General features: G+C 38.0%; 4 protein-coding genes and 1 pseudogene across 12 annotated transcripts; all 5 read left to right on the top strand.

Moving 5' to 3' along the window:
- Positions 1 to 40,897: 40,897 nt before the first annotated feature.
- On the top strand, positions 40,898 to 320,284 carry ANKRD44 (ankyrin repeat domain 44). 7 transcript variants are annotated; one of them, XM_037523756.2, is made up of 29 exons: positions 40,898 to 41,099; positions 154,144 to 154,227; positions 189,154 to 189,232; positions 197,791 to 197,861; positions 208,358 to 208,558; positions 209,161 to 209,248; positions 210,724 to 210,866; positions 211,947 to 212,159; positions 220,140 to 220,218; positions 226,714 to 226,828; positions 234,924 to 235,006; positions 236,187 to 236,250; positions 238,138 to 238,206; positions 240,745 to 240,885; positions 242,508 to 242,588; positions 247,442 to 247,553; positions 285,380 to 285,451; positions 293,178 to 293,379; positions 297,346 to 297,433; positions 298,698 to 298,815; positions 300,110 to 300,326; positions 303,677 to 303,764; positions 305,411 to 305,494; positions 306,800 to 306,945; positions 307,422 to 307,504; positions 310,272 to 310,354; positions 311,346 to 311,437; positions 312,204 to 312,239; positions 313,723 to 314,855. In XM_037523756.2, exons 1-29 carry the CDS (start codon positions 41,073 to 41,075, stop codon positions 313,968 to 313,970), a joined length of 3,207 nt encoding a protein of 1,068 aa, XP_037379653.2. In that variant the 5' UTR covers positions 40,898 to 41,072; the 3' UTR covers positions 313,971 to 314,855. The 7 variants fall into 7 exon arrangements, with proteins under 7 accessions (XP_037379653.2, XP_054555939.1, XP_037379656.2 ...); XM_054699964.1 differs by lacking the exons at positions 312,204 to 312,239; positions 313,723 to 314,855 and adding an exon at positions 320,223 to 320,284 and having other exon boundaries at positions 236,133 to 236,250; XM_037523759.2 differs by lacking the exons at positions 312,204 to 312,239; positions 313,723 to 314,855 and adding an exon at positions 315,011 to 317,879.
- Positions 320,285 to 328,645: 8,361 nt separating this feature from the next.
- Positions 328,646 to 329,981, top strand: LOC119255175 (carboxypeptidase M-like; annotated as a pseudogene).
- A 9,608-nt stretch (positions 329,982 to 339,589) lies between these two features.
- On the top strand, positions 339,590 to 411,379 carry PGAP1 (post-GPI attachment to proteins inositol deacylase 1). 2 transcript variants are annotated; one of them, XM_037523752.2, is made up of 27 exons: positions 339,590 to 339,809; positions 346,937 to 347,090; positions 350,588 to 350,763; positions 354,229 to 354,400; positions 357,012 to 357,169; positions 358,863 to 358,915; positions 360,003 to 360,069; positions 363,251 to 363,356; positions 364,048 to 364,103; positions 365,518 to 365,601; positions 370,370 to 370,416; positions 370,765 to 370,816; positions 372,668 to 372,745; positions 376,361 to 376,436; positions 378,667 to 378,740; positions 378,836 to 378,887; positions 379,367 to 379,433; positions 379,876 to 379,984; positions 383,200 to 383,238; positions 386,879 to 386,972; positions 389,262 to 389,352; positions 390,528 to 390,725; positions 391,613 to 391,748; positions 393,134 to 393,184; positions 393,645 to 393,832; positions 395,330 to 395,434; positions 403,335 to 411,379. In XM_037523752.2, the coding sequence occupies exons 1-27, from the start codon at positions 339,663 to 339,665 to the stop codon at positions 403,471 to 403,473; spliced, it is 2,769 nt and encodes a 922-aa protein (XP_037379649.1). In that variant the 5' UTR covers positions 339,590 to 339,662; the 3' UTR covers positions 403,474 to 411,379. The 2 variants fall into 2 exon arrangements, with proteins under 2 accessions (XP_037379649.1, XP_037379651.1); XM_037523754.2 differs by lacking the exons at positions 339,590 to 339,809; positions 346,937 to 347,090 and adding an exon at positions 348,778 to 348,864.
- Positions 411,380 to 425,757: 14,378 nt separating this feature from the next.
- On the top strand, positions 425,758 to 427,874 carry CUNH2orf66 (chromosome unknown C2orf66 homolog). Its single transcript, XM_037521875.2, has 3 exons — positions 425,758 to 425,820; positions 426,246 to 426,386; positions 427,695 to 427,874. Exons 2-3 carry the CDS (start codon positions 426,258 to 426,260, stop codon positions 427,872 to 427,874), a joined length of 309 nt encoding a protein of 102 aa, XP_037377772.1. The 5' UTR covers positions 425,758 to 425,820; positions 426,246 to 426,257.
- Positions 427,875 to 432,029: 4,155 nt separating this feature from the next.
- Positions 432,030 to 468,501, top strand: GTF3C3 (general transcription factor IIIC subunit 3). 2 transcript variants are annotated; one of them, XM_037523750.2, is made up of 18 exons: positions 432,030 to 432,223; positions 433,135 to 433,246; positions 434,768 to 434,961; positions 437,047 to 437,170; positions 438,342 to 438,533; positions 439,344 to 439,506; positions 443,490 to 443,637; positions 444,164 to 444,233; positions 447,253 to 447,356; positions 448,234 to 448,405; positions 456,941 to 457,143; positions 457,464 to 457,565; positions 458,503 to 458,638; positions 460,549 to 460,786; positions 461,389 to 461,579; positions 464,072 to 464,196; positions 464,604 to 464,756; positions 466,040 to 468,501. In XM_037523750.2, the coding sequence occupies exons 1-18, from the start codon at positions 432,122 to 432,124 to the stop codon at positions 466,160 to 466,162; spliced, it is 2,652 nt and encodes an 883-aa protein (XP_037379647.1). In that variant the 5' UTR covers positions 432,030 to 432,121; the 3' UTR covers positions 466,163 to 468,501. The 2 variants fall into 2 exon arrangements, with proteins under 2 accessions (XP_037379647.1, XP_037379648.1); XM_037523751.2 differs by lacking the exons at positions 433,135 to 433,246; positions 434,768 to 434,961.
- Positions 468,502 to 479,898: the final 11,397 nt, after the last annotated feature.

The following is a 479,898-nucleotide window of genomic DNA, read 5'->3' as shown; positions in this document are numbered from 1 at the left end:
TCACCCTCTTTATCCGTTTCATCCACTCCTCCCCTCCTCCCCAGCCCTCTGGTAACCATCAATCTGTTCTAAGTTTTTGGTTTGATTTTGTGTTGATTGTTCCTTTGCTTTGTTTATAATCCTTGTACGAGTGAAATCATATGGTATTTGTTTTTCTCCATCTGACTTACTGCACTTAGCATAATACTCTCATGATTCATCCATTGTTGCAGCAAGCAGAAATATTTCTTTTTTTTTTTCTTCTAGCTGAGTAGCATTCCATTGCGTACATATACCATTTCTCATTCCATTCATACATCAGTGGACACTTAGGTTATTTCCCTACAGCGAACATAGGGGTGGGGCACTTATCTTTTTGAATTAGTGTTTAATATTCTTCAGATAAATATTCGGAAGTGGCATAGCTATATATTCTAGTATTTCTATCCTTAGGGGTTTTTTTTTGAGGACTCTTCATAATGTTTTCCATAGAGGCTTCCCCAATTAACATTGACAGGGTTTCCTTTTCTGCACATTCTTGGGTTGCCTTGTTTTTCGTTGCTATTGTGTGAATTCTTTATTTTGTATATTGACCCCTTGCTGATTGTCTGATTTGAAGTACCTTCTTCCATTCAATAGCTTGCCTTTTCAATTTATGCTGGTTTCTTTAGATGTGCAGAAGCTTTTTGATGTTGTCCCATATGTTTATTTTTGCTTTTGTTTCCCTTGCTGTTTGAGTGGAATCTGCAAAGACATTGTTAAGGCCAATACCAATGAACACAGCACTGTGTTTTCTTCTAGGTAGTTTGTGGTTTCAGGTCTTACAGTCAAGTCTTTAATCCATTTGGAATTAATTTTTTTAAAAAAATTATTTATTTATACAGATAAGAGCTGGGGTGCAGGCCAGAGGTGTGAGGAGAGGATTTACCAGAGACAGAGAGGGGAGCAGAACAGGCAGATCTACTGAAATACTCTGCTAAGGAGAGCAGTGGGTGAGACAGGAGAGCTCTGTCTGCTGTGCCATGTGGGTTAGCTCCGTGGCTGGGGATCAAACTCATGCTGCAGTGGCTGTGGATAGCTTCATAGTGCTGTGATTAACCCCTTGCACCACCAGGGAGGTCCCTGGAGTTAAATTTTATGTATCCTGTAAGTTAGTGGTCCAGGTCATTTTTTTTGCATGTTACTGTCCAGTTTTCCCAATACCATTTATTGAAGAGATTTTCTTCGTTGTATGCTCTTGAATCCTTTGTTGTAAATTAGTTGTCCTTGTAAATGTGGGTGCTATTCCATTGATCTGTGTGTCCATTTATGTTTCTGTGCTAAGCTGTTTTGATTAATATAACATTATAGTATAGTTTGAAGCTTGATACCTTCATTTTTGTTCATTTTTTAAAATCAGGATTAGTTTGGCTATTTGGGACCTTTTGTGGTTCCATACAAATATTAGGATTTTAAAATTTATGTTTGTGAAAAATGGCTTTTGGATTTTGATAAGGATTGCATTGAATATGTAGATTGCTTTTAGGTAAAATGGCCATTTTAACAATGTTAATGCTTCTGATACCGAAATTGTCAGGTCTAGTCTCCCAGCCAGGAACGGATTCCAGGCTGCAGGGCAGCGCTGAGCCCCAGCCACTAGACCCCCCACGGGTTGGTGTCTCACGAAGCCGCAGCTGGAACTTCGCAGACGCTCAGGCAAGCAAGCGAGCGAGCGCAGGTTTGTTTAGAAGAAAAAGTTTATTGAGGAGAAAAAGAGCAGAAATAAAGTGGGACTCCCTGGGAGGGGCAAGGAAGCCAAAGTGGAATTGTGTCTCAGGGAATATAGACCTTTTTTCCCTCATTATTCTAAAACTTCACCAGTCTCTTTGTGATTGGTTAGTTTTCGGCTGTCTTACTTAATTTGCTACTGAGTGGGAGATTTTTACATTTCTTATTTAACAGGTCTGTCTTTTCCCATTTATTACATCTTTATCTTTATGGTCTAGCCCTCCCGGTGAGCATCTTTACACTTTATTTTATCATCTGAAGAAAACCAGGACCATCCTTAACAAGAATATCTGTGGTGCTAGGATGTTTGTTTTTCCCAGTGGAAGCCTCCCTAAATTCTTCAGAGGTCCCCTCCTGCACTGTCCCTAAAAGTGCCTAATAACCCTAGCTTGCCCTGTCTCACTTCCAGTCCATGATCAGGGAATATCTTACCTTTTTTTGTGTGTCATATTCAATTTTTTTCAATAATGTCTTTCATCTCTCAGTGCACAAGTCTTTCATCCCTTTGGTTCGTTTTATTCTTAGGTGTTTTATTCTTTTTGATGTGGCTGTGAATAACATTGCTTACTTCTCTGTGCACGTGGTGTGTAGGGAGAGAAGAGAACTTCCACATCTCCAGGTGCCACTCCCAGCACCTCCCTGTGCTCAAGACTCTCCTTGGACTCTGTACCTTTGGAATTTTTATGGAGGCTTCGTTACATGCGTATGATAGTTCACTGTTTGTACATAGAAATCAACACTTTTTTGAATATTGACTTTATAGCCTGAAACTGTACTGTATTTGCTTATTATTTGTAATAGTTTTTAGTGGAGTCCTCAAGGTTTTCTATGTTATCCACAAGTAGGGGCAGTTTTACTTCATTTCCAATATTGGGATGAAGCAGGCACATTTTAAAGTTAATAATCTTAACTTAATAATAATAATAAAGATTATTAAAATAATCTTTTGGGCTTAATTCACAAGATACAAGTTATCCTTTTTCATTGTGTTCAGTGAAAAACTGTGTCCAAAAAATTCTTTTTCCTCTAACAGTCTTAAATTTCTGATAGGGGGCAGCAGAGTCCACAGAAATGAAAGTTAGCACTTTAGTGGGTGCCTTGCAAACGGATGGCGCCAGACCTCACAATTTTAGCAGAAACCAGATCTTGATATCTGACAGATCTCACTGTGGAATAAGGACTTTAGGATGAAGACTGGCTTATATTAACTTAATGTCCTTTGAAGGCACCACAAATGATTTATAGCTTTTTATTTTATAAGGACAGTTTATTATTTATTTAAATAGAAATCATCATCTCCTTCATTTTATTATGATGGGAAAAACTCACCCTTCTGTGTCTGTCCTTCACTATTCCTCACTTTTGACTCTTCTGGTCACCATATGTGAGGGTTTTCCCCCACCAAGCAATTCTCTGCAGCACCAGCTGGGTGTCCAATAATTCAACTCAATTCTGACACTGTCCATCTGGAGTCAGTGTCAGATTCCACAGGTTAAGGGCTCAGTCCCACAACACTGGCTCCCCACCCGTCCCCTTGTACTTCTAACTGACTGCTCATCAATCAGTGTTCCTGTAACTGCCTCCTTGGGTTCAATAATTTGCTAGACTGTCCTGTAGAACTCAGGGAAATACATTTTCTGGTTTATTACAGAAGGATGTGATAAAGGATAAAGCATTCAGATGAAAGAGATGAAAGAGATATGCAGGGTGGGGTGTGGGGTTTTGGGGTGTTTTCACCCAGCACCTCCCTAAACCCCGTACCTTTGGGATTTTTATGGAGGCATCATCTCATGGACATGGTTGATCATTAACTCCATTTCTAGTCTCTCTCTCCTTGGAGGATAGAGGCTGAAATGTGCAAGTTTCTAAGCATGACTTGATCTTTCAGATGACTAGCCTCCACCTAGGAGCCCACCAAATACTGCTCTTTAGAACAAACTATGCTCCTATCACCCTGGAGATTCCCAGGAATTTAGGATCTCTGTGCCAGGGACCAGAGGCTGAGGCCAAAATCTTTATTTGCTATTGTTTCACAGTTTCTTTAAAAAGATTGGTGCTGATTTTTCATCAGTGACTTGTGAAATGATGCTGGATCATGATATTTTTGCAGTTGGTATTAGGAAGAGGATCAAGATTTGCAAATTATTTTCAAGATACCCTCTCTTCACACACTTTCGGAAGAAAAAAGGGGAACAAACATAATTTAGATAATAACCAAATAGCCAGAATCTAAATTACCCCTCCCTGCATAACAAGGCATGAATCCTTGAGGCTAGTCTCAAGGCTTACACCCTGTAGGGCAAAGGAATTAATCAGGCTTTTTATGCCACTAGTCTCTATGGCTATCACCTGCAGACTTTATTGTGTTGATGCAGTAGGCATGGGGCACACGTGCCTGATTATGGACACCCACAGTATGGGTATGGGCATGCATAAGTGTGCACACCTGAGCGTAGGTGTCACTCAGACGGAAATGGCTACAGGAAGGCAGCTACAAGAGATTGATCGGCATAACTGTAGAAGAGGTGAGGCCCCGAGACAAAGCCAGAGAAAGCCCAGACAAAGAGTAAAGATTCTTCGGGTGCTGGGAGGCTCCATTGCTTGTCTGCCTTCCAGTATCGCCTGCCCGGCCTCTGTCTGCCTCCTTGCATGCCAGCCTCTCTGCCTGGTGTGCCTGTGTACCTGTTTCCCTGAGAGAGTGTTAAAGCCTGAAAAATCCACTAAAGGCTCTCCTTTAACCATTTTGCCAAATTGATAGTGAGCCTGCCCAGTTCACAATGGCACTTCACACAGTTTTCCATGTCTAGTCTCCAGTGCAGGGCCTTGCAAATGGCACCTTGCTGAAGTAGGTGTTCAGCAAACATGTGTGGAATTAAATGAACATCTGGCCTGATAACACGTAACATCTCAGGGGTGTTTCTGAATTGTATCACATTTTCCCCAAATTACACATGGGTGAGAAATCTGCATTGAGAAATGTGACCTAGGCATATTCCATCCCAGGTGTAAATTCAGGGACTCTGTTAATCTCATAGTATGTATGTTAATGTTGTTTAAAATGATGTAAAACAGTGGGGGAAAGAAAGGTGTATTCTATGTGATTACTGGTGGATATACACAGGTGAGACATCAAGTAGGGTGGGTCTGTTTGGCAGACTTAGAAAAAAATTTTTTAATTTTTTTTTATATTGTTAATTTTTGAACAATATTTCTCCCCTCAGGTGTTGTCACTGAGGGGAGAAGCACCAAAACACCCATAGTCCATATTGTATTCCCGAGTTCTCTCCCCTCCCACAGGGCCGGTTCTCTGTGATCCGAGCAGACAGGGTAAAGGAGGAGAGAATCCTGGAGCCCTCAGTGGCTTTTCAGGCTTTTATTGGGATTTACCAGGTACACGGCAGACAGGGTGCTGGGGGGCTGGGGGGCTGGCAGGCAAGTCTTCACTCTTTCTGGGCTCTCCAGCCTTCTCTTGTGTTCTCTCTGCTTCTCTCGTGGTTCTTTATGTTTCTCCTGGCGTCCCTGTGACGCCGCCCTTAAAAGCCCAGTCTCAGCCCAGGTGAATCCCATCTACCTATGTCCACACCCTACTCCAGGTGCCCGCCATCAGGCATGCAGTCAGGACCGCAAGGATCCATCATCTATCCTGATGGCAGGAGGGCAGAAAAGCCTGATACTTTACTTACCCTACACCTCCTCTTTCCACCCCTCCTCTATCCACTTACCCCCCTCCTGCTCCACTCCTGGGTGCTTCATAGTTTTGGTCAGCTTTCAAGGTTTGTCATTGTTATTTATTTAAAATAATGCAAAATAGAGTGGGGGAAAGAAAGGTAGATTCTGTGTGGTTGCCAATGGATATGCACAGGTGAGACAAGTAAGTGGGGTGAGTCTGTTAGGTTGAAATTTGGCCCTGAGCTCACTCACATGATCAGTTTGAAACCAGAAGTACAGAAGAATTTGTCGGGGCATACTATGATTGCTGATGGCCTCCTCCCTCTTAGTCCAGAGGTCCTCCAGCAGGTCAGCTCTAACTCCCTTGTGTGCCTCTTTGCTGTAGTAGGTTGTTAAATGGTCTTTCCAGGTTTTATTTTGTTGGTGATTAGACCCTTGTCCTCTGTTCCATCTGTGAGTGTTTTTTTTACATTGTAAAAGGGAAGGTTTATTAGGAAAAGGAGAAAGAAAAAGAGAGACACCTGCACAGGTAGGCTGGAGATCTGTCATTGTTGCTTTACAAAGGGAAAAGGTTTTTGAAAAGAAACACCTGCATAGTCACAGGCTGGCAGGAGAGCTATTTGTGAGATTTGTATTTTTTTTTCTTACATCATAGTACGTATGTTTATTTTTAATTTATTTTTTTTCTTGCATCTTTGTTAATTTGTGGATATTATTTGGTTTCTCCCCTCTGGTGTAGTCCCAATGGTTCTCCCACCCCCATATAGCATGTGTGAGCTTTCATCTCAGTCCCTTGTGATCCTCTCTCCCCTGTTTTGATCTCCTCCCTCCTCCCCTACTGGATGCCTCAGATCTTACAGTATGTATGTTTAAATCAATAAGAAAGTCCTAATATCCAACTAAAACAATTTTGTCAAAACAAGTTATTCCAAACAAGTTCACAAAAAACTTTGTCTGAAACAAACTTTGAAAACGTGGATGTCAAATCAAAATAGGGCAATATATAATAAGGGCTTTATGAATTTTCAGTGCTTTCAATTTTCTTTTGTATTTCTTGATTACATTGCCAGAAAAAAAAATTTTTTTAAAGCTTTATTTATTTATTTATACAAGCAGTGGGTACAGTCAGAAGCATGGGAGGGTGAGAGAATTCACCAGAGCCAGAGCAGGGAGCAGAACTGGCAGAAGACTGAGGTACACTGCTGAGGGGAGCAGCGGGCGGCAGGAGAGGTCTGTGCGCCATGTGGGACCCTCGCAGGCAGCCGGGGATCAAACTGGCGCTGCAGAGGCTGCGGGCAGCTTTGCAGCCCAGCGCTCAACCACTGCGCCACCAGGGAGGCCCTGCCAGAAATTTTTTAATTTAGGTCTTTTCCTAAATAATAGATTTAAATTTTATTATTGAAGTCTTTCCTAGTTTTTACAATGTTACTAATTTTATTTTATTCACAATAACATGAATTGCATTTAATGATATTTTGTTTATCTCTTACTGGGTTTAATAAGTTTTTAATGAATTTCTAAAGTGTACTTTTTAAAATGTATTGTAAATATTTTATTTTGAAGTAATTTTGGTCTAAAGAAAATAGTTACAGAAATGATAATGGGAAATCATATGCTTTTGAGAAAATAAACCATCTTTAGCCTTTTTCCTAATAGACTTGGAACCCTAGAAGCAAGGCATTTAGGCTGTTTTCTCTTTGAAGGCTCTAGGATCAGCATGAGTTTCTGAAATTATTTCAGCCAAATCTGCGTAATACCCTCAAGTTTCCAATAGTCATCTGCAGGTTATAGTCAGCTAAAAATAAAAAAAAGGAAGTTTGCTAAACCTTTAGCTGACTCTTGTCAGACATCCAGGATTTCTCTCTATGGCAGTAAGGAGTATCGGCCTGTAAATATTCTCCTGCTTGATTCTACAAATCGCCAGGGTGCAAAGAAAATCCTCTCATAACACTCTAGGCTAGCAAATAATCAAACAAGCATCGAACAGATTGATAAAAGAAAAAGTCAAAAAGAAGTTTAATAATAACAAGTACATCTTCTGTGTACATGGTAGACACCCAGCATAACTGAGTAACTCTGTGAGGTTCTTTTTGAATGCTTTTCAAAGGTAGGTTTTAAAACTGGTTCTTAACAACTAAGAAACACTTTTTTTAATAATAACTCAGAGCCTCTTACTTAGACTTCACCTTTTTTTTCTATTTGCATAGCAGTTTCACAGTTTCATGCTGTTTGTAGAGACAGCAATTTCTTTAAGGGACATGATAGATATTAAGAAACATATCCTAGCAGATAAGTTTGATGAGACTCAGAGAGATAACAACCTGGACCTGATGGCTCAGAACTGGAATGGGAATCCCTTTATCTAGGTTCCCCTACAGAAGCTCATGATGCTCACTCATCAGTGGGGTGGAGGAGATCCTAAAATATGGGGAATGAGGAAGGGTTTGTGTGTTCAGGTGTAGCAGAGTGTCTGGCTCAATGTAATCTTTGATATGTAGCAAACTGCCAAGTTGAGGATCATGGATGGGTGTCCTGGCCACAGAGTGGTAAAAGATGTGGAGACTATCAGGAAGAATTTTATTAGAGGCAATCATTTCTGCAGAAAGGGGTATGAATGGAGATATACCAAAAACGTAGGAATGAGGGGAATAGTCTTCAAAGGGCAAAGAGTATTTTGGAGTGTCTATTATTGGCTCAGTCTTTTTTTTAAAAGATTTATTTATTTATGCATACAAGGACTGGGATGCAGGCCAGAGGTTTGAGGGGTGAGAGGATCACCAGAGACAGTGAGGAACAGAACAGGCAGACTGACTGAAATACACTGCTGAGGGGAGCAGCGGGTGAGACAGGAGAGGTCTGCTGTGCCATGTGGGTTTGCTCCCTGGCTGGCCCCGGAGGTCAAACTCATGTTGCAGTGGCTGGGGATAATTTGATAGCACTGCATCTTTAACCCTGCACCACCGGGGAGGTCCCTGGTTCAGCCTTTATATACTCTTTGTATGCTTTTTTCAGTTGCCACTACACCCTTGGAGATAGGTATCATTATGTCCGTTTTTTCAAATGCAACTACTGATTTACAGAAAAGTCAACTAATTCTCAGGCAGCTGCACTAAAGAACTCTAGAGACACCATTTACACAGGGGAGTGATTCACATGAAGCCCCTGTGAACGAAGCCCGCTGGCATTATGCAATATCACACAGCTATTAGGAGGCGGAGCCCATATTTGTAGCTAGGTTGTCTGGCTCCCCAGGTTGGGTTCTTAGCATTACTTCATAGTGTATCTTCCAAGACAACCTTTTCTGTAACCCAACACCACCCAGTGAGACCCTTAGTCATGTATGTCTTCAATCTGATTAGTTAGAGTTGTGTGGAGGGGATAGCTGTGGCAGAGAAAAGTAAACTCTGGCCTTGGAGTCAAAGGTGGAGCTTGAATACTGGATCTGCCACTGACTTGTGTGGCCTTGGCCAGTCACTCCGCCTTTTCACACAGATTGTGAGGTGAGCAGAAGGGTTCCTTTCTTTCAGCTTTTGGGTAAGGACTATGTAAGATTAATGAATGTGAAAGTGCTTAGTAAGCTGTGAAAGTCTGAACAAATGTGAGATTGTGCAAATCAAGGCAATGAATGGGGCCAGCAGGCAGCCATTTATTACTTGCATTGATATGTATGCAGAGTATTGACTTCTTATGCCTCATTTGTTTCTGTGAAAAATGTACAAGTATCTTGAGCCTGCAAACAGTCTGGGGCCTTTGTGTGTGGGGAGGGTGCTGCAGAGGCTGAGGGAGAAAGCCAGGAAATGAAAACCAGGTGGCTCAGACTTGGGCCTTTAGCTTCCAATTTCCATACGAGGGAAGAAGAAAAAAAGTATATTAAATGTTCTTGGGTGATGATGATAAGAAATATGAACCAAGCCTGAGTTCCTAGGCTTCTTTTCTCTTGAGCAAATAGGAAGTTGAACAGCAAGATCACTTCCTGTTTGTTGAAATATGAAAACTGAGCCGAATCAGAGGGTCAAGATGCTGTAGTAAAAATTAGCTATTAAATTTAAGTAAGTCTTTTTTTAAAAAAGATTTATTTATGCATACAAGAACTGGGGTACAGGCCAGAGGTGGCGGGGTGGTGGTGAGAGGATTCACCAGAGACAGAGTGGGGAGCAGAACAGGCAGACTGACTGAAATACACTGCTGAGGGGAGCAGTGGGTGAGTCAGGAGAGGTCTGCTGCGCCATGTGGGTCACCTCCCTGGCTGGGGATAGAACTCGTACTGCAGTGGTTGCGGACAGCTTCATAGGTTGCGTCTCAACCCCTTTTGCCACCAAGGAGGCCCATAAATTTAAGTAAGTCTTAAGTAAATTGGCCTCAGGCATTTTCTGGAATTAAGGAGAAGAATTTTGTGAACTTGGATCTTGCCTTTTCACATCCTCTGCTCTGGCGTCCATGACTGTGTGATAAGTGCTCAAGTTTACTGCTCTAGTCTTTAATAAGAAAGAGCAAAAAAAGTTTCTTTAGCCCTTCAATTTTTTTTTTTTTTAAACCCACAGTTGTAGAAAGGATTTAGCTAGGATCTAGAGAGACAAACTCAAGAAGTTTCCTCCATAAGCATCTATAGTCTAAGGGTTTTGTGACGTAACAGTATTTAGCAGAGTGTGACTACAGAAGATAGGATGGACACTCGTGATCATAAGGCTTTGCTAGGCAGGAGGGAAGTAAAAAGATTCTTGACCTCCCTCGGTTGGAAAGCTGAATTAGCCAGAAATGTTGTAACAAATTGTGTGTGTGTGTATGTATGTATGCATATATAGTGGGGGGTGTGAAAGGGGAGAGAAAGAGAATTTAATGACACACAGGCTCTGTGGTCAGACATCAACAATAAACAGCTATCACATCAAGAGAAGAGCAGAGAAGTACTGACATGTCATGTGAAGCTCTCTAAGCAGATTAAAAACATCTATCTGAACTAAAAGAGAAGCTTCTCAAACATTTACTTTAACAAAGAACTTTCATCCCAAGTGACATTAGCAATGGTCTCTTCATAAAATTAAATTAATGAGATGAGCTCTGGTTATGAAGAAAAAGAACTGAAATAAAGGGATAAAGTGACTTTTTCCCATAAAAATAGTCAATAGTTTTTATTAAATATTCACATTTTTTCAAGTGACCTATGGACTCTTAGGAGCTGGAACAATTTCAAAGATTCTTTAATTCTCCCAACCCTCACCCCCACAAATGAACTGAGACCCAGAGAGATTCAGTTTTGCCCAAGGCTCTAATGGCCAAGGGGTGGAGCCAGCCCTCAGCCTGCACTTTGGATACAAGTTTAGTGAGGTTTCTTCTTGGGACTGGTACTTAGGATGTGGGAGAAGTTGTCTGGGAAAAATAGATATCACTTTTAATATTCCCGCACTTTGAATTTAACATCTGCTACAGAAAGAAGGAGGCAAATTTCAACCGACCTCCTTTTTTGTTTTGTTTTCACATTTAAGAGTGGGGGTGGAGAGGGGCTGGAAGTTGAAAGGCAGTAATATGAGCCATAAAAGCACCATATGATCCACAATTAGAAGGCAAAATGCTTTACAGATGCCCAGAAAGGAAGAAAAGAAGGGAAGAAAGGAAGAAGGGAGGAAGGAAAGAGGAAAAAGGCAGTTTTGAACCCAGGGTGCATTTCTTTACCATCTACATCAACTAGGTAAAAGAAATCAAATACTAATAAATAAATTGTCCTTTAGAATCCTTCTTACTCACTTGGCAAAACTGACAATAGAGTAGACTAACATGTTTTCAGGAAGATTTCTGCCCTTCTTCATCTTAGTTCTGAATTAATCAAAGTGGATCTTCTTGTCCTGGAGGTTCTTCACAAATCTAGAATCACATTCAGAATTTCAAATGTAGGGGGGTTGGTATGTAACTAGGTGCTGTTACTAGCACATGAAATTGTCAATTTAAGTCAAACAGACAAAAGTTCATTCTTGGGTTTGCTCTTCTCTTTCTACCAGGAAGTCACTCCTATTCAGCCTGGCAGTAAACGCTATAGTTAGCTTTCATTCCCAGTATGCATTTTCTTATTAAAAAAAATAAGGCAGAGAAGCCTAGAAGATCAGACAATCTACAAGAAGCCTAGAAGATCAGACAAGGTGCTTTTTGGTAGTATTTTGGTAATATTTAGTATGAGCAAGGTTTTCCAACTGTTACTGAACACTGACAGGTATATATTTTGTTCACTTTAGATTGTAAGTGAAATAATGGGTTTTTATTTCCCTAGAATATTAGTGGATTCAAACATTTCAATTAAAAATGTATTTGGTGGGCCCCCTGGTGGTGCAGGGGTTAAAGACACAGTGCTCTGAAGCTATCACCAGCCACTGCAACATGAGTTTGATCCATGGCCAAGGAGACAACTCACATGGCGCAGCAGATGTGTCCTGTCTCACCCACTGCTCCCCTCAGCAGTGTATTTCAGTAGATCTGTTCCCCATTCTGTCTCTGGTGAATCCTCTCACCCTTTACACCTTTGGCCTAGATCCCAGTTCTTTTTTTTTTTTTTTTTAAAGATTTATTTATTTATGCATACAAGACCTGGGGTACAGGCCAGACTTGTGGGGGGTGAAGGATTCACCAGAGACAGAGTGGGGAACAGAACAGGCAGACTGACTGAAATATACGGCTTAGGGGAGCAGCGGGCAAGACAGGAGAGGTCTGCTGTACCATGTGGGTTGCTCTCTGGCCAGCGGGGGATTGAACTCACGCTGCAGAGTCTGTGGATTACTTCATAGTGTGATGCTTAACCTTGCACCACTAGGAAGGCCTACATCCCAGTTCTTGTGTACATAAATGAATCTTTAAAAAAAATGTATTTGTCTACAAGTAACAGAAAATCCAGTGTATAGAGGTTTAAACACATGAAAATTTCAATTGTTATTTAATAAGAAATCTGGAAGTAGGAATCTGATGGTGTTGGTTTGGTGATTAAAGATGGTGGCCAACACGTGAGTAAATCTCTTGACCTTTCCCTCAACGTGGCAGTACATCTGTGTAGAGGCTGACATGCCCAAATACAAAGTGAAGAAGAGGGGAAAGGAGTACAGCCATATCTAAACCTTTTTATCAGGAAAGATAAACCTTTCTCAGATCATGCTCCAAAGCTGATTTTTGCTTAAGTCTCACTGGCTAAAAGTGGGTCATATGGTCACTTCTTCCTGTGCTAGAGGTGGAAAAAATAAGGAAGGAAAATTATGATTAGTTTAGACCAATTTTGATCTATCTGAGACTGGGTATATTGCTTCTCTGAAGCAAATCAGTGTTCTGTTAACAATGTAGGAAAAGGTGGAAATGTGGTGGTAGATTTTGAGCAATCATTGGCAGTGCACATTGGAGTTCCGATCTAATATATTTACAAGTGTAATTTTTGCTATTAGCAAACAGTACATGAAGAATTTTTAACATGCAGAGATATTTACTACATCACTTCTTTACCTGTCTTGATAGCCTTTTAGTTTCCACATAGTTTTCTTTCAAAATGGCCACTGGCATTCACTTTCTTAAAAGAAGCATTGTTAAGACTAACCCCAGCTGTTTGCCTCCAGGGTTCTGACATGTACAGAGCTACATTAGTTTCCTGCTACATATATCTTCATGAACAGCTGGAAGTAATTTTCAACCTAAGCCTTTCACATTTCATGGATGGGTGAACTTTACAGTAACTTTTGAAGCAACTATTCTAAAGTGCATACATCTTTTGGACACCTGACTAATCCATTTCATTGGTGCTAAAATATTTAAAAGCTCTAAAAAGGTCCTTAACTGAGTTGTGAAAGAAATACAAGAAATGCATGAAGAAGAAAAAAATCATGTTTTTTTTCTTGATCATTCTAGTGCATTTTTTACACAACCATCAAAGGGATCCTTCAAAAGAAAAAGTAGACAAAGGCATTGTCTTCTTCTGGGTTCATCTGTGGCTTCCAGTCATACTCTGGCAAAACTTGAAGTCCTTAGGATGACTTTAGGACTCTGCATGGCCTGGCCTGACCTGTCTCACATTTTCTCTTCTTTCTTACTCTGCTGTGGCCACAATGGTCTTTTTTGTCTCTCAAACCAGTCAACCACGTTTCCTTCTCAGGTCTCTGCTTTGACCTTTCTTTTTTTTTTTTTTTTTAAAGGTAATTTATTTATGCATAAAAGAGCTGAGGTACAGGCCAGAGGTGCGGGGGTGGGATGGGGTGAGAGGATTCACCAGAAACAGTGGGGAAAAGAACAGGTGGATTGACTGAAATACACTGCTGACGGGAGCAGCAGGGGAGACAGGAGAGGTCTGCTTTAGCTCCCTGGGCAGTAGGGGATAGAACTCGTGCAGTACTGCAATGGCTGCAGATAGCTTCATAGTGCTGTGACTTAACCCCTTGAGCCACCAGAGAGGCCCTGCTTTGACCTTTCTTTTGGCCTGGGAATCGCCATACTCAGGTATGTGTGGTTTGCAGCTTTCTTTATTCAAGTAGCTACTCAAATGTCACCTCAGAGAGTTTTTCCTGATCACCCCATCTAACATATCATCTACATCTTTAGCATTGTCTATCCCTCTCTCTGTTTTATTTTTCTACAAGACCCTTCCTTATTTAAAGCTGACATTATTTTTATATTAATATATGTATTAGTTTACTTGTTTATTATGTGTTTCCTCCTGGAATATGAGCTCAGCAAATAGAGGAACTCAGTTTGGTTTACTGCTTTATCCTTCGTGCTTTGAATGGTGTCTAGTACCAATAGGCATGCAATAAATATTAATATATATCTGTTGGATGAATGAATAAAAGTTTAAAAAAAACTGATTCCACCATTACATATTCAGAAACCTGTAAGTGGACCAGAATTAACTGAGCAATTTTTCCTCTAAGACTTTGTACTGTATTTAATTTATAAGAGTAAAACTCAATAAAACATTCAATCAAATCAAACAATGTTTACATTCAAATGTGGTTCTTTTTGAGTCATTCATTCAACAAATATTTATTAAGTGCCGATGTTTAAGAAAGTACCAGTGATTTTTCATGTTGAATGTGTTACCTCTGTATTTCCCTATTCAGTTAAATCTACATTAACTATTAATAAAAAGTATTATATCCTCTAAATGTTCCTGAGGACACAGTTTTGTCCCTGTTTCATAAACATGTTTTATTGATGATGTGAATGTAGCTATAGAAGGCTCTTTGACCAACTGAGTAAATGCTGGGAAACCAGTTACCACAGCAATTTTCTAGGTTCAGGATCCTAAGGTGTCTTGACCAGCCTGTAAGTAGTGTGACATCCCACCAAAGGAAAAAATTCATTTGATAAGAGGACATGCTCAAAGAGGGAATGGAGGTTTAATAGCAACATAATGGGAAAAGGTTTAGAATTACAATCACTGTGATTTAATAGTATACCATGGTTATTGCTAAAATGGATGTAAAAACAGATGAACGAATATGATAACATTATCATATTATTAATAGCTAATACTATGTCAAATACACAAATCTGGACTTAGTAAGGAGACACTTTACTTGAAAGGGTTATTGTAAGGAGAGGAAGCTACTGCTGTAGAAAGGAGGGAGACTAGTGCATTAGGGAAGATGCTTTGACTCTAAGAGTTGCAAGGGCCTCTAGAGTCAGGCAAAAAAAAATTTTAATTTGAGGAAGTGAAGGTGTGGGGAACTGGGGATGAAAGGGTGACAGGATTGGATAGTAGATCAGAGAATGGTTTACCCTGAGGCCAGTCTGTTCTCAGGAGGGACTGTCTGCTGACTCAGGCTGAGGTGGGCCAAAGTTCAGGGACCTGGAGGAAGGAGAGAGGCTTAACCAAGGTTGAGTGGGGAAGGGCAGTTCAGCTTACCATTTATGAGGCAAGAAAAGGGAATATTAAAAGTCTTGTTTGGTCTTGTAAACAAGGGAACATCTGTGAGTCCTATTGAAATTATACAGGAAAAGTTGTTCTTTTCAATAAACTGTTTCCAGAAGAAAAAGAGGGAAATTTCTTAGCCTTCATTGTTTTACAGGATCACAACCTTCAGGTTAAATTCAACATTTATGTAATATACACATAAAATACCACATAATGCATCAAGTATAATTATAATATCTAGCTGTTATTTAATCATAGATACATATATATATTACATGTTATATACATACAAACACATGTAACTGCTAATTTAATGTAATGTCAGCTGCTTCTTTAGCAGCTTCTGTCACCTCAGGGAGGTGACAGATTTATCTTGATTAGCTACCTGATAGCCCAGGAGGACAACTATGGTATATATGCCCCAATATTATTTGACCAGCACTTGGGTTTAAAGTTTTGAATGTGCAAACCTTAAATCAGAGCTGAAGTCCAGCTCCTACCACAACTTATGCCTTTGCCCTGGACCATGGCCACACGTTTACCTTTTGTTAAGGTCTGGCCCCTGGAGGTATCTGAATTTGCAACCCCTAATTAAGAGTATTTAGGTCTGCACCTTGAGGAATGCATGTGGGCAAACTCAATTATTTTGATGAAAAACCCACACAGCGGGGCCACCATAGGAGAGTTTGGAGACTTAGTCTTGAGAAGGTGGGGCCCGGAGGAATAGGAGAGGCTGTCCTAACTGACTCCAAATATTAGAAGTGCTTTCATGTGGAAAATTAGAATTGTTCTGTCTGATTCCAAAAGGGCAGGACCAGGACAAGTGGGAGGAAGTGCAAGGAGATAAATTTTCTGTCAGCATAAGGAAGCACTTTCTAACTGAGCAGCCTTCCAAAAGTGGGACTCTGCGTCACCCTATGTTTTGCTGCAAAGCTCCACGGCGGTGTTGCAGGAGGGGTCTGGTTGCTGAATGGATGTGTTGGATTAAGTAATTTTGAAGTTCCCTTCCTAGTGTTAACACTCTGATTCTGCAAAGTAAAGAAACACTATTGTTTAGGCCTCCATTGATTTAGAATAAATATAAATTCTGTTAGTGGGATGGTGTGAATTTTCCCTTTATATTTATTGCTACTTTATAATATTTGACAAATGTTTCCTTAAACACTTAGAAAAATGTTTTAATTACCTAAAATCATCAATGAGATAGTTTATTATTCATGCATACCACACTTTCAGGAGCTTTATGGAGCAATAACAGAATATGAAAGGAAAATACCTTCTCCCAGAAATGACATGGTTTATATGGGAAGATCTGACAAGCCCATGAAGCAATCAGTGAACCAGAAATTATATTTATTTATATCTTATTGGGCCTCCCTGATGGCACAAGGGGTTAAGCACCGCACTATGAAGCAATCCACGGCCTCTGTAGCATGAGTTCAATCCATGGCCAGCCAGGGAGAAACCCACATGGCGCAGCAGACTTCTCCTGACTCACCCGCTGCTCCCCTCAGCAGTGTACTTTGGTCAATCTTCCTGTTCTGTTCCCCACTGTCTCTAGTGAATCCTCTCACTGCCCCCCTCACCCTCACCCCCCCCGCATCTCTGGCCTGTATGCATAAATAAATAAATCTTAAAATATATGTATATCTGTATCTTTATTTTACATTTACAAATATAATTTGTAATATTTGTATATATTAAATTTATTTTATATTTACAAAATAAAGTGAACTTAGAAAAGAATAAAGTGCTACTTGTCAGGAAATCTCAATAAGAGGAAGAAGGGTCAGGTGAAAATAGTGAGCATGGTTTACAAACAAAACATCAGAACAAGAATCAAATATTTGGTGTAGCCAAGTATTTGAAATCAGGCGGTGTACAAAAAGGTCAGTGTAGTCACTGAACAAATTGAAGAGCGTTATCATGGACAAGCTCAAGTAGGAAAAGGCCTTGCATTTGACCCTGAGTATTGGCTAAGAGAACAACCCAGGCTGGAGAGCAGCCTGGAGGTGGGAATGAGGAAGGTGGGGATTAGGGAAAATGTGCACATTGTCCATCTCCGGGAGGGTGTGTGCCTGGCTGGAGTCAGGGGAGCAGATTATTGGATGGACCCATCGTGACTTGGAAAACCAGGCAGAGATGTTTGCACTTAGTGCAGTAGAGAGCCAAAGAATGAAATGAGGGGAGAAATGGAAAAGCAGTTTCCAGGTATTCACTAAACATTTATTGAACACTTTACTTTGAACCAGGCTTGTACAAGATGCTGAGGAGTCCTGTGTTCTCCAGGATTTGTAATTAAGTGAGTGAGAAGGAGAATGAAACAGGCCCTGAGGGTATTTGCCTCTTTGCTTTTGGGTTGCACCAGGGTTTTGGGGGGGACTTGGAAGGAGATGTTAGAGATACTTGAAAGGGTGGGTGAAAGACATGTGGGGAGGCTGACAACGGCAGCCATTAACTTGATGTGGTATTTCCGTTTGTCCCAGCTTTCTGGGACTTGCTTAAATTTTTCTTGCTGTTCTCCATCAGAAGGCACCTGAGGCTTATGACTGGTGTCTTTATGAGAAGAGGTTAGGATGCAAACAGAGACTCATACCCACCTATCCATCTACCGCAGACCCACCACGCCTGTGCAGAGACAGACTTGTCAACACACAGCAAAAAGGCAGCCACCACAAGCCAAGAGAGGCCTCAGGAGAAGAAGAGCATGCTGGCACCTGATCTCACACTTCCAGCCTCCAGGAGTGAGAGAATAAGCTTCTATTGTTTAAGTCACCTACTTTGTGGTATTTTCTTATGGTAGCTTTAGGAGAAAAGAGTAGGACAGCCTTTAAAACCTCAAGATTGACTTCTACATCAATTTGGTGAAAATCCTGTGTTACAATGTATCTAACTCATCTTTGTAACTTTACACAATTAAATTCATTAGCAGGTTAAAGGAGAAAAGCCATATTGTCTTGATAGTTCTTGACAAACATTTGATAAAATATAACATCCATTGCTATTTTTCAAAGTTTGTAGAAAACTAGAAATGAAAAAAAATCTTCCTTAGAATGGCCAAGAGTATATACTCAGCCATTGATAACTCAGGAAATTACAAGCTGTAAATAAAGAAATGTGCAGACTATACTTCAAAAATTTACTGAAGAGCATAAAAGAAAATTTGAACATATCTAGGGCCTTACAAATTCTCATTTTTATATGTAAAATTTAAACTTCTCTACAGTGGAGAAAGCCATAAAAAGGTTAAAAGACTTACAACAAACTTGGGGGGACACCTTTATAAGACTTGTGACAGGCAAAAGAGCATTCCTATTATAGATGACATCTCGTATTAGGCATGTACATGAAGGGAGGGAGAAAATATGTGCACAAATTTTTCCAAATTGATCTAATTTAATGCAGTTGAGTGCTGGTTGTTTTGTTTCAAAATAGCACATACACATATTTTTAAATGTGATGTTAGCCTAAGCAAACTGTGTACTGACGCAGTTTCCTGGCCAGTGGTGCTGCTATAGTTTGATCTCTTCCTTCATTTTCCAAACTTATCAGTGAGATACCAGCAAGGTCTGTCCTTTACATGTCATTTCCCTTCTCTCTTCCCAAGGTTGTTACATCAAGGGCAAGGCTGCATATTTACTCTTAGACTTGCTCAGAGAAGCAAAGATGAATAACTAATAGCTCATTGACTTACCTTGCTTCCTAAAGTAATAACAAAATATTGCAGTCAGGTCTTGTCCACTAGTACAAAAATTTCTTAGATTTACTCTAAATATTATATTTGAAACAAAAACATGGGGCTCCAACTCCTTTCCACCAGCATGATTATGATAACTAAAACCTTAAAATTCCTCTCTATATAATTATGAGTTCTTCATTTGTGATTATAGTTATATAAATACTTATATTTATTATGTATATTTAATAATAAGGATGCCATCAATCTATAGAAATATAGTCACAGGTCAAACAGAGAAGTAATTCATGGGGTTAATAGGCAAACAAAGGTGATTATCTAATGAATAACTGAAGAAATTCAAATTGAAACAGTAAAATAAAATTTTCATCTACCAGACTGGTAAAGATTTATTTATTTACTTTTTTAAGATTTATTTATGCATATAAGAAATGAGGTAAAGGCCAGGGCACTGGGGTATGAGTTCAATCCCCGGCCAAGGAGCTAACCCACATGGCACAACAGACCTCTCCTATCTTGCTTGCTGCTCCCCTCAGCAGTGTATTTCAGTCAGTCTGCCTGTTCTGCTCCCCACTCTGTCTCTGGTGAATCCTCTCACCCCCCACAAACCCCACACCTCAGGCCTACACCCAGTTCTTATATACATAAATAAATAAACCTTAAAAAAAAATGAAGATACTTACAATGCATAGTTCACCCATTGGCTGCCAAATTGTGACATTTTCCACAAAAATTTCGCTGAATGCTAGCTAGATAATTGGGTCCAGCAAGGTCAGTGAAAAAAAAAATCAACTGCTTTACCTTGTTGAGTTGACTGTACAATATGTGCTTAATGGAAAAGCAACTTGCCAGAATAGATAGCTTTCTCTTGTACTGTCCTGGGGCCTATTTGTTTTTTAGCAAAGAACATTTCAACACACTTAGAAATGGTAAATTTAGTAGAAAACTTTCAATTATTTTTGGGCGGGAGAAGGGGGAGGGAGAAGAAATCCTAAACTGATTCAAAGAACACAGGGACTAGAATTTCAATTGAAACCAGATGTGTCTCATTGTAGTTGTGTTTTAATGGCTATCAGCAGTCAGATCCTAAAACCCACATCTTTAGTGTGGCCTGGCTCAAGTGAGTCATCCACTAATGACTGGACAAATTACCTGGTTCCTCCATGCATAAGAAAACATAGCTGTGCTAGTAACTTTGGTTGATGGAGAACTTACTAAGTGGTGGGTCCCATACTTAAACATGTATCCACCTAATCTCATTTAATGCTGAGAAATTATAGGATCAAATAATTTTTACATAACACATATGGAAAAGTTGACACTATCAGAAGTTAAGACTTCTCTAAGATCATCCAGCAGGGATTCAGGCCTGTGCCAGCCTCACAGCCTGGCTCTTTATCATCCCATTTTGTATACAGACAGAGGGTTGTATAGGGAAGGAGTGGTGTCAAAGAAAGGGTCACACAAGGCTGACATTTCCCAGGCAAATACCGATATGGCTGTAAAGATTTTCTAAATATTAAAATATTTCCACATGAGGGCCTCCCAGTGGCGCAGCGGTTGAGCGCTGGGTTGCGAAGCTGCCCGCAGCCTCTGCAGTGCTGGTTCGATCCCCGGCTGCTCCCTGGCCACCGGAGGCGGGTCCCACATGGCGCGCAGACCTCTCCTGCCGCCCGCTGCTCCCCTCAGCAGTGTACTTCGGTCCTTCTGCCTGCTCTGCTCCCCGCTCTGGCTCTGGTGAATTCTCTCACCCTCCCGCGCTTCTGACTGTACCCAGTGCTTGTATGAATATATGTATAAATCAATCAATCAATAAATCTTTATAAAAATTTTCCACATAAATTGGTAAAATTACTATATCCCTAACCTCTCTCTGGCACCTGTGTTCTCTGGATGCCATTCTGCGGGACTCCTGGACTCCTCTCCCTGCCTAGGTGGCAGCTAGAAGGGCCACATCTGACTCAACAGGGACCCTCAGGAACCCCACCAGGGCCTTTTGTTTGGGTAGTGCGGGGAACACTAAATCTCTTCATAAGACCCCTGAGAACAGTAATTTCTAGGGCGTTTAGGACAGAGGCAAGAGAGCTATCTCTGGTGACTAGAACTTTGTTCTGCTCCAACTCTAGCTACTCTAGTTTATACTTCAAGGGTTTCTTGTTAGATCAGACATAAGTGGATGCCATGTTTTCTATTTGCCTCCACTCAGGACATGGCACATGAGGTCTGGCCTTTCTGTACCACCTTTTCTTCCTGGTGGCACTTTCCCTCACATCTTGCTGAGCGCTGTCAGTTCCAGGGCACAGCCAAGTGGGATTGAGGCATTTAGAATTTGGGGGGAATTTCATCAAATCTAAGACATTGATTGTGAGATTCACCATTATTTGTACCAGAAAAAAGGGAAAAAACCTGCCAACAAAACGTTGACACATAGTGTTGTGCTGTTATGAATCAGTCATAGCAGCCTCTTGTTTTGAAATTTCTTTCATCTGTTCTGAAATATCTGGCAAGTCCCCCTGCTTTCAGTTGTCATGATAGGCGATCCTTCTGCACAGTTCTCTGTAACAAAAGGCAGTGCAGATTCATCTACTTGTGGCTCTCTTCCTTGCTCAGGTTCTGTAAAGGCTGTGTTTGGTTTATTGCATTGCTAGAAATTATGTAAATGTGGTCATTCCTCCTAAGAGGACATTTGCATCTTTAATACCAAATTCATATTGTACTGTTGTTTCCATTTTCTGCTCTGCTGTTTCTACTGAAATGTTTTGTATCAATTTTGAATCATAGTGTTATCATTCCAGAGACATTTTAAATGGTGATTAAAACATGCAAACTATCAACACTGCGGATAACTCAATTAAGGTGACAATAATGTGAGCAGCTAGGACTCTGTCATGATTATTGCCTACGGTGATTGTAAGATGTATCCTCACTTCAAGGATTTTAAATCTGAAAATATGTGCATCTTAGAACTGATTAAAATCACTTTATTTGAAGAAAATCAACGGAACATTGCATATACAAAAATTGAGACACAGAGCATTTAATAAGCACTTTAAGGCCACAAACCTAGTAATCCTTGGAACTAGAATTCAAATCCAGCTCTTTCTGACTCCAAAACCTGTGCTTCTTTCCATCCAGTTTGATTATCTGGGAAGAAAAGTCAATCAGATGTGATGTCAAGGACACTCTTGTGTTTCACCTTCCTTGTCCCCTTGGCAACCTTTATCAGCTTGTTAGGGGGAAAAGGATGTCCTAAAGCTAATTCCATAGAGGCTTTGTGGACTCCACCCCCACCCCAGGCCAAAGCCAAAGACACTGGAAACTCCAAATCCCTTCACCACTAAAGGGAAGGTGGCTGGAACCTGAGGGTGGGGTTAAGCAGCCAGGTTGGTATAAAGCCAGACACGTGGGCTTTGGAGGGGGGTCCCCCATTTTGGCTCTCCGCCAGCTCGGAGTGTCAGGCCAGCTCTGAGAGTGCCTTTGGGTTTCCAGGTCGGCGGATCGGGTAGGACACAGTAAAGACTTTATTTCCCTATTTTCTCCCTGAGTTGTACATTTTCCTTATTTCCTTTTCCCTTGTAAATAAACCTTTTATTAACCTTTTGTGTGTGCCTGTAGTGGAGTATTCATAAGTCCCTTTTAAGCGCGCGGGTGAGGACCCACAGCCTGGCAACCGGTTCAATATCAGGGCTGCCCTATAACAAGCTCTGTGTTCCCATCCACATCTTAGCTTTTAAGAGTTTAAACAGGATGATGAAGCAGCTGAACCTGGACACTTCCCAGGGCTACTTGTAGTAGGGGAGTTTTCATTCCTTTAGGGCACCTAAAGACAATGACTTACTATCACAAGTATCTGTCCAACTATCCAATTTTGCCTTGAGGCAGGACAGATTCTGTGGTGTAACTGACCCTGAGCTTCTGTCAGGATTGGGCTGAGTCTGGGAGTTCATACCCCCCTCCTCCCCTTAAGTGGGATGTCATCAGCCTGGCTTGGTTTCTTACCTTCCCTAACCAGCTTCCCCACTCCCCTGCTGCTTTCTTCTGGGAGTCCTTCCTTAGTACATCACTTGCACAGAAATCTCAGGGCCAGCTTGTGGGAAACCTGAAACAAATAAACAAGACAGCATTAAGAATGACTCCAAAGTGCGAATTGAATATGCTAGTTGAGGTAGTATTCATCACTCTGGTGCAAGGTCTGTTTCCTAATGCTCTTTCTTACAGTTCTGACTGAATAACTCCACTTTCTAGGGGCTTTGGGTCTTAAGACCTGAACTCTCCAGGCCCAAGTGAGATGCCTTTGGATGCCTGGTCCTGAGGATGATCTTTGTCATATTTAACATCAACCAGGGGGCTAGGAGCTCTTTGAAACTGCTCCTAGGAATCTTGTTTTCATCCTTGTCTCTATTCAGGTTCAAATCCAGATTATTTTACAGGCTGTGTCCAAGAGGTTTCACATCTGGGATCAGTAAGGTCTAGATGTTCCTTCTCTTTTTTCTTATAAACATTGTGATTGGAGTCACACGCAGTGCTGAGACTCTAGCAGGGCTCTGGGGGAAGATTATGTGGTCAAAGAGAGGAAGTGACTTGCTCAAGGTGCAAAAAAAAGAGCTTGGTAACTGGGCCTAGAAACCACAGTTCTGTTTCTTGTACTGCCATGCCTGTGGTGGTACGGGAGGATATTTCTGAGTAAGACACAAAATAAATCTATTTTCAAGGAAGAAAATTGCCTTCCTTTTGTGTGATAATTTCAAATTCCTTTTACAGTGTAGAACACTAAATTGTTCTCCCTTACAACACTCCTCAAGACCTTCATTTACCTTTCAAAGCAGAAAACTAATCCCTTCAACTCTTATCTGGATACTAGTTTATTTTGTGGTGGTGCCCTGGCAATGTGCCTCCCTCCCTCATACCTGAGAAAATGGAAGAGCTGCCTCAGGATTCTGTCTTTGTTTTAGAATTTGATTCTTGCTTGCTGTGTTACCAACTCCAGGTTAGTACCATCATGTTGCCCCATTTGAAATCTCTTCTGGGAAGAGATTTCACCTAGAGCTAGGAAATTTAAAAGAGAACTAATTTTTGGACTTGTTCTTCACATATCATAAACCTGCACAGAGAAAGGCACTTTTCTAAGCTTTGCCAGCTGGGGTAGAATTATGAGGTAGTCAAGGGTCATTTTTGGAGGGCCTTATTTTATAGCCCCTCTGATAATGCCCTCAGGTCTCAGGGGCTCCTGTTGCCACTTTATCTTTCATAAGGGGAAGTGTGGAAGGAAGGGAGGGCACAGTTGAAAGAGCTGGGCCAAGTGAAGTCCGTTCACTATCTATGGGTATGTTCAAAAACTGCAGTGTCTTTTGGGAGCTGAGAGTCAAGTGTGGCTGCTGAATGACATTCACACATTCATTCTCCCAACCTCTCAGCTACTCTACTAAAAATACATATTTTTTATTCTTCCAAAAGAGTCAGTTTTGGCTCTGTTGGTTCTTTCTACTTTAGCTTCTTAATTATCTGTCTATACGCCACGTTTGTTGGCATGCATTATAACCTTTGCTTGTGAAAAGTCCCCTAATAACACATAGCTGTCACTCTTGGTGAATGAAAAGTCCCCTTATCTAGAAATACTTCAAAAAATTTTCCCAGTGGGCATATTTCCTTATTTTCTATCTGCTTCTTTAAGCTTGTTTTAATATTATTGCTTGAATTTTCTTCCTTTGGACAACACTTTCCCCAATTATGGGTTTTTTTTTCCCCCCCTCACTGTTTCTTGCTGTTCAAAACCTGAAACTTAGTGCCCTTCTGTTTCAGGGCACTAAGTGATTAGTTTGGTTTATTCTGGAAAGTTCAGACTCAAATTGAGCTCTAATAAATGGTCAGGATTTGGTGTGGGTGGGAAGTGGGGTAATCTGGGTTGGGCTTGAAGGTGTTATATATGGGCAATGGTGAGATGACCCCCTACCTGTCCCCCTGCTCCCCCCATATCTGGAGATTCAAGGTAATATCTCTTAACCAGGCACCTCTGGGCCTTATGTTCTCTGGGTCTCTGTGCTCTAGAACTCAGGCCATCTATGTTTCAACTGTTCTGTTTTCTCTTGATACAGGGCCTTTGAACATGCCCTTCCTGCTACCTGGGACCCTTTTCTCTGTCTTTGCCACTTTTTCCTACTTTATTTCTATACGCCTCTCAAACATGTTTCACTCTGCCTTATCTTCATAAATACTTGTGTATTCATGAAGGAATACTTTGGTTCCTGTCAAAGGAGGTCAGATTTCCATTACAACTTACCGTGAATGAAATTTTAGATTCACCATGTGATTCCATGATAGGTTTCCATCTCCCTGGCTCGATTGTAAACTTAAGGGCAGGAACTGTGTCTATTTTTTTTTTTTTTTAACTTTTGCCCAGTGACTTATAAAATACCAGTATTTAAGTAACAGCGCCTTTTCATTTGATAATTAACATATAACTGAACAGTATTAACATCTAAGAGTTTCACCTCTAGATGGACAAGAGCTATTTGACCAGATTGCTTAGAATTTGAGAGGCCTAAGTTATTGCCATTAAGACATATGAAGACAGGGCCTCCCTGATATGCAAGGGGTTAAGTGTCAACTATCAAGCTAACACCAGCAACTGTGACATACGTTCGATCCCCGACCAGAGAGCTAACCATGGCACAGCAGACCTCTCCTGTCTCACCCACTGCTCCCCTCAGTAGTGTATTTCAAAAGTCAGTCTGCCTGTTCTGTTCCCCACTCTGTCTCTGGTGAATCCTCTCCAGCCCCACCTCTGGCCTATACCCCAGCTCTTGTATGCATAAATTAATAATTTTTTTTTTAAAAAGAAAGAGATGAAGAGATGCAAAGTAGATTTAGAAAAAGGTGCTACTTTAAATGGACATTGAGGCAATTAACACTTCAACACATACATAATATAGCATGTACATAATTGTGTTACTCACAAGACAATTATAGGATTTAGTAACTCACTTTTTCATAGTGTGCTCAGGTAGTATGGACTGGGCTTCAAACATAAACACATACAATGCATACCTTTCTTCTATCCCATTTCGATAGGACTAGGCTTGACCAAGGATATCTCAACATATCCAAAGGAGGAGCCAGGTAGAAGGAGATTTATTTGGTAACATACATCTTATGGGGTGTGAAGCTATATTCCTAATCACATACAGTGTTGTAAACCAATGGTACTTCACTAAAAAATGATGCAACTAGGAAATAAAGAATAACAACAACAAAAAGATTTGTCATTAGCATTTGCAGTACTTTGCTCATTGAATGGTCTTTCTTTCCTTAGGGTTTGGATCTCCAGTCCCAATTTGGTTAGATTAAGACCGGCTAGGAAGTTGTTGGCCTGAGGTAGCTTAGTGTCTTAGCCTGAGTTCTCCCAAAGTTGATCTTGAGGGGGAGATTTGAATTCAGGTATGTTATTTAGGAATTGATCTCTAGGAAAGTGAAATAGGCAAGGAACAGCCGCTACATGGATGTGGCCTCTGGGACTGGCCCTGGTGTGGGTGACTGGTGTTTAGTTCTGTGGGGCTTTCTGAGGAAATTTATGAAAACTTTCTTAAAATTGTCGTTTAGGGAGCAAAAGGGAAATGCGTTTATTCATTGGTCCGGGGTGGTGTCATTGTGTGCTCATTGTTCTGGGTACTTGGCTTGTGCCTGCCTGAGAATTGAGCAGTGTTAAAAGTTAAACTAAAGCACAGGAATGCTTTTCAGTGTTTATTTGAGTAAAAAAAACAATTAGAATTGGGCAGACGAGGTTAGGAAGACAGTAGGGATAGGAGTTAGGAAAAGATCTATATAGAATATGGGAAGACAGAAAAGAATTTATTATTTTTTAAGAAAGGAATTTATTGGTTGGCTGAATCTTCAAGCTGAGTTGACTGTTTGTGATTGGTTGTCATTGGGTTTCAATTTCATAAAATTGAGGCATTTACAGGCTTAGATTTTGGTTTGCTTACATTGACTCCTCTGGCATTAGAGTCACCTCAGACTAATGGCCTTGATTAACTAATTTAATAATAGGTTCTTACAAACATCCTATTTTGCAAAGTTAGAGAAGCTGCAAGGCAGTCAGCAATAGGCCCCTGATGTGGAGGACAGACAGCGGGGGCTCGGGTTGGACTTGCTCAGAGCTGGCTGCAGTCTGCCCAGAACTGGTTGCTCAGCAATAGCAGGTAAAACAGAACATGCACAAGCATAGAGACTCCTGGGGAATGGCAGTGTGTCTACCAGGACCGCGTCAACAAGAGCAGAGGGAGAGGAGAGCATCGAAGGAGACTGTGCAGTCTATGGTTTGAGCCAAAGGCCATGAAAGGGCTGGGGAGCCCATGAATTGTTAATGCCTGAGTGACCCAATCAGACTTGTGTTTTAGGAAGAAAAGCTGATATCTCTGATCACATTGTGTAGGATGCATTGATGGGGATGTGTGTCACATGTGCGGGAGGGTGTGGTGGCTACGGAAATTGTGAGACCTGTTAAGATCCAGGGTAGACAGTGCAGGTGAGAGAATAGGATCTGAAATAAGACTGTGGAGGGCGGGGGTAGCTGCAAGAGAGGGAACAAGGGAAAACTGGTGATGAACGGGTCCAGTGATAGGCTTATGACCTGGACTGAGTAGGGCAGAGACTCATTTCTTTAAACTATAAGGATGTGACCCCAAAGTTAGTGGCTGTCTTGTTCTCCCTTCACAGTATAGAGACAGAGTTCGTCTGTGCATGTGTGTAAAGATGGGGAAGGGAGGAGGAGAAGCAAGGAAGGGGAAGGAGGGAGAGAGAGAGAGAATAACTTAATGGTGTGGCGATCCTGCACTCTGTCTACCCCAAGGCTTGTCGTAAACCTTAAATACCATGGTGTGTTTCTGTAAACATGTAATTTCCTTTTTTTGGTTTAAGCCACTTGAGTCTCATAATCAAGAGTCCTGTCCTGACGAAAATAACATCTTGGTGCCTGAAGCTTCCCCCCCCCCACTTTATTTTCTCACATATATTCTTTTAACAGAAAATAATAGCTTCACAGTTTTCACCAATTTATATCATCTCTGGAATTGTATAAGAATAATTTACTTCACCATGTTTTTATAAATAATAATATAATTTTTTTAAACCTTTGTCAATTTCTGAAGTTAAAAATCTCTTGTTTTAAATTATTTACGGAAGGGGGAACTAGGCCTGGCATTTCTGCCTGCACAGGACTCCGCTGTGAGTAATCTACGGGTCAGGGCACACTGTTGGATGAAGTGAAAAGTCTCAGAGCTGCCCTGCCTTCTGGACCCTTCCTCCCCACCTCTTTGCTTCCCCTTTCATTTCACACATGGCAGATCTAAGTGGCCACTGAAGGTGTGCCCCGCCCATTACTCCAACCTGCTCTCAACTTTTCACAGGCATGACCTTCAACAAATCTCTGGCACTTTTATGTTCAGGTTGACTTCTGCTTCTCCAGAAGACTTGGGTGACCTCTATTAATGGAAAATTTTGGGCAAACAAGAAAAAAAAGACCGAAGAATAATCATCTGTGTACCAACCACCCAGTTCAATAAAATTTTAGAGATAAAATTCAAGCCTCTGTATTGTTTTCATAACCCATCTCTCTCCCTTTCCCAAACTGCCCTCAGTTTGATATTTAATATTCCAGTGAATGCATTTATATGTTTTAATAGTTTGATATAAAATATTTCAAACTACCTACAAATATTACTGTATTTTTTTTAATAGCTTCATTAGAATAATGTTATGTTTTGGGGGATTTATCCACATTCATGCATGAAACTAGTTCATTCATTATCACTTTTGTACAGTGTTTAATTATTGTTTATCCATTCTCTTGTGATGAACATTTAGGTTGTATTCATTTTTTTCACTTTTATAAACAGTGTTGCAATGAACATTTCTCCTTGTTCACATCTGACAGTGAGGTTGGGTGGCTTTACTTGATGTTTCCAAATTAGAAGTGTTTATGACCTAGAAATAGGACAGTTTTTGTCACATTCCATTCTTACCAATATTCAGCCTTGTTAGACTTTTAAATAATTTACTTATCTGATGAATATGTGAAGAGTAACTCACTGGGATTTTAAATTGTAATTCTTTTTTTTAAAAAAAGATTTATTTATTTATGCATACAAAAGCTGGGGTACAGGCCAGAGGTGTGGGGGGTGAGAGGATTCACCAGAAACAGAGTGGGGAGCAGAACAGGCAGACTTACCAAAGTACACTGCTGAGGGGAGCAGCAGGTGAGTCAGGAGAGTTCTGCTGTGACAGGTGGGTTATTCCCTGGCCGGCCTGGGGATCGAACTCGTGTTGCAGAAGCTGTGGACAGCTTCATAGGTTGCGTCTTAACTGGTTGCGCCACCAAGGAGGCCCTAAATTGTAATACTTTGATGGCTACCAATGCCAACAATCTTTTTATGTATTTATTGGCCAGAGTTTCCTCTTTTGTGAATTACTTGTTTGTATATTTTTTTTTATTGTGGTAAAATGTACATAGTGAAATTTTACCATTTTAAACTGTTATCCACTGTTATCCACTGTATAAGGATACACTATAAGCTGTATCCTTATAGTTTAAACTTTATTTTATATTGTAATCCAGTATATGCACATGCATATGCACTGTAGATACATAGCTGAAACGAAAATGTCACAAATTAATGTTTATCTTTAATATATAGAATGTACTCAGATTTTTTTTATTTTAATCTATGTTATATTATTAAATGCTAGCCCACAACCTTAAAGATTGATTTCAGGACTCACTAATGGCTCAACTGCAGGCCACTGCTTAATTGTTTCTTACCCATATTTTGCATTTTGTTTTGGATATTAAGCCTTCAATAGTTACATGCTTTGCAAATATCTTTAGCATTATTTAACATATTTTAACATTAAGTGTCTTTTAACATTATTCATATTTTGATGTACTAGAATATTTCATTTATGTGGTTAAATATTTTAATTTGTTTCTTGATATTTTGGGCATTTTGTGTCTTGTTCTAAAAATCTTTTCTCATAGTCTTAAAGAGATTCTCCTATATTGTTCTCTAATTTGCTTTAAAACTTTGATTTTCTGAGTTATTTATTCAACCTGGAATTAATTTTTGAGTATGGTATGAGTTAATGATATAACTTCAGTTTTTAAAAATTATACAATCATTCCTGCACCATTTATTGAAGTCTTTTCTCCACTGAACTGAAAAATACAATATTTCTCAAGTATCCTGTTCCTGTTTATTCTATTGATTGCTTTCTCTCTTCACCAATGCTATCCTGCAAAACCATAAGACTGACAGAAGATTACAGAATCTCATCAGACTAAGTGGTTACCCAGCAAAACCCTAAGGGAGTAGCAGAACCAAGTATGGGATGATTTATGCCCGAACACTTGTGAGACACTCTTGTGACTTCTCCGAGTGTGTGGAGTGAAGGTAGGAAGCTAGGGGCCTAGGGCTTTATAACCCTGCCTGCAACATTCATAATGCTTGTTTACTTGGATAAATTTTTTTCCATGTTAAAAATAGCTGCCATAGAACTTCAAGTCTCCTAGAAACTTGCCAGCGAGTTATTTAGTGGATTTGACACTTTTGACCAGGGGCCATGACCTGGCAGTTATACAGCAAATCAACAGGAAATATAAAACATGCAAGCACACTTTTCTTTTGCTTTGTTCTTGATTTCCTTGTTAATGTTGTATCTAGCCACCATAGTGTCAGACACTAAATCTTAATTCTTACCCATTTCTACAAAAATTGGGGTATCTTCCTGTGAGTTCTATCATCACTAGATGACAGCTATACAATCTGCAGACATGATGGGAAAACCCAGCTGTATCTTTGTGTCTCTGAATGTCATTAACTTATTTTCATGTATCCAATGAAACCCCAGATAGACTGGGCCAAACACTTCTCCCCTGAGTTTTTAAAAATATGCATATTTAAAGAAATGTCTTGCACATGTTCCTTGTTCATTTATTACTAAATTTTCCAAATCTTGCATTGCAGGAGTTAGACATTGTCCAAAGAGTTTATTGAACCATTTTTGAAACTATGCTTTCCACCAAAACAGGAAGTCATAATAAACTAGTGTCAAATTAATTTGAACTTGAGAGGAGTTGGATTAAGTTAAAAACTTTTGAAATCATAATTTTGAGATAGTTCTAAATCAGGGCACTTTTGAATTCCATAGTGTCTAATTATTTTTCCCTTTTTGTAATTTTTTTGGTGTGTATGTACTTATGTGTTGTATATTTTGCGTAAATGTGAAAGTATTGATGAGAGTAAGAAATTTCTGTTTTTATTACACTGGATTTTAAAAAGGGAGGAAAACAAAGGTGAGGCGACAAACTTGAGAATTCACAACATGTGGTATTTAATCTTTTATGAGAAGTGTGACTTTGGTCTTATTTTTGTCACTTGTTAAAGTCACTGAAATGGGAGATAGTTATGCTGAGTTGATTCATTAAAAAGATATAATGCTTGGGCCTCCCTGGTGACACAACCTGTGAGGTTGTCTGCAGCCACTGCAGCACGAAAAATCGATCCCGGGTCAGGGAGCAATCCATATGGCGCAGCAGACTTCTCCTGACTCTCCCGCTGCTCCCCTCAGCTGTGTATTTCTGTCAATCTGCCTGTTCTGTTCCCCACTCTGTCTCTGGTGGATCCTCTCACCCTGCACACCTCTGGCCTTTACCCCAGTACTTGTACACATAAATGAATAAATCTTTAAAAAAAAGATATAATGCTTATTGAAAAGAGTGCTTTGCAAAGATAATTAAAAGTGTATAAATTGTGTGCAGTTTTTGTTATATACTGATCCCGTTTTTTTGTTGTCTTTATTGGGGGTCAGGAAGAAGACATGGAAATGTTCTAGAACCTGAAAACATAGCAAAATTATGATATAATTGCTATACTCTATTTCTTTAGTGGCTGATGAAACTATACAAGATGATTTACAGAAAGAATGTATGGGGTATGAAGTCATGTGCTTAAAAGAGATTATTTTAGTTCAGTTAGTAAAAATTTAATTGATGGCATATTATTTGATCAGGCACTGAGTGTGCTAGTGATACAAAGATGATTTTAAAATGGACCCTTCCCGGGCCTCCCCGGTGGTTCAGCGGTTGAGCTCTGGGTTGCAAAGCTGCCCGCAGCCTCTGCAGTGCCGGTTCGATCCCCGGCTGCTCCCCGGCCACCGGAAGAGGGTCCCACATGGCGCGCAGACCTCTCCTGCCGCTGGCTGCTCCCCTCAGCAGTGTGATTCGTCAGTCTGCCTGCTCTGCTCCCTGCTCTGGCTCTGGTGAATTCTCTCACTCTCCCATGCTTCTCACTGTACCTAGTGCTTGTATAAATAAATAAAAATAAATCTTAAAAAAAAAGTCTTTAAAAAAAAAATGGACCCTTCCCTTAAAGAGTGTATAGCAGTAGTGAAAGGCAAAAAAAAAAAAAATCATTGATATTTAAAGTGTTATATCTAGTATATAAATACAAGAAAGGAGGCGTGTATTAACTGTGGCAAGAATGGTGAGGAAACACCCAGCACCTGCCACATGTCTACATACAGTGAAGGTTGGTGAATGTTATTTAAATGTTAGTTCCTCAGTATGGAGGTTTCCTAAAATATTAAAATGAAAGTCTACCATATGACCCAGCAATTCCACTCCTAGGTATCTATCCAAAGAATGCACTGCTTGCAATAGCCAAGTCATAGGAACAACCTAAGAGGAAGATGAGTGGTTTAAAAAGATGTGGTATATACACAATGGAATGCTACTCAGCTATAAAAAAGATGAACTCTTGCCATTTGCAACAATATTGATGGGACTAGAAGGGATAATGCTGAGTGAAATAGGTTACAAAGAAAAGACAAGTACTGGCTAGCTCCACTTAAATGTGAAATACAAACATGTTTGGTCAGGCAAAACCAAACCAGTAACAAAATCTAGAAATCTGACTATAGGATTGAGGCTATAGGGGATGGGAAGGTAGAGAAAAGTGTGCAGGGTGCCCACTGGACTATGGTGGGTGCCTTGGCAGTAGGTGTGGTATGATAATGTACATCTGAAGAGGTGTATACTATACATAGGTGGTATATCCTATATATATATAGTATTGTAAATCAATGTCACCTCAAACAAACAAAAAAAATTCCCTCTTCCTTTTTTGTAGGTAGAATGATTGATTTTTATATGCAAAGATTAGAATGCCACTGGTTCAACTGCATTAAGGGACTCTAGATTTGGAGTTCTTTCCTTGTGGAGCAGTAAGTCAGAACAGATTCCTCTGCATTTTTTTTTTAAATTCCTCCAGAGATCAGTGACCGATATTTAGAAAATTGTTTGTCAGTATAATGGGCAAGCTAGGAGTAAAGAACAGACCTATAAGTCAATACTCATCTATAAACCTGGCCTCCGATGTAAGTGTGTGAGCCAATTTGCTGAAGCTTCTTTTGATTCATTTCAGTAGTATAGAAGCCTATTAAATGTCAAGAAGCAGTGCTTACTAAATATTTCCTAAGCATCCTAAGTTTTACATGTGTAAAAGCTTACTCCCAAGGTAAAGGAAGGTAAAGATTCGGTACAGGGAATGGGGGAGATAATGTGGAGTAGTTCATGGCAAACACAAAAGGCATGAAGTCTCAGGTTTATTTAAAATGTGTGCAAATGCTTATAGTCCAGGGTGTAATATATCCATTTGTTTATGTAAATATGAATACTGCTTCAAGTTACTTACCAATTAAGTGATTTAACTTTTCAAATCAAGCAAAGTTGATGCTCCAGGAAGAGGAGTTGTTATTCCGTGATTTCCTGAATCCCTAGTATACTGTTATAGAGCAGCCCCGATATTGAACGGGTTCTGGCTGTGGGTCCTCACCCCGCGCTTAAAAGGGACTTATGAATACTCCACTACAGGTACACACAAAAGGTTAATAAAAGGTTTATTTACAAGGGAAAAGGAAATAAGAAAAATGTACAACTCAGGGAAAAAATAGGGAAATAAAGTCTTTAATGCGTCCTACCCGATCTGCTGACCTGGAAACCCAAAGGCACTCTCAGAGCTGGCCTGATGGACGCTGCGAGCTGGTGGAGAGCCAAAATGGGGATCCCCCAAAGCCCACGTGTCTGCCTTTTATATCAACCTGGCTGCTTAACCCCACCCTCAGGTCCCAGCCACCTTCCCTTTGGTGGTGATGGGATTTGGAGTTCCCAGTGTCTTTGGCTTTGGCCTGGGGTGGGGGTGGAGTCCACGAAGCCTGTATGGAATTAGCTTTAGGACATCCTTTTCCCCCTAACAATACCATTACGATCAAATTGGTTGTAATGAAAGATATAGGAAGATATGTATGGAGAGTGTGTGTGTGTGTGTGTGTGTGTGTGTGTGTAGATATACAGGATGCCAGGTGTGTGACTGTTACAGGGCAGGGAGAGGGGCAGCCCAAACCCCGCAAACCTGCCTATTCTATATAGGGTTCTGCCATCCGCCGCATTAACACAAAACATGAGACTTTACTGGGAAGGAACTTTAATACAATTAGGAAACAATACAGGAAAGGCGAAGAATCTAGTTCCTAAATCAAGCACCCAAAGTCACCCATCCCCTCCATAGGTAAATGTCCACCCAAGCAGGATTGGCCCAGAGCAAGGCCCCAAAGCCTGCCACAAGTCTAAAGCCTCTTCCAGTGGGGACCCACAGAAAAGCATCAGAAACAACCAGACAAGTCTGGAGGGAAAAGAGCAAAACCAAAATCAAGACCAAAACCACCATTGTCACCTCCCCACGGGTCTCTCACCCACATCTGTGTCACCCAGTCCATGACCAAAAGGCGAGCGCAGTTTCTTCACGTGTCTCTTGGCTCCATGAGCCTCCTCCAGGTCTCCTTCTGGCTCCATCCTGCTTCCTTCCTTCCTCAGTCTCCTCTGCATCTTCTCTCCCTGCTCAGCTCCACCCTCCCTTGGATGGGGCAGGGAACCTGGAACCTCCCCCTTTCCTGGGCACCACCCTGTTATATGACCAGTTAATGAACTGATATTATACCTTCATTGCTACATTCCTTATTTTCTATTTGTCCTATCTTTTGGAGCATTTTGGCTACTCATTCAAGATGAGATAAAGAATCTGTGCTAGCTTCAGCAATGCAGACATAAAGGGGATAGAGCAGAAAGGTGTTACTCATCCCTTTCTTTTAGAATCATCCCATTCCTTGTCACATTATCTTTATAATGCCATAGTAATTTCTCTCTCTCTCTCTCTCACACACACACACACAAACACACATGCACACACATCTATTTATTTCTTTCCACTTTCCCAAGCATTTTTAATATACATTGGCCAAGTAAGTATGTGAGGTATTTAGGACAGACATCCCTAGTAGCCCTATTTGGCCAGTGATAAACTAAGGTTTAGTTAGGTCAAATGATATACTCAAAGTGGCATAAGTATTTATTTTGCATCTTCCTTGAGCCAGACAATAAACAATGAACCAGAGACACAAAGGTGAATAAAACACAGTCCCTGCCCTAAAAGAGGAGTCAGGAAAGTAAACAGGCAATTATAGGATCAAAGGATAAGTACAATAATAGGGGTTAAGCAGAGGGTACTACACCTAAACCTTAGGGAAATGCCTAATCCAAACTTGGGAGGTGGAGTGAGTAAGGGAGAGCTCAGGAGGTAAGTGATAACTAAACTGAGATCTGCAGGATGAGTAGGATTAACAGGATGAGGTGGGCATTGTGGGAAAAAAAAAAAAGGCACAGAGAAGAAATACGGTGCTTCAGGGAGCTGCTATACTGTATAGAATGATGAAGAGATGGGGTTGTCAGGTTTAGTCTCACAGGTTCTGCACTGCACTAATCTAGCAGTTGTCACTCAGGCTAGGACGTGAATGGCTACTTCCAAAGCTGAGCAAAGCAGCTCCCCTGTAAGATGAAGGTGGGGAGAGGGAGGACCTAGAAAACCGAGCATACAAAGGTGTTTGTAAATAGCCTGAAGGCAATGCAAAGGCATTGAAAGGAAGTTACTTGACCAGGCTTGCATTTTAGAAAGATCGGTCCATTTTAAAAAGAATGGTTCAGGGAAACCATCTAGGAGGCTGTTACAATAAGGGAGATAAATATTGAGACTGGTCTGAAGCGAGGTCCTGGAAACTACAATTAGATAAGTCACAGGTAAGTGATAGAAAAAAAAACAGAATTGATCAGAACCAATCTCAGCTATTGTTCTTAGACCAAATTGGATCCCCATATCATTTATTGATATGAGGGAAAAGGGGGAAGGAGTTAATTTATGGGAAGATTATTAATATTTTTTGGGCATTTTGAGTGTGAGGTCATATTGAAACCTCCAAGAGAGAAGTAAACAGTTGGATGGTCTCGAGATCAGTAGAAATTTGGGTGGCTTAAGACACAAAAGTATATTTTGGGCCAAAGACAAAGGGCTATCAGGATGTAGCTGAGAAGAACTTGTCAGAGAGGCTGTTAGCATTAATTCAGGGAAGTGGACTCAGGGGAGTTGGGGGAGGCTGAGGAGATGGAAGTGGAGATAAACAGACATCTTTCTGGAGACATTAACACCCAGTTCATAATGGGCAGGTTGGATCTTACTTGATGTCTCATGAACAATCATTCAAATTTAGTAGCAAACTTGGTACCTATTCTCAAGTGGAGACTAGTTATTTATAGAAGAGGGTATGACTGCTCTAAAACTAAGGAAATCTGCATTTTGCTTCTCTTAGCAGAGTTTCCAAGAGGCTCCATGTAACATCTTCCTTTGCCACTGACACTCCAAGTATCATTGAATATCTCTGGTTCATAGGACCCTGCTTCAGAGTATTTTTATCTTTTGCCTGATAGAAAATGCCAGCCTTCTGTATTATTGGGTAGATGGGTTAGAGCACCGTACCATACTCAGTGTAGTATATACATTGCTTCCCAAATCCAAAGGAGTCCAACTAGGATTGTGTTTTATTTTCAGTGGTAAATATTGGAAGGTGAATCTATACTCATTATATCTTTTACCTTGGATGGGGCATTCCGATGTCTTCTAGATCACTGGATCTTCAGAAATAGTTGGGATGAATTTTGTTGGGATTCACAGGACTTCTTAAGGCATCTCAAGTATTTGATATTTACTGTTTATTGGGTCCAATCAGCTTTTAATATAGTAATCAAAATCTCTGCAGACTAGATTGTGGCAGAGAGCAGGAAAGTTTACATTCTACAGACAAGAGTATAAAGTCTGCTTTGTCATACAAAGGAAAACAGGTTTTGGTGCAAAATGGAATAGATAAAAAAAGCATTTGCCATATTAATACGTGACTACCATGTGCCTAGGACTGTGCTGGTGTGCTGTAGTAAAAATAGTACATATAGAACTGCAGTTGCAACTGGCATTACCATGTGACTTAAATTTACAACAGTTCATAGTCAGAGAATAATTATGAAGATCCATCTACCTCTGCATAGGCCAAACAGGTGAGTTAAATAGAGATGGGATTCTATCATCACTCTTGTATCTTCTAGATCTTTTATGGTGTTACTAATTTTGACATCTCTCCAGGGATAGTGTATTGCTTTTGATTTTCTATCTTGACAGCAAGAGGAATTCCAGAGGCCTCCACTTGGCCCTATCACAATAACCTTCGTTCTGTGGGAAGAAGCAATGTGGGGGTTCCGCCAGTTATTGGGTATGTCTATTCTAATTATGTATTCGAGAGCTGAGGCAATAACCACAGCATGGCTCTGCAAACTTATGGGATCCAAGGCAATTTATACTTGGGTGAAAGCTCCATTTATTACCTGACTACCATAAGTCCCCACTTTGATTGGCAGACCCAGAAGTTAGCATTAATTCAGAGACAGTGTCTAGTAATCTCTGAAATATCTGGATATTCCCTTTTTTCCAGTGCAGGTCACCCTAATAAAACATATTAGGTTTAGTATGTATGACAATGCAGCAAGATCTTCAAGAGAACCATCAAATGGCTCTGCGTCTGAATTACTTGAGGTGTGGAAACTGGATGAGAAGGATGACATTTTATTTTGATGGCTCAAGTCAGGTTTCTGGCAGTAAACCTGGATCTTTGCCTGTTAAAAAAGATTAAGGAAGATTTCAGAAGTCTACCCATGTACTTTATTCCCAAAACCATCTAGGGCATTATCAAATACCCCCGTAGGTCAAGATCTTTGAGTACTATTTTGTCCCTGCTGTCCATTTCGTAAACAAGTCCAACTTGTTCCTGCCAGCTAAACAATACCACCTAGCCATTGCCATCTATCATCCCGATAACAGAAATCAGGGACCCACCTTAATGGAAGCATCTTCCACCACCAGATTCAACTACTTTAGAGTCTTTCCGGTACTCCCTTCATCAGTGTATTTTTCAATGCTTTGAAGTAAACACTGTCATCTGGACCTCTAAGGGCGTAGTTTGGGAGTGGGTGTCCAGATTGCACATGCTAAAATCACTCCTAACATGTCTATCTCCATAAACCTCTACATTTCTTTAGGGAAGAGGATTTATTTCTGTACAATATCCCAGGGACATTCTGTTATCTTGATTTCATTGAATATAGACCCCCAGTGTGTCTGAGTGTAATTTAACCAACTAAGGAAATGATTAGAGTCACTTTCCATGTATAAGCCCACACATTAAATCCAGGCTTTCTGTAAATGCACTGTATCAATAAATTTCACCAATCCTTTGTTCTTTATTTTGTTAAGAACTTGACCTATTAGTCATCACAAAATTGTGTCACCTATGATAACACCAATATTGATACTTGTGTTGCTAATACAACTCCTGTTGGTCTGCATTTGTAGTTCTCTTATTCACTGTAAGTCTACAGGAGCAAGCAGCTTACTATTTATTTTGTCTTCTGATAGAATCATGTGCTACAGCATTTATTTATTGAAATGCATGTTAATTATAAATTACTTTGTTTTATTTTCCTTTATTATACAATTAAGACTTTGTATTGATTGGGGAAATTTGCACAGGTAGGTAATATTATCTATGAATTTTATTTGAGAATAGTAAGGAGAGTGTTAAAAATACTAGTTTTAACTAGTAACTAGTTATAAAAGAAGATGATGGATCTTGTAGGGTGGAGAGCTGCTTCCTCCTACTTTTAAACTGGGCCTCCAGAATTTATGTGTAGGCATGCCCATGTATGAACCAAAATGAATCTCAAGCACATTTTATCAAATTAAGTCATTTGCTATCACTCTTCTGAGAGGCATCTATATTTAAGTAGAAAATTTAGTGTCATATTCAGTTTACATACAAACCCACGCTGGATGATAATAGACAAACCAACAACAGCAGCGAAGAACAGCCTCATAACTAAAGCAATCTATTTTGTGCTTGAGAGAGACCATGGGGAGGAAAAAAGAAATTGTCTCTGCATCATTGATGATAGAGGAGTGGAAACCAAGAGTATTTCCTGTTCCCCTTCTCAGCATGATCTGAATTCCATGGACAGATGATAGATGGGAGGATGCTAAACAAACACTACTACTGCCTTCTCCCCTTTTTTCACATGGACTCTTCTGGGAGGCTCTGAAAGGTAGGAGGGAAGTCCCCATTTGGTATGTGAACGAAGGGCAGATGTTTGATCTTGACTGTCCCTCCTCCCCCAGCCTTGGTTTACTATTCAGTGCTGTTCAGTGTTGCCTGCAAGTTTGCCCTATGGCCTGCCAGTGGCCCATGGGGTCCCCTGGGCGCCTTCCCCGACTTACTTGCTTACTTAACTTTTCCTTGTTTTAGAACCTCAACTCCTATCATTTTCTCAGGGAAGCCTGCCCTCACCCATTAGTCTGGTATGATTCCTTTGTCATGAATTCCTTCAGAAGCAATTTTCGCCCTTTGATGCCTTATCTCCCTTTATAATTATATTCATTAGGTGTAGTTTGCATCAGGCACCCCCTAAGACTAGGTACCTCGCCTGTGTATGCTCCCCATTTCATACTGCGCTTACTAAGTGGCGAGAACTCAGAACAGAGTTGTTGAATGAATAAGTATTTATTTGCTCCAAATTCGAGAAATACTAACACGATGCTTATGAACATTACCATTATATTTGCACCCCATGCTGTCTGAGTCTTCAATCTGCTGAAGGGTGTGATCAATGGATTTCGTAGAAATGAATGAATCAGAGCTGGTGGAAATACACAAAAGCCCGTTTCTTCTCCAGTAACTCCACCCCATCTCCCAAAAAACAAAGCCCACGGTGTTTCACTTAAACGATGGGGTCTTAGCAGGATAGCAGCTGCAGCCCTTACCCTCCACACCCCAATTTAACACAACACTAGCTAATCACAGCGTATCCAGGGTGCCCCCGCATTAAACAAAGAACATCAGAATTACGCTTCCCGACCGAGGTGGGAAATTCTGCTGTGTGGGGCAAGCCGACTCCGGATTAGGGCGCGAGACGTAGGGCCATGGTGATGCCCCGCTGTCCCAGGTCAAAGTTGGTGGCCTGCGAGTGGCAGCCTTCCCTTTTCTCCTCCGGGTGTGTGCACGCGGGCTAGCTCACCCACTGGGCTGTGTCCCTGGTTGCAAAAGTGGGTGAGGAGGGGCTGGGGGTGCGGGGGATCCCGAGGAAGCGCCCCAAACCGTGCGCCCCGGGGACGGGCGGGGCGGGGGCGCCCCGGGGCGGGGCGGGCGCGGGCTGGCGGGCGCGCAGTGTGCAGGAGCGGAAAGCAGGCGGCAGTCTGGCCCCACGGGTGCCGGCGGGCGCCCGCGGCCGCGCGCTGCGAGGAGCGGCTGCGGGCGGCAGGAGGCAGCGTCGGCCCGGGCGGGCGGGCGGGCGGGAGCCGCGCGCGGTGATGTCAGTGGCGGCCGGGCTGGCAGCAGCCGGCACTTCCTGTGCACAGGCGGGCGGGCTCGGCTGCACACCCCACTGGCCAGTGTCAGCCTCTCGGCGCGAGGCGGCGGCGGGAGGAGGAGCAGGGGCAGGGCTGTCAAATTCGGGAGCCAGATTTTTCCCCTTCCCCCGGCGATCCCTTCCGCCTCCCCGGCTCCCGGCGTGACACCTCGGGCCGGGGACCTGCATGTGTGCGTGCGCGCGGCGGCGGAAGAATGGCAGTGCTCAAACTCACCGACCAGGTGGGGCGGGGCGCGCGGGCGCGGGGTCGGGGAGACCCGGCGGGGCTGGGGGAGCGGCGCGGAGCGCGCCCGCGAGCTGTTTACTCGCGGCCGAGGGAGGAGTGTGAGCCGCCGCCGGGCGCCCCGGAGACGCGGCGGGGGCTCTCCGCCCCTGCGCCGTCCCCGCCCTGGGCTGCCTGAACTGCGCGCTGGGCTCCGCGCCCGCGGCGCGCCCCGGGCCGGGGAAGGGGCCGGCGGACGCGCGGCGCAGCCCGGGCGCTAATGCGCGGGGGTGCGCGGGGTGTCGTCCGCTGACCCGGGCTGGGCAGGGGGAGGGGAGACTGGAGGTGCTCCCCCCTGGCCCTCCGGTGCTGCGCAGCCGTTGCTGGCCGAGGGGAGGCTGGTCCTTGGCGGTGGGAGGACGGCTGTGGATGGAGAGCGAGAAGGGGGAGCAGCCAGGGACCCTTCCCCAGGCAGGCGCAGACCGCGGCGCTGGTGCGGCGGGGCTGGCTTTATCCGCTTGACATGACATCTTGACTTCCTCTTTAGTAGCCCCAAAGCAGTGTGTGAGTGGTGCGAGCCTTCGAGACGGCACTCTCGGCGCGCTCTGGCCACTGTCCTAGGAGGAGGTGAAATCCGGCTGGCCCGGCGGCTCCACTCGCGAGTGGTGGGCGAGCCTCTGCCCGTGTCCATCAGCGCTGTTGCTTTCCTGGGGAGGCACCACACAGGGCAGCCCTGGAGTCCCGGTCGGGAGAGGTGGGGTTATTTTCGGAACCGGTGACAGTTCTTGTAGCGCGGCTGTGGAATGGAAACTCCCTACCTTTGGGGACTCCACTGTTCTTTAGACTTTGACACTACAGGCACCCAACCAAGTTGCATGACAAGACTCTGTGCATCCTCTTCTACGAAAAAGGAAAAAGGAAGCAGCTTGTTTTTTTTTCCTCCTGTCGTTTATTCATAGATAGTGAAATGAAAGTTGTGTTGGGGTCCTGGTAGGCGGACGGACAGACTTGGCTTTGACACACTCAGTCAAACTTGCCAGTCATTGGTGTTAAACATCTCAGACTTCTCTTGTATCTGGGGCCTCGCTGTTGCCAGTTAGTATCCAGCCAGAACATCCTACTACTTAAATGCCATCAATCATCACAATGATTTAAAATTGATTTGCCTTTTTGCCTTTTTAGATTCAAAGTTTTGATGTGTTTTCCCTAAGTATTTGCAGGTGTTTTGGGGGGAGGGGCGCTGGGTGGGAGAGAGATCACAATTTAAAATCATGTTATCCTTAACTTGATCAAGAGCAGCTGGCAGTTGGGATGAATTTACTGTTCCCTTGGGATCTAGGACATTTAAAAGTGTAAGTTGATATTAAGATTCTCCCCTCCCCCCAACCTTTTGGTTACATACTTTACCAACTGTTAGACATTTGCCTGTTTTCAATCCAGTTTTAGTTTGTCTTGGTCTTGTCATTGTCAATACACTGCTACTGTACTTGGCTGTTACTTCCTACATCTTCAAAGTATAAAAAAAAATGTTCCTAATAGGTGTTATTGTTATCATATACATGAAAGATTTTCATATAGCATTTACGAAGGAAGCTTAGCCCACATCTTTCATTTTAACAATGAAAAAAGAGGTCTGGAGAGTGAACCATGTCTTCCTTGAGGATCATAGCTATTGGCTGTAGACCTGAGACCAGCTTCTGTCTCCTGCCTTCCACACTCTGGTGCTTCCAGCTAGAGGCTGTAAGACACCTCCACTTTCTCACTGGATGTGTTGAAAGGGGTGTGAAAGGGGTGTAAGAAGGCAACTTCTCCTAGATCAAGATCAACACCAGTGGAAAATGTATTACGTGATCTTAGAAAGAAAGGAAGTTATTCTTCAGGACTTATTGGATGAGGATTTGCCAGGATGTTTCTCTTTTAAAATGTTTGTGAATACCTTCCTTTCCTTCTCCCAGCAAACTGGCATTACTATGGAGGGGAAGAAAGTATCACATAAACTTTATTTTGGTTCCCCCTCCTGATGCGCAAAAGGAATCTAAGGCAATCTATGATTCAAATGGATGTAAGAATTGCCGGCCTGTCTTGGGGGACAGCCAAAGGGAGGCCGGTTAAGGAGGTGGTCTGAATGGGGTGGGGCAGATTGATGAGCAAAGATGGTTTCTGTGTGGCTTTAGGTCCAGGAAGTGTGTGGTGTTTCTTGCCTTATATAGTCTTACCTTTTCAGTTTGAAACTAAATTCTTAGAAGCTGATTCTTAACCTCACCAGAGGCTTAAAAACCTTCTGTGTAAACTCCCTACTAATGGAGTTTTGCTCCATCATTGCAGGTAGGGAGCCACCTGGCTGGAGTCCCTGCCTTAGTTTGTAGAACAGTGCCTTGTTCTCCATCCAGCTCTCTTAAAAACTTTTTAATTCTCCCCTCATCAGTTTAATGCCCAAGTTGGAGGGGAGTCTTGCTTTTTGCCATGGCTCTTGGGTTTATAGCTCAGAGACACATTCATGCATGGCCTTTTCCTAACTGTTTTGGGAGAGTAGAAAGAAAGGAGGAAGGGAGAGGCAAGTGTGGTTTTTAGCATCTTTTTTTTTTTTTTTTAACTATGAAAAGGAACTGGGAGCTATTGCTACAAACAAACACACTTGGCGTTTAGCACTTCTGCATTTGTAACTGTCTTTTCTGAGTTCTTTGCACTTTTTTTTTTGGGTAGCATCAGAGGGACCAACCATCCTGGTTTTCTTGGAGGTGAGACTTTCAGTGCTTAAACTGAGAAATTTGTAGGCCACCGTGGATGAGTTGGTTGTTCTCTGCAACCTAGACAATACTTGCCTTACGTAGTTAATCTAATAATGTAATTATTTCCTGACAGATGAACACATGGAGGTCTATATTTTTGGTAAAGTGAGGTAATTTTAAGTTTTTGGGAAAAATTCTATTGACATACAAATGTATTGCATTTTAGCTCCAGATAGCAGTGCAACTCTTTGCAACTTGATATTAAACTTTTGGGAGCTGCTCTTGATGACATAGAGTTAAGGCACTGTAGTGATTTTAGGTGTGTAGTTTTATTTTAGCCATCTCCCCCATAGTTTTTCTCAAAGTTATGAAACTAGAACGATAAGTTCTGTTAGCCTTTTGAAATGTTCACGAGTCTTATCTGAATTTGCTAGTGACAGCAGAATGCCACCTCCATCTTGAGGGCTGCCTGGAGACAAACTGTTTCAGCAGGTGGCCCTTTTTAGAGCTTCCTGCCTGGAGGCCTTCTGGTTTGGTGTCCCCATGCCAAGCCCTAGCTCACACTTGAGTCACCCATCTCCTTGCCAAAGTCAGTGACTGGCAGCTGTGACAATGGCAAGAAACTAGAAATACTGTAACTTTGAAAGCAGGATTTCTAGCGTATCACGTAGGACTTTGGAGGACATTGCATATTCTGTTGGGCTCCCCAGGGCACTGGGCTTACAGCAAACCCAATGTTTCAGTCTTGCCTTCAGCAGAGAAGAAGGGAAAAGAAAGGCTTTATTCTTTGGGGCCCTTCTCTGGTTGTTTTGAGATCCAGTCACATGGGTTGGAGGGGTGCGCTTGAGGGCTGGCGTTTCATGGCAGGAACCAAATAATGGCTTACATTTATTGTGATCTTGTTGTGTGCTGGGCCCTGGCCATGAATCATCTCTCTTAATTCTCATAGCCACACTAGGAGGTAGGTGGTGGTGTGACTTCTATTTTATAGATGAGAAAACAGGAATAGAGAGGCTAATTGACTTGTTCAAGGTCACACACCCAGTAAGCGAGCCTAGCCTGGCAATCTGATTGCTCAGGTGGGGCTCTCCCCACAAGGCTATACTTTTAATAGTTGAAAGAGCAGTGCAGACTTGGGCTCATGCCTGCCTGCCCCTATTTCCTGAGAAGGCATAGGGTGAGCAGTGCTCCCGCAACCTCCTGGCTTTGGGACCAGACCCAGTTCTGCCAGGGACACGACCTGCTTTGAGCCTCTGTTCCTGCCAGATGTGGCCTGGCTTATCCTATGTTCCTTTCCATCTCCCCGTCCTGGCGAATGACTTGTCGGTGGGCAGCATGGTGATTCTTATCTTGGTCACTTTTTCATGTAAGAAATAAGCTATGAACACGGTAGAACAATCCAAAGGCTGGATAAAAAGGAAAACGGTTAAAACCATCTGAAAGTGAAGAACTGCTCTTGGCATTTTGATACGTGCCCTTCTCATCTTCTATTTGGGCATCCAGGTAACTTTTTAAACTTTCTCCATCATAGTATCTGCATCTTCCTCTTGAGCTCATAGCTGATATCTGTGCTGTCTAGGCCAATGATTTTTTCAAATAAACTGAATTTATACTTCTCTTGAAAGAATTGGCTGTTTTAGCACCAGTCCTGTAGCAGCATGTCAAGGGCTAACTCTGGATGAATTGGAAGCCTAAAAAAAAAATTTAACTTTTACTTTCTCTTTTCCTCTAAAAGAGTAAATATAACCTTGAAAAAGTACAATTGTTTGTGCCAGAAACAAGACTGAAACATTCTTTAAAAAGACAACTATTTCAACAGTGTAGTCAGAATTGTTATAGGGTAAAGCATAACATGAAATAATTTAAAAATAGGCAGAGGCTAGAGAGTTTTGGTAATCTTGTGGTTTTAAACCTGCTTAAGGTATGGCTCTTCTTTTTGTTTTCCCCGAAGAAAATTTCATATTGAACCTCAGTACATTAAAAAAGATTAGAGGGAATAGTGGTGCTGGAGACCCTTTCAAAGATTATTTGAGTTTTGGGTTTCATTTTATTGGAAAGGCCCTTTATAGGAGAAAACTACCGGTGACTGGTGCAGTGGTTCTCCCCTCTGCCCCACATATCATGTATTAAATAAAAAACAGCACCCACTCCAAACATTTATAAATCTTTGTAGATGATTAGGAGTTACATAGAATTTGGATGGCCATACCATTTTTATCCTAACTTATTTGAGAAGAAGGGGTATTATGAAATTGGAAGCTAGGGAAACAGGAATGAACCAGGACTGTCCCAGGTAAACCTGGACATCTGGTCACATTTCATAGACTGTTTGCTCTTGTCAGGCTTGACAGAAGCAGTGAACTAGTTTGACTAGTAGACTAGTCATTCTCTCGTTCAAGTCAGCTTTCCACTGGAGCAGGTATTACAAACACTGTTTTATGACCTTATGCAAGTGCAGAGTTGGCTAATGGCTTCCACACACACATCAGTTGTGACCAGTTGTGGAAGGCTCACAGAATCGCTCTGGCTCTTGCAGCTGAGGTGGGGGAAATGGTGATGATTGTTGGCTAGAGGTGTGCAGGAGAGGAGGCACGTGTTGTCCATTAGCACACCCTTGGCAAGTCATGCTAACCTCTAGGGGCCTCAGGTTCCTCTTTGTAAAATGAAGAGTTTGGGCTGGATGCGTTCCTGTGCCTGAACTACCCCTCTCCCTTAGTGACTCAGCTTCTTTATTGGAGGGGTGTGCTCTTCACACGGTTTGTGCTATTATCTTCCTCGCAAAAGTGGCCGTGGAAGGTGTGTCTGCAGTTGAGCTTGCAGCTCTCTAGGTAACAAAATCACTTAACTTCAGGTTTCAGAAGAGGTTTCTTACCAATGTCCTTGACTTCAGAACTGATTTCTGTCTGCCTCCCTCTTCATTTTATAAATAATCCTAGATTATTCATTTTATAGATTATTGCTTTTGTTGATTATTCCTTTACTAGTCTTTTTTTTTTTTTTGGCCAATATCATATTTGCTTCTGCCTGTCATCAGAGGTTGGGAGAACAGCTGTGATCTATCAGTGTTTGTGTATGTAGAAAATTCAGTAGCCTGAGCTGGAAATGAATGATTCATGACTTAAGTTTTTTATTATGATATTCATAATTTTTAAGATTCTTTCACTTGTCTCCCCCTTTGAAATCTGAACATTTGTCTAGCACTTATTAACTGGACTAAGCAAATAAATGTAGCCCACCTTTGTTCTGCTTCCTACTTTACTAAGCCAATACTTGCTTGTATTTCTTGGCTTTCCATGTCTGTAATCCCCTCATTCCTACTCTTGTGAGTCATGAGCCTCCCAGTGTAACTTTCCAAGGTACCTTTAATACCAGGAGACCATTTTGCCCCAGGGGAGCGCCTGGTAAAATTACAGAGATTAGTAAAAACATCTGAGGCCTAGACATGCACACTTTTAAATCATGGCTCTAACCTGTCTCTAAAGGTTTTAATGCTGAGTTGCTTTTGTTTTGCCCTAGATTATTTGTAAAAATAAAACTAGATTGGGAAGTCAGAGGCTTAGATTCTACTCATGGTTCTTTTTCTAATAGCTGTGTGCCTTTGGGTGAGTCTTGGTCTTTGTTTCTTTATAAAATAGAGTGGGTGGTGGATCCTCTGACATCTTTTTAAAAAAAGATTTATTTATTTATATAAGCACCGGGGTACAAGCCAGAGGCGCGGGAGGGTGAGAAAATTCACCAGAGACAGAGCTTGGAGTAGAACAGGCAGAAGGACCGAAGTACACTGCTGAGGGGAGCAGCAGGCGAGACAGGAGAGGTCTGCTGCGTCTTGTGGGACTCTCCCTGGCCAGCCGGGAATTGAACTGGCACTGCGGAGTTTGCAGACAGCTTCACAGCACTGTGCTCAACCTGCTGCGCCACCGGGGAGGCCCCCTCTGACATCTTTTAAGCTCTAATATTCTAAGAGAGTACCTTAGTACCTTAGTACCAATGTTAACCTCTTCTCAAATCTGCTTTTAAAAAATATCTGCCTTCCATGACTTTCTGATTTTCTCTCAGTGTGGTGGTAGCTGCTTTAGGACTGACTGGGTCTGGGTCTTTACGCTGAATTCTGTGTAAGGGTCAGTCTTTCCCCAAGAATGTCATCTTCTTCATCTCCAGGAACACAGAGCCCTTGGAGCTGTTCTCAGTGTGGCCCTTTGAGACTCTACTAGAGCCTTTTGCAGGGCAAGGGGAGCAAACTGCTGACCCTGCGGATGTCTGTTGTAAGCTGTGGTGAGCTTAGCCTTCCTCACTGGTGCTGCTTTAGCAAATGCTCTGTCTTCTCGCAGGCAGAGTCCTGTGTTATTGAACTCCATGAAATGTCAAGGTTGAACAAATCTATTTCCCAACTATTGCCCACAGAGTGTGGATGCAGTTGGTACAGTGACCACAAACTTTCTCAAGGTGAGATTTAATTCCTACATGTATTCACCAGCCTCTGTATATGCAGCTATGCTTAGTTTGTGGAGGAAACATGTCCTGGTCTTTCATACTAGCAAGATGAAAGATAGGAAGTGATACAGGAGAAGTGTCAAGACAGAAAGCTGGGCAGAAATTCAGGTCAGCAGGACAAATTAACCAATCAATTATTGTAAAACATTGACCACCAAAAGTGGAACAGGGGGTGTGTCTCTACTCCAGTGGGGAGCAACGGACTTCTTAAGTTTGGGAAAGTAAATATTTCTTTTTACAAACTTAAAAAAAAAACTTTTAAAATAACATTTTTTTTTGTATAACTTAATAGGTAGTATATACTTGTGTATCTATCTATCTATCTATCTATCTATCTATCTATCTATCTATCTATCTATCTCTGTCATCTTTCTATCTAGTCCTCTTAGCTCCACTTTGCTACTTTTTTACCAACTAACCAGATCCCTTGGATTAGGGCAGCAGGCTTCTGATCTTCATGCAGCTGAGGCCCCAACACACCACTCTTAGCAGAGAAACCAGAGTGCTGGTGCTCAGCTCACAGGGCACCCTCTCCTCTCACACAGAGGAACAGCTACAGCTAAAGAGTAGCCCACCATGCGCGCTCACCTGTCTAACCAGGTGTCCCTCCATCTCTCCCTGCTCCTCTGCTCAGGGTGCGGCCCCCTCACCATAGCGCGAACACGCCAGGTGCCCACCCACCTCAGGTCCCTTGTTCCTGCTACTTGTGATGCTTTTCCTCAGATATTCACATGGTCCATCCTCAGATCTCACAATATATATTTTTTTTAACAATTTATTTTATTTATTTATGCATACAAGAACTGGGGTTTATTCCAGAGGTGTGGGGGGGGGGGTGAGAGGATTCACCAGAGACAGAGTGGGGAACAGAACAGGCAGACTGACTGAAACACACTGGTGAGGGGAGCAGTGGGTGAGACAGGAGAGGTCTGCTGTGCCATGTGGGTAGCTCCCTGGCTGGGGATCAACTCATGCTGCAGAGGCTGTGGATAGTTTCGTAGTGCGGTGCTTAACCCCTTGCGCCACCAGGGAGGCCTTTCTCACAGATCTTTACACAGATCTTTACAGATCACTGAGTCCTCTTCTGACTACTCTATTTTAAATGCCCTCTTCATATTTCCTGTGGTCTTTTTTTCACTCTATCTCCACAATATATATCCCTTATAACATATTTTATCTTAAAAAAAAAAAAACAAAACTTATGTGTAGAAGAGATGCAAAGATTTTTGTTGTTATTAACTTGGTTTCGTCAGCACTTAAACAGTATAAGTCACATAATATATACTCTATATAAGTATTTGCTAATTGAATAAAATCAATATGGATGCATCTTTGTGTATATGTACACATTCAAATGACTCTTGAGGCACCCAAACAAAAAATTGCAACTATTTCTGTAAACAGAATTTCCACCTATACATTGGGAATTGGATTTTCCTTCAAACAAAATCAGAGTTTTTGTGAATTGGGAATCAGGACACAAGACAATATTCATGCTTTATATGATTTAATCCAAACAATGTCCCTGTGAGAAAGTGACTCTCATCAATTCAGTGTACAGCCAAGGAAAGTGAGAACATGAGAGATTAGATGGTTTAGTCAGGGTCACTTGGCTCTGGGATTCACATCTGGGCACAGCTTGACAGAAAGGTATGCATTTGTAGCTATTGTGCTTCTGTCTCCCAAGATAGGTGTAGTATCACAAGAGGCCCTTTCCCCATGGAGCCTCTGGTTCTGTTAGAGATGATATTAAATGCCTTGTGCGTGGAAGGCCCTCCTTAAATGTTTATTGAATACACATGGCATAACAAACCAGTTATAGCACAGCTGGAGATTGTATTTTGGGGTACTGACTAGGAGCTAAAGAGTCCAGAGATGGGACAAGTTATTAAGAAAGGCTGCAGGGAGCTGGAGGGATTCCAACTGATCCTTGAGGAAGGGAATGATTTAGATAGCAGGGGTAACAAGGCATCCCAAATAGTGACCTGCCATGTACTTGTCAGGTAACCTGAGAATTGTGAATTTCCTAAAGCACATGGATCACATTAGGAAGTCAGGAGAGGACAAGAAATACTCAACATGCAAACTTGGTAAGAGAGATAATATTTAACAAGTCTTTCTCACTTGAGTACTCCTGACAGATACTGCTTATCCTCTTTGGGAGACATGCGTTAATGAGTTCGTGTCTCATTGTTTCCGTTTGTTGCAAATGATCTTTTACAAATTTATTGGTACCCCACCTTGTTTTAAAGATGTATGGAAGCATAACATAAGGTATTACCGTATGGGTTTTTCTGTTTCCCGATACCTTCTACCTGAATAGAACATTGTATAATTACTTGTCATGGCAACATTTTGTAGACAAACAAGTATCCTGTATATTTAGCATGGGATTCTTTGAAAGAGGCTAAGTGCCTTCATGGTGCAGGATATTGATGGAATAATGTAATAGGCTTGGAAATGACCTATTTTTAGACTTCTAACTGTTCTTAAAACAAAAAAATTTACTTAAAAATGCAGACTATGGAAGTTCTACAGAGAAACATGATCCAATTTCTTTCTTTTTAATTCATATTTTATTTATTTTTTTTAATTTTTGCATAGAGACTGGGGTGCAGGCCAGAGGTGTGGGGTGGGGGTGAGAGGATTCACCAGAGATAGAGTGGGGAGCAGAACAGGAGGATTTACTGAAATACACTGCTAAGGGGAATAGTGAGAGAGACAAGAGAGGTCTGCTGCGCCATATGTGGGTTTGTTCCTTGGCCAGGGATTGACCTCAGGCCGTAGTGGTGATAGCTCTGAGACTTAACTTCTAGGCCACCAAGATGGCCCCTGATCCAATTTCTTTAAATGAATCACTTGCAAGAAAAAAAAAAAAAAAAAAAACTTGGAGGGAAAAATATGTAGGTTGAAAATTAAAAGACATATAAGCTCAATGCAGTGATTGGATTTAGATTCTAATTCAAACACACTTTAAAAAAACCTTCCACACGATACTTCGGGAGAATTTGAATACTGACTGGATAGTTGACAGAAGTCTGAACACAGTTTGTGGTTATGTTTAATAAGGCAGCCCTTATCTGTAAAAGGCAAGAAAACAAAACCACAAAACTAGCATATACCCAGAGCATCTAAATATTTTAGTGACTCAGTCTTTTTGGAAACCATTTCTCTTTCTTTTTAGTTCTTCCTGTCTGCTTTGTGTCCCACCTAAGTCCTCGACTGTCACTTGATAGAATGTCTTCAGTAGAGTTAAAGTTCTTTGTGATTGTTTGGCACAAAAAGCACATGATTCTGCTAGTTTTGTTGCTTAAAGAAGCACACTCTTGAGTTAGTTGTGAGGTTCACCCATGTATTGATATAGTTTAAGTGGCCCTCATAAGTCAGTTATTAGAGCAACTGCCTTAAAATCACCCTTTGTGTGTCTTTAAGAAGATCTAGATTTGGCTTCTTCATTTAAAACATTTCAATGTAGGACCTCCCTGGTGGCACAAGGGAGGCTGATGAGTTCAATCCCCGGCCAGGGAGCAAACCCACATGGCACAGCAGACCTCTCCTGTCTCGCCCGCTGATCCCCTCAGCAGTGTATTTCAGTAAGTCTACCTGTTCTGCTCCCCACTCTTCTTGAGTGAATCCCCACACCCCTTACCTCTGGCCTACACCCCAGTTCTTATATGCATAAATAAATAAAGATAAATCTTTAAAAATAAAAAATAAATTATTTCTGTGTAACATATCTGCAGGGGAATTTCGGTATTAGAGTTACCCCAAATAATTTTCTTAATTTTACTTTTTAATCATGTTTCTATTTAAACAGTGCAGTTTTAAAGATAACCAGGAGTTCCAAGGACTCAGTTTTAATAATCCTTGCCACCAAGTCTTTCCTTACCTCAATAGGAAGTGGGTGTTGGTTGTTGCCTCAAGGATATCAGTGTTGATTTAGGCATGCTGAAATATCTTCTTTTTTTTTTTTTTTTTTTTTTTTTTTTTTTTTTTTTAATTGATTTTAAGTTTTATTTTTATTTTTTTTTATAAATTTTATTGTTATATTCCCCATACAATTGCAGCCCCCCCATTCTGACCCCAATCCCTCCCCTCCCGCCCCGCCCCCCTAAAAGTGTCTCTGGTTCATAGTTTTTTGTTGATTTTGATTTTCACTTTCTTATAGTTATTCATTTTCCTGGTCCCTTATTTAAGTTTTCTAGATTCCTGCTATGAGTGAGACCATCCGGTATTTTTCTTTTTCTTTTGGCTTATTTCGCTGAGCATGATCCCTTCCAGCGCCATCCATGTTGCTGCAAATTGCATGTGTTTATCTTTTTTGAATGCTGAGTAATATTCCATGGTATATATGTACCACATCTTCTTGATCCAGTCATCTATTTTTGGGCATTTGGGTTGTTTCCAAAGCTTAGCTATTGTAAACAGTGCTCCTATAAACATAGGGGTGCAGGTGTTCTTTGGAATTGATGTTTCTGTGTCCTTTGGGTAAATACCTAGGAGTGGAATTGCTGGATCATATGGAAGCTCTATGTTTAGTAGGTCCAGAAATCTCCACACAGCTCTCCATAGTGGTTGGACCAGTTTGCACTCCCACCAACAGTGCAGAAGAGTTCCTTTTTCTCCACACCCTCGCCAGCATTTGTTGTTGCTAGTTTTTTTAATATGTGCCATTCTCACTGGTGTAAGATGGTATCTCATGGTAGTTTTGATTTGCATTTCCCTGATGGCAAGTGATGTTGAACATTTTTTCATATGCCTGTTGGCCATTTGCATTTCCTCTTCAGAGAAGTTTCTTTTTAGCTCTTCTGCCCATTTTTTGACTGGATTATTTTCTTTGTTGTGCTGAGTCTCATCAGCTCTTTGCAGATTTTTGTGATCAGTCCTTTATCATTAGTGTTGGGTGCAAAAATGTTCTCCCAGTTGGTGGGGTTTCTCTTTGTTTTTGTTATTGTCTCTTTTGCTGTGCAGAAGCTCTTTAATTTGATGTAGTCCCAGCTGTTTATCTTTGTCTTCACTATCACTGCTTTGGGTGATGTGTCTGTAAAGATGTCTTTGATGTGCAGATCACGTAGTGTTTCGCCTATATTTCCTTCTATATATTTTATGGTTTCAGGTCTTATGTCTAGTTCTTTAATCCATTTTGAGTTGATTTTTGTGTATGGTGTGAGGTAGTGGTCAAGCTTCATTCTTTTGCATGTAGCGACCCAGTTTTCCCAGCACCATTTATTGAACAAACTTTCTTTGCTCCAATGCATAGTCTTTGCTCCTTTGTCAAAGATTAGTTGACCATAAATCTGTGGATTTATTTCTGGATTTTCTATTCGATTCCATTGGTCTGTATGTCTGTTCTTGTTCCAATACCATGCAGTTTTGATGATTATGGCTTTGTAGTATAGTTTGAAGTCTGGGAGTGTAATGCCTCCATTCCCTTCTTTTTTTTTCAGGAGAGATTTGGCTATTCGGGGTTTTTTGTGATTCCATATGAATTTCATCAATAATTGTTCTATTTCTTTGAAGAATGACATTGAAATTTTGATTGGAATAGCATTGAATCTGTATATTGCTTTTGGAAGGATGGCCATTTTAATAATGTTTATTCTTCCAATCCACGAGCAGGGGATGTCTCTCCATTTCTTTGTGTCTTCTTCTATTTCTTTTAACAGTGTTTTATAGTTTTCTTTGTATAGGTCCTTTATCTCTTTTGTTAGATTTATTCCCAAATATTTGATTTTTTTTGTTTCAATAACAAAAGGGATGGTTTTTTTGATTTCTTCTTCTTCAGATTTATTGTTTGTGTATAGGAAGGCTACTGACTTTTGCATGTTGATTTTGTATCCTGCCACTTTACTGAACTGATTGATGAGTTGAATTAGCCTTTCTGTGGAGTTTTTGGGGTTCTCTATGTATAATATCATATCGTCTGCAAATAGTGATAGTTTGACTTCTTCTTTTCCTATTTGGATTCCTTGGATGTCTTTCTCTTGTCTTATTGCCCTGGCTAGGACTTCCAGTATTATATTGAAAAGCAGTGGTGAGAGTGGACATCCTTGTCTTGTTCCAGATCTTAATGGAATTGCTTTCAGCTTTTCACCATTGAGAATGATGCTGGCTGTTGGCTTGTCATAGATGGCCTTTATGATGTTGAGGTATGTTCCTTGTATCCCAAGAATTTCAAGGGATTTTATCATGAATGGGTGTTGCACTTTGTCGAAAGCTTTCTCAGCATCTATTGATATTATCATATGGTTTTTATATTTCTTTTTGTTGATGTGTTGGATAACGTTGATTGATTTTCGGATGTTAAACCATCCTTGTGCCCCTGGAATGAATCCTACTTGGTCGTGGTGAATTATCTTATGGATACATTGTTGGATTCTGATGGCTAAAATTTTATTGAGGATTTTTGCATCAGTGTTCATTAGGGAGATTGGCCTGTAGTTTTCCTTTTTAGTGTTGTCCTTGTTCGGTTTTGGTATTAGTGTAATGTTGGCTTCATAGAACGTGTTTGGTATTGTCCCTTCCTTCTCAATTTTTTGGAAGAGTTTGTGAAGGATAGGCACTAATTCGTCTCTGAATGTTTGGTAGAATTCATTTGTAAATCCATCAGGTCCTGGGCTTTTGTTTTTGGGGAGGTTTTTGATTACCATTTCAATTTCGCTAATTGTAATTGGTCTGTTTAGGTGTTCTATTTCTTCTTTATCTAGCTTTGGGTGATTGTAGAGTTGTAGGAATTTGTCCATCTCCTCTAGATTATTAAACTTATTTCCATATAACTGTTCATAGTAGTTACTGATTATTCTTTTGATTTCTGCTGTGTCCGTTGTGATTTCTCCTCTTTCATTGATGATCCTGTTTATTTGTGCTTTCTCCCTTTTTTCCTTTGTGAGCCTGGCTAGGGGTTTGTCTATTTTATTGATTTTTTCAAAGAACCAGCTCTTGGTTTCATTGATCTTTTGGATTGTTTTTTTAGTTTCAATTTCATTTATTTCTGCTTTGGTTTTTATTATTTCTTTTCTTCTACTGGTTTTGGGGTTTTTTGTTGTTCTTTTTCTAGATCTTTGAGCTTCGAGATTAGGTTGTTTCTTTGAGTTCTTTCTTGTTTCTTGATGTGAGCTTCTATTGCTATATATTTTCCTCTTATTACTGCTTTTGCTGCATCCCATACATTTAGGATATTGGTGTCCTCCTTGTCGTTCAATTCAAAAAATTTTTAATTTCTTCTTTGATCTCCTCATTAGTCCAGTGGTCTTCCAGTAGTGTGGTTTTTAATCTCCATGAGGTAGGAAAGTTCCTTGCCTTCTTTTTATGGTTTAGTTCTAGTTTGATGCCTTCATGGTCAGAAAAGATGGTTGGTATGATTTCAATCTTGGTGTATCTGTTGATGTTTGTCTTGTGCCCCAGTATGTGATCGATCCTGGAGAATGATCCGTGTGCGCTTGAGAAAAATGTGTACTCAGATTTTTTGGGGTTTAGTGTTCTATAGATGTCTGTTAAGCCCAATTGCTCTAGGTCCTTATTTAGAGCTTTGGTTTCTTTACTTATTTTTTGTCTTGTTGATCTATCCATTGTTGATAGTGGTGTGTTGAAGTCTCCCACTACGTATGTGTTTTCTCTGATGTCTGTTTTCAGAGAAGACAACAGTTGTCTGATATATTTTGGTGCTCCTTCGTTTGGTGAGTATATGTTAATGAGTGTTATTTCTTCTTGAAGTATTGTCCCCTTGATCATAATGTAGTGACCATTGGGGTCTCTTTTTATCTTTTTGAGTTTGAAATCTGTTTTATCTGATATAAGTATAGCTGTTCCTGCTTTCTTTTTTGGCCCATTTGCTTGTAGGATTGTTTTCCATCCTTTGACTTTGAGCCTATTTTTATCTTTTGTAGCTAAATGTGTTTCCTGGAGACAGTAAAAGGTTGGGTTTTGTTTCTTAATCCAGGCTGCAACTCTGTGTCTTTTTATTGAAGAGTTTAGTCCATTTACATTTAGAGTTAATATTGATATGTTAACATCTGTATTTGCCATTGTGTTTGTCTTTCCTTTGATTTTATTTATTTATTCTTTTAATAACTTTTTTTTTTTTTGGCCTTCTTTCATTGTTATTCGTCCCTCTGAGGTTCTGGCTTTAGGACTCCTTGTAGTATTTTTTGGAGTGGGGGTTTAGTTGCAATGAAATTCCGGAGTTTCTGTTTGTCTGGGAAGGTCCATATTCTTTCTTCAAAGAGGAAGGAGAGCTTTGCGGGATAGAGTATTCTTGGTTGGCATCTGTTTTCTTGGAGTCTGTTGACTATGTCCCTCCACTCTCTCCTTGCCCGTAGTGTTTCTTCAGAGAAGTCTGATGTCAGCCTGATTGGCTTTCCTTTGAATGTTATCTGTTTCTTCCCTCTTGCCAGCTTCATTATTTTTTCCTTGTCCTGGATTCTTGGGAGCTTTACTATTATGTGTCTTGCTGTATTTTTCCTTTCGTCGTGGAAGTTTGGTGTTCTTCTTGCTTCTTGTATATCAATTTTCAGCTCCTTCTTCACATTTGGGAAGTTCTCTTCAATTATCTCTTTGAATATTTTCTCTGTTCCTACTTCTCTCTCCTCTCCTTCTGGTATTCCTATAACTCTTATATTTCCTTTCCTCATGGAGTCAGATAGTTCCCGAAGTCTTTCTTCATTCTTTTTCCTTCGTACTTCTCTTTCCTTTTCTGTTTTGGTTCTTTTTATTTCTGTGTCTTCAAGAGCACTTATTCGTTCTTCCATTTCATCAATTCTGCTTTCATTGCTTTTCCCAGAATTCTTTAGTTCTTCCACTAATTCTTTGATCTCCTGCATTTCTTTTACTTCCCTCTTTAGGGACTCAATTTCATTCTTCTGATCGTTGATTATTTTCCCTTATCATTGTTTTCCTTTATGACTTCTGTCAGTTTTTTAATCACGGCAATTTTAAATTCTCTTTCTGGAAGGCTCAGAAGTTCTTCCAAGTTACTGTCGTTGCAGTCTGGGGGCTGGTTTTCTTTTTGTGGTGTGCTTTTTCTCTGGAGAGTTGCTAGGTTGCGTGTGGTTCTTCTCCTCCCTACTGTCTGTTTTCTAATTTGCCGTATGCGTTGGGACACTGTGTTGTTGGGACTGGCCGGCATCTTGGGTGGGCTTCTCTTCTCCCCTCTGGTTCCTCCTGGAGTCATCTGTCAGTTTCAAGCAGTCTTTATTGGAGAAAGGTCCCTGTCCTAAAATGTCGATGTGGGGACACACTCCCCTGTGCACCTGGTCTGCCCCGGCGGTGGTTCCTGCTCCCCCTCTGGGCTTGGACTGCAGGCCAGAGGGGGTCTGGCGTGGGCGAACTTCCCCCGCTCACCTCTGGCTCCTGAGGAAGCCTTCTGCAGGTAGTCTTTAGTGAAGAAATGTCCCTGTTCTAAAATGGTGATGTGGGACACACTCCCTGCGCGTCCGGTGTCAGGCACACTCTTCTGCGTGCCTGGTCTGCCCTGGCTGTGGGTGCTCGCTCTCCCTGTGGGCTCAGACTACTTGTTCGGAAGGGGCCCGGTGTGGGCTAACTCCCCAGCTGGCCACTAGTTCCTTCAGGAGCCTGTGCTGTCTACAAGTCGCTAGGTGGCGCCAAAGATCTCTCCTAGAGCCCTTGGGGAGCTGATTTTCCACGCCGTGGGACAGGGAGCAAAGCGGGGATGGTAGGGTACACCTCAACGGCTTTGGGGTGCTGTGTCTGCCTTGTGCCCCACCGTCGTGGGGAACCCACGCCCCTAATTTCGTGCCCCGGGTCTCAGTTCCAGGACGCGGGCTGTAGCTCCAGGACGCGGGCTGTAGCCCAGTTCAGTGGCGCGGGAAGGGCGCCTTTTGCACTGCTCCCGTGCCTGGGCGCCTGGTTCCTGCTTACTCAGGGAGGGACCTTCACCTCAGTGAGGACCTCCGCGCCTCCCCGCAAGCCTAGGTCGTCTCCCAAGCCTAGGTCGCAGGCGCGGGGACCTGGGCAGCCGTGATCCCGGTCTGCACTTGCTTTTCAAGCGCGCCGAGCGCGCCGCTATCCGCGCCAGCTTACCGGCAGCCCGGGCTGTGTGCGCGTCTCCCGGGGTCTTTGTTCTTCTCTAATGGCGCCCGGAGCCGTTCGCTCACCGCCGCGGCGAATCCTGCAGGGTTCTCCACAGCTCCCGTTCATGGGGTGTGGTGGCTGCAATAGTTCCTTTCCACTCACAGTCCCGCTTGCTGCGTCCGTTTTTCTTGTTGACCGTTTTGGTTTGTTGTTTCCTCCTCTCTGCTGGTCGGAGAGTGCCGCCTCTGTGGGCGGGGGAGGGGAGCAGGGTTCTGCGCTTCCCTCCCTTCTGGTCCTCTTTTATGGCAACTTTCTTCTTTGGGCAGTTTGCTGGAGTCACCCGTTTATCTTCCGTGTCCCGGTTCTCACTGGGACCTGCCGCTTTTCCTCCCTATTCACTTTTTTTAATGGGAGATCTTACTCGCAGCGTCTCCTCGCCGCCATGTTGCTCCGCCCCCTTTTTGAAATATCTTCTTAATACCCACAAGTGTGAAAATCCCTCTATATTCTTCTGAATGCAGTCCAGATCTAAGAATAGAGTATAAACTTGAGAAATGGCCATCTGCAACTTGAGTAAATGATATTGTCACAAGCAATTTAGAAGCCAAGTGACCAGGGTTTTAGGTACTTTCAAACCTCAGTGTAATTATGTCTGGGACCCATGAGGAAAGTCAAACATTTAGTTGCTAATACTCCTTTTCTTAGCAGCCAAGAAGAAACAATCTTCTTTTGTGTAGCTCTGCTCTCTAGCAAAGAGTCTTATATCAAGGTTGCAAGGTACTGTAGTTACAATATTTTAAAATGTTGTGGCATCACACTGAACATTTTCCAAAAATATTACATGGAGGTGGCATAGTTAAGAGAATGTTGAAGTTGATGCCTGGAAATCTGGGCTGTAGGCACATCTGTGCTGATAGATAACTGTCAGTTTCCCTATGACACTTTTCCTGGATTATAAAATGGGTATGATGATACTTGGCTTATGGGAAACTTGTGGCAATTGAGTGGGACTGATCTTTGTACAGCAAGTGGCCCATAATATTCTATAAATAGTCCTTGAATCTCAAGTTGTTACTCATTTGTCAAATTAAAGAGACCATTTCTCTAGGGTCACTTTCAGTTCTATGAGTATATGCTCTTAATTATTTTTTGTTTAGAATTTATGACCATTTATCTGATCATCTCTTTCTAACTGGAAAACATTGGTAGAAAGTGTTTAATGTATTTATGTGTGACCTCTCCACACTGAGGTTTGAATTGTAGCATTTTTGGTTCCTACAACTTTAGGAGGTGCATTTTTCATTTTGGTTTCAACATATCAATTGATGTAGTTTATTTGACTGAAGAATCTTAATGTTTACATTGATGTAGAATGATAAGTGTATGTTGAAACATTTTAAGAAGCTCCTAGTCATTCTTGATTTAAGTTGTCAAAAAGAACTGAACAGTACTTAATAAGAATGCCACTTCCTCTCCACAGAAGTGTAAAATAAAACCATGTCTTTTTGAGGAAGTGTGTAAAAACAAAATAGTTGATAGAGCAATCTTCACAAAAAATCACCATGGAAGAATTTCTGAAAAACACTGGTATAAAGTTTCAATTGTTGAGTGAATATGTAACAGCATAGGAAACTGTACATTTTTGTGAAAAAATGAGATAACAAACTTAGATAAAACTATGTAAAAAATCATGTTAATTTGGAGGTTTTATTTTTAAAATACAGGATGCTGTTTTTTTTAAAGATTTATTTATTGTTTATACAAGAACTGGGGCACAGGCCAGAAGCACTGGAGGGTGAGAGAATTCACTAGAGACAGAGCAGAGAGCAGAACAGGCAGACTGACCAGAAACACTGCTGAGGGGAGCAGCAGGCAAGATAGGAGAGGTCTGCCGCGCCATGTGGGTATCTCCCTGGCTGGCCGGGAATAGAACCCATGCTATAGGGTTCACAGCACTGCGCTGCCCGCTGCACCACCAGGGAGGCCCAGGATACTATTTAAAGAGGAGATAAGTTATTCAACTTTGGATACATGTATATTTGGTTAAGAGGCAGGGCAAAAAAAAAGTGTCACAGGAAAACAAAAGTAAAAACTGGTACCAAAAAAGTAGAATAAAGTAAGAAAAGTAGGACAAAAACATTTTTTATTTGTATTATTTTTATTTTATATATTTTTTACATCATCTTTCATTTTTGCACAATGTATACATTTTCATCTTCATTATAATCCCCGTACAATTCCCACCACTCTTGTTTTGATCCTGCTTCCTTCTCCCCCCCGTAGTATGTCTCTGGTTTATAGTTGCTTGTTGCTTGTTGATTTTTACTTTATTATAATTAGTCTTTTTCCTGATCTCTTATTTAGGTTTTCTAAATTCCTGCTATGAGTGAGACCATACAGTATTTTTCTTTTTCTTTCTGGCTTATTTTACTGAGCATGATCTCTTCCAGCTCCATCCATGTTGTTGCAAATGGCATGAGTTTATCTTTTTTGATAGCTGAGTAGTATTCCATTGTGTATATACCACATCTTCTTGATCCAGTCATCTATTTTTGGGCATTTGCGTTGTTTCCATAGCTTACCTATTGTGAATAGTGCTGCTATAAACATAGGGATGCAGGTGCCTTTTTGAATTAATGTTTCTGTGTCCTTTGGGTAAATACCTAGGAGTGGAATTGCTGGATCATATGGAAGCTCCATCTTTAGCAGATCGAGCAATCTCCACACAGCTCTCCATTGTGGTTGGACCAGTTAGCACTCCCACCAGCAGTGCAGGAGAGTTCCTTTTTCTCCACATCCTCGCCAACAGTTGTTGTTGCTAGTTTTTTTTTTAATATGTGCCATTCTCACTGGTGTAAGATGGTATCTCATTGAAGTTTTGATTTGCATTTCCCTGATTACAAGTGATGTTGAACATTTTTTCATATGCCTGTTGGCCATTTACATTTCCTCTTTGGAGAGGTTTCTTTTTAGCTCTTCTGCCCATTTTTTGACTGGGTAATTGACTTTGTTTTTGTTGAGTCTTGTCAGCTCTTTGTAGATTTTTGTGATCAGTAGAACAAAAGCATTTAAAAAGGAGGGAAAGAACTAGAAATGGGAAAGAGACTGTCTCCCTTTTAAGGAGAATGTTGGAGAAGCCCTGAAACTTCTAGTTGAATGGGTCATCACTTGCTATTCTCTATTGTTTAAAATAAATTTTAGGTCCTCCTTGGTGGTGCAGGAGTTAAAGATAGCACTATCAAGCTATCGCCAGTCACTGTAGCATGAGTTCGATTCCCCAGACGGCCAGGGAGGTAACCCACGTCACACAGCAGACTTCTCTTGTCTCACTTGCTGCTCCCCTCAGCAGTGTATTTCAGTCGATCTCCCTGTTCTGCTTCCCACTGTGTTTCTGGTGAAACCTCTCATCCCCCGCACCTCTGGCCTACATCTCAGCTCTTGTATGCATACATCAATAAAACTTTAAAAAATAAATTGTAACAATGATTACGGTCTTGGAGTTCTAGGATTGAAGGATTGAAATAACCAAAGTGATGTTGTTCCTTAAACTGCAAAAAACCCACCAAAGCTCTGTTCCCAGAGGCTGGAAAGAATCAGGCTGATGGATTATCTGACCTACTCTGAGGGTGATCTAGAACCTTCAGGGTCAGTGTAATGATCAGGAGATAGTAAATGATTTTCCCAGTGGGAGGACAGGCTCCTATGATTAGTAAGTATGTTCTTGTCATATTTCTTGCTTTAAAGCACCTGTTGACTGTGTAAAATGTAATATTCCTGGCTCACAGAAATAAATATCAATAGTATCTTCTTATCTAATGTTTCTCATTATTCCAGAAAGTTCTCTCTGAAACTAAGATATAAACTCAAAAAGAGTATTTCTTCATCATTTTAGCCAGGAACTGGCTGTGAGACCTTGATGAGACACTGCCTTTCTGGGCCTCAGCTTCCTCTGAGAAATGAGGACTTTGGTTTAGCATATGTTGGTCAACCACTCATCATCCAGGGACCAAATCTCATGTGCCACCTGTTTTAAGAATAGTTTTTACATATTTAAATAGTTGAAAAGATCAAAAGAATAATATTTTGAGACAAATGAAAATTCAAATTTGTGTCATAAATAAAATTGTTTTGGAACACAATCTCCCTCATTTGTTTATGTATAGTCTGTGGCTGCTTTCAGCCCTGAGGGCACACCTGAGGTACTGCAACTGAGCCATATGGCCAGCAAAGCCAAAAATATTTACTGTCTGGCTCTTTCCAGAAAAAGTTGGCCAACCTTTACTCCAATCTGAACATAGACTTGGGGCCACACTCTTCAGAAATTGAGTGCTACACTCTCATAGCCTGAGTATTTGCAAAGATGCACTTTGATCTAGCTTTAATCAGATTAAGAGGGGATTTTTTTTTTTATTATTTTCTCAGGAGAAAGTAGAAGCTTAGTTAGCTTTCTTGGTATGCTTTTAATAAAAAAAAAAAACCTTTAAAACAATAGTTAGTTTGTACTCAATTTTTTTTTTTCTTCCACTAGGAATCATTGTAGAGAGGAAGCCATATGTTTATATTTTAAATAATTTGCCTTTTGAAGTGGATTTTAACTCCAGATGTGGACACAAACAGTTAAAATGTACTTTTTTTTTTAAAAAAGATTTATTTATTTATTTATACAGGCACTGGGTACAATCAGAAGCGTGGGAGGGTGAGAGGATTCACCAGAGCCAGAGTGGGGAGCAGAACAGGCAGAAGGACCAAAGTACACTGCTGAGGGGAGCAGCGGGCAGCAGGAGAGGTCCGCTGCGCCATGTGGGACCCTTGCTGGCTGCCTATCAAACCGGCGCTGCAGAGGTTGCGGGCAGCTTCACAGCCCAGTGCTCAACAGCTGCGCCACCAGGGAGGCCCTGTAGTTTTTAAACTTGCTAGAATTTTATAACTAAATTCATATTCTTGGAATTCTGGTTCATGAGGCCTAGAGTGGATCCCAGGGGTCTTTACCTGTTTTATTTTTTTAAGGTCCCTTACATGATTCTGATGCAGTTGGTCTGTGGGGAGGCCCTAAAATGTACTTTTAATGCTCTCAAAGAGCGAAGATGGGGGAGAGCTTTACCTTTTATATTTGAAAGTGAAATAGAAAATCTTAGTATTTTCTGTTTTCCATTGTGTGCTAAAATACTATTTTTAGTTCTTTCTTTAATTAGAGTTTCTAGATTAATATGGGCTTGGAAATGGCTTTAATTTTATGGAAAGCCAATTTAAACCATTAAACATATTTTAAAGGTATTCTTAATTATTACAAATGGAAGTTATAAAGTTAAAAATAAATATAAATTGTGTCTACTATCTAATGTTTCTCATTATTTCTAGAAAATTCTCTCAAACTAAATCTGGCAAGTTCTGTGTGAGTTATTAGTTTGGGTGAGTATGTGTGTGTGTGTTTTCCAGTGTTCATGTCATTATAATTAAAAAGAGAATCTACCACCCACCCTTGTACTTCCAAACTGATTGGAGTTATTTTAAAACTCCTTCTAGGCCCGGAGTTCCTTTTCATGTTGGAAGAAAGTAGGCACCTTGAACTGGTTAGTGAGGGGCAGAAGGGAGGTCAGTCAACACATGTCATCCTTCATCTAAAAGTGATCTTCCTTTTTTTTTTTCTTCTGATCTTCCAGAGGGAAAGAATTAAGACAAAATTCTTAAAGATAAAGAAATTTGTAAGGAAGTTCATGAAGTACATAACTTTAGAAGGCATTGACAGTGATTCAATATCTAAGCTTTCTGAAGACCTCCACATTTTCTGAAAAATATTATAAATTATCTGGGGGAGATAGGAGACCCACTCTAGAATCCCCATTTTTTGGATAGAAAAACTAGTTGCTGCCTCTTACGGGGGGTAGAGCTCTTGATTTTTCTCAGCTCAACTTGAGGTACATTTCATTCACCTGTTCTGTTCTTAAACAGAACTGATAAAATCACATGCCATTCCTATAGCTATATTTAGGATACAGACTGAAACACCATACAGACATCCTGGTTAGAATCCTGAAATGTGTGCCTGCGTAATTACTGTGGAGTTCTTGTATCATATCATCTGCTTGATCCATATTAGAATGTGTCACCCACTTCTAAGCTGGTTTAGAAGAGGGACCCCATTGTATACAGGCCCAAAAGGATATTACTCATCATTCCCCTTTGGGTAAAGAGCTGTGATGTACAGAAGCCGTGGAACTTGTTTTTATTCGAAAACAGTTGTAACTGGTGATAGTGCTGAGATACTGAGGCTTTCCCAAGACCTCACCCTACAGTAACTTCACACTGTTGTCTTTCTTTCTTTTTTTTTTTTTTTAAAGATGTATTTATTTATGCATATAAGAACTGGGTGCAGGCCAGAGAGGGGTGAGAGGATTCACCACAAACAGAACAGCAGACTGACTGAAATATAGTGCTGAGGGGGGCAGCGGGAGAGACAGGAGAGGTCTGCTGCGCCATGTGAGTAGCTCCCTGGCTGGGGATCAAACTCAGGTTGCAGTGGCTGGTGACAGCATTGTCTTTACCCCTTACACCACCTGGGAGGCCCCTACTTTGTTTTCTTTTTTAGAATTTCCTGGGAAGTATCTGGAATTGCCATCTGAAGAGAGTGTTTGTCACAGAACTGCTTAGTCTTCCGATGTTCTAAATGCAGATGTATTTAATGAGCACTTTCATTTTCCTTCTTATGTGGAAGGGAGTGAGCTTCTTTGTTGAGCCTCTCACTTCTGGGTTTAATCCATTTTTAGCCCCTTGATTAGTGTGTGGATTGGGAAGGTTGGAGCTGAACCACTTATTTGTTCTTCACTTCTGGGGAAAACGTTTGCATCCCCACATTAGCCTCAGCTCTGGTTAACCTGATAGTAGGTCAGCAGTAACTATTGAGTGAATGATCTAGTGCCAATTTCTGCTGCTGTGTTTTCTTCTTCCCCATCATCCTTCCCAATTCCTTACTGTTTACCTCTCTTCTTCCTCCTTGGAAGATTCCATTGTAATCTCTAAGATGAAGGGATTAATTTTCTGTTATATTAATAGCCCTGGTAAAAGGATCGATGGTAGACAATATTGCTAAGCTTTTTTTGTTTTTTGTTTGTTTTGGTTCCTTCTTAAATATGTATAATCAGGGTGTCATGAACAGTTCTGAAACAGCCCACCCTCCTTAGTCAAGGAAACAGTACAGAAGGAAATGTTTGTTTATCCTTTTTTTGGTTGTTGATAGTATTCTCAAGATTTCAGACAGGCTTTAACTGGGACAGTTCTTTTAAAGACTTACACAGGAACAGGAAGTCACTGTGAATGTGGCTTCTTGGTTTAGTCTCTAGCTCGATCAAGATTTTTGCAACTGGGCCTCCCGGTGGCGCAGCGGTAGAGCGCTGGGTTGCGAAGCTGCCCGCAGCCTCTGCGGCGCCGGTTCGATTCCCGGCTGCTCCCCGGCCACAGGAGGAGGGTCCCACATGGTGCGCAGACCTCTCCTGCCACCCGCTGCTCCCCTCAGCAGTGTACTTCGGTCCTTCTGCCTGTTCTGCTCCCCGCTCTGGCTCTGGTGAATTCTCTCACCCTCCCGCGCTTCTGACTGTGCCCAGTGCATGTATAAAACAAAACAAATGAACAAACAAATAAATAAATAAATAAAACATGCCTCTATTAAAAATAAATAAATAAAATAAATAAATAAATAAAGATTTTTGCAACTAATCTTGGGTGAATCTAAGGGAGGATCAAGCAGGACATCTAGTGATGCTCATGGGCAGCTCTGCGACATTTTCATCCCCAACTTCCACCTCTAAAAGATTTTCACAAAATGTCCCTTGCACATTTTTTAGATTACCACCTAGAGTTACCACCTAGAATTTCTTATCATAAAGTGAGCAAGGCACAAAGGATGTAATTCCGGGTATAATGTAAATGTTGACTTTAAAAATGGAAAAGTTCTATCACTGTTTAAAATATATTGAATGGAAGTTAAACATTATTGTGACTTGATGTGCCCCACATCATTTAAGAAATACATTGGTAAGCACTTCTTTCAATCTTGGAAAGTTTACATTGTCCCTTTTTCTCTTTGAACTCATACGTGAATTTTACTTCCTTAGGCAGAATCTTATCCAAGTGTAATACATTAAAAAAACTTGTTTTTATCCTATGATACTTTGCAATAAAAATATGATTCCAAGGTGCTGAGAGTTAAGATTTAATATGAGTTAATATAAGAGTTTCTGTCATTATAATACTTAACAATTTATTAAAACACATCAATATATTAAATGTTGATAAATTATTAATAAAATATGCAAAGTAAACATTTTCTCTTGAAATGAATTTCTTGTCCTTTTGATGAGGTGTTCTTTTTTTAGTCTTTTTTTCTTTATTTTTAATTTTTTTTAATTTTATATATTTTTTACATCTTTTTCATTTTTGCACAATGTACGCATTTTCATCTTGGTTATAGTCCCCATAAAATTCTCATCCCTACTTGTTTTGATCCTACTCCCTCCTCCCAGATGAGGTGTTCTTTTAATTAGTTCATGTATTTGTGGATAGAACTTATTCCTGGGATGCTACAAGGGGTGTGTTAATTAAAGGAAATTCTTCTGACCCAATCATATTTTGATGCCCTTTCTTGGCACCCAGATGTTTTCACACCTTGGGAGAAATTCTCTAGGTCAAAATGACCATTTTGTTGAATGGAAGAAGGACTCAGGGGCCTTGGTTTTATATATTGCTTTTAAATCAGACATCACTTCATAAGGTGTTGGCTCTTTATTGTTAAATGGCTTGATTAGAATGAGCTTTTCGTTGTTAATTCCATGACAGGTTCAATTTTTAATGACTTTAACAAATATTTAAGATTTATTTATTTATTTATTTATTTATTTATTTATTTATTTACTTACTTACTTATTTTGGTTTGCTCTCCAGTTATACACCTTCCATTTTTAAGCCCAGTCTCAGGCACATCATTCCCTTCATGTGAAATTCCAGGTGACTGTGTCCTGTACAGGAATCAAGCCCAACTCTTTTCTTTACCTCATCCCCACATCCAAATACTGTTGATTCTGCTTTCAAAGTGTAATATATTCTGCATAAATAAATAAATCTTAAAAAATATTTTAATTAACTAAAATAACATTGTTATCTCTGTTTCTGTTAGACAAGTCTAGTAAGTAAATACTTGATAAAAAGTTGGTTTTGTGCATGAAAATTTGGGCAATTTGCCTCTCTAACATTTGTAACTATATTTGATGTCCTTTATCTGATATACTCCCAAAAATGTTAAATCAGGTTTCTCTTCCCCCTTTTTGTTATACATGCCCACTCTGTGCAATTGATTGAAAAATAGTAGGGTGTAAATATAAAATTGAATGTTTCTCATTCAATTTTAGAACTTAACTAAAATTTGATGTATTTGAAAGCTAATTTCTTATATTTAAAGATGGAGATTCTGCCTTTATTACTGATTTTTGAAAATGACTTGCTTGTGGGAGTTCCTCTGACAGCTACTTTGGTTTGTCTATCAGTTCCTGAATTAACAAACAATTTTCCTGGTTCATAAATTGAAAATAGGTATTATATCTGGGCAGTTACTTTACATTAAATGAGGTAAAATATGTGGATATGAAATTAAAAATGATACATGGTCATATGTTATATTGAATGGAATAAAAATAAGCATCAAAGATGATTCTTCGTGGGCCTCCCCGGTGGCGCAGCGGTTGAGCGCTGGGTTGCGAAGCTGCCCGCAGCCTCTGCAGCGCCGGTTCGATCCCCGGCTGCTCCCTGGCCACCGGAGGAGGGTCCCACATGGCACGCAGACCTCTCCTGCCGCCCGCTGCTCCCCTCAGCAGTGTACTTCGGTCCTTCTGCATGCTCTGCTCCCCGCTCTGGCTCTGGTGAATTCTCTCACCCTCCCGCGCTTCTGACTGTACCAGTGCTTGTATAAATAAATAAATAAATAAATAAATAAATAAATAAATCTTTAAAAAAAAAAAAAAGATGATTCTTCAAGGGAATGCTGATAATTGGAGACTAGTGTTGTTGGTTCCTTTTTCACTCCTCTCCAGACCAAACAGAAACAAATGTCCTCTCTGCCAGAGATTTTGTGATGTCACCAGGCAAGCCTGAAGCACAGGGACTTTTTCTTATACTTTTCCTTTTCTGGTTACAGGAGATTTAACCTCTTTCTCAATTACTTTACCTGTTTTCTTTGTTGTTGTAGTTGGAGGATATACACTACTATATTACCCAGGGCATCTAATAGAATACATTTTATTAAAAAAAAAATAAACTGTTTGAAAAAGAGATTTCTTTATTTATGCATATAAGAGCTAGGGTGTAGGCCACAGGTGTGGGGGCTGAGAAGATTCACCAGAGACAGAGTGGGGAGCAAAATAGGTGAGTCTACTGAAATACACTGCTGGGGGAGCAGCGGGCAAGACAGGAGAGGTCTGCTGCCATGTGTATTAGCTCCCTGGCCTGAATCTAACTCAGGCCACAGCGGCTGGCAATAGCTTAATAGTGCTGAGACTTTAACCCCTGACTTTTATTTATTTATTTAAAAAAAGAGATTTATTTATTTATTTATTTATTTTTTGGTGGGACCCTCGCCGGTAGCTGGGGATTGAACTGGCACTGCAGAGGCTGTGGGCAGCCTCGCAACCCAGCGCTCAACTGCTGCGGCACCAGGGGAGGCCCTATTTATTTTTATACAAAAACTGTGGTACAGGCCAGTAGCACAGGAGGGTGAGAGGATTCACCAGAGGCAGAGTGGGGAGCAGAACCAGGCAGATGGACTGAAAGCATATCTGAGGGGAGCAGCGGGGTGAGACAGGAGAGGTCTGCTGCACCATGTGGGTATCTCCTTGGCTGGCCAGGAATCGAAACTGCGCTGCAGAGGCTGTGGACAGCTCCACAGCGAAGCGTTCAATCTGCTGCCCCACCGGGGAAGCCCCGTGACTTTTATTTTTCAAGAGTCATTTTAGATTCACAGCAAAGTTGAGTTTTTTCACATTCTCTACCTTCAGGGAGGTACAATCGCCATCCAGAACCACAGGTGCATTTGTTACAATCCATGACCCTGCACTGACATGTCATTATAATCCAAAGTCCATAGTTCACATTAGGGCTCACTGTTGGTGTGCTGTACTTTCTCTGGTTTTGACAAATATTTAATAATATGAATTCACCATTACAGTATCAAATAGCTGTTTTTCTGCCCTAAAAATTCTCTGTGACCTGCCTATTCATTCCTCCCTTCCCTAATTCCTGGAAACCACTGCTCTTTCCATTGTCTCCACAGTTTTATTTTCCAGAATGTCGTGTAGTTAGATTATTTTTAAAAAGGGGTGTAATAAGATAAAAGAATTTTGGAAGTATAAGGGATTTTAGAGATTTTCCATTCTGTGGCTTTTTCAAGCTCACCAAAGTTACATAGTTTTCAACAGTTTGAATAGAAACTAACTTGTTCAGCTTCACAAGCAAAAGAATACTATGTTTAAAATCAAGTTAAATATTTCTGGGGGGATATGTTTATAGCAGCACTATTTACAATAGCTAAGCTTTGGAAACAGCCCAAATGCCCAAAAATAGATGACTGGATTAAGAAGATGTGGTACATATATACCATGGAATATTACTCAGCATTCAAAAAAGATAAACACATGCAATTTGCAGCAACATGGATGGCGCTGGAAGGGATCATGCTCAGCGAAATAAGCCAGAAAGAAAAAGAAAAATACCGGATGGTCTCACTCATAGCAGGAATCTAGAAAACTTAAATAAGGGACCAGAAAAATGAATAACTATAAGAAAGCGAAAATCAAAATCAACAAAAAACTATGAACCAGAGACACTTTTTGGGGGGTGAGGGGCGGGAGGGGAGGGATTGGGGTCAGAATGGGGGGGTTGCAATTGTATGGGGAATATAAAAATAAAATTTATTATTTAAAAAAATATTTCTGGGGGGAAAAAAGAGCAGCATTTAAACAGGTGGCGGGGATAGAAAGAAATTATTTCTGCCCTTAGAACTCCTTAAAGAATTCTTTTTTTCTTTTCCTTTTTTTCTTAAGATTTATTTATTTATGCATACAAGAACTGGGGTACAGGCCAGTGGTGTGGGGGATGAGAAGATTCACCAGAGACAGAGTGGGGAACAGAACAGGCGGATTGAATGAAATATACTGCTGAGGGGAGCAGCGGGTGAGTCAGGAGAGGTTTGCTGTGCCATGTGGGTCACGTCCCTGGGATCAAACTCCTGCTGCAGTAGCTGCAGATTGCTTCATAGTGCTGACACTTAACTCCTTGAGCCACCAGGGAGGCCCTCCTTAAAGAATTCTTAAGCCAACTTTGGTTGCCATTTTGATAGAATTTAGGGAGATGTTTGGATTACATGAAAAAATTTTGCTTTGAAATTGAAAGAACTAATATTAAATAGAAATATGCTCATTTTTATTATAAGATGGAGCTGGAATCTACTGAAGTGAAAAGACATTTGGAAGGGATTACATATTGTAATGCTGTCATGCAGAGCTCTTATAGAGCCACAAATTACTGCATTGTCCAACCAGCTGCAACAGCCAAATGGAAGCGCTCTGTCTTCCTGGTGCCCAACTGGTCAGCTTGCCCCTTAGCTTAAAAAAATGAGATGGTAGTGTGATCAGACTCACCAGTGTTAGCTCAGAGGCTTAGGCATTTTGTATGGGAGACAGAATGGTTGAATTACATTCAATGGTGATCAGTGATGAAACTGGAAGGCTTGATTTTATGTGAGGGTTTCCCAAGGTAACCATATTAAAAATCATCCTTTTTTTCAGAATCTGACACTATGTATCATTTGATTGATTTCTTTAAATTCTGTACAGCTTCCATGTATGCCGTGATGGAGTTTTGTGTTTTCTTTCCTCTTGGTTTTCCTATAATCTGTTCAACCAGGGTTTATTTTGTAAGAATTTGTGATGGGGGGTCATGCCTGAGATGAATAAACAGGCCAAGTCTTTAGGGCTGTGACACGTGGCTGTTAATAGCTTAAGAGGACCTTGGTTATGGAAGTAAGTCATAAAACCACAGAGGATTTAGCTTTTTGAAAAAGTGAAAATCTATGTAGCATGTTTATGAGAAAGGAGTGAGAGTCATTACTCCATTAGAGCCAAGCATTAAGGCTCCAGCACTCAGCTGAAATATTTTCCATGCTCTGGCAAGTGACTTTAACCCACAGCTTCCCACACTTCAAACCTGTTTCTTCTGGTTGCTCCATCACAGGCAGGCTGCTGTGTAATGGATTGGAACTGGGAAGAGGAGTAGGTGAGAGCTTGATGCCACTGGTAGCATTTTGGGGAATCTGATATGCTCCATTGACTAAAGCTTGGCAGTCATGGTCCAGACTCATCCTTACAGCAGGAGGTTTGTGCAACTTGATGGATATTTTTCAAGGTGACTGACCAGGGGGCCACAGGCCTTGTGTAACTCACACTCTCTGAATTTTCATCACTTTCTACAGAACGTATTGTAGGTGGGTTGAGAGATGTGACTAGAGACTAGTGGCCGGTACTCAGACCTGCTCGGGAAGCAGAATTCCTGGTGGGCTTTGAGGTGCACACTGCCCAGAGTGCACACAACTGGAAAATCACTACTTCCATCATGTGAAAAGGTTCTGCTTAAGTAGCTGAAAATATATTTCTATTGTAAGTAGTGCAGGTCTTTAGAGCTTAAAATTATTTAGGGAATTATATTTCTAGAATTTTGCTTAAATACACACCCATGTTGGGTTTTTTTTTTTGTGTGTGTGGCCCTTGCCGGTGGCCGGGGATCGAGCTGGCGCTGCAGAGGCTACGGGCAGCCCCGCAACCCAGTGCTCAACCGCTGCACCACCAGGGAAGGCCCCCTGTTGTTTTTGATTACATGTTTGCTTACTTTCCTGTTGGAGCAAGTGGTGGCAGGTGCTAAGAGTTTAGAAAAAATAATGATAAAGGGCCTCCCGGATGGTGCAGCGGTTGAGCGCTGGGTTGTGAAGCTGCCCGCGGCCTCTGCGGCGCCGGTTCAATCCCCGGCTGCTCCCCGGCCACTGGAGGAGGGTCCCACATGGTGCGCAGACCTCTCCTGCCACCCGCTGCTCCCCTCAGCAGTGTACTTCAGTCCTTCTGCCTGCTCTGCTCCCCGCTCTGGCTCTGGTGAATTCTCTCACCCTCCCGCGCTTCTGACTGTACCCAGTGCATGTATAAATAAATAAATAAATCTTTAAAAAAAAAAAAAAATAATGATAAAGCTTACAAAAGAGTATGTATATCTTTTTAGGAAAAGTCTTTCATTATTTGATTTCCATGAAAAGGGTATACTTGGGCTTGGTCATAATATGTGGATATCCAAGGCCAGATAGTTAGAAACCTCTGGACCAAAATGAAGGGAAAACTTAGAGAAATACTGGTAGCCTACCAGAGGCCTGAATAACGCTTACTCATTCTCCTTGTGCATTTCTTCACTGCTTTTTGCAAATGGATTTCATAAAAGTGAGTTCCATCTCAAGTAATTAGCAGTACATACCAAGTGAGCATATTATATACTTCTTATGAGACCCGATGCTTTATTTTCTCCAGGAAAAAAAATAGATATTTCAATATTATACATTTTATTAAATCATTTTAGCTATAGTTTCTCCATACTCCACAATCCAGCCAAGAAACAATGTCCTGGATTTTTTTTTTTTTGGAGATAATTGTCTAACTTTCTATCATCTTCCTCTTGATGAAATAGTAGTTACTTTGCTAAACTAAAACTGGAAAACCTCTTTCAGCCCTTGTATAAGGCAGCACCCCCTAAGTAATTTACAGCTAATTTCTTCTGGGGCTGGTAATTCCTAAAGCCAGCAATAGGGAGTGAGGTACTTCTTTTGATGACTGTAGCAGCAGATGTGTTTCGAAAAGGAGGAAATGACGATGCTGACTTGCTAACCGTATTTTAAGGGGTAAGGTAATGGGGTGTAGTTTGACTGGTATTTCCTCTAGTAAAGGAACGCAGGCAAACTTTTTCCCTTGGAATTTAAAATGTATATATTACCCTAAAAGCCTCCTGGGAATTGGAAACTGTTTGCTTATAACTTTCCTTCATTTTCTTGCTAACAGTGGCAAGAAACTTTAAATTTTGCTTAAATCCACAGTAAACTATATTATGAGACTTGTTGGTAGGTGCTAATTCTAAATCAATATTTGGTATAAAACCATGTGATGGACTCTGGTACAAATACAGAAACTACTGTGTCTACTCTGTTTCAGTGAAGTTTTGTGCTTGAAGATTGGAGACAGGACCTAAAGAGGCTTGGGGAGAACGGTTGCTGTTGGGGCATGTGCACCTTGAAAGGCCAGCGTGGCGGCTTGGAGTGCTTGGCAGGGTGGGGTGCAGCACCCTGTGTTTAAGTCTTGGAGGATGAGTCTGGCATTGGGCAGAGGTAGTTTAGTGCAGAGAGTTCCAGCTATAGAGTGATTTTGTTGTGGCAGGAAGGGAGTGGATGGCAGATCTAGGGTCACCTTGGGATGCTGATAGGTAAATCAGAAAGGAAGTATGATGTTTGGAATTTTAGAAGGTTGGAAGGAAAGGGGCCAGGTATATAGCTTTTTACCTTTTTAACATTTAGGGAGGGTGAAGATGAAATATTTGAAAGGGAATAAACACTAACTGGTATAGGTGATGGTTAAAATATGGAAGTAGGTTCTCCAAGTGAAAGGTTCTCCAGGTGGGTGATTAATGAATTTTAAAAATTGTATTATTTTAAAATAATACAAATTTTAGAAAGTTTTTTTTAAATAAAAGAATTCTTTTTTGCATCAGGTTTATTGAGTGCCTTAAAAATTGTATTATTTAATACATTTTATTAAATAATTTTTTATTAATAATTTTTTATTAATAATTATTTATTAAATAATACAATTGTATTATTTAATACATTTAAAAAATGTATTATTTTCAAAAATTGTCTTGCTTTTTTTGTTAGAAAGTACTATTTATTGGAATGGCTGTAATTTTTTTTTCTGTTTCTAGTTTTTTATGATCATTATTTTTTAATTTTATATATTTTTTATATCATTTTTCATTTTTTGCACAATATATGCATCTTCATCCTGGTCATAGTCCCCACACAATTCCCACCCCCCTTTGTTTTGATCCTACTCCCTCCTCCCTCATCCTGTAGTGTGTCTCTGGCCCATAGTTGCTTGTTCATTTTGATTTTTACATTATTGAGGTACTTTAAAAATTGTATTTTTTTTGAGGTTACAGTTTATTTTTTATTTTTTTTTAATTGAGGTAATGGTTTGCAGTGCTGCATATGATTTAGAGGTATGGGTTCACACCTCTTCAGATTTATGTTACCACACCACATCCACCACCAAGGCACTACTCCCCAGTAGTGCATTAGGCACCCTGCTTTGCTTCTCACTCCCTCAACTTCTCCCTCAGGTAATATCAATTCTTTGGGTAGTTTTCAAGGGCTTGTTTTGGTTTAGTTTTGTCTGTTCTTTTGTTTCTTTATATTCCACATATGAGTAAAATCATCTGGGACTTGCCTTCCTTCTTCTGAATTATTTCTACTTAGCACAAACCCCTCTATTTCCACAAATGTTGAAGGACTACTTTTGTAGGTAGGGAATAACTATAAGACTGCTTTCATAAGTTAAAAACATAGCAGTTTTTCGATTATTGGCAAATTAGTTGTGTTCTCTAAGTGTTCAGAAACTTTTATTAATTCTTTTAGAACAGACACTTGTAAATTTATTTTTGGAGAAGGAAACATCATAAGGAAGCTTTTATAGCAGTGTGTTTTTGTGTAAACTTTCAAACATCACTTAGATCCTCTCCTTCCCACCAGAGATGTTAATTTCTCTTACCAGTCGGTACATGGAGGCTGGTGAGATAAACCGTTGACCTCTGAACTTGGTTGTCTTTCTCTGACACAGCCTGAGTGATACCAAACTGTACTAGTTAAATTTTCTTACAGTGAAGTCCTTTAAATTAAAATGCCATTGTGATGAATTCCTCTAGGAACACACAAAATGAATACTAATTCATTTTTTCACCAATAAATATTGAATCCTATAAAATTTCATGCCTGTCTCTGGTCAGGACCCCTGGATACATTTTTCAATGTCTGTTCTACTGAAATTTCAGAATTAATCTTCATGGTTCCATATGAAGCAATTCAAGTAAAAATTTATAGTGAAACAGTTGCTAGCTTGGTGTGTCTTTTTAATTATAGTAAATATTTAACACTTCCCTGCAAAATAATGGTATTCTTAATAGAAACCTACTTGTTGAAATTGCAACAGATTAAGTAACTGGATGACAATATTGATCTAATACACATATATTTTAATAATTGATGACAAAGGTTTCTCACCAAAGTTTAATGTGAGAACAAAGTCGCTGGAATCTCTCTTACTGAAGCAGATTCTTAAAATTATATTTCCCTCTTGTAGCCATGTTTACAGCAATAATGGAGCAGTAAAAGGGGAAAGGGAAAGCTTTGAGTGGGTAAGGGTAATGTCTGATAAGGAAGAGGTTCAGATTTTGGTATGGAGAGGTTCCCAATATTGCACTATTTTAAATAATAGCTCACAGTAGCAGTAATCTATTACTTAACTCAGCACCAGATGTGGATGGGTTTTAAAGAAGGAGGAACATTGTTAATTACTGTCTCCTTTTTTGCAGTTTCTATTTATGGACAGTATGTTGTATCCAAAACTCACTGAAAGGAAGGGAATATTATTCTGGGAAGTATTTTTATAAACCTAGACAGACAATGTTGTTAACAGAACCAGGGCCCAAGAGTTTAATGTAAGGAACATTCTAGTAATCAGAGACTTTTTTTTTTTTTTTAACTAAGAAAAGATCTTGGAGCAATTTAGGAAGATAGTAGCAAGATAGAGTAGTGATGAAAAAACCCTAAACATTTTGGGCCTTGATTGGTGAAATGTGAAACTATCCTGTTAATTAGTGATTGACTAACATGGGAGCTGTGTTTCTCAAATGATAATACCACTTAGCAGCTTTTTCTTTCTCAGCTATTGCGGCAATATTCCTAGCCCACCCAATGTTACCAGCAAGGCCTATCAAAACCATGAACTTGAGGGCCTCCCTGGTGGCACAAGGGGTTAAGCACAGCCCTGTGAAGCTATCCGCAAGCCTTTGCAGCATGAGTTTGATCCCCGCCAGGCAGGGAGGTGACCCACAAGGCACAGCAGACCTCTCCTGTCTTGCCTGCTGCTCCCCTCAGTCAGTCTGCCTGCTCTGCTCCCCACTCTGTCTCTGGTGAATCCTCTCACCTCCCACACCTCTGGCCTGTACCCCAGTTCTTGTGTGCATAAATAAATAAATCTTTAAAAAAAACCACCAGACCCATGAACTTGAAGAGCAGTTGCTCTCAGCTTCCACACACCGCAGTCCCTCTCCACATAATCTGCCCTGACAGACTTTAAACTGTGGAGTCAGCTTGAAATCCCTCCATCTCTCTGCTAAGTTTGTGGTTCAGGCACAGGTAACTGAAAACAGATGTGCCGCATGAAAACAGCTAGTTTTCTTGTTGAGCTTTTGGTGATTTGGGGGTGGGGAGCGAAAGCTCCTTTTTACAAACCCTTTGTGCTTTTGTTACAAGCAGTTTTCCGACCTCAGCACAATTTGCCCACGTTCTGTCCAGATGCTTTCTTTTTTGTTTCTCAGTGGCACTGCTGAGTGTGGTGAAGAGGAGCCCTCGTCCCCTTTCCTTTATGCTAATCTTTCTCCCCTTCCCCTTCCCTGTTTCCTGTCTGAGGACTGCACAGAGCCCCATGGGAGCCAGGGTGATTTTCCAACCTAGCAATCACCTCTTATGATTCTTCTGTTAAACACTCATTAAGCTGTTCGACAGCCCTAGGGACAGAGTGAATTGGCAGTCCTGTCACATGCTTGGGCTGAAAGACAGGGTGATGATTGGACAGCCAGAGAGAGAAATAAGATGGATTAGAGACAGAAGGGCCTCATAAACCATAAGTACTGGGGAGGACCAAATTCTTAGAGCTGTGATGGCCTGAGAATGATCGCAAAACCTTTCAGGGGTATCCACTGTTTGAGAGAAACGGAGACTGTGGGGAAGCCAGTCCGAGGTGCTGTGTGCAGGGTCTTCACGTCCAGCTGGGGCATGGTGGGGGCACATGAAAGCCATCAGGTGGGGCAGTCCAGGGTGCCACTCACCTGGCTATCCTGGGACAAGACAGCAGGGCAGGAAGTTTCCTGCAAAGCAGTTTTATGGAAGATAGGCCATTTGAGCTGGTTTTTAAATGCCTACTGGTGGAACGTCAACAAATGGGGAAGAAGAAGTAAGGGAGCGTTGGGGTGGAGATCAGCAAAGCCAGAGAGAAAAAGGAAGCTCTGTGGAGGGTTTCCAGGAGCAAAGACGCCAGCAGTCCACTGCGCTGACATTGGTGGGATCTGGATTTGGAGTGAATGGGGGTGACAGTGTGTGGTGGCCCCTGAAATACCACTCAGGTGTTGGGGAGCCATGGAGGATTTTTGGTCAGGGTAGTGATAAGTGAGAAAAAATGTTTTAGGACAAATAATCTAACCATGATGTAGAGGACCAATGACTTGTTTACTGCCTGGATTATGTGATACTGTTCCTTAAACCATCTTCCAGTTAGAAATGCATTTTATTATGTACCTACATGCCCTTGACTTGGCATTTTATTAGGAACTGAATCTCACAGTCTTGTTAGCTAGAAGAGGGAAAATTCTGTCTCCAGCTTCTCTTAAATCCACAGGGGCAATATTTTATCAGTCTTTGAAATGTGGGCTGAATGATGGATATGCAATCAACTCTTAAATACAGCACTGCTAAGCTTAGTCCTGCAATCATGCGGTTATGAAATATCACCCAGCCTAAAATCATTAGGAAAAAAACCCCTCTTAGTCTGACCTACTCACAATGCACAATATGAAAAACCTAACCTTTGAAGGGGCATGGAAAAACTGGAAATCTGCTGACTGCAGGAAATGCAAATGAGAATTCCATGTGGAGGGATTCTTCTCTTGGAGTTTTTGGTATTTTCTTCTCCAAATGTTTCCAAGGCTAAAGGTCTCTGCCTTGGAGATTTGAGGCACTTGTTTGCTGCTGACCTCCATGTTGTGCCCAAGGGAAGGGAAAAGAGGGGATGGGCAGAGTGCCTTTTATTATTTTTTTTTTTTCAGTTAATAAAATGTGAGACTAGAAGGCAGTACTTTAATTGGAAATCTTCCTCCAGAATCATCTGGTCTCCTGCCAGTGCACCCTGGAAGCTGGGGGAGCCATAGGAATGGGGTGTAATAGGGCCTTCCTGGTGGCCTAAGGGTTGAGTCTCAGCACTATCATCGCATCAGCTTGAGTTCCCTCCCCGGCCAGGACGATAACCCACATGGCACAGCAAGACCTCACCAGTCTCACCTGCTGCTCCCCTCAGCAATGCATCTCGTTACATCTGCCTGTTCTGCTCCCCACTCTGTCATTGGTGAATTCTCTCATCTCCTTCCCTGCCCCTGTACCCCTGGTCTACACCCCAGTTCTTCTATGCAAAATAAAAAAAAAGAAGTATGTATTTAAAAAAAAAAGAAATGGAGTGTAATGTATTGGTCCTCATCTTGCCCAGTTTAGTAGAAAAAAATTTTCATTACCCACCAGGCATGAAAAGGCCTTACCTGAATTACTTTTGTCAGGTCAGTGTGAGGCTGGTTCAAAGGAAACCAAAAGTCTGGTGTTGACTAGCTACTAATGGGCGCTGAATGTCAGCGATCAAATCATGATGTCATTCGTTGCAGAAGTCTGGTGCTGTGGCAAGCCTGTGGGCCTGGGTTACCAGGCATAATGAGAAGTGAGGAAACAAGCAATGTATAACCAGTGCGTTTTCCTTCAGGTCCTGTGGATAGAGAAGTGAGCCACTCAGACATTTCTGATCTGGGACCTTTTGTCCCTTGTGACATAGTCTGACTTCCCCTTTGTTTAGCCAGTGTCATTTCACACCCATGAAAAGTGCAGGCCTCTTCTGTTTTCCTTGTCATTTGTTCTCATTCTCCCTGGACATGTGGTAACCACGACACAATTGCTTATGGTTATCAACTTTTTCTTCTGAAATGATATAACAAATCACTGGTATAAGAAGAAATGAAGGCATTTCAGTGACTCTTGAGTCAGTCTGAACACTAGTTCTCAAAGTATGGTGCTCAAGTCAGCAGAATCAGCAAACTGTTAGAAATACAGCAGCAACATGTATGGAGATTCCTCAACCTACTAAAGATAGAGCTTCCATATGATCCAGCAATTCCACTCCTAGGTGGAATTGCCCAAAGGACACAGAAACATCAATTCCAAAGAGCACCTGCACCCCTATGTTTATAGCAGCACTATTTACAATAGCTAAGCTTTGGAAACAGCCCAAATGCCCAAAAATAGATGACTGGATCAAGAAGATGTGGAACATATACACCATGGAATATTACTCAGCATTCAAAAAAGATAAGCACATGCAATTTGCAGCAACATGGATGACGCTGGAAGGGATCATGCTCAGAGAAATAAGCCAAAAAGAAAAAGAAAAATACCGGATGGTCTCACTCATAACAGGAATCTAGAAAACCTAAATATGGACCAGGAAAAAGAATAACTGTAAGAAAGAAAAAAATCAAAATCAACAAACAACTATGAACCAGAGACACTCTTTGGGGGTGAGGGAAGAAGGGATTGGGGTCAAAATCAGGGTTGCAATTGTATGGGGAATATAAAAAAAAAAGAAAGAAATACAGCAGCAACAGAAATGTCAATTTTAGGTCCCCATCCCAGACCTAGAGAGTTGGTAACTCTGGGGGTCAACTCAACTGTCAGTATTTTAACCAGCCTCCCAGGTGATTCTTAGATGCTAAATTCTGAGTGCATTTCAGGAACACTTGTCACAGGATGGGTGAATTGTGGAGAACCTTGATTTTTCCTTGTTACAGTGGCAAGAATAAATTTTGTATTTACCTGGATGCATATACAGGGTGCAGAATAAAAACAGAATTTGATGTATTTCATCTTCATTTCTATTTGTTGTTGACAATTTCTGTATAAGGATGGAGAAACTTAGCACTTTGCAGTTTGATAGTTAAATACCACTTAACCCCTTAGCACTAGCCAATTGCTTTCCCTCCAAGCATGTTTATGTCTCCATCTTACCACCAATACCCTCTTGATTGCTGCAGTCACTTTCTATTAGGCTAATTTGCTGCTCTGGAAGACAGTGTTGGGAAGACTCTCTGCTTAGGTGGGAATTGATTAAGCAGAAGCTGGTTTATGCTATTGGTAGATCAGTGGAAGCAAGGGGAGACCCCCTAAATCTGAGCCTCCTTCCATTTTGTTGTTGCCTCAATTAAGTATATTTCTGTGATTATTTCACCAGTATTAGTGGGTCCAGAATGCCTGTTCTCATCCTTAGAGTCTTTCTAGTTGTTTGTGAATAATATATGCTCAAAATGCTTCATAAAGGTGGTTTCCTGTTGTTACACTGCTGTTGAAAGGTGAATTGCAAGATGGAAATGCAGATTTAGGGTAGAAATCGTACTTGTTGAAACTCCCTGGTCCCTGACCCAGATCCACTGAATCCGAGTGGCCAGGCCCTGAGTAGTTAATGGATAGTTAAATCCTGTCATCAGGGACTGCAAGGCCTAAGTTTGAAATCTTGAATTGTTACTTACTTCTCTGGGGCCTCAATATCTTCTTCTGAAAAACCTGGACGGGAATGATATTTCACCCTAGAGGGTTTGATGGAAATAATGTGTTTCATAAAGGGCTTCTCAAGTAATGGTCCTCCAGAGATGAGATTCCTACTCTGTTTTTCAGATCCCTACTTCAAAACACCTCCTGCAAGAAAAAGGAACCCGTGTAGACTGGTCCAGACGCTGTGGAAAACAGTTTGGATATGTCTCAAAATGTTAAAAAATTGATGTACCATATGATGCAGCAATTCCACTCCTAGGTATTAAATAAAAAAACACAAAAACACAAATTCAAAGGGATATATACACTCCTGTGTTCATCACAGCACTATTTACAAAAGCCAAGCTATGAGTTGCAAGAGCCTGTTCCACTCATACCATTTCTTGTGTGGCTGGTGGAGTAACTTAGAGGTAGATTAGCACCGTGCTGTAGAAATCTCGGAGTTGTTTTAAATTCCTAGTCTTTATCACTTGATCAGCTTAAGGAATTAATTGAAAGAATCCTTGACATGTCTGAGAGATGCTTGTTTTGTGATAAGATTTTCCTTATAGGTATTTCTGGCATACACAAGGACATTTGATTTAAGGGCCTCTTGAAAAAAGTGCCTTGGGCCTTCAAAATATCACTTCCCAGTGTCCAGCCAACTGGAGTTCTGGGAAAATGGGTGGTGGCAGGTGCATGGAGGATCTGACATGCACCCCAGGAAGCACATGCTTACTGGGCACTGGCCTGGCTCCCACCCTTGTGCCTTCTGCTTTTCTCTTCGCTGGGCAGCTTCAATTTGGGCTCTCAGTGGCTCGTTGAAAAGGTTTTCAGATCATTTCCAGGTTCCTCCAGGGGAACTACTGTCTTTAATCAAAGGCAAGACAGTTCTGCTACTTTGTGGTGAAATAGTTTGTCTTTTTTAGTAAATTGAATGGGAAATGACTATGAAACTGGCCATAGGTGAGTCCAGAGGAAATAAAAACAACATAAACACAGTACTTATATGATGGTCTAATACTTTTGAGGCTAGAATTCTTTAATTTAAAAAATTATGAAAGGCAGTCTCACCATAGCAATGAAATCAGTCCCTGCAATGCTGTCATACTCTGAAGGACATCAGTGTTAACTGTTGCTTGTTTCCTTCTCTTCCTAATTCTGTGCTTATTCAAACATGTATAAATGTATTCACCCACATAGTGTTTTTCCCTCCTTTTAAATGAAAATATGATTTTAAAATATTTTATAAATTGCTTCATTCATCAAACAATACCTTATGGACATTTCCCCCTCCCTCCAGGTCAGAATATTCTTCCATATATATATATATATATATATATATATTTATATTTATTTATATATATTTTTATATATTTATATATATTTAGATTTATTTATTTATGCATACAAGAACTGGGATGTAAACCAGAGGTGTGGGGGTGAGAGGATTCACCAGAGACAGAGTGGGGAGCAGAACAGGCGGATCTACTGAAATACACTGTTGAGGGGAGCAGCAGGGGAGGCAGGAGAGTCTGCTGCACCGTGTGAGTCAGCTCCCTGGCTGGCTGGGCATGGAACTTGTGCTGCAGTGGCTGGCGATAGAATGATAGTGCTGTGTCTTTAACCCCTGTGCCATTAGGGAGGCCCTCTTCCTAATATTTTATAATGTGGATGCATCATGATTTATTCACCCATTTTCCCTATTGATGGACATTCAGCCTGTTGCCAGTTTTTATTAAAATAATGCTGCAGTGAACATTGTTAGTCTTTTTAAAAAGATTTTTATTATTTTAATTTTTATTTATAACAAGAACTGGGGTATAGGCCAGAGGTGCGGGGGTGAGAGGATTCACCAGAGAGAGTGGGGAGCAGAACAGGTAGATCTACTGAGATACACTGTTGAAAGGAGCAGCGTGGCGATAAGAGAGGTCTGCTGGGCCAGGTGGGTCACCTTCCTGGCCAGGGAGTGAACTCATGGCACAGTGGCTGGTAATAGCTGATAGTGCTGAGATTTTGACCCCTGTGCCACCAGGGAGGCCCAACATTGTTAGTCTTAACAGTGGTTCAGCAGGCTCCAAGGAGCTAGGAAGAGCTTGGTGAACAAGACCCACACGCTCCCTGCTTTCTAGAAGTTTCATTGTAGTGGGGGAAGCTGTGTATAAACAGGTAAGGCAAGGGCCTCCCAGTGGCGCAGCGGTTGAGCGCTGGGTTGCGAAGCTGCCTGCGGCCTCTGCGGTGCCGGTTCGATCCCTGGCTGCCCCCCGGCTGCTCCCCGGCCACTGGAGGAGGGTCCCACATGGCGCACAGACCTCTCCTGCCGCCCGCTGCTCCCCTCAGCAGTGTACTTCGGTCCTTCTGCCTGCTCTGCTCCCCGCTCTGGCTCTGGTGAATTCTCTCACCCTCCCGCGCTTCTGACTGTACCCAGTGCATGTATAAACAAAAAACAAACAAACAAACAAACAAATAAATAAAACATGCCTCTATAAAAAAAAACAACAACAAAACAGGTAAGGCAATACAGAAAATAGGAAGTAGCAATTAGAGATAAGGGCTCTGAGTAAAATAAGGCAAGATGCTGTATTAGAAGAAAGGCTTCTTTCAGGAGGCAAATTTAACCTGAGACCACAGGGCCAGGGTGAGAGTGATTTGGTGAGGGAGGTTAGACACTTGTCCAGGGTCATTCATTAATGGAGTTTGCCAGATAACCTTCTGCAAAAGATTGAAAATCAGAAAAAAATAAGTTTTTATTGGTTTCTTGAATACTGAAAGAAAATTGCAAAATTGAAGGTAACATCTATTTAATCAAACACCTATAAAACGTAAGAAATATAATAAAAGTAATGTATATTCAGTGTGGAAGTTGGGCATGTTTTTAAATGTTTAATGTGGGGTAAGACTCCTAAATGAAAGAACAGTCGGTGGCCTGGGAAGATTCTTAAGCCACTCCCAGATATCTCAGAATTAAAAATAAAATTTTATTGAAGTAACATTGGTTGATAATATTATACAGATTTCAGGTGCCCAGGATTATAGTTGGACACCTATACATACTACATTAAGTCCACCACCAAAAGGCTAATTTCTGTGTTCCACCATACGCTTGATCCCTCCAGCTTGATTTACCCGGTATCTTTTCCCCCTCTGTCTGGTTACAACTATTTTGTTCTTTTTCTTCAATTTAAAAAAGGTATTTATTTTTAACATTGAGGTAACACTCATTTACGTTGTTGTTTATATTTTGGAAGTATAGGGTCCCCCCAATCCCCTTCCAGTGATGTTACCATAGTGTTCTCACCATCAAAGCGTGGTCCCCCACCATAGTCAATTTCGCTCCCTCCCCACTTTGTGCTTGTCTCTCCCCTCTTCCCTTCTTCCCCGAATGTCTCAGTTCTATCGTCTGCTTTCAAGAGCTAGTTTTTGAGTTTGGCTTTATCTGATGACCCTTTGTCTGGTTTCTCTATATTCCACTATCAGTATTTGTCTTCTTCCTTCTGACTTATTTCACTTAATACAATACCTTCTAGCTCCATTCATGTTGTCACATAATGGCATGAATTTATATGTTTTGATAGCTGAGTAGTAATCCATTGTGTATATAGATCACATTTTGATCTACTCTTCTGTTTGGGGGCACTTAGGTTGTTTCAATAGTTTGGCTATTGTAAATAATGCTGCAATGAACATAGGAGCGCGTATATTCCTTCAAATTTGTGTTCCTTGAGTAGATACCTGAGAGTGGAATCGCTGGTATGGTCGATCCATTTTTAATGTTTTGAGAGACCTCCGTAGTTCTTTCCATAGAGGCTGGACAGGTCTACATTCCCACCAACAGGTCTACATTCACACCAAGGTGTGAAAGTGTTCCTTTTTCTCCATGTTCTCGCCAGCACCTTTTTTTTTTTTTTAGGTCTTTTGATATGGGCCATTCTGACAGGAGTGAGTTGGTTTCTGTGGTTTTGATTTGCATAATTCCTGATGACAAGTGATGATAAGCATTGCTTCGGCCTATTGGCCATCTGTATGTTTTCTTTTGATAACTGCCTACTTAGCACTTCTGCTCTTTTTTTGATTGGGTACATTTCTTTTTGTCGAATTGTATGAATTCTTGGTAGATCTTTGATATCAGCCCCTGGTCAGATGTCTGGTGTGTGAATATTTTCTCCCATTCAGTTGGGAGAAATTTTTTGTCTTCATTACGGTGTCTTTCCCTGTGCAGAAGCTTCTTAGTTTGATGTAGTCCTAATTGCTTATATCCTTCTGTTTCCTTTGCTGTTGGAGATGTGTCTGTGCAGACCTCACTGAAGTGTGCAAGACAGAAGCCAACCCCGGGCAGGATACCCTTCCATCACAGGGCACACCCACACTCAGATGGGAGCAATTTAGACACACCAATGACCCTAAGTGTGACACCTTGGGGTGTCAGAAGAAGTCCAAGCAGACATTCTACTTGGATGTCCTTTAGGTGTTTCAGGTTCACTTTCCACCTCACCCTTCCATCCCCCCAGCCCCCGCCCCCCCCACCTGCTCTTACTCCTATTTACCACTTTGTTTCATGCCACTACTGTTTACTCAGTTGTCCAAGCTTAAAACTGTGGGGGTTATTCTTTATTTTTCCACTCTTCCTTCTTCTCCACCTCCTCATATTCCGTGCCAAGTCTTGTCAGACTGGCCTCCTACATAACTGCTTTGAGTCTGCAGTCTCTTCTCTGAGTCTAGAAGAGTGGCCGGCCCCTTGGCATGGTGTGCGAGATCCTTCACTCTGGTCCCATCTACGTTCTCTTACTCAACTCCACCCTGCCCCCCGCCCCTACTTCAGCTACACACACACACATGTTCCCCTAACTTCTTGGGCTTTCAACTTCAAGTAATAGCATTCTGACCCATCCCCCACACTTAGAAATGTAGGGGATATTACTCTAGTTGTTGTAATGATTGGGAGTTGCTGCCGGTGATTAGCAGGTGTGGTCAGAGGTGGCAACTATTGTGCAGTGTGTGGGACAGTGTCTCAAACACAGAATTGTCTCACCTACGGGCCTCCCCGGTGGCGCAGCGGTTGAGCGCTGGGTTACGAAGCTGCCCGCGGCCTCTGCAGCGCCGGTTCGATCCCCGGCTGCTCCCCGGCCACCGGAGGAGGGTCCCACATGGCGCGCAGACCTCTCCTGCCGCCCGCTGCTCCCCTCGGCAGTGTACTTCGGTCCTTCTGCCTGCTCTGCTCCCCGCTCTGGCTCTGGTGAATTCTCTCACCCTCCCACGCTTCTGACTGTACCCAGTGCATGTATAAACAAAACAAAACAAACAAATAAATAAATAAATAAAACATGCCTCTATTTAAAAAAAAAAAAAATTAAAAAAAAAAAAAAAAAAAAAAAAGAATTGTCTCACCTACAATTGCAGGTAGTCACACTGTTGAGAAACAGGTGCTATTTCATGCCTCTGTCCTTTGTACCTGCCAATCCCTTGACCTACAATGCCCCTCCTCACCTCTGCCTGGGTAACTCCTACATGTTCTTTGGGTACCAGTTTAAAATGCCACCATCTCTCTGCAGCCTCCTGCATCCCTTTCACATCAGGATTAATCAGTTCCCCCACTTTGTTCTGGGTGCTTACACCTCCGGTGGATTGCTTTGAGTGTGTCTATTCCTGCAAAAGGACCATCTTATTCAGCTTTGTACTCTGTGCACCTAGCATAGTGCTGGCAGCCAGTGGGTGCCCAATAAAGAGGGTACAATGGATAAATAAATAAAATTCCTAGTCTTTCAGCCATGCAGTTCTTAGATTGGACTTCTCTTGTTATGCTTGCGTTTTGTCTTTTTCTTTCTCCCTCTCACCGCTTCCCTCCAATCTCTTTTTATTTTCCTTCTCAGTAGCAGCCTTTCTAACTCTGGCATGTGCTTCTTCATTACTACAGATTGGCTATCTTCCATAGTTACAGTCATCTGCGGTTCCTCGAGGCATCTAAGAATTGAAATAGATCTTGGCCATCTTTGCTCCCGAGGTGTGATTGCAGTAGTTACAGCTCCTGTTTCCAAGGCAACAGCCTTCTGGTTCTCAGTAAAGTGCTTCTCTTAGTGATATCCATTAGGAGAGAGGAGTCTTAGAGCTTGTATCTCCATATTCAAACTTTTTTTGCTTTATTGCTTATAAAAGATCAGTTTACATTAGAATAGGGCAAGAATAAAATATTACTCTGCTTTGGCAATTTAACAGCTTTTTATTGAACCATATTATACACATAGAAGTGAATACATATAATAAGTATATATCTGCATTTGTATATCTACATAAGAAGTACCCAGATCAAGAAACAACACCCCAAAAGTTTAATGGTTTTTCATGGAAATGTTGGATTTTTTTCCTAATTTGAATTTTTTATTTTACCCAAGAATCACATTTCTTTCCCAAACTGACCTTTGTCTAAGAGCCCATGAAATGGGGCCTGATTTAAGAACCTTGAGCAAGCAGCACATAAGTTAGATACACAGGTTAGATAGGAGCCTTTAGAGCAGTTTTATGTAGAATATTATTTAAAAATGCTATTCCCCCAGGGCTAGGGAGGCTCCCTGTGGATCACCACTTCCAGTCTGATGTACTCACTGTTCTTTGAAAGCCACACACACCAGGAAGACCTCTCTGTTCAGGCTGATTCTTCAAGTCCCATGAAAAGATGCTTGCAGCTTTGTAGATCCCTTTTCTTTAACCAGCCCCCTTCTTTCATTTCTTTTTTAGTGATGGCTCCTTGTGTGTCAGTTGGTGCATGTAGGATTTTAGAATCAGATCACTCTGGAGTAAATTCCATCTGTCATCCACACTGTGTGACTATATATACAATTCTTTTCATCTCTTTGAAATAAATTTGCTCTCCTGTAAGACAGGAATGATATACTTACCTTTTGCAGGTTTAAAGTGAGGAATAAGAGTGAAATAACACATGTGAACAGTGCTAGCATTGTACTTGGTTCACAGAAAGTCATAATAAATGATAGTTTCTTCTCTGTTTGTTACCCAAGTTGAAAATTGTCAGAGTCTTCATCAAGCTATTCCTGGATATCTTTTGTCACCTATGTCAGCTCTTTGCCTCCTGTTTCTCTGCTCCAATTCAGCTACAATGCTTGTCCTTCCAGATAGATCTTCCTGACCTACTACTTTCATCTTCGCTATCCCCCCTCAATAAGACCCATAGATTTCATGGTCCGTCTGCTGAAGTCTGGCTGCATGCTGAAGAAGTTCTGCTTTAGCTGGCTCCAGAGCTGGCTTATCACTTATATCTGCCACTTTGGAACTGTTATTTCAGGGAATAATATAATGTGTTGACCAGTGTAATGTATGTAAAGAAGTGTTTGAGATGTATATATAAAATGAGTGAAACAAATATGTTTTTGAGAGACATATGTTGCCTCTTCTAGGCTAGCCAGTTGTCTCCTTGGGTTTCCTTAAGGGTTTCCTACCTTTGCACTCACCAACGGCAATGCTTCTTAGTAGTCAACTGTTTAGGCATTTTATCCCCTTTGGCTGTGGTGATGCTCTAGTGCCTTGGAGAAGGGGTACTTGTAAGCCAAGTGACCTCTTTGTCCTGTTGTTATTTGCTGAATACCTTAGCTTTGCCACTATTTAAGACATTTCACCCCTACCTGGAGGATCTATTCTGACCTGCTTTGAGAATTTAAGGCCCTTCAACTTGAACTCTGGGACTCTGTTGAGTCAAGTCTAACACTGCCATTGTTTTCCATGGTGGAAAGTTGGGTTTTTATTTTGTCTGTAAGTTGTCATTTCTACTGTACCTCTTATTTTGATGACTTTCTCAGTTCCTTCCTTGGCTCTAGCTTCTCTGCAATGGCTTCAGTCCTGGTAACCTGAATACTGAGAATGGCATTTCCACTTGCTGGCGACCGACCTCCCTGTACTTCTGGTGTTTTGTTTTGGACATCCCTATACCAGCTGCTTACTCAGCTAACCACCCATTAGTCAGATCAATGCAACAATTGTCTCTTAGCCCCTATAAGTGTCACACTGAAGTGTTTCCATGAATTGATTAAGTATATTTGGAACTTGGCTATCTTACCCATCCAGAACAAGGTGAAGAATCAGAAAGTAGTCTGAAAAACAGAATTTGTGATGAATCAGACTTAAGAAGTATAAAGATCACGTTCTTAACTTGGAGAAGACCTCATGTCTTCACTTAGAGCCTTGTCCTCATACTTACACACTGCTAATTTGTAGCTGATTGATTTTTAAGCATTCAATAATTTAGTAAAGCCTATTTTTACAATAGGGAGAAATGACAACCTAACAGAAAGGGTAGGGAATAATAGGAGCATAAAAGAGCTGAAACATTAGATGAAAAATTCTGGGGAGATTTACTAGTTTAAGACATGCTGAAGCATCGCTAAAATTCAGGATATACACAGTAGTCACCTTTCACCATTGGTAAATATATGATTATGGCCCTTATAATCTTCCTAAGAAGTTAAGGAAGGGTGCTACTACACTTTTAAAGAAAATTTACACCTGAGGTGGCCAAGATCAAAAAGCATTCCTATATTTGTAAAGACTAACCTCTTATTCACTTATTCATCTAATATTTAATGAACACTTACTGTATACCAGGTACTGTTGTAAGTGCTGAAGTTACATTGAAAAGCAAACACAAAATCCCTGCCCTCTTGGAGGTTAATTTAGACTAAACTGCCCAGAGCAGGTAACAGTCCATGAGCCGGTAGGGTCAAGCTTCTTTATTATTTTCAATATTATAGAGGAAGTCGTTCTATGTGGTAAATAGGTTATATAGAAGAAATTATTTCTAAGATGTTCAAAATCGACTCTATGATTATCATACACCATGTTAAAAGTCTCTTCAAATTTCACTTGCCATAGTTCTTTCACTTTTCTTCACAACAGGAAGTAGAAGTGTGATTTGCTTCTTACAGGTGGGGAAATGGCAGAAGGGAGAGATGTGATGGCTTCCCTGAGGTTATACAGGGCTTAGTGACGTTCTTCAATGTTCACACTGGGAGATTTCCCACTTCTACGTTCAAGCCCCTAGATTTCAGATCATCATTCAGTTTATGTAAAGAAAAAGGGAGGAGAAAAATGTCTAAATATGAAAGATAAAAATTGGGTGATTTAATGTTTAATTTGTTTTAATGACAGTCCTAAAACAAATTCCTCACCCATGACTTTGTGTGTCAGCAGACTGGAAGCCTGTTTGTGTGTAAGTGACTTAACTGGCTCTCTTAAAGATATAATTTCAATTGTAATTTTTCTTTTTTTCCTCTTTCCCTCTGGCATGCATATGGAAAACCCTTAGCTGTCATTTGAGGCTTTCTGAAAATTATCAGGATGAAATACTAACTGCAGTTTTTGTTTTGATCCTTAACCAAAAGGGACTGAAAATAGTGGTGTGTGTTCAGTGGAGAATTCTTTTGAAGGTCACCTCTGGTTGGTTCCTTGAAAGATAGTGGGTTCAGTCTGGCCAAGTGGCTACCACCCGTCATGTGGAATCCATTTGCTGAGCAGTCATTGTGTTACTAAAACACAAAGCCTTCAAGTATTGCTTTCGCTTGTCTGCTATCTGGTGTGTGACCTTTTGTTTGATTTATACTTTTTTTTTTAACGGAAGACCTTTTTTTATATAGGCATTTGTCATATGCTTGCATTCTAGACTGATTTTTAATTACCTCCAACTAAATATGCTTTATATTTTAGCCCTTGGACGATGTGATAAAATATTTTTACTACTGAAGTTCACTTTCTATAAGCACAGGTAGTTCAGATTAGAGCTCTTGTGTTGTACTGCTAATAACGCCAAAGGTTTGAAATGTTAACAAAAATCTTTCTTTTTGTCTTTCTTTTTAATATCATGGCATTATGTGCTCTTTCAAGTGTTAAAGGAAAGTGATACCCATTGGCTTGTGGTATTCTTGTGGCGACATTTAATATGCTCTCTTCATAAATGTTCTCAATTATAATGCATTCTGCATATGAGGAATCCTACACTTAGGAGTTAAAAAATCACAAAGGAAAACACTCAGTCATTTTTATTAGACAAGGCAGAGGCAGTAAAAAGGGGAAAAAAAGAGTCAGCTGAAGCTTTCATTTTTAAAAGACTTTTACTTAAGGAAGTGCATTAGCGTTTCCATGACTAAAATAAGAAAAAATGACCTGGCATGTGTGGAGTGGGTTAATGATGTGTTTACTCTTATTTGGATTTTTGTCTAGAATGAGATTAGGGGTTGCTTTTGTACAGAATTCTGTGAGGACTCAGTTCTTCAGGAGGCTTATTGGGCTTTCTCAGTGGTTTTGGCTGCTGACTCTGTTCCCATTCTTGTCATAGAACCAACTGTCATTTTCATTCTCTAAGTGGTAATGATTATTAGAAAGCTGAGAAAGTTCACTGTCTTTTAAAGTTGATCATGTAATTCTTTTTTAAAAAAGATTTTTTTCAAGGAGTTTTAAGTGCATGGCAAAATTGGGTGGAAGGTATAGAAATTTCCCATATCACCCTGCCCTCCACCATCCGTCTATGCTCATAGCCTCCCCCCATGAGGGGTACATTTTCACAACTGATGAATCAACATTGACACATTACAAAAAATCTGACCTGGTAACTTACAGCCTAAGTTTCTCCCCTAGTTTTCTGGAGTCATGGATTTTGATTTTCTGAACTATTAACTTGTGACTTTCTCTTTACTCTCAGGTTTCTGGAAGAGGTTAAGATAAGGTCCCTGTTTTATAAATGAGGTGAAGGATTCCAGTACCCAGGCATGTCCTACCTTTCTTGATGGAGGGATGACAAGGACAAGATGAGATCTTTGTTAAATGGATGAGATGAATACTGGAGAGATAATACAGACTTTCTCCTTCTGTAAGGATGCTGTGAGTGAAGAGCAGAACTTGTGTAGATTATTTATTGTAGACCTTGATTTCAGAGTTGTGAAGACTGATGTTAGCATCAAACTAATACCAAGCACTGACAAAGGAAGCTGACAACATGGTAGAAAATTCACTTTCAAAACCCAGGGTACTTTCTGTTTTAAGGGGAAAAAATCAAAATAAAAGCTAGTTGAGTTCTAAGCACTTTAAAAAAGATGTATTGATTAGGATATTGGTTTGGTCAAAATAACAACACAGAAGTTTATTTTATCCTCACCTATAAGGGTCTGAGCGTAAGTAGACCAACACTGAGAAGAGGGCTCAGTGATTTTGGGGGTAAATCTTCCTCTATTGTTACTATGCAGTCTGTATTATGCACCTTCCTTCTTCCAGCCAACATGGTTGCGCCAGTTTCTATTACTATGGCAAAAGGGAGGAGAGTTTCTTTTCCCTTTTATTAACATGACATAAAACTGCAGACATCATATAGCTCATATCCATTTCCCAGAACCCGGCACATGGCTTCTTATCTGTAAGGGAGGATAGGAAATGTGATCTTTGCGCTGGTAGCCATGTGCTCAGTTAACACTTCAATTTCTATAGAGGAAAGGGAGAATGAGTACTGGGGAGAGGATTACAATCCTTTGGCACCCCAGAATTACCTCATTTGCTATACTACTGTCACTTCTAGGCAAATTCAAATTTGACACTATTTTTAAGAAGAGGCATACTTATTCATAAACACCACCAGAACATATCATGCAACTTTTATATCTTAATAGCATTGCTCAGATGAACATGTTATGAAAGTACATTTTGGAAATATTGTCATTATTAAGTTCAAAATGGGATTGTACTTTCTTTCGTGGGAGGATTCTTTTGTAGGAGGATTGGACTTCTTTTGGCAAGTTAGCATTTTCACACAGAATTTCTATTAGCACAAATCTATATGCATCAAAATAAGAAAAGGCTTCAGAAGGGTCTCTTTCCAGGGAATAGGTCAAAATATTTCATTCTGGATGGAAATTTGATTCTGGAGTTGTCAGTGGTTGGTAATTAGGGTTGACTTTATGATGTTGATTCTAGGAAGGGAGCCAAAACATTATAAAGTCATTTATAACTCATCCTACCCGCTGTGTGTGAGTAGCCATATTAATAGGTAACTTTAGGGTCTGGCTTCTAAAATAATTTCATTAAAGTAGGACAATGTCTCTTGTTTCTCTATGAGGAGATTGTGCCAGAAGGCGCTGCCATTTATTCTTTCTGGCTACTTCCTGTCTGGATGTTGTTTACTGCTCTCTGCCTAGAGTACTCTGTCAGAGGGAACTACTGTAAGGCCAGGAAGATTTGTTTGTATTAAAGTATGCGAATATTTTGTTCTGGTTGGTAGGAAGTGAGCTGTCTCTGACTCTCAGATTCTTGTAAAATCCTGGCCATGCTGCACACTATAGATTTTTAGTTGAGATTTCTGGTTGTGTTTGCACTTGGTTTTTCTCTTATCCCCAAAAAAACAACAATGATGATTTTGACATCTGAGCCCTATTTTTGATCCTATTTTGCTGTTAAGGGAGAACTGGCTTGCAGGCTCTTTCTTCTGGCCATATCTGAAGAGTTAGCTGTCCTGCTCTTTTGTTTAATATGAGGCAAATATTCTTGCTGGCTCAGTAGTATGCATTGTGTTTCCAGCATTGCTTTGGTCTTTTGTTTAGCAGTAAAAAGTCTCAGATTCTCTAGGGTCTCTCCACCTTAAATGTTCTTCAGGGGACTTGGAAATAATGAGAGCTAATACCATAGGGACAGGGTGTCAACTGTCACCAAAACTTCATCTTTGACATAAAGACTTAGGGTGAAAGTCTTTAGAAAATATTGTCTATTTATTGGGTAGGAGGGTTAACGAGAAAGTTTTTGATGAATTTCCCTTTAAGAGATCAGGTCTCTGCTTCCAGGAAAGGTGTTATCACCATTTTTAGGTGGGTCCATGAGTTGACTGATTTCTCTCAAGGTCACATAAGGCTGTATGGCCTCTTCTATTTATTGCACTACATTGTTGTCAAGGAGTTATAACTAGTGACCCCCTGATTGTAGATGAGCAAAGGGTAGTTATCAGCCCCAGGGGATATGTCAGGATTTTAGATGAAGTCAGAACCGAGAAAGTGGATTCCATCCATGGTGACTTCTTCCTGCTGGCACTGTGGTCTCCAGTGCCACACTTAGGCCCTGGCACATGGGTCTACAGCTTATGCTTGTTGCCTATTGAATTGATGACTGTGAATTGAAGGACAGTTTAACAACAACAATGGAAGAGAAAAGATTTTCAGGAGTTTTCTCAGAAGCTCTCAGGAAGGTTGAATAGCTTAGACAGAAAAGGGAAACTATTTGCAGGAGTTTGGAAAATCATGGTGGGCTAGACAAGAGAAACTTAGAACTATCTCAAAACTGATTGTTGCCCAATTGAAGTGCTTATGTTTGTCTTTGCTTGTTTGTGTTTACGATGTTATTTTTATCGTGAGGAGACTGAATGTGTTTATGTGTTGTGTTCTCCATGCTTAACTCAGGGAGAGTACCGGGAAGGCAATTGTGTACGCATGAGCAGGAGCTGAGCAAATAAGACCTCAGGTAGGGACACTGATGTCTGACTCAATGGGCCAGTCTCATGTTCCTGGAGCCCTGGGGCCATCCTGCTTTCTACTCAGCTAGTTAATTTCCTTGGGCAACAAAAGCTCGTTATTGACTTTATAGGTGGACTGAGTTTGTGGCTACTTCACCTGGTCTTTAAAGACCTAGAGGTCTCCCGTCTCGCCTGCTGCTCCCCTCAGCAGTGTATTTCAGTAGATCTACCTGTTCTGCTCCTCACTCTGTCTCTGGTGAATCCTCTCACTCCCTGTACCTCTGGCCTGTACCACAGTTCTTGTATGCATAAATAAATAAAAATATATAAAGAGGCATGCTTTATTTATTTTATTTGTTTGTTTGTTTTGTTTATACATGCACTGGGTACAGTCAGAAGCGCGGGAGGGTGAGAGAATTCACCAGAGCCAGAGCAGGGAGCAGAGCAGGCAGAGGGACCGAAGTGCACTGCTGAGGAGAGGTCTGTGCGCCATGTGGGACCTTCCTCCGGTGGCCAGGGAGCAGCCGGGGATCGAACCGGCGCTGCAGAGGCCGCGGGCAGCTTCGCAACCCAGCGCTCAACCTCTGCGCCACCGGGGAGGCCCAAATAAATAAAAATAAATCTTAAAAAAAGGGAATTATTTTATGTGCTACAACCTGGATGAATCTTGATGAGATTATGAAATAATGTGGATGCTAAGAGAAGTAAACCAGACACAAAAGGACAAATATTATGTTTCCATGTAGATGAGGTAGGTACCTGGATTAGCCAAATTCATAGCAAACAGAAAGCAGAACAGTGGTTATCAGGGATGAGGTCTTATTTGCTCAGCTCCTGCTCACGTGTACACAAGGGGCAAGGAGTAGTTGTTATTTAATTTCCATCCAGGGTAATGAAAAAGTTCCAGACACAGTGGCATGCAGTGAACAATGTGAATGCTCTTAATGCCACTGAATTATGTATTTGAGAATGGTTAAAATGGTAAGTTTATTGGGCATATTTTACCACAATAAAAAAGATTGGTGCAAAAACTTTGTTCTAAGATACTAAAGAAACAAAAATATAGAGATGAAGAGTGTCATGACCAGTTAGTAAAATGCTGAGTAGTACTGCCCTGATTTTCAGCTTTATCAATTAAAAAGACACCTCGATATGCTTGTTTTTAATTTAATTAATTAATTTTCTTACATCTTTGTTAATTTTTGGATAGTATTTGATTTCTCCCCTCACGTGTAGTCCCCCATAGTTCTCCCATCACCAGAGCACCCGTGATCCTTCATCATAGTCCCTGGTGCTGTTCCCTTCCCACTTTTGACCCCTCTCACATGCCCTCCTTTGCTAGATGCCTCAGATCTCTGGTCAACTTGCAAGTTTTGTCTTCTTTTTTTTTCTTGACACTTTGTTTGGGTTCTCCATATTCCACATGTAAGTGAAACCATCTGATAATTTTTCTTTTTTTCTTCTGACTTGTTTTGCTTAGCATAAAAGAATACTTCTTAAAACCGTTGTCAAATCATATTGCTCTGGCAAATAACCAGCTTTGGGTGAGTGTACCTGGTACTACATTTGGCCAACTGACTTCCATTACAAAGTGAACTAGAAAAGAGCTTGACTATAAAGATACCCATACAATAATGGAGGCTGCCTCTAAGAGTGTGCTGGCAGTGGCTCAGGCATCTGCATTTCTAACCCCAATGGGTGCCTCCATTTTAGGGCCTGAATTCGTGTTTTCACCCATTCCTCTGATTTCATGAAGATGGGCTGCTTTTAGAGGTTTGGAGAGTGACTGACTTCTTTCTTTTCTGTACCTCCCAACATAATCCAGCCTCCCCCCCACCCCCTTGCTCCCTTTGTAAAGACTTTGTCTTTAATCTGTGATTTATGAAGCCCCTCACAGCATAGTTTACTATTTATTGGGAGTACATGGAAGATTTAGGCTGGGGACATGAGACTGACTCAGATTTCATAGGAAGTAATTGGCTTTGAATATGAGCTTCTTGACTTACATTTAAGCACAGAGTCTTCCTTCCCCCACCCACACTTTGTTTATCCTATACCATTCTCTGAAATACCTAGACCTTTGTTTCAAGTCTATGAGATGAATGTATTTACATATACATGATGTCTTTTACATTTCTTAAAGTGTATTTATAAAGAAACAAATGAAACAATGTGAATCTGAAAGTAGACACATAGATGTTTAACTTCAGGGTCATATATATATATATATATATGTAATTCCCCTTCATCCTCCTCAGATACAGTTATTTCCCAAGGTAATAACTATAATGCAGATATCATACTTGGTGGTATTACTTTAATCTAGATACTGATGGTCTAATTGTCTTATCTTTTGACTCTGCTGTGCCTACATATAGCTTTCGTAAAGTTGTCAATATATAGAGGGTATCTAAATTTTGGAGGTTTAAAATTAAAAGATCTTTCAAAGATACATAATGGAAAGGCAGGGATATTTTCTACTGATGCTCTTGGCAGGGATCTAGTCCAACTGTTTTCAAGGCCACACACCTAGTGATGTAGAAACCAGCCTGGCCTGGTCTGGACATTGTTCTTTTCCTCACCTTAACCTATCCCTATTCACCTTTGGCTCTCCTTTTAAAAATTCTTCCCCCATCCCCTGTCATCTAGAGCAGTTAGTAATGGTATGAATTCAATGGCACTCTATCTTTGCTTTGAAACTGGGTTCAAATAATAGATCATCCATCTATTGTCTTTCAAATCACATATACAGGGCCTCCCTGGTGGCGCAAGGGGTTAAAACACTGCACTATGAAGCAATCCGCAGCCTCTACAGTGGGAGTCCAATCCCTGGCCAGCCAGGGAGCCACCCACATGGTGCAGCAGACCTTTCCTGACTTGCCCGCTGTTCCCCTTCGCAGTGTACTTCGGTCAGTCTGACTGTTCTGTTCCCCACTCTGTCTCTGGTGAATCCTGTTCCCCACCCCGCATCTCTGGCCTGTACCCCAGCTCTTGTATGCATAAATAAATCTTTAAAAAAAATCACATATACAAAAGATAGCCCTGATTAAAATAAATAAGTTCAGAATATTTTAAGAATTATTTCCAATAATTTTTGTTGATTTAGAGCAGATAGATCAAGATTTATTATTTTTAAAGCTGACTTACCAATCACCCTTTGAAAAAATGCCCTGGAAGGTACAGCACAGATGCTTGATTAAACATTTCTTTATTTGCTGCCAAGTCATTATATTAAGCAGTGCCCTGCACTGGGCTTCACTGTCTGTTACTACTTTTTGTCAGCTACTTTAGCTACTTTTTCTGGCTTTCTTGTCCTGGTCAATATGAGGCCATTGGTGGAGCAGCTTCATTCCACATTGTCAGCAGTGACAAAAGCAAAGATGTAACAACCTGGGGAAAGGGAAGTTCACAGTCTATGAAAGACAGGCCTTCAGATGGACCTTGATGGAGCGTTAGCTAATCTATAGTATTTTATTAAAATACCATTTGTTTATAAAAAAGATGTTTGAAAAAATAAAATAAAGTATTGATAACTGTCAAAAAAAATTATCTCAGTTATTGGGGCAAGGTTGTAACCATAGTCTAAGTGATTGACCTTATGGTGAACAGGGCGCTGGGTTTCTGTATTGTGTCTTTTTTGTCTCTTAGCTCACATTCCTCAAAATGGAGTCCTTTCTGTTATGCTGGAGCTGAGCTTGCAAACTGATAGTACTTGTTTGTGGAGATGTTTTGCAGTTGGAAAGGGAGCATTTGAATAGAGTAGATGATCAATAACTGTACCTCCTGCTGGGTACATACAGCGCCATAATATACCTAGTACATCTTTGAGTATCCACTTTTTGTATAGTTTTAGAAGAAACTATTTTGATAACAAAACAAAGAGGGAATAATATATAGTTAACAACAACTAAGTTGAAACATATACACAAGAATTTTAAAGGAACATAACTTAATTTTGTGTGGGGACATATTCCCCTGCCATTAGAATACTTTGATAGGGTAGTTCAGGAAGTTATGAAGTTTCTGGCCAGTTACAGGCTGGATAGGCTTGGAAGGTTAACATGAAACCATGTAGTAAATAACAGGCTTTTGCCCATTTTAGTTTAATGAGACCAGAAGAATTGCTGCCTATGTGTTATAGAATTGTGTACAAAATACTCATAGGGAGGTGCTGAGCTATGAAACTTTAATGTACTCTTTCAAGGAACTCTGGACTGATTATATTAATGTTATTTTTAGAATGAGCCTGAATCATAAGACTCGATCAGTCCTGGAGGCCCTAGAATTCTTGTGGACAGTTACCTTTTCCACTTGCTGACTACAGGACCTAAGAGTGGCCCACATCGCCTCACAGTCTACTTCACATAGCACGACTTCCTTTTTCTGGATTATGGAAAGAAGTTAAAACTCTAACCACAAGGCTCTTGAGGTCATGGCTAAAGTGCTTTTCCATGATTTAAATACCTACATGAACACCTTGGAGACTTAGTAAAGAATTGACGTATGGAGGCTTCTAACTTAATATGCTTATGTAGAAAAAGGATAACTTTAAGAGATGAATGTAGATATCAACACAATTGAAAACTATTATTTAACTACCCACTCTATTTACTGACATATTGGATATGTGTTTGTGTGTGCAGATAATATGTGGCCATAGACTAATGTGTATACTGACATTATTGGATGCATTAACAAATTATCCACTGTGCTTATTGATCTCTTAGAATATAATTCTATTAATGCCTGATGGTGATGAGAATTCAAACATAATTGGACACACTGGGAATGCCAAAATTTTTTTTTTTTTTTTTATGAATCTCCTTTCAATTTTTCCTGAAGCATGGAAATTACTTTCCTTGAAACATTAAGAAAAAGTTTGGAAAAATAAAATTACTTGTGGTTGCACCACCCTCATACAAGAAATTTTGGCTATTTTTAAGCAAATAGCAGTGACAAAAAAACCCTTTGTAACAGGATGAAGGAATCCTGAGGATTTCCCTTTGGGGAGAACTATGATTACGTATCTGAACTATGATTACGTATTATTCCTAGATGCAGCGTGGTCTGTATTTTACTATTGGAAACAGCTAAAAGCCAAAATATCTTTACCTTTTTTAGGTAAAAGTTTAAGAGTGCAAATTGTCTTGAGAGTTCTTTTCAAAGTGCTTTGGAAGTAAATATAGGTCTTGGCAGAATTAAAAAAGTATCAGCCTTATGGTTCTTGTTAAGGTTTCACTTAAAATGAGAACTTTGCAGCTAAAATATTTGAAAATGGAATATTTTAAATGTGTAGATTATCAGACTGCAATCCCAAAGATTTCAATTTGTTAGACTTAGGGCTGGGGGCAGGAATCAATATTTTAAAAAGACTCTCAGAGATTTTAGTTTGGGAATATTTAGGTAATGCGGGAGATAAGATGCAGAGTGGTGGAGTCTAAAGAGTGCGTACATCAGTGTGCTTATGCTTTTTCATTTCTTTTTCCTTTTTAAAGATTTATTTACTTATGCATACAAGAGCTGGGGTACAGGCCAGAGGTGAGGGGTGGTGAGAGGATTCACCAAGACAGAGTGGGGAACAGAATAGGCAGACTGACTGAAATATACTACTGAGGGGTGCAGCAGGTGAGACAGGAGAGGTCTGCTGTGCCATGTGGGTAGCTTCCTGCCTGGGGATTGAACTCGTGCTGCAGTGGCTGGGGATAGCTTCATAGGTTGCGTCTTAACCCCTTGTGCCACCAGGGAGGCCCCTGCTTTTTCTTTTTTTCTGAAAGATTTGAAGAGTTTTATTGCTTATGTTTTATATATGTTGTTTTGAGGATTTTTTTTTCTGTAAGGAAGACAAAATCTGGAGATAATGTTTTCTGCTCTGATTTTACACCTACCTAGCAATTTCAGGATAAAAACACAAAAGCAATCTTATAATGGCTATTATTCCATAGTGAAAGAATAATCCTTTGTGGGCAAAGTATCACTGACTATGAAAACAAGGACTGATACATCTATGTAAGAGTATTTTTAGAATTATGCACATCATAATCTTAATATGTATTTTGGGGAAAGCACTAAGTAATAGAAGCATTCTTATTCATATTTCTATTGCTAAGTTTGGCATTTATGCCTCAGTTGTTGAAATCTACCAGGTTTGGGAAACGGGTTGGAATTTGGGTCCGCCCATGTGTAAGTCTAGACAACCCAGCATTAGACTGCATGCAGTTTGCAGAAATGAAATTAAGCCAACTTTGTTTTGAAAGATGTTGAATCACAACAGCACTAGGACCTAGAAAGATTAATGGGCAAAGAATAGGAGGACATTTTTCAAGGAGGAAAAATACTTGCAAACATGCCTGTGCTGCATGTTTGGAATGCTGCATTCCAAATAAAAGAAATGTCTGTAAAAAAAGAGAGAGAAACCCTTTCATGGCTACTTAATTAATACAAATATAAGTGATGTGACATTAGAATTTGTGTATATTCTTACATTTCTGGCAGTAAGGTTAATAGCTCAGTTCTTTTGGAAACCACTTTGGCAGCGGATGTAAAAGTCATTCAAATGGTCAAACTCTTTGACCCAGTTATCCCACTCCTTTGAATTTATTCTAAAGATACACTTCTAAAAAACAAAAATGCTGAGGGAAAAAAAGATACTTATTATATTGTTATTTCTGGTGGTAAAAATTTAGGAAGAATGTAGATAGCCATCAATGGATAAATAAAACTGTAATATTTTTTAGCTATCCAAATGATATACAGGAAGACTAAGGAGGAAACAAGAAATAAGTTTGGAAGAAAGAATAGTAGAATGTATATACATTTATTATAGGGTATTATACACATATTAAAAGGATCATCAAGAAAGAACAATTTTCTTATGGAGTAGCAATATAATATAACTTTTAAAGCATTTTTTAAAAATGTTTTTTCAATTAATAAAAGATGTTTTAAAAGGTGGATTATGACATTCGTTATACCTGAAATAATTGTCTTCCCTTTTTAACTTTATGTAGTGAAGATGTGTGAAATAAAATGTTTTTCATTTAAAATTTGAAGGACCTTACAACTTTTTTCCTTTTACTGGCTTACCTCCAAAATGAATTTTCTAGTTACTTCAGTTGTCTTTTCTGCTTTTAAATTTTGTAATCATCCAAGCCAATGCTTTGCTGTCTCTGGGGTCATTTCTATCACATGCCAGGTATTGACACTGGAGACTCTATAATCATTATCTGCCTCGGTTTCCTTATCTGAAAAGTAAGAGATAATAATGGTCTCTAACTGATAAGAATTAAATGATACAATGCTTACGAAGTGCATCATAAGGTACTTACTGCTAAAAATGTTCAACAGTATAAACTATTACTCCTTTCATACTTGGGGGGGAGTGCTTTTGATTTCCCACCCCATTTTTTGCTTACAGAATCCCAATTTTATTGAGGCTTTTTGCTATAACATACCTAGTCCAGGATTGAATAAAGATTTTTCAGCGAATCATGGCAATCCTATTGGCATTTGGCACAAATTGGGCAAAATTAGATGTGAGCATGTGACTTTTTTTCTGAGAGTTACTAAGATGTTAACTCTTGGTGGGTTATAAGAAAAACCATCCTCCCTTATTAAAAAAAAAAGAGAGAGGAATAGGAAGATATTCCTCACTTCTTTCTGCTCCTACCTTTACTGCTTTGGACAATCTTCTGTGGTGAAACGTTGTTCGGAGATGTGGCAGCCATTTTGTACCCACAAGGAGGTGGTCACTAGTAACCAAAGATGGCAGAGCAAAAGGAGGGAAAGAGCCTAGTTCTGTGATGACATCACGAATCACTGACTACTCAGCCTAGAACAACCTGCCTCAAGAGACTTTAAGGTAGATAAATATCCAGATTACTCAAGCAAATTTTAGTTGTCTATTCTGATATTGAGCTGAAAACATCCTCAGACATATTGTCTAGCAGTAATTTTAAAATTATGCTACCAAAAGAAATTGTTTTTTATGACTAAGTAAAAATTTCTGGAATAAGTTTGTACTCTGACTTAATGGTTGACCTTATTCTTTTACCTGACATGTAAGATTTTCCTTCTTGAATTAATACTTAAATTTGAACTTAATGTTTGTCTTGTACATTCTGGAGCTAGAAATTTTTGAAAACTATTTTGATAACATAAGTGAAGTGTAAATGGAATTGTATGCTTTTATTTATCAACATGAAAATATTCTCAAAATAAACACTAATGACAAAGACATTTGGTGAGAGTAAAAGTAAATCTGTAACTGTAACTAAAAGTAACTGTAACTACAGTTTTGATAGGATTATGGCTTAAGCATTTTATCTGTTTATAGTGCAGCTGATGAAGAGATCATATGTTTAAATGAATGTGTTTGCTGAAATTACATATCTAAAACAAATAGGAAGTTGTATTTTTCCTTCGTGTTCTCACAAAAAACATTTTGCTCCCCACACTATTTGAATAAAAGTACACTGGTGGGTGCCAGATTGCCCTACACAGAAAGCAAAACTGGGAAGTTCTTCCTCTTCCAGAATGTGAGTCTTACCTTATTTTAAGAAGGTTAAATTCATAAAGACTACCTGTCAAATGTGTATTCTATTGGAATTTTCATAACCAAAGTGAGTTTTAATTTTTACATTTAAAAATACAGGTTTATTAGGAAAATGAGAAAGTAGAGAGGCACCTGCATAGACACAGGTGGGCAGAGAGCAGCCCAAGTGAGTTTTATACCACATTTTTCTTGTATACTATATATTACAGAATTTTCAATTATAAACTTTTTCTCTTCATAGCTAAAAATGTTAGTTCTCCTTAAGCAAAATTTTTACTCGGCTCCAGTCATCCCATCATTATCCCCATCATCCACCATCATTCCCCAGAGTCCCTCCACATGGACACCACATGGTGTGGTCCTGTTCCCAAGGTATTCTTTTTTTTTTTTTGAAGATTTATTTTTATTTATTTATGCATATAAGAACTGGGATATAGGCCAGAGGTGCAGGGGGTGAGAGGATTCACCAGAGACATAGTAGGGAGCAGAACAGGCGGATCTACTGAAGTACACTGCTGAGGGGAGCAGTGGGTGAGACAGGAGAGGTCTGCTGTGCCACATGGGTTAGCGACCTGGCCGGGTTTCAAAGTCACGTTGCAGTGGCTGTCCATAGCTTGATTGCACTGGGACTTAACCCCTTGTGCCACCAGCGAGGCCCTCCCACCGGATTCTGATGCTGCATGTTGGTCCTGTGTTAGGGTTCTCCTGAGAAACAGAACCTCAGAATATATATATTATATTATTCTTTTATATAACATATATATTATAATTAAAGTATGTAGTCTCAGGTTTACATAGTTATGGAAACTGGGAAGTAAAGAATCTGCAGTGTAGGCCTCAGACAGGAGACCCAGGGGACTGATGCAGCTCTCACTTACTGGTGGGAGGCTGGCTGTTTTGCTTTATTCAGGCCTTCAAATGACTTGCCCATTCACATTATGGAGGACAATTTGTTTTACCAAAATTTCCCCCATTTAGGTGTTAATCTTATTGAAAACCACCTTCCAAATTGTCACATAAAATTAACCATCACAGCCCACTTCAGGTTTAAGGCATTAGGACTCTCCCTTCTGTCCCTGCAGCAGCCTGGGGCAGGAGGACAAGAAGGACAAGTGTGAATAGAGCTACTTTCTTCTTTGCTTCTGGGTTGTTCAGGTATTTTGGAAAGAGGCAGAGAGAGAAGGGGAATGATGAGGAGGGAGAGGCCCTGTCTAGAACCTTTACCTCAGCTTGGACTCTTGCTCTGAGTTGGACAGAACCATTTTCTACTATATAAGTGGTTGTATGTATGGGGAAAAGTGTGTGAAAAGGAACTGCTCTTCACAGTTGCAATCTTTGGACCTGGAGAGAGGAGACCCAGGATCTTGTCTTCACTCTGACTTGTGGTTTGGGTACATTACCTGCCATTTTGCATATCAATTTCTTCATTGACCAAATGAGGCTAATAATAAGGCCTCAGGATATTGCTGAGGGGATCGTATCAGAAGTTATGTGTGATTTGTAGCATGTGAAACACTATATGAATTAAGTTTGGGCTTTTACTTATCCTACTTATTGCTACCAGATAAAAGCTAATTGATGTAAAACAATTAATTTTACTCTAGGTACCCAGGACTTCTGCCAATATGATTGTCTTGTGATAGTCTTGCCAAATTTTCTTTCAAAGAATAAAAGTGGCTATATTGTGAGGAATTTGTTTACTGGATTGGGGAGCTGTATTTCAAAAATTTATGCCCATTTTGTACCCTTCCCTCCCCCCGGCTCCCAAACTGTGTGACTTGTGACTTGAGGCAGAGATGTTGGAGCTGCTTTGCTTGAAGCCCTTGCTGACAGTGAGGAGATGAATAATTAACCTAATAAGTTCTGGTGTGATTTCTTTGTTGCCTGGTGTCATGTTCAGAGATTAGACTTTCTGGGCAGAAAATGAAACAATTTCCCCCCCTATGGCACTGAAAATAAGGGCAATGCTTGAATGAAATAAAAACTGACTGTTCATTCATTAGCTTGGACACTCATTCAATCAGCACAAATTCATCTGCATTGTAAATGGTGTTGTGCCAGCTTAAGCAAGGAACGAGGGGAAAAGAATAGAAGACTCGAAAGATACAGACACTTGATTGGCAGGCTGTAAGGTTTGAATTTTATTCATTTGATGTTAAAATACGGAATTTCGAGCATTGGACATAGACCACTTGGCTTTCAGTTCTGGCTCTGTTACTTCCTAGCTGTGTAATCTTGGGTAAATTACTAAATTTCTCTGTGTCTCAGTTTCTTCAAATGTGAAATGGAAAGAATGACAATATTGTATGTACAGATCGCACAGCACTGTAGCGAAGATGGAATGAGAAGATGTATGGAAGTCACTTAGAATAGTGCCTGACCCTGGGAACTGCTACAGGTATTCGAACTTTAGTAAATGTGCTGATGCATAAATCCAGCAACAATGTGAGGGTAAATTAACTGCAAAGGACAAAGTCTGAGAAAGGTGATTATTTTTGGATAAACAGGGGCCTGGGAATTTGAGGCCCCTTTATAGGGATGCTTGGGCAGAGTGACTGAAGAATGTAAACATCACATGTGGCAGGACAAGGTTATTTATAGCTGGACTCTGACCTTTCCCTCCTCTCTTCCTTCTTTTTTCTCCACCAAAACCTTGCTGTCATCAATCAGTCAATCAATATGTGGCTTTTTTGCTGTGTTCCTGATGCCATTTTCTGGTTTGGGGATACAGCAGAACATAAAGAGTAGAGCATGGGGGGACAATGTAAAATACTCAGTCCTCCATTTTCCCATTTTTCTTCCTGTTTTCTACTTTCAATCAGATAAAGGAAATTTCATGGTATCTGAGCACTATATTAGGGAATATGTTTTATTTCTCTTGCCTTCTTAGTTTTTAAAATGTTTCTGGAAGAATTTAGGTACAACTTTGATTTGATTAGCTTCCATTCCCTTACCTGTCCTTTGAGTTGTCCCCGAATGTGAAGACTTTCCAGTGCTGTTAGGGTTCACAGTCAGTTGTGATGACTCCAGCTGCCTCCTGACAGGTAAGGAGTTGTAGTCCCCTCGTGATTCTCAGGTGATTGTCTGGCAGTTTCTACCACTGTTAGGAAAAATAACCTCACAGTTTTGCTCTCAAATCTCCCTGTTCCCCTTTGAGAAAACTATTGAAAATTGCCTTTTTGTTTTGTAAGGTAAATGAGCATCTTAGCGTTAATCTGCTTTGTAAATTGAAAGTTTCATCTATTTTCTTAAAACAAGCAGCGTATGTGTACTTTCGAGATTGCCTACCCACAGAGCCACCTACTTACCTATGTGTTTTTACTATAGAAAATGATAGATCATCTTGATAGAGCAAGGGGCTAACTAAAGTGAAAACAGGTAGAGTTGGTTTTCTTTCCTCTGTTTAAGATTTATTTATTTATGCTTACAAGAACTGGGGTACAGTCCGGATATGTAGGGGGTGAGAGGATTCATCAGAGACAGTGTGGGGAACAGAACAGGCAGATTGACTGAAATACACTGATAAGGGGAGCAGTGGGTGAGTCAGGAGAGGTTGCTCCATGTGGGTTGCTCCATGGCTGGGGGGGTGGCTGGGGGCGGGGATCAAACTCATGCTGCAGTGGCTGTGGAGAGCTTCATAGGTTGCGTCTTAACCCCTTGCGCCACCAGGGATGCCTGAGTTGGTTTTCTTTTTAAAAATTGCCATACCAAAGGTTGGTTTTAGTTAGCTCTGTTGATGGTAGAAAGTGAATTGCTTTTGTAAAAGTAGTTTTCTGTGTCTTTCATTTTGCTTTCACCCCAGACTTTTGACTGACATCTGAGACACACATGGTACTCTCTCCCAGCTCTGCCCAATACTTCCTTGGTGACAATGAACAGAAGTGGTTATTAGCAAGTAATATTAGAAGTAAGTGGATGGTCCTACAGAAAGACAGGGGAGTAAATAAAAATTACTGCCTGCATATATACTCAACAATCCAGAGGCTGTTACGTTTTTCTTGCCAACTATTAAGAGAGTGGTAAGTGGTTTTCCTCTAATGTCGTTGTATTCTGGGATGTAAAAATTTATCTCAATTTTTCCATTACACCATGAGTAGTTGCTTAAGAGAGTTTTGTCCACACGTTTAAAAATTTACTCAACTTTTTGCATTGCTGGTGACATGCAAAATTAAGGAACTTGAAATTCAACAACAGCTGTTCCCTCTGTCATTTGTGGCCACCTCAGTTGCTTTGAATTTCTTTGAGTTTTTGGGTATTCTCATGTTCAAGGAGTATTTGGTTATTTTGATATTTTTTTGAAACAAGATGGCAATGACAGTTTGTTAACTTTTATACATAGATCATCTCATGTCTGTGCACATGAGAACATAACAATAGTCCTCTATTTGTAATGCAATTTGATTTCTTAAATCCCTTATTTTGGGTCTACAAATTTTTCCTATGACCTTTTGTATCTTTTCTTGGCATTCACTTATGTTTTAATATGTTAATTTTAGGAAGGTCCAATTATTAGAACTTATTAACACTAATTCAATTGACACAAAATTTAGAGTTCAGGTCCAAGTTGCTCTTACTTATAAAACAATTTTTTTTTGTCTTCAAATAAAGCTTTACTTCTGTGGCACTGGGATCCATGTTTCTTAGGCTCTCAAGAGTTCTTTTGAGTTACTCTAAAGTCTTCCTTGCTGCTCTTGGCTGGAATACTGACATCTTGAGACAAATTCAGCAGTATGAACTAGAAACATATTGCATATTTGGTGAACATATGTCTATAGTAAATACTAAAACCAGTAGATTTAGTTTATTTTTGTTTTGGTTTTGTTTGATTTGTGGAAATTTATTCCTCTAAGTGTAGACCTTTTCTAATAGAGTTTTTTGGGTCCTCTTTTGGTTATTAGAACTTTTGCTCAGAGAGACTGAAGGAAATCTTGACATGTTCTAGAAGCTCAGTTCCAGCAAAGCCGTAATATGCAGGGCAAGATAGTTTCCCTAAGTAATTAAGTTTGCTACTTATTTGGCAAGTCACAACATTTAGGCCTCTTTACTCTGGCCTGGAAGTAAAGGAACTTGTACCTATTTGTGGCCTTGTATCTTGTTGTGGTTATATCTCTTAGCCTATTGGCTTGAGAGTCCAATTCTGGAACTTTCAACTGAAGCAATTACCCTGCTTTCCTCCCCTTTAAATTGTAAATTGTAGAGTGACTGCTCTGAGATTTTCTGTTCTGATCTGGGTATTTGGGTAATAGAAAAAAAAGATGTCTTCTACTTCTCTTGACAGGTGAATCAAGTTCTAAACTCTGCCTAAATTGGATTGTCTTGTTGACTACTCTTGTTTTTCCCCCAACATGAAAGGAAAGAGGCATTCCCAGAACTGTCTGAAAATATTCTGTGGGGAGCACAGTCTGTCAGGGGTAGAAGAAGAGTTCTTTTGTTTACGGTGAACCTGGAGTGGTGGCCTTGCTGGTTTGGTCTGGTTGCTGTAGTTGGGGGTAGAAATGCCTTAGCAAGAAAGTGGTTTGTGGACTTGTTAAAGATAGATTTTAGTATAACTGGACATGCAGGAAGCTTTAGAATCAGGTATATTGAAATTTTTTTTTCTTTTGGCCAGAATTAAAATTTGATTTTACTTTTCTGCATGGTCCAAGTTATTATGATTATCAAACTGAAATTAAGACAAAGCAGCACATACCATAAAATATTTGCTACAAAGATCTGTCATGACTTAAGTTTTTCTATGCTAATTATTTTATCATTTTATAAACAGTATTACATTTATTTAGATATATTAGCTACTAAAATAACCAGTCATGAAGAAAGATTTGTTTTATGGAATGCTCCAAGAATAGTCAGAACATTTGCTGGTATTAATCAGCATTAAACAAATTTATAAGAGGAGGAATGATAGTTTAAATAATGGTCTATTGATAAAGTTTTATTTGCAATATGCCCTAGCAAGTTTTTATATATAGGGTACTATTGAAAGATCAGTCAAGAAGTTAAATAAACCTTTAAATGCTTGGAGGAAAAAAAGCATAATAGTATAAATACATATTTTTGAGTTTAATGTTGTACTAGTATTTTTATTATGTTTGTAGGCTTTATTTATTAGTACTGGGGAAAATCTTTAACGAGTTTCTTTCACTCTTTCAGGTCACTGGAACTATGTAGTAAATCATCAGAATGAATTCTTTCTTTTTATTACTCATATTAATACCATAACTAGGCATACTGGAGACATATAATAAATTTTAAAGAACAATAAGCACCTCTATTTCTTGTGAGAAAAAATCTCATATTCAGTTACTTCTGATTTTTAAAAACATTAAAATAATATAGATTAAAATATAATTTTTCCTTTTATCATCTGTAACTTTCTTCAGATTATTAAAGCAATATACATTTATTATAAGGAATATGGAAATACACAGAATTAAAATTACTCATAAATTTCAGATTTCAGATGTAGCTCTGTTTTATTTTGATATATTTTCTTTTAGTTCAGCATTTTGTCATGTATATACTACAGAACATTTGCCATATAAGATCACTAGAGAACAAGAGTTCAAGTAGAAAATTTGTCCTTTGTGACTCTCTTATAGACCCATAATGCACATCGGTAATATTAAAGGTTCTGAGAAGGTCTATAAACAAGAAATCCTTTTCATTTTTAAATCAGCTCACTTGACTACTAAGCCTTGTATGTGTGTGTTATTAGCATCCTCATACTTTGACACATTTAATTTCTTTTTTCCTTTTCTCATTTTAAGATGTTAGACCTTATTTCTTAAGAGTCTGCTCTAATTTGGGGATATTCCCCTTTTATTTTTCAGACTTGATGGCTTGGTAGACCTCAGAAAAAGGGCCACTGTTAAGAAAGGAAATTTGCCCCAGAAAGGAGGAATAATCTCGAAATGCACCATCATTGTGGGCTAATAATAAGATTTTCTATACTTTCAGCCCCCAAATCAAATTCACCCATGGTCAAATAGGATGCTTCTGAGTTTTTGTCAGCTGTGGATTATATATCTGGGGAAAGCTGATGGAGAGGCTTTTGATCGTAGACTGGCTTGTGGGAGAATTCCTGGCTGTAGAGAGTGGACTTAAGAGATGATGGATGTGTGTTGGGGGTCTGTGGTGGAGAACAGGCCATAGGGTTGAGATTTGGTTATGAGGTAACATATCATGTTTTTGATATATCTTTTTGGGATGACTTATATCTACAGTAAAACATTACCACATGCTGCTATGGTTACATAAAAAAAAAGTGCTTCAAGACTGCTGAATCTATACTAGATCTAAAGTGGGCACACAGCATCGTTACCCTCAGGGGAAGACTTGCTAGAAACAAGTGAGGTAGCATTTCTGGCAATTTGCTGGAGATTTCCTTCAGCTTCTAGCAACTGTCACTAGTGTCATTGGATTGCTGTTTTTAGAACAGTTTTAGGGATTCCCATCTTGCTTCTTACCCAGTTCTTTCTTTTAATTTCTGAAATGCCAGTGAAGTCTGAACAACTCCTTTTCCTTCTATATCCAATAATTCAACTATTGGTATTTTAGGAAAGGTAGAGATTGTTTGACCCAAAATGCATATATTATGAGAGAGTGTGTTTCAGAGATTCACACAAAAAATGAAAAATCCTTCATCTGACTGAAGACCCACATAGAAGCTGTTTGAGAAGAATTAGATTGATTGCATTTGCTTTTTACGTATGTGTTTACCTGGTCACATTTTCTTCACCTCTTGTTCAGGGTCTGAAATCCACCAAGATATTGGAACTCAAAGACTGGTGACTAAAACAAGGAAAGAATGCAATAGAGCTGGCAGCTATATAAAATTTAAAATCAAATCTGCTTCTAGGACAATTAAATGGTACAAAATTTTTATGATGATAGAATAAAATCAAAGCAAAACAAAGGTGAAAACACAGTCCAGAACTCATGTTGTTTGCCCCCATCAAATTACTTGTTATTTTTGAGGCTCCTCCCCTTTGGTCCACCTTGCTGACTTTGATGATGCCCATTTGAGGAGAGACCTACTGTGACCAGGAACAGCAAACTAGATGCTCCCAAACAGTTTTGCAATTTGTGGCAGAAATAGCTAATTGTCTCCAATATCTAGATTTCCTTTCTTTAAAAGAAAGCATTTCAGGGCCTCCCTGGTGGTACAAGGGGTTAAACACCGCACTATGAAGCAATCTGCAGCCTCTGTAACATGAGTTCGATCCCTGGCCGTCCAGGGAGCAACCCACACGGAGCAAGACCTCTCCTGTCTTGCCCACTGCTCCCCTCGGCAGTGTATTTCAGTCATTCTGCCTGTTCTGTTCCCCACTCTGTCTCTGGTGAATCTGCTCACCCCCCACATCTCTGGCGTGTACACCAGCTCTTGTATGCATAAATAAATAAATTTTTTTTAAAAATAAAAGAAAACATTTCTTGGGATAAAGACTTTATTTTCTAGCTTTTCTTGCCATCAGAAATGGCTGTATGATCACATTCTGGCTAAGGGACTTGTGAAGTTTTCAGAAAGGGGAACATCACCCATTTTAACCCCCTCCTTTCTTCCCACCATTGCCTGGAATTGAGTAGGATGGCTGAAACCTAGCAGCCTTTGTGAATCATGACGTTGATGCTAGGAGTTTTGTAGCAAGATATATAGAAGCTGTATTCTTGTCACTGTGGACCACCATACCAGTCCTGGGTAATGTTTGATAGACCTTGCTTACTGGGGAGAAATATGCATCTATCGTGTATATGATTTCCATTTAGGGTTTTCTATACTTTGCTGATAAACATAATCTTTTTATCATATCATGCCATCATATAGGCTAAACCAGTAGTACTTTGTCAGGGTCATGAACATAGCACAGACTATAAATCAAATTCAATGAGAAAAATCTACTTACCCACTACATTGTGCCAGTTAACCAGGCAGATTTCAGAAGAGACTATCTTTTTCACTGTGTCCTTAACTGATCCAGCCATTTACTATGGCAGGCTATCAGGACATACAGAGTTTATTTGTGAATTCATTCACAAAATAATTGAATGCCTCCTATATGCCTGTCATTGTGTTAGTCTCTGGAAAACCAGTGAAAGCAAAATAGCCATTGTCTCTGTCCTGAAAGGGCTCACAGTTAATGTTGATGATGTATATTAATCAAAGAAGTACAATGTTAAATAATTAGTCTACAAACTGTGATAAATTCTCTGAGGGAAAAGCATGGGGAGTTTAAGAATCTACTTAACAGGATCTCATCTAAACTTGAGGGTGGGAAGACTGTTCTGGACAATAAACTTTTTTTTATTAAAGATTTGCTTTATTTATTCATGCATACAAGAGCTGGGGTTTAGGCCAGAGGTGCGGGGTCGGGGGGATGGGGAGAGAGGAGTCACCAGAGACAGTGGGGAGCAGAACAAGTGGACTGACTGAAATTCACTGCTGAAGGGAGCAGTGGGCGAGACAGGAGAGGTCTCCTGAGCCATGTGGGTCAGCTCCCTGGCCAGGGATCTAATTCATGCCACAGTGACTGGCGATAGCTTGATAGTGCTGAGACTTGACCCCTGTACCACCAGGGAGGCTCATGTCCTGGACAATAAACTTTTGAATTAAGGTCTGAAAGATACATTGCATTTATCTAGATGAAGAAGAAAATGTAGATGTTCTAGACAGGGAATTGGCAGCACCCAAGCTCTGAGGAGGGAGGGAGTTGGTTCATTTCAGGAATGGAAAGGCAGCCATTGTGTCTAGTACACAGTCGACAAGGGAAAATAGTGGGAAAGCGCTGAGTTTGTTTGCGAAGGATGGCCCTTTTGTAGGGAATTAAACATTGTCTTTTATTGTAATTTTTTTAAGTAATCTGATTTTTTGACTAAATCTATCACAAAATAGATAAATCAGACTTTTTGTACCTTTGGGAGTGATATTCTGGGGTGTGTGATTAAACTCCAGGTTTTTCTGTGTGCTTCTTTCAGAGTGATTTGCATATTGTGTATCAGGCAGACAGAGGGAACAAATGGAACCAGCATTAAAGACATCCCACAAATCGAAGCTTCTAGTGAGAACATAAATGCTACGAAATGTTTTTAATGAACACATTTTCCCTTAAGTAGAGGCCCACTGTTTCAAAAAGGAGGTTAGCAAGTAGCATTGAATGCACATTGAGTTAGTCTCATTTTTTGAGAGAAGTATTACTGAATTGGTACCTTTTAAATTAATGCTTCCAAAAGTAAAAACATTTGCTTTCCAAAAATGTTTTATTTATAGATTGGTAGTTCTTAGAAAAGATGATTTAAAAATTGATTTCTTCTTTGTTTTGAACAAATATAGTATTTGTGCCCTTTTTTCAAGTATAGTAACTCGTTCTGAAACATTCAAGGGTACACTACTATAGAACAAAGATCTATTATTGGGTAAAAAAATAAAACTGTCAGCTATTATACAAGACCCACAATTGATGGCAAATGACTTAAAGAAGTTGAGTTTGCGCTAAAAATGAGTCTCTGCAGAATCTCATCAGCTCCTTTCTACCCAGTTGCCATCCTTGCCATGGCCAGGGCATCAAAGAACACTTTGTTTCATCTATTTCTTGACTTCTGCTAAGAGACAGACGGCAGTGTCTTACTTCTTCCACTCGCCCCCAATACTTCTGAATGCAGACATGCCTTTGCTACATTTGCAGAGTCAGAAGACAGGATAGTGTGAGACATCCCCCCTCACTATGTGCTCTACCCAAACTTTAAACTTAACATGATACAGTGATTTTCTTTCTCAGTAGCTACTATAAAATTTCCTTCCATTCTTTTTTCTTTCCTATTTCCTCCCTGTCTTCTTCTTTTTTTTTTTTTTTAAGTACGTTGTTGGGGTTAACGGGCAGTTTGGGGCTTGGATTGAGATTATCCTAGGGATTAATAGAGAAAGAAAATGGAAATTTACTTAAAAGCTCTATGAAATGTATATATAGACAGTACTTTTAGTCACTGAGTTAAAAGAAACTTATTAGGTCCATAGGCCAAACCAAACTATAACATTATAGGAATAAGTTAAAATAAGAAATCTTTATAATACCCTTTTTTATATTGATTTGATCTTTTTTTCTTTTATATATTTTTTACATCATTTTTCATTTTTGCACAGTGTATGCATTTTCATCTTGGTTATAGTCCCCATACAATTCCCGCCCCCCTTGTTTTGATCCTACTCCCTCCTCTCTCCCCCACTCAGTGTGTCTCTGGTTCATAGTTGCTTGTTGATTTTGATTTTGACTTTATTATAATTAGTCTTTTTCTTGGTCCCTTATTTCAGTTTTCTAGATTCCTCCTATGAGTGAGACCATCCGGTATTTTTCTTTTTCTTTCTGGCTTATTTTGCTGAGCATGATCCCTTCCAGGTCCATCCTTGTTGCTGCAAATTGCATGGGTTTATCTTCTTTGATTGCTGTGTAATATTCCGTTGTGTATATGTGCCACATCTACTTGATCCAGTCATCTGTTTTTGGGCATATAATACCCTTTTCTTTTTTTTTTTTTATAGAGGCATGCTTTATTTATTTGTTTTGCTGGTTTGTTTTTGTTTTGTTTTTTGTTTATACATGCACTGGGTACAGTCAGAAGCGCGGGAGGGTGAGAGAATTCACCAGAGCCAGAGCGGGGAGCAGAGCAGGCAGAAGAACCGATGTACACTGCTGAGGGGAGCAGCGGGCGGCAGGAGAGGTCTGCGCGCCATGCGGGACCCTCCTCTGGTGGCCGGGGAGCAGCCGGGGATCGAACCGGTGCCGCAGAGGCCGCGGGCAGCTTCGCAACCCAGCGCTCAACCGCTGCGCCACCGGGGAGGCCCTAATACCCTTTTCTTTATTGACACACAGAACTGTACTTTCATATTCTTTCTGTTGCTCCTTTTTTTTTTTTTCCTTAATGGCTCCAGTATCTACCCATTGACTAGATTGGGATGTAAGTTCAGGATCCCCTTGCCTTGGAGTGGGAGTTCAGACATTTGTAAACATTTTTAAGGTAAGCTGATGTGCCTTCTTAACCTGGTCTTAGCCAACTGACACATAAAGAATGCTTAGTGATAGTTTGTAATGTATATAGATCCAGTCGGGAGAGCAAAAAGTACTTAAACTTAAATTCTGATTCTACCGAGAAAATTTTGCAGAGAAGTGCTTTGAAGCCTGCTTGGTTTGTAGAAGGTGTGGGAGTTGGGGGTATTCTGGATGTATTTTTGGTTCTATTAAGCTTCTGTGTGGTATCTATGAGGTTTTTATCACTTGGAGAATTGTTTCCTTTGGTCCTGTTCCCACCAAATGTGCATTTGAACTTAGATTGATTTGTCCAGGTGTGGCTTGCAATCAGAACTTACTCTTCTATGGCCATTTAACAAATAGCTCTCATTAATTGACTCCTTGTGTTAAGCCCTCACTGGAGTGCTGAGGATTGTATTCAGATTTACTTCTTGATAGACTTGTTGCTTCCCTTAATTTACTACCCTTGAGAACTCCTTCTAGACCACTTATTGCCTGTGCTGTTTATTTGCTTGCCTAATTATGTATTACTTTGCATTGTTAGTTAATTGTTATATTCATACAAACCTCATCTCTCCAACAATTTCAGAAATTCTGGGAGGCAGAAGTTCTATCTTATATTACTTTTTAAAAAAAGATTTATTTATTTATGCATACAAGAGCTGGGGTACAGGCCAGAGATGTGGGGGGTGAGAGGATTCACCAGAGACAGAGTGGGGAGCAGAACAGGCAGATTGACCTAAGTACACTGCTGAGGGGAGTAGCGGGCGAGTCAGGAGAGGTCTGCTGTGCCTATCTTATACCACTTATGAGACCCTCTCAGTACTAGTAGGAAATCAATAATTATTTAAAATTGGAAATTCCAAGTGAGCATAGTTTTTTTTTTAATAAATTTTATTTTTATACTCCCCATACAATTGCAACCCCCTTATTTTGACCCCAATCCCTCCCCCCACCCCCCATAGAGTGTCTCTGGTTCATAGTTTTTTGTTGATTTTGATTTTCACCAAGTGAACATAGTTTTACTCTTGCAGAAGCTTCTAGTAATATCATTTTATTTAGGTCTTTTACGAAATCCAACACCTAGCTTTACTGGATGGACAGTTCCTTGTGGCATACTAAGATTTTACATGTATCCCTCTTTCTTTGGACTTAGCCTTGTCTGAGTGTGTGTGTGTGTGAAAGAGAGGCTGAAGTTTGTAATGCTTAATAAGAAACCCCAGAAGTAGTGGCTCATTCTCTCTGCAGACATAATATAGAACGTGAACAAGTGCTATTAAGTGTGAATGGGAATGTAGTTGAAAGATTTAACACTGTGTCTAGACTAATCCACTCTTTAGCCTCTTCTTTAAAAAGCTATGCAGAATTTACACTGTTTTTAAAAAAGAGCCCTCTTATCACTGAGAGAAGGAGATATTAGAAAGAATTTGCAGGAAGTGGGTTTTAGGTGAAATTTGGAGAGAGATAATCAAATGGAGTCCATTAGCAATTTAATTTTAAAAGTTTAGCAAGGCTTTGTAATTTTCAAAATTGGGAACCAACATATTTCCATTCACAGGGCTAAGTCAAGTTCGTGGTATTTACCTAACAGCCAGATGTTATTAAAAAGAAAGAGGTGGATAGGTATGCATGACATGGGAAGATCTACAGAAAGTCAAGAAAGTCTGCAGAAAATAGCAAGCTGTGGAACAATTCAAAAAGTATGGTTCCAGCTATATAACAAAACCAGAAAGTTCTGTATGTATCCACATACAGTCAATTTACAGAAAGAAGTCTGGCAGGATACACACCAGACAGAGTGATGGTTTGTTACCTGTGGGAAGCAAGGTGGAGTTTTCTGCTTTACTCTATATATTTTTGTATTGTTTGAAACTTCTATTTTATTTATTTTTTAATTTTTTTTAAAGATTTATTTTATTTGTACAAGAACGGGGTACAAGCCAGATGTGAGGGAGGGTGAAATGATTCACCAGAGACAGAGCAGGGAACAGAACAGGCAGACTGACGAAATACACTGCTGAGGGAGCAGCAGGCGAGACAGGAGAGGTCTGCCCGGCCGAGTTGGTTGCTCCACGGCTGGCGGGGATTGAACCGGCACCGCAGAGGCTGTGGACAGCTTCACAGTGCTGCTGCGCTCAACCGCCTGTGCCACTAGGGAGGCCCTATTGTTTGAAACTTTTAAATTGTTTGTATATTATTTGATCATGGAAAAAAGAAAAAATACAGTCAGTGGTCTATAAACAGTTCCCTGTCATTCCAGCTTTGTGGTGTCTTGTGAGAGAAAACTGAAAGAACAATTGGATAGTGTGTATTGTTTGATTGCATTATTTTTCTTGGCCGAAGGTAATTGTGGTTAAACTTGACTTATTGCTAAAGAAAGAGAAACCACAGTATGAGATGGAACATAAGCAGTTTCTGCTTATTCCTTAACAGTTATTTTAATAGTCACCAGATATTGGTTGAAGAAAAAAAGGCAGTACTTAATTTATTTAATAAATATCATTTATATAATCAAATTTATATTTCTCAGCAGTTCCACCTTGGCTAGAGACATTTAGTGTCTGAGAGGCATATTGATCATTTCTAGGAGGATGGTTAGAGGATGGTTGGTGTAACAGTCAGCTTTTGTGATTAATATATTATCTCCTGCTCCCTCTCCTTTATTGGGTACTATATATCACATATCATAAAAATACTCCTTAATATTACCTCCCTTTGGTCACTGTGATGACCTGCTTATGGCATACCCTAGGATATACTCTTGTTTTAGCAGATAGAATTCTCATGATAGAATTAATTATGCACCTTTGAGCTCAAGTGATTTTCCTTTTCAAATCTTCCTTGAAGGAAAAAGTGTTTGGAGTTAGCTGTCCTTTGAGATTCCTAGGACCCAGTTACGGAATAAGGAGCTTTAGTTGCAATCCAAGCAGAAAATTCTTCCTGAATGCTGAGTTCATAGTAGCTTTACTCCCTATACAGTTAAAACGGTGACTTTCCTAAGGCAGAGGAAGAAAGAGGACAGTCAATCCTTTTATTTAATTTTGGCAAGACTGTGGGTTATGGTGCTGTGGGGAAATGCAGCCACAAATGTATCAACCTTTTAAAAAATTTTTGGCAGTCTAACCTTTAACTCATAAACCTAAACACAGCGCATCCTTGAAGAAAGCTTGTGTTGGCTGCAATTGACACCGCTATGCACCTTCCAAGATCATCCTTTTGTTTTTGCATGTGAAATGCAAATTCTGTTCAGTTTATTTTAATCAGTATTTGTTTCCTAGGTTACTTGGGTGTGTTGTGATTTTCAGCGTGTTAGACAGTTTTATGATTAGCAGCCAAGTTATGATAAGCACAAGGGAGTATCTCTTTTATTCTACAGTGATAATGTTAAACCTTTGTTTGAGGGACAGTCTAACAATTTGGTTGAAAATATAGAAATTCTGGACCTTACTACTGTTTGGGTTCTAGGCTACCCAGTATAGCATTTTACTACCATGTGGACTTGGGGCAAGTTACTTAAACTCTCTGTGTCTTGCTTTAAGCAATAATAATAAAACATAATAATAATATCCACTTCATAGAGCTGTTGTGAGAACCAAAGGGATTGTCTGTGGACTTCAGGTACATGCCTGGCACAATATAAGTACTTTATAAATAATATCTATCAGTATTGATACATGCCACATTCTATTTTTGTATTATTTTTAATTGATTTTTAATATTTATTTCCTTACATCATTGTTAATTTTTGAATATATTTTATTTAATTGCATGGTAATCAAAAGGAAATACTAGTTTTCATTATTTCATTCATTAGGTTTTTTAAACCTTCTCTGCACTCCTTAAGGACTTAATTAGCTAGAATTATTACGACTCATTTTGGGGAATTTTTCTATTTTTATATATACAAAGACAGAACAAATATGAAAGAATATATACCAAAATGTTAATAGCATCATTGCCGGGAGGTATGATTATGGAGATCTTAATTCATTTTAATTTTTCTTAATTTGCATTTTAAAGGTCTGTATGCGTGAGCCTATATTACTGGTAGAATTTTGTCTTAACAAAACAGGGAATTTAGCTAATGATTTTGACATTTCCTGAGAGAATTTTATTGGTATGGAATTTATATGTGATTTGTATGAAATTTTACATTAAGTGAATATTTTGTGCCTTAAGTTTTTGTGGGTTTCCCCCATGTCTTCTCCACTTGAAAGAAGGCAAGTTGTCATGTGTGGAGATTTCTAGAACATAGCTGCACATTTTGTGTAATTTATCTTCAAGTATCTTTTGTTCCTTTGTTTATTTGCTTTGCCCATTATGTCTAATAGTTCTGGTGATTGGCTGGATTCCTGCTAGCCACCCTGATTAGCTATAAAATCAAATAGCTATAGGGCATAAAGCTAATACCAAGGGGACTGCTTCCTGCTTTTACCTTGAAAAACACTTAATATCCAAGGTCCCTGGAGATGGATGATTCACCTGTGACTAAAGTGTCATGGTTAACTAGAATCCTCACAGTCTACCCGATACTACTCAAAGCCTACAAAGTATTAGACCAGGTCATAAGGAAATCTTTTGAAAATGTGGCCTTCAGCAGTATTTCTGGTTCTGTCAAGAGGAAGAGCTGGTGATTCAAGTAGAGTAATGAGTGCTGTCTATGAAATGTTTCCTCTGTGTCACCACTTTGTACATCCAATCCCTAATATTTACCACAACATTGTGAAGTAGAGGAGATAATGACAGGGATTACTTTTAAGATAGTGACCAACAAATAACATTTATTGAACACTTACCATATGCCATTATGGGGCTAAACTCTGTATATGGTTTTCACACGTCAGCCTCACCAAATCTCCAAGAGGTACTTTCTACCCAAATCCCCACTGTATACATGAGAACACTGACACTTAGAGAGGTACCAGACAGAACTAAGATTTGACCTTACTCCATGGTCAGTGTTGTTAATCATAATTAACTGAATATATAGTAATTATATTGCTGAATTGTTCTACAGTCAATTTTTAAAAGGAAGTTAGTATTTCTGAATGTTTTAAATTTTCATCTGGTGATATAAATTTCTTTTTGCCTCCTTTGTTTTTCCCAGTAACACCTACATTTATGTATGGTGTTATAAGGGTGCTTTTATACAATTTTTCCCTCTATTTAATTATCTCTCTATTGGATCTTCTTAATGAACCCATGGGGTGCTCAGGGCAAGGTTACCCCAGCTTTGCCTATAGGGAAAATGAAGTCCAAGAAATGCACTTGTCAAAGGGAAATGAACTTGCCTCAATATCTGTGGTCAGTAAGTAGAAGGAGTGGGGCTGGACCTGAGGCCTTTGGGCTGCTGATACTATTCTTAATCAACTCTGCTTTTGTTCTGATTCTTCTTCCTCACAAGTGAGCCATGTTTTTCTTTTACTCCCAAAGGATTACCTTTTATAAAACAAAAAACAGTATTTGGTTAGCAGGATTTTAGTTTAGCAGGTTTTTAGCAGGATTGGGACATAAACATGGCATCGATTAGGCAGGACAAGCAATGGATATAGCCTTCCAAGTGTTTCACTAAGCCTCCGATGGGTTAATTGTGCTTATCCCTTTACAGAATCTGGAAGGGGGCCAGCTGTGCAACGTGACACCCAGTACTCGAGGAGCCTGGCCCATTTCCAGCTCCCTACACTGTTTCTGCAGTCCCACGTTCAGCTCTCCCTGAAAGCAAAGCTTCAGACCACCCGTCAGTAAATTATTTCTTTTTCAAGATGTTGCCCTGAAGCTATTTCTTTCTATGAAAGCTTTTAGTTCATCCCTACGCTAGAAATTCAATTTACCACTGAATGAAGTTTTTTAGAAGAGGTGGTTATTATTTCTTTTAAAGAGAAGTATCAGAGAACAGGGGTTGGTGGAAGCAATAAAGAAAACCATTAATATAGATTGAGAATTAGGCTGCTGTTTTCTGGTAAGGATGGCAGGAGGAGGTGTTTTCCATCTCACAGGGTGATGTAGTTGTCATAACAGCAGCAAACTACTGGGCATAAAGGCAGCAGTTAGATGGACAATTGTATAGCCAGTCTCTGATACCTCTCAGGGAATTGGGTCCAAATTGGGGTCCCTGTTTGAAATCAGATCCTGATATCTAATTTCATAAGGATAACTAGAGTTAAGAAAGAATGTAATGGAATGGAGAAGAAAGAATCTGAAGGCAGGTTCTCACCCCAGTTATGTGATAAATTACCTGTGTGACTTTTGGAATGTCACTTAATAGCTCTGGGCCTCAGCTTCTTAGCTGCAGAATGAGGTGGTTAGACCAGATCTGTGGTTTCTGACCCTCAGTATGCACCAGAATCACCAGGGGACCTTCTAAAATATATAGGTGCCTGGACTCCAGCCATAGAGATTTGGATTTAATTGGTATATGCCCAGTATCAGTATTTTTAAAGGGCCTCTAGGGGATTCAATACACAGCCTTGTTAGATAGACTCAAATTCACTCTAGCTCTAACAGTCTGTTTTACGATACATACAGTGATCTCCTACCAAGGGATTTATAAACTACACAACAGTTTATAAATGGGTTTACTGTAATGAAGAACACTGATCATTTTTGTTTTGGAAAACAGAAAAGTTATTGAAGCTTTGTCATTGATATTTAAGACAATCTCCAGGGGAAGTTGTGCAAGTTTTCCTTTATGAGACATTGACGATGGGAGAAAGAGTTTTGAATATAGCTAGAAAGGAGAAATTGTTTTTAGGTAACAGAAAGTATTTATCCTCAAAAGTTTATGCTAAGAAAACTTGTTATAGGCCTAGAGGAGAATGCAGATTATTTTTAATGTAAGCACAGTAGTTTCTAACCCACACCACCTGTTAAGTCCAAAGGGAGAAATTATATTTTTTAAAATGCCAAATTACTAAGTCTGATTTTGGATAAAAATTCCAATCCTGGTTAAAGCAAATTACCATTTCTTGGCAATCAAATTCCCCAAACCATATTTATTTTTACGTGGAATGTACTGAAAAACATAGTACTAATTAAATATTCTTTTTTTATTATATATTTTCAAATTATTAACCATATAGGAATTGAGCTGAATTATTTTGTAGTCTGTACTTGGGTAACAAAAAAAAAATTAATGTGTGTGGCATAAAATTTGACCCCAAATGTTTCCTCACAAGTACTTTCTGTTCAAATCTTGGGTCCCTCAGATCCTCAAAGGCATTATCACCCACCATATAAACAGGTCATAGGAAATCCAAAGGCAAGGTCAACTCCTTCCCTCCCTCCCCTCCACACACAAAAAGCTTTGGCTCTATAATCCTCTTTTGTGTCAGAAGGATCTCATCAAGATTCTGAACTGTTTCTTCAAAACAGGAAGCCACCATCTCTTGTCATGAAAAACTTCACATTGGTTTTGAATTTAGAACCTATGATCTATTATAATTCTCTGTGAGGAAAGTGGGGAGTAAATGACGTCATTTCGATTCAGGTAGGAGCAGATAGAATTAGATAAGAGGGGTTTTTAAAACAGTCAATGTTTCTGCTCATTATTAGCCTTTGACTCTTTTTCCTGAAAAGGGAAAGAAAATTGAGCTTGTATTTAACAATTATGTGAGACTTTATAAAAGGTAATGGGTGTTTTTTATTTTTAAGTACAGAAAAGCATAATGGGGAGAACAGAAATGTTCCCAAAGTCATCACCCAGGTCATCCTGTAAGCATTAGAAACTCAAATGTCCCAAGAGAGCACAAAAGACTGCTCCTTAGATGTCTACCTTTATTATTAAAGTAAAATTTTATTGATTTGCAATTCAGAAATATAACTATGTAAACCTTTATACTTGAAATGTGCACACACTTCACTCCCCACCCCCCAAAGCTATCGAGCTCATACACTATGACCTTACATCTCGATCCCTTCCTTCTTCTTCACCTCCCCTCTGGTAATCACCATATTTTCATGTCCCAGAGCTTTTACTTCCTGAATTATTTCACTTAACATAGTCACCTCACCATCCATCCTTTTTGTTCTAAAAGTCACTATTTCATCTTTTTTAAACACCTGAGTAATGTCCATTGAGTATAAATACCATATGAACAGCAATAGCACTTCTAGTTATTTCATTAAATATTAAGAAACACTAACACAAAAAGATTTAAGTACCATGTTCATAGCAGCATTATTCACAACACCCAAGAGAAAGAATCAACTGAAATGTCCATCAATTGATATCAAGTTTGAATAGAAATATTTATTTAAAAAATGAGACCAGAATAAAATAACTAATACTTATGATTACCTATTATGTGTCAGTTGCTGTTCTAATTGTCTAAAAAATATTATAAGATAGCAGAAATTGATCTGAGCTTTTAACCCAGGGAGTCCAGCTTCTGAGGTTCATTATTAAGCCATTTCTCTATGCTTCCTATCACTTTCTAAGTAACTAGACTGCTTTAAAATAAGAAACTGTCGGGCCTCCCCAGTGGTGCAGAGAGTTGAGAGTGCTGTGAAGCTGTCCACAGCCTCTGCAGCATGGTTCCTGGCCTGCCAGGGAGATTCCCACATGGCGCAGCAGACTTCTGTGGCACCTGCTGCTCCCCTGAGCAGTGGTTTCGGTCAGTCTGCCTGTTCTGCTCCCCGCTCTGTCTCTGGTGAATCTTCTCACCCTCCCACACCTCTGGCCTGTACCCCAGCTATTGTATAAATAAAGACAAACAAACAAACAAAAAAACCTCTACAAATAAAATAAAATAAGAAACTGTCATCTTAGTTTATTGAAGAGCACGTTTTAAGACTGTCTCCTTCTACACCTTTAGAATCAGCTCCAAAAGGCAGAATTTGGTTTTACCAATGATACTGAAAGGTGACACAATTTTATAAGCTATATCAGCATACACTAAAATTATTATGTCTACAAATAGGAAAATGCAGTTGTGTATATAGTTTATAAACTGGTTTCCCTGTTTGCTCTCCTGTGTTTTTCATTTGTTAATTTTTTTTCTTTCTAACTATATTCAAAATGTGGTCAAGATTTAAGCCATGGAGAGTTATTTTCAACAGAGCAGTGATAATGGTAGTGGTATTTCTGTTACCTGATGAGCCTATGGCTTGGTTTGCTTTCTAGAGTGTAGAAAGTTCTTAGGGAACAGTTTAAAGGACTGTGGTTATTTCTTTAGTTGTAGTCAACACCTCAGAAATCAACATTTGTAAATACAGATAGGTAAATATTTCTCTAAAATATGCTCTATTACACATATGGATGTGCATCTAATACTTTTTGGGGGACTTGCTTAGACATTGTGATATCATGTGTTCATTCATAAATCATTTTTCTTTAGTTGTCATTAAATAATTTGTTGTATAAATAGTATGCAAAAGCAAATTTCCAAAGGATATATATATATACTATGATTCCAACTGCACATTTAAAATGCTACATTGTTTATGATTATGTATTATGGTATATAGTATTATGGCCAATATATATTGTAACTGAAATTGGTAACTATTACTATCAGGATAGTGGTTTACTATGGAGCGGAAGGATGGGTAGTGGGTCTGAGGTTTTACATATGTATGCAATATGTCATTTCTTAAATTGGGTAGTAGGAACATAGGTGTATATAATGTTACCAAAACTGCTTTGCATACAAAGCAGTGGTTTACATCTGGCAAAAGTGAGTTTCTGATATATAAGTGATTGGACCCAGAGGTGTTGGAGTGAGACTAGAACCCAGCACTTCCCCTTTCACACTGGGATTGCTTTTCTGCAATCCCAGACTGACTCTCAGGCCCATTTACTTTGTAATCCTTACCTTTGGCTAAACTAACATAACTTTTCCCCTTGTTCCACCTCTAACTCTAGGACCTTTTCGAGTTATCTCTGGTGAAAAGAGTCATATTATAACATACTATGTTATCCTGTTGCTCTTGACTTTCAAAATGAGTGAAAGGTGACACTGAGGTGGTGAAGCTCAGTCCATTTCCCGAGCCCCTAGTTGGCTGCTTCATGTCCTCAGGGAATTTTTCCCTGAAAGAGCTGATGTGTTGAAGCAATCTGAGTTATGCTTTCCCCATTAGGAAAGACTTTCCTCTGCTTTAGAGGCTAATGCAAGAGTTTGAGGTCAGGACTGCTAGTCAAAGAATAATGAGCCTATTATGTTAAGAAAGGTTTCCTTGTCTAGCAGTTATGATTTGCAATAATTCAAATTATGTAAATTCAGGAGAATGTGGTCTCCTCATTGTTACTGTAAAAATAACTTTCAATCGCATAATCTATCTCAAAAGCAATGATCACTTCTAAGCCTACCTGTGAGTCAAAATAAAGTGGACTCCTAATGTCCATTTCGCAAGGTTGTTAAATGTCTCAGAGGTTTTAATGCTGCTTGTGTTAAAAGACACATTTCTTTTTTTTTTTTTTTAAAGATTTTTATTTTTATTTATTTATACAAGCACTGGATACAGTCAGAAGCGCAGGAGGGTGAGAGAATTCACCAGGGCCAGAGCAGGGAGCAGAACAGGCAGACCAATGAAATACACTGCTAAGGGGAGCAGCGGGCATGGCAGGAGAGGTCTGTCACGCCATGTGGGACCCTCGCCCGGCGGCTGGGGATCGAACCGGCGCTGCAGAGACTGCAGGCAGCTTCGCAGCCCAGCACTCAACCGCTGCGCCACCAGGAGAGGCCCAAAAGACACGTTTCTAAGGCAAAATTCTTCTGAGACTGAATTCTGTGAGCAAAGTAAATGCTTTAACTGGGAGTTGTGCTTACAATCCTCCTTTTCCTCTCCCAAACATAAACGGCCCAACAGAACACCCTTCTGGCTATGGAGCCTTCCAGGTGAAAGTATTGGTGATTGACTCCCGCCGCTGGTGGACACCAGTGTCCACCTATGATAATTTTATATCAGTTTCATTCTTTCTTAGGATATATTCACAATACACAGACAATATTTTGTTAAGTGGGCAAAATGGCAGAAAAATAAGAAAATGCATTGTATAGGGAACCTATTTTGAGGTTAACAATAATGTAACCCTGGTTAATCAAATTCTTTGCTAAACCATAACACTGCAGGATTTATGATAAAATGTTAAGCTCTATTAATGGTAGAAACTTTTGCTCCTGGAGAAATGGTTATGTAGTGTTATTCAAGTTTATATAGTAAGGGAGAAGAAATAAGAGTTGGGAGGAAATTAAGGTCTACTGTGAAAATAGATTATGTTGTGACTCCTTTTTTGTACATTAACATTTTCTATATTGATTTCAAAGTAATTTGTATTACACAGATTTTTCTGCTGACACGAGAAAAAGTGAGCCTAGACTATTCCTGTTATACTTTTATACCTTATTTGTATTTGTAAGGATAATACAGAACAGTTTTCTAAAAACTGTTAAAATAAAGGACATTTTTTTCAGCTTTCACTGTTTCGTTACTTCCTTCCATATTCTCTAAGTCTTATTGCCTTGGGAGATTTGTCTGTTTGGCCTGATTCTAATTTCCTCTGTAGAATATCTCCTTCCCTTGGGAGATGAGATGTGAGCTTCCTTTGAGTCTTAGTGCGTTCTCCTATTACAAATAAAAAAATAAAGAATCCTTTTTCAGTCATTTCCACTACATGAACCATTTGGTTAATTATCTTGAGGTCTTCCTTGACTCTGATTATTCTCAAGAATCTTAAATCAGGGTTCCACTGGCTTTCACAGCACCAGAAAATTTTGTTTTAGTCACTGTTTTTAGGTGTCCTTTGAATGAATTTCTTATATGCATCAATCTATACATTTAAAAATTTATTATAAACACATTTATATTGTTAGTCAAGATTTCATTGGATGTGACCGAAACACCATTCAAAATCATTTGAGCCAAAGTGATGCTGCGTTTTGGAGATGGATGAGAATGATAGTTATACAACAGTGTGTGCACTTAATGCCACAAAACTGGACACTTCAAAATGGTTTTTAAACAGTGAGTGTATGCTCCTCCCCTGCCCCCAGAAGTCTAAAAGGGCTTTGGGAAACTGCTTTTTTTCTATCTCCTGGGACAGCTAGTGTTTAACTTCTCAGTGTTCATTTCTTAAGCTCCAGATGTGCAAGTTTCCTTCAGTATGTGACAGACTGTCAGCGGAGAGTGAACTGTGGGGTGGGACACAGGTGTCTGATTGGAGAAGCTGGTTTTTGAACTGTGGTCATTGGCTTGGGGGCAATAAAGCGATGGGCTTGAATGAAGATGTGAAGATGGGAAAATGTGTGAAAGTAGTTCAGATAGACTCTAGAATGCTTGTATCGAGTGAGCAAAGTGAAGGGAGTGATACAGTCAAGTTCAAGAAAGGTGGCTGGGGATAGTAGCAAGTCCCCCTGGAGAATGGAGGGGCGACCCTGAGGCTCAGGGGGCCGTCTGGCCATAGAAAGGCAGAGAGTCCTGCTCTGCAGAATGTGTAATGGGGGGAGGATGTTGAAGAAGGATCATCTCAGTAAACACTTTTCATTCCTGTTATTTGAATGTCTTTTTTCCTCTTTTCATTTGCATGTTTGTCTTACCAATGCTGCCATTTTTATAGGAACTCTCCTGAAGGGGCCCAAGCAAATTAGAAACCATCCTCTTCTCATGTCTAGTGTCAGGGATTATTCCTTCATTCTTTCTCATTCTATTTTTTTTTTAAAGATTTATTTATTTATGCGTACAAGAGCTGGGTACAGGAGAGGTGCAGGGAATGGGGGAGAAGGGTGAGAGGATTCACCAGAGACAGAGTGGGGAGCTGAACAGGCAGATCCACTGAAATACACTGCTGAGGGGAGCAGTGGGCAAGACAGAAGAGGTCTGCTGTGCCATGTGGGTTGTCCCAGGCCAGCTTGGGATCTAACTCATGCTGCAGAGGCTGTGGATTGCTTCATAGTGCCCTGCTTAACCCCTTGCGCCACCAGGGAGGCCCTCTTTCTCATTCTAATGTTTTGACTCTGCCTCTAAACTTTCTTACTTATAACCAGAACCTTCATGCTATTACCAATCTCGTTCTATCCACCAATAGGAAGCCAAGCAAAAGTTTCAATCCGAGAGTGAAAGGCTTGTTGCTAAATATCCTTTCCTCTGGGGCCAATTACGCAAATGTTTTTCTGGAAACTCTGTGGGAGTTGTGTATTGTGAGCTGAACTGTCAACTTTCAAGATCAGGAAAGGACCTAAAAAAAAACCCCAAACAAACCAAAAACATGACATCCAGCCCACTCATTTAACAGATGAGAAAACTGAATCTGCACTTATAACCTATCATACAGGATAGACTACAGATCTCAAGGGTGTACCTTAAACCTTTGGACTTTTGCTGAATTTCTCAACTCTTTTCATACAGCGATTTCAAGGGTCTTTCAGGTGCTGAGTAGAGTCTGCTGTTTTTGCTGCTCCCCCACTCTCCCCACCCCCCACAGGAGAGTATCATGTCATCCCAGCAAACATTAGTCTTTTTCTAGCTAAACCATTTCAGTGCTCGTGGCCTATGAGAGCACCAACATTTTCTCTATTAAAGAATGCCAATATGTTCCCCCATTGAAATCCATGTTGGGAGCCATCCAACCTAAGTGAGTGTAGGTGTTAGAGCCTTTGAATGAAGACCTGGTGATGTTTATATCATCTCTGACATCCTGGGTCTTTCTTTGCATCTTTCTGGGGGTATTGATTGACTGAAAATTAGTCAGAAAATGAGAGGTAATTGTGATTGTTTAGATAACCCAGTAATGGGGAAGATAATTGGGTCATAAAAAAAGTGGGAAATAAGTGAGATGATCTCTATTCATCAGTGAATCCAGGTTAACTTGACACAGTGATGAGAAAATAGTCAAAATCTTTCATCTTCACATTCCTTTTATGGAGATTTTAACACATCAGCCAGCTCTGCTTTTTTATTGGTAATGGTGATGGAGTCTTTTTTATTTTTTTTATTTTTTTTTGGTAAACTGATGTTATTGAGATAGAGTCACAGCTCCTAGATGAATGTTGCCACATCATAGTCCTTTACTCTAGACCATGAGGCCCCCTCCCCACTTTGTTTCTACCTCTACCCTCTCTCCCCATCTAGTAGCCTTAGGTCTGCAGTCTTATTTCTGGGGTTTGTTTGGTTCAGTTTTGTCAGTTAATATTCTTCCTTATAAGCCAACCACTGGCTGCCTTAGGTCCCATGCTATTTCAGGGAAGTGAGGTAGTGTTTCCTAGAAGTTGAGGCTTGTGAAGGTAGCAACATTTTTCTGTTTGGAAAGGTCACAAGAGGTAGCTATGTGTGGGATGATGCTATGGCAGAATGGAAAGTCTACTCTCTCCCTTCCTCAGTATCTTGGAGATACTGGTCACCCTTGTTTCCCTTCCAAGATCCAAGTCAAATCCTGAAAAGAACTCTGATGGGTCAGCTGGGGTCCTCTGTCTGCCTTAGTGGTGAAGATGCTGAAGGGAGTGTTTTAAGGAACAGTTTCATTCAAATCATAAGAGTTTAGGAGGGACATTTCCAAACATGAAGGAAGGTATGATGGACTAAAATGTCAAAATTTCCCTGCAGAACATTGATCCTATGCAGTGCATTGATTAATTTATGTGATTTCTCCAAAGATCACTGCTAGGATGAACCATGGAGGAAATACTGAGCTTCTCTTAAAGTAAGGGACTTTGAAGGTGAGATAGCTATCATTTCCTCTGCTGACTAGTGGTATCATTTTTGTATATTCCTTCCAGGTTAGAACAATAATTTTTGAAAATCATATCAGACACACTATCTTTTGAATGATGATTTTGTATTCTGTTCCTCCACATGAAAGGCTGTCTTGATCTTTCCAGCAAGTAGATGAGGGTTTTAAGGACCTTCAATATGTCATGGCTCTTAAGATATCTCTTGCCATATAACTAGGTCCAATGTTTTAATTGTAGGTTGATTTCTAAAAGTGCCTGTCTCTGTTGCCTCATAATTTACATTGAGACGTTTATTTTCATTAAATGACTTCTCAGTGACAGGGCTTAATATATACATTCTAAAATAACATATTTTAAATACTTGATCCACCAATAATGTATGTTTTCCTCATTTATCATACATGAAAATATTTATATCAGTCAACTGAATCATTGGAGGGCATAAACAATTGGGGAGACTTTCTCCAATCCATGGTTTTAGGAATGAGTTAAGTTGGAAACTATGGATTCCCTGACTCACACTAAATAGAGGTGATGGTACTACCATTATCCCCCTCCCCTCCCCCACCCTCCAAATCATGGGGCCCAAACCTTGGATTTCTGAAGTCCAGCTAATGCCACACAAAATAGCTTTTTCTCTACCCAAAGTAAGAAAAAGCTTCATTTGAAAAGGAAAGCTGACAATTTACTTCTTAATATTTTTCAGTAAACAAACTAAAAATAAATGAACACATTTTTGCTTAGATTTAATATATCATCCGAACAGAGAAAATCTTGATGCAAAACTAAAGATGTAGCATAAACTTGTGTTTTTAAATATAGCTGCTGGTTCTTCTAGTCCCTGAATTCCATTTTGGATATCCTGGAAGAAGCACCAGTGACCTTCTGGTCCAAGGCTTTGCTTCTATTGTAGCTATTAATATAATCGGGCTCCTGTTTTCTAGTTATTCTTTTAAAATTCCATTTAAAATGCAATTTCATTTGGGGTCTATTTTTGCATTTATATTTTATAATGTTTCTTTTCCTTCCAACTACATCAGTGACAGATTTTAGCTGTAAAATATGGATTGTGCACATGAGAAAAAGAAAAAAAAAAACCTCAACTGTCATGGCATCACTAAGAAATAAATACTATTGACTTAGGGATATTTTTCCCTCTTACTCCATTTGTATTTATTTTTATATATGTGTATGTACTTAAAATATAGACTTGCTATCTCCTTGTACATTTTACTTAACGCAGCAAAATTCTGTTTGAATGTCTGCTGTGTGCCATGCCTTTTATAGGGCTGTATTTACTTTTCCCCGCTCATTCAATATTATATAGCAAATATTTTTCCAAATCTTTAAAAATTCTTTAAAATGTCATTTTTTTTTTTTTTTTACTAGCCTGGTGGTCTACCATTTGGATGTGCCGTGTTGTACTTAATTATATCCCTAAGGTTGGATAATTAAGAAGTTTCCAATGGTTATTTTATAATAAACAATACCCAATAAACACCTTGAACATAAATCTTTGTGTTCATCTCCACTTGTTTCCTTATGATAATTTCCCACAAGAATCATGGGGATGAAGAAAGTAAAGATAGGTACAGTCAATTGGAGTGCATACTTATGCTGTAACTACCACCTTATTCTTTGCTTGTTTCCCCTCTAAAGTGACTTGATTTCTTTAAAGTGATCCTAAAACTCACATAGTATTATAGAAACCTAAAGTACATTATAGAGATGATTCTATATCTCCAAGATACAAACATATAAATCTTTGAAGTGGCTGTGGTTGAGATATGTATCTTTTTAATAAGGAACAAAAGAATTCTAAGATTAATTACTCTGAAAGTCTAATAAACCAGATCATTAAAAGTGTTAGAATTTTCTGTTTATGAAAGTGTGCAGTTGGTTTAAATTGGTCATTTAAAGGTTGCATGAACCAGTTGTCAAGACCTTAGCAGTATAGGTCCAGTTACATTATTTGCTCAGCAACAGTCTTTACTCTAAGGCTTAGCAGAAAGGCTGATAATTGTGTCATGATAAGGCTGCACAGTGCTCAACTGTATAAAAGGTCTTGCTTAACTGGAATAGAGAAATATTTACCAGCGCTCTGCTAATGAGCTGTTCTTTGTATCACTTAATTAGCTGGATTTATTTTAGCTAAGGTTAAATGTGTTTAATATACTTAATAGAGGTCTTAAAATAACATGTGCTGAAATCAATTAAAAGAAATGCAGAAAAATTCCAAGTGGGTTTTCTGTGGTATAATCATCCTACAGATATTATTTTGGTTCATTTTAGAAAAACCAGAAAGCTGATTGGAAGAAGATATACTGAATACTAATCTATGCCAAAAAATACTATAGTCTATGTTATAGACCACTAGGGTAAGCAGATGCACAATTCTTGTCTTTGAAAGGTACTCCTGTTCAACCTAATTTTATGTTTGGGGGTGATGTACCACACTGTGTTGGAGAGAGGAGTGCAGTTTGCTGAGTGACTAGATTTTTAAAGCTGTATATGAGGCGGAAGCCATCTAGAGTCACAATCACCCTGAAAAGACCCTTTGGAAAGCTCCACCTTGGAGACTTACACTCTGTCTCTCAGTGAGGCCCACACAGCCAGGTTTGCCTGCAGAGTTGGAACAGATTGCTCTTTCACTGAGCACTAGATAAGCAGTTGGTTTGTGTTTAGGGACCAACTTGTATGAAAAATATGTTTCTTTAAACACTGGAATCCCACTCAGCTCTGAGAGGTTCACACACTGTGAGACGCTTGCTAGAACGGGAATGACAGGGGAGGGTGGGCGGGCGGTGGGGAGGGGGAACTGTGGCATCGTGTTTCCCTTTCTTCTCACTCTCCCTCTGGGTTATGAGGTCATTGAGTGGGCTGGGTGGTGTGCTGTGCAAGCTTGTCCCTGCCTTCCTCCCTCGCTGTGGCTGTTACTGAATTCTTTTCAGTGAAAGCATGTGTGACATGACACCATGGCAATTGCTGTGATGCAGAATTTTTTACCCCTGTAGAAGTTCTTCTGTGAGACCCTACAGTGACTTAATTGGTTAATACACACCGTAAAAGCTGAGTGGAAGAGGCAAGCAAATGGATATATTACTTTGAAACTATCTAATAGTAATACTATAACTTTCCTTTCCCTACATTTGATGAACAGATTTACTGAGGACTGCTATGTGCTAGGAGTTAGGGACATAATAGTGACTGTAGTAGACCCAATCCCTGCTCTGTCCTTCTGGAACTTAGGGTCTTAGGGTCTCAATAGGTCCTTGAGAATTTGCCTTTCCCTATGCAACAGTGTACTGTTTAGATAGTCATTAAACCTTCAGGAATATATAAATCTATATATAAATCTATAGTTATTCAATCTATAGGAATCTATTAAATCTATAGATGTGCAAGAAGTATTTGGCCCAGGAAATACTTATTTTGGGTTCTTGATTTGGGTCTGTATGATACAGATGATTTCTTTGAGAACTATCCATTATCTCAGCTCATACATTCTCAGGCTTATAATAACCAGCCTTGGAGGTCAGTTGATCTTCCTACCTGATGATAGTGTGCTCTCACCAGGTCACAGTCTACCTGCTTTCATACTCTTGACTCTAGTATTGCCTGATCAGTGGCATCTCTGTGTCCACCAGCATGAGTATTTCTTTGCTCCAGTCTTCATTCTCAGCATATGTTTGCCTGTAGTATCTACTCCTGCAGTGGTGGTGTATGTGTGTGTAAGTGGGGGGCGAGGAGAGACTCAACAAAACAAAGTAAATCCCTGTGCATGAGACTCTACTTTTGATTACTAACCCTTCATCACTAGAGTGTTGGCCACACACCTGCAGAAGAGGGCCAAGTGCCTGTGTCTTCCGTTGTGTCTTCCTTTGGCTCTCTTGGTCTTGACCTATTGACCTATCATGAGGCTTCTTGTGCTGTCATCACCTACTTGCTATAACTCACTCCGCCTTTTATCTTAGCTATAGCTTATAACCTATTGCCTTTCTTTTCTTTTTTTTTTTTTTTAAAGATTTATTTATTTACACAAGAGCTGGGGTACAGGCCAGAGGTGCAGAAGTGTGAGAGGATTCACTGCAGATTGGGGAGCAGAACAGGTGGACGACCAAAAGCACTGCTGAGGGTAGCAGCGGGTGAGGCTGGAAAGGTCTGCCACACCATATGGGTCTCTCCCTGGCCAGCCGGGAATCAAACCCACACTGCAGAGGCTGCGGACAACTTCACAGTGCTGTGCACAACCAGCTGCACCACCTGGGAGGCCCAACCTGTTGCCTTTCTTAATGAACACATGGAACCTCCTGGTGTCCCAGCGCCGTGGAAAGGGCACAACTTTGGGACTAGATCTGATTTGGACCCAGCCTGGGTCCCTCACTAAATTCATAGCCTTGGTTGGGTTACTTAATAATGAGTCTCATTTTTCTCATCTGTAAAAGAATGATGTTAATAGTAACTCACTGTTAGTGGAAGCAAGTACTGGGCATGTCAGAGTAACTCAACAGATGCTGTTCACGACTGTCCCATATCCCCATGTCCAGGGCTGGATCCAAGGCTAAAAATCACATTTATTTTCTTTCCACTGAAAATACCTATCCTCTTGCTGCTCATCTTTATTTAGTAGTGAAAAAAAAAAAAAAAAAACCAAAACCTAAATAAATATTCTCTGTAAGGTCAGACTGACTGGTACCCTCACTCAGAGGTAATTTTAGTTAAAATGGAAACTAATTCAAAGGGATTTCTGTTACTAAGAACGGAGTCTTTTAGGTAGTAGGATTGGTTCCCATAGGGTCTGAGCAGTTTTGTGCTTTGCCTCTGTTCCCCCAAGTGACTGTCACCTTCTAGCTGTGGTCATGTTTTCATTCCCTGTTAGTCTAAACTCGCCGATTCTTTGTTCCCCTGATTTATAAGGAAACCTTGTGCTGTGTGCTGAGGTGACATGCTTATCTGTCCATTGTACAGAAATCAGAAGCAGCTGTTTAGTGCTTACCCCTTTCTAGCTTGTCATGGTGATTTCCATAAATGATTTCAGTTTTTAGAAGAAGAAAATAAAATAGTTATAGAAAATATTTTTTTTAAAGATTTATTTATTTATTTATACAAGCACTGGGTACAGTCAGAAGCACGGGAGGGTGAGAGAATTCGCCAGAGCCAGAACAGGGAGCAGAACAGGCAGACTGACGAAAATACATTGCTAAGGGAGCAGCGGGCGACAGGGGAGGTCTGCGCATCGTGTGGGACCCTCACCCGGTGGCTGGGGATCGAACCAGTGCTGCAGAGGCTGTGGGCAGCTTCGCAACCCAGCGCTCAACCACTGCACCACTGGAAAGGCCTGTTAAAGAAAAGATTTAACTCTGTATAGATAGATAAAATCTTCCATCTCTGATGGATCATCCAGGTTTCTCTTGACCTAGAATTGCAAATAGGCCATCTGTTATTGAGGGGTGACTATTGCCTGAAGTACTTGAGTGTTGAGAAAGCTTTTGAGGTTACATCTATGTGAAATGGGACAGAGCTCCATGCTTGATTAGTGATGTCTGCTAGAGACACAGGAAAGGAAGCGATGGCTTTGACTATGTATTTGTCATGCCTTTGTCCAACTCTCAGGCTGCTGGTGATTCCATCACTTCTCTCTTCATTTGCTCTCCCACTTGAGAGCAGTCATAATCAAAGAAAGTGTTTTTTTTTTTTAAAGATTTATTTATTTATGCACACAAGAGCTGGGGTACAGGCCAGAGGTATGGTGGGCAGGGGGTGGGGGCAGGTGAGACGATTCACCAGAGACAGAGCAGGGAGTGGAACAGGCAGACTGAGTGAAATACACTGCTGAGGGGAGCAGTGGGTGAGTCAGGAGAGGTCTGCTGCGCCATGTGGGTAGTTCCCTGGCTGGCTGGGGATTGAACTCGTGCTGCAGAGGCTTTGGATTGCTTCATAGTGTGATGCTTAACCCCTTGCACCACCAGGGAGGCCCTCAAAGAAAGTGTTTTAAACCCAGGTTTAATCTTGTAAATGATTTAGCAGGGCAGAAGTGTGATGCCAACTAAGACTTGTTTTCTTTGGTTATCTATAGATTTTATTTTTAACCCATTCTTAATGTCTATCCACATGAGTAATTAAGAGGTGATGAAGTCATGGTTTTTGTTCCCAGGGTCCATAAACAGCATCAGGATTTGGTCCATTTGAAGAAACTACTCAGAACATCTTGCCTTTTCATCTCTAAAGAACTGTGAGCAGGTGAACCTAGATGAGGAAACAAATCGCATTCATGAATCTGCACAAAGCAAAGAGCTGCTTCTAATAGTATTGGTTGTTGTGTGCACTTTGTCTTTATTTTAGATGCCTGTTTTTTGGAGAGCCTAAAGTATGAGTCACGCTATGTTCCGAGAGAGGAAGACATGCAGTTTAGAGAAAACAGGTCATTTACATGGAGTTTCAGGTTCTCCTTCTTGGGGGTTACCTCTGAACCCATGTGAAGGTATTAAAATGAAAGCTATTCTTGAAAAATAGACAACCTGTGTGTAGCATGAATTAGCTTTGCCCATTCACCTCATCCATGGGGAATTTGAACTAGCCTTTGGATCCTGAAAGTTGAAGGGCCAACAGCTCTTTCCTTAAGTTTTATTTATCCCATATTCTTCTTCTTTGGTGGAGGGAGAGGTAATTAATGATCATTTCTGAGCACTGAGGAGGAACCAACCAGCACTCTCTATGCCCTCTTGTTTGGTTCTAGCACATCAGGATATGTGTGGGGTATGGCACTTTCTTCACTAGGGTAGCATTGGGACAGGTTGAAACAAAACCTTGGTTCTGAGGGTCTTTTGTGGAATTACTTAGAGGGAAATATCTAAAATACTTCATACATCTTGAGCTTCTCTGAGTATCCAGAGTGAAATATGTATATTTAGAAAATCTCAGGAAAGCAATGTTTTCAAGTTTGTCAATGCTGTCCAGGACTACTATAAAACCAAAAGCCAACAGTTGCAGCAAAAGACTTCATCATACCTGGCATCTCCTCTTCTTTTCCTGATTTTCAATTTATAGAGGGGGGGGCACTTTGAAATTTTGCTTTTAGGATCTAATAAAAATTTTAAAGTTGATTATGTTTGGAGGCTTGTTCATAAGTACCAAGGGAATATATGCCTTATCCTCATTTTTGTTTTTCTCTGATCTGCCAAATGTAAAGGTTAGGATTATTCAACCATATAGGACATGATTTCTTTTTTCTATCACATTTTTGGAAAAGCAGATTTGGGCTTAGTACTTCTCCTCTTTTCTGGAGGACCAGAGAGAGGTATATAGCTCACTCTTGAAAGATCACTGTGGGGAAGGAAGAAACTAGAAGAGGGTCTTTCTCTGTGGCTTGAGATCAGTGGTGATTACCTGAGCTTCTGTTGTAAGAGTCGAGTTTCAGGTGAAAAACAGAAAGGGGAGGGATCATTTTTCAATGTCTCTTTTCCTGTTCTCCATTGAGGTCCTGGAATGATAGAAGACCAGAGGATCATCCGAGGGGGTTACAAAATAAAAATCACCTCTAAAAAAAAAGCAGCCCAATGTGTTATCCATAGGCACGGCTATTTAATCAAGGGTGATTCTTATGTTGGGATCAAGTAAAGGTATGAAAATGTTGGGGCCCTGAGTTAAACAACACTGGCTTCTGGCTTCTCAGGTGATCTGGGACAGAGATGTAAACATAGTTCTTTGGGAAACAGAGTAATGCAGACTTCTGGAGACAGAGTATCATCAGAGTGCAGGGAACCCAGATTTCCTGCAAGGCCCTGAGCAAGTGGTCCCTTCAGACACTTGCTTTCTGCCTTTGATGCCTGATTCTCTGCTTGCTTATTCTATAGTCAGTGTGAGAGAGAATCTAAACTTGGTCCCAGAGCACCTAGCAACTGATCTGAATTCTGCAGGAAGCATTTTCATTTAATTTAGTGAAAGGCCACATTTAGTAAGTTTCTTCTAACTTATTAATTTAATAACCTGTCCCCATTTTTTAAGTCAATCATTTTGTTAAGAGAATGATGAATTAAAATGTAGGTAAATTCTTATTTCTCATGAATGAAATACCTGGAGAGCACACAGTCTGATTTACCTTCTCATATATGAATATTAGGAATATAATTCTCATATGTGAATATGGAATATAATTCTGAAGAGCACTTGGCTTTATTAGGATATAGTTTTTCAGATTTTTCATGTGGGACTCTTATGTTTAATAACTTTTTCAGAATTGATGATGTAAGAGCCAGCCTCTCACATTCTTTAACTGCAACATCATTATTGATAACATAACCAACTATATATATTATTTAATATATTTTTAAAAGATTTATTTTATTTATGCATACAAGAATGGGGGTGGGGTAGGCCGGAAGTGCTGGGGTTGGGGAGAAGATTCACCAGAGACAGAGTAGGGAGCAGAGCAGGCAGATTTACTGAAATACACTGCTGAGGGGAGCAGTGGCTGAGACTGGAGAGGTCTGCTGTGCCATGTGAGTTAGCTTCCTGGCCAGAATAGAAATCAGGCCTCAGTGGCTGGTGATAGCTTGATAGCGCTGAGACTTTAACCCCGGTGCCACCAGGGAGGCCCCCTATTTAATATTTTTGAAAGAACTTTCATAAATATTTATTGTGTAGCAGAGGGCAGACTCCATGATAGCCAGAACTGTCTACATTCTGCTCATCCACTATGTCTGGCCCCAACAGGGTGGCTTGCACATGGCCAGGGCTCTGTGATATTTACTGAATCAAGGAATGAAGGCACATATATCATCTCTGTGCTTCACCGCCCCTTTTGTATGGATGACAATTGCCGCTTAGCTAAAATTGCTGTCATGGTCCTCCATGTGGTCTCCTTATCTCAGTCACTCCAACCCTGCCAGGCCATCTCCACACCACAGCCGGTCTGATCTTCTTAACATGTGATCCTGAATATATCATTCCCTTGTGTTAAGTCTCAACTGCTGCCTGTTTCTCTGAGGATAAACCACACATTCTTAGTGTGGCACTTTTCCTTCCTTGCCATGTTCCAGCCACCCTGGAATGCTTACATGTCCATACACAGACCAGGCTCCCTCTGGTCTCTGAGCCTCTGTAAACATTTCTCCCTCGACCTGGATCCCTTTTCTCTTGTCAGCTTAGGGCCCAGCATTGATGTTCTCACCTCCCATAAGCTTTTCTCCATTACACAGGGCTGGGTTGGGTACCCCTTCTTGAAACCCTAGTTTTCACTGTGATGTAAGTGCTTACTTTCTCCACTACGTCCATAGCTTCTAAGGCTGGGCACCATGTCGTCATCATGGCTGAATCACCTCCATCTCGAGCTTTGTTGGATTTGTCAGGGGCACTTGAGAAATGTTTTTAGACCAGGTGAGAAGAGGTCAACATGGTGTGATATAACTGATTTGGAGTCAGAAAAATCTACAGTGACTGACAGTAACCTTGGCCTATAACTCAAACTCCACAAACCTGTTTCTTGGAAATGGGGTAGAGGACGTGACTTCTGCCATTGTGAAAACTCATTGAGATGAGATGATACGGAAAGCATTTATCACAGAGTCTAATTCATAATGAGCTCCAGCAAATTGTCCTTCCTCTCCTTCATCTCTCCTCCCTTACTTACGGCCTAGGTAAAGCCATGCATTAGAATGATAGAATTTCTACATTCAGAGTGAAAGATTCAGTGCAGTGATTCTCAACTACCTGCCAGGCAACTGAGACACTTTTAAAAAGTGTCTCACTCCTGGGCCTTACTGTGTGGTTCTGGGATGGGGCTCAGGAATCTGTATGTTTTTTCCTCCCTAGTTTCTGATATTCAGCCATGATTGGGAGTCCTTGACTTCTTCTAACTTCTAACCCAAAGCAGGAACCCTGCCTATGTGAAACCCTGCCTTTGCTGAAACACACCTTGGGGATGGGCAGCTTGCTACATTTTGAAGTTCCTGTTTGTTGTTGGCCAGCTGCTCTCATAGATACAGTTCTATCTCTTGGGCCCGAATCTGCTTCCTGCCCACATCAAGCCTTTGGGTCACGCAACCTTCCAGGGACACATGGACTAAGTCCATGTCATCTTTCACATAGCCATTCTTCGGATACTTGAAGTTACTACTGTGTCCCTTCAAAAGCTTTTCTTTTCCAGGCCAGTCACCCCTGTTCCCATAATTGGAGTTTGCTAACTGGCGCCCTGTGGGGTACATCCAGTCCACAGATGTGTTTTGTTTGGCCTGTGGTCTTTGAAAATACTGAATAAATTGTCAACTTATCAGGGCATTTCATTGAGAAGTTTGGAGTTCTTGAAAACTCAAAAGGTCTGGAGCCACAATTCCAGCTTTGGATAGGACATAAATTCTCCTGATATCTTCTGTCTCCACCACCCCATAACATCATCAGGCTCCATCCATTTAAATCATCACATCTTGCTTAGAGGCCTTTCATTATTCATTTTATCTTTTCCTATCTGAGCTCCAAAGTGTCAAGTGGGCTTATTTTTAAAAAAATGTCATTTATTTTTATGACTATAAAATAATATTTTATGATAATTTAATAATATTTAGTAATAAAAACTATCTCATAGAACATTTGGAAAATCACAGAAAAATGTAAGACAGAAAATCTTATCGGCCAAATATTATCTGTCATAATTCTTCTTTAAATTTCCTTCCAGTTCTGTTTTCCTCTGCATAATTATATACTATATTTTATGAAACTGAGATCATGATAGTTACATAGACTGCTTTTTTACATTTTCTACATCGTGTAAACTCTCTCAAAAGATCAATTTTAATAACCAAATTATTGTTTTATATATTGTAAATTTTTATTGTAGTCAAATATGCATAATATTTTACCATTTTAACCATTTTAAAGTATACAGTTCAGTGGTATTTAGTACATTTACAATGTTGTACAGCCATCACCACAGTCTTAGTTCCAGAACATTTTCATCACCCCAAAGGAAATCCCATTTCCATTCAGCAGTCACTTCCTACTCCCCCCTCCTCCCAATCCCTGGCAATCATTCATCTACTTATTGTCTTTATAAAATTGCTTAATCTGGGTATTTCACATAAACTGAATCATACAATGTATAGTCTGTGACTTTTGTCACTTCTTTCACTTAGCATAATCTTTGCAACTCATATCCTTATGATAGCATTTAGTATTATACCTCATCCCTTTTTATGGATAAATACTATTCCATTGTATGGTTATATCACATTTTGTTTATCTGTTCATCAGTTGATGGTACTTGGGTTGTTCCCACTTTTTGGCTGTTGGTATAGTGCTGCTATGTACATTTATGTACAAGTTTTATTTTAACACCCATTTTCAACTCTTTTGATATATACCTGGGGATGAAACTTCTGGAGGAAGTTTGGAGGAACCACCAAACTCTTCTCCACAGAGGCTGTACTGTTTTATACACCCACCAGCAATGTCTCAGTTTCTCCATGTTCTCACCATCCCTTACTTTTTCATTTTGTTTTGCTGTAGTCATTCTAGTATGTCTGCCATGGTAGCTCATTGTTTTGATGATTTGTTCTTCTCTGATGGCTAATGATGTTGAACCCCTTTTTATGCACCTGTTGGTTATTATTTCTTTATTTTTAATAATTTCCCTTCCTTTTGCGTTGGTTTCTTTTCAAGAGTAAATATTGTTGCTATGAATATCTTTAAACAAAAATTGCCTGCTCATTTAGTTACTTCCCTAGGATAGGTTCTTTTAAGTGGGGTCATGGGGTCGAAGATATAATACTTCTTAGGCATTGCCGTGAGGGTTCAAATTCAGCACTGCATGTTTGAAGAACACATACAAGTTGCCTAGAAAGACTTTTTAAGTGGCTGTGCAAGGATTTCCTTCTCTGCTGCATCTGGCTTAGTAGGGCGGGGCTCAGTTTCCCTGGAGACTGTTATGCACCCACTGTGAACACTTCACCAAGCTGCTCCTGCGCCTGCGTAGGTGAGGCGCATTGGAACTGCACACCCTCGGTTGCCCCAGTGCTCTGACCAGTTCTGAGCAGGTTGGCTCTGCGCCTTCCCTGCTGTGGGCAACCTGCTGGGTAGCCTGTTGTTCTCACAGAGAGAGCTTCTATCTCCTAGGCCCCTTTTTGCCTTGTTTACTCATAAAATTGAGTCTTGCTTTCTTGTTCTTGGGGAGTTGATTACTTTTCTGGTCTTTTCTGGACAGGAAATAGAGGTTTCTGTTAGCTTTGTGACTTGCCCTATTTCTGTTACACCTACTTACCAAGGCTAGAGCAACCCAGGTCTCCTGCTCCTCAGATTGTTTCTTTCCATTTTGCTCAATGGCCTTGTCAACATTTTTGGTTAGTTATAATCCAAGAGGTAAAATATAGTTGCATATGCCGAATGTACTCAGAGAGCCTATTAGAGGGGACAGACTTGGACATGTCTGGGCAGGCCATTTCCATCATGTGATACTGGTTGGGAAGCCCAGTTCTTTCCCTGGGGTTGAGGACAGGCAGTCAAAAGCCCTTTTGGCCAGGACAATGGGACTATGATCTTAAAAGAACCATGATCATATTGTGCATTTTAAACCACAGGAATGTTGTGTGTTGTCTGGGTAACAATTGCTAGTGGTTCTGATGTTAGGTATGAGGTGTGGCTGCCCAAAGCTAGGTTTAACTTGTAAAGACCCAACAGGATATTGACACCATTTTGAGCCATTAGGAGGCCCGTAGGTGAGGAGACGGGAGTGTGGTGTCACCAAGAAAGAAGCCACCTCTGTTACGGTTAGTGGGATCACAGTGTGGGACTCTAGCTGACTCCCTGAGAAACCAGCCTCCGACTTCAGTCTCCTGCTGGCTGGTCTGGTGCAGTGGAGGTCAAAGGCTTTTTTTCCTGCTGCTAAACAGAAATTGCAGCAAATTAGATCTTATTTAAAGTCAATAGCTTGCTCCTTATTAAAAGCCCTTGTTTTCCACAACATGATTCTCCAGATTATGTCTTTGAACTTGGCATTCAAGTTAACATCCTGGGAGTAAATCTTGTTTTCCTAATGTTTAAATGATATGTTGAAAGCCAATTTTAGACTGGGAAGGGTTATAAAAAAAAAGAGAATCATGGATGTGCCTTTGGTGTCACCATGGTTAAAAATGACATACAACTTACAAATCTCAAGTTTTTGAGATAAAAGACATGTTAATTTGCTTATGCCTAATTTATTTTCAGAACTGTCTTATAGAGATAGTTATATTCAGTACCCAGGCATAATATATATTTGCTATCTACATCAAACTCTCAAATATTATATACCAATATGATAAAGTTTAAAACATATCATCAAAATATATTTTTTAAAAATGGACTTGGTAAATTACAAACACAGCTTTGTAAGGGAGAGAAAGACCAGCACTGTAGAGGCATGTTTATCAATACTACCATTTTAACAAAGATTTTAATTCTCAAAAGAACTTAGATGTTTAATCATTTAAATTTCATTTTGATTTTGTATCATCTTATTTCCCAGATGAACAGCAGCAGTTGGATGACTGCTATTGTTTAAAGGGCACAGAACAAGGTGTGTGTGTGTATGCGCGCGCATGTGTGTGTGCATGTGTGTGTGTGTGTTGGCAGGGGTGAGGTGGGACATGGGAAGTATAGGGAGGGAAGAGACTTGGGAGTATGTCCAGCTTATGCTGGTGAAAGCAGTGCATCTTAAATCATTGTTAGTGTAATGTTCTGTGGCAGCTAAGCTTGGGGTTCTTTTTATGTCTTTAGGCAGAATCTGGATTGCAGGGAAAAGTATGAGAGGGGCTGTTTGGAAATGCAGTGACTTGGAGAAGGAACTGCTTATTGTCACTTTCCTGAGCATATACATGTCCAAAGTCAGTTCTGTGCCCTGGCTCATTTGTCACTCCAGAATATAGTGTTTTCCTCTATTGATCTAAATCATTTCCAGATCTTGTTCAAGTTGTACCTCTTCCACAGACACCGCTTTGGCTTCTTAGCACTTCCTGTTTCCCTCTTTTCTGAATTAGAGAAGGCTCCTAGATCATTAGGGCTAAAGGAACCTCAAGCCACCTCTCTGGTCTGTCATTGTGCAGAAGGACAAGCTGGCATTCATTTGCATGAAGTCTGTAGAAGGCATTTCAGTGCTGTCTCTCACAATTTGTTTTGTGTGCATTAGGCTAATTTGCCCAACTGTACTTGGCACTGTATGAAGAAGGGATTGTACCACATCTTCCTTTTGTATATTTCAAAAAATAGCTTATAGTAGGTACTCAGAAAATGCCTTCAATTCTGGTAATACTGTTCTATAAAATGCTGACTAAGATAGATTCTGATAGAGGCTTGTTTGTTGAGGCACAAACTAGAAACAATGCGAATAACCATCGAAGGGAGAATACTTAAATATTTTGCAATCTATCAATATTATGAAATATCATATAGCTGTTAAAAGAAATGAATTAATCCTATAGCTAATGGCTTGGGGGATGTCCTCAATATGTTATTTTCTTGCAAATAGCAAGAAAGAAAAATAGTAAATTTCCACTTTAATGATCTGAGACAGTATCACCTTCTATATCTATTTTGCTATACCTCAGCAGGAATAGGGAAAGTATGTGGAAAGATACATATTAGATAGATCCTTAACATGAGTGGTGGGGGAAGTTGCTAAGTTTCTTCTTTACCTATCTTTGCATTGTTGCAACAAGAAAACTGCTAAGATTAAAACCTAGCAAATACAAGAGAAAGAGAAAATGCATAGAGATTTTCATGTACTAGAAAGTCCTTTTCTATAATAGTTCTGTTTTTCAAACTTTGTGATGTAAAACATGAATTTTAGCTTTTGACTAAATTGTGGAACTAGGAAACGAAGATAGCATGATACCTAGATTAGGGTATTTTTTTTTTTTTTAGCTCACGACATGAAGTCTTTTACTTTCTCATGATATGAAGATAAGTTTTCTTCTACCAACACCTAAGCTATGAACATAGTGCCAAAACTGAAAGCTCTGGTTTCTGTGGCAGAGACAGGACAGAAGGTCAGGTTGTACAGATACAGGATGCTAAGTGACTTCACAGCCTTAGGAACTTCCTGTCCCAGGGCCAAACAGAACAGAATAAGCAACTGGAGAAACTTGCATAAGTTGGAAAAGTAAAGAAAGCTAATGCTGCAGAACTTCCGGTGCTCCTTCACTGATGCTTGGGGTGACCCAGCTCCAGAGAGCCCTGCATACTGCAGAGGAAGTTGATGAGAATCTTTCTGAATGTAGGTAGCCATTCCAAAGTAGGCTAGCTCCTGCTTACTAATGGTGTGGACAGTTCATCTACATTTTAGATCGCATCGTGGCCATCAGAAGGACAGTCTCTCCCTAACAGCTTCAGGATGCTGCCTTCCCACAATCTCTCACCCAGACTATTGCAGTCTCCTGACTTGTACCATTTCTGTTCCTCAAACAGCCCATTTTCAGAGTGATTACACTAAAGCACAACTCATAGGTCACTTCCCTACACAAAAACAGTGTTTGGCTTCTTGTTCTATAAAAGCAAATCTAAATTTCTTAGTCTAGCACCCAAACCCTTCAATAATATTATCTTTGTTTATTTCTCAGCTTACCTCTTTTCTTATGTTTCAGCCAAGGGAAACAGTCCACTGTGCCTGTTCAGTCTTCTCAGCATCTGTTCACATTTGTCATCTTTACCTGTTTTAATTCTCTCCAGTCTTCAATATTCACTTCAAAGGCTGCATCTTCTAGGAAGCCAACTATGACTTTTCTTCCTGATTTGTGTACTTCGATAGTATTTACATTGCACTCAAGGTGTGTATACTTATGGGTTACATCTTGCTAACTCTGTCAAGGGAGCAAATGACTGACATCTCAGTTTCTGAATTCCTTCAGCTGAGTAAATTCCTGTTTAATCAGTCTTTGTTGGATTGAAATGAAATACGGTTGTTTTCTGTAATATACCAGATTAATTTAAAAAAAAATTCTCTCATCTCTTGTTGAGGAGGTGCTTTGCAGAGAAAAAGAAATATGACCCAAGCTGGTGTTTCCACAAGCACATACGACATGACTGTCCTTTGCAGATTTTCCCATTTCATGTTATCTACTGTTTTTCAGTCTCTTAAACTCCTCTTTTCCTGCCACTTTATCATTTCCTTTTGACATCTGTCACTGAATGCCCTTACTCTGACTTTGGGTGGGGAAATTGAGAAGTTGCTTCCTGGAAGACTAAACTGAAGGATCCCTAATAGATTTGCATTCCTTGTAACTTTCCTTGATTTGTGGACATCAGGGGACTTTCCAGTCATTTCAGGCAGAAACTAATTGAGGTGCTGGTGATCCACTGCCTTAGATTTGACAGTGTTTGAACAGCCAGAGCCAGTTTTGTATAGCTTTTAATCCCCCAACCTTGCTCAGTGGAGAATCAATGGGCACTTAATTGCTTTATCCCTTTCCAAGGAATGCATATGAAACTATAGAAAAGAAGAAGGGTAGGTGCAAAACTTCTTTGGGTTTTAGAAAGACTTGATTGGTCCAAAATTGGCTTGTTGATACTTCAAAAGAATCCAGTTCTAATAAATTTCAGACAAATGTAGTTTACATGAATGACTTCATGCAGTTGAATTAGTCATATATCTCATCTGTGGTCATGCCACCCCTTCAAATCTAGCAAGAAACTATACCTTCCTGATGAATAGCTTGTATTTCTACACATTGATTTTGTTGCTGTTGATTTTAAAGGACACTTGAATTGCTTTATTTAGTTTCTAATTTCTGAGATTCTAAAAAATTATAATACTCTAGATTATAATAAAATAGTACTACTACAGCTATAGAGCATTTTCAATCACATTTTTTCTTTAGAAATACTATTTTTTGCTGTCCTTATGATAAGGGATGCACATACCAGACATTAAAAAAAAAGACTGTGCCAGCACAATGCATCCTAAAACTGAGAACTACTTTTTGTATCTGAACAAGGAAATTACATTGAAGACACTATTATTCTGAACATCATCTTCTGATTGTATAACTTTCCCCCCACGAAGATCACTAAAGTGGTTAACTTTATTAAAATCTCCCCTTATACTTGAGGCCACATAAATTCCATGTACTGTAAGATATAGTTTTACAAGAATGTTACCAAAACTTAGTATATTGTTCTTTTTGTTTCACTAAACTTACACTGATTTAAATATTGTGTATGGACTAATCTCTTGCATCATCTACTATGATCTTGCTTAGATTAACTTTCTTTAAAAGTTAACCCCCAAACACTATTTTACATGACTAATGTTTGGATTTGATCTCAAATCATTTGAAACTAGATGGAGTGAAAAAAGGATGTGGGTAGTTGGCAGCAGATTCCAGTAAAAATATGGCATTTGGCAAAGTATGTCTGCTTTGTTTTGCTTTGCTCTTCTCTTAATGGACATGGCCTATTTTTGAAATGCTGTGATTTAAATTCAGTTATCAAGTGACAAGTCTGATAAAACAGAACTTATTTCCATGAAGGTTCTCTGTGTGTAGGGTGTGTGTGTGTGTGTGTGTGTAGGAGGGAGATGGATGTATTCCAGGAACTAAAGGAAGTAGCCTGGATTTCACCTGGAAACATTAGTGTCTCTGGGGCAGGAGATTTGGGCTATATATAAAGAGTGAAGGAAAGGAGCCAAGATGCTGAGCCAAACTTGCATCCAGGAATAGAGCTACATCAAAGAACTGAAAACACTCGCTGTTGTTTTCACTATATCCCTGTAAGCAGCACTTGGAGAGCCTGAGATAAAGGCAGTTGGGAAAGTTCTTTCCTGTGATGCCTTGGATTGCGGCTGATACTTCTAAATGAGTTCTTGAACTCTACTCTCTTCCCTCCTCTGCTCAGCACATACTGTGGCCAGATTAAATGCCTGCAAAACTCTCCGCTGTTCTCTTTCTCAAGACCCAGTTCCTGTTTGTCAGCAAAATTAGGTTAAAACTCCTTCTGCTGGCATGGTGCCCCCACCCTCTTATTTTCTCTTCTAGCCTCATTTTCTACTGTTCTCCAACATGAAAGATTCAGTCTACAGCCCCATTCTTCAAAATTCAGTTTGGCACCTACCTTCTCCTTTTCAACTTAAGCCCATACTAAGTGTCTCTTCTTGGAAAGATTGTAACTGTTTACTTTATATCTTTTACTAAGTTTGCTTTATTATTTATTTTGTTGAGAGTAACCTTGTCTAGAAATATCTATACATAGAGTGTAATATTTATACACATGTGGTATAAATATATACACATATGTATGTAGAGTGATTATACATGGTGATATATTTTTACTCAGTTATAAGGTATATAATAGTTCTCTATAGGAAGTGCATTGATATTGAGGCTGAATTTCTAATTATGAATATACATATGTATTTTGTTCTATTCAACTCTGTTCAATTCTATTTGATTCTGTCCTACCCTATCCTATCTTGTCTAAGCATGACATGTGAGAGAAAGTACTAAGCTTGGAAAATCAGGAAAACTAAGTTCGAATCTTCACTTTCCCACTGATAGGCAAATCATTTGATGCTTCACAGTTACAAACAGAATTATGGTCATTGGGAAATATACAGGAAAAGTATAAATGTACACATTTATGATTCCCTTAAATAGTAAAATTACGATCTCAAGGCTATCCAGTGGGCATGAATATGGCTTTGATTAGTCAGAGGTGAGGTATTATTTAGACGAGTGGCTATTATTCTGGTTTTATAGATTAGATCCCTGAGTAAAAGAAGTTGTGACATTTTTGAGGTTGCCCAGTATAACAGAGGCTTAGTCCTGCTCAGCTTGATTTTTGCTCCTCTGCTTGTATGTTGGGTCCCTCTGCTTTAGAGGTGGAGTTGATTGGGTTATAATCTTAACTTGATTTACTTGCTCTATAATTTTTAAGGGATTCTCTCCCAGGCCCTTAGTTTTCCTTTGGTAGGATAGACATAAATATACTTTTCTATGAAAGTTTTTGAGCTTGTTAACTCAAAGTCAATGCTCATCAATATTTTTATCTTGAATGCAACTAGGTGTTTGGACTAGTATGGGGTACTATATATATTGGGCCATTTCTTAAGCACATCATATAAAATGGCTATCAAAACTCATTTTATAGATGAGGAAATGTTGGCTGGAATTTAGCCCCAGGTTGGTGTGATATCCTGCATTAATCTCCCTACTATGAAAGAAAAAGAAAGATTGTACTCTATAGATGTCAATATTACCTCTGAATTTCAGTGTAAACAATGCAGTTGCTTCAGCATTTCCTTTCATCTATTTTTTTTTTTGTGTGTGTGTTTATGTATGAATGATGTAGCAAAGTGATGTGTTATGTTTCATTTTTCCCGGGGTTGTTGAAGATACTAGTGAGTAGTATTAAAGAGCAGAGAAATAGCCAAGGAGGATGCAAGGAAAAAACGGGATGTGACTGTTCCCCAAACTGGATAATTGGTCCTTAAATAAGTAACTCACAGTCAATGCTTTTGTATTATTTTCATTTTGGAAAAGGTGAGATAATAAATTAATTTTTCCATTTTCTGATTACATGTAGTTCTTTTTAAATAATGTTTAAGAATAGTGTTAATAAATAGTTACCTATTGAGGGTATTACTAACACCTGAATTCTGTGCTTTCTCTGTTTTTTATTAATAATTGGCAATATTATAAACATGGAATCTGCAACATATTATATAAGAAACATTTTAAGATTTGTGGTCTTTATGTTAAAAATGTTTATGAGGACTCAGTCAATTTTATACAGTTAAGGGAAGTAGATTTTGATTTTATTATTGCCGTTATCTTTCTGAAATGGAGTGAACTTCTCTCCAAGTAAAGAATGATCTCTATTCAGGAAACACTTAATGACATCTTTCAGCAGATCACACAGCAGGACCCACATGAGTAGAGCTAACAACTTTTGTCCATTAAATCTAGTGACTCGAATAAATTTTTATTATCCTTTTGTAAAAATGCAAGCACTGCCTCATAGAAAAAAACAATTGTTACCTAATGAAGTGTTTCAGCTTGTTCATATAAGTTGATGGTTTCTGATGGCCAGATTATTGCTGCATCAGCTATTAGCTACTAATAACATGCCCCCATCTTGCTTTAATGACATACTGTACTCAGAATATGCAAGTATGGACAGATGTTTAAGAATATCATCTTTTTCCCTCTTGACTTTTGATTGATTCCCAACACCCACTTCTGATTAGAATGCAAGATGTTTTCTTTTAAGTATGTAGTCTTTAATTACCCTGTCTGACCATAAAAAGACAAGCAACACACCAGGAATTTTAAATGAAATGGTGGAGCATCTTTTTGGACTTCTCACCACTGACTGCAGTCACAGATGCTCCATGACTGCCTCTCTGAGTCTGCATATCTTCCAAAGACAAATTATTAGCAAAGAATGTGAAGCTCTGACAAAGGAAAAGTGAAGAGTACTAGATACTAGTTTTAGCAAAAAATCAACTTGGTGAATTCATTAGGGGATTTTGGAGGTGGGAGGCAGCCTCATTATAGGATAGAAAGGATATTAAAAAACTAGCTGCACTCTCTGTAGAAGCCGTGGTAGCTTTATTCTTAAAATGAATGGCATCTCTGTTGCCACTAGTGCCATTTTTAAAAAATGGAATTGAGGGAATGCTTGGATTGGGTTTTTCAACTGATGAAAATGATACTTTAGCATCTAGGTTTTTTAGATAGTTTGATAGTTTCCACCAACTTGGACCCTCAGGGATCAGTTGGATTTTTTTCTGGTATGTACATAGTATGAGTGTGTTTTCTTATTACTAAGAATTCTCTCAGAAGCTTGAGTAGTTTTATGTCTTGAATAATGTGGATCCTCCAGCTACCTTGCTTCCCTTAATTACACAATCTGAACATTTACTCTTATCTCCCAGGTAACAAATTACCATCTTGCTCCCCCTAGTGGAATTGTAACTCTACTTCAAAGTTTGAGACTACCCTATCAGTACATACTGATTTATGTCTTAATTTTGGAAATTAGGTATTTTCCCAAGTCATTTACAAAGACAGAATAAAATTAAAATATATTGTACTGGATGGGATGATAGTGGTTTACATAGAGAAAGAGGCTTCTTGATGAAAATGTGTCAGTTTCCAGTATTAGCTAGTTTAGGCTACAAAATTGACAATGACTGCCAAATTCAAGGGGCCCCTGGGCTCTGTACTTCTGTCTTAGAAGGATTAAATGTCATTAATCTGGCAGACCAATATTTCTGGCAACAATGGTGAGGTTCTGGTAGTGGGTAATGTTGAAAGACAAGGACAGTTACTATCTAAATATTGAATCCTGCTTATGCCATTGGTAAAGCAGGTCCAGGAAGTATCCTTCTGTATCCACATGAGGAACTAAACCAATATCCAGAGCACATGACAATCATTTCCAGTTTATAGCTGTTATGCATGCTAAGAAAATTCTAGTACTTAAAGCTGACATTACTGTATTCTTCTCTTAAGAATTTACATTTCTTTAGGAAATAATAATCAGTGGCTTCATGGTATTGGAATCTCTTTTGTTTTAGCCACTATTTGTTTTCACAACTTTGACCCTTATTATGAATTTGTCAATTCAACTCTGTATCTTATTGCCCACAAATCACCCCTATTTTGCATATATTCATGTTGAAATATGTGAAACTTCCAAAAGAAATACCTATACATACCAGGAATACCTGTACATACTCAGGACTCTGCTCTTTTGCAGGTAAGCTTTTGCTTCTAAGCCTTAGTAAGGTCAAAGCAAAAGTTGCAAAAGTTATAGTGGTTGTCAAATCAATGGAAAACAGAGTATATGTACTTGAATCTTATGAGCAAGAATGTTATAGAGTATTTCCCCTTCCCTTAAAATCAAGTAATATAGACAGTTTTAAGATACATTTGTTTTCCAAATATTTGTCCTCAGGGTAAGTGCTTACCTATCGAAAAATAAAACAGCAGGACTGGATTAAAATTCCAACAAAAGGGAATGCCAGAGTGCTCTCTGGGCATGTTTTTTTTTGGAAGTGTGAAGCAAAAAAAAAAAAAAATACCCATGAAGTTTGTTTTATTCTTAATATGCTACATGTTCAAGAGTCACAATAATTTAGCTTAAGAATTATATCCATGCAAACACACAGCTTCCATTTCAAGCAGGGCATGTATCTGTGAAGTCAGGTGTGGGATCTTATGATGCTTGCATTCACAACTGTGAAGACAATGATGCTGCAGTGGCCACATGGCATAGCTGGGACTAAAGATATCCATTAAACAAGACTTTGGACTTGGGAGAACAGGCACTTTTCTATGCTGCTGGGAGTATAAGGGAATTGCATATGAATTGATCTGTCTCTCTTTGCATATACACAGGAGTGTAGATGCATAAGTGTATGTATATGTGTAAATGTAGGCATGTGCATGTGAATGTGCATGTGATACATACATATATGCAACTGCAGCACTGGAAGAGTTGAAATAGTTCACCTTGCTCTCAATGTATGCTGGGAATTCTGTGCAATGACAATATTTTCCAAAGCTGCTATTAGCAGAGCAAGATGCCAAGGTGACTGGGCAAGGGTTGACTCTTTGCTGGGAATTCTGTGCATTAGTGATGCCCTTCAAACCAGTCTCAGGGGGTTGGGTTCAGAGGTTTTGGGAAGCTTTACAAACCCCTCCCTGCTGAAAGATTGTGCTGGCCTCCTTGTCTGGCAGCTTTATTTGGGTGTCTCTCTTTGGGAACATTCCAGCCATAACTTGGAATGCTTGTCTTTCTTGAGAAGTGTGAGGACTGAATGTAACAGAATGTCTGTGTGCATTCCTGACACTCATGAGTGATGAGAGTCTTTGCTTACGTACCTGTGAACCCTTCAAATGACTAACTTGTGGTGCATGAAATACTGGGATGGGTTTGTTCCTCAGAATCTTAACTTTTCAACTGTTGATTGATCACTGTTGATATAACAATAAAATCTTGTCAGACTCTGCCTCTGCTCGTCATCCTATGGTTACTGGGTTTGTTAATTGTTTTTCTAAGTTTCAAAAAGGCAGAAAAACACACATAAGCCTTTGACCACGAGCACAGCAAGTAGAGAATTATGAAACACCAACAAGATTGAAGATTTTTGTTGAAATCCTGGGTTTGTGTCTCTGTGTTTTGTATGAAATATGATCCTTGCATCGGGGCTTATAACTTGAGGTTTGGTTAGTAGATAGTCAGCAAGCATGTGAAGAATCTCCTCTAACATATCAGTTTCTTGGAATGCCATGCCTTTGCACACCCTATTCCCTTTGCTTGAAATGTCTTTCCTTGTCTGCAAACTCATACTCATTAAAGTGCCTTCCATGAAGCTTCTCTGGATACACTTCCTCATACTTCCTACCATCCACACAGTTAGCTTCTCTCCCCATGTTGTTTCTACCACACTTCCTAAATCATTCTACTTTCTGTTGGGTTCTTGTTTAATGTAGATGGGTTCAATAGTAAGAGCTCAGTAATGCACCCCCTGCTTCTTGCTCCCCACTCTGCTATTATGCTACTTACTTTGATAAGCAATGGGATGTAATCTCATCTAAAAACAGCCAGTGTTTTTTGGCCAAAGCTTTGGGGAGCATTTGGAAATGATTTCAAGGGTTTTCTAAACATTGACAAAGAAATGTTCAGGAATCCAGAAACATGGCAACATCCTGTAGGAATAGAATTGTTTGAGGCATTCATGGACATTGTCTGATGAGAGGTGAGATAGCAGTAAGGCATGATATGAGCAAAACCACAGATCTGGTAGTTTCCTTTTTTTAAAAAAAGATTTTTAAAAAATTTATTTATTTATGCATACAAGAACTGGGGTACAGGCCAGAGATGTGTGGGGGGCGGGGTGAGAGGATTCACCAGAGACAGAGTGGGGAGCAGAACAGGCAGATTGACTGAAATACACTGCTGAGGGGAGCAGCGGGCAAGTCAGGAGAGGTCTGCTGAGCCATGTGGGTATCTCCCTGGCCGGGGATTGAACTCATGCTGCAGTGGCTTCAGATAGCTTCACCGGTTGCATCTTTAGCCCTTGCGCCACCAGGGAGACTCTTGGTAGTTTCCTTGATGGGAAATTTAAGAGCTTTTCAAGGACAATTTCAATTATGGATGGTTTTCATGTTAGCCTCTTAGCTTCAGGTTAGATATAACTGTCAAGGCTTTGAAATCATATTATAGTTATTTCTTTCTGCAAATATCTCCTATACTAGATTTCTTCTGAGTGTGGGCCTGAGCCATATTCATCTTTGTTGGCCAATGGATAATGGTTGAATCAACTTTGGGGAACAAATCTTCTTCCAGTCATCTGCATCTGAATGCAATCAAAGTACTTAATTCTAATTGAAATTCTCCTGTATTTACAGCCACCACTGGTCCAAGCAATCTTCAGTGGTGATCCAGAGGAGATACGGATGCTCATCCACAAAACTGAAGATGTGAATGCTCTGGTAAGAGATGCTGTTGTTTTGCCAGCTAAAGTCCCTAAACCTGGATTGTTAACCTTTTCTGTACCATGGACCTCTTTAGCATTTGGTGAAAGCTCTGGATTACTTCTCAAAACTATTTTTAAATCCATGAAATATAATAGTGTTATAAGGGAAATAAATTATACTGAAATATAGCTTCAAAATATAAAAAATCAAATTGTGTGATATAATAATATATGCTTATTTATCAACAAATTTAAATAGCCAGATTCAGAAGAAGAATTCATAGTGACCATATTTTTAAAACAGTGAACATAATCAATGTTTTTTATTACCTGTGGCCATTTTAACATGATATGAATGTATCTGTGATTTCTCTTGGTAACCAAGTTACTGCTGACGCTAGTGAGAATTGCACCCTACATTCATCATAGAAGGGAATGTGAAATTTCCAGTAAAAATTAGTGAAAATAGAGATGTAATATTTTGATTTTCCAAGGTGATGAACCCATAGAACCAATGCACTCAGCAGGGGTTAGCAAATTATGGCATTTCACCTGTTTTTTACATAGGCTACCAGCTAAAAGTAATTTTTATTTTTTAAGTAACTGGAAAAAAATGAAAAGAAGAATAATATTTTGTGCTATAGAAAATATATGAAAAACAGACTTTGATGTCTATAATAAAGTTTTGTTGGGACAGGGCTATGGATCTTTCACATTGTGACAACAGAGCTGGGTAGTTATGACAGAGATTGCACGTGGACTTGAAAACCAAAAATATTGACTATCTAGCTCCTTAGAAGAAAAGTTTGCTCTTCTGTAGAAGCTCCATGTACTTTGGATCAGTGAGTGAACTAGGCAACCTGCGTGTCTTCTGTTATCATATGTAATATATGCATGCACTTGTAGAAATATTTATTTTTGTGACAAGGTCAAGGCATTTCATCAAAATCTTAAAAAGGGTCTATGACCCCCAAAGATTAAGCACCACCTGATCTGGAAGATCTTCAAGCCAACAAACTTGTAATGAAGAAAGGTGAAAAGAGTTAGGCAATTATTTACTCTTTTAATAGTTTCCTAGCCCTAGATTGAATAAGTAATTATATGCAGTACATGCTACTAATTCTCTTAATGTAATTCAATTACCTAAATGCTCCAGTCCATCAAGGAGAGGCATTCTCTTTGAAGTCTCTAGTGTTAAGTAGAAACAACAGAAAGAGTCAAATACACGTGCAGTGTATGAGGAGCTTTGTCAGGGGAAATGGATTCTGTCTAAGTTTATGTCTCTGTAAGAGCAGCTGGACATTTTATTGGAAAGGCAGGACATTTGATGCTCTGTGGCAGTGCCTGTTGTTGTGGCTTCTTGAAAAAACTTTTGGTAGCATCTTTGTGATTGGCACTGGAAACAATAGTGTGATGTTTTGTGACATTTTTGCTGGTAAGCACACATGATACCAGGGATAGACTACTGAAGAAGGAAGTTGTGCATTTGTCTCGAGCCTGTGGGGGCAAAACAAGTAAGCTGATGGCCCAGTGTCCTAACACCTTCAGAATTTGCCCAGGCTCTTCTGTGGCTGTTGCTAAGCCCACACAAGCCCAAGGCAAGATTGCTGTCTTTTCATGATGATCATGAGCAAATAGAACTTTTATTCAGTCATATATACCAAAAAAAAAAAAAAGTCTCTGAATGCCTTTATTTCTTCTTAGGCAAGTGAAAAGAAGGTGCTGGCTGGTAAGGATTAGGATACTTTAACTTGAGTTGTAGCCTTAGTGTATTACTAGACTAATTAATTACCGTAACACACAGTCCTCCTAAATGTCTGATGGCTCAAATATAAGTTTAGTCTTCTTGCAAACAGATTAGAGGAATGGCTCTTTTTCATACAGGGAGTATTAATGTGTAGCCTTTGAAGTCACCCGAAGGGGGCATCTCCAGTCTAGCCAGAAGGAAAAAAGAGCATGGAAGGAAAAGCATAGGAGAATTTTTATGTGTCAGCTTAGAAGTGGTATAATCACTTCTACTCACATACCTCTGACCAGGTCTCATCAGATGCCCCACATAGCTGCAAGGGAGGCTGGGAAATTACAGTAGCTGTGCCCGAAGAATGACAGAACATGGGCTTTGGTGAATAGTTATCAATCTTGGCTTTGCCAATTTTTTTTTTTTTTTGGTACAGAATTCTAGGGAATTCAAGAAAAATCACTTGTTTATGAAATCTTATTCATTCAGCAGTTATTCACTGAGGTCAGAACTTGTACTAGGTACTAGGGAGTCATCTCTTCCCTGCCTGGAGTTCACAGCATGGCAGAGAAGACAATGAATGAGAAATCACATGGCTATGCATTTTGAAAGGAAAAACCCAAGAAGCTATGTGCAGACCTATGTCAACCATGTAGGACCAATCGAGTGATACATAAACTGAGGTGTAATGGTCTATCATGGAATTCCTTTATATTTGCAAGCTGTTGGCTATATGGAGGCAGAGAAAGGTGGGGTGAAGGGAAAGAGAGAAATAAGTGAATGAATGAATGAATGAATAAATGAACAAAGACTGGGAAGGTCTGAGAACCTTCAGTTGATAGAGTGGCTCTTCAGGGTCCAGAGTCTCTTTGTTCCACTCACACCTATTTAGATTGTCTCATCACCTCACTGTTTGCTTCCTTCGGGAGTATATCATGAAGAGCACTTGACCCCCCTCTCTATGGTCAGGTATACCTGAACAATGAATTGTCCTCTTAATGTCATGCTTTTCTTTTGCCAACACTCTTTGGGGATCAGTCATATTGACTATTTTGCTGGGGTAGATTAGATAGTTTAGGGGAAGTGGTGGTTAACAAAGGACAGAGGGAAATGAAGATAAATTATTAGAAATCTAAGCCTGGAGATTCATTTCAGGAGGGAAGAGAGTCTCCAAAGCAATACATTTAAATGCCAAGGAAAGGAAATAAAACTTGCAGAGTAATCACCTCTCACTTGGAAGACAATATTTGACTTTTTTCCTTCTCATCCTTTGCTTTTCTCTTTTCACACCTCCATTTATTCATTTAAATTTCCCTTTTTGAGCTAAGTGCTGATTTCTTGGCCTTTTTCTTCCCACTTTTCTGTGTCTTTTGATGGATTACCTGTTCTTTGGTGAAAATTTGCTTTGATTAGCTGGTCCTGATGGAAGATGCAATCTCATACAGATTTGCCTTTCTTTGTTTTCTCAAACCTTATTTCCCACTATTATGAGCCCTATTCTTCAGCCAAACCAGGTTGCTCAACCCATTGGTATTTATTATTTCCTCACATCCCCACTGTTTCAATCCCACCTGTCCTTCCAGACTGACTTCTTCCTCCATTTAGTCGTTCTAATCTGTATTTCCCGTCTCCTGACCAGACCAAAGAAATATACTCCTTCTCTCAACTTTCCACAGTTCTTTCTACCTTACCAGGCATATTTCTTGACATAGAAATAACTATGTTCTACTTTTGAGAGACTATGTGCTTGGTGATGTGGTCACTATATCCTTCATTCTCATTCACACAATTGCCCAGACCAGTTCTTGCAACATATATTGTATGGATGATTAAACCCTATTTTATTATTTATGTTGAGCCAATTTGTAGTGGCCTATTTTTCATTTCTTTCTAGATGAGGACAAGTTGTCAAACAATGTCTGGCTGAATTAGTGTCCCCAGGTCTCAGTTGTAAGATTGAAAGTACTCATTGTAAGATTGAAAAGCTCTGGATGGATATGAGGAGGTACTGAAAGATCAGGAAAGATACTCTGAGTGTCTTTGTGGTTTCTCTGACTAGTGGCATACCAGAGCTGGAAATGTGAAAAGACAGTTGTATGATCTGAGAAATACATTTAAATTGATCCAGATGTGACTGATATCTAAAAAGATTTTAGAAGGCTTCATCAGACTATTGAAATTGAGCTGAAGTTTCATACAAAATGAGTTCAAAATGAATGCAGAGATTCTGAAAACCAAAACTTGAACTCTAGAAAGGCACTTTGGGTATTATACTATGACAACATGGTATGAACAGTTAGTTTTGCGATACTACACTGGAACAGGGTCAGAGACAAATTGGTGCCTGGTGACAGCAATAGTGAAAACAGAGAGGAGGAAGTCAGCATGGGAGAAGTGGTTGGAGAAATGGTGATGTGTAGACTTTGGAAAGACAGAAGTCTCCCAAGTAGCTTGAATACTATCAAATTAAAATGGAACTAGGATTAACTTGGTGTCATGTGGGTTGTAAGCTACATAAAATAAGATTTCAGCTTAAAATATAAGAAATAACAGAGCTGTCTAAAGAAGTTATGAATTAACTTGACAAGTAATAAGCTTCCTGGAAGACCACTAGCCAGAAGGTTCTAAAGGGTGGCCAATAATAGCACATGTGACCCTTCCCCCAAACCCCATCTTGTGCCCTTAGCTGATACTGCTTATTATACTTGACACTTTTTTCTTTCCGTCTTGGAGATCAAAACTTCTTCTCAGGACAGCTCAGAAATTCTCTTGGCTGGAGTAGGTGCTGTTTAGTCTCTTACAACTATGACAGAAAACAATTGTAAGATTTATAAACACACCATGATAGCAAGCCCATGTATTTTATTTTCTTATTTTTAAATAATACTAACAGATATGAACACACACACAATCATCATTACACCAAATAAAATTAACATTAATTCTTCAGGGTCATTAACTCTGCATTTTCAATTTCATTTTGTTCCAGTAGTCTCAAAAATATCTTATACAGTTGGGTTGTTCCCAAATTGATGGCTTTCATTCATCTATTTTATTTTATTTTATTTTTTAATTTAAATTTTATTTTTATATTCCCCATACAATTACAACCCCCCTATTTTGACCCCAAGCCCTCCTTTCCCCACCCCCCACCCCCCATAGAGTGTCTCTGGTTCATAGTTGTTTGTTGATTTTGATATTTTCTTTCTTATAGTTATTCTTTTTCCTGGTCCCTTATTTAAGTTTTCTAGATTCCTGCTATGAGTTGAGACCATCCGGTATTTTTCTTTTTCTTTCCGGCTTATTTCGCTGAGCATGATTCCTTCCAGCACCATCCATGTTGCTGCAAATTGCATGTGTTTATCTTTTTTGAATGCTGAGTAATATTCCATGGTGTATATGTATCACATCTTCTTGATCCAGTCATCTATTTTTGGGCATTTGGGTTGTTTCCAAAGCTTAGCTATTGTAAATAGAGCTGCTATAAACATAGGGGTGCAGGTGCTCTTTGGAATTGATGTTTCTGTGTCCTTTGGGTAAATACCTAGGAGTGGAATTGCTGGATCATATGGAAGCTCTATGTTTAGTAGGTCCAGAAATCTCCACACAGCTCTCCATAGATTTATGGTCAACTAATCTTTGACAAAGGAGCAAAGAATATGCATTGGAGCAAAGAAAGTTTGTTCAATAAATGGTGCTGGGAAAACTGGGTCGCTACATGCAAAAGAATGAAGTTTGACTACTACCTAACACCATGCACAAAAACCAACTCAAAATGGATTAAAGAACTAGACATAAGACCTGAAACCATAAAATACATAGAAGGAAATACAGGCGAAACACTGCATGATATGCACATCAAAGACATCATTCATCTATTTTATACAACAAGATGATTTTGTCAAGCTGTTAATGTTTATTATTTGCCCTAGTAGGACTTGGCCCAAGTATCTTGGTGCATTTTATTTACTCTCTCCAATTCTAAATGAGAAGGGATATGTGAAGATAATAGAATAAGTCTTGAGATGAAAGTTCAGCTTTTGTTGGTGAAACATTCATAATGAAAGGAGGGAGAAAATCACTGAAGTTGTGGTTATGACTACTGACATAAAATCAGGTGATGGTGGCTGATGAGTCTCAAGATCCACGTGTGAAAAAAGAAGCAGTATTAACAGTGTACAAGGAAGTGTTTTTTAAAAAAAATACAAATTATCAAAGGTAAGCGTGTTATCTGCACTTATGTTTTTGAGTGTTGTATTATTCTTTTAAACATAGAATTTTAAAAATCCATCCAGAAATAAATTTAATATCTTCCTTAAATTTTTTTCAGCTTGATTCTATCATGTCAAATTTCCTAGGATATTAGAAATACAAAGTATATAGTGCAGACTTTTAAGCTTTTAGATACTGGGGTATTTTCCTTTACCTTCATATATTTTATTTGATTTTTTCTTTGTAAACAAGGAATTTGATATGGAAATAAAGACCTGAGATATTTTGTTAGTTTAGAGACATGGACACCCTTGACTTAGACGCCAGTTAGAAACTGCAGGCAGGGGAGGCAAAGTCAGGCTTCATAAATGATGGACACGCACAGTTTGTGGGTATGTTGACCCATTTAGCACCTCCTGAGTGTTGCCCCACAGGGATGCTGGAGTATTGTGACCCAAATTTTCTGAATTTTTTTTTTTTTTTTATAAATTTTATTGTTATATTCCCCATACAATTGCAGCCCCCCCATTCTGACCCCAGTCCCTCCCCTCCCGCCCCTGCCCCCTAAAAGTGTCTCTGGTTCATAGTTTTTTGTTGATTTTGATTTTCACTTTCTTATAGTTATTCAAATCTCTAAATTGTTAAATTTTGGCTCCCAAAAACTGGTCCAACATTGTTCAGTCCAAAGAAAACACATCTGTGGGCCAAATCCGGCTGCAGGCCACCGTTTTTGCTAATAACTGTGATGAGGTCAGCAAATCTTCAGCAGTTCTGTTTCTCTGGCTACTTGCACCTGAAAATCTAAAGCATGGTTCTGAAGCTGAAGACCCTATATTCTGGGAGAGCAGAGGTCTGTATTTCCTAAGACTTGACAGCACTTTGGCTCACCTGTCCTGGGGTGAGTGTGTGTGTGTGATGGTAGTGATGGTGGGACGCTAGTGGTCCCTTCACGTTCTGGAAGAAGTGCTTGCTGTCCTGAGGGTAGGTGCCTACATCTCAGCACGTGCCTGGTAATACTGTCATATCCCTTGCTCCCTGTTGGACCACTGCCCATGATGTGCGGCTGTGGTTTGGAAGCCATGACCTGTGTCCTGTAGAGAATGATTCATGAACTCCAGACAGCACTGAGCAGTCTGCTGTGATGTGGCTTCATGATCATTTAAAATGTGTGAAGGCAGGTCTGGTTAGCAGCATTCCTAATTATCCTCCAGGGGTGCTCAACACCTCGAGGCCCCGTTTCTCCAGCGTGGAAGGTTGAAGAGTCATTCTCGGTGAAGGAGATATCTTACAGTGTATACAGTATACAGTTTGCACCCTCTATATACTAAGGCATTTTTGGAGCAGTGGATACGTTGCAAATGCAGAGATATTACTATTATTTTGCAATTGATAGGTATTTTTATTGCACAAAGGAAAAAATCTGTTAATGAAAAGATGTACTTGTAAATAACTTGAGAATGTCAATGTCTCTAGGATAAAGGACAGTGACCTTTATTCATATAGATACTAAATGTTGGGGGGATGTAAATGTGAATAAATGAGCCACATTATTCTTAGATGGAAAAAAAATTCAGTTGTTTGAAATTAATATATGAGTACACAGCAATTGAATTGAATGGTAAGAGTTGGGGAGGGGAAATTTGACAAGATCATTCCAAATTTTGTTTAGAGGAATAAACATGTGAGGAAACTCTTGAAAAAGAAAATCAGAGAAAATCAGTGAAGGGAGTGTTTCACAAAATATATTATAACAAATTATAAAACTATAGGATTTAAAACAATGTGTTAGGGTCTCCCTGGTGGTGCAAGGGCTAAAGATGCAACCGGTGAAGCTATCTGCAGCCACTGCAGCATGAGTTCCATTCCCCGCCAGGGAGCTACCCACATGGCACAGCAGACCTCTCCTGAGGTGCCTGCTGCTCCCCTCAGCAGTGTATTTCAGTAGATCTGCCTTTTCTGTTCCTCACTCTGCTGCTCCCCTCAGCAGTGTATTTCAGTAGATCTGCCTTTTCTGTTCCTCACTCTGTCTCTGGTGAATCCTCTTGCCCCTCAAACCTCTGGCCTGTACCCCAGTTCTTGTATGCATAAATAAATAGTTCTTAAAAAAATAGAACAATGTGTTATTGGCACAGGAGTAGTCAAATTAGTAGAACAGTTTAAAGGTCCAGAATCAGACTCAGGTATATATATGGACATTTGGCATAAAATAAAGGAAGTGTTTGAAGCTACTTGGATTGTGATGGGTTATTTAATGAATGGTGTTCAGAAAACTGGTCAAAAAATGTATAAAACTTTACTTAATTTCTTGCACCAAGATAAATCTTACAGTTAGAAAGTAGAAAGATAAAAATAGGGGAATTTAGCAAGAAATTAGAAATTACCAGTTTAACATCCATGTGTGGTAATGTTATGCTACCTTTAAAAAAGGTCATTTATATTAGCTTCTTTCCTGTTACATTAATTGATCCTCAAGATATATTTTTGAGTGAAACAGCCAGATGTTAAATAAAGTAGCATATATCACGTGTACATGTAAGGAGAGAGACAAATGTTCTTCAAAAGGCTAATTACAGTTGAATCTGGAGAGTGGGATTTTTGCTTTATTCCTTTATGTATTACTACTGTTTTTATACTGATCATGTATCATGTTGATAAATGTTAAGTACATTTCTATAAAAAGCACACACATGTACTAACTCACAATCAAAAGCCAACTAATCAATTTCTAAAGTTGCTTGTTTTTAGCATTAGGATATCATTATTAAAATTCACTGGGTGTATTTGTCTGAGTTAGTGTGGTACACACTTCAGTGGCATGGTACTTAGGATCCACAGTGATGGGTAGAAAGGTTCTCCCATCTTTTACTGCATTATACGGGCCTTTCTTGTGGTCCTGGCTAGAGCCTGAAGTGGTGGAAGGAGCTGTTTCATCTCAGTAGACTTCTTTTCTTCTCAAATCATGTGTCTCTCTTTTGGAGCAATTTCAGGGGGGACCCCTTCTTTTGATATTGAAGATGGAAAATTTGTGTGAATGAAATTCTAGACTGTATTATAACAAAATTTTTCCTTGTCTTAGCTATATGAACCACATTTTGTATCATAAATACTCGGAAAATAATTTTTGATTGTTAATTTTAATTAGGATGAAAGTCAAGTGAAAATTTCCAGACATTTTTAGGGGTACTTTATTTTCTAATTTGTTTTACAATGAGAATATACTAAAAATCTGAAAATTTTTGAGGTTTTATGGAAAAGTGTTAACTCATTTTCAAAATGAATTGGGTGAAGATAACCATATTCTCAGATTATTCTTAAAAGACAAGTTGAAATTATAAGATTATAAGGTGAATTTTAGATCAATTAGTTGTTCCAGCCCTGATTTTTACCAGGATATATTTTTTTTTGGTTTCATATAAAAATAACTATATAATTATGATGACCAGAAGACATTCCAACTGTAGCTTTATAGGCACATTATTATTACAACCAATTTTAAAGAAAAGAAAGAAGTACAAAGAGCTTAAATGTAGGTTATTCAATTAGGGTAGAAGCCTGGGGTGTGGGTGGGATTTTTCCCCAGGAAGCTGCTGAGTTGGTTATAGGCAAACCACTTGCCAAGCACTTTTTGTTTTAATGGATATACCAGACAAACTGGGAGAGTTATGGGTTTCTGACTGTGTACTTTCTAGAATTATTCTGAATGTAACATAGACACCTTCTCCTTCTTAGTCTCACTTTCTAAACATCTTCCTGGCCTTCCATAACCCTGCACACACATATTCAGGGCTTGTGATATATTATTCCTTTACAACCAGATCTTACTTGTCCCTCCCTGCTTCATACATCCTTATCAGCCTCACCAAAATGCAAGTATGGTAGAGCTGGGAGGCGGGCTCAGCTGGAAGGTGGAAACCTGTGTCTGGGTTACCTTGAGGAACCAGTTAATTCTGGCCTTTGTTCCCTGTCTATAAAATGGGTAGGTTAATAAACTTTTAATGAGGTTGTGGTTAGGGAGATAAAACAATATACCTTTATCAGTTAAGATTGACTTTACCTGCATTAGACAGAAAAACAATCACAGTAAAATAGTAGCTTTTGGCAAAATAGAAGTTTGTTATTTCCCATGTGTGGCAAGTCCAGAGAGGCTGTGCAGGAGGAGCACGATGCTCTACGGAGGTAAGAGAGTCCTTGTTTCCCTTTTTACTGCTGTCCTTGACATGTGGCTTCTGTCTTCTTGTCCAAAATGACCACTTGGACATTACATATCATTCCCACTAGCAGGAAGGATGAAGGTGAAAAGTGGAAAAGGTCTTTCAGGACATTTCCATTGAGAACATGACCATTTGCATTTTGTCCAGCATCACATCAGATGGCTGTGTCCTCAGCTAACATTGAGTATCTATTATAAATAAAAGAGTGATTTTGGAATAAACCATCAGTCTCTGCCACATTGTGTGGAAGACTTGTGACCTAGGAAATGCTTAGTTAAAAAAGAAGTTTGTGCGCTATTTCTAGGAGGCATCCTCATGTGCCTTCACCCATAAATATTTGTTAAATACCTGCTAGAGGTGTAGCTCTGGAGTTGACACTTAATATACTCCACATATTTTCTTGATCATTTTATGTTATTAAAAAAAAAACTGAGGGATTCATGCAGCTATGAACCCCCCTCCTCCCTTGCAGAGCACATGGGAATAGGATTTCTCTAAGATATCATATTCCTTCTTTGGGGGCAGGGAGAAGTGTGACCTTGGAGCCTGTAACAAATGGCAGCTCTTTAGCTCACTAGTAAACACACTGTGTGTGTTTTCCCTCCAGCTCACAGAGGTCCTGTCTTTTGTCATCAGTGCACCCTGTGTCCTCACCTTTTCCCCTATTTAATACACATGTGCTAGATTGACTTTTCATCTTCTCCCCTTTCTTTTTAAATAGAGAACACTCTGTGTTTGAATAGGCATGTTGTCTCTGGCAAAGCAAAGATATGTAGATTGATGGATGGATGGATGAATGAATGGAAATAGGCAGATAAGCAAGCGTGTATAACCTAATGGTCATACAGCATTGTTCATGCTGGCTGTTTCTTAGGGGACCCCAAAATGTACATTCCCCCTCAGAAATAGGATCCGCAGTCACAGACTCCAGATATCCCATTTGGAATGGATCTGGAGATCCTGATGTCCTTTCTCCTAATCTTTCAAGAATTGATGGTAGTGGCTTTCTTTTGTTAAAGTAACATTTTATTATGAGAATTTTCAAACATTCACAAAACAAACATGAGTCTATCACTGAGATGGAGCAAAAGTTAACACTTTGTCATATTTATTTTATTCATGTCTTTGCATAAATACCTTATCTGGGCCTCAGTCCCTGATCTTCATTTATAAAATAACCCCATCCATTGTCTCTAGCCTCTTCTTGCTAGTAATTTTCATGCCTGACATATACAGTGTATTCATTTGCTTGTCTTCTCTCTCTTCCCCTACTAGCAGAACAGCCTGGATGTGGCTTTGTTCTCATTGAATTACCCTCACCTGGCACAAACTAGGAACAGATGAACAGAGAGCCTTTTTTAAACCTTCCCAACCCATCAACTTCTTCCTTGCCTCTAGCCTTTAATTTTATTTATATCTTAAAGCCTCTTTGTGTGAGCATGTGTATACATATTTGCCAAAACAATAGGTGGTGTGTTTTTTTTTTTAAAGATTCATTAGTTTATGCATACAAGAGCTGTGGTACATGCCAGAGACGTGGGGGGGTGAGAGAATCCACCAGAGACAGAGTGGGGAGCAGACCAGGTGGATCTACTGAAATTCACTGCTGAGGAGAGCAGCGGGCGAGCCAGGAGAGGTCCGCCTCGCCATGTGGGTTGTTCCCCAGACAGCCAGGGCTCGACCCACGCTGCAGAGGGTGCGGACTGCCCCACAGTGCGGTGCTCAATCCCCTGCGCCACCAGGGAGGCCTGGTGTTGTGTATCTTTAAAAACATATGCAAACGGTTTATATTCTCTATAACCTGATTTTTCTCATGCTCAAACATTATATGTCGAGATTTATGTAAGTGGATACATGGGCATTTACTCCGTATGTTTCATATTCCTACAATATTCTCATAGGATATCACAGTGGGACCATTCTTGACGAGAGCCTTTTAAGCTTCACTCTATATCATCTGTTAGGGACTATGCATCTGACTTGTGATAGCAATTGTACCAATCTTAGAAAATGGTTAGATAAAGGTCTAAATTGGTAAATTTTATATTATGCAAATTTTACCACAATTAAAAAATGTAAAAACAGTGTTAGGGCAGGAACTGGACCAGTGCAGGCTTTCTGATCCCATGCAGACCAGGTAAAGGAGGAATCAGAGTCCTTAGTGGGTTTTTGCAGGTCTTTTATTGGGGTTCACCAGGTATATGGCAGGCAGGGGTGCTGGGGGGCCAGGAGGCTGGCAGGTCTCCCAGCCCCCAGCAAGTCTTCACTCTATCTGGGCTCTCCAGTGTTCTCTGCTTTTCTCTCGGCTTCTCTTTCGGCTTCTACTGCTTCGGCTTCTTTCTCAGCTTTTTCTGGCATCCCCGTGACGCCGCCCTTAAAAGCCCAGTCTCAGCCCAGGTGAATCCCATCTACCTATGCCCACACCCTACTCCAGGTGCCCGCCATCAGGCATGCATTCAGGACTGCAAGGATCCGTCATCTATCCTGATGGCGAGAGGGCAGAAAAGCCTGACATTTTCTTTACCCTACACTTAGCCAAGTGTACAAATGGAAAAAATAAGTTAGAAGGAGGTGCAAGTAAGCATGGTTAATAAGTATTATATTCTTTGTGAAAATAAATTATTTTAGGTGGTATTTTTAAAGAGTGAATTTTACTCTGTACCATTTAGTATATTTAATTATAAAATTCTCCTTTTCAAGGAATTGTGATTTCTTAGTAATAGAATTCCCTCAAAGAGGACTTACAAATGGGCAACTGGTTTATGAAAAGTTGGTCAACATCACCAGTCATTATGGAAATGCAAATAAAAACCACAATGAGTTATAACCACATACCTGTGAGAAGGGATATTATCAAAAAGATAAGAGATATGCTGGAGAGGATGTGAAGAAAAGGCAATCTTTGTGTACTGTTGGCAAGAATATCAACTGGTATGGCCACTATGGAAAACAGTATATATAGGTTCTCAAAAAAAATTAAAAATAGAACTGCCATATGATCTAGCAGTCTCACTGCAGGGTATTTATCCAAAGGAAATCATTATCTCAGAGAGATAAATGCACTCCCATGTTTATAACAGCATTATTCACAGTAGCCAAGGTATGGAAACAAAGTGTTTTTGGATGGATGAATGGATACAGCATGTGTGGTATATAGACAGGCATGGGTTGGTTAACAACAGAGGTGCATTCTGAGAAAAGCATTGTTAGACAGTTTCATCCTGTCAATATTGGGAGTGTAATTACACAAACCTACATGGTTTGCGTGAGGTTTGTCACACACCTAGGCTATAAGGAATAACCTGTTGAGACCACGACTGTATATGTAGCCTCTTATTGACTGAAGTGTCATCGAATGACAAATGATTGTCTATGCAATGGACTATTATTGCAATATTATTTGGTCTTAAAGGAGAAGGAAATCTGTCATTTGCGACAGCATAGATGAAAGTTAACTGAAATCAGACAGAGATGGACAAATTCTGCATGGTATCACTTATATGTAGAAACTTAAAAAGAAGTAAATATGTGAGGTGACAGATATGTCAATGAATTTGTTGGGAAAATTTTTTCACTATGTGAAAATACACATACACAGACATGTAAAAATCATATTGGACATGTTATTTGTCATCTGTACCTCAGTAAAGCTGGAAAAGAAAATAAGATCTTTTAAGAGATAAATCATATTATCCTGTATGTATCAGAAATAAATTGTAAGTCACTATATAGTTCTCCATATCAGAAAACCTTTAGTGGATTTTCTCTCAAAGAGGAAGGACTAGAAAAGAAATATATTGAGTTGTCCTAAAGTAATATTCAAAATTCTTGGCTTTTGACATGGCTCTAAATATCAGGGAAGTATGTTTTTGCTATAACATGACAATTAGACTTCAGGCCTATACTTTGTAGATTTTGTAGATATAATTGTAGGTGTAATTGAAGAAGAAAAGAAGATTTTACCATTCATAATTCTGAATAATAACTCAGTAGTCCTTGGTTAAATGTGAAACTGTTTTAGAAGATCACATAATTGACCTCGTTTTGCATTTTGACCATAAAAGTCCTTCAGGGCTGTACTACGAATCTCTTTTTTCTAGAGATATAGTCAAGTTTTAATTAGGTATTTAGCAATTTTGAAGCAAACCTTGTTAACTGCATTTCCTAAATTTGATTAGTATATTTCCTCAACCCTATTAAATGTGAATATTTAAAACACATGTGGCCACTAAATTAACTAACTCAGGCTGTTTCACTTCTATTCAATTGATAGACATTTATTGAGCATTTACTATGTTCCTAGCACTGTGCCAGGGTCTGGGACTATAAAATGAATAGGACAGGGTTCCTGTCCTCCTATATCACATAATCAGGTGACTGACACAGTTGTTTTACCATGTTTTTCAAGGAAATGGCCAGTGCTGTCACAGATGTAAAAGTGTTTTGTCCCTGGCCACTCCCTGTGTAGCTAGGATTCATAGAGCAATGGATTACTAGCCTCGGTGACAGTGTCAGCAGTGCATGCGAAGGTATGAGGGTGGGCTGGTGGGAGAACTTTTAAGTCCATACAACATTTTTATCAACTTCCATCTCCAAGATGATGATGATGATCATAATAATAATAATAATAGAAATGATAATAATAGTAAGTTTTGATTTGGGCAAATGATGTTATCTCAATCTTATGTAAAGTATGACTAAAAACATTTTTAGAAAACACATGCTTTATTTTCAGAGTAATTTTAGGTTTACAGCAAAGTGGAGACAAGGTCCAGAGATTTCCATATGTCTTCTGCCCCCCCCCACCCCGCACACAATCTCCTCCACTATCAGAATCTTTCACCAGATGGGTCTGCTTGTTACAATCCTTGAACCTGCAATGACACATCATTTTCACCCAAAGTCTATAGTTTGAGTTCACTTTGGGTGTTGTACATGCCATGTATCCACCACTATAGTATCACACAGAATAGTTTCACTGCCTCAAAAATCCTTTATCCTCTACTTCTCTGCCTATTCATCCTTCCCTCCACCCATCGTATTGAATTTCACATATAAGCCTAAAATGCAAAAGTAACTTCATTGACCTGCCACACACAAGCTCTACCAAACACATTCTGGGATCACCACTGATATGTTTGTTTCCTTAGTCATCTGTGCCTCTATTTAAGAGTGCCTGTGTCTAGCACAAAGGCCCAAAATTTATGTCAAGCCCTACGGAATTAAATTCTGCACTTTCAGAACCAACACATATGGTGCAAATGCTCACAGTCAACTTGTTGGTCACCATTGTCCCTCTGCCATCATAATTTGACCACCTTCATATTTGTAGAAAGTTTGGAAGTTCCCAAACAGAACTGCCTCTGTACTCCTGAGCACTGGGGGTTTTGTGTTCTCCACAGATCTGATTACAATACAAACAGACCTATTTGCTTTTAAAAGAGCAAATGTTTTCTGTGTTCAACTGAGCTTGTAAAATATCATTAAGAAACTAATCATTAGCCCTGATTAAGTAAACAGTGGATGTTTGGCATGAATATTTTAACTTCCTATTTCCAAGCTGGCTCAGCTTTTTCAAGGTTACTGATTGTCAGCTGGGCCAATAATTTTTCTGTCACCTGTGCAGTTTTCAATTTCCTCATCAGAGAATTTCCTCCCTTGCTTATGGAAGAAAACCAAGGCTCTCCCAGAGCTCAGCCTCAAAACTGTTTCTCTAATGCTCATTAGAGGACTTTTATCTTTCAGTTTTAATAGTGAAACTTATGTTGCCTGCTCTAGCACAGGACAAGAGCCTAAACTGCTTCTGTTACCAATTCAACTTGACATTGTCACCATTTTTTCTTCTTCCATATTTGCCTTTATAAGCATTTCAGACTTTAAAAAAGATCACATTTCTTTTTACTGACATTAAAAAAGATATTCATATATATGAAGATGTTCTTAATATTAAGAATTTATTTTTAAATCTTGGAAATAGCAAAAGAGATAAAGACACACAAAGCTTAAGGCAGCTGTTCCCAGTGATTCAGCTATTATTAATATCCCTGTAGGCAAAATAAACTGGAGTGGTGTTAGAATGATTCTGTCTGGGGAAGAATACATTTCCTAAAGTATGTTTCTTAGCATCCAGGAAAAAACCTGACAAGGTTTTTTAGAAGGGGAAAAAGGTGGTTTTGTGGCTAAAATAAAGTTGGGAAGTACTTCTGTATATATCCTTGAGTTTTAGTGATTTACAATGCATATTGCCATATCAAAGTCTCTGAGGATTCCTGCTGTAAAGAAATATATTTAAGTTTTTTGAACACAATGTTTTTCAAACTCACTTGACTTTGAATGCCTTCCACCCTACTCCCCCACCCCTTAAAAATATATTTTGACCCATGGGCCTCCCTGGTGGTGCAAGGATTAAGATGCAACCTATGAAGCTGTCCTCAGCCACTGCAGCACGAGTTTGATTCCTGGCCTGCCCAGGAGCTGCCCATATGACGCAGCAGACCTCTCCTAACTCGCCCGCTGCTTCCCTCAGCAGTGTACTTTGGTCAGTCTGCCTATTCTGTTCCCCACTCTGTCTCTGGTTAGTCCATTCACCCCCACCCCCACCCCCTGTGCCTCTGGCCTGTACCCCAGCTCTTGTATATATAAATAAATAAATCTCTAAACAATATATATGTATATATATATTGACCCTATATCTGGAATCATCTCTCAGAACCAGTGGAATATATTTATGCCTTCATTTACTTTTGAACTTACTTTTGTAGAATGAGAGTCTCTGTAATAGTCTATGCCAATGTTTCTTGAACTTGTGTGTGCATTAGAATCCTGGTGGACTTTTTAAAATATATATTGCTGGGCTTCATCCCGAGTATCTGGTTTGGGAGGTCTGGGTGGGCCTCTGTCAAATCCATGAGAATCTGTATTTCTAATGAGTTCCTACAAAATGCTGATACTATTGGTCGGGGAACACACTTGAGAACCTTGGTTGAGCTAGAAAGAAAACAGAAGTTCTTGAGGATAGGTGTGGTACCACAGGCACACTGCTATGCAGTATACAAGCTAACATACTCATTTAACATATATTCATTGAACCTGCTCTATGCCAGGGTTTGGGGATGCCTTGGTGGTAGACGTAAGCCTAGTCCTTGTATTCAGGAGTTTACAGTGTAGCAGAAAGACAGGCAGCAAACAGGTAAGGGAAATGAGTCAATAGGTATATAAATTGAGAAGACTACTTTGAAGGAAGACAACAGTGTGCTGTGATATTGAATAAAAAATGACCAAGAAAGGTGGCTTTGAGGTGGCGTTGGCATTTAAGCCAAAACTGCTATGAGAAGTGGGCGTGGGGAGAGGGCATGAAAAGATGGGCTAATGCTTCAGTCTTGATACAGACATGAGCAAAGGCCCCGAGGAGTGAGGGGAGAGAGTGGACAGTTATGGGAATTGAAGAAGGGCAGTATGGCAGCAAGAAAGTGAAAAGCAAGGAAGTTGGGGAGGAGACAAGGGAGAGCCAAGTTAGCAGAGCTGAGTGAGGAATTTGGGTTTCATTCTAAATACAAAAGGTTTTGCTGAATATTTTTATTTTATTTTATTTTTTTTTTAAGATTTATTTTATTTCTACAAGAGCCGGGATACAGGCCAGATGTGCGGGAGAGTTAGAAGATTTACCAGAGACAGAGTGGGGAACAGAACAGGCAGACTGACGAAACACACTGCTGAGGGGAGCAGCGGGTGAGACAGAGAGGTCTGCCTCACCATGTGGGTTGCTCCAAGGCTGGCGGGGATCGAACTGCCACTGCAGAGGCTGTGGACAGCTTTACAGCATTGCACTTAACTGCCTGCACCACCGGGGAGGACCTGGTGAAGAGTAGAAGCTGTGAGACTTGTAGGCAGCCCACGACTGGGGTCAGGGCAGAAACCATGTGCCTGGGGTAGGGCAGAAGCTGTAGTGAGGCTGCTATACGCTTATCAGCTCTAGGGGCACCACTCACACTGTATCTGATGGAGGTGGAAGGCAATGGATTGCTTCCGGGTCATCATGGAGGTACTTCATGCAGGATTTGATGATGGATTAAGTGTGAGGGGTAAGGAAGATGGAGGTGCCAAGAGTGACTCCTGGGTTCCTGGCTTGAGCCAGGAGGAGAAGGGGGAAGATTGGAGGAAGAAGAGGAGTCAGTTCATTTCTCAGAGGAGACAGAACTAAGTAATTACTTTTCAGAAACAGTGACTTGACCATGGTCATCATTATTCTACAAAGATAGCAAGTGCCTGTTAGCTGATACACAAAGGAAATGGCCTAGTAAATATGGGTTTAATGAATATTCATGTTAGAGAGATGCCCTTTATATTGTATAGCGATGGCTGCCTGCTTTGAATTAGAAAACAAATAAGGTCATTCAACAGTAAATATAATGTTGTCTTTCTCTAATAATTCAGAGAGCACTACATAACCTCCCAGAGACTGTTACTTTTGCTGTGTAAGAAACCACCCCACAGTTTAGTGGTGTAAACAGTCATTTTATTATGCTGCTGGATTTTGTGGCTAGGAATTCAGATCAGGCATCAGGAATATCTTTTCTCTTTTCCATGCTGTCTGGGCTCAGCTGGAAAGACTCATTGGCTGGGGGAACTTGACAGATGGGGGCTGGGATCATCTGGAGATGTCTTCACTCTTGTGTCTGGCAGTTGATGCTGGCTGTCAGCCCTAACACCTCCAATGTGGCCTCTCCACGTGGCCCAGTCTTCCTCACAGCAAGGTGCCTGGGGTAGTTGAACTTATGACATGGAGGCTCAGACTCCAAAGGCAAGTCATCATTGCAAAGATCTAAATTATATGGGACAGATTGCTGAATTTGTGTTCTGTTTAATAGAATGCCAGATAAGAGATTGCTGTGTTCAGCAGGCTACCTTGGGGATAATATAACTATTACAGAAGAATAGCCTGATAAAAGGGAAGAGCTGCATGTTTTACATTAAACCAGATGACAAAGATGTTCTCACTTTGGCTGCTAGCCCGTCATATGGTAAACAAGTTCTTTTCTAGTCTCTTCCACTTCCTCAGCCCTGAGAGATGAAGCAACCAAGTATAGTTCATGCTTATCAGACAACAAGAGGATGTGCATAAACTTGGACATGTAAAGGACAAGTTTGAATTATTTAAAAACATCACCTGGGCACAGATTTCTCCAGACCCATATTTGATCCATTCTGGTGAGCTTTGTCCATGAAGTAGCAATGCTTTTAAATATAGAAATTATTTTTGATATGGTTTTTGGGCAGTCTATGGTGACTGAAAGCAACTAGTCTGAGTTGGATGGTCCAACTCTGAGATAAGATACCTGCTATAAGGCACTAGATTTCAAAAAGAGGGTATAGGCATCCCAGGAAGTATGCAAGATAATCCATTGGGGGCATTGGAATTAATACTTCTGTTAAAAAAACTTTCAGTGTAGATTTTTGTGTGCATCTTATAGACTATCAAAAAATGATAATATAGTGGTATGAAAATGAAATTTATGAGTGCTTAGTTAAATAAATAAATGATTTTGTACATGCCCAAAAAGCTGTTTGCTGGTGCAGCACTTCCTGAAGATATGTCTTACAACATACCTTAATACTTTTTAAACTTTAATGTGAATACAAATCACCTAGAGAAACTTGATCATTCTCAACTCAGTGCAAGAGTGATTGGAGTTTGGGGAATTGAGTCACATTTTCTAAACTCACAAAAGGCTGATTTATAAACCCAAATTCCAAATTTATTAATTTCCATTAACTTAAAAACTAGACTTATAATTTTATACATGTTAAACTTTTATTCTTGGACAAAGTAATATCATTCATGATACTAAATATCAGACAAGAATTGGTTCAATGAATCTTGAACAAGCATAAAAATTTGGGTTTGTAAAGGACATTTGGTTCTAAAAGAAACCAGTACAGCCTAGTGGTAGATTATTCTTGGGATGCAGCAGAGAATTGTAGCCAAGAATGTGAGCTCTGGTTCTAGATGAAACTCCACTGCCTGCAAGCTGTAGTAATGTAAAGTTACTTCCCCATCTGTAAAATGGGCATACTCATAGTTTCTATCCCTCAGTGTAATCCACAGAAAATACTTAGATCAGGGCCTGGCATGTTTAAAGAATGCAATCAGTGCTGTTGATCCTTCTCCATCTTAAGGCTGTTTCTTTCTAAAGAATTTGTTTTGTCTTCAATAAGCAAATCCTAATTCTCTGGAAATATTCCAATTATGTAACATCCTCTTTTCAATATTCCTCACTTTCATCTTGTGCCTTTGCCATTTCAATACCGTAAGCCTTTGCAGAACAAGCATCCTTAGCCCTGAAATCTATCATGATGCCTGACTCTCAAAAATCTACAGACCTACAAAAGTCTGAGGGATTATATATGCCTCAAAGTATGTCTTTTTTTTTTTGGAGTGCAATTAATTTGGTCCAAATTGTATTACTTTTGACCAAAGACATGAGCAAACTTAAGAATGTACAGATCCCAGTTACTAACTTAAAAGCTTTCAGAGTCCAGCAGGAAAGGTGTAAAGAAGGTGGTGGGGTGTTTGGTGTGTGTGGATGGGCTGTCAGCATATGTGTCTCAGAGTATTTGTGTCCCAATAAAAAATTTCCAATTCAGATTAAAAAGAAAAAACAAAAGAAAACCTTTGTCTGGCCAAACAGATTTCTGGGCAGATTTTGGGTACAATTTTTGAATCTCATATAAAATATAAAACAGATGTAGATTAAAACTTATGAACATGTTTAGTGCTTCTACTAAAGTATGAAGGACAAGAACACGGTCATCTTTGTTTCAAACTCTTCTCCCCAAACCTATTGTAAAAATTCTTAGAAAACCCTTCTGTTCATAAAACCAGTCAAAACATTGATTTCATCACTATGTCATTTAAAGTGTATTATCTAAAATAAGTCCTAGTTTAAAAATTGTCATATATAAATAGATACTCATACTTACTATTAAACATTTCTTTCATTAGTTAAGTTTTCTGGTGAATGGCTCCTAGTACTATATATTCTCAAGCACCATCTCTGTCCAGTAATGCTTACATGCATTGTATTTTATGTTGGGTACTACTGGGGAAACTCGAGAAGTTGGCTATTTGGTTCATTGTCTTTGAACTGCATTTTCTGAGATTCTCTAGCATTCTATATTTGATTTCCTGTTCAGAGTCTTTATTCCTAGTTGCTCACAGGTGCTTACCCACAGGAAATGAGATGCACTGCGTAACCTCTCACTGTGGTCTGTGCTCACTCCACCTATCTGTTACCCCAGTAATTACAAGTGACTGTAGCAGAGATTAGATTCTGTTCACCAAAGATGAAAGGCTTGTCTGGGCAGCTTCTCTGTCAGGTGACACCTCCCACAATGCTGAGCAAATTTCGGCTTCATTTATTTGATACTGTGCATTACCAGTCACGGGACGTACTAGAGGGAGGTTCATCTGGCCCTGGGACATACTTCCCCTCCCCATGTTGGATGGTGCCATCTTGATTACTCTGGAATTTAGGTGAAACTGGGTGGGACACCTCTTTATCCTTCCCCACCTCTGTTCCCACTCCATCTTCTCCCTTCCCTTTTCCTGTCAGCCAGCCAGAATAGGCATGCTGGGGAAAGAGTAAAAACATACACTAAATAATATTGGCAATATTTGCTGAGTGCTAACTGTATACTAGGTACTATGCCTAGGGCTTTATTACAAAGTATCATTATTCCATTGCACAAATCCCCAGAAGGTAGACACTATTATTACCCCTACTTTACAGAGAAATTTTATTTTACAAAGAAATGGGGACTCAGAGGAAGGTCCACTAACTTGCTCAAAGTCACATGGCTCTTGGAGGAGAGTCAGAATTTGAACCTGGTCCTTTAGTCTCCAAACCCCACTAGGTCGTACTACCATCCTTGGAAATGGCCAAAATCCAAGGCAGAATCAACTAAATGCAAAGGCCAGGAGCCACAGAGGAAGAGAAAAGATATTGTTGGGAAGGTGTTGCTGGGAAGGCCTGGAGGAAGTTGAGGTTTGGGACTTCTAATATATATTAATAAGTCAGATATCTTAGGGTTGAAGAAAATGAGGAAGAGGAAGGATATTCCGGTTAAGAGGTCTGGAGAGGTCCCTTGACAGGGGTTGGTGGTGAAATGTGTAGGAGTCAGGGGAGGGCTGCAGGTAATGAGCAGTGGCAGGTGTGAGAATGTAGTCACAGGTTGGGCATCACCCTCCCTCAGTAAATGGGTCGCACGCAGTCTCACAGCTGGAGGAGGTGGGGCTTCATCCCCACACATGCTCAGGGTGGCCTCAAAGCCTGCCCTTCTTTGTTGCATTTAAGAGCCTTGGGGAGGGAAGAGTTCTCCTGAGAGGTGCTCTGAGGCAGAGGTAAGTGCGTGACCCAGCACTGTGTCGTCACCCTCTCACCCCAACACACACCAAATGCTTCAGAGGGAAAGGACTTCCTGTATCAGGTCCCCTGGGAATTTCAGGATCACAACAGCTGCCTTTCCCACCAGTCCACTTCAGCAGCCTCTACCCACCCCCCCTCCGCCCCCGTGGCCTTCTGCTGTCCAGAGGGGCCCTGCTGTGCAGCAGGTAGGTCATTGGAGGTCTAGACCAAATCACAGTAACCTGAGGAATGTAGAAAGTTCCCACCCAGCAAGACTGGAAATGAAATAGTTTTCCACTCTTGAATAGAATTTACACAAGAACTTTGGTCCTAACTAGATGACCTGGGGTCGTGGCTCCCCCAGTATACCTGTTTCTCCTCCCACCCCGAAAAACCATTCTTCTGGGAAATCTTTAAGGATTGATACAAGTTGGATGCCGCTGTGACTCTGCTTTTTCTTACCCTTTATAAGACATTTTAATGGAACCACTCCCCTGCCATAATCTCTTCAACCTTTCCCTTTTAAAAAACAGCGTTTGGGTTCTCCCTCACCAGCTCCCCTCCCTGCGCTGGGCCTGCTCTGGCCTGTTACTGAAGATTACCAACTTGCACCTTTTACTTTATCTATGACGCTGTTCCAACATCTGGGTTTCCTATGTCTGGAAATATTCCACACCAGTAGTTTCATTTTAATGGGAGACTAATAATTTTGTATACAGGCTTGGGCTAGCCAGAGAAAACTAAATAAATGTTCCACATTAAAAAAATATTTAGTGTTCGTTTCCCAGTTCCGCAAGCCACTAGGCTCCAAGGAACTGGCATTTGTGAATTGACTAGAGACATTAATGTCCCTCTCTAGGTCTTACTGAGGTCAAGTTTCCCAGAAACTAGAACTCCACAGCAGGCAGTAGGCATTGGAAGGGGCACAGATGAACCTTACTGATAAGGAATGCTAGTTGAACCTCATAGTACCTCGTTAGAACCTTCTTAGAAAGCCCGTTTTTCTCCTCCACTAGATAAATCAGATGCAAAACCAACCCCCTAATTGAGATCAACAAATTCTATAGGAATTCTTAAGGGTTAGGGGTTCTGAGATGGTCAGACAGCTTTGAAACAAGGTCAAGCTCTACCTGTGACAGACTGAGGGGAATGCTACTTTCAGTCAAGCTTAGAGGTAGGTGAAAGTCATAAACAATTATAGCACCCACTCCAGTTAGACTCACTGGCATCCCTAACCCCGCATAGATACCCAGTTTTCTGTCTTACAACAGAAACCCCCAGGCAACTCTCATACAGAGTCTTTCTTACTGGAGTTTAGGTTTCGATAAAGAGTTTAAGATAAATCAAGACATTATTCCTCCAAGATACATACCTATATTAAACACCTACTGTATGCAGATGTGGTGCTAGGTTGATACAGACTACTTTTACTCTCAGCCCATAGCCTGGTTAGTGAAAGGCAGGAAAATCAATGGTAGGCAGTCATGTATGATGATGGTGTCACAATAGAAGACTGTAAAGTAGAGGGGACAAGGAGAACCACAAGAGGTTTCAGAGGAAAGTTAAGTGTGAAAAGACTCACCGAGGTGAGTAAAAAACCCCAAATAAGGGCCTCCCTTTGTGACATTAAAATGTCTTTATGTTTTGTAAAATGTCTCTATCTTTTCTCAAGAGGGAATTGTTTTGTGCTGAGTCATTAACACATCACACTTCTGCATTTCCAGACATCTGAAACTTGCCTTTTGAACATACCACCACCACCAGTGGTCTTTGCTTTGGTGAGGAAAAAAATAGAAGAAGCTGATCAGGTTGATTGCAGGAGGAAATACAGATTCTTAGGGAAAAAAATGGCACTTAAGAAGTAGGCCAAGGTCATAGAACTCTTGTTTTATCTAGTGTCACATTTAGGATGGGAAGAGAAATCATGTTAGGACATTTATATTTAAAACCTAAGCATATCATCTTTTTAGTGAAGCTGGGAAGTGATATAAGAATATCACTGACTTAGGGATTATAGGTAAGACAGTATCTCATACCAGAACGCACTGTGGGCTAATCCATCTTGTCAGGCAGATCACTAATAGTTATCACTAAGGGGTCTTCTGGGGGATTTCAAGACTGAGCAAGAAGTGCATCAATGACTATAGGGCGGGTGGGTAATGAAGGAGCAGCCCCTTCAAGCCATAAGATCATGCTAAATTTCCTCATGTGTAGGAAACAGAAGTTTTCTGTACTAGTGAGATAAGCCTGGATTTATGCCATCATAAAGTTAGATTGCCCGTGACATGAAAACCTGAAGTCTAGGCTAGCCAAGAGCTAGTCCTCAGACCATCCTCTGATTGAACCTCCTGTTTTTTTTTTTGTTATCTTGTTATTTCTGTAGTTCAGTGGAAAAAAAAATCAGTTTTACACTATTTTTAAAAAAAGATTTATTTATGCATACAAGAACTGGGGTCTAGGCCAGAGGCGTGAGGGGTGAGAGGATTCACCAGAGATAGAGTGGGGAGAAGAACAGGCAGACTGACAAAGTACACTGCTGAGGGGAGCAGCAGGCGCCAGGAAAGGTCTGTACGCCATGTGGGACCCACACCCGGTGGCCGTGGATCCAACTGCACTGCACAGGCTGTGGGCAGCTTTACAAACCAGCGCTCAACCGCTGCGCCACCAGGGAGGCCCTAAACAAAAAAATCTTTAAAAAAAATTACTGTTAAGAAAAGCTAGTTAACAAATGCATTAAATTAAATGCTTAGGTGGCTGCACAGAGCAACTGTGAAGTTAATTAGCTTTTAGGATGCAAGAAGAGGTGGGGCTATGAAGACCTGCTTTGGTTGTCATCAGAAATTCCTGATGATTGTTTTGCAGTGGGCGGGTAATAATTGCTATTTCAGTGGCAGCAAACACAGGCACCTTGACCAGTTTTCCATTCTGTAGCAGTGGAGGACTAGAACCCTTTTCATGTTCTGTTTCCACTGACTCTCAGGAATCGTTTCTGGCCAGATATCATCTCACAGATAGTTTTCCCAGGTAAAGACTACTCTATAGTGGCCTCTGTCATTTGGGTATCTGGGCATCGTAGTAGTGAGAGTCTAGTGGTATCTAGTGCTGACATGTTGTGGTGGTCCCACAGGTTAGACAGAAATATTCATCTTTCTATTTGTACTTAGTTGTCTAGGTTTATTTCTTATATCCTTACTCAGTATGCATTTGTTAAAGATATTGTTTAGGAAACAAAAATGTCCTAAGAGATTCTGAAGATAAATCCTGTTTAGGCTTATTTTTTAAAAGATTTTTCATCCAACACTCCATGTATTAAAAATTGCATCATTTTTATGGAGCTATATTGGTTTATAATACTGTATGTGAATAGGGATAAGATTCACATCTCTTCAGATACATGTTTCCATACCGTACCAAGCCCACCACCAGCGCACCGGGTATCCTCCACTATAGTCCATTGGACCCCCTCCTTCTTTGCTACCTAACACCAAACCTCCCCTTCTGGTAGCCTCAGTACTGCAGTTTTGTTTCTTCATATTCCACACATGAGTGAAATCATCCAATATTTGTCTTTCTTCTCCTTCTGACTTATTTTGCTTAGCATAATCCCCTGCTGTTTCCATTCATGTTGTTGCAAATGGTAAGAGTTTACCCCCCCCCTTTTTTTTTAATAGCTGAGTAGTATTTCATTGTATGTGTAGACCACATCATCTATATCCACTCATCTATCTGTCTTTGGGCAGTTAGGTTGTTTCCCTAAGTTGGTTATTGTAACTGGTGTTGCAATGAACACAGAAGTGCATCTGTTCCACCTAGGAATTGCTAGATCATAGGGCAAATCTATTTTTAATATTTTGAGAAACCTGTATACTGTTTTCCATGGAGGTTGCAGTAGTTTACATTCTCTTCAACAGTGTGCAAGGTTCCTTTTCCTCCACATCCTTGCCACCATTTGTTTTTGGTCTTTTTGATTTTGACCACTGTCATGGGTATTAGTTGGTATTTCATTGCAACATCTATTCTTTGGCAAAAACTTCGCTTTTGTGTCTTCACATGAGCAAGGCATGAATTCCCCCCAAAATGTACTAATTATTGTTTTATTAGATTTTGCCATTGCTTTTTTCCTGTCAGTTGAATTTATCTTGCTGCCAACAGTACTTTTTAACTCTTAAAAATGTCTGTTTATGCATTTTTAAAAAGTTGTTGAGTATAATCAACATACAAGAAACAAGACATATTTAAACTGTACAATTTGCAGTTTTGACATATGTCTGTACCCATGAATTATGGCTACAATTGGGATAATGAGCAAATACATTGTCCTCAAATACACTCGCTTCCTATTGTCTCTTTGTAATTCTTTCCTCCTATCTCTTCTGATCTCTCCCCCAGCCTGCTCAGGCAACCACAGTTCTGCTCTTTGTCACTGTACATTAGTTTAGATTTCCTAGAATTTTATGTAAATGCATTTATACAGTGTATACTTTTCTTTGCTTGACTTCTTTCACTCAACATATGTGGTGACAATAGCAATAATTTATTCCTCTTATTTGCTTACTAGTTTTCCATTATATGGAAATACTGTAGTTTACCAATTTATCTCTTGCTGGAATAATTGAATTGTTTCCAATTTTTGGTTATTACAAATAAAGTGGTAATGAGCACTCATGCAAGTATTCAATTGTTCTACACCGTTTGTTGACAAGTCGTGAATTGCCTTTGTAGCTTTTTGGAAAATCATATATGTTGTCCACATATGTGTGTTGTTGCACCTTTGCCAAAATGGCCTTGATTACTGTATCATGTATGGTGAATCTTTTAAAATAAGGTGGTGTTAGAGGCCTCTCCTGGCGGCGCAGTGGTTGAGCGCTGGGCTGCGAGGCTTCCTGCAGCCTCTGTAGCGCTGGTTCGTTCCCTGGCCGCCGCCGAGGGTCCCACAAAATAAATAAATAAATAAATAAATAAATAAGGTAGTGTTAGTTCTCCAACTTTATTCTTCTTGCCTACTTTATATTTACAAGAATTTTGTCCTTGCATCTTGAGTATTAGGTCATAAGTACTAAGTGTAACGAAGAATAGCTTTCATTTTGTTTACCAAGGATTGTAACTACTGAGAGAGCCAGCAAGTATATGGAAAATGGAATCTGAACTGTTTCTGAATCCTGATTCTATCAGTTACTAGCTGTGTGACTTCAGTCAAGTTACATCTCAAAATCTCAGGCGTTTCAACTAGGAAATGAGGATGATGATATTTACCTAATAGTATTATTTTAAGGATTAAATCAGAAAATATAAAAATCTCTGATATAATGTTTTCCATATATACCTTATTTTAAAAATTAACTCAATATCCAGTACTTAGTCATCTAATAACTAAAATAAAAACAGATAAAAACACCTTTGTTATTTTCATTTTTTTCTTTATCTTCATTTTAAAGACTTTGAAGGATCTTGCTTAATTTCAAGAATTAGAGTTTTGAGATTTGGACCTGTAAATTGAATACTTTGGGATATAGCACAACAAAGTGTACTAGTCTTTCTTATACATCCATGTTATATTTGGATGGACAGGTTAAATACTAACAGAATGATGGCTGAATACAGTTGTTTGATGGTAGGAGTTTATAAGGCCAAAGACCTAGAAAACTGAAGTAAAGAAAAATCCAGTTCTATAGGATAATTTATATGGGAAGGTTGCATAACAAGGGTAAACCTAAACTTACCTCCTATGGTGACTTGGGGTAGACATTGATTCATCTCTGCTGTTTTTAGGTGATGGTGTAACTTGACTTTTCCTTGAAAAGTTTAATTAAATAATATTTTAAAACTCAATTAAAAATGAAATTTATTTATTTTTTAATTGAGGTAATATTAACGGAATAACCCACATCTGGTATCACAATCATCATGTACCCACCACCAACTCACCCATATTCCACCACCATTGTGCTTCTTTCCCTCTTTGTTCATACTCCTCCCCACCTATCCACTCCTTGGTGCATCAGTTCTATGGTCAGCTATCAAGGCTTAGTTTTCCAGCTTCTCTTTATATATTATTTTAGTTACTTTATGTTCCACATATTAATGACACCATCTGGTATTTATCTTTCTCCTTCCAACTCCTTTTAATTAGCATTTTTCCTTCAAATTCCATCCATGTTGCTGCAAATGGCATGAGTTTCTTTTTTGATAGCTGTATAATATTCCATTGTTTATATACTACATCTTCTTGATTCCTTTAAATCATATATGATATTGTAAACTAATGCTACCCCATTAAAAAACAAAAAGAGAAGAAAAAGACTAAAAACTGATTTTAAAAATGAGTGAAGACATTTTTAAATTCACATATATGCAGACAGTTTTCAAATGAAGAAGCCAGACCTTTGATTTTATTTTTTTCATTGTTCATATTTATTTATTTTTTATTTTTTACATCATTGTTCATTTTTAAACAATATCTGCTTCCCCCAACCCCCTCAGGTGTAGTCCCTGTAGAATCTCCTTCACTAATGCACCGGTGCACCATCACCTCAGTCCCCTGTGCTCGTCCCTCCCACTCTCTGATCCCTCTCCCTCCTCCCCTGCAGGATGTCTCTGGTTTATAATTGTCTGTTTTTGCTTTGTTGTGTTTTGTACTGTTATTATTTTTTTTTTACACTGAGTTCTTATTTGGTTCCCCTATATTCCTGCCATAAGTAAAACCATCTGATATTTTTCTTTTTCCTTCTGGCTTATTTCACTGAGCATAATTCCTTCTAGCTCCATCCACGTTGCTGTGAATGAAGCCAGACCTTTTAAATAAACATATAGAAAGGATTTTAACCTCACTGGTTTTTAGTGAAATGAAATTCTAAGCAACAATGAAATACCCTATCAGGCACATCATGTTGGTCAAGAGTAATAAAATTGATAATGTCAAATATTGGCAATGATGCTGAGAGAAGGACCTAATTTGTGGTTAGTGGGAGTGTAAATTGGTAAAACTACTTTCAAAATCTATTTGAAAACACCTAATAAAGTTGTGGATATATGTACCCTAAGAACCAGTTCTTCTTTTTTCTTGGTATCTGTTATAGAGAGATTCTCACACATTTGCACAGAGGGACATGCACAAAGCTATACCTTGCAGTGACCTTGCACTGTTCTTCCCCCCACTCAAGACACACACACCTGAAGTTATTATAAGTCACAACACTCATGGCACAAGCTATAAAAAAAAGTTATGAAGTGACACAGAAAAATGTCAATTTGTTTGATTTTGCAGGTGGGACCATACAATCTGTTGTTTTCTGTGCTTCTCTGTATTTGGGAGATGTTAAAACTTGAAAGTAAACATGAACAATTTAAAAAGAAACACAGTATTTGTGTCTTTATCCTCCTTTTCCTCTTTACACACTTCTTTTAATCCCCCATTTAAACCAAACATCTTTCCCATTTTGTGCCTTGTTTGATTTAAATCTATTAACAGTCTCTTCCTCAGGTGATTAAAGTATTTTAAAAATTTACCTATTTTTTGTTCAGAGTTTCTTTGGACATCTTGCTTCTAGTGATCTCTGCTCAATATCACATTAAGCTTGCTGGGCCTAATTGTCAGCTTTCCCCCTGCTTCTTTGTTTCTGGGGTGGGGGGGTTGGATTGATGATTGGAACTGTCTATATTTCATGACAGGAAGGCTTTTCAGGGCTTGTTTTCTTAATATTGCTCCATCTGTCTGCGTCGGTATGTAAGATATTTATAAGTAGGGAGGGATGTTTGTTTTACTGTATGACAGATACTTATAATGAAGATTAGATCATGCACTTCTAGTTGAGAATTTCCAAAGCATGTAATAAATCTCAGTCTTCAGAGCAGAGCCTTGGGGTGCCCCCTGAGTCTATCCACCTACACAGTATTTTTAGCTGCCAGAACAGCCTCTCTGCCCATGTCAGACACACTTAATATGTGTACTTCAAGTTCCCTATTTGCTTTCATCTGCACTTTAGTAAACAGATGACAGAAACTTCCTCTGCCTGATCTCTCCATGACATAGTGCAAATTTAGTTCAGACAGCAGCTGACTGTGTGTGTCTTTGGCTATTCATGGAAAGAGAGGATTTACCTCTGCATCTTTTCACTGGTCCAAATTTGTTCACAAGGATTATTTGGAACTGGAACTATTGGGTAATGAAAAGAGATTTTTGTTTCTCCCTTTTGTGAAATTTAATTGTCTTTTAAAAACTACACTGATGAGCTGTTTCCAATGTGTGTTGCTCTTACTGTGCTTAATTTTGAATTCTTTTCTGCTCCTGGGCATTGTAAAGATTTACACTACCATTTATGAGCTGCTGGTTAATACAGAGAGTCCACCTGGGCAACAGGAAATGCAGAGGACATGTACTCTGAATGCTACTCTGGTCCTGAAATCTAATTTTGATCCAGAAACTACCCCTAATCCTGTAGGATATCAGGTGGGCTCTGCACTAACCTGGAGGTCTGGCTTAGGGCTTCCTAAGTTTTTCAGATAAGCTGGAGCCAATAGGGCCACTATGGAGTCCATGCCACAATGTATTTGTTTGGTTATTTATCTTTTTATGATTTTTCGTTAAGGTAACATTGGTGTAACATACTGTATATGATTCAGAAATTAGAAATATAGCCTGCCACCTCTTCAGGTTATTGTTACCATACCACACCCAAAACAAGGCCGTCATGTCCTCCATCACAGGCCATTCTTCCCCTCTCTTTCCTGTACCCTCCTCCTTCCCCTCTTGTGCTCGTGATCAGATTTCTGACTTTGATTTTGGTTTGATGTTGTCTGACCTTTGTTTTATTTCTCTATATTCCTGATATGCATGAAACCATCCAGCTCCACAAATTTATTGCAAATGGTAAGAGTACGTTTTTTTGTTTTGTAGCTAAGTAGTATTCCCTTGTGTATACACACACACACACACACACACACACACACACGGCAATCCATTCATCTGTTCTTGGACACTTAGGTTGCTTCCATAAATTGGTTATTGTAAATAGTGCTGTTTCCCAATTCTTGTTTCCATTCTTATAAAGTAAGAAGCTCTAGGTTGATAGCCAGCATAATTCCTTTATATCAGTTTGCTGAACTGGGCAGTTTTTATAACCTACCCAAGGGCTCACATTCCCTATCTTTCAAATGGTGATGATAAGACTAACAACACAGTTCTGGAAGGTTTGTTTCCTCTGAGATTCAAGTGGTAGAATAGATGAGAAGTCATTTGGAAAAAAAAAATTATAATATTCTATAATTATCAGATTTGTGTCTGTTTCTCAATATTCTATGAGTATCATTAACATAGAACCTATTTTTACTAGTTTTATTACTAATATTCTCTTTTACCCAGAGTCTTCCTTCTACCATTGCATCACTTACTCTGTTGTTTAGTTATGGCAAGTAGGGTGTCTTTCTTCTTAGGCATAGGATGAATTACAACCTTCTGTTGCATTTCATTTGATCAAGTATGGTGATTACTGTGGTTCTGTTGTTCACTTCTCAACTCATGTTCTTGTAAATCAGGTTTCTTGGTAGAGAGTAGGTGTTGACAAGTAATGCAAATACACTGTCATTTTGGTTGAGATCTTAATAGCACGAGTAATTGTGTGTTTCTGTTGCTTTGGAGTACCAAAGAACTGTTACTTGAATCTCCTCTACAGTTACTTATTTATAGCATGTCACTGAAGGAGAGGATTGATTGGCATAAATGTCCTGGAAGCTACTGGAAACATTTCAATGCATTTTAACAGGAACACTAATGTTCGTAAGGAAGAATTTTTACAATATGATTTCTCATAACACGTCTATTTTATACTATAGGAGTCAAAGTTTGAATAAACCATGTCATAAAAAGGGCTGTAGAATGAGCAAAATCAGTCATTTAATGATAGGCCAGCCAGATATGGATATTGGAGTTTTCTTAGCTTTTTATTTGATGCCAAGTTCTCAAACAGAGCACTGACTTTGCTTTAGATCAAATGAAGTCATGATTTGGGTTCGGCTAGTCCTTGTTTAAATCATTTTTTTAATTTGTTGACCCAAACTCTGGAACAAATTCAAATCACAGAATAACATAATTATATAACTTTTATCCCAAGACTTGAGAAATTCTTTAGTAGATATAATGGGGAGTTAAGGGAATATAAGGATAAAGTGAAAAGTAATGTAGAGCTATCAATTGAAGAAATAGAAAACATTTGTCAGTCTGGTCTTAGTTATTTGTATAGTTTATTGAACAAATTAATATGCTTTATTCTCACATAAACAAACATGTTTTCAAAAGCTGAATCTTTATTTCACAGAAAGGATGATGCAGTTATGGGAGCGTTAACTATGGTTGCATATTTTACTGAATTTTTCAAATTATACCATTATTTTATAAGGAATAATTTACATGACTGCCCTATTTCCACTCATCTGTAGTAATTGCCTGCAGCACACATAGACAACATAAATTCCCAGCGGGTTTGGACCTCTGTTTTTATCCACTTAAAGCTAGTTCATCCCTTCATAAAACCTTTTTACTAGACCTCCTCACAAATGGATGGATTTGAAGATCACTTCTTGTCTTGTCCCCTGCCTGCCATCTGTTTTAGATTTTAGTGAATCATGAAATGCCCAAAAGCAATGGGCTTAAAGAGACTGAGAAAGAGCAGGGAGACTGAACTATCAGAAAACAGAATACTATCCCTGGGCTAATCAAGGTAAATTATATAATCAAGTGATAACAGGGATGTTGATTAAAATCAGCAGTGAATCTATGAATCTAAAAACTAAAGCGTGCTAGTTTTAGGAGAAATGTCAAAGATTTAGCATACAAGCTTTGGTTGCCATGGTTATGGAGCAGTTGATGGAAGTTTGTGGGGAGGCATGCATGTTGATCAATTCAGTGTAGCCAATTTATGCTGAACACCTAGTATTCTGGTACTATGGGGATAAAAGTGAGTGTGACCTCTTCTTTACCCTATGGGAGTTCTTAGTCTTGGAGGGAAAATTAATATACAGCTATCCATGCTGCTGACAATAATGGCAGTGCAGAAACATTTGCTGTGCATGGGCCAAGTCTCATGCCTGCATAGAGCTTTATTTACTTACATTATCTTGAATTCACTTATCACTTCTCTGAGATAGATATTATTATCTCCAACTTACAAATGGGCAGGCGATTTCCCCCCCTATGTGCCATTGTGCCACCTCTTAGCACAACACATTAAATGCCTCACCAAGGACTTAGACTGGAATCTGACAGGTGAAAGCCCAATCTTGGCTTTGTTACAGATCTGTGGGGTTTTGAGAAAATTTCTTAATTTGAGTCATAGTTTTCTCATCAACAGAGACAGTACTGTCTACCTCAGTTCTCAGCTTCATTGTCATCACTCTCAGGAAGCCTTAGTCTCCCACTCTGAAGAATTTTATTCCCATCTGCCAGCCACTTGATCCAATTGTCCTGTTTAAATTTTATTGCAGTCTCTATCACCAACTGAAACAAACTCACGTGCTGTTGGTGTATACATTTCATGGAGGCAGGGACAGGCCTGCAGTGGTCCCGTCTGTCCCCATGTTCCTGGCACAAAGTAGGCATTAAATAAGTATGGTATGAGTAGCAGTGGTCTAGGCCACAGTTAGTGGGATAGAAAGGAGAAAATGGGGCCTCCCCGGTGGCGCAGCGGTTGAGCGCTGGGTTGCGAAGCTGCCCGCAGCCTCTGCGGCGCCAGTTCAATCCCCGGCTGCTCCCTGGCCACCAAAGGAGGGTCCCACATGGCGCGCAGACCTCTCCTGCCGCCCACTGCTCCCCTCAGCAGTGTACTTCGGTCCTTCTGCCTGCTCTGCTCCCTGCTCTGGTGAATTCTCTCACCTTCCCGCACTTCTGACTGTACCCAGTGCTTGTATGTATAAACAAACAAATAAATAAATAATAAATCTTTAAAAAAAAAAAAAAAAGAAAGGAGAAAATGACTGTATTTGCATTTACTGTCCTTATGAACAGTCCCTGTGTGTTCCCTTAGAAAGAAATGAAAGCTTTGAACTTTATTTAAGGTACATAGAAAAGTTTGATTTTTTTTTTCCCACATGGAAGATTGGAAAATAAATTTAATTTCATCATCCAGTGTATGATGGTCCATCTTTGACTTGAGCTGGGCATCAATAAAAGGAGCAGACACATGTACAATACACATGCCCAGAAGATGGCATGTGGTTTATCCTTGTGGTTATGGGGCATGCTGAGAGGAAATGTACAGCCAGGACTCAGTGAGAGGAGTTTGGGCTTCACTGTTTTCCATGATCATCAGACTGAGTGCCATGTCTTACAGTGTCCACAGTAGGCACGTCCAGTCAGCACTGACTTGTTTATCTTTGTCATTCTTCAGGATTCCGAGAAGAGAACCCCGCTTCATGTGGCTGCATTTCTGGGAGATGCAGAGATCATTGAACTGCTGATTTTGTCAGGTAAATAACACTCAAAAGTCAACTGAAGATAAAAATTGAAATGACCAATTTACTAGATGATCGATTGCCATGAATCCAAACAGAATTCTTTCATTGTGTTCATGGAATTTTATTTGATCAAATGAAAATATTTGGTATACAAATGACAATACAGGAAGTTATTTTATTGATAAATTATTTTTCCAATAAAACTTGTTTATATTGCTTTGAAAGTCTGATTCCTGACTGTCTATCAGATCCAGTATTTTAGATGGATTCAATACTTTTGGATTTTTTTTTATTGTAAAGAAGAGAAAGAATGAACAAGGAAACTGATTCCTTAAAATCTACATGCAAATGTAGATTTACATACATTTAAATTGTGCTGCAAAACTATACTATGTTTTATTTATGGATACATACAACTACATAATAAAATTATAAAAACATGGAAGGAAAGAAGACAGCATAGTGATTACGTTTGAGGAGGCAGGTTGAGTGAGAAGTGTCTTCAGTGAAGGATATAAAGGAGACTACAACTCTGTAAAATGTTTTATCTTAAAAAGTGAAAGGAAACATGGCCAGTGTGTGTTCCATCTGATTTGTATGTACACTGGTCTTTGTGATATTACTTTCCTGTGTATTTTAAACAGTTCATCAGCTTTAAAATTGCCAGTGCTTTCAGTTTTGGAAACCTGTATGCTTGCTGCATCTTTCCAAACAGGTTTCCAAAACTTAGCGTGTGCTTTCTCCCTTGAGTATTTGCTAGACAAGTTCCCAGAGCATATCTGAACATGTGCGTGTGTCTCAGTGTACATTGTATATAGACCAGCTGACTTTCTTCTTCCTCCTTTTTGTTTTGGGAGATTCAAATCTGGAGGAAATGCCTCTGACCACAGACTATGCAAAAGGTCTATAATAAGATTTGCCTTTGTTTGCAGTAGTTAAGGGAAATTGTAGAATTCCACAGTATACTGTGCAAAGGTAGGAGATGATATGTATTTATAAGCAGATGTGGAAAGCATTGTGGAAAAGAAACAAGAATTGTGTTGTGGTACACAAGGAAGATCAGATTGCCCTTGTTTTTATTGTGTCCATGTTCTTCAGGTGGGTTTTCCCAGGAAATCTGTGCCTTATTACATGTATGCCCTCCGCTCCTGACAATTGCATGGAGCTTAGGTTAGATTTCATGTATCATCTCTTGTGGTCTGGAGAACAGGGCTTCCTTTTGACAGTTCTAAAGATGTTCCAAGGTTATGTTCCAAACAAATGTGTATTGTTTGGTGTTGGCACAGACCATGGCTAAGAGCCAGAGCTCACCTGGCTGGTTGCCCCAGCAGTAAAAATTTGGCCCATGGAAAATTGTGGCAGAATCAACGAGAGTGTAAAAGAAAGGGTTCTGTGGTGTGACACCTAATGGTCCTAACCAGCTGCACCCATCACCCAAATGTTGTATTAAAAGACCTCTCAGAATCTCAGAGGAATGATTGGTTCATGAATGTGCAGATAAAATTCAAAACTTTATTTTTTTGTTTGTTTTTTCACACACAAAAGGGAAGGTTGTAATTCTGCAGGATGAAGTTGACACATTTATTTTCCTCAGGTTCCTGAGGTTCCTGAGGCCTGGTCATTGTTGGGGAAACTTGAATTCGTATCACCTTTACATGGTCACAGAGTCTACCACTCTTTCTTTAATATGCTTGTTCAGCAGAGTCAGGAGAAACTATTCTGTCTCTCTTGGTCTGTACACTGGCTTGATTCTAGAATTATTGAGCTGTTAACTACTGTAGTATAATTTGGTGCACATGCTATGGAATCCCCCCCCCCCCCCCCCGTCTAATTAGGAAGTCTTAGGATTTGGAAGTGCATTGAGAAAGTTCTTTAGAAATTTTTCCTAACTGTGGAAGCTTAGGTAAACTCTTGGAATTCTCATGGCTTTAATTTCCCTGAGAAGTCCTTTATTCAATTTGTATATTCTATTCCTAAGGAAATATTGCAAGACCATGATGATTTCATCTCTGAGCTTACATCTGGCAACTGACCCTATAGGGACTCCAACCAAACTCTTTTCCAGTTTAATAATAAATGAGGTGCTAATGGTTCCCATGTTGGACAAATAATTTGGCCTTGCCATAACAGCCCATTACAGCTGTGTTCTCTGCTGTATTAACTTACAGAGCATAGTGTAATCCAAGCCTGCTAAATTCCGACTGACATTATCTCTTATTAGTCAGGCGGATGGAAACCTGAATGTCTCTGAGCACAAAGGGAGGAACTAGGTCTAGCAATTTACCCTTCTTATAACTGCCAATCCAAATTCTGGCTTTATTTTATCCCCCCTCCTCCACTTTACCTCCCACCTCTCCTTTAGCTTCTGTTTGGGAACTGGCCAAAGTTAGCATTCAGGCAGAAGGTCATCAACAGCTTGTGAAATCATTTGTCCCTATACATATGAATGAAATCAATGTGAACCAATCAGTGGGAGTTCAGAGTTAGAGACTGGAGTTGAAATGGCCAGTGTAACAATACCCTGTAGAGAGTTTTGGGGATGCCCAAGAGTTAGAGTCCTGGGCTGAAGGGGCAAATTTGAAGTACTTACCCTATAACATGGGAGTGTTTGTGAGGTGTAATTACTAATTAAAAATAATAAATTTATTAGAGTTTATTAGAATATGGAACAAATGGTATTCCTGTAAAATTATTTCCTGTGATTTTTCAAAATATGATCAACTACTCTCAATGCAAATTGCTTCCAGAGTCAGTAACATGTCATTCTTTTGATTCTCTTATGCATAATGAAAATTTATCTTTTGAGGTTGGATTTGATGTTTTTTTGTCTGGTGAAAAAAAGGGTGGGCCTCCCCTGGTGGCACAGCAGTTGAGCGCTGGGCTGCAAAGCTGCCCACAGCCTCTGCAGCGACGGTTTGATCCGTGGCTTCTGGTGAGGGTCCCACATGGTGCGCAGACCTCTCCTGCCGCCCGCTGCGCCCCTCAGCAGTGTATTTCGGTCCATCTGCCTGTTCTGTTCCCCGCTCTGGCTCTGGTGAGTTCTCTCACCCTCCCGGGCTTCTGACTGTACCTGTGCTTGTATAAATAAATAAATCTTAAAAAAAAAAAAAAGAAAAAAGAAAAAAGAAAAAAGGTGTGACTAAACCAGGCAGTGCTGATTTTGACCCCCTAAATGTAGCATGATTATGAAGTAATGATCCATTTTCTGGTGGGTGTATAAACTGACTTTAAAAGCAACATCAAGGGGAGTTTTAAGAGTGTTCTTTGTGGGCCTCCCTGGTAGCGCAAGGGGTTAACCTCTGAAGCCTTCCGCAGCCACTGCAGTATGAGTTCGATCTCCAGGCAGGTAGGTGATCCACATGGCATAGCAGACCTCTCCTGTCTTGTCCGCTGCTCCCCTCAGCAGTATATTTAAGTAGATCTGCCTGTTCTGTTCCCCACTCTGTCTCTGGTGAATCCTCTCACCTCCCACATCTCTGGCTTCTATCCCAGTTCTTGTATGCATAGACGGATAAATCTTTAAAAAAAAAAAAAAAAAGAATGTTCTTTGCAGTTGCCAGATGTGGAGTCATCATGCACTCTGCCAAGGTCATTGCTTTGAAGGACAATGCTCCTGGGATATAATGAGAGTTGGTCTGTTTGTTAAGAATAAATCAATAGCAAGCTGGCCTCATTATATTATAATCCTATTTCATATGATTTTTATAATATACCTGTTTATTTCTACAATTAAAAGTCAAATTTTAAATATGCCTATCTTAAGAATCAGTAATTCTCTTTGGCCTGTAAAATTTTTAAGCCACTTTATCTTATTCTTTTGTTTTATTTCTTCCTAGATGACAGGGCTAAGGGAACAAATATATAGCCTCTGGAAAAGATGCTCAGAACTCCCTTTACTCCTGATATTTATAAAAATAAAATCAAGTGGCAACAAGGATAAGACAAAAAATACCTCATTTGTAATTACAGCTTATGCCTGACTTTTGTTGGGTCTTTGTCTCTAATGAAACAGTATTGCCTGGCACTATTTTTTTTTAGTGTTTAAGCTTCAAAGTGTCCCTGGGTAAAATGCATTTGCCTGTAAATCATTAGATATGCAGACTCTGTGTCCTTCAGTGCACAGTGGTGCCTGACAGGTAAATAACGTGAAGCTTCCTTTAGAAAAATGTTATAAATATTCAACTCGGAGCCAAAACCATCTGACATCTCCCTCTGACATGTAAACAAGACTCTTGGACGCGTTTGGAGGAAGAGGATGAGGAAGTCCATGGCAGGGGATGACACTGATGAAATATTGCTCAGTCCCTGTTCAGATAACTCTGCTTTTGTCATAATAATTTTCTCGTTTGGGGAGAGGATGTTTTCCTGCCAGTTGCCTGTTTACCTCTGGAAGAGAATGAATAGAGGGGTGAAGGACTTAAACCATGACTGAAGGAAGCCGCTTCCTAGATTTCTAATTATCTTCCAATTCCTTCAGTGATTCTGGAGCTGCATGACAACAGTCCTGGTGTTGTGTGCTACCCTGTGCTGCCCTGTGCTGCTGAGCAAGCTTGGAGTAATTTTTCTCCATGAAAGAATTTTAATATTAAAAGCAACATCTGCATCTGTATAAAACTGGAATTTCTGGAATATGTAAATGATAATAAAAACAATATAATATACATGTATAAATACAAATTATAAGAAAAAGCTATAGTAGAAAAATAGGGGAAATAGGTAAAGCATATGAACAAGCTATCCTCATAGAATGAATTAAAAATGATCAGTAAACAGACATATTAGAAAATGCCCAACCTCACTCTTGAACGGGAAAACACAGAAATGTAATATGATTTTCTTCCATTCAGATTTGCAATATTTAAAATAATCAAACCAGGTTTTGATGAGGATGTGGGAAAACTAAGCAATCTTATACACTCTTATTGTGTAAATTGGCACATTTCATAGGGCTCAGACCCAGAGTATTTATTAAAACCAAAAGTATGCATGATCTATAACAGAGAAAGTCCCTTTCTAATTCTAATTCTAGAATCTATCCTGGACAAATACTTGCACATTTGCTTAAGAATCATTTTATGGAGGTTCATAATAGCATTGTCTGAAATAGTGAAAAGTTAGAAACACTTGAAATATCCATCAATAAGAGGAAAAGTCTAAAAGATGTGGAATATTTATATGTTGGAATACATGTGGCAATTAGAAAGGCTAGACTCATTCTGTTTTTATCAACATGGATAGCTATGAAAAATTAGTGAAACAAGTTCAAAGTGTTATTACAGTATGATGCAATTTATGTAGAATATACTTATGAAAGTATGTTATAGATTTTTAAAACTTATTGTGTAATATTTCAAATATACGAACAGTATTGTACTGATCACTCAGCTTAATTTTCTATGGATATGCATATTTGCATATGAAGACAGGAAAGAAATTGGAATGAAATCAAGGGAGCGTATATACATATATGTGACCCACATTAATATATCCCTATATATTATACACATATTATATATACATACATCTATATAGTATCTACATACATGTGCATCCATATCTGTGTGCATCTGGTGGAGGTAGAGAAGTGACAATAAGGAACAGAGAGAATGACAGGGAAAGTGGAAGGGAAAGTCAGTGTTTAGTTGAATGCTGGACAAATGTTGGCTAGTTATGAAGTAAGGAATAGTATCCAAGTGCTTGTGCTTTGAAGTTAGACTGGGTTCAAATCTTCCATTTCTTGGATCTATCACATGATTGAGAAATTCCACTCGTAGGCATCTTCCCAAGGAATACAAAAACGCTAATTTGGAGGGATATATGCACTGGGATATATGCATTGTAGCACTATTTACCACACTTGATCTTAGCCAAAAGGCCGAGAAGCGATGCATTGTGGCACTACACTATTTACAGAAGCCAGGCTGTGGAAACAACCTCAGTGCCCAAAGAAAGAAAAATGGATTAGGAAGATGTGGTATATACACAATGGAGTAGCTCTTAGTTATTTTTTTTAATGTATAAATGTATGTATGTATGTATGTATGTATGTATTTATGCATGTATGCAAGAGCTGGGGTACAGGCCAAAGGTGTGGGGGGTGAGAGGATTCACCAGAGACAGAGTGGGGAACAGAACAAGCAGATTGACTGAAGTACACTGCTGAGGGGAGCAGCAGGTGAGTTAGGAGAGGTTTGCCACACCATGTGGGTATCTCCCTGGCCGGGGATTGAACTCATGCTGCAGAGGCTGTGGATAGCCTCATAGGTTGCGTCTTAATCTCTTGCGCTACTAGGGAGACCCAGTAGCTCTTATTTATTAAGAAAGATCATCTCTTGCCATTTGCAACAACATGAGTGGAACTGGAGGAGATTATGCTCAGTGAAATAAGTCACAAGGAAAAAGACAAATACTGGATGATGTCACTTATACATGGAATATAGAGAAACAAAACATCAGATAAAGCCAAACCAAAATCAAATCAGTGGACTTGGTGAAGGACTATTGGTGTCTTTGTGGGGGGTGTGGTGTGCTAACATTGAAGGGGTAGATCCTATACCTCTAAGTCATATACAGTGTTGTAAACCAGTGTTACTTCAATAAAAAAATAAATAAAATCTTCATTTCCTGGCTGGATATCTGGGGGATATTACTTTTCATGATCTTTGTTCCCTCCTCTATTAATATAAAATTGATGTAGTCAGAGTATCTCTCTATTAAATAGACTACACATACATTAATATACAGTCAGAATTCAGATTATGTTAACAATTTTTAATATGACTCTTAGCAATTGCACTGTCCAATATGTTATTCCAAACCAGTTGTGGTTATGAGGCACTTGAAGTGAAGCCAGTTTGAATGCAGATGTGCTGTAAGTATAAAATGCACAGTGGATTTTAAAGTTTTAGCATGGGAAAAGGAAAGTAAATTATCTTACTAATTTTGTGACTTTATTACATCATAACATTTTGTACATATTGAATTAAAATTATATACTAAAATTAACTTTGCATTCATCTTGTGTCCTGGAGAGCTTTTGCCAGGCCTCATCTCAAACCAGTGAAACCAGAATGGGGAGGAGGAGAGACATTCTATCTCTCTTTGTTTTAGGTTTATATTCTTGTTTCTATAATTAACATTGTTGGTGGTACTCATTCTTCTTCAGTTAAAGGTAAAAAACAGTGGTATTTCTATGTTTTGTTATTTCTTTGTAGCCAGTGCCTTAAATTAAATTTCTAGCTCACCTTTTACCCATGAAAGTTCCCTGCTGCCTTTTATTTTTTTAAAAAACAATATTTTTTTGGGTTTCTTTTCCCTTTAAAAAACTGTCAGCTGACCTGGGCCTCACAGCGATTAGTCAGTCTCTGCTTCCACTTGACTCACTTTCTCCACTCTTGTCCCGGATTCTCTCCTTCTCACTTCCCCCTCCTCTGTCTTACTTTCTAGTTTCTTTGATTCACCCCTCCTCTCTTCCTCACAAGTTCCTTCCTTGTCCCAAGGCTAAAATAGACTTCTCTTAATGGCTATCTTACACATTTGGATATCATACATATTTTCCCTCCCTCTTCTTTTATAACCATTTTGTGAAACCTTTCATCTCTGACCAAAAGACTGATCAAAGCTCCAAATCCTCACACAGGAAGGTCATACTGAATTTTAGCAGAGCAGTTGTAGCTTGGTGAGCTTCCTGGAGAATTGTGGAGGGTGTCATAAAGGAGGATGTGCTCTATTTTCTGTGAATCCATCACATTGAGCTTTTGTACGACAGTGGTGTGACTGCTAGAAAAATAAGCCTGAGGCCCATCTCTGAGTGTGAGCTGATTCTGGCTCATAAGTGAGCCTGTTTGCCCACCGCATGGTGTGAGGGAGCTGTAAGCAGTCTACAGAGGCTTCACGTTTTATCATCCAAAAGCTCTGCAGAAGCTGGTTTCTTTCTACCAGAACATTGCGTTGATTCTAGAGAAACAATTTGGATTTGTGGATAAAGCAGATTTCTGCTAATCCCCTCAGCTCAGATCACATCTGAACAGAACTCAACTCTACAAGATTTGTTTGAAATCTGACTACTGGAATATGTTTTTTGGGAGGCACACATCCCTGACAGTTTGCCAATAAGTATTGTATGTCCTGTGAGATAAATAAGCTTACTGATTAAAAATAGAATAAAATTATGTGTGTAATTGTATGTTTTGTATTTAGAAATATATATTGTATTCCAGAACACACCTGAAAAGTTACTCATTCTTCAGAACTTATATTTCCGTGTCCCAGAGCATCTCAGCCTTCTTAACCGCTTTATAACTATCTCCTACCCAGTGAGACACCGCATCTCTCATTTAGTCTCATCCCAATTCTTGTGACAATCTCAGTTTCTGATTTTACTTTCTATCTTACTGAATATCTCCTACTGTCTGGTGGCTAGAAAGCACGTGCTGATACAGAGAGAAAAAAAAAAAAAACAAACAAACTGGGTGACTGTATCAGGCAAATGAGAGCACACAATAAGCATTGGCAATAGCAGAACTACTCCTGACTGTGTTATGCCTCTAACCTGTGCTCTTTGGTTCCAGGAGCTCGTGTAAATGCCAAGGACAATATGTGGCTGACCCCACTGCACCGAGCTGTTGCTTCCAGAAGTGAAGTGAGTGATTATTTTACTTGATCTAGCACCTCTGGTCCCTAGAAAGAGGAAATGCCTTCCTCTGAATTAGGGATTCACACTAGTGGGCAGTGAGAATTTACTTCTAATACAAGAGGACTATCAAAATCAAACAGTTTTTGATTTGAGTACCTCCTGCATCCTGGTGCAGTGTTAGGGTCATCCAAGATGGACAGAGTGACCTTTAACTTCAGTGTGTTCTCAGTCTGGAAGGTGAGGTAAACAGGTAAGTAGATCAATATAGCATCAAAGCTGAATTGGAGGTGGAGCAAATAACTGCATGAGTAGAGGGAATGCCTTGGTGAGGCCTTGACTGAGAAGGCAGGTGGAGGAGCAAGGGTCAGGAAGCTAATCACTTCTCTAAGAACATGTTGAGTTGGGCAGCATGTCACTGGCATGTAAGCTCCATGAGAGCAGGGATCTGTGCTTTGTTCCCTGATGTAATCCAAGCCTCATACCTTATGGGAATTTAAGAGACAATTTATTTTGACTGTTGGAAATTCAGGTGAGGGTGACTAATAGATTACCTGTCTGAAACAGAATAGAAACTGTGGGAAATGGATCAGCTGGTTCAGGAAAGCATAAGGGCTGAGAAGGCAGGACCAGTGTGGGAGCAGGGTGGTCGGAGCCCTGGTGAATTTGAGCCTTGAAACCTGGTCAGAGGAGATGCCCTGGTCAGAGGGATACAAGAGGCTCTAACCTTGGAGGCACTTGGCATTGCAATGACTCATCTTTGAGCTGATTTTACCAAGTGAAGCTTTTTCCCTGCTTCTAGAGAGGGTGCTATGCGCCAGGATCACACAGGTGCAGGAGGCGTTGCTGGGCATGCATGCACGATGCCAAAGGTGTCCATGGCTGTCATCAGAGGCAACTTTTCCTCTTTGGCAACTGTGGAAATTTCAGTGCACTTGGTGGTTGGCAGCTTAGTGCTCATGATCTCTGCTATGCTGTGTGATTTGAGTAGTTTTTACATGGGGTTGTGTTCTCCCAAATAGCCCACATGGAATGAGGGAGGCAAATGATCCTAAGTTGCCTGGCCCAGACCCTGAGGAATGTAGAATCTTATGGTCTCACATTTCATTTATTTTACCTGGAAAGCAGCTGCAGTGGGCTGCTTGAGCTTATACAATCAGCATCAGGAGACCAGATCCTGCATAGACAAAGAGCAGGTCTTTTAAGACCATTTGATCTTTGGTAATTTTTTAAAAAGTGTCTTTTGAAGGATATGGATTTGCTTTACCTTTTAACAAGGATCATGTTTTTCTAGTTCAAGAAAACATTTACTGAGCACCTTTTAATGCCAGACCGTGCTTACTGATGGAGCTACAATGAGAAATAAGACACAGGTCTCCTGCCCTTAGGTAGTACGAGTGCAGGGGGACAGACATAAAACCAGATGATTTCAGGACTGCGTTACTTTTTCCAACTAACACTCTATCTTCATTTAACACTCAACAAACTGCAAAGGCTTCAGTTCTCAAAACATCTATTTTCCACCAACCATCAGCCCACTTTTTAACATATCTTTAGTGTGTTTGAATTCAGTCAACCCAGTGATGAATCAATCTTTATATGTGAGAAAGGCATTTCTTGCTTCTTTAAGGAATCAGCTCCCTCTGCAGGTTTGCTGGGAAAAAAGTGCCCTTACAAGGGTATCTTGTTTGGATGGAATTAAAAGGCAAATAACCCTGAGTTGTAAACAATCAGGGTTATATATAAGAGGATGCTATCATATTAATATGTCACAAGTTGAAAAGTTTCTTAGAAAATTGGAGTCTCTGTAACCATTGTTATAACTGACTGTCGGCATCTTAACTTCAATCACATCGCTGCACTGTGGAAGTCCTAAATCCATGTTTGCTCCTTCTTTAGAAACTGATCTTATTGCCATTACTTTGTACTTCCCCTAATAATATCTAGGGATGGGAAGTAGGCTTAAGGGAGAAAGAACAGAGAAGATTTGGACTGGTATTGTTGAATTTGCTAAAGGGGATATGTGGCTTCAGAATGAGAACTGGCACATTTATTGCTTACATTGACAAGCACTGACATTACTTACATGAATATATATTGAAAATCATTTCTTCATTGAAAGACAGACATTCTATACTGTTCTCTAAGTCCCTTTGCTTCTAAAACATAGGTAGTTGATCTCTCAGGGTTCAAGTTTCAACTAGGAATGCAGAACCCATGAGAGATGCAGAATAAGATATTTGGTACAAGGATTTGGTCATATATGATTGTGTGAGCTGCTGGAGGAGTTCATGTGAGGCTATCCCTGGTTTCTGTGTAGTCTGAAGTCCTGTAGCTAGCAGGCTCTGTGTTTGATAAGGCAAGGCAAGCTGGATGCGAAATGGGGAGAACAAGGACAGACTGGAACCCACCTGTCTCTCACTGCCTCAACATCATGGACATGGGTGACTTGCAGAAGGTACCTCTTCATCCCTGAGCTCTCATGCAACCTGGCCCAAGAATGGGAGAAAATGAAGAAGATATAGCAGGATCTGGAAAAGCATCAACCTGGGTACCACCCTGTGTCAACGTGAGGTTCTCACTGTTGGGTGATGTAGTGTACAAGCTGCGACAGTATCTGACACCCAACACATCTGTCAGGTCTGGTTTTATTTTGCCTTCCAAAATTCATACAGATTTCTCTTGTGGCCAACCCTTAATGGAACAATGCAGAGGAGAGTGTACTGGGAAATGTAGTTCAGCTTGACTAATTGACACAGTAAAACTACCATTGAGGTTGTTATTCTATTTTGATATAAAAAATCTTCTAGACAGTAAACTCCTTGGAATGAGTGCTTTACCTGTTGCTTATCTTTGTTTCTAGCATCTGGTCTGCTCCATAAATAGTTGTTTTTTGAGTGATTCATTGAAGACTTGTGTTTTTAACTTAAGCTACATGTAGGGTAAATGGAGTGCAGAACACTATGTTAATGTGATTCTCTGAAGAACTGTGCACATGTAACTCGTGTGCACCCCAGAGAATACTGGTGGTGATCATCTTCCATGCAGGGTAAACTGACTTGAAGTTTGTTTATGGGCGTGTGGCACTAGAAGCTAATTAAGCCCCTGGAGCCTGAAGAATCAGAATTAGTTTCAAAATTGCATGCAGGACAGATATCATTGTAAGTCAAATTTCTGAACCTTTCCATGCAGGCAAAATTTGTGCTCATATTTTTATGTCTACACAAATAATTTTTATTGCAAAGATTATTGCCTGAGCCTGTTATAGTAATAGGAATACCGGATCATAATACCAATTAAATATCTACCTCAGCCTGATATAATAAAAACTCCTCCACAGACAAGACTGGGTCATATCACCTGAAAACTGGCCAACATAGGTCAGGTTCTAGTGATAAATCATCAAACTTTTTGGTATTGATCAGGCTTTGTTGCTTACTCCCTTCTAGACTCAATCCTACAAGCTTCTCTCACCTTCCTCATGCCCCTCATCTGGATTTTCCAGGGACTCAATAGCCAGGCTAATAATTGATGATGAAAAGATGTTTATCATCACTTATTATTAGGGAAATCCAAACCACTGTGAGATATTACCTCACATGTGAAAATGGCTATTATCAAAAACACAAGGAACACAAGTGTTTACAAGTATGTGGGAAAAATTTCCTATATGTTGGTGGGAATGTAAATTGATACAACCTTTATGAAAAATCAGTTTGGAGATTCCTCAAAAAATTAAGAATAGAAATACCATATAAGTCAACTATTCTAATTTTGGGTATTTTTCTGAGGAATACAAAACACTAATTCAAAAAGATACAGGCTCCCCTATGTTCATAGCAGTATTATTAAGAATAATCAAGCCATGGAAACAACCTAAGTACACAACAGTAGATGACTGGATAAAGAAAATGTGGTGTATACGTCATGCAATACTGTTCAGCTATAAATATAAGGATGAAATCTTGTCATTTGTAACAACATGGATGGACTTAGAGGGGATTATGCTTAAGTGAAATAAGTCAAATGGAGAAAAGCAAATACCATAAGATTTCACTCACATGTGGAAGATAAAACAAATTAAAAAAACCAAAATCAAATTTAGATTCTGAGAACAGAATGGTTCTCTGAAGGAAAAGGGACTGATATGAGCAAAAGGAATAAGGGGGGTCACTGGTCCGGTTGTGAATGGGAACTAGACTTTTGGTAGGAATAGTTAGTATACACAGATGTCAAAATATAATGCTGTTTATCTGAAACATATAATGTTATAAACCAATGTTACTTCAATAGAAAGAAATAAAACTATATACATGGTACATGGTATAAAAAAAACTGGAGCCAAATGGCATCGACTCCTTTATGTACTCCCTCAGAGCTTCACTCATCCTCCAGTTTCTCCAACTGTTCCCACCACTGAAGAAATGAAGATGACCTCACACAAAAATGTTGGGGAATCATACTTTAGATGCTCAATGGCATAAATGAGCAAGATTTGGGACCGCCAAGGAGACTCTCCTGAAGTGGTGTTGTGGATCATTTCATGTTGTGTCCCCTATTTAACTTCTCCTTATTGCTTTTTTTTTCATTTTTCTTTCTTGGAACAGAGAAACAGTAGGGGAAAGAAATTAAATGTATACAAACCTGGAGAGTTTAACATATGTTTATTGAAGCTTAACACATGTTTATGGAAGCCCGCTAGGTAGAAGGCATTGTTAAATATGCTGGGGTGGGAGTATGTGGGTGATGGGCAGGAGGTTGGGAAGGGATTAACAAGTATGCCTTTTAGGACCAAGTGCCCTGGACAGACAGGGCACACAGCCACAACCTGTTGTGTCTGCATCCCAATGCAGGTGTCTTTTACACATGCCTCTCTTCTGTAATGAGCTGATAGTAACACCAAAGGGGAATTGTTGAAGTTTTCACTGCCCTGCTCTAGAGACTGTCTTTTAGTTAGGAAAGATAAAAATGGCTTTATGATGTCTTTGGGGTAAAGAATTGAAGATATTGTGTCCATACATGTTGTGTCATTAGGAACATTCGTTGAGCACCTACTGTGTGCTAGGCAGTATGATATACACTTTTTGTGTATTATTCCATTTTAATATCTGAGTCACCCTTTGAGATTGATATTATTATTTTTCTTTTTAACTTTATTTTTTGAATTTTATATATTTTTTACATTTTATGTATTTTTTACATCATTTTTCATTTTTGCACAATGTATGCATTTTCATCTTAATTATAGTCCCCATACAATTCCCCACCCCCTTATTTTGACCCTAATCCCTCCTCCCCTCTACCCTATAGTGTGTCTCTGGTTTATAGTTGATTTTGATTTTTATTTTATTGTAATTAGTCTTTTTCCTGGTCCCTTATTTAAGTCTTCTAAAGATTGATATTGTTATTAATCTAAATTCAGGAAACAATCTCAAAGAAGCGGAACAAGTCAAAGGCTCCACAACCAGTTGGTGAAGGAAAGAATGACTAGGAAACTCTTGCTTAACCACCCTGCTCCACAGCTTCCCTCAAATTACAAAAGCACCCTTTGGATACTCTTCCAACCAATAAAATAGGTCTATTTTTGGTGTCTGTGCAGACAGAAATCACCAGGTATTAAGATGTTTTCCAGAGCTTGTCTGGATAAGCATTTCAAAGCTTAAATTTTAAAATCTTGTATTTCTCCTTTCCTTTAGAAAATATCATCATCATTGTGAGCTAACTGCTTAGACAGGAACAATGGAAAAAGTATATGGAAAGAAAGTAATGCTATATTATGTATTATATTAAAGTATTATAGTATATACTTTTATATTAAAGTATTATATTAAGTAATGCTATATTAATATATAATTAAAAGAATGTTTACACTTGAAACATAGATCAGACCTGGATTGAGAAGAAAGCAAGAATTTCATAATTTCTGTTCATTAGAATGTAGATGTGTAGTAATGAGATCTGGTGTGCATTCAAATCATCTGGGTGTTGATTATGATGAAACCTATGGTTAGGTCCATAAATACACATTTTAAAAGAAGATTCTGAAGCATGTGGTCCACATAACATACTTTATGACCCAGGATTGAAGATTGGAAATACTTTAACAATCTTCCTAATGCTTAAAGGCAGTGCTTCTTGAATAAGTTTCCTTAGAATTCTTTCATATTCCTAAGTCTCCAGTGAACTATTAGTTCTTAGAATAATTGTAGTCCCATAATAATTAGTGAGTTTAGTTTAATGAGGGGTAGTTTAAAAGGAACCATCTGATAAATTGAACGAATTGATTGGACACCAATTTATAAGTTCTTACAGAATAAGGTAGGACAATAATCAACATAGGGCAAAAAACCCAAGTGATTACAGTAACAATGTAAATGCCTTAGGACTTGAATGCACCCTCAGGGACATCAATAAATATCTTACTAATAAATGCAGGGAATCCACAACAAATGTCTTAACACTTGGTATTATTATTTAGACAGTTTGCTAATGATTATATCAACCTCTCCTACTCAATGCTGTTGAATATATATAAAGTAAAAGGCACCTGCTACTCTTTGTGAAGAGCACAGAAAGTTGTATGAGACTCAGATCCTGGTCCCAAGCAACTCACAGTTTATAAAATTTGACATTGCTGGGCCTGCAAGAACTATATATTGTCATCAGTGATGACTTTTCTATGAGTAATTTATGACCATTTAATGCCACACACATTAGAATGTGAAAAAATCAAATACTAGGGGTGACAGTTTTTAAAATCCATGCTTCCTATTTCTCCTCATCTTTCCCATGTGCCACAGTGATGTTTCTACTCTTACTGCAGAGTTGGGATGGCCTTTTGTAAAAAGAGAAAGTCATAAAAAGTAGAAATAAAATGACTACAGATGTCATCTCCAATTCTCTCCCACATGACATACATCCGGTGACAGTTCTTCCCTCTATTATTTCTCTCTTGCGTAGGGCTGCCTCCTGTGGAGTGTAATCCAACAAGGCCTCCAGTCTTAAGATTGAATGTTAACTGTCCTAATACCTCCATTCAGGAGAAATGCCAGTATCCTCTTCTGTGTTTATTTATAAAAAGGGAACAGAGGCTCTGAAGGAGCACTGCTTACCACATGGCCTGTGTGCTGGCGTGGGCCTGTGAGCTGCTTTCTTGCTCTTGTCATAATAAGACTCAGCATTCAGTGTCTTTTAGAGCAATATGATAAAATAATTTCATGCCTGATAAATTCAATAAAATAATTTGTCTTTTGGATATTATTATTCTACAAATTTGTATTATCTTTACAAAAGTATTGGGTCATGATGGATTTGTATTACTTTTTTAAAAAACTGGCCCTCTATCACAGATAGTTTGAAAAACACTGTTCAGTTACCTTTGCTTGATTTAGAAAGGGTTCTGCTTTCCTTCTCTTACTTTAGTTTCTTTGCCTTGTAAATTCCTGTCAGAGAAAAATGCCTAGATGTTGGATTTAAGCCAGTGCATGATACAGGGAAAAAGAAACTTCTTTGATTTAAAAGATAATTAGTTCTCTTAATAGCCATACATTTACTTTCTCTGAAAACCAAATTAAATCCTTACAAGATTAAAATTTTAGAAAGAGAAAAAAGTTTTAGAAAGGAAATTGTATTTTTTAATCAAAGGTTTGTTTTTGCCAAAATATTGTACTAATTTCCTATTAAGTGTATTAAGGTGATTTGGCAGTTTAAAAGTATAAATACGTAAAGTAACTAAAACTAGAGTCAGATAAAGACAAGCTTAAAAACTAACTGAGCCTGATCCAGTCTAGACTTACTACACCTCTGCCCTGTGATGAGGCTCATGTCCTCTCTTCTTTCGGTGTCCTCACACCTTCCTCCTGCTGAGCTCCAAATGCACCTCACTCTTGCGAGGAACAGTTCAGCTCTGCACACCCCACTCCCAGTTTCACTGCAGAACCACCACTCCATCACAGAGGCCTTGCCCACACACAGGGGTCTGACTCTTAATAGGACCTAGCCTCTTCAGAAGGAATTTGGTTTTAAAACAGTGTTTTTTAATCCTAGTAAATAGTAAAATTTTATTTTAACCAGATTTGACACTTGAAATTTTGTGGTGATTCAAACAAGGAGCGGGACAGGGGCTCTGAAAACTTTTTCCATAAAGTATAAGATAGTAAATATTTTAAACTTTGATGGCTGCTAAATGTCCCTGTTACAAACACTCAACTTGAATATGTATTCAACACAAATATGTAACTTGAAAGCAACCATAGATGATGAATAAACAAACGAATGAGACTATGTTCTAATAAAACTTTATTTACGAAAAGAGCCCATTTACAGCTGTTATTAAAATATTTGAAAGATATTTCCTATTTAAAAGTACAGAACTCCACCATACTCTATGTGCACTTATTTATATAAAACAATGATTGGCATGTAAATGTATTTTTTTTCTTTGCTTAATATGTTGCTTTGTGTGGAATGCAAATCATTCCTACTTACTCATTTAAAAGTAAGGCCTCTTCTAGGTAAGATCTCAATCACCTAGTCTGAGTTACTCTAAAGGTTATTCACACTTTGTTACTTTAAAGAAACCAAATTTCTTATGAATTCATTTCATTGTTCTTATCTCCAAATAGTATAAATTTGTGAAATATTCCTGTATATTTTCTGTTTTGTTGGTCTAGCCTGAATTTACATAATATTCAATTCAAAGCAAAAATGAATACAGTAAGATAACACACAAGGTGAAGGTATTAAAATAATACTACGTATTGTTATTTTGCTGTAGATCTGTGAAGAGGCTACTATACTGCTTTTTATACTATTGTGTTGAAATGGTTATTGCTGACCTTTTGGTCATAGGTCTGAGAAATTTTTCAGCATGCATCTTCAAAATATGCATCTCATTTGTTTAAAATTTTATATATATATATGAATTACTATCTTTAGTTATTATTTCAAGACACAATATACTTAACGTGAAACTTTTCATTTATCATGGTCTTATATAACCATGTAGATAATAGCCTTCCTATGATTTCTCTCTGTTTTGGGCCAAGTTCTTGTAAAATCTGATTAAATTTGTCATTACTTTTACCTTGTAAAGTAGGTGATACCAAGCTTGTCCTAGGAATAGAAGTGTCAGCTTGGTGACTTGATATTATTTATACTTGCATTGGTATTATCATTTTTAATCAGTGTGCTCCTTGCATGAATCTTATTCATTTTAAGGTATTTTTAGTAAGGGAACATACTATCATCTATAAATTGACTTGGCAAGCCAAGAAGTACACATTTCAGTGTGCCCAAAGCAAACGAAGAGAAGGCAGTGCCCACCCCCTTAGTGTGGAAACCTATTCTTCCCTGAGGGCATCTTGAATATTATTAAGTGAGGCAGGATTCTCTGTAGAGCTGACTGAGGGCACAGTGCAATTCAGACATTAAATAGCAGCTAAAATGCTTTCCTTTTTAAAGAAAATAAATATAAATGTAGGTTCCAATTTTTTTCCTGCATCACAATAAATTGTGTATCTACATAAACCTCACAATCTATGAGATCAGAGCCCATAAAAGTGTGATTTTTAAAATTTTAATTTTAATGCTTATATTGTGATTTAAGTTTTCTTTGTGTTAACCCATCTAATTTTGGGGCTAGAGACACTAATGTCTCTCTCAATCTTCCATAGTGCCAGTGGTGTTTTGTACACAATAGGTGAGCATTAATAAAACATGTACAAATGTTTCACTACACAATAGACTCATGGACTACTTTACAGTAATTACTTTATTGCTGAGGATGGATGGGACTGTGTCTTTTTTTTTTTTTAAACAAAATTGTTTACCTGGGCCCTATCAGTTAATTATCCTTTATTTATATCATCTAAATGGAGTGTCCCTAGGTTGTTACTTGTTTATTTAAATTGCATTCTCTAATTTGAAAAGTGAATTTCTTTTTGCCATGCACCCTTAAACTTACTGTCCAAGTTGGCCATTCTTCACAATATATTGCTACTACTGATTCATGAGATATTCTTTTTATTTTGTTACTTGTGTCCCTGATAAAATTGCTAATTTTACTGAAGTTAAGTCACCCACTATCTGGGGTACTTTAATAGCTGCATGATAATGTGGACTGAACAGTTTAAGCCTGTAAGGGTTGAGATGGGTAAGAGTCCATGAAAGGTGGCCAGTGTGCAACTGACAGTACATGTCAATCTTAGATGGTCTTTCAGGAGACTTTTAGCCTATGAGTATCTCAGTAATTCACCTTGATGTCATGCTTACGCACAGCTACTCTTATTTGTGTGAAGGATACACCTTATTATAAGGTGTATAAGGTGTACCTTATAAGGAAACCTTAAACTTAGACCTTTGCTTGGTTTTTGGTCTGTGTCCACCTGTGAGGACATGAGCATTCCCTTTTTCTTTGTAGTTCCCAGGTCTGGTGAGCATCTTACACCCAATAATTATTGATTGAGCATTTGTCAGTGACCCTGCAAACTCTGTTTTTGTTGTAGGAAGCAGTGCAAGTATTGATTAAGCACTCCGCTGATGTCAATGCGAGGGACAAGAACTGGCAGACACCCCTGCACGTGGCAGCAGCCAATAAGGCTGTCAAGTGTGCTGAAGTGATCATTCCCCTGCTGAGCAGTGTCAACGTCTCTGACCGAGGGGGCCGCACAGCCTTGCACCATGCTGCTCTGAATGGTCACTTGGAGGTAGGTGTTGTCATCGCTAGGAACCAAAACATTCCTTTCCTGAACACCCTCTCAGCCCAAACAGAACCTAATGTTCTTGCTAAGACTTTCAGAGAATGTTACAGTAATACTTGCGCACCAGATCTTAGGCAGCTATATCTGTTTTTCAAATTTAAAGCCACAATGGATTGGAAAAGTGGCCATCACTTCAGTCTTTTCCTCTGGCACACATTCCACAGCATCAGCTGTGACATTAGATTTCTGACCCACCTTTTGGTGTGATGCTAATTTGGCTCAGATCACCTGCAGGTGGAGAAGAGCCCGCAGCTTTACACATACTCAATTTCATGTGTGTGTATGTGTGTATTTGTGTGTAGAAGAACTGGAAAGAGGTGTGTGGGTGGTGGTAAGAGGATTCAGCAGAGACAGAGTGGGGAGCAGAACAGGCAGATTGGCTGAAATACACTGCTGAGGGGAGCAACGGGTGAGACAGGAGAGGTCTGCTGTGCCATGTGGGTTAGTTCCCTGGCTGGGGATTGAACTCAGGCTGTAGTTGTGATAGTGCTGAGACTTAACCCCTAGGCCACCAGGGAAGCCCAATTTCATTGTTGGTTATATTTCAGATGGTCAATTTACTCTTGGCCAAAGGAGCAAACATCAATGCATTTGACAAGAAGGACCGGCGTGCTCTTCACTGGGCAGCATATATGGGTAAGGATTCTGTGAATGGACAATAAAGTGCAGATAATTTAACTAAATCAGCCATGGATCTCTCATCGACCATGCAGGTTTTCTCTTGGGCACACCAGATTTGTTTTCAAGTGTGTGTTTCCATTAAATTAAGATTCAACTTCTTTTACTGGCATACATCAAACATTCTACTTGGGCAGTTGCTTGGTCAGAGATTTATTTATCTTATAAAAAGGAGGGCTAAATCATGGCCCACACCTTGGTGAATGTGTTTCGATCTGGATTGGAAAGCTACACATATGGGGCTTATTTTAACTTGCTATGGAAGCCAAAACGGGTGTTTAAAATGAAAAAGAACTGGTTGGCAAAGTAAGGACGCAAATTCCATTTGTCTTTCTCTATAAATATTTATGAAAGAAATAAAATGGAAGGAAGCAGAGACAGCCCTCTGGCTGGCGTGGAGGTTGAGAGGGGCCAGAGTGGCTGTGGATCTCTGGTGATTCCACTGTCTACAGTGTGTTGGGGCACGAGACCGCCCTTCTGCCTGCCGGGATCGGAGACACGAAGAAAGGACATTTCTCTGTTTTTCCTTTTCACTTTGTTGGCACAAATAAATACCACTGACAAATGATAGATCTCACGAAGTTTATTCTCAGCGTAGACTTGTGGGAAAAGAAGAACTAAGATCCTTCCTTTGTGTTTCTAATTGGAGAACATCCTGCAGTTAGTTAGAAAAGCAGACAGGATTCTGTCAGCACTAAGTTATAAACAACTGAATACCCATTCACAGGCGGTTGTGTTGATGAATTATGGAAGATCTACAGAATGGGACACTATACAGTAACCGCCATGATGACATCAATGATATTTATTATTAACACAGTTTCTGTTATACATTAAGTGAAAACAGATCACAAAACAGTATGAATAATATGATTCTCATTTTTAAAAAAAATAAACTGTACAATAAAAACAATCTGGGAAATATACACTGAAATCTTAACTCATTATCTGTAGGGATTGACAGTTGTGGGTAATTTTGGTTTCCCTTTAACTCCTCTTGCCCTTTCTGAATATATTTAAACAAGCATGTAAGTCTTTTATCTTCATAAAAATGACATTAATTGTGGGGAAAAAAGAATGAGTGATTTAGATGGGTTCAGTGAATCCTTGGGCTTATCACATCAACAATGCTTGCTTAAATGATGATACTTGCAAACAAATCTAAGTGAACAGGCATCACTTCTGCTAGATCTCCTTAAAGAGAAGGCTCACATAGGACTTGTCTTATTTTCCCTTACAGCATTCTCATAGTGCCTGACATGTAGTCAGCATTCACTAAATATTTGTTGAATATTTGCCACAAACCAGCTTTTTATAAAGAGCTCAGCAAAATACTGGTGGCAATTAAAACTAATGGTGATCATTTATGTGGACTGAATCGGCAAATTGTTCTGGAAAGGTTAGTAATGTTTTCTGTGGCTTTGTTTGTAAAGGCCACCTGGACGTCGTGGCGCTGCTCATTAACCATGGCGCAGAAGTGACATGTAAGGATAAGAAGGGTTACACCCCCCTGCACGCCGCAGCCTCCAACGGACAGATCAATGTTGTTAAGCATCTCCTGAATCTGGGGGTGGAGGTGAGCTATGATGAATGCGGCACCCGTGGTGTGTTTGTGGGTTTTCGTTCTGAAATTAAATCCTGTTTGCATTTTAATCCAAGAGGAAACTCTCCACCCTCGTTTTCTGGTGTCCTATCTTCTTGTATTTACATGGGCAACTAATGAAGGTTGATGTGGGGCATGTACTAAGTTAGAACATCAGAAGCAAGACTAACTTTCTGTATAGACTTAGAGAAATATGTAAACATATATATGATACATAATAAACTCTCACTTTTAAAAGATTGGCTAGAGCTCTCCTCCCACCTTCAGAATCTTCTAAATCGTGGCTCCCAGGCAGAAACGAATGAATGAATAAATGGCAGGGACAAACAGCAGAATGGCCCAGTGCTGCGCTGGAGCATTCAGTCAACCCCATTCTCCTTCAGTTAGCAGCACAGGAGTGGTGGTGAGGCTCTAGAACACCCCTGTGCCCAGAGGAAAGGGAATCTAAGGCACAGTACTGAAACCAGGATGGTGAAACCCAGCAGCCAGGGCAGGTCTGGGAAAGCAGAAGGCAGCCGTGGCAAAACATGCAGGACAGTTCCCAGGCCTGGTGTAGAATGTGCCTTGTGAGGTGCAGACATCAGAGCCAAACACTAAGTGGCTTCTGAGCCCCATTTCTGAGTTAGGCTCCACAGCATGTCCCTACACACCTCCCACCCCTTTCTCTTCATGTTCATGGTTGAGTTTGGGACTCATTTCTGACTACCCTGATTCACTACTCCTCTGACATTTTGAGGCAGCTTTGCCTTTTACTTTTTACCCCTGTCCCAACTGAAAAATATCTTTCCACAAGTGGAAACCTCTAACTCTGCTTCCTGGTAGCTTACTGTCACCTTCGCCTTTTGCTGGTCTTTATCTCAAAGTGACAAGCTTTGCCAGGATCACTGTGCTAGGCCAAGGGTGAACTCTCAATAACACATTGATGGATGGAATTTCCTTTCTCTAGTGCAGCCATTGGGTTTTGGTGGATTTTTTGGTTTTCTTTTGTGTGTGTGGAAAATGGGGTAAATTTGCTCCACTGATCTTAATCGCCCCTGTTGGACTCTTCCACAGATCGATGAAATCAACATCTATGGGAACACAGCACTTCACCTCGCCTGCTACAATGGGCAGGATGCTGTAGTTAATGAGCTGACTGACTATGGTGCTAATGTGAACCAGCCCAACAACAGCGGGTTCACCCCTTTACATTTTGCTGCGGCCTCCACACATGGTGCTCTGTGTCTTGAATTGTTAGTCAACAATGGAGCAGATGTTAACATCCAGGTATGGCACTCTTGGTCTCTACGTTAAATGCCTTTGCTCTGAGCCTGTGTTTGAGCAAAATCAACTGCTGTACGTTCAGTTTTAATGACGCATAGCTCTTGAATACCTTGACTGCCACAGCCCTATCCTGCATTGTGCTGCTATGGAAACACAACTCAACTCTGTTGTTTTTTGCAGGAGTTCTGATACCAATAGAAGGCTCTGAGCTTATAGTCGCATGCTCTTCATAGCTCAGTGAGTGTTCTAGAGCAAATACTGCATTTCAGGGATATTGACACAGCCCAGACTCTAAGACTAAATAAATGTTGAGCTGATAAAGCAAAGGTGCTAAGAATCAAAAGGAAAACCTAATCTAGTGATTTCGGGTTAATTCCCAAACCTGGCATGGCCCTCCAAGGAATTTCTCAATATTCTCTCTATAGTAGCCCTACTTAGTGGCTTCATGATGGACACAGATCTCTTCCTAACGATGATTCCTTTATTCAGCAAACTAAGCAAGGTTTTCCTAGTGCCTTCTGTTTATTACTGGGGGAGTTCCAATATGAGATAAGATCTTTGCCCCCAAAGAAGTTACAGTATGGTCAGGGGATAATGTAATTAGATAATCATGAGGCAAAAGAAAATGTGATGAGTGGCATGAGAGAGTAATAAAGTGTTGCATACAATAAAAGGCAAGGATTGACTTGTTTCTTACTTGGGATCAAAAATGGCAGCAGCTTTTGAGCTGAGACTTGAAAGATGGATATCAGTTGAAATGAGGAGCAAGAGAATTTGAAAGAGAGTATTCCAGATAGAGAGAGGATATTCCAGAGAGGTGGTAGTGAAGTATTCTTTCTTACCCTAAGAGACAGTAAATTTATCCTCAGCTTCCTGGCTTCTCAGGACACAAGAATCTGGAAACAAAGTCCCAATATCCTGTGTCTGCTTTTGAAAAATTATTTCCAAGATTTAAATTCAAGAATTTTGATCAACTGTTTTGATGCCTTCTCTTTTTACATTTTTTCCTTATAATTTCTAATAGTGGGGAAATATGGGACAAGTTTTCTGAACAGCAATTTGTTGTGATTGGATGGGTATAATCATATGAAAGAAAGGAGCCAGGAACAAGCTGAAATGTGATTTGACCATGAAAGAGGCTTACCTACTGGTTCAGGAGTTTGTCATGTGATTAAAACTGACTACTAGAAACCATGATCTGCTCATAGAACACCAGATAAAAACACAAAGGAAAAATTTCTATATATAACTACATAAAAACCAGGCCCTCCCCAGTGGCGCAGCAGGTTGAATGCAGTGCTGTGAAGCTGCCCACAGCCTGTGCAGTGTGAGTTTAATTCCCGGCTGGCCAGGGAGATTCCCACATGGCATGGCAGACCTCTCCTGTCTTACCCGCTGTTCCCCTCAGCAGTGTATTTTGGTTGTCTGCCTGTTCTATTCCCCACTCTATCTGGTGAATCCTCTCACACTCCTGCACCTCTGGCCTGTACCCCAGCTCTTATATATAAAAAAATAAATCTTTAAAATAAAATATAACTACATAAAAACTTTAAACTTTTATTGACAAACAAAACAATAAAAGGGGGAAAAACAAAAATCCTATCATAAAGTCAAAAGAGGAACAATTCAAGGAAATTTTTGTGCAATATTCATGATAAACAGAGAGCAATATGCTCAATGTATAAAGAGCTCATAAAAATCAGTAAGTCTGATGATAACCTACTAGAAAATATGGGAAAAGGCAGATCAGGAGGGGTTACAGTATCCATTAAATCTCTGAAAAAAATCAGTACAAAGTAATTAGATAAATATAAGCTAATGCATAATGTTAATACATTGATATTTGCTTATAAGACACTGGGTATACTAGCAAAAAGGCTGCTCATCAGTGAGAAAATTAAAATTCAATTAGTAAATATGATACAGTTTTTTAATTAAAAATGTTATGTGTTTCTGTGTATGCACAGAAAGGGGAAAAAAGAACTATTTTCATTTTTATAAAAAGAAAATTCAGGAATAGTTGGACCTAGAAGGAGGTCTAGTAGGGAATGACTGGAAGTCAGTAAAATTAGTCTAGATAAGAGGTCATAAGGACAGAGGACAACCAAGAGAATGGAGAGGCTTTGCAGAAGGGAGAGACTTGGAATAGAAAATCAAGTGATATATGGTTGGACTAGAGATAGAGGAGCTGAAAGCAAGTATAAGAATGGAAGCCTGGCTGAGAGAGGGAGTACAGAACAGTGGTTACATGTTTGTTTCTGGCACTGACATGGCTAGAATTCCAATCCTAGCTTTGACTTACAGGAATTGTATAATCTTAATCAACTTCTCTTTGTGTCTTAGTTTGCTTACTTGTAAAATCAGGCAAACAGTTGTATCTTCTTTATGGAAATGTCATGAGGAGTAAACAAGTTATATCACATAAATTGCTTAAAACAGTGTCTGCCAGACGATAAGCACTTGATAAACGATTATTGTTAGTAAGAGAGATGTCAGGAGAAAGAAAAAGACTTAGGAGGTAAAATTGATGAGCTTAGTTTTTGAGAAGCAAATATTGTGCCTTTTGTATAACTAGTGTAGGAGAACCAGTCATGGAAAATGTGAAATTCTGGCATGGAGAATGATAGAGAATAGAAGAAAAAAATTAGGCTGCCTCATTCATATGATTGATAGTTGAATTTGGGAGGAAGAGATGAGATCACCCAGAAGAACAGTACATGAAAGCATGAATAGAGAATGCCAGCAACCCATTGCACTTAGGATCAGGAGGAAGAACCAGAGAAAGTGATAATATGGAAGAGTTAGGATAGGAGGAAACTGGGGAGAATAGTGTCTTCATGAAGATAGAAAACAGGCAGAGGTGAAAAAAAAAAACAGAATAGAGATTTTCAGAGTTCCAGATCTTGTAAGTCAAGCCTATCCAAGGTCTTGGCGGAGGTTAGATGAAGGTGTTTGGGAGCACTACAGAGGCCAGGAACTGTGTCCCAAGGTGGGGAAAGAGTCATCTGTTGGGGTTGACATCACAGAGATAGTGGTGAGAGGACAGGAGGCTAGTAGGTGGTGAAATCATCAATGCCCCAAGATGGCTGGGCCACTCTCTAATCTAGCCACCCTGGTGTCTGTGGGGCATCTTGTGAATATCCAAAGAACAGAAAAATTTTGAAGTTAAATAAAGTAGCTTTCTTCACCAACCTCCACTTAATTAATTCACAGGGTTGTTTAATACTCTCCACTATCCCTGTAAAATATTGAAGTGATGCTCTCAGTGTGTCTGATACCAAGACTAGATGTCTGCTTTCTGGTCCACCTACCTGCTTCTCCCACTTGCCTGACTAGTGGTCAGCTCAGATTGGAGAAGAGGCTTCCCCTATATATGACACACTGGTTTGTAGAAACCTTCTTTTCTCCTCCACAAAATGGACCTGAAAAGCATATTTACCAAATTTTTAGTTATTGATTTCCCCAATAGACTGCTAATCATAAATAGAATATGAAAAATACTTTACAGAAATATGAGACTGGGATTTATTTTTCATCTGTGTACATGAATTTGAATCAAATCTAGCCTTCTCCCTCAGTCTCCCTTTATCTGCTCTGTCTACACTCTCCTATTTGCCAATTCTTTTTTAAAAATCTTTTTTAGTTTATCATGTTTTATTTATTATTAAATTTGACAGTTGTTTTCATGTCTGTATAACTTTGGGGTTACATTATTGCTCTTCCATGTTTGCAGGTTCATTCACCCTCTACCAAACCTCCCTTGCTGATGCCCTATTCCCACGCTCCCCATCCACTCTGCCACCCCTCCCCCACTTTCTCTAATAACCAGTATGTTTTCAACTAAGTCTTAGATTTTTTTGGCTGTATATGTTTTTTTGTTGTTGTTATCTATATTCCAAAGATAAGTAAAACCATCCAATAGCTGTCTTTCACTTTCTGACTTATTTCACTTAGCTTAATTACCTCAACATCCACCCATTTTGTCCCAAAGGCACTATTTCTTTTTTCTTCTTCTTGAATCCCCCTTCGTTATTCCCAGGGCACTGTGGATACACGGATCATCTAACATTTCCGTAGTCATTCTGTCTGACCCTGGAGGTAGTTTTCTAATTGAAGTTGTTATCTCTCTGTACCACATTGCTCTGTGGATTTTGAAAGTGTTTGTAGATTGCAAGACAGTTTCTGTTTGTTTAGATTTTTCAAAGTTTGAGGGAAATAGCATATTGAAATGTAGCCAATACCTACCCACATATTCCCTTTTTTTTTTCCTCTATCCTTACAATAAGTGATATCTTCATGAGCAATTACAAAGAGATAAAGAAAGGAGAAAGGATATGTGTTGATACATTATACAATCCCTCATTTTTGCCTACATTGACCTAGGCCCTATCTTTAACTATTAATATTAGTTTAGTTGTGATAAAATAATGAAGGTTCACTTGTATTTTGCAAATAAGAAGAAAAGGATGTAAATACAAATTTTATTTTCCATTACAGATCACATTGTAATTATTGTAGTATCTCAAAAGTCTTTTTGGAAGCATTCGAAGTAAATGCTTAAGAGGGCCCTGAACATGTAGCCGTGCTGGATACAACTTCGAAAACGATTCAGAAATTGTCACTGCTAGGTTGCCTACTTCCTGGCCACTAACATTCAGCCTGCCCATGGTCTCAATTCTTTTTCATCTGTGCACTCTTAATTCCTTTAGCCCTAAGAGAGCAGAGCTGAAGCTCATGTCATGTCTACTGAAGTGGTCCAGCTCCCTTCTTTATACATACCGTGATCAAATTATAAAAAGGGCCGTATTGCAGAGGTTGAAGGCAAAACTGGAATAGCTCACAGTAAGCACTAAAAGGGATATAGCACTTGGAATTTGGGAGAGGAAGTGAGGAAAGGAGGGAATGAATGTTTGAGCCAACTATGGACCCACTCTGGCCTTAGAACTATTTTTTAAAAATGGACTATGTATAGTTTTTTCAAGCCAGGGTTTTAGACTATTCTTCCATTGAATTAGGAAACCCTTTTGGCTTTGACTGTATGTGACCCTCCCCATGTCTAGCCCCACATCTGGCCCTACGCTGACCTTAGTATTATCCTTTATGGCCTCCAGTGGGACCTCTGAGCTGTACGACTTCACAAGGTATTGTGCTATAGAGCACACAGGCTTCACATTTCTGAGGAGTAACAATATCTGTAAGTTTAGGGATATTGGAGGATAAGAAAAATTGAATGGAAGGGGAAAAAATGCATTTCTGAGGAGAATAGTGGTCAAAATATTGATATGCTCCATTAGCTCAAGGACTAATCTTCTTTAGATGTTATTAAATTCTGCTTTAAAAGAGTACTAATATGGAAACTTTCTAGGTAGAAAATGAATCACAGGATCTTTAGTCTCAACGTTAACATTCTTATTCTTGTAAAAGACTAAATAAAAAGTATTGTCCTTTTTATCTCCATTAATTTTCAGTGACTTTTTGAAATAATTCACTTTACACCCATACCATATAAACAAAGCTGATCCAAAGTGGCCTCATTGATACTCTTAATGCTTTTTGTCCCTCTGTCCCCCACCTCCTACTGCCCATATCCCTATGAGGAAAAAATAAAAAAATAAAAAAGCTAAGACCTGGACACAATAGTAGGTGAACCCAGGCAAAGATCCACAAGATAGATCTGAATGCAAGCATTACCCCCGATCACATAGCCATCTTTTGCATTTTACCATCTTTATTTGTCTCTTTACTAAAGGTACAACATTCAAAGGAAGGAAAAGGTGTGGTGCTTGCCATCCCTGAAATGGGACAAACTTTGTAAATTATACTCCACAGAAACCAGTTACTTATCCCTAACTCTGCCTGCAATTTAGGTAGCGACCACCAGGTTGGTGGTTACTCCTTGGTGAAGCCTTTAAGCTCTTCTCTAGACATAGGAAAATGAGTAAATATTTATAAAGATATTTCCTAAACACTGAAATAGTTGAAGCTTTATATCTATTGAACTGAATGCTAATTTGTTATACTTTCATATTAAATCTAAGAGAAAATATATTGGAGCAAAATTTAAAGAAATAGCACCACCTAGGGACAAGTAACAGTCAACTGCAATTTCTTTTTTTCTAAGAGTCCAGGACTTCCCATTATTTTTTTATTGGAGGGAGTAAGTTTTAAATCATGATTGCTATGTAGTTCTCAGGCCATTCAGTTCTGTGAACAGTCTATAGTTCTGAAAATCAAGACCCAGATTCTGGCACCAGCTTTTGGAAGCTCTCCTCCACCATTTGTCTGTGGTCAGCGATGGCATCTTAGCTACATTCTCTTGATTGCTGTTCCCTTTTCTTTAAAAAATATCATTTTAGTAAAACTTCAAGCTTAATTCTGTCTTCCTTTCTCAACATTTTCTGATTCAGATTATAACCATACAAAATGAAGAAAAGGATCCTCTCCCTGCCCCCAACCCCCATCTACCTAAAAACCTTTCACTATGAGAATTATATTTTCAATCAAGATACATCTACCACTCTGATGAACTCTTCCCTTGGCACAGACTAGACACAACTACCTTTTATAAAGAATGGACTTAAATGACATAAAAAATTTTCCTGTTAAAATCTTGTGGCTTTATAAGCTACTTGAGCTCACAGTCTGAAATTTACTGTGCCGTGCAAGTCTGAAATGAGGCTTCCTTTAGCATAATTCTGATTCTAGGTTGGGGCACAGAATTCATATTTATAATAAGAATCTCTGGGTGATTTTGATGCAGGTAGTCCTTGCTTCACTCTGAGAAATACTTATTTAAAAGAATATTTGTTGGGCCTCCCCTGGTGGCGCAGCGGTTGAGTGCTGGGCTGCAAGGCTGCCCGCAGCCTCTGCAGCACGGGTTCATTCCCCAGCCGCCAGCGAGGGTCCCACAAAAAAAAAAAAAAAAAAAAAAAAAAAAGAATATTTGTTTCCTGCTGCAGAGCTTCTAAAACAGAGTCATTTTAAAGCATAAGTATTTGGATTGCATCACAAAAATGAGCTTGCATTTTTGAAACTTCATGTTTTAACCTTAGACTTAAGATAATGTTTCTACTGAGACTTAGAAAAATAACAGTAATGTAAGTGGTTTGTTTTCTTACAACACTTAAATAATACGTTCTCTCTTTTGAGTATGCTTTTGCTCTAAAATAACAGTAGTATCTTTGGGTATTACTATTTTTAGATAAAATTCTGTAAATAACTGTGTCTTAATTAAATCTGTAGGACTTTAGTATTTTGTATATTGATCTCCCGCACACATATAAATATGTTGTATATATGTTTCATGTTTTGGCTTAATATGTGCCAGGAAGTTCAATTATTTGCATCTTAGATAATAAAGGGGGTACTAGAAATTCAATACACATTTCTAGGTGATCATTAAAATGTCAGCTTGCTGAGCAGTTTTATACTATAATCCTGTGATTTCTAATTAGTTAAATGAAGCAAACAGTTCTTTTTTGGAGCAATCGAAAGTGTTATTTTTCTGTGAATTAGAGTGTAGGGGATGGGAGAGTGTTCCTTGTCAGTTTTGAGAGTTGTGGTAATTTATGGCACTTTAGTCAAAAAGGACCAAACAATTTAACATATCATTTGTCCCTTTTCAATGTACTGTAGACAAAAATAAAAACAAATATCTCCTTCAGTAGATCACCAGAGAGGAAAAAATATTTTGAGTGATTTCTTCAGATTGAAACAGGATGGTTTAAAATTTGTCAGTGTAACTGGAAGTGTTGCGTGTCTTCTCTGAAATAATTTTCACTTCTCTAAGTTTTTAAAAATGTGATATTAGACAATAACTTAAGATTTCATGTATGCTTTATCTGTTGCTTTAAAAATTATCTTTTTGCTTTTCTAATGTTTTATTATACTTCTAGAAAAAATTTAAATTGATGTTTTCAAGGCTTTGCTAGAGGTATCATAGGGTGATTTCACTGATCCGTTGCATCTCTGTCCCCCTTTTAGAGTAAAGATGGCAAAAGTCCACTGCACATGACAGCCGTCCATGGGCGTTTCACACGGTCACAAACCCTCATTCAGAACGGTAAGAGGTTTTCCCACAGCATCATTATTTGAACAGTTTCCTGATCTGACTGAATGTGACTGTCAGTCATCTGAATGTGAAAGATGGTCTACTCTTTTGGAGTTTATAAAACTTGAACTTACATAGTCCTTTGATGTATTTGACTAAAAGCTCTTTATCAGACATATCATTACCCAGCCTAGGAGTGAGAACATAATGCCACTAAGTTTTTCAGTCAATTCCCAGTCAGTCAAAGACTATGTGAATTTTGAAACTGGAAATGATATACTTATCCAGGCTCAAGATCCTGCACTTTTCACTGTGAAATTAATAAAAAGAAGTTTTATCAGCAAATCTGTGTTTTTTTTTAAGTCTAGAATTCGCCATAGTTTCTTAAACTAAAACCATTAAGCTACTTGGGCAAAGGTAGGAAGAATGAGTTGACTCAGAGGGAAAGCAGGTAAGTAAATGATAAAAGGACTATAAAATCACAGGCTTGATAGAGAGCTTGGAAAATTACATCATCCAGTAATTTTCCAGTCTTACAACAGAGGTCTACGTGGACCATGGAGCAATTCTGTAGCCAGGGGCTATCATTCATGTCACGGTTCACCTTACTCTTTGCAGGTCATGACCAGGATGTGTGAGTGGATTGACCTTGACCACGTAACTTCTGTTATCTTAGCAAAGCTTAAAGACAATCCAAAACACAGGTTTAGTCCAAAGTTTGTTTCAGTTCAGCAGTTCTGAAACTATCTTTAGTTGACCCACATTTCTACTTTTCAAAATTCTATTAGTCAGTTTAGCCCTCTTTTCTCCCCTCATCTCAAGAATTTTGGACTACATACATTTCAATTGTTAGTGGTACTATTAATGTCTTAGGCACTTAAATCATAAAACCAAAAAGTTATTTGACATTTGAAGACCAGCCAGTACAGTTATACTTAGGAAGCAAAATATCTGAGGCAAAGCAAGGAAATTTAGAAGCATTTCAGTAAAGCTGTAGAGGAGAGAAATCCTCACAAGTTTCCAATAAGCCATGGGAGGCAAAATGGAAATTAACTCTATAGCACCCATTAATTCTAATTTAAAATATATGGTATGCCTTTGACATTCACTTTATTGAAAGGGCCATTTTGTTTTATTTTGGTTGAAGTAAAGAAGGTGGGGGTGGGTAGAGAGTGACACTAATGACTTTCTTTTGTCTACTTTCCTCATCTCATTATATTTCCTAACTGGCTTTCTGAAGCAAATCTGCCATCTTAAAAAATAAACAAAAATAGATATTTGGTATCTATTATTTTTAATTTAATGTGAAGTTAATCAATGGGCCTTAGCTCTGTGGCATAAAAATCTTCATTCCCGGTTAAAGCAATTTCAAGCACCAGTGATCAGATCAAAGAAAGAGCAATTTTTCACCTTGTAAGCACTGCCTTCCTACAGGTCCATCCCTCTGGGCCAGAACTTACTGGCCATTGCCTTTGAATCAGGTCACGACACATCTCCCCTGCATTATGCCAGTGTGGTTACATAAGTCCTGGGGGCTGCTGGCTGCTTTGAACTCTCCAAAAGTTATCCCTGAGGGCTCAAAGACTTCCATACCTCCTCCATATACTTTCGTTAGACTTTGATTTGAGACAAGACCTGAAAGAGACCCCATACCTTGTCCTTTGTGATCAAAGAACTTGTTTCAGAGTCAGTCTCCTTCTTGGCTGGACTGGCATTTTGCTTGTGGTATTTGATGGGGTTTAAGATACAAAGTTATGAGGATATTGTGGCTATAGTATATAGTCCATTATCTGTAATATCAAAGCTAGCATTGGTTGAATGTTCACACTGTGCCAGGCACCTGGCTAAGCACGCAACATAAATCCTTTCAGCCGCCTCATGAGAAAGAAGTACTGTGATTGCCTCCATTTTAAAGATGGGGAAACTGAGGCAGTGAGCTTGTCACTTCTATTAGGATACATGGCAAGCATGAGGAGGAACAGGGATTGAATTCCAAGCTATCTAACATCAAAGGCTGAACTCTCAACAAATACACTTAGAAACTTGTTTAACCTTTTTTGAAACTTGAGTTCTGTTTACTCCAAGAGTCACTAATATTTGGAATAGGGGTGTCCCTGTAAAAGGATGATTTAGCATTTTCTTCCTTTAGCTGACAGTTCTGTGCATTCACTGTACATATAAGAACTTCAAGTTTTTACCTTTGATATTAAAAAAAAAAAAAAAAACTGCCCTCGGAGTTTTCCTCTTGTTTTTCGGCTTCCTTCTGGGAAAAAATCCAGAGATATACTACCCCCAGGCCTGGTGTCTATCCTTCAGAGTGGGTCAGTGCCCAATAGGACCTGGATTGTTGGTTTCACATGGGGGTCATGGATTGGTTCCCTAAAACAACTGAATGTGCTACTGAAGAACATTCTCTTTATTTGTTTTGTTAAATAAGTATGGTGTCTGGCCTTCGTAGCATTTCTTTGCTTCTCTTACTGTTCTCACATGAGGGTTATTTGTTCTTCATAACTGCATTTTCTTAAGTTAGTCATCCTTGGTAAGATAATCATTTTAAAAAGCAACTCTTTATTTTAGTTATTAAGTATAGACTGCCTCTGCTGCTCAAATATTTTGTTTGTTGTCACAACCAGAAAGGGAAATAACTGGATGGACACAGGATAGTATAAGGTTCATTGATCCGGCCATTGGCAGGGGGCAACTGTCTCAGATGCAGTCCAGCAGGTTACAAAAGTTCAGAAATGATGTTTTCTTCACAGGAATTTTAAAAATAGAGTTTGAAAAAGAGTCAAGTGATAATTTAGGATGAGTTATGGTGAGATTTTTGAACTTTTAGCTCATAATTCTTCTACAAAACTTAATAAGCTGACCATTTTTGTTTGTGCAATGAAAACGTATCAGATGAATGCTTAGGTAATACTGTGTAAGTTAGCGCTTTTGACATGCTCTTCATACTTCTAAACTCAGAAATGTTTATTTTCCTCACTAATTATCAGTGATTGATTACCAACATTACCAACCCGAAGAATAGTAAAGATATTTAATTTGTTTTTCCAAGCAAATCTTAAAATTTTTTCAAGAGAAAGTGGAATAGTTTCAGTACTATAGAGATTCATTTATCTGAAGATCCTACTTCAATATAAAACTAATTTTTGAATAACAAATATAGTCTAGTAAGTTACATTTATCTGAAATTAAATTTAAATGACAAGGGCATACACAGAAGATATTTATAATTACACTTCTAAATTGACTTATAAAATGATGCTAACAACAACAAAAAATTTTGTAAGATCAGCCATTCTGCTTTACCCTTTCCAATATTTTTTATTCTTTTCTTTCCTTACCCAATTTTTGGTATGTTTGAAGCTGGTAAACACAAAGGCCCTTAACACTTTTTAAGAAATGTTTAGAGGCTTTTGACTGGGAAAGACATGGAGTGATGTAGTGTTTGTCCAAGGCAAAGGATTCTCTGAAGTCTGGGATTTTTGCCTCTCATATCTCTCCAATCAGCTCTATGAGTGAACATTTCAGAGCAACTACATAGGGACAGTTCTTAGACATAAATATGTACCCTGGACTGCTTTGAGGTATCCATACAGAACTGACCCAAGTATACTCCCCAGTCATAAAAATAATTGATCTAAGTTGATGCTTCTAAATTCAGACCAGAGTAAACTAATATCAAATCCCTAGATCTTAATAACTAATTTTATTACTCTTTATTATAAAGTTATTACCTGCTCATTGTAAAATAAAATTAAATCATTGAAGAGATTCTCCATTACCCACACCAGAGTGTCTTCCAACCCTATCCCAAGAATTTCTATTGACAATTTGATAAAACTTCAGATCTTTCTATGCATTTGGAAGATAGGTAGGTAGGCAGGCAGGTAGGTAGGTAGATGTGTAATTATTATTATGATGATGTCCACAGAAATAGTTATAGTATTTTTATTTTAGCACTGATTTTTAAAATAACTGCCATATCATAGAAATAAAGATTTGAGAAAAGATTGACATTTGTATTCAAGTTGCATTTTATATTTCTCTGTCACAAAGTGAAAAAGGGATTACCTTTACAAACATTTGCAAACTCCAAATGTGCAAACTTATTGGCAGATTGATTTTTCAAGTTAAATTCTACAAGTTAGAAGTCTTGGCTGTAGAGTAAAGCCTCTTAAATCCTGAGTAAATATATGTGTTAATCATAGTTTTTGAAGCATTTGTCCCTTTATACATATTTGGTAATTATCTCTTTATTCTGTGCAGAGATACTTATTTACTAATTCTATATTTTACCTTAAACTTAGCTAGAAAAATAATATTGTTTGTTGAAAATTAATCTTAAGGAGCCAGAAGTCATAATGACCAGTAGTAGAATTCACTAGAATGAAGGGTCATAAAGATATTATTATGAAGATGTTATATTGATACTATTAAAAGAAACTGTATTCTGGCCTGGAAGTTAATGCTCTTCAATGGCTTCTTTTTGGGTAGTGCTCAAATATACTGCTAATGGCAAGTAAATGGGCACACACTTTCTCAGAAGCAATTTGCTATGGCTTATCAAGGATCTTAAAAACATTCATTCTTTTGATCTAGTATATCTATTTCTAAAAATGTTGCTGAAGGAAATCATCTGAAATGTAGAAAGATATTTATAAATATTCTTGTTTTCCTTAGTGGTAAAATTTGGGCTTAGTTTAATGCCTAGTAATTGGAGCCTTGTTAGCAAACTCTCTATATTCCAAAAATATATAGCCATTTACAGTTACATTAATGACATTGCAAGTATTTGTAATGTAATCATATGAGGAAAGCAGGATATAAAACTCTTTCTACACTATGATCTCAACCATGGGAAATTTACACACACACACACACACACACACACACCCCTGGAAGAAAATATTCTAGAGTATTATATGACTTAGTGAATTTTTACGTGTCTTCTATTTTCTTCCTTATTTTTCACTGAATCTCTACATTTTCTACAGTGAGAAAATTATTTTCTGAATCTGAAATGTTGTTTAAAACAAATGTATAATATCTTTCTTGATTCATCTAAATTTCATATAATATTTACATTTCTCAAGATTTTACTTTTTTTTCTGGCATATATAGATGTCTGTATATAGTTTAGATATATAAACTAAGCAGGATAGTATTAGTATATCTTATAATGGCATATTTTAGTTTTTAAATATCAGTTTACTTTTAGTTTACTATGTTGATAATGAGAATAAATCTCAAGAGTTGGAGCAAATATACAGAATATTTGTGTAACAAAATTTTCTAATGTGACCTACTTTAAAAAAAACCTTAGGTCTAAGAGCATGAGCTGACAATTCAATACCTTACTGTTTCCCATAATGATGGAGAGATGTGTTTTTTAATAGTATAGCCTTGAACTAGAACCTCAAACTAACTTATATTCTGTGCCCCCAATATACTGGGTGATTTCTTTTATTTGAGTAGAAGTGGATATTAGCTTATACAAAGATATGAATGTTCTATGTATTTTTCTCCTTAGTGTGCTTCCCTTTCCTTTACTTCCTCACCCTTTTCTACAGCTGGCTTCAGACACTTCCTTTTTAATTGAGACATAATTCATACCACAAAAATCACCAGTTAAAGTGTACAATTCAGTGGATTTTAGAATTTTCACAAGGCTTGACAATCATCACTGTTCTCTAATTGCAGAACATTTTCATTACCCCCTAAAAAACCTTATACCTGTTCACAGTCACTTCCCCTTCCTTGATTCCTTCTTATTCCTTGATTTTCAAGGCTCTTAATATATTTGGGAGATTCTATTATAGTAATACATGTTGCAAATATTTTCAAAATGTGTCGATTACTTTTTTTTCAGGATGTGGGGAAAGCCTTTCTAACTATAGCTAAAAATCTAAATACTATAAAAGAATGATAAATGAAATAAATTTTTTTCCAAGGTACAAACACCAACAATAAGTGAAAATCTGGGGGAGGGGAGTGATAATTGCATTATGCATTACTGACAAATGGGTAATCTCCTAAATAATTAAGTATTTTAAGAGTCCTTGAAAATCAAGGAATAAAAGAACACATCCGCCTTAGAAAAATTGACAAAATCCATGAACAAATAGTTCATAAGAAAAAATAAACAATTGTTCCATCAATATATGAAAAGATGCTTAACTTCTTAATAAGATAAATGCAAATGAAAACTACACTAAGACATCAATTCTCGCCCGTCAGATGGCAGATATTCAAAAGCTTGACAAGGTTGTGAGGAAAAGGCACTCTCCTACATAGCTCATAATAGTGCAAAATTGTGCAGCACCTAGAGAGAGGAATCTGGCAAAGCTGCTTATTCATTTACCCTTTGGTCTAGAAATCCCCTTTCTAGGAATTTACCCTGAAAAAACCTATGTGTGAGACTGTTAACTATAGCATTCCTGATGATAGCAAAATGTTTATACCTTATCCTTATGTTATCCTGAATTAAAATATCTTTTTCAGGAGGTGAAATTGACTGTGTGGATAAAGATGGCAACACCCCTCTCCATGTGGCTGCAAGATACGGTCATGAGCTTTTGATTAACACCTTAATAACCAGTGGAGCTGACACAGCCAAGTAGGTTACTGCAAAAATATAGTGGAATAATTGCCACATATGGGAATACTGCCAAAAGAATTCTGCCCTGCAGTAGATAGTTCCCATTTATCCAGGTTAAGGTGGATTTGTACCATTATGCTAACCACAAATTAAACTTGAAATAAATTAAGTGACTTTTGGTGACAGATATAAGGAAGAGCCAATTTTATTTTTCAGCTACATCAGAAAGAGGGCTATTTTAGTGGTCTTGATGAAGAACACTTTAATTTTGCTGTTAACTCTGCTTTCTAAAATCTGTTTTTCCAATGTTCAATGTTAGTTAAGTAGGATAAAGAAAGATAATTGGGTAAATTCAGAATTTATTCAGGATGATTGCTTAGTTTTAAAGATGGGGTTATGGGGTACAATTGAGTCAATCTGCTACATAGTAAAGAGGGTCCTGACTTCACACTTCAACAAAAAGCAAGAAGGCATCTATACAAGTCTGTCACAATGCTGTGTGCTATGGAAATTTCACAAGTAAGTCATCTGGTTGGTACCTTCAAGGACCTCATGATTTTTTGGCAGCCTAGAGGCCACCGATGACAAAGAACCATACAGTATAGTATATAATAAAGTTCTAAATGATACAGGACTTTTGTGGCAAAATGTTTGGTGTAGACAATATATGCCATAGAGTACAGACAGGAAGAGTGAGCTCAGAGGTGACCAGAGGTTTTAGAACAGATTTCGAAGAAAAGATAGTTTTAGGTAGACTTTGAAGGATGAGATTTATTTGAGTAGAGGAGAGGGTGGCAGACGTTCCATGAAGGAAGGAAAGCAGGGACATGAGAAAAGAGGGCCCAACTCTGGCACGAGCTTGGTCTGACAGAGTAGAATGTTTGTGAAGAAGTTAGAGGCAGTTGGGAGCCCAGGCTTTCAGGGGCATCTACTTTGGATGTAACCCAAGTTACCACACTAGTGAACTGTACGACTTTGAACCTGTTGCTCAATCTCTCTGTGCTTTGATTTCCTTTGAAATATGGGAGTAATAATAGTAACTATCCATAAATTTGTTCTGAGGATTAAATGACTTAATTACTGGTAAAGCTCTCTGGAATATAAAGATTGGTATGAGTTGTGTAAATATATCAGCTAAGGCTATTAAGATAATCCATGTTAAAATCTCTTTGAACAGTGCCTGGCACCTGGTAAGTTATCAATAAAGGTTAACTATTATTTTATTATTTAATATGTGTAGAACTAAATTAAAGAGGACCTTAAGTGCATTAAACCTTGATCATAGAGACTGGGGTCAACAGTAACTGAAATTTCAGAAGGAAAGTGTGACGACACTGTTATATTAGGATTCTATTTTATTTGCCAGGTGTGCAACAGAATCGAAAACCTTGCTTGAGAGTAAGCCAATGTTTAAATGGTTGAGGGAATCAGTGGTGGAATCATGTTTTAAATCAAGTTCATAGTGATTGGAATTCTGGACTTGAAGTGCATTTTATGGAGCACTCTTGTGGATTTTGTAGTACATGGTGATTTCATTAGTTCAACATTAAGTTCCATTTGGGTACAGTAACCTTGTGAGCTGTGGTCTGGTCTTGGAAATAAGGTTAAGAGCAAATGACTGCATTATCATGAAGTTTGTTTATAATTGGGGTTTGGATCAGGCTTTGGGAACGGTAAGGGAAACACTGACTCTCTGGGTTCCCCAGAAGTGGTAACATTTCAGAAAAAGGAAGAATAGATAGGAGTTTACTAGATGGACAGATTGTATGAGGTGAAAAGATAGAGGGGAAAGTAAGGCAGTACATTCCAGGAAGAGAACAATAATTACAAAGGCACAAACATATGAACATGTTAAGCGCAGATTTTCTAAGACTGGATTTTCTGATGTGTGTGGGGGTTGGGGGGGGAAGGGAGCAGGAGCGATGAATGGTACTACAAAGAACTGAGGTGGAAAGGCAGGAAGCACCACATCTCAAGGTCCTTGCATGCCTGCTAAGGAGCTGGATTTCATTCCAAGACATTCAGAAACCATTAAAGAATTATAAGTGGGTGTAGGGTAGGTTGTGTCTAATGATCCCATTTGTGTGTAAGAAAGATTCCTCTGATAGCAATCCAGACATGTTGGAGGTGGTCCAGACTAGAAACACTTGGCAGCCTCTTGAAAATATCCAGGGAAGAAAAGATGAGGGCTTGGAATAAGGACAAGGAGGAGGGCAATGCTGACAAATAGTAGGAGCTGTGGGGTATCTCCTTTCAGAAGAATTCCTTTCACACCAGAGGACCTTTTAGGATGTTGCAAGTTAAAAGAATGGATACACTTTGTGAAACAAAAACTATGCTAAAATTCACTGCTAGATTCTAACATTTCCAACCAGATCATCGCCCTCCAAATAGAGAGGTCATTAATGCTCAATGTTAATTAAGCAGAAGTAAAATAGCTAGGCACAAATCTGCTTCATCTATGACATGTTAATATATTCAGAGGTATTTTTCTTTCAGTTCTGGGTTACTAGGGGAGCTTTAATCAATCAACCACAAATTTCTGATTTTCTTTCAGATTTTAATCCATTTGAAGGATAAAGATAAACCGAACCCAATACTTACTAAAAACTTCCAAACACATGTAACTCGATAAACACACTTTATTTCCTCAAAATTATTTTACTTTCACTTATGTAAACACAAATCATGGAGCAAAAGTGCCCTAGAAATGGCATTGTCTTTCAAGTAGTCTTTCCTTCCATTGACTGTGCTGTGTCCTGGGGATACTAAGAAGGGGACATTGTCCCAGCCTCAAAGAACCACATCTGCTTTCTTTTGTCACAAGATATCTGGGAATTGGACATATTCCCTTTAGAAACTGTGGGCTATTAGATTGTGTGTGTGTGTGTGTGTGTGTGTGTGTGTGTGTGTGTGTGTGAAGGGAAGTCACCTAAGGGGAAAATATCAAAATGAGAGGGAGGTGGGACCTCCCTGGTAGCCTAGGGGTTAAGTCTCACAGCTATCACTGCTGTGGCCTGAGTTCTATCCCCACCCAGGCAGCTGACCCACATGGTGCAGCAGACCTCTCCTGTCTCCCCTCAGCAGTATATTTCAGTGGATATGCTTGTTCTGCTCCCCTGATTGTTCTGCTTGTCCTGCTTCCTCTGGCGAATCCTCTTACTGCTTGCATCCCAGTTCGTCTATGCAAAATAAATTTAAAATACTAAAAAAAATGATTAAAGATTAAATTTGTTAACCCTTGCCCTCCTTCCCTCCCTCCCTCCATCACTGTTGTCTGTACTCATTATAGTTTTGTGCAGCGTTGCTTATTAAAGAGGAGAAAAACAGACTTTTCTTTCTATAAATAAATGAATAAGCAAAGAACATTTATTAAAATGATGTGTTTTTATTAATGAAGTCTATGGCCAAAAGTATTTTGCCAGCTCTTTGTGTGAAGAGTTTTCTGGCCATTGCTTTCTTATGAATTTTTTTGAATCTTATTCTCTCAGGCCTTTGATATTCTTTTTGCTCCTCTGACCTTTAAGTCAGAGCAGTTTCTGCATCTCCACTCATTGCTTATACAATTTCATGTGGCTTTAAAGTCCTTTGATTTTTTCTTCTTTAACTTGAGTTAAAGAATTTGCTTTTCGCCTTCCCAAGTTCTGTTCTCACTTCATTTTCTGCCTTCACTGCAGGAAGAATAGGGATATTATGGTTATTTAGGTGACTAGTTCAGGCATCCATTCATTCACTAAATGTGAAGGCCTGTTAAGTAACCCCCAAGTTCTGGGGTTACAGAGGTTCCTGCCATAAAGGAGTTTATCATCCATTGGGAGCAAGAGTTAAACAAAAGATTATCATGCATGCTAAGTGTGATGGTAGAACAATTGCTGGGTGCCTCTGGGATATAGGAGAATATATCTGGAGCAGGGGTCAAGCAAAGCCAGGTCCTGAAGGGACCTTGTAAGTCACTTTAGTGTTTGGACTTGTTTTAAAAGGAACTACTGAAATGTCTGTATATTGCAAAAAGTGAGGGCTAGGCCTCATTGTTGTCAGTTTTACCTAATCACTTGTAACTTCAAGTGCATGATAAGTACTTGGAGTGACATGAAATTGTTTTTGTGATTTGGGTTGATCAGTCAAATAAGAGTCATAAAACTTCGATCATCATATGTTTTTGTCTTGCCCACTTAGTGAGCAAAACTAAACCCAATTCCACCTTCCTCAGGAGAGTTGTGAGATTTATAGAGGATTTTGAAACATAGAAAGAAAACAGAAATGCTGCCTGATCCCAATTCACTTTTGACTTCTAAGGAGTTCAACAGCTGATTTTAAGGAAGCACAACCTTAAAATTACAACTTCAGAACTCACAGAGTGCTGATGATCCCATGAAATTAATAACAGCAAGGGCAATACTACTACCCACTTGTGTGGTGACATGGCCCAGCTGCTTTCTTTGGCACTTTGTGTACATTATCTCAATTAGTCCTTACAGTTGCTCTGTAAAATTGATACTCTTGTTATCTCTGTTTTCTGGATGAGGGAACCATTATCTACTTGATGAGGAAGAAAGAGCTAGGACAGGGCAAAACTGGACTCAAACCTAAAGTTTCTGACCCCATTACCTTAGCCTTAGCATTTTTTACCATACAGCCTGAGAAAAGCTCTAGAGAAGACTAGATGTGGGAAGGGACAGTCATGTCTCCCTGGTGCCAAAGGGAAAGCTTAAAAGAACTGATATTCTAATGTTACGAAAACCCTTTCCTCACCTCTCATAGCCTCTGCAATTTATTCTGGCCTCATTTATTCTGAAATAACTGGGTAGGAGATGCCAGCTAATAGCTAAATTAGAAATACCTAATACAAATGTATTCCATTAATTTTATGACTGGTCAAATAAATGTAGCAATTTAACTGGAATTGGTCTCTTCTTCCCTATAATTTATGCATTGTTAAGTTTAGTGTTATCTGACATCTTTATTTCTTGGTCTTTGATGTATACCTGATGAGTTAAGAGTGATGCTTTTTATTTGACCAGGACAGTCAAATCCTAATTTTCCTGCTAAAAGTTTTATGATCCTTCCTTTATGAACAGTCTTATTTTTATAACAATAAGGGAGTGATTTTATTTTGAAAATGCAACTCATTTCTGAAGTGATTCAGATTCTGAACTCTACTTTTATTTTCTTTCCAATCTTGGCCTATTTGAACCATAACTTCATATTCAAGTTCACATGCCAGTAATATTTGAGTTCAGATAACCTACACTGAGGTGACAAATTTTTATTAGCTATGGAATAAAAATGTGTATCAAAAGTTTTTGCTAGATATTTTAAATTAGAGTAGTGCCATCTGCTCACATTTGTAAACAGCAGTGGGCAAAAAAGGAAAGATTCAGCTAATGTAGAGTATGATAAATTATCTAAAGACAGTGGTATTAAGTTACAAGGCTAATTAGAAGTATTGATGATGAAGTTTATGGACTATATTACAATACTATTATTATTATACTATCACTTATCCTTCTTATGTTTTTTCCAATTGATTTCTTATAGAGTTTGGTTCTGTTTTCTCTAGTTAATATGCTTGTATTGATAAAAGATAAATATTTTGTGTATCTTTAGAAAATATATATTCATATGTATATATACATCACATACATGTAAATAAATGTGTACATATGTATCTATTTCTGTGTACCTATATGTATGTATTTACACATATATTTAAAGAATGAGGATGTGGTCAAGAAATTTTAAGAAATTCTGTACTTGATTTCAGGCATTCTTTCATGAACTGAAAAAACCCTAGAAAATATTTAATCCATTTTCCTCTTCTAAATGTCCAGAGATATTTAATCATATATTTTGCATTAGATCCCCCAAACAAATTAAATGGTCAGATGAAGTAACATTAACTTAAAATTCCATTTAGTAAGGAATGTTGAAAACATTAAACAAAAATTAGTAAAAATATAAATAGCAGCATAAATAGGAATGCTTCCTTCTCATCCCCCAACTTTCTCTTCCTTTCCATGAGCATTGAGGTTGTCACTGATACAATTGCTTTCCATGCTTTTTTTTTCTGTAAATGATGAGAGAGGCAATTAGAAGCAGTTCTCCTCCACATGACACTGCCCCGAAGATGGGCAAATTGCATCTCTTGATGGATGCCGGCTATTATATACACTGGGCTGGGAATCTCCATATAGGGAAAGGAAAGTGAACAGAGCAAAGATGGAACAAAAACACCAATAAATACAAGTTTTCATGGAAAAGATGTGGTTAATTGCTGGCAATTCGGATTTTGAAGAACACTGAATATCATGAAATATCTGTGAATAAGCGTATACTTTCACACACATCGTAATAATTTTTGAGACAGACAATAAAATTCTTGTGTCTAAAGCTTAACAAATTCAAATCATATATGTGTATTTTATGAGGCATAGAATCTGTAACCAAGTCACTTTATGCCAAAGAAACAAGTAATTAATGCTGGTATAAATAGATGTAGTTCTCTACATGCTGTATGCAGAGGATTTACAAAATTTGAAATACATTATTTGAATAAAGTGAGATGTTATGAGAAGTGATCACTAACATAAATGCTTATAAATACACAAGAACCAGTGATGATGCTGTTTGTTATGAACTACAATTCAGCACATGGCTTTGGGTCCTTGTTCCAGAAGAGGTGATAGGCAAGAGGAGGATTAGATTGCCTGGAGTCCTATAAGGGATTATTTAGGAGAGTGTTTTATGGTGGGGCATCTGCCTGGAAAGTCCTTTGCTAGATTTTTTCTGTAATATAGTTGAGGAAAATATGATAGATTTATGAAAATATACAAAATATTTATTACTCCTATGTTTTTGAGGCTCATATCTGCATGTGGGTTAATGTACAATGCAAAAATTTATTAGGGAGATGAATTTTCACCTGCAAAGGTAAACGTTAGTTTCTAGTCTCCAAAATTTTATTTTTGGTAATATAGCTATCATTACTTTCAGCAAAGTACTTGGCACATGATAGGTCAATAATAATTACCTGTCAAATTAAAATAATACAAATTGACTTTTCTAAGTTTGTTTTTTTATTATTATTTTTTTTTAATGAGGCATGTTTTTTATTTATTTGTTTGTTTGTTTTGTTTATACATGCACTGGGTACAGTCAGAAGCGCGGGAGGGTGAGAGAATTCATCAGAGCCAGAGCAGGGAGCAGAGCAGGCAGAAGGACCGAAGTACACTGCTGAGGGGAGCAGCGGGCACAGCAGGAGAGGTCTGCGTGCCATGTGGGACCCTCCTCTGGTGGCCGGGGAGCAGCCGGCGATCGAACCGGCGCCGCAGAGGCCGCGGGCAGCTTCGCAACCCAGCGCTCAACCGCTGTGCCACCGGGGAGGCTCTCTAAGTTTATGTTTTTATCTTCAACACATAGTATAGCATCTGATCTTTATACCATGTTGAATAGATGAATGAATGAATGAATGAATGAGGCATAAAATCAATAAGTTGTAAGAAAGATTAATTTTAAATGTCATGGGTCACTTTATGTGAAACATTCTTCTAATTAATGTACATTCCTATTGTTATGGATTTTTATTTTTTTATTTTTTTTACAAGATTTTTTTTTGAAGATTTATTTATTTATTTAAACAAGCACTTATTTATTTATTATTTAAACAGTCAGAAGCGCAGGAGGGTGAGAGAATTCACCAGAGCCAGAGCCAGAGCGGGGAGCAGAGCAGGCAGAAGGACCAAAGTACACTGCTGAGGGAAGCAGCGGGAGGCAGGAGAGGTCTGCGCGCCATGTGGGACCCTCCTCCAGTGGCCGGGGAGCAGCCGGGGATCGAACTGGCGCTGCAGAGGCTGCGGGCAGCTTTGCAACCCAGCGCTCAACCGCTGGGCCACCGGGGAGGCCCTGTTATGGATTTTTAATTCTGGTTGTGTTCAGGATTATATTATTTTAAGGTAGACAATGATTATGTAATTATTGAGTGGAAGGGTCACAAAATTATTTTAGCTAGTGTCATGAATTTAATTTCCATCAGGAACTTCAGAAAGATAATTATCCTTCTACATGTGTCTTGAAATCTGTTACCATGAGCTGCTCTGTTTTTTTTCCTCCTCAGGTGTGGAATCCACAGCATGTTCCCCTTACATTTAGCTGCCCTAAATGCTCACTCTGACTGCTGCAGAAAATTGTTATCATCGGGTAAGTAACTCCATTACCCAAGAAGAGGTTTAATGTGTCCTGTGAGTAAGTCACATGGCTTCAGGTGTCTGGCCAGAGTGAGTGGCTGCCAGTGCCTTGTGTCGTTCATTACCTGACTTGGCTGGAAGAGCTCTGTCCACAGCTAACTTTGTGTGACAGTTCCTAGCAGCCCTCGGTGTTAGAGCTGTTTCCATATCAGTAGTCCTGCCCCAGAATGAGTCTTATCTGTTTCTAAAGTTAAATGTTTAGTGACCCGGGGTTAAGAGACAGGTAGAGATGGCAATGGCTTACAGGAAATTCATCATAGAAGGAGAAATATCCTTGAGTCTCAAAATATCTTAAAATGGTGGCCTAATATTTAATATTTTTCTCCAAAGGAAAAAGGCCCTACCCCCCACAATTTGATAGTCATTACCTTCCCACTCTATGGATTTTGAAAAATTACTACAGTTAAACGGATCCATTCCAACTAGGCTTAATTTTTATTTTTTTTAAACATGGGTCCATTTGGAACCAAGAAATTCTTTCTGGTTTGGAGCTTTGCTAATCTTTCTTATCACTGTTTCTGCCAACCCCGGTGTATAAAAAAGCTCCTGAGCTTTCAAAGGTGATAGAGGTCTGCAAGGCAAAGATTGTTTATGAATTAATTCAAAAGATATCCCAGAGGCATTTTTCCCATATACGTACTTTACCTGTGGTTGATTCTTCTTCCACTACCTTTGGCATGTTTAAAAATAATTCTTGCATGAAAGCATGTTTCCCAAATCCTAAACCAACTGAAAGCTAATAATATACTTAAGAAAATACCTATTTCAGCATGTTAAGACTACTCCTTTGCCTTCCATGTTTTCTCCATGTGTTCTGTCTGCCTGTCTATTGCCCTACTTATCTCAAATTGGTTTCATAAATTTCTACCCTGGGATTGAAATATGGGACTGTGGTTCACCCAGGGCTGAATGTGAAAATAAATTCTTTTTGACTTCACGGTTCTTCCTATAAATTTGCCAAGCTTGAGCAGTTACCATTCGTTTCCATGACAACCTCTTTCTGACTACAATTGCTTGTGTTCTGGTTTTTCTACTAACTGATTTTTCTGTCTCTGCAATGTTTCTTGTGGTTTAACTAGGACAAAAGTATAGCATAGTATCCTTGTTTAGTAATGAGCACGTGCTGTCTGCAGGCTTTGAAATAGACACCCCAGATAAGTTTGGAAGAACGTGCCTTCATGCTGCTGCTGCAGGAGGGTGAGTAGCTAGCAATTTTAGTTGTTAATTCATGATTTAATTACTAATTCATCTTAATTTACTTAAGTTGTCTGTGAATCAGTTTCCTTAGTAAAATGGACAAGAATCATTTCTACTAATACCAAATATCAGTATGTTTGCATATCCATATTTCTTGATGTTTTATTCTTCCAAGGAAAAACTGTCAGCCTATCTTATATAGTAGAGGTTTTCTTTTCTCCCTGTCTTTTTTGTTTTCTTTTTAAATTGTAGTTATTTAACTTACAGAATGTGTATCTACTTGGTACCCCTGCCACCAAAAGAAAATAATTTGAAATTTGTTTCTAAGTTTTTTCTCTTTTGTTGCTGGTGGAGGGGGGGTGATGATCACAGGTGTTTAGGATTGAGTTAACTCAATTTCATTTATAGACATTTTGATCCTAATTCTAAAACTGATTTTTAAATCTATATAATTATTTAATGTGAATAAAAAAATTCCTTGCCTTTGTTTTTTAAGTTGTAAAGAGAACTTTTATCAGATACTCTTTTTCATATCAGTGGTTAGATTAAGACTTTGATCAATTTGTTGTTGATACACGATCACACATTGACCAAACTTGTCCTCTCTCAGATGACCTTATTTGGGTAAGGTGTTGGTTTGCAGTTGATTTCCTAGTCCTTAAGGAATAGCAACGCTTCCCTGTTTGTGTTCTGCACATCACCTAAGCATTACCGATTTGTCAGAGGTGAAGTGAGCATGGCACTTTGGAACCTCTTACTTGAAGTTTTACTTCTAGTTTTGTAGTCATAATTTTGTATTATTTTTTGAAAGAATCTCCTCCTCCCATCTTCTCTAATTTCATGAGCTTCACAAGGCACACAACTTGAATCTGTCTCTGCGTTTGATTCTTTGACTTTTTCCAGGGAGAGACAGGTGCTTTACATCAGCTGGCAGGCTACACCCACACATAATAGTCTCAGAAAATTCTTATATTTTATGGCAAACAGTTCTCTGAGAAAGGGGGATAAAAAGGGTGGATGTGAGGTGGGGAGAGCTCTGCTCAGGTTTATCATTAATGAGATCATTTTTCTTATTTAAATGATAATAAAATGGCAAATCCTAGGCCACTTCTTAGCATCCCAAGTTTAGAAGAATAATGGATAATTGTCTCTTTTTATGGCCACATTAAAAAAATATATCAGACCTGTGCAAAAGTGAAAACACACCATTCTGGATTCATGCCTGAAACTTATGTTGGAATTAATATTTAGCTATATGTCCTTCAATAGGAAAATTCACTTCAGTGGGTTCTTTTCTCCCTACTAAACATGATTTATTGCTTCTGAGAATGACAAAGAAGCATTGGAAGATCACTGTGCTCCATTATATCATTTTCAGCCTTGGTTCTGCACATTTATTTACCTAGATTATAAGGACAGGGAAATGCAGCTGTTTTATTTTCCATTTAGGACAGTCTTGGTCAGAAATGGTTATGGTGAATTCATTCTGCTGTGATAAAAGGTAATGCTTATCCACTCTGGTTCATTGTTTATAGGTGACATTAAATTATTTCATAAACTCTTTGTGGTTTTGAAAGAGAACATTAAGCTAAACAATGAAACCATCACTAAAAGGTTTAATCATATAATAATCATTAAGTTCTGTAGTCATAGAATGGAAAATGTTTCCGCAAGATCTTTAATGTATTGATATATTAAAAATTTCAGAAACTTTAGTCCCTTACTATATCACATTCCTCTAATATTTTCAGGTTATTCTTGTGTTAGCAGAATTTAAAACTAGAGCTATCATTTCCTCTTGGTCTGCACTCTAGAAAACAGTGCCTTGTGATGGTAGCCTAGCAATTGACCTCTTCCATCTGAATAATGTTTTCTCTGTCTTTCCAGTAACGTGGAATGTATAAAACTCTTGCAGAGCAGTGGAGCAGATTTCCATAAAAAGGACAAATGTGGCAGGTATGTAAAAGGGAACTCTGCTTCAAGTACCTAAATAAAAGGAGCAGGGAGGAGTCCATCTGGAAATCACATTATGTTCAAGCGATAAATAGGGAAACTAGCTGGAGGGATTCCATTCTCAGAAGGAAATCCCTCTTGTCACAAAATGCCAACAAATCACAAGCTACAAGAAAAACATCTCACAGCTTGTTTAGTGGTGCCAATTGTCTTTCTTTCTCTTCCAATTTTTAAAAATTTCCTACATGGATATAATTGAGAAAATTCTGTTTATAGCAAATAGTACACTTTAGCACCCCGAACCCAAAATTTGGTCATAAGAGCAAAATTACTTTGTTATATTTATCAGACATTTAATCTTAGGAAAAAATATTTAGACAATGTTTAAACATTAAGCACACATACCACCACCACCACCTTCACCACCACTGTCACCAACTGTGCCTTTGGCTGATGGAATGAGTCATAGACCGTTTCTCACCTTTATGAATCTTTGCTAAATCCTTCTGTAATACTGGCTGGTGTGTGGCTATGCATTACACTCACACACACCAGTGTCTCTCTGCTCCTCTCTCCATGCATCCTGGCTCTTGGAGTTGCCACAAATTTCTTCTCTTACCAACTTACCTAGGGCAGGCCCCCACTCATCTCCTCATTCTTCCAGATTTACATCAAGTGACACCACCCCTCCACTCTCACAGGGGTTCCCCTCCTCTACTCCCCTAACAAGCTCTGTACTCCACCACTGCAGGACCCTCACACTCTTCTTTTTTTTTAAAAAAGATTTATTTGTTTATTTATACAAGCACTGGGGTACAGGCAGAAGCGCGGGAGGGTAAGAGAATTCACCAGAGCCAGAGAGGGGAACAGAACAGGTAGACCAATGAAATACAATGCTGAGGGAAGCAGCGGGCGGCAGGAGAGGTCTGCACGCCATGTGGAACCCTCCCCTGGAGGCCTGGTAGCAGCCGGGGATCGAACCAGCGCTGCAGAGGATGCGGGCAGTTTCGCAACCCAGCGCTCAACTTCTGCGCCACCAGGGAGGCCCACCCTCACACTCTTCTAATGGACTCTGTTTCCTTGTCTCTCTCCTCACCTGACTATGGGTCTCCTAAGATCAAGGACTGGGTCTCTTTATCTCTGGGATCTGTCATTGATTGATACCTGATACTTTTCAGTCTAATTAGTTAAAACACAAGCAATCCACTATGCCAAATACTTAATTTCCTTGTTTTAACTAAAGAGGGAAAAATCAACTAATAAAAAGTCCATAATTATAAACATAAAATACTTAAGCATACATAAAATAAATAGTTCTTGAAATAAAGTTACTTTGTTTCTAGTATTTTTTACTATTGCAAATTGGCTAGATACACAGGTAAACTGAAATAATCAAGGACTAAAAATAAGTAATGAAAAACAATATACTTTTTTCTGTAATATCTTAACTCTCTACAAGGTGCTCGTTTTTTTCCAGTTATTACTCAGTTGGTTTTTCATAGAACTCTATGAAGTATATGGGAATGCTTATGACAATTTTTTTAAAAAAGATTATTTATGCATACAAGACCTGGGGTGTAGGCCAGAGGTACAGGAGGTGAGAGGATTCAACATAGAGAGTGGGGAGCAGAACAGACAGATCTACTGAAACACACTGCTGAGAGGAGCAGCAGGTGAGACAGGAGAGGTCTGCTGCGCCATGTAGGTTGCTCCCTGGCTGGCCAGGGATCAAACTCGTGCTGCAGTGGCTGGTGATAGCTTGATGGTGCTGTCTTTAACCCCTGTGCCACAAGGGAGACCCCTTATTACCCTTTTTGATTGAGGAAAAAGCTGAGGCCAGAAAAACTAAATGATTTAAACATTTACACAGAATTTTAGACCTAGAACAGACCTTAGGGGACAGCTGCTCAGAATACCTTACTCGAATATGGATGAGGAAGCCCAGGCTCAGAAATGATTTGGCTCAGCTTTCAAATCTGCTCAGACTAGAACTCAGGGATTCTGATTCCTCCTTCTTTGCATTGTTCTTTCCTTTGGTTAACCCACATCCCTACCCTCAAGGAGCTTTTAGTTTAGTGGAGAGGATGAGACAATACTAGTAGTTAACATCGGGGCGATCGTGATGTGATCTCAAGAGACCAGGACAGGGAATGCATAGGTTTTGAAGGCTTTAGAACAGGATAGTCATATGTTGGTATTGCGCCTTAGAAAACCCACTTCTTCATTCATATCAATTGGAAAGTTTGATTGATGGAAGTTTGATTAGCATAAAGGAGATCAATAAGGATGGTATTGATATAGTCCAGATGAACAGGAATGTAGACCCAAACCAGTACAGGCACTGGGAAGGGGAATAAAAGATAGATCCACAGTGGATAGCCTTGTCTGAGGCCTGGTCTTTGTGGTTTCAGTTCTAAGTTATAAAGTCAAAGGAAGATCCCTTGACCTCCAACCCCCAGGAATACTGCTGTCAGTGCTAGTACAGATGATGGGTCTGTTTTTCAGACCAGATGAAGTAATAAACTTCTGTTTGTTTTTCAGGACCCCTTTGCACTATGCAGCTGCAAATTGTCACTTCCACTGTATTGAGACATTAGTAACCACAGGGGCCAATGTTAACGAAACAGATGACTGGGGACGGACAGCCTTGCACTATGCTGCTGCATCAGACATGGATAGAAAGTAAAAACAGCCTTGCTCATGCTTCTCTGGGGTTAGGGCAGGGGTGGGGGTGGAAGAATTTACCATTTCCTTCATACTGCCTCACAGAAACCGTGAATGAAGAATTTTTTTTATTCAGACCCAAAGCATTTAGAATTACTTCATCCCTAACCCTGCTTTTCCCATTCCACTCTCTTTATGTTTGATTATTACATGTCACTGCACAATTACTTTTCTGTTCTTTGGGTGGAATGCCAAATGGAGCTGTCAAACCCAGGTTTTCAGTTTATTCAAAATATGTTGTAATTTATTTTGTCATATACTGTAGTTTTCATTATCACCACTTGGATGCTTCACTTGCTGTAAAACTTACATTTGCTAATAAATATGTCATATGTTGAAAATATCCATCTATGCATAATCCCAGTAGCCTCTAAAAGTAGCATCTATATGTATAAAATAGGCACTATTGTTCCAAATCTGGGCACAAATGCTTTTTTAGTAGGAAAACTAGAGAAAAAGAAGTTGTTGCTTTGGGCATGTTTGGATTTTAGGAGGCTAGAGATGGAAAGAAAAAATAAGTGAACTAGTTCTGGGGAAAAGGTAGAAACGCCCATGGCTTATGAGATTCTTTTCAAAGACTGAAGGACCAGGGCCTCCTTCATAGAAATACTTTTTGGTGATCCTGTTTGGAGAACTGTTCAATTATTTGCTGTTGTGTGCTATGGGATTGATTCTGGGTCAGTGCTAACTGTTTTTCTCATAGAGCACTTTCAGACATTTTAGATGATAACCCACAGTATGAAACACATTTTACATCATTACCCAGAACACACACTTACATAATATGTTCTGTATGTACATATATACTTACATACATGCATGTATATATATGTAAAACAAACAAAAATTTCATGAAACCATTTTATTTGGACTATGTATGATGCATTCAGATATAATCTTTTATATCATTAAAAATGTTACTGGATGCAACCCACTGAGTTCAGTTTGAAAATTTTACAGTTCAGTTTGGAAAACACTGTCTTCATATCATATAATGTTGGATTGTCAGATGTAGCACTCAGGATCCCATAGCCATGAAGGTTATTGATTCAGCAAACATTTGTTGAACATCTACTATGTGCCAGGCTCTATGATATTCATTTGGGATAGAGTGGGGAAAGCCAAACTTCATTAATTAAGTAGAAAAGTAATCCTAGACAATGAAGAACTTCTCTTGTAGATGAGGGATGACCAAGATCCATTCCTGAATAGGTGAGATACTAAACTGGCAAAAAGACATCAAGGAATGTGGTGATAAAAAAGGTGAAGCTAAATTGCTTCCTTTTACTTGGGGAGTTTAGGATATTTACTAAAGTGTGAACAACTTGATTGCTGTTTTATTCACTGATATTTGGGCAAAAGTCTTAAGAAAGACATTTTCTCAGTTGGATTCCTTGGGAGATGATAAGTTTACTGACTGGCCTTGGAGAGAACCATGTATATCCTTAGTGAAAAATGAGTAGTACTCCTTAACTTTGGGGTTGTGTTTTTAATCATTGAGATATAAATTACACCAAGTCATTAGCAACTTTGCCATTAAAAAATTAATTGTATTTAATTTTTTCCCTTATGCCGAGCAGTAAGACTATCTTAGGAAATGCCCATGAAAATTCAGAAGAACTTGAAAGAGTCAGAGAGATGAAGGAAAAGGAAGCTGCACTGTAAGTTTCTTCTCAGCTTATGTTCATGACACCATTACTGATGCTTTTTCTGCTTTTCTAAGTTGCCATATGGGCCAGCTCTACTATTTGGGAGTCTCACTTCTTATCTTGAGGTTATGTGGTGTTTCCTTTAATAAAGAAGAAATTATTTTAATACATCCTTCACTTATTTTCACACTGGGAGCTCTTTCTAAAATCCCAAGCTTTCCTGGGACCGTCATGGTAATTGATCAGCATTTTCTAGGCTTAAGTATCTTAAATATTACTTCTGATTTATCCAGGTGTCATGTGCCTCTTCTCTGAGCTGTAAGATCCCCCTTTCTGATATGGTGATAACAACTATTTAGCAGATTCTATAAATAAATGTTTTGGTGTGAAGTATACACTGGTTATACACTCTCCTCCCTCACCAACACACATACCAACTTACAGAGAGCCCGCTTCTCCCTGCAAACAGTTGCCCCTGTCCCTCTTCATCCCTCCTGTTTCTCTCTGACTTCTAAGAGACTTAGCTGTTACTGTGATAGGGGCCAGAGTGATCGCCATGTCCCAGGAGTGTGCTACATGGGAAGCTCAAATGCTTTGTCCTTTGAGAGTCCTTCCTGCATTGCAAGTCATGGTGATCAGGCTGTGTTCTGCCTAGTGCAGGGCCTGGCACATAGTTGGTGTTCAATAGCTGTGGAGTAGACCAACCAATTCATAAATTGTGCCCACATTTTCTGTCTGCTCCCATGGGACCTGGTGGATATAGTGCTCTAGTCCTTCACTTGTCTGTTCTCTTCTCCAGTTGTCAAATAAACAAGTTTCTCTGCAGCCTGAATGCCTGTGTCTACTCTAGGGTCTTCTTACTGCCCACTGGGCTCTCCCCCCCAGGTCCAGATGATTGTTAAAGAGTACAGTAGAGAGTATGGCCCTGGTGACAATTGTGGGACATAACTTTGTTACTGGGGTAGGAACAGGAAAGTAAAGCACAATGACCAAGGTTTTACCCTAATGCTACAAAATTAAAATAATGATATTAAAAGAATATAGAATTTTGACTGACCTCAGCAAATTCCCCCTTCTCCGTTGAAATGTAAGCTTATCCTGGCCCCTTTTAGAGCTGATGGAGAGAGAAGAAACAGAAGGCGAGGGAACAGGCAGCCTGAGAGCTCTCTTGTGCAGAGAGTCTTTTCTCCTTGCTTTAAGTGCACTTCTTACCTGATGTGAATCTTTTGATTTTGTAACTTAATTGTGAAAATTGGTAGTCAGGGTCTTAAGACACAACTTGGAGAATATTCAAATTCTATAGTACTGTTGCTATTTCTAACAATACTCTTGGTAGTATAGTTCAGTTGTATTCTGGGTTAAATAAGTTTTGGGGAGCAATTCTAAATTTTCCAAATTACATGTTAAGTGTGTCAACTGAGTGTTAGAATGTAGTCCTTTCAGAAGCTGGGAATTGTGTGTCCACTAGAATGCTATTCCTCGTGAGTGATTTTATTTAATGAGCCAAATCCAGTTTTAAATGAGTTACACCTAGGATCCAGTCCACAGGCATTTAAATTACCAAAATAAAAAAATAGATTCCTTATAAGGTGCAAATCACCAAAGACAGCATGATATCTGGAGTCTGAATAGTTTGATTTAAATAAGGAGTATTTTGTGGATAAATCATAGTATGAAGGTTTTTGGTTTAAAAATTTATGTCTTTCATTTTTTTTCCCCAGAGGCTAAAATATTTAATTGTCTGTGTGTTTGCTTTGTTTATTCTTTTTTGCTTCATGCCAAAAGTTAGGTAAATGTTTCTGAGCAGAAATTTTCTATTGGAAGGTCTTCGTTAAATGTGCGGGCTCATGTTTAAAATCTTAACATTTTTATTTGCATGTGAAATTGAATCAGCTTGGCCTTGTAAAGGACATATTTGTCCCACTGTCTCAGAAATAATACTGAAAAGGTGGAGCTGTGCTCCCTGCATGTTATTCTTGCTGCATCAGCAGAGATATGCCACTTGCACAAGCCCTGAGCAGAACGTGTGGCACCCTGAGCACTCATGTCCTAGAGTCTGTGTCTCTAGACCAAAGTGGAGCCAAGCTGTTTTCTCTAACCTATTGCAGATTGTAGCTTTTTCAGAAAAAGTACAACTCTGTTAGAAAAGACTTTTAAAATTTATTGTTTATTATTTTAGCTTAGCCTATATTTCTTTTTTTTTTTTAAATAATAAATTTTATTTTTATATTCCCCATACAATTGCAGCCCCCCCATTCTGACCCCAATCCCTCCCCTCCCGCCCCCACCCCCCTAAAAGTGTCTCTGGTTCATAGTTTTTTGTTGATTTTGATTTTCACTTTCTTATAGTTATTCATTTTCCTGGTCCCTTATTTAAGTTTTCTAGATTCCTGCTATGAGTGAGACCATCCGGTATTTTTCTTTTTCTTTTTGGCTTATTTCGCTGAGCATGATCCCTTCCAGCGCCATCCATGTTGCTGCAAATTGCATGTGTTTATCTTTTTTGAATGCTGAGTAATATTCCGTGGTATATATGTACCACATCTTCTTGATCCAGTCATCTATTTTTGGGCATTTGGGTTGTTTCCAAAGCTTAGCTATTGTAAACAGTGCTGCTATAAACATAGGGGTGCAGGTGTTCTTTGGAATTGATGTTTCTGTGTCCTTTGGGTAAATACCTAGGAGTGGAATTTCTGGATCATATGGAAGCTCTATGTTTAGTAGGTCCAGAAATCTCCACACAGCTCTCCACAGTGGTTGGACCAGTTTGCACTCCCACCAACAGTGCAGAAGAGTTCCTTTTTCTCCACACCCTCGCCAACATTTGTTGTTGCTAGTTTTTTTAATATGTGCCATTCTCACTGGTGTAAGATGGTATCTCATGGTAGTTTTGATTTGCATTTCCCTGATGACAAGTGATGTTGAACATTTTTTCATATGCCTGTTGGCCATTTGCATTTCCTCTTCAGAGAAGTTTCTTTTTAGCTCTTCTGCCCATTTTTTGACTGGATTATTTTCTTTGTTGTTGTTGAGTCTCATCAGCTCTTTGTAGATTTTTGTGATCAGTCCTTTATCATTAGTGTTGGGTGCAAAAATGTTCTCCCAGTTGGTGGGGTTTCTCTTTGTTTTTGTTATTGTCTCTTTTGCTGTGCAGAAGCTCTTTAATTTGATGTAGTCCCAGCTGTTTATCTTTGCCTTCACTATCACTGCTTTGGGTGATGTGTCTGTAAAGATGTCTTTGATGTGCAAATCACGTAGTGTTTTGCCTATATTTCCTTCTATATATTTTATGGTTTCAGGTCTTATGTCTAGTTCTTTAATCCATTTTGAGTTGATTTTTGTGTATGGTGTGAGGTAGTGGTCAAGCTTCATTCTTTTGCATGTAGCGACCCAGTTTTCCCAGCACCATTTATTGAACAAACTTTCTTTGCTCCAATGCATAGTCTTTGCTCCTTTGTCAAAGATTAGTTGACCATAAATCTGTGGGTTTATTTCTGGATTTTCTATTCGATTCCATTAGTCTGTATGTCTGTTCTTGTTCCAATACCATGCAGTTTTGATGATTATGGCTTTGTAGTAGAGTTTGAAGTCTGGGAGTGTGATGCCTCCATTCCCTTCTCTTTTTTTCAGGAGAGCTTGGCTCTTCGGGGTTTTTTGTGATTCCATATGAATTTCATCAATAATTGTTCTATTTCTTTGAAGAATGACATTGAAATTTTGATTGGAATAGCATTGAATCTGTATATTGCTTTTGGAAGGATGGCCATTTTAATAATGTTTATTCTTCCAATCCATGAGCAGGGGATGTCTTTCCATTTCTTTGTGTCTTCTTCTATTTCTTTTAACAGTGTTTTATAGTTTTCTTTGTATAGGTCCTTTACCTCTTTTGTTAGATTTATTCCCAAATATTTGATTTTTTTTGTTTCAATAAAAAAGGGATGGTTTTTTTGATTTCTTCTTCTTCAGATTTATTGTTTGTGTATAGGAAGGCTACTGACTTTTGCATGTTGATTTTGTATCCTGCCACTTTACTGAACTGATTGATGAGTTGAATTAGTTTTTCTGTGGAGTTTTTGGGGTTCTCTATGTATATAATCATATCATCTGCAAATAGTGATAGTTTGACTTCTTCTTTTCCTATTTGGATTCCTTGGATGTCTTTCTCTTGTCTTATTGCTCTGGCTAGGACTTCCAGTATTATATTGAAAAGCAGTGGTGAGAGTGGACATCCTTGTCTTGTTCCAGCTTAGCCTATATTTCTAATGGTACAACTGAAGTGTCTTTTTTCCATATGGGTCTACTGACTTAATCCCTTTTATTTTTAAAATGTTTACTCATGACTTTATTCTTTTTATTGTTTAGCCTATTCTTAGGTTTTTATTAATTTTTTTTATTTGGTTTCTTACTCTTTTTAACTTCCATTTTTCAACCTTTTGATCTTAGAGTCTCAAGATTTAAAATAAGCTGCTCTCCCTTAAGGTTGTTACATTGCTATGAACTGCTCACCTCTTTTCACATGTGAGACCTCATCTTTTGAACATTGAGCTCTAAAACTCATAGCCCACGTTAAGGCAGATGGGTTCTGTACCTTAATATGAGAAGGAAAAAAACTTTAATTACCCTCTTGTTTTTAAAGTCTTTCCTAAATTCTAGAATGGCTATTTTAGGCTGAAATAAAGATAGTAACAGAAAACACACATACATTTAGAGCTTCCAGGATAAAACCTCATTGTTTTAGGATTCTTAAAGGAACACTTAATTTCACAAAGTAGTTTGTGCTACATTCAAAGTAAGCAAATATTTGTATTATCTTTTTTGGTCCATAGATATTTTCCAAAATAACCCTTCATCTTTATACCTAACAGATGTCTAGAGTTTCTGCTTCAGAATGATGCAAATCCGTCTATCCGGGACAAGGAAGGTTACAATAGCATACATTATGCTGCTGCCTATGGCCACAGACAGTGTCTGGAATTGGTAAGTTGGTTTGTATTGTTCTGTTTCTGGAATACACATGTGTGCACACACATGTACCTAAGTCTGAAATTGTTGGTCTTCTCAGCAAATGCTCTAACTGCTCTCACTAGTAACCACCTTGAAGATTTTCTGTGGTGAATGATTAAATTATTTCACTTTATGGTCTGTAGATCTGTGTTCTATTTCTGTCCATCCTCATGTCAGAGCTGTCTGATAATTCTTTTTCATGGTAATTTGGGCTGGAAATGTTAGACCCATGTGTGGGCATATTTTATATTTTAAAGATCCTTTGGTTGTAGCAAATAAAAGTGTGTACTGCTGAAGACATATTTTAGCAACCCCCCAATTTTAAATAAATGTGTTGAAGGATACCTAACCATTAATCATATGCATTTAACAGTTGTAGTTTAGGGGAGAAATTTGGCAGTAGTCCAGCAATGAGATGTACCGAATTATCCAAACCAGTAGAAATTTCAAACCTGAAATGATCACGAAATTCTTGGAGGCTTGGAGTCTGAAATTCCTCTGTTCATGCAGGCCACAGGGCACAAACTCAAATATCCCCATGGAATAGAAATATAAAGTAAATGAGTGAAGTGAACCCAGGAGTAGATCCTAGGGAATGGTGAGGATTGTGGTCAATAGAGAGGACATGTTCTATCTAAAGGGAAAAACAGCTTGTCAGCTTCAGCTGATTGAGACCAAATGGGAATGCTACTATGGTTGCTACATCTCCAGTGTTTTAAGAGAAACTAGAAATTTAGACTTTTTATGTGAATTTCCTGTTTTCAAAACACTGGGTGGTCTATGAAGAAAATATGTGGATTTGTGGTAGAATCTTGCCTGTAGGCCATTATTTACCATCTCCTGATTACTGTCCTTGGTTGCTTCACTGAGGTATATGGAGTATCTCAAACTCACTATCTCTGGTCCAATGACAGACAGCAACTTTCCTGACTCTCCAACTCTCAAGTGTCATTTTACAAGCAGAAGTCCTACTTTCAGAGTTATTTGGAGGTGTGTTTGGGGAACACATGCTTTTTTTTTTTTTTTTTGGTTAACTGCATAATCTACTGAGAGAGGCAAAAAGCCAGCATCGATGGTGTCATCTCCTGCCCGAATGATGCCCCAGCTAGTTCCTTCACCTTAGGCTATTCTACTGGTTTTATATTTTATTTATTTATTTATTTATTTATTTATTTATACAAGCACTGGGTACAGTCAGAAGCGTGGGAAGGTGAGAGAATTCACCAGAGTCAGAGCAGGGAGCAGAGCAGGCAGAAGGACCAAAGTACACTGCTGAGGGGAGCAGCGGGCGGCAGGAGAGGTCTGCGCGCCATGCGGGACCCTCCTCTGGTGGCCGGGGAGCAGCCGGGGATCGAACCGGCGCCGCAGAGGCCGCGGGCAGCTTCGCAACCCAGCGCTCAACCGCTGCGCCACCGGGGAGGCCCCTGGTTTTATATTTCTTTTAACTAAATATGCGAGGAAATGTTCATAAAGTTCACCCTTGTAAGAAATAAAAAGATAGTTTATTTTAGTGTCTTTTTTTGTGGTTTTGTGGATGAATTTTACCTGCCTTCATCACTCTTGAAGACTTGTGAGTCTTCTTTCCCGCAGTTCTTATGGATATTATAGATTTCCTTGTTTGACCTTGGGAGTGGAATTTTTCCCTCTAGTTTTGATTCAGTGATAATCTTCTTCCAGTTCCTGTGACTACATAAGAAATAACCCAAAAGTTACTTATTTAGAATAATAATTTATTATTTCTCACTGTTTCTGTAGATCAAGAATTCAGGAGTCCCTTAGTTGAATAGTAATAGTTAAAGGTCTCCTGTGAATTACAGACTGTGATTGGGCTGGCATGATTTCAAAAGCTTCTTCATTCATATGTCAATCAACTGAGTTCGAAGATTCAAAGAGCTGACAGTCCTTGGGCTGCTCTGTGTCTCTGTGTGGTTTCTTTATGTGGTTTTCTCTAGTGCAGCAGTTCAGAGTAGTTGGAGATGTTACATGGTGATTCAGATATCCAAAGGTATCTGCCCTGGGAGAGAATGAGAGTAAGGTCAAGAGCAAGAGCACAAGCAAGAGCAAGTAAGAGAAAGGCATAACCCTTTTTTTTTTGGGGGGGGGAATTGTCTTTTTTTTATTTTATATAATTCTAACATTTTTGCACAATGTATGCATTTTCATTTTGGTTATATATCCCATACAATTCCCACCCCCCTCATTTTGACCCTAATCCCTTCTCTCCCTGTCCCCCTCCCCATAGTGTGTCTCTGGTTTATAGTTGCTTGTTGATTTTGATTTTTTTCTTTATTATAATTAGTCTTTTTCCTGGTCCCTTATTTAGGTTTTCTAAATTCCTGCTATGAGTGAGACCATCCGGTATTTTTCTTATTTCGCTGAGCATGTGATCCCTTCCAGCTCTATCCATGTTGCTGCAAATTGCATGAGTTTATCTTTTTTGATTGCTGAGCAATATTCCATTGTGTATATGTACCACATCTGCTTGATCCAGTTATCTATTTTTGGGCATTTGGGCTATTGTAAATAGTGCTGCTATAAACATAGGGGTGCAGGTGCCCTTTTGAATTAATGTTTCTGTGTCCTTTGAGTAAATACCTAGGAGTGGAATTGCTGGATCATATGGAAGCTCTATGTTTAGTAGGTTGAGGAATCTCCATACAGCTCTCCATAGTGGTTGGACCAGTTTGCACTCCCACCAGCAGCGCAGGAGAGTTCCTTTTTTCCCACATCCTCGCCTACATTTGTTGTTGCCAGTTTTTTTTCATATGTGCCATTCTCACTGGTGTAAGATGGTATCTCATTGTAGTTTTGATTTGCATTTTCCTGATTTATTCTTCTCCAGATTTATTGTTTTAATTTCTTCTTTGAGCTCATTAGCCCAGTGGTCTTCGAGTAGTGTGGGTTTCAATCTCCATGAGGTAGGAAAGTTCCTTGCCTTCTTTTTATGGTTTATTTCTATTTTGAGGCCTTCATGGTCAGAGAAGATGGTTGGTATGATTTCAATCTTGGTACATCTGTTGATGTTTGTCTTGTGTCCCAGTATGTGATCGGTCTTGGAGAATGATCCATGTACACTTAAGAAAAATGTGTACTCAGATTTTTAGGGGTTTAGTGTTCTAGATATGTCTGTTAAACCCATGAGCTCTATATCCTTATTTAGAGCTTTAGTGTCCTTACCTATTTTTTGTCTCGTTGATTTATCCATTGTTGATAGTTTTGTGATGAAGTCTCCTACTACATATATGTTTTCTCTGATGTCTGTTTTCAGAGATGATAATAGTTGTCTGATATATTTTGGTGCTCCTTCATTTGGTGAGTATATGTTAATGAGTGTTATTTCTTCCTGAAGCATTGTCCCCTTGATCATAATGTAGTGACTGTCGGGGTCTCTTTTTACCTTTTTGAGTTTAAAATCTGTTTTATCTGATATAAGTATAGCTGTTCCTGCTTTCTATTTTGGTCCATTAGCTTGTAGTATTGTTTTCCATCCTTTTACTGCCAGTCTATTTTTATCTTTTGTAGTTAAATGTGTTTCTTGGAGAAAGTAAAAGGTTGGGTTTAGTTTCTTTTTCTTTTTTTTTTTTTTTAAAGATTTATTTATTTATTTATTTATTTATTTATTTATTTATTTATTTATTTATTTATATAAGCACTGGGTACAGTCAGAAGCGCGGGAGGGTGAGAGAATTCACCAGAGCCAGAGCAGGGAGCAGAGCAGGCAGAAGGACCAAAGTACACTGCTGAGGGGAGCAGCGGGCGGCAGGAGAGTTCTGGCGCCATGTGGGACCCTCCTCTGGTGGCCGGGGAGCAGCCGGGGATCGAACTGGCACTGCAGAGGCTGCGGGCAGCTTCGCAACCCAGCGCTCAACCGCTGCGCCACCGGGGAGGCCCTGGGTTTAGTTTCTTAATCTAGCCTGCAACTCTGTCTTTTTATTGAAGAGTTTAGTCCATTTACATTTAGAGTTAATATTGATATGTTAGTGTCTGTAATTGCCATTTTGTTTGTCTTTTCTCTGGTTTTATTTATTTATTTAAAAAAATTTTTTTTGGTCTTGTTTCGTTCTTATTCATCCCGCTGTTGGTTCTGGCTTTATGACTCCTTATAATATTTTTGGGAGTGGGGGTTTAGTTGTAATGAAATTCCGGAGTTTCTGTTTGTCTGGGAAGGTCCTTATTCTTTCTTCATAGAGGAAGGAAATCTTTCTGGGATAGAGTATTCTTGGTTGGCATTTGTTGTCTTGGAGTTTGTTGACTATGTCACTCCACTCTCTCCTTGCCTATAGTGTTTCTTCAGAGAAGTCTGATGTCAGCCTGATTGGTTTCCCTTTGAATGTTATCTGTTTCTTTGCTCTTGTCAGCTTCAATATTTTTTCCTTGTCTTGGATTCTTGGGAGTTTTACTATTATGTGTCTTGCTGTATTTTTCCTTTCATCATGGAAGTTTGGTGTTCTTCTTACTTCTTGTATGTCTATTTTCAGCTCCTTCTTCATGTTTGGGAAGTTCTCTTTAATTATTTCCTTGAATATTTTCTCTGTACCTATGTCTCTCTCCTCTCCTTCTGGGATTCCTATAAATCTTATATTTCCTTTCCTCATGGAGTCAGATAGTTCCTGAAGTCTTTCTTCATTCTTTTTCCTTCATACTTCACTTTCCTTTACTGTTTTAGTTCTTTTTATTTCTGTGTCTTCGAGAGTAATTATTTGTTCTTCCATTTCATCTATTCTGCTTTCACTGCTTTTCCTGGAGTTCTTTAGCTCCTCTATAAATCCTTTGATCGCTTGCATTTCTTTCACTTCCCTCTTTAGGGACTCAATTTCATTCTTCTGATCATTGATTATCTTTCCCTTATCATTGTTTTCCTTTATGACTTCTTTCAGTTTTTTAATCATGGCAATCTTCAATTCTCTATCTGGAAGGCTCAGAAGTTCTTCCAAGTCACTATTGTTGCATTCTGGTGGGTGATTTTCTTTTTGTGGTCACCATAACACTTTTTAGTGATTAAGTCTTGAACCCATACAGATCACTTCTGCTGCACCTGTTCTTGGAGGCAGTCACAAAATCCAAAGGGGTGAAGCAGACACCACCTTTTCTTCTCCACTCTTCAGGGAGAAGAGTCAAAGAATTTGTGGACATGTTTTATAATCACCCAGTTTCACATAAGTTTATTTCATAGTCTCCTATAAGATGGGTTTTGATATAGAATTGCAAGTGACCAAGGAGTAGTTCTTGGCCTCTAGATGAGCAAACCAAGCCATAGAGGTATTAACTGCTTTGTCCAAAGTCAAAGAGCTGATCAGTGGAAGAAGTGAGAGCATAAATCAAGATTGCTTATTGAAAAAAAAATGCTGTCTTCCATTGCAAAGCACCACCCATGGTGTATTTAGAGCCCACATAAGGAAGGTTCCTCACAAAGAGTATGTGTGTGTGTGTGTGTGTGTGTGAGAGAGAGAGAGAGAGAGAGAGAGAGAGAGAGAGAGAGATATCGATCAGTGACAGTGAAGACTTACTACTATATACCTTTTTGTGGTCCTGCCCACCAAAAATGTACTTAAGGCAGGTAGCTGCCTTTAGTTGGTTTTCTCTAGGAAAGTCACATATCATAATTGGACATATGAACTTTCATTACAAAGTTTGTTGTTATAGTCTTAATAACATTCTGTTTCAGTACTTTAGCGAGTTATCTTTAATCCTGTAGTGTAGTAGCTCAAAATGATTAGCCTATAATACCTGTTTCCATGTAAATAATGTATTGCACATTATTTTCATTTTGCAGAAAAGTCACTCAGGGCCATTATTTCTGTAATCCACAAAGAGATTTTCTGTCTACAAGGAAATTTTACAAATCCTGCCTGATAAAAATAATTTCTTTGATTAGATTAACACTTGCCCTGTGTGGTTTACAAAGAGATGATTATTGTTGGCAATTATAAGACTTTCACACATAGGTAGGGGGAGGTATTAATTGATCTTAATTAACGCTGGCATCTGAAAAGGAGCTGATTATCCCTATAAATTGGTAAATGTGTCACCATTGTTTGCTTTTAGCAAAGTACCTCAGTGAGTCACTTATAACACAGTTGGAATGAAATTCTCCTGTCTTTTTTTTAATGATTATTGTTGGATGGAAAGTTCTTTGTATTTCCATTTTTGGAATGCATCCTAAGTTTCTCTTGGATGTAGTTCACACTAAGAAAATTTCCTAAGCAGGCTATCAACATTCTTGTGCCCTGCCCCCTCCTAGTCAAAAGAAGACACATTCCTGAGTTTTCCTTTAGGACTGACATCATGAACTAGAGGTGCAGGTGTCTTATCTCCACAGCTGGCTCACCCAACTGTGAATGGATTTGAGAATGGAGGAGAGAGGATGAAAGGGTTCTAGAAGGAAGGGAGAGGGAAAAACAGATTTTATTTAAGAAGTGGATTTTTTGAGGGACACCTTTTCTATTTTATATTCTTTATATAAGAACATAATACCCTCCTATTCCATAGAACTCCCATTTCTTTGGGTATTCGGTGTTAGGAAAACAAAGCAATTAACAGTGTGCACTGCAGGTTGTCTTTTAAGACTCAGCATTGCCATCCAATCTTGTTCCTCATCTCACAGTACAAACATCCCATTCCTCCTGGGGATTTTTTTTTTTTTTTTTAATTTTAAACAAATTGGTCCTGACTCTGTGCTGGGTGCAGAGTTATACCAATGAAACATGTTTTTGTAGTCTGCATAGCTTACTTGACCCTCTAAGCAGGAATTATTCAGGAGAGCTTTCTTTATGTTTCCTTCCCTAGCCTTTCTGTCCTGTAGAAGGAATGTAGGGAATAAATGGACCTTTCCTACCAGACCAGAAGCTCTGTGAATTGGAGTAGGGTTAAAGAGGATGAGCGGCCATTAGAGCCAGCTGTTTTGTGAAGTTTGTAAAATTTGTTTTTGCATCTCTTTCCAGCTAGTTGAGCAATTACTATGATTATGTGTATCATTAAATATGTATCATTAACTTTGATGCATATTTTATTTGACTCTCACATTTAACTCAGTGTATATTTGCTTGGCATTCATGACTTGTGGATCCTGTCTGTAATTATAAGCATAAAAATTATCAACCATACTTTGTGTTTAGTCTATTTCACTATAATCAAAAAGGAACAAGAATTATTTTAGTTGTTTTCATTTTACTTCCCTTATATAAATTTACTCCATGAACAGAAACCTTCTAGAAGGTAGTATGCATCACTTAGCCTTGATAGAAAAGCCAAGTTTCAAAATTCTTGGCAAAGTCTGCCCACTTATGCCAGTGTTCTCAGCTGATCTCGGTCAAAGATGTATGTAGTGTGTATGCAAGCAAAAGTCTGCCCACAAATGTATGCTAACTGTGATCACTCATATATTCATTTGGGTTCAGTGTATCAAAGCAGAATGGAGGAGCCTTGGCTAATAAAACATCTTGTGTCTGAATAAGACATGTTTGAGTGGAGGAAGGAGCTGGCAAAGAAGAGTTTTATGCCTTTCTTTTATCTGGAATGAATTCTTACTGAGGGAAAATCAGAGAATTATGCCCCTATTTGGAATTTTTGAGTTTATATTGGCTCACTGTTCTTTTACAATATTAAAGGTTTGTCTGTAAACATGAAGATTTTTGTGACTTTGTTATTGAAGTGAAAAAATCTGTGTGCCAATGTAATTACACAAATTGCCTGCAAAAATTTAGAGAGATTGTTTGAAAACTCTAGGCCTCCTATTAAATTCAGTCCAAGATTCTCCCATGCCAAAGCACTCAGAATTTGGCTGCATCCCTGGGAGCTTCTCCCCTTTTTGCTGTTGTAGGCGAACTTGAACTTCAACTGTGAAAGTAAGTGGGAGTGACAAATACCTCTGCACATATATTTTGGGAGTTTCTGATTCTCTGAGGAAGGACTGAGGACTACTGCATCAAGGGCAACTGAACAGTGAAATTATGTTGCTTTCAAATAAACTCCTTCATGTTTTGGGTGGTTTCTTGTGTTTATCATAGGATTTAGAGGAAACTATTGTCACCTAGCTTTCTATAAGATATGCTTACATTGGCAGTGTCCAATCAGGTTTCTCAAGACTAGTAAAGCAAGATATTGAAAAGGAGTTAAAAAGAGGGAAACTAGTCAAACTTGAATCCTAGCTTGAAATAGTATTCAATGAATTTTTTTCTGTCCCAGAAGTGCTACTAAGAGATGAACTTGGGGAAGTATGTGACTTTCCACGAGGCCAACTTCCAAGGGACACCCAGCACTGCTGATCTTATTTTTTCTTCTACTTAATTCATTTGAAAAGAAATGTAAAATCTCATGGCAACTCTCATTAAGGGAGGGAGTGGAGGGATGGCCCCAAATATTTTGACACCACTGGCCATGTACTCATTGCTAGGAATGTAAAATAAGTCCATGATTTTTTTAACCAGAATGTAGGTGAGTCTTTGTTCAGAACAATAGAATAGGTAACATGTTATGGCAAAATATTCCATTTCTTCCTTTGTAATAGAGCAGAGAAAATTTTGGCTTTACCATGAGTAAATTTCAATGCTGGATTGAAATAAACAAGTTCAATTTCACCTTTAGTTAAGGACCTAGGCCATTTCCCTCCCTCATTTCAAAATGAAATACTAGTGTTTCAATGCATGGTCCAGTACCATTTAAGAATTTGCAGATCAGAAGGCAGATTTCTTTGAACATAACTCTGGGGTGAATCCCACCACACTTCTCTTTCGCCATAGCAGGGGAGAAAGGATTCTTTCTCCTGATCCCAAGACCAATGAGAGAAACTTCAAGGAGATTGCTTGGATATGTGATATGTGTTCCACTCAATTTAGGGGGCCAAGTAGACTGGCATGTGATAGATCTAAAGACTAAATGACTCTAATCAGGGTTTGCTTGCCAGGAGGTTAAATAAAAAGGGGCTGTGTTTGAGATATACTCCACCCCACCAATTAGGGGTCAAATGTATGTTTCCCATTGCCTAGATATGAATGTAGGGCCAGAGCTGGCCTAGAGATTACCTTGGTCCTGCTTCAAAGGGCTGCCTATAAAAGTGGGGAGACCAAATGTCTAGGGGGAAGCAAGGAATGGGGAATATAAGCTACAAGCAGGAAAGTACATTCACTTTGATCAACAATGTAAGATCATTTCTCCCTCATCCCTTTAAAAAATCAACCCCTTACCTAAAACAAAACCCTAGTTCTCTTTCAGACTCTTTTCTCATGCCTATTTTTAATAAAGTCATAAGAATGAACATTTATTGTGCCATGTTGTACTAGATCCTATACCTACATCATTTCTCATGATTCTCATAACACTGTTAAATAGCTCCTGTTTTCAATCCATATTTCACATATTAGTATCCTAAAGAACAATGAAAGTGAATAACTTGCCTTGTATTGTACAATTGGTGTAATGTGGAGCCAGGCTTCAAACCCATGTAAGCTAACTCTAAAGTCCAGGCTTTTAACCATATACTCTACTGTCTGGGCTGGCGAATTCCAGACTTTGAAAGTTAAAGCAGTCTCAGGGCATCTGAATTCATATCCACCAAGACAGTGACATCCAAACAAGGTACCACTGAGATGAATGGTCATCTGGCTTTGTCAAAGAAAAGGAGGGTACCTTGACAATACCAGTATGTATGTTTGTGTCACCTGTGTCTTTACTAGAAGTTTTCTTTTTGGAGGGTGGGATGGGGTGGTCAGGAGAGTACCGTACAAGTCAGACTCACTGTATAGCATTGCCCAATAAGTGAGTAATAAAATAACCCCAGTTACAGCTTTCAAGTACCTCCCACCGCTTGAAATCTGCAGAGCTAATCCCTGGACTTCATTTATTTTTATAAAAGCACTCTTATTCGGACCTAGCCTTCCTTCTGGAATTTCTAGTCAGTATCTTTGTGACAGCTGTTGTAAGCTTGGTTCACTTTCCTTATGATAACAGCTGCCAGGGATGACCCCTTCCAGCTGGAGGTAGGAGGTAGTGGCTTCCCAGCAAGATTGTTTCTCCAAATATGCCTTATCCTTTGCAGCTGCCATGGACTCCTCACTTGTGGAACCTAGATCAGGTTGCTGTGATAATCATTTCCTTTCCTGACCCTTATTCAACAACAGAAAAAAGTAGAGGTCTGAGCATTATTATTATTTTTAATTTATTTTTGTTTACAATGAGAGTCCACGTACACAGCCATGCCTTCAGATTATGGGGTTATGATATTCACAAAGAACAAAGAGCTTTTTTAAGATTCCAAAGGAGGGTAGAGGCCTGGCCATCTGCAACAGCTGAGAGGGCTATTTGGAAAATCCAAATCACTCAGCAATAGCTGAGATTTATGTTCTTGTATGAACAGATCCCTACAACCTAAGTGGTAACATCCTTGCTTCCTTGCTTTAAATTCTGTGAGCCATTCAGCACTTGCAAAAGTAGTATTGTTCATGTTAAACAATAACATTCACTTTATTGCTAGGAAGGCAATTTAATATAGAGTCACAAGTTCTTAACATTTTTTTTCTAAGAAAAATGTAGTTTTTCAAATAATGACTTATTTCACATAAAAATTCTTTCAGAATTTCATAAAGATATTTTAGCTTATAGCAATCATCTTTGAATAAAAAATTTCTCAACACTGATATGCAACAAACTATTATGAGAAATAAACCCAAACTATCATTCAGACAAGCTGTTTTTCCATGTCATTCTCTCAATATATATTTCTGTTGTAAGTGCTTCATTAGTGCTTCCTGTGTTACCTTTGACGGCTCTACTAGTACCAGTAGTTGGTGATATTGGAGATCAGGGACAGCACATACACTTTCATAGATGCAGATACTTTTTTAGTCCTATCAGTCATAGGAGTCTGATTAGCAGAAATTCATGCTTTATGAACTGACAATGAAAAGTCCAACCGCTGAGAGGACCAAGGAAGTCATGTCATTTGCTGTAGTTATCTTCCCTTCCAAGTTGGAGACCCAACTTTATAAACTGAATGAAGATCAGAGTACTCTTGGCAACCTGTCCAGGAATTCTCTCCCCTGTACAGGCTAGAGAATCACTTATCACTAGTGCTGTTTTTCTTTGATGATTTGGAAAAAGACCTGATAGTTCATTGGGGCAGTTTCCAAATATGACTTTCTTGAATTAGCTGCTTTTTGGATATTTACTTTCTGGAGATAGAGTAAATTACAAGGCAAAGCGCTAGGAGCCATGGTTGACATAGAAATGTATTAGACATGGATATTACTTTTAAGGATATTACAGTCTTATATGAGAGGTGAAACATACTCTGTAGATAGTGGCTCAGTGTCATTCATGTTTCCTAGTTTTTCCGTAATAGGATTATAATATCCACAACCCCCATATTATTTCTTTGGCTCTTTCCCCTCCCATTCCACAAAAGTTGTAGCTTCAATTCCTTCTGAAGAGGTTTTGGTGTATTTCCCATATGCTTTATGCATTAGTCTTAAACACCACAGTAGGTATACCAGTTGTTTGCCTCCTCTTCTGTTCATGCTGCTGAGGTGGTATCTCCCATTAATGTAAGTATCCAAAAAGCCAGTTAGTCACAAATGTCCAGGAACCACTCCATCACTGCCCACCAGTGCCCAGTATGTGCAGTCTGCACTCAGCTACCTTCTCTGGTTTCCATAGAGCAACATAGACCTCCATGCCATGTGGTATGATGGAAGGTTCAAGGACTTCTAGCCTGGATTGGAATGCCAGTTCTGCCATTACAGTCTACCTGCAAGATCTTCTAGCACTTTGCATCTATCATTAGCTTGACGGTGTCAAGAGGGAATTAGGTTGTTCTGAGGATTAAATGGAATAATGAAAGTTAAGTATCTAGTACAGTATTTGCCATATGATAGGTACAAGTAGCCGCTATTATTATGTATGTGGGAGTCAGCATGTAAATAAATAGCCATGATAAAGGAATATAGTTGTTTTGTTTGAATTCTGTATATTGGTTATTCTCATCATTGTCCAAATAGAGCATGATGTCCTGGAGAGGTACAGTGACATGCTGTGACAATTCAGGGCAGGGTACCTCCTATTCTGGGTTCTGCTGTTAATGAGAGATTCGCTGACACATCATCAGCATAATGAGTTTGCTGTTTTGTCTCTTTAGATTTCTTGTTTCATCACCCCACCATTTGTGCGAAGGTGGTATAGTTGCAGCAAACCTGCAATTAATTGAATGATGGATTATGTGGTTGGATGCTTGCACTTGGTTTATTAAATTGGCCAATATTTCATTTTCAGAATATTAAAAAAACCTGTTTTTATGATGGTTTCTCTCCTTTTGTTGACATTTGCAGCAACTACCAAATAGAAAAGTTGTTACTCATATAGTACATTGGAGTAAAAGCAAGATGGGTGCTATGTCTCAAACTGAGCTCCTGAATCCCATCACCATCTGGGCTCAGCCATTCATAAAAGATTAAATGTGAGGCGGGCACATATTTTGAATACATGTGTGTCAGTTTCTCCCATCTGTTTTAATTTTGTTTAAAATAACAGCTTTCTCTACCAACTTATTTGAGTCTCTGCTTATTCTTTTAATATTCGTTAGCCAGAAGCAGTCTTTGTGGGTTTTAGTGTTACACAATCCCACCAAAATTAGCTGAATTGAATCAATAGAAATTTTCTTTAAAACTGTATATTTATTTATTGGGTTAGAATCACTAAAATGTTAATTGATTGTTAGAGGAGAAAATTTGTACTCTAATTGGACATTAGAAATGGTTGCCCAGAGGGACATTTATGTTGGTTTGCACAGCTTTTGTAGGAATTGAGATCAGATAAGTAAATGCCTCTCTGAAGAAGGGTGTTTTTTTCTGTTCCATAGTTACTTTGAATTATTAAAAATTAACAATTTTCATATTCAAATCTATGATCTCCTTTGTTCTCTTTTCCTACAATTTTTAATATTATCATGTCACTCAACTTCCCCCTCAAACCTGCCTATATCCCCCAATAAAACCTCACTTAACCCTAGGCAAATAAATTTCACCATCCAATGAGGTAGGAAATAAATAAACACAATGATAATATAATTCAGGGTGACCTAATGTATCATCTAGATGAACATTATAGTTTGACTTAAAGAGATATCTCTTAAACTTAATAATTGCTCTTAGAAGTCACGATGGAAACATGAGGCTAGTATAGTTTGGTCTGGTGATATACAAAGAACTGTATATACTCAGCAAGTGGGAGTGGATGTAACACCCATGGCCCTGAATATTTTACAGGGTTGACTACTTGTCACCATTTCAATATGTCTGTCTCTTAATGCAATCAAGTGTTTTACAGTGCAGAACTTCAGCTGAATTAGCTCTCAGTCCAGTACTTTGGTTGATATGTGGATAATAACAGGGGACTGAATAAGTTTTAAATAGCATGAAATCCAGGAGACCTGCTACCTTTTTTTGTCTTAGATGCCAACTTATAATGGTCATTAACCCCCAAATTTATACGAAGATTCTAACAATCAGAGCATTTGTTGATATCAATGAACATTTTATCAATGAACTAAAATGTCCTAGGAGATGAAAAATTAAACCAAGTGACATCAATTCTAGATTTCTGATACTCTGAATTAAATGAATTTTCTCTCATGTGTGGTATTTCTCCATTAATAAAAACTAATTTGCAGAACACAGGGCACTAAAACTGAAAAGATTCACAGTCTAACTGTAGAGATAGCACTCAGTTCAACTGTAGTATTTATCTCTGACAACTTGGAGGCACAAAAGTTTAAATGTGAAGCAGTTTCATTTAAATATCTGGTGACACTGGGGACCTGCAGTGTCAGAGGTGGGATGAATGAGTAGATAATTATTAGTATGTGCAGTAACTGCAATCTCAAGAGGTTTTTCCAGATACTACTTAGAGAGCATTCTTTACTATAAGAATGAAAAAGTAGACTACAACTTACAGTGGCACCATCTGTGAATTCATTTTAAATGTCACTGCATATTTTTTAAGAACATCCAATGTTCCAGGTATTGCTTACTATAAAGTGGTTCAGCTCCATTCTGATGGACTTACATATATTGTTAACTGGCAAAAAATCAGGAAATAAATGAATGGGCTGCTCTGTTGGGAATATGTGGTTCCTTGAAGATTCTTTATCTTACCCCAGCTTCCAAATGCATTTAATTTCATTTTATTTAGATAAATAACAAAAAATATTTTAATATATTTAAATTATTCAAAATTTCCAAGTGATTTATTTTTTTAATTGTGGTAACATTAGCTTATAATATTGTATGTGGTTCAGAGGTATAGGATCACACCTCTTCAGATTTTTGTTATCACATCGTATCTACCAGCAAGGCATCCATAGTACTCCACCATATTCCATTGGACCCCATTTACACTTTTCTCTCCTGCTTCTTCTACCTCCTCTGGTAGCCCCAATTCTATGGACATATTTGTAGGGTTTGTTAATTCATTGAATGAATACATTGCATGTAACTTTATTATTTTTTCTTTTTTATCCTAATTCTGTTTATATCTGTATCTATATCTATATTACATCATTGCTCACTTTTGTACAATATATGCTTGTATGCTTTCTCCTTTTCAGTGTATTCCCCATAAAATTCCCACCACCAATTCACCTGTGAACCATCACCATAGGCCCTTGTGCTCTTCTCTCCCCTGTTTTGATCCCTTCTTCTCCCCCTCCCTTGCAGAATGTCTCTGAGTGATGGTTGCCTGCCAATTTTGGTTTTTTATTATTATTATTATTGTTATATATTTTTCTTGATCCCTTATTGGTGGATTTTTAATTGTATTAACATGAGTTTATATTATTTTATTTTAATATAATATATTAATATATTAACTCTATAGGAATATAGGGCTTCCTTATATTCTTCCTGTAAGTGAAACCATCTGGTATTTTTCTTTCTCCTTCTGGCTTATTTCACTGAGCATAATCCCTTCTAGCTCCATTCATGTTGCCGCGAATGGCATGAGTTTATCTTTTTTGATTGCTGAATAGTATTCCATTGTGTATATAAACCACATTATGCTTGAGTTTAATGTTTAAAGTTATATTCAAGAAGAAGTTTAGACATTAAACTTAAGCATAATTATATTTTACATCCTTTTCAAGGTTTGAAATATAGTTTTAATATGTTCTGTAACTGTTCTAGTTATGACTGAATATCTGTTCTTCTCCTCTGTCCTTTCCTTCTAATTGCACATTGCTAAAATCTGTGTAGTGTGGAAGACAGAAATTAAAACGTTCTTTGATTAACTTGTTTTTAAGTAGTGAATATGTTCACATGTTACCCGGTAGCAATATGTTATACAGTAGCTATGTAAGTAAGTAACACTGGGTGAGATTTTGATTTGATTAGTACCTCTAGCTTTTTTTTTAATTGTGGTAACATTGTTTTACAACACTGTATATCATTCAGAGACATAGAATCACACCTCTTCAGTGGTATGTTACCACCTCACGCCCACCACCAAAGCACCCGTAATTCTCCAGTATAGTCTAGTGAGCCCCTCCCCATTTTGCCCTCCACATCCTCCCTCCCTCTGGTAGCCTCAGTTCTGCAGTCTGACTGGTTAATGGCTCTTTTTAGCATCAGTAGTCACATTACTATTTAAAGGACAGCAGTATAGGTAGATTTGGATTATAGTTAAGTCATGGAATAGAAATACCAGAGGGATATAATAATCCTAATTCAATTTTTTTCCTGATTATAAAAATATGTGCTTAATTATAGGAATTTTGGAAATAATACAGAAATATGAAAAAAAATCAAAATCCCTTATGATCCTGCCATCCAGAGATAACCACTATTTAAAGTTTGGCCTGTTTTCTTCCAGTCTTTTTTCCCATGTGTATGTAAATATGTGTGGGTATGTGTTTGTGTGTCAGAGTATGTTTTAACTATCTCAAGGTCTTCAAAACATGTAACAGGAAATCATTAAAAAAGAAGGAATTAATTTAGATTCTTACTCAGAAGTTGGACAGTCAGGTATCCATTTAATTTAAAACAGCACAAGGAATATTTTATTTGGAAATCGGGTAAAAGGAGCAAATTGAGGCCATCTGGTTTTAATCTCCCCTTTTAAGCTGAGCTGAGCAACTTACCTTTTCCTTACTCTCTACTTCCCATGCTGTTTGGCAAAGCTGTGCACACCCTGGCATGATCACCAAAACAAATTAATGCTTCTTAAGTCTGCTTGTAATTAATAACTCCCGACAGAACATGAGTCTTCTGTAGACTTGGAATCATGCCTAATTTTGTCTAAGATAAGTAATTAGATGCTGAGGACTGATAAAGCTCTTTCCTCTGAGCATCTGCCAAACAGCCTGCATCTGTAATGTGGGTAAGATGATTAAAATCTGAAAATGACTGGAGGTTCGTTCATGTGTCACAACAGTGAAGATATTTACTGTACCCCATCCCCAGAGCTCAACACTTTCTAAAACAAGAAAAAATTTAAAATCAATCAAAAAGGGCTATACCTAAAATCATATAAGTGGTTTGGTCAATACCTGTTTTCTATTTTATTCCTCATTCAGGTCATAAATTTTTTGTGTAGTCAAATTAAATGTAAAGGATGGTTTTCTCACTAACTGTGAACATAGTCAAGTTGGTGATTACACATATTTCTGGGATTTGGTCTATTTGCCAATGGATTCATGTTTACTAAACTTCTTCATCAGAATATACTGGGGCACTCCCATCATAGGGCTTATGTTTGGTAACTTGTCTTCCTATCATAAAGTTCTGAATCAGAACTCTATACTGCCTGGGTGGTAACCCTTCCTAAAAAGGGAATCATTTTCTTCGTATTTTTTTTTCCTTAAAATGGATTTTTCAACCTTGATACTATTGACATTTTGAACAGGAATATTTTGCTGTGGGCAGTTCTGTGCATTGTAGTATGCCTTGTAGCATTCTTAGCCTCTACCTGGTAGGCTCTAGTAGCACTCAACACCTCTAAATTTTAACAATCATAAATGTCACTAGACATTCACATATCTCCTGGAGGTTACAGTCACCTCGTGAGAACTTTAGGCCTACCGAATTAGTATTCACTTCTCAGTGGTGACAGTAATATAAAGTAGAGCTTTATTTATTGGTGAGATGTAGTTGAAATTCCAAGCTAATACTGTCCATTCATTTCCTCGACAACGTTACTACTAAATAATTCAGAAGGCACATGTTGAGAGCATTTGATTGAACACACATTTTGATTTGACCAAGTTGTTGTTTGAAGAGGTTGGATCCTACTGTTTGTGAATCTTCAGCACTTTAAAATTAGAAAGGAAAACATGTAAATAATTTCACACATAGAGATGTTCATTCCAGGGCCTCATCTCTGCTTCTGAGAGTGCTGTGTTCTCAGAGCCCAAGTATAGCTGGGAGTAACCAGAATTTATTTATACAACTTCTTGTAGGCAAGAATTAAAAAACAAAAAACTTTCTGACTTGCCAACAGAGGGAAGCTTAAATTAATTGACCCAAAGAACGATATTTGAGGAGAAAGGTTTTTATTGCAACGAAGGATATTGTGAATTTGGAATATGGGAGAAGGAGAATGAATTGTTGTTGTTGTTAAGTGGTGTTCTCGCCAAGATAAAGAGAGAAGCTACTGGATTAGTTTAGAGAGAAGAGTAGTATCTGTTAAAATAGAAAAAGAATTTGGGAATTTTCTTTCTCTCTTTGATGAAAATCATTACTAAGTTCAAATAGTAAAAGTAGAAATTCAGAAAAGCATTGGTTACCCTAGAGCATATACAAGGAGTACAATTTTGAGGTATATTTGATATGAAATTATGAAGGTTAAATAAACAATGAGAAAATTCCCCGACAGCACAGAAATTAAATACTAGCATCTGGTTTTGTGCACCTTAAGGGAGAATAAAACGAAGATTTCTTGCTCCCATGTCCTTATTTAGAAGTCCCCAGTAACCCTCCATAGTGGTGTCCCATGAACTTGTAAAGGCTATGGATAAATCCTTTGCACATCAGTTATTAAAAATAGATCTTTAATGATTGGATATGTGAAAATAGGTCTATTTAAAAAAAAGCACAGTGTAAAATAAATTATTTTACAATTGGCAGGAAATCCATATACAATATTTAGCCATATAGCTTAAAGTAGGGTTTAAGATATATTTTCCTTTAGTAAAAGCTATTTCAACAAAGAAATTAGGGTTTGGAGTGTGTTTTGGAGTGTGTTTGGAGTTTTTTTTTTCTCTTATAGCTGGATAATTTTACTTCCAGGGGGCATATTTTATTGGCATTCAAAAGTTCACTGAAGTCACTCTTAAATCCTTATCTCTTAGCCCACCCTCAGGAGCTTATTTTGAAAGGCTACAAGTCTTTCCCTACTGAGTTACTATAAACCATACTGAGTTTCTCTGTTATTACTTGAAGCATCATGGCCCTAGTCCTACAAGATGAACATTTCTTTCTTCATTAACATGTTGTGGTTGTTATAAATAAAATGAACAAGCCATTTAATTACTCGAGTGAGCGCTCTGAGCCCAATCTGCATATTTTCCAGAAGTAATTAAGGCTAAATTTTCAAATCCAAGTAGATAGATGTCATATTATCTTATGTCCACTAACATTTGTAAGCAATTGTTGCATCTTAAAGTAGTAACTTTAGTTACTTTATTTACCAAATAAAGACAAATATTTAGAGAAATTCTTAATAGTCTTCTAGAGACAGTTATTCATATATAGCTATCCTTTCCCAAAAAAGGGGCTAACTTTTTATTCCTTTTTTGCAACTAAAAGTCCATTTTTATTAAACCAGTGGGAAAGACCAGATTTTGTTTGTTTTAGTTTAAACATCAATCAATTTATATTTGATTTTACTGATTAGGAATGGTACAATAAAAATTTGAGAAGTTATAAGAGAACAAGATTCACTTTAGAAAACGTGCTTGCTAGCAGGAAAAGATTGGAAAGACATGTACTCTATTCCTGCTGGGCATGAAAGAACAGCTGGAAATACCCATGGAGCTATTTTTAATGAAGGAGAGAAAAGTTTTCTGCTCTCTTTAAGGGTTCAGTAACCTGCTCCTTGGAGAATGACTGCTTTGATGAGCCTTGAAATATAAAATCAGAGATGGGGTGAATATGTTTTAAATGATGAACAAAGGCCCAGCAAAGCGTATCTGCAGGCACCATGCTTCAAACTGCCCAAAAAGCTCATTTCAATTGAAAAAAAAAGTTGCCAATATCAAGTCAAAAGCTTTACTATGCTGTTTCTTGCAAATTATTGGTAAATCATCATGACTATTCATAAAAATTCAACCATACAACTGTTTATAGCTGTTAATATCAATAATAATAATACCAAGAAAAGAGGGGGAAAAGTCAAATTATTGACACATTATTGCATCTGTTGTTGGGTTGGAGTGTAGTCATTAAAATGATATTGCATAAGAACATTTAATATATGCAACAATATTCACTACATATTAAGCACAAAAGGAAAGTTATGAAATAATGCATACGTGACTTGTATGTATGTCTATATGATTAGTAGGGCATATACTAAAATGTTAAGTCACTGTCACCATTATGGATTATGTGCTACCTTATTTCCTTTTTTTTTGGCCTTTATTTTAAAGATTACCATTTAAGATTAATTTTTTTTAAGTTCATGCATTGAAACAAACGTATTGAGTACCCTCTCTGGGTCAGAAACTGTTCTAGACTCAGATGTCATGTTAAGTAATATATACCTTCCTGAATAATCATGTTCAGAAGTTATATTTCTAAAGTAAATGGGAAGAATTGTAAAGACATAGAAAACTGTTATTTTAACGGAAAATTAAGCATATTAGAGTGACCAATAGTATTTCGTAGAGTAAGCTTCCAAGCCTGTCTTAGACAGAGGAGGCAAAACAGGGATCTGAATTTCCAAATCTTTCTCCCTTCCACCTACTGACAGTGCTTTCAGGCAGCCTGCCAGAAAATGAACATGGGGTGACAATAAATATGACACAACAGGTGGGATTATCCCTGAGCTGTAAAGGAGAATTTTAAGTCTCTTTTCTTAATCATTGTGTTCTGTTAAAAATAATATGCCTTCAGAGCAGTTCAGTGGTGGCGATCTGACTTGGAGATTGTAAGGGGGAGAAAATACAACAGTTTAATTTCTTTACTGCTCTTGAGGAAGGAAAGAAAAAGGAAGACAGAATTACCTGCTCATGTAGGAAGAAGAGCTCCTGTCTATTAAGCAGAGTAGAGAGAAGATTATCAAAAAAGAGTTTGTAGAGCAAAACAAAGTTTGACAAAGTTGCCTCTGCCTTTTATTGCCAAAGTGGAAAAGCAGAAAAGAAAAAGGAAAGAGAAAAAAAAAAACCCACAAGTTATGGTTCACACTGTATGAAATTATGAGAACCTTTGATCATTTTCTTTTTGCATTTTAATAAAATCCACCATTAACATTAAATTTTAATAATTTTGAGTTAGTCTTTCCAATCCAACACTCCACCCCTGAGCAGAAACTTGCAAACTTTTTCTAAATCTGTTTCAGCATGTAAATGCTGGAATTAAGCTATATTTTAATTTAGTTTTTTTTTTTTTTACTTAGACATACTACTTTCCTTTAATACCTCTTTCATGGCATAGCCAGGGATTTGTATAAACTATTTTATGAACTGATGGCTTACTTCAGTATTTTAGGACCAGGTGAAATCTCACTCTGTGCTTTGGTTTGGCCACTTGTCAGAGTCATGTCACTTTTCAGGCATATATTTAAAAATTGATTATCATAAATGCAAAACAACCTCCTGAGAAAACATTTTTTTTTTATGAGCCAGACTTTAAAACTGGAATATGTAATTGGAGCCTGCAAGAGTTGGTGTGCAATTCAACACTTAATGCATTGATCAGCAATTCAGGCAATTTCAGAATAATTTAGATATTTAAGAGAAATTCTAAAAGCACATCTTTCTACTCTGATAACATATAGAGAAACCTCCCAACCTTTTTAAAATGTGATTATGTTTATTGCCAGTTTCACTAGTTATTAGGTAAAATTCCAAGGGATATCTTGAGTAAACAAATAGAGAATATCCTGTGAGTTATGATTATTTTCCTTTTAGGGTATGCTTTCTTGATTTTAACCTTTTGATTGATTTTAACCTTTTGATTGAAATTTTATATTTCTATTATAATTACTTTTATTTTTGACAGATCATTCTTATGTAACTGTCAGTGAACTAATGTATGAACATGGAAATCAGAAGTGAAATTAGTTCTTTTAGTCAAATGTATTCCTAACCAATCTATGCACTAAAAAAGCAGTGATACAGTGTATGTCCTCAAAGAGAAAAAAAAAGTCCAAATTTGACAATTGCACTATTATTCAGCAAATGAAAGCAATTCAGTTTCAACTTTCTCAAGTAACAACATTAATAACTTATTTTCTAAGTGCAAGTCTGAATTTTTCTCTAGCTGTACAATGACATTCAAGGTCTAAATTTTTAAAAAATGAGAGCATAACTGCATCCAACTTAGATTCTCCATAGTTTTTAGAGAGTACACATAAAGTATTTTTTTATGTGACCCTTTGAATAAAATCTTGTTAAAAATTGAGCACAGTCATTCTGGTAGGTAGCTGGAAATAACAAGGGAAAAACATACTTAACAAGAATATAGATTTTTGTTAACTACTCTTCGGAGGGACATAGAGCTACACAACATTTTTTAGCTTTTCTTCAGTAAGGGATGAGGTAGTAAGATCAACCCATGGGTATTACAAAAACATAATTTCACCTGCTTTCTTAAACCCTTTATTGAAGCTATCAGCAAGCAATGAGACCAGTCACTGCGAGGACTGTGGGAACCTTTGAGATATATTTTATTAAATTAAATACCCCCACCTCTTGCACCTTCTGTTCAAAGAGCTAATTAACAGCTAGAGAGAAAAGACAAACAACAGATGGGAAAGGAGGTACAGACACTCCCAAATTTGTGAAGAAGCCTTTGAATACCTTCAGTGAAATGGCTCCATTTGGAACCTGGTGGCCGAATTCATAAATTGTGTGTTTTAGATGTTGGACACTGTTTCCTGAGGATGCTGCATTCTTGCCATAGCGGAACATGACTCACTTTTAGAATTGCCATGTTTATAAAACTGAAAAGCAAATAAAATAGTTTTGGATCTGGTTTTTAAACTCATTAAAATTCACTTGTCCATGGACTCTCTGGGTTTGGGTTTGTGATGGCAAATATTTTGTGTGATGGTGGGGGACAGGAAGCAGTGGGGAGTGTTTCCCTAAGAGACAGGTATTTATTTATATATGTGCCCTGGAGGCTGGAAAAGGTTTTTTGTCCTTGTCTTGGTTTGGTAATGGAAAGGGAAGATGTGGAATGGGAGGATGACATTGGAAGGAGTAGGAATTGAGTAAGTCTTATGTAGATAGTCTTTCTTCTGTTTTAAGAATACAGGTTGTCCTGGAAGGAAGAGGTTGATGTTTCCTACTCAATAATGGCCAAAATACAAGAAAACATCAGTCAGTCTGGGGTAGGTAGATGGCCTAATGCCTCATAAAAATTGAATTCCAGAGGGCTAGATTTGTTGAGATGCTGGCCTGCACGCTGGCTCCCAGCAGCCTCTTTCATTAAGGAGAAGCATAATTATAGGAGGTAGAATGTACAAGAGGTGGGTCCACAATTGAAAGACACATAGAAGTCATTTTTTTTAAATTAACACACAGAATATCAGATTTTTGGAGCACCATAGTTTCACTACATTAAAGAGAATAGAACTATATTATAATTTTTGTGTATGTCTTAGTTTTTTAAACTTAACGTCATTTTCTTATATTGTCTTAATTTCTGTTCTAATAAAATAACTGGCATAACAATTACTGTACATAAATGGAAACATGATTTAATGAAAGGAGATTTCATGAGCTTTGAGGAAAAACAATCCTTTAACTTATTTAGCTTTAGTTAAATTCGTGTGCTCTTGTTTTCAATTATAGATGATCTGTGCTTGTGTGTTTTGTTTTCTTCTACAGTGAGATTTATTTTTGAAGAGCAGTGGGGTGGAGGATGGGAGAGGGGTTTCTGCTTCTTGGGCTGCAGGTGATCTGAGATTTTAGTTCCTTAGGCTTCTGGCTGGGGCCAGGTTCCCTTCCATTCTGCTAAGGATTTTAAGTAGGGAAGGAGGCTAGAGAGAAGGGATGATGAATTGTGAGTTCCCTCTTGAAGGTGCTGAATGACCTCCTCTCTTGAAAGAGGTGGGGGAAAGTGGGCAGTGTTAGTATAGGGCAACTCTTGTTGTTTCCTGTGAGAAAAGTGAGCAAGTATAGTCCAGGAGGGCTTCAGTCCATATCTTGGTCATTCTCCTGATCCTCTAGATAAAGTAGACCCTTGAAGAGAGTAAGGAGCTCATGAATCCTCTGTCTCAGAGCCTAAGAAGAGCTCATTGAAAATCCATGGGATTGGTTTTCTCATCTTGGGATAGCCTAGCTCTGTCTGTTCTGTATCTGTCAAGTTCCTTTGGAAGGAGAGGAAGGCACCTTCTGTCAAGTTCTCTCAGTGTTCCCATGAAAAGAATCAATCGTGAAACAGTATAAGGGAGAGGAGACCTTTGCAGATATTTCCAAAGGATATTAAGACTTTTGAGGGCTTATAAAGTATAGGAGCTGATGGATGGTGTCAAAATATACTTCCCCAAAAATTTACAATAAGACTCTCATAAAAAAGAGTGGAGGAACATGTGCTTTTAAATCTCATGAAATAATGAAGGAACAGGTAATGTGCTAAAGCTTATTCAAGGAATAACTGAGGAACCTACCACAGACATTTTATTTCAAAGATTTATTTATGCATACAAGAACTGGGATGTAAGCCAGAGGTATGGGGTGGTGAGAGAGAGTGGGGAGCAGAACAGGCAGATCTACTGAAATACACTGTTGAGAGGAGCAGTGGGTGAGGCAGGAGAGGTCTGCTGCGCCATGTGGATTTCTCCCTGTCCAGCCAGGGATCGAACTCATGCTGCAGTGGCTGGCCATTGCTTTATGGTGCTGTCTTTAACTCCTGTGCCACAAGGAAGGCCCCTATCACAGACATTTTAGTAAAATAATATTAGAATGAAATTGTTCGTTTAGATACAAAACTAGCTAATGTCCTAAAGGGCAATAAATTATAATTTCTGGAGTTATTTTGCTACCACACAGAATAATGTGTATCTCTGCTGGAACACAAATTCACAAGTTAACATACAACTTCACTGAGACTGAGCTCTTAATTTACATTATACTGAAAAATTAATCTGTGGCTGTACCTGTTAAAACAGTGCTTCAGGGGGCCTTCAGGTTGAGCACTGGGCTGCGGGGCTGCCCGCAGCCTCTGCAGCGCTGGTTCATTCCCCGGCTGCCCGCAAGGGTCCCACAAAAACAAAACAAAACAAAACAAAAAACCATGCTTTAGTGATTTTGAAAGAACATGCATTTCCAAGTTTTGGATTATTTTTCTTCACAATAGGGACTCTGTCAAGTGTCTGTTATGCAGATATAGCGCAAACAGACCTCTTATACTTTATGAAAATGGTCAATTAACACAGACTTTTACTTTGTCTTCCTCTTCCTTGCTCCTTCTACACACACACACACACACGCACACGCACACACACACACACACACCCCACTGCATATGTATCCAGGAATCCAAAAAAAAATAATAAAAGAGTCAAAGAGAATCAGGTGGCTCTTCCACTGAGTGAATGCACCATTATGTGTACTTACAGTTGATATGAAAAGAAGGCTTAACCTGAGAATTACTCTGCAAAATCCAGGAAGTAAGTGTGTATAGTCTAGGCTAATCCCTTACTATGAAAATTAAGGAAATAACCAAAGTTTTTGTTGTGCAGAAATTTCCTTGCCACAGTTATTGCCAGATTCAGGAGGATTTGTAGCACTCATAATTACATCCCCAATGGAGCTATCAAGGGTGCCCCTAAGGCATATTTTGCTTACATGAGGTTGCTGCTTCTGGAATTTGCTGGTGGCTGGCTCCTGGCTGCAGCCTGTAGCCTGTTTGTGTTCCCGCAGAGATTTTCTCAGGGATCTCTTTTCTATCCTGTCTCTAAGACATAAATATTTCTTCCCTCTTTTGGCTCATAACCCATACCAAAGAATGAAACCAAATTCAGTAATAGGAAACTATCACACCAAAGAGAATAACTTCTTTACTAGGCTGAATTTTACCTTTTGATTTTGTTTTAACTTTTATGTGTTTATTTTGTTTAGGGAAAATTAATTTAAGAATTCTGGCTTTAGTTAAACCACTTCAATCCAAAGCTGATGTGAAAGCTCCAAGATAATAAGGGGACACTTTGATGATTTTTTCACATTTGGAATGAATTATGCAGTGATTCTTTGCAGCTTCTTCAGTTAAAATTCTTGTCTTCATAATCACTTTTGGATTCTGCCAGCCTTGGATCAGTCCTTCTGTCTTCAGTAATTGTGATGCCTTATCCCAGAATCTGTAATTTTTATGATTTAATCTTAATGTTCTTCCTCATCTGGAACTCCTTTGACAAGGTGAAAAGAATCATATACCGTTTTGCTATTTCAAAAACATATTGTCTGGCTTTTTCCAGACTAATTTAAGCACTTATAACCAGAAAATATTAGGAACTGTTTCACCTTCTACATAGTGTTGGTCCCTTCATCATATCAACATTTAATTTGATGTTAATTCTCTTAAATCCTTATGACAAAACACAGGGTCACCTCATAATGAGTTATAATACAACTTGGTAATAATAAATGGTTATAGTAGCTTAGAAAGACACACCTATCTGAGAGTATTTTTCATTTGTAAGACCATGTTCTGTGAAAGATCAGTTTTTTTTTTTTTGTTTTGCTGGCTGGTTGTTGCTTTTTAAAAAATATAACAATGAATATGTTAAATGGTTTTTAATGAAGAGAAAATCTGTCCAATATATAACATACTAGCAATGTTTATGGTAGCTCTATAGTGTCAAAGCAGGCAAGCAAATGTGTTATCACTCTATAATTAATCCCATGAATGCTCTCTCATTTACTTATCAGATTGAAATTAGATTCAGTGAACATCTATAGAATACCTACCACATGGTATGAAGAATTTGCAATTTAATGACCATAAAGGACCATAGGTTTCAATCAACACTAGTACTGTCCAGAATGATTTTATTGCATTAATAAATATATAATGGTTACAATCGTGAAGACATTGGTCTTTTAAATTTTGGCTGGATAAGATGCAGACTATAGCGCTAAAGGGACTCTGGAAATCATCTGCTCAACCATCTCACTTTAAAATAGAACTTTATTCTTTATTCAACTAATCTGTATTTGTTAAGGCAAGTTTATAATATGTAGAAAAATGGAAACAGGAAATCAGAACACCTGATGTCCCACTACCCCACCACAATCATTATCAACCTTTGGCATATTTCCTTCCAGTCTCCTTCTCACATATTGTTTTTCATATATGAGATAATATTAAATTTGCCATGTTATACACTGATATTTACCACAAAGTATTATGACATAATCCTTTCCCAATGCTATTAAAAACCTGGTAAACATTTTTAAATCTAAATAATGTTCAATTATTGTCACAGCCATAACTTAGCCTTTCTTCTACTATTTAGGTAATTCGCATGATTTCACTTTTAAATGGCTTTGGGCTTAAAACTTTCTCAAAAATGGGGCCTTTGAAGTAGGTTTATAGGTCAAAGTATATGAACATTTTTAAGGTTCTTGCAAAATAGTTTTGAACACCATGCGTTTTACATCTTACATTGGGCTTTATCTTCACAGCAGGTTTTATTAGCCTCCGTTACACATACCACAGGCTCTTCTGCCTTTTAATTGGCAAGGAAATCACCAGGAACTGAATACACACTGGAGGGAGGAGATAAGCAGAGTAATCAAAATCAGCTCCCAAGAAGAAATGGAAACAATCTAGCTAAGCTTCTAGTAGCACTCTCCTTAATTTGTGTTATCTCCTTTTAAAGTTGCATAGACCTTGACTTTCACAAGTGTAGAAAGTTAATGGTTCTTTACCTATGGAATTGAGGGGTGGGAGGCAGAAATTAGATTAGATTCATACATTTCTAGGGATCACTGGGTTTCCAGTGATTGTTAATAACAATTTCAAGCAACACAGCTTTTTCTAATAGCTGTGAAGGGGTGTGAACAGAATCATGAGGAAAAAAAATGGTCACTGCTTTTATTTTTTATTTTTTTAAAAAAAGATTTATTTATACAAGCACTGGTTACAGTCAGAAGCGCGGGAGGGTGAGAGAATTCACCAGAGCCAGAGCAGGGAACAGGACAGGCAGACTGACGAAATACACTGCTGAGGGAAGCTGCAGACGCGGCAGGAGAGGTCTGTCATACCATGTGGGACCCTCACTGGTGGCCAGGGATCGAACTGGCGCTGTAGAGGCTGCGGGCAGCTTTGCATCCTAGCGCTCAACTGCTGTGCCACCAGAGGAGGCCCACACTGCTTTTAACTGACATGTCATCACAGGGAAGCTAGTTTATTTTGGGCTAGACTCAAAGGCCTGAGGTCCAATGGGTTCCAGCATGGCTTGGAAGAGCATATCAGTTCTAGGACAGAAAGGCCTGTGGGGCCTCTGAGCCCTAACCTGGGTCTCTGGTCCTCTGAATGGAAGGTTTTGACACAGGCTAGGGGTTGTGGAATTTCTCTACTGAGCCCTTCTGGATGAGCCCATCTGGGTGTCAGCCTGACTCTGCCATTGCAGTTATTGAGGAAAGACTATGAGGTGGACCTACTAGCATTTCATTCGCAAGCACAAACAAGTGGAATATAAAATAGAATGTCTGACAGAGGTGCTTGTTTTCCTGGGTCCTAGGCCTGCTTCCAGCTCCTTACAAGCTTGAAGACTCATAAATGTCCTCTTAGTCTTCATTGCTCTAAAATAAATCAATCCATTTTTAAACCTTCCCTCAGAGCACCTCATTTACATGGTTGCCATGAACATTTTCTCATTGGTTTTCTAGCTCTTCCTGTCCCTCCTAATTTATGGAAATGAGTTGTGTAGTCAGGCTCTAACCAGAACCAGCAAGTGAGAGAGTTAGCTCACAGACTCTCTGGCTACACTTTTCTGTTTATAGTCTGAGCTATACTTGCTTTCTTAAATAACACATTTAAACGCTGATCTAGATCAACTTGAGGTCTCTTGGGGTCTGTGAATTTTTTCCTGCCATGTTTTTAAATATTTAGTCATAATCTATAGTATTTATAAAGCTTGGATTTCCAGCTCAAGTTTAATATTTATGTGTTTTCTCTCAATTTTGGGCAATAAGATTTCTGTTTTGTTAACCCAGTGGCCAGTTGCTTTACCATTGAACTGTTTATTCTTGATTTTTTTTAAAATTATAGATTCACTTTGTAGAGAAAGAGGCTTAAACTTAGCCCTTCCTGCTTTAAACCCAGACATTGAGATGCTCTTTGTGTGAACCTACCAATTCTGTGGAAAAACCCTCCAGATTAAAAAAAATGTCCTGTGAATTGTAGTCTCATTTCAACAGGCATGGTATCACTGTCAGCTAACACTCCTCATCAGGCAGGTTACACAGTTATGCTAGATTGAGATTGGTCTGGAGAGGGTTTTTTTGTTTATTTATTTATTTATTTTTATTGTGAACCTTTTTTTTTACATCATTGTTCATTTTTAAACAATATTTGCTTCCCCCCGCACCTCAGGTGTAGTCCCCATAGAGTTTCCTTCACCAATGCACCCGTGCACCATCACCTCAGTCCCCTGTGCTCCTCCCTCCCTCCCTCTGATCCCTCTCTCTCCTCCTCCCCTGCAGGATGTCTCTGATTTATAATTGTCCATTTTTTGCTTTGTTGTGTTTTGTACTGTTATTATTTTTTTACACTGATGTCTATATATAACTAGAAGGAATTATGCTCAGCAAAATAAGTCAGAAGGAAAAAGAAAAGTATCAGATGATTTCACTTATTGCAGGAATATATGGTCTGGAGTTTTTTGTTTGTTTTCTTGGATTTTTTTTTTGTTGTTATTGTTCCATCACTTGTGCTTTTTTCTTCTGTCTTTCATTTTGTTTTTATGGGTTGAGATAAGAAGTTTCCTTTTCTTTTCTTGATGAATTGACCTTGTAGTACCTTTATAGGCTGCAGGATATAAGCCTGGGTTATATACTTGGGATCTTTCAGTGCCTGTTGCTTCATAGACCAACACTTATGCACCTGTTTGGGTGACTGGGATGCTGGTAGGAGGTAGGAAATAGAAGCCAGTGTGACAGGGTACAGGAAGGTTGCTACTAGTGAGTACTAAGAGTTCAAACTTCAGGTACTGCAGGCTCCTCAGTTGAATACAGTGACCCCTTCCCTTAGGACAATTCCTTAAAGTGTCCCAAGTAATCTTGTGCTAGCTTCAACCTCTTAGCTCTGGTATATGGCTCTGCTACCAGTTAATAGTTGTAGCATCCTGTTTAGTGGTACAGAGTGTTCACACTCTGACACTGAGCACTTAGTTGCTATCTGGCAATATAACATCTGTGTTTGCAGAAGGTCTCTGCACTCCTTCTCATTTACATCTTAGGAAGTAGACCCTCCATTCTGAATACATTCTGTGTGCCCCTCTCTCTAGCACTGTCCTCAGGTTCTAAAGACCCCAGTGCAAGTATGAGCCAATAGCAGAGAGGCTTCCTCTCTTCGGGTTCACTAACCCATAAGCCTCCAAACACAATTAAATTCCAGTTGGTCCTACACCCTCTGCCATGTTGTCCTCTTGGTATACTTATCTCTTCATTGTTTACAGATAATTCGGTTGTAAATATGTGGAGGAGGTAAATAAATATGTGTCTTCATTCTTCTACCATCTTCTTGGACTCCTCAAAATGTAATCTCAAATGTAATAATATTCTCAGGGAAAAAAAAGAATAGAGTACTCTAGCTACCCCCAGTTGAACCAGAGTTCATAGTACACAGATAAAATGTTTGAAAATTCTGCTTGCTTTCATCCTGTCTTTCTTTCTGTTGCCACTTCAGGCCTCCATCTACTTGTTAGTGGGGGTTGGAAGTAGCTTTAATCCCAGACTTTCTGGTTTTCTCACCCAGAGTCTTGGCAGATGAAAGGTGGCTTAGAGAAGGCTACTGAGGAAGAAGTGGGGTCAGGCATTGCTAGACTTTACATACAAGCTTCATTAATGATTCAATTGTGGGCCTCCCTGGTGGCGCAAGGGGTTAAGCCACAGCACTATGAAGCTATCCGAGGCCACTGCAACATGAGTTTGATCCCCGGCTAGTCAGGGAGATACCCACATGGCACAGCAGACCTCTCCTGACTCACCTGCTGCTCCCCTCAGCAGTGTATTTCAGTCAGTCTGCCTGTTCTGTTCCTCACTCTGTCTCTGGTGAATCCTCTCCCCCCCAATCCCGCACCTCTGACCTGTACCCCAGTTCTTGTTTGCATAAATAAATAAATCTTTTAAAAAATGATTCAATTGAGAAAAGCAACTCTGGGATTTTTGAGATGACAAGGAATAAGGTCAAGTAATTCAAATAAAGACTTTATTATAGTATCATTTTAATAGATTATTTAGGCAAAAGACCAAATCCCTGGAATAAATGCAAATTTTTAATTACACCAGTAGAAGCCTCTGGCAACACATTTTTGGATATGTAGATTGGATTTATGAGCATAATTTGATGAAAAACCAACATGTGAATGCATGGATTATGTAAATGTTGATGGTCAGCATGAGGGTTTAAGTTGGAAGTAGTCTTAAGGGAAAGTTATCACTAGTTTGCTTTATACTGGAAATGTAAAATTGTGTTCTTTGATTTACAACTAAAAACTTTATGTGCAGAATTCATTGCTTTTTACGATATTCCTTCTTGGTTTATATTGCCAGCTATAACTGTGTTTCAAAAGAGTCATTCCATTTCTGATTTTGACAAGGTAGGTTGAGGTTGAGCTCTGTAGAGCAATACTATTTTCCAGTAATCTTGCAGACTATAGGCTGAATTATGAGTTTGTATAATAACCATGGCATGAGCTCTCTGACTCTTTAAGTCTGCATCTGCCTCTGCCTCGTCCTTGGACTGGATATGTTTAGAATGAAATTTTAAATTATAAAGAAAAATCTAAAAGTAAATGCCAGTTTTGAATGGCTTGCAAATTGCCCACTTTTTCACACTGTCTTCTTAACTAGCAAAGAAGAATCACTACAGGGAAAGGAGTACTTAGAGGAGCTTGATTCCAATTAACATCCCCTGTGATTGCTATGATGATGAATACTTATCACTCCTCAGGAAATGGAGAGGAAACTATCAAAGATTAAAGAAAATTGTTGAAGTTAGAGACATAAAAAGACCCATACAATTTTAAAATACTCTTCTTGTTTCCTATCCTTATCACTGCTGTTTTATGTGAAATGACCGTGAAAAGTTTCAGCTTAGGAGTTGATTGGAAGACATTTCTCTGTGTGATAATATTATGGTTTTTCAGTGAGACCGGGGTTCAATACCTTGGTCTGCCCTTTATGAGCTTTGTGAACCTGAGTGAGTCACTTAATGGATTATTTGAGAACTGATTGAGGTGACCCATAAAGTGATTGGTTCACAAAGTGCTTCATAACTTTTGGCTATAATCGGTGAGATCATCATCATCAACATCATCACCACCATCTATTACCAACACTTCATTCATATCGTGTAATCACTACCACCATCATCTCACTCTCCTGTTTTTCCTTTTATATTTCTATTCACTAACCAGCCCCATTTGCAGGCTCTCTCTCGCTTCCAAACCCTAAATACTGGGATTCCTGAGGCTTCTATACTATAAGAAGGGAAAACCCTTCTTTTTTTTTTAAGATTTATTTATTCATGCATACAAAAACCAGGGTATAGGCCAGAGGCATGGGAGGGTGAGAGGATTTACCAGAGACAGAGAGGGGAACAGAACAGGGAGACTGGGGAAATACACTGCTGAGGGAAGCAGTGGGCGAGACAGGAGAGGTTTGCTGCGCCATGTGGGATTCTCGCTGGCTGGCCGGGAATCGAACCCACACTGCAGAGGCTGCGGACAGCTTCACAGTGCTGCACTCAACAGCCTGTGCCACTGGGCAGTCTCATCCACAGTGGGTGCTTCATTGCTGTTGAGTACCAAAAATACCACTTTAAACTTTTAAACTTTTAAACTTCAAACTTTACATCCATCTCTTCGCTAGATACCTCTCCACTAAATTTTCTAGTAACACTTCAAACCAAAATTCAATATCTCTCTCCCCCACCCCAATTTTGCTTCTTCTGTCTTTATTTAAAGACAGCACACTCTTCATCCTGCTTTAAAAAACTGGAATACTGGGTGCTATACTTGATTCTACTATCTTTTCTCCTTCCTTATTATCCAATCAATGACCTGTGTTCACTGCATCTTCTAGACTATATGTTTCATGTGGGTATGGACCATATTAGAACTGAAATTTTAGTGTACAGTGCTCAATAAATGACTGAATTAATGGAATGAATGAAAGACTTGAATATAACCATTTCCTTCCATTTTCACTCTCTTCTATAGTTGAGGTTCCCATTAGTTCTCACTAACTTACTAATTTACAATTTAGAAATCCCATAGTGAATTAGCTGAAGTTCTAGGGTTGCAGTTCCACCAACAACTCCACTAGAGTTCATTTTCCACACTGCAGCCAAAGTAATTTTTATTAAACTCAAGAATTGATCACAATCATGCCGCTTTCCTGTTTATAACCCTGCAGTGACTCAGAATAATTATCCTAATTTGATGTCCTGGTTTACTACTGTTATCCCAGCATAGTTTTCATCCTTAAAAATATCCTGATTGGTCAACAATGGTATGATCACCCTATCTCTAATATCTCTCCTGCTTCCATTCCTGTCTTCATTGTTCTTCATTTCTTCCTCATCCTTACATGCTACTCTAGTGTTACTGAATTTAAAGATTTCAAATTTGTTGTACTCATTGCTCTCACATGCTCTTGCTCTGCCTGGAAATTCCCTCTTCTCTTTTCCTGGTTTACCCCTATAGACCAGATCTCAGGCTAACCCTTTTTCTTTTTCATTTTTTTTAAATTTTTTACATCATTGTTCAGTTTTAAACAATATTTGCTTCCCCCCACCTCCTTAGTGTAGTCCCATAGAGTTTCCTTTACCAGTGCACCCATGTACCATCATCTCAGTCCCCTGTGCTCCTCCCTCCCTCCCTCTGATCCCTCTCACTCCTGCTGCCCTGCAGGATGTCTCTGATTTATAACTGTCTGTTTTTGTTTTGCTGTATTTTGTATTGCTATTTTTTTACACTGATGTCTTACTTGGTTTCCCTGCTGTAAGTGAAACCATCCAATATTTTTCTTTTTCCTTCTGGGTTATTTCACTGACCATAATTCCTTCTAGTTCCATCCACATTGCTGTGAATGGATGAGTTTATCTTTTTTGTTGCTGAGTAATATTCCATTGTGTATATATGCCACATCTTCTTGATCCAGTCATCTATTTTTGGGCATTTGGGTTGCTTCCAGGTTTTACCTTTTGTAAACAGTGCTGCAATGAACATAGGGGTACTGATATTCTTTCGAATCAATGTTTTTGTGTTCTTTGTAGCCCTTTTTCTTAAAAAGGCATCTTCTCTTACCTCCAAAGCTCATGTCAGGTGCTTCTTCATGTTTCTGTGGCATCTTGCACTTCTCCATCCTAGCTCTCACCTCACTGCACATTCCCCATCAGCCTCTAAGCTCTTTCAGGTCAATAACTACATATGCTCCCTGCACCCTTGAATCCTAATGCCTAATCCAGGGTCCTGCACAGAGATGAACTCAGCACATATTTGGTGAATGCTTGAAGTAAAACATTACATGCTATTCGAATGATCAAAGTACATGTGCGGAAAATTTTTACTCCCTAATAAATGTGGTAACATGCCTAACTTGTGGCTATGAACAGCATATTGTTTTCTTGCCTGTATTATTGTGTGTGTGTAATAATGGTGGAAATGATTGTGTTCTTTTCATTAAAAGTTTATTCTAGGACAGGATTTGGAGTTGGTACACATTGTCAATTCCAGGAAGTCTTGCAGGTGATAATGTTGCAAAACAAAGCAAAGAACAGCTGTTTTCTAGCCATTTCAAGCAGCTATGGCTACTTTTATTTTAATAATGTAAGGAAGATTGAGCTTAAAGTATTTGCTTTGAAGCTAAAATTAAATTTATTCTCATTATTCTAACATTTTCTGGATTGTTAAATTCCAAATTTTATTCTCACATTAATGAAAAACAAACATAAGGTATCTCATACTTCCAATGTAATTATTTGTGTTGTATTATCTGGAAACTTGAAATTTTGTGCCTTTTAAGATAAATTTTATACTGTTACTTGATCTGCCTAGGAATCTCAACACTATTGTAATTGTTCCACTTGCATTGACTATTGTAATTGTTCCACTTGCAGTTCTGGATCTAACTGCAATCTGTGGACATCTTTCTGTTAAATGAAAAGGAAGGTTAATCATTTCTCCAAATGGAAATAGGTTTAGTGTTTTTTTTTTTAATATGTATTCACTGCAAAAAAATCAGTAAAAATAAGAAAATAAAAATCATCTATAATCCCACATTTAGATTTCTTTGTTGAACAATTATTTTCTACATAGTCGTGTAAGTACAGGTTTTTAAAAATAAAAAATGGTATCATTCCACACAAATGACTTTTAAATGTGTTTTTCTATTTGATAAATTTGGGACCTTCAGAAAGATGAATGGGCAAAGTTGTTTTTTGAAAGTTTTGTTTTCTCCTGTGTTGAGTGGTATAATTTCTCCTTTGCCATACCCATTAAGACTTCTGTGATAATCTGTATTATTCTTTGAATCAATCAGCGTTCATTTGAAGAAAACAGAAACAATGCTAGCCATTTTAGCAGAATGAGATTTGATTTTTAAAATAGGTGTTTATAAGGATTTGTGAATGGATTGGGGTGGGTTCGAGGCTGGTCCTCCAGAAATAATCCTGAATTAATAAACTGCACTGCCAGGGCAGCTGCCTTTTCCCTATGATCAAAAAGAAAAGGAATCAGAAAGCAGCCACCAGAATGGCTATTCCATAGGCACTTAATCCTATGGAACATATAGGGACAGACTTGGCATGCAGCATCTGCTTGATTGAAGAAATCATTGATTGAATTACACATTGAAGAAATTAATGTATTCCTATCCTGTATTCCTGTCTTGCTTCTCTGCCCCCACTAAGCTAGTGGCCTATTCATTGCAAACTAAAAGCAAACAAAATCTCTAAGGCTATCCTCACTGTTAGAAATCACATATGTCTGGCTGCCTTATTTCTGCCTTCAAAATTTTGGTTTAGTGCATTTAATTGGTAAAAATCTAAATTATATCTGCAACCCTAGCTCAAGCAAGTTTAGGAAATGTAGTTTTTAGCTTTCCAGCCTTTGCAGGACAGGGCAAGCCAAACCCACAATCACCCAAGCTGGAGCAGCAATATTCACCATACAAGGTTCTGGGTGTTAGATTTTCATTCCTTTTGAATTCATCATTGTACAAAAAATTTGACAGCAACATAAAGATAATTTATCTAAAGGGGTGGATATATACCACTATATTTAACCCATCCCAATATTGCTAGCGATTTACTTTTCTATTTTTTAATATTAATAGTGTTTTTGTAACTGCTCTTACCAGAGCCATAAATCGCCTACATGTCATTCCACCCAATGGTCAGTTATCAAGCCTCATTTACTTGACCTCTCTGGACATTTGATGTGGTTAAATGTCATTCTCTTCCTTGGAACTTTCTTCACTTGGTTTCCAGATCTTCATGCTTTCCTGTTGCTTTTTCTAGCTTACACTCAGTCTAAGTCTTTCTTCTCTATTCACTCCCTTGCTCATCTCATCCAATCTATGACTTTAAATACCCTGAACTCCAAATTATGTCTCCACCACGCCCTAGTTAATACTTACCTTTGGATGCTTGAAAAGACATCTCACACTTAGTATTTCTGTTTTTTTTCCCCCACACTTAGTATTTCTAAAACTGAACTTCTACTCTTTCCCACTACATCTATTCCACTGGCTGCCTCCTCCATCACAGTTCATGGACCATCCAGCCTTCCATCTGCTCAGGATAAAAACTTGGGAGTCATCCTTGACTGTTCTGCTTCTCTCACATTCACATTTAATCCATTCACAAATCCTTTGATTCTACCTCCAGAAATATTCAAAGCCTACTACTCCTCTCCATCCCCACTGTTCCTTGCTGGTCTACGCCACTGTCATTTCTCTCTTGCACTATTGTCCCATTTCTTCAGTGTTCTCTGTGCTTCCACTCCAGCCCTCCCAGAGTCTGCAAGTTACAACATATCACCCCCCTTCTCAAAACTCTCCATTGAATTTCCATCTCACTCAGAATAAAAGTCAAAATCCTTACAACAACCCTGACGGCTTTTTGGCACCACCACTCTCTCTGCCACCATCTTTCTGATTTCTTTTCCTGTCATCCTTTCCTTTCATTTTTTCCAGTGTCTCCTTGATATTTGTAAGCACACCTGTCCCTAAGGGGCTTGGATTGCCTGCCCCTCTGCTTGGAATGTTCTCGCCACAGAGATCCACAGGCTTTCTTATTGCCCTATAAACTTTGCTTGACCATAACCTGATCATCCTATTTAAAATTGCAAACTGACCTCCCTTGCAGCCCTCCCTTCTAGCCCTCCAAATCCTCTTTCTCTGTTTTATTTTTCTCCACAGCACCTAGCACTTTCTAATTAACTGCACAACCTTTCTTTTATTGTCTCTTCACCCCCATGAGAAAATGGATTTTTTAATCTATTGCTTATTGTTGTATTCTCAGTGCATGAAACAATGAGCACCTTAGTTATCATCTGTCAACTATTTGTCGAATGCATACATTTGTTTATATATGCATCAATGTGTCCTTGTCTTTTTATTGAGATTTAGTTCCTAGGGTTAGAGATATGTACCGATTGCCCAAAATGTTTGTTCTCCATCAAAAATCCATTAGAATATCTATTTCCTAAAACTCTCCCAATCTCATGCCCTGGTGACATCATCCCTTCTGTTTCTTGAACTCATCCTCCCCACTTGATGTTTTTGCCCTGACTATTCCTTCCTCCCTCTGTACTCCCCTGTCACACAGTTGCCTGACTTAATTCTTATTCAGATCTCACTTTAAATATCACCTCTTGGGAGAGGCCTTCCCTGACCATCAGGAGTAAAGTCACTTCCCAATCACTCTGTATTACCTCATTTTATTTTCATCATAGATATCGCTTTACCAGATATTTTCTGTTATGTGTGTTTATTCACTTGTCTGTGCTTTCCCTCTCTAGAATGTAAGCTCCGTAGGAATGGAAGCATTGTATGTCTTTCTCGACACTGCCTCCAGTAAATACATGTTTCACGATGGAATAAATACTGAGTATTGCCGTTTTTTTCATTATTAACCATCTAGTGGGTGAAAAGTGGATTTAACATTTTTTCTGTAGCTAAGCATCTTTTCAAGTTCAAAATCTTTTGCGACTAGCAATTGCTGAGCTGATTTAGCAGCTGAAATATAGTTAGTAGTATTTGTTTTTGATATATGCTATCAAATTTCTTACATTGCGATAAGTTACATAATTTCTTAAATTTTTGAAGACTCTTTTCTTACTTATGTCAACATCATTATCCATCAAGTAGGATTCCTTTTGCAAATTGCACTTACATACTATTTTCTTTTTGTCCCCAGCTTTTGGAAAGAACCAGCAGTGGTTTTGAAGAATCAGATTCCGGTGCTACCAAGAGTCCCCTCCACTTAGCTGTAAGTGAGATGCTACAGCAAATTCACCTGTTACAAAAAGAAACTATGTGATCTTAAAACGAGGCTGCTCTTAAAATGGAAACATAGTCACAGTAATAACTAAAAATGAAAACAGTACCTGGGCCCAGGCTGCCAAGAGACTGCTTCCTGTTCCAACCCCAGCACCACTGGTGACCACAGACATGTTAATTACAATGTCTGAGCCTTGGTTTCCTCCTTTTTAGAAAGGGCAGAGGAAAAGATATGATGTGCATAAAGCCCTTACCACAGTGTACTTAATGATTGCTAGAAATTTTTACCATCTTAAAATTATTATTATCTAGTAGTTAAATTTACAAAACAAGAAAATTTGAAGAACATTTTGGTTTTAGAAATTTGATTGTAGACAACATACAAGTATTCAACCTACAGACAATCAGATACTATGTGACCAAAAGCTTGTGAGATATTTAAGCACAATACATGCTTCACTGCAACTCTGCCCTTTCTGCCTAAGGAGATCTCAGACTTTGACACTTGCACTGGGGGAGGTCTGGGAAGGAAGGGAGGAAGACTTCAATGTGTCACTAGTAAAACTTCCTGTCCACAGCCCAGTTATTGAGGGGAAGTGCAACATCTCAGAGTGGTGATTTCTAGACTCTCCATAGTGCTGACACCCGGGAATGCACCAACCACTCTACCTTAGCTACCTTAGGTAGTGCCCTGCTACTAGCTGGCAGTCCGCAGCTGGTTCCTGGTATCATTTGAGATTTGCAGCCACACCAGCAACAGCCAGCTCAGTGGCTCAAGGTGCTGCTGAATTGTGAGCCCTTGGTCTATGGCCACACAACATGTGTTTAGATGTGGGAATAGGGTGGATCTCTGTCTTGAACTGTCATGACATTTCACTTAAAACCATGCATACATAAGCACTTCTTCAATGTCATTCTAATGAAAGATTGGGATGAAGATTATGGAGAACAGAAAAGAGTTTTTTTAAACAGGTATATGTAAGTGTTCAGACATGGTGCATGGCCATCACACTACATGGAATCCTCCTTTCATTGCCTGTGACCCCACATACTTGCCAGCACAACTGCTGACACCCCACTTGCATACCCTTTGTCTTAGCCACCAATACATCCACACTACAACATACACACATTTTGCATCCAGTGAAATCAGCCTAAAGCATGCATCAATCTTTTTCCTGGGGATGGGCTTACAAATAGCACTAGCTGCTCTAGAGAAGCATGTTTGAAAGGTTGTCTTAGACAGAATTCTAATGTCCTTTGACAGTAGGATTGATTTACTGCCAAGTCCACTAGTAATCTGAAATGAGACTTGGCTTCCAAAAATTCTGTCCTATGTCATTCTTTTTCAAAAATTATTGTTGAGTGCTTACTGAGTGCCAGGTGCTCTGCTCGGTTCTGTGGGTTTTCTGTTAGGTAAAGACAGAGCAGTATGACATCACTGGAAAGAGTTGGGCTTTGGTGTTCCTGCCGCTGGCAGGGCCTAGGAAGTGCACACAGAGAGGAGTTCCTGGTCAGTCTTCTCCTCTGCAGCTCACCTGAACATGATTTTCCCACCTGTAAGTAAAAGGGAGTGAGCTTGTTGAGGGTCCCGACAACTTCTCAGTTTATTAATTTACTTGTTTATTGTATGATCTTGGCAAATACTTAACTTGTTATTGTATGATCTTGGCAAATACTTAACCTCTCATATCTCAGTTTCCCCATATATAACATGAAGAGTATTGCAGTGCTATTAGCATAGGGCTGTTGGGGAGAGGATATGAGACATACATGTAATGCGGTTTGCACCATATCGGGCACATAAATGCAATTAGCTGACTTCAGCTTTGCTATTATTAACACTAATACCATTCTGTCATTTGACATTTACTGATTCTGTGTGCACTGAGCACTATTCCAGTATCTGGAGATGTAGTAAACAAAACCCAATTTCTGTCTTTGTAAATTTTCTCTAGGAAAGAAAATAGGCAAGTAAAGATATAGCAAGACAGATGGTAATAAATGCTGCAAACAGGATCAGTGAGCCAGGGACCACCGAGGTGGCAGACAGGGCGCTACCCGTGTTGCTAACTGGCAGAAAAGTGTTCTGAGTAGAAGTGCTAAGTTTCTGCTTTCTGCATTCCCAGAACCACAAAGTGGCACAATGGTGGGGGCAGAGTGATGAGGGGAACATGATAATGGATGAGGTCTCATGGCTTCTGGAGGGGCAGGGAGTCAGAAGAGGGCTGTCACAAGTCATGGGTGACCTTATACTCCACTATAAAGACTTTGATTTTTGCTAGGGCAAATCAGGAAATTGTTTGGAAGGTTTTGAGGAAACAAATATAAGTTTAGTTTTAAAAGGGTAACTTTAGTTTCTGTGTTGAGTTTAAATTGTAAGAAAGCAAAAGCAGAAGCAAGACAACCAGGAAGGCAGTAATAATGATGAGTTTGATTGGGGTGATAGCAGTGGGTTAATTCTAAAACTATTTTATTCTTGCCCTCTAAATGTTAACATTTTTTAAAATTATTATTTGCTTCAAGAATCCTCACAAGTGTGCCCAATATCCTCTCCAGGGACCTCTGGAGCAATTAACTTGATAAAAACCCAAGGCACATTCTTTCTTGGGTAGAAGCATTCTAACAATGAAATAGAACCAGATGCCCCCCAAACCTTGGCTGCCACAAGAAGCCTGACCTGCCTTGAGTTACTATTTCCTGGCTGAATGATTCAAGTCTCTAGGGTTATCATGCCAGTGAATTTCATAAGCATTTCATCTACTTGAAAAAATTAAATCAAGAACAGGGCTATGCAAATGAAAGACTCCAGCTGTTGAGATTTCCAGAAGGACCCATTGTTTATGGATTCTGATACAATCCCAGATTCTTTCTTCTCATTGCCCTCAGTTTCTATCAAAAAAGTTCAAAGAAATTAATCGTGTTTAAAAACTATTTAACTTATCTAATGAGATTTTTCTCTTAAAGAAACTTTGTAAAACAAATTTAGTTTGATTGCAACCTCCAGTGAAGGCTTAAATTGGCTTGTCTATAGAAAACCAAAATATGATATGCTTTTGGAACCAGTGTATTTGTTCTTTTGGGTGATTACTTTCTCTTTAGTTATTTCAGAAATTATTTGTGGAATTGCCTACTAAAGACCTAGTTTAGCATGATTGTAGAGAAATAAAACAATTGGCATCATGTACTGCTGACACAAGAAAGGTCTCCTTTCTCTGACTACTTGAATTTCTTCCAGGAGTTTATGGTATACTTTTTATATATACGTTCATTCCAAGAACCATACAACTGCCTATAAACAGACTCATGCAATTAACCACAGAATAGAATTCCATATTATGAAGTAAAAAAACCAAGAGTCAGATCAAGACAAGCTTTAAAACTAACCTTCATAGCTGACCATAGAACTGAAGCACCAGGGGGGAAAAGCCGGGGGAGACGTAAGAACAAAGAGGGAAGGAAGCACAGTGGTTTATGGTGGTGGAAAATGAATAGTGGTGAATGCACGATGGTGGTAATACCTGATGGGGTATCCCAATGTGACCACCATTAAAAACAAGTAACTAAAATAAATTATAAAAAAATAGAATTTCATATTATGTGATAGAAACAATTATAGGTTCAACTCTAAAATGTGAAGGTAATTGAAGACTTTTGTATAATTAAAGATACCTTTATTATTCCCTGTGAATTGCCTTGGAAGTTTAGTATACATGCCTGTATGTCTTTTATTCTGTATATTATTGCCTGCACTATGAAAATTCAAGAGCTACAAGCTGGACTAAAGGAATAAATGAGGGGAATCCTATAGTAAGCCTAATCTTTCAACCATTCTCTCATTAAGAGAATTTTCAAGTACCTGATACAAAAGAAAATATGGATTGGAATTTTGAAGCTTTCCTAATTACCAGCAGGGTTCACTCCATTTTATTTTAATATTAAGCCTCTTTAACTTCAGTACATGATAATGGATTTGTATTTTTTGTTGTGAGGATTAAAGAAGAAAGGGCAGGGATCTTTTATACTGGATGAATTCTTGAGTTAACACCTATCTTAAGACCCCTTAATGTGGGTCCTAATGTGATTGCTGTTCTGAACAGTGCTGGTTCCTTCTTACCAGCTTCCTTCCTGTTTATGTTTTTCTTTCCCTTGTGCCTTCTCTTCATTAAAACTAAATATATTAGCCATCGTGCTTTGCAGATAGGCATGCAATTTATAAATTGCTGATTCTGTTTTCCATGGCTAAATCATAGTGACAGAATTTTAATGTTTACTTTGTCATAATAGTAACTGGTGCTGAAAGAATTAGCATTTTCGTATCTACAGTTATATACATAGACTCATTTCCCTTGAATGTGAAGTAAGCTGAATTAGTTACTACTATTGCAATTTAAACTGGGAGGTAGTGTTATGCAAAGTCAATTTTCAGCTAATCCACAAATTCCAGTAAAATGCGCTAGACTGATTTACACCCTAATGTAGATTCCCTGTTATCACAACTCCATTTACAGGAGGCGGCTCCTCTCAAGGTTGCATGGCTTAAATTGATAATGGCTGAAACTAGGTGATGGGCATTTGGGAATTCTTTACACTATCCTCTCTCCTTTATACATGTTTGATGTTTCCTTATAACCATGTTGCTCCCTTTCCATTGGAACTCATGTAAAGCCCACAGTTCAGGCTCTAGGACCTGACTGGTCTCTTTTTGGATCCCAGCTCCCCCTCATCAGGCTGGGTGACATTGGGAGACCTGGGCCCACCTCTCTACCAGTCTATGTCCTCATTGGTAAAATTGTGATAACAACAGGATGCAAACCATGGCTTGTTGTGACAGTTAAGTGAGGTGCAAATGTGCAGTAATGCCTGACACATAGCAAGTGCTCAGTCATTGCTGCAGAGTTTAGGTTAGACCAGAGATGTACAATCCTCTGACCTTTAACATTTCTTTTCCATTGAGCTGCATTTTCATACCCTTTGCACATTTTCCTAATTTTAAAAATGCTCATAAGAGCTCTTTGTATGCTAAGAAAATTAGTCTTTTTGTATGTGCTAAGCCTTTTTTCCCAAAGAAATTGTGCCTTGAGTGATAGCTGCAGTAGAAAAAAATAGTTCAGGGGACTTAAGAGGGAACTTTGACTTCTAGGAGATTGGGGAGTGGCCTCTCCCTGATGTCCTTGTTTACTTCCCCTGCACCCCAATACCTTTATTGCTTTTCTGTCTTTCATTGCAATGTCTTTAGCCTTGTATATGCATATTCTTTTTTTCTTACATTATCTATATACATTTTTTAAATAGAGGTAATATTGGTTTGCAATATTGTATGTGATTCAAGTGTATAGATTCACACAACTCTTCGGAGATATGACCACACCGCACCCACCATTAAGGGACCTGGAGTCCTCCACCGTGTTCCATTGTGCTCCTTCCCACTTTGCTCTTTATCATCTTCTTCTCCCTCTAGTATGCTAAACTCTACAGTCAGATTTCTAGGATTTGTTTTTGGCTTGCTGTTTTCTGACCCTTTGTTTTATTTCTCTGTATTCCACATGAGTGAAACCATTCTGGACTTGTCTTTCTCCTTCTATCTAATATTGCTCTGCACAATCTCCTCCACGTCTATCTATGTTATTACAAATGGCAAGAGATCATTTTTTTTTTATAGCAGAGTAGTAGTCCATTGTTTATATATGTCATATCTTCTTAATCCATGCCTCTGACCTTGAGCACTTAGGTTGTTTCCATAACTGGGTGGGCTACTGTAAATAGTGTTGGCAATGAACATAGAAGTACATAAATGCCTTCTAATTAGAGTTTTTGCATTCTTCATGTAGATACCTAGGAAGGGAATTCTGTATCATTTGGTAAATCTAATTAGTGTTTTAAAAAAAACCCATACTGTTTTCCATAGGGGCTGGACCAGTACATTACCACCAGCTTTGTACAGGATTTCCTTTTTGTCCACGTCTTTGCCAACACTGTTGTTTCTGGTCTTCTTGATATGAGCTATTCTCATAGGTGTGAGGTGGTTATCTCATTGTGATTTTGATTTGCATTTCTGTGATGATAAGTGATGATGAAAATTATTCCATGTGCCTGTTGGCCATCTGTTAAGTGTCTTTGGAGAAGTTTTTATTTCAATCTTTCCAGTTTTGATTGATATATTTATTTTCTTTTTGATGAGTTATATGAGTTCTCTGTAGATCTTGGATATTAGCCTCCTTTCAGTTGGATGTAAAGTATGCAAATAGCTTCTCACAGTTAACAGGATGTCTTTTAATTTTAATGATGGTTTCTTTTTAGTCTGATGTAGTCCATTTGTTTATTTTTGCTTTTGTTGAGATCACAAAGGTATTACCAAAGCCAATGTTGTTGAATGTTTTGCTGTTTTTCTTCTATGTATTTTATGGTTTCAGGTGTTACATACAAGTCTTTAATCCATTTTGAGTTAATTTTTGTGCACAATATAAGATAGGTCTACTTTCATTCTTTTGCATGTGACTGTCCATTTTCCCTGTACCACCTGTGGACAAGACTATCTTTTCTCCATTGTGTACTCTTAAGCTACTTTGTTGTATACTGTCTTTATAAGTGTGGGTTTATTTCTGTGCTTTCTGTTCCATTTATGCTGTGTGTCTATTTTTATACCAATGTAGTGCTGTTTTGATTACTGTAACTGTGTAGTATAATTAAATGTCTGGATGTGTGATACCTTCATTCTTCCTCTTTTTTGTCAGGAATGCTCTGGCAATTCAAGGTCTTTCGTGGTTCCACAAAATTTTCTGTATGTTTACTCAATTTCTTTGACTGGGTCTGGTGGGTCCAGTCACTAATGGGAACAGAGGGGCGACAACTGGTTCTGTTTGTGGAGCTGTCAATATATCTCTTCTCTTGGGTTTCACACCAGAATCTCTCCCATCTGTCAGCTGTCATTGTGCTTTAAAGGTGAACATCAGTCCTGTGGGATTGGGGAGGTGGAGTGCAGCCCAGGCACTGTCCTTATTTTTACTGAGGGGCAGGCCCCTGAAACACACCAACTCCTCTGCATGTTTCCCATCATTTAGGGAGATGTGCCTGGACACCATTTCACTTTCCCCTCCCCAGGGCTTTTGGCCAAATAGTAGTGCTTCAGTATGTACAGCAGCCTCCCATCCTCTACCACAACCTCCACCCACCTCTGTCTAGTGAAGCATGAATCTCCTGGGTGTCTCTGCTGGTGCAGTCTGTGTTGGTCTCCTTTGTCCAACAGGTGCTCCAGTTTCACCCAAAATTAAAATGTTGGACTACAACAGAAGGTCTGTTTACTAAATTTTTTTCCTCCCAGTTTAACAAACAAATCTCCTAAAAAAATTATTCTAATTGTGTCTGTATGTTTCAAACTGAACAGACATATGGAATACTATATAAATAAATTCATTCAACTGTTTATCTGTATTAGATTATTAGATTGGTAAGTTAAAATATAAGAGTATATTAAATAACACATTGGTCCTTTGACAAAAGAGAAAGAACATGAAGAAACACATGTAACTGTGAGGCTGGTGCATTAGAATTTTTCAGTTTAACTTTCTGGTTTGCCTGTTTCAATAAATTACTCCAAGTGTCTGACATACTCTTGGCGTGGTCTTTGTGACATTGGAGGTTTAGCTTCTCCTATGGAGGTTTGTGGGATTTGAGGTGAGCAAGCCTTTGAGTCTCTGGTTTCTTCTTTGTTGCAGGCCTACAATGGGCACCACCAAGCCTTGGAAGTTCTACTGCAGTCTCTGGTGGACCTTGATATCAGGGATGAGAAAGGCCGCACTCCTCTGGACCTGGCTGCCTTTAAGGGACACACAGAGTGTGTGGAAGCACTTGTCAATCAGGGTGCATCCATCTTTGTGAAAGACAACGTAACCAAAAGAACCCCACTTCATGCCTCAGGTAGATCTTATCAAACATATGGCTTCCCCAGTTTTTGGATCTACTTAAAAGTTTGAGTAAATGATAACAGCCTCTTCTTTCACCAAGGCTTTTAAAATAATCGTTTTCTTTTCATCTTAGATATACCTGTAACTCTTCCAAAATGCTTTTGGCCTACTGTCTACTTGGAGATGATTATTTTTCTCTAATCAGACAGGCTCTGATTTTCTTCTTTAAAGACATCACTTTATAGAGCAGTTTTAGGTTCACAGCCAAATTGAGAAGGAGGTACAAAGATTTCCTAAATATTCCCTGCCCCCCAAACTTGTCTAGCCTCCATATTATTAATATCCTTCCCCAGAGTGATACATTTATTACAGCTGATAAACCTATGTTGATACATCCTACTCATCCAAAGTCCATAGTTTACATTCGGGTTGACTCTTGGTGTTATACATTCTATAATTTTGGACAAATGTATAATGGCATGTATCACCATTTTAATATCAAATAATATGATACTAAAAATACTACCTAAAAATCTTGCGGACTTCATCTGGCTTTCTTAATTTTAAAGAGAGTTCAGATCCTTTGGCCAAGCTCTATCACAAAACTATCTGGAGAAAGGATAAGGTTTGATGTGATCTTCAGATGAGTTAGATAGAACAAAATCACAGAGCATTTTGAAGCATTAAAAGTAATGATAATTCAAGTCTGTTGTGTAAATGGAGTAGCCAGAAAACAATATAGTAAGTATATCATTCTGCCAGCCTAGATGATGCTTCTTAGCTTTTGCCCTGATTCTTGAGACATCAAGTGTAAAAATAGAGAGTCTGAAAGAGTGCATGTATATATCAGAAAATTTGGTAATTTTCTTTTTCTGGAATTTTTCTCTAATGTACCTGAAATAAAATTGTGTGAAGACTCTTCTAGACATATACACAGATATAATGATAATGTGGAAGACGCTCTAGCTTAGCTGAGTTATAAATACCTTTGAGGTCAAGAAATTCAGACAATACTGGTGTTTGATCAGAATAAAAGAATCCGTCTTATAAAGAGAAATAACTGTCTTATGCTATGAAATAATGGGTGTACTGAGGATACAAAGGAATGAAGACAGTTTTTCAAAGTACTTGATTCCTGTTGCTTGGGAAAATTTTCTAAGAATGTTTGACCTTGTGGAAATATTTCCATCCACATTTCTGAATATCCAAACCACTGAAGAAAAACAACATGCAGATAGAAAAAAACATGGCAGTTGCTTAATTTTTGGAAAAGATAGTTCCTGGAAAGAAAACTTAGCCATTGAGGTCAGCAATGGTTGGTATGGTTAAATTATAAATTCTTTTATCCCTTCACTGTTAGTTTTGTATTTTGTTTTTTGTTGGTTTTTTTTTTTTTTTTTTGCTCCCTATGCATTCTTGGTATCATTACAAAGTTCAAATGTAGTTCTCCTTCTGAAAGATTAGTCGCTTATTATTAAAGCAAGCATCCTGCTTTAGTTACCATGTACTTCCTGACAATTACAAAGGGCCTGTTTTGATTGTGGAAAATCGCCCCTGTGAACAGGTAAACAATGAAAAATAATCATTGTCATTCATTTGCCTCTGTGACATAGGCTGCAGTCCAATGGAGCCCCCTGGTGGTCAAGATGACTCGCTTCTTTTGGACTTCCCTCATGTCATTCATTAAAAGAGGCAGGCTGTCATTCGACTTTGTCCTTCACAAAATGTCTGCTGTATGGAAGCTTTAGCCTGTGCTTTGAGGATCTGCTTATCCAGACTCATTTCCAACTCACTTCAGAGGCCAATTTTTCCCCCCTCAAATCTTGGGAGTACTGTAAAGAACAGGAGCCAGGATGAATATTAAAGGTTTTGGCATAGAGTTGCAATGGCATTCGTGTTCTCTGAGCAGCATGAAAAATGGCTGTCACTCATAACCAGGGAAAGGCTGAGCTAGTCTGAGACAAAGCTAGACTTGGCAGGACACAGCTAAAGGAGATTGTTAGCATCTTTTTGCTGGAAGGTAATTGGGGTGGGGGTGGGAAAGTAATGTGTGAGAGGCCAATAGGAATTCTAATTTGGCTATACTTTTACAATAAGAAGTGCTTATATTTACCCAAAGGTGTTATCTAAATTCAAAAAGCTAATATACCATCCCACATACAACCCTCCCAAAAAGCATTATTGAAGAAATTGGTTTGCTGTCCAACATACTGGGTGAATGATATGAACTTAGATTTTCCCCCCTTTTCTGTTTAACCAAAATTCAAACATCCTTGAAACTGTCATGATTATGATTAGCTAAAGAATGTCAAATTGATACATAAAGAGGAACCAGTCAAAATAAACTGTTTCTCCAATTCATGCACCTATTACTTGTAGCACTTAACATCAGTCCTTTAACTGAATCATTTCCTTTTAAGCATACATTAAACGCCTTCCCTATTTTACCAGTGGTAACATGATTTAGTGTAATTTTTAAAACAACAACAAAAAAAACCCCAAAACAACAGCAACAATAATATATGGCCTGTACTACAGTCCACAAAATTTCCTCCTAAGAGACGTAAATGGAGTGTCTCTGAGAACAAGCTGAATGCAGTATTCTACAAAATGTGGGCATTATTCCTGTAGTTAATTTGAGTGGTGTCGATGAATGTGAGTTGGTTCTGATATGTATTATCCCTGAAAAATGTGTCCTTGCTAAATTAGCTTTCTCTCATGACTGGCATGTAATAAAAAGGACTGTAAAACACAGCTCTTAGAAGAGCCTTTATCAACCTAACATAGCTGCATCATTCCCCTCTCTCCATATCCATAATGAAGTAAATGCCATGTATTATGTGGTGTTCTCATTGTTCAGAGAGGAGAGGTCATGTTTGGAATTTTAAACATATTTATTCTCATCGTATTCCCTGAGTGGAAAGTCGTGTCTATTCTAAAGCTCTGGTTCCATTAACAAGCTGGAGGAAAGTATCTTATCCAAAGGGATTATCATCCTTGCCAGCCCCCATGGCACCAACATCTAAAAGAAGCATCTTGCCAGGTGCACATGTAGGGGCTAATCTATGTATTTCTGCCCCAAATGCCCATTGCTGGCCCCCACTGTGTTTGCAGCAGGGCAGTGCCTGGGAAGGAATGAGGAGGTGCTGCAGTCAAGCTTACCAGGGAAAGAGAGGCATAAGATGAGAGGGTGGGAGCATGCTTGAGTCCCCGGAGGACAGAAAAACTGAAGGATTGTGGTTTAGGAAACAGGATGGAAGAGTCCTTCTGTCCTCCTGTCACAGGAGGCACTTCTGTAAGTCAGTCAGTGAACAGTGAGCCAGTGGCTCCTGTGCCTCTTTCTGGCTTGAGGGTTTGCTTTCTATCAGCCACTACAAATCAATCAAAACTATAGCTCAAAAGTCTGCCTCGGAATGTAAAATGGGGAAGGGGGTGCAGGATCTGTTTCTTTTGGGTCTCCCTCTCTCCTTTCACTTCTCCCTTCTCCCCTTTTCTTTGCTGCTGTTCTGCTGCTTCTTTGCTTCAGTTCTTCCCTCTCTGCTCCTCTCAGCCTATTTCTGTTCACTCTTCCCACTTCTTTCCCTTCCTTCTTTTAAAAATGGATTGGAGGCAGCCTGGATATGGGATGATTATCTAGAACAGGGTGACTCTCTATTAGAGGAACAAAAAGGATAACTGGAAAATGTGGAGAGATTATCAGCCTAATACAAGGAGATAAGAAAAAAATTAAGAAAAGAAACTCTTAATACAGGAATGAGGAAAAAGAAAGATGAGGGTCAAGGTGCCCTGATAGAAGGAAGGGGAAAATGGGTTAGGAACATAAACACTGGGTCACAATGAGGTAGTGTGGACTAAAAACCTGGTGATATCAGTCAGCAGTGATTGAAAACCACTGATTTGAAGTCCATATAAATTTCATCTTGGAGGGAGAGATGTAGTGTTGGTCTGTTAAAAGAATGTCCATTGTTTTCTTTTCCAGTAATTAATGGTCACACACTGTGTTTGCGGCTGTTACTAGAAATTGCAGACAACCCAGAAGCAGTTGATGTGAAAGATGCCAAAGGACAGTAAGTGATCCCACACTTGGCCTGGGCTTGACGTTTCTGTCACTACCTATCATCGGTGAATTTGTTAAACAGCTAGGGGAGCTGACTGCTGAATTCTCAGTTGGGTATATATTTAAGGGAAATTCACAAATGAGGGCCCTATAGTCGTGCAATGGCTTTGTGCTCCAGGACATAGCCAAGAAAAGCATGTGGGTGTGAGTGTACCTTGATGGAAAAGAGCCCATTTTTATGTCATGGTCATGTATCCTGATACCTTTAAAAAATATTCCCTCCTTTGTTACTTCTTCCTATCCACTTTTATCCCCCCTCTGAAGCTCTCCATTCCCATTTTAACAGTTAATAATGGCAATAGGACAGACCTCAAGTAGTTTTCTCCATCATAGTTTTTGTATTATTCCTTGAGTTTGTTTTTCCAAAATATTTTCCATCTGTTAGTCTTCCCCACTCAGTCGTCTCTTATACATGGGAATATAGAGCAGAAAAGCACTGGTAGCTCACCCAGGCAGATGAGTGAGTACCTCACTGTTTGGACCCCAGTTCTCTGTCCTTTCTCTAGACTTGGCAGACTTTTTTCAAAGACAATGAAGCTTTGTTCAAATGAAATCTTGACCAGAAGTCCAAGCTAGAAAATTCTTAAGGTAGAGCTGTTCTTATAGAACCAAGAGAGTCTCTACATACACACACCCAAATGATATTTCCTAAATGCTGCCCAGTTCTGAAAGTGATGGAATTAGTTTGAATGTGTTTTGAGACAGAACTGTGGCCTTCCCTCCAATACTGATCACCCCAATAACTCCATCCTACATGGCCATGAGGGACCAAAGGCAGACAGTTGGTTTCATGTACCATACAGCAAAATGGAAACACAGAAAACATTAAGCAATTATTAAGAGGAGAGAGACAAAGAGAAGAAGGTCCTTCTGCTGGAAGTAATGAGCTTTTTAAAAAATCTTCTTTTAAAAGTCTAATTTGGGGCCTCCCCAGTGGCACAGCAGTTGAGCACTGGGTTGTGAAGTTTTCCACAGCCTCTGCAGTGCCGGTTCGATCCCTGGCCACCGGGTGAGGGTCCCACATGGCGCGCAGACCTTTCCTGCCACCCGCTGCTCCCCTCAGCAGTGTAGTTCGTCAGTCTGCCTGCTCTGCTCCCCACTCTGGCTCTGGTGAATTCTCTCACCCTCCCATGCTTCTGACTGTACCCAGTGCTTGTATAAATAAATAAATCTTAAAAAAGTAAAATAAAAGTCTAATTTATCTCTCTTCCTAGAACCCCACTGATGCTTGCAGTAGCATATGGACACATTGATGCTGTCTCGTTGTTACTTGAAAAGGAAGCCAATGTCGATGCTGTTGACATTATGGGATGCACGGCTTTACACAGAGGGGTAAGTCCATCTTCCTCAGTTTTAGTCAAGCAATTTGGCGATGAGCTTGTTTCCTCTTTTTTACCCCTATTTGAATTTTTAATAAAAAGATTGTTTCCTGTTTAATCAATTAAACAGAGTATCACAAAGAAATTACGAAATATTTTCCAAAGGTAAAATATTGGCAAGAACCCTTAAAGTCATGCTCTTGGGATTTCGGGTTCATTGTAACCATAGGCCCATGACCCCAATTTCACTGCTGGTGAAATTGGTTCTGCTTTCTGATTACTAAATATATGCGCATTATAGAAAATTTACAAAATATTTTGTAAAGCACAGAGAATAAATTCACAGTCACCAGTAAACCTGTCTCTTGAAGATAACCACTTTTTTGGTATATTCATGACTTTTTTCTCTGTATATAAATTTGTTTTAAAATTTTAAGAGAGAATACTGAAGATGCTATTATTTGGAAACTGCATTTTTTTCTCTCAGTGTATCACATACTGTTTTCCATGTCATTAATATTTTTCTGCCCTATCATTTTTAACACTCCATTGTGTGCAGGTATCATAATTTATTCCAATGATTACCTGGCTTTGGGTAGTTGCTATCTTTAGTTCTCTTTATTGCAAATATTGCCCTCCACCCCAGAAATAGGTATGCTGAAATATGTATCCTCTGGACAATTCTTTGTGCATGTATGCTGAACTGTTTATTAAAGTCTGTCAAATAAGCTAAATGAAACTAAAGCAGAAATCATAAAATTGCTGTTTAGGGGATGGTGTTGAATACCATGATAAATTTAAAAAAAAGGAATTCTAAGTGATAATGTCCAACCATAGTTCTTATTTCTATGTTTTATGGGCCGTGCAGCAAGCTGGGAGCCTCTGCATATGTCAGTAGTCTTCCTAACAACCCATGAGGTTGTTATAACCATTCCCATTTATAGATGGATAAAGTAAGGCACAGATAGGTGAATTGACTTTTCCAGATTTCACAAGGGGGAGTTGGGGTTTAACTAACATCTTCTTGGTTCTAAAGCTGATATTTTCCACTTTATCATGATACCTATCATGGTTATGTTTGGAGAGTCAAGAGATATTTTCAAAGTGCTGGTGTTCACACAGAGTTTTGTGTCATAACTCCTCCTGGAGTGTCCTGCCTGTCTCCTCTGAAGGAGGGCCAAGTCTGCTTCCCTTCAGTCCCAGACAGATATGAATTTACTCTGAACTCAGTCTCACTTAGCCTACTGGTTTCCTGAGTCTTCTGCCCTACTGAGGTTTGTTTTGTGACTTTAATTGTGATACATCAGATTATAACGGGACACGAGGAATGTGTGCAAATGCTGCTGGAACAAGAAGTGTCGATTCTCTGTAAAGATGCCAGAGGGAGGACACCCTTGCACTATGCAGCTGCTCGTGGCCATGCCACCTGGCTGAGCGAGCTACTCCAGATGGCACTTTCTGAGGAGGACTGTTCTTTCAAGGATAATCAAGGCTACACGCCATTGCACTGGGCTTGTTACAATGGTGAGTTGATTGTCATTAACCAATTCCAGTAGACTTCCTAACCCATCACCACTATGATCTCAGTGGAGGCAAGAACATGGCAGAACTCTATAAACCATGGCCTCCAATCTGTCTGCATCCACAATGCCTGTTGTTGTTTTAGTATTTTTCCCTCCCTGGCTGCCATGATGACTTAATATAGTAAAAATTTATTTCTCCCTTGTTTTGTTTCAGTAACACGTAATTCCTAATCAAAATTCTGATGAACTGAAACAACAGTTTTAATCAGGGCTCCTGATCTCCATGAGGTGATCAGGGATCGTTCAATGAGTTAAACTAATAAAGCTAAAAACACACAAAAAAAGATGAAATAATCTTTCACAATGGCTACAAGTTGACAAGTGATTCCATCAGTTGTCTTTGGGCATTTCTTTTCCATGTTTTACATCTCCCATTCATTTTGTTGCACTTGGGACTTTAAATTTTTTTATTTGACTTTGTAGAGTAAAAAGAAATGCATGCTAATTGTAACATTTCACAATAATGAAGTGTCTAAAGTGAAAATAAGTCTCTATTTCCAAACTCACTTTCTGATATAAATTGGTACTTACATTTCATGATTTTTCCCTTGAGATTATAAATAAATGTAAATCTATGTGCATCTATCTTTTAAGCTATAATCATATAATAAATATCATTTTACAATTTTCGTTTTCATTATTTTTGCTTACCATTCTATTGCAGATTGCCTTACTTAATATGTATAGTATAGATCAATCTTTTAAAGAGGTATATATTATTCTGTAGCAGATACATGTAAATGTACATGTGTATAGATGTAGATGTACATGTGTATATATCAGAATTTATTATTTATTCAACCATATCTCTATTGATAGAACTTCAGATCATTTTTAGGCTTTTTTTTCCATTACAAACAATTCTGCTGTGTTGTATGTGTGTGTGTGTGTGTACCTTAAATTTGTCAGATAGATTTCCAGAATAAAATTATTGATCAAAGGACATGCATATTTTCAATTTTAATAAATTATGCCAAATTACTTTGCAAAAAAGATGTCATGACTTTTTATTTCACCAAACATATATATAATATATAGATATATATATATTATATAATGCACTATTTTCTCAAGTCTTTGCCATCCCAATATACCTTTTTTATTTCTGTCAATTTGAAGGGCAAGAAAGGGGTATCTCATTATTTGAACCTGTGATTCCTATCTAATAGTGCCTTTATGCATTTATATCTCCCTTTCTGTCTTTTTACTATCACTTTTTACTATTACTTTTTCTATCACTCATTTTTTCTGTTCTGTTGTCTTTTTTCCCCATACATTTGTTGGAGCACCTTATCTTAGAGATAGGAATCCCCTGTGTGTTTGAATGTTTTTTCTCAGTCTACTATTTGTCTTGGCTCCTTGTTCATTTTTTCCCAAGCAGAGATTATGAACTTTCATGTTGTTGAATCTGTAATATTTTTCTTTTATGGTGTCTAGGTTTCCATCCTTGCTTACAAAGTTCTCCCATCCCCTTGTTCATATGGATATTTCCCCTTGTAGTCTTACTTTGATTCTATAATTTTATTTTTCTATTTTCAACTCTTCTATTAAAACTTTCACTCAGAAACTCAGATTATTAGGCCCAGAAGATGTTTTTTTTTTTAATGTTGCTAAACAATGAGGGTTCCTCTAACCTTCCCACAGTCTTCATCACTTAGTAGGTTAAAAAAAAATTCTCAGCAAGAAGGGAGTGAAATCAAGATAACCAAGTAGAAAATTTAGTTCTTATTGAAGTCAGAACCAATAGAAAGAAGAGGATGTAATGTAATGAAAATATAATAAAAGTTCTTAAATTGTTATCATTAGCGTCCCCAAGCTGTGACATCTCTCTGGAAACCCTATAGAAAGGAGAAGATGTAGTAGAATTACTGATTAGAATAGCAGGTGGCGAACCAGCCAGAGACCATCTCTTCTCCCACGGTGGGATGGGGTAGGAATGTTCGGTCTCTTTGTTCATAAGGCTTCTCCTGATACAAGCCAGGAGGAGGAGCGGTTCTCTCCTAAGCTATTCACCCAGCCAGTGCAGTCTTCTTCCACTTCTGAGGTTCAGGGTCCAGTCTTCCCAGAATCCTCTACCCTGGCACCTTGAAATATTGAAAGTATTTCAAGGTCTCTAGCACCTTGAAATATTGAAAGCAGCTCGAGAATCTCCAGCCCTATCTACACAGACCCTTAGAATGGGATTCATATAGTCTCTGAAGTTATGTATAGATGCTGCCCTAAGCTAGGTCCTATGGGGGATTCATACTGATAAAAGCATTGAAGTGTCTGGGACTACTTAAGTGAGGATTTGGTAGAGTTGGGAAATTAAACTGTCTAATTTGCTTAAAGTTAATGGATTTTTAATGTTTATTTACTTAATATGCCTCTTAATCCCCCTAAAACAGGTTTACCTTTTCTCTCTGTAGGCAAAAGAAAGGTTTGACTTGTATTTTAATACTGAAAATTCTCCAATCTTTATCATTCTGAGGTAGATCATAGGGGAACTCTAAATCAGCACTTAGTTTAGTCAAAAAGAGGTTCTGTGTACAACAGCCAAATGTCATCTAGCCTTAGCAATTGCATGTTCTTCACAAACCACATTTAGGTACTTTATCAAGTAAAGCTATGACAGGTAATCCCAGTCTAATTATTTTATATATGGAAAACTGAAGTGTACAGATTCCCTACCCCCCAAGTCAGTTGCTTAAGATCATATAACAAGTAAACTAATAAAGTGATTTGGTCATTACTTGTCATTTTGTTGAAATAATATTTCACTACTTATTTTTTAAAAATACTTGTTGGACACATGCTGTTTGCCAAACTATTCTTGGTGTCATTTTAAATAATTAATTATAGCAAAGCCCTTTTATTTGAATTATTTCAAATACTGTTTTCTATCAATCACTGCTTTCCTTCACTAGGGGGAATAATTGTGAGAGAACATATTTATATGGGTGAAAGGCAGTTTCCTATTGTAAATATAGCCAAACTGAGACATAACCTCTCTAAGCATCTATTTGTCAAGAGCTGAGAGTAACTTAGAATCTGTTCTGTTTGCAAATGAGGTCTCTTCTCTATCACTTTCTTCTCACCAAGCCATATCATTGTTTTATGTGTTCATTATGTCTCAGAACACCTGTGAGCATAGTAAAGGACGTTTTATGAATTTCATTCCATGGGGAATGAAGAATCAGCCCATTGAGGAAAATTCATAACCATAATTTAATACTTAATGAAAAAACATAGATTGTGTTGGGTAAAGTTTTCTTTTTTGGAAACTTCTTAAATTCTTTTGATTCCTTGCAGGTAATGAAAACTGTATAGAGGTACTTTTGGAGCAAAAATGTTTTCGTAAATTTGTCGGTAATCCTTTTACTCCACTGCACTGTGCAATGTAAGTAGAAATGCTGTAAGTTAATGGTATTACTTTAATTCTTTTAACTACACATAATAAAATTGCTCTTAGGGAAAGGAAATGCTTTTAGATTACAAATAGGACTGATATATTCCATTTTTCTTTTAAAGGCAATAGGTCTGATAGCAAAGCACTAATGCTAATGTTAATGATTTTCTAGGAGCTTATTGTGGAGTGCTGTGGTTCCAAGGTGGCTCACATGCCACATTAGGGAAATTACGTGAAGAGATGTGCTGAGGGGCACTTTACATTCTATATGAAGAGTCTTCAGCTGGACCTCCATTTGTCTGCCAAATTCTAAAAATGGGTTGGGGTTAGCGACAATGTGCCTATGGTTAATTAGAAGATATTTATATCAGTAGGATTTTGAGTCTTTCAGAGTCATATTAGTACCTGAGAGGGATTTGCTGCTGCTTGAGGATTTTGTGGTGTATGACAATGTCCTTTGTTGCATTGAAAATTTCTTTTTCTTTTTTATTGAGGGATTATTGATGTATAACATTAAATTAGTTTCAAGTATATGATATACTGATTTGACATATTACAAAATGATCACCACAATTAATCTAGGTAACATTTGTTACAATTCATAATTACAGAATTTTTTTTGTGAATAGAGCTTTTACCATTTACTTAGTAACTTTTGAATATGCAATGTAGTATTATTAACTGTAGTTGCCATGCTAACATTATATTCACATGACTTGCTTATTTTATAAATGGATGTTTGTACCTTTTGGCCTCCTTCACACATCTTAGATTTGGATGATAAATATTCCACTTGCATCTACCAATTTTGTAACTTTGGCTTCTGAAATTCCCATTAACAATGTATCTATTCCTTTTTTGGCAAAGTGGTGAATAGCTTAATGACTCTCAGTGGTCTGACTTGTGCTCACTTAGATTTTGATGTACCATTGGGCATAAAAGTCCAGATTCCTTGTTTTAATTTGTTTCCCCAAGTCCCCTAGTGATTTATGTTTTAGACTTAACTCAAGGTCCTAATTAGTCCTTTATCTGCTACTACCTGCTATGGATGCCCAATATATAACTGTTCCAGAACCTTTCTGGAAACTTTAATAACTGACTTTCTTTAAAATATTTTTGATTTTTTGATAAAGTTTGTTTGGATCAGGGAACAGCATACAAGGAAGTGGAGCTCGAATCTGAGTGAGACTTAGCCACAACCCTTGTAATGTTGAGAGGAGCAGTGAAGGCAAAGTCTTCAGCAGGTACCTCACCTGTGATCTCATCCTGTAGATCACTAGTAGTCATTTTCAGATCCCATCCTCTTCACCAAAAAATACTGTTAAAATGATTAAAGGACACAATTTAGTTGATACAAGCAAAATTTAAGATTTCATGAGACAAGATGTGGAAAATAGAAACTGCCTGCTTCATAGAAGTGTTCAATAAAGTTTATTTGTATCACCTATTTTGTCTTATTAAATCATTTTAACAGACTATAACTACATATTTTTATCAAGTTTTTTTTTTAAAATGCCTCAGATTGTTAAATAAATAGCATATAGGAATTTGAAGCATAAGGGAATACATCATTTAAAATTTTTATTTCACTTTTTAAAGAGAGAGAGCTCAAAATTTTAAATCCGTTTTCATTTTAGAATAAATGATCATGAGAATTGTGCATCATTGCTACTTGGGGCTATTGATTCCAGTATTGTCAATTGTAGAGATGACAAAGGCAGGTAAGTAATCCTAATGTCTTCTTGTCTTGATGCATATTAGTCTCTACTTTGTGATTACAAAACATAATATATAAACATGGTTTCTAAAATTAAATTTAAATATAATTAAGGTTATAATTAAAAGAAAATTTCCTCTTAGCTCAAAAACTCTAGTCTCTTCCATGAAGAAAGCCACCTTCAAATGTGTATTCCAAATTTTTGTAATCTCTCAAATATTTCTATACATAGCTATAAACATTTAAATATATATGTTATATTCTTTTGTACAAATGGGAGCATTCTATAATAATGCTTTGCTTTTAGTATATCTTGCACATCTTTCTGTGCCAGAATATGTAGATTTACCATGTCCCTTTTAAAGCCACACATTATTCTACTGAAGAGACACACTATCATCCTGCCCTCTGTGGAAAACCATTTAGATTTACAATATTTTGCTATTTCAAAGAGCAGTGCAGTAAATAGTCTAGTATATGGGTCTGTTCACATGACCTGGTGTATCTGGGAGATAAAATCGTAGAATTACTTGGTTAACAGATCAATAGTTATAAATTTTGATAAATAATGCCAAATTGTTCTGCCAAAGAAACTCACTGTCCATATTAGATGGTGTGTGATTTTTAAATTTTTAAATAATCTATTATCTGCAAATTTAAGACTTAATTTTGAATGTATCTATCAAATATAAGAGAGATGTCACAGGAACTCAAGATTAAAGGGTCAGTAAAGATGTTCATTTCATTATGCTGAACACCACCTGTACCCCCTCAATCTAGGGGTGCCACTGACATAGATGACACTTCAGTATCTGCCTAAATGACCTTTAGAGGGAGTCTGATCATTATCTCTGTAAGCTGAGACATGTACTTGACAGTTATGTATTAGTTCTCTTAAGTATACACACATTTGAAAAAAATGCTTTATTATTCCACATATTATTTCTCATGTTATACTTTCATTTATATATATAATTAAATGCAAAAATAGAGAAATCAGATTTTCTTGGAGACTGATTTCTTTTTTAGTCAAATTTTATAATTTCTATTTCTTGTTTACTATCAACTTCCCTTAGATTTCTCATTTCTCACTGAATTGGTCCTTCGTATTTTTTTTTATTGTGATAACTGATTTACAACACTGTATATGATTCAAAGGCACAAGATCACACCTCTTCAGATGCATGTCACCACATGAGAACTTTCAAATGCCTAAAACAACGCCATGCATATATTTCTTGGGTATTTACAGAAAGAGAATGTGTTACATTTGAAGGAAACTAAAGTCACTTTTGTTTTAAATGGTTAGGACACCGCTCCACGCAGCAGCATTTGCTGATCACGTGGAGTGCTTGCAGCTTCTCCTGAGACACAGTGCTGAAGTGAACGCAGTGGATAATTCAGGGAAAACGCCACTGATGATGGCTGCTGAGAACGGTCAGGCAGGCGCTGTGGGTATGTGCTTGTTGTGAGGACTTAAGCTGTTAATGTCTATTCTGTGCAAGACCAAACTAACATTAAATTGAGAAATAAGGTGCTCTCAGTATACATATGTGAAAAAGAACCACTTTTTATTTAAACCTCCTGACTCTACTTACTAATAGTCTTCAGTCCCCTGTTACTTGATCTTTAGTGGATGTTGTTAAAGTGAGCCATCCGTTCTGCTGTGAAATCTCTCTACATTCAGAAACCTGATATAGATAGAATCATTTTACCCGGGAATAATGAAATGGTTAAGATAATTTAAATTAATGCTTATTGCTCTTGGATTTGGATAGAACAAATATAGCAATAAATTATTTTTTTCTTTGAAAACATTAAGTGGGCTGTACTAATTTCAATGTTACTGTCTCTTTAGTATCTTTTTCAAAACATACCTAATTAACATCTAGTCTGAGTAACTCTCTTTTGGCTTTTTTTTTTTTTAATAGATATTTTGGTGAACAGTGCCCAGGCTGATCTGTCTGTAAAGGACAAGGACTTGAACACACCCTTACATTTGGCTAGTAGGAAAGTATGTAAATGATTTGAAAATGTTGCTAAGTGGTATAGCTATAGTAATAACAAGAATAATAGCACTTAAATTAAGTCTCAGAAATGTATATCATAGCTCTTACTTAAGAGGTGTATTTTCTCAAAATGTTTGATTTTTGACAGTGGAAGGGAAGGATTGGAAACAAAGGGCAAACCCATGGAGGAGCTGGTGATAGTTTGCTCTCCATGGCATTTTACCCCATGTATTCTTGCTAAAGTCTGTCTTGATGCTGCCACTGTATTTGTCTCCATGGTTGTGGAATCACATTTTTGTTTTAAATACAGGTTGCAACTTAATTACATGACTTCTGAAATACAAGCAGTTTCATTTGTTTACATTTTATTGCATTTGGACACATAACAACACAGCCAAAAGATACTCTCCTGTGAAGCAAATAGATGTGTTCATGTGGGTGTCTACCCCACTTCTTTGTTTATTTTTTTTTTCATAGAAAATCTTAGAGGCAATGTATTTGGGGAAACTGTATAAAATAGTTCAGTACAAAAAAATATATTTGGTGGTGGTAGTTTTTTGGGTTTTTTTTAATAGCATCATTTTCATATGTAGTTTCCATAAAAGAGAAATGATATATATAAATGATTCTACAAAAGTGGGATTATACTGTCTTATAACCTGCTTTTGTTACTGAAACATATATAATGACTATATTTTAGATATCATATTTTATAGCATGCGTTATATTCTACCATGGGAATGTGCCATTCAATCTCTCCCCTATTATTAAATAATAGCTTATTTTCAAATGTATTCTAATATAGATAATAGTAATGTAAAATAATATTTTTACGTCAATCTTTACGCATTTAGACTAAATTCCTAAAAGTAACTTACTAAATCTAAGACTCTGAACATTTTTAAGACCAAATCTCCCTGTAATAAAATCACAACAGTTTACGCTTCCACCAGGAGCATCAGAATGAACCCCTATAAACATTCATAAAATTATATTTGAGTCTCCTTTTTGTAACATTAGAGTATGATAGCAGTTGATACCAGAGACGGTTGTTATTTTAATATAGTTATGAAATGTGCTGTCTATACCCAGTGATAGCAAAAACAGCTATTCCTTTCATCAGTTGTGTTATTCTCACTCCATGCTCTGGAGAACCCATGAGGCCACAAAAGTGATCAATTTCATGAAGTTCATTTTAAGGTGTGGTGTATTAGTGAATAGAAGTGCAGTACTTTTCAAACTATTGTGCCGATGACCCGAGGATTTTCATGAACTTCAGGTTTTGGTTTAGTAGGTCTGGAGGGTGGCCTGAGATCCAACATTTCTAAGCTGCAGGTGATGCTTTTCCTACAGATCTGCAGACGATACTTTGAGCAGTGAGGGCTTAGGAAGGATATCATCTTAACAACACATTGGCCTGAAATCATGAAAGAGTCCCTGACTTATCAGTTGATTTTTTTTTAATTACCAATGATCTATTTGATCTGTTGTTATAAGATACAGTGCTTCCTGTTTGAGGAAGAAAAGAATGAGCTTTCCTGAACCAGTCTCTTTTCAATACAAGGCAGTCAACATGGTGATGAGTGATACAGATAACAGGTGTAATGGGAATTCCCAGGTCAGAAGGATCACTGAAGTGGTCACTGAAAAGTTGAGGAAGATTGAACTTGCCTTATGTTGAAAAATAATATTGATCAGATTTAAAATATTAGATATTTAGAGTCTTCGAGAATCTAAAGCCCTTTCACCATTTGTGAAATCAAGGGTAAGGGTTACATTGCTCTCAGACAAAAGAAAAAAGGAACTTATTTCAGTTCTTCTTTTAGACTTGCTTTCCTAAACAGCAGAGCCTGAAAATTTATCAGCAAATGACTCAACCTGAGCCTGGGCAGACTTCGCTAACCCTGAGCTCAGCCCTGTGCCAGCTGACATGGAGGAAGGGAGGGAGGAGATACCCAGAGGTGAGGGGCCCACAAACAGAAATGTAAACCTCCAGTTAACTGAAAAAGTAAAGCTCCTTCGTATTTTTGCATGTGTGAATTTCCACGCAATTAGCCAGTGAACTTCAGCCAAGAATACATTTCTTTGCCAATAACCCACTCCTTAGCCAATAATAAATTTAACTCCTTTGTCACCAACCCCGCTCCTCAAAGTCAATATAAATTCTTTCCCCTACTTAGAAGGGAGTAGGGTAGGTGTGAGAAATTTCCCTTATCTTCTTGCTTATGGACATCTTTCATTTTTCTTTCAATATCTCAAATGAAATTATGGTTTCATAATCAGCTTATGCACATTGAGCAACTAGCCCATTGCTTGGTAATGTTACATTTTAAAAGAAAAAAGAAATTCTCAGAAAACAGCCTCATAAAATGTTTTTAGGAACAGGATATTCATTTTAAATTTAAAAGAAATTGAGGGGATTTTTTTTTTAAGATTTATTTGTTTATTTATTTATATAAGCACTGAGTACAGTCAGAAGCGCGGGAGGGTGAGAGGATTCACCAGAGCCAGAGCGGGGAGCAGAGCAGGCAGAAGGACCGAAATACATGCTGAGGGGAGCAGCGGGCGGCAGGAGAGGTCTGCGCGCCATGTGGGACCCTCCTCCGGTGGCCGGGGAGCAGCCGGGGATCAAACCTGTGGTGCAGAGGCTACGGGCAGCTTCACAACCCAGTGCTCAACCGCTGTGCCACCGGGGAGGCCCTATTGAGGGGTTTTTGGGGGAACATTTCTGTGTCTCTGTCTTTTGTTTCTTATCATTGTTTTCTTTATCAGGGTCATGAAAAATGTGCCTTGTTAATACTTGACAAGATACAAGATGAGAGCCTTATTAACGCAAAAAATAGTGCACTGCAGACGTAAGTGTGACTGTTAAAATTTGACTTGGAAAGATTCATATTCATTTCTACAACAAATATTGAGAGCTTGCTCTATGCTGGGTTAGTCTGGGGAACACAGTGGTGAAAGAAATAGACCTGGCTAACTTCATGAAGTTTACACTCACATCATTAGCTAAAACATTTATTTTAATATGCTTTTGCAGAATTTTGTGAGGTTTGTGTTTTTCTTTGCTGATATTTTTATGGTAATATTATAAATTTAGTGGAGTATTAGAAGTCTTATAAGCAACACATTTGGAGAAACTATTTGTACAAATGTATTAGCATTATATGTTCTTAGTGGAAAATGACAGTTTTATAAATCAAGTTTCCAGAATATATTTGAAGAGTGTCTAAGCTGTTTTGTCTTAATTATATTTTAATATAAATCAGTGTAATGTTCAACATGAAAGTGTAAGCGCTGCCTCATTTTCCATCTTAGGAAATTACACATTTGTTTTAAGGAAGATGAACATTAAGATTTTTTTATGAAAGTCTTCAGTATATAGCAAGATACACTAGGCTTGACATTATTCTTTAAGATATTCTAATTCAATAAAATACCATTTAGTTAATTTAGTAATCACAGGAAGGTTTGAGATTATGTATATATCAGTGTTATTAATACTAGTAATATTGTGAAATGCTTGAGTAGAAACAAGGTATAAAGAACCTTCTACAAAATATACCACAACTTGAGTTTTTCCTCTGGCTTCTTATTTGCTGTCATTGAGGTCATTTGAGATACAATGTAATATCTGCAGAGAAATCTGGGCCAACAGGGAAGAACTGTTAGTTCATTAGCACCTGGAAAAGGGCTGGTAAACAAATATCTTTCTCAAGTAAATATTCGCCTGTCATTTATAGATTCTTAAGTACCTGCTTCCTTTAGGAACAAGTGCAGCCCAAAATAAGATGTTCTCACATACATAGGGATCCCAGTTGATGCCCGGCATTATCTTTTTTTCAGGCCTCTCCACATTGCTGCACGCAACGGCTTAAAGGCTGTAGTTGAGGAGTTGCTGGCCAAAGGGGCCTGTGTCCTCGCTGTTGATGAGAATGGTAAGTGGAAAAAGTAAGCAATTTTGGCAGGTTCCCTCCATGTGCTATTTGAAGCCAAAGGCAAATGAGAAAGATAGAATCTAGTTTAAAAGGTAGTAAGAATTCTCTCCCCTGTGTGTGAGAAATCAAAGATAATTTGTCCTGTTTGTCTTTGTAAAGCACATAGTCTCTCTGTAGCCAGTGCCTTCCATTTTGCATGTAATGTCAACAGATGGTCAGCTGGTCTCTAACCCCTCAGCGTAGTGGTTAAAATATTTTAGGCACACTAAAAAGCTTTCAATTTGGCATTCAAAAGTCTAATTGCATACGCTGAAGTGTTAGGGGCTGCTCATGTTGTTAGTGCATGCTCAAGGGCTCGAATAAAAGCCTAGGTCTTAGTAGTTCAGTTCATTCTGAGAGCAAACTTTTTTTCTTAAAAGAACAAACGAGAACTCATATTTCCAGCATGGGTATTTAGGGAACATGAATAAAAATTTTTAATTAATGTCTCTACTTGAAAGTTTATATAGCATTTCTTTTCCTAAATGCACTGACTTGTAACAGAAGCTTTCTACTCTGCTTCCTAAGAAATTTTGAAAGCAAATGAGTACTAGAATTGTGTTAAACTACCATTTTAAGCACACTATCTGTTAACCTTGGGGAGCAAAAGAGGAACTTCTGGATATTTACGATTTAAGTTCTTTTTTAAAAGTAGTTAGCTTAATTATGGCACGAAATTAAAGCATTATAATAAAATGTATTAACATAACTTAACTGCTTATTACAGGTATTGGAATTAGCAGCTCATACCTATTTCTCAGAAGTAAGCAGCCATATGACATCATTAGCTAACTCCTATTAGTTTCGGTTTTGCAGCCCCATTTATCCTAGCATGTACCCTGCTCTGTCCCACACCTGATTCATCTTGGAGGCACAGAAAATTCTTTAGTACTTCATCTCTTTGGTTTTCTTGCTCACCTTTCCTCACCCTATTACCACATTCAATACATTCGAGTTGGTGTGTAGGGGTCTGTAGTTTCTGTCCACAATGACTAAAGAGACTAGAATAAGCTCATTTTATCTTTCATGGGTGTAAGTCTGCTCCCTCTCAGCTTTGTCCAGTCCAGTCAGTAGTAATCTTAGGAATAAAAAACCAGCATGAGGGAACTGTGGTTTGTCTCAGAGCTTAGCTTCATCCAAAGGCCTGGGAATCATTGGGGACAATTTTAATTTTGTACAGAGTTCAAATCAATTATTCATTAAGCTTTTGTGGAAGAAATGAACATGCCTATCTACTCTGGTTTGTTTTTGAACCAGAGAGAACAATCTTTTGATGTATGGTGAGGGGTGCAAATCAGGTCAACAAAGTCATAAGTTTTTTCAGCCAGTTCCTCTGATAAATGAATGAGTGGTAGTGAATAAACTTCGGCTGACATAGAGGGTAGGCTAACTCTTTCAAGCCAGTAGAATAAATGTTAGCGTAGTAATAAAACCAAGAATCTACCTTCCCATGGCACCTGTTTCATTCACTGAGATGGTTTTGTCTGCTCCACTGTATCCATCAGATCTGAATGGTAGAGAGTGGCATGACCCCGGGGCAACCATGTCAGTTTTCCCACATCTGTTATATTTAGGATTTGGGATATATTTGGTGGTGCTGCTATTTTTAAAAATATATATTTTTAACTTGCTAAATTTTTAAATATAGCCAACCAGTGCTTTCTTATGTGTGATATATTCAAATGATTTCATTTCTTAGACCCAGCTAATTGGTATATATTTTGTTTAAAATATCTGTGAAGTGACAAAACAGTACTGCTCTCTTTTACTGGCATCTGATTTCCAATGTCTTCTAATCTGACACACAATTACCCACAATTGAAGCCACTGTTCTCAGAATGAGAGTCTCTGGCCCAAGCCTGAGGCGCATGGCGTGCTCTTGGCTGGAAACGTCTTTCTGGTTGTCCTACTGTTGTTTTCTTGTGAAATTGTGTCCTACCCCCTCCCCGTTGTGTTTCTGTCCATTAGATGAAGACTGGAATTCTGCCTAATTTTGAATAATATCGTGCTGCATGTTGTCTTGTAAGCTGGAAAAAAAAAAACTTCATAAAATGTCTCCCCCTCCCAGTCTCCTCTGGCCTCATCCTTGGCATGACTTATGGAAAGTAACTCCTCCTTTTGTCTGGCATGATTTCTAACTCAACATACATCTCCACGTGTGATGTTGTAGGAGATGTACTGTCGGATGCTCACACCACCTCTGGAGTCCCCGGACTAACCACTGCCTTGTCTGCATTTACGCCCAGGTCATACCCCGGCCCTGGCTTGTGCTCCTAACAAAGACGTGGCTGACTGCCTGGCCCTCATTTTGGCTACCATGATGCCTTTTTCTCCTTCCAATACAATGACGGCTATCAACTGCATTTATTTAAAAAAAGACAATTTGAACAGAACGACCCTCTCCAATCAGGGTAGCATGGTTAGCCTGTGTGGTAACAACGCAGGCTCGGAGGACGGGTACAATGAAAATGATTCTGATTCGGAAACCTTTTGACTTTGGACTATAGAAGCTTTTCCTTGATCACCCATGTTGGAGGAAGGAAAGAAGCTTGAATTTCATGTTTATGTTGTATTCAAGTATTATTATGAGCCTAAGCTTCCAGAAGCCAGTAGAAAAGAAATTCATCAAACAGGGTGGGCAGCTAGGTGAAAGCATTTACACAGATGGGCCCCGATTATGATTTGTTTCATGTTTTCCTTAGATATAAATTACCGCTCCAAAAGTCTACCTCTCATTTAAGTAAGGAATAATAAAAATTCTTATTCTTTGGGGGATAAGTGAAACTGAGAGGGAGCTGTTCTTTATAAAGATACTTTTTCATGTACTCACTCAACACTGAGTTCTCAGAAGTCTATCGATGTGACATTCATATCCCCAGAAGAGGAGGGAAAGGGTGAATAGGAAATGCTTCAGACCTCTTCTCACTTTGATGTTTACTTCCTTAATAGAAGCCAAAGGTAAAAGTGTTCATCTTCAGAAATAATGCCTGTAATAATCATTTTAAGGGAGTCCAATCATTTGTAACCTCTCCATAGCAAGCACTTAAATATCCAGAAATTCTTCCAGAGGACTTTTGTTAAATTGCCAGATGAAGGGGAAAAGTCATTGAAAATAGAAAGTTAAACTTGCTTTTTTTAATTTAATGCAAATATGGCACCCAATGCTCCCCCAGACGAGCCTGTGACTCATTTCAGCTAATTGATTGAACCCAAATTTATCTAATAACATTTCAGGTAAAAGTAATACTGTAACAAACTTGGAGACATGTACAAATTTGTTACAAAAGTACCCTTTATTGATTCATCCTTAAGTAAAATATTTTTTTTTAAACATCAGGACCTTCACCATTGTTCATCAATAGTCAAATGAACTTCTCAGTCGCGGTCATGCCAAATGACAAAGTGTGACTGCAAAAGGGAATAAAGAAAGAATGCAGGAAGTAGAAACTGGTGAGGTAGAAATTAAAGTCGATTGATAATTGCTTGATGATGAAATCAACATAGTGAATACTATGTCTGCTCCCTCTGCCAAAGCTTATAGGTCAAATGGACCCTGTTCCGCACCTGGAATAGCTGTACAAAAAGAAGAATGAGACTCTTTAAAAGTCATGCACACACATACACACTTATATGTGGATATCTATGTCTGTAGTTCATCAACCAGCTACACACGAGGACCAAAATTCTTCAGTCTAAAATGGACAATTTAAATTGTTTTCCTTCAAAATGAAAGTAACTGAGGTAAATTTTCTGTGGCGTTAAAATGTAATTCTCTGTGGAACATTCTTTGTTGTATTTTGTATTTCTTATGATACAGATTTCTAGTTGATGGCTTAACATTTATAGTTCATGGTGAGTTGCACAGGGTTTTTTTTTCCCGAGCAAGAGAAAAATGTTTGTATAATTTTGATGTGTAAATGTGTTTATATTTATTTGAGATAAAAAAAAAAAGGCTAAGGAAACACCCATCGTTTGTTCTCTGTTTTAATTGCTATGTGTCTTATTTGGAATAACAAAAAATACACAGCACCCTCCCTGGGGTAGCCAGCAGTTCTGGGACCAAGCCCAGCATTTCCAATGTTAAGGTTTCCAGCCGACCCTCAGGTTCTTCCATGTGTCCATTGGAGAGGGCGGCAATGCATCTCTCAGTCCCCGTCTAGTGATTTAAAGGTGAGTTGAAGATACTGCAGTCCTTACGTGCTGTGCCATAAAAGCTGAAACAGAAATTATCTAAAATACACTGAAAATCTCACATGGTCTCAATAATCTAGTAGGAAACTATGTCAATGTGTGGGCACATATGCCAAAAAGAGAAATAAAAATCACCAGCTCAAGTCTGTTTTCCACTTAAGAGACAGGAAAGAAACATGTTGCGTTGGGGCGGTACTCTCTGATATTTTATAATTGGTTCCATTTTCAACTGTGGAAGTTTCTATTTTATAGTGTATGTGAGCTATTTTTAAAACAGTGTTCTATTATATCTGAATCAAATACAGATATTGTATTATATTTTTAACTGTAAAAGAGTAATCTTACTCAATATCCTAGATTTAATTAAAAACTCACGTCAAGTTCTTCATAAATGAGAACTTACTCAAAGGACTTACAGAGTTGGTATTAATTTCATTGAAGATTTTTCAACACCACCAACATTGTTTTTTTAATTCTTAGTGTTTTGGTCTCCTTCTTCCCCTGCCCTTTTCATTTGTTTAGAGGTTTTGTTTTTTTTTTTAAAGTAGATAAATTGCTAATAAGCAATAATGTCCTTATCTTTACCAAAACACTGAAAATAAGGGAGATTCATTGCTGAAGAAGCACAATATACTGCAGTGTCTTTTTCCTAGAAGTGAATGGAAATCTTGCTCAGTTGGTGGTTAAAGCAGGAAATGAAATGCCTGCTTTGATGGTGAAGTAGCAATAATGGTTCTCCTGTAGAGTAACGCAGAAAACAAGGAACAGCACTGCAAAGCACAGACAACCATGTGATGTTTTCTTCATGGAGCTTCACTTTGACATCCCCCTTACACCCACCCCCCCACTTTCTTACTGATAGAAAGGGGACAAACAAAATGAAATTCTATTCACTATGAACTGTTCTCTCCCCACCTCTTTTTCTCCCTCCCACTTACCAAAACCAAATTTTTCCATTAAAAGATGACTTAAAACTAAGAGTTCTGTACATCTCAGAAACGAAATTAGACTTGCAGCATAATTTTTCAAGGAAAAAACCAGAAAGCATTGTTTTTAATTGAGAATTAACTGTTTTGTGCTTTCAACTAATTGTGTTATTTTTAGACTGTATTTTCATCACAGCCACAGGGATCATTTTTCATTGCACTTACCTATTTGCCAGTGTCTGCCTATCCTTGGTAAATACATTACTATCTCCAAATTGCCTAAAATCTGCTATGATTCTACAGTAAATAGCTCAGGGGATTTCTATTTATCACTACTAAAAGGGCACCATAGTATGTTTTGGTACTTTAGGCAGTAAGCAGCTGCTTGATTTATTGTTTTATTATTAAATTAGAAAAAGAACATCAAATCGATTTGCTGCACTAGTTAACTCTGTACTGTTGAGCAACTTCGTTTGCTTATCTGTTGCATTGGTTAAAGAATTCATCCCTTTTTGTCTTGTAATGAAGTTAGAGTGCCTTTTTATATTTGTATATTCTGAAAATGTTCTGTGAAATGTTTTGTATTTTTTTCATTTGAGTGTTATCAGAGCAATATACCAGTGAGTTTTCGTTTCAACTTTCCTTTGAATGTATAAAGGTTTGTTTCTTTTTCCTAATTCCCCTTGACCTGCTTTGAGATGGAAATGCTAAAGTTTTTATTGGAATTATGTTCAATTTTGCAGTGCTAAAATGCTTTCTTCTTACAAAACTGTAAACCATAGATCAGTGTTATAGAGGAAAGTCGTTTTAAGATAGTGACAATCTGAGTGTGTGTATAAAATGTAATTCTATGCGTTTCTTATGCAGTGATCTAAAAATTCAATGCAAATATCTTTTGTTTGGTAGTTTTGTCTACATATTTTATGCTTTAGCATGTGCAATATATCTTTGCAATGCACGATGACACAAATCTGGTGCCAGTGTTATATTTTGCATAACATATTTGTAACAGCATAAAATATTGTTTGATGATTTCGGTGGGATTTTGTCTGTGATGTTTTTTTATGTAAATTGGAGTTCAATGACTCTGGTAAATGTCATGACTGTAAAAATGAGGTAAATGACTTTTAGTTCAATGAATGACTTTGAACCAATTGAATCTTCTCAAGCACAGTTTAATACTTTTTCAACTACTGAATGCTAATAATATAATGAAGTACTTAACTGTAATATAAAATGGAAATGCATTCAGATGGTTATTTTTACAAATAAAAACGGTACAAATATGCTTTCAATTTCTGATGTCTTTATTTTTTCCAATTTATGCTAATTTTTCCAAATTACATTTATTTAAATCTTTGTCACCCACCAAAGCTAAATTAACCTTAAAATTTCAAAATAGCTATTTATGTTTGTATCTTCAAAGTTGGAGAAATAACTTTCAAACATTTATGCTGGCTTTAAATTTCAGCTGGCTTTAAATAAAAGATATAGGGTAAAGTAGAAGTGGAAAAATTAGGACATGTAAAAGAATACAAATGAGTGTGAGAACCATAAAATTTAGCACCATGGCTATGAGTGAACTTGAGTTTGCTCTAAGCCTTCTTACACTCAACATAAGAGGAGAAATGTGGCTATTTATATAGATCAAATATATCAGAAAGGAAGATGCCTACTAGTTTCTCAGAACTGTGAAATGAAGCCTGCTTATTTTTATTGCTACTGACGCCATGGGTCAACTTTCATAGCAACACAAGATCCTACCTCTCTGGATCATCCTTAAAGGCATTCTTCTCACCATTTAAAATTTTTCCCCTTGAGTAACAGCTTCAGAGATGGTTTCTAGGAGCACTAAAGAATGAATTCCTAATGATGGAGTTTCCGGATGATGAGAAAGAGATTTCCACAAGTCAGTGGCAGATTTCTTATAGTTCTTAGTTTAATTCAGTCCTATCATCATATTTTTAATCAAGTCACTGAACATCAGAAAAACTGTATGATTTGCTCAAATTTGTGTAGTTAGTTGTCTAAATACACAACTTGTGCCTGTAGTTAGATGCTCTTATTTGCCATCTTGGCACATAATGTATTATGGTGGTTTTTTGCCTATTAGAGATTTCAGGGAGGTTTTACACTCTGCTTTGCTTCACTACTTATTCAAATATACACAAATCTGAGTTTTGCTATCTTGAAGACTATAAAGCATGGATGATACCACAGTTGAGTACTTCCTGTAGTGTAGAGCAGTTTGGGTATCTAATGCTGTGTGACAAATTACCTAAAATGTAGTGACTTAAAACAACAAATGTTTATTATCTCACAGTTTCTGTGAGTCAGATGCCCAGGTGTGGTTGAGTTGGGTCTTTTGTCATAGGGTCTCTCATAAGGCTCTAATCAGTTATTGGCCATGAAAAGATCCATTTTTAAGATCACTGAATATATAGGTACTATCAGCTCAATTGTTGGACTGAGTACCTCTAGCTGGCTGTTGGCTTGCCCTCTGTTCCTTGCCAAATGGATTTTTCCATAGGGCAGCTCACAGCATGAGGCAGCTTGCCTCTTGAAAGCCAGCAAGTTAAGAAAAGCCAGAGAGAGAGAGAGAACAGAATAGAATCACAGCTTTGTATCTGAATCTTGAAATGATACTCCATCATTTATCCCACACTTCATTCATAAACAATTTGCTAGGACTACCCCACACAAAAGGGAAGGGGATTACCAAAGTTTATAAACACCAGGAAGCAAGAGTCACTGGGAGTCATTTTGGAGGCTATTTACTCCATATATCTGTCCCCATGTCCTTTAAGAATATCATATCATATGAGGAAAACTCTTCTCCAGACATTGCTGAAGAGGCTGTTTACTTGATTTCCTAAATTTGCTCTTTCAAGAAAAATGTAGGATCTCAGAATTTCACTCCTGCTCTCCACAGCATTCATCACAGCTAGCTGCCTCCACAGCATTCATTCTATTTTTGAGCTTTGATGTGGTACTTTGTTTCTAAACTACTTGTCAAAGAATCCCTCTCTAATTCCATTCAGTAGGTTTTGTTCCCCACACATTTATCCCTCACTTAACACACTTAATGTGTTCCAGAATTAGCTTGCACAGCACAAAGGCATTAAGCTAAAAGGCCATTAACATAACATAAAAATATTGTGGGTAAAAGGGCTGTAAGAATTGTCTCTAACAAATTTCATACTGAAGGTACATTTGTTGTAAAATATAAAGCCCCAAAGATAATGACTATGGCATTCATTAATTTTGAAGCACTCCAGGGGATAATTGGAAATTTGTGGCTGATACCATGACTGGAGGGTGGGGGGTAGGGGAGGAAGGTTTCCTACTAGCATTTACTGTACTAGAATTTACTAGGCCAGGAATACCAAATGTCCTACCCAGCCCAGTGTACAACTACAGTACCCTTGATGCTCCCCACCACACTGCTATTCTACTCGCTCTCCTTTTGTTTGTCAATCAACCCACCATTACTGGTAACATCAGCCAATCAAACTCTATTTTCATAAGGGAGTGCTTAAGCATGCTCTAATATATCCCCCATGAAGAGAATTCAGTAGGCAATGTTGAGAACCCGTTTCCTGGTTGTGTCTTTTTTTTTTTTTTTTTAGGAGAGAGTCCAACTGAATGGAGAAGAGAAGGGCAGAATTTAAGGTAAAATATTTAATCCTTTGATATTAACACATACACATGCCTTATCTTAAGCAAGGGATGATTGCATCTGTTAGGGGGAAAAGGATGTCCTAAAGCTAATTCCATACAGGCTTTGTGGACTCCACCCCCACCCCAGGCCAAAGCCAAAGACACTGGGAACTCCAAATCCCATCACCACCAAAGGGAAGGTGGCTGGGACCTGAGGGTGGGGTTAAGCAGCCAAGTTGGTATAAAGGCAGACACCTGGGCTTTGGGGGGTCTCCCATTTTGGCTCTCCACCAGCTAGCAGCGTCCGGCCAGCACTGAGAGTGACTTTGGGTTTCCAGGACAGCGGATCGGGTAGGACACATTAAAGACTTTATTTCCCTATTTTCTCCCTGAGTTGTACATTTTCCTTATTTCCTTTTCCCTTGTAAATAAACTTTTATTAACCTTTTGTGTGTGCCTGTAGTGGAGTATTAGTAAGTCCCTTTTAAACGCGCGGGTGAGGACCTGTTGTAGAGCAACCCCGATACAAAACAGGGTGCCTGACTATGGATCCTCACCCACGCCCTTAAAAGGACTTATTAATGCTCTACTGCAGGCACACGCGAAAGGTTAATAAAAGGTTTATTTACAAGGGAAGGGAAAATGAGGAAATGTACAGCTCAGGGAGAAAAGCGGGGGACAAAGTTTTAAATGAGTCCTACCCGATCCGCCGATCAGGAATCCCAAAATGGCACTCTGAGAGCTGGCCGAGAGCCTGGAGCCGTGAAGCCAGGAGGCCAGCAATAGCCAGCCCCCCAAGGCCCACTTGTTTGGTTTTTATATCCAACCTGGCTGCCCAACTCCACCCTCAGGTCCCAGCCACCCTCCCTTTGGTGGTGACGGGATTTGTCTTTCCCAATGTCTTGATGGCTTTAGTCTGGAGTGGGGGGGGGTCCACAAAGCCTGTATGGGATTAGCTTAGGACATCATTTCCCCCTAACAAGACCCACAGCCAGGAACCCGTTCAATATCGGGGCTGTCCTATAACAGCTTGGCGCCCAACATGATTTCCAAGCTTCACCCGTGGTTGACCAGCCCAAAGGGCTGTCCTATAACATATCTACTTCACAGGTGGGGCAACCCTGCTCACAAAGACAAGCTCGTGGCCCACAGTCACATAGCCAAACCTGACAATACCTCACTATTATACACATTGGTACTCTAGGCACTACAGACAATTAGCATGCCATTTTCTACCTTTAAGTGACAATTACTTGAATTCTATTTAAAATCTAGAAAATTTTATAATTTTACAAAGTAAAAATGTCAAAACAATCCTTAGAGCATAAAAAGCTTACCTGTATTTACATTAAGTGCTAAAGGAGGGCCTCCCCGGTGGCACAGCGGTTGAGCGCTGGGTTGCAAAGCTGCCCGCAGCCTCTGCGGCACCGGTTCAATCCCCGGCTGCTCCCCGGCCACCGGAGGAGGGTCCCACATGGTGCGCAGACCTCTCCTGCCGCCCGCTGCTCCCCTCAGCAGTGTACTTTGGTCCTTCTGCCTGTTCTGCTCCCTGCTCTGTCTCTGGTGAATTCTCTCACCCTCCCGCGCTTCTGACTGTAGCCAGTGCATGTATAAACAAACAAACAAGTAAGTAAATAAATAAATAAAACATGCCTCTATTAAAAAAAAAAAAAGTGCTAAAGGACCCAGCAAATCTCAATATTTCTTATAGTTGAGTTTCCTAAAATGTATATACATTTAGGTTCAGACATTAATGATAAAATCTGTGGGCCATATAAAGAGCAAAGGAAAGAACATTCTTGAGAGAGGTAACAGCCAGCACCAACACCTAAAGGCACTACTAAGGACATGTTTTAAGAACAGAAATGAGGCCAGTATTGCTGAGATATGTGGGGCGGGGAGGATGGTATGAGGTAATATCATGAGCTGTTTGAGGGCCAGATCTTATGAAATTTCATGTGTCAGAAAATAAAACTTTTATTCTGAATATGATAAAAATCTCCTGGAGAAATTTAAGCAGATATATGGCTGTGGTCCATTTCATTTTTAAAAGATTATTTTGGAGGACTTCAACTAAGATAGCATCAGAGGCGGTCCCTTGCTTCATTCCTGAGAGGATCTTCTAATACTAATCAGAGGGACCCTATACTCAGAGAGTCCTCTGGCTTGGGGGCAAAACTGGAACCCCTTGTGGATATCAGAGACCAGCACAGGAAAGGACAGTGAAGACATTCATGCTTTATTGAATAAAATGTGAGTGGAGAGAAATGCCTGGAGCTAAATGTCTGGAGGTTGGACCTCCCTGGTGCCTCAGGGATTAGGTTCAGCACTATCACTACCACAGCCTGAGTTTGATCCTGGCCAGGGAGCTGACCCACATGGCACAGCAGACCTCTACTGTCTCGCCCACTGCTCCCCTCAGCAGTGTATTACAGTAGATCTGCCTGTTCTGCTCCCCACTCTGTCTCTGGTGAAACCTCTCATCCCTGCACCTCTGGCCTACACCCTAGTTCTTGTATGCATAAATAAATAAAAATAAATCTTTTAAAAAAATGTCTGGAGGCAAACACTCTTGAAATATGTGTTGCAGAGTTGAGAAGCTCCCAACAGGTTTGGCCACTACCTAGTATAAAGAACAAAGACAATGCGCTGATTGCATGCCCCCAGGACACCCCACCCCTTAGGACCTACCTCTCCAAGCTCACTGACAGCACACAAACTACATCCTTTAGGCTCCAAAAGCCCAGAGTGGCAGGATATTGATGAAAAGAAAAACTAATTAAAGAGATACAACAAATTTAGGGCGGAAAAATGAATGACCTGAGAAATATATTTTAAAACAAAAAATAGAAACTTTAAATAAGAAAGTAACGGAGATCAGCCTGTAAAAAAAAAAACTCAGATAATATAAAAAAAGGAACAGTATTGACCAATATCCCTAAAGATGTAGATACAAAAATCCTCATTAAAATCTTTGCATACCAAGTTTAATAATGCATAAAAGGATCATATATCTCCTGACCAAGTGGGATTTATTTGAAGGATGCAAGGAGGGTTCAACACCTATAAATCAATCAATGTAATTCACCACATCAACAAAAGGAAAGATAAAAATAATATGGTCACATCAATAGATGCAGAAATAGCATTTGATAAGATTCAATATCCATTTATGATAAAAACTCTTAAAAATGGGCATAGAAAGAATATACCTCAACATAATAAAGATATATTACAAACCCATGGTAACATCGTTCTCAATGGTGAAAAACTGAAGTTTTTTTCCTCTAAGATCAGGTATGAGAAAAATATGTCCATTTTCACCACTGCTATTCAACATGGTATTGGAAGTCCTACCTAGAGCAATTAGATAAAAGAAAGATATAAAATGAATCCAAACTGGAAAAGAAGATATATATTTTCATGATATAGACTGTGCTAGTACATAGACAATATGCATAGAAATGTGTATAACATACATAGAAAATATATGCTATGTATTAAATTTGTATATATAAATATAGGAAACCCTAAAGACTCTACTAAATACTACTAAAATACTATTAGAATACTAAAATACTATTAGAAACAATAAATCAGTACAGTAAAGAGACAGGCTACAAAATCAATTTGCAAAAATGTTGTGTTCCTATTGGCAATGAATTAGAAGAGAAAGAAATCAAGAAAACAATTCCATTTATAATCACATCAAAAAGAATTTAATACTGAGGATAAAACAACATAGGAGGTGAAAGTCCTGTTCAACAAAAACTACATGACAGTGTTAAAGAACTAAAAGAAGACACAAAGAAATGGAAAGATTCCCTGCTCATGGATTAGGAGAATTAACATTGTTAAAATGGCCATGCTACCAAAGAGATATACTGACTCAATGCAATCACTATCAAAGTTTCAATAGTAGTCTTTGAAGAAATCGAACAAACATTACTGAAATTTATATGGAAACACAAAAGATCCCGAATAGCCAAAACAGTCCTGACCAAAAGAGAAAGAAGGCAGGAATCACACTCTTAAACTTCAAACTATACTACGCAGCTATAATAATAAAAATAGTATAGTATTGGAATAAAAATAGACACACAGAACCAATGGAATAGAACTGAAGTCCAGAAATAAACCCACATTTATGTGGACAGTTAATATGGAACAAAGGAGCCAAGATATACATTAGAGAAAGGAAATTCTCTTCAACAAATGGTATTGGGAATCTAGACCACTATGTCACATGCACAAAACAACTCAAAATGGATTAAAGACTTGGATGTAAAACCTGAAACCATAAAATACATAGACAAAATATAGACAAAATACTCAATAATATTGGCTTTGGTGATATCTTTATGGCCTCAACTCCAAAGACAAGGGAAACAAAAGCAAAATCAAATACATAAACTAAAGCTTCTGATCAGCAAAAGAGACTATCATTAAAATCAAAGACACCCTATTGGATGGGAGATGATATTTGCACAACATATATTCATGTGACAAGGGGCTAATATCCAAAATCTACAAAAACGTCCTACAGGTCAACAAAAGGAGACTTTTTTCACAGAACATATTTTTATATTGTTTGAAGATATTTTTATAGCCACAATCAAGTTTAACTGCAAAGTGGGGAAGATACTATGTTAAGCAAAAATGGCAAATGAAAATACTCATATAGTTGATTACATAAAATCACAGTTAAATGGAAAATTATACTTAGCATAATGTTAAGTGAAAATATAAAATGTAGAATATAAAATTGTTTTCTATCACCAAAATAGGTCAAAATTGAATACATTTATGAGCAAGAACTAGAATGTAACAGATAAAACATTGATTAAATAACTGAAAGAATTGTGTATTTTTTTTATTTATTTATTGTTTTTGCAATAAAGTGGCTTTTTTTTTTTTTTCCAAGAAAAGAGACTCAAATGCATAAAAAAGACTTGGGAGTAAATCAATCATCCTATTTAGCGCTAGGTAATAGTATTCTTTAGAAGCAACTCCAGGCTCGACAGTTAAAGGGAAATGAAGAAAACTTGGGAGATGCTCCACAGATTAAAAAACACAGATAAATTAAGAATTGAAGAACTCATCCTTTTTGAAAGAGTAGAAGCAACTGAAATTAAACACTACTGCCACATTTGCCTCACTTTGATTATTATTCTGAGTTTTCACAATTTCTCTTATCGTTAGATTATTCTCCTATCATCAATAACTCTCCAAGCAAAACCTTTTCTATTAAAAATCTCAATGCTCTAAATCACTAAGTGGCAGAGGGTTTCGCATGTAATGAGAGAGGAGCTAGAGACTTAGAAAACCTGTCTCTGGTAGGAAGAGGGGCATTTCCAAACACATATTTCACAAATTTGGTGTACTATATGCTGAACAAAAGTGAGAGGGGAGGGAATATGAGTGGAAAGGGAAGAGAAATAATTTAAAGTGTGAGCCCTGAAGCTCACATTGAAAGGGAGAGGAGATAGATAATAAGGGTGGTGTGGAGACAAGTCCACTTACTGGTGTTACAGGTCAGGGAGAGGGGGGACCCCAGACCCCACAAATAGGGTCTGCTCTAAATAGGTTTTACCCTCCGCCGCATCAGCATAAAACATATGAGACTTTAATGAAAAGGAACTTTAATATTAGGAAAAAATATAGGAAAGGCAAAGAATATAGTTTCTAAATCAAACACCCAAAGTCACCCGTCCCCTCGTGGGCAAAAGTCCACCCAAGCAGGATTGGCCCAGAGCAAGGCCCCAAAGCTGCCACAAGTCTAAAGCCTCTTCCAGTGGGGACCCACAGAAAAGGATCAGAAACAACCAGACAAGTCCGGAAGGAAAAGAGCAAAATCAAAATCAAGACAAAAACTGCCATTGTCACCTCCCCACGGGTCTCTCACCCACATCTGTGTCACCCACTCCATGACCAAAAGGCAAGAGCAGTTTCTTCACATGTCTCTCTGCTGCATGTGCCTCCTCCAGGTCTCCTCTCTGGCTCTCCATCCTGCTTACTTCCTTCCTAAGTCCCTTCTGCAGTTTCTTCTCCCTGCTCAGCTCCATCCTCCCTTGGGTGGGGCAGGAAATCTGGAACCTCCCCAGTTTCACTGGGAGTGGAAAGCAAGTATTAATGTTTGGGATCAGGTTATGTATTTGGGTTTGCTACAGAGTCTCTGAGACTGTATCACGGATATATGGAACAAGAAATTATGATACAGTCCCATAATTTCTGAGTATCCTTAGCACTCAATAAAACTTGGTGAACTTTAAGGTTTTTTTCAATAAATGATTAGCTTTAGAACGTGGGAGACTTTAGAAAAATTGCAAGTTACAGAGTTCATGAACACTTCATACTTAACTTCCCCTATTGTTAACATTACTAGGTATTCATGTCTACAAGTTTTACTTTTAAAGCTTTTTTTTTTTTTAAGATTTTATTTATTTTTGAATAGAAGAACTGGGGTGAAGGCCCAAGGTTGGGGGGGTGGTGAGAAGATTCACCAGAGACAGAGTGGGGAGCAGAACAGGCAGATTGACTGAAATACACTGCTGAGGGGAGCAACAGGTGAGGCAGGGAGAGACAGGAGAGGTCTGCTGCACCATATGTGGATCAGCTGCCTAGGCACAGAACACAGGCTGTGGCAGTGATAGCGCTGAGAATTAACCCCTAGGCCATCCGGGAGGCTCCAAGGTAGTGGTTTTGAATAGATTTTCCTAAAGGCGGTAGGATCTGTAACTCCCAGCTGAGATGATTCTGCTTTCAAAAAAAAAATGTGATAAATATGTTTAAGGGGAAAAAAGTTCCATGGACACAGTATCTCTTACTAAATATTTTTGTCCTGTCTGTATTAGTTGAAACTAAAATCAAATGTAGGGCCAGCCCCTCTAACTGTGAGTGTTTAGATAGAAAGACTTTGAATAGCAATAAAATTCTGTTAAACTCAAGCAACTTCCCTTCAGCTCTTAGACCTGATCTATCACACAATTTTGTGTTTGTATTTTAGAATTTATTTCTAGACCAGGTCTTGGTAAGGAGAAGGAAGGAAAGTAGATTCTGTTTGGCTTTTAAGGTCAGGCAGTCAATTTTGGCTGCTGGGCTTATATAACCTTTAACTTCTCCTGATTAGAAATTTTTAAAGTACCTAGCTCTCCCCAGGATGCCAATTTGCAAGAGAATCTGCTTGCAATCTCCTTGTGAGAAGTCAATTTAAAGTCTTACCCGGAAAAAAAATAAAGGCTTCTGTTCCATGAAACAAGTTATCCTCCATTGTTTGCTGGACTCATTGTGAGGTTAGGGTTTTAACCTGACTTCATTTTAAATTCATTCATCCAATTAACATACACCCTATTCAATCACATCTTTTCTCTTACAAATAGGTCATAAACCTTCGGAGGAAAACCAGTCATACAGGAGATTTTTTTCCCCTCTCAAAGGTATCAAAAAGGGTATTTCCAGGTAAAGGTTTTAAAAACAGTTAAGCTTTGTTATTCTCTTAGTGTCTGGTAATGGCCATTGTATTGAGTTCAAATTACCATTCCATAGAGTATTGGTTGTGATAAACTAATCGTGTATGTTTTTAACAATAAAATGGAAAGCAAGGGAAATTTCAGTTTGTGTTTTAAAAACCTGTAAGCTTAATTTATTTCCATATATAATTTCATGGTACTATTCTGGAGATTGAATATGCCCTTGATTCTACATCTTTATGTGGTTATCTCCATCTTATGTGACTTTAGCTCTTCCAGAGCTTCAGTTACTATTTACAGTCTGTCTGAAGATGAATTCAGGAGCTTTCCTTTCAAACTCATTCATCTTTCTTTACTTCCAGTACTGAAGCCTGGCACCACATCCTTTCAGTCCCCTAAGTGAGATATTTAAGAATCATGCTATAATAATCTTTTTTGAAAGAAAGCTTTATTGAGATATAATTCACATAGCACAAAATTCACCTACTTAATGTGCACAACTCAATGGTTTTTAGTATATTCACCGAATAAGTTAGATTGGTCTATAATTTTCTTTTTATGTGAGCTTTGTCAGGTTTGGTATTAATATTATATTTATTTCTTGAAAGATTTAGCATCACCTATCTTATGGTGGTTACAAAATGCAAAATCTATAGATGAGTAGAGTGGGCGTGGAGGTGGGAGGAGAGGACTCTATTTTTTTTCTGGGTCCCACATTCTGTAGAGCTGGCATAGAGCTAAGGAATCTGCATTAAAAAAATAGATTCACAGGGGAAGTCTATCAAATCATAGAATATGAAATTATGTCAAAACTATTTAATACAGTCAGAGCACAGAGAACCAACAGTATATTTAAAATAATATACATCTCTGAAGTGTATTATAAGTTTACTATGTTTTTTTATTGTAGGACATCAATTAATATGATTCATCATATTAATAAAGTTAAGGGAAAATATCAGATTATTATCATCATAAATGCCAAAAAAGCATTTGATAAAATTCAGCTTCCTTTCATGATAAAGAATTGGAGACAAAGGAATGGGTGTAGGTGCCTGCCTGGTCAGGAACATGGGCTTCTCAGCCTCTTCTGAGGGCTCCTGCTGCTTTTGACAGCTGCACTGGATTTCAGCTACCATCACCAGGAACAGATGGAAGTATTTTTGAAGAATGTTGCCCAAAACTACACTTCTGTCACTCATTTATATTGTATCAGGAAATCGTGAAAGACTATAGGGTGGAAACTATAACCAATGATGAAAAAACCCTGAAATCACAAAGCTAATCAAGAGCACTAGATATGCATCGTGCCTTCAATGTACCCAGTTGAATTAGAAGTTCTAAAAACAAACAAACAAAAACCCAACCCCTAATTCTACAATAGTGGAAAGGAAAATAGAAACTGCTATGACCTGGATGGAAACTTCCCTGAAGCTTTTAAATTTAATAATGTATTAACTCAGCCTGTGTCTGTGGCAGTCATGGATTTGCTGAAAACCCTCAAAGTGGTGCCCTGGTGGTTACCCCATTGATAATGTTGTTTCAGTAGTTGGAAGATTATCCTTCCAGAGCTTAGCACCCTTTTTTCCATCTATGATAGTGCTTTTCAAAATCTTGCATATACCTGTGCTTCAAGAAATCCCAACATGAAGAAAGGAGATCCAGTGTAAAAATAAAATGAACCCTCCAGATGGAATTATAAATGGGTACTCTCAGATGACTATATCTGGGCCCAGTGTTTTAAAATTATGCCAGAGCTGTCATGCTATCCATATCCTTGTGAAGAGAAGCTTCCACTCTTCTGAAATGATAACAAAGCTTTGTAAATCAAACATATGAAACAGATGCATGTAAGTGTAAAGAGTCAAGTTTTTGATGAGAATAAAAACCTATTACCCAATGTAATTGTAGGAGTCCCAAACCCAAAAATCATTTGTGTCCCTATAGAATCAGCAAATTTGAAGAGTATTATCTCCTCTTACCTATATAATAAAGGTTACAATTCTCCATACAATCCACATCTGTTAACAACCCACATCTCACAAAGATGATTATTTCAGAAAAATCCCAGAACTTCAGTGCTCTTAGAAAGGATATTTTACTTCCATTCAAGCTCTCAAAGGGCAATTGGATTCTATCCCATTATCAAATGCGTCATGTCTTAACATTCCTCTGTACAGTGATTTGCCAAATCACTCAGCTACAACAAAGTTTAGTCTATACTTATTTTCAGTAAATCTTTTTCATATATTTCTCTAAGCAAAATGTGAACTCAAGCTCCCATAACTACCTATAATCAGGATTACTCACACCAGGTTATTGAAACTAACTCCCTTTCAACTGAATAAAGTGCATGGCCCTTCCCTAAAAAAGAGAAATGGGTGTTTCCAAATCCTGCAGAAAGTGACATATGGTGGTAACAAAAGGAATTATTTGGCCTTGATGCATGGAGGACAACTATACTTAATCTTGAAGTAGTCTTAGAAATCTGCAAGAAGTTAAACTTGTGAAGCAAAAAAAGAAGTTTCTACAAGAAAAGGAGCTCCTAAGTTTGTATGCAGTGTGCCAGATGAATATAAGTAATGAAGATGAACATTTATTAATCACTTTGCCAATGGTGCTATATGTGAAGAAATAGCAAGTGCCATATATTAGTTCTCAATGCAGGCAGAAATGATAGGACTGGGAATATTTAGTTTTACAAAATGTTTTGAGGAAAGATGAGAAAATAAGCAACCATGCCTCTGTGGTCCATTGAAATAGAGGCTCATGGGATAACAAGGTTGTGTCTACAGAGCCCCAAAACTACCGGTAAATTAAGTATCCTCACCTTTCTGCACCCAGATGCCACTGTCCACTGTTATGAGGATGACCCCCAAATGTGTAACACTATCCTCTCTACTGACATTCAGACTCACGTCCAGCTGCCTCCTGGGCATATCCACCTGATGTGACCCACAGTTATCTTAAATCATCATGTCAAAAATTGAACATGCTTTTCTCTAGGGTTGCTCTTCTTCCCATGTTCCCCTACTAAATTACCTGTACTACCAACTGGAAACCTGAGTCATCTTTGATACCTCTTCCTCCTTCTTCAGTAAAGTCTGCAAAGTCAGGAAAGTCTGACTTTACTGGTGTGACCTAGGTCTAGGTCAAGTGCTTCTTAGTTCCCACATACATAACATACTGTTTGTGTCTCCTCTCTCTGGAAAGCTATATTGACCTCCTATATTGTTTTGCTCAATCCTTTAAAGTTCAAGTGTCAGCTCTTCTAGGAAGCTTTTGCTGACCATATTCCCATTGCATGCCATTCTACCCACTCCCAGTTAATCTGGACTTAGAGGGAAATTTTGCTCCCAAAATTAAATGGCTTATCTGTGTTTTGGGATTTACAGCACTGTATTAAGATCTTCTGCTTCCATGTGAGATTTTTTTCTAGTAGAGTGTGAGCTCTTTGAGGCTAGGTTATTTGTTCAAAAAATTCATTTTTATGTATTTTTAAATTTATTTTATATATTTTATATATTTCATATATTTTTTAATTTTGGAGGACAAATACTTTCCTTTCACAGAGTAGGAAATGAATGAGTATACAATGTGTTCCTGCAACCTGTTACTCCCAGTCTTCAAGTCATTATATGAAGTTAGATATGCTTTGGCAACCTCTGGGTCACTAGTAACACTGTCAGAAGAGGGTTTTGATAGGTTTCATGTATGAAGAAGTAGATTTAAATTTGATGCTTTTAAAAATAAATAAATAAGAATTGAGGGGTGCTTTAGTACCTAAGGCTAGCAGGCAGGCCCACAGAAGCATGCCGAGGACCTTCAAGACATATTGGCTTCTGACTTGTAGTGGGATATTCTGGACCCCACATAACTGCAAGTAATTTTTCATTTTCATTATCCTTTCATTGTTCAGCAATCATCTTCATTTTGTTGCTTAGATTCTTCTTTTCTTCAGTTCAGAACTAGGAGTCTCTGGTTGTTGTCTTGGTTCCTAACTTTGTTCAGTTCCTTGCTCTGCTTTTGTACACTACATTTTGGCAATTTGTCATCTCCTCAGTCTCAACTTCAGTCTGGCCCCTACTTTTTGGATTATTTTCACTGACTGTTCAAAGGGAACCACCTCCACACATAGTTATGAGAAAGAAGGAGGAACCATAATCTTCCATCTGGCGAGACATCTGGGTAACTTAGGAGCACTGGGCCAGGAGCCATTGGGCTGAACTGAGTAGACATGAGTGCCAGCAATAAAGCCCTTGGCATGTGGCCAAACCATAAAATACAAACAGAAAAGTTGAAAATGAGACTGTTGGTTCAATCTCTGCTCAAAGAACCAAATGGATATCAATCATGTGGAACCTGTCAGAAGAGTAGACTTTATAATATACTCACTAAATTGAGGGTTTTAAGACTAGAGAGACAGGGAACTTTCTCTGGACTCATCTCAGCATTGGCTTCTGCTACATACAGCAAGCAAGCCTGCAATCTTGCCATGTGTTTCTTTACTCGGGAGACTTGAAACAGAGTTCTGGCAGCAGCATCCACCCAGCTGAGAGGACTTATGAAGCACCAGCAGTATCTGTGGGGTTGTGGTAGGCCTCACAGTAGCAGAGGGGAGAAATATATACAGTTTTAGGAAGAGCCACTACACAGAAAAACAGAAATGTGCTGGATAGCTACCTTATATCATAGGTGTGACAGATACAAAAATCAGCTGTCCATAGAAACTCAGCACCTTTACTGAAATGTGCTCCTTATGGGGAGATTCCCTAGCCCTTAAAAAGAAACTTATACTGTTTTTCTGCAACCTGTCAGAAAAATGTACTCATCACTCCCTGAAGGACCTCCCACCTTTCATTAAGTCTTTATTTTTGAATGTTGGTTTTGTTCCACGTACTATGGTCCCCTCTTTGACAGATACAAGGATGATTGTCTTTATGTTCAATGAACTGTTAGTCTTTCCTTTTTCTTCCCTGTTTGATACCAGGAAAATCTTTTACATTTTATTGGGAAGGTAATAGTTTTCTAAATACCCAAGTGCTAAGAAGCTCATAGTAATAATAGCAGCTTTTTAAGTGCCTATTACATATCCCACAGTTTACACACAAATATCTGTGTTTTTTTTAAAGATTTATTTGTTTATGCATATAAGCACTGGGGTACAGGCCAGAGATATGGGAGGTGAGAGAATTCACCAGAGACAGAGCGGAGAACAGAACAGGCAGACTGAAATACACTGCTGAGGGGAGCAGTGAGCGAGACAGGAGAGGTCTGCTGCACCATGTGGGTTTCTCCCTTGCCGGCTAGCCTGGGATGAACTTGTGCTGCAGAGGCTGCGAACTGCTTCATAGTGTGGTGCTTAACCCCTTGTGCCACCAGGGAGGCCCAGATATCTGTGATTTTTGTGGAAACTGCCAGGATGGAATTTTTTCCCCAGTTTTACAGATGAGGAAACTAAGGCTCAAATTAAATAATTTCCCAAATCATAGAAACAATGAATCAGAGGTAAAAACAGAATCAGTCCTATTTACATAATGCTATTAGTTGAGAACAGTTTATTTTGGAGGACAAATCCTTGGAAACTCCTCTGCTTCTTACCAAGTCATAAGTAATTCAGCATTAAGAAAAGTACATATATGTATCACATGATGTTGGTATTCTCTTTTAACATAAAATACTTTATTTTAGCTAAGTTAATTTTCTGAATTAATATTTTACTCCCCAAGTCTTTCCAAAAATATTTTAAATATTAAGATTTGTTTCACAATAAGTAGTCTACTCTGGCCATTAGTGTTTACAATTAAAATGTTTTTGACTATGAGAAATTTTATATTTCATAGTGAAAGGCTTACATCTAACTAAAACTTTTATTAAATTTTACTGAAGTAAAGAAAAATACATTTATTCAAAAACACTTTTGTAATGCCTCCAATTACAAGGTCCTATAATGTGCTTAGATATTAAAAATGACCAAGATCCTCTTACATCCCAGTGCCTTTGAAAACCTATAATACTATGGGGGAAGTAGACATCTAAGCAGTAAACTGATACAAGGCACCCACAAATGATGACTACATTATTCATTATTATCTGAAAATATCAATTTGCCACCTAGAGCCTCTTGAACTGTACTTACATTAAAACAAATTTCTGTTGTGCACTTCACCCCCCAAATTGGTTTTAACTAGATTTTTAAAATAGAGGAATACAGGTTTTTCAAGATATAATTGACATGTAACAGTATAAAGTTTAAGGTATAAAATGTGTTGATTTGAAAGGAATACTGCTTTTATAAGATACATTATCACCATTAGGTAATATAGTAATGCTAAACCAAGCTTTAGTTATTTATAGCTACTATTTTTTAGGATCCTGATTTTATTCCATGATAGACACAAATTGGTGGAACAAAGAACAAAGTTATAGTGGTAGTGTGCTCTATTGACTGGAAATCCAATTATTTCTCCCTTGACATCTACTATTTTTTTATTCCCTCTCCTTATTTCTTTAAATAAAACATTTCATTCTAGAAGACTTTGTCCTTTTCTTATAAATTTCCATTACTTTCTTATATTATTCCCAAGAAATGTTAAATCTATGATTCAATAATTTAAACATTTGATAGTTTTGAGGTTAAAACATATTAGGTTATTTAGCAAATACATGTAGTGCTTTATATTCAAAAGGTATTCTTCATCCTTAGAAACAAGTTTTATTCTCTACTACAAGAAAACAGCATACAGTCCAAGTGATTACATTTTTTCCCCTCCTGGTTTTAATAGTGAGAGATAGCACAAACAATTAACAATGTAGATTGCAAAGCTGAGGTTGTGTTGCTTTTCATTTTGCAGCAATGAAGACTGAACTGGTGAAAAAAGGGTAATAGGTTGAAAATCCTTATTTTGGTTTTGATGATCTACTACTCTGTTTCCTTGGAAACAGAATTGGCAGCCACAGAGTTGTTGGTATTGTGTATTTTTTTTTCTTTTTAAGCTTTGAAGCTTCAAAGAAAAGGTAAGATTTTATGATAATAATCTGTAGAATTGGATATTTTCAAATTAAAAGATAGTGCCTATTGAATTTCTATTACATCTAAGGTACTAGGAGATAAAATTAACAAGTATGAGAAAAGACTTTAAACCAATTGAGTGGGATAAATTTTTGTGTCTAATAGTCAATCTAATATATATTTGGGATTTTTTTTATTAAAGAAAAAGGGGAAATAAATCTTATTTTAAAACCTATAGTGAGAGGGCAATGCATTGAGGCCATTATGATTTGGTGAAGTTTATTTTAGAAAACAACTAGATTCCCAAGCCAGACATCACTATTTCTTCTTCCTGTGTATAAAAAATAGCCAATATGAGGGTAGATGCTATGTGTTAAGAAGACATTCTTTGCCTCCTATAAATAAAACAAACACACACTCAAGGAAACTTAAGAAAATCTAAAAGATTTTCTGGAAAACTTATGAATTAATGAATTTACTAAATATTTCAATTGAGGGGTGATTGTCAAATGACAATAATATGGCCTATTCTTTTATGAAAGGTTGCATTAAGTTTTCAAAACCTCAATTTAATTAAAATGTGAGTGATAAACTTTGAAAAATCAAATAACTTCAAGTCTAAAGATTTCAAGATATTTGTCCTAAATCAAAATCACTGTGTCAGAATTGGAAGTTCTACAACACATATCTCTTGAACACCAGTGTTCCTTGGGTCTCTGTTAATAACAAGTGTTCACTGATTTAATTTTGCAAATATTTGACTTTCACACAATTTGTAGGAACTTATCTAGTGTTCAAAAAACTAGATATACACTGTAAGAAACTAAACACTATGTGAACATGCAGCTAAATGAAATAACTGACAAATGTGGTCTTAATAGCCACATTTAAGTTTTGTGTTTTTTTGTGTGAACTGGAAAGTTGCCTGCTTCTTAGAATGTGTTGGAAAGTATTTTATACTTGGGACTGTGGGAAGCTCACCTTCTCAGTTCTTCCAACCATAGCCATTTATTCATCTATTGATTCATTCAGTCAATAATTCAATACACACTCCCTGAACTCCTATTATATAATGTATATAAATCATTCTCTGGAATCCCTTTACCCCTAACAGTTACTATTAACATTTTTGTGCACCAGTACCCTTTGTTCATATCTCTAACACCATATTGTGGGGAAGTTTGTTTTGTACCCACCTATAAACTATTAGCTCTTTGAAACGGGTGTTTCTCACTCATCTTTTTTATCCCAAGCCCTGTTAGGAGCTTGGCACATTATAGTCAATCAAATGCCTTGTGATTACATAATATCTAATTTTGGTTTTGCCTTGTGAGAAAGATACATAAAAGCAACAGATATATGTTAACTAACGAGACCACAAAAATTGGGGAGCCAGAGTGAAGATCACTGTTGAATACTACTGATTCCCTCTTATTAACTGACCACTTACTTCTTAAAACAGTAATTTGCAAATGTGTTTACTCTTTGCAGCATTGACTTGCACTCTGAGCTCTATTCTCACACATTGGATGTTTATTACTACACAAAGATATTAAGATCATCTAATAAGAGCGTCTCCATCTCAGTATTTTCTTTCTTATATTTCTGAAAAAAATGTGTTTCTCTTTCTTCTCTTTATTTAAAGTCATTTTTTACTAGCTCATATTCTTTCACTTGCAAATATGCTTTAGTGTTGTTGTTCTGGCCTGAAGAAAACTTTAGGAAACATACTACTACACTACATATAATGTGTATAAATACATAGCCTATATTTATAGCTGGTCTGGAGCGGAGGAGCAGCTGGACATTATTGATCAATGGGTTTTCCTGAACAATTAGGAAACTTCCCATTCCATAAGAGTTTAGTACCTTCTACTTGTCATATAAAACTTAAATTCCTTTGTCAACTTTTGTTATGGCTCCAGTTTACTTTTCTAGTCCTATTTACTCTAAACCTTTATTAATAGTCTGTGTTATGAGATCAATTCAAAGAGGATCTAACCCAATGAGACATCCCCACTGAAAACAGGGTTCAGAACCAAACTGAGAAGAAAAGGGAAGACAGTGTTTTAAGGAAGAAGTGACAAATGTAGGAGAAAGATCAAGTAAGACTGAAGAGTGTCATTTGGATTTAATAACTAGGTCAATGGTTACCTCTGCAAGAGCAGTTTCATTGGAGTGAGGTGGAGGAGACAAAAATTATAGTGCCAGGGTGTGGGTGAGAGGTGAGGAACTGGAGATAAGTAGAGGCCACACCTGTAGGATCACTGGCTGAGATGAGAAGGCAAGAGCTACCAGTGACAGATGCAGACAGGAATTTTCTTTTTAAAGTTAAATAAGACCTTAGCATATCTTTATGCTTCTGGGAGGGAGGGTAAGACAGGAGAGAATGACAGACTTTAACTTGATAGAATTAATTTCTTAAAGAGAATGGAAGGGGTGGGAGCTAAAACACAACAATAGGAATTTACTTTTGATGTCCTCTAAGGACAGTGAAGTGGAATAATAATGATGCCAGTATGACTTGCCAGGCATTGTTCCAATCTCTTTAGATGTATTAAATGAATTAGGACACTGGATGGAGATGATAAACTTGGGAATGAAGTTGAAGGAATATGCACCTGTAAATAAAAATTATTTCTATGAATATGAGCGAAAACTATGTACTAATACTGTAGTAAAAGAGGAGGAAGAAAAGATGGTGTAAGAAGCTTAAAAAGTAGTGGTTTGGAAGATAGGAGTGGAAGTTTACCAGAAACACACAAAGTATTTCGGAACAGAAATTTAAAGGATTGTGTTGCTTTATTTCAGCAGTGCCTAGATACACTTCATTGGAGCTCAGAGCCAGATAGATTAAACCAAGTTTGGAGGTTTGTAAACCATGGGATCCAAAGACTAGAATTCAAGAAGCTGACAGCCATTTACAGAGGTGGTTAAGTAATACTTATAGGATTAGGTTAAATATGAAAAGAAATGAAACCCGGAGGATAATGGATAGGAAAAAGTAAACAAGTAGGAAAAAAAAAAGATTTTAAAGAATCCACTATTACACTCATATATAAATGGACAGTCAAGGCGGCAGGTTACCACAACCCATGAAAGTCACCAAAAGAATAAGCTTTGTGGGACCTCCCTGGTGGCTCACGGGATTAAGTCTCAGCACTATGAAGCTATCACCAGTCACTGTGGCATGAGTTTGATCCCCAATGCAGCAGACCAGACCTCTCCTGCCTCCCAGGCTGCTCTGCTCAGGAGTGTATTTCAGTCAATCCACCTGTTGTGCTCCCCACTCTGTCTCTGATGCATCCTCTCACCCCCTTCTCCCCACCTCCAGCACCTCTGGCCTATACCCCAGCTCTTCTATGTATAAATAAAACAAATCTTAAAAAAAGAATAAGCTTTGTTATCTTTATGTTCAGGCTTCCCCCAAAAGCAGTTTTTAGGCAAGATAAATCTTGGTTCCTCAAAGTGTAGTCCTTCACTAGCACCACTGGCATCACCAAGGAGCTTGCTAGAAGTGCAAAATTTTGACCTTATCTGGAGCTGCTGCTTAGAATCTGCTTTTTAAATAAAATCTCCAAGTGATTTATGTGTGCATTAAGAAGCACTGGGATGGATGAGACTGTAGATTCACCTTTGGTTTATTTGTGCTGGTCTTGCTATGCTAGGAGAAATAAGGGGCAGACATTTCTCTCTGATAATATCCAGCTACCAGAAAAAATGTTTTCTATTTTTATGTATAACATAATTCCTCCAAGAGAACTAAATTTCAGTCAGTGCCAAAAATAATTCTAAAGGGGATTTGCAGTTAGGACACCCCCCCCCCCCACACACACACATATACACACACACACAGAGCTGTTGGGTCAGCTTTAAAGAGTGATTCCCTGATTTTCTCCTCATCACATTCCGTCTCCTTCAGTGTTCTCGTGTTTTGAAGCTGGTAAGCTGCATTTTAGCCCTTTCTCTGTGCATTAACACAGAGAAATTAAGTCACTTTAGAGTCTGAGCGAAATTTTCCCAGAGGAGGAGGTTCTGGGGAGCAAGCCAGTCAGTATCAAACTGCTCACGCCAAATACGGGCTGGGAATCGTCGGTGTTAATGGAAATTTGGGTAACATTCTTTAGAGACTATCGATGCTTTTGTGATCCAGGCTTTCGTCTCACACCAAGCACAGAATTGTGTCGATCTGAATTTTTTTTTTTTTAAATGAGCGGATGCTTTTAAGCGCTGTAACCTACTGAGCGGACTTTAGCGGTCAGAGGGGGGGGGACCATTTGTTCCTTCCAAGCTAACTGGTCTGGAGACCCGCGATCGTGCCCTGTCGCCTCGGGCAGAGCCGAAATTGCAGCGGCCTGGGCGTTTTAAATCGAACGGGCAGGATTCTCAAACCGCGCAGGGAGAGGGGACAGCGTGCGACCAGCCAGCGGACGGCTCGGAGGTCGCCCCTGCCCTCGCCCTACATCTTCAATCGCCTCCGCCTCCTCAGGTGAACCCACCCGCCCCGACGGTCACCCCCACTTCCTTCCTCTCCTGCCCCCCCAGGGCTCCCGCGCTCAGCCCATCCATCTCCAGCCCCCTTTCTTCCCCCCCGCCCTCTCAATGCCTTTCCCTCCCGTCGCCTCCTCCCGCTCTCCCCTCGCCCTCCAGCCCAGCCCTCTCCGCCTTCCCCATCCCTCTCGGCACGGATCCGAGCTCCGGCCGCCAGCGCCGCCTCCCTCCTCAGCCGGACGCCCGGCAGGAGGCGCCGCGGGTCGGCTTCGCGCAGGCGCAGTGCGGGGCGGGCGCGCAGGCCGGGCGGGCGTCGGCGCAGGCGCGCGCGGCTCCGGCTCCGCTCGGGCGCTGGCGCGGGTGGCGGGGCGTCCTCCTGCTCGCTCTGTCAGGACTGGGGGGCCCGCGGCGGCGGTCGCAGCGGTAGCGGCGGCACCATGTTTCTTCCCTCAGTCAACCTCTGGAACCTGGCATTTTATGTCCTCATGATCTTCATGGCAACCCTGGGGCTGTGGGACGTCTTCTTCGGCTTCGAAGAGAACAAGTGCAGTATGAGCTACATGTTTGAGTACCCGGAGTATCAGGTGGGGTTACGCCCTCTCCTCACCTGGGCGCTCGAGACCGGTGCCCCTCGTGCCTGGGCCTTCTGTGGGTTTCCCCTGCCTGGGCTCCCCCTCACCCCTGGTCTCTCCCGCCCCACATCCCAACTCTCGCTTTTGATTTCTCCGCCTCCGAAGACTCCGGAGATCACCTACGGCCCCCCTCGACTGCCCTTTGTACCCCCTCTTCAGTTGGGGTGTTTGACAGACGGTCCCCTAGCATCCTTCCGGACCGTTCGCCCGCTCCTAGTTGTTCCTTGATCCCTCTACCCCCTCTTTCCGATCCCAGATCCCCCCAACACAAGCTCTTCTGAATGGCGGTGCCCAGCCACCCTCACCCTCCGAACAAACCTGAGCCCCGAAACCCAAACCCCATCTTCCCCGCCTTTCCTGCTTTAACAGGTGTCCCTGGACCCTGCTTTGCATCGCACGCGCCTAAATTCTTCCACCTCCTCCCAGTGATTTCGCTTGTCAACTCTCGCTTTTCTAGAAAGGCACCGAGTTTCTGCAGAGTGTGTATTTATTGACTCGATAGTTGCCAAGGCTGTGTTAGAAGTTCCAGGGTTTTCACCTCTGTGTGAAAGGCTAACCTGACGAGTTAGTACCTGGAAAACTATTGACGTTCCCTCCCGTAAAGATTGTGCACAGCTTCTGTTTTGGGGGTGTGGATCCGTGCATGTGCAAGCGTGCATGTGCAAGCTTGCCTGTGTTTCTGCCTGTCGCCTCTTTCCAGTTGCGTGCAGAATCCGTTCCCTGGTGTTATTTGTGTTTTCTCACTGTGTTTGCAATTTAAGAGAGACCTGGCTGCAGCGTCTCTCCGCTTCTCTCTCCTTCTCCTCCCTGCCCTCCCCGCCTCTCCCTTTTTCTCCTCCCTCTCGCAGCCTGGCTTATTCCCTCTCTCTCTCATTCTCCCCTTTTCTCTTTCCCACCTCTTCCTTTACCTTTTGAATATTCTCAATCACAGTTGCTTCATCAGTTCTGCATAGTAGAATCTAGAATTCATGACCAGATGTAAAAAGAGGTGGTGACAAATTGCACAGCTGTCCAAGGAAATTTCTCTCGAATGATTTTTTAAAATTTCTAAACCAAACCAGAGTATTATGGAATATGTATGGATACTCTGTACCGTGAAAGTGTATGTACTGTAATACTATTGATAAAAATGCATTTTAAATATACTTTTAAAAACCACAGTAGATTTTTTTTCTCTAAGGTGAAGAATGCAGATCCTGATTGCTTCTGTGTACAGGTCATTAGGAGGGAGCTTATTATTTGACCATGCTGCTATTATTTAAATATTAAAACTACTTAAGGTTTAAATTGCTGAAGAGCATCCTTTCCCATGGGCAGAATTCTAGGTTAGGTTTCATTTATTTTGAGACCCTTACCATGGTATTGCAGCAATATTTAAGGCAGTTGAAACATTTGCTGTCAGATACTATGGAAGGAGATTTTAACATGTTACTTTTGTCTCTTAGTTTCTAAACTGATTTATGTTTATCAGTGGCTATATGTTGGGCATTTAATTTATTCTTTTAAGTGAAAATAGAACCTGTATAACCTGTACTGTATTGAAGAGTGATTTAAATAAAATTATATTGGAACAATACACTATTATTCCCATTTAGTTTTAGGTTGCTCACAATTATTGAAGCTATTTTAATATTTCAGTAGTAGAAATTGCTTAGTGTAGGGAACAAAGCATATGGACCTTACAGATGCATTTGATGCCTCATAAAATTGACTGGAAAGAAACAGAATTAGTGTAGCTAATGTAAAAGAGCTGTTTAGCCTTTTTTGTTGTTAGTTATTTCAGTTCAAATTGCCTTTTTGAGGTTTTATGCTTCTGTTTAAATAATTTGTTAATACAGCTGTGCAGTGGTAGAAGTTGTTGATTCACATTTTTATTTTTATGATGTTAAAAACTATGATAATTCACTGCAAAATTTGTATTTGACTCTTTTATTTTGCATACCAGGTCATATTATTTTACAAATGCAATTAACACCTGCTTTTGAAAGTGAGTAGTTTCAAGTGTATGAAGATTTTTGGATAACTGAGGACATTCTATTGATGTCCAATGGTTTTTAATGAATAAAAAGGTGTTATAAACATTTTTTACATATTGTTCACTTTAAATTGTGTTTTATTTTTCTCCTTTCTAGTCTTTTTAAAATTATATATATTTTACATCATTCCACCTTTTAGTACAGTGTATGCGTTCTCCTTAAATTATGTTTTATAGTTAATTCTCTTCTTTGTTCACAGATTGATAGCCAACATACGGGAAATCCTAGTCATTGGGTTTCCTTTCATAATACTTTTCATCTTTTTTTTTACTGTTTATTTGTGGATTCTGTAGTGAGCTGCAAAGGAAAGTAAAGAAAAAAATGAAAGGTAGTTGAAGCCCTGCTCAATTTTATTCTCCCATTTTAAAAATAAAAGGTAGAACAGGAATTTGAAACTCTATAAAATTGAAGTTTTGTATTTAAAATTGTTTTTCTCTTTTTATTCTTTATCTCTGGTTTTCCTAGATTCCTTATTGGGAATTAACTGAAAATCTCATGAACATATCTCAAACCTACCAGGCAAAAATGCACTGTGTTATTTAAAGCCCATTGCCTCTTCTGACAGCAAGGACAGCTTTTAATTGGTAGCACACAGTTTTAGGCAAATTGTAGAATTTGAGAGGAAACATTCATGTTGTTTTGTCCCATACAGTAAGTAATTTGGTTGACTGTTTTCAAATATGTGACCTAATGGCTCCCCTCTATGAAAGTGTTAACTTTGCAGCAGATGAATCTTATATTTTATTATGAAATGTGATATTAATTTTGTGAATCTTTTATTGAATGATTATATCAGGTATATTTTAGATTCTGGGTATAGGTGAGATGAATCAGACCATGTGCCTATAATTTATGTCTTTATAGTACAATGGGTGAAGACAGGAAAGTAATGAATAGTTAAAATATTATGTGCTAAATGTTATCTATAGTTTTACTATAAAAGAGTATGTGTAAGACTTTTCAAAAAGAGCATCCAAGTTTCTTTTTGAGTAGTCAAAAATTGTTGAGAAGTAGTGAGTCAGGCTACAGAGGGGTGTGTGTGAGTGTGTGTGTGTGTATGTATGTACATACATATATATATATATAGAGAGAGAGAGAGAGAGCAAGAAAGAGCGAGCAAGCGAGAGAGATCATAGATAGAGAAAAAAGAAAATTGCAGGAATAAAGAATAGCATATGTGAAGGTGGGAAGGCACCGGGACACATAGCATAAGGAGTATGTGTAGTATGTTAACTTTTATGTAAAAAGGAGAAAATGGCTTACACACATATTTGATTATATTTTATGTAAAATAACCCTATAAGAATACACAAACTGGTAACATTGGTTGCTTTCGGCAACCAGTGGATGGCTAGAGGATAGGCGATGAGAGTGCCTTTTCAATATACCCTATTCAGTCCTGAATTTTGAAACACATTAAAAAACTTAAAATGTGGCATGTAGAGGAAAGTGGGTAAGAATAATTAAAGTGAGATAACGATCTTTTAAGCTTTTACTATATGCAATGAAATGGCACATGATGTCTATATTTTAACAGGTATTTCTTGATGGCAGCAGTGTAAAGTATGAATTGTAGCAGGGAGATTATGAAAGGGAGAGAGACCAGTCTGAAAGATTTGGTTGTCCCTGGGTATTTTGAACAATCTGAATTCCTTAGGAGTATTTTTAGGGGTAGGGTCTTCAAAGGGCTGAGAGTTTTTTGTAACATCATTAAAAACTGCTCATTTTGATCAAAATCCTTTTTGCTCCTTTTTGATTAATTATGGAGCTTAACCTTTTATTTCTCAGTTTTAGTTCATAAAAGATATATAGCTTAAGAAAAATTGATCATAAAGGTATTTTGATGAGTAGCATTACTTATTTAAAAGAATATATATATTAAAAATGCTTTCTTTTTAAATCCCCTGACCCTCGTTTTTTTCATCAGCATTCTTTCTTTGTGACTTCACCTTTTCTTTCCTCCAGCTGGTCAATATCTTTCTTATGTCTTCATGCTACTCCCTCCCAACTTGAACTCTCTGGAAATGCAGTTTCCCCATTTGCCTATGATGCCCAGTTCTTTTGGTTCTACTTTTTTTCCCCATCTCCATACTTTTTCTTACCCCATATTTATGCATTAATATTTTGATGTATGCTTTTTCACTAAAACTGCTTTCATAATAACATTATGAAAGATACCACATACATTCTTTTGCTTGTATTTCCATCTGCAGAGAATCAGATAATTTTACCTGTGTTTGTTAATTTCCTGTTGTTCTGAGTTAATTTTCTACTAGTTCAAAACTGTTAAGCTACTGTTCTAAAGAGAATAGTGACTTAATATATGTGTATTGTTATATCAAATGCTGTACTAAACTGGTAAGAGTTAAGAAACCTTCGTTGTTATTGCACCTGTTTTTTTTTTTCTTAAATTTTTAATTTGTACCTAAAGAAACAAAATATTATGTCCTATTCATTTTTAAATTGTCTACTGTACATAATCAATATTGGGGCTAATTTGAGTTGAAATACGTGCACTTGTATAAAACACATAATAAGGTGTTGGTACTTCTGTGTTTTAACTAAGTTGAAGAGACAAAGTTGCTAGTATCTTAATAAGCTTACAGTCTCTAAAGATACTTTCATGCTGCTGTTGACACAGGTTGTTTATGGTAATATTGTCAAAGAAATATTCAGAAATGTGCGTGAATTATCAGATTTCTGTTTTTAGAACAGTCAGGTTTTTCAGTAGTTGTTACCATTTACAGGTTTGTGTTTTTTTCAATTGAGATTGCATTGATATAAACACTCTATGTTTCAGGTATACATCTTCATACCCTGACATCTGTATATACTGCACCATACTGCTACCAAAGGTTCTTCTACCACCATCTAATAGACCCCCTCTACCTGTTCTACCCACGCTATCCCCTTCTCCTCTGGTAACCGCCATTCTGTTGTCAGAATTTCAGAGCCTGTTTTTTATTTATTTATTTAAAGATTTATTTATTTATGCATACAAGAACTGGGGTACAGGCCAGAGGTGCGGGAGGTGAGAGGATTCACCAAAGACAGAGTGGGGAACCGAACACGCAGATAGACTGAAATACACTGCTGAGGGGAGCAGTAGGCAAGTCAGGAGAGGTCTGCTGTGCCTTGTGGGGATCAAACTGGTGCTGCAGAGGCTGCAGACAGCTTTGCAGCACTGTGCTAAACCCCTTGCACCACCTGGGAGTCCCTGTTTTTGTTTTTGTTTTTGGTCATTTGTTTTACTTATTTGTCTTCCACATAAGTGAAATCACTTATATTTGAAATCACATGTAAGTGAATTCTACGTAAGTAAAATCATAAAAATGTTTGTCTTTTTCCATCTTGTTTCATTTAGTGTAAGTCCCTGAAGTCCCATCCATTTTTTTGCAAATGGCAAAATTTAACTTTTTAATAGTTGAATAGTATTCCACTGTGTACTTATACCACATTTGTATCGTCAGCCATTAATGGATGCTTAGGTTGTTCCACATCTTGGCTATGGTAAATAATGCTACAGTGAACATAGGGGTACATATATCTTTTCGATTAGTAAATTTGTATTGTAATAAATATCCAGAAGTGGAATTGCTGGGTCATATGGTAGTTCTGTTTTCAATTTTTGAGGAACTTCCATACTTAATGACTGTGCCAATCTGTATTCCTACCAATAGTGTATGTGGATTCCCTTTCCTCCATATCCTTGCCAATAATTGTTGTTTCTTGTCCTTTTGATTATAGCCGTTATAACAGGTGGAAGGTAATATATCATTGTGGTTTTGATTTGCATTTCTCTAATAATAAACAATGGAGAACATTTTTTCATGTGTCTGTTGGTCATTTATATGTCTCTTTTAGCGAGATGTCTATTTAGATCCTTCGCCAATTTTAAAATCAGGTTGTACCATTTACAGTTTTAAAAATTCAGTTGTTAAAATTTTTATCAAGCACATGTACAACACTGCTCCATCATTAAATCCATTAGTGTCTACTTAAAATCTGTTCAGTGTAACTGGTTTCATTTTTTTATTTTATATTTTTTTACATCATTTTTCATTTTTGTACAATGTATGCATTTTCATCTTGGTTATGGTCCCTTTATAGTCCCCATACAATTCCCACCACCCTTGTTTTGATCCTACTTCCTTCTCGAGGCCCCCCCCCCCCAATGGTTTCATTTTTAATGGTTGTTGTCTTTTTAAAGAAAAGGAACAGAAGAAGAGCTTATTTGTTATTACTACCACCTTCACAAATGCCTACCATTTGGGAATGACATTAAGACCTAGTTTACATTTGTTGAAAAAAAAAATGTGAATTACTGGCTCACTTGGTATTCAGTAATATGAATTGCAAAGTAACTTAAAACTTGCTGACAAATCATACACCTGGTCCATGAAAACTATGACAGATGCTAATTTATTGGCATGTTTATGGCAAAAGAGAATATATGCCTTGACTAAAGCATGGCTATAAGGATCAGATTAATTTGTTAAGCATATCGTAGGTAAAAAGCATATTAAGGTGAGAGGTTAGAAAGCTGTATTATAAAATATACTTCCTTTCCTTTAAATGATGTTACAGCTGACATATATAGTTGGACCTGAGTGCTTTATAAAACATTTTAAAATGGCAAAAAATAATTGATTTGATAATGGAAAACTTTCATCATTTCTAAGTATAAAATGATACTAAATTAAATTCATTTCTAATGATGTTAACATGTAAGTGGCTTGCATTTACCAGTGTTTTTCTCCCGTGGTCAGTGGCTATTTTGAGTACTTTGTATTCATTAGAATTTCACATACTCTCATTATATGCTTTTCTGGAAACTGCATGGCTCAAAACTCATATAATTCAAGGCTAATTGTCCATATGAATAAACTGAAAGCACAACTTGCTTTGTGCACTTGGTACGGTTTTATCAGTAATCCTTCTATATGTAAATATTTGAAATTTGTATAATGAGAGCTGAGTACAATGGGGTTGAGTTGTATTAATATAACAGATTAAAATAACATTGCATTTTTATTGCTGTAGAAAATAGAACTTCCAAAGAAGCTGGCAAAACGTTATCCTGCATATGAATTATATCTTTATGGAGAAGGATCCTATGCTGAAGAACACAAAATTCTTCCTTTGACAGGTATTCCAGTTCTCTTTCTTCCTGGTAATGCTGGAAGTTATAAGCAAGGTAAGTCTGAGAAGTAAATTTTATAAGCTATGAAATTCAACTGAAGAATTTATCAGATTTATACTCTCTGTTAAATGCTGAGTCAGGCACACAAGGAAACACAAATGTGTGACATTTAATCTGAGAGAAAGTACATGTGAGAACACGAGAATAGGAAAGAATAGATAAAGACCACTTTGTAAAGAGTAAAAAGAAGAAAAAGAATAAGATAGCGTGGGATAGGATAAGTAGATGATATAAGCATTCAGAAATCAAAGAAGAGATTTATGTTAGAAACGGAGGGCACTGAGAATAGAACCTGCAATATTGATTAGCAAAGTAACCAAGTGGTTTGTATTTTGTTAAACAAAATAGGAGATTGGTTTCTTTCTTTTGAAGCTGTTTAACTTAGAGAAATCTAGAAGTACTGAGGGGAACACAGAAAAATGAGGGCAGGGAAGATATATATATACAGATTCCAAATTGAATGTTGGCTGGAGATATAGCAGTTATTTTTGACATAACTGCCAAATAATCTGGAAATAATTTGAGCTAAAATCTACTTTTTTGGTTATAAAATGCTACATTCTTTTATAATGAGAATAGGGTTATTTCAACATTTAGTATAACTGCGTATGTGTTTTTTTATCTAACAAATATTTATGGGATACCTATTGTGAACCAGGCCATATTCAGGTATTGGTGACCCAGAACAGACCAAGACAAAGTCCCCCTCCCCCTCCCTCCTCATCAAACTGATATTCTTGTGGGGAAGAGAGCCAACAAACATAGATGCTAATATTTAAAATTTGAAGGGGAAAAAAACCCTGATTATAAAATAGAGGAAAACGGAGTCAAAAGGTGGCTAGTTTAAAGTGACCATGAAAAGCCACTATAGGAAATGAAATTTCTGCAAAAGGCCTCAGTACAGTAATAGGCTAAGGTATGTGACTATTACGCTTCGTGTATTTAAGGCCACCGAGACTAGAAAAAGTGAAGAGAGATGAGGATGGGAAAACACAGGCTGCGTCATGTAAATTGTGGAAAAGACTTTGAATTTTGTTCTAACTATGATGGTAGACTGTTAGAGGATATTGGATAGGAAATAATATACTCATATTTTTGTTAAAGATTTATTTTAAATATAATGCTCATAAGCATAATTAACATAAAATACAGATATTCAGTTAAAGTTTTTATAAAATGAATACCCGTGAAACCAAAACCCGAGTCAAGAAATTAGAAGCTTGACCTAGAATACTCTGTGTGCCCCTTTGTCATTAAAACTCTCTCCCCTCTTGCTAGATGTAACCATAGTCCTAAATTTGACTTTCTTTACAGGTTTGGCAACTAAATTTGTGTCTTTAACACAATCTGCTTATTTGGGACTTATTTATAAAGTTCATAATATAATCATTCAGTATGTATTTTCGCTTCTTCCAGTAAATGGTTTTAAAATTCATCCAAGTTTTCATATGAGCTATGTTTCATTCATTTATTCACTGTGTAATTGTTGCACTGTATTGTAGTTTAAACATTCTGTCTTTGGACATATATGTTGTTTATGTTTATTTCCAATTAAAAATAATGAACGTTCTATCTTGTAGCATGTAAGCCCGTATTTCTGTATAATGTATATCATAGGAGCTTAATTTCATGTTACAGGAATGTGTGCCCTTTTGTTACTACTCTTTGTGATAGCTAACTCATACTGCCAGAAACCGTACATTGTACTTTGTGCCACATTGTTTACATTGGAATTATCAGATTTTTAAATTTTCACCAAACTGGTATGGTAGGTCTGATTTTTTTTTAAGATTTATTTATTTATGCATATAAGAACTGGAGTACAGGCCAGAGGTGTGTGGGGTAAGAGGATTCACCAGAGAGAGTGGGGAACAGAACAGGCAGATTGACCCAGGTACACTGCTGAGGGGAGCAGTAGGTGAGTCAGGAGAGGTCTGCTGCGCCATGTGGGTTACACCCTGGCCAGCTAGGGGGTTGAACTCATGCTGCAGGGGCTGCGGACAGCTTTATAGGTTGCGTCTTAACCCCTTGCACCACCAGGGAGGTGCCTAGGTCTGATTTATTTTGAAGAAAACGATCACTCTGGATTTTCTGTGTTGAGAATATGCTGTAGAGGGGCATGAGTGGAAGTAGTAAAGATAATAAACATCTGTAATCATCAGGAAATACAAATCAAAACCACAATGAGATGCCATTTTATACCTAATAGGGTAATTGTAATCTAAAAGACAGATATTAACCAGTATTGTTGGGGATGTGAAGAAATGATATAGCTGCTTTGGATAACAGTTTGACAGTTCCTCAGAATATTAAAGATAGACTTATGTAATCCAGCAATTCCACTCCTAATTTTCTACCCAAGAAACATACACCGCCACAAAATATTGTAAACATACACCTCCACAAAATATTGTCGACAAATGTTCATAGTACCACTATTCATAATAGCCAAACAACCCAATTGTTCATCACTTAATGAATAAATGAATAAAATGTCATTTATCTGTATGATAGAATATTGTTCAGTGATAAAAAGAAACTAATTACTGATACATGAGTTACATGCTACAATGTGGATAAGCTTGAAAACATTATAAGTGAAAGAAACCAGTCATACAAGACTGAATATTATATTATTATATGATTACATTTATAGAAATGTTCAGAATAGGCAAGTGCATAGAGTAGACGGGAAGTAGGAGAAGAGGAATGAAAGTGACTGCTAATAAATACAGGGTTTTCTCTTTGGAGTGATTCTGTCTAAAAATGTCTAAAGTTAGACTGCAGAAATGATCCGTAACTCTGTGGATATACTAAATGTCATTGAATTGGTTGCATGATGATTTGTATAGTAAATGAGTTGTATATGTTAAAAAAATGAAATGGCAAACATGTATTTTGTTTGCTAAACCATACAGTAATTTTTAATGCCAATTAATGTAATCATTTCACAATATAAATCCCATTAATAGGGCTTACAAAGCAAAAACTATAAATAAAGTGGGACGAGTAGTTAGGAAATTATTGAAGTAATTTTAATAAGAGATTATGGTTTTTCAATTGGAGGGTATGGTGGAAATGTTGAAAATGCTGGATTGGGGATATATTTAAAAGGTAGAGCATGACAGGATTTACTGCTGGATTGGATATCATATGTAAGAAAAAGAGACAAATTAAGAATGAGTATCTGAACCAAGTGATAGGCAGATGTTTCTTGTAGGAATTTTCTCATTTAAATCCTCAATTATGGCACAGTCCTTAGGCAGCTTCTGGGAAGCAAGTGAAATCTGCATTTCTGGGGGTTGGTAGAGGTTGAGCAACCTCTAATTGCCAGCTCCCAGCTGTCAGGTCAATGGGCAGACCTGTTCTTTTGTTTACCTTCCCTAGCACACCTAGATATAACTTGTTTATATTGAGGGTGTGGTATGAAGTTAAGAGGCCTTGAAACAACAGTGCCTGAAATAAAAAGATTTTTAATGTGCTCTCTGCAGTTCGTTCTGTTGGCTCCATTGCGCTTAGAAAAGCAGAAGATATTGACTTCAAGTACCGTTTTGACTTCTTCAGTGTGAATTTCAATGAAGAACTGGTGGCACTGTATGGTGGAAGTCTTGAGAAGCAGACCAAGTTTGTACATGAATGTATTAAAACAATACTCAAACTCTATAAGGTATGAGATAAGCATGCAAATCAATAGTGGTCAACTTATTAGCAGTCATTGTTTTTAAAAGTGACTTAGACTTTTTTTTTTTAAAGATTTTTTTTTCTTATTTATTCATGTATACGAGAACCAGGGAACAGGCAGATGTGTAGGAGGGTGAGAGGATTCACCAGAGACAGAGCGGTGAACAAAACAGGCAAACTGACTGAAATACACTGCTGAGGGGAGCAGTGGGCAAGACAGGAGAGGCCTGCCACACCATGTGGGTATTTCCCCAGCCGGTCAGGATCGAACCCGCGCTATAGAAGCTGCGGACAGCTTCACAGTGCTACGCTCAACCGCCTATGCCACCAGGGAGGCCCAACAGCATATTTTTAATCATTTACTAGTTATTAGAAGTTGAAGCAAAGATGGCACAAGGTTTTTTTTTGTTTTGTTTTGTTTTGTTTTGTTTTTGTGGATGTCTGGTGTCTTGTTTTTAAATTGGTGGTTTTTGAAATTCAAGTTGAGTTTACCACAAACTTCCTGTGGGGGAAATTTTTTAAAAATTTTATATATAAACTGGGAATGCGATGTATTTCCTAAAAACTATTAGTGTGAGTTTCTGCTTAGTTATGAGTAAATAACTGGTAGTAGAGTAGACCACCTTTCTATATAAACAATTATTGAACCAGTCAAGATATCTGAAGCACACTTTCAGGTGTTGGATAACCAAACAGTAAAGGACTTTGATACCTGAAAGAAGGAAAACACATGAAGTGAGCGCTGTTATTGCTCTGGGTTTCTGCTGAGAAGTATTTTCCAGACCATGAGGAAATAGGGGTATACTAAGGGAGAAGGTAGAGATAAGCAGAGCACATTGTTACCGTTATCACATAGCTAAATAAGGCAGAAATTGAAATTTTGGACTATGAAGTGGCTAGATTTGTGGAGTAAGGTGGTAAGGTGTGATAATGAAGAGAGCTAGGTAAGAGCTCTAAAAATTTGCTTTTTTCAGCATTTGAATGTGCCGCTACATATGCACAGGGCAAAGAAACTACAAGACATTGTTATACCAGAGAAGCAGTGGTGGGGTGTGTCCACCTCAGGTACAAGAATAGGAAGAATATATGTCTTCAAAGAAATTAAAAGAAGAATAAAACAGCTAAAAATCATTCTGTGCCAGCAGTTCTAAAGTGTCAGGGATAAAATAATACTGCTACCCCCTGGATAAGCCATATTCTCCCTTGATATCCCACTGTGGTAGTCCTGGCGAAAAAACAGAAGAAGTGATCAGCTTTGTCAGATGCTGTCTATGGGTCAAGTAAAATGAGGATTGAGAATTGTCCATAAGTATCTTGGTGAGTTGATAAAAGCAGTTTTGCAAGAGTGTTGGGGGTGAAAGCCTGATTGGAGTAGATTTAAGAATATGTTGAAGTTGGGCCTCTGTGGTGGCGCAGCGGTTGAGCGCTGGGTTGCGAAGCTGCCCGCAGCCTCTGCAGTGCTGGTTAGATTCCCGGCTGCTCCCCGACCACTGAGGAAGGGTCCCACATGGCGCGCAGACCTCTTCTGCTGTGCCCACTGCTCCCCTCAGCAGTGTACTTCGGTCCTTCTGCCTGCTCTGCTCCCCGCTCTGGCTCTGGTGAATTCTCTCACCCTCCCGCGCTTCTGACTGTACCCAGTGCTTGTATAAATAAATAAATAAATCTTTAAAAAAAAATACTGTAATTTAAAAAAAAAAAGAATATGTGGAAGTTGAGATATTGGAGGCAACAAATACTGTACAGACAACTGCTTTTGAAGAATTTTTCTGTAAAAAGATGTAGAGAAAGATGTGTTCGCTAAGGGGATAGTTAAAGTAAAAGAGAGTTGTTTTTCTTTTTTAAGATTTATTTATTTATTTATACATACAAGCACTGGGTACAGTCAGAAGCACGGGAGGGTGAGAGAATTCACCAGAGCCAGAGCGGGGAGCAGAGCAGGCAGAAGGACTGAGGTACACTGCTGAGGGGAGCACCGGGCACAGCAGGAGAGGTCTGAGTGCCATGTGGGACCCTCCTCCGGCTGGCGCTGCAGAGGCTGGGACAGCTTCGCAACCCAGTGCTCAACCACTGTGCCACCGGGGAGGCCCTGTTTTTATTTCTTAAGGGAGAAAAACAGCACGTTTATATACCAGCAAGAATGATCTATTGTAGTAGAAAGGGAGAAAATGACACGAGAAGAGTTTCTGGAATGTTGTGTTTGAGAAAGCCAGAAGGGTAGGTCTCAGAGCACATATATATTTGTCAAAAAAAAAAGATTTGACTTTTGCTAAGATCAGTGTTGTGTTGTGGATCACCAAGACCATTCCCAGATACAGTGATTTTCCAGGAGGACTCAGCACTCTGCTTAGATTTGTATTCATGGTTATGATTTATTAACAGTGAAAGAATCCAGAGCAAAATCAGCAAAGAAAAAAAGTGATGGGATCAAGTCTGCATGAAACTAGGGGCAAGCTTCAAAAGTCCTCTTGCAGGAGAGTCATAACAGATACAAAAAATTGTGACATATAGGAAGTGTTTTCTGCAAGAGCGCTCTGTTCTCTAGAGTCTGCTCACAGACCCTGTGCTTACCATATATCAGAATGCAAACCAGAAGGACAGCAAGTATTGTGCATAAACTATAAAGTTTACTAGACAGTTTCAGCACAGAGAGACATTCTTATTGTTTAGAGAATGATGAAAACCGTCCCCAAATCTGTGATCCCAGACCTCAGCCCAGAACTGACCTTATATGCAGTCCATTCTAAAGATAGTGGTTTCCAGCCTACTGTATTAACTTTTTTCTGCACTAGGTCTAATAGTAACAGGAGAGAAGGCATTGATGAAGCATTAATGTAGAGGGCAGTGAGCATGTCTGCTTATTATAAGGGAGAATACTATGTAGAGACAGAAAAGGTTTTTAAAAAATCATTATTTAAAAAACAAAATAGGTAATTGCCAGTGAATAAATATTATGGAATGCTGGTTTCTTTATTAAATCTAGGAGCACAGTAGAAAAATAATTTGATGTGATATATCAGCCTAATAAGGTAGTATATCACTATAACTTTCATAATTGTTCTGGCTTTTTTGTTATATTTCCAATTTTAAATAAATGATATGACTTCTGAAGGCCTTTAAAATCTAACATTCTGGTGTATACCAAATAGAATTATACCTTGTACATACATCCAATATAACAAATGATTTGCTAGACTAAGTGTTCTGATTTTGGTTCAGAAAACAAAGGCATAACTATTAAAAAATGTTTAATAAAATACAAAATGGTATGTATACTATTTGAAGTATTAGGAAATTGTAAGTATTATGAAAATGTATTTCTTTATCTTATGATGGTATGTTATATAAATAGCTTTTCTTTTTTTCCATAAAATTGTTCATATGTAGAGAAGAATATTTAATATTTTTATTATGCTACTAAGCCTTAATTTGCTTTGGTAATTTTTTAAAATAGGGTCAAGAATTTGCTCCAAAAAGTGTGGCTATAATTGGCCATTCTATGGGTGGTCTTGTTGCAAGAGCATTGCTTACATTGAAAAATTTTAAACAAGATCTGATAAATCTTCTTATTACACAAGCCACACCTCATGTTGCTCCTGTGATGCCATTAGATCGTTTCATTACAGGTGAGTACTGTTACACAAACACTAACTGATCTCTTCATTGTTGTTTAGGATTAAACACATCCTTGCAACTACTCTCTTTATTGTGTATAAAAAAGCTCAGCTTCTGATCAGGACCTCTAATTCTGAGTGGTTATTTTTGTGACATTGAGATTAGGCTCAGATTGAAGTTGTTGTTAGTGTTCTCTGTGCTCTGTGCATAGCAGATAGCATGGATAGCATGTATTTTGTAATCCTTAAGCAATTAGGTTTTGGGTTTTTTTATTCTTAAGTTTGATTCCCTATCTCTCAGTGTGTTTAAACTTCCTATATTTTATTAACTCTTCCAGTACTCTATTCAAAATAAGCTTACAGTTAAGTAAAATAGAAGAAATGCCTTGTTTTAAAATAAGTAAATATGCTAATACTTTGTATGGTTAGGTAGAATTGCTAATATTTATCAAACTCATTATATTGCAATTGTTGTATTATGGATTTTATATTATGTCACTTAATACTTACAGCAGTTCTTGGAGGTGAGACCCTTGTCATCCCCATGTTTATGGATAGAAAAATAATAATTCCTCTCCAAAGTCATATGGCAAAAAATTAGTAAAGCCAGTATTGATCCTGGCAAACTTGTTCTGGCACCTGTAATCTTAACCTTTGTGTGCTATACTGCCTCTTAATTAAGGTACATTCCTATAACAGGTTAAATAAAATGATGGATGGTACTATAATGTTGCAGGGAGTTTTGAACAAGCAGTAATAGATTATGATTGATGTCATCTAATCAAATAATGATAATGTCACAGAATAAAAATTTAATACCTGCTATCTCAACTGCTTAATTAAAGAAAATTAAGTATTGTCTTCACTGCTTTTTTAATGTTTAATGAATAGAAAATCTGCAGAAAGAAAATATTCCTGATAGTGAATTTATACAACTTCTTACCCTACAAATTTGTTATGAAGATTTCATTTATAGTAAGTAACTCCAAAGTAATTTTCCAAAGTAGACATCTTAACAAAACATTGCAAGGAGTAACTTACTTGCTAGAGTATCTGATGCAACAGTATTATAGTAAAATTGATTTTTCTCTTATTACCTATAAGACTTTGCCTGTAGAAATTTTTTAATGAAACATTTTAGTTTTATTATTGAATTTTAAAAATCTATTTAATATTTCTAATAATTATAAATGACCTATAGTTTTAGAAAAAAACATTATCACCACAATTGAGAATATCTTTTCTTACTGGCATTTATATGGTATGTGTAAATGAGTCACATAGGTTAAATTAAAATTGCTCAAAAATTTTAAAAACTCTTTAAGGAAAGTACTTTCCTTAAAGGGAAATTAAGGAAGAGGGTCAGATTTTATTGTTTTGAAAAATAGTGATCGTCCCTTTCTAAAAGACAGGCTGCAGGTGACTCTTAGGGTCAGGGTACCTTTCTTACAAATTAGCAAGCTGCTTTCCTGTTCATCTTGTATTTATTTTTTATTGCATAAAGTCAGAATTAGAATGAAAAATCAAAAGTTCAAGGAAAGTTGGGTTTCAGGTGTTTTAGGAGACAGAGCCCCTATGATATCTAGAATTAGGTTCCCTCTATATATTTGATGAAAATGCTGCCCTTAAATAGGGGAAAGGAAGCCCTGCACTAGGCTCTGTACTTTAGATTGTTCTGCTGTCATTCCCCACAAGGAGAGGATTGTATAGGCCAAGCAGCCTCCCCACTTCGAAGATGTGCCTTTGCTTTAGACTATGAACAGGTAACCAAGCCTTCAGCCTTTTCTTATCCATCCATATGCCTTAAGCCCACTTTGGAGCGTGTGTGGGCCTCTTCCCTGCATTTGTCCTGAAGCAGGTATGTACATCCCTAAGCTTGATTTGTGGCCAAAAGGTGGATCTGCATGAGGTACAGACAGAGTTTGGATATGCATATGAGGCTCCAGTGATGCAGGATGGAATTGGCATAGGAAGAGAAGGAAACTAACACAGCACTGAGATAGAGATCCGCTCTTCCTGTACTGCCATATTCACATGTCCAACTGAGGTGTCTGGAATTCTTAATTTGAACCTGGTTTTCTAGGCTATTTCAATGACATACTTATCAAGGTGGACAGAGAAAACTATATTTGATGTAACAGTTTTTTTAGCAGGAATTTTGGCCTTTAAGTATTTTAGAACTATGGCATGTATATCCTTTTGGTCCTTTGATCCCAAGTTTTGTAGATGTTAGAAATGGGTTTGCTTGGTTGCAGTTTACATATATACCACTGAGATCTTTAGTGGGAGGAGTTTGCTCTTCAAAATATCTGAATGCCAAGATAGAAATGCATTGTTTTGCTAAATAGAAAAGGAAATGAGAACTCTCTTGCCCTGGTCTCAAAGCCGGTAAGGTGTGTTTATCTTTTTTCTTCATTAACTCTTTAATATTTGTGCTTTGATTTGATGGGGAAGGCAGTGTTTGTATAAAAGATACTGATTTTTCTCAAAATAAGGATATGCGAATAACATTGTTTATAGCTATTTAACATGGCTTAAACAGAAATTCAGTTTATTATTAATATTATATTGTTAAATAGAATGACTACTAACTTTTAATGTGTCTTTCTTTATTTCCGACCAGATTTTTATATGACTGTAAACAACTATTGGATTTTAAATGCTGAACATATAAATTTAACCACGCTTTCTGTAGCTGGAGGATTTCGGGATTACCAAGTTCGTTCAGGACTGACTTTTCTACCAAAATTAAGCCATCATACCAGTGCCTTATCTGTCGTGGTAATCTTTTTTTTTTTTTTAAAGATTATACTGAAATAGTAATATGATAGATGCAGGGGGGCATAGAAGCAGAGATGATATGTAGCTGTTTGGAAATGTTTGCCTAGTTGTTATAGTCGGTTATCAATTCATGCACCTATGTGCTTGTCTGTATAAGATAGAGAAAGAATTTGAATGAATGAATGATTCTGGTGGGAAAGCAGGATAGGATGATCATTTCCATGAAAAGTAAAACAGACTTTGAAACTTTGTCAGAACTACTCTTATTTATGAGGAATAATTGTTTCTTGTTCAAAATAAGTACCTATCCACTGATTAGAGTTATAAGTATGAGGCAGTGTGGACTATCATACATATGATATTACAGGGTGTCAAACATACGACACACTCCTGAATTCTAGACTGGAATGAAGATTTACTGATTTTAAAATAAAAAATTATCTTTAAAGCATAAACAGAACTGAGGTTATAAATATCTGCATTTTGGGCCTCCCCGGTGGCGCAGCGGTTGAGTGCTGGGTTGCGAAGCTGCCCGCGGCCTCTGTGGCATCAGTTCGATCCCCGGCTGCAACGCGGCCACCGGAGGAGGGTCCCACATGGCGCACAGACCTCTCCTGCTGTGCCCGCTGCTCCCCTCAGCAGTGTACTTCGGTCCTTCTGCCTGCTCTGCTCCCCGCTCTGGCTCTGGTGAATTCTCTCACCCTCCCGCGCTTCTGACTGTACCCAGTGCTTGTATAAACAAACAAACAAAAAAATAATATATGTCTCTTTTAAAAAAAAATAATAAAAATAAATATCTACGTTTTTTGAGCTCTTTATGAGAGAGACATTTTAGGTCTCTGTAAATTTTGTTACATGTACTTGTTAGTTTCCTATTTTTATTCTGTTTCGATGTGGTGAGGGTAGCCCATTGTGTCTTTAACAGTGCATAGAGAGATCCTATGAAAAATACTAGATTTACTACTGTTCTCCTTTGTATGTATGTGAGATGCTATTTATAGGGAGGTCATTACCTGGTAGGAAAATGCATCTCTAGTTCTTGAAGCTGTGTCATTGTTAGGTAGCCTTCTGCAAATATGTATTTTTTTTTTAAAGATCCATTTGCCTTTATATCTCTAACCAGTAATATATATTCTAATCATTTAGGAATTTTTTTCCAAAATAAGTAAGCCTTGACCCAACTTGTTAGAGTCTGATTTGGTAGTTGGAATTGTGATCAGGGATATTTATTTTGAAACCTCTCCCTGGACTGGATACTTTTTTAGGCATACTCTGATTAAGAAATAACATCTTAGAGTTTATCAAGTGGCATTGTAGTCAGAACTAAAATTACTATAATATCTGTTTTAACATACATATAAACTTTGATTTATTAAAGAGTCTTAAACCCAATTCTATTGCAGTAATAAAGAGACATTAAAATTCAGTAAGAAATCTGGATGCTTTAATTTTTAAAAGGCAGTTTAAGCTTGACTCAGCAGTTTTAGCAATTAAAGAGAATTATTTTATGTAGGAAATATCTTAATATTTTGGATCACCTTTTATAAGAAGATATTATTTTAAAATGTATGTATCATAATGGTGAAACTAATGTTAGCTGTTTCTAAATATTAACTTAGGAGAATTCAAATCTCTTGGAGAATAACAAATATGCTTTTTTAAAATTTTGGGGTTTTTTTGGTCATTTTTTTAGAGTTCAGCAGTGCCTAAGACATGGGTCTCAACAGACCACCTTTCCATTGTATGGTAAGTTAATATAACTTATTTTAGTGATTTGTGGTAGCTTTGTTTTCTTATCAATGCATTGATTGATTTGTTAGCTCTCTTGAGCTTTATGCAAAAATAAATAAGTATTTAGGAGAAAGGTTAACTTAGGGACTTAAAATGCTAACCTTGGTTCCTGTCTCAGTTTGATCAAGGATCCTTTGTCAGCCTATAAAATTCTCTCCTCAAGAACTACTAACATTAGTTTTCAATGATGCTAATGCCAAATATCAAAATTTTAGTTTGTGATAGTTGTATGGAATAAAATGCAGTTGTGGTAAGATTTCCGGAGCTCTTAGCCAATAACCAAATTCAGGGACTTGACTATACAGCATTGACTGTTTTAGGGAGCAGCATATGGAAAACAGTAGGAATTAGATTTCTCTTTAATATAAGTAAATAAATCAATTAAACATTGGAAAAGAAAAACATAAACCCTTATCCTTAAATGTTTTGGCTTAAAGATTTTCTTTTCACCTTCATCTGGCTGGTCAATTAAATAATATCTGCAGCAACTTCAGCAGTTCAGGCCTGTAAAGGTGGGGTAGGTAGTATATATATGTACGTGGAGGAGGAGATTTAGGAAATACAGAAGGAAGGGTCCTTCTGTCAAATATCCAGGAAGATTTAATTTGCTTTACTTTTGTATGCTTCAATTTTAAGATATGTCTTTAGTAATAATGATTTGTTAAATAATTTAATTATAGCATTAAAGGAAACTCAAATATTCCATTAAATAGTAGAATTGAGAAGATAAGAAAAATGAACAGAACAAAACAGAACTTAGAGACTATAAGAACAAAATAGTGTTTACCTAGAAGGGAAGGGGAAATGGACATTGGGTAAATTAGGTAAAAGGGGTCAATTGTATGGTGATAAATGAAAACTTGCCCTTTGGTGGTGAACATAATGTACTGCATCTAGATGCTGATTTATAGGCTTTATACCCGATAACTATATAATGTTATAAACAAATGTTACTTCAATAAAAATAAATAAGGGAATTGGATGTGTTTGTGTTAAAAGTACGTTTTCAGTAAAGTTTCATCTGTAACATTTTACTCTTTAGGTGTAAACAATTGCAACTGACTACAGTTCGAGCATTCTTTGATCTTATTGATGCTGACACTAAACAAGTATGTATTTTTAAACTAAAATTTTGATTACAGTAGTGATGAAATTGAATAGGTATTTTTACATTGGATGAAAACAGAACCCTTTACTTTATATTGACATGTTAATTTAAAAATGGAAATATCTTTATCTGATAATATTTTTACCACTGTTAATTTATAGAATGCGATAAAAATGGGAGTGGAAGATATTTACATTAAACCACCCCTCCCCAGTTCTTCCTCTTTACCATTTAAAATTTTATATATATCTGTCCAACTATTTTAACTTAAGATAAAATTTTATCACAACTATTTTATAACTTTTTTCCTTAGTAATGTATTGTTGACATCATGACCTATCTACTAGACTCTTAAGAATAGCCTAAAAAGGGGCCTCCCCGGTGGCGCAGCGGTTGAGCACTGGGTTGCGAAGCTGCCTGCAGCCTCTGCAGCGCCGGTTCCATCCCCAGCTGCTCCCCGGCCACTGGAGGAGGGTCCCACATGGTGCGCAGACCTCTCCTGCCGCCCGCTGCTCCCCTCAGCAGTGTATTTCGTATGTCTGCCTGCTCTGCTCCCCGCTCTGACTCTGGTGAATTCTCTCACCCTCCGGCGCTTCTGACTGTACCCAGTGCTTGTACAAATAAATAAATAAATAAATAAATAATCTTTAAAAAAAAAAGAATAGCCTAAAAAGATAGATCTAAAAAGTATGAGGGGCCTCCCCGGTGGCGCAGCGGTTGAGCGCTGGGTTGCAAAGCTGCTCACAGCCTCTGAAGTGCTGGTTCAATTCCCGGCTGCTCCCTTGCCACCGAAGGAGGGTCTCACATGGCACTCAGACCTCTCCTGCTGTGCCCGCTGCTCCCCTCAGCAGTGTACCTTGTACTCCCCTCAGCAGTGCCTGCTCTGCTCCCCGCTCTGGCTCTGGTGAATTCTCTCACCCTCCCGTGCTTCTGACTGTACCCAGTGCTTGTATAAATAAATAAATAAATAAAGCTTTAAAAAAAAAAAATGAGGCTTTTTTTTTTTAAAGCATTTTATCTTTCTGATACCTTTCAGAATCATTCACCAGAACATATGTACTTGTAAAAGTTGAACGTTTTCTGTAATAAGATTTCACATCTAAATGCTCCAAACTAGTGATTTTCCACTAGTTGTTCAGTTAGCAGAATACCCGGAAATCATAGTGCCCTTTAGAGAACATGTTACTCTTTTATCTCTTTCTTGCCTGCGAGAAATGACTTCAGCAAAATTCAGAGAATTCTGTCCATTAACTTAAATTTCTTTCTGTGAGTTGTGATGCAGATTGCCATTATACATCTTAAGCAGTCTTTCTCTTCCGGTCATTTTGCAGTGCATCACAGTTCCATAGAAATATATTTTGAGAACTATGGCTCTGGTTTCTTCTTTTGGAGAAAAAATTCCTTGTGTATTAAGCAGTCTCTTACTTTATGGCCAAGTATTGCAGCTCAGATATTTTTGGATTCTTTTCCCTGAGGCTCCAGTTCTTTGGGAAACTAGTACGTGTGTCCTCTTTCTTACTATATCTCTAGGTGATGCTTTCCTGATCATTGTGTTTTAGAACCTTGCTCAGGTAGTATATTCTCATGGGAGTGGGGTAATATCTATATTTTTTACTTGGCTCTTTCCTGAAGAATGAAATATACCACAAGATATTATGTTAGTATAGTTGTTAAACTAAATCAGCTTTATAGAGTTGATACTGTGAATGGGTCTTAGAACACAAACGTCTTTCAGCTTATTGAGTCTTAACTGTGGCAAGTGTTTTTAGGTCTATTTGAGATAGTACAACTAGGGACCCATAATAGAATCAATTAAAGTTGCAAGATCAGTTTGTATTTGAAATGGCAGATTTAAGTAAAACTTGGTAAATTTAGGAGAAACCCCATTCCAACCAATGAAGAATAAGCATATCTCAAGCAGGAATATTTTTCAGAAATTGTATATAAAACTAATTTTAATAAATCAAATCAGGTTTTCCATTAAATCCTAAGAAAACTCAAATATCAAAGAGTAATATAATTCTGAATGTATAAGTATTTAACAAACACATCTTAGGGGACAAATAAATTTTTGATAACTAATACTAAGAATCAAAATATGAAAATTGTCACAGTATATAATAAATTAAGCTAAATGTTAGACAATAAAAAATTGGAATATGATTCCCTCCAGAAGCATATAGTCTAGGAGAAGAAGCAGGACATATATACACTGTAAGCAAATTCAAGGTATAATTAGTTCCAAACATGTACTACCAAATAATCACACAGTAATTCTTGATGGTTATCAACATAAAAGTCACAGCTTAAATCACGTGACCTATGACTTTTAGTTGATCATAAACAAATATGACTGCTTAAAAAAATGAAAACTAATTTTGGGTTAGACTGCCAAGGAAGGATAGTTGGCAATTTTTATTTTTCCTAGTGACCAATGAATTCTTTGTTGTAAAATTCCACTGGTCTGAGTTTGCAAACTAATGCCCTGGAATCACTAGGCCAAAAGGCTCTCTTAAATTCTCTTCTATACATCTTTATATGTTTCATTCTTAACTGTTACTTGAGATATTATTGCTTAATGATTAAAAATATAGGCACTGGAGCAAGATCATCTAGGTTTCAACCATGGCCCAGACTTTTAATAGGAGTGTAACCTTGGGTAAATTCCATAATTTATATGTGTTTTCATTTTTTATATTTAAAATTCTATTAAAAGTTATTATTTCCTAGAGTTCTTGTGATGATTAAATTAATAACATATTAAGCACTTAAAGTGTCTTTCCCAGTGGGCCTCCCCGGTGGTGTAGCGGTTAAGCACTGCGAAGCTACCCACAGCCTCGGCAGCGCCGGTTCGATTCCCTGCTGCTCCCCAGCCAGTGGAGGAGGGTCCCACATGGCGCGCAGACCTCTCCTGCCGCCCGCTGATCCCCTCAGCAGTGTACTTCGGTCCTTCTGCCTGCTCTGCTCCCTGCTCTGGCTCTGGTGAATTCTCTCACCCTCCCGAGCTTCTGACTGTACCCAGTGTGTGTATAAATAAATAAATAAATCTTTAAAACAAACAAACAAACAAAAAACTGTCTTTCCCAGAGTAAATGTTCTTTTATTATTACTTGAAGCAAAGTTTCTTTGAACTATCAAAGTTGGATGTAAAAGAATACAGAGTATATAATTCTTCTTTCTAGATAACTCAGAATCCCAAGAAGAAATTATCAGTTTTGAATCACCACTTTATAAGACACCCAGCAAAACACTTTGAAGAAAATCCCACGATAATTTCTGACTTAACAGGTTGGTGGTAACCGTATGTTTTAATTTTAGGTTGAGATTGGATTATTATTTTTAAATAATTGTATTGTTAGCAAAAGCTTTGAAATTGTGATATGTCAGCTACTATTAGCCTATTAATTCCTCTATAAAGATTTCTTGTGAGGCAGAGAAAAACTAAAGGAAGGGAAAAAGTAGAAAAGCATTTTGTCAGATGTTGTTGATAAAAATTTTGTGCTAAAGGTAACAGAAACAGAAGAAATTTAAATGTAAAGTTAAATATCTCTATTTTTCTGACAGTCACATGAAAAAGTGCTGTATTGTTCCTTGACTTAGTTTCTTAGTGTCAGTCTTTTTTCCATCTTTTGGATTAATAGGCTATGTTTTGATAGTAAATTTTCCTTTTCAACACAATAGCAGTTTTCATACTCAATTTCTTGTGTTGTTTGGAAAATGAAATGCTTACTTTCTTTTATTGACATTCTTCTAAAGTTAAAGACACCCAAGACCAAGCATTTAAAATGCTTTACTAGCTAAGAATGCTAGTTGGTGATGAGCGCATAGAAGCCACCTTACTAGACTTTATTTTACAATAGCTAACCTTAAAAAAAAAAACACTTTTTCATATTCTATTAGTTAGAAGTATTTCATCAGTATTCAAAAAGAAATTGTTTAATGTTAAAAAAGGCAAATAAATTAATTTCTTTTGCTATAGGGACATCTATGTGGGTTCCAGTAAAAGTGTCCAAATGGACCTATGTGGCTTACAATGTAAGTATACTACCTGTGAATATTTGTACCTTTTTCAAAAATAAATGTTTATCTTTAAAAGTTAAAGACCGTTTAAAAAAAGATGACCACATATTTTGTACATTAAAACAATTTAATAATTCCTTAATAATAACTAGTTAGTGTTCTATTTTCCAATTTTGTCTTACTTGTCAGATTTTATTTTCTTTATTTTTCACTTTGCTTCTTCAAGTGAGGATACAGGGCATACATACTGTTTTTATGTGGATATGTCTACTCTTTTAATCGATTATATTGCCTCAACTCCTTTTTTTCTCTTGTAGTTATTTGAAAAACACAAGTCATCCTGTAGCATTTCATATGGTCTTGATTTTACTGACTCCATTTCTATAGTGTCCTTCAACATGTTTTTTTGCCCATTCTTTTCCTGTGATTTACAAGTTAAGTTTTCACCCCTAATCACATTCATATTTTGTTTTTGTTTTTGCTGCACTCTTTCTAATTGTGGTATTAGCAGCTGATGATAAAGAATGCCTAGAGTCATTAATCTATTTAGGGGGATGCAAAAATGATACTCTGGTTATTCTTCATTTATTAACTGTAACACTGTATAAAAAAACTTCTCATCTATTAAATTTGTCAAAAATGGGTCAAGTTACAGAGGTTAAAAAATGATTAATTCTTAGATCTTTAGATCTTACATTTACTGGTTATCAAAATAGTGAGTTGGTTCATAAGAATCTTCATCAGTGACCATAAGAAGTTTTAAGTTTCCCCAAATTATTATTATTATCAGCTTGTTATTATTATGAACTCATGGGTTTACACATACTTTTGTTTCTTTATAAACTAAAATACTAATATTGTTCTATATTTATTAATAAAGTTAATATTAAAATTTTTCTGTCTTTGACCATGTAAAGTTAGACTCCTGAAACATCTCTTTAGCTGTCTTTGACAGTTTCCTCACTAATTAGTGTGAGAAGACATTGTAGCTCATTTTGTAAATTTCCTGCCTTATTCTTCAACTAGTTTTTTTCCCTAAGGATCTCTTCCTAATATTTGGAAATGGACTCTAAAAATCATAATTTGGGTACTAAAGATGTTTATAGCTAGTAGATTAATGTTTCTAGGTCTTTTCAGGGGACAGAGCTAAGAAATGTGCTTTATGTTGACATAAGGTGAAAGACCAAATCAAAATAAAAACATGTATCTATATTGATATTTCTAAAACAAACTCAGAACTACAGAATTTATATCTGATTTCTCTATCTTATACCTATATTTTCTTTTTCTTGCTCCTAGAATGTTGGTTTTTCAGTAACATCAAGGATGATAGGGTTAGAATAATTACTCACTGCTTATCAGGATTTTTTAATAGGAAATTATCTACTCTTATGACAGTTTTATTGAGTATTTTCCCTTTCATTTTTAGGAATCTGATAAGATATATTTTACATTTCCTCTTGCAAATCATAGAAAAATCTACACTCATGTCTATTGTCAGAGCACCATGCTGGTAAGATAATTGGTACATTTTATGTTCATTTAAAAGTCTAGCTGTTGTTCAGTTTTTAGAGTCAGCTAATATCTCATAGCTCTTACCTTACTATCAGATATTCTTAAATCTAAACAGTTGAAAAATATTTGTATGTGATAGTTTTGATTGAAAAATATTTATCAAAATGCTATAGTAAAATAATAAACTATTAAATTGTGCCTTTAACTGTACTTTAGAACTTCCACCCTATCTTTTCTACCTTAGTTTCCCTGTGTTTAGGATAAGGGAATTAAATTCAAAGCTCTTTTAATTCTAAAGTTCTATTATTAGTACTTTAAAGAATAGATGTGTTTAGTCAAAAAATGGGCAGAAGAGCTAAAAAGAAACTTCTCTGAAGAGGAAATGCAAATGGCCAACAGACATATGAAAAAATGTTCAGCATCACTTGTAATCAGGGAAATGCAAATCAAAACTACCATGAGATACCATCTTACACCAGTGAGAATGGCACATATTAAAAAAACTAGCAACAACAAATGTTGGCGAGGTTGTGGAGAAAAAGGAACTCTCCTGCACTGTTGGTGGGAATGCAAACTGGTCCAACCACTATGGAGAGCTGTGTGGAGATTTCTGGACCTACTAAACATAGAGCTTCCATATGATCCAGCAATTCCACTCCTAGGTCTTTACCCAAAGGACACAGAAACATCAATTCCAAAGAACACCTGCACCCCTATGTTTATAGCAGCACAATTTACAATAGCTAAGCTTTGGAAACAGCCCAAATGCCCAAAAATAGATGACTGGATCAAGAAGATGTGGTACATATATACCATGGAATATTACTCAGCATTCAAAAAAGATAAACACATGCAATTTGCAGCAACATGGATGGTGCTGGAAGGGATCATGCTCAGCGAAATAAGCCAAAAAGAAAAAGAAAAATACCGGATGGTCTCACTCATAGCAGGAATCTAGAAAACTTAAATAAGGGATCAGGAAAATGAATAACTATAAGAAAGTGAAAATCAAAATCAATAAAAAACTATGAACCAGAGATACTTTTTGGGGGGTGGGGGCCGGGAGGGGAGGGATTGGGGTCAGAATGGGGCATGTGCAGTTGTATGGGAGAATATAAAAATAAAATTTATTATTTTAAAAAAAAAAGAATAGATATGTTTAAAAAGAGTTGTTCTGCAGGAGTTTTATAAGGTGAAACCCTTTTTCTAGTGGCTTCCATACTAAAATTTGCAATACTATTTAAAAACAAATATTCTCTAACTAAAAGAATACCATACAATATAGTATATTTTCTATACTAGTATAGTATTTTTATTTTAATATTATCTATACTTATAGTATCAGAGTGAGGATTTTGTTTGTATATCTCTAGTTAGTGAAGATCTACACTGCAAGGCATTAGAAAAATGTGTTAGGTGCTATTGAATGCTTTTGTTATATTAGGAATATTTAGGTAATGATTTAATAATTTATCAGCATTTTTTCCAGGAATGTGTGTCCCAATATAGATTCTTATTCTTCTATTCTGATTTTTTGCTATGACTCAAGATTCTTCAATTTATATTTGCATCTTTCATTATTTAAGTTTCCTCATCTCTCTTTTACTGGATTATTTGTATTTTTTAGAAGTGGGATCTAAGCTATTACTTAGTTGGTAGTTGCTGCCATTTCGTATATAGTAATAAAAAAAGGTTGGCAGGCATTGTGGGCTAGATGCTAATGAATCTTAATTTTAATGGGACTATGAGCAGTTGCATCTCTTACAGATAACTTAACATCTCAGCTTAAAATCTGAATGGACAGTTCATCTTGAGAGATTCTGACTCTTTAAGAGTTATGATTTAAAATATCAACACTCAGCACTAAATCTCAAATCAAAATTTCAGTATTATAGTGAGAAAAAGCATTGCCAAAGTACAAATTATCTATTTGGCTTACTGGAGGATTCCTTTTCTGTAATTCAGATCTATGGTTATTAATGAGCTTGTGAATTTTAAAACATAATTTCAATTTTTATTATAGATGTTTTCAACATATTTAAAAGTAGAGAATATGGTAATGAATTCTCATGTAATCACACAATTGTAACAGTTGTCAACACTCTATTGTTCTTCATTTAGCCCCCATTTAATAAATATTTTTAAAATATGTATTTATTTATACATACATACATACATACATACATACATACATACATACATACAACAACTGCGGGGTAAGAGGATTCACCAGAGACAGAAAGGGAAACAGGACAGGTGGACTGAATGAAATACACTGCTGAGGGGAGCAGCAGGCGAGTCAGGAGAGGTCTGCTGCACCATGTGGGTAGCTCCCTGGCCGGAGATTGAACTCACGTTGTAGAGGCTGCAGATTGCTTTGTAGTGCTGAGCTTAACCCCTTCTGCCACCAGGGAGGCCCTTAGAAAGCATTTTAAAGGTAAATTCCAGGCATTTTACATTTCATCCATAAATACTTTAATTTTTTTTACAGATAAAAATTTTGCATATTACCTTGATACCATTTCATCCAGCAAAGTTAATATTAATTCCTGAGCATTATGTGATATTCTGTCTCTGTTCAGTTTCCTTGTGTTCAACTAAATTTTAAGTTGGTCTATTTGAATCAGAATCCAAACAAAGTCTGTATATTGCTTTTGATTCTGGATCTTAAATTTCTCCTCCAGGCCTTATGTTCAAGAAAGTAAATACATTTTATAGAATTTTCCACATTCTGGGTTTAGCTGATTGTATTCTTGTGATATCTTTTAATATGTTTTTGTCGTTTATGTTTTCTACAAACCAGTAGTTAGACTAAAAACCTTGACTTTATAAATTTAGTTGATTGATTTTTTTTGGTAAGATTGTTTTATAATAGAGTTAAGTACTTATCACATGAAGAGGTATATAATATCTGGTTATCCCAATTTTAGTGACATAAAGATTTGCTAGTGAGCAGTAATGATGTATCAGCATGATCCACCCATTAGAAAGTTCCTAATGACTCTTTCACCTGGTAATTTTAACAGCCACTGACAGCATCATTTTTTACTGTAGACAGTTTTGTTTTTAAGATTTACAAGATGTATTTTCTTTTCTTCAGAATGTAGAGTGACTTTTTCAAAGATTCTCAATATAACTTTTATAATTAGTTGAGATATAGATGTAGATGGCTGAAATTGTTTTCTTGACACTAAACTAGGTTGTATCAACATGGTATTTTACGGTGGGCTGAATGATACTTTATTTAATCCATTGATGAATGAGAATTTCCTATGCACTGATTTAAGTAAGTAGGATGCAATATTGACAATTTACATAATAAGGACTACCTTTGAAAATGGACTCCTTTCAGTAAATATAAAAAACAACTTCAAAAGTGGATTGTAGGGCCTCCCCGGTGGCTCAGCAGTTGAGCCCTGGGTTGCGAAGCTGCCCGCAGCCTCTGCAGCGCCAGTTCGATCCCCGGCTGCTCCCTGGCCATCAGAGGAGGATCCCACATGGCGCGCAGACCTCTCCTGCCGCCTGCTGCTCCCCTCAGCAGTGTACTTTGGTGCTTCTGCTTGCTCTGCTCCCTGCTCTGGCTCTGGTGAATTCTCTCACCCTCCCGCGCTTCTGACTGTACCCAGTGCTTGTATGTATGTATCAATCAATCAATCAATCAATCAATCTTTAAAAAAAAACAAGTGGATTGTACCTTGAAAGGATACTATACAGATGCCACACAAGTATTTGCTAGCAGTTGAAAGCAGAAAAATACCACATTATTTTTTGTTTGTTTATTTACAGCTTTCTTTTTTATATTCTTGAAAAGTATCTCTTGACCATTTAACATAAGCTCTATGAGGGTAGAAATTGTGTCTACCTGAGTCATCATTTTTTCTTGAGGATTTAGCATAATTCCTTGACTCTGGAATGTACTTTATAAATATTTGTTGAATGGAAGGATTGATCTTTTTTATTGTCATCTTTATACAAAGGAAACAATTATGTAACCAGCAGAGCAGTGTTTCTCATTCTTGTACCTTCTGTTAGGATGTCCATGGTTACATCATCAAATCTTGGAACATTGTTCTTAAAAGTTGGAATGAAGATCTTAGGTCATACTGCTCTTAAATGATTGAAGCTAAATACATAATAGTGTTCAAGTATCACAATCATCTTGGCAGCATTTTCATGCTGAGCTGATAAAAGTAATAACTAGCTTCAGCCTTGAGCCATTCCATTGGAATTGTTTTTCAACCCAGACACAGAGTCCATTGCATGTATGTTATTTGCCTGATAATCAAATGAGGACGAATGATAAACTAAAAAGCCTATCTTAGATTATTAACTTTAATTACTTGGCTCTGAGTTTGTTTTTAATAAATGTCAACCTCTAGTTCAGTGCACTCATTTTATAAAATGTGGCTGCTTACTATGTAACTACCTAATTAAAAGAATGAATATTCCCAAACACTAAAAGTGTTGGTTCAAAAATTAATATTGTTTAAACATTATGCTATGGAGGAATACTCATCAGGTCACTATTTTTCTTGTTGCTACTCTCTGTTATCTGCTTACTTACCAATGTCGATAATAGACGTTTTCTCCTACCCTAACATATTTGACTTTATAAAACATCTTGGCTACATTTCTAAATAACAAGTTGCTATTTTATATTTTCATTGTGTTTAATTGAACCTATTATATAACAGTAAAATGTTGACAATACTGATTTTTTATATGTTCTGTAATTTTTAGCATATTTTGTTTTGTGTTATTACCAGGATACAAATAGTTGGATTTTTGGCTGCATAAACAGCACTTCTATGTGGTAAGTCTTTGAACCAACATACACAGTATTCACAAATTATACTTTTAGAATATCTTCATATATTCTTAAACTCATTTTGCTACTATAGTAAATTATAGTATTGGTTTAAAAATGGAAATTAATGTCATTAATATGTGCAATCGTTGAAATGGTAGTTAGGAAAAGCAGTCTTTTTGTTCCTACAGGGAACTAATGTGAGTGGAATATGGTGAAATAAACTTACTAGATTTCATTTCATTAGAACTCTTTCTGATAGATCTCTAGTTTCTCTTTCCTCTTAAGCTTACATATAGTTACAATATTTTAATGTATTTGTCCTTTAATTATATTTTCACATTTATTTCAAAGCCGGCAAGGGGTTGATTTATCATGGAAAGCTGAACTTCTGCCAACAATTAAGGTAAATCATGGCTTTAAAATTTTAATATTTGGGGGTAAAAAATCTTGAATCTATAGACATTTTAGAATGTTTTTTTCATCTAGGTACTAAAGAAACTTGACATTTGCTAACATTTTAGAATTTTTTCTAGAAGTATATTTAATGGAGAACAACATGCAATTTTTTTTTAACTTTCAGAGGTAAAAATTACGTTAATAAGTCTCTAAATAAAATTATGTTTGTATATTACAGCATCATGCTAAGAGCTAGATAAAATTTTTGATTAATTAATTAATTTTAGATTTATTTATTTATACAAGAACTGAGGTATAGGTCAGAGGTACGGGAGGGTGAGAGAATTCACCAGAGAGAGCAGGGAGCAGAACAGGCAGACTGACTGAAGACAGTGCTGAGGGGAGCAGCAGGCTAGGCAGGAGAGAGCTACAACACCATGGGGTTTCCCCTTGACTGGCCAGGGATTGAACTCATGCTGCAGAGGCTGCAGACAGCTTCACGCGCAGCACTCAACACGCTGCGCCTCTGAGGAAGCCCTAGATAAAATTTTTAAATTCAATTTGAGGGTATATTTGGAATGGTGTGTCTTCAAATACACGCTAGGTAGTACTTCAGAATTCATTTTGGGAGAGACCTACACTACGGAAATGAGCATCTCAAGGAGACCCAAAGTAATTTTCTAGATCAATTTCACCATCACTTTATGGTTAAGCACTTAGGCAACTCTGTACTTTGTCTAGTGTTCCATGGGATTTGTTTAATAGTTGCTTGTGATGTCATTAAGCAACTCGTAGGTAAGTTTGTCTTTTTACAAGAGGATAATAACAAAAGCTATTAGCATAGAAAGCGACAGAGTATATGTTGTTCTTTTGGATTACTTTACCTTTCATTCTGTCTAGTCTGTTTGGTCTCAGTTGCCTATAACTATGTTTGTATGACCATTTTAAGGCCCTTTACCAAAGTCGCAGAGACTTTGTTGTTTAAGTTGAAATAAAGCCCAGGAATTTATGTTTAACAAGCACTGCCAGGTGAATCTGGCCAATTTGTAGAGGGCCACTTATTGACAGTTTTGTAGCTTCAATACATTCTCTGTCCTACTTGCCTGCATGAGTACTTCTGAAAAAGAATGGAGAAACTTAAATATCTGCAGAAATTTTTTAATGCATACAAATTGTTACAAAATGTATTTTCAGGAAAAAACTGGATTTAAAAACTTTATCTGGTAGCTTAGCTTTTCAGAGACTTCAGATTCTCCTTAAATTCGTTCCTCAAAATATGCACACTAGCATCTAGTTTTTAGTTGAGATGAGAATAGATGTTCATTTGGGGGAAATGCATTATTAGTTCTATTTTGTCTTCATGTTGTTTACTGAATAAGATCCAAGGAATGATGTTCATATAGATTATCAGTCAGCTATTCTTTACTGCTGGTGCAACATCAGAATCATTTGAGATTAAGTTACATCTCTTCCATCAAAGTTAACTCTTTCATCAATTATTGAGTGTTCTTTGTGATGTACTACCAAAATAAATGTAGAAATAATACTGCTACATTAGAAAAAAAGACAGTTATGTAAAATAATTAAATTTGGTGTTAAATGTATTATTTTACAAGAAAAGTCACAGATTAAGGAATATTTTTGTAGTTCATATTAACGTTAGGGATTTGACTTTCAGTAGACCTCTTGACCCAAAAATGCATGAACATTTTATGAAATACTGAATGTGAAGTTTGAAATCTGCTTTTTAAAAATAACTTATTAAGAAATAAGTGTTTATAATTTCTTTCTTTTAACATATGTTAAGATCTGTATACCCTGGAAATAAAATCAACCTTTTATTTTTATCTTTTTATAGTCTCTGACGTTAAGACTTCAAGACTACCCATCTTTATCTCATCTTGTTGTTTATGTACCATCTATTCATGGAAGTAAGGTAACAGATGTATTAAGGTTTTTATCATAATTTTTTTTTACAGGATTTTTTTTTTAAAGATTTATTTATTTGTTTGTTTGTTTGTTTGTTTATACAAGTACGGGGAACAGTCAGAAGCACGGGAGGGTGAGAGAATTCACCAGAGCCAGAGCAGGGAGCAGAGCAGGCAGAAGGACCGAAGTACACTGCTGAGGGGAGCAGCAGGGGGCAGGAGACGTCTGCGTGCCATGTGGGACCCTCCTCTGGTGGCCGGGGAGCAGCCGGGGATCTAACCGGCACCACAGAGGCCGTGGGCAGCTTCGCAACCCAGCGCTCAACCTCTGCGCCACCGGGGAGGCCCTTTATCATAATGTTTTGAAGTTAATTTTAATTAATTTCATAGCATAGGGATTTTCTAAAACAATGGCCATTTTGGTGATCTACCTAAGACCATTAAATAATTAGGATAATCTACTCTTAACTTGAACTAAGCAGAATAAACCCAAGTCTCTTTTTTTTCCTAGTGGGAACTACTTCTTCTTTATTATTCTTTCAAAATATATTAATCATTGAGTACACTTTATATGCAAGACTCTGCCAAGAATTGGTGCAGGCCCACAAATGAGGAAGACACAAACTCTGTTCTCAAAAAGCTATATGCAGTTAGGTAAGGAGAGAGATATAGGAAGCAGGGGAAAGAGTGAGAATAAAAGAGGTGCCCAAAATTATGTAATACCAATCAGAATATAGCATATACATGCAAAGTATAAAGGGTGTGTGTGTGAAGATTTCTCTGATGTTATCAAGAAAGACTTTATTATGAGGTGATATTAAAATTGTCTCATTGTTGGGAATGTAGAACTTGTCCAACCCTATGGAAAATAGTATGGAGGTTTCTCAAAATAAAAATAGATCTTCGTATGACACCCATTTCCACTCCTAGATACCTATATGAGAATGCAAAAACACTAATTTGAGGGAATTTATGCACTCCTATGTTCATTGCAGTCCTATTTACAATAGCCAACTTATGGAAACAGCCTAAGTGCCCAAAGAAAGAAGAGTTGATTAGGAAGATTAAGAATAATACTCAGCTATTAAAAAGGTGAACCTTTACCATTTACAGCAATATGTGTGAAAATGGAGAGTTTTGTTTTTAACTTCGTTAGGGAATTTATTACCCTGAATTATAATTTATATCTCTTTTGCCATCACTGTACTGTAAATTCTTTGAGAGTAAGGACCAGATAGGTTTTATTCTACGTTACATCCTCAATCTTTAGTAACAACCACTATGCTCAAGATATGTTTATTGAATGAGAGAATTGATGAGATTTTTTTGGCTAAAATTATTAGGAAAGTTTGAAGGAAAAAAAAAGGAAAATGAAAAGGGGATGTAGTTTGGAGTCATCTCAGAGATCAGGTCTCAGAAGTAGATTCATTGTTTTGTTTTTCTTTGCTCAAATGAGAGGTAATTCAACATCATTAATACTAAAAGCTTTATTTAAGGGTCTTTCTGTCAGGTAAGTTGTTTTTGAATGAATTTAACATGTTTCCCATAGTTGGAAGGACCTTCTGTGGCTATTCCAAGAAATTGGTGAACCTTTCTCAAACTGGTATTCTTAGCAGTCTATATAAATACATAAATGTCTTATTCTTCAGAAAATTACGCTGTTGACTCTCCTGTTGCAAACTCCATTTCACTGGGATGTTAACTTAGACCTTTAATAATTTCTGCATTTCTGTTATAGCCCATCAAAACATCATAGATGTTTTAAAATTTTTGAGTCAATAGACAGTATAGTTTTCAAAATGCAAATTTGGACATTACCTTTATTTTTTGATGACAGAAGACATAATTAAATTCATTCAAAATGTACTTGCCTTAGAGGTCTCAGAGACAGACCCTTGAACTTTTTCTTTCTCAGGTAAGAGTATTTTGTAAAAGGCATAGCCAGATGTTTCAAGCAATAAATTTAAAGTGCCTGTTCAAAGTAATTTAAAGCTACTTCCCTATCCATGGCAATGACACACCCAAATATACTTTGTAAAAATACAATGAGTAATCTTGTTCAATAAATGATTTCGCTACTCCTTTAACTGCTTTTGCTATAATGAAAATATCTGTGTTCTTTGTTTGCTTTGCGATGAAAAGGAAATTGTACTGTATACTGATTTTTTCTCCTAGACTGCCAAATGATTAAACCGGTATTAAACATTTTGATAAGAGAAAAAGTCAAAAAGAAGTTTAATAATAACATAGATACCTCGTGTATATATGGGAAGAGACCCAATAAAACTAAATAACTCGCCACATGTCTTCAGACACCATCTTAAGTATCAATAGTTTAGCTAAGACAAAGGAGTTTGCTAGTGAGGGAGGAGGGAAGATCAGTTTGGGAGTTTACCATGGAAGGCACAGAAAAACATGTATAGGTAGATTTCTCCATTCAAATGAGCTCAGGAGACTAGTTCTTCCCAGTAGAGTGAGGAGGAAACCCTTACAGAGAGATATTTACAAGTAAATGTTTTTTTTTAAAGCAAACTCCACCAAACCTTTAGAGCCCCTTCCATGAAATAAACCTCTTGTCAAAAAGGCATATTTTGGAGTGGTAGATTTTTGCTCCCATTATGTTTGAAAATAATGGAAGAAAAGTAAAAGCAAAGCCCTTAAGTTTTCCCTTTTATTTCCTCATTGTATACTACAATCCACTATTCTTTCTTGTGTAAAAACAATGAAAAATCCACAAAATTGGCAAACAGCGTTGCTTCAAACACAATCTAGGGTGTAGTTACTGGAAAAGTCTAGTATAGACCCTACTGACTTTCTTCTTTCTTCTTTCTGTAATAGCAGAATGCTTGCTAGCTACAATTAGGCATCAGATTAATTGCTTCAGTTCCTAGAGATCAAGTAATTTGGTTGCATTTGGAGATTATTTTAATGAAGTCATCTTATTGCACATTCTGAGAGCAAAGTTTCTCATACTGTTGTAGAAATGCTATTAGAAATGTCATTTAAAAATTTTAATAGTGCAGATATCACATTTTAAGTTTAATTTTTTTATTATATCATTTATTTTTCTTGCTTCATACACAGTAAACATTTTTTTCTGGTACTATAATCATTATTTAGCCTGAAAAATCTTATAAAAATAACTTTAGTTTTCTGTAGATGAATGACAGCATGTTTTCAAATGCCTAATTACAGTCTAGTTAGATTATAGATATCTAATGAATGTGCGATATGTAACAAAATAACATTTTCATTTAAACTGTGAAAATATTCAAAGATATATTTGCTAAATCCCTACTCTTGAGTGAATGTTGGTTCTTAATAATTTGTTTATCCTTTAATGACTCTCTTCTACAAACATCTAAAAATAACTACAAGAAAGCTTTGTTATTGTTATAGAGGTGATTTGTTAATAATTTATTAAATTAAATTTGCTTACCCAATTTTCTCAGCATCTTTTCTTAGGAATTCTTGCCATCTAAGCAAAACCAGAGTTAGGGTGTGATAGCTCACATCTTCTCCATAGTTGAAGACTCTCATTCCCCATTCAAGCATCAAGTGAAGATAATTTATTATGCATTGAATTCTATTTTTTCCTAATTAATCAATCTTTTATATTTCAGTTTGTTGTAGATTGTGAATTCTTTAAAAAAGAGACAAGATCCATACAGCTTCCTGTTACTCATCTTTTTTCCTTTGGTAAGTACTTTGATTTTGGAAATCTTAAGAATTGCTTTTATTTTTAACAATGCTGATTATCTTGCCAGTTAGTACAGAGCCTTGTAACATTAAATATTGTTGTGCATTTCAAGTACAGTATAGTTCTTTTTTTTTTAAAGTAATTATATTTCTTTTTTTTTTTAAGATTTATTTATTTTTATTTATTTATGCAAGTACTGGGTACATTCAGAAGCGCGGGAGGGTGAGAGAATTCACCAGAGCCAGAGCAGGGAGCAGAGCAGGCAGAAGGACTGAAGTACGCTGCTGAGGGGAGCAGCGGGCGGCAGGAGAGGTCTGCGCGCCATGTGGGACCCTCCTCCGGTGGCCGGGGAGCAGCCGGGGATCGAACTGGCGCCGCAGAGGCCGCGGGCAGCTTTGCAACCCAGCGCTCAACCGCTGCGCCACCGGGGAGGCCCTACAGTATAGTTCTTAGAATAACCATATGATACTCTTCATTGCTTTCATTTTTATTTGATAACTGGGCCAATAGTTATCTTCTGACAAGTGAACTTTAAAAGAAATTTTCTCCACAATCACATATATTTGCTTGGAATGGAATGTTTGTGCTTTCATTAAAAACTGTGCTAAATATTGATCCTTTTATTTGTTTATATTTTGTTTATTTTTTAAATTTTTAAAAATTTTTTTTTTTTGGTGGGACCCTCGCTGGTGGCCGGGGATCGAACTGGCGCTGCAGAGGCTGCGGGCAGCCTCGCAACCCAGCACTCAACCGTTGCGCCACCAGGGGAGGCCCTATATTTTATTTTTTTAAGTATCTGAACTTGTGAGTTGATTTCTGTTTCATTTTTTGAATCTCCATTTTTTTTTAAATTGAGGTAACACTGGTTTACAATGTTGTCTGTGTTTTTTAAAAGTTCATACTTATTCACATATATGTTGCCACCACCAAAGTGTTAGTTATCCTCCGCACAGCCCCTGCCCCCTTTGCTTCCACCCCATTCTTCCTCTGGTAACCTCAGTTCTGCTATCAGAATCCAAAGGTTTATTTGTGTCTACTTGCTTGCTTTTTTTATAGTCCGCATGTGAGTGAAATTATCCAGTATTTGTCTTTCTCTCTGTGACTTATTTCACTTAGCATAATATCTTCAAATTCCACCCGTGTTCTTGTAAATGAGGAGATTTCACCCTTTTTAATAGCTGAGTTCCATTTTATTCCATCTTAACCCAGTCATCTACCAATGGGCACTTAGGTTCTTTACTTATCTTGGCTATTGTAAATATTGCTCTAATGAACTTAGGGGTACATATATTTTTTAGAATTAGTGTTTCATTTCTTTGGATAGCTCTCTAGAAGTGAAAATAGAAGATCATGTGGTAGATCTATTTTTGATTCTTTAAGAACCCTCCATAATGTTTTCCGTACTTTGCATTGCTGTTGGCAGTACAGGAAGGGCTCCACACCCTCAATTATTGTCCCTTTTTACTAAGGTTTATTATGAGGTATGAATTGCTGTCTGCCCTATGAAGGTTTCAAAATTTCTCTAAATATTTTTTACTATTTTTTTATTGCGATAAAGTATGTATGACTATGTTATATAGTCTTTTAAATTTTATTTTGGAATAGTCTTAAACTTATAGAAAGGTGACTGAGTTCTCTGTGTCCTTCATCATCTCTCTACAATGTTGACAAAACAATACAGTTGTCAAAATTAGCATTAACATTGGTGTCACACTATTAACTAAAATATAGGTTTCCTTTGGTCTTCATTGATTTTTTCCACCATGTTCTTCTTCCTACACTTAGTAGTTATGTTTTAGTCTCCTATAACTTTGATAGTTCCTTTGCCTTTCCTTGTGTTTTGTAACTTTGGAACCTTTGAAAATTACCGCTCATCAATTATCTTGTATGATCTTCCTCAATTTGGGTTTGTCTGATGCTTTTTTTATGATTAGGTTGAGCTTATACATTTTTGATACTATCACAGAAGTGATGTGCACTTGGCAATATATCATATCAGAGGATACATGATGTCATTATGTTTAATTACTGGTGATGTCACCACAGATCACTTGGCTTACCAAGAATTTACTGATTTTTGGTTTTATTCCTCCATATGAGAAGTAAAATCCTATAAACTCTTTTTATTCTGTAATGTTAAAAAATCTGTTGGCCTACTTTAATGTTTAAGCAATGGGTATTTTTTTATTGTTTGGTAATCTAACTAATTCAGTGCTTTTACTTCAATAGGATTATCTTCAAGGAAAGTGATATTAAATTCAAGTGGCCTGTTCTATAATATAGAGCTTCTTAACTTTGGACAGGTAACTATCCTTTTTATAATGAGGATTTGACATAACTTTACTGTTTAGTTAAACAAATAAACTTTCATTTTTTGTTTTTGTGGTCAAATCATTAGATATATCAAGCTTTTAAAGTCAACGTAGTAAGCAAGTGCTCAGGAGCCAAAGGTAAGTGTATTTTCTGAAAAATTGTAGTAATACTATCATCTGAAGAATTAATAGGTCTTCACTTGAATTTTGTATAATATTTATTCTTTCATTTGAAATAAAATTAGATATATAATAGAAAAGATGTTTATATTTCCAACAGATTTAGCATAGAGCCTTTCTTAACAGTAAGCATTATGTCTGTTTCAGTTTAAATATCAACATTTAAAAAATTACTATATAATTTGCTGTGTTATAGTTATAATTCACCTTTATCTGTTTAATGTTTTTCTAGGTTCTCAGTACTTCCCACATGTTCTAACATCTTCTTGTAATTCTCATTAGACATCATTTAATAATTCCCTATAATTTCATATTATGTAATATAACATCTAATTATTTTTTATGAAATGGCTAATTATGTAATTAAGTATTATAGTAGTTTATGTAACATTTGGTTAACACAAGGTTTATAATACATATTTTGTTTGTTTTCACAGAAGAAATAACTAGTATCTATAAACTTCATATTCCCTGGTCTTATGAAGATTCACTAACCATTGCACAGTAAGTATATGAAAGAATTTACCTTAAATGTTGGTGTTTTTGAATAATACATATTCTACTTAATTTTAAATTTAAATCTTAGTGAAAATATTAAAGTATCTCTTAATAAAATCTAAATGTCCTTTATGTGGTATTTTGCCCATAAGATATTGTAACAAGATAATATATAGACATATCAAGAAAAATGATCATTTAAATGATATGGAATTTAAACCTTACTTGTTTGAGATGTGAACCCCTTCCCACCCTATATCCCAACTTCTGTGCCCTAGAGAGAGCATTGAAACTGTGATATGACTGGAAAAGCACCCATTCATAATAATGTATTTGGCATCTGGTGTCCGCTATATTATAATATTATGTATTGTGCTGAAAATTGACTTAAGGTTATGCATTAACAGTATTTTGTTTTTGAGAACTGATACTTAGGTTATCTCCCCAGGGTTCCATCTAACACAGAAATTTCTGTGAAGCTCCATGTTGCTCAGCCAGATAATGATAGCCATGTAGCATTACTAAAAATGTATACATCATCAGACTGTCAGTATGAGGTAAGTTACATGTTTGCTTAATTTTTAAGATTTAATTATAGAAAAACTGGAAATATATTCTATATTAGTCTTATGTATATGGCAATGTGGAAGCCAATAAATAGAAAAATATAGACATCTATAATACTTTAAATATTTTCCTTATTGCCAATTAGCACTACCTCAGTATTTTGTTAGCTAGACCACTGAAAGTATGAATCTTAATAAGAAGTAGAAAATAAAAATTCAACTGTAAATTAATCTTATGAATTTGGAAGTTCAAAATCCAGAATCCTCTATAGATTGAAGAGCATTGAAATCAGCTGACATGACTATACTGTGGTAATTGGCATAATGTGTAATGGTTTTGAGCTCTCCTGGATGAGCTTAAGAATTTTCTTTTCCTTTTCACTATTTTAAGCTCTGTTTATGTGCAATTTGGTGCTTACTCTCTTTGTTTTATGATCATGGTAGCTCTCTTAAGAAAAGGGGAATAGACTCAGTAACATTTTTACTTTTCTATGGATTAGTAAACTAAAAAACTGTTTCAGAACATACCAGATTTTAAATATGTGGTGACATCATAAGTTTCTAGTTATGTGAAATAACTTATTTCTACTCTGCTGCTTTAAGCCAAGCTAAATATTTGGATTCTTTATTGGAACTAACAGGGTAAATTTGGAGTGGTAGGTCAAACGAATAGAATCTTTCTATAATCAAATTTTGGTTAGATCTGTATTATAATTTTGGGTTTCATGTACTTTATTTATTGCTTTGATAATTTGCTTGTTTTTACTGTTGAAGGATTTTACAGGGCTATATTTTTAATTGTATCTTTTATTGAGGTAATACTGATTTACAACACTGTATATGATTTAAGGGTATAGGTTCACACCTCTTCAGATGTATGTTACCACACCAAACTTACCATAAAAGCACCAATAATCCTCTAGAATAGGCTTTTATGTTTTTTACTTGTTTCTTCACATTTCTAATATCACAGAGATGTTAAGATTTGCATTAATAATTTGACTTCAAATACTTCATGCTCTCTAATAATTTGTTACTACAAATGCTTTATATTGGGTTATCAGAAAAGTCACGAAGTATTTTGTCTGTTTTAATGTGTCATGACTTTTCTGACAACCTATTATTATCCAGAAGTCCTTATATATTTTTTATAATTAAATTTATTTATTTTCTTACATTATTGTTCATTTTTATGCAGTAATTGGTTTCTCACCACAGGCATAGTCCCCATAGTTCTCCTACCATCATAGCACCCATGATCAATCACTATAGCCCATTGTGCTCTTCCTTCCCCTGTTTTGTCCCCACGCCTTCTCCCCTGCTGTATGCCTCACATCTATGGTCAGTTTGCAAGTTTTGTCTTTTTTCCTGACCCCTTGTAACATTTTCTCTATATTCTAGATAAAAGTAAAACCATTCGGTATTTATCTTTTTCCTCTGACTTATTTCACTTAGAATAAATCCTCCCAGCTTCATCCATGTTGCTGCAAATGGCATGAATTTATCTTTTTTTTTTTATTGCTGAGTAGTATTCCATTGTGTATATATACCCCATTTGATTGTTCATCCGTTTGGGGCACTTGGGTTGTTTCCTTATCTTAGCTAATGTAAATAATGATGCAATAAACATAGGAATGAAGGTTTCCTTTCAAATTAGCGTTTTTGTGTTCTTTGCATAGATTCCTAGGAGTGGAATTGCTGGATCATATAGTAGATCCATTTTCTTTTTTTTTCTTTTTTTTCTCTTTTTTGCGGGACCCTCGCCTGTGGCCGGGGATTGAACTGGCGCTGCAGAGGCTGCGGGCAGCCTCGCAACCCAGCGCTCAACCGCTGCACCACCAGGGGAGGCCCTAGATCCATTTTCAGTGTTTTGAGGAAACTTCATACAGCTTTCCACAGTGATTGGACCAATTTGCATTCCTACCAGCAGTAAAAGAGGGTTCCTTTCGCTCCATATCCTGACAAGCATTTGTTGTTTCCAGTTTTTTTTAAGATGGACCATTATCAGGGCCTCCCTAGAGGTTAAGTCTCAGTGCCCTCACGCTACCACCGCTGTGGTCTGAGTTTGATCCTGGCCAGGGAGATAATCCACATATGGCACGGCAGATCTCTCCTGTCTCACCCCTGCTCCCCTTAGCAGTGTGTTTCTGTAGATCCACTACCCACTCTGTCTCTGGTGAATCCTCTCATCTCCCGCACCTCTGGCCAACACCCCAATTCTTCTATGCATAAATAAGTAAATAAATCTTTAAAATAAAAATAAGATGGACCTTTCTCAAAAATATGAGGTAGTATCTCATTATGGTTTTGATTTGCATTTCCCTGATAATTAGTAATGTTCAACATTTTTTCATATGCTGTTGGCCACTTGCATTTTTTCTTTGAAGAAGCATCTTTTTGAGGTTTTCTGCACATTTTTTGACTGGGTCATTTGCTTTTATTGAGTTGTGAAGCTCTTTGTAGATCTTTGCTATCAGTCCCTTATCAGATGTATAGTGTACAAATATTTTATCCCACTTAGTAGGATTTCTCTTTGTTTTGGTTACTCGAGTCCATATTTTGACAAAATAGAGTAAGTGTATATCTTCCCTAGGAAGGTTTATTTCCTTTTCCCAGATTTCCTAATATCAAAAAAGGGGTCTATATGGTAGAAATAATGAATGATAAATTTCTTTTTAAAATATTATTTTGTCTTAATTTTACTAAATGTGCTGTTTGTTCCTGGTTTTATATTATGTGAAATCTATTTTTATGAACTTTACTCAGAAAAATTTAGCTTAACCAAATTAGTGGTATGTAGTTGTAGGGTTGAGATTTTAAAGTACTAGTTATATAGTACGTTTATTAATTTGTGCTTAATTTTTTTAGCAAATTAGCTTCTGAACATGGTATTCAATAAACTCTTTTAGGCTTACATGGTCTGATAATATACTATTCTGGTTAATTAAATGTTCTAATAAGTAAAGGATTGCCACATGTACCACAGCAATCACCTGATGGTCAAAGAATTAGAATATGAGAATGTATACTAAACATAAAATTACTCTTGATATAAAAGAAAGATTCTTTTAAGATTTTGAGTGTTTTCATGTTTATCATTATAACAAAATAATGTTTATGGCTAGATATGTGCAGAAGTTATTTAATAAAATATGAAGTAGAGGAGTAGAGAAAATAACCTTTTTTTAATGATTGTTTTAAACTAGGTGACAGTTAAGACTTCCTTTTCACAAATACTTGGACAGGTAAGAAAAACTTTTGGCTGATTATTTATTGCCTTGTGGATAGATACTATAAAGAAGGGGTTGTAAATCATTTCTATAAAATATCAGATGGTAAGTATTTAGCAGAGCACATATGGTTTCATGCTGCTGCTGCCTCTGTTACATCTATTGCTTTTCTTCTTCTACCTAGTAATAAAATCTAGAAACCATTTTTGGCACACAGGCCATAGGTAGCCATCCCTGGCTTTAAGTTGATGCTTTCATGTTTGGCACTCCAAGAAATGAGAACTGATTCCTGAATATGAAAATGTTAATTTTTTTTTTTTTTTTGCTAAATGAATGTCATTTGGATTTCAGTTTGCTCATACATGCTGTATTTCAGTCAAATCAAATCAATAGGTGCCAAATAAGTGAACATTTTCAAAGGACTTTTTATGTTGTACATGTTCAGTTTGTAAAGGTAAAAGTAAGCTTATTAAAAATAAGCATGTTTAAATTTATTTGGGGAACATAATATTGTTAAAAAAATTATTTTGCAAGCAGTAGAATGATATTTTTTATTTAACATCATTGTAATTTACAGAATATTATAACCCAGACTCAGATAGATAATATAGATTAGTCAGAGAAATTATATAATTTGAAAATTCACTAAATTTTTTATTGTGCCTTTTATTACTTCACTTAATTTATTTTTTGGTCTGTTGTGTTTTGCAGTCCAGGCATAAAAAACTTTAAAAACTTAAGTCATTTAATTCCATATTTATAATAAAACTCACAAATCAAAATTAAAGACTCTTAGAATATGCATTATCTCCTTCCATCCTCACAACAATATGGTGAGAACTAAATTGTGATTATTATTAAATTTTGTGCTATAAAGAAAGAGAAGATTAAGTATTAGTATAAGTTAGAAAATAGCATCCTGGACAGTTGTAATAAATACTCTAAAATTTTAAGGGACCAATTATTAAGAAAAATTATCTCTTGGACTGTTAATTTTAGTTTTAGTACCCAAAGGCATGTTACTGTACACAGAGGTATGGGTTGAGGATATAACATTCTTATCCATATTATTTCCGGAGTACATAATTTAGATAAGTGACAAGAAAAGCCAACTTAGCTTAATACTCTATAATCAAGCATAGGTATATGTGCACCAAAAAGGGGCAGGCTAATATTATTGTTTTGACTGCAAATTTTTCTTAGAAATGAGAATGTGTGGGTTTTGTTAGGATCACAGGTATAGTTACTTTTTTCAAATGTCAAAGGCCTCAAATTATTGAAAAGATATAAAATGTTCTTCATATTTGTTTAAAAGTTTAGCTTGAGAACAAATTATAGGGAGAATGAATTGAAGTTGTGTATCTTCTTTACTCTTTAAAAATAATTCACTTTTCCACTGTTGTGATTCACTCACAGAAGACTGGGAGAGGCATAAAGATACCACTTGGGACCATGTTTAGTTGTTTGTTTTTTTTTTTTTTTTTTTAAAGATTTATTTATTTATTTATTTATACAAGCACTGGGTACAGTCAGAAGTGCGGGAGGGTGAGAGAATTCATCAGAGCCAGAGCGGAGAGCAGAACAGGCAGAAGGACCGAAGTACACTGCTGAGGGGAGCAGTGGGCGGCAGGAGAAGTCTGCGCACCATGTGGGACCGCGGCCGGGGATCAAACTGGCGCTGCAGAGGCTGCGGGCAGCTTCACAGCCCAGCGCTCAACCACTGCGCCACCAGGGAGGCCCACCATGTTTAGTTTTTAGTTAGATAATGTTTTTTAAAATTAATATCTTTTTTGGAAAAAGGGAAAGTGAATAGTATATTTACAGTCTTTTTTCTAATGCATATTTTATTTTTTAATACAATTTTTTTGCATGGTTTATAGCATTGTATTGATTTTGAACTATAGGTGTATGTTACCACATCACACTCACTGAAACATTTATACACATTCTCTAGTCTACTGTAATGGAAGAGAGGACAAAAAAATAAGGAAAAAGTGCTTTCTCAGGAGAATTATATAAACTCTAGTAGATTATTTGTAGGAATCAGTGCAGTGTTGCCAAATCTTTAGATTTTAAGAGAAATTAGAAATCTGAATTTTTACACAAAATCATTTAATTTTTCAATTTTAGCATATAATTCAAAATGTAAGGGAATACTGTGCCAGGTACTAAACCAAATGAAATGTGTCTGAAAGCTGTATCTGTGGCCCAATATAACATTTAATTCTTAAATCAGTGACATTCACTGAAAAGAAATTTTATGTTAAGAATACTCTGTACAAGATTTCTAAAAAAATAATTCTAAACACAGGGAAGGGCATTAAAGGTTAATAATAGCATCAAATATTTTCTGGTAACTTACCCATGCCAGTTATGTTCCAAATGCTTTACACAAATGAATACATTTAATACACAAATGAATACCCTGTGAAGTAAGTGCTATTTATGTCAATTATTTTTTAGATAGGGGCATAGGGAAAAGGAAGGGTAAAGTGCTTGACCAAGGACACACAACTATTGAGAAGTAAAGTTACAGTCCAAAGTAAGGAATCTAACCCTGAGGATCCATGGAGGAAGTTCAAGGAGATCTTGAATTTCTGAAATGTTATGCAACATTTTGTCTAAATATGCATTTCCATAGCTTTTATCAGATTGCCAGAGGAGTCTATATATTTTCTTAAAACTTCTGTGGAATGGATAACATAGCTAAAGTAAATTTCCTTTTAAAATTAAACTTTAAAAGATTGTAACACTCACTTTGTTTCTGTTTTATTGTACAAATGTACAAACCATATCATGGTTTCACATTACTCAGTTTCAGTTCCCTGTCATCAACCATGGTCTGAAAATATTACATACAGTAAATATTTTGAAATAGAGAGGTCATATTCACGTAACTTTTATTATAGTATTATAATTTTTCTATTTTTATTATAAGTTATTGCTATTAATCTCTTACTATGTCTAAATTTTAAGTTAAACTTTATCATAGGTATGTATGTATAACGAAAAACAGTGTATTAGGTTTGGGTGGTTTCAGGCATCCATTAGGGATCGTGGAACATATTCCTTACGGGTAAGTGTAGACTACTGAATGCTTTTTAGAGATTGAATCAGTTAAGTGATTTGAGGCACTATAATGTAGTGGTGAAATCCCATTCCACAAGATTTCCAAAGAATGAAACATAAAAGCTTAATAATAATGGCTAATATTTTTTGATAGCATATCATGTTCTAAGTGCAAATGAGTGTGCAAATGAATATGTTTAATCCAGATAATGATAAATTTCTTCATCTGTTAAAATAGGGATATGAACTACTTCAAAGGATTTGGGGGAGGAGATCATGCGATGATGCATATAAGATATTTGGCATATGCTACTCAATTATATATTCTCTTTATTATGGCTTTAATGAAATCCAGATAACATATTTCTAATGTACTATATATTTTTAACATGTATTGTAACATATATTTAACATGTATTTTTAGCATGTATTTTAATTAGAGTTTTGATACCCATTACTGGAAATATCTGTGGCCATCACAGGAAAGGCATAAAGTCAAGAATGATATTTTTATTCCATGTGAAAGTGCATATATTTCGCTAACACAACTATTGAGAAGTTGCCTGTTGATTTGTCTGTTTTCCAGATTGTGAGATTTCATGGTGGAGCTGTCCCTGCTTATGTCGTATCTAGCATTCTTCTTGCTTATGGAGGACAGTTATCCTCTCTTTTCTTAACAGGTAAGAATTTTTCTATTTCTTCCTCTGTCCCTCCCTCCCTGTCTTCCTTCGTTCCTCAATGGTGCATTACTACTTTTTTATCTTTCATTTAACTAATGAGCACATACCACTTTTACAAAAATTCACAACTCATTACCTTTAAGCATACAAGGCTTTCAGATTCTTTCAGGTTAAAGAGCTCCCCAAGGAAATGCCTTATTGTTTTCTCCATTTTATACCCTTGTGCCAAAAGTTTCTTTCATCTATTCTGAGAAATCCTTAAGAAGACACTCATTGATAGGGGTCTTGTCCTCTGTTCTATTTTTGCTGCCTAATATAATACAAAGCACATAGTAAGCATTCAGTATACTATTTGGACTGTAGCAATTAGGTCTTGGCACATTGACTGGAATGATTGAAAGTTTAAAGAAGGGACAATTTCAAAGGTATATGTAGAGTTAAGGGAAACCAACAAGAAATGATAAAGTACCAGATTAGCAACAGCCACCTAGTATTCCTGGTTATCAGCCAGGGAAGGAGCAAACCTAGAGATCAGTAGAAGAGGGCAACGTTACTGTAGCTGGAACTCTACATACGTATGGGAATGCTGTAATCTCTGTCAGTCAGCTTGTGTCTCAGCAGGGGAAAAAGTGGAGAAATAATAGCTTTATTTCCTTCCATCCTCATATCTGCCAGTGCCTCTCATTCACTGAACTTAACAAGAAGCTAGTCCATAAAAGTCAGCCTCTCAAAATTCAGAGCAAAGTAAAGAGTAGAGAACAGATTTAAAGCAAATACAGAAATTACAGTACATTGGATGGGGGGGAACCCTTCCACGATTATAGCAGTTGGAACAGTTTCCCAGGAGCCTAAACTTTATAAGACACTTACACTCTTGTTGGACTCAGATGCTAATCAAGGAAGATAAGAGGTAGGAAAAGAGAGTAGGGCTAAAGATAAAAGCAGTCCAAAGTCCCCCTCACCATTTCAGTCTTGCCAGATCCTTCTGTAGCTACTCCTTCCTTCCATGACTTTTTACAGTTTCATTTCTGCCTTTAGTGATCATTCTAACCTGATCTAACTTATATTCCAGAAAGGAAGCAGCTTTCAAGTGATTTGCCCAGATCCAACCTTTTAACTAAGAGATTATTCTGGCAATATGGTATCAACTGAATTTGAATGTCTTTTTTTTATTTTGAAAGTTTGAACAAGACACCTCATTCTTAGTTTCAAATGACTTGATAATTGATTTTCAAAAATAGAAGATTTGTATCTAGATAGTTCACAGCAACCCCAGGAATAGATCATATTGGCTAATTGGAGGATTTAAGTATGGATTAGGTCTCAAAACAATTAAAAGAAAGTTCTGAAGCAATAATGTTATCAAAAATCATCTATGGATCATATTCATTAGAATGACTGTAATAAAAAAAAACAAAAAGACATATCATAACCAGTGTTAATGATAGTGGGGAGAAATTGGAACCTTCCTACACTGGGATATGAAGTGAAATAGTTGCTTTGGAAAGCAGTGTGGTAGTTCCTCAAACAACTAGTTAAGCATAGTTTTTGTATGACTCAGCAAGGTATACCCAAGCATACTGAAAACATGCACCCATACTAAACTTCTAAACTAATGTTCAGAGGAGCACTAATCCATAAGAGCCAAAAAGTGAAAATAACCAAAGTGTCTGTCATTTGATGAATGGATAAATAAAATATGCTATAGCATGATGAATGCTGTGACCATGCTAATGAAAGGAGTCTGTCCCAAAAGACCACATATATAATTCCATTTATATGAAATGTTCAGCATAAGCCAATATTTAGAGACAAAAATTAAATCAGTGGTTGCCTAGGAATGGAGAAGCAGTGGAAATAGAGTGTTGGGGAATAATTTCTTCTAGCAGTAATAAATATGTTCTGCTGGATTATGGAAATGGATGAACTTCTCTGATAAAACCACTAAATTACACACACTTTAAATGGGTGAATTGTGTGTGATGAGAATTATTTCTCAGTAAAGTTCTTTTTAAAAAATTACCAGTAGAACTTTGAGAAAAAGCAAACTTTGGTGAAATCTCACTCTTGGCTTTCTGAATTTGTTTCACAAGTGATTGAATATGTACTCTTCTATGAGAACCATTGAATTACAATATTTTTTAATCTTTTGAGGAGTGTCTCTGAGATAGTAATAAAGACACATGCTTTCTAGGACATGAAATATGTTACTGTTACAGACAATGCAAGATAAAATGTCTCAAACTTACCTTGCATTTTCTACTACATATAATTTGTTTTAATCACCAGGTCATTGCTTAGAATATGCTACTATGTTGGATAAAGAAGCCAAACCATACAAAGTCGATCCTTTTGTAATTATGATTAAATTTCTCTTGGGGTAAGTTTTATGGTAAGGATTTTACTTTTGTTTTATATATAGAACATTATGTTAAATTCCAAAATGAAGCATAAATTTTCATACAGATTGATGGCAATTGATGTGATCTGTTAAGTGGAATTTTTTCTCTTAGACAAAGGCCTTATAAGTATATCAACATTTACTTTCCTAGTATAACCTTTCCAAAAGTAATTATTGAACTTGTATCAGTCTAAACTTAAATGTAAATATAACATGCCTTTAACATTTGCAAAGAGATGTAATGTTCCTGATTTTCGAGTATCCCATATTCTTTTTTTTAATATTTATTTATTTTGCATAGAAGAACTGGGATGGAGTAATAGCATTCACCAGAGACAGTGGGGAGCAGAACAGAAGGATTTGCTGAAATACACTGCTTAGGGGAGCAGCAGGCAAGACAGGAGATGTCTGCTGTGCCATGGGTTAGCTCCCTAGCCAGGGATTGAACTCTGGCCGTAGTGGTGATAGCATTGATAGTGCTGAGACTTTACCCCTAGCCTGTGAAGGAGTATCTATCACAAATTGTTATTTTTTAATGTAATTTATTTTATTTATTTTAATTTTTTAATTTATATATATTTTGCATCATTGTTCATTTTTGAACCATGTTTGCTTTCTTTTACCCACCTCAGGTGTAGTACCCATAGAAGTTCCTTCACCAATTCACCCATGCACCATCACCACAGTCCCCTATTCTTGATGAAATAGTGCCTTAGTTCACTTTTTCTTCCCAAATGTATTTTAGATCTCTCTATCCTACTTAACATTTCATTCTTAATTTATTTACACTTTGTGGCTTTTGGTTAGGAACCATCACTTACAACTTTTTTCTGTCCTTACAATTAGCTTTTAACTTTCTAACTTTTGCTTTCTAGTTAACTTTTTAACTTTTCTAACATGTCTTCGGTAAAGGATCAGTAGAGAACAGTAAAGTTGTATTTTTGCATAGGACTCAGATCCTTGAAGATCAGGACACTCACTTGGGAGATCATGACTTTCTCCCTACAAGAACTGAAATTTGTTTCCTAGTATAATTATAAATTAAGCATCATAGAACTTAAGGAACTCCAGTGAATGATCAGAGACCTCAAATACTAGATTGTTGAATGTCAGTTATTGATATTTTTTAATTTTATGTAATCTTTTATTCACAGATATAAATGGTTTAAAGAACTATGGGATGTATTATTATTACCAGAATTAGATGCCATCGTTTTAACTAGTCAGAGTATGTGTTTCCCCCTTGTTTCCTTGATTCTCTTTCTATTTGGAACGTGTACTGCCTATTGGGGTGGACTACTCTCTTCTACAACTGTGAGACTGCTTTCTTCATTGTGGCTGGCTTTGAAAAGGTAAAGAATAAATGACTAAAATCTTTCTCGTTGCTCTTAATTAAGAAAAAAATAATATTCTGTAGTGGGCCTTAAAATTAATTTTCTTTCACTGATAATTTCTAAGGAGAGATGTGTAACTAAAAAAACATGAATCAGTGTTATATTTTTGCAAAGATAGCCATTTATTGCAAGTTATTTGCTATATTTGATTTTGATCCTAGTGTTTAAGAGTTAATCAAAAAGCTTTGATAAATAGCACACATTTTTAAATTTCACTGTTTCAACTCTTTTCAAGGAGAAAGTATTTCTCTCATAATGCTTTTATATACTGACTTTCAATCAAACCTAAAGACAAAAGATTAATTGAGATGTTGAGGATCAAATGTATTTAAAACATTGCACAGAGTTTTATTATAAGCCTAAGATGCAGTGTAGGTTACTGATAGGCTTTTCTGATAAACCACAGATCTAATTTCCATTGCCACTCCTCCTTACCAGACATATTATGTGCTTTACTGTCACAGAGAGGATCTTTTTCCATGCCTCTGAGGTGCTTCTGACATTAGCATCATGGTTTTGAATAATCAAGAAACTTTGAGAAATAGAAACCTGTCCCTCCTATCAAGTTCAGAAATGTCTGTCATAGGGCCTATAATTAATGACTATCTTTAGCAACATTTTCTCTTCTGCAGTACAAATATAAGCCATGGTATATCTAAATAGAAGAGGCATTATCAGAACTTAAAGTCAGTTATATCATCCCTCGCCATTATGTAAAAAATATCTTACTGTATGCCACTTGCATTTTAATAAGGAGAGGCTGATAGATTATTGTTTTCTTCCTATCTATGACTGTATAAGTAACTATTAAATTGTTTTTAAAAGCTTTATTTTTGTTATTCCAGGCCTTCTGAACTTCCTAAAGATATCAAGATGTTATCACCAAATTTGCCCTGTTTGACAATTATTTTGATCATAGTTAGTTGGACAACTTGTGGAGCATTTGCCATACTTCTTACTTACCTTTATTATGTGTTTAAGGTATGTCAAGTCAGTAGTCAAAATGACTGGACTTTGTAGTGGACAGGCATCGAATTTCTTATAGGAAAGTTCCTATAGGTATTGTTAATGAAAATTCTATTTACTATAATGGTAACCTTCTGCTATTTAACAGGTTTAAGTATAAAGTTTTTTGCTTGTTTATTTTATAAAACGTCTTGGCTATTAAGATTTCAGTTCACTATAGAACTGAAATTATTAATCTAAATTAGGTTTCTTTGTTTAAAAAAAAGGGAGGGGGAAAGATATACTCTGTTTCACATTGCTTCTTGCTTTTGCTAGTCATATTAACTTTTTAAAAAACATTTCACACGTTTTTCTTTCTGGCTTATTTCGCTGAGCGTGAGCCCTTCCAGCTCCATCCATGTTGCTGCAAATTGCATGAGTTTATCTTTTTTGATTGCTGAGTAATATTCCATTGTGTATATGTGCCACATCTTCTTGATCCAGTCATCTATTTTTGGGCATTTGGGTTGTTTCCATAGCACACCTGCCTTTGAACATGCGTAATAGAAAAAACATCAGAATGATCAAGCTGTCAATCTTGCTGAGATTATGTAAAATATTAGTAGTGTTGCTAAAGATTCCGAAACCAATGATAAAATTAATTAGGATGATAATTTTACTGAGTAAGTGACAAATATGTCAAAGAAGGCCAATAGTTTTGCAGAAAATTCTAGGTTATATGACTGCATGCTCTTCACTTTTAGGTAGGGAAAGGTGATACTAGAATGGATAATAGTTTTTCCTTGTTTAAGCAAAGGGTTTATTTGCTCCTGCTTTTAACACTAATAAATGCATATTATAGATGATTTTCAGTTTTCCAAGAAAATTTATGTCCATCAGAAAAAAACTATTGAGAGCTTTTTGAATTTATAAATATATTTTCAGTTTTTTAATTTGATTTTTAAAATAACTGACTAAGCAAAAAATTTCTCAGATACTTAAGGAAGCCTACTAAAGTTACAAACTTTCTCATGTTCTTAGAAACATTTTACCAACACATATAGTTAATAGGGTTTGTAAGGGTTTAGAATATATTAAACAAGTTAAGCTTTTTATACTATTTTAAATATTATCAAAATTTTGACTCCAGGACACTTTACTATAACAGAGCATCATTCTAACAGCTTACAGAATGTAAAAGATATAGACTTATATTGTGGTTCTAACACTGAAAGTTTGTGATTTTTTGTCTTTTAATGCATATTGCAAGCATTTGTAGCTATTGTGTATCTTTTCTAAAATAATGTTTTTAAATATTTAAGGGAATTTTTAGTTTATATTTTTAAAATTTCACATTATGCTACCTCTCAATTTTAGTGAAATTGGTTTCTTGTTTCAAAATAAAAATTTCTTTTTCTCAGATTGTTCATCTGCAAGCCAGCATAACAACTTTGAAAAATAGCCATCCTGTGGTATGTTTTATTTTCAACACTCTACATTACTTTAATAAGGAAGTATTTGGGAAAATGTAAAAGTTTTGTTTTAAAATCTAGGATTTTAAAATGTTTAAAAGATATAAACTTAACTAACTTTAAGCAAAGTGAACCTAATGAATACTAAAATAGATTTAGATGAATTTTCATTTGATCCTTGCCAGTACATGTGTTATTTTTGTTAGTACAAATAATCTTTTAAATTTTACTTCAAGTAATACTTACATAGATGATATGTTCTCCGTCATGGAGTAGCAAGTCAAAGGAATGAGATTTTTATAACTGCTTCAAAGTACTTTTAAGCAGGATAGTTTCAGTAATAGCAATTCAGTAGTGGAAAATGTATTTATTTAAGTGTTAAGTAATTGCGTATGATTCTGAATAGAACAGTAAACTTAAATTTTTATTAATTTTCTTGTTTCATTTCATTGCTTTATAGAATCCTAAACACTCTAGAAGAAGTGAAAAAAAATCCAATCATCATAAAGACTCTACAGTACACAATCTTCATTTGTCTGCCAGCGATGCTGAAGATAGTCTCCGCATGCACAGTACTGTGATTAACTTACTAACATGGATTGTGTTACTCAGTATGCCATCTTTAATTTATTGGTTAAAGAATCTTAGGTGCGTTTTATTTATATAATTATACTTTATATGGTTCAAACAATAAATATCTGCAAGTAGAGACTTGCTGGGTTAAGTGGTCCTTAAAACTTCCTCAAAAGTAGGCAGTTATGTTGCTTGAATTTTATTTTCAATTTGTTCACATTTTCTCTCTAACCATAAAAGTAGAAACTTTGGGAATACAAACTTCCTGAAAAATCTTCCCCCCAAATAGTGAATATATTGAATTTTACCTTTAACCTTCTTTGAATCAAAGCATATGTGAAATTGTACTTTGTTGACTGAAGTTGTTCACAATTCATGATCAATTTTGTTTTCTTAAATTTGGGGGAAGAAAATGCTTACATTTTAAAATACTACTAATGAAAAAATGTGTACTTTTATAATGTGTACTACACATGGAACTAAAATTAATGATTATTATTTTACTACTGAAAACTGTCATTGCTTTTTTACCTCATATGTCCTAGGAAAATGAGAGCCTGGAAATGCCCTTTAAGATTATTTCTAGACTATTGAGTCATTGGTAAATTGGTTAAAAAATATAAATAGATCATCTCACTTAAGTAATGGCCCTTTTTGCTCAATATAGTTTTCAGAAATATTTATTATAAAGCTTTCAAGTTATCTAAGTATTGCAATTTTTTGGCAAAAGTCTACAAAACCAAAATTAGTTCAATAAATCAAAAGTTGTTAATGTCATTTCTTTGTCCCTCATTTTAGTCAAGATCCAGATTTTTGTTCCTATATTATTTTTTTTTTCATTTTTTTTTAAAGATTCATTTATTTTATATAAGCACGGGGTACAGTCAGAAGCGCGGGAGGCTGAGAGAATTCACCAGAGCCAGAGGGTAGAGCAGAGCTGGCAGACTGACGAAGTACACTGCTGAGGGGAGCAGCGGGCAGCAGGAGAGGTCTGCGCGTCATGTGGGACCCTCACCCGGTGGCCAGGGATAGAACCGGCGCTGCAGAGGCTGCGGGCAGCTTCGCAGCCCAGCGCTTAACTGCTGCGCCTCCGGGGAGGCCCTTGTTCCTATATTAAAGAGAAAATTGAAAACACAAATTTATGATTCTGAAGGTTATAGAGATCTCATTGTTAGTGAATGCAAGAGATGAGAATTTGAATTTTAAAACTATAAGAGACAATGCTTTACATATATATTTTTTCATTTTTTAAAATAGTGCAGCCTTAATATTTTTAAAATGATTTACTTTATGAAAACATTTTTATATGTCCTTGCAGGTATATGCCTGTTAGAAAAAGGAATTGCTTTCATGTTGTATATTTTTATTTCCTTTAGTAGTTTCTGAACATAATTGTCCATGTAAAAATTTTGGTATAAAGATGACCTATAGCAAAAATTATTTATTAAAGATTTTATAACCTTTTTAGAGCTCTCATATCCATATTATTACTGGAATGTTTTGAAATTTGTTGTTTTGTATGTTTTTGTATGTTTTGCTGATTGATTTATTTTTTTTTCCTCCTTGAAACAGGTATTACTTTAAACTTAATCCTGACCCATGTAAACCTTTAGCATTTGTCCTTATTCCAACTGTGGCAGTTTTAGGAAACACTTACACTGTTTCAATAAAATCAAGGTATAGTATTTATTTATTTTTTTTTTTTATATCAGCTTTATTTATAATCACCAGACTAGAAACAATATGAAAGGTTCTCAACAGAAGTAAGTAGAAAATATAAACATAACATTCACAACAAGGACTACTACTTTGAAATTTAAAATTCTACTATAATCAGTCCTTTAGCATCATTGTTGTGTGCAAAAATTTTCTTCCAGTCAGTGGGGCTTCTCTTTGTTTTGGTTATTGTGTCTTTTGTTGTCCTGAAGCTCTTTAATTTGATGTAATCCCAGCTGTTTATCTTGGCCTTCACTATCACTGCTTTGGGTGGTGTGTCTCTAAAGATGTCTTTTTTTTTTTTTTTTTTTTTTTTTTTTTAATAAATTTTATTGTTATATTCCCCATACAATTGCAGCCCCCCATTCTGACCCCAATCCCTCCCCTCCCACCCCCGCCCCCCTAAAAGTGTCTCTGGTTCATAGTTTTTTGTTGATTTTGATTTTCACTTTCTTGTAGTTATTCATTTTCCTGGTCCCTTATTTAAGTTTTCTAGATTCCTGCTATGAGTGAGACCATCCGGTATTTTTCTTTTTCTTTTTGGCTTATTTCGCTGAGCATGATCCCTTCCAGCGCCATCCATGTTGCTGCAAATTGCATGTGTTTATCTTTTTTGAATGCTGAGTAATATTCCATGGTATATATGTACCACATCTTCTTGATCCAGTCATCTATTTTTGGGCATTTGGGTTGTTTCCAAAGCTTAGCTATTGTAAATAGTGCTGCTATAAACATAGGGGTGCAGGTGTTCTTTGGAATTGATGTTTCTGTGTCCTTTGGGTAAATACCTAGGAGTGGAATTGCTGGATCATATGGAAGCTCTATGTTTAGTAGGTCCAGAAATCTCCATACAGCTTTCCACAGTGGTTGGACCAGTTTGCACTCCCACCAACAGTGCAGAAGAGTTCCTTTTTCTCCACACCCTCGCCAACATTTGTTGTTGCTAGTTTTTTTAATATGTGCCATTCTCACTGGTGTAAGATGGTATCTCATGGTAGTTTTGATTTGCATTTCCCTGATGACAAGTGATGTTGAACATTTTTTCATATGCCTGTTGGCCATTTGCATTTCCTCTTCAGAGAAGTTTCTTTTAAGCTCTTCTGCCCATTTTTTGACTGGATTATTTTCTTTGTTGTTGTTGAGTCTCATCAGCTCTTTGCAGATTTTTGTGATCAGTCCTTTATCATTAGTGTTGGGTGCAAAAATGTTCTCCCAGTTGGTGGGGTTTCTCTTTGTTTTTGTTATTGTCTCTTTTGCTGTGCAGAAGCTCTTTAATTTGATGTAGTCCCAGCTGTTTATCTTTGCCTTCACTATCACTGCTTTGGGTGATGTGTCTGTAAAGATGTCTTTGATGTGCAAATCACGTAGTGTTTCGCCTATATTTCCTTCTATATATTTTATGGTTTCAGGTCTTATGTCTAGTTCTTTAATCCATTTTGAGTTGATTTTTGTGTATGGTGTGAGGTGGTGGTCAAGCTTCATTCTTTTGCATGTAGCGACCCAGTTTTCCCAGCACCATTTATTGAACAAACTTTCTTTGCTCCAATGCATATTCTTTGCTCCTTTGTCAAAGATTAGTTGACCATAAATCTGTGGGTTTATTTCTGGATTTTCTATTCGATTCCATTGGTCTGTATGTCTGTTCTTGTTCCAATACCATGCAGTTTTGATGATTATGGCTTTGTAGTATAGTTTGAAGTCTGGGAGTCTGATGCCTCCATTCCCTTCTTTTTTTTTCAGGAGAGCTTTGGCTATTCGGGGTTTTTGGTGATTCCATATGAATTTCATCAATAATTGTTCTATTTCTTTGAAGAATGACATTGAAATTTTGATTGGAATAGCATTGAATCTGTATATTGCTTTTGGTAGGATGGCCATTTTAATAATGTTTATTCTTCCAATCCATGAGCAGGGGATGTCTCTCCATTTCTTTGTGTCTTCTTCTATTTCTTTTAACAGTGTTTTATAGTTTTCTTTGTATAGGTCCTTTACCTCTTTTGTTAGATTTATTCCCAAATATTTGATTTTTTTTGTTTCAATAACAAAAGGGATGGTCTTTTTGATTTCTTCTTCTTCAGATTTATTGTTTGTGTATAGGAAGGCTACTGACTTTTGCGTGTTGATTTTGTATCCTGCCACTTTACTGAACTGATTGATGAGTTGAATTAGCTTTTCTGTGGAGTTTTTGGGGTTCTCTATGTATAATATCATATCGTCTGCAAATAGTGATAGTTTGACTTCTTCTTTTCCTATTTGGATTCCTTGGATGTCTTTCTCTTGTCTTATTGCCCTGGCTAGGACTTCCAGTATTATATTGAAAAGCAATGGTGAGAGTGGACATCCTTGTCTTGTTCCAGATCTTAATGGAATTGCTTTCAGCTGTTCACCATTGAGAATGATACTGGCTGTTGGCTTGTCATAGATGGCCTTTATGATGTTGAGGTATGTTCCTTGTATCCCCAGAATTTCAAGGGCTTTTATCATGAATGGGTGTTGCACTTTGTCAAAAGCTTTCTCAGCATCTATTGATATTATCATATGGTTTTTATATTTCTTTTTGTTGATGTGTTGGATAACGTTGATTGATTTTCGGATGTTAAACCATCCTTGTGCCCCTGGAATGAATCCAACTTGGTCGTGGTGAATTATCTTATGGATACATTGTTGGATTCTGATAGCTAAAATTTTATTGAGGATTTTTGCATCAGTGTTCATTAGGGAGATTGGCCTGTAGTTTTCCTTTTTTGTGTTGTCCTTGTTCGGTTTTGGTATTAGTGTAATGTTGGCTTCATAAAACGTGTTTGGTATTGTCCCTTCCTTCTCAATTTTTTGGAAGAGTTTGTGAAGGATAGGCACTAATTCGTCTCTGAATGTTTGGTAGAATTCATTTGTAAATCCATCAGGTCCTGGGCTTTTGTTTTTGGGGAGGTTTTTTATTACCATTTCAATTTCGCTAATTGTAATTGGTCTGTTTAGGTGTTCTATTTCTTCTTTATCTAGCTTTGGGTGATTGTAGAGTTGTAGGAATTTGTCCATCTCCTCTAGATTGTTAAACTTGTTTCCATATAACTGTTCATAGTAGTTACTGATTATTCTTTTGATTTCTGCTGTGTCCGTTGTGATTTCTCCTCTTTCATTGATGATCCTATTTATTTGTGCTTTCTCCCTTTTTTCCTTTGTGAGCCTGGCTAGGGGTTTGTCTATTTTATTGATTTTTTCAAAAAACCAGCTCTTGGTTTCATTGATCTTTTGGATTGTTTTTTTAGTTTCAATTTCATTTATTTCTGCTTTGGTTTTTATTATTTCTTTTCTTCTACTGGTTTTGGGGTTTTTTTGTTGTTCTTTTTCTAGATCTTTGAGCTTCGAGATGAGGTTGTTTCTTTGCGTTCTTTCTTGTTTCTTGATGTGAGCTTCTATTGCTATATATTTTCCTCTTATTACTGCTTTTGCTGCATCCCATACATTTAGGATATTAGTGTCCTCCTTGTCGTTCAATTCAAAAAATTTTTTAATTTCTTCTTTGATCTCCTCATTAGTCCAATGGTCTTCCAGTAGTGTGGTTTTTAATCTCCATGAGGTAGGAAAGTTCCTTGCCTTCTTTTTATGGTTTATTTCTAGTTTGATGCCTTCATGGTCAGAAAAGATGGTTGATATGATTTCAATCTTGGTGTATCTGTTGATGTTTGTCTTGTGCCCCAGTATGTGATCGATCCTGGAGAATGATCCGTGTGCGCTTGAGAAAAATGTGTACTCCGTTTTTTGGGGGTTTAGTGTTCTATAGATGTCTGTTAAGCCTAATTGCTCTAGGTCCTTATTTAGAGCTTTGGTTTCTTTACTTATTTTTTGTCTTGTTGATCTATCCATTGTTGATAGTGGTGTGTTGAAGTCTCCCACTACGTATGTGTTTTCTCTGATGTCTGTTTTCAGAGAGGACAACAGTTGTCTGATATATTTTGGTGCTCCTTCGTTTGGTGAGTATATGTTAATGAGTGTTATTTCTTCTTGAAGTATTGTCCCCTTGATCATAATGTAGTGACCATTGGGGTCTCTTTTTATCTTTTTGAGTTTGAAATCTGTTTTATCTGATATAAGTATAGCTGTTCCTGCTTTCTTTTTTGGTCCATTTGCTTGTAGGATTGTTTTCCATCCTTTAACTTTGAGCCTATTTTTATCTTTTGTAGCTAAATGTGTTTCCTGGAGACAGCAAAAGGTTGGGTTTTGTTTCTTAATCCAGGCTGCCACTCTGTGTCTTTTTATTGAAGAGTTTAGTCCATTTACATTTAGAGTTAATATTGATATGTTAACATCTGTATTTGCCATTGTGTTTGTCTTTCCTTTGATTTTATTTATTTATTCTTTTAATAACTTTTTTTTTTTTGGCCTTCTTTCATTGTTATTCGTCCCTCTGAGGTTCTGGCTTTAGGACTCCTTGTAGTATTTTTTGGAGTGGGGGTTTAGTTGCAATGAAATTCCGGAGTTTCTGTTTGTCTGGGAAGGTCCATATTCTTTCTTCAAAGAGGAAGGAGAGCTTTGCGGGATAGAGTATTCTTGGTTGGCATCTGTTTTCTTGGAGTCTGTTGACTATGTCCCTCCACTCTCTCCTTGCCCGTAGTGTTTCTTCGGAGAAGTCTGATGTCAGCCTGATTGGTTTTCCTTTGAATGTTATCTGTTCCTTCCCTCTTGCCAGCTTCATTATTTTTTCCTTGTCCTGGATTCTTGGGAGCTTTACTATTATGTGTCTTGCTGTATTTTTCCTTTCGTCGTGGAAGTTTGGTGTTCTTCTTGCTTCTTGTATATCAATTTTCAGCTCCTTCTTCACATTTGGGAAGTTCTCTTCAATTATCTCTTTGAATATTTTCTCTGTTCCTACATCTCTCTCCTCTCCTTCTGGTATTCCTATAACTCTTATATTTCCTTTCCTCATGGAGTCAGATAGTTCCCGAAGTCTTTCTTCGTTCTTTTTCCTTCGTACTTCTCTTTCCTTTTCTGTTTTGGTTCTTTTTATTTCTGTGTCTTCAAGATTACTTATTCGTTCTTCCATTTCATCTATTCTGCTTTCATTGCTTTTCCCAGAATTCTTTAGTTCTTCCATTAATTCTTTGATCTCCTGCATTTCTTTTACTTCCCTCTTTAGGGACTCAATTTCTTTCTTCTGACCATTGTTTTCCCTCTCTAGGGACTCAATTGCATTCTTCTGATCGTTGATTATTTTTCCCTTATCATTGTTTTCCTTTATGACTTCTGTCAGTTTTTTAATCACGGCAATTTTAAATTCTCTTTCTGGAAGGCTCAGAAATTCTTCCAAGTTATTGTCTTTGCAATCTGGGGGCTGGCTTTCTTTTTGTGGTGTGCTTTTTCTCTGGAGAGTTGCTAGGTTGCGTGTGGTTCTTCTCCTCCCTACTGTCTGTTTTCTAATTTGCCGTATGCGTTGGGACACTGTGTTGTTGGGACTGGCCGGCATCTTGGGTGGGCTTCTCTGTTCCCCTCTGGTTCTTCCAGGAGTCATCTGTCAGTTTCAAGCAGCCTTTAATGGAGAAAGGTCCCTGTTCTAAAATGCCGATGTGGGGACACACTCCCCTGTGCGCCTGGTCTGCCCCGGCGGTGGGTTCCTGCTCCCCTCTGGGCTTGGACTGCAGGCCAGAGGGGGTCTGGCGTGGGCGAACTTCCCCCGCTCACCTCTGGCTCCTGAGGAAGCCTTCGGCAGGTAGTCTTTACTGAAGAAATGTCCCTGTTCTAAAATGGTGATGTGGGACACACTCCCTGCGCGTCTGGTCTCAGGCACACTCTTCTGCGCGCCTGGTCTGCCCCGGCTGTGGGTGCTCGCTCTCCCTGTGGGCTCAGACTACTTGTTCGGAAGGAGCCAGGTGTGGGCTAACTCCCCAGCTGGCCACTAGCTCCTTCAGTAGCCTGTGCTGGGGTCAAGTCGCTAGGTGGCGCCAGAGATCTCTCCTAGAGCCCTTGGGGAGCTGATTTTCCACCCCGTGGGACAGAGAGCAGAGCGGGGATGGTAGGGTACACCTCAACGGCTTTGGGGTGCTGTGTCTGCCTTGTGCCCCACCGTCGTGGGGAACCCACGCCCCTAATTTCGTGCCCCGGGTCTCAGTTCCAAAGCCCTCAGTTCCAGGACGCGGGCTGTAGCCCAGATCAGTGGCGCGGGAATGGCGCCTTTTGAATCCCGCTCCCCTGCCTGGGCGCCTTGTTCCTGCTCACTCAGGGAGGGCCTCCGCCGTCTCCCCGCAAGCCTAGGTCGCAGGCGCGGGGACCTGGGCAGCTGCGATCCGGTCTGGATCCGCGCCACTTTCCGCGCAAGCTTACCGGGCGGCCGGGGCTGTGTGCTGGTGCTGGTCTCCTCCTGGGGGGCGGGGCTCTCTTTAATGGCGCCTGGAGCTCACCTCCGCGGCGGATCCTGCAGGGTTCGCCTCAGCTCCCGTTCACGGGGTGTGGTGGCTGCAATAGTTCCTTTCCACTCACAGTCCCGCTTGCTGTGTCCGTTTTTCTTGTTGGCCGTTTTGGTTTGTTGTTTCCTCCTCTCTGCCGGTCGGAGAGTGCCGACTTTGTGGGCGGGGGAGGGGAGCAGGGTTCTGCGCTTCCCTCCCTTCTCGTCCTCTTTTATGGCAACTTTCTTCTTCGGGCAGTTTGCTGGAGTCGTCCGTTTATCTTCCGTGTCCCAGTTCTCACTGGGACCTGCCGCTTTTCCTCCCTATTAACTTTTTTTAATGGGAGATCTTACTCGCAGCGTCTCCTCGCCGCCATGTTGCTCCGCCCCCTCTCAAGGTATAGTATTTAATCTTCGATTTTTTCATACCTGTTCCTAGTCTATTATCACTTTATCTCTTATGTCTAAGCATGTTCTTTATTCCTAATTATGTAAACTATTCTAAAAGTAAGGCCATAATACTAATTATGATTCATATCTAAGTACAGTTTATGTTAGCGTATTATGCTTGCTTTCTTGATTATGGATTTTACTTGTTAAGCTATAATAGTCTTTTTTTCTTTAAAAAGTTAACTTTTTAAAGATGTGATGTCTAAAATTTGCTTCCCAAAGGCAAGAATGCAGATGAATAAAAAGGAATATAGGGTGAAGTAAGTTAGTCATGACTTCATGACTTTTGAAGCTGGATGATGGTATATAAGTCTACTTATGTACATGTTTAAAACTCATAATATAACTTGGCTTTTCATTCACCAACTGTTTACTCATGGAATCTTTTCACTTGATTTCTGGTAAAAATCAACTGAAAATTTCACCCCTTATCCCACAGAAGCTATGTTCCAAGACCCCTAGTGGATACCTGAAATTAAGAATAATTCCAAATCCTGTATTACACTGTTTTTTTTTTCCTATATATACTTATGATAAAGTCTCATTTATAAATGGGTACAGTAAAAAATTAACAACAATAATAACCAAATAGAATACTTACGAAATGTACTCTATAGAAATGTGGTATCTCTCTCTCTTAAAATATCTTACTGTGTTTAATACTTTTGGACCTCAGTTGACCATGGGTAACTGAAATTGCAGGAAGTGAAACCATGGACTAGGTTGTCTAATGTATTAATTAGCTTTGTTCAGATAAATTTCAGGAGATAGAATTATTGAATAAAAATCCAACTAGTATTTTTCGTTGTTAAAATTTAAAAGACTAAACACAAATAGTTATTATCGAAATATTTTTCTCTATTCTAGCTAAAATAGGACTTGTATTGACCTTTGTAAATATTATGGACAGTTAAATTCATTATATGAAAATTTATTTCATCTGAAACCACTTTCTCAAAACTATACTTAAGATTGACATTCCGTTTTTGCTTCCAGTGTAATTTACATAATGTGTCTTTCTCTGTCTCTTCACAGTAAATTGTTGAAGACTGCGTCACAATTTCCACTTCCTCTGGCTGTTGGTGTGATTGCTTTTGGGTCAGCACACTTATACCGGGTTCCGTGTTTTATCTTTATCCCCCTTTTACTCCATGCACTATGCAACTTTATGTAAATTGGATTTAAGGAAGATAAAGATGTTACATGCCTTAAGACTAGAGTTGAGAGCAAACGCACAGATCCATCAGTGTGGACAAGCCGGTCCTTTCGAGAAGACACATCTATTTTTACAATATTGAATATATGAAATTAGTTTTGTAATGCTTGAGGAAACAGTTGAAGCATGGTTTTGTTTTGTGGTAAGGCATCTGTGTACTAGTTACTTTTGAAAAATTAGAAAAGTTTTTGGTGGCCGCTATCATTGAGAACTCCTCTGCATATCACCTAGTCTACTCGTGTATAGTGGGGGTCTTGTCCTAAACACTCAAGTGAATGTAACATTGTTTGTAGTCTCACCTCAAGCATTCTGATCATTTTATCAAACTTTCCTCTGAAAAGTGGGTAACTTTGCATTTGCTACTGTATACATATTGAGAAGTCCTAAAGGAATGATGAAACCCACAACTATTTATTCCTCAAAATGAAATAGCTACCTAAAATCTTTGGTCAGTTTTGGCAGCCACAGTGAACAAAGTAAGTCTTAGGTTTTTTTTTTTTTTATATCTATGAAAATATAACTTTTAATTATAAGAAAATATCTTTTCCTGGTAACCAATGCAAGACTGATGGATAAAAACATCTTTCAAATTCAAAACCTAATGAAATTTGTTACCTTTCATATGGGAATCTTATTTTGTATTTTTGGTTACTATCAGAAGACTACTAAGATATATTATTAAATTAAAAAAAATTCTCAGATATTTAATGACAGTGAAGTAGTTCAGTTGTTCAGTCTCTATGCCATTTTATTTAATTCATTGACCCATGGTTGCCAAAAGTGCCTCAAGTCTTGATGGATCATTAAAATAACTAAACTCCAATGGTCAGAAAAAAACTCTAAGTTTGCTTAATTTTTGGCCATTGTGAGGATAAAAAGCATCATGAGTAAGTGCAGTACCACATTTAACATATGAAATTATCCTATTAATGAATTAATGGTAGAGAAACCATTATCCCATTAATAGCATAAAAATAAATAGTATTCCTGAATAAATTTGAAGCTTAACCACTAGGTTTAACAGTGGAATCTTAATTTTTAATCAAGGTGATTGCTATTTCACAGATCGAGAGTAATATTTCTATTTCATTTTAAATTTCAGCTCACTTTCTACTACAAAAGAGTAGGAACTAGTTAATAGAGCAAGGATATCTTTGCCTTCAGAGAGTGAACTCTGACTGAAGTATACCTAGCTCATAGAGCCCTTCCTTTAAACGAGTGTGTTGTGAACCCCCAAAACCTCTCAAGTAAAGTCCTTATTAAGTCCAGTAATTTACAGTTGTGGTGAACTTGCTTGTAACCTTGTTACTACCCAGAGATGTCCTAGAGGACCAGATGTCCTGATGTCTTTGCATCAGGATTCCATTTCAATCTCTCAGCTGTTACTGCCTATATAGAGGGTTACCCCCACTTTACTGCCTAGGAAGGGTTACCCCACTTCTCGTTGTTCCTCAGGACCTTGCTACTGTCAGTTGAAGAGTCTTGCTATTATTATTACCTCTGAGGGTTGTAAGTTTGTTTGATTTCATTGTTGTCTTTCCCAACTTCATGCCTATTATTCAATATTCATATTTTCACTTACTGAGAGCATTAGAGGGAAGTATTATAACCTCATAGTAGACATGGCAGATATATCAAGCACTTGTTTGAGAGAAGAAGCAAAAGGGGTAAAATACTTGTATGTTCAGTGTCTGGAAGAGAGGTTACTATATTACGCACTTTTCCCGTGGCATACCACATTCATATTTAAATAAGGACACATCTGCCTATGTTTAGCTATACATAGACTCATAAGCAACTTTTATACACATGGTACCTTTTTTATTCAGGATGATTATTTTTTGCCATAATTGACATGTACTGATTTCAGGTGTGCAACATAACAATTCATTGCAAAGTGATCACAGTCAGTCTAGTTAATGTTCATTATCTTACATATAAAAATTGAGTGTCTGATGGTGACTTTTAAGGTGCACTCTCAAATGTAATTTTTACCCCCATCAGTATTATAGTTACCTTTCAAGTTATAGATTAAATGTGTCCATTAACTATTTCTGAATTTAACGTAGGTTCGTATACAAAAAGAACTTTAGAAAATTCATTAATTTAGATCTTCTATTGACACCAATTGATAATCGTATTTATGCGATCTCCAGTCTCCTTGTTCACTTGGTACTGCTCATGAATAAAATAAAACTTTTAAATTTCTCATCTGTGAGTAGTACATTTAGCTTTTAATTTTTTTCTTGTGTTTTTAAAATAAAAATAGAGTTATTTTATTGATTATATAATTTCAGCTATATTAATATATATTATAAACTTTATGCATAATTTATTAAAAGCAGCAGACTAGGTACACATACTCACACTGAAATATTTTAATGTGTATGTAGTTGCCAAGACCTAAAGTCTTATTCCAACAAATTATTTCACTTCAAGACTATAAAATTATACTTATTAAACATTTTATAAATATCAGTAATTGGGTCTTTAGCCATTATATGCAAATAAATGCAATCTTTTGTGCATACATTTTGACAGGGTCTTCATCAAGTATTGACGCACTTTAAACCCTTATCACTACCAGAGATAGGAAGTTAGGTTCATCTGAAGATGTTTGCATGACTTGAGAAATTGTCCTTTTGTCTTTAAGTTATACATTGTTTCTGAAATACTTATAATCCAGCATAGATTTATTAGCAATGTTACTAAAACTTACACTGCTTTTTGCCACTTAGGGATTATCTAATTCAGCAAACTTCTGAGCTTTACTATTAAAACATTTTTGTATTTGTTGACTTTTGAGTAAGTTTTAAACTTAATGCAAATTCTTTTGGAAACCCATTGTTGATAATTAGATCAAATATAGATTGGACAGGAAAATACTGAATACTTTCAGTGTTTTTAAAGCTTCCTATGGAGTTACTATTAAAATTTGGAGCTGATAATGGAAATTATTTTCTGGGTCTTTTTCACACCAGAAATTAAATAAGTTTCCAACTTGTTCCTTGGTTGTCACCAGAGTGAAAATATCTAAAACAGTAGTTCTAAAAAAAAAACACTGTGCCTGGTTAACCCTTATTTTCAGTCTCCTCAATATATATTAATCATATTTTGCTTGGTGTTTTTTTTTTTCATGTTTTTGTCAGATAAATTCAGATGTATATAATGGAATACTTTTTCTTGATTGAACTATATATACTATGTTACCTACATGATTATACAGTAAGGAGAAAGAAGTAAAGGACTATAGTAGGCCTCATAAATGTTATTGGTTATCCTATCACTCATGTGGAAGGAACACTTTTCCACTCCCCCACCCCACCCCACAATCTTATATAAGGCAGATTATCTGATTTGTTCATATGCTTTTTTAACTCTTCAAGACTTTCACTCATAGTATAGTTTATTCATTTCACCTCTCTGCTCATTAGTACCTCTTACAGAATGTGGACAATGAAAATAAAAGGAAATAAAATTAAATTTTTAGTTTCCTCAATCCTCAGATAATTCTGCTGACCTTTATTTTCATCTTAGGCATTAGGTCTAAATTAGTGTGATATCTTGCCTTAGTATGAGGTATAGTGCAAAACTCCAGAGTGCTATGTTTGCTATTTTATTATAGCAGCTTGTTACTAAAATCATTTGGCTAAAGTGAAATATGTTGGGATCTTCTACAATGAGGCATTTGATTATTTTCCATGATCACTTTAGTTTTCTCGGTGTTTTAGATTTATGAATTTATATGCCATAGGAAACAAGATACCTTGTGAAGTTTTGGGAGAAAGTCAACTTGGAGAGCTTAAAGTTCCCCAGGACCAAGGAAGCAACAAAATTATCTTTGTATTATGAAATTAGACTCTGAGAGGAAACTTCCTTAATACATAGGCAAATGTAGAAGAGACTTTTACAAAGTAGTAAGATGATTGGAGCTGAAATTTTGTCCCAATCTTTTTGAACAAAGAACAACATGTTAAATTCTATAAAATTGTTTACTTATACATGTTACTCATGCATCCTTTCACAAAGTTTTAACAGCCTAAGGAAATAGAAATTCTGTGAGGGTACTAGTATCTTTACTTATTTTTTTCCTCCATGAAAGAATACAGAGTTTAATCATTTGCTTGAGAGACAGACATCTCAAGGGAGATGGAGAGAGATTATTGTTTACAATGTGGTTTTGTTTAAAAGCTCTTACATGCTATAACACAGAAAAGCCTTGACAACATGCTAAATTAAAGAACCTAGTCACCAAGAACCACATACTGAATTATCTCATTTATATTGTGTATAAAACAGGCAAATCCATAGAGACAGAAAACAGATTAGTAGGGGCAGAGAGGATGGTGGTGGTGGTAGTGGTGGTGTGTGTGTGTGTTAGGGGTAGATGGGAGAAATGACTAAGGCGTATGGGGTTTCTTCTTGGGGTAATAAATGTGCTAAGCCTGATTGTGGTGGTGAGTACAATAAGGATGATAGGAAAGAAAAGACAGCTCAGTAATCTAAATCTGAATATGTACTTGTAAATGCTCAATATTTTACATTTTTGATAAATTATGAGTACAGAAGACTGAGTTTTATATATCAATATCTTAGTTTTCAGCATGGAATAAAATTTGAAAGTAGACTGATTTTTTCCATTAATGGTATAAATGTAACAGTGCACCTTAATTCATAGCATATGTTTTTCAAGGTTAGATGATAGTCTAAGCTACATGTTGATTACATTGTCTAATGGTTGAAAATTTTTAAATCAAGTACAGTACTTTCTTGAAGTGTTTGGCGCATTATATTGCCAAAAATGACTGTTTTGAAATATCATGTAACCAGTTAATTTCTGATGACTTTGTATAGGATATTTATATATATATATATATATTTATGTGTCAGAATTATTCTGTGTTCATTCTGTACATTGTAACTTTGAACACTTATGAAAACTGTATCTTTGGTGTATTTTGATTAGTGTTAAACATTTGTTTGCATATTTGGATACTAGTCTTGGTAAGCAGTCTAAAAGTAGCCATTTTTGTAAAGTTCATATGCTATTCTTTTAGTGTTATTTTGGTTTTTAATATGATTTAGTAGTAATGTTCCTAACAAAAGATTTATAGACAAACCATAGAACTATTAACAGTTCAAAAGCCTAAATAATAGGAATGTTTTGTATTTCATGTTATACTTGTTTTGAATTTTAATTGAACTTCTTACATCCCTTTTTTCAGAGAAAATATGTTTAAATTCCTTTTTAACATAAAATTCTACATTGGAAAATTAACTGTATTTATATGGTTAGCAAAATACACTTTGCCACCAAAGCTAAACAAAACTATAAAATACCTCTTGATATTTGTGCCAATGAACTTTTCTAGTATATTGGGATTAAAGCAAAACTAATCTTTTCAGTGTTTTTCATCTAGGATGTATATTAAATTTGTAAGTGATCAAAACTTATATTCCATACCTTAATTTTTGTTTGAAAATATTTAAGACTTATACCATAGTATATTCTATTTTTTCTGATTTGTGGAAAATGTTCTCTTATTTTATTGGGTAAACCCAGCAATAATAAGTAATTAATTGAAGTTACCTTCCTTCAGATTTGTTTTGTGATGTAAAACCTTAAGTATTTTTTGCACAGATCATTTTTAGTACGGGTGTCTCTCATTTATGTAATAGGAAGTTTATTGTGGAATTTCTTTTGTTTACATATTTCCATCCAGTCCCTTTATATAGTGACATGTCTCATAGAAGAAAATTATCCACTAGAACCTAAAGTAGTACACATAAGTAAATATTATCAAAAGCATATGTTTTATGATTGAGATTCTTTAATTTCTCCTTTTTAGAAATTCTCAAAGGGAATTTCAGTCCCTCATATTATAGCCGTTTTCATCATTTAATGTGACTTACTGTTTCTGTGCCCGATAATTGATGTAGTTTGCATAAGTACCCTTGAAAGTTAAGAGGTAACAGAAAGCCAAATACTAAAATTTTTCGCCTTGATTTAGTGATACTTTATCTAACTATCTGATGGGGACTTTGGATGAAATTAGTGAAAAGATGATGTATAACCCTAAAATTTCAGTGGACATTGTATTTGGGAATGAGTTTGTCCTTTGTGTTGAATGATTTCATCCTAAGTAGTAGGAGATGCCTGTATTTAACACAACCATGCTTTGTATATAATCAAATATATATTTGTTGGTATTTTGGTAGAGATAACCTTATTCTCTACTATAAAGAGGAAAAAAACTCCAATTTTTACTGTATATAAATTAGAAAATTGTATATTTACATTTTAAGAAATATAAAAATGACTTAAAAGTTATTTTGAAGTGATTGTTTTACAGTTTCTTAAACTTATGACTAACTATAAATGTAGCAATGTACCGATGAGAAACCAGACCAAAATTGAGTGTGTGTTATCACTGTGACCTTGAACTTATAGTCGTTTGGGATAAAATAGATTGTGCCTTAAAATGATGAAGGAATGCCCTGCAATTTTGTACCTATTATATTTGATAATGGGTGGTCTTCTCAATTTGGCTCTAAATCTTTTTCTTTGAAGTAAAGTTCTAAAATAAAAGTTGACCAGTATTCATTCCCCTTAGTGTTTTTGGAACTATTGCTCTAGAGACTTCTTTTAATTTCCAGAGTTCTCATTTCAAATTAAATTGACTTACATTTTCTGAAATTTATTTTAGGAGAAGGTGGTGGTACTTACGTTCTGACCTTATTACACATGGGAAAACTTCTCTTCAAATGTACTTGTCCTTTTAATGAGTACTTTGTCAAAGATATGAACTATTCCTTAAGACCTGTACTTTTTCCCTAAGAACTATATTGAAGCTTGTGTATTTATATATCAAACAAAGTCAGATTACCCAACAATGATTTTCAGTAATTAAAGTAAAATCAGATTCATGTAGTATATTTTTAAACCTTATTTCCCTCCCTTTTTTCTTTCTATTTTTAAGCTATTAAGGGAGAACTGGCTCTAATTTGTTTAATGTAAAGATTTGTGGCTTTTACTGTGATTATTTCAAAGAGCAGATATAATTTCTATTAAAGCAAATTATTCCATTTATGTGACAATCCAGGTCTCTTCTAAAAGATGTGTATTCAGAATTTGTTGTATATTTTTCAGTTTCAACTTTGAACACAAACTCAACACATTTCTCTCTTCCCATTTCACCTCCACTACCTCTCCCCCCAAAATATAGGTTTCTCTAAAAATGTGTAGAAAGAAAACATGTTTTTCCTTAAGCATGGTCAAATTGAGATGGAAGTAGTTTGGATAAGGTTATGTTATAAATTAAAATACATAGCTATTAACCTGCATTAGTTTGTGTATTATGGTTATAAGTTTGTAGAGGAAAAGCTATGTCTTATTCTGAGATAGACTCAGTAATCATTTATTTGCAAATTGATAATTTTGTTCTCATCTGAAAAATACAGTGCATAGTAACAGTACTTAACAGTGCAAAGGAACTTGTCTAATATTATATTCTGAAAAATAATTGTCACCTTGCATATCTTTCCATTTAAGTATGCATGTTCTCCTCCAGAATTTGTACAATGTATGGTGTATTAAATACATTTATGTGTAAATTTTTTTGCATTTTTTTTGTATGGGGTAATTAACATTGCATTTAACTGGTTGTAATTCACAAAAAAAGTGCTGTTTATTGTACTCTGTCGAGTGTTGTGTTTTTATCTGTGTTTCAATATTATGGTGTAAGGTTTAATAGATGAATATTTGCCTTCAGTCTCTGCTCAGGTATTAATGTGTAGCAATTTTTGGTGCTTTCTTTTTAACCTGTCTGCCATAATTTGATGTTTTGAGTGTTCAACAATAAATTTGGTGAACAAAAACATGTGGGTCAGAGATTGTATACCAGGTCACATACTTGCAACAATATGTCTCAGGAAATATCTCTGTCTAGCATTTCAGAAATCTGAAGGATATAAATTTTGATAATAGATAAATTCTAGTATTTCCTAACTTGATGTTCTGTAACGCCTCATGTACATGTGAATTGACATTTCATGGTTCCCATTCTATTTGATGGAATTGCAGTTGTTTCTCCCGGAGACGTGCTTTCTACTTTCCTTATGCTAGCTTGATGTATAATCTTGAATGTCTAGTTTCCCAATTTTCATGAAAACAAGAGTGATATAGACATTGTTTGTAAACAGATTACCAGGGCACCCTACAATTACTAAATTTGATAGGCAGAGAAGAAATCTGACATTGTTTTAACAAGTGCCCCAAATAGTAATTCTTAAACATTGCTTTAGTCAATAAAATTAACTTTCTAGGGCTCCCAGAAGCAATTAGAAAGACTGTCCATGAGATTACAAGGTGCCACAAGAGACACTAAATAATTGGAGAATTTTATATAGATCTAAGCCTTATAGAACAAATGAGAGGAATAAAATGAGGTAGGACAAACATCAAGGGACAAGAGTCTTCTGATGCATTGATTAGAACAACGTTTTCTAAACTATTTAACCAGCTTCTCTAAATATATGAACATTTATGTAATATCTACATATGGTAACCTTGTGTATGTTTTTAAGTATACCCCCAAAAGGTAAGAAATAAGGTAAAAAGAAATATGCAACTAGAAGTTTTAATATTTTCCTTAGATACCTACAGGATTATCTTGAAACCATCCCAATTTGGAGACCACTGGAATATATAATATGAAAGCTTCATAATTGGCTTTTCTCACTAGTTTTTATCCTCTCAATTCCCATTTCATGCTCCTTTTCCATACCTCTTTATCTCTATTTGTGTGTGTATATATACATGTGTGCATATTTGCATATATATTTTTAATTGCTGCATAGCAAATTAGAAAATTTAACATCTTAATGCCTATTTATTTGCTCACAATTCTGGGCACAGACCAATTATGTTCTCTGCTTATAATTACACTTTCTGAAATCAAGATATCAACCAGGACTACTGTCCTGAGACTCATTCTGATGTTCCTGTTTTCTTGTTGGCTGTGCTCAGTAAGCACCCAGCTCTTTCCCATGCCATTCCTTACTAAGTGGCCCTCAACAAAATGGCAGTTTGCTTCTTTCAGACCAACAGAATTCCTTTCACATTTTGAGTTTCTTAAACTTCCTCTGTCTCTGACCATTAGATGCCTGTTTAGAGGGCTCATATGAATAGCTCAGCTCCACTGAGATAATTTCCCTTTTACTTACATCAAGGTCAGCCTAGCAACAAATGCAGAATCCTTTTCACTGTGTATGGTAGCGTAATGATGTTAATTGAGGTATGTTTAATAAATATTTAATACTGCGTATGAGTTAGAGTTGTGACAGTACTCAAGCAAAATTATATAAAATCAAATTGAGTTAAAAAATCTCTTTAATGATTTACTTTTCTCTTGAATATGTTTAGAGAAAGAAATTTCATAGACTTTCTAGGTCTGCTTAAATTGTGGAATACTGTGTAAATGAAGCTTCAAGCTCGGCAGAGGTATGTGTTCATTGGTTAAATACATAAATGAATTTATTCTTCAATATCAAATTATTCTGTAAGATATATACTGTGCCCAACAGAAATACAATGAGTTTACTTTTTGCATGTAGTATTCATGCTATCCTGATCAAGAAAGAACTATGGAAGTTTAAGAGAAAAACAGTGTGATCTAGGTACTAGAGTTTGGATTTGACTAAAACAATATAACACTTCACTGGAACTGCAAAGATATAATTAGAAGGTTATTGAAAACAAAACCTTATAATTCACTGTTTTTATATTTTAAGGAATAGTTTCTTGTAAAGAGTATTTTTTTAGCCACTTACTCGTTTTGTGACAGTTATGTTAAAACTAGATAACGTAATAATAACACAATCTATGAATTGTTTAACTGGCTTGCAAGTACTTCAGTGTTACAATATGCTTAAAGTGAACATGCAAATAAAACCAACTAGTGGGGTACCCTGTTATCTTCCTACATGCTGTAAAATTACCACTCTTCTCAAAATATGTCCCGTAGTGACCAGCTATGATAAAGGCTGAGCATTTATATCAATCCATACTAGAATATTAGGGCACTAATTTTTTAAAAACATGAAAATAATTTTTTTCCTCCTACACTTCAATGATCTGTTTTCTTGTTTACCAGGTAGATTGTACATAACCCTTTTTGGAGAATCCAAGAATGCGTTTTGTAACTCTTTTAACTTGACTTTGATAAGTTTCTAATATCTATATTTACATTATCCTAGAAGCAAAAAATGAGGGTTTTGGTCAGAATAGATTACTATTATCTTGCTGTGTTTGATTTTACCTTAACTCTATGCCTGATTCCTGTGATGCAGAGGGTATCTTGAATACAATTTTAACATTTCTGAAGATGCTGCCAGTCAATGCCTATCTTAATTATCATTATCTCCAGTCACAACTACAAGGGAGAGAGTAGAAAATAGATATTTTGTCTCAATTTTGTTCATTCATCTGTGACAGTACTTTACAGTTTAAAGTTAACTTTTTGAAAATGTTTATTGTTCTGAGACTATAATGCCGTGAGATCTTTAGGTACTAAGTGCAATTGACTGACATCCTTAATCAGAAATATGAGCTACTATTCAATTTTGAAGAAAAAGAAACAAAAGAAAATGAAAAGGTATAAGCAATTTTTAAAATCAGAACATTCTAGAACACACTGTGGGGTTTGCACAGACTGTCTTGTCACTGTACCTTATTCTTTTAGCAAACCTTCAGTGAGTACCTTGTGTACCAGAATCTACGCCAGACACATTCACATTCAGATTCTCATCTCATTCTCCATAAAAACCTTCAGAGGGAGGAATATTATTCTCACAATGTAAGAAAGGAAATAGTCTCAGGGAAACTAAGCAATTTGTCTGTGTTAGAATTCAAGCCAGATTGTCTAAGGAACAGAGTTTTTTCCAGTGAAGACTTGTAATATGTAATATTAGTTCACCTCCTATTCTCTATGAAAATCTTTTCTGACCTTACTTGTTATTCCTTTTGCCTTGAAAAAAATTGTTTCCCAATGATTTGCTCGCCGTCTTCCTTGTTAATCTTTCTATACTTGGAGATTTCATCTAACTCTGCCTTCATTGTAATGTTCTTGGATGATTCACCGAGTTGAGCAGACTTGGTCCCTCTGTTTCATGTCTATCTCCTAGTCAATAACAATACATCTAGCCTCTCTGAGACTTCATCCTCATCCATAAATTATAGCTAATAATATCTTGCAAACTTGGGGTGAGGGATAAAGGAGATAATAGAACCAGAGCACCTGACACATAGTAGGTGCCTGAGAAACGGTAGGTACTTCTTCTTGGCTTTTGACTCTCTAGTTTTCCCCAAGCTAGAAAAAACCCGGTTTCAACTCACAATTGAAATTTAACATGACAATTTCCCCCTCTTAACAATTCTTTTTAGTTTCTGAATTTCTATTGTACCCTCCCATTTACTCAAGTTGAAAATCCATTCATTTTGATAATTCTCCCTTGTCTGCCATATCCAATTACTTGCTAACACCTAGAGTGTCAACCACTTTAGGGTTACTCTTACACTGGTCCACTCCTGTCTAGCTCCCATCCTAGTTTAGGCCATTATGACTAGTGTTCCAAATTTTACGACAGCTTCCCAAATGATCTCCCTTTCTTTGTCTCACCAACTACCCTTCTAGCTTATACATTATGTTCCCATTCATCTTTTTTTTTAAATATCAATTTAGCATTATCACTTTCTTCCAAAACCTTTTAATCTTCTCCCACATTCTGTAGAATTCAGTCCAGATAATATGGCCAATCTAGGTTTCCAGCCTTCTCTAACCATATCCCACAGACACCCATTCTCCCTCCCACCCACACAGGCACACAAACTGTTTCAGTTAGGATTAGTTTGCAAGAAACAGAAAAGATGACAACAGTTGCTTAATCAAATCTTCAGGTACAAGTACAGGATAAGACATCATGGAATCATTAAGAACTAAATCTCCTATCCCATGTATTTTCCATCTTTAATATTTGGCTTTCAAACAAAATGGTAGCTGCATGATTATTCCATTCCATGAGGAAGAAGGGAAAAGAAACAAAAGAAATTCTGCTTTTTATTTAGAAAGGGTTCTCCCCCCTCCTCTCTTTCCCAACTTGAGGGGGTTCCAAATATAGTTTTTTGGTCAGAATATCACATGGCTACTAAGAAATAGCATGCCACATCCATAAAATAGAATACTAGTAGGCCAGCAAAGGAGTGAACAACTAATAAATGAAATAATGATTAATTTCAAATGCATTATGCTAAGTGAAAGATAACACACTATAGGATTCCACTTCAGGAAAAGGAAAAACTGTGGAGACAGAAAACAGGAAAGTGTTTTACAAAGGGACTTGAGGGGATTTTGAGGGTGATGAAAATGTTCTAAATCTTGATGGTAATGGTAGTTACATAACCATATACATTTGTTAAAATTTATGGAATGGTTCACAATGACTTCTGCTCATCAAAAGGCATCATTAAAAAAAAAAACAGGCAAAGCTCAGAGAAAGTTATTTCTGACAATGGATGTATTTTTCAGAATATATAAAATGCTTCTACAACTCAATCACAAATCTTCAAGTAACCTGATTTTTTAAAGTAGAATTTTTGAAGAACAACCTAATGTACTATTTTACCAGAAATCGAGAATGTTCGTACTACCACTTGAAGCACATTATTTTTGTAGGATTCAGGTGAAATATTCTCTGCTCTTGAGACTTGTCATGGATTTTCTCAATGCCAGAATTACAGAATATACTTTGAAGGGAAAGAAAATCAAGTCTGCTATTCTTTTTTGTTTAAAATAATTGGGTATCATTGTATATACCTAGAGTACTAAGGAGCTCCAGAAGACTAGGAACTGACTATTGTTGCTTGGGATAGGGGGCAGGATTAGTTTGATTTTGAGGAAAGAGGGGTTGCTGGTTTATTGGTTTTTGTTTTTATGATAAAATCTCCCTGGCTCTATTTTAGAGCTCACAATTGAGGACTAGCAGTAAGAATCATTTACTCATAATTTTCAAAATATCCAAAGAAATACCCATTTATTGATAAATTGTCCTCAGTTTTTTCCTTCTCTGAAGCTGCTCCCTTTATCATACAAAATACGCAGGGAAATTTAGGTAGTTATTTTATTTTTTTAAATTTATTTTTAATGCATTTTTCTTTTTACATCATTGATCATTTTTAAACAATATTTGCTTCCCCCAATCCCCTCAGGTGTAGTCCCCATAGAATTTCCTTCCTCAGTGCACCTGTGCACCATCACCTCAGTCCTCTGTACTCCTCCCTCCCTCTCTCAGATCCCTCTTCTGCCTCCTCCCCTGCAGTGTGTCTCTGATTTATAATTGTCCATTTTTGCTTTGTTGTGTTTTGTACTGTTATTTTTTTTTTTACACTGATGTCTTATTTGGTTTCCCTATATTCCTGTTATAAGTGAAACCATCCAGTATTTTTCTTTTTCCTTCTGGCTTATTTCACTGAGCATAATTCCTTTTAGCTCCATCCATGTTGCTGCGAATAGCATGAGTTTATCTTTTTTGATTGCTGAATAATATTCCATTGTGGGAAATGCAAATGGCCAACAAGCATCAGCAAAAATGTTCAACAGCCCTTATAATCAGGGAAATGCAAATCAAAACCACACTGAGATACCACCTTACACCAGTAGGAATGGCACATATCAAAAAAACAAACAAACAACAAATGTTGGCGAGGATGTGGTGGGAGGGCAAAATGGTCCAACCACTATGGAAAGCTGTCTGGAGGTTCCTCAGTCTACTAAAAATGGAACTACCATATGACCCTGCAATTCCACTCCTGGGTATCTACCCAAAGGACACAAAAACATTGAATTTAAAAGAGCACCTGTACCCCTATGTTTATTGCAGCACTATTTACAATAGGTAAAACCTGGAAACAACCCAAACGCCCAAAACTAGATGACTGGATCAAGAAGATAGGTAGTTATTTTAAGAATGTGTTTTTTTTTCCAGACACTTAATTTTATTAATAGGTTAAAATATGTGGTTCATTACAAAACTATGTGATTCTTGGATTAGGTTTTACCTAATTTACTAGTCTAAGATGAAAATGTATTCATTTTTTATTAAAAAGACATTTTAAAGGATAGTTTTATATAAAACCTTGGGTTTATAATAGACGTTTCAATCCAAATATCTTTTATATTATGAATTGGGTGACAGAAGAAGTTCCACCTTTCTTGGAAGGGAATAAAGAATTTAGATCCAGGGCCTCCTTGGTGGCGCAAGGGGTTAAGATGCAACTTATGAAGCAATCCACAGCCACTGCAGCACGAGTTCAATCCCCAGGCAGGGAGCTACACACATGGTGCAGCAGACCTCTCCTGACTCGCCCACTGCTCCCCTCAGCAGTGTATTTCAGTCAGTCTGCCTGTTCTGTTCCCCACTCTGTCTCTGGTGGATCCTCCCACCCCCCACACCTCTGGCCTGTACCCCAGTTCTTATATGCATAAATAAATAAATATTTAAAAAAAGAAAAAAAAATTAGATCCAGCTTCTAGTTCTGTTCAGAATACGTGCAGTCTATTTAGTAGAAGACAAAGCAGTTTGGTGAGTGATGGGTCTTCCTCTTTTGTGATTGACCTGGTATCTTTACATGTCTTGTAGTAGCTTCCTTGGCTATTGTAACAAATTACCCCAAAGTAGGTGACTTAAAACAACAAAAATTTATCTCTCACAGTTCTGGATGCCAGTATGAAGTTAGTGTCACTAAACCCAAATCAAGGTGTGGACAGGGTCACAATCTGTCTGGTAACTGGGAAGAACTCGTTGTTTTCCTCTTTTGGTGACTGCCCATGTTTCTTGCTTGTGTCTTCAACTCCAGAACAATTTAAATAGAAAGGTGTGTGGGCATAAAAACATTACATGCTCCCCAGTTTCCGTTAGTGTGCAACAGCTAGATTGACTATTAGTTTATACTTTACTGTTCTATTAAATACTCATGTCATATCAACACATATTTATTTGGTCACCTTCAGTTATCTCTTCTCCTTTACCAAAATATAAAATTATGTAAATTTTTAGGTGAACAATAAAAATGGAAATGTAAAAGATTCTGGTAAGAATCTATACCCACATTTTATCTAAAGAATTATTAATTCTTGGGCCTCCCTGATGGTGCAAGGGTTTAAGAACAGCACTGTGAAGCTATCCACAGCCTCTGCAGCATGAGTTTACTCCCCGGCTAGCCAGGGAAAAACCCACATAGCACAGCAGACCTCTTCTGTCTCACCCACTGCTCCCCTCAGCAGTGTCAGTCTGCCTGTTCTTTTTCCCACTCTGTCTCTGGTGAATCCTCTCACCCACCCACATCTCTGGCCTGTGCCCCAGTTCTTGTATGCATAAATAAATAAATCTTTAAAAAATTACTAATTCTGAAAGCATTTGTGACCTGTCTGTCTACTCTGTGTATGTAAGAACTGTTTATGTGAATTGAGTTGTTTTTTTTTTTCAGAAGTGAAATTTAAGGTGAGCCTTGAAGGATAGAGAGAAGTTCTGATTGCACTCAAGGATTACAGAAGCCCCAGCAAGTTCAAAGGCACTGAGGTATAATAGTGGGTGATAATCACTAAAGAAGTTAAATGACTAGAGTGGCAGAATTGGGTCATATTGAGGACATTTTTATATGGACAAGAGTTTAGATTTTACCTTTTTATCAAGAAGCCACTAGATATGGATGTGATGCTAGCAAACTTTTCTTTAGCAGTCCGACTACTGTTGTCTCTGCTACAGGGTCAGTTGCAAAACCAAATGTGTTGCCAGCCATCTCAGGCTCTCTGCCACAAAAGCAGCCTTCCTGCTGAAAAGCTGTGGAGACCTAAGAAATGATTTAGCCTTCTGTATATTTGTTGAAAAAATCTTTGCTCTTCTATTATGACTTTGAAGGTACCAGTGTGAACTGAGATGACAGAGTGTTTTAGAAACCTGGCTGAGAGTTCAGTTTATATCTTATTCTAAATATAAACTGTGTGAACCCAGATGTCTATTTTCTTGCTCTGATTCTGTGAACTGGCTTCAGATTAAGCATGATTATTACGGTTTCTACCTTTTGCCCCCTATCCTTTTTTTTTTTTAAGTTTTTTTTTTTTAAGATTTATTTTTATTATTTATTTATACAAGCACTGGGTACAGTCAGAAGCGCGGGAGGGTGAGAGAATTCACCAGAGCCAGAGCGGGGAGCAGAGCAGGCAGAAGGACCGAAGCACACTGCTGAGGGGAGCAGCGGGTGGCAGGAGAGGTCTGTGCGCCATGCGGGACCCTCCTCCGGTGGCGCCCGGGAGCAGCCGGGGATCGAACCTGCACTGCAGAGGCTGCGGGCAGCTTCGCAACCCAGCGCTCAACCACTGCGCCACCGGGGAGGCCCTCCCCTATACTTCTTTATCTTAGTTGCAAGAGAAATTGCTCGCATATTGGGCAAGATTGAAAAGTATGTGCTTGATTGCCCCTCTTTTCCTACCCAGAATGATGGTATCCATGTTTCAGGGGAAGGCTAGTAGCAGGGAGAAAGAGGGACCAGATCAGAGATCATAGGAGAGAGGTAATAATGAAGACCTTACAAAAACAGAGACAATAGGTCAGGCTGAGCTTGAGAGCAAGTGCTGTCAAAGAAGGATGGCAACACTTGACCTTCTTTCATTACAGCGTAGGCTTCTAGAATTGGCTTACTTAGGCCTTACGACATGAAAAGAGCTAAAATATGTTTTAAACAGAGGAAGATTATTTTCCCTCATTTTTATACCCCTTTAGAAAATTTGTTCAATAAATGACATTGAGAAAATTATATAACCACATGCAAAAAGAAAGAAACTAGTCCACTATCTCATACTCTATAAAAATTAATTCAAAATGAATCAAAGACTGTGGATTTAAGACCAAAACCCACAAGATACAGAAGAAAACATAAGCCAACATTCCATGACATTGCCTTTAGTGATATCTTTTGGGATTCCATCCCAATGGCACGTGAAACAAAAGCAAAAATAAACAAATTGAACTGTATCAAACTAAAAAGCAAATGAAACTATTGTTAAAATGAAAAGATACACTACTGAATGGGCAAAGATATTCATACATCATATACTCAACAAGGTGCTAATATCCAAAACCTGCAAAGAATTATATAATTCAACAAAAAGAAAACAACCCAGTCAAAAAATGGGCAGAAGAGCTAAGTAAACACTTCCTGAAAGAAGACATACAGATGCCCACATTGGTCATCACTTATGCCCGACAGGTAAAATGCTCATCGCTTATTGCCAGGGAAATGACAACCAGAACCACAATAAGATACTACCTTACATCTGTGAAATGGCTCATATCAAAAAGACCATAAAAAACATGTGTTGGCAAGGGTGTGGAGAAAAAGAAACCTTCTTTTGTTGGTGTGAATGTAGACTGGTCCTGTCCTATGGAAAATAGCATGGAATTTTCTCAAAATATTAAAAATAGAACTACCATATGATTCAGTGATCATCTTCTAGATACCTACCTGAATAATACAAAACACTCATTCAAAGGGAGCTATACACACGCACACACACACACATTCATTATAGTACTATTTGCAGTAGTCAAGCTATGGAAGCAAACGTAGTACCCAAGAGCAGATGAGTAGATGGAGAAGATGTAGTATATAAACACAATGGAGTGCTATTCACCTATGAAAAGAGATGTAATCTTGCCACTTGTAACAATATGGATGGAAGTGGAGGTGATTATACTAAACGAAATAAGCCAGAAGGAAAAAGATAAATATTGACTGTTTTATTTACACATGGAATATAAAACCCAAAACAAAGGAACAGAGAAAACAAACTCTTAAAATGTGTCTGTGGAACTGAGGTCGCCAGAAAAGGAGGGAGTAGGTGGAAGCAAAGAGGGAGGGGCTTCAGTAGACCTTGGAGAAGGATTATTGGTGCTTTGGTGGTGAGAATGGTGTGGTAACATACATCTGAAGAGGCATAAACCTATACCCATAAAACATATACAGTGTTATAAACCACTGTTACTTCAATTAATGTAATTAAAAAGTAATTATACCCCTTTAACATTTTTAAACATAAGGAAGGATAGCAATGTATAAAACAGATTTCCCCATGGTAAATGATAGGAGATTTCTCAGGGTCAGTTCTATACAATCAGAGTCACTTGCATTGTATTGGTACTATGGAAAGAGACAATTGGTTTGCCATATTGTGCAGGTGTTCCAAAATCTCCAGGCTTTTTGTTAAAACCAACCTTGTCAAACTCTAAACTCCATCCAAATGGAGGAGGAAGGGAATCTAATTTCAATGATATCTGGGTCTTCCCTCATCTCCAGGGTCTCAGAATCTGGAAGATTTTTGTGGCCACAGGGTAGAAGGAGGGAGCCTATGCTCTGCTGTCCATCGTGGTCACTGTGGACCCCTTGACTTACTGCTCTTTGCTTCTGTCTTGTGCGCAGCAACAACAAATTTAACTCTCTTCTCCTCATTTCTCCTAGTGTATCTTTGAGCTAAAAATCCACCCACTGCCACAAATAGCATTTATTATTGCTATGAGCAGAAAGCTGCCTGGAGTGTCCTGTTGCTCATTTGAACCACCTTCCTGTGATCTTTGAAGTTCTTGTCATCACTGAGGAAGCAATCAATAAACAATAATTTTCCCTTTCCCTTTCGCAGACCAGGCAGAAGAAAAAGGAGATTAAATTCTAACTAAATAGCTATATGAGGTTTGTCTGGTTTTTTCCTTAATAGAGACAGAACAGACTTGAAAAGGTTATATAACCCAACAAAGAGTTTTAAAATTTGTCTCTGCCTGCCACAATATTCTTATTTAGCAACTTTTCATCACTTTTACCATTATTTTTGAATTTGTAATCTAATTTTGTGATCTAATCAACACACATTTGTTGGATTTCTTTTATGTATATAGGTCTGTGCTGAGCACTCTCTTCTCTTTCTCAATTTTAATTGAGTAATGACAGGAACTACCTTCATTCAGATACCCTTGATATGGAAGAGCCTAGGATATCCCAAATACTACCTTTTTTTTTTTTTAAAGATTTATTTATTTATTTATACAAGCACTGGGTACAGTCAGAAGCGCGGGAGGGTGAGAGAATTCACCAGAGCCAGAGCAGGGAGCAGAGCAGGCAGAAGGACCGAAGTACACTGCTGAGGGGAGCAGCGGGTGGCAGGAGAGGTCTGTGCGCCATGTGGGACCCTCCTCTGGTGGCCGGGGAGCAGCCGGGGATCGAACCTGCACTGCAGAGGCCGCGGGCAGCTTCGCAACCCAGCGCTCAACCGCTGCGCCACCGGGGAGGCCCCCCAAATACTACTTTAAAAAAATTATTTGTATAGATTTTGCATCATTGTTTATTTTTGTACAATATTTGCTTTCTTCCTCTCAGGTGTAGTCCCTGTAAAATCCCCACCACCAGTTCACCCGTGCACCATCACTATAGTCCCTTGTGCTCATCCCTCCCCTGTTTTGATCCTTCTCCCTTACCCTCCCCTGCAGAATATCTCTGATTTACAGTTGCCAGTTAATTTTGGTTTTTTATTTATTATCATTTTTTTCCTGATCCCTTATTTGGTTCACTTTTGAAAAATGCTTTATTTTGAGCTCCCAAGGTAGCTTGTTAAAGACCTTTTAGAAAGCTCCACTTGTATTTTAAAAAGTTTTCTCCCGTTTAAAGACAAATTCTAGGACAAAAAAGAAATGCTTTATTTTATGAAAAGACCAAATGGGATAATTTGGATCACAAATTAATGATTTGGGAACCTGAACTAGCTTGAGTTTCCAGCCCTCTTCAGGACAAGTTCTTTGTTGAGAAGGCTAGCCATCTGGACTGGAAATGAGGATATATGGCTATGGTCTCAGTCTTACCATCATTATCTTGGGTAATTCACTACGATGAAGAGAATGTCATCATCAACTTATCAATGGCATTACTCTTTTAAGCAGAGATTTAAAATAGGGCCCCCCTGGTGACGCAGGGGTTGAACACAGCTCTGTGAAGCTGTCCACGGCCATGCAAGGATCCTCTCCAGTCGGCCCACATGGTGAGGCAGACCTCTCCTGTCTCACCGGCTGCTCCCCTCAGCAGTGTGTTTCGCTACATCTGCCTGTTCTGCTCCCTGCTCTCTCTCGTGAATCTTCTCACTCCCCGCAACTCTGGCCTCCCCAGTTATAAAAAAAACAAACAAAAAACCCCCCCAAAAAACAGAGATTTAAAATAAATAATGGCTTTATTTAAATATACAATTTCTTTTAACAATCAAGGAACTCCAGTTTTAGTGAAGATACGATGTGTGTTGCCTTTAGTCCATTGCTGCTTTGAGAAACTATATTTTTAAACAGAGAACCCTTAAAGGGGATATCAAATGAGCTATCTTTTAACAAATTTTATGTCTCTCTTATTTAAAAAAATGACAATACCTGCCCTTGACTCCACTTCTTCCAGTTACTTCCTTCTCTCTTTTTCTTCATAGCCAACTTTTTCAAGAGTTTGATGTACTCTCTACTTCTCCTTTCCATCCACTCACTTCTAATATATCCTCACCTCTATATATAAAAACAATGCTAATGCTTGATTTTATCCAATTTGTCCCTTCTCCAAATACCTTCTATTGTTTCCATGCTCTCCTGGTTTTACCCTTACCTCCAAGGTCACTTTTGTGTGTGTGTGTGTGTGTGTGTGTGTGTGTGTGTGTGTGTATATATATATATATATATTCCCAATTATAACTGTTACATGTTAAAACTTTTCAAAGCTTAAGTCCTACGCCACCTATTTTTCTCATTTTTTAATCTTCACTGAGGAGATCTCATCCACATATATGCCAATATCTCCCACATGTGCATTTCCTGCCCAGGCTTCCTATCTGAGCTCTAGACCTGGGTATCCAGATCTGTGCTCACCATTCCCATTTGGAAGTTTCCTCAAATTCAGCATATCCCCAATGGTGGTCACGATCTTTGTCTCTCCATGCCAGTGCTTGATATCTCAGTGAATGGACTATAGTCTACTCAGCTACATAATCCTGAGATATAAGGAATTGCCCTTAAAACTCTCCTCTTCTTAGCTCGCTCTCCCACAGTATCCAGAACATTGCTAGTATCTCTCAGATCCAGCCACATCTCTACTTTTGTGCTAACTACTAATATGTTAGTTCAATGAAGGTAGGAACTATATTAGTCTTACCATTTTATCCTCAAATCCTAGTGTAGTACCTGGCACATAGTAGGCATTCAATGAAAGTTTGCTGAATGAATGAACAAAGGAATGAACAAATGAAGCTCATAGTGATTTACCCAAGATCAGGATGGCAAGACTGAGATCATAGCCATATATTCTCATTTCTAGTCCAGATGGCTAGCCTTGTCAACAAAGAACTTGTCCTGGATTGTCTGAATTACTGGAATCAGAGTAACTTCACAACTCATCAAGTGCAATTTCTTGACCCTACCATTTTCTCCAGAGGGCATTTATTCAACAAGGGGATGCTGTAGATATATTAATTTTTCTTTTTTCCATGAAACATGTTATCTACTTGCTTTATTTTGAAGGGATATTATGATAAACCATGCCACTATTTAAAATTTTAAAAAGCTGCTTAAGATTCTCAGAAGAAATATAAGGTATAGGTCAAAAAGAGCAAACAGATTTCCTGTTCAAAAAATGCTGTTAATTTGAAAAGCTAATACCTCCAATAGAGAATTCTATTAGGTGAGAGAATCATCATCACACCCCCAGCTACCATGTACACACTTTCTCTTAAAAGTGAAAAGAGAGAAAGCCACTTTGTGTTATGGAAGTGTCTTGTATGTTTTATAAAAGCCCACAGAATATTCAGTGGTTGGAAGAGAGGCTGCTGTATTTATAAGACAATTAGGTTCACTGTTACCCCTGAAGAAGCCTGAAGATGTGACTCTCAAGGGTCTTTGTGCCATGGATGAAAATGGAATCATTATTTTTGAACTCCCCCTGCTCACGTCAGTGACTCCCACCTGCAGATAATCTACTGATTGATTATAAGTAGCCAAGAATCACCTTGCAGATTGTAAGCAGGGTAACCAACCAGAGTCAGCCAAGACCAAACTCCTGGTAAGCTTTACTGAGTCTTTTATGTATTTCATTTCCATTTCAGATGATGCAATAGGAGAAAATCTCTTCTTACACTGCTGCAGTGTGTCTGTCTCAGATGTGTGTATAGGCACCTTTCTTTGTGTGAGGTATCTGAGTTCATTTATTTTCTTTTCCTTTTGGGGGAAAAATTATCATGCATAAATAATTTAGGACTTTTTCTTTTAAGAATTTCTCTTTCTTTGGAGATAGCAATGCAAAATTTCAAAGGTAAAAAAAGCATTTTTACAATTCTAGGTTATATTCATAATTGCTTTGCTCATCACTATATCATGATCTGATCATTATGGACTCCTTTAAGCTAGTCAATTGGATTTTGGAGACCTCATTTGCATGTGAATTTGGAAAAAGGGGACTGCAAAATGCAGGCTGCAAAAGGGGGCTGAAATGAGATGCTATTTTTTTCTTCTTTCAACAGTGTTTCATCTTTCTCTTTTGACTTTTGCCCTTCTCTCCTCTCTTTCTTTCTTGTTGACCATTGGTGGGTATATACCCCATCCATCCTTTCATCCAGCTTCATTCCATCATGCCCAAAGCATTCCTGTGGCTGTGTGTTGCCCTGTTGCTGTGTGTGCTACTTGGGCCTGTGCATGGAGCCACACTGAGAAACAAAGAGAAGTGGAAGCCACTCAACAACCCCAGAAACCGAGATCTGGTAAGATGTGCACTGCTGCAGGGGGAAACTGGCACCTCTCTGGATTGACACACACAGCACTCTGCTAGAGCACAGTGGAGAGAGATTACAAAGGACTAAGACAATTCTTCATCAGAAGCTGATGAGGGTTTTGCTTTCCTAGTGGCTGGTGTCCTATTGTTCCTGTGGCCAGCTGACATTTGTTTCTGTAAGAAGAATCAAATCTATCTTTGGAAATGAGCTTATACACACATAGCACATTACATTTGTAAATGATCTTATCTGCACTTTCACTTTATAGCTTTTATTTCTAATACATGTACAAAATCAAATGTTTTTTGTACAACTTAGATTAAACTGGTAATAAAACAGATTCCCAGGGCCTCCCTGGTGGCACAAGGGGTTAAGCACCACACTATGAAGCAATCTGCAGCCTCTGCAGCAAGAGTTCGATCCCTGGCCGGCCAGGGAGATACCCACATGGCACAGCAGACCTCTCCTGTCTCACCTACTGTTCCCCTCAGCAGTGTATTTCAATCAGTCTCCCTGTTCTGCTCCCCACGCTGTCTCTGGTGAATCCTCTGGCCAGCTCTTGTATGCATAAGTACCCCAGCTCTTGTATGCATAAATAAATAAATCTTTAAAAAAAAAAAACCAACAGATTCCCAGCCAACCAACATTTGCAAAATACACTTGCAAAAACTGAAAGTGGGCCTGCATTCTTATTAATGTATTAGGCAATATTTTCAACATTAAGTTATCTAGGAAATATAATTCAAAATATAAGTAAAAATTCTCTCTTAAATATATACCAACTAGAAGAAACATGCTATGTCAAAACATAGTTTTCCTAAAGAAAATTATATGAAAAATAGCAATGTAGGATTAGGATAATCTGGTAACACTTTGCACAGCTTCCATGTATTCATTTTCTGGAGGTAAGCTGAAAACAAAACATGTCTAAAAGGAAGACACTGAAGAAAATAATGACCGAGAGCTCTCTGTCAGTGAGAGGGGAGATCTCCCAAGATCAGATCATGAGGAGTTCAATTTAATCTCTGACTCTGGCTCTCAGAGATGGCTTTCAATGAACCCTTGGACACTGGTGCTGTGTAATAATTAATGTTCTTCTTTTAATTTCCACCAACAGTGGTGAATTACCTTCAACAAGGTAGGGTCCAAGATAGTGGAGGGGGACAGGAGAAGTAGCCAAAGCTTGTACTTTTGGATTTTCTACATTAGCCTTTAGATCAGTTGAAGGGGGAAATACTCATTGTCAATTATTTTGATGTTTATATATGGCATTGAACTTTTTTTTTCTCTCTTCAGTTTTTCAGAATCCTTCAGGAATATTTTAAGGGAAGAGGTCTTGATCTTGGCAGGTTTCCAAGTACTTTCTCCATGAATGAGAATCCCAGGCCTCTCTCTTTACAATCAGAACTTATTGCTTCTGCATTTACAGATTATGAAGAACAGAAAAATTCCTTTCCCAGTTACCTCAAAGGCTAAATGTTCCTTCTGCACACAGGTAAAACAATGTTCTCTTTATTCTCAGGATTCATTAAGACTTACAACTTACTCATAAGGAGATTTGGAAATAATTTATTTGAAAAATGATTTTATTTTCTTATGGACATAAGTCCTTGGTTAAGATGGTTCTCATCAATAATAAAGTTTGGATATGGTTCAAATATTTATTGTCTGGTTATAAAATAAAATGACATGATTTTTTAGCATAGTTTTACATTAACATAGGATTATCACTTTTAACAGGATTATTAAATATAGGCAACACCATTTACAGATATCTTTTTAAAACCAGGCCATATGCTAACTTATGTGAAAAAATCACATACAAAGAAATATATTGACTTGTACAGTTGGATTAAAAGGAGTGTGAAAGTTAAAAGAACAATTCTTTTTGGGAGAAAGTATGAAGCATATATTTGAGTTTGAATTTCTTCACCTAGAGAAAAAAGGTAGAATAGTAATAAAATGGCATTTTTCTCATAGAAAAAAGTTAGAAATTTATGTTTAAGATTTGAATGTTGTTATTTGTCAGCATTCCTATAAAAAATGTCTACCATTTAGAAAAGAATAGGTATGAAGCATGCCAAGAAAATGAATTATTAATATTGTCTAACAGATTTTTGTTCAATTGAATAGTAAAAGTAACTGAATCATAAATAAATCTCTTCCTATGAAATTGAAAGGAAGCATAACATCATTGTACTTCATTGTATTTGTGAAAAGATTTTGATTATTCTTTTAAAGTGGTAATGTTTTTTAAAAAATGGTTGTTATGCCTAACAGAAGATGAAATTTACCAAGTGACATGTGCACTTGAAAGCTGTCCTATAATGAGAAAATAAAATAGAATTTTAAAAAATATGTCAGTGAAGAGTTTCCTTAACTGTTTTTACACTTAAACCCGAGGCTAGCAAAAGCTAAAATAAATAGTTATTAGTAGTACTGTACCTAGTTTAATATGAGACATGATTGCATACAAGTTGCTTTAAGCTTCAGTTTCATCTATGAAATGCAGGTACTAATCTCTAACTCACAGACTGTATCAGAGAAATATCAGAAATACATAGTTTTGTGTGAGCATAGAATGAGGTAATGGTTAAGGGTAGAAAGCTGAGAAAGTACTCAGTTGATAGTATTGTAATATAATGGGAATTATTCAACTTTAGGAAAGAAATAAAACTGCTGATTTGGAGAATATTTCATAATTACGAGCTATCCTGTCCTGATGTCTCTGATTAGAAAATGAAGACACAAAGAGTTTTGTTGAAATATGTTGATCTTTGGGTCTTTATTTTGCTTTTTGTCTTCATTTTCTGTTTAATTATAGTATTTTCTTGTTCTTTCAGGTATCTGGCTATTTTAAAACAACAGATGAAGCTTCTCATTAGAAAAAATCAATCATGGTCATGGCTAACCTTTTCTCCCTCCACCTTTGTCAATTTGCAATGATTTTATTCACCATTTCCAAATTTACATATAAATAGCTTTATCTTTGGGACATAGGTGATTTATGTGCATGTTTTTGGAGCACTTTTTCTACTCTATAACCATAAATAGTGACCTAGAATACGGCATGTATTTGTAAGAGCTACAAAAACACCACACTGTCAAAGGAGATGATGATTTTCTCAATTACATGTTTCCTTTAAGTTTATTTTTAAACTTGTTTATGTTGTTATCAATCATAATTTTTATTCTAAAGGAATCTTGCCCCTTTTCACTGTAATTCATTATATTCAATAGAGATTTCAGTTTAAATCAAACAAGATGTATTCCCATTTTCAGCATATGATACTGGAAAGACTTCACAGCCTTAGTTTCATAAGAAGGGAGAGTAAGTGATAACTATCCACAATGAAGTGGAAAGCAAAAAAACATGGCATCCTAGAAGTTACTGGGGTCTCTGGGAGATGTTCTTTACTACTAGTCGAGGTGGACATTGTGGTATACCAAGTATCCCACCCACAAACCCCTCAAGAAAGGAGAGTAGAGATGAATGGATTGCTGCTCTTGTATAGCCAACCCTCCCGCCTACCCCCAACTTTAGCTTTGGCTGAATTATTCTGATTCTCATATTCTTGTTTGGAATAGGCACTTTTCCTGTGTTTTTCTGGAGAGCTGTTTCATTTCCCTGTGATTTTTGCCAAAGGAATGTTGCAGTAGAATGCAAACATTGGTGTGGTGTCCATGTACCACTAGTCTGTACATTCCAAATTAGTTTTCTGTGAATACTGACAATGAATAACAAAAATAAAACACGCAATGACAGATTCTGCATCTGTTTTAATGTGTTCTATTGTAATTATTTCTATGTGTGTGTGTGTTTTCCCTGGAGGGCTATTAGGTCTTTGTGAGCAGAGATGATATCTATGCCATTTTTATTTCTCTAGCACCTAGCACAATGCCTAGCAAGTGTTCAATTAAGTGCTTGTTGAGCTGAAGTAAATGTGTACCATTCTGCTATTATTTTATACAGTAATGGAAACTTTCTAATGTCAAGATTTTGTTAAACCATTCATTTTTTTAAAGATTTATTTATTTGTACATACAAGTACTGCAGTACAGGCCAGAGTTTTGGGGGGTGAGAGGTTTCACCAGAGACAGAGTGGGGAACAGAACAGGCAAATGGACCGAAATACACTGCTGAGGGGAGCAGCGGGCGAGTCAGGAGAGGTCTGCTGCGCCATGTGGGTCACCTCCCTGGCCAGGGATTAAACTTGTGCTGTAGTGGCTGTAGTGAGCTTCATAGGTTGTGTCTTAACCCCTTGTGCCACCAGGGAGGCCCCCTTTAAACCATTTAAAAGATTAAAGTTATTATTGATGAGCTGTTCCTCAAAAAATATAGCCCATTCTGAGAAGTGGTAGAGTGTAGGGAGTGTTTCACTGCTATCCATTTCCATTCAAGTGCCAGAGACTGTTTTTCCCTTTCAACACCCCCACTCTGAATGTGAACGCCTCCACAAAGGGAATAGATGGAATTCCAAGCAATTTAATTCATAAAAGTTTTGAACACAAATCATTAGGTTACAGTGGAGGGTTCACAGATTCAGCAGGTAGTGCTGTTCTCAAGATGGTTACCACTGGTGTGTCTAGAATAGGATAGGCAGAGAAATATAATCCAAGGTAAAGAATAAACCAGGGAGTTGTTGGAGTTGAAAAACAGTTCCACCCAGGGAAGGCAGTATATCATATAATTTCAAGCATGGGATTTGGAGTCAGAAATATCAGGGTTCAAACCCTGGCTCTCCAACACTAGTCCCCCTAATCCATACTTACTCATTTGCAGGTTTCTGGTACCTACAGTGAATGGTGGACCAAAAATATTATGTGCAATAAGATATTTTGAGTGACCACATTAACATAGTTTTGTTGTAGTATATTGTTATAATTGTTCTGATTTATTGTTACTGTTCCTAACTTATAAACTTAATCACAGGAAAAAACATAGTGTATAAAGGGTTTGGTACTATCTGTCTTCTCCGGCATCTAGTGGTGGTCTTGCAAGGTGTGGGCCCTGCAGACAAAGTGCCAGTGTCTGTTATACTTGCTAGATATTTGCATTTGGAATAACAACATCCGCTTTGTCTCAACATCCACAAGGATTGTTGAAAAATGTATGTTACATGCACAACACTGAGCTGTAGTAAATTGGCAACAGTGTAGAAGGAGCCCGAGGAAAGTGAATGTGAGAATTTGTGCAAGAAGGGAAAATTGATGGTGCCATTAACTGGAGGGGATGAAATTCAGAGCTAAATTAGGGGAGGACTCTAGCTTTCAACAACAACAAAGAAGTGGAAATTAAAATAAGCACACGCCAGACCCAAAGGTTAAATTAAGAAAACAAAACAAAACAAAAGAACCACTAGAGTGAAAAAACAGATTAAATTTCTAGGGCGGAAAAAAAGATTCAGAAAAGGAAACGGATTGGGGTAAATGATCTAATGAACGAAAAATTCTTCAAAGCACATCTTTTTCAAGTCCTTAATAAGCAGAATCCCTCCACCCTTTGCTGGGTCCCGCGGGCGCGGGGAGGGTGGGTCGCGGGAGGGTGGGTCGCGGGAGGGAATGGGGGAGGAGCCGGGCCTGGCGCGCCCCCGGAACCCAAGTGTAGCAGCTGCGGTGCAGGCCGAGCCGGTTTCGCGAGGACTCTGGGTCGCGTCTAGGAGGAAGTGCGTTTCCGCTTCTGCATTCCGCTTTTTGGAGCTGAGCGTCCTAACCCCGCAGACATGTCGGGGTTCAGCCCGGAGCTCATCGACTACCTGGAAGGGAGAATCTCCTTTGAGGAGTTCGAAAGGAGGCGAGAAGAGAGAAAGGCACACGAGAAGAAAGTGAGGAGATACTAGACCCGGATGCTTATCCCTGTCTTGTTGCCCTAATACGTTTAGGCAGGTGGGAGGGACCCAAATGACCCCTTTCGCTATTTGGGGGCGGGCCGAGAACTCCCAGCTGTTTCGCCCCATTCTTAACCAAAACTCTGGTTCTCACCCTTCATCTTTGTGCTTAGCTCCTTTTGATAACCTCCGCCCCCCCCCCCCCCAGCATCTGCATCCGTGGTAACCTTGTTTTTCTTTTGCCAAACAGTAAAATTTTACTTAAGGAAGGATAGTTTTAATGCAGGTTGGTTAAATTTGTAGTTGGGAGTAGAGTTTGAAATTCGAGTATCTACTAGCTAATCTTAGCTTTTCCATTAAGGCCTTTTGTGACCTTGGATGGGCAACTGTCCTGTCTTCTCACTTTTTCTGTTTCTGAATAGAGATCTGAATTCCCGTTTTTGAGAAGTCTCCCAGGAATGTGATACAGCTTTCTTGTTTGATAACAAGATCTTCACTCATATTTTTTCAAACTTTTGAAGAAATACCTAACATATCTCTTACTTATTTGAAGTTAAAGGGAAAGTAAAAAAAAAATTACACCTTTTGAAATAAGCTAGATTCTTTCCTAATTCATGTAGCTAGTATGCTCAATCTTTTTTCATTGAAAAGGTTTGGACACAATGTACAGATTAATGGAATCATCAAATTTTGTTTTTTAATTATTTTTTACAAATGACTGACTGAAAGATGAGATCTAGATCCTCCGAAATGCTCTGACAGTTATCACATTTAGATTTCACCTACTGTATATGTGTGCAGAGCTCAAGTTTTATAGAAACAAAAAATGATGCAAATGTCCCATTCCCAGTTGGACAGTGCTATGTCTGCTTTAGCTTTAGGAATCATTAATTCATATTCAATCACAGACTCTTCAAGAAAAAGGAAAGTTGGCAGTTGAAGAAAATCCAAATGACTCTGAAATTCCATCATCATCAGGAATTGACTCTACCAAATTCCAGGATAAAGATGTCAATGAAGGTATGTTAGGATCATTTGCAACCAGCATTCGATATTAAGAATACCTAATAATTGAATGAAACATTTTTTTCATTGCAGTGGCATTCTGTTGTTTATTACCTGATTTATCAGGAGCATGATGCTTGGTACATCATTCTCAATAAATTTCTTGAGTTAATGAATGTGAGGATAATTTTGGGGGAGATTTTTGTGAGAAAGTTTCAAATTAATGGTGCTATTCGAGAGCTTTTTAAGTGTCATTTAAAAAAACTGAACTCTCAGTTGTTTACTAATTCCAGACTGTACTCCCTCAAATTGTAGAAATTACTCTTCTATGTAAAGTGGCTTCTGAACCACTCCTTTAGTTTTAAAGGATAAGATAGAAATGTCAGAGTGAAAGGACAGTTGATCTATTCCTTATCTCTGCATGTCTAGATTTTGAATTTAGTTAGTGCACCAGTGCGTAAACTCACGGGATCCTAATTGATGCACTCACATGCAAATTTATTAATTTCTGGTAATTATATACCTTTTTAGTGATCAGAATACTGATAATTGTTCCTGGCATCCATTTACTGCTGTCATATTACTTGGGATGCTGAACTATCCATTAGAATGTAGCTTGGTGTATAAGATTTGACTGAAGTTGAAATTAAACTCTCTTGTCCTAAGGGGTAGAAATAGAGGCAGATTCTTTACTTTTTAAGTTACTAATCCTTTGCACAGAGAACACATTTATAGCATGAACAGAAAAGAAATAGACTTTATTACTACCTCCTTGGTCCAAGTGGGAAAGAAAGAGCAAAAAGGAGAAAAAAAAGGCAAAGTTCTTACTTTGCCAGGCAATTTGGGTAGAAAAGGGGGCCAAAGTTCTAATAACCTGTGGGTTCTTCCTTATCTGCTCTTCATCATAAGGTCTTTGAGATGCAACTGCAGTAGCAAGCATCACTTACTTGCCAGTACTGTTGCCTAACCTGCCCCTAAGAGGTGGACATCAGGCGCTTCCTAAAAAAAAGTGTGTGTGTGGGTGCAAGGGGAGGGTGTTAATTGAATTCAGTTGTAGCTCATTATGAGCTAGAATAAATGGCTTTGAGACAGATTTCTTCTTTGTTTTGTTTTTGGTAGTGTTCATTTGTCTGTATTTTACTTACAAGTTTGAGGTTGCTGGGGTAGAAATTTATGTTCTGGGCTTTCCTGGTGGTGCAAGGGTTAAGTCTCAGCACTATGAAGCAATCCGCAGCCACTGTAGCATGAGTTCGATCCCTGGCCAGGGAGCTACCCACATGGCACAGCAGAACTCTCCTGTCTCACCTGCTATACCCCTCAGCAGTGTATTTCAGGCAGTCTCCTTGTTCTGCTCCCCACTCTGTCTCTGGTGAATCCTCTCACCCCCCCACCTCTGGCCTGTACCCCAGCTCTTGTATGCATAAATAAATAAATCTTTTTTTTTTAATTTATGTTCCAAAAATATGTATTTTTCTTTTGATTACTTGAATGTTTGAAAGCTTCTTTATTTTTTCAATTTCATGGTGTCTTTCTTAGGAGAAACTTCAGATGGAGTCAGTAAGTCAGTTCACAAGGTCTTTGCTTCCATGCTTGGAGAGAATGAAGATGATGAGGAAGAAGAAGAGGAGGAGGAGGACGAGGAGGAGGAAGAAACACCTGAGCAGCCCACTGCAGGCGATGTGTTTGTATTAGAGATGGTTCTCAATCGTGAAACCAAGAAAATGATGAAAGTAAATTATTTCTTATTTTGGTATTCATAGACAGATGTGAGAAAATGACATAGTAACTGAAAAAAGAAATCTTTAAATTATATTCAGAAAACAATTCAAGCTGTATGAAAGGAAATGTGAGAAAGCTATTGTCACTAATTTCTCATCTTTCATTTTAGAGATTTATTAGCTGTAAACCTTAGTCATTACATGTATCAAAATATAGTATAGTTTTTCTGTTAAAAGGTTCCATTTTAAACCAAATAGAAAACCCAGAAATAAACCCACAGATTTATGGTCAACTAATCTTTGACAAAGGAGCACAGAATATGCACTGGAGCAAAGAAAGTTTGTTCAATAAATGGTGCTGGGAAAACTGGGTCTCTACATGCAAAAGAATGAAACTTGACTACTACCTCATACCATGCCCCAAAACCAACTCAAAATGGATTAAAGAACTAGACATAAGACCTGAAACCATAAAATATATAGAAGGAAATATAGGTGAAACACTACATGACATATACCTCAAAGACATCTTTACAGACATATCACCCAAAGCAGTGATAGTGAAGGCAAAGATAAACAGCTGAGACTACATCAAATTAAAGAGGTTCTGCACAGCAAAAGAGACAATAACCAAAACAAAGAGAAACCCCACCAACTGGGAGAAAATTTTTGCACACAATAATGATAAAGGACTGAGCACAAAAATCTACAAAGAGCTGATGAGACTCAACAAAAACAAAGAAAATAATCCAGTCAAAAAGGGGCAGAATAGCTAAAAAGAAACTTCTCCAAAGAGGAAATGCAAATGGCCAACAGGCATATGAAAAAATGTTCAACAACATTTGTAATCAGGGAAATGCAAATCAAAACATCAATGAGATACAATCTCACACCAGAGAGAATGGCACATATGAAAAAAACTAGCAACAACAAATGTTGGCGAGGATGTGGAGAAAAAGGAACTCTCCTGCACTGTTGGTGGGAGTGCAAACTGGTCCAACCACTATGGAAAGCTGTGTGGAGATTCCTCAATCTGCTCAACATGGAGCTTCCATATGATCCAGCAATTCCACTCCTAGGTATTTCCCCAAAGGAACAGAAACATTAATTCAAAAGGGCACCTGCACCCTTATTTTTATAGCAGCACTATTTACAATAGCTAAGCTTTGGAAACAACTCAAATTCCCAAAAATAGATGACTGGATCAAGAAGATGTGGTGTGTATACACAATGGAATATTACTCAGCAATCAAAAAAGATAAACTCATGCAATTTGCAGCAACATGGATGGACCTGGAAGGGATCATGCTCAGCAAAATAAGCCAGAAAGAAAAAGAAAAATACCAAATGGTCTCACTCATAGCAGGAATTTAGAAAACCTAAATAAGAGACCAGGAAAAAGAATAACTATAATAAAGAAAAAAATCAAAATCAACAAGCAGCTATAAACCAGAGGCAAACTATGGGGAGCGGGGAGGAGGTATTGGGGTCAAAATTAGGGGGGGGGGTGCAATTGTATGGGGAATATAAAAAAAAAAATTAAAAAAAGTTAGTTTGTGTTTAAATAGAAATTTAGCACTTTCAAATAAATATGTTTAGTACTTAAAAAAAAGGTTCCATTTTATAATGACATTTTTAAACTAAATTCTTTCTGGGTCTTTGGTAAATTATATCATAATAAACCTAGTGGCATAGAAATCCATTTTGCAGCATCCACTTCTCCATTTGTTGTTATTTGAATTAGTAATTTAATAATTTCTTACCACTTTGGGTATTGCTTTCTCTCTATATTTTACTGTTTTAGCATGCTTCAGACTTTCTACTGTAGGAAGTTTTTTTTTTTCCCCCGAGATGCTCTGTTTTGGAAACTATCATAGAATAATTTCTTTCTTCCCTGCAGTTGAATATTAGACTTTCTTGAAATATAAACTTTAATGTTAATGATCGTTAGAATTACAGCCATTTAGTCCAGTTCTGAATTTATAAAATTGATAAGTTTTTAACAAAAATTTCAGGTCTGTATTGATTAATATGGTAGGAATTAAAATTTAAGACATTACTGTATTTAAATCAAAATGTCGTTTTTGTTCTGTACAGGAGAAAAGGCCTCGGAGTAAACTTCCCAGAGCTCTCAGAGGCCTCATGGGTGAAGCCAACATTCGCTTTGCTCGAGGAGAACATGAGGAGGCAATATTGATGTGCATGGAAATCATAAGACAAGGTATGTTCTGTGGGATTATTGATAATATTTAATAGTCTGACTTTTCAAACAAATGGAGGCTCACTTCACTATACTTTTTTGGGCTTCCAGAGGTGGTTATATAAAAGTGATTCCCACTTTTTATATTGAGCAGGAATTATAAGAAAAAAAATTACAGAGTATATTTTAATGAAGTATTAATATTTATTGAACTCACATACTTATTTTTTGGGTTTTTTTTAATGTTTTATTTTAGGGGTTTTAGACTTTTGTAGTGTTAGTTTTTTTAAATATGTCAAAGACATATTGTTAGAACCACTTGAAGAATGTTGTTTTTTTCCTTCCATTTTACAAATCAGGTAATGCTAGGTATCTTCATCTACCTTTTGGTGAAAGACACATATTATATACCATACATCTTCCATTAAACTACAGATCTTGGACAGAGTGAAGGATATCCCAGAGTAACTTTTTGACTAAATACTTATATTTCCTATTTTACTTTCTTGATGCATTGCATTGTGTAGTTGCAATAGTGTGAACTTTTTCATTTATCTTTTCAACATTTTGGCATTTCCTTTCATTTAGAATAGGGTAATTTTAGAATTCTTATTATAAATTTCCTGGGCTAGTCACTAATTTGAGGTTACTGCTTTTTCATTTTTTATCCCAGCAGAAATAAGATTAACCAGACTTTCCCTTTCCTTCAGGATATTTTGTTTGGTTCCTACTTCCCAATACTTGTTTCTTCAGTTTATAAAAATTATTTATTTTTGACAATTACCTTTGATTTTAACCTATCATAATCTTACAGCCCCATTTTAAAAATGTTATTTCAGAAATGCAGATTAACCATTCACTTCAATATATCCTGGGTTTAGGTGTTGCTTAGGTGCCCTTGATCCATTCATTCTGTACTCCTGGGTGTGGAAGCCTGCTGAGTTATGAAGATTCAACCTCATGATATGACTGAAGCTCATTGAAATAAACTTTGTTTAGAGAAAAGAATGGATTAAAAATGTCAAAAAATATGTGAAACTAAAGTAAAGCAAATTTAAATTTAGTATTCTAAATAAGTTTGTATAATTCCACTAGAGTTATTTAAAGAGTTTAAGTTTGAACCATGGGATTGACATCATCAGCTCAAGCCTCTTCCCTCAGTCAATGAAATTTGTTTTTTAATTTGGTTTAGCTCCTCTGGCTAATGAGCCATTCTCTACTCTTGCTGTGATATATGAGGACCAAGGTGACATGGAGAAATCACTGCAGTTCGATTTGATTAGTGCACATTTAAATCCCAGTGATACTGATAAATGGGTCAGATTGGCAGAAACATCTCTGGAACAAGACAATATTAAGCAGGCTATTTTTTGCTACACGAAAGGTAATTAAAATATTTTTCTCATAATGTTTGATAAAATGTTACACAGTATGGATATTTGATAATTGTACTTGCTGGGAGGATGTGAATTGAAATTTATGTTTTTCCTGGGGTAAGTATTGGTCTCTCTGTTTTCATGTTTATCAGCAACTTTATTTATATCTTCAGCTTATGCAGCATAGAAGTTGGAAGAATAGCAGAAACTTTAGTTTCCTACCAAGATTAGAGTTGGTTATAAGATTTTCCTTAAAGGTTTACAATCAGATAAGAGCGACCAAGTGAAGATTAGTATGGAGATTCAGAATATATCTTGTCTTGGGTCAAACTTAGTTGAGAGTTGCTGTGAAGGTAGATTTATTTCAGAATAACCTTTTTGGTTCCACTGAAAAATTAATTTAGAATGTATATTAAATTATTTGAAAAGAGATGGGTCACACCCAGCTACCTGAGACCCTTTTTAAAAAAAAAAAAAGATTTATTTTTATTTATGCATGCAAGAGCTGGGGCACAGGACAGAGGTGTGGGGGTGGTGACAGAATCCATCAGAGACAGAGTGGGGAACAGAACAGGCAGATTGACCGGAAGTACACTGCTGAGGGGAAGTACACTGCTGAGGGGAGCAGCGGGCATGTCAGGAGAGGTCTGCTGTGCCATGTGGGTTGCTCCCTGGCCAGCCAGGGATTGAACTCGTGCTGCAGAGGCTGCGAATTGCTTCATAGTGCGTTGCTTAACCCCTTGCTCCACCAAGGAGGCCCTACCTGAGACCCTTATTGTGATAAAATCTTTGTTTTATGTTCCTTTTTTTCTCTTTAGCTCTTAAATATGAACCCACTAATGTCCGCTATTTGTGGGTGCGATCAAGCCTTTATGAACAGATGGGAGATCATAAAATGGCAATGGATGGTTATAGGCGTATTTTGAACCTTTTGTCTCCATCTGATGAACGTTTTATGCAGTTGGCCAGAGATATGGCAAAGTAAGTTTGATGTAAAGTATGTATAGATGCTCTTATTACTTATTTTAGAAATCGAAGCTTATGTATTTGAAGTCAAATATACTTTTTTTTTTTTTTTTAAAGGATTTATTTATTTATTTATTTATTTATTTATTTATGCAAGCACTGGGTACAGTCAGAAGCGCGGGAGGGTGAGAGAATTCACCAGAGCCAGAGCGGGGAGCAGAGCAGGCAGAAGGATGGAAGGCACTGCTGAGGGGAGCAGCGGGCGGCAGGAGAGGTCTGCGCGCCATGTGGGACCCTCCTCCGGAGGCCGGGGAGCAGCCGGGGATCAAACCAGCGCTGCAGAGGCTGCGGGCAGCTTCACAACCCAGTGCTCAACCGCTGCACCACCGGGGAGGCCCTGAAGTCAAATATACTTTTAACTGAGGTTCAAGGATTTTTTTTTTCCCTGTGTTTCTATATTATGTTTAAAAATAAATTTTAAAAAATATAGTTTTTTTTTCTGTTGACTTTTCGTTTACAACTCAACTGTGTGATTGCTTAGAAAAATTTATATATATGATTACATTTCAAGTGCTCAGAAGGTTAAAAATGGGGCATGTACTGAAAGGATGATTTAATTCCCAGATTCCCATAATTTACTTGAAGTTATGTACATTTGCAGTAATAGTATTTTAATTTTATCTATTGCATATGTGCTAATGAAATTTTTATGATCTGGGATCTGCTATAATCATTTTTTTCTTGAGCCAGTACAGAATCATATTTTAAGACAAAAATTCCTAATAGCTGCCACATGCTAAATCATGCCCTAATGCAATTTCTTCTCTGATATACTTATATACAGCAAAACAAAACAGGAAAGATTTTAGCTAAATAATCTCTTGATGTGTTTTTTATCCTAGGGTTATCTACTATATAGTTTTCAGCCTAAGAATAACATTTTTTTTTAAAGATTTTATTTATTTTTTATTGCATAGAAGAATTGGGATGTAGGCCAGAGATGCGGGGATGGGGGGTGAGAGAATTCACCAGATACAGAGTGGGAAGCAAAGCAGGTGGATTTACTGAAATACATGGCTAAGGAGAGCAGCAGGTGAGACAGGAGAAGTCTGCTGCGCCATGTGTGGGATAGCTCCCTGGCTGGAGATTGAACTCAGGTCATTGAGGTGGGCTGTCATGGTAATAGCACTGAGACTTAATCTCTCGGGCACCAAGGAGGCCCAGTATAACATTCTTGGTCTAGGTGTCTTAGGGTTAACCTTATTAATTCCATGGTCATTGTCATGAAGATGCTTGTGAAATCACCCTCTGCCCTCCTAAGAATGGATTTTATAGGAATATAGAGGATTTTTAGCAAATTTGTTGATGCATGGAAACCCTAAGTTGATACCTGATATAAGTGATGAATATTGAGGATCTTCCCAAGTTATCTTCTGTTAGGTCTCTGTCATAGTGATTCTACTTTGCACACTATTAGATGGTCTCTGAGAGTAAATTTGCTTTCTAAATGTATTAATGGTAGTATTTTCTGTTACTGTAACTTTGATTAGGCTTTCTCCCAGTCCCTTATTTCCCTCCAAAAATATTTACTGAATATATATTATGTACTAAGCATCGTTAAAAGGTGCCGGGATGTCCAGTATTGAGTGAGTTTAAAATTTGCTGCCCTTGTGGATCTTTACATTCTACTTGGAGAGAAATAACAACTAAATAAATAAACAACTAAATACATAGTACATCAGATGTTGATAAGGGATATGAAATCCAATGAAGCAGGGAAGGGGAGATAGAAAATTGAGGTTTAGGAATATATTATTCAAAATAGGGTGATTGGAAAAAGAGTTAATTCTCTGTTATGTTCACATTGACCAGAAAGTGAACTGAAGGGCGTGTGGGAGCAAGAATTAGGGAAGAGTTATGACAGGCAAAGGAAATGGCGAGTGCAAAGGTTTGCCTAGGGAACTGCATGGCAGGTGAGGGTTTAATGAATGCATCCCACGGGTCAGAGGACATAAAGTCAGAGATATCAGGGAAAGTTTACATAGCCCTATGGATCATTGTAAGAGCTTTGACTTTTACTCTAAATGAGTTTGAAAGTCACTGGAGCATAGTGAGTAGAGGTAGAGAGTGGCATGATCTAGCTTAAATTGTAAATGCCTCGGTTCTGGCTGCTTTTTTGAGAACATATTGATGAGTGGTGAGGGCAGACAGGAAAATCATTTAGGAAATTACTGCAATAATCCATGAAAGGGATAATGATAACTCAGCAGGGTAAAAGCGGCAGGAGGTGGTGAGAAGTAATTAGATTCTGGCTATATTTTTAAAAGGCCAAGTTCACAGGATTTCTGATATTTTGACTATTAGGTAGGGTGTGTGTGAGAGAGAGAGAGGAAGAGGAGAGAAGAGGCGAATTCTTAGGACTAAATGGTGAGGTGCTCTAGAAGTCAGGAAGATGAGCAGGAAATGTGAGAAAATGAAAGGAAATGAAAATGGACAGCCTGATTTAAGAAGATGCAAATTTTATTGGAGAGAGCACTTCAAGAAGGGATGATCATCTATGTGAAATACTGCAGATAGGTCATGTAAAATAAGGACTGAATTTTGACATTGGATATGGGATGAGAGGGTCTTGGGGTATAGGTAACTCTGGAGAAAGTTATAAGGGGATCAAAGAAAAGGGGAGGTAATTGGAATGGGTGTAGAGGTAAAAATGTATTTCAAATGGGAATTATGCACAACTGAGGGACATCGAACATTCATGAAAGAAGGCACAATTACTTGATAGATACCTTTTTTTTTATTTTAAAGATTTATTTATTTATGCATACAAGAGCTGGGGCACTGGCCAGAGGTGTGGGGGTGAGAGGATTCACCAGAGACAGAGTGGGGAGCAGAACAGGCAGAATGACTGAAATACACTGCTGAGGGGAGCAGCGGGTGAGTCACGAGAGGTCTGCTATGCCATGTGGGTAGCTCCCTGGCCAGGGACTGAACTTGTGCTGCAGTGGCTGTGGACAACCTCATAGGTTGCGTCTTAACTTGCGCCACCAGGGAGGCCCAAGAGATATCCTTGAGTAGATTGGAGGGAATGGGATCTAGTTGGGGATTAAGTTTACTATAAAAGGATAGGGCAGAAGACATAGTCTTGGATATAGATACTAGGTCATGTATTGGGTTTATATGGGATATTTGTTTTGATTCTCTTTGTAAAACAAGAAGTGGGGTCATCAGTTGAGAATGAGGTTAGAGAGTGTTGGAGGTTTGACAAACAGCTAAGAAGATGTGAAATGGTTGTCTAGGTCCTTAGGAACTTGCTGTCGCACAGACCAGCAGCGTTGCATCACCTGGGAGCCTGTCAGAAATATAAACTCTCAGCCCTACCCCAACTCTACTCAATGAGAATATACTTTTTTGCAAGATCCCCGGTTAATTTGTATATACATTCCACTTTGAAAAGTACTGGGCAGTACCGGGCAGTGTAACTGATCAGCACCATGGTCTAGTTGAGGCTTGTGGTCATTAATTTAGTTTGAGTCTGGACAATATAGTCAGCTGGGAAGGTGGTGAGGAATAGTAGGCATATGACTTATCCAGGGTTGGGGTTTTGTCAGATGATTTTGATAAAGGGTGATAAGGGTAGGAGAATTAGGAAATGTACAAGGGAGTGATTATACTCTTAAACCATGGGAGGAGGAGTGTATGGACAGGAATGGTACAGAAAACAGCTTTATAGAGGTAGAAGCTGTTGTATTGGGTTACAGAGAGAATGAACTGGAATGATGGGAGGCAGCTTGTGGAGAGTAAAGTGCTTGATATCATGATATTGTTATGCTGACATTTATATTCTCTGGATCAGCTGTGATTATGATTTTAAGGACGTTTTTTCTCCACAATTTTAAGAAAATGAAAATTATAGTTAATAGAGAGCTTAAGCAAAGAAATGGGTTTTATAATTGGTTAAGTAAATGCTTATTTAATTTTGCCGTTTATTTTTTTAGGAGTTACTATGAAGCCAATGATGTTACTTCAGCTATTAACATTATTGAAGAAGCTTTCTCAAAACACCAGGGTTTAGTCTCCATGGAAGATGTTAATATAGCAGCTGAACTATACATTTCTAACAAACAATATGACAAAGCTTTGGAGGTAGGAACTCTGTTAGATTTTGAACGCATTTCTGTGTTCTAGAAGTTTTTATAAACTGAGTTTTCATTTAGCTATTTACATATTAAAATACATACTAAATTTCATATTTAAAGTGTGTATGGAAACTATTTCTAGATTCCAAAGTAATTCCACATGAAATATGAAATGTAAATATCATGATAAAAGCTGTAGCTATTATCACAGGTGTCAGATATGTCTGTACTTCAAGGTAGTAGAAGTCAGCAGGCAGTCTGTGATTCGGTTGCTCTGATTCAGTTCTTAAGCTTTTGGGAAAAGTAGATAGTTTGATACAGAGGAATTATAAGCATTAACCTTTAGTAAGCATTAATGTGATGTGAAAGTTAATATATCACAATGTTATTTCAAAGAAACTTATTCTTTGTTTTTTTATAGCTGATTTATGTGTTGTAAGGATTATTTAAATTAACTCTGCAACTCTTTGCAGTGTGGAAATGTTATCCATGCATACTTTTGTCTTATTTTCTTTATTTCCTCATTCTTTTAGGTAATTACAGATTTTTCTGGAATTGTGCTGGAAAAAGATACAGAAGAAAGCACTTTGGAAGAGCACAAAGGTTGTAGTTTCCTTGCATGGGGAAGCATATATAATCCTTCCTTGTTCATAATGTGTCAATTTGAAATTGATAGTTAATGTTCTCTTTAGAAGTTTTCCCCAGAAACATTCTTTCTGCTGAGAGATTTCATTGTTTTCTTGTATTCACTCACAAGTAATCTTGACAACATTGTTTTTGGACCTTTCATATCTCAATATATGTCCATTTGAACACTGCATTTTTATTTAGTCATGGTGTTTTTAGGTTATGGAAAAAAAAAGAATGAATTGCTAAATGAACAGCTTATCAGAAACCTGTAGCTCTAAAGTAATTTACTTTTCAAAAAGGACATCAGATGCTCTCCTTGAAGAAAATTCTGCTTCAAACTTAAGCATTCACATAAAGAATAAATACTAATGTAACCACCTTATATTGTTTGAAAACTTAACATATATAATTAGGAATCTGGTTAGAAAGTTGTCGCTATAGTATGATTTGCTCTGTCCCTAATCCTAGTTTTCTTTGTACCACATCCATTAACTTGTTCTCTGAAAATACTCAGTGATCTTCTTTGGAGCAGAGTGGATATCCCTGTTCTTACAAAAAATTCTTGCATACCTTCTACCCCTATCCCATGCAGCTTTTATTGGTGATGGGGGAGCAAGGAACGCACTTGGTAACAAGTGCTGTCTGCTTCAAAATAGATCCCTCTCTAACTTCTCATGATGGCAAAAAATTCCATCATTATGTAATCCCTTGAGTTAAGACATAATTACTCAAAACCAAAAACCTTTTTATTTAAAGATCCTTCTTAAAAGAGAGCAGTAATTAATTTATACTACTCATTTTGTGCTAATTCATATACATCAAGGCCCAAGATGGGATATGATGCATGTTGACATGGAAAGTTATCAGGAAATGAAAAGCTCAGTTCAATAAGTTTCTTATCAGGCTCTATACTAAGTGTGTGGGGAATACTTAGCTAAGTATAAAATTGTCTGCTCTCAAGGAAGTGCGGAGGAGTTCAAGTGAAGTGTATACAATTTAATTATAAGAGGAGCTGTGTAATAATTTCTGTGGTAAAATTGGCTTTATGAGAAAATAGAGGAGGGCAGTATACCAAGGTCAGAGGAGGTATCTAGAGGTAAGGTTTCAGCAGACATCTATGGGTAAATATATCAGGCTGAGGTCCCAGGGTGTGGGAGAATTGCTTGGTATGGACAGGATCAGATAGGAAGCTTTGGTGGGTGATCTTAAATGATTAGAGTGGGGTGAGTGAGTAAAGTTAAGGAATGAGAATTGTAATTCTATGAAAACATTTACTAGGCCATCCGAAGGACTGCCAGTTTTGATACTTTTCTTTCTTTTCTTTTTTTTTTTTTTTAAAGATTTATTTATTTTTATACAAGAGCTGGGGTATAGGCCAGAGATGCCGGTGGGGGGGTGGGGGGGTAGAGGATTCACCAGAGACAGAGCAGGGAGCAGAACAGGCTGAAGGACTGAAATACACTGCTGAGGGGATCAGTGGGGCGACAGGAGAGGTTTGCCACGCCATGTGGGAATCTCCCTGGCCGGCTGGGAATCGAACCTGCGCTGCAGAGTCTGCAGACAGTTTCACAGTGCTGCATTCGCCACCAGGGAGGCCTTGATACTTTTCTTGCACCTGATTTAGGTTAGAGCTGAATCTCAATTTGTTATCTTGTAGCTATTATTTCTGTTTAAGATTTGTCTTTAAAAAAATATATTCGGTTTGGAAATTATTGCTATCCTTTGTCCTGGTAAATATTAAAGAAATGCAGAATTCAAGGTTTAGTTGTAGGTTTAGTCATTTTGTTAGTTAGTATATTTTACTGTGTTCCATTGACCCTTCTTCCTTCCCTTCCTTCTAGTCCTCCCTGCTTCCTGTCCACTTCCTGTCCACTTCAGTTTCATAATGATTTAGCATATCCGAAGTCACGGAACGTCTTAACATAAGTCAATGACTTGTTAGTTTTAAGTTGTGTTTTTCTTTCTTAGTATATAAAATAGTGGTATATCTGAACTCTGTGACATCTTAAAATTGATGAAAAAACTTTAAAGAAAAAGATATGTCCAGAAGACTATGAGATTTAAATGTTTCCAGAGTAAGCAAAGATAGTGTTTCTTACATACATTTTGGAAAACAAGAACATTTGTTAGTGTGTTAAGTATTGCTCTTGAAATTCATATTTTATCAATTCTTGTAAAAGACCTAAAAGTTCAGGAGAATAAATTGTTAGTGGCTAAAAATCAAGCTCTTTAAAAGATTCTGTTAAGGGTCTTATTTATGTTGTAGAAGCAATAAATAATAAATTACTTTCTTGAGCATTGTCTGGTTGCCATTCAAGCATCTGAATACTTACTCTTTTAAATACAGTTTCTGTACTTACCTGATTAAATTGGAAATTGCCATAGTTTTCAATTTACTCTTTGAGTAATACTTCCCTGTAGCATCATAAAGTACACTTCTTGCCTTTTTAAATATGATTGACCTGATTTCTCCCGTTTGATAGTGAGATTATAACCACTACTTGGAATTTACTAGACTTTACAAAATATAAAATACTTTAAGTGAATAAAACTTCCTTTAATTTTCCAGGACTTTAAAATTCCTGTTGCTGTTTTAGAAAATAACATACTATTATTTTATCCTTTTCTCAGCCTCTTTGTACTGAAGACTTGAAAAAGGGCTTTTGTATCCAAGAAGAAAAAAGAAATTCATATACCCTTGATTATCATCTGTATTTTTATAGTTCTCTATAGCTTTGATAGATGGTGTAGGAGTTTATGTAGATTTTAGATAAGTGTGTAAAGTATTAAGAAAAGAATAGAAAGGGTAATTGCTACTGAAAGACAGACTGAAGGAGGTATGAGAACCTAGTAATAGATTTGGCTAAATTTAGAATTGAATATGGAATTACTTACTTTGAAGTACATGATCTCTTACATGGAAGATATCATTTGCTTTATTTGCCTCACATTCTAAACTTGATGTAGGAACTACTTTTTGTCTGTTCCATAGATGGTGAAAATGTTACCTGCTCTATACCTGATAGCGTGCCAATAGATATCACGGTGAAGTTGATGGTCTGCCTTGTACATCTTAACATCCTGGAGCCACTTAATGTAAGAAATGTTAAGATCTGTACTTGAGATACTTCAGATTCTATATGTAATGTTTTCTTTAAATGGGAAAAAATTTAAGTTGATCCTAGATTTCACATTTCTTAATAACCAGAAAGTTATGGTCAGCATCAAATTATCTTTATGTGAGTGTCTTAAAGTGTTTTGAAACTAGATTTGTGATAATGTGTCTCTTTTGAAATGAGAACAATCTAAGATCAGAATTTGAGATTGAATCTTTTAGATAATTGTGATGATGCTGATATCTATTCTTTTTTTGTCGACTTTGGATCAAGTATTTCATTGAATAAATTGGGTTATCTTCTTTGCTGACCTTAGTATAAAGTATTAAATAAAGTGTGCATATCTCTACCTTCAAGTATCTCTTCTTCTAATGGGATTAGATAGATAATAAATAAATAAATATGGAAAATAAAATACAATGTTAGGTGGTGGTAAGAAACTTGGGAGAAAAATCAAGTGGAAAATAGAGAATATTGGGATGGAGGAGATGCACTTTTAATTCAGGTGGGCATGAAAGGCCTCACTGAAAAGGTGACTTGTGAATAATGACCCAGAGGAAGGGGGAGGTAAGCTTCGTCCACATTTGCGAGAAGAGCAGTTCAGTGTTATGTCCGCTCCTACAAGGCCTGTCTTCCAGTAGGGCCTCAGAAGTGATGGGTTGAATAAAATATGAGTTCTTTTTAATAGAGATACACAAGTGAATAGAAAGACAGTTATATAGAGCTGTTGTTTTTAAGCCTTGCTCCTCCTATGGGCTTGCCTTACAAAACTGGTATATATTTTAAAAAGAGAAATGTGCATAGTTGGGCATATTTATAATGAATGTTTGACCTCAGGCTTTTATTTTGGGGTCTAGCCTCTGCTGACAACACTAGTGGAACAGAATCCTGAAGATATGGGAGACCTCTATCTAGATGTTGCTGAAGCTTTTCTGGATGTTGGTGAATATAATTCTGCACTCCCCCTCCTCAGCGCATTAGTCTGCTCTGAAAGATACAACCTTGCAGTAGTTTGGCTTCGGCATGCAGGTAATACTTCTTTTGTGGTAATACTTCTTTAGTGTCCTAGTGACAGTGTTTCCCATGTTGTAGGGCAGTACTTTAAATCAGTCTTAAAATGTCAGTATTTTAAATCATCTTGGTGTACCCCATTAGGTAATTTTCATCACTAATGCTCTGAAGCTATGATTCATTTAATAGTAATCAGAGTAATGTAGAAGGACTAACTAGTCCCTGTTAAAAATATTTTAAATGCCTGTCTTTTACCTTTCTAAACCATAGGCTTTGGTTATTAGTAATAGATTGTCAGACTTGTGAAATCTAATTTTTGAAGAGTTTTTATGGATTTATATTTCATGATATTTTGAGAAAAAGTTAATATATTTTCAGTGTTCTTTGAGCTGTAAATATGCTCAAGATTGGGCTTTATCATTTTTGTTTCATTGTCTCTAAGTCCACAATAGTCTGAAATAAATCACTAGAGTAAGAAAAAAATAACAAGAAAAATCTCTTAAAGAAATATATAAGGGCCTCCCCGGTGGCGCAGCGAAGCGCTGGGTTGCGAAGCTGCCGGCAGCCTCTGCAGTGCCGGTTCGATCCCCGGCTGCTCCCCGGCCACCGGAGGAGGGTCCCACGTGGCGTGCAGACCTCTCCTGCCGCCCACTGCTCCCCTCAGCAGTGTACTTCAGTCTTTCTGCCTGCTCTGCTCCCCGCTCTGGCTCTGGTGAATTCTCTCACCCTCCCGCGCTTCTGACTGTACCCAGTGCTTGTATAAATAAATAAATCTTTAAAAAAAAAAAAGAAAAGAAATACATAAAACCCAGAAACATTCTAATAGGATTTCCTATTGAATTAACATTAAAGATGCATTAAAATTTGAATGTTCCTGGTTTAAAATATTGCATGATGACAGAAATTTCTAATAGTTCTTAAAATACTACATAATAGCAAAAAGTTTCTGACTAGAGAAGTATTAATTGACATTTTGGGATATGGAGACATATCACAAATATGAAATAGCAAAGAGAACACTTAATAATTAAGATAACACGTTATTGTTCGATGAGTGAACATGAAAACAAATGTAATACCATCATAAAAGACTATATTGTTTGTGATGCTAAAATTTAAAGACAAGTGCCTAGAGTTGAAGTTTGTATTGCCTTTTTAAGACTGTGATATTGAAACTGCTCTTGTTACTAATATGATACTTTATAAATCCCATCAATTTCTGCTCATAATGCTGGTAAATGCTGTTTCCTTTTTGAGCCTGTGTGGTTTGAGATAAATAGGAGATAAAACTTGTGAATCATCTTAATAAAAAAATTTGGGAATCTTTATACAAGAAAGATTGGTAAAGGAAATTAAAGCTTATAGCATAATAGCAAATAATACCTTTTGAAGTAAAAAAAAAAAGTAATGAGAAATGCCATCGTGATGATCCTTCCATATTTAGAAATCTTTCTTTACTATCAAAGATTAACCTAAAGATATAATCATTTGGAAAGATGTGAGAAATTTGAGATTTGAGAAAACAATTGGAGGCAAAAGTACCTTCTTTGCAGATAATTGCAGTTAAAAGGGAGGTGAAGAGGGCCTCGATTAGTGTTGTGACTGTTAGGGGAGGACGAAAAATTGCTTATAAGGATTTGTCTTCAAGTTTAAATGATAGGATTTAGCAATTGATTGACACAAAATTTGGGGAATAAGGCACAATACCCTCACTTAAGAGAATTTATCCCAAGGTGATAAACTAAGCAAGGGAAGTGTGGGGAGGTAGTTGATAATTCTGAATCTCAAAACTCAAAGAACCTGTCAGGTAACAAATGTAAGTGGCAAATGGGAGGACTGGAGGCAGTGACAATGGAAGAGCCCTGTCTAAAGGTGCTGCTCTTTTTCAGCATGTGCTGTGTGGGAATGGAAGGCCCCACTGGTGTCAGCCAAATCAAGATTTTTCAAAATAACCCAGTAACCTGAATTTCAAAAAGATCCAAGTTTCTAAAAATGTAGATAATTTATTGTCTAAAACATGTGTTTTGTGTTATGTGAGTTAAATTTGTCTGTCAGTTTGTGAACTCTGAGTTATGTACATGAAGATATACATTTATTAGAATGAAAATTTGGAAATAATCTAGATGTCAAATAACGTGATTCAATAAACAATTGTGTTACTTGAGTGTTACAACCATTTAAAATACAAATGAAGAAATAGGAGAACGTTGAAAGCATAATTCTAAGTGAATAAAGCAGAACTACAGTTTATGTATAATGCTGATTCTACCCTTGCAACAGTTTGAATTTAGAGAAATTATTAGATTGATCAGTCAATACAAGATTAGAAGGTATAGCAGTGTTCTACAAATCTTCATACATTTGTTATTTTTTATTGCTATATTTCTTTTTTAATTTTTAATTTTTTTTATTTTAACATTTATCATTTTTTACATTTTTTTAGACAGTATTTGCTTCTCCCCATCCCCTCAGATTGAGTCCCCATAGAATCTCCTTCCCCACAGCACCCATGCACCATCACCACAGTCCCCTGTGCTCCTCCCTCCATCCCTCTCACCCCTCTCCCTCCTCCTCCCCTGCAGGATGTCTCTGGTTTATAATTGTCTGTTTTCGCTTTGTTGTGTTTTGTACTGTTATTATTATTTTTTTTTTTACACTGATGTCTTATGTGGTTCCCCTATATTCCTGTTGTAAGTGAAACCATCCGATATTTTTCTTTTTCCTTCTGGCTTATTTCACTGAGCATAATTCCTTCTAGCTCCATCCATATTGCTGCGAATGGCATGAGTTTATCTTTTTTGATTGCTGAATAATATTATATTGTGTATATATACACATCTTCTTGATCCAGTCATCTATTTTGGGGCATTTGGGTTATTTTCAGGTTTTACTTATTGTAAATAGTATTGCAATAAATAGGTATACAGGTGCTCTTTTGAATCACTGTTTTTGTGTCCTTTGGGTAGATCCCTAGGAGTGGAACTGCCAGATCGTATGTATGGTAGCTCCATTTTTAGTAGATGGAGGAACCTTCAGACAGCTTTCCACAGTGTTTGGACCAGTTTGCACTCCCACCAGCAATGTAGGAGAGTTCCTTTTTCACCGCATCCTCGCCAACATTTGTTGTTGCTTGTTTTATTGATATGTGTGTAAGATGGTATTTCAGTGTGGTTTTGATTTGCATTTCCCGATTATAAGGGATGTTGAACGTTTTTTCATATGCCTCTTGGCCATTTGCATTTCCTCTCTGGAGAAATGTCTTTTGAGTTCTGCCCATTTCTTGACTGGATTGTTTATTTTTTTGTTGTTGTTGAGCTGTGTGAGTTCTTTGTATATCATTGTGATCAGTACCTTATCAGTTGGATGGAGTGCAAAGATTTTTTTTGCCAATCAGTGGGGTGTCTCTCTATTTTGGTTAACGTCACTTTTGCTGTGCAGAAGCTTTTCAGTTTGATGTAATCCCAGGTGTTTATCTTTGCCTTCACTATCACTGCTTTGGGTGATGAGTCTTTAAAGATGTTTTTGAGATGTATGTCTTGTAGTGTTTTACCTATATTTTCTTCTATATATTTTATGGTTTCGGTCTTATGTCCAGTTCTTTTATCCATTTTGAGTTGATTTTTGTGCACGGTGAGAGGTAGTGGTCTAGTTTCATTTTTTTACATGTGGAGGCCAGTTTTCCCAACACCATTTATTGAACAAACTGTCCATGTTCCATTGCATATTCTTTGCTCCTTTGTCAAAGATTAGTTGTTCATATAAGTGCAGCTTTATTTCTGGGCTCTCTATTCAGTTCCATTGGTCTGTGTGTCTGTTTTTGTTCCAATACCAAACTGTTTTAATTATTATGGCTTTGTAGTATAGCTTGAAGTTTGGAAATGTGATACCTCCTTTCTCCTTTGTTTTCATCAGTAGGGCTTTGGCTATTTGTGTTTTTTTGTGGTTCCATAAGAATTTCATCAGTATTTGTTCTATTTCTTTGAAGAATGTCATTGGGATTTTTCTTGGAATAGCATTGAATCTGTATATTGCTTTTGGGAGGATGGCCATTTTAATAATGTTGATTCTTCCAATCCATGAGCAGGGGATGTCTTTCAATTTCTTTGTGTCTTCTTTAATTTCTTTTAACAGTGTTTTATAATTTTCTTTGTATAGGTCTTTCACCTCTTTTGTTAGGTTTATTCCCAAGTGTTTGATTTTTTTGGTTTCAATTATAAAATGGATGGTTTTTTTGATTTCTTCTTCTTCTGATTGACTGTTTGTGTATAGGAAGGCTACTGATTTTTGTGTGTTGATTTTGTATCCTGCTACTTTACTGAATTGGGTGATTATTTTGAGTAGTTTTTCTGTGGAGGTTTTAGGGTTCTGTATGTATATTATCATATCGTCTGCAAATAGTGACAGTTTTACTTCTTCTTTCTCTACCTGGATTCCTTTTATGTCTTTCTCTTATCTTATTGCCCTGGCTAGGACCTCCAGTATTATACTGAAGAGCAGTGGTGAGAGAGGACATCCTTGTCTTGTTCCTGTTCTTAAAGGAAAGGCCTTCAGCTTTTCACCATTGAGAATAATGTTGACAGTGGGTTTGTCGTATATGGCTTTTATCATGTTAAGGTATGTTCCTTCTATCCTGAGAATTTCAAGGGCCTTCATCATAAATGGATGTTGGACTATGTCAAATGCTTTCTCAGCATCTACTGATATGATCATATGGTTTTTATTTTTCTTTTAGTTGATGTGTTGGATTACACTTACAGATTTTCATATGTTGAACCATCCTTGTGCCATTGGGATGAATCCCACTTGATCGTGGTGTACTATCCCTTTGATGCATCGTTGGGATTCTGTGGCAAGGATTTTGTTGAGGATTTTTGTGTCAGTGTTCATTAGGGAGATTGGCCTGTAATTTTCTTTTTTTGTGCTGTCTTTGTTTAGCTTTGATATTCATGTAATGTTGGCTTCATAGAACGTATTTGGTAGTATTCCTTCTTTTTCAATTTTTTGAAAGAGTTTGTGTAGGATAGGCACTAATTCACTGCTGAACGTTTGGTAGAATTCGTTTGTGAAGCCATCTGGGCCTGAGCTTTTGTTTTTGGGGAGTGCTTTGATTACTGCCTCAATTACGCTGCTTGTAATTGGTCTGTTTAGTTGTTCTGTTTCTTCTTTGCCCAGCTTTGGATGATTATACCATTCTAGGAATTTGTCCATCTCTTCTAGGTTGTTGAATTTGTTTGCATATAAGTGTTCATGGTAATGTCTGATTATTCTTTTGATTTCTGTTGAGTCTGTTGTGATTTCTCCTCTTTCATTTATAATCCTGTTTATATGTGTTTTCTCCCGTTTTTTCTTTGTGAGCCTGGCTGGAGGTTTGTCTATTTTGTTTATTTTTTTCAAAGAACCAGCTTTTGGTTTCATTGATCTTTTGGATTGTTTTTTTAATTTCCAGTTCAATAATTTCTGCTTTGATTTTTATTATTTCCTTTCTTCTACTGGCTTTAGGGTTTTTTTTTGTTGTTCTTTTTCTAGCTCTTTGAGATGTGAGAGTAGGTTGTTTCTTTGAGTTCTTTCTTATTTTTTGATGTGAGCCTGTATTGCTATATATTTTCCTCTTATTACTGCTTTTGCTGCATCCCATACATTCTTGAAAGTAGTGTCTTCCTTGTCATTCAACTCAAAATATTTTTTAGTTTCTTCTTTGAGCCCCTCATTAGGCCAGTGGTCTTCTAGTAGTGTGGGTTTCAATCTCCATGAAGTGAGAGTGTTCCTTGTTTTCTTTTCATGATTTATTTCTAGCTTGAGGCCTTTATGATCAGAGAAGATAGTTGGAATGATTTTGATCTTCATGTATCTGTTAATGTTTGTCTTGTGGTCCAGTATGTGATCAATTCTGGAGAATGATCCATGTGCACTTGAGAAAAATGTATACTCGGATTTTTTGGGGGTGCAGTGTCCTACAGATGTATGTTAAGTCCATGAGTTCTATGTCTTTATTTAGGAGTCTAGTGTCTTTGTTTATTTTTTGTCTTGTTGATCTGTCCATTGGTGAGAGTGGGGTGTTGAAGTCTCCCACTATATATGTATTTTCTTTAATGTCTGTTTTCAGAGCTGATAATAATTGTCTAATATATTTTGGTGCCCCTTCATTTGGTGAGTATATGTTGATGAGTGTTATATCTTCCTGATATATTGTCCCCTTGATAATAATGTAGTGTCCGTTTATGTCTCTCTTTACTTTTTTTAATTTGAAGTCTATTTCATCTGATATAAGTATGGCTGTTCCTGGCCTTCTTTTTTGGTCCATTTGCTGGTAGGATTGTTTCCCAACCTTTTACTTTCAGTCTATGTTTCTCTTTTGTGGTTAAATGTATTTCCTGGAGACAGCAGAAGGTTGAATTTTGTTTTTTAATCTAGCCTATAACTCTTACATTTCCTCTCTTCATGGAGTCTGATAATTGTCAAAGAGTATTCTCATACTGCTTCATTTGCACTTCTCTCTCTCTTTCTCTTTTGGCTCTTTTTATTTCTGTATCTTCGATAGTACTGATCCATTCTTCCATTTCGTCGATTCTGTTTTCATTGCTTTTCCCTGAGTTCTTTATCTCCTCTAGTAATCTTTTAATCTCCTGTGTTTCTTTTCTTTCCTTTCTTAAGGTCTCAGTTTCAGTCTTCAGTTCAGTATTTGTCTCAAATCATTTTTTTCCTTTTCATTTTTTTTCTGTTTTTTAATCATGATGATTATTCTCTATCTGATAGGCCAAGAAGTTCTTCCATGTTACTGTTGAACTCTGGTGACTGTATCTCTTTTTGTGGTGTGTCCTCCTGTGGGCTTGCTTGGTTATTTATATTTTTTCTTCTCTCTGTTGTTTGCTTTCTAATTAGTTTTACACGTTGGGATGTTGTGCCACTGGTGTTGGCCGGCATCCCTTTGGAGTGCTGCTTTAAAGGTGTTGGAAACTATTTACCAGACTGAGGCAGCACTGGTAGGCCAAAACTCCACCAGGGTGTTGATGCTGTGTTGCTGGGCACTGTCCTTTACAGTTCCCTCCCTCTGTATTTACTCAGTTCCAAGAGGGAATCAGCTAGTTGGTGATTTTGTTCTCATCACGAGGTGGCGCCAAGACCAGTACTTGCTGACCTGTGCTTTTTCCCAGTGGTTCTCCTCTCCCGTGTCCCATGGAGGGAGGGGTGGAGGGAAGCACCTCAACACAGGGGCTTTTATTCAAGCTGGGTGCTGTGTCTGCCCTGTGTTCACCGGGTGCTGTGCCCGCAGCTGTATGGATTCAGTGCCCTGAATTCTGCACTCTAGGTCTCAGTTCCAGAGCTATCAGATCCAAAACGCTGGCTGTTACCCTGTGCAGTGCCTGCTGCTATGGCGCGTCCCACGTCCTGGATCCTGCGCCTGGCTCTCAGTTCCAGGATGGGGTCTTGCTCCATGCCTTATTTCCCTTCTTACCCCCATTTGCATGGCCTACCCTCTCTCAGAGCCTGAGGGTGTTTTTGGGATCCTGGTTTCCAACTATCAGGACTTGGTGATTCTTTTTTCCTGGTCGCTAGGTGGCGCCAGAGATCTTTATTAGTGTCCTTCCAGAACTGTTTTTTTTCCCCGTAGGTCGGGGGAACGAAGTGGGAGTGGTGTGGAGAGCCTCAACGGCGTGGGGGTGCTGTGTCTGCCCTGTGTCCCACTGCCATGGGGATCCCACGCCCTGTATTTCGCGCCCCGGGTCTCAGTTCCAAAGCCCTCAGATCCAGGATGTAGGCTGTAGCCAAAGTCAGTGTCCTCAGAAATGGCGCCTATTGCACCCCGCTCCCAAGTCCGGGCGCCTGGTTTCTGATTACTCAGTGAGGGACATTCACCTCAATGAGAGCTCCTGCGCTTCTCTCCGCAAGCCTAGGTCGCAGGCGCGGGGACCTGGGCAGCCGTGGGGACCTGGGCAGCCGTGATACGCGACCTGGGCAGCCGTGATAGGAGACCCTCATATGATTTTTGAGCGCACCGCTTTTCTGCTTAAGCTTACTGGCTGGCCTCTGAGTCTTTGTTCTTCTCTAATGGCGCCTGGAGCCGTTCGGTTCGCTCACCTCCGCTGCGATTCCTGCACGGTTCTCCACAGTTCCAGTTCACAGGGTGCAGTGCCTGAAATGGTTCCTTTCCACTCACAGTCCCGCTTGATGTGGTTTGTTCTTTTGGTTGTTTTAGTTGTTGTTGTTGTTGTTTTTCTCCTTTCTGTTGGTCAGAGAGTGTTGGTCCGACTTTGTGGGAGCGGGAGGGTAGCAGAGTTCTGGGCTTTCCTCCCTTTTAGTCCTCTTTTATGGCAACTTTCTTCTTCAGGCAGTTTGCCAGAGTTGCCCGTTTATCTCCCGTGTCCCAGTTCTTGCAGGGACCTGCTGCTTTTCCTCCCTATTCATTTTTTTTTATGGGAGGTCTTACTTGCAGCGTTTCCCCGCCACCCTGTTGTTTTTGTCTCTATTGCTATAATATTTTCTTAAAAACTGAAAAATAATTTTGATCCCTTGCAACTCTGTGGTTAATATTTATACTTTATTTTAACATCTTAGAATGTTTAAAGGCCTTAGGTTATATGGAACGTGCTGCTGAAAGCTATGGCAAAGTAGTCGATCTGGCCCCCCTCCATTTGGATGCAAGAATTTCACTCTCTACTCTTCAGCAACAGCTGGGTCGTCCAGAGAAAGCTCTGGAAGCTCTGGAACCAATGTATGATCCAGATACTTTAGCACAAGATGCAAATGCTGCACAGCAGGTAAATGTAACATCCAAGTAAGTTTTTCTTTATATTTTAGAACTCTCCTCAGTTAAGGATGTCGCTATAGTTTATATTTAAAAGTTTTATTTTAGTGTATTGAATTCAGTGTTTTGGAAAATTATTTGAGTCTCAAAAATCAGCCATCATTAGACATTGCAAATTATAGTTCTAAAATAGTGGATCTCAACTATTGTGAAAGATAATAAAGCAAATATTCTTAAAGTTTGGTTTCTAAAACAATGGTTCTAAGTAAACAAAACATCTTCAGCAAAGGAATTTTGTCACACTCACTATCATTTACTTATTTATTTATTTAGGAACTGAAGTTGTTGCTTCATCGTTCTACTCTATTGTTTTCACAAGGCAAAATGTATGGTTATGTGGATACCTTACTTACCATGTTAGCCATGCTTTTAAAGGTGAGTAATTGTTTTTCTTTGTAGTAGCCTTGTTGACTTTTTAAATGTTCAGGATTTAAATTTAACATAGGTTATAGCTTATTTATAACTTTTATTCTATTAAAACTTTTAAAGTGAAAGTCAGATAAACACAAAGACTTAGAGATTAGTGATAAGTATATGAAAATTTTCTGTGAAAGTATAAACTTAACTGTAGATTAAATAAAATAAAATTTTTGATAGTAGGTATTTAGAAAAATGGGAACTGTAGTATTTTCAGTTATTGGATCTGTAAATAGTACTGTATGCTAATATTGTTCACTTTTCAAAACTGACATCCTTTCTGAGTCTGGCTTTTCTGTGAGGGAATGGTTGTGGATGTGTGTGTATGTTATATGGTTAATGTGACTTGCCTTCTTTTTCTCTGCTAAATTGAGATTGAGTAGTATAAACTAAATCCCTTTGGTAAGAAGAAAAACAAGTCTTTTCATTCTACTCTTAGGGTTTTTATACCTACAATAATTTGGTCTCTTTTGTCCTTATTAAAGAAGCTTTCAGGCATACCTGTGCTACTTGTGGCCCATGGGTTTTCTTTAAAAAATTATATGATTATGGGTAAGCCAGACTTTATTTGGTGAGGCAAAGTTGTTGGGAAAGCCCTGGAGTCTGGAATTCCAGGACTCTTGTTCCAGAACAGAGACAAAGAAGCTCTGTCCAACACTGCAGGAAACGTTGGCATCTAAATCAAGCCCACCGAAGCCATAGGCCTCCTCATGTGCTACTCATCTGCCCCCTCTGCAGAACACCTATAGGGACTGATATAGGTGATAAGGAAGTGGATTCAGTTCTGCATCCTGAAATGTCTTCACACCTTTCTTTATTTGTTTTAATTCAATGAAGCTTGTTCTAATTTTTTTTAAGTGATTAAAAAGTTCACACATCACTATCTTTAATTCAGGTAGCAATGAATAGAGCCCAGGTCTGTTTGATATCCAGTTCCAAATCTGGAGAGAGGCATCTCTACCTTGTTAAAGTGTCAAGAGACAAAATATCAGATAACAATGACCAAGAAACAGCAAACTGTGACGCAAAAGGTATTTCCTTACATTTTATTACATCAAACTTTACTGAGTTGAAAGAGTCTTGAAGTAACATTGGCATAATCTAATTAAAAATAGCCTTTTCAAAGAAAATGATATTTCTAATGTAACTCCTTAAGTTCAATTAAATTTATTTGGTGTTAAAAAGAATGGAAGGAAAGGCTACACATAAATACTTAAATTTTTAAAAAGGAAAGAATCTGCTTGGATTATTCTATGAAAAAGTGAAAAATTCAGAATTTTTTAAGAAGAAAATTTGTGAAAGTTAGATTATTTGTCCAGTCACTTCTATTACATATATTCCATTCTGTTAAATTCATTTTTGATAAATGTAGCAATAGTCATAGAAGCTTTGAAAATAAGTTGTTTTGACCCAGTTTCAAGTAATATAACTTTTGAAGGACCTCTATTTTTTGCTGGAAATGCATCAGGTATTTTGGGATGAGGTTATTACTCATAAGTTTGGAAAAGACCTAGGATATATACCGGAGATAACAGTTTGGCAGAAAATTGTTTCATTGTTAATTAATTCAATGGACGTTTATTAAATCATTGTAACAGAGATGGTAGTGTGCAATCAACAGAGGTTTTAGAATGTAGAAGAGTAAACAAGGGGGCTGGGAATTGTATGGGGACTATAACCAAGATGAAAATGCATACATTGTGCAAAAATGAAAAATGGTGTTAAAAAAAAAAATATATATATATATATATAAAAGTTGAATCTTTAAGCACAATATGAGAACGTAAGGTGAGAGTTAAAGGAAGAAGAGTCAGAAGAAATGATGCCTGATCTGTTCCTCCTGTGGCTGCAGATGCTTTGAGCCCTGACATCTGTCCAGCTTATCAATTCTGTATTCATTACAGGGTCTTCTGCCTCTGCGGCATGCATTTTAGACTTATGCTCCCTTAGGATATTTTTTCTATATCTGAGCCTTCCTATTTTCTCTTTCAGTATTTCTTGATTTCAGTTACATTACTGGTTTTTCTTAGACCCAAGGTTTTTGTTGTTTTGTTTTCTTAGCGATAGGGATCACACCAGGAGAGGATGAGCAAAGCCTTTTTGTGTTACATGCCTCCTTGTACTCTGAATTTTTTCACTTAACATTTTTTCATGACTGTATTCTCTTTACAGCGACTATCTTTAATGACTATAATATTCCATTGGATAGTAGTTCCATAATTTATTTAGTTATTGCCTTATTTATTTAATTTTTTAAATAGATTCGTTTATTTATTTATTTGTTTGTTTGTTTGTTTATACAAGCACTGGGTACAGTCAAAAGCGCGGGAGGGTGAGAGAATTCACCAGAGCCAGAGCGGGGAGCGGAGCAGAGCAGGCAGAAGGACCGAAGTACACTGCTGAGGGGAGCAGCGGGTGGCAGGAGAGGTCTGCACACCATGGGGGACCCTCCCCCGGTGGCCGGGGAGCAGCCAGGGATCGAACTGGCCCTGCAGAGGCTGCAACCCAGCGCTCAACCGCCGCGCCACTGGGAAGGCCCCATTGCCTTATTTTTTGATGAAAGGTTTTTCCAGTACTTTCTTTTATAAATAATACTGTAGTGAGCATTTTCATGCCTATTCACTGATCCACATTTTTGACTAGTTGTCCCAGCCAGCACTTGAGAAACAAAAATGAAATAGCTGTTTGTAGAGAACAAATTAGAAGTGAGAATTAACGGGGGTTGCAGGTTGTTAGGCAGAACAGAAGAGAGTGGAATTGAAGGGGGTATAGACAAGCAGCTCTTCCCATCTTATCTTTGTCAGAAGAACATTGGCAAGAATTCAGGTCCATAGGATGTTGGTTACTAAATTTAACCTTAAAATTGAACATGTGACTTTTTCTATTACTGCTACTTCTGGAAATACAATATCCTGACTGGTTTTCATCGGTCTCATTTTAGCAATATTTGCTGTACTCACAAGTGTCTTGACAAAAGATGATTGGTGGAATCTTCTGTTGAAGGCCATATATTCGTTATGTGACCTGTCCCGATTTCAGGAGGCTGAATTACTTGTGGATTCTTCATTAGAATATTACTCATTTTATGATGACAGGCAAAAACGCAAAGAACTGGAATACTTTGGTCTCTCTGCTGCAATTCTGGACAAAAATTTCAGAAAGGCATATAACTATATCAGGTGATTTTCCAATAACTTATTTTAATTAACTTCTTTGCTAGAGTATGTATATTTACTTTGACTTGGTCTCTCATGCTTAAGATTAATCATTTGCTTATTGGTTTAGTTCACCAGTCATTGTTGGAGGCAGGACATGAAAGCATGCATTCTCAGTGCTTAGCCTCTTATGCTTCAGTGTCTCCACTGAGAAGACAGACATAATACATCCCCCTTATGACATTGTATGGGGGTTAAATGAGTTCCATATGTAAAACCTTTTAACAGTGCCTGGCACACTTTGTTAGGTGTTCACTGTACTGTGTTTGTAGTGAACAGGAAGAAGAAAGGTAAAACTTAAGCTACTTGATTATGGTTTTTGGTTTAACAGTTTTGTTGAAAAGCAGAAACAAGAATTAGAAATATTAACTTAAGCAGCGTTTTCTGGAGAGATTCTTTTACTGTATGAGTGGTTTTGCTTAATGAATTAAACACTTTGCTTTTTCTTTTTGAGAGATGGTACGTTTCATTGTTGGTAGGATAGCACTGAAAGGCTGATTCTTACGAATCAGATAGATTTTCTGCTTGTGTTACTTTTTACCCTCATCTTCTTTTTATAATTCTAGGATAATGGTGATGGAAAATGTGAATAGACCCCAGCTCTGGAACATTTTCAATCAAGTTACCATGCACTCCCAAGATGTGCGACATCATCGTTTCTGTCTCCGTTTAATGCTGAAAAACCCAGATAATCATGCCCTGTGTGTCTTAAATGGGCACAATGCTTTTGTGTCTGGTAGTTTTAAGCATGCCCTCGGTAAGTGTCCTGATATATGACTTTGCTAAGCATGGACTGTTTGGTGGTTAAGAACCTGGCCTCAAAAGTGGGACTGCCTGGGTTTGAATAGCAACTCTACTGCACTGAGTGATTTTGCCTCCTTCTGCTGTAGGGTCTTTACCTCTAAAATGGAGAGAATATAAACTACCCAATAGGTTTTTGAAGGAGTTAAATTAGTTAATATAAAGTACTTAAACAATGCCTAGCACAATAGTGCCTGGCTTCTAAATGTTAATAATGATAATAATTAGTATTTATTTTTCTTATGAAGTTTTGGTTTCTAAGAGACTGAAATAGGTCTTATAATTTGTTTCGAAGGTCAACAGTTGTGCCTGTTTACGCAAGCTGTTTCTTGTTTTTTTTTTACTTTTAAAATAATTTTCAATATTTATGGATGCCCTGCTACTTTATTTTAATTTGCAATAGTACGAAAAATGATTTCAGATTTGCTGGTAGATCATTACTTTAGGAGACAAGTCTTAAATCAAAACTATTTATATAATGCTTATTAATTCTAATTAAACTCAGGAAAAATTCACTAATCATTTGTAAGAAATTTCTATAGTAAAGAGTCACAAGCAAAACAAGTAGAAAGATACCTAACTAAATATTTAAACTTAAAATGAGCCATGTATTTCCCGCTGCCTGAAAGCTAGTGTTGCCAAGTTTACCTATTCTGAATAAACTGTGATTTTTGGCTAGTTAATACTTTGTTTATATATTGCTATTGTTTTATAATTGCTCAGCCAATAACTTTGAACATCAAATGTTGAAAGCTTCCTCCACTGTGTATGCTTTTTAGAGTTGTTAGTTTAATGTTAAGAAAACATAGAGATTTATTTTATTTTCCTATGCTTAGAAACTTTTACTCAAGGTAACTTTTACACTGTCATTTAGAAAGTCCAAATGACAGTACCATTTGGGTTATTGAAGAGAGAAGAGGTGCTGTTCCTCCTGGAACAGAAGCCAGAGAAATAGAAGTTTTTATGTATATAAGTATAGATCATTCTTTGAGAAGAAAAATTTGGCTAAATTCCACCTCAAGTAGTTAGACTTTTGACATGAGATATAGAATATATGGAATTCACAAAAATCACACCTTCTTAGTTTATATTAGGTATGTTTCACTTGTCTCAGGAAAAACAAAGTAGTTGCTGTACTTGGGAAAATAGGACCCATAGTCTGTTGTTCACACTTCCATGATCTATCACAGTTAAATTTATAAGACAGATTTATTAATTTTGCAAAAGAAATCACCAAAAGACACAATCCCCCATTGCTTCTTAGGTATATTTTATTTTATTTTATTTTATTTTTTTTAAATATTAAATTTTATTTTTATATTCCCCCATACAATTGCAAACGCCCCATTCTGACCCCAATCCTTCCCCTCCCGCCCCCACCCCCCAAAAAGTGTCTCTGGTTCATAGTTTTTTGTTGATTTTGATTTTCACTTTCTTATATTCATTTTCCTGGTCCCTTATTTAAGTTTTCTAGATTCCTGCTATGAGTGAGACCATCCGGTATTTTTCTTTTTCTTTTTGGCTTATTTCGCTGAGCATGATCCCTTCCAGTGCCATCCATGTTGCTGCAAATTGCATGTGTTTATCTTTTTTGAATGCTGAGTAATATTCCATGGTATATATGTACCACATCTTCTTGATCCAGTCATCTATTTTTGGGCATTTGGGTTGTTTCCAAAGCTTAGCTATTGTAAACAGTGCTGCTATAAACATAGGAGTGCAGGTGCTCTTTGGAATTGATGTTTCTGTGTCCTTTGGGTAAATACCTAGGAGTGGAATTGCTGGATCATATGGAAGCTCTATGTTTAGTAGGTCCAGAAATCTCCACACAGCTCTCCACAGTGGTTGGACCAGTTTGCACTCCCACCAACAGTGCAGAAGAGTTCCTTTTTCTCCACACCCTCGCCAACATTTGTTGTTGCTAGTTTTTTTAATATGTGCCATTCTCACTGGTGTAAGATGGTATCTCATGGTAGTTTTGATTTGCATTTCCCTGATGACAAGTGATGTTGAACATTTTTTCATATGGTGTGAGGTAGTGGTCAAGCTTCATTCTTTTGCATGTAGCGACCCAGTTTTCCCAGCATTCTTAGGTATATTTTAGACCATAGACTGGACTTATGATCACAATTGATAGGTTGTTGATATGGGAGTATTTCTCTGCATGGATTTGGCTAGCTGTGCCTAAAATAAAGTCACTTTCAGTTGCTCATAATTAATCTTCATGATCAGGATACATTTATGGGTAAATACTTCTAATTTCATCATATTGGTGATTATTTTACAATTCAAATTAATGTATATCTCCTTGATATTTGAGAATATATATATATCTGCATATCTTAAATATTAATAGTATTTTTTAGCCTTAAAGTATATTTAAATGGGTGTTAAAGAAATAAGAAACTGATCTCATGACACCATCTGACATCCCTGCTCATTTTTCAGGACAGTATGTGCAAGCCTTTCGCAGCTATCCCTATGACCCTCTCTATAGCCTCTGTATAGGCCTGACCTTTATTCACATGGCATCTCAGAAGTATGTATTAAGGAGACATGCCCTTGTCGTGCAGGTAATTCTCATCACTTTATATGTTCTTTAAATATAGTCAAATATACTTAATACTTTTGCTGTCTTGCTTCAAAAGCAGTGCCTGGTTAGGTCCCTGTGTTCAGCACTCACAAACTCAGTGTCCTCTGTTCTTACAGATTATGGCTGTTTGACAGCTTGTAACATTGGGGGGGGGTTTTGGTGTGAATATTTTTGCCCTTGACTTAAAATACCTTTCTAGTACACTTTCAGAAGGGTTCTTGTCTATAGTGTGATATGCCACTACGTTACAGACATAACTTCTTTGAGAGTGGGACCGTGTCTCTTTTTTTAATACTTACATTCCCAGCACATGGCACATACAGTGGTTCAAGACATGCTTGTCAAGTGAGTAAAATATTGAATTGTTTGTCTTTTTCTTTTTGGTAGGGCTTTTCCTTTCTTAATCGCTACCTCAGTCTACGTGGCCCTTGCCAGGAATCCTTCTACAATTTGGGCCGTGGCCTTCACCAACTGGGACTGATTCATCTTGCAATCCACTATTATCAGAAGGCTTTGGAGCTCCCTCCACTAGTGGTAGAGGTATGGTATGATTCACTTTAAAAATGGAGGAGTCACTCTTTCATTTATAGAGAAGTGCAATTAGATCAGTGTTGTGGTCCAAATAATGAAATACTTTACAGCTTAAAATCGGTTATTTTCCTTATTCAACCTATTTATATAAATATGCTAAGCAGCAAGTGATTTTTGACATCTTGGCCTTATGACCTCATCAGCAACATGTGGGTCGATGCAGCTTGTGGTTGTTATGCCCATTGCAGTTTTCCTAAGATAGCCCCTGTGGCTTATATGAGCTGGTAGGTAATGAAGCCTGGTATTGAGTGATATGCCATTGTTCACTTCCAAGTTCAAGTATAACTATTATTTATTCCCAAGGATGAAAGACCATTATTACTGTAGTTTTGTTTATTTTTAATATAATTTTTACTACGATTTTTGAAGAAAAGCATGTATTTTCATTGATTTTTTTTTTAAGTTATAATTCCCACATTCCCTCACAATCATTTTCTTACCCTTGTTCAAGTTGATTTAGTTGTTAAACAAATGAATACATTCTTTTATACTTATGCTGACAATATATATACACATCTGTGTTCTTTATTTCATAAATACCTTTCTTATTCCTTAAGCTCTGTCAGTATCATTTTTCATTGTTGTAGATTTTTTTCCAAAATGTTGTACTGAGGAAAATTAGAAACATAGATCTAATCTATTACATTGAGTTCACTGCTGTGTCATTTAAACAGAATCAAAAGGAATAATACATCTAAGTTAGTCATTATAATCAACTTGATGTATGCTCCCTTAGACTATTTCTTAATATGTTTTTCTGTTATATAGCACAAGTATTTTTTCCCGCTGATCATTTGTGTTATAATTTATTATTTTACATACAAAAGTTTTACATTTCTTTATGAAGTCATATCTATTAATCTTTACCTTTCTATTTTTGCTATTATACTGAGAAGGTTCTTTCCTACCCATGATGATATTATTACTCAACTTCATTTTTATGATTTTTTTAACTCTTAATTCCTTAATTCATCTGGAGTTTATTCCTTTGTGGCTTGTGGGTAAGACTTTCAGTTACTGGTTAGACATTTAAAAATATTTGATGATATGGTTACTATAATAATCAGCATTATCTGATAAAAATTTAGATTGAAGATATTTTAAGTTTTCTAATACTTTTAGTATTTAGTTTTAGTATTTAGTTTTTGAATACACTTGTAAAACTGTTTATTGCCATAAACTGTCCTGATTTTCAGCTTGAAATATCATTTATTCATGTATTTCTCCCCTAGGGTATGGAAATTGATCAGTTAGACTTACGAAGAGATATTGCCTACAATTTGTCTCTTATTTATCAGAGCAGTGGGAATATTGGAATGGCTCAAAAGCTTTTGTATACCTACTGTTCTATATAAAACACCTCAACTGGAAAAGGAGCATTGAGTAGCTGCTGTGTGTGGACCAAGAATCTCTGTCTCTGTGTATTTTATTTTTAATATGTTACAATGATCTTTTGGTTGATACACAAATATATCATTCCTACAAAATTTATGTATTGTCTTGCCATTTTCCTTTAGCATTTTTTAGTGAACTTGCCCCCAAAGCTGAAATGAACAGTATTAGATTTATTGTCAGCTTGGCGTTGAATACACTAATGTTTTCCTTAAGCCATTTATTCATCTGTGTGTTTTATACTATATATTAAACACCCTTGGTTTACTAGGCACTATGATAGGTGCTTAGAATACAGAAGTAAAAGAGATGTGACCACTTAATACAAGTATTTACTTCAAGGAAATTTTTGCTATATTTCTATATACATACATCATCATCGTCAGTTGTTGCAGTGTTGGTGTTCTGGACCCAATTCCCACTGTATGTGTGGGTGCTGAGGCTTCCCCACCCCAACCAGCAAGTCTTAGATACCGGTGGAGTGTTCAAGAATTCATCTCAATTCTGACACTGTCTATAAAGACATATCAGGTTCCACGGATTAAGGGCTCAGTCTCACAAGACCACCCTGTCCTTTAAGATTCTGGCTGCAAATTGTAGGCAAGGCCATCCTTCTGATCCACTCACTACAGATCAGAAGTCCCCATAACCCTCCTTAAACTTCAGATGCCGTTTGCAAGCTCAAACTGGCTATAAATCAGAGGTTCCCAGGATGCCCTCCTTAGGTTCAGTTAATTTGCTAGAATAGCTCACAGAACTGAGGAAACCTATTTACTCACTGAATCACCAATTTATATTGGATACTAAAGGATATGAACCAACACAAGCCAGATGGGAGAGATGTGTAGGGCAAGGTGTGGGGAAAAGGCTCAGAGTTTCCATGTCCTTTCTAGGGGCACCAGTCTCCCCAAATCTTTACATATTCACCAACCTGGAAACTCTCAAACCAACCCCCCTCTTGAGTATTTATTGAGGCTTCATTACATAGTGGGACTGGAAGTTCCACCTTCTATTCAAGTTGGTTTCCCTGGTAACTAATCCCATCCTTGGGTAGAATCCAAAGTTACCTTCATGAACATAGCAAAAGACAATTTTATCATAACACTTAGGACAGTCCCAGGGGAGTTGTGAGATAAGAACTGTGAATGAAGATGAAATATGTATGAGAAATATATATTTTGGTCATTTGAATGGCAGAATATGTTTTTTGTAAATCACATTATTGCAGTCATCCATGTCTCAGTGCCCTATCACTATTGTATGGACTTGTTTTTCAGATATAGAGAAAAGAAGATTGCTTATTAAAGGGCACAAATCAGAACTTTTTCTTATGTCCGCACAGTTATGTAATTCACCTAGCTCCTAACAGAATTACTTAGAATCATTATATAGTGAAAAGCAAATAATTGATAACATCTTTTACTTTTCACCTGCATGTATTTCAGCTAGATAGACCGAGACCTGGGGGTCTGGGCTTAATTCAGAACATCTTGCTCCAAGGCAAAAAAAGTATTAACAATGTTTCTGACTTTCTGACAACAAAATAGAAAAGAGGACCATGCTCTGTAACATGATTTGCTCTCCATTTCAGGACCACTAGGAATGTAGGCTAGACTGGGGAATTGTAGATATGGAATAAAGTCTTGCTGATGAAGTTTAAAAAAAAAAACAAAAAACAGTAACCCCTTACCTTGAATATTTTCTCTTTGTATAATTAATATAACAACATTTGCTAGATATGCTATTGTTTAGTAACAGCTTTTTAGAGTTCTTTTTTAGGGGAAAATAAATGATAAAATAAGTGTACATAAGGATTCTAAGATCCAGTCTAATTGTGGGAGGGAAGCAAGTATGAGATTAGGGTCAGAGAAATAGAAAGGGGCTTTTAGTAATTCTTTTTTTTTTTTTTTAAGATTTATTTATTCATACAAGAACCGGGGTACAGGCCAGATTCGTGGGAGGGTGAGAGGACTCACCAGAGACAGAGTGGGGAGTAGTACAGGCAGACTGACGAAATACACTGCTGAGGGGAGCAGCAGGCTTGAGACAGGAGAGGTCTGCTGCGCCATGTGGGACCCTCTCAGGCCGGCCGGGATTACACTGGCGCTACAGAGTCTGCGGACGGCTTCACAGTGCGGGGCTCAGGGAGGCCCATTTTTAGGAATTCTTAACTATTTTTTTATACTGTATATATAACTTTCTAGTTGAGAAGCAGAATTATGTGATAAGTAATTTGTCCACTCCGTGTGTTTCTGGGTATACATGTATATATACAATATAAATAAAATTTATATTCAAATTGTGTCACATCCTGATGTGTATAATTTATTTCATGCCATTTGCAGATAATGATAAATCTAACTCTGATAATGTAATAAGTTAGATTTGTGTCTTGGTATCCTGTGGAATTGAGCATTTATGTTCAGATTTTCCTTCTAGAATTAAACATTGTCTACTGAATAGCAGTGGAGGAAACAATATATCTAGCAATTTTCTAAGAGAAAGATAATATCGCATGAGTGGTGGGGTTTTTAGCATTTAACATCAGGGTCTCCATTTGCTGAGTGTTAATATGCTACTGTGTGCTAAGTGCAGTGCCAGGTGCTTTAGGTATATTACCTCAGATTCTCAGAGAATCATCCTCATGTTAGGTGTTACTGTTATTATCTCCATCTTATATATGAATATTAAATAGCACTTTCAACATCACTAGCAACCTACATTTTGCTCAGAGATGTTTCTTCAGAGGAAAATATTTGCTCCAGTTCAGAGTAACAATATAAAAATTGTGCTTATGTTTATATTCCATGTCTTCAGCCTATTAAAATCCTCTACAGAGTAGAAAACATCTTTTGGGGCATATTTTTAAAAGCTGATACTGCCTTACCTGCCAACTTAACCCAGCATGGGATCCTGATAGTCACAATAAGCTTCTTTTCTACCAGTCATAGTAGATTCAGCAGGGAGTCTACTCCTATACCAAGCTGGACCAATCAAGTATTTGTCTCTCCCTACCTGGGAATTTTAGAATGGAGATAGAGCCTTTCTGTGTGATTGGAACTTGAGAGCTGAAACCCTTTGCTTTTCCTGTGGGCCACTACTCCAATTAACCCATTCTGTTGAGAAGGAAAAGAAGGCCTGTGTGCTGAAAAGCAGAGGCAGCTCTCGTGGGTTCCCCATATTTTCCAGCTGTCCATTTTCATTAAAAGGTTGCAGTCTCTTGAGTTCTTTCTGTATGATAGCCTCGATTCTAGAATAAATTCTACTTTTACACTAGCTTGAGATTTTCTGTTACTTGTACTCAAAAAGTCTTAACTGATCCACTGTGTTCCATCTTTCTTTCATTTAGCATTTATGCTTCTTAGCTATTTTCACAAGGAAAGACATATGTAATCACCAGAGATAATGTCTCTGAATTATAAGTAGTGTCATGAAGGCTGAACCACTTTTTCAGGCACAATATGCCTACCATCTGGTGGTGTAAAGTCACTAGCAGTTTGCCAGTAGCTCATTGAAAAGTCTTTGGAGGTTTTAACTAAGAGTAAACAATATGAATTGACAGGGTGGTGTTTTTATCAAGTGAAATGTAGTGTTAGGCAAGTATAATGAAAATAGGAGAAAATAGTGTCTCCTTCACTCTGATCAGATCAAACTGACTTCAGCAAATGAGAAATAGGAAAGTGTATGGGGGTCTTAAGAAAAAACATGGAGAACTCTAAAAGGAAATCAAGATTTTCAGCCTAGAACATAGAAAATTTGCAAGGGACTGATATTTTCGAGTCAGGAGAAGACATGGGAGAGTGAGGACTCTTATTCTGGGTAACCCAGAATAAATTGACATCTCTTTTCCCGCCCCTAGTATTTCCCTAATATTGTCCTTCATTTATCATCTGTCTATACACTGGCAACTGTCATTAAAATTTCTTTGGCTACTAGCTTACACTTCCTTTTCTGAAACTGGCTCCCAGTAAAGACCAAGTCCTGGCCACTGCTAATTAAACAACCTAAGCTGGGCCAAATGTGCCCTCTCTTCCTGGTATTTTGAAGCTTAGCCTGAAGAGATGATGAAATTTGGTGTCTTTGAAACTAAATCGTACCCCTGCATTACTTCAAGGAAAGGAGGAAAACGTCCTGTTGCTGAGGTACTAGAGAGCTCTTGCCTTCACAAGTAAGTCTTCCTGCGAATCTCTGTGAGAGCACCATATCCTTCCAATAGGTTCCTTTTCTTACACAAGCAGGTTTGCTGGTTGGATTGTCTGGGAAGCAAAAGGTGTCTTGGTAACATTGTGGTGAATGAGGCGGGCGGGCTTAGGCAGCGCAATGCAGACATGACAGTCTATACCAGCCCAACCGGATACGGTGGGGGTGGGAGGGAATTCCTTGTGGGGAGAACTTATGCTGAGGGCTGGGAATTCCAGCCTAACACCGTCAAGGTCTGGGGGGCACTTGGGAGGAGCTTAACCTTAGTTGCCTTTACCGTGTTTACTCATTGGCTGGGGGCCTCCCTGAGAAAAACATGACCTCTGCTCAGAAGCTGAGGCACTGCTTGAAGTTGGTAACAGCTGGAGGCTGTCAATTAACCACTCCCCTGGTCCTTGCAGAAACCACAGGGATCTCAAGACCAAAGACAAACACCCCCAAAACAAAATCAGACCAAACATACCGTGTAAACTCAAGACCAAAGAATAGATGAAAGGCTGATGACTAAACAGTTTGGAAACTAAAAAAGCAAATGGGCAATTGGTCACTAAAGAAACCAGAAAAAATGAAAGCCAAGTGCCCACAGGAGGGGTGGGGAGAGAGCCAGAAGCAGCAGATTCCAGCCCTGAGCGGTTCATGCACTAGTCTAAGACAGGTGAGGTGGTGTTACAGGAGAGAAAGAGGGGCAGCCCAAAACCCCGCAAACCTGCCTATTCTAAATGGGTTCTGCCATCCGCCGCATCAACACAAAACATAGGAGACTTTAATGAAAAGGAACTTTAATAAAACTAGGAAACAATACAGGTAAGGCAAAGAGTCTAGTTTCTAAATCAAGCACCCAAAGTCACCCGTCCCCTCGTGGGCAAAAGTCCATCCAAATGGGATTGGCCCAGAGCAAGGCCCCAAGGCCTGCCACAAGTCCAAAGCATCCTCCAGTGGGGACCCACAGAAAAGGGTCACAAACAACCGGACAAGCCCGGAAGGAAAAGAGCAAAATTAACATCAAGATAAAAGCTGCCATTGTCACCTCCCCATGGGTCTCACCCACATCTGTGTCACCCCGTCTACGACCAAAAGACAAGCGCAGTTTCTTCACGTGTCTCTAGGCTCCATGCGCCTCCTCCAGGTCTCCTGGCTCCATCCTGCTTCCTACCTCAGTCTCTTCTTCAGCTTCTTCTCTTCCTGCTCAGCTCCACCCTCCCTTGGGTGGGGCAGGGAACCTCCCCCTTTCCTGGGGACCACCCTGTTGCAGTGGGACTAAGATTGCTGAGGCCATTGACAGTCCGATAAAGGCAGTGAGCGCTTCCTGGTCGCCTTTTCTGTCTCCTGCAGGTTACAACATCCTCTGCACTACAGAACATGGTAGGTTGGTTGTTGTTTTCTTTTCCCCCCTAAAGCTGTTAAATGAGGATCTGTGGGTTTAAGCATAGCTGAGGGAACAGCGTTACACTGAAAGTAAATAAAAGTCTACACGTTGAACCGTAAGCTCAGCCTCCTATTTAACTCTAAGAAAACTGGCGGCCAGGTGAGTAATCTTTAAGGGGAGCATTATCCCGCTCCTCTCTGAAAACTCTGCCAAAGGAAGAAAAGGCTGACAGCTGGGGAGTCCCCTGTGAAACAGCCTGGTCCTGGCCAGGATCCCCTGCTCCCCAAATCCCCAGTGTGCCCCAGTGGGTGAGGGAAACCTTACTGGTCACGGGAATGCACAGCTGAAGATCATTAGACCTTTGAGGAAAGCCTCTGAAGGACAAATGCTCAAGAGCAAATGGGGAGTGGGGAGGGAGACTCAGAATAGAAGTAATGCAGGAAATGAAAATATTCTAATAGCCCCAGATGAGAAAATTTCATAGATCTGAACAGAAGAATGCTATAAAAATGAATAGTCAGAGACTAAGAGAGCTTTATATAATTAAAAGCACAGTTGTAAAATTGAAGGGTTGGGGGAAACTGAACTTTAAAAAGACAAAATGGAAAACTGAAGAGTGAGAAAATTAAAGGTTGTAAAACAGTCTAAATTACAAGTTCTTTGTGGCCATTATCATGTCTTATAAATTCACATATATTTCAAGGTATTTGCTTGATTATAAATAGTCCCAGGAGGAGGAAAAAACTGCAGTGATTTTTTATATGCAATAGATGTCAGTGTATTTCTATAAATTTAGAATTATACTATATCATTTTGTTCTTGTAATACAGTGTGCTAGCTATTAACTTTTAAATCCCTCCCCCAAAAAATAAGCTCAAAATATTTTTAATTGGGTAGAAAATATTTCAGTATCTCCCTCCACTTTTGGGTAATCAACCAAAAAGCTCTGCCCTTTCCTATCAGCTGGATTCTTAAGGTGTGTCCCTTGCTGTCCGTTTTTCAGTCTTGATCGCCCCCCAAATGTCTAGCAGATATCAAGTAACCATAACATGCATAAAAAGCTTCTAATCACTGCCTGAAGATCTCACCCCAAGTTCACCCTGTTTGCAGACTCAAGCAAGCGAAGATTAGAGTGCGAATTAGCAGAACCACTTGGTATTTTTGTAGACAGGTGTTTATAGTCAAAAAAAGGAGAGTTCATCCTACTCCCTTTTGCCCCCCTGTAGCATGTCTCTGGTTTATAGTCACCTGTTGATTTTGATTTTTACTTTATTATAATTAGTCTTTTTCCTGGTCTCTTATTTAGGTTTTCTAAATTCCTGCTATGAGTGAGACCATCCAGTATTTTTCTTTTTCTTTCTGGCTTATTTCACTGAGCATGATCCCTTCCAGCGCCATCCAAGTTGCTGCAAATTGCATGAGTTTATCATATTTGATTGCTGAGTAATATTCCATTGTGTACAAAACAAGGCGGGTGGGAATTTTCCGGGGACAATAACCAAGATGAAAATGCATACAGTTTGTACAAAAATGAAAAATGATGTAAAATATATAAAATAAAAATTTAAAAAAGTGGGGGTAGTTCAAGTGAAGAGAGAGAAAAGCCAATAAACAGATCCTTGGACTCAATGACCCTCAGCTGCATTAAAGAGGCCAGGGGGCAGTCAGTCTGGACCAGCCAATTCCAAAAACAGTCAGCTCTGATCCAGCTTCAGTGGTGTACCAGACCCTAACTGCCAGGTCTAATTTCAGAGGGGTTTGAATGCAGCACAACGAGTGTTCTCTTAATTATTCCTGCATCCCTATTGACAGTTGAAAGAAGTATATTTCTAATAACAGGCTTTACAGATTTAGTTCGGTCTTGTTTGAAAAGAGCTGCTTGGTTAAGTTCGTGCTGCGGGCGAGGCGTGACCCCGCAGCTTCTGGGCTCCAGGTGCTGCCCATGTCCCTTTAAAGGCAGAAGCGGCGGCAGTGACAACTCTCGCCACTAGAGGGAGCAGCGCGCTCGCGGATCCCAGAGCCGCTGTGAGTCCCACAGGTAGTGGGGTTTTATCCACGTGCCCAAACATGAAAAGGGGTGCAAACTACTACCTCGGAGCCGTGCTCCAGACGCACTTGAAAACCAGATTCGGGTGAGTGTAGAAAAATTCACATTGACTCTCCTTCCAGATCATCAAAGCCTAACTAAATCCTGGTAATTTCCTGGTAATTTCAGCAGTGTTAAATGACAGGGTGGGTCTCCCCTCCTGTCAATCTATTTTCTCAACTCCAGTCTTTTTCCAGAGGGCCCCTGGCGAGCAGGGGCATTCAAGCCCTGCCGAGTCAGGCCGTGTTACAGCATACGGTCCGTTTGTCTTGCAGGTGATCCCTGTGCAAAGAGCCAAGTTCTCCTCCAAGCATGCCTAGGCCTTTCGCTGCAACACACGCTTCCAAGTTGCCGCCCAGAAGGCTCTGCCGTGGTGTGAGGATACCTGGTTCCCCATGCCTGCCTCAAACTCCGTGTTTCTTTCCCAACTAGTAAGTGAAAAATGCTTGCTGTATTTGCATACTGGTGAGGTAGAGCTGGCTTCTCCTGTGTGTGTGTGTGTGTGTGTGTGTAAATATGGCTTTTTTTCTTCTATGAATTGCTTTTATGTCCTTTGCCCGCTTTGGAAAAAAGGCATTCTTTGAATTAAGTCTTTGTCACTTTTTAAAAAACTGGCATCTTTTTCTAAGACTCAAGTTTTAAATTTTGGTATAACCAAATTTATCCTTTTTTTTTCTTTTATGGTTAATATGAAGCTTTAAAACAAAGTTGAATGGTGTTTAGCAAAGTAAGGAAGATGCTGGAAAATGGGTGGCATTTTTAGGAAAATCCCAATAAAGGCAAAGCGTCTCCATCTGGACTGACAGGAGGTTGGGAACAAACAGTATTGAAATAACCTGGGCTGAAGCTCAGGTGCTGGGGTAGATTGGCGCTTATAGGAATGTGATTGACCTTTCAGGGACTGGAGGCAGAGGTGGATTTTGAAGGATTTAATGATTCTCCCACCCTCCCTTGAGATGTAAGGATTAAAAATACTGTGGGTACGTGACCCCAAGTGCCTGACAGCTTAAGTGGTTCCTAGCAAGTTTTTGGCTTTGCCTTATGAATAATTCTAATCTTGTGAAGCTAAGCAGTCTTTTCTAAGACGACTCAAGAACTTGTTTATTGTGTGTTTTTAAAGGCAGTGGAGATGGAGAGGAGTCAGGTAAGTGCAGGCATCTGTGGGCTAACTTTTGGAGCTGCAGGAGGTAAAACACCCGGCAATTCTTATGTAATTCTGATGGAGGAGGGGAAGCTGGGGCTGTACCTGGGAGACTCAGAGAAAACAGCCTAGGAAGCCGGTTCAGTTAGAGCAACGCTTTGGGAGTAGTTGAGACAGAAGTGGCCTTGAGGGTATAGGAAGAGATGTTGGCACCTACAGTAGACACCAGAAAACTGTGAGCCACACCGGTCCCTCCTGTGAGGAAGAGGCCTCTTCTTAGAGCTTGTGGAGTTGTCCCTGGCAGGAGGCCTTGCTTTTGGGGCAGACTCTACCTGCCTGAAAAGTACCCTCCCTTGGGTCTGGGAAAATGCAGAGGGGCTGTCAGGGAATGCGCTGGTGCCAGAACCAGCCAGGCAGCCACACCCAGCATTCACCTCAATCTCCACTTGCCTCTAGGCCATAAAGTAACTTCAGGTCTTTTTCTAGGCTGGATGGATGAAAAGTTGGGTCACAGTGAGAGCCATGCCAAGAGTTGCTGGTTGCAAGTAATTGACTCACTAGTTATCCTATGAATCAATAACATTTCTGTGGCTTGAAAACAGGCCATTCTACTTGGGATACCCTGTGATAAGCATATTGCATCCTAGTTCATGTTGTAGGGAGAGAGAAATCGTCGAGCTACTGCTCTGTCGTGCCACAGGTCGCCGAGCTCTCCTTGAGCCTGTCACACCAGCTCCTTGAGTTCAGCCGTGCAGGCAGGAGTGTGAGGACAGAGTCACATACATGTGCCCTGTAGCCTACCTAAAGCATGGTCCTCCCATGTTGTCCTCGGCTCCTGGGAGCCACAGGGTCGTGGGGTCAACTGAGAAATGGAAAGAAGGTTAATCTGGAAGCCGGAAGCTGGAAGCCGGAAGCCGAGGCCTAGGAACAAGGCATGTTGTCTCTCCGCCCGGGGACAGTGTGTTTCAGATGCGCAGACATTCAGTGGCTGTTGGGAAGGCAGTGCTCAGAGGTCCGAGATTGAAGGCAGCTTGTCCAAGAGAACTTTCTGTGATGGTGTAAATATTCTATGTGCGGTCCGATTCTCTGGACACTGGCCACACTTGACTGTCGAGCCCTTGAAATGTGGATACTGTGACTGAGGAACTGAATTTTAAATTATATTTCATTTTAATTTTAAGTAAAATAGAAATAGCCATGCTGGCTGCCATATTGTGCTGTATCTAGATTTGAGGGGTCATATTAAGAAATTCTTAATTCGGATCTAATGCCATTACTTTTAAAGTCCTTATGCACTTCCAGCTGTCCCCAGTTGTTGAGGCTGTTGTGTGCATTACAGGTTGTGAACAACCGACTTGGGTTTTTCAGTTCACTTTGCCCTGAGTTCTGGAGGCCCTGCATGGCCTAAGGCAGCTGGTGTGTGAGGAATAGGTGTGGGCGTGTGCTGCTGGGGAGGAGAAGAGAGCTTTCCCTTCCTGGAGCTGCACTGTTGGAGACGCAGCTTTTAATCTGCTGAGTGTTTGGAATATGGACAGAATGGTGGTGCTGTGGGAGGAAACGTCAATGATACCAAAAGGGCTTTGAGGAGCATGAGAAATAAGTTCCTGTGGCTCTTCTAGAGGATATGAGGGAAGACGTTTGTCCCTGGACAAGTGTCATTTCTTTAGTGCTTTAGAGGAGTGTGTGGAACATGTCTTTTCTAATAAGCATTGAATTTGAATCGATTCCTTTCCTGAGCCATCCACTTCTGAGAACTAGGGATACATTGAATTCAATGGGATTTGTCAGTGGTTTGCAGAGATGGTCTCGAAGTCGCCAACCTTTTACCAGTTTGACTCAGGAGTAACTGGGCAGCATGAGGACCGCTCCCGGGAAAGTGGACAGATACCTGCTCTGTGGGTGAAGCGCAGTCCCAATGCTGCTGGGGCTTTCCAACCCCTCCCCACCCGCACACAGTCTTGCTTATTACATACTTTTATTTCAGGAGGACTTCAGGGAAAGAAGCCTCTGGTGTTGCTTAATGGCTGCTCACCCGGCAGTGCAGCCTTATATATGCCCGTATGAGGGTCTCTGAAGTTGTCTCACAGGTCATGCCAGCACCTGGAGGTACTCTGGGTACTGAAGGCCCCAAGGCAGGGCTTGTCTGATTGGGGCTGGGCAGGACAGCTGAGAGGGAGAGAAGACTGGGGGGGGGGAGGGGGGGTTTGTTGTGTGCTTATTGATTTTGTTTACAAAACAGTTGGCTTCTCTATCACTTATTTTGCTGCCTCCCCTCCCTGCCCCTAGACTTTCTACCTTGGGTGGTGCTCTTAGAAGTGACTTTCTCGGGCCCATCCCCGGCTGCTCCCCGGCCACCCGAGGAGGGTCCCACATGGCGCGCAGACCTCTCCTGCCGCCCGCTGCTCCCCTCAGCAGTGGACTTCGGTCCTTCTGCCTGCTCTGCTCCCCGCTCTGGCTCTGGTGAATTCTCTCACCCTCCCGCGCTTCTGACTGTCCCAGTGCTTGTGTAAATAAATAATTAAAAAAAAAAAAAAAAGAAGTGACTTTCTCTCCTCAAGCTGACAAAATCTCAAAACCTTTCACTCATAGTCTGGTATTACTTGACTGTGTTCCCCCTTTTTAAATTATGGCTAAATATATATAGTAGAAAGCTCTCCCACTGCAGTCACTTTCTTTACCATCCCCGACTCCCTGTTCCGTGTCTTCTTTTAGTTTACTTTGTCTTTTTCTTAGTTTCTTGTTTTTATTGACAAAACTGTTCCGTGGCAAGAGTTTTCCTCGGGCGCACTGCAGCCCCCCTGGCTGCTGTCTTCCTGCTCCTCCTGCAGTTTTGCTCCTAGGAAGCAGCTCGGCGCTGGCCCCGACCCCCTTGCCCTGGCCACACAGGCCGCGTGGGCGAGACCTCAGCACAGCAGGTCTGCAGCTGGGCAGAGTTATTGGCAACCTCTCGGGGACATTAGGGCCGGAGGAGCTGCTCGAAGGTCCCTCGTCCCGTCCCTGCCTACCAGGGAGGCTGACCTGAGTGTGTCCTGTCACCTCCTGGGTTCTCATGAAGTATGACACCTTGGGGTGCTGCACATTATAAACTACTTCACCGCAGCAGGGCAGCGGCTCCTCAGAAACAGGTATTTGCTCTTTGTGCCGCAGCCATCTGTCCTCTCTCAGTGTCCTATGGCGAAGGGACAGGGGGGGCTGGCGTCTGTGACTCCAGGTAGGTACTAAACTGCCTGAATCTAACCAGGAATGTTGACAGAGAAATCTGTCCGCCGGTGCCCCACCTTGTGCTTGATGGTTGTGTGTACTGAGTATTTCTTCCCGGTGAAATGTGGGCGTTAGCATTAAAAGGTGTCTTGCTTGGTCATGTTTAATTCTTTGGGGCTTGAATTTCACTTTGTCTGATAACAGATTCACTGTCCCTGATCTTTTGTCTCCATTTTTCTCGAGTGCCCCTGACATTCCTTTCTAGTGCGTCGCTCACCCATGCGCACACTATTTTTTTTTTAATAATAAATTTTATTTTTATATTCCCCATACAATTGCAACCCCCTTATTTTGACCCCAATCCCTCCCCTCCCCACCCCCCATAGAGTGTCTCTGGTTCATAGTTTTTTGTTGATTTTGATTTTCACTTTCTTATAGTTATTCATTTTCCTGGTCCCTTATTTAAGTTTTCTAGATTCCTGCTATGAGTGAGACCATCCGGTATTTTTCTTTTTCTTTCTGTCTTATTTCGCTGAGCATGATCCCTTCCAGTGCCATCCATGTTGCTGCAAATTGCATGTGTTTATCTTTTTTGAATGCTGAGTAATATTCCATGGTATATTTGTACCACTATTTTTAAGTCTCTGGCAATGGCCTGTGGTGGGGTTTGCTTGGTGAGCCAGATTGTACCTCTGACAATGGGTGAGCTAAGCCCATTCATATTTATTAAATGTTTGGCTTCAACTGTCTTAATGTTTTATTGTTATGTGCATTTTACATACAATGTTTCTGTAAGATGTGTTTCTTGCGAATTGTGTGTATGTTTGTATTTAGGAAGAGTTTTGTTCTAGAGGTTGCCTCTTCTAATTGTATCTTTCAAAAAGCCCCTTGTTGACTTGTCTAACCTGCGATTATCTGGCTTGTCAAGTTTTGTTTGTTATTTGATGGTCCCCTGTTGTCTAGATGGGGTGTGTTCCTTTCCCAGCTGCTGTTTTTATAGCTGCACTTCCACTTTGTCATAAAATGTGACATTGGTACATGTTTTCCATTCTCATCCTGAACTTTGCTTCTTACACAGTTACCTGCGGTTTTACATTATGAAGTGCTCGCTGCATCGGTCCTCACCTGACAGTTTCCCGGTCATCTCTTGGGTGGATGAAGATCATCCTCAAAAACAACAGTTTTGGGCCAAATATGGCCACTAGTTTGTCTCTGGCTCAAGAGCTAGTGCAGGGTAAAAGGAAGTGACCAGGATTTCCGCCCTCCTGCCATTAGCATCGTGACCCACACCTGTGGTCTTGCACGCGTGCCCGATGGTGGTGCCCGGAGGGTGGTGTGCGCCTGTGTGAGTGAGCGCAGCTGAGCAGAGGCGGGGAGCACAAGGACAGGTCAGCAGAGGACCGTGCGGAGGAGTGCACTGGAGACCATCAAGGAACAGCTAAGAGAGCAGAGAGGGTTAGGGATTTGCAGGGGGCCAAGTGGCTGTCTCCCTGCTGGCTTGTCTCCCCTAACCTGTGGGGATGATGCCAAGGGCTCCAAGATTCTCTTTCAAGCTGCCTGAGCTGGTGATGAACCTACCCAGCTTGGGATGGTTGCAGAACAGTTAGGAAGCCCTCCTGTCTGTCCCTCTCCCCCACCTCCCTTTTAAAAGATTATTTAAAAAACCCACAAAAACTTAAAAGAAAAACAGTGACAGAAAACCATA

The sequence above is a fragment of the Talpa occidentalis genome, unplaced genomic scaffold, assembly GCF_014898055.3.
Source record: "Talpa occidentalis isolate TD23 unplaced genomic scaffold, MPIMG_talOcc4v2.1 talOcc4.3, whole genome shotgun sequence".
NCBI lineage: Eukaryota > Metazoa > Chordata > Mammalia > Eulipotyphla > Talpidae > Talpa > Talpa occidentalis.
The sequence above is the reverse complement of the archived record's forward strand: the minus strand, read 5'-3'. Positions and strand labels throughout refer to the sequence as shown.

Bases quoted from the DNA above. Each gene is read 5' to 3' on its own strand.
- ANKRD44 (XM_054699962.1), top strand. From the start codon at position 41,073: ATGGCAGTGCTCAAACTCACCGACCAG. The intron at 236,251-238,137 runs GTGAGTAGCTAG...CTGTCTTTCCAG, and splicing joins CATGCTGCTGCTGCAGGAGG to TAACGTGGAATGTATAAAAC. The intron at 247,554-285,379 runs GTAAGTTGGTTT...TTTTGTCCCCAG, and splicing joins ACAGACAGTGTCTGGAATTG to CTTTTGGAAAGAACCAGCAG.
- PGAP1 (XM_037523752.2), top strand. From the start codon at position 339,663: ATGTTTCTTCCCTCAGTCAACCTCTGGAACCTGGCATTTTATGTCCTC. The intron at 350,764-354,228 runs GTATGAGATAAG...TTTTTAAAATAG, and splicing joins CAATACTCAAACTCTATAAG to GGTCAAGAATTTGCTCCAAA. The intron at 391,749-393,133 runs GTATGTCAAGTC...TCTTTTTCTCAG, and splicing joins ACCTTTATTATGTGTTTAAG to ATTGTTCATCTGCAAGCCAG.
- CUNH2orf66 (XM_037521875.2), top strand. From the start codon at position 426,258: ATGCCCAAAGCATTCCTGTGGCTGTGTGTTGCCCTGTTGCTGTGTGTG. The intron at 426,387-427,694 runs GTAAGATGTGCA...TTCTCTCTTCAG, and splicing joins ACCCCAGAAACCGAGATCTG to TTTTTCAGAATCCTTCAGGA.
- GTF3C3 (XM_037523750.2), top strand. From the start codon at position 432,122: ATGTCGGGGTTCAGCCCGGAGCTCATCGACTACCTGGAAGGGAGAATC. The intron at 438,534-439,343 runs GTAATTAAAATA...TTTTCTCTTTAG, and splicing joins TATTTTTTGCTACACGAAAG to CTCTTAAATATGAACCCACT. The intron at 457,144-457,463 runs GTAAATGTAACA...TTATTTATTTAG, and splicing joins ATGCAAATGCTGCACAGCAG to GAACTGAAGTTGTTGCTTCA.